General features: G+C 50.6%; 16 protein-coding genes and 2 long non-coding RNA genes across 47 annotated transcripts; 9 read left to right on the top strand and 9 right to left on the bottom strand.

Annotated features, from left to right (window-relative positions):
- Positions 1-8,112: 8,112 nt before the first annotated feature.
- LOC142085592 (cytochrome P450 2J4-like) lies at positions 8,113-23,497 on the top strand. The gene is made up of 9 exons (XM_075157649.1): positions 8,113-8,283; positions 9,542-9,704; positions 10,818-10,967; positions 12,811-12,971; positions 15,463-15,639; positions 18,113-18,254; positions 20,625-20,812; positions 22,029-22,170; positions 22,860-23,497. The coding sequence occupies exons 1-9, from the start codon at positions 8,113-8,115 to the stop codon at positions 23,036-23,038; spliced, it is 1,473 nt and encodes a 490-aa protein (XP_075013750.1). The 3' UTR covers positions 23,039-23,497.
- A 17,656-nt stretch (positions 23,498-41,153) lies between these two features.
- LOC142085591 (cytochrome P450 2J6-like) lies at positions 41,154-52,992 on the top strand. Its single transcript, XM_075157647.1, has 9 exons — positions 41,154-41,422; positions 42,763-42,925; positions 44,006-44,155; positions 45,247-45,407; positions 47,377-47,553; positions 48,562-48,703; positions 50,394-50,581; positions 51,780-51,921; positions 52,559-52,992. Exons 1-9 carry the CDS (start codon positions 41,252-41,254, stop codon positions 52,735-52,737), a joined length of 1,473 nt encoding a protein of 490 aa, XP_075013748.1. The 5' UTR covers positions 41,154-41,251; the 3' UTR covers positions 52,738-52,992.
- Positions 52,993-94,521: 41,529 nt separating this feature from the next.
- Positions 94,522-114,525, top strand: EIF4E2 (eukaryotic translation initiation factor 4E family member 2). Of its 3 annotated transcripts, XM_075157203.1 has the most exons (8): positions 94,522-94,711; positions 95,542-95,656; positions 96,916-97,050; positions 99,550-99,654; positions 102,593-102,745; positions 102,834-102,970; positions 111,316-111,394; positions 114,041-114,525. In XM_075157203.1, exons 1-7 carry the CDS (start codon positions 94,692-94,694, stop codon positions 111,359-111,361), a joined length of 711 nt encoding a protein of 236 aa, XP_075013304.1. In that variant the 5' UTR covers positions 94,522-94,691; the 3' UTR covers positions 111,362-111,394; positions 114,041-114,525. The 3 variants fall into 3 exon arrangements, with proteins under 3 accessions (XP_075013304.1, XP_075013305.1, XP_075013303.1); XM_075157204.1 differs by lacking the exon at positions 111,316-111,394; XM_075157202.1 differs by lacking the exons at positions 111,316-111,394; positions 114,041-114,525 and adding an exon at positions 103,478-103,634.
- LOC142085377 (uncharacterized) lies at positions 112,907-113,290 on the top strand. Its single transcript, XR_012674651.1, has 2 exons — positions 112,907-113,132; positions 113,197-113,290. It is a non-coding gene; the product is annotated as an uncharacterized LOC142085377 (long non-coding RNA).
- Positions 114,526-118,244: 3,719 nt separating the features above from the next.
- Positions 118,245-123,158, bottom strand: CHRNG (cholinergic receptor nicotinic gamma subunit). The gene is made up of 12 exons (XM_075157699.1): positions 123,116-123,158; positions 122,562-122,701; positions 122,412-122,456; positions 122,093-122,202; positions 121,841-121,996; positions 121,460-121,557; positions 120,477-120,680; positions 120,080-120,194; positions 119,703-119,817; positions 119,148-119,352; positions 118,912-119,045; positions 118,245-118,830 (listed from the first exon to the last, which is right to left on the bottom strand). The coding sequence occupies exons 1-12, from the start codon at positions 123,156-123,158 to the stop codon at positions 118,663-118,665; spliced, it is 1,533 nt and encodes a 510-aa protein (XP_075013800.1). The 3' UTR covers positions 118,245-118,662.
- A 1,016-nt stretch (positions 123,159-124,174) lies between these two features.
- Positions 124,175-128,339, bottom strand: CHRND (cholinergic receptor nicotinic delta subunit). Its single transcript, XM_075157646.1, has 12 exons — positions 128,270-128,339; positions 127,346-127,491; positions 127,104-127,148; positions 126,895-127,004; positions 126,634-126,789; positions 126,284-126,399; positions 125,849-126,049; positions 125,398-125,509; positions 125,161-125,275; positions 124,737-124,938; positions 124,526-124,638; positions 124,175-124,440 (listed from the first exon to the last, which is right to left on the bottom strand). The coding sequence occupies exons 1-12, from the start codon at positions 128,319-128,321 to the stop codon at positions 124,258-124,260; spliced, it is 1,551 nt and encodes a 516-aa protein (XP_075013747.1). The 5' UTR covers positions 128,322-128,339; the 3' UTR covers positions 124,175-124,257.
- Positions 128,340-129,009: 670 nt separating this feature from the next.
- PRSS56 (serine protease 56) lies at positions 129,010-136,176 on the bottom strand. Its single transcript, XM_075157645.1, has 17 exons — positions 136,026-136,176; positions 135,021-135,182; positions 134,221-134,418; positions 133,625-133,678; positions 133,092-133,281; positions 132,880-132,988; positions 132,640-132,799; positions 132,341-132,483; positions 132,033-132,192; positions 131,732-131,920; positions 131,463-131,624; positions 131,253-131,316; positions 130,833-130,995; positions 130,281-130,435; positions 130,068-130,159; positions 129,667-129,773; positions 129,010-129,538 (listed from the first exon to the last, which is right to left on the bottom strand). The coding sequence occupies exons 1-17, from the start codon at positions 136,174-136,176 to the stop codon at positions 129,365-129,367; spliced, it is 2,433 nt and encodes an 810-aa protein (XP_075013746.1). The 3' UTR covers positions 129,010-129,364.
- Positions 136,177-138,880: 2,704 nt separating this feature from the next.
- SLC12A9 (solute carrier family 12 member 9) lies at positions 138,881-149,593 on the top strand. Its single transcript, XM_075157201.1, has 13 exons — positions 138,881-139,124; positions 141,514-141,648; positions 141,821-141,958; positions 142,186-142,485; positions 142,708-142,815; positions 142,928-143,039; positions 143,128-143,285; positions 143,536-143,618; positions 143,954-144,078; positions 145,409-145,601; positions 145,773-145,947; positions 146,818-146,964; positions 147,336-149,593. Exons 1-13 carry the CDS (start codon positions 138,935-138,937, stop codon positions 148,187-148,189), a joined length of 2,718 nt encoding a protein of 905 aa, XP_075013302.1. The 5' UTR covers positions 138,881-138,934; the 3' UTR covers positions 148,190-149,593.
- A 6,454-nt stretch (positions 149,594-156,047) lies between these two features.
- ECEL1 (endothelin converting enzyme like 1) lies at positions 156,048-164,265 on the top strand. Of its 2 annotated transcripts, none has more exons than XM_075157200.1 (17): positions 156,048-156,791; positions 158,604-158,672; positions 158,825-158,935; positions 159,482-159,574; positions 159,923-160,047; positions 160,470-160,692; positions 160,838-160,936; positions 161,033-161,107; positions 161,592-161,689; positions 161,902-161,960; positions 162,124-162,175; positions 162,442-162,509; positions 162,612-162,736; positions 162,996-163,061; positions 163,237-163,332; positions 163,855-163,931; positions 164,166-164,265. In XM_075157200.1, the coding sequence occupies exons 1-17, from the start codon at positions 156,048-156,050 to the stop codon at positions 164,263-164,265; spliced, it is 2,280 nt and encodes a 759-aa protein (XP_075013301.1). The 2 variants fall into 2 exon arrangements, with proteins under 2 accessions (XP_075013301.1, XP_075013300.1); XM_075157199.1 differs by having other exon boundaries at positions 161,592-161,695.
- An 892-nt stretch (positions 164,266-165,157) lies between these two features.
- On the bottom strand, positions 165,158-169,269 carry LOC142085372 (intestinal-type alkaline phosphatase-like). The gene is made up of 11 exons (XM_075157198.1): positions 168,360-169,269; positions 167,695-167,811; positions 167,464-167,579; positions 167,052-167,226; positions 166,723-166,895; positions 166,503-166,637; positions 166,343-166,415; positions 166,125-166,257; positions 165,816-166,009; positions 165,566-165,676; positions 165,158-165,479 (listed from the first exon to the last, which is right to left on the bottom strand). The coding sequence occupies exons 1-11, from the start codon at positions 168,778-168,780 to the stop codon at positions 165,217-165,219; spliced, it is 1,911 nt and encodes a 636-aa protein (XP_075013299.1). The 5' UTR covers positions 168,781-169,269; the 3' UTR covers positions 165,158-165,216.
- Positions 169,270-170,324: 1,055 nt separating this feature from the next.
- On the bottom strand, positions 170,325-172,348 carry LOC142085634 (intestinal-type alkaline phosphatase 1-like). The gene is given in 7 exon segments (XM_075157697.1): positions 170,325-170,467; positions 170,584-170,653; positions 170,733-170,867; positions 170,977-171,149; positions 171,254-171,477; positions 171,479-171,617; positions 171,808-172,348. Coding segments are annotated over 7 exon segments (1,029 nt in total). The 5' UTR covers positions 171,953-172,348.
- A 1,609-nt stretch (positions 172,349-173,957) lies between these two features.
- DIS3L2 (DIS3 like 3'-5' exoribonuclease 2) lies at positions 173,958-368,910 on the bottom strand. Of its 5 annotated transcripts, XM_075157194.1 has the most exons (23): positions 368,550-368,594; positions 365,166-365,885; positions 350,273-350,493; positions 349,553-349,711; positions 349,109-349,251; positions 343,267-343,320; positions 339,001-339,102; positions 307,858-308,092; positions 294,914-295,020; positions 293,470-293,717; positions 286,525-286,698; positions 270,968-271,047; positions 252,311-252,423; positions 245,008-245,115; positions 239,153-239,386; positions 213,176-213,255; positions 184,752-184,935; positions 183,470-183,556; positions 178,807-178,954; positions 178,396-178,526; positions 178,039-178,143; positions 177,230-177,331; positions 173,958-174,499 (listed from the first exon to the last, which is right to left on the bottom strand). In XM_075157194.1, the coding sequence occupies exons 4-23, from the start codon at positions 349,602-349,604 to the stop codon at positions 174,401-174,403; spliced, it is 2,586 nt and encodes an 861-aa protein (XP_075013295.1). In that variant the 5' UTR covers positions 349,605-349,711; positions 350,273-350,493; positions 365,166-365,885; positions 368,550-368,594; the 3' UTR covers positions 173,958-174,400. The 5 variants fall into 5 exon arrangements, with proteins under 5 accessions (XP_075013295.1, XP_075013294.1, XP_075013293.1 ...); XM_075157193.1 differs by lacking the exon at positions 350,273-350,493 and having other exon boundaries at positions 368,550-368,910; XM_075157192.1 differs by lacking the exons at positions 350,273-350,493; positions 368,550-368,594 and adding an exon at positions 367,774-368,172.
- An 11,163-nt stretch (positions 368,911-380,073) lies between these two features.
- On the top strand, positions 380,074-382,131 carry NPPC (natriuretic peptide C). Its single transcript, XM_075157644.1, has 2 exons — positions 380,074-380,377; positions 381,835-382,131. The coding sequence occupies exons 1-2, from the start codon at positions 380,285-380,287 to the stop codon at positions 382,129-382,131; spliced, it is 390 nt and encodes a 129-aa protein (XP_075013745.1). The 5' UTR covers positions 380,074-380,284.
- Positions 382,132-382,628: 497 nt separating this feature from the next.
- COPS7B (COP9 signalosome subunit 7B) lies at positions 382,629-403,074 on the bottom strand. Of its 20 annotated transcripts, none has more exons than XR_012674645.1 (9): positions 402,951-403,038; positions 400,666-400,841; positions 399,378-399,453; positions 397,762-397,850; positions 396,973-397,175; positions 395,572-395,677; positions 388,836-389,283; positions 388,267-388,372; positions 382,629-386,055 (listed from the first exon to the last, which is right to left on the bottom strand). XR_012674645.1 is itself a non-coding variant. In XM_075157189.1 (7 exons), the coding sequence occupies exons 2-7, from the start codon at positions 400,825-400,827 to the stop codon at positions 389,275-389,277; spliced, it is 645 nt and encodes a 214-aa protein (XP_075013290.1). In that variant the 5' UTR covers positions 400,828-400,841; positions 402,951-403,038; the 3' UTR covers positions 382,629-389,274. The 20 variants fall into 20 exon arrangements, 6 of the variants coding, with proteins under 6 accessions (XP_075013290.1, XP_075013289.1, XP_075013292.1 ...); XR_012674644.1 differs by having other exon boundaries at positions 382,629-388,372; positions 388,836-388,942; positions 389,164-389,283; XR_012674648.1 differs by having other exon boundaries at positions 384,004-384,274; positions 385,288-385,352; positions 385,632-389,283.
- A 5,005-nt stretch (positions 403,075-408,079) lies between these two features.
- Positions 408,080-447,962, top strand: PDE6D (phosphodiesterase 6D). Its single transcript, XM_075157184.1, has 5 exons — positions 408,080-408,288; positions 438,967-439,055; positions 443,818-443,943; positions 444,790-444,895; positions 447,333-447,962. The coding sequence occupies exons 1-5, from the start codon at positions 408,239-408,241 to the stop codon at positions 447,412-447,414; spliced, it is 453 nt and encodes a 150-aa protein (XP_075013285.1). The 5' UTR covers positions 408,080-408,238; the 3' UTR covers positions 447,415-447,962.
- LOC142085368 (uncharacterized) lies at positions 441,781-442,539 on the bottom strand. The gene is made up of 3 exons (XR_012674636.1): positions 442,509-442,539; positions 442,187-442,245; positions 441,781-441,811 (listed from the first exon to the last, which is right to left on the bottom strand). It is a non-coding gene; the product is annotated as an uncharacterized LOC142085368 (long non-coding RNA).
- A 10,790-nt stretch (positions 447,963-458,752) lies between the features above and the next one.
- Positions 458,753-468,189, bottom strand: PTMA (prothymosin alpha). 4 transcript variants are annotated; one of them, XM_075157183.1, is made up of 5 exons: positions 467,855-468,189; positions 463,432-463,503; positions 462,647-462,734; positions 460,008-460,081; positions 458,753-459,627 (listed from the first exon to the last, which is right to left on the bottom strand). In XM_075157183.1, the coding sequence occupies exons 1-5, from the start codon at positions 467,897-467,899 to the stop codon at positions 459,580-459,582; spliced, it is 327 nt and encodes a 108-aa protein (XP_075013284.1). In that variant the 5' UTR covers positions 467,900-468,189; the 3' UTR covers positions 458,753-459,579. The 4 variants fall into 4 exon arrangements, with proteins under 4 accessions (XP_075013284.1, XP_075013281.1, XP_075013283.1 ...); XM_075157180.1 differs by having other exon boundaries at positions 462,641-462,737; positions 467,855-468,010; XM_075157182.1 differs by having other exon boundaries at positions 462,647-462,737; positions 467,855-468,010.
- Positions 468,190-538,712: 70,523 nt separating this feature from the next.
- On the top strand, positions 538,713-541,290 carry NMUR1 (neuromedin U receptor 1). The gene is made up of 2 exons (XM_075157171.1): positions 538,713-539,607; positions 540,887-541,290. The coding sequence occupies exons 1-2, from the start codon at positions 538,713-538,715 to the stop codon at positions 541,288-541,290; spliced, it is 1,299 nt and encodes a 432-aa protein (XP_075013272.1).
- Positions 541,291-545,297: the final 4,007 nt, after the last annotated feature.

Here is a 545,297-nt window from a genome sequence, read left to right as displayed (position 1 = left end):
ACTAACAGCTCAAGGTGACTACACACTCAGCTTTTCCTGTAAGTGAGTTTTCTAGCTACCCTGCCTTACCTGGACTGGGAGGGGATGGAGTCCCCACCAAGCAAAAAACAAGGGTGCAGGACTGGTGTGGAGCAGACATATAGGAAGGTACTGGCCATCCTATTCCCCACTCTACTCTCCTTTCCTTGCTTCCATCTCATCTTCAAAATCCACTTCAGGTGTTCTCTTGCTTGGTCTGCCTTCCTGCTTTCAATTTTTGCTCCCAGTTTGGCTGCATTTGGCTTCACTCTTTGCCACGAAGGCTGGTGTGAAATAAGCTTTCAGAGGACCACGCACATTTTGTGTATGCTGTAGTGAATCCAGGTAGGGCTGTAGTACCTTGTGATAATTCCCAAACACATATGAGATTGGCTCATATAATAAAAATATATAAGATCTCTTTACTATTTGCCTTTGGAGGGAGCTCTAGCCAATTTCTTTGAACTTGGTAGAGAGCTCAACTCTGAACTGATGCACAAAGAGACTCTTTAAGAGAGGAAGAACACGTCTTCACCCTCTCCTGTCTCCTAATGTAGCTGCTTGCTGGTTCAGCCCCTTTCTATTTAATGTGCTTTTTTACACTTGCATTTTCAACTCCCCTGCACATTCCTCCATTCATTTTCTTCCTTATGCAATGTCCTGCATCTCCAAGTATTTCTTTGGATATCTTCTAGCCTGTGCTGTCTGCTGTTCATTCTTATGCTTTCCTCGCTGAAATCTCTCCACCTATTCTTCTCATCTCATCTCACTCCCATCTGTTGTAACATATATTTGGCAGGTGTTCCTCATTCTAGTGTCTTCCATCTTCTTTCTGATTCTCTCTTGTATGCTCTTTCTGTTTTTATTCCCTTTCCTACACTATGCAGTTGTTTGTCTTTCCCTAGTCTATACAGTTTCTTAAATTACATGAAGAGTAGCCATACTTATGTTCCCTAACAGCATTGCTTTGTACGCATTAAGATAAAAAGCTGATAATGACAGTATGGATTGCAGCCACTTCACCTGCACAAGCAGAAGATACAGGGGAAAAATGTCATCGTTGAAGAAAGCAGTCTGAGGTTTTATTGTCACTAACAGCGGTAAGAAAATACCATTTTGACAAACGAGTGCTTGTCGGAAAGCTTCAGAAGGAAAGACCAAGTAATGGATTGATAACGCAGATATCAGCGCGGGTAAGTGCCAGCTTCTCCCTTCCGCTCTCTGGCAAGTCAACAACATTCTTTTTGTTGTGAAAACGTGTTTAGTTTTGGAGAATGTAATCGGCATCAGAGTATCACCATTTCTGCACATGAAACAAAAATTACTCTATCCTTGCTTCTTGGTTTTCTGACTCTTAACCCATGCTCCCAGAATCTTCTGTGTCCCTGGTGTTAGACGAGTCCCTGCAGCTGTTGTTGCTTCATCATTTAGGAAACCTGTTGTGTTGGGAGGGTTTTGGCCGCGTGCTGCAACGTCTGGATTCTGCTAAGAAGCTTGAAAAAGTTTACTACTTAACAGTCATCAGTGGGGATGAGTTATGGTGTGGTCCAAGGAGCCGTGCCATCCTAGAGAAGTATCTGGGAAAAATTAAGTGGTCCCCAACGTTTCCGAGTTTCACACTTGAAAACCTGGGGAAAAAAAATAGTCCTGGGGAAACTGGAGATCTAAGATGGATATTGGAATTTAAACTGAATCTTTGTTGCCTGCCATAGAAATGTAATGTAAAAACATATATATTCTATTTAAGTCCTGGACTGTAACCTGGTGGAGAGAAAGACGGGAATTTAATGTGGTTCCTCAGGAAGAGGGAGGTGGTGCTGGGTAAAGAGAAGATACAGGGAAAGTCCAGCTGAGTCTATAGAGAAATCTGGTCTTGGGCGACTGTGAAGGAAGAAGGCAGAGGGGCCGGGTCATGTGAGGCCACTGGCTGCCTCATGCTGCGGTAGGGAAGCCATTTTAGGAGCCAGCCAGCCCAGAGGGAAGGCTGTGGCCACCATCTTGAGTGGGCAGCGGGGAAGGCAGCTGAGCCATCACAGGCAAACGTTGCGGAAGGATCTGGGAAAAAATCGCCTGGACTGGTGCCCAGAGACAACCTGAGGGGAAGGCAGGCTGCTGGCTCGCAGGGGAATGGTTTATGCAACTGTGTGATGCAGCCCTTCCGAGGGAACCGCGCACCTCCTTGCAGAGCAGCTTCCCACAATGGTTGCCTCACGTGGGACAGAGGAGGGCTGGGGCTTGGGGGTGCCTCCTCACGCCCGCTCCCTTCTCCAGCACGGCGGTGACTGCAAGTGCCGATCTGCATTCTGTTCGGCTCCATTTCCTGCCCTTTTATTTTTTCCCATTTTAGATGGGGAAAGAGGACATGACTGCTGCCTGGGCAGGGCCTTGGGATCGTGGAGGGAAGCAGAGAGCCAAAGCCTGGAAACGACAGGAACTCTTCTTCCTCCTTGTCGTGGGTGGAGTGAGAGTGCACCTCACTTGTAAGAGAGAAGCAAAAGTATACTTTATTGATATAAAACAGATAGAAAAGATAGAAAATCCAGGTACATGAATCCTCCAATATCCTGAAGTTCCCATTAACTGTTTTAACTCCTTCCTTGATTGGGGCATTTGCAGCTCTCTTCGATTTTTCTTAAGGTATCTGGAGGAATCACTGCATTGCCTGCTATTCACCAAGTACCTGAAAATTTTACTTCTTTACTTGGTCCCTGACGTTTTCCAGGCGGAATCTCAATTTCTGCTTTATTTAGTGCTTGCCATACTGCTGCTGCCGCTTCCCCCACCTTCTCAGGGGAAGTTTCCCCAATCCGAATATCATCTATATATTGGTACAGTTTCACCTGGGGGAGTGAGACTGTCTGTAAAAGTTCAGCAAGTGCGGCATGAGCAATTGCAGGTGAATGTTTATACCCCTGTGGGAGCCTGTTAAAGGTGTATTGTATTCCCTCCCAAGTGAAAGCAAACTTCTCTTTATCCTCCTCCTTCAAGGCAACCACAAAGAACTATCTTTTATGTGTAGTGCTGCCATCCGTGGGTTGCAGCTGCTTGCAAAGTAGCTGTCAAGTTTGCAATGTTTGGTACAGCAGCTGTTAGTGGGGCTGTGTTGGCATCCAGGTGCCGATAATCAATTGTTAAAGGCCACCTCCTGCCTGGTTTCCAAACTGGCCAGACAGGTGAGTTACACGGGGAGTGGGTTCTGGAGATAATTTGTTGTTTCTCCAAATCAGCTATGACTTCAGAAATTCCATCTTGTGCCGCAGCAGAAATCAGATATTGCGGTACCTTGGTGATTTTTGACTGCGGGGGGCAGGGGCTGCATGAAGTGCACCCGCTGTAGCCCCCCGATTTCACCGGGGTCGGGATCGATGTTTGAGCCAAAGGACCACAGGCTGCCATTCGGCAGGCACCAGGTTTGTCCATTTAAAACACTGAAACCTAACATATTTTCGTGATGATCTTTAATTGCAAAGCGAGTAGTTGACAAGCGCTTCTTGCCCGGGAGCCATAAATTGACCTTGGCAGTCTGGCACTCAGCACTCGCTCCCTTCACACCAGTAATTTTAACTCTTTGCTGTCCGGATCGCGTGCCCAGCTTCTCGGCATCTTGTTGTGTTAGTACTGAAATTTGTGCTCCCGTATCTATTAAAAACTTCACCAATTGTCCTTGAGGACCAACTGGAACAAAACGTACCAGCCATTATCACTTACCCACTGATAAGCCTCCACTTTCCAGACAGGCAGGCCCAGTTGCCTTCCGGACACCATTTTGGCTTCATGCCCTGCAATTCCTCCCTAAGGGGGAGGAAAGTGTTGTCTCCCTTGGGACTGGCACCCGAGGAGTTGAAATACGCTCCTTTCTTTCACTGTTATCTCATTTCTGGAATGCTTCGATCAGACTCAAGATAATGCCAGTAGGCTGGCCTTGAACTGGGCTCTGGGAATGCCTAGGGCTAACGCATTCCTCCACAATTCATTTCTCTGTTCTCGAGAGTCTGTTTGCGGGTTTTTAAATTTGTTTCCCTTTAATCTAGTTTCTGTTCCCTGTTTCACGGGTCTTACTTTGTGGTCTCCTCCCCGGGGCTTCCAGTTTTCTTTTTCAGCTGGTGCATGTCCCAGCCCATTTCATGGCTGTAGTTAACATGCCCTGTATTAATTCTGCCCATGTAGGGAGTTGCTTGCGGGCATTTTGAGCGTTATCACCTAATCCCTCATTGTGTGCTCTGTCTTTCTTGATCTCATCTCGTTTTGCAACCAGATGGGGTTTAAGAATTGCCAGGGCTCCTGTAATCAGTGGTTTTAGCATTGCGAAATCGACTGTTGCAGATAGTGGAACATCATGGGGTCCATGCATGGCTTGTACGCAAGTGGCTTTTGTGACGGCTGTAGAGAGCTCACTTAGAGACTTAATGGGGATTATGGAGGGTTCCCCTCGCTCCATGGTGTCTGTTCCTCCAGCCCACTAAGCTACTTGGCTGGTGACAGAATGGGGTCTATTTGTTGGGTTGGGTCCTAAATTTAAGAAAACTCCCAGACCCCAATAGCCATTTGCTTCACCCTCACTCAACATTATTCGGTTGCCGCCACTTAGGCATACTTGCCACAAGTATTCAGCTTCAGTTTCACCTTGTTTTCTGCTGTATCTCTCCTGCAAATTTATTAATTGTAATGGATCCCAGGGGATGGTTCGTGTAGTATGTCGTGGATGACCACCCTGAGGTCCCACAGTTCTTTCTGTTTTAACAACGGGTCGGGCTTTGTATTCAGGAGGATTTGTTGGGAACAAAGGATCGTTGTCTTCTGGCTTGCTATCAGCGGGGTCACCCCAGATATCTCCATCCCAATCTTCAGGAGATACTATTAGTTTCCTAATCTGTACAATGTCAGGGGGTGGGGAGCCTGCATAGGCATCATCTCGACCTTTTCTCCCAACTTTTGTCTGTTCTCCTTTTCTTCCTGTAACTGTTTCTGCTGCTGTTCAATTTTTTAAGACAGTAACAACTCAGCTGCCTTCCTGCCTTCTATTTCTTTCTCTAGGTCCTGCTCCTTCCTATTTCTATTCTCCTTTTCTTGATATGCACCTTCTAAACAGGTGCCTAGCATCTTGCAGATAACTCCTTTCCCCTTTCCATCCTTTGTGCAGCCCCTAGTTACTTTTAGGTGCTCTTCAATGGCTTCCCAATTATGCTAATTGTCACAAGCCCATTCTTCTGAGTATCTGGGACTCGGATTCACTCCATGCCTCTGTAAATAATCGGTGATACTACTTGCCATCCTGCCGACTATGCCAATTTGTCATGGATGGAGTGAGAGTGCACTTCACTCATAAGAGAGAAGCAAAAATATACTTTATTGATATAAAACAGTGAGTTAACAAAGTTCAATGGTAAATGCGACAGTGGTTTAACAAGATTCGATGGCAAGGTACACTTGATTATTTACTGCATGGAGGACAGGGTCAGACAAAACTGTCAGGGAGACCCTCCCGTTGAGTCACGAGGTTCAGAAAGGACCCCCTTGCTTTCTAAATTCCTTCTCAGAGAGGAGTCCAGGTGCGGTTGGATCCAATCCTAATCCCAGACTTGGTCAACGGTGTATGTCTAAAGGATTATATATGTGCAATCAATCCTTTATATTACTCAGCTAAGATTTCAAAGTTTAGCATGCTATTAGTCACTTACCAAGGATCTGCTGTGGCAGGGAATCTCTCAACCTTGAGGGGTAACCCTGAGAGGCGTCCCTACTCAAGGGGAGATCCTGGTGTGCAGCCCGCTGCTGTGCAGGAGAGCTCAACGGGCCCTGGGCTGTCCACTATTTATAAAGGAAGATGATTGACTTAAGAGTTGTATTTGCATAGCAGCAGGATGTTTGGGTCACTGCTCCAGACAGTCTTTGGCTACTCTGTTGCCATCCGTCCCCAAAGTCCAGCATGAGCTGGATGCACCATCACCAGTGGCTGCTGCTTCTGTGGTGGGGGGGAGCACACCACCACACTCCCTCGGGAAAACGCCACCAGGAAAAAGGTTTTAAAGCCTCCTGAAGTGGCCAGAGCATGAGAGGAGACACGGATCCCCATATCGGAGGAACTTGTTAGCAGACATGATGGCAGAGAAATAAGGAAGGAAGAGCTTCAGGCTGGTGTTAAGACTATGACAAAGGATGTGGGTGAATCTGACAAGAGATTGAAGGGACCAATAGTATTTGAATACCTGGATTTGTGAGAAATAACTGATAACTTGAAAATTCAAGGCTACAAAGCTAAATTAAAAAATAAAGAGGTCCTGTTGTGAGGCTGCAGCCCTGGAGGCGGTGAAGGCTCCGGGGCCATAACTTCCGCATGGAGAAGATCACTGGACAAAAATGACTTTTCCTGTTGAGAAAAATGATTTAAATGGAAAATCTTTGAATATCTAAAAGGCCAGGGAGGGTACTACATTGATTCCAAATGAAAAATTCTGATAAATCGGTGAATTTTAAGTAGATTTTGTAAAATTACAGAGCAGGTAAAACTTACCAGAATTTCTTTTTAAAGAGAATTTTTTTTCCCTATTGAAGGAGAGGGTTAAATTAGAAATGAGTGCCTTGAAAAATAAGCTTTTTATTGTAAACAAACAAAGCTTTTGTAGAAACATAGGTACATCCCTTTCTTGGTTAATACACATTACTCAGTTATGCTTTAGTAGTAACGAAGTGCAGTGGTTGGAGGCTAATTGACTTGGAGGTCTGGAGTCTGTGGGCTGGCAAACTCCGGGCTGTTCTTTCTGGATAAGGGTGTTTCATGTCCCAGAGCCACAAATCCTGTGAAACAGTTTCTGTCCCAAAGATGGGGCACTTGAAAGAAGCAAGCTGATGCACAAGTCATCTTGGCAGGTTTTCAGAAGATTAGTGAAAATGTTTTGTTTGTTTTTTTTTTTTTGGAGTGTTTTGCTTTCAGGAGATGGGCGTTTTCCACAGGGAAGCATTTATCCGTTAGCATTTCAATCTAGATCTGTAACACAGGGCTATAACTGTCATTGTTATGTGGTACCCGGAATCCCTCTCATGTGGTTTTCATGGTCTGACTGCAGGCATGTAAACTCCCCTGGTGCTAGGTTTATACTTTCTGCATGTGTTGAGGCTTGGCAAAGAACCTTGGCTACAGACTGTGTTTAGTCTCAAGTTACCAAGTACGGCACACGCGTGTCATGACTAGTGCTCGCTGGGGCCCTTAGTTCTGGTTGTAGATCAAGTTTCCTAGTAGTTTTTTCCCATGTGTTTTTTTATCTGTTTCATACTAGATGTACTTTCTATATGCATATGCTTTATTTCTCTGGCAAGCTTTTGTGATGATTGCTCAAAATATCCTTTAGGGTATCCACCTTTACGTCAAGATTGAAAGGGGAAATTCAGAAGCAGGCTTCACTCCGTGAAGTTAGTTATTGCAAATAGGTTAGGGAAAAAAAAAAGTGAGGTTATATATTAAACCAGTTATGTTTTCAATTAAATTTGAAAGCCTAACAAATTTTGCTTTTTGTATTAAGCTTTAGATACTCGTACATCTATCTTAAGATAAATGTAGGCTTTTAACTTTTATCAGCCTTGCCATTACTGGATATATGTGTACATGGAATATATACAAAACATTTTAAAAACTCCAAGATTTAATATCCACTTACATTTGCATGCTTAATTTGTATGTATGGCTATTGCTTTTCTAAAAGCATTCATGAAGTATTTGTAGGAGCACATACCATCCACGATTGTTTCAGAAAATTGGGTGGAGAATTTATGTGTGGATATGTGTATCTACATTGCCTGGAAAATCTTGGCCCTAGTCTTTTAAGACACCGTTCCTACAAATCCTGCGATCCATATTTAATAAATATAATCAGAATGAGAAGAGGGAGGGGGGTATTAATCTATTAAATATGCTCGAGCATGAGAATGTAATAAGTGGGACAAAAAAGGAGTGGTCGATAATAAAGAGGGAGGATTAGGGGCGGGGAATAGTTATTCTGTGAATTTAAACTCTTATGAGAAAACTGCTTGAGCAGCCAGCCTTAATAACTTCAATAGACTATTTTCCATAAAGACAAGCGGGTAAAAGCAGCCATTAAGATGTTGACAATAAGTCAAGTTCTTATAGCCTTGGCTGTATTTCTTCTAATTATGCAGTTTTTTAAGTTGCAACAAGTACGGAGACGACTTCCTCCTGGACCAATCCCTCTCCCAGTTTTTGGGACCTTGATACAGCTGAATTTTCAGTTTAACCGTGATCTCCTCATGAAGGTATTTATTTTCAGATACTCCTAATTATTTAAAAGTCTTTGTAATTTCCCATTTCTCATGTTGTTTGCTATGTGAAAACAGCCTGTCCCAAAACTACATTGGTAACATACTGTAATTGTTAACTAGCTGCTGTGATATTGCACTCGGTTTGGTTCGGAACTGCTGGTTTGGTTGGCAAAATAAGAACAAGTTATTGCAGCATAAAGTAGTTTGCCAAGCTAAGGAAACTGGTATTGGAAGTTCTGAATGCGTGAAAATCATTCTGATGCTTAAACCCATCACCTTTTAACACGGAATTTGACAAATTAGTGTGAAACTTGATATCCTTCCATCACCCCTTAACACTAAAGTTGACAAATTAATGTGAAAATTTATATAATTTGGGATTAAATACTTTTAGGGATAATATATCAGATTTGCAGTTAGGGAAAAGAAATACTATTTTAAAAAATTACTTTAATGGCATAGATTTCTAGCTTTCTGAGCACTGGCACTCTCTTGCTTGAGCAGTAAATAGATATTTAAGATGCACTATGTGTGTATATGCTTGTTTGTATTGACAGGACCTAAAAAAACCCCCATGAACCTTATGTCAGTTGTTTTTTGAGGAGTACTTCTGCACACAAAGCCACCTCTATTTCATTCTGTTGCTTCTCGCAGTGCTGTCAGGATTCTTAATCGTCAACTCCAGTGGCTTCTGTCACCGCGATTTGGATGAGGCACGCCAGTTATTCCAACCAAACGGCAGGTTCAGGCAGGACGTAAGGACACTGTGAGGCAGAATGGTCTTACTCAAGTTCCAGTACCAAAGAGGTGGGGGGCGAGAAGAAAGTAACTGGTCCAGTATCTACAAGCTAGTTATTCCTCTGACATTTCTGTGTTCCCTTTGCGCCACTTCACTGCGCCACAGTACAAATGATAGAAATCCTCTTGAAATAAATTCATGCATAGAAAATACCCTTTATCACAGGAATCATTGTGAACTGAGCCTTGGCTTATATACAGTAATAAAAGCTATCTAATGTTTCTTGGCATAGATCTGTGGCTCTGAAAATCTGGAATATTCAGTTGTTTCCAACAGTGAAGGCTGGAAAAGACATTCATGCTTTCTCACAGATAGGTGTAATCTTGTGGGAAGGATGGAAAACACCATTCCACCTTAGGGCTAGTCCTGTAATAAGTGTAAAAACAGGTTCATCCTCTGTTTGCAGTGTGTGGGATTTCATCTGTGCTTTTCTGGCTTCTCTCCCATCTATAGCTGGCAAAAATTCATGGCAACATATTCACCTTATGGTTTGGACGGGCCCCAGTGATCATACTGAATGGATTTCAAGCGGTTAAGGATGGTATGACCATGCACCCTGAAGACGTTTCTGGGAGGCTAGTGTCTCCTTTCTTCCGAGCAATGGCCAAAGGAAAAGGTGAGATTTTCTTGCCATAAATATTGTCTTGACAAATTGCAGTTCTTTTGTACCTTATAACCACTTCCAAAGGTACCACAGTAGCAGGGTTTGTCTATGAGGAATGACTGCCAGGTGAACTGCAAAGTAGGGAGGGGTGAAATAGCCTTTGGATAGTAGGAGGAGAAAAGGACCAGCAAAAGAAAAAAGATTCATAATGCCTTGTGTGAAATATTCACTGGAGCAGATTCAGAGGTGATGAGGTGAGGCAGAGGTAGGTTGTGCCACAGAGAAGTGGAGAAAGAGCAGGAAACAGCACACTTCCTTGTCCTGGACTTGCTGCCTCCCACCATTACGTTTTCAATTGAAGAGTGAGCTTAATGGTGGGATCTTCTTCCCATTCCCTTCCTTTCGTGAATATTTTCTTACTCTCACAGTTGCATCTAGAGGTTCAGTGCGCTTCTGTTTCAACCTTGCTGTAGGTTTCATACTCCCCAACCATATTGGAAATTCCCAAACTGCTGATTTTCATGAACACATGCATTATGAAACAACCTTTATTTTATTGGGACCTCAGCTTTTTTTAAGGAAGCCTAATTCCTTAAGTATTTCTAATTTGAATTTGTTTCAGGCATTGGTGATTCTTATACCACATTAAAGATCCTGTTAGTATATGTTGTTTATTTCTTCTGGGGATACTTGTCACAAAGCCCAAGTACTGAACTTTTCTGCCCTGTGGACAGGAACTTTTCTCCCCATTGTGGACAGTCAGAACTCTTTCCCCTTTTCCTTTCTTAAGAATCATTACCCCGGTCAGGTGAGCTCCAAGCATAGAAGAAAGCGGGAGGCAGGCACTTCAGAGAACGTGTAGAGAAGCAGCTGTCAAACTTTCTGAGATAACTGGTTGTCTTGGATCAAGCTTAATCCCGCAAGCCGTCTTACTACTTAGTTGAGTTTGTCCATTTTAGCCCTGCCCACATGTTTCATGCCACAGCTTTTCCTTTGTGTCTTTGTGTTCATAAGCAATGCAATCATTTCGTTATATTCTTAGTAAATCTTAGTAAATCTTTTAATGTAGTCTTTGTCTATAATAAGTGTTAGCATGATAAAGAGCTCTTCCTTGAATGGATGCAGGGATTATGCTGGCAACTGGTCACACCTGGAAGCAACAGAGAAGGTTTGCACTGAGGACTCTACGCAACCTTGGTCTGGGGAAAAGAGGTCTGGAGCATCGAGTTCAAGAAGAGGCCCACTACCTGGTAGACTTCTTTGCAAGTATGAAAGGTATCTCTGCAATAAATACTGATTCATTTTTGTCATTAGTCCAATGTCTTTAGTGTATGAACTTCTCTGTCTGCTCTGAAATCAAGGGCAGCTTTTGTTCCACAAGAAGGTGTGCAGGGTCTTACAGTGTCTATGTGGAATGGACTGAAAATGCAAAGACCCCAGTTCTGTGTTTTCAAACCCAGAGGGAGACTATTGTTGTTCAAATTTTTTACAAAACTACTAAAATTGGGAAGCAAAACTGGAGCTTATTTATTATTTATATCATAGAATGCTTAAAGTGGAAAGGGATCTCTGAAGACGGTCTAGTCTAACCCCTTCTCAAAGAAGGGTCAATCAGAGCAGGTTGTTTAAGGTGAGACCAGTTGGGTTTTAAATATCTGCAAGAATGGAGATTTCACCACCTCTCTGGGTAACGTGTTCCAGTGTTCAATCAGCACTACAGTAAAAAAGTTTCTTATGTTTAGACAGAATTTCATGTATTTCAGTTTTTGCCCATTGCCTCACTTGATACCACTGAGGAAAGTCTAGCTATATGTTCTTTATTCCCCTCCATCGGGTATTTATACACATTTAAGATAATTCCCTGAGCCTTCTTTTCTCCAGACTAAACAGTCCCAGCTCTCTCAGCCTCTCTTACGTCAGATGCTCCAATCCCTTAATTGTCCTTGTGGCCCTTTGCTCAACTTGTTCCAGCGTGTTGATGTCTCTCTTGTACTGGGGAGCCCAGAACTGGACACAGCACTCCCGATGGGTCTCACCAGTGCTGATCGGAGGGGAAGGATCACCTCCCTTGACCTGCTGGCAATGCCTTTGCTAATGCAGCCCAGGATGATGTTGGCCGCCTTTGCCTCAAGGGTACATTGCTGGCTCGTATATGGTGGTGGTGCATAAAGATATGGACACATTATCAATACTGATGAATTAAGCCTTGTAACGCCATTTGCATGAACGCTGTAAAGCAGTGACTAGAATCTTGTCTTCATTACAACATTTTATCCTGATTAACCCAGTTAGGAGCATGTGATTTGGATTTCCCAATACTGATCATTATGCAAAGGCACAATAAATCAGGACGTGCTGTGGCTAGCATTGTATCAATTAAAAGTAATTACATCTAGCCCAATCCCATGGTTTAAGAACTAGGAGAGACTGAGATGTGACCACGTGTGCAGAAAAGAAAAGTCCAGAACAGTAAGTTGCTAATCAGAATTGTTCATTGGGTATTGGACAGTTGCATCAGTACATACATAAATAAAGTTGTTTATAGTTATTTATTCTGGAGTCACAAAATAGTTTTTTTGAGATTAGTTTTTCAAGTAATTGCTTTAAAATTAGTTATTATATTGTTGACACAATTGGCTGAAAGGAATTTACGACATTTTATCTTACTGGAGGTTGTACATCTCTAGCAAGACAAAATATAGTAGCCTTGCATGTATTTATGTTCTTGCTGAATAAGGCTGCCTCTCTTCTTACGGTTCTCCCCTCAGATTTCCTTTGACCACAGTATTTTCAGTCATTCCCATGCTTGAGACCTACTTTGAATTTGCCAGACAGCAAACTTGCATATCGTTTTTTTTCTTACCTCTAAATTTGCTCTATCATATTATGAAATATTTTACACATTTGGCATTTCTTTAGGGTGCCACACATTCCTGGGATTATGGGATTGCACCATAGTTGTGAAGAATCAGTTTGATATTACAATTTTGTAAGATTGCTGCTTCTCTGTGAAATGCAATGCTCTCTTGAAAGTTCTTTGGGTAACCTACAATATTCTCTCATTTCACTAAAGTAGAATAGGAGACATTAACAGTGACATTCATTATTATGGTTGCAGGGAAACCCCTGGATCCTTCTTTCCCTCTCGTTCATTCCGTCTCAAATGTAATTTGTGCTGTTGTTTTTGGACATCGCTTCTCCAGAGAGGATGAAACCTTCCACGAACTGATTAGAGCCACAGAGCGTCTATTCAAATTTGGAGGCAGCTTTATTCATCATGTAAGTAAATGATCTGTGGACTTTTTCTGAATAAGACAAAGTGAGAAATGCAGATTCAAGAGGTAGCTGTTAGGCAAAAGTTTTCGAATGGGTGAGTGTTGTCCCATGCAGCTTTACTGGGCAGTGCACTATTTCAAAGTGTGATGGTAATGCTCTACATACCAGCCTTGGTCATTTATGTTCATTGTCCTATGTTTTCAGTACTGTGATAAGGTAGTTTGCTCCTAAATCTTTGCAGCAAGGCACAAGCTGATGGACTGCTCCTGGCTCGTGTTTGTTACTTGGTTTCTCAACCTCCATGCACAACTGCAGAACAGATTCCTGCCTTGGGTATCATGATTGTTAAATACTAAATGTGAGGCCTAAAAGCGTGATTCACATGCCAAGTTTAGACACCGTTTTATATACAGTCAACAAAGAGAAGAATGATTCAAATACCTAAATGTTTTGCCTGTGGCTCCTTATCTCCATTTCCTCTATAAGAAGTGGAGACTTGAAGACTTCCCAGAGAAATTCCACTCCTTCACCCTAAGTGAGGAGCAGCTCTAGACGCAGGCAGCAGAACATAGGAAATGCTAAGCCAGCAAATATACCTGTGAGCTTGGCAATCAGAACAATCAGCGCTCTCCTGAGAGTCAAGGGCTTATCTGACACTGGAAGAGGCCTGCTTTGCACAGAAGTGTATTCAAAGTTGCCCGAGAGTTCTGGTTCTGGTTCCACTTTTAAAGTTGTCCCATACATCTTATGCAGTAGCTTCTTAATGTAAAACATATAAGCAATCCCTGTAATACAGATTCCCCCCACATCCCCTGGAGCTTTCTTCTCACTGAGTTGTGATCAGGTTCACTTTTGCTTAGCCTAGCTTTGGTCCTATAAGTTGTGTGTAGTGGTGGCAGGCGAAACCTGCTTTTGGGATAGAGACTATACCTCCTTTTCTTCTCTCCTTCCTATCCTAGCTTTGCCTTAGTCCAATGAATGTTCTGGGAAAGAAGAACAGGGGTTCAAACCATTCCAGAGGGAGGGCTGCAATCTTCCCACCTCCTGGATGCAACGGGTACTCAGTATTATGTAAAAAGTGGACATTGCTGCATCCACATCCCCATTTCTTAACTGGATTCCATGCTGTCAGGCACTGAATGGGAGAATGCTGTGGACTGGGCCCCTCCAGAAATGGAGGAGGTGTTTTGGCAGGACTGGTAGCCAGGAAGGTGGGTGGGCTCAGTTCCTGTCTTGAACGTTGACAGCTAAATTCCACCTACAGTTAGGGTGCCATAGTAGCCAGAAAGTGCATGCATTTGAGAGTAGGAATGCATGTAATCTGGGCAACCATATATGATTAGTCAGACCACAGTTGTATGTAAGGTTTCTGAACAGATTTTGAAAGGAAAAAAATACCAGAGATGGAACTAAACAAAAAGGATATGAAGTTCTATGTGAATTTACCAAGGGCTGGACTACTACCTTTCTGTGATAAGGCAATGATTAATTGATAATTGGCTGTCTGACAATAAGAACAGATTTCCCAAAAAGACAGAAGTACAGTCTATCTAATTCAGCCAGACTCCAGTGGACACCTAATAACATGCTTTCTGTGGTGTAATTAGGAGAGTAGGAGAAGAGCTCAGCAAAATGAAGACTGAGAAAGAATAGAACTTCTGCTGATAAATAAATCATGGCATTATGTTTCGAGCAGGAAAAGAACTATCAAGAGAAAATACACTGCAGATACAAGAACGATGTGTACACATTACCCAGGCATAAATATAGGCTGAAAATCAGAATGAACTTTCTAGCTAGCAGAGTAGGTAGAAAGCAGCTATTCTTAGGCCAGATTTTCCCAAACAGTAAGAGAGAAGGATAAAATTAATTTGGTTGTGCCAGCTAATCCCTTCTTTTCTAGAGGAGAGCAGTCAAAAATGTCAGGTAGCTGTTTCTCAGCTTTTCTGGGTTTCAGATGTTTCAAGTTTTGTGGAGGACTCTTGAGAACTCAATTAGCAGAGAGCGTTTGGGGGATTACCGAGTTTGTACACCAGCCGCTGGTAACCGGCCCTTGCTTTGGGATGTATCAACTGCTTTTGCACATCCTGGTGAGGACAGTTTGCAACCGCTTTGCTTCTTCCTTCCTGGTATTCTCCACTGGAGGGCAGGATCTCACTTTTTAAATGTCTGAATACAGTTCATTGTAATTGAATACATGAATTGAATAATTGAATAAATGAATACAGTTGATTCTAATTATAATCATTCTAATTTGGCTTGTGGTTGAGCTGAAAGCCTCTGGAATTCTGGAATCTTACCATCAGCACAGCTAGAAATTACATAGTGTACTGTTTCACAACTTGAAACATAAGCACAGTCTTTGTCAGAATATTTTACTAATGACGCCAAAACCACATGCTAACATGAATATTACCCTCTCTTTTTAGTAGGCCTAAAATGCATTTTCTAGTGATAGAGACTTTGTGGTACCTCTTGTGTGTCACTCCCACAGCTCTATGAAATCTTCCCCGGGTTGATGTGCCGTCTCCCTGGTCCTCATAAGAAGGCGTTGTCTTGCTATGATGTCCTGAGCTCTTTTACAAGGAGAGAGATCAGAATGCACACAGAGCGTGGGATACCAGACGAACTGCAGGATTTTATTGATTTTTACCTGGCTCACATTGAAAAAGTAAGTATTTGTTCTGCCTGATCGTAAATTCATGGGGAATAAGGTGAAATGGACCATTAAATCATCCACTCTGAGCCCTTCTATCACAATCTCTTACCTTTCATAGACATCCTAATGCGAATCCAGTAACCAGGGACTTGCTAAATCCTTTCTAATTATTGATATGCCACGGCACCCTGCAATCCTTTCATTAAAGGACAGGTTAATACACTGCATTTTTTCTCATTGGCAGAAGTTACAAAATGATTTAAGGCCTCCAGGAAAGAATACTGAATTTCTGAGTGGACCACAAGAGAACTGGGAAGGTTTTGGGGAAACAGAGTGGGATGTTCTGGATAGGATATTTGGCTGGTAAGGGTTTGTCAAAAGAGGTTGCTGCAAGAGGACAGGTGGATTTTGAGAGCATTTTGTGGGGAAATAATCTAGGAGTCAGCAGAATTTCAGACAAGGCTGGAGAAGAGGAGAGTGCCAGGGTCAGTGAAGTTTCAAGCAGACAAAGGGAACGGGGACAAATAAGGGCATTTTGGGCAGGCAGACATAGTAGAGGTAGGTGGGAATCCGTAGGGTTTTGAAAGGCTGTAGAAGGCTTGCATAAACTGTGAGTGGGGACACATATCTCTCCCTTTTCTATACCTTACCAGGATCACTTTTTCTTTGTCTGAATCCCTTGGGAACTGGATCCCCTCCCTAATCCCTGGATTAGCAGCTGCCCTTCCCCTCTGTGACTCCTTCTACCTCCACTTAATCACTCTTCCTTTCTTCTCTTCTCCACTGCAGTGGGCCATATTCCTCCTCCTGTTCTGCTTGGTGATAGGAAGCAAAAGGAGAAAGGGGAGGAAGTGACAAGAGGAGACTGGTGTAACTGGGGGGTGACAAGGCAAGAGTAGCTCAGAGAGCCAAACAAGCTATCCGGGGTGGGGGGTATCTACTCTTGCAGCCCCTGGAGAAGTGGGTAGTGATTGCTGCTCCTGGGTGGCAGTGCTTCCCCGCAGGGACAGCCGGCGCCCCTTCTGCCGTGGTCGTGTGCTGGTTGCAGCAACAAAGGGCACCGCAACCTTGTCAGGCTGTAGGCACCCATCCTGCATCTCCGGGCACAGCCAAAACGGGTCTGTCCTCCTGGACCGCTGCCTGCCTTGTGTATTCCCTGAGTTGGCTCTGCTGCTGTGCTCAATCACACTACAGAAACATGCATCCAGGGGAGAATGTCTGTTAGCCATTTCCGTCAGCCAGCTCTTTAGTCTTTTAGCATACGTCTTATGAATACTTTGTAGTGCTTGATTTTTTTGTTATTGTGGGAAACAAAAGCAACTATCTTGTGGAACTCCAAGTATATGGCAACTGTGAAATTGTCATTATTGTTCAAGCCGCTAAGTCTATCAAAGAATCAGATCAGATCTCCTTGCCAGGATCAGTTTTCTATATCATAATGAATAGCACTAATTTGTATTTCTAGCTGGTAATTCTTTATTAATTGATTCCCATATCAGCTGCTACATTTTTATGTCCAGGGTGGATGTCAGCCTAACTGGCTTCTAGTGCCTTGGATTCTCTTGTTTTAAATTTTTTGATACTGGCACAATATTTACACATCTGGTCTTCCAAAGCGTTTAACTGCTTCTAAAGCCTTTCACTGCTGTTCTAAGATTTATGAGACTTGAACATCCGTGGACCAGAAATTGTTTCAGCGAGCTCTTCTGGGACTCTGCTGGGTGGAAATCATCCAAGTTTGTTTATTAAAAAAATTGAACTGTCTGTAATAGATATGCAGGGGCAATATAAAAAGATTAGATGATATTACAACAGGGAAAAATGTCCTTCCCACTTTCCAGTTGCTCCACTGGCAAAGGAAAGGTTCAAGACCCCTCAGCATAACTTCCCTAAATTTAGACAATGAATTCCCCCAAACCATAACAATATTCTTTCATAGTTTCAGCATATACATACATGTCCTCACACTTCTAACTGAAAACTGTAAAACCCCAGAGCAGCTGTACGTGAGTCATTGTAACCTTGTAGTGGAGAAGAAGCCTGAACACCACAGGTTAAGAACTTTTGGTAGCCCAGTTTTCATTACCTGGTCACTGTATTGCTTCGTAGAAAAACTAAGGGATTGAACATGACTTGAGGTGTGAAGAATGACATGCTGGTACACATCTTCAGAGGGACAATTACTTATGAAACATTCTAAATGTACCATTATTTGCACAATTAAGCCAACAATCCTTTTCTGTGGAGAACATGCGATTTAGCTTCATGATTAAGCGTGGAGAAAATGTGGCTTGTCCATTTGTGAAATGGTAGCTTTTCGTATTGATAATCATCTTTGGTGTCTAATATTCTTTATTAGTCTCTCTGTATTGTACTCTAGGCAGAACACACTGCAGCTTGGAACTGGTGATAAAAGCACATTTAACCCTATTCTGGTTTTTCTGACTTTCATGTGTAAACCTCTACTTTTTCATATCGTTTGCAGTCCAAAGATGAACCTACATCTACATACAATGAAGACAATATGGTTTATTCTATAAATGACCTTTTCTTGGGTGGATCAGAGACAACAAGCACTACTTTGAACTGGGGCCTACTCTATATGATGGCAAATCCAGACATCCAAGGTGAGTATGTCTGATGCAATAGAACAGCCAAGTGATAACATTTTCATGGATCAGAGATTATTCCTAGATACTGGTATATGGCTAGTGGCACATGGACCTTTTTGTACTGGTAGATCTGCAGTAGGCAGCATTGGTAGATCCAGAGTATCTGTATACAAGCTCTTACAGCAGTCACAGGCATAAGGCAGTTCCCAGAAAGAGTTAACAGTTTGGGAAGCATGCATATGTATAGGAAGTCATGGCTGATTGAGATGTAGGGCTTGAGGTCTTCAGGGAAATGAAGATTGTGGTAGGGTGGTCAATGGAGTAAGAGGATAGGACTTGCTGTTTGGGAAGCCAGAGGGTTTCCACACATAATCCTTGAAGGAACAGTGGCCACGGCTGCAGCCATTGGTGAGGTGCTGATGGTACTTCAAGAAACTGAGCTGGGTTCTGTCTTAGTCATAAACACGACTGATGGCTGAAAAGTAACTAACCAAAAACTGATGTGTGATAGTAGGGATGTCACTCTTTGGAAACTTACTTCAATTCTGTTTTGTATTGGCTGAGTATCAGTGATGGGGGCTACAGGCAGTCCTGCCCTTCTTTATGCTCTGTAGGTCACAGAAGTAGTAAAGATAATCACCTAAAGGTCAACTGGCAACTTTGACTTTATTTTAGTCCATCAGTCCATTTATGATCTCAAGGTATCAGGGTGTCTATTTAATCTGTGATTAAATTAACTCTGTGATGTATTTGCGTTTCTTGCAACAGAAATTATTCCAGTCGGGAGGGGAATTTGATGGCTCATCTGTTATGTCTATGTATATTTAAGAAGTTTATTTTTAAGTCTAGCTTTTAAATAACCATCAATCACTTTCATAGAGCACTAAATGAAAACCAAAGAAAGAATGATCTTTTATGCTGGATAACAGAAATCTCATTGTTAGATAGCAGAATATGTGCAAATACCCAGAGGAGAACAGGATTTTAAATGGAGGAGAGATGAAGATAAGACAAAATTGCTCAACTTGTAGCTGTCAGACAAGAAGGTCTACTTAATCTCATGTTACTGCATGTTTATTATCACCTAATGTAATTAAGGTTATTAAAGCACTGACTCTCCTATATAATTTTATTTCTCTAAATATACCTTGCACATACTTGGGAAAGCAGGGTGTGTGCAGAATGATCCTTCCTGGGCTTCTTGAGGCATACATTGCATCTAGACTCCATAATGAACTGACACCAGTATATCTGTCCTCATTTAATTCGTGGCTTCTTTTTGAATCCGTTCATACTTTTGCCTGTGTTGACACCCAATGACAATGTTATGGAGTTCCATTATGTACCATATGGAAAAGTTTAGCCTTTTGCCTAATGACTGAATTGGGCTCTCCTTGTTCTCTGAGCTACTGGAACAGAGATGCATATTTATACTTATGCAGTGACTCATCACTTCAAACTATCCTGGATCCTGAAGTAGTCGTGCTCGATTTTGCAAGCTAGTTCTTCATAGAAGGAAATTTACTTTACTTAAAAATCTTTCTGGAAATACATTTTAAGTTCTGTAAGGTACTTAGATCTCTGTTGTCAGGGTCTACCTAACATAGTTTTGTGAAGGACTGCTGGCAGTCACTGAGCAGGCTTGATGTGAATGAGCACAAACTGATCAATGCAGAGTGGGCTTCCCTGCATCTTAGTGTTGCTTCAAAGGGCCTGAAAAAAGACAGGATCATTAGTTAAAAATCTAAGGCATTTTTATTATGTGTGTACTGCCTCTCTTGAAGTTTACAAAACAAATTTTATACTTTTGTTAATGCTCCCAACACTCCTGTGCAATAAGTAATTTAAATCATGCTATTCTTGATCAAAAGGCAGGCGCCAAGAAGCAGACCCAGTTTTTTTAAAGGTATTTGGGCATTCTTCTAGTTGGCATTGCTTCACTTAGCAGATGTCCTACATGAGTACCGTTTCCTTTTAATAGGAGTTAGGCTTTTAAGGCCCAGATTCACCTGGCTTAAATTCCAGAGAGCTGTGAGCTTAGTGTTTCTAACTGGCTGTAGGTGCCTGAGGCACCTAGCCAAAAGAAAACACAAAGATAAACACCTCTTGCATTTAAGTGTTAGTAAGGCAACTCTTAAAGGGTTTTAAATTTTTGAGCAACGAATGTCTTTTCTTAATCTACAATCAAATAACTTCAGACCCAGAAGTAGAGGTCCCATATGTTTAAGTTGTTGGAACACACTGCTAGTTTTATTTTCTTTATAAATTTTTACATTAATTTTGTTGCTGTCCTCGTAGTTGTAGATGGGAAATGTCTTTGAAAATGGAATTAGTGAAAATACTTTATATATTTTTCCACCTAAAATGGTGAATATTTCTCTGCAGAGAAAGTGCAGAAGGAGCTGGATGCCGTTCTGGGTCCTTCCCAGATAATCTGCTATGAGGATCGGAGAGAACTGCCCTACACGAATGCTGTGGTTCATGAGGTTCAGCGCTTCAGCAATATTATCTCAGTTGGCGTGCCCAGAGTGTGTGTGAGGAACACTACGTTGCTTGGCTTTCCCCTCAAAAAGGTACAGACACAGTTTCTCAGTTGCTACAGACCTTTCCTGCATTAGTAGAGCAAGGTGTGGATAAAAATCTATTTGTGCCAGGGTCTTCTCCTCAACAGCAGTGGTTTGGATACCTCTGGGTCATAGCCTGAATGGGAACAAGGACAAGAAACCATCCGTCAGGCTGAGTTGAGTGACGCAGCTCTTGGGAAAGGGTTATCAGTAGTGAAAGATACCCTTGGACGGTAGAGGGGATTTTAGCAGGTTTTTCTACAAACCAATGAAGACAAAACCTTGGAGATTGATACTGAAGGATACTGTGATTGATTTGTGATGATAAGGCATTGGAAAGATTTCTGACTGAATTTTTGCCTGCAGAAAGCCTGTAAAAGATCCAGGGAAAAGCATGAATGTTTGTAACTAGCTTTCGTCAAAGAGACTAAATCACTGAACTTTCCAATGTTAGAAGTGAAAATGGGGTTAGTACAAATAAAGTTGTTAGTTTATATTTGTCGTGGTTTAACCGGGCAGGCAGCCAAATACCACGCAGCCGCTCACTCACTCCCCCCACCCCCAGCGGGACGGGGAGAGAATCGGAAGGGTAAGAGTGAGAAAAACTCGTGGGTTGAGATAAAGACAGTTTAATAGAACAGAAAAAGGGAAAATAATAATGATAATGATAAAATATACAAAATGAGTGATGTACAATGCAATTGCTCACCACCCGCGCTGACCGATAACCAAGTAGCGATTGGTACTTCCTGGATCACGCCTACCGTTCATATACTGAGCATGACGTCACATGGTATGGAATACCCCATTGGCCAGCTGGGCTGGCTGTCCTGATTATGTTCCCTCCCATCTCGTGTACCTAGCTCAGTCAGTAGGCACGGGAGCTGTCCTTGGACTAGGAGGGCACTTAGCAACAACTGAAAACATCAGTGTGTTATCAACATTCTCCTCATACTAAATCCAAAACACAGCACTAGGAAGAAATTTAACCCTATCCCAGCCGAAACCAGGACAGTATTGACATGGCCACTTCCACTGTCAGGCTTGGACTGACATTCTGAAACAAAAAGACTTCATGTTCCTCACAGTTCCTATGGGGGAGATGAACCTACCAGCATACAACGCTGAACTCTGAAAGTAAGCTAACGCTGGTCTCACCTAGCCGGTTCTGACTGCTGGGGGAGGGTTGACAACCAGAACTGAGTTAGTGTTTTTCTCCTTTCAGGGCACCATAGTTCTTCCAAATATTGCTTCGTCTTTGTATGACCCAGAGCAGTGGGAAACACCTCGACAGTTCAACCCTGGTCATTTCTTGGATAAGGATGGAAACTTTGTGAGCCAAGAAGCCTTTTTACCATTCTCAATAGGTAAATGGACTGACAGCACAAACATCAATGGTTTGGACTGGGACTGTAGAATTAAGATGTCTATTAAAAACGTATTGGTTGTTTATTTTAAACCTCTTTGTGGAAAACAGTGATAAAATCAACATGCTTATTTTCAGTAACATTCCCCAATCCAACTATAAACATTTGTTCCACTGAACAAATAATAACATGGAAAATCAGAGATGTCCTGACAAATGTATACATCTAACTTGCCCTATTTTTGGACAGAAATTCTCTGCTAATGACTATGGTTATTGATTTGGGGCATACATTTCAACACCAGACATACATTTGGAAAGTACTTGCAAGCAGCTGTGCTGATTCTTTATGCACACAAAACTGGAGCATGACATTTCCCAGGAAGAGCAAGTCTTTATTCTTCATTCACATGATTGAATGAATTCCTTTAAAGTTGTCAGTCAAATGAAGATGAGGTTTTTGAGGTAATTGAAGCGAAACTCAGAGCAGAAGGGCTGCACAGTTATCTATAGCTGCAGACAGGATTCTTTAAAGGAAGAATTACATGAAGTTTTGTGTCATTGATTGTATTAAGTCCTAAAGAAATTTTGGACTCGGCAAAAATACCTTTGCTTTGTGTGAGGATGAATACGATTGCTTTTAGCAGTCACGGTAATTTACTCACTGTCCTTCCCCTCTTCCTTCTGCAGGGCACCGTGTGTGTTTGGGGGAGCATCTAGCGAGGTCCGAGCTCTTTATTTTCTTTGCCAACCTGCTGCGGGCATTCACCTTCCGGCTCCCTGAGGGGGTGACGAAGATCAACACGGAGCCCATTTTGGGGGGTACGCTGCAGCCCCACCCATACAGGGTTTGTGCCATTCCGCGCTAGGGTGGACGTGTGCAGTATGTCACAGACCATCTATCAGGCAATCTTATTTACTTTTGTGAATGTATGTCTTGAGACCATGTGACGTTTTTTGTCTTGGATATGAATTTCTGCTCCAAAAGCCACCTTTTGTCTACAGCAGGTAATTTTGTTCAGACCCTGTTACCTGCTCTTGAAGGTGATCTTTTTTTTTTTTTTTTGATAAAATTCTGTTGATCTGGAACACACCATCATTCTCAGCCATAAAGGCATCATGCAGTTGCAGTCTGGCCTGGCAGATTTAAATCTGGTATGCTGGTGAGCAAATGACAAAATTGATTGGCAGACTTCAAAAATTATTCATTATCTCCGAGTTATCCTGTGTTCAAAAGCAATGAAGTTTGGAAAAACGTACCTGGAAAATTCTGCCTCCTTATATTACTGTCATCACTCACAACATTTAAGTCAACTTTTTGTTGATGGTCACTAATAAAAGATATGAAGGAAAAATTAGCAACTGGTTTTATTTATGGATGACTTACAGTTCACTGAGAATTTCTAGATTTGATGCAGCAGAATATGTATAAGGCATCTTTAAATCTGCCGCAGGATAATTGGTTTGAGTCCAGCAGAGAAAAAGTGCAGGCTGAAACTCAGTGAAGAGTGAAGATATGGAGAGAGGATTTCTTCTAGGGCAGATACTTTCAATATTTTAAAATTCTGCCAAGTTAATTTTTGGGAAGTCCTTTCTAACAGGGTAACTGTGGGTTGACTCCTGACAGGATCAGCACTGGGTGGTTGCTACAGCAGGTGCAAGGAGCTCCTCCAAGGGGCAGTTTGGGTTGAGGAGCCTGCTGTAATTACAGCTGATGGTAAATTGAAAAATATACATGGAAAACACCAGAGAGAGATACTTTTTAATCACCTCAGAAGTTCAGCAGTATACCTGAAGCAACAAAGGCTTGTCATCTAATGGGTGGACTGATGAACTTAAAGGTCTTTTCCAACCTAAACGATCCTATGGCTCTATATACACAAAACACTGTTCAAATTCAATGAAAGTGTCTATAATAGCAGAAAAGGAAAAAAACTAGTTCCTGTGGTGAATACAAATTTATTTATATTGTCTGGAAAAGACTTGTAAAGTGTAAGTGAAGTTGTCCTTCATTAATATTTCTATTTCTGTGAGAGAGGATAGGACAGCTAAACAGACGATCATCTGTTAAATCAGTTATCACTAGATGTCAGCCGCTGTGTGATTGAGATTAGTTTAGGCAGTTTACCATGAATCACAAACTTAGACCTGTCTCATTATTTATAATTCAACAGCTGATGGAACACAGCATCAAAATAGTAAGCGCTTGATATTTAGCTGTTATTAAATTAAATGGCAGAATAGCACTAGTGAAATATGGTAGATCACATGCTGACATTTTATTTGATGGAGAACTGTGTGCCCTGTTAAAAACTGATGTCAAAGTCTCTGTGGATTTGCATGCGTGCACGCATAGATAAGGCAAAGCAGAAAACGCTGTAATTTGGGGACGTTGGAGCTGTCATCGCTTCTTAAAAATGAAGTGGAGACAGCAGTAGCACTACAAGCATTAACGTCATTGCTACATGATGCTGTCACTCCTGATGGCCACATGCTTCCCCAGATATCCTTCCAAAAGGGAAGCTCATAAATAGGCCTGAGGTGGAAGCTTGCCCAGGAAGGCCCGTATGCAGCTGGAGCAAGATGAGTTGCCTGAACCCAAAACAACGGACATCACCACCACTTGTCTGGATGCTCAAGAGGAGACACGCAGGTGCTTCAGAGGAAAACTATACATCGTATGTGGGTAGGTTATTTGCACGTGGTTGTGCTAATGTCTATCTATAACAGGAACTGCTCGTTGGTGATTTTTAATCCATTGTGCACAGATGGCCAGGAGAGGAGAGCCCAGCACACCAGGCGTGGCGGCAGGACATCAGCAGGAGGCTCTCGGCAGGGAGATGGGAGAGGTATGCTTTTCAGAGCCTTTGCTTTTCTGTTCTTGCCTGACCTATTTTAAAAACGATTCACTTTAGCTCATGTTCTAATAAAGCCTCATCTTCTTGAGCTTTTAAAAGCCTTTTAAAGCCTGGCTGATGTTGCCACAGAAGGCCAACAAAGCTGAGAGCAGCTTTGAGAAGAGCCCGGCTTGCCACTCCCGTGATCCATGCCAACTATCTCAGCCTTGGCTGCATGGTGCCTCCTCCATCAGGCTGCTGAGCCGTGTCACTCCAGAGCTGCTGGTCTTAAAGGGTGTCTTGGGGACCTCCACCATATCCTTCATTCCTCTCTCTTCTCTTGTTTATTGCTTCTACATTATTTCTCGTGGCTTGCTTGGGCTCCATTTTTGGGGCAGACTAGAAGGATTGACACCCTTTCTGTCCTCTGTATCATGGATGCTAACCAGCCTGCTAGTGTCAGCGCACAGCTCCGTTTGTTGCTCCCACATCGTCGCCTTTCTCTGTGATGGCTGAGGTTAGTTGCTTTTAGCCTGTAAAGCTGATCGTACTTCGGTGCCTAATTTCTTGGCGTGGGGCCCCATTTAAAGGACTGCTGTTCTCCTGGGTTATCACATCAGTGTGTAGGTCAGTCTCTGTCTTGCACCTATTAGATCACACTTCAAAATTTAAATCCTTGTAGATAGAACATTGAAGAATGATTAGGAGCTGGCCTGGGCGACCAGTCAAGGAGGATAGACTTGCAGGGAGGGGAACTGATTGACTTGGTTAGGTCACACTGTATTTTCCTGGAAACAAACTGGAAGTTCAGTTTTGTTTACAAACATGGGAAGATGATCAGGCTTTTTAGCATAGTGGTTTTATCAGGTACGGAACTCTTTGCTTTGTCCTTCATCACCCTGTCCTCTCCTCGTTGCTGAGCTCTTCCCCTGTGACTCCCCAGAGCAGCACCATGCAACTGTTCAACCATAGGAAGATCTGGCTAGAAAGGAAAATATAGAAAATGTAGAGAGGCAAAATTGAAGATTTTGGGTTCATGTAGCTCTTGGAGAGGCTCAGAGCCTTACAATACTGCAATGCTCATCTGTCTCCTTTTCCACTGAATTCTGCAAGGACACTCTGAACCCAGAGGAGTCATCTGGTGAAGGTGGCTTCACAACTCTTTGTCTCTGGAGTAGCTCATGTCAGCAGGTGTGAGAGGTAATCTCCTTATGTATAAAATTGAGGCCAAAATATAAAAAGAAAAGATAAAAAAATTAATTATGTCTTTGCTCTAAGGGCATTTGGAGAGAGAAAGCTATAATAATTATATACATAACTATAAATGACAATTAAAACCACACATGTAGGTCAACTTGTTTTTTTCCAAAATCAGGTGGAAATAAAAGGTTTTCTGTGAGAGTTTTAACTTTGTTAAAACATGATTTTCCTGAAATTAACATGTAAAATGTTTTCATGTTCACAAATCTTGACTCAACAGAGGAGAAAGGTAAGAGGTTAAGAAAAGTAGGTCACTACTTAGTGCAGAGATCTTTTAAAATATACCTTGGCCTAGCAGTCCTTTTTTTACCTGGTGATAATAAAAAAGAATTCTAAGGAAAGGAGAAAGGTAAAAAAAAAACAAAGCAGTTCCAGGAAGAGAGCCTTAGAGTTAGTGAGAATTTAAATTTTTCCACTATCAGCTAGAAGACAGATAAAGCATCAGGGAGATGTGAAGACTGAGCAAATCTTTAGTAGCTCAAATTATTTCTGTTCTAGCTGTTTGCTTTCTGAACTTACAATGGACCAGTGTCAGCTTCCTTCTGTATCAACTACAAAATGTGATCATAATGTCATAATTTGGAGTGTGGGAAGGTGTGACTGCAATGGAAAAGGAGGAGCACGTAAAATGTATCACTTTAGTGGGAGGAAAGAGCACACTAAAAAAAAAAAAAAAAATCAAACATTTATATCAAATGTCCTGTTGAGGAGAAGGCAGAGTGGTTGCACAGCTGTATTTGGACATTAGGATGTACATTCAGCACCAAGACTTTTGGACTGGCTGTAAATGACCTTGCTCTGGGGCAGAAGCAGGCCAGCTCAGCCGTGCAGGGAGCTTGCCCTGGTTTTCAGTGGAGCAATTAGCAATTAGTCCAGGCAGGATTTTGCCTTTCTGCAGTGAGCTTCTTCCTGACGTCGAAGTTAACTCTTGCAAAGCCAGCGTAGATGTTTCTACTTTGCACTGTGCTGCATCCGCAGGAAAAAAGTGGGCCTTTCCCACCTGTGAGAAGTATTCCCCTTTAACAGGGAGAGAAACGTGACTCCTATAAAAGAATAAGAGAAGGGCAAGGGCAAGGAATAGAGTAGGGTGGAGTTATTTAATACAAATTCCCACATTAGTAAGGACATGATTCTTGCCCTTGTTTCTTGAGCCATAACAAACATATTCCGGTGTCTGCACAGTGTCAGAAGCACAACCTAAAGTGAATGCTTCTGCACCGTCTCATTCCTTGAAGAGTTTGCCAGTGACTATTGAGATGAGATGAAAATTTCAACATCTAGAACTTCTAGATGTGTTACCTGGCAGATTTTCTCCGTGTATCTTTAAAGTTTATACACAAAGCAAATATAAGTAGTAAAGAATAAAAAATCTGTATTTCAGTAGTATAATGAGGACCAAGGAAAGTGCTGGTTTCTTAAAACTGCAGTACATCAGGAAGGCTCTCCAGCAGATGGACAATTTAATGCCTTTTTTGGCTTTGGTTGTCAATGAAAATGGCAATGGTGATCCAGAGGCCAATACATTTAACACCACTGATGTTCATGGAAGATTTCTGTCTAGATTAGGAAGAAGAGGTTAGAAAATAACTAGATAAATGTGATGTTTTCAAATTGGCTGGGCTGATTCATCCCAGGGCATTTAGGGAACAGTATCAACCTCAGAGCTATTAGCAATTATCTTTGAGAGCCTGTGGAGGATGGGAAAAGGTCAAACATTTGCTTGTCTTCAGAAGGTAAGAGAAGCTGCAGTGTTATAAATCAGTCAGCCTGATTGGACTTCTCAGAATATCCTGGAAAAATAATCAAATTGTAAGCACTGGGAGGAAAACAGGAAGAGTCAGTACTTACCAAATAATGTTGAAGTTACTTAGTTTTTTGATGACATAGCTAGAAGTCTGTTTTCAGGAGAGAAGCCGTTAATGTAATTTACTGCTCTTTAATGTGGCTTTGACACAATCTCAGAAACTCTACAGAAATATGGGGGTATCTGAAGCTTTGCAAAACTTCATGGAAAACTCAGGAAATATGTATGAATAGTACCATGTCAACCTGGAAAGATACACTGCATGGGATTCTGTCCTGCCTCTAGTTCAATATTTAATGTTCAATATTTAATCAAGGACCTTGATAGTTAGTATAAACACCAAGCCTGGTAAGGTCTAGTTTCTTGATGCTATCAGATCCCAAACTTATGCCTGCAGCAAGGTGAGAAACTGGTATTCCCAAACTTGTCATGGTTCACAGAAACTTAAAGGCAGGACCATTTTATTTGGATTTATTACCTTTGTGAAAGCATGAAGGCTGTCATAACATGGATATTTATCCATGTTACGGATACTCCTTATCAGTTTTAATGTCAGATAGCTGGAGAGGTGAGGATGACCCTATTCCATCATCTCTCATTCTTCCCTCCTTCCTTTCTTCCTGGAGTGACGGTTTTCTCTGGGGAGTTTCTCTGGGATTTTTTTCTTGATCATTATGGTTCCCACAGAGCAGTAAGTTGCAGCAGAAAAATACATTTTAGTTTTGCAGTGATACAAAATGCCTTTAAAAGCCAGAGTATTCAAATTCAAGTTTGATGTCCTGAGCTAAAACATTTTCTTTCGATTTTCTTGAATAAAAGATTTAGTGGGAAGAATAGAAAGTTTTCATTAATAAATTTTTGAGAGGGGTTATTTGAAACTGTATTTATCCGTTGAGATCATCGGCCTAAAAAAATCCCAATGAACTGGATTAATTTGAAATAATATTTCAGCTGAGTTTGGCATATCTTTTTTCTTAGTGAAAAGCTTATGAACTTGTCCTAATATCTGTGAAGAAATCTCAGCCTGTGGTATTTTTAGCCAACACTCCAGGAACTATTTATTTGCTGTCCCGCAGTGTGAGATTCTAATGTTAAAGGAATAACAATAATAAAATTGCAGCCCTTTCCCTGAATAGTTTATGAGATACAGCAGATGAGATGGGAAGAGCTAATAATACAAGTATATTCTGGGGTCAGCTAGTGATATGATGATATTCTACAAGGAATGCATTTTAAGGAGCATTACAGAGAAAATGAAACATTTTGGACTGTTTTGTATGATATTCTTTTTGAAATAACTTTTTTGAATACTATGTTTATTCCAATGATGCAGTCAAGTGAGCATAGGCTCTGCCTTGTAAATTCATCTTGGATTGACAACTGTAAGCTATAGATGACTCTAGTTTGTCATATAAGGCAGGCAGCTTCCCTTAGCCTACTTTTGAGTAGTTTTAGGCAGGGACAAATGTCACAGCCACCACCGCCCACTAATATTGAGGGTATCATTAGCATCAGCACTCGTGGACAGTAGTCAACATCATACAGAAATGCAGACAATTACTGCAGCTTTAAATGATGTTACAAGTTTTAAGAGTGCTACCGCACTACGGGACCTGCAGGCAGAGATGCGCAGGATTTCAGGCTCGCCGCTTTCTGACGCTATTGTGGCATTGGCCTGAGTCACGGCAGGAAAGGACACATCGTTGCGCGAGCTCGCTGTTTAAATATCCAGTCCTATTGCATGTATTTGGTCTGGCGCTGTAGTTAAGGGAAGCTGGCTCTGCGCAGCCTTCAGCCTACTCGAGAGCATCAACAGCTGCTAGAGAGAGTGCTGGTTCATTCAGCACAGATCAAGTGTGAATTCTGCAGCTCGAAATTATCCAATTTTAGTATTTCAGCAGTGCATCCTCCGAAGAACCAGGCAGAGGGCAGCAAAGGTCTCTTTGAAAGGGCTGCGCCTGCATTGCTGTCACTAGCTTAGCAAGAGCTAGCTTTAAACGAACCAGTTTCACCAAGTTATGCTCATTTGCCATCAGTATGAGACTGGTTGAGGATGAGATTCAAATCCTACAATACAATGTCCTTAATAGATTTCTTGGACGCTTTGGTAAAACACAGTATCTGCAGGGTTTCTTGTTTACTAGGTACATGGATATTATTCACCGTGACCATGCTCTTCTGCCCTCTGATGAAGATAAGGGGTCCATAATTTTCTCTGTACTTATAGTCTCTCCCACATAAGAGAATGCAGTGCACTGGGGAAACTCCCCAATAAATTACTGTGTGTCTTGCATTAGCCCTTGTTTTCTCTAGGTGAGACAGTGGCATTAGACCAGGCCCAGATGTTGGAAAAACAAAGTAATTATACAATTTTAAATGCGGGAATCGCATCCACGAGGCTTTGAAGCAGAACATATGTTCCATTTACCTTGCCTCTCTCCTTTCCTTGCTGGTAAGTACTGCCAAGAGAAAAAAGAAAACTCTGCTATAATTAAAAAAAACAACACCAAACACCCCAAAACCCCCAAAACCAAAACAAAACAGAAAATATTGACTAGAATAATTTTGGCTTTTGTTCGTCAGTTTTAGCTTGGTGATGATTTTTATCCAGCTGTGCAGGTGAGCTTCTGCAGGAGGGGAGTCAGTTAGGACTGAAAATTACTTGCCTCTTATCTTTAAGATGTGTTTGGCAGGATGGTTAACACAGAGCTGACCAAAATGATTCTCCTTGAACAATGCTGTCACTTGATCAAAGAAAGCCCTGTACTCCATGAACAGTAGAAACTGTCTCAACGGATCAACCCAAAGTGCTTAATGAACAAAGATAGAGGACTTATCTTTCCATCCTTCCCTTTCTGAAAGGTGTGTTGAGCACTGACTCCTTTAGTGGGTTACACTAAGTGCAGATGTTGGAAAGATGGTTTCCGTGTAAAGGACCAGTCACAAGGAGTGTGATCTATTGTTATTGTTCAAACTTTTCTCATGGCTGGCTGGCTGTAGCAACCTGTGTCACTCCCCATTGACACCTGTTTGATTGCACATTATCTTACGAATTTCTTACTTTTATTTTATCTTACTTCTATTTTATCTTACTTTTATTTTATCTTACTTTTATTTTTTATTATCTTACGAATATCTTACTGCTTTGTTATGTGTGTGTAGTGGCATTTTCAGGCTTTAGGAAATTCTGCATTTAAGACTGTTCATGGTCTTAAGTTCGTCTCTTTGTAGACTTCTATTATGAGGCATGCTAAAATTTCATTGCTGTTTGATCACACGCTGTTATTCACAGGATCCCCATGGGCAGGATGGACATTGCTAACGGCAAAGGTTGCCCTCAATTTCGCTACGCCTTTATCACCCAGTGGGTATATTCAGACTTACCGCATCACCAAAATTTGCACAGAACCAAGTACTGCACGACTAATGCATCCATAGCATGTCCTGTGGCATCTTCATTGGATTATCTGAATGCTGCGTGAAAGATAACAATTAAACCTTCCAGGTACCATTACCATGCTTTTGCTAATGGGGAAACAGTCCTCATAGCCTCTGTGCCAACACTGACAAATAGCCTTGTGTACTTCATTGGGTAAGCTTAGGGCCTGAGTCTTTCAGCAGCTTTAGCACATGTTCGCATTTGTGTATTGAAATATTAAAATAAGATAAAATTAAATATTTATATTCAAAGTACTTGCAGTGGCTGCAAGTTGTGAGTACATTATGCTTCTCCATACCTGAGCTTTGTTTGAAGACAGACATCCGTTCGGTGAATGTATAATTGGCAATCGGCTACGTCTGAAGGGCAGGGACTGCGACTTGCCCAGCAGTACGTGGGCATTCAGGGTGAGAAGGCAGCTCTCAAAAGTGGTTTTCTGTTGGTTTGGCAAGAAGATTTTCTTGCTATTCTCTGTCTTTTCATGACATCATCAGAATTCTGCATCAGAGAGATGAAGCCTGAGACAACAGACAAAACTTTCTGTAATGTGAATTTGTTCCCAGAGCAGGGGCTGCCAGGCACAGTGCTGTGGATAACACGTGTCACATAATTAAAGGCTTTATGCACATTAAGGTCTGAACTGAGCCTTTCCATGGGAAAAACAATCTTTGTTCTTGCTGTCTGCTTTTCACTGAACTTGAAATTCAAACAGACATGTGGAATCATTCAGTTAGCTTGAAATTAAAATATGTTGGGATGCTACATCCCTGCATGTGCAACCAGTACTGCTTGCTTTAATACAATTATACTGGGAGCTAGAGTAAGGGGGACATAAAACTTAGTTACAGTGCTCAGCTGACAAGTATTTGTTTCTTGCTATTTCAGCCTTGTGATCTACCATTTCTATGCTCTTGTTCAACTGCTGGTTGAAGCATAGAGTTTTTGAAAGCTTGAGTTAAAAAACAAAAACCAAACCCTGTTTTTGAAAACAGGATAAAAAGCTTTTCAGTTCTTTTAAAACTTTTTAGATCATTGTTTTGAACAGTTAGATGTTCATTCTGTTGATAAAAGCAGTTTCATTATTGTTTCCAATTGTAGATGAGATTTTCCTGAATATAAGTCCATTTTTTCAAAATGCAGTGTTTGCACTGTCCGATTGTGATTCCAGTTCTGGTTTGGTCATGCAGTTCTGTCTTTTGCATCCATAAACTGAACACAGTAAGGATCTCTGGGAGTAAAACATGATTTCATTAAAAGCAGTTGCAAATGTGTCATACAATTGTGACCACATTGCTTAGAAGATTTTGTCTTAAAACAGATCAGACATTTGAGGAGTAACGTCTGCTGTGCTGGAGAAATTGGCTTGTGACAATTAATGACATTCTCTTCAGCCTGGAACATGTTATTAAAATGGGTGAGGAAAAGGTGAGTGGTAAAAGAAAGTATGTGTGATGTACATATTTAATAGAGTTAAATCTCTGTAGGAAGGACTAATAGAAAAAAAATTTTTGGCCTTCACATTGCTGCAGGATTTTTTTTTTTTATACAGACAAGTGGAGAAAACCTCCACTTGTGGACAAACACCATTCTCTGGCCTTGCTTTGTGTCTGCTAATTGTACAGTTTCTGGAGTTATAATATGCAAATATGCAAATACAAACTCTCATGCTGTTTTGTCTCCTGGTTTCTGAAAGAACAAAGCAGTCAGTGTGATCCCCCCATGAAGGTGGACAGGAAATACCAAGTGCAATAGCATAAGAAATTATCCTATTGTTTTTATAAATATTTAATAGGAGAGAGAAGGACATATTCCTTAGTAACAAAGCCCGTGAGGCTCATTGGTCAGTGAAGAGATCTCGTTCTTCCTATTTATTCGTGGATTTTTTTTTTTCTAACTTGTGTTTTCCGGGAGCTGATCCAGCTCAGACAGGTAAGTCTGCAGGATATCTTCACTTTGGAGAGGTCCCAGAGACTGAAGTTTGAGCCGAGGGGAGACACCTGGCTACCAACCCAACCAAGCTGCCATGTGAGCTGTGCCTATTTCTGGAAAGTCACAGCAAATGGAAAGGGTGAGATCACCTTGCCGTGGAAACTGCCCAGAAATACTCAACTATCCTTTTATGTGGTTGTTCCTGTTGTTTCCAGCACTGCTGTGTAAATGTTAACAGTCTCCTAGAGCAGCGGCCGCTTCATGCGTGTGGCTGTTCTGGCAGGAAGGAGTGGTGTGAGAAGCAAGAAAAATCAAAGTGAGGGCAAATACCTGAGGCAAAGGACAAGATCCGAGAAATGCATTTGAAGGCTTCACAGAGGTTTTGAGGAGGGGCAGCTGATCTTCCAAGTTAGTATCCTGAGAATCTCTGCAAGCTAAGTGGATTTTCCAGTTGGCGAAATGATTTATAAGATGTTCTGAAGAAAAATCTTTCCTGAAGCAAATAAGCCTGGAAGAAGTTGCTTTTCCTGCTCCCTACTTTTCTCCAATTGTACAACAGTTCTTCAGCCTCTGAGGGCACTTCTTTTCTCCTTTGTCCCCAGGCCCAGAACTGCAACCTTGTGCTGTCCCGTGCATGTTCGACAACCCCGCTCTGCCATAAATCCTCACTCCAACTCTCGCACAAAACTGGAGGCTGCAGAGGAGCTGACAGGGACGATATGTAATAGTGATGGATGTTTAGGATGATACATATTGTTTCCTGTGCTAGAAGATGGCTTTCCTGGTTTATATGAGAAACTTTGAGGCCTCTCTCAGCACTATTAGTGCAAGCAATAACATTTCTTGCAGCATAATATCTATAGGAGAAACAACAGTTTTGACCTCAAGCAGTATTCCTCAATCCCTTTTAACTCAACACCCATGGAACATTTTTTGAGGAAAAAGGACCTTCCTGGACATTGCTACTATAATGCACAAGCAATAACATAATAATTGGAACAATAAATAAAAATTAGGTCAATTTTTTTCATCTGTTTTTTTTTTTTTCTTGCTGAAGTTTGGGGATGTGTCCATGTACTGCAGTTACTTCATGTGCAATCGATTCAGAAACTTGTGTCTAAAGGACTGCATTTTCTTTGCCAGTATCAACTGCTAATCTCTTGCATATTAATTTGTTATATAGTATCAATGGCTGTCACCCAACTTACCCTTTGATCCATAAGTAATTGTCAAATGCTGAAAGCTGCTGGGTGTGCTTGCCATCTTTCTTGAAAGTCACCCTGGCAGAGTTGCTGTGGGTGCTGGAAGTTACTTCCTGAAGGCAGGCGCTGAATGGCAAAGCCATAAGCGGCATTGTCCGAGGGCTTCCTTCCATAGGAGCTTCGGACGGACGTGGAGGGGCAGTGACTAGCTGTGTCCCTCCCTCCCTCAGGGAACTGGCAGAAAAGCAACAAAGAACCAGCACAGAGGCAGATGCTGAGGGAGAGGGCAGATTAAGAGGGCTTGTTGGGGCACAGTCCTGGCTGTAAGATCAGCTGTGAAGGGAATTTCTTGCCACACACAGTGTGTAACCCTCAGGCCCCCTGTCCTCTTCAGATTAGCACCTGGCAGTGCAAGTCCCCGACATTCAACTCTCCTTGGAAGCAAGAAGAAAAAGCTTCCCTGAATAGGGAAGAAAGGCATGAGTCAGGCTTCTGGCCACTGCACTTTATACACGGCTAATTGTCACGTTGCTACTTTAGCAAAACAGATGTCCTCGGTTAGCAGCTTAATGCAGTTAGAGCAATACTTCAAAAGGTTGCTGTCCCTGCCACCATGCTGGAGATTTAGGAGTGTGTGTGTGATGGAGGGTTATTAAGCTTCTGTGCTACTGCTTGATTTTTTTTTCCCCCTTAAGACATATAAAATCAAATACAGAAATGTCACCTAAATCTTTCTCCAAAGTATTTTTGGAGACTTTAGGTTGCTAAGTCAACCTGTCAAACCTGAAATGTTATAGAAAATAGCCCTGCTTGAGAAAAAGCCGGTGAGGAATGACGGTGTAATTGAAGACTCTGAACTGCCAGTCACAATTTCAGGTTTGGTCAGAGGATGTGTTATCTTCTCATGGTTACGAGCCATCCTGACCCTCTGTAACGCCCATGTGGCTGCTTCTACCTCAGTCTTCCCTTGGTTTCTACCTCCTGTTGCTTTACTTCTGTTTGCCACACCCTAATTAAAGACTTTGGGGAGTTGTAAATACCTGACTGCAAAGGATTTACAATGGGAAGTGTAAGGTGGAGGTAGGTAATTGGGGTTGGTACGCTCCACTTGTACTAATCTGGGATAATGTATTGCTACAAGTTGAGTGTAGTAATTATAACACATTATTGAGAGGTGCTGATTCTGCCTTTCATGTTGTGCATTTAAACTCCTACCATGTAAATTTAGGAGTATTAATACTTGCCTGATTAGCAAGTCTGCTCCGTTACACATTTTAAATATAAATAATCTTTAATGCTGTGTAATTTCTTGCCTTCATATGTAGGAATAGATATCTTTGCTTTGACAGATCTAAAATGTAGGTAATAGTGATAAAGCACCCTGAGATACTTGTTGGAGTGTGAACGAAAGAAGGGAAATCATTGCTTGTTTTTAGTATTGTATAAAGTAAATTGGAGTTATAGGTCAGTGCTTATATCTTGAGGTTTTTGGGTTTGGGGTTTTTTTTTTTGTTTGTTTGCTTGGTGGTTTTTTTTTTTTTTTTTTTTTTTTAAATGCTGGATGAGAAGAATATGCATTGTAAACTCCTGGATGTCCTCATTTTGAACATATGAACTGTTTAAAGACAAAGACAGGGCGGGGGTCGTATTGGTCTTGCAATCTTTTAGTCTTGCAATCTTCATTAGCTTGTTGGTTCACTGTTGTACATTATTGCAACCTTCTCAGACTTTCTTTGTCTCTGCTTCTCATTTTGCAACCACTGGTACATACACCTGCATCCCTTTAAAACTGTGTTTCTTTTCGATGTGCTTATTCCCTTTGAGCTTTTTCCTGTATATGACTTTTCTGGAAGCTGTGGGGTTTGTATTGCTTTATGGTTTGGGTTAGAGGGCCACATTCCTGCCTATGTTGTTCTGGGCGCATATCTGCCAAGCTTACTATCTGCAGTCAACCTGGTGAAGAACATGCCAAGAGTGAAACACTCATCTGCAATGTTCCCTGCTGGGTAGGTTGGATCTAACCATCCTAAGTAAGTCAAGATCTATCTCAAATATTATTGTCATTTTTTGTGCTGAAAAGATGTAGCTGTGTCAAGTCGGTCCCTGGAGCTGGTGCTTTCAGTTGAGAATGACTCTGTCCGCAATATGTCTATTCTGAACACAAAGACAGATTGATTGGGTCATTTCAGACTGCCGGGACCTCAGTGGGAGGGCAATACCATCCTCAGAGCCATCCTCTCATATTTGGGGCTATTTTGAGGTCAATCTCTTTGTCCTGGAGGGTGCCAGTTGTTCTGCTTTGGAGTTTGTCTGTCCCTGGTATGTCTGGACATGCTTATGATCTCTCGGTCAGGCATGCCGAGGTATGTGTCCTCCAAATCTTCTTTTGCCCCTTGACTCAATGAGATTGGCCATGGCACTCATTAGTGCTTGGCCTGCATGTGGCTGAGGCAGGTTTGGTGCCAAGACTTCTGCACTTCTCCGTGCAGAGCTCCAGGAGCTTGCATCTCACTCTCAGTCTTCCCACCTTCCTTGGGACAAACTACTTCGTGTTCTGTGGCTTTACATCTGACTGCATTGCAACTGACCCAATGGTTGCCATGCCCGTCAGTGATCTGGCTTCCTGAGTTCACTGTTCTCTCAATCTTGAGATCTGCAAGTTTTATAAACAACACTTGTAGATTTTCTTTAATTAATGGTTTAAGGTAATTGAAAAACATATTAAGTAATGTAACTTCAATACTATTGCTTTATCAACCAGATTTGTAATATTTTCAAATAAAGAAAACAAGTAACTTTAGCTAATCTATTTTATGATAGAGATTGTTTTCTTAAATCGGGGAAATGTTAAGAATGAATGTAGAATGAATACCTTTTGGTACATAATGCTTTCTTTGGTTATTTTTTATTTTTAGGGTGAAAAACATGGGCAGTCAGCTACTGTTCTTGCTTTAACTTTGCCTCATCCAGTTCCTTTATCCCATGTACAGTGATACCCTCGAGGTTTTTAACCTGTCGGTTTTACTAATTGTTGTGAACTTTTAAGTATCTTTATTTTGGTATCTAAATATGACTTTTTCCTTGTCCTGTTGGTTTTTCCCTACTCCTATGTCAATAAAAATTATTTTTACCTGTGGTCAGTACAAGCTTTCCCCAGCCATTCACTCTCTAATTGCAATTCTCCTGGATTTCACCTTTGGTGTATTTTTTGTGACAAGCTATTATGACACACACTTGTGGGTGCTTAATTTCTGTCAGACTTTGTGGGAGTCTCTTGTGGAGCTCGTTTGTTTAGCTCGACTTAAAAGTGCTCTGCCATCAGTGTCTTGTCATCATGCTTTTTCTTATTCTTGGCAGTCGTTAGTAGAGCTGTGAAGAAACCACTGATAGAGGTTGAGATGATAAGCTGCTCCAGCTGATAACATCAGCATTGCATTTTACAGTTTTTGCCATATTTTTGCTGGTGTTTCTCTTAGACATTTCTGAAAAGATGGTATTTGTGGACTCTGAACTTCTGTTTTTTCCCCACAGGTCTGTACATCCTCACTTACTCACTAGCAGCAACAGCACAGTGCCCATTGTCCTACAAAAAGGATCCTAATGTAAGAATGTTGATTTCAGCCTCTTTTGTAAAAAGAGAAATCTGTTTTTCTGTCAGGCTTTAGAACTTATCCTCTAACATCTTTTTCACTTGTCTTTTTCTGTTGATTTTTTTAACCCTTTTGGGGGATTTTGTTTGCATCCTCAGGCTTGTTATGCAGAAATTATAGACATGATCTCAGGTACTCTGCATTTTCCTGCATCTTGAAAAATTCATCCATCTATTCCTTACATAGATGAATCATCCAGTTCCCGGTAATTTCACCCAGAGAACGTCAAGTGACTCTTCTCTTTGGCAAACTCTCTGCAAGAAGAGTTCTTGCGGCAATTTGGATCAGGGATGCCAGGCCCATTTCTGTTGTCTTTCCCCATTTTTATTTTGGATATTAGGGTCACGTACATTGTTTCCTTCTCACTCTTTGTGCCACCTCAAGTCCAGCCTTAATGCTCCCAGTTACTAGCCACATTCCAGCTTGTGAGTTTTGCAAGTTTCTGACGGTAATTGTGGGTGAGGAGTGAAAAAGAACAGCAATGTACTGTGCAATTTCCACTTCTAAATATTATATATTTGAAGCCTCACTCAAAGCAATTGGCTGCTATTTTGTTCCCAATCTATGAACAGTTCTTGTGCTTTGGAGATCCTAATTCCTGACATTCCCTCTTACCAAATGCATTACAGTTTATTCTTAGTATTTAAGTATCGATGTCCCAGAGCTGAAATTAAACATTTGCTTGCTCAAGGATATCAGGACCATGCTTGTTTGATTGTCACATTACCTGCACAGCTTTACTTTTGCAAGTGTTGTACTAATCTTTCCAAAAGTTACTTCACAGTGTGCTTTTATGTTCGCTAAAAATCTTTGAATCTTAGCGATATGAATCGCTAAAAAGTTTGAAACTTTGGCTTCCTGACAGCTTTCATTAAAACTTGCCCTTCTTGCCCTCTGAGTCCACTTCTTTGGACTGCTCTTTACTTGGGTTACTATCTTTTAGGAAAGCTGAGTTTTCTGCCAAAAATATAAACCCAGAAAATGTTGCTGATAGTGTCTCCAGAAGAGGAGGCTTCAGACAGGAACAGGTCCATGCCAACACAAGATCCCTCAGCCTGGTTTTGTTTCCAGTACAGCTTATCCGGTGACATCGGGCACTGGTGTAAGTAACTATTCACGCATCTGGGTTTCAGACAATTGGAAAATTCTGAAAATGCCGAAAAAGGAAAGGTGATGGTAACATCTGGTAGGATAAACTGCTGGCTGGCTCATTTGGCTTCATCCTGCTTCTGACAGTGGTGATTTGATTGCACTTAAATCTGACCCATGTTCTGAAAGAGGTGAATTCATTTACTGATGCCAAAATACTACACCAAGTATGAAATGTCTAAAACTAAGCAATGGAATGTTGACCAAACAGATAAAAGATGAATATGATTGTATTTAGTCTGTTAATGAAATTCATGTAATTCAGCATTTCTTCTGGCTTCAGCTGTCTGCACAAAACTAATTTTCTCTCATTTTTTTCAAAATTTTAAACTTGATATTTTGGTTTGAAGAAACGGATTTTTCTGATTTTATATTTTGCTGATTTCAGCCTCATAGCGGGCAGTTGTACCTGACTTGCACTGGTTTTAGCAAAGCCATGGAGCCCACCTCAGCCCGCTTCCCACACATGCTGCCCATAATGTCTTGTTAGTTTTGTACAGGTAAGGTAATAAAAAACTACTTTTCCGTGCTGTCTTCACTGTATAATGCAGGCACCGAGGTACCTACCATAGCTGCAAAGTTTGGCCAGATGAAGGAGATGGATTGATACCACTGAGTCACATTACTTTCTTGATGTTGCCAGGTTTGCAAAATACTGCATTTATGTATGCGTTGGAGGGCAGGGCAATTTCTTGTTCAGACTTGTACTTCATTTTTAGTGAAGACACTTTCTCTTTGCAATGCGAGATAGGTAATTGGCACACAGTGCTTTCCCTCCCGTCCGTGCTTCAAACTAGGTATGAATCCCTTCATTATCAGAGGACAGATTTTCAATGTGTCCTGTAAACTTATTGATAACTGGTAATAATAGCCAGGATTCTGAAATTGATAAAAAATGTAGAAAATAAACCAAGGCAAATGAAGCCTTCAATTAGGTTACATAATAAAAAAAAAAAAATAATTACAATTGGAATTTTACATTTAATTCATTTTAAAATATAACAAATTTTAATATTCTGGGTTTTTTAATTATTTAATTGTCATGTGAATTTTTAAGCATTATCTCCATGTCATGAATCCTCCCTTGATGAAACTGTTATTTTTTCCATTTACCGGGAAAAAAAATTGACTGAACACTCAAGGCCAATTTTTCAGAAATTACATGTAACAATTTTGTCTTCTCACTGCATGCTTAGTCTGCACCTACTGTTGTTTTTGCCTCTGTGAACTGTGTGTACTGGCAGGTAAATCTGAATTTACAACCGCATTTAAAGGTAAGTTAAATAATGTTGGTAACTAAAGCACCTGGAAAATCTAACCTATTGTAACTGACATGTAACACTCATAATCTGAATTCTGTGATGCTGAGAAAAACAACTATGTATGTTTTTAAAGTTCCTGAGGTGGATGAAACTGAGTTTCACTCATCTCATATCCAGTGGTCAGGAAGGGCTCTCACCTGGTGTCATTCCAATCCAGATCTCCCAGTGCACACCAGCAGTTTCCTAGCACGAGCTTCAGGACAAATACTTTGAGTACAAGCGGTTCCACGTTTTCATACTGTGGCTTGCTGTAACCACCTAGGTGTGCTTTTGGTCAGGGACCAGCTTCGTGTATCTCAGTATGGGAAATGTATGGGGTGCAGGAAAAGGGCAGGCAGTGATAAAGAGGGAGGGACAGAGGGAGGGAAAGGAACTGAGACTTTACAAACTCAGTCTGCAGAGAGAACTGGCGGAACAAGAAGGAAGATCACCTTCTCCACGCTCCAGTACCTTCTTTTCTATAGAGACAAGCTGATAAATCAGCTCTGAAATGCTGACAATAAGTCAAGCTTTTGTAGTCCTGATAATTTTTTTGTTAATTGTTGAGTTTTTCAAATTGCGAAAGGCATGCAAGCAATTCCCTCCTGGACCAACTCCTCTCCCATTGCTTGGAAACTTGGTGCACCTGAACTTTCAGTTTCATCGGGATCTTCTGATGGAGGTATTTCTTTTAAGATGCTTTTAATTGGTTAATTTTAGTCACAGCTTAAACAAAACTGATATGTTATAGCAAAGTGAAGTTTTTAAGTCTTAGAAAGTTACATACAAGGTATGGACATATAAAGATCAACTTGATTGCTACATTCAGGTCACTTCTCATGTGGAATATGTCATCTTCATGAGAAACTTAATGTCCTTAAGAATCAAATAAACTTGGGGACAGGGTTTCTGACTTGTTATTAAAGTTGGAGAATACCCATAATTGAAAATATGCTTCTCCATTGCTGGTAAGTCCATATGTGTTACTTTTTAAAATTCTGATGCAACGGCATTGTCCAATTTGATTACGAAGTGGGTAATACGGTGCATGTGTATGTATGCTTGTAACACAGAAAGCGCATACACTCCCCATCTTCCGTCACCTCCTTAAAACTATTTGTTTGCCACTTGTTTTTAGAGACAGCTGCTCCTCCGCAGGCCAGCTCAGTCCCTCCCTGTGCCCTGGCAGTAATTCTTCTAATGGTTTGCAGATGACCTCTAATTCAGATCTAGGCTTGAGACAGGACGCACAGGTCACTGAGTGCCGCGCAGGCTCAGGCGGGCAGTGACGCTGCAACAGGGAGAGGAAAGCCAATATCTAAAGAAGTATAAGGAGAAGCGAGTGACTAGTGTGATCAGTTGGATGTAATCCTGGTGCCACCTTAGACACTGTCTGCCACCTCTTTTGTATCATCATGGGTGTGTTGGAGCAGAGTCCCGTTCTTGGACAAAGCTTTTTCCACAAATGATTGAATTTCCTCCGTCATACACCTGCCCCTGCTTGGACGCCTCTGCTGTCTCCAACGCTCAGTGCTCTCCCCAGTACTGTGAGGAAACCCTGGACTCAGCCGCAGCCCACTGGCACTTCATGGCTGTTGACTGGTTTCTGGCTCCACCTCCTCTCCCGGAGCACACGGATGGAGCAGGTTTAATCCGTGGGTTTCCTCTTGCAAAGGAAGGGCTAGCTGCAGGCATAGAGCCTGCGCAGGAGAGGCGCAGTGTGTGGCCGTTCAATTAACGAGGTATAATGCAACGTAAAATACAAAGTTTTCTTTCTTTTGCTGCAATGTTGCTGCGGCCTGTGCTTTGAAAAGAAAACCGCTTCCCCCTGGGTAAATAAAATTGGCTGCTGAAAGCCTCAGAAAAACAACAGTCTCTTTCTACTCCTAGCTATAATTATATTCATAGGGATGATGTTCTCAGCACAAAACTGGCCGTTGGGCTGGTGAATAGCAGGTGCAGTGTCTGTTTGAGATGTATGGGGTTTCATCTGTCCTTTTTTGGCACCTTTTCCACTTACAGCTGGCAAAAACTCACGGTAACATATATACTTTGTGGTTCGGGTGGGCCCCAGTGATCATATTGAATGGATATCATGCAGTGAAGGATGGCATGACTACGCACCCTGAAGATGTTTCTGGGAGGATGGTATCTCCTTTCTTCAAAGCAATGGCCAAAGGAAAAGGTGAGATTTTCCTGCCATAAATAGTGCACAGGAATGTTGACTTGGCAAATTACTCCGCCTTGTTAGACCCTCTACCCTCCCATTCGGAATGCTCTTCCATCAGATACTGACTAAATCCCTCATTAGCTCTTGAGAATAATTTACTATTTGCCGTAATGCCTTTTGTCCTGAGCGTTCCCACGCCTGGGAAACACTCCAAATCAGGTTGTTTCTAGGTGACCTTTTTGCTGTGTTCAAGATGTATGTGATCCCAGCTCAGCAATTTTGCCCTCCTCGCGGAATAATCCAATTTGCTGCACATGACTTTGCTGTACATTACCTGAATGCAGAGCTTGTTTATATGTTTGGCAACCGTATCTATTATGGTTGCCAAACACCTTCCATCATGAGCAAGAGACCTGTAATACCCTCCTTCAGAAGTCTCACTGCTGTGTTTGCAGCCACTCTTAAATGTTCGGTGAATACCCTTGGATTGTGAGAGCGCCGCCGACACACCAAAACCCACTTCTCCTCAGTGTATTTTAGCAGTTTGCAGTCTTTTCTTTTTCCTCCCCTGCATTTGCTATACCAAAGCAAACACAGATTGTTTAAAGCTAGGTAAAGCATCGCCATCACAGCAGCAGTTCAGGTAACCACTAGTGCAATTTAACGATCAGTGGCGTGGTCTCCCTTCCAGAGGAGGAACAGGGCCCGAATGTCACTTATCCTTCACCTTCATCACCTCAACCTACAAGCATCACATTAATTGATCTATATCTCCATAAACATACCCTGGGTCTGTACACCACTCTGTAGAAATTAATCCAGTTATTCCTGTCTTGAGCATGAACACTTGAGTATGGCTAAAGCAGATCTTCTAAAAGGCATCTTAAGGGGTTTTTTTAAGACATCAAGAAATGGAGCAGTCAGCAAATCCTTAGATTGCTCTTACCAAAGATTAACTACAATCAATATTAAGAACATCTAAAGATACTTGTATCACAGTGTATTCCCTGATTTACTCCATGTATTTTATAATATATTTTTAAACTAATCGTTCATGTCTATGGCAAATATTAATACGCCAAGGAATACTCACAGGTATTATACTGGCAAGTGGTCGCTCCTGGAAGCAGCAGAGACGCTTTGGTATAATGACTCTACGCAGTCTGGGAATGGGGAAAAAAGGCCTGGAGTATCGAGTGCAAGAGGAGGCCTCTCACCTGGTGGAGTTCTTTCTGAACCTGAAAGGTATTTATCTGCTAAGAAATCAGACACTTTTCAGTCCTGGATCCGTATCTTCAGCATGCAAACTTACTCACCCCCTTCTAGGGTCGGGGTAGGTCCAGAGTGGTGTATCCAAACTTACCAAAGCCTGAAAAGCAGATAGAGCATAGTATCACAAGTGGGAATTTCTTTCTTAAACAGCTGTTCATAAACCTAATGAAATTGGGAATTTCTGAAATTCCACTTCCATGGGTTTATCATTTATCTATGATATGATTGTACAACGATATGATGTCACTGAACTGCACAGCCGAGCCATTCTCAGACTGCCTACAACAGGTAACTAAAGAGTATTGCAGAGCTTAGTCATTTCTCTAAATCTCTGAATTTCAATGACATTAGGTGCCATGATGCATACTGGGTATGTTAGTGTCTGTCTGGCTAAGTAACTATTGCCAAGAGAATCAAAGAAAGTAGGAGGTGGGAGGGGACTTCAGTGGATTATCAGGTTCATCCTAGAGTCCAAGCCAGGATCATTTCTATCCAAATCATTTTTGATGGATGTCTGTCTCATAACTTTAAAAAAATCATCAGACAGAGATATGATGATCTGCTGTTCACAGCTGAGACTGTAATAATTTTATTATGCATACTTTGCAGTTCCTGTCCATCTGTTCTGCTTTTTAAACCTTCCCAAGTTCCTTCAGCCTTTCCTCCTAAGTAGTTTTTTATATTTTTGAACATGTCTGTCACTCTCTTCTCTGAGTTCATCTCCACTGACATTTCTTCCTTCTCACATTCCGACTTGTCTTCTTCCACACAACTGAGGACAGCAGATATGAAATCCTCTAATGGATCTTAGCTGTACATTATTTCACAGGAAGGGCTATGAGATTGTTTTAGAACTATGAGGAAACAGTTTAACAGTGTCCTTTGCTCTAAGACTATGTTTTATTTTCACGAATACAGACATTAATGCCACATCTCTGTCCCCATTCATGACCCGAATGGAAAACCAGAACATTTTGTGTAATCTCAAATAACATTTTGTCCTATCTCTATAAGGAACACCTGAAGGAAACATTGAGAGTGAATACCACTTACTGTGTTTGCAGGAAGACCTGTGGATCCTTCTTTCCCTCTTTTCCATTCTATTTCAAATGTAATTTGTGCTCTGGTTTTTGGATATCACTTCTCTGATGAGGACAAAACTTTCCACGAACTGATCAGTGCCACAGAGTATTTATTCAGATTTGCAGGCAGCTTTGTTCATCGGGTGAGTAAATAATATGCTATTTTTTTTCTGAAATAGGTAGAAAATGAAAGTGCGGATACAAAAATGTGTCTTCACTAAATACAGAGCAACTGGCAAATGCAAACTGGGAGTTAAGAGGAGTCCTTAGAGACCTTACTACTGCCTCCTTGGTTTTGAGGCGATTTTTAAGAACTCTCTTGTTTCTTTGCAAGTTTAGGGGACATCTCTCTGTTGACTCTGCTGAAAGGCTCTTTAAGCCTTTCAGCATTTCCGAGACTGTTAACAGAAACCTTTAAACTTAATTTGAGACTAGAGTTTGTAATAAATTTGAACTCTGCAGTGCTGCTCCTCCCACCTCTATTTACTGTTCTTCTCCAAAAATGGGTATCACTGAATTCACTGTTCTGCTTTTTACTACTCTGCAAATTGTATGCTGACTATTTTCTTTTTTCCCCTCCCTCACAAATAATAAAATATTCAGTATGAATCTTTCCATTACTTCATTATAGCTTGCATTTCACACATTACAAAAACAATACATGCATTCTCTGACAGTCTCACAATTCAAGTTCTGTCAGAGATTTTTTGGTAGGTACCTCCCACAACATACCATAAAGGCCAGCTTTGCACTTGCAGTGTCTTGAAGTGCACTTGAAGTTTTCCCCATGAATTAGACTTCGTGGTTTAGAGCCTTAAAGAGGGACAAGCTGGGTGTAATGGGACTGTGGATGGTACAGCAAATTCCATTGACATTTGAGTGTTATAGGAAAAGGCAAACTAAAATGCTGATGTGGTAGTAAACCTTTTCAACAAATCTATCACATGAGCATAGCACTATACAACATTCCCATAGTAAAAAATAGAAAAATAGTTGAAATTTGCAGATGATCAAAGCCAGGAGACCTTAAAAATACAGAGGAGGTTCAGGATATCCTGCTGCAAGAGCCCGTAAGCACTGTGCATTCGAGTTATAGGAATGTAACAAATTGTAATAGTACAAAATTAAATTATGAAACATATTAGGAATTAAGGAGATTAATATCTGCTATGAGCTTAGAACATTTCAGTGCAAAGGTTAACAGGAAAGGGACTGGTATAAACTAGCAGATAACATGATGAAAAAGGCAAATGGGATCCTAAACTGTTTCCAGCACTATTTTCCCTTTAGATCCAGAGAAATATTAAAGTAGGTTCTGGTGTGTAATATTCTGTGGGACCTATTCCAGGGTCTTGGACATCTTATGTTGTGAGTCTGGAGTGAAACAAATGTAGAGGAGTGTTAATGGGATGACCTACAAACTATGACTTAAAATTGGAGAGACTTTGCTTGTTAGGTCTGAAAGAACAAAGAGAGGAGATAGATAGAAATGCTGTTTGCTTGGCAGGGTGGAATGGCAGATGCTGCAAAGAACGAACTATCCAAGCTAGAGGACAGTACTTTGAGCTGACAAATGTGTGTATAAATACACTCAGCAGACTGAAGATGTAATATTTCTAACCATCAGAACAACTATTGGTCCTGTACCAGTCACGAGGACTCTGATGGGGAAAATTAAATTAGCCCTTAGAGTGATACCCAGTCTACACTTTCCTTCTGTGAGCTCCACAAATTCCACCAGTTACTTGAGGCTGCAGACTTGTTAATCTTAGTAGCCACATAGTATCCAGAAAGGATGTCCTTACATTTTGAGTGTGGTGGAGCTAGGGTCTTCAACTGTGCAGGAGTAAGGTCTTCTAGTGATCTGCATTAGTCAAGTAAACTTACTGGCATAAGCAGAGCGTTGTCAGTGCTGCCTTGACCCCCAGAAGTGTGTCAAAATTGCTAGTAAAGTTTTCCCACATGATGGCAAAAATCTACTCAAAGCAATGCTGATTTGTTTATTCCACTATGAACATTTCCAGACAGGACAATTCAGCCTCTTGGTGTTTCTAAAAGCAGCTTTGTTACTGACGGATAATTCACACTACCTCTTGCGTGTCACTCCCGCAGCTGTACGAAATCTTCCCCTGGCTGATGTGCCGTCTCCCTGGTCCTCATAAGAAAGCGTTATCTTGCTACGATGTCCTGAGTTCTTTTGCAAGGAAGGAGATCAGAAGACACGTGGAGAGAGGGATACCAGATGAACCACAGGATTTCATTGACTTTTACCTGGTCGAGATGGAGAAAGTAAGTGTTCGTTCTGCCTGATCACACATTTATGGAGTATAAGGCCAAATAGACCATTAAATCATCCAGTCTGTCCCCTTCTATCATAGTTTCTTACATTTCATAGGGTTCTTAATGGGAATACAGTAGCTTGGGACTTACTAACTCATGTCTCCCAGAAAGGCATCCAGTTTTATGCACCAGAATTTCTGCTTCAAACTTAGTCATTTTGGGATACTTTCGGGAGCTAAAATAAGCATCTCTTTCCTAGGGTAGATGAAGTTTATGTAGCTTCTACCTCTGGTCACAAGCTTTCAGCTAGCCAGGCTGCCATGTTCTCAGAGTGCTGGCTCATGGGCTCTGGAAGGAGCCGATACATCCTCTTGTACATTACATCTGAATAAGTACGACAAGATTTACTAAAATAAGCATTTTAGAGGCAAAGATGCAGCTTTCTCTGGTGCCAGGGGTGCAAGTTATTGCAATGTGTTTATTTTAAAATGGTTTTGCCTAATGTATTTTCTCTAATTTTTTTTATATTTTAAAAATATTGTAAGAAGAAAATACTTGGGTACCTCTCTCCCATCAGTTCACATCCATCCTAAACCGAGAGAAGAAATTACTCTCAAGATGTTCTGTTGAGATCCTTTTAGTCAGATAGGTTTTCCTTTGGTATTTGCTAGGACCATTTGGTAGCATACCGGGGAGATCAATGAGTGATGATGAGCGATACATTGTGGGGCATTTGTTTAGAAGTACATTCTAGGCTAACTGCAAAACTTGTAGTGTGCTTTAAAGTTTTCGTGATTAAGTCAACAGGTGTAAAATTGCCTGTTTTTTAATGAAAGCGTATTCCACCTCATGAAAAAGAGCAATGCAGACTTATTAACCTTAGTGCTCATCAAAAACTGTAATTTTGAATATTCTTTCTGCACGTGCCAGCTGTGGAAATAACAACTCTCACACAGGAGGCACACAGGATGACCTAACTTCTATGCTTTAACTTCAACTTGTTATCGTCATCTACAGTCTAAAGATGGGGTCAAGCCCAAGTACGATGAAGACAATTTGGTATACGTTATAAATGATCTTTTCCTCGGTGGATCAGAGACCTCAAGCACAACATTGTACTGGGGACTGCTCTACATGGTAGTGAATCCAGACATCCAAGGTGAGAGGGATTCTTGCTGTGAAATGCTGTGGGTACTACAAATGTTAATGATGGCTGAATACAATGAGTTGCAGGCACAAAAGCCACCAGTTGAGCCTGGCTCTCACTCTCTGAAAACACAAAGAATGGCAACAGAGAAACAAAATCAGAGGCCCATCCCATCACCTGACCAAACCAGGTGGCTGAAGGCGCTTGCAGTGAGACAGAAGTTAGCTCTTGGCAGTGCAATCAGTGAGGGGCTCTGCGTGGAGTGTCTGCAGGCTGACTGATGGCAGCAGGACAAAGATCAGAGCTCTAACACGAGCCCTGTCTGCACCAGACGTCATTCGGGCATGAGGAGTGCCAACACAGCCTATGCTCTCCTCCCCTTCTGGTACAACACTCCTTGCTGATCACACCAGTGCTCCTCACAACCCACTGGATCCCTTACTGGACAAACCAGCTGGACAGATCTTGGCAGGTTATACAGGGCTGCAGGCTGCCCTAAGGAAGGCCCATGGTCCTGGTAGAGACGGCTGCCTCGTTCTGTATCTTTCTTGTCAGGAAGCAGGTAGAGAGATGCAAGATAATCTGCACAGTGCAAATCCATATACTTCCTTGAGGGATGCAGTGACTCCTCCCTGCCTTTGCTGAGTGCTTCATGCACAAGGGTAGGCAATGGGCACCCACGGAATATGGGTTACTCAGGGGTGGCCTCAAGGTTTCAGTAGAGCATATTCTGCGCGTAGCCAGCTGGTGGTGTTAGCATCTAGTTTTTAAATAATCAGCAACGTTGCAGTTTGTTCACAAAGCAGCACACAAACCTTAGGAGAAAACAAAGCATGAATGTGGAACAACTGCAGGGAGACTGTAGAAATAGAAAAAGAAGTTTAAGGGAGGATTCTGGCTGCCTGATACGTAGAGGTGGTGTTTTCAGGCCAGAACTGCTGGTAGTACACACAAACTGTTCCTGTCTGAGCTAGTATTGCAAAAGAGGTTGCTTATCTAATTAACACCAATTCCATGAATGCCTCTGTAGATCCAGGCTGAGTTTCCTCATCCACATCTATGTCAGGAAGAGAAAGGATATGGCCAGGGTTGAAGGAGGACTTGGGTACTCCTGGGGCTGGTGGCTCTTCCATCTGCTGTGCTTGGGCACTGAAAGCAAGGGAGATACCTGTATTCCCACAGCCTCAGCAGGAGGCCGAAAAGGCTGTGTCATTGAGTGCATATTTACATCCAAGGTTTTAGGCTGATTCAGGTGTTGTTTGTTCATAGAGTATGTTGCCATACTTGGACCAATTCTGCTCAACTCATCCCTGGCACTGGGAGTTAATATCTGAGGCATTTATGTCAGATTTGCAAATGAGATTTAGATTTTGAGATAAAGTAAACTAAGCAATCCCTAAATACCTTCAAAATCTGGAGCTGAGTGACTCGCCCTACACCCACCAAGCATTCTGTAAGATAAATGTCAGAGCTGGAATAAGTACAGTATAGTCCTGCTTATGATTCTGGACCACACTGGGGTTTTTCCTGATTATTTTTATTTTCATATATTAAACTCCAGCATTAAATAATATTAAATCGTAAGTTATAGACTTTATGTACTATGTTGAAATAATACATTTTCCTGTTGCTCTAAGAAAAGAGAGCAGTTAAAGTATTTGATGCATTCTGCCCATTTGAAATGGTGAATATTGCTCCACAGAGAAAGTGCAGAAGGAGCTGGATGCTGTTTTGGGTCCTTCCCAGTTAATCTGCTACGAGGATCGGAGAAAACTGCCCTATACAAACGCCGTGGTTCACGAGATCCAGCGCTTCAGCAACATTGTCTTTGTCGGCATGCCCAGAATGTGTGTGAGGGACACAACATTGCTAGGATTCCCCGTAAAAAAGGTACAGGCACATTTTCAGCCTCTGTTCTTTCTTCAGCAGAGAGACATTTAGCTTTTATTCCAGTTTTGTAGCCCATGTTCCATCTATAAACTATTCTCAATATAACCCAGGAACATGGTGCCTGGGGAAGGGTTACCATTTGTGGCTCCAGGAATGGAATAAGTCTCTCACCCAGCGTGTTGAAGCTCAGACAGATGATAAGACCCCTGCCCCTGCCACGGAAGCCTCGATCTCCTGCCCTGCTGATCAACAGCACAACTGCAGAGACCAGCTCTGCTTGGCTGGGGACGGACTAAGAGGAGAAACTGGTTTGCCAAAGCACTGGTTAAGACATCCCTGCCCAACCTGGCACTGCCAGCATTTCTGGAATGGAGGAAGACTTGTGAGAAGATGGCTCACAGCTCCACTGACTCCATGAGCTAAGGGACCTGCCTGGATCTGTAACAGATGAAAGACTGTCAGCTACAGCTGACAGTGAAGGAGTTCCTCCCAAATGTGCCTAAGACAAGTGTTCACAGCCAGTAAGGCATTTTGTAGAGTGACATAAGCTATCCTGAGTGCCAGTTCTCACTGTAAAACACTAGCAAGAAACGGGAATTGGTTGCTTTTATTACAAGAGAGATGGGAGAGGCCAGCACCATTACTGGCATCTGGGACTGGCCCCACCTAACTCATTTTGTGGTGAAGCTTTCGCTCTGTTCTGTCTGCTTCTGACAGCCAGGTAGTGAAGGTACGTGAACTGGTCTGCTGGGAACAACCAGTAAAGAAAAAGCCTGAAGTACTTACCACTATAAAAGGGCTCAGAGGTTGTTGTCAATGAAGTATTGCAGTTATTTCTAGGTGCATTTCTCTCTCTCTTAAGCCTGAAAGGAGGTTTCCAGCGCTGGGACCTGAGTATCAACAGAAGAGTCCTACTAGAAGTGTTATGAAGATTAGTAGTAAAAGTGGTCACAATGCAGTTGTACCAACATCACTAATGCTGTTAACACCCACTGACATAGCTGCAGGGCTGAGAACTGATAATTTCCAACTAAGAAAATGATCATAAACTCCAATCTTCTAGGAAAATGCTCTTCTAACCACATCATATCTGCTCATTACAAAGAAATGACAACAAGCAGCAGTTTTATCTGCCAGGCAGAAACTGATGGAGGAGAGGCTGGTAGATAGAACTGAATCAACAGTTTCTTCCTTGCAGGGCACCGTCATTATGCCAAATATAGCATCTGTTCTGTATGACCCTGAGCAATGGGAGACACCTCGACAGTTCAACCCTGGCCATTTTCTGGATAAAGAAGGAAACTTTATAACTCGAGAAGCCTTCTTACCATTCTCAGCAGGTAAATGCACTGACAGTTTGAACCGACCCAACAGATTAGATGAAGAATAGAGAAGTGTAAGACTATGGTATTTCTTCAGATAACATCTTCTATTTCTGCTGTTTGCTGCTTTTAAAGAACAGTACTGGCTTGTATCTGCCGAGGGAGACGCTTCTATGCTGTCAGACCCCAAACTGTTCTTAGGACACTGTAGTGGGAATCCCACTCAAACTCCTCAACCTCCTAGGCTTGTTGCATGCTGCAGTCATCCACAGGTTTTGTCTGTAGTATTCTTTATATGTACTTTTTTCCTGAGAAGCCATGTGTCCCGTGTGTACTGGATTTACTTGCAATCCCTTTTAAAAGAACAAGCTGAAAGAAAAGCAGAATGCATCCTGGTAAGCAAAGGATTAAGTTCTTGCTTACAGAACTGAAAATCCAGTTGCAAAAGAAGGAAATAAGATAACAATGCACAGTAAGAGATCAAACTTAGCAGTAAAGTTCCTTTGGCTTTTTCTTTCCTTTTATTTGTCTGCTAATCTGGAAACGTGAATGTATTATTCACCTGTTCTACTCCTGTCACCGGTTCCAATGAGGAACCCATGGAAATCAACAGTAGGCCTAGATACTCACTGTCCTTCCCCTCTTCCTTCTGCAGGGCACCGTGTGTGTTTGGGGGAGCATCTAGCGAGGACCGAGCTCTTTATTTTCTTTGCCAACCTGCTGCGGGCATTCACCTTCCGGCTCCCTGAGGGGGTGACGAAGATCAACACGGAGCCCATTTTGGGGGGTACGCTGCAGCCCCACCCGTACAGGGTTTGTGCCATTCCGCGCTAGGCTGCAGCACGTCACAGACCAGCATGAGACAGTAACGTTTACCTCAGTGAATTTCCTCTCAAATGTATATACGTTCTTCTACTAGCCAGGATATTGCTATTAGTCTATCCCAGGGCTATTCAGAAAGCAGATGCAAGCCAAGACCCAGACTACCAGTACTTTTGGTCTTGTCCTTGTGAAAGTCCCAGATATTCTTGCAAGGATCTTAACCATTTTCTCCTCTTGGAGAGCACTTGAAGCAAGATGCTATGGTTCCCAGCTGATGCTATGGTTCCCAGCTGATGCTATGGTTCCCAGCTATGGTTCCCAGCTGCTGTGTCTCCTTGTCCTAGCCCAGCAGAATCGTCATGATGCTTACTCCTGAGCAAACCTCAGTAAAATTCAACAGAGGATCTCAGCAAGAGCCGAGTACGTGTCATTTCTGTGAGCGGTTTGATGACCTCAAGTAATTTGACTCTGGAAAACGCACTTTTAAAGCCCTATTTTGGTTTTACTGTCCTGAACTTAGACACTTTAACCTTTGTTGCCAGGTTGCAAATAAAAACCCCAACACCCAAAACCCAGGAAACACATTAGAATGTGGGTGCATTAACGTCTGAATTTGATGTAAATATCTCCCACGTAGAAGATGAAGAGAGTCAATCTAAAATTGAAGAAACTAACTTAAATTTGGTGTTTACTAGCAATGTGAATGTGTGACTTGGCAGCCTGTTATAATGTATTGCCAGGTGGTTTATTTGTTGGTTGGTTTTTGTGTTTGTTTTTTTTTTTTAATGAGGTTTCTATGATATAGAATCACGCCCATTATCAATCCTGCTTGGATGAGGCATAAATGTGGGATGAGATATTCACTTTGCCAGTGGGTTTCACTGCTAACTTTGGAGCAGAGGAATATAGAGAGTTTGGAAAGCAGTGTCTAGGGGCTATCTGAACACTCAATGTTCCCCATTTTCTCTGGGCCCTTTTCTTCTTTCATTACAACCCATACCATACTTCCTGCTCTCCATTCAACCTCCTTCCAATCCTCCTTCCCCAGTTTCAGTTCCTACTCCCACCTGCCCTTTATCCATATAAATTTTATTTCAAGATTCACCTTCCCTTTTGATTTCCCACTGCTTACATCCTTTCATCGTATCAAGCTTCTGTCTCCTCTTAGTCTTTTCTGCACAAGTATTAGTGGAGGAATCAGTGCTGGGCTGAAAACGATGACCAGTGAGTTTTCAGGAGGGACCTTGGAAGATCTGATTTATTTGTCCTTTGAGGCTTCATGAAAAGAAGAACACAGTAACTATAGAGAGTGCACTGGAGATAACTCAGTGTAAGAAAAGACATAAATGACGACATGACGCAAGAATTCTAAAATATCTATTACTTAATGTAGCTGCTCAGTGGCACTGATGCAACTCAAGACCGAGACAATTTAAGCATACAGCTGGAGGTTACAGCCAAGTTCAGCTGTAGCTTTGTTAAAGCAAAGTGCTGTAGTATTCTTCAATGAAAATCACTTTTGGAAAGGATTCAAATGTTGGAGTTGAGTAGAGCTGTCTGTAAACACTGCCGTAAACTTAGGGTTGAATTTGTACGAGGACCAAAAGTGCTTTTATCTTGGAATATAAACTATTTGCAATTAAATCATTGTGGTACATCTGAACTTCCTAATTTAAAAGGGAGGAGAATGTTTCTAAAAAGAAGCGAGAACTACCGAAAGGCAGGCTGAGTTGGACCAGATCCTGGCATGCTGGCAGTGCCTGCTCCAGCACAACCCCGTATCTGCAGGCTTGCAGAGCTGAAAGGTAACTCAGGTAAGTAAGAGGTTTCACAAAAGCAATAGGTGTCAAATAATCCAGCCTGTTACGCCACACAGCATATCTGTTCCAGGGCCTACACGCTTCTGCTCAGTCTCCTTTCCAGCTGTATTTGTGCTTCTCCTCCACCCTACCCTCCCACACCGGCTCCTCTCCACTAACCCTGCCTGAGATGGTGTCTCTCACTGGCTTTGCCCACTCCTCTTGTCATCTTGCCACTCACTGAAGAAGCTTAATTAAAAGATGTGTGTAAAGCTGGTTGTGCTCAAGGGCTGGAAGATGATGTCCATTGAGACTGCAGCTCTACCAGCGCTGTTGATAGATAGCTTCCCCGTGACTAGACAGGACTCGGGAGTGGCACAAGACAGAAAGAGCTGGTAACTTACTGCCCATTTCAGCCCCTCAGGGACCCTGTCCACCAGACCCCTACCAGGCAGTACAAAGAAGCACATCTGATTTTGAAGAGTCTGCTGAAAACTTGGCTGAAGGGCAGGAGCCCCCAGCCCTCCCCTCAGGAGGCTGAGTTTCCAGCCAGTCTTGCACAACAGTCTCGCTATTCTTGAGCAGTGGAGCCAACGTGGTGTGCGTAGCCTCCCGTATGGATTAGTCCACACGGGCCAAGCAGGCAGACCCTGTTTTCTGGGCTAGTGCCATAGGTCTGGAAACCTACAGCACCGATTTACACTCGTGTATTCCCATAAAGACTTGAAGAGAGCTGATGGTGGAAGGCAAACAGAAGCTCAGGAAATCTGATAAAATGAACTTCGCTCTTCCTCCGCTCCCTTGGGAAGCTTGGGAGTGCTTCTGGGATGGAGAACAACTCTTTCCCCTCCCAGACATCATTCCCCCCATACTTCTCCATGGGTACAGACCTCCCGGACTGGCTGACCTCTGGCAGTGGAGAAGTTTGCAGGTTACGGGGAAAGAGCTGACGTGATCCCAGGCCAAGTGCTGGTGAGGGATGGCAGCAGAGAGTCACCTCCAATTGGCCCAACTGACTTCCCTAGTCCATGCCCACAGCCCTTCCTGCTCCCCTCCTGCCCCTCCAAGTGCTCCTTTCTCTCCTGACCATCACCTTGTCATCGCTTACCTGCCCACTGGTTACAGCCCCTAGGCACATGTCTGCATTACGCCATCAAAGAGCTGCCAGATTAAAAGGTGTACGCCCCGGCGCTGATGACTGAAGTGATGTAACATTTCTTTTAAGTGCAGTGACTAACCCTCACCCCATCTTTTTTTTTATTTTTTTTTTTTTTATAACCAGTGTCAACCACAGCCTCAGGTCTCTGAGTTGTGGTAGAACTGTCATCCTTAATAATATGGTTTGAAACCAGGTTGCAGGTGTTTATTCCAGGGAAAGATGCACAACTGGGTGTATTACTTTTTAAAGCATTGCGATACCTTCGGGTAAAAGTGAGTTCATGTCACAGAACTGCAGAGGTGGCTGCTTTGTTTTGTATTTGCAGGAGAGCAGGAGCATATAAATCCAGAAAGCCTGAAGTATTTAATGTTGGTGGATGTGAGAGGAGAGAGCTGCCTAACATTATATGGTGCTCAGCTCTGCTAAGGTTACAGTTAAGGAAAATATTGCCAAGTTGGCTGATACCAACTGATACTAATTTTTTTCTTGTGCTTTTATTTCTGTTTCATGGTAGGGCTCTCCTGGGCAGCAATATTAGTGCCACAACCATATGGCAGGCTGTGCGCCGAACTCCCGGGAAACTATTTATCCTGGCAAAAGGAAAAAGCGGAAACGAGAGACAAAGAGAGCCTTGTGCAAAAGTTTGGTAGATTTTGCCTCCATCCAAAGATTAAAAGCAAAAGTTGATGTTTTTTCCCTTCTGTTCAAACAAGTTGTTTGGGAAACTGGTTTGTGTCAAAGGCTTAGGCTAAATTGTCCCTGTTGATGCTCCAGTGTATGAAACAGTGAATCAATGGCGTGTAGTAGGGGAACCTGACATTTATGGGATTAAATTTTGAAAAATATTGTCCATTGCACGAGCATAACACATTTGGGGAAACTATTTCTGTACTTTTCAGGAGGTCTAAAAAACCCTGAACAGGCAGGAGGTGACAGAAAAGGGAATGTTCACTGTCTCTCCGATGGAAGGGCTGGCAGGTGTCAAATGCCACAAAAAGGGAGATCACTCAAAAGAACCAGAGGGGATTGCACTGCACATGCCTTGTCGGTAAGCTATGCCTCATCACAGGACGTTGTACTAAACATTTATTTCTGTTTAAAAAGCAATCGAATAAATTTGCAACAGGAAAACTCCTTTTGGGTTGTTTAATACCAATACAATGCTTCTGGTTTGTCCTGTTCTTACAAACTTTCCGAAGGCATCTGCTATCATGTGCTGTCAGAAACGGAACATGAGACTAGCTGAGCTTTCATCTGACACAGCGTGGCTGTGTTTAAGTTTTATGCCATTTACTCAGAATTAAAATAGTTCAATATTTATCGTTCTTCAGTTTGAACACTTATTGTCACAATCTTATATTTTCCATTTGAACAACTTGCTCTTACTTTCAGACAGTGCCCTGACCAAGTGCCTGCTGAGACATTACTTGGGAGACTAGAAAAAGAACTGAGCAACTTGTAATCTTGGAGTATGAGCCAAAATGCACTTAATGTTATTCATTTGCCTTTGATTAAAAGTCTTGCTGCTGGCTCTTTTCAAAGCTTAATTTATTCATTTGCCAGATGTCTTCAGGTGAGAAAAATGCATTGTGAACAGTAAATCAGATTTTCTTCAGTACTAAAATGAAATTTCTGGTTAAAAAAAAGAAGAGATAATATGCTAATTGAATTGGGGTTGCACACACTTCCTTTCACACGTTGTTAAGGAGCCATGTGTCATCAGATGTGAGCTCTGCATTCAAGCTCATGCTATCAGGGCAGCCTTGAACTGGGAATTGCGGGTAACCCAAGATGAGGAAATCCTTCCCCATAAAATCCTTATGCTGTAAATGTCATTATCTGCCCACTACTTCTTTGTTATCTTCAATATCTCCATTATTTTTACCATTGTGAAATGCCACATTAATAATGTTTGCAGCTGAATTAAATTAAAGGAACAACAAACTTCAGTGTCATGAACGACCAGATCTATGGAGATAGCTGAGTTTCAACGTGTGAACGATACAGTTAATGTACCTGCAAAAATCAACCTGAACTCAAATATTCAGTGGAAGAGAGAAAGAGAGGTCTAGGGCTGCATATGCAGAAACACACTGCAGAATAAAGCAAGGGCATCCTTTTGAGAACAGGCCTGTTTAAGGAATATTGGGTTTACTTCTGGGTGTTTGTTACAGCTAATGATGTAGGCCAGGCAGATCAGATAAGCTGCACCACAGTGATTGGAGGGCAAGAGATGGCAAACGTGGGGTCTGAAGAGCAGCTTTGCCATTTCAAAAGATTACAGCTAAGCCAATTTTGTGTGTAAATCAAATGGTTGGAGATACGGGTACTATGATTTGAATCAGCAAGTCATTTTGTTCGATTAGATTTGTAGATAAAAATTGTACCTAAGAAAAGAAATGTCAGCTCTTTAACCTTTTCCCAACGTGCACAGGTAAGTTTCATTTCATCCTTGTGCCCTTTGAGATGTTTCTCTAGATTGAAATCACACTGTTAGAAATTGTTCTCATTTGTTGAGGTGAATTACACTACGGTGCCTTTTTGCCTTTTAACAGTAATTCAGCACAGGTCTGGTCTAATCAGCTCTGAGACCAAATCCTACAGAATCAACAGTTTTTGCTCGCTTTTTTTTAGCTCAAGTGAGTTCAAACCAGTTCAGAGTCATGATTTATAAAGGAACAGTAAGGGATGAGCTTATGATTCTGTAGGAGCTCAGAGGGTACAGCACAGAGCCAATGCACAGGCAACAAGCCACCTGCAGGAAGCTTGTTCAGGGCAACAAACACCAGTCAGGAGCTGGAGTACAGCTTTATTTAGGAGTGCCAGTACCCAAAAGCATCACTGACATTCTTGACTGCATGGTATAGAAAGTTCCTGAGTGACTGCAGACTAATTACGAGACAGCACGCAGGATTCCGTTGCCCCACCAGTGGAGGGAGATGAGTGATCTTTGTAAGAGGTAAGGTTCACGTAACTCAGTTATCGGCGTAATCATTAACAAACTGCCAATTTTTAATCTTCATTTATCCTTCCAATAGGGGAGCCTCAACCTTCTGATCCCATCTATTAACCCACTTCTGTTGTCCCTCAAGCGGGGTTCGTTACCTGGTGTGCGAAAAGCCAATCTCTCAGACAGAGCCGAGACAGTGGTTTATTCCCTGTCTGTGCAGAGATGGGTGCTAGGTGGTAACTCCACAAAGCTAGCACAGCTCAATTAACACACGGTAAGCATTTTATACATTCCGAGCAACAGTTATCAGTACTTTTTACATTTACACTTAGTCACTCTTACTTCTATTGGTTCTTGCAATGCCTCGTCTTCACTTGAAGTCACAGTGTCCTTTCTTTTTACTGCACATATTCTGTGGGGAAGGGGCTTTCCTGCCCCGTAGTTCACCCGTAGTTCAAGTAGTTGTTTTTTTTTCTGTTCTCTTAGTGCTTATCTTGGTACTCCCTTATTTGGCCAACTTAGCATGTTTCTTCCCCCAAGGCCATGCCCAGTTAACTCCCTACAGAGGTTGAATAATGTCTTTTCTTTCCTTTCTCACCAGAGCCTTCCTGGGGTTCACCATCCTTGGTGCATCTAATCCCTCAGATAAACAATGTCAATATGACTTTTAGGTTAACTATTTGATTAGACTACACTTCCCCTGCCCAGCAGGGGTATAACAGAGCTCAAGTTTAAGCAGCCAGTATTAATGTTGCTTAATTGTTAGAGCTGCTATGTTTGGCCAGAGAAGGGAGATGCGATAGCTGGTTCTCAAAGAGGCGTTTCACCACAACCTGAGCAGGAGTTTGCGTTACATAGCACTGATCAGTCTGAACGTGAACAGTGGATGAAACAGGTACCTGCCAGGCTCCACGGCTTTGAGAGGTCTTTGCAACGCATTCATTCCGTACAGCGTGCAGGGGGGCAGTGCCTAAGCAGAATTTGGACCGTGCTGAGGCAAGGTTGTGGCTTTGCTGCCAGGCCAGAAACAGCTGAAAAGCAAAACACTTGCTGCTAGTGAAACCTGGTGTTGAGCTTGGGCTAGACTGGCAGCGGCTGAACTTTATAAAAGGCTGCGAGTGGAGGACGGAAGAAAAGGTGTCTGACCTGGCACTGAAAGTACTGAAAAAAAAAAAACAAAACAAACAAAAAAACCAAAACGGGTTCCTGAACCTGGGGACAGATATTGGGGTTCAGGGGCTGAGCCTGAGAGCACTGTACCAGAGAAAGATGTGGTGGAGGGAGAGAGCAGTATGGCTTGTCAAGAAGGTGGATAGGAGTTTGGGGGAGATGGCAGGTCAGCAAAAAGCAGTGGTTGGAGTAAGGGAGGAAAGGAAGAAAACAAAGACAGACCAGGGGAAAAGACAGAGAAGTGGCCATGACTGGTAGAAAGCTAGTACCTCCTCACTGAGGTCTGGCACCTGTTAGAAGAGCCCATAAGAAGCCTAATTTGGGCTGGCTAACTGTGGTGGTATGAGATGTGGACTGCTTCTAACCACACATCCTCCTGTGGCTAAACACCAGAGCTGACCTCTCTTCCTAGTCCTGAGACATCCCTGGGAAAGAACAGTTACAAGTGCTCGTCTAGAAGGACGTTATATTCATGGGAATCTGGTTGTTGTATCCCTATACCGCATGCTGGCGAAAACTCCCTTTGCTTTCTGTCTGTTTGGCCACCCGAGGCAATGGCAATTGCCAGCCTCCACCGCAGCAGCTTCTACCTCAGCTCCCTCCAGAGTCAGGCCTGGCGTCCAGTGCCCTGCCCCACTGTCGCGGGCTGCAGTGATGTTATTTCTTCAGGCCCAAGAAGCAGCCTTGGCAGATCTGCTGTCCAACTTCTCTCCAGTCTGCCAAGCCGCTGCTCTTAGAAGGCCAATTTCTGGCCTTCTGTAAGGTCTGAGGGTGCTTTAGGCTTGAGGCAGCTTGACGCAGTGGCTGCAAGTTTCAGGATGATTTTAAGTTTGATTTATATTTTTGATGAGTCTTTTACTTGTTCTAGTCTCTGTTAAACTGAGTTTGAACCTGCACTCCCGAGCACTGTTAATCTTGTCCACCTTTGAGGTGCCCCTGTGGTATCCTCCACACAGCAGCCTCCACCCCGAGATTCCTATGGACTATACAACGCCAGGGCTTCAAACACATAATGCATGTGCCTGAAACCTGCATTGGTGCTGGTATTCTTGGCGGCAGGTGCTTTCGGAGCACTTTCTGCTACAAATATCCTTCTGGCATCTAGATACACCTGCTTTACTGTGTTCAGTGCTGTGGCTGGCTTTGTGTTGGCGATTTCGCAATGTTCTGTATGTGTATGAAAAGATTAATTTCAATTAGTCTCAGTAAAACATCACAGGCATGGCTGGATACTTGCGGAACGAAGTAAGGTATATTTGCAGGGATGGTACGAAGTGATCTCGCATAAGGTTTTACTTGATTTAATGTCCTCATTGATGATTTAGAAGAGCAGAAACAAGCTTTGCAGTGTGGCATTTTTAAATGAATCTAAACTCCTTGCAGATCTCTTAGAGAAAAGGGGGTTTATGGGTCTGGCTGAACATAAAAATAAAGACACAAGGTAGAAAATAATACATAGAATAAACCCAGACAAATGTGGGTACAATAAAACACAGGAAAAATACTTCTAAATTATCTAGGTCATTCTCCAGCATGCTCTGAGGAGCCACTATAAATCTGTATGAATGATCTGTTAAGGTGGTTCCACAGTGCTCTGCTGCTCAGGAGCAGCTCATGTTAGCTGGAGCAAATCAATGGCTTTATAGGCACAAATACATGGAAATATACATTGTAAAATTAATAAAAAACTGTGGTTTTAACTGTAGATTTCTCCTTGCTCCAGAGACATCCACAGGAAATAAAGCAATCAAATTTAAAAAACACAGCAGCTGTGAACCCTATTTTTTAGCCCACATCAAAAGGATTTAAAATTTTTTCTCCCTCCATGTACATGGAATAAAATTTCCATTCAAAATAGCTTTTACAATTCCCCCCTCTGGGGGAGAGGCAAGTCTCAGCAGGAGCTGAGAGACTACAGTGCTCTAGGTGAGAAATAGCTGGTGGAAGTGTCATATACTAAACAAATTTCAGCCCGGCAGCCCCTGCCCTGCTGGAGGGTCCAGAAAAGAAAAAATACAAAGAGTATAGAGAAGTGGTGGGACGAAGAAAAGCCTCTCTCCTACTGTTGGAGTAAAAGAAGTTCAGCTCTCATCCTGGTCAGCATTGAGGACAAACAGGGAGCAGCAAGGAGATAAGGGAGTATTTAGCAGCTCCAGTTTTTCTTTCCTGGTCTAGCAGTGTCCGAGCTGTGATGAGCAAAGGAGACCAGCCCTCCTGACCCAGCTCCTCTCCCCACCGCTGGAAACAGGCTTCAGGCTGTGTTGGTTTCAGATAGCAACAGAGAACACAACATCTGGAGGAAGTTACACAACTTATATATTTAAAGTAGCTAGCAGATAAATGATAAAATAATCAAAAGATGCCATGTAAATAAGGTGTCTTATATGTGGAGTAATGCTGTATCTGTAGCTTACTCTTGCGAAAACATATGTCACTGCCAGAGTCCACGGAAAAAAGCGTGGATTTAGGGGAGCCTTCTGAGCCTGAGAGGGAATGAAAATGGAGTGTTTGTGACTCAGCCAAAAGCCAGTTAAGAAAGCAGTATTTTCACCCTCAGGGAGCAATTAAGTCAGTTTGAAAACCTTTAGTTTATTGTTGCAAGCACGGGCAGCCTAAAGGAGAGATTTCCAAGTTCAAATGAAGTTACAGAGGTAAAGTGGTACGGTGTTTAGCAGTACTGAACCTCCAAAGAAATCTGTGGTGCTCCACAAAATAAACATGGATTTATTTAAGCCTCTTTCCTTAAAAAATAGCAGCCTAAATTACGCCTACCTACCTACCTTTCTTTTGCCATATGTAGTGGTAACCAATTTCAGTTAAGGACTCACACTTCCCCAGCCCATTATTCCCTAAGACTTATCGCTTTCCAGTGTGAGCTGACGAATAAGAAATTCTCAGAAAGAAATTCTCTACGGAATGAGGCAAAAGGAGAGAGATGACTTAAGGATGTCATGGAGTCACCTGGATACTCAAACTTCTAGAAGAGGGGAAAATGACTGGCAACTTCGGTGTTCAACAAGGTATGTGTTTCGTCTTCAAGGACACAATCCAACACCTTGTGTCAGAATTAATCAGAAGTGTTACATAAGTCATATTTTCTCTAATGCAAATGTTGCTAGTTTGCAAAAAGCCATGAAGACTGTTACAAGGAAAGCCATATCATCTGGGAGAGGGAGCCATATCATCCTGGGAGAGGAGAAATCAGATAAACCAGTACTGAATGATTTTCTAATCAGGAAGATGGTTCCCAGGGAAAGAAATCAACATGCCACGGGGGATGTGTGTGTCCAAGAACAACACATGCAAACAAGCTGGGAGGATGATTTCTTTCATGATGATGACCTGCTATGCCACCTGGATGCTCACAAGTCTATGGGGCCGGATGGGATCCACCCGAGGGTACTGAGGGAGCTGGCGGAGGAGCTTGCCAAGCCGCTCTCCATCATTTACCAGCAGTCCTGGTTAACTGGGGAGGACCCGGACGACTGGAGGCTCGCCAATGTGACGCCCATCTACAAGAAGGGCCGGAAGGAGGATCCGGGGAACTACAGGCTGGTCAGCCTGACCTCGGTGCCGGGGAAGATCATAGAGCGGTTGGTTTTGAGGGTGCTCACGAGCCATGTCCAGGACAACCAGGGGATCAGGCCCAGCCAGCACGGGTTCATGGAAGGCAGGTCCTGCTTGACCAACCTGATCTCCTTCTATGACCAGGTGACCTGCCTAGTGGATGAGGGAAAGGCTGTGGATGTGGTCTACCTGGACTTCAGTAAAGCCTTTGACACTGTCTCCCACAGCATTCTCCTAGAGAAGCTGGCGGTTCACGGCTTAGACAAGTGCACTCTTCGCTGGGTAAAAAACTGGCTGGACGGCCGAGCCCAGAGAGTTGTGGTGAACGGAGTTAAATCCAGTTGGCGGCCGGTCACGAGCGGTGTTCCCCAGGGCTCAGTATTGGGGCTGGTCCTGTTCAATATCTTTATCAACGATCTGGACGAGGGGATCGAGTGCTCCCTCAGTCAGTTTGCAGATGACACCAAGTTGGGTGGGAGTGTTGATCTGCTTGAGGGTAGGAAGGCTCTGCAGAGGGACCTGGACAGGCTGGATCGATGGGCCGAGGCCAACTGTATGAGGTTCAACAAGGCCAAGTGCCGGGTCCTGCACTTCGGCCACAACAACCCCAGGCTTGGGGAAGAGTGGCCGGAAAGCTGCCCAGAGGAAAAGGACCTGGGGGTGCTGGTTGATAGCCGGCTGAACATGAGCCGCCAGTGTGCCCAGGTGGCCAAGAAGGCCAATGGCATCCTGGCCTGTATTAGGAATAGTGTGGCCAGCAGGAGCAGGGAGGTGATCGTGCCCCTGTGCTCGGCACTGGTGAGGCCGCACCTCGAATACTGTGTTCAGTTTTGGGCCCCTCACTACAAGAAGGACATGGAGGTGCTGGAGCGTGTCCAGAGGAGGGCAACGAAGCTGGTGAAGGGCCTGGAGCACAAGTCTAATGAGGAGCGGCTGAGGGAACTGGGGTTGTTTAGCCTGGAGAAGAGGAGGCTGAGGGGAGACCTCATCGCGCTCTACAACTACCTGAAAGGAGGTTGTAGCGAGGTGGGTGTTGGTCTCTTCTCCCAAGTAACCAGCGATAGGACAAGAGGAAGTGGCCTCAAGTTGCGCCAAGGGAGGTTTAGATTGGACATTAGGAGAAATTTCTTTACTGAAAGAGTGGTCAGGCCTTGGAACAGGCTGCCCAGGGAAGTGGTGGAGTCACCATCCCTGGAGGTATTTAAAAGACGTGTAGATGAGGCCCTTAGGGACATGGTTTAGTGGACATGGTGTGTTGGGTTGACGGTTGGACACGATGATCTTAGAGGTCTTTTCCAACCTGTATGATTCTATGATTCTATGATTCTATGATTTGTGCTCTAGCCTGTGCCTGCCGCTAATCCAAGCTGCAACGGGGACAAATGCCCTTAAACATATGCAGAAGGAAGGAGAATGAAGAGATCTGCTGCCATAGTGAGGTCCAGGCTGTTGTCAGATATTGTCATCAGAGCCATGGAGACTCAGAATGGGGTCTGGCCTAAGGCAGGACCTGCCACTGCTGCCTTATAGCTAAGGCAATGATGGGATGACCCAGCTGAGACCTGGTGTCCTCCTGCAGAAGGGATCTATTTCACGTGTATTTTCCTACTTCATGTTTTTTATGATTGTTTCTAACATTGCGATCATCAGAATGCACCACTCTTCTTTTAATTCTGAGCTTCCTTGGCAACTGATGTGTACTTGGGTGACTCAGGAAAGGTGCCCCTGAAGAGACAAATCCATACCAGGCAATGTTAAGCCATCTCTGGGATGCCAGCAGACCAAATTTGGAAGTCCCAGAGGTCCCACTAAATTCCAAGGAGTTTTCAGGGGTTTTATCATCAAGTGCCATTTATCATTGAGAAGTTTCCCCAGTTCCAGTGTTGTTCACTGTCAACAATCAGGGCTGGGAACCCGGGAACAATCTGTGCTGTCATACATCAGCACTCAAAATTCCTTCAGAGGGGTTTGTTGTATGTAGTTTGTTGCTGTGTAGCAGAACATGCAGAGTTGACCTTATCACTATACAAGATATAAGAATGAGGGAATAAGCTTTCTTGAAAACATTGATTGCAATAATAGTGCAAGGTTATAAAAAAGGCAGTTAACAGGACATAATTTCTTCTCTGCTTTAGAAAGCTTCATTTCTGTTTCCTTGTGATTAGAGTCTCAGACAGGACGTGATATGACAGAGAATTACCTATCTTCTTACTACCAAAGCTCCCAGGATTACCACTTCAGTTGTATACCCTTCACTGGCTGTGGGCTGTTTTTTCTGTTATCACCCTCAAAAGAGACATTGGTACAACCTGATGCAGCACAGCCTGGAAAATATTGATTAGTCTTCTTGTTGGGCTCACAGCAATTATTTCTCTATGAGTACCATGTAACCATGTAGAGAACACGATTCAGAGGAATAGTGAATGACAGGTTTAATCTGGGTACCATCTCCCAACCTCCTGTGAGTACCTTTGGTTCTATGCAGCTGTTTCCAGGAGAACCAGTTAAAAAACTGCTTGAAGATCATATCCTGCAGATGTAGAAAGATTGAGACAGAGGAGTCCTACAAGAGAAAGAAAATAAAAAATATAAACAGCACAAATGGTATAATGATCAATACAAAGAAATTAAAAAATACAAAGAATCCAGGTATGATCCGCAGGACAAAACATGAAAAGCAGAAAAGGCTGCAAGACAGCTACAGCAGCAGTTAGGCTGACAGTATGGCACTGTGGAAAAAGTATCTAAAAAGCTTGTTTGTCAGATGAGAATAAACTATTTCTTGAGATTTTGCCTTCTCTGAATCTTAATTTTCTTGACAATTAAAGGGTTCTTTTTTTGTCATTTTGTCATTCAGGTTAGGTGTTTCAGATGTTTCCTAATGATGCTCTAGCCATGTATTTTTAGATGCTGCTAATCAGAGTCCTGAAACCGAACCAGCCTCGTGGTGCCAGAATACATCTCTTGGTAAAATTAAATAGCAGATCTTACTGCTGAAATTTATCTTGAATACTTCAATATGTTGAGAGAGCTGCTAGGAATTTAAGTAGAAAGAATAAAGGCAAGGCTGCTGTGTTTGCTAGTGGTTGATGATATTTTGCCCTGGCTCCTGAACCATCTCCCAGATCTTCACAAGAAGGTTTTTGCTTGTCAAGAGCTTGCATGTTTTGCACATTCTTTGGTAAAGAAGGAACGTACAACAGCTGCAGTTCCCAGGGATACCACAGGGCTCTGTCCCTGCAGGATGGCACAGGAGGACAGTGGTGGATGAGTGGGACTCTATAAACTTGTCCTAAAGCTTTCACTGAAATAAGAAAATCCCATGGAGTGTTCTGAATTCAGCAGATCAGCAGATCTCTGAAAGAAACATCTGCCATTGAAAAACTTCCAGCTTGATTTTTTGCTGTCACTCAAAGCACTTCTTAACTCTGCCTATGAGAGAGGATACTGTGTTCAGACATGAAGAAACAGAGACTTATGAGATATTATTACTACTTCCCACTGCTCTTCACATTTATTTGTTTTGGAAAATCAGAGATTCTGCAAACCATTGTTTGCTGAAGTCATCTGGAGTTAACGTCTGCACATGTTGTAATGTCTGCTATACCCTAACCTCACCCCTCTCTCGTCTGAGGACTAAAGGCAATCCCAGCTTTGCAATTTGATGAAGACAACCTGGTCTGGGTTCTCCGCGACCTCTTTTTGGCAGAAACAGAAACCGCCACGACCACTTTGCACTGGGCACTGCTCCATATTTTGACTTATCCCAGAGAAGAGGGGAGACTAATGAGGTCACATGCAAAACCACGTGGATTGTGCTTTCTCAGAGAACACACCGAGGTCAGCACAAAGATATCATTAGGATGGAAGCGTAAAGGTAAAAACTGGTAAAATTGCATCCAGCTGGAAATTCATACTCTTTGTGAGCTGACAAACACATCTTTGATTTATTGAGAATCATGGACTCACCCAGGCCCTTTAGCTTCATCTTGCTGCCTTGCACCTTGGCAAGAAGTATTCACTCTTTTTTCCTTTCCGTAAGAGTCGGAATGAAAGCAGAGGGAGCCGAGCACGTAACAAGCCTGTAAGATGACAGTAGGGAGCGCAGTGTCCCTGCAACTGTGCTGCTGAGACAGGCAGCGCCCAGGCCTCTCCCAGCGCCGTCCTGATGAGAGAGCAGTGCTGTCAGATGCTCGTCCAACGAGAGAGGGGAAACTCCCAGCCTTAACATCCAGCTGCAACGCGGGATCAAAATCATTTTTGCCTTACAGGCCACCAGTGTCCTCCCCCAGTACGGCCTCTTCTGAGCAGTGGCAGACACCCTGAAAGTCCTTCACATTCCTGACGCTGAAGAGGGACAAAACTAAACAAATCTCTCAGAGAAAGGTTTGATTTGGGGGAGAGAACAGTGCTGGCAATTCCTGGGCTCTTTTGCATGGTCTCTTGAAGTGTTTTGCAATGCTTCATTGTCTTTAACAATGTTTCTGAAGAATATAAAATTTATTAGATTTGTTTTCAGTCTTCCATAAAGTCCTCCCATTATGATGTCTCCCCATCCCTGAGCCATCCATACACTTACTACTTATAAATCTTATCAGGGCATTAGCTGAGAATGTTTTAGTGCATTAAAAGGAAACAATCACTTAAGAGTGCAATATAATTTCTGTACAGGGTAGTTCTCTGTCTCCTGTCATGGGACTGGTTAACTGGAAAGTATTTGTGACAGCAACAGCCTTAGGAGCTCAAGTAGGAGGGACTCTGAGGCAGAGGGGATTCAGATAAAGATTTGTGCTGCAGCTAAAATGATCAGGGAGTCTGCCAAAAGGGTTGGTCCTGCCCCTTTTGTCCTTGGCCGTGTTCTCACTCTGCTTGTGCTGCATTAGTAAGACAGCAGCCAGCAGGTGAGTGTGTTCAGACCGCTGAGCTAGCAAAAACTATTACTGCCACTAAAAATGAAAGGTTTTCCACCAGATCAGAGAAATGAATCCACTGACTTTATGGCTCTGTGGTCGCTACATACAATTGTGGTGAAAGGGAAAACGAAGGGATAGGACTATTTGTTTTCAAAGCATCTTGCTTATAGGTAGATTACAGACTGGTTATAACATGAAAATACGTGAAGCAACTTGCCCAGAATCACAGAGGAGATCTGTAGCACAGCAGGGAATCGAACCAAGTCTCTAAAGTTTAAGCTAGTGTCCAGACCAAGGTACCAGCCTTGTCCTCACTGTGATAGCTGAAAAGCGGCGCACCTCAGTTCGCCTGATCCATTCTTCCTGCTCACCCTGTGCACAGGTCAAGGGACGCACTCCATTGCGGCCCAGCTGTGTTCGCCTGGGACCAGACATGGCCAGTTCGCCTCTGCTGTCCGAGTGCTCCAACAGGGCTAATGCCTGTGGGGCTGATGGCTCTGGGGCTAGCAGGTCACAGCTGAGTGAGGAGGGACATGAGGACAGCAATGTTTTCTAGAAGTCGATTTTTTGTGGGTGTTCTTGTCTTTCTCTTTGTCTGGATTTCTCCGATATTCCTGAACATCCAGAGGGCCCAGAGGAAGCTGCCTCCAGGACTGATACCTCTCCCTTTCATTGGCAATCTGTGGACACTGGACTTCCAAATTCACCATGAAACACTCTTGAAGGTACTAATGCTTTTTATAGTTTTATGAATAGTTCAGGTGCAGACTCCCAATGTATCCTTGGCTAGAAGGTAAAAGCATCTTTCTGCTCCTTCCCGGCTTCAGTCTGACCTGTGAACTTTCTAGGCAGAACTTCAAGCCCTGTGTCTCCCTGTTGGATTTTAGAGAGGATTAGCAGTGAGTGGAAAGGGCCTGTAGCAACAGTTGCAAATGGTGCAAATCCCTGAACAGTCACCCCATCAGAAATAAATAATGCCTGGGGAATCCTGTTACTACAGTACAGACTACAAGCAGGGAGGAAAGGAAACAGGAAGAATAAGCAAAACCCAGCAAAAAACAAAGCTTATTTGCTTGAGGACTGAACCCTGTAGCCCTTTTTTTGGCAATATTGCCATTGTCTGGTTACGTCTTGGCACAAAAAGGCCCTGGAAGGCTTCCTTAGGCAGAAGCCTGGCCTGGCCAACGCAGAAGCAGCGAAGTGTGTGAGACTGCAGCACACTGGAGGTGTTACTGCTGCAGTCAGTCCTTGCTGTTGGGGATAGGAATGAAATGATATTGCTTTTAGCGGAAAGGACAAAGAAAAGCTTTGTTACCTGTGGTGTTAAGATTTTGAAGGTTGCGCTAAGACAGTATTCCTCTTCCCCAGAGTTCTGCTTGTTTTGAGAGGGTGTTGCAAGTGTCAGTAATTATCAGAGCTGATGTGCACTGCAAAACAACCAAGTAGGTAGACTAAAGTCTTAATCCATTTGACTACATAAGTAAGCAGCTGCACAGAACTGCAGCTAGGTAACATTTTATGTACTATTTGGTACGGTAGAGTATCAACACACCGGCTTTCTGGCTTTTTTTTTTTTTCTTGGACAGTGCAGAGGCACAGAAGGAATACATTAGTAATGTTACTGACAATCCTCGTCTACACGCTGCATCTGCCAAACAAGAACCACAGGACCCTTCCCTTTCTCCATGTGCAGCTGGAGGATGAGCCAGGAAGGATTCTTGCTCAGGATTCATGCCATGACCCCATCTCTGGCTCTCCTGGGAAATGCAGCAATGTTGGTAAAAAGGAGAATCACTAGGCCTGGGAGGTGTGTGAGATAAGATGCATCATCGAGGCTCTTTCTTTTCCTGTGTGTACAGAAGGAACCACAGGCTCTGCAGTTCCTTTGGGTACTAGATGGAATCCAATTCAGGGATTCAAGCACTTGTTTTTTCTTCCCTCTCCACCTTACTTGGGCTATTAAGGCGAGAAACTGGACTTCCAACTGCTGTGAAAACCATTCTTCAAATTACTCTCCCCTACAGAAAACAGCCATTGCTCACGGCAAGTGGGAGCAACTAGGTGCCTGATCACATTTGCATGCGTTTTCTGTATGGCCAGCATATTTCAGAATCCCTGGCTACATCTTTGTTTCCAACAAGTGCAAAGGAGGAGGCCTGCACACACCTCCAGAGAGATGCAGTCCTGGTTATAGATATTACTGAGGAACATATGTGAGTTCAGCAACACAGCATTCCCAGTGGATTCCTAAGAGCAATCTGCAGAAGCCAGGACAAGTGGAAACTCTGCTTAGTCAAACTCTTAACAGCTTTACAAATGGCGTGTTTTCACCAGCTGCCCAAAAATCCCTAGAGCGGAGATATGCCTTTTCATCTTTCAAGTGTCCATCACATAGTACCGAAGTGCTGCAACTGCTCAGAAAAAGGTCACACATTATATATATAGTTACATATGGTTTGGTGTTACATATACATATATATGTAACACCAAAAACATGTGCAGGCATGATCTTTATTCATCCCTCTGCTTCATACTTTAAAATCCCTGAAATAGATGTTCAGAAATCCTTACCTCCTATCCTATACAGTCGCAGGCTAGCTGATGTTGTTCCTATCCGAAATCCTAAATCTTTGAGCAAGGTAACGCTACCTCGTCTTCCCTCCCTCTGTGCAATTAGGTCTTTCTCAACTACCTGGGGTCCAAGAGTTCAAAACTGGTCTCTAATTTATGGGTGCCAGAGACTTGATTTGCAGAACTACTGAGAACCCAGAGTCCGGCAGCAATCAGTAGGATCTGCAGGAGCTAAGCACTTCCCAGGCAGCTCATGATACTCAAGACATCTCAGATGAGATACCCCAGATCAATGGCTATGTTTGAAAAGTTTGGCTTAACTGCCTGGCTGTGCCAGACTTCGCAAGCACAATGCTTAGTGCAACGGTGAGCAAACATTACCATCTAATGGCTGCACGTGTTAATTACAACTATAATTTCTAACGATGAAGGCTGTTCCTTGTGTTAAGTACTGACACACTGAAAAAGCTGTATGATTGGAAAACAAATAAACACTGGGTCGTGGTTTAACCCCAGCCAGCAACTAAGCACCACACAGCCGCTCGCTCCCCCTCGGTGGGATGGGGGAGAGAATCAGAAGGGTAAAAGTGAGTGTCGTGGTTTAGCCCCAGCCGGCCACTGAGCACCAGGCAGCCGCTTGCTCACTGCCCCCACAATGGGATGGGGGAGAGAATCAGAAGGGTAAAAGTGAGAAAACTCGTGGGTTGAGATAAAGACAGTTTAATAGGTAAAGCAAAAGCCGCACGCGCAAGCAAAGTGAAACAAGGAATTCATTCACTGCTTCCCATCGGCAGGCAGGTGTTCAGCCATCTCAGGAAAGCAGGGCTCCATCACGCGTAACGGTGACTTGGGAAGACAAACGCCATCACTCCGAACGCCCCCCCCTCCTTCTTCTTCCCCCAGCTTTATATGCTGAGCATGACATCATATGGTATGGGATATGATCCCTTTGGTCAGTTGGGGTCAGCTGTCCCAGCTGTGTCCCCTCCCAACTTCTTGTGCACCCCCAGCCTACTCACTGGTGGGGAGGTGTGAGGAGCAGAAAAGGCCTTGACTCTGTGTAAGCACTGCTCAGCAATAACAAAAACATCCCTGTGTTATCAACACTGTTTTCAGCACAAATCCAAAACATGGCCCTGTACTAGCTGCTATGAAGAAAATTAACTCTATCCCAGCCAAAACTTGCACATTCTAACAACTAAAACATCAGTGTGTTATCAACATTAATCTCATCCTAAATCCAAAACACAGCACTATACCAGCTACTAGGAAGAAAATTAACTCTGTCCCAGCCAAAAACAGCTCAGGCAGACGCAGGAAGTGGAAATGCCGCTGGCAGGCAGGCGCAGCAAATGGAAACGCCAATGGCTGGCAGATGTAGCAAGTGGAAATGCCGGCGGCAGGCAGACACCGGCAGGGGCAATGCCGGCGGCAGGCAGGCGCTGGGAGGGGCAATGCCGGCAGCATTGAGCAGTGAGCTGAGGTAGCAGTTATTTTTCAGGTGGTGTATTGCTGGTGAAGTTACAAGCATCCCTTGTTGTTTGTGTTTTACAGGTGGTGCACAAACCTCAATGTGGCAGCCCAAAATGATGGATGCTGGCGGCAACTGCCGACCTCTCTGATCCCTGTGATGACGCCTCTTGTTCTGTCAGAACCTTTGCTGAAGCCATCTTTGTGCTCCACAGCAATCTGGGTTTTTTCTGTCTTAGAGTAGTTTCTATTCAGTATGTGGTACCCCGAGGATGTCTATCGTCAGCTCAGATCTCCTCTTGAGTTTTTCAGAGAAGGTGACAGCCTTCATCTATTTTTATCGACACATCTCCCAAGGTTTTTTTTGTTGTGTTTTGCAATTTATTTTTGTTCTAGCTACTTAGGTGTTAATCAGGCTGCTTCATACAATTTCTGATACATTTCTTGTATTTACATGTTTTTTTGGTGTTTTCTACCCTTTGGGACTCATCGAGCTCTGTTAAGGGATTCAGTCGGAGAAACCATCGAGGTGACTCTGCATTGTCAGCAATTTACAGTAAATCATTTACTTTGCAACCAGAGCTATTTTTAAGAATGGATTCTTACGGGATCTACTTCTGCTTTGTCATTCAGTCCTATCCGGAACGTAGTTCCAGTAGAAGTTAGATAGCATGCGTGGTCTTGCTAGAAATGAAGCGTCACCCCATCCATAGCATTTTGGTTTGTTTATAGGAAACTAAAGCACGTAATCTTTTGATAATAATATTGTTATTGCATTTAATGAACTACTTTCCTACATAGCTTAGTATGACATCTATCTTTTTCTATCTACGCCCCAGAAAAACTAACTTCAATTCCCTACCCGGTCACATTGCTGATGCAATAGGCGTAGCTGTAGTAGAGGAGGTACGGCCGCTTCCAGCTTTCTCTGCACGCTGCAAACTCGGCCCGCCCGCCGCGCCTCCCGCCCGCCCGCCGCGGCCCTGGGGCTTCGCCCCGCCCCTTCCCGGGCGGGTGTGGGAAGGGCGGTGGGCGGGGCTCGGGGTGGGTGAGCCACAGCCCCTCCTCAGGGCGCTCGTGCTGCTGCTGGGTCCTGCGGAGCCGGTGCTCTGCTGCTCCTTCAGCCGACTGCAGCTTTTGGGCTGTCTGCGCTATTTGTGCAGGTGTGTTTTGACATTTAGGTGTCTGTCTGAGGCCAGGGCTTCAGGACCAGTCAAGGTTCAGCACCATATGTAGTAGAAAATACACTTGTACCCAGCTTTTTTTTTTTTTTTCAGGTCAGTAATTTTGTATTGAGGGTTCAGGGGTGGCAAGATGGTTTAATAATATGCATTTTTTAACTTTATTCTAGGTGCATTGCATTTTCCTGGAATTCCTGACTTTATTGAAGATGGAACCTTGGGGTTTTTTTCACCAGATTTGCTGTACACTGTGTGAATTGCTGGTACCATCTCTCTGAGTAGGACTGATGGTGATATTACCTAGCAGGGGTTAGGGTGAGCATCTTGCATGCATCTGTGTATGGAGTTTTAGCGTTTCTGAAGAAAGCAGCAGGGCCGTAAGGCATAGAGTCTTTTAGGGTATGGGACAGCTCATCGCCTTTCCCGATGGCCCACAGAGGACCGAGTTGTCCCCAGGACCTTTGCATCTGCGACAGGCCCCTCGTAGATTGTAAGCGTCAGGACTTCACTTATCTTGTGTAGCGGAGTCCAGAGTCTGTGGGAAGATGGAAAATAGGAGATGCCTGCAGAATGCCGGGCACAGCTCAGAGGAGCAGCTCCCGAGGAGCGGCTGACACAGGGGGTTCAGGGGTGCAAATGCAGGGAAGGAGCTGTCAGGAAGGAGTGTGGGTCCTTCCCTGACAGTCCAAGAGAAGAGAAGGGGTTTCTAAAGTTTTGGGACTGGGGGATGGTTGGGAAGGGGAGGTGGGTTCATCAGCCTTGCTCAGATTGGTTTTGCAGTTGGATTTGGGTGTCGGTGAGGTCTGTTCTGGTTTAGTCTCTCTGCAGCTGATGGGAGGTACAACAAAGTCACGAGAGACGCAGCATAAACCATCTGGGCCTCCGCATCACAATATACAGGGCTGAATGTGAGCTGAGTCTCATCTTGTAAATCATTAGGTACATTAAAAGATACCTTCCAAAACTCTGAGGTCTCCGCTTCTCTGTGCCTTTTGCTTAAATCATTCCCTGACTTAATTTTTGCATTCATCCCTTCACCGTCCATCTGGATGTCACAGTCATTGTTACTTAGAGGCATTGACTAGGCACTTATTTCCAGCACAGGTTTGTGTCACTGTCTTCCCTGGAATTTCTTGGAGAAGAGGATGTGTATTATTTGTGCTCATAACAATCTCCAGCCAGGGGTCTTTCTTTTATGGCAGTCCCGCGCACGCAAGCTTTTTCTATTATTCCAGTTTTGCCTTTTTCCCTAAATGTCCTATGAGATTTGCTCTAGTATCAGTCATGGCAGTTATGTTCTCTTGTTCTTTTTTATCTATTGTGTTTTTAGCGCCAGTTTCTATAGTCGTAAGATGTCCATTTTAGATCTTTGAGTCACCGTGTCACACCATCGTGGTTTTTCCATCGGCTGACCGCCGCTGTAGTTCCCTAAAGGGCTTTGTAGGTAAGGAGGTAGTTCGTGTTGTTTGTTTTCTGTGTACTATACCATATGTTACTCAGGACTTGATGTTCTCATCATCGTTGTGCTAGGTGGGCACATCGGTAGCCATACCAAGGGTCTTGCGTGCCTCAACTCATCAGCATAATGCTAACTGAGCGCTTCCTTTCTTGCGTTAGAAGCTCAACGCACAGATCTGTCTTGTGTGTCTCGCGTCTGGGAAGTTTACAAACGGTCTTCTCTCGCAGCAGTGATCCAGGATGCATCAGCATATCTGCTGTCGAGCGGTCTGTTTTCACGGAGTCCTTTTCTGGGACTACTTCTTCTCTGCATCCTTTTGGTCTTAGGTTTTAGAGCCTGGCTTCTCAAGCATCCATCATTGCAGTTGCGGCTGTATCTTTTTGTCATGGGCCGTGGTGTTTGACTTTTGGGGCACCTGTAGATCCTTCCTCATGGCCCCCTAGATCTTCTCACCTAAAAGCGTCTTCCCCCTGGGAGTAATTCTTGCCAAGAGTCTTTTTATGTCTCTGGATCAAGTAATTTGTCGTGTTTATGTGCAGTGTCAGTCTGCACATGTGTCTGGGTTGGAGCTGCTCTGCCCGGAGGCATAGCAATGTTAGTCAGGGGAAGAATAACAATAAGAGTCTATAGTTAATATTGATATGCCTAAACTGTTTAGTTACAGACCGTAGAGTCCACCCAGAGCAAGTAGCCCTCAGCAGCAGGCAAGGATGTCAAGGGGATGACTGGAACTATCTAGGAGAGGCTGCTCGAGTGGTAGTTGAACAGATTGAATCTCAAAGGTGCTAAGGCTTGTATGCATAGGGCTTAATGTTATTTTGGTTTTGTTTTTTTTAATGGCCGGCTGTTGTTGGAATCTAGATGGTATTCCTAGATGGAAACAAGACCTCTGGATTTGTTAAGCTATTGATCAGCATCCAGGTGTCTTGTTCAATATTGGTTTTGCAGATGCAGAGGGACAAGCCATGCACCAAAGAGCGACAGAGGCGAGCCAAGCGCTGTGAGAAGGTGGGTTGGTGTGTGGTGTTGGAGTGAAGATGCGACTGGTGGCTATATGACTAGCTTATAGAGTTTGGTGTGGGATTTTTGGGGTTTTTTTTTTTTTGAAAATGTGAAGCAGGACATTGGCACCGCAGGTGACTCGGGCAAGGTGAGCAATGACTAGTGGGCTGAAGTAGCAGTTATTTTTCAGGTGTCATATATTCGGTGAAGTTATAAGCATCCCTTGTTGGTTCTGTTTTACAGGTGGTACCTGAGCCTTAAAGTGACAACCTGTAGACAGCAGAGGCAGGGCAGGCGAGCAGACAAGGTAAAGGAGCGGGAGACAGGAATCTGTGTGCGCAGGCTGTGGTTCTGGGCAGTATCTCAGCACGTGTGATTTGCTTTGATTTTTGCAGGTGATGCACATAGCCTCGGAGTGGTGAAGCAGCATGCCGACAAGCAGTCCGAGAAAGTGAGGCAGTTGTCAGCCAGGTTGGTGTCTAAGAGCAGAGAATCATATGGCAGCTTGGTTAAGCGTTTCTCTTTGGTTTTGCAGGTGCCGTGCGGGCCGCCTTTAGAATTGGATGAGCATCTGAGGTGAGCTGGGGTAGTAGTGAGGAGGAGCATGGGGCTGGTGATTTCTCACAAGCGCAACAGTAATTTTGTGTCTCTTGGTATCTTAGGTACCACAAGTGATGATGGCATCCAACTCTGGAATGAGCAGGTGAGCGGAACACCACGGCGCTTCTGAGGAGAGGGGTGTTGTGGAAGAGGTTGGCGTTGGCTGATGTGATGCTGACTGCTGGCACTGTTTGTGTGTGGTGTGGTTTTTTTTTTTTTGCAGATGACAAAAAGGAACCTGGTGGCTGCAGGAACATCCCAGTTAGCTGATGTTGTTTTGTTGTCAAGGATGGCTTCAGGCCCCTGGCTGTCTGAAAGCTAAGTTGAGGGACGATGGCTGGGGAGGGGCTGGGAGGAGGGGACAAGGTTGGGAATTGCAGGGAGGGATTTTAAAGTTCGTGTAGGGTAGAGGGCTGTCCAAGAACAGTCCCCTTTGGGCAGGTAAAGGGAGCGGGTTGCTTTTCAGCACAACACTAGTGTGTCCTGGGCAGGGCAGTTCCAACCTGTGTCTGTGTTGTTGTGTAGTTTGTGTGGTCTGTCTTCTGCATCTTAGACCTTCCTTGGGTCTCGATGTCCTCATTGCTCTTTGCAATGAGCACGGCATGCGCCTCGGGCGCCATCCCTAGGGTCTCGAACGCCTGTACTCATCGGCATAGCACCAATCTGGCGCTTCTTTTCTTGTGTTACAAGCTTAAAGCATGGACTGGTCTTGTGTCTCGGGAGTTTCTGAATGGTCCTCTTTTGCTTTTAGGAAAATGCCAGTGGGGGTAGAGGGGTGCTGCTGCGTGCAGCAAGTGCACGCGGACATGCACATAGGGATGTCTGAGTTCAACCATCCTGAGCTTTTTTAGCTCACGCTTAAACCAGGGAGTCCTCACCACATTCTGACGGCAACACATCTTGTCCTTTCTCGGCAGCTTTCAGTGCAGCCCTACAGGTAGACCCAAAGTGTCCTTGTGCCCATCACCCCCAATCCCGTGGGGCTGTAGAGAGGGAGAACTCCCAATTTTTAAATGAGGGTAGTAAAAATTTGTGTGAAAAGTTGCCTGAGATGTCTGGATGTGTTCCCTCTCCCAGTGATGGAGATGAGAAGCAGTGTGACTAGAAAACATGGGCTGTCACCTCCTGAGACTTTCCTGGGCAGCCCCAGGTGACCATCCGGCACAGCACCCAAGCTCCCGTGCAGTCAAACCAAACACCAACAGAGGACACTTTCCTGAAATATTGCCAGGTATTGGTGTTCTGTAGAAGGCGTTCCCACACACAGCTGGAAGCAGCTTTACCAGAGCTCCCCACTGAAGCTTGTCCCTCCTTGAAACCAGGAGCCTGGGTCTCCCTCAAGGTTTGCCATGCAAACGCCCTTTGGCTGCGCTGGAAGGGTCCTGAGCAGGCACTGGGAATTCCTGATGCTGCAGCCATGGGCAAGGGCTGATCACATGGACCCGCGCTGCCCAGCGTCAAAGGGTCCCACCACCCTCAGAGCCAACGCAGAGGGCATGGCCTGTCACAGCAGAGCTGGATGGTCTGGAGGAGCTGCCTTGGATCCAATGTCACCAGCAGGACAAGCTCAGGCCCTGCAAATGGACTGTCACGACCCTGTTGGTATCACCCAAACCTGTCGAGTGGTTTCAGGAATTGCAGCTGGGTTTGCTCTGGGGTTTTGCCTTTGGGGTTATGTTATGACTGGTCACCTACCAACCCGTAAGAACTGTTGCATGATGAGACCTTAAGGAAAGGAGGATGATGAGGGGTACGTGGCTCTAAGGCCCAGAAGATGCTGCCTGGTGACTGGGCTGGCACTTGCACATGACGATGGGTTGGGTTTTTCCTCGGCATTTCCATACGTGCAGACCTCTTCTGGAAGGACGGGCGCAACTTGCCCCAGCGTCCCAAAGAAAGTCTGCAATGCTCTGGGCAAAACCCACGTGTTAAATACGTGACAAACTGGCTTCCAGCAGTTTCCATGAGCATTCCTCCCCTGGCTGGGGCATCAGGATTAGCAAGGGCTGTCGTAACTAGATCTGCTGCCATGGCAGAGATGGGCAATGCTATTCCACCCTTACAGCTGGAGGGAAAACAAGCACCCCGGGTAGCCCTGCAAAACAGAATGGCCTTAAATGGTGTGCTCGTGACTGGGGAAAGGTCCCTGGGCACTGGTCAGCACCACTCACTGTCCAGATGCAGACCGAGATCAGAGACTGGAAAGGGTTGTCCATAAAATGTGAGGTAAACTTCAGCTACTGCCTGAAACAGCTGGAGAAAACCCTTTCTGAGGGGTGTGATGGCTGCCAGGCCTGACGGGATGGTTAGGAAGAACCGCTTAAGAGAGCATTGAAATGTAATTGGTTGGGATTATTAACTTTGGGGGGTATGTATGTATTAAGCTGTCCTCTGCAACATTTGGGGGGTGGTCCCCATCCCCTGCTGTGCAGCCGGCATCGCAGCTCCCATGTCACGGAGGCGCGATGTCCCGGCCCGTGTTCCAGCTGCAACTGCCAGTGCCTGGCAACGAGCACAACGCAGCCCTTCTCCCCTGCTCCCGACCCAGCCCTTCTGCCCTGCTGCCAGCGCCCTGGTCCCCGTCTTGTCTTGGTGCTGCCATCTCGGTGGCATCATGAAGGCCCAGAGGAAGAGGACGCTCGTCCTGCTGGAGGTACAGCCCCGCTCCACGGAGGGGGCACCCCCCCACTGCCCGGGCAGGCTGAAGCAGGCACCGCAGGGATGGCGCAGGGTGGGGACCCCGCTCTGGGGAGCTCGGGGGGCCGGGAGCTTGGCTCGCCCTCCCCACCCACCCCTGCAAGGCCACGGTCTGGGAGAAGCCCTTCTGGGCTGCTCATCCCCTGCTGAAATCGAGCGTCCCTGCCTGGGGGAACACGTCCCCAGGGGAGCCCCGAGCTCGTGCCGGAGGGATGCTCGCCGGGAGCAGCTGCCCAGGGGCTGAGCCGATGCCTCCTCTGCTCCTTTCCAGGCTGGAGCCGTGAGAGCTCAGTCCTGCCCGCAGAGCGGCACGGAGCCAAAAAGCCGCCTGCGCGCAGTAAGGACCTTCTGGGCACTGGGGCAGGCGTGGGTCCAGGGTCTGCCTGTGGCGGGGCCGGGGTCTGTGCCAGGGCCCTGCAGGGCAGGGAGCAGGGCTGCTCCCCACTGCCCTCTGTGCTCTGGCAGATCCGGAGGACATTGCGGGTCTCCAAGCTGCTGAAGAGAACGAAGCGCACGATCCTCCAGCTGCAGGCGCTGGCCCGTGGGTGCTGGTGGGTGCTGCTGGCAAAGGAGCCGCCCAGCCTCCAGCCAGCTGCTGCTGGCGACGTGCCCAGGGGCCCCATCGCCCCACAGCTCTCCCGGGGCAGCGAGAGGGGGCAGGGGTGCTGAGATGCCCGTCCCACAGGTCTGCTCGGCTGGCCAGGGCAGGACCAATTTTCTGCTTGGCTTTCGGCTTAGGATGTGCCACCTTGTGCTGGAGGCTGCGGAGCCGGCTGCCAGCAGCGTGGATGTGGGGATGGAGGTGGAGATGGAGGAGGAGATGGAGGTGGATCTGGATCTGGATATGGAGGTGGAGATGGAAATGGAGACGGACCCACTGGCAGCAGGACAGGCACGTGCGCCCCATCCACTGCCCACAGTGAGGGTGCGTTGCCTGCCGCTGGGCTGGGGCTGGGGCTGGGGTGGGTGGGCCCCGCTGCAGGGACATGGCGCCCGGTCCCCTCGTCCTGGCGGCACAATCGCCACCACCACACTGCCCTGAGCACCCGTCCGCTCTGGGAAGGGAGCGATTTCTTAGGGCCAGGCAACCCAAGTCTAGCCCTAAGCCCAGCCGGGGCTTAGCGCTGGCGGCAGAGTCCCGCTCTCCCCAGCGTGTCCCAGCGCTGTGGCAAATCTAATGACCATCAGTAGCCTAACTGAAATGACCATGCCGCTTGCTTTTCTTCCATGGCTGATGGAGATGCGGGGCTTAGCAGAGCTGGAGGGGGGCTTCCAAGAAGAAAAATTGTAGTTTGTTGTGTTGAGCTGTTCTCTGTAAATAAAGATATTTATTTATGTTTTTCAGACCCAAGCTCTCTTTGCATTTGATTTGGGCACACGTGGCGTTTGCAGAGTTGTGGTTTCTACCTACTCTGGGTTCCCAGGGCTGGAGGTGGCTGGGGGTGCTGGCAGGGCCGCCCTGTGGGCCGGGGGTACCTGTGACAGGCTAGAGAGGTGGGCCCGTGTGAACCTCATGAAGTTCAACAAGGCCAAGTGCAAGGTTCTGCACCTGGGTTGGGGCAATCCCAAACATGGATACTGGCTGGGCCATGAATGGATTGAGAGCAGCCCTGCAGAGAAGGATTTGGGGGCATCGGTGGATGAAAAACTGAATATGAGCCGGCAATGTGTGCTCGCAGCCCAGAAAGCCAGCTGTATCCCGGGCTGCATCAAAAGAAGCACGGCCAGCAGGTCGGGGGAGGTGATTCTGCCCCTCTACTCCGCTCTGGTGAGACCCCACCTAGTGTGCTCTGTTCAGCTCTGGGGCCCCCAACATAAGAAAGTCATGGACCTGCTTGAGCGGGTCGAGAAGAGGGCCACGAAGATGGTCAGGGGGCTGGAGCACCTCCGGTATGAGGACAAGCTGAGAGAGTTGGGGTTGTTTAGCCTGGAGAAGAGAAGGCTTCGGGGAGACCTTATAGCACCCTTCCAGTAGCTAAAGGGGGCCTACAGGAAAGATGGGGAGGGACTCCTCATCAGGAAGTGTAGTGATAGGACGAGGGGTAACAGTTTTAAACTGAAAGAGGATAGACTTAGATTAGATATTAGGAAGAAATTCTTTCCTGTGAGGGTAGTGAGGCACTGGAACAGGTTGCCCAGAGAAGTTGGGGATGCCCCCTCCCTGGAAGGGTTCGAGGCCAGGCTGGATGGGGCTTTGAGCAGCCTGATCGAGTGGAAGGTGTCCCTGCCCGTGGTGGGGCGGGGTGGAAGGAGATGATCTTTAAGGTCCCTTCCAACTCAAACCATTCTATGATTCTACATCAAATTAGTTAAACGGGACTTTCCCTTTGTGAACCCATGTTGACTGTGCCTAATGGTTGAATTGCTCCTTAAATGCCTTTCAACAGCACCCAGTGTGATCTTCTCCATCATTTCTCCAGGTGCTGAGGTCAGACTAAGAGGTCTGTGGATTCCTGGGTCTTCCCTCAGGCCCTTCTTGTAGTTTGGGATAACGCTGGCCAGCTTCCAGTCAGCGGGACCTCCCCAGACTGCCGAGACCTTTGGTGGGTGGTGAGGGGGGTCCTGCCCGAACATCTGCCGGCTCCTTCAGCAACAACAAGTTCAGCTCAGGGAGACAACGAGTCGTCTCGTGTGTGGGCCCAGGTCCTGGGGGGATAAAGTCGAAGCTCTGCCCCAACCTCCCCTCCTGTCCCTTGGTCGTGCCTAGGCCTTGGCCTCATCCTCCCCCACCGAGAAAAGTCAAAAACTGATGGGAAATGGGTCGAGGTTCCTCCTGTCGGGACCGCAAAAGCCCGTTGGGCTCCCTGTGCCCCAGTTACGGCACACGACTGGGGAAAATGGGGGCAGGCGGTCGGTTCACCTCGCCCAGCAGTGGCAGGCCTGTCCTTGTGCCACCAGAACGGCCATTTCCAGACAAGGGAGCCTTTGACCTGGACAAATGAACTTCTCTTTGCCATTCCCCTGAAGACAATAAACCGAGACACAGGGGACCTGTGCTGGTAAATCCTTGGGTTAATGTGGACAATTGGATCTAAAGATGTTTCTAGAGCATTAGGAGATCACCAGGAGGTGTGAACGGCTCAGACTGCAGGGCCGGGGCCTGGGGTTTGCCGTTTGGGAGATGAGGAGAGAGGTTCACCGAAGGATGTACGAGAGCTCCTGTAACAAATCGCTTCCACCTACCAAATCAATAATGGTATTGGCTGTAAAGCGGGAGGGAACCTGAGATGATCCAAATTTCTGCAGAATTTGTGAAAGAGATCCTTGTCTCCAAGGGTGCTCAGATAAGTCCCTGGTCCAGGGAGATGTAGGATTGTTTTGGGGTTGTCCTCCCCTAGGGAGCTGGGACCCTTGTGGGGTCCTTAAAAGATCCTGCCCTTAAGAACCACAACAACCCGGGCACAGGGACGGGCAGGGGACAGTTTTGGTGCCACCACAGCAGCCCTCGCTGGCGAAGGGGCCGAGATAAGGTTCAGAGCCCCAACTCTGCCGCAGAGCCGGGGATACCAGGCTCACCCACCAAAGCAGCAGGAGCTTTGCTTTACAAGTTTCAGCTCCTACTGAACCTGCTCTAAACTGGCTGCTCAGCCCCCACTGACTGAGACGAGGTTTTTTAAGGCTGAAGAAGGTGGGGTTGCTCAAGCTCCTGCAAAACTGCAGAGAGCTGCTCATTCCTGGGTTTACTGTTCCCCTGACACTAGATAGCAAGAAGGGGACCCGTTTTACTGCACAAGGAATGCAGAAAATGTGGGCAGCCCTACAAACAGGGGGCTGCTCAAGCTCCTGTACTGTGCCCGGGAATTCTCAGTAGTTGATATTCCTGAGAAGATTGTAAAGGGGAGGTAGGGACACCCTTATACTGCTTAAAAACTCCCCACCTCAGTTTTAAGCTATAGCTCATGTGTTGACTCCACACTAATTATACAATAACCACCACCCAAGGAGGCAGGAAAAAATCTTAAAAGATGAAGAACTGTAAATATGATTTCTTTTTTTTTTTAATAGGTTTTTTAAATGTTGAAAGACTTTCACACAGCTGAAAGGAGCTTTACCAGAGCCCCCCACTGAAGCTTGTCCCTCCTTGAAACCAGGAGCCTGGGTCTCCCTCAAGGTTTGCCATGCAAACGCCCTTTGGCTGCGCTGGAAGGGTCCTGAGCAGGCACTGGGAATTCCTGATGCTGCAGCCATGGGCAAGGGCTGATCACATGGACCCGCGCTGCCCAGCGTCAAAGGGTCCCACCACCCTCAGAGCCAACGCAGAGGGCATGGCCTGTCACAGCAGAGCTGGATGGTCTGGAGGAGCTGCCTTGGATCCAATGTCACCAGCAGGACAAGCTCAGGCCCTGCAAATGGACTGTCACGACCCTGTTGGTATCACCCAAACCTGTCGAGTGGTTTCAGGAATTGCAGCTGGGTTTGCTCTGGGGTTTTGCCCTTGGGGTTATGTTATGACTGGTCACCTACCAACCCGTAAGAACTGTTGCATGATAAGACCTTAAGGAAAGGAGGATGATGAGGGGTACGTGGCTCTAAGGCCCAGAAGATGCCGCCTGGTGACTGGGCTGGCACTTGCACATGACGATGGGTTGGGTTTTTCCTCAGCATTTCCGTACGTGCAGACCTCTTCTGGAAGGAACTTGCCCCAGCATCCCAAAAGAAAGTCTGCAATGCTCTGGGCAAAACCCACGTGTTAAATACGTGACAAACTGGCTTCCAGCAGTTTCCATGAGCATTCCTCCCCTGGCTGGGGCATCAGGATTAGCAAGGGCTGTCGTAACTAGATCTGCTGCCATGGCAGAGATGGGCAATGCTATTCCACCCTTACAGCTGGAGGGAAAACAAGCACCCCGGGTAGCCCTGCAAAACAGAATGGCCTTAAATGGTGTGCTCGTGACTGGGGAAAGGTCGCTGGGCACTGGTCAGCACCACTCGCTGTCCAGATGCAGACCGAGATCAGAGACTGGAAAGGGTTGTCCATAAAATGTGAGGTAAACTTCAGCTACTGCCTGAAACAGCTGGAGAAAACCCTTTCTGAGGGGTGCGATGGCTGCCAGGCCTGACGGGATGGTTAGGAAGAACCGCTTAAGAGAGCATTGAAATGTAATTGGTTGGGATTATTAACTTTGGGGGGTATGTATGTACTAAGCTGTCCTCTGCAACATTTGGGGGGTGGTCCCCATCCCCTGCTGTGCAGCCGGCATCGCAGCTCCCATGTCACGGAGGCGCGATGTGCCGGCCCGTGTTCCAGCTGCAACTGCCAGTGCCTGGCAACGAGCACAACGCAGCCCTTCTCCCCTGCTCCCGACCCAGCCCTTCTGCCCTGCTGCCAGCGCCCTGGTCCCCGGCTCGTCTTGGTGCTGCCATCTCGGTGGCATCATGAAGGCCCAGAGGAAGAGGACGCTTGTCCTGCTGGAGGTACAGCCCCGCTCCACGGAGGGGGCACCCCCCCACTGCCCGGGCAGGCTGAAGCAGGCACCGCAGGGATGGCGCAGGGTGGGGACCCCGCTCTGGGGAGCTCGGGGGGCCGGGAGCTTGGCTCGCCCTCCCCACCCACCCCTGCAAGGCCACGGTCTGGAGAAGCCCTTCTGGGCTGCTCATCCCCTGCTGAAATCGAGCGTCCCTGCCTGGGGGAACACGTCCCCAGGGGAGCCCCGAGCTCGTGCCGGAGGGATGCTCGCCGGGAGCAGCTGCCCAGGGGCTGAGCCGATGCCTCCTCTGCTCCTTTCCAGGCTGGAGCCGTGAGAGCTCAGTCCTGCCCACAGAGCGGCACGGAGCCAAAAAGCCGCCTGCGCGCAGTAAGGACCTTCTGGGCACTGGGGCAGGCGTGGGTCCAGGGTCTGCCTGTGGCGGGGCCGGGGTCTGTGCCAGGGCCCCGCAGGGCAGGGAGCAGGGCTGCTCCCCACTGCCCTCTGTGCTCTGGCAGATCCGGAGGACGTTGCGGGTCTCCAAGCTGCTGAAGAGAACGAAGCGCACGATCCTCCAGTTGCAGGCGCTGGCCCGTGGGTGCTGGTGGGTGCTGCTGGCAAAGGAGCTGCCCAGCCTCCAGCCAGCTGCTGCTGGCGACGTGCCCAGGGGCCCCATCGCCCCACAGCTCTCCCGGGGCAGCGAGAGGGGGCAGGGGTGCTGAGACGCCCGTCCCACAGGTCTGCTCGGCTGGCCAGGGCAGGACCAATTTTCTGCTTGGCTTTCGGCTTAGGATGTGCCACCTTGTGCTGGAGGCTGCGGAGCCGGCTGCCAGCAGCGTGGATGTGGGGATGGAGGTGGAGATGGAGGAGGAGATGGAGGTGGATCTGGATCTGGATCTGGAGGTGGAGATGGAAATGGAGACGGACCCACTGGCAGCAGGACAGGCACGTGCGCCCCATCCACTGCCCACAGTGAGGGTGGGTTGCCTGCCGCTGGGCTGGGGCTGGGGCTGGGGTGGGTGGGCCCCGCTGCAGGGACATGGCGCCCGGTCCCCTCGTCCTGGCGGCACAACCGCCACCACCACACTGCCCTGAGCACCCGTCCGCTTTGGGAAGGGAGCGATTTCTTAGGGCCAGGCAACCCAAGTCTAGCCCTAAGCCCAGCCGGGGCTTAGCGCTGGCGGCAGAGTCCCGCTCTCCCCAGCGTGTCCCAGCGCTGTGGCAAATCTAATGTCCGTCAGGACGAACCCCAACCCGAAGCAGCTGCTGCCACTGAGCCAGCTCGGAAACCCCCAGCTCTGCTCAGCGAGGCGCTGCTCGTTAGCCAAAGGGCCGTGCTGCTTGCTTTTCTTGCGGGGCTGACGGAGATGTGAGGCTTGGCAGAGCTGGAGAGGAGCTTCCAAGAAGAAGATTTGTATGTTATTAAGTTGTTTTTCTGTAAACAAAGATATTTATTTATGTTTTTTCAGACCCAAGCTCTCTGTCTCAGAGTTACTTTTGCTTTGGGCACACATGGCATTTGCAGAGGTGTGATTTCCTCCTGCTCTGGGTTCCCGGGGCTGGAGGTGGCTGGGGGTGCTGGCACGGCCGCCCCGGGGGCAGGGGGTACCTGTGCACAGAGGGGGTCCCGCTTACGGAGGTCACGGCACTGGGCACCAGCGGGGTTCATGGGCTGCTGGAAAGCAGTGTCGCCAACAGCAAAGCTGTCACCAGCAAAGAGTGAACTCTGATGTGACCGACCCCTGCAGTGATGCCATCAAAGCAGCCAGGAAACCTGCTCCCCTTCCTGCTGGAGGAAAAGGAAAGGGACTCATGGGGCAAGAGCCAGCATCAGGCCGCAGAGAGGCAAAATCCCAACTAATCCCCTGAAGGCCATGACAGCCTTGGGAATGGCTGTTGCCAGGATCAGTGGAGGAAGTTTTGTAGCTGTAGGCACTGATGTTTAAGGCTTTGAACCTACACATGCTCAAGGCTTCACATCCTGCATTGCTTTATGTTTTGCATTACTGGCAGACACCAGCAGGTGAAATGCCGCCGGCAGGCAGACGCAGGAAGTGGAAGTGTTGCCAGCAGGCAAACGCAAGAAGGGAAAATGCAGCCTGCAGGCAGACACTAGCAGGGGAAATGCTGCTGGGAAGCAGATGCCGAAAGGGGAAATGCTGCCGGCAAGCAATGCAGGAAGTGGAAATGCCGCCAGCAGGCAGGCACACCGGCAGGGGAAGTGCTGCCAGCACGCAGAGACGCCGGCAGGGGAAGTGCTGCTAGCAAGCAGAGGTGGGCAGGGGACATGCTGCCGGCAAGCAGGTGCCAGGACGGGAAGTGCCACCGGCAAGTAGGCACACCTGGAGGGGAAGTGCTGCCAGCAGACAGGCATGCCAGGAGGGGAAGTGCCGCGGGCATGCAGAGGGGCTGGCAGGAGAAGTGCTGCCAGTAGCAGAGGGGCCGGGAGGGGAAATGCTGCAAGCAGGGAAGTGCTGCCAGCAGGGGAAGTGCCGCTGGCAGGCAGAGGCGCCAGCAGGGGAAGTGCCACCAGCAGGCAGACGCTGGCAGGGGAAGTGCCACCGGCAGGCAGATGCCAGCAGGGGAAATGCCGCCGGCAGGCAGATGGAGGAAGTGGAAATGCCGCCGGCAGGTAGATGCAGGAAGGGGAAATGCCACTGGCAGGCAGACGCAGGAAGGGAAATGCCACTGGCAGGCAGACGCAGGAAGGGAAAAGCCGCTGGCAGGAAGATGCAGGCAGGGGAAATGATGCCGGCAGGCAGATGCCAGCAGGGGAAATGCCAGCGGCAGCAGGCTCAAGAAGAGGTTTGCTGGTTTTGGCTGGGATAGAGTTAATTTTCTTCATAGCAGCTAGTACAGGGCCATGTTTTGGATTTGTGCTGAAAACAGTGTTGATAACACAGGGATGTTTTTGTTATTGCTGAGCAGTGCTTACACAGAGTCAAGGCCTTTTCTGCTCCTCACATCTCCCCACCAGTGAGTAGGCTGGGGGTGCACAAGAAGTTGGGAGGGGACACAGCTGGGACAGCTGACCCCAACTGACCAAAGGGATCATATCCCATACCATATGACGTCATGCTCAGCATATAAAGCTGGGGGAAGAAGAAGGAAGGGGGGGGCGTTCGGAGTGATGGCGTTTGTCTTCCCAAGTAACCATTACGCGTGATGGAGCCCTGCTTTCCTGAGATGGCTGAACACCTGCCTGCCGATGGGAAGCAGTGAATGAAATCCTTGTTTTGCTTTGCTTGCATGCACGGCTTTTTCTTTACCTATTAAACTGTCTTTATCTCAACCCATGAGTTTTCCCACTTTTACTCTTGATTCTCTCCCCCATCCCACCGAGGGGGAGTGAGCGAGCGGCTGTGTGGTGCTTAGTTGCTGACTGGGGCTAAACCACGACAAGGGGAAATGCTGCTGGCAAGCAGACACAGGAAGATAATAAAAGCAATATTTATGATTTTGCAGTATCCATCAATCACCTCTGGCGGGGCAATGTAAATGGAAGAAATCCCGTTGAAATATTTCTGGGTAACATGACACGATTGTTGCACTGATGGCTATAAAAACTGCAGATACATGAATAATAACAGCCATTAATAATAATGCAATGCATTAATAACAGTGAAAGCCTTTTAAGATTTTGATAGTGAAACATGATTCCAACCTGTTTTATTTCCTGACAGCAGGATGAAATTTCTCCCGTCCCTTTCTTGGGCAATGCCAAGGGATGCAAAACATCCCTTACATAATAGAAACTGTCTTTGAGCTCTGGCCTAAGAGTGCCAGTAAGATGTGGGATGGCCTCTCTGTAAATGTCTCATATCTTTATGTCATCGAGTCTTATTGTCTGTCTAGGTGGCCAGGATGTATGAAAATACATACACACTCTGGCTAGGAAAAACACCAGTGATTTTGCTAAATGGATTTCAAGCAATGAAGGATGCCTTGACTGGGCATGCAGAATTTTGTGAGAGGCCCATGGCATCCTTTCTTAGGGACGTCGTGGGAGGCCCCTATGGTACTTTCTGTTGTTGTGTGTACTGAAATGTTTTTAGCAGAACAAGCTGCTCAGAGAATGGGGTTTGGTACAATGACTGCATCTACTCTTAATGCCTCTTTTCAAGATGAGGTGCTCTTGGCAGCAAGGTGAATGCTGTAGAACCACTGCTGCATGTCCTTCTCAAGTGCTGGGCCCCAAATATACATTCAGCACACAAAACTAAGGTGTTTCCCATTTATATACTTGTATAACCCAGGCAATTCTTTGTTATTGGGCACGTTACCAAACTATCTCAAAAAGTCTTTGCGGTAAAAGGTGTAAAATTGTAAAAATGTCAGCCAGCAGGACCCAGCGTGTGTTGAGTGCATGGTTCTAGGTAAAGGAGCAGAAAAGGAAAGACAGGCGTGGAACTTATTTCCCACAAAAAGGATCAAGTAGATGTGAAAAAACAGTGTAAACACCTCTGATTCCCCATATAAATACTGCCAGGGATCCTTCCAAACGGACGGTGGTAAATCTTGGAACCACTACGATTTCACCAGTCCTGCTTATGGAGATGCCAGTCCCATGCTTCTCCCCAGTCCTCCATTTTGTTGCACGCATCATCTGCCAATGGGCACACCTGGAAGCAGCAGAGCCGGTTCAGCCTGAGGGCTCTGAGGAACCTAGGACTAGGGAAGAAAAGCCTGGAAGCCTGGATCCAGGAGGAAGCTTGCTGCCTGATTGAGGTCTTTGTCAGAGAAAGAGGTGGAATATAGATCTGTATGTGGTCATGACATGGGCTCATTCTCCTTATTTCCAACCCTGCTTTTTCTACTGGAAGTTGCAATTTCTGCAGTAGGTTCGACTGGAGGCTCACACAGCCGATGCTTTCACAATTCATTTTTCACTTGGCCGGAACGTCACACCCGACTCATTGCTTTCATGCTAACCCTTCATGGGAAAAAGTGACGGATGAGAGACTCCTAAATTGTGCTGATTATGCACTTTTCTACAGGATGGAATCTTTCCCTCATTATAAAGGTGCCTGAAGAACTATCCCCCAGTTAGACTCCTGCATCTTGATTCCTGCAGGCTCAGCTATTTGTGTAATCCCATGCAAATCAAGAGCAGGCTGGATGGAAGCTCAGCGTAACAAAGGGTCATAGCCTATAAAAGAAGTTAATGATGCAGCTTTCTCTGTTCGTAGGCATGGATCTCTCTTTCCCACTCCCTTCTTCCATCAACAACGTGACTGCTGATGTGCTTTTTGGATACTGATTCTCTACAGAGGCTGCCATGTGCCAGAGGCTGCTCAGAGGCTCCCAGGCCATGGCAGATTCCACGGCACCTCCTGGCCTCAGGTGAGCGAGGACTGACCCTTTCCCTGTAACTGTATCAAAACGCAATGGCGTTCGTCCGTGAGCCGTGGCATGAAATGGTCACTCTTTGCCAACGCACAGAGAGGAAGAAGAGCTCTTGAGTAAACACTGAACTCTGCTAAAACCAGCACTCACTTCTGTCCCCTTCTTTCTCAATAATGATCCCTCTGCAACCATTCCCAGCTTGCTTTATCTACAGGCCCTTTGAATCTCCTGTAATAGCTCTCTTCAGAGAGACTGATCTCACTCTACATTGATATTATTCAGCATCAAGTTTGCCCTGGGGCCAGAATCAGGTTTTTCCTCTTAGCTTGTGCCTTGAAGGGTTCTGTAATAGCCCTGATTTCCTGTGGTAGATTGGGCTGCAATGACCATCCAGAAAAAACAGGACAAGCTAACATGGTTGTGGCTTTGAGAACTACAGCCAAGTGTTGACTTGAGGTTTTGGAGGGAGCAGGTCATTTGGGAAAGGCTTCACTTAGAAAACATAAGAAAAACTGTACTCAAGAGCATTTGAGTACAAAATCTGAAAGTTACTAGTGGAGAGCAGGCAATCTGGAAAGTAATTGTATGGTAATGGTCAGCCTTCACACACTTCTTCTCTCCAAGATAAAGTTTTAAAAATTAAGTGGTCATTCATTTCCTTTAGTCAGACAAGTAATATCTGGATCATAGCCATGGTTAGGCATGGTTCAGCAGTGAACATTCAGGCTTTAAATGCACTATGAAGCCAAGATGCCATGATGTTCCTTGTGCTTTATTTCCATGTGCAACTCTACGACACTTTCCCATCACTGTTGAGGCACTTAAGCAACTGTGTTAATGAGATTGCTGATGGCACTAAAACGCTTGCAGGATCTATGAACACTTATTAAGGATGAGATCAGGAACCACCAGAAGAGCTGGGTGCCTGCAGAGCCACAGAACTTCATTATGCATACCTAGCTCAGATGTTAAAGGTAACAAGTAATTGTCTCTTGCGCAGCTGCAACATATTTAAGATGCTTGTAGTTATTTCTAGCAGCACTTCTACTTCCTTCTCCTCCTGAGAGACTGTTGAGCTATTTCTTTCTTTGAATTCAACCTCAAAAGCAAAGTACTTTGTGAAGGTACTGAGGATGTTCCTTGGCAGTCACCACAGAGAGAGTAATGTTGTTCCACCCTAGACAGAAGGAAAACTTACTGTATGATGACTTCCTCAGTCAGCAAGATTATTTTTTTAACAGTTACGTGGCTGCTGTCTTACCAGCTTCATCAACTTAGTATGGACTCTGTGATGAAAAAAGCTCTGGAAATTTGCTATGCTATTAAAACAGTCTTAAATCTCATCTGTGTCTCATCTGCAGGCAAAGGATGACCCGCTCTCTACATTCAGTAAGACCAACATGGTGCAAGTGATCACAGATCTCTTCATAGCAGGCTCAGACACCACCACTGTCACTTTATGCTGGGCTCTCCATGATGGTATATCTGGAAGTACAGGGTGAGAAATGCATGTATCTGCACTTATACGTGTCACTGTCCTTGCTCGTGGCAGGGTAATAGGCAAAATGCAGTTGACTCAGCTGCCTTAGCCCTGCAGTGTAACGCGTCTTGGGAATTTTGAGTTTCTGCATAGAGGCGACACATTGACTGCCTTTTTGAATACTCATTATTAGTCCTTTTATTCTGCAGAACAAGTCCAAGAAGAGTTGGATGCTGTCATTGGTCCATCCTGTGGAACTGAATATAGGGACCAAACGATCCTGCCATACACAAATGCAGTTCTGCATAACATTATGCGCTACAGCAGCATAAGTGCAAATGCACCCAGGATACCACACTGCAAGGCTTCCTTTTACTAAGGTACATTAATGCCACTAAGCTTTGGGAACAACCCTTAGACAAAGCAAAGCCAGGGAATAGATCTTTCTCACCAATTTAAAAACCACGTATTTTGTCCCCAAAACTACCCAAAGGTGAGTTTGAACAACTTGTGAGGAACTCTTCACTGCAAATAGGATGCTGGACATTATCTACATCTTATAATATGAATAAACTTGTACTCTGTTTCCCTCTCTTTTTGCACAGATGTTACTTTTACCATTTTTCTACACAGGATTTCAAGAGTTAGATCAGTATAAAGGTAACGGTATAATGACCCTAGGCTTCTTTTAGACGTGTACAAGCTACATATAAAAACCACAGAAATTCTGGAAAAAGTGTCTGTATACACAATTTATTTTATCAGCAGAATGCCTTAAATCATATCCAACCTCATGTATGTGGTCTTCCCAGTGGATAAGACCTACGTGGCTTTGGGGGAAGATGTCTTTGAGAAAATCAAGATTAAAGTCAGGGGTCTTGTATCAGTGTGAAGCCTTCAGTTCAGTGGTGCGTGTTTTTTTTTTTTTCCCCAAAGTTTTTGATTACTGTAATTGCTGTATCCTCTGGTGCTCCAAAATCAATCTTTAAGAGTGCCTAATAATTTCTAAATAAGCTATTCTGTAGAAGATAGCACAGCGTGACCCTGTTTCTCACCCCATAATAATTAGTTGGCACTTGCATTGGGCAATTTCAAGAGAGCAATTGATATCTTGGCAATTTAAGTCATTAGTTTTTGACTCCGTGAAAATGATCCTTATATGTTCCTTTTGTCTTTCAGTAGGATACCTTAATTTTACCCAACATATTTTCTGTCCTGTATGATGAAGAGCAGTGGGAGAGTCTTTGACAGTTTAACCCTGATCATTTCCCGGACAAGGATGGAAACTTGTGAACAAAGAAGTCTTTATGATGTTTTCTGCAGGTAAGAACAATACTCAGTGTTGCACACAGCTGTCCTGTTTCACAGGCCAAGACTTTCTTAACATCTCATCTCCTGCCACAAGTATCTTTATTTGTTCCCATTATAACGTCTAGGTAGCAAAAAATTGAGGTAGTAATTTTGGAGACCTGCTGCAACTTCACTTTCCTGAGGAAAAGAAGCTAAGACTAGCTGGTGTCCGAAATTCTCAATGAAATGAACTGCAATTGTGGTAGTAAGGTAGATTGTCCTGTGGGAAAACAAGGGCTGATTAAAGCTCCTTCAAAAGGCAGGGGATGCAAACCTGTTTGCTAATTAAGAACTGGCTCCTGGAAGATATTAGAAATCTTTTACTAATATTGACATCAGCAGAGACTAAGAGGCCAGCAAAGGAAGCAGCACATTAGGTTTGCCTATGAACAGTCTCCATAGCAATTTGTATAACACATTCTTCCTGAAATATTTTAATAAACTGCTGGTCTTCAGATCACAAAGATCCCATTTAGGCGTAACTGCAACCAACTAGGAAATTCTTTATGAGTTTTTAAACTATTTCTGCTAGTATTTATTTCTAAACAACTTTCTATGTCTTCTGAGATTTTGAACACAGGTTTGAGCCCATAAAATTACAGGATGGGAGTTTCAGTGGTAAGGATATTTAGCCTAGGACTATGATTTCAGGGATGTTGCTGAGACACCCTTGCCTTTGCTTCCAAAGAGTAAAACAGGAATACCAGCACCGCATTACTGTGCTTTGCAAGGATAAATACACTCGGATGCTATAGTAACAGAGAACACATAGTGCCTTTCATATGCTGAATGCCCTTTTTTCATATTCCTTATTCCTGACCTACAGGCTATGGATTTTCTCTGCCTCTCTCCACATCACAAGTTGGTGGAGAAACAGAAACTACATCAGTCAAAAATCCATTTACTAATTCTGCCAGATAGCAGAAATTATTGATCAGAGGTTTGCAAAATACTACGAGAAGATTCTGTGCTCACAGGGTAACCTGGGAATGGATTCATAAAGTGTGAGGAGATGCTGCAGGGGGGACTATCTCCCCTGCCCTCTATAAACTGTCCATGATCATCTACAGACATCGAGGCGTTGCAGGCTCTTCACTGGTATTTTTCCCTCTCCTCTTCCCTTCCCTGCACCCTATGCAAGTCTCAGGTAGGGCGTGCTGGAGAAATAGTGTCAGCAGCCATAGCAAGGAGTTGTAGATCAGCTCAGATCTCTTCACAGGATGAAGGACGCTGACGACTGGCCTGTGTGGGGATCATGCCCCGGCCCCACCTGTACGAGGCCTGCGCCCTCCCTCCCTATGCACTGAAGGGAGAAGGAAGGGATGGCGGCCGGCAGCCGGGCTGGGCCTTGCCTGTCACCACAGCAGAGAAGTTGGGCAGACCCCTTAGGGAGTGACTGACCCCTAAAACTGCATCTACCAGAGACAAATGAACACTGTGAACAAAACGCCAAGGTACTTGAACCCGCTGCGTCTGTGTCACGCCCATGTCGTGTCAGGTGACAGCTCGACGCCAGGCCTCACGCCACGGCAGTTTCCCGCCCCTAGCTGCGGACCCACCTTACGCCACACCCAACATGGTGGCTCTGCCCGCCCGCCCCACTCAAGATGGCGGCTGCGCCGCAGTGTGTGGGGGGGGTCCTGCCAGAGTCCGCACTCAAGATGGCGACCGGGAGCGTTCTTTTTCCCCTTCCCCTCAGTCCCTTCCGTCTGCGCCGCGCTAATGGCACCGGGGGGAAGCGCGGGGCGGCTCGCCCCTCGCCGCCGGAAGCGGCGGAAGGCTTTGGAGAGTGGACTCGGCGGAGCGGAAGTCGCTGAGGTGGACGGAGGTGGCGGCAGCGAGCGACGATGAACAACAAATTCGACGCGTGAGTCGGTGGCGCGGCCCTCCCCGCCCCCCCCCTCCCCACCGCTGCGGGGGGCTGCGCGGCCCCGCTCCCTGCCGGGGGCTCCCCTCCGCCGCCCCCGCCGCCTCGGCACCGGTCGGGCGAGACGCGATGAGTCACGGGGCCGCGCACAGCCCCGTTCCTCCACCCTGAGCCTGGCCCGGCCCTGCTCCCGTGCTGCTGCCTGGCCCTGAGGGGATGCGGGCCCGAGGGGTGGGGGCAGCGGTCCGGCGGCACAAACCTCTGCTCGTGGCGGGGCATCGCTCACCGTGCCCCGCCGTGGGGCGGGCCGACCGGGGAGTCGCGGGCCGCCTTTTGGCCCCGCTTCTCGCTCATCTTTTCCGACCCTTCGCAGGGAATGGGGCGGGCGGAGAGACCTGTGGGGTGCAGGGCGCTGGCGTGGTGCCTGCTCGCCTGAGAGGCTGCCTGTGCCGTGCTTAGGGGCTCGGGGAGCTGGGTGGGAGAGAGTCAGCAAAGTACGGTGAGGGGTCTCCATGTTTGCCTCCTGAGTAGTTAGGGACCCTAACAAGTATTTGGGGTTTTCTGTGGCAGATCAGTATCTAGTATGAACTGCTTGAGTTTGTTCTAAAAAGGCATTTTGTTGTTCGCTTCTGCTTAAAAGTGTGTGTCTAAGATGCCTGTTATGGGGTCTGGACATGTAAAGTAGTAGTAGTTTTTACTGTGTGGGTTGTCAAACACTGATGGCCCTTGTACCACAGGGAAGCTTAGAAGCAGAGACTACTGGGGCTTGGTATGAAACTTTTCAGCTGCGAGATGCGAGACTCACTTTCTTTGTTCTTTTTCTTTGTCAGATTGAAAGATGATGATAGTGGAGACCATGACCAGAATGAGGAGAATAACACACAGAAAGACAGTGAGAAGGAAAAGAATGATCGAGAGAAACCACAGAGTACTACCAAGAGGAAGGTACGGTGCTGGCACCTGTATTCCATCGCTAGGGCATGATGTGGGTGTGCTAGAGAGTCAGTCCTCCATTCAGGGATAAGGAAAATATGTCTTGGTGGGCTGTGGTTGCTTAATGCGCTGTTACTGTTGTAATGAAGAAGGAGGGGCATTTGAATAATTTGACGTAGTTTTTGGAAGTGTATAATCTGAGGGGTGAATGCTCTCTTCACAAATGCAGCTAGTGCTCTGCTAGGGTTTTGAATGGAAATGAGAAATAAAGCTTTCTTTAAAAAAAAAATTTTTTTTGGAAGAGCCTGTAGGTTTGCAGTTGGTTTACCAGGCTGTGTTTGTGCCACTGATGAAATAACTCTTAAGACGGGTCTCTGTGAGTGTAGTGTAGCCTAGTTAAAAAGGTATATATCCATCTTGTACTGAGGAAACCTATTGTGTCTAGAGTAATGCAATTGTTATAAACTTACCATATACAAGAGGAGAGTAGAGATTTAAATCCTCGTTACTCCTGTAACAATATCAAGTGATACAAGATGAGGGCTTTTTGGGGATTTTTTTTCTGTCAGTTTTGACTCTTGGGTGACGAGTTCTCGTTAGCCTCTTTTATGCTCATTAGAAGTCTTTTTAATCAGAAATGGATGTTGTGGAAATTGAAAAATGATCACTGCCTACTGCTAGCGATGGGTTCTGCCAAAGCTGACATAACGAGTTCTAAGACAGACTAATCCTCCCAGAGTGTTAGGGTGTTGGTTGCTTAAGGGAGTTGGTGTCACCAAAGAGTTATAATTGCTTTTGAATCATGGTTTAGTATAAATGGGTTTTGTTTTTCCCAGAGGAGGAGACTGTCTTTTTTTTTTTCCTTAATTTGAAAAAGTTAAAACTCTTGTATTGCCCTTTTTAGTTTGTCTGTCTTTTTTCCTTTGAGATAGGAACAGTTAAGGACTAAAGGAAAATTTAGTAATACTGCCTCTAGTAATTATGAGGGTTGCTTTTTTTGTGATGCTCTCCTGAGCTTAAGTTATTATTTCCTTAGCTATCCCTGCACTGCAAATTTCTAATATTCTTTGAAGTAGTCAGCTGCTGTTAGCCTAATGGTTCATTTCAGACAATTAACAGAGATAGTATTTTTCTGTAAAAATGAGGATCCGTCGTTTGTTTCATAGTCTGTGAGGGCAGGAACATGTGGGCTTCTGATGCTGTGAATGTAACTTTTCCCACTCCCCCTTTAGAGGAGTGTATAAGGGTAAGCAAGCTTTTCTGTTCTGCAGGCTGTTGTCCCAGGGCCAGCTGAGCACCCCTTGCAGTATAATTACACCTTCTGGTACTCCAGACGAACACCCGGGAGGCCTACCAGCTCGCAGAGTTATGAACAGAACATCAAACAGATTGGCACCTTTGCCTCCGTGAGTATATCCCTGTTGTCCTGGTGTCACTTGGGCATGGCGCGGTCATCGTGGCTGGCTTACTCCCTGTGTGCTAGGTGTATGCACATGCAGGCTGTGCTCTTGTTGTCAGGAACAGAGGAGAGCGAGTGATTTGCCATGACTTACTTGTGAGTTCTTGAATTACCTACAGCAGGTGACGTGTCTTAAGCAGTTCTCCTCTGCCCTGTGCTAGACATCTGTGCCTGCAGTAATGGTGGTAGCTGGAATAACAATAGAAAATGAAAAGAACTCCCATGCAGCTTAAATCTGCTAGCTGGAGCAGGACTTGACAGGTAAGCAAGAGAAGAAAGGAACAGCTTTTCTGGATGCAACGTAGGTGTGAAGCAAAGACTGTACAGTCGTGTCCCCCCCCCAATCCCCCCCTGCCCATTATTTCCACCACAAAGACTGTGTTTGGAACAAGCATCTGGCATGCTGTATAAACAAGCAGCTGGTGGCCTGTTGTCTGTTGCCTGTCTGGAAATGATGACTGAGGTGCAGTTTGGTGTTGCAGTGAAGTTCATTAAAAGGCAAATTGCTCTCCCTTTCCCCTTCCACTCTTTGTGGTTGTTTATTCCTGGAATAAATTGAGCGTATCCCGGAAAGGCAGTGTTGTGTTGTTGCGTGGTACTGGCAGTGTAAAACTGTCATTAAGATCCCGAGATACATAAGCAAAACATATCTTCATTGTAGAGGCTTCACATACAATACCATTCTCAAGGCTGGGAAGTCTGTTGGCTGCTTTCTTTTTTTTTTTTTTTTTTTTTTTTTTTAATCTAGTATTTTGTCCAAATTTTCCAGGGTCCCCTTAATTTTGCCCACCAGTAAATCTCTATCTTCTGTAATGTGAGAATTCGTAACAACATCCCTTTATCCATTCTGGAGGCTGCAAAAATATGCCTGTCCAAGCAGCTGGGTTGTGTTGTTGCATCCACACAGGATAAGAGTGGGAAGAATAGCTCTAAGCCTATCATCATGGGTAGTTACTGCTCCTGTTCCCCTGCGTGAATGTTCCCTCAGCTCAGTGAATGAAAAATGTGGCTGCTGCATGATGATCTGGCAATAACTTTTCAGTCTGTTAAATCAGTGTAGCCTTAACATTGATTTTTAGCTCCTTAGAGGAAAAAACTTCACAGATTCTACTGTCTGCTTTTTGCTGCAAAAACTTTGTGGTTGCTATTGCAGGTTGGAAGTGCTAGAGTTCAGTTAGGATGGAGAGAGACTGGCCAGCAGATCTGATAATGTGTTTGGTTCCAGATTCTGTTTAAGGAGGAGAAAGAACAAGCTTCAGAAAGAATTGTCTGAGCCTAAATCTGGGTTCAAATTTATTCTTTGCTTTTCAGTAGAAAGCTCTAAAAGCTTTTAAATGCTAACCACTAGAGGGCATATTCACTCGGTGTAAGAATTTAATTTCCACACTGCATTTGGATGTGTCTGACAAAAATAGATTGCTTCTGACCCCACCTCAGTCTTGATTCATAATTTTATTGGCTATAAAAGCAAATTCCTGCTTGGATGGCAGAGGTCAGAGATTGGAGCAGAATTCCAGGTGCTGACCAAGTCATTAAAGTCTCTGATAAAGTACTTGGGATGGTGTCTAACCCCTCTGACTTCGCTGCTGGTCTGCTTAATAGCTATTGTCTTACTAAGTGGTAAGTAAGACTAAGTAAAATATAGTAATTAGTATAATCTCTTCCAGTGCCTTGTTTTGTTTTAAAGATCCAGCCTCTCTAAAATCCTTTCTCATCCAGAGAATCTCAAAGGATAAATATGTTATTTTTAAGAATTAGAAAAGATTATTCCCTTGCCTTCCGGCCAGACTGTCTGAAGTAGACACAGAGGTGCCAGAATGGAAACTGGTCAAAGTGAAGTGGTCAAAGTATACCATAGCAGATTGTAAAAGGAAGTAAGAGGTATTTAAATAAAAGCTCTGAATGGTGCCTTAAGATCTTAAACCAGCACCAGAATGTGTGTTTTGTCTTAAAACCTGGAAAATTAAGTACAAAAAATGTTTCATTTGGAGGCTCCTGCAGGCTCCACGATTGCAAAGAGCAGTGGTTAATTCAGGGCTCATGTGTGTAGCGTAGAGAGGCTTGGCTGTAGCTGATGCACTTGACACATACCCACCAATTGAAAGTTTGGGCAGTAGGATTTACAAGATATGTTTGGAACTGTTCTCCAGAGCACCAGTTATCTTACCACAGATTTCTTCAGACAAACACCAAGTGACTTTGGAGGCACCTGTTGAATATTTCAAGTGGTCATCTGGTAATGGAGCCAGTCAGAAACAGGCACCCAAGCTCTGATCCTACTGCTGCCTTCTGGGTGTCCTAATCTTCTTGTCTTGTGACAAGACAGTAGAACAGAAGAGAGGAAGGTGGCTCTGGCCAGCTGGTGTAGAAAGGGAAGCCTGTTTCTGTAGGAATCCTGGCTGTGAACAGTTTGAGCAGCCTCATTGTGTGGTTCATGTCATTGCAGGTGGAGCAGTTCTGGCGGTTTTACAGTCACATGGTACGTCCTGGGGACCTGACAGGCCATAGTGACTTCCATCTTTTCAAAGAGGGGATCAAACCCATGTGGGAGGTGAGTTGGAGCTCTCATTTCTGCCTTGGTATTTTCCCAGAGTATTCTGGAGGGAACCTTCTACAGTGAAGGAACTTGTCATTAAATGGCACTCCAGGCTTCTCTTGGGTGCAGTCCTTTCTTTGGGGTTTCCTGTAAACTTGTCCTCTGAACTCTGTCCCATGTAACCTAGCAGTCTTGTGACCTGCTGGCAGGGGAGAAGTGAGATGCAGGGAGGTGCTAGCTGCACTCCCCCAAAGGTTGCCGAACTGCCTTTGCCTGTGCGTCCAGAGGATCTCTGGGCAACGTTGCTTGGAGCCTAACGAAGGGGGAACCCCAGCTAGGCTCTGTGCCTCCTAATATAGACACTTGCGCCTTATTATAGCTTTGTCCAGTGACAGCGATGTGGGGCTTTCCTCTAGAAGGGCTGGACCTCTGTGAGTGGAATTCAGCAAAGCTTATAAGAAACCAACCCTCCTTTTTCAGACAAGGAAGGAAGAGGTGCATATGGTTAAAAGCGTACAGCTGTACGTAGAGTTGGAGACGGAAAGAAGACTTAGCCCTTCATTTACTTTTTTTGTTCCAGGGCACTTAGTTTGCTTCTGTTCATTCCGATCTAAATCTGTTAAAAAAGAAAAAAAAATTTTGCCCAGCAATCATTCTTCCAGTTCCTGGCCTGCTTCCAGCAATGACCAATACCATTCGCAATATGAGGATTTTATGTGTTGCTCTGAAGTACCTAATTATGCTGCTTGGTCCTGAGAAATTTATATGTGACCCTAGTTGGCAATTATTTTAAGCAAGGTGTTTTATAGCCAGTTACTGCAAATACAATTTATATAAAATGTTTAATCCTCTTCGGACTCCTAGTGAGCTAGCTGCTCTGATAATGTGTGAACCAGAGACTCCACAAGTTAATGATACCAGAATTTCTATAAAGCATTTCCCTGTAGCCATTTTAAGATGCGGGTGGAGAGATTCTTTGTTTTTTTACTTCTGGCCCCACTTGCTTGTATTCATAGAAGAGGACCTGGGATCCTGCTGCTGGCCTTCCCTTTGCTGATTGCTTTGTAGGGCTTTGTTTCTGCTCCTTTCTCTTCCAAACTAATCCTTACTTACTGTCATTCTTGTAGGCACATATATGCATGTATGTAGCTCTGATCTTTTTCTGGATCCATCTGTGCCTTTTCTGCGTAAAGTCAGAAGCACTAAGCATAATCTTCCCTGGTGATTTACTGGGCTGCAGATCACTATTATTCTGGTAAAGGGAAATCAAATGCTTGACTGAACCAAAGCTTGTTTAACCTGAAAGAAAACTAACAATAACCATAAAACACACAATACAGCATCTGCCTCCCAATCACTGTTCTCTTTCTAGCCTTGAACCTGCTTAAACCACGTTTGAAATATTTTGAGCAGTACCATTTTCTCTTCTGACCCCCATTAGTCATTGTGGAAAGTTTGAGGAGTTAAACCCAACTCCCTGCTTAAAGGCTGAAATCTAGATGGCTTAATTCTTAGAGTGTGATGTTCACAACTTGGAAAACAAGGACACTTAATTAGAAAGTAGTTTGCATCTCATGGGAGTATGCCACATTCCTAGAAGTTGTGTTGATTTGGATTCTTCCCGTGCATGTGGCTGCTCTCATGTTTTGAGGTTTGTCTGGAGCTGACGCCTCCCCCTTTCAGTACAGGCTTTAGCTCATACCTGAAAACGAGGAGTCTGGTGAATGCTGCTGTTATGCTGGCACTTCCACGTTTGCTCAGGATTGCTTCGTTAGCACTTGTTGTCTCTGAGAGCACACAGATGTTTAGTTTTATCTGAGCCCTAAAGAAGCTCTAAGGCTAAAATAAAGTTAACTTTGTTTCATTAAGAAGGGTTGGGCTGCCTTGCCTAGCATCTTTAAGGTGTATCCCAGCTTGGCAGAGGGGATTACTGGTGAGTTGGCCAGGGATGTCCTGTGTTGTGCAGTCCCATCCGAGTTATCCTTTGTTCTTCTCTGTTTCTATCCTAGACCTGTCTTCCCTTTCCCTTCTTAACTGCCCCTCTTTGACTTGTTCCTACCTCTCTTTCTGGCTTTGGATGGAATTTGTTCCCCCTCTCACCTTGTAAGCTACCCCAGCTACAGTGTTGTACAAGAGAATGCCACAGTGTTCTGTACAGAGGAGGAGCTGCTGTTTGACATAGGTGTGTGTTCCGTGAAGCAGGGGAGTCTGTAGCAGTTTTCAGCTCCTTTTCAGGTGCAACATATGGAATCACAATATTGGGGTGACGGACTGGCTGCTTAGCATAAATTTTTTCTTTACTCTCTCCCCTCGTTTTTGGTTATTTCCCTGGGTTGCCGCAGTTTGGAACAAACATCCAGTTGTATGATGTGTGATAACGTCACTGGTTCCCAGCGAAAGGACTGGTCCTTTCCGTGTTAACACAACTTGTGAGCCAATTCCTGGAAGTGTGGAAGAAAAGTGTTTTTCAACTTTTCACTTGCATTTAAATATCACTTTGCAAACTCCTTCCCTGCTTTCCATGTTCTGTGGTGAGGGATTTTTCCTGTTTTACAAGCAGAAGTACATATACAGGGGATTAGACAAAGGGAGAATCAGTCTCAGGGTTAGGAGTAGTTTTAGTGTCCTTGCCTCTTGTTCTGTGGGCAGACTGGTAGGCTGGTGTTAGTCTTTGGTAGTGGGATCAAAACACTAGAGCTCAAGTCTTCAGTGCATAGAGCTTCGTCTGGAACACTGAGAGTCATTGTTTCAAATACTTTGTATTCAAAGTAAGTGGTATACCTCCGTCTCTGCTTGTATGGGGGAGAAGCAAAATGCTTTTGCTTGAAAATACCTCCATTCTGTCCCTTGCCCCACCCAATCAATATCTGCTCCTGTCTGTGGCTCTGCTGTCTTGTGGGAAGCAGAAAAACAGCTAGAAGAAAACAAATCAATTTCTTGCCCCTCTTCCTAGGATGATGCCAACAAAAATGGTGGTAAATGGATTATCCGTCTGCGAAAGGGCTTAGCGTCACGATGCTGGGAGAATCTCATTCTGGCAATGTTGGGAGAACAGTTTATGGTGGGGGAAGAAATCTGTGGGGCAGTCGTCTCTGTCCGATTCCAGGTAAGCACTTCTGAGAATTGGCATGTACTTCCATTTGGCGGGGCTACAAAAAGTACCATCTGCTTACCCCTCACATGCTATTCTGTAGGAGGATATTATCTCGATATGGAACAAGACAGCCAGCGACCAGGCCACAACAGCCCGGATACGCGATACGTTACGAAGAGTGCTCAACCTACCTCCCAACACCATCATGGAATATAAAACACACACCGATAGCATCAAGTACGTGTGGTGGCAGGGGGAGGGCCTGCTGCTGGTTGCATGCGTGCTTGAGCAATTTAATGCAGATCGCAAAAATTGAGAGAAGTGCTCATGTGCGTTGGGGCTGTTCACTGTGAACAGTAATACAAACAGCAGCAATTGTTGCCAATGCACTTTGAAAGCCAAATATCTACGTCGTTATCGTGCTGTTGTTAGGGACATTTGGTTCTAATAGTAAAACCTTATTTTTTTGAAGCGTATAGTCCAGGGCTTTGTTAGCGATGCACCCAGCCTGTCACTTGGGAGATGTGCAGCCCAGTGTGGGACTGTGGCTTGATGTATTCAAAGACAAGATTGCAGTGGGGGGGACAAGATCATTTGAATAAATAGAGATGCTGGGGAATAAAGTGCGGAAGCTAACAGGGATTTATAGTGCCATTAGACTTATAAATGGTCTTGGGAAAGCGTTGTGTGAATTTACAGTGCTGTACAAATGATTTCTAATCATAATAAACGTCGTATATTAAGTCTTCCAGGCCCTGGTGACAGAGGCTCTTTAACAAGACTAGAAGATCACGGTACACAGAGAGGACAGCTGTATTTTTAAATAAACCTATTATAGCTTACCATACCCGGCCATTCAGGGTGACTTTTATTTCTCGCGAAGTGACGAAAAATTGCATATATAGATATTAGTTAGAGGAGGATAATGTAATATTTTTTTCTTTTTTTCTTAAGCGTATTGTAAACCAATACGCTGATTAGGTCATATTGGTTAAATTAACACTTGAAAAGGTGTACCCGGAAAAAGAAGTGAAACAAATTAAGAAGACATTGATAGAGCAGTGAGCTTTCTAATCTAGCCTGTAATCAGGGGTGCAAGTACCTTTCATGACTTCCTTTCATTATGCTAGCTTGTCCTTTCCACATAATCACCCTGTCATCAGTGTGCTGTCAAACAGTGGTGAGATCAATCCTGTTTTTAGCAAACAGCTAGCTTCCAGTTGTGGCCAATTTTGAGTGTGGGTCGCTAGCAGTAATACAGAGGTTTCGTTTAAACTGCCTGTAGGCATCTAGTGGCCCTCCCTCCTGTGTACGTGGGAAAGAGAAGGGAAGGAGAAATTATTATTATTAAACTGAATCTTTTCCAGGCAGCTTTGGTTTCTGAAAGTTCCCACTTCTGTTGTTGAAATCTCGTATTCATGATTTTGCCATAACATTTCTCATGCACTTTTTGCCAGGAGAGGGCACTATCGACTCTCTGTCCATGTTATGAGATAGCAAAGTGCTCATGTGGACACATAACAGGGTATTTTACTCCTGTTCAGCAGTAGCAGACTGCGGACTGTGGTGATGCGGCTTTGTGGTGAGAGGAGGAAGGTGTTTGACTTCTCTGTCTCTGTAGGGAAAGCTGTGTCCTGAGCCAGCTGTCCGAAGCTGTGGTGATGGTGGTTCACGTAGCAAGTTTAGAATGGAAATGATGTGGCCTTTCCCTTATAAGCTATCGCCACCAGCGCTTCCTAGGACAGAGAATGCTGCTATAACGATGTTTGTAACTGTTGTTGCTCTGGCAGGTGGCAGTCCTTGAGTGATGGTGCATCCAATAGTGTGGTCTGACTTTCCTCCAGCAGTGTAACATGCCGTGCTTGCCGCCCTCTCTTCCTGCATAACATCAAAGTTTCATTTTGTGCTGCTGACGTATGGTGCAAAATGAGCTTGTCCAAGAATAACAGGTGTTTGAGGAATCAAGTTTAGTAGCTCAGATTACAGCTGGGAGCAATTCTTAAATAGGAGTGGACTGGCTTGTCTCCCACTTATTTTTCTGTGGGTAGGAGGGATAGTCAGGAGTTGGTTGATGGTGTCCTAGTGAGGTAGATCTAAGCAATTAACCTTCCGCCATGTAGGGGATCATGAGAGCTCTTTTCTTCCATTGCCTCGCTTGAGCTGCAGCAGTCTGATTGGAGTGCTGTCCAACATCGCCTTCTAATGGCACTGGTGTAAATTCAGAGCAGAACTGCTTGTCAGTGGAGTTTCTGTGTAGTGATGCATGGAACGACTTCTTGTGCCTTTCTCGCCTGGTACCAGCAGGCAGCAAGCGGCAGCAGCTGCAGAGAGGTAACGGTGCCTGCTTCGTTGACAGAGAAGAGCAGGACAGCCCCAGCTTTCAGTCTGACTCTGTTTGGCTATGCTTCATATCATTAAGGTTCTCTCACTAATGAAGAATCTCTTGTGTAACTAGTTCTATCCTCCATAAAGTCTGGCTCCTTTTCCTCACCCATCTATCAAGCCCTGTTGAAATGCTGTCCGTCATGAATAAACTCCACTTATGCTGCGCATGTACCATGTGATTTATGACTCGGGAGGGCTTTCTAGCCAGCACTCTATATTCACACTCTGGCTGTGTTTTATGAAAGGCTCTAATGGAAGAGCCGTGCTGTAGGCTTTGTCAGGGCTGCCTTTCTAGGGGGGCTTGTGGCATTTTTCATTTGTATGGGCTGCATCTCTCCACTAGAGCTCTGCTCATGTGCAGGGTTTGATTGGCATTGATTGTGCTTCGGGGAAGGGAGCACGCTTAGCAAGAAAAGAACAGGCGTTTCTCAAAACCTTGACTTTTAGGTAGTGAATTGACCTGGATTAGCTTTTGACACACTGTAAATGAACGCTTCTGTAGAAATTGCTAGCATGCCCCTCACTGTGGAACCTGAGCTCTGTGTTTCAGGTTTTATATATTCCTTTTGTGATGATGCATTTCGTATTAACTCATTTTTAGACACCATTTTTCATGAGTTGTCAGTGAGGCTGCAGCCCCCTTTGTTTCAGAAAGTGGTGGTGCTGCCAAACTGCGTTTGAAAAGTATCTGTTGCTTCACAGCTATTCCAAGGAGCTGTTCTGCATTCTGTCCTTTCTGCTCTCAGTGGTGGGGCTTGTGCATTTAGCTAGATAAGCAGATCTTTCATTGCAATTTTCCTGTGTTTGTCCTTTCTCTTGCTTGTGATATTGACAAGCTGCCTAAATCCCAGTGAGTGGAAGGGTCAGCCTAGTCTGTATTAATTTCCAATCTTGCTAGAAGAGCTAGAGCAATCTCTTGGACGCTGCTTAATTCCAGGGGATTTATAGTACCTTAGACGTTACAGTGCTGAGCACCTGAAAAGAACATATGTGACATTTTGTGGGCTACCTTGTTTCAGTAGCTGGAGAGAAATCGCTTCTCTTTGTTCCCTCAGACGTGGACTGAGAGATGTGCACTCGGATGTAGTGAACCACTTAATAGGTTCTGCTCATCAGCGTTGCTAACCTTGGAGGTGACGTGGTCCAGCAGTGACAGTGGGTTATGGGACAGTGGCACTCCCTGTGGTTTGGAATTAAAAACAATGACCTCTTACTTTTTGCTGCCTTAGGAGGTGCACTGTGCTTTTTTTGAAAGCAGAATATTGCTAGGCACAGCCTGGTCATGTCTCAATGAAGCCACTGAAAATATTCAGGTATCTGCAGCAGGTGAACTGCAGTTGGGAGAAGGGTGGAGAGAAAGTGACCACTGTAAAGTTTGATTTTTGAGCATTGCAGTGTGAAGTGCTTGGCTGCCTTGCATACGCCTTTGCCCTGCCTGGGGTTATCAGTCTTTCTTTTCTGCGCTGGTAACTGTGTGGTCAGTGACCATCTCCTGTGTGAGAGCTCTCGCCTACAGTACCATCCAGGAATCCCAGGCAAATTCAACAGCGTTGCCTCATATGCCAGGAGAGACCGGACCTGTGGCCATACAGCAGGCTGCCACTGAGTGGGCTGGTCTGGAAATATTTTGGTTGCTGTGTGACTTTATGGATTGTCCTCTAAGCTCTAAAGCAAGGCTGCTTTTTCTGAAAACAAAGCTTCAGTTATTTGTAAGTGCCTGCTGCAGTGAGAGCTGAGCAGGGTATAAAACTATCCTTTCCTTTCAAAGTCACCACTGATAACTAATGGGACGGCTCGAGTAAATGAGAAGAATAGTTGATCTTAATAGGGCTGGCACTGGGTTCATTTCACTGCAGGCAGTTGGAGGAAATGGCCTCAGACTATATTTTAGCTAGGAAACAAGCAGATATCCTGTGGAGGGAATAAGGGTATGCACCGTAAGAAAACTGCAGGGGCAAGGTTCTCGGGACAAAAAAGTGAGGAATGAGGAAAAGAAATCCCCATGGAAGTGGCAGGTGTTGGGCAAGATGATCAGTGTTTGTGAGACAGTAAGCTGGTGGAGGGGTGCTTGTGAGAAGTCTCCCTTGTTGTTACATCAGAGTTCAGCTAATTCTGTAACTCTGTTACGTTTTTATAGCACTGGTTTCCATTTGCTTGCTAATTTCCAAGGCCTTAGGAGAACTCCTCAATGCTGCTGTCCTAGTTGTGTCATCTTTGTCTTTGACTGTATCTTAAATGGTGTGGGCAGGGTTAACCTTGTCTAAAGTTAGATGGTTTGCAGATGGGACCCATACACACTGTCCAATGCCTGTTAGTGGAAGGCAGGTTGCCTTGGGTCTTGCCAGCTCTAGAGAGCTGCGTTGTTTCACCTTCATTCCTTCAAGTCTGAGAGCAGGAATAAAAGCTAGAGGAGAGTGGTGAGGTTCCAGATCTGATAGCTGTCCTCTTCTCCTGAGTCTGTGCAATACTGGCTTAATTCATTTATCACTCCATTCTCCAATTCCAGTAATATTTCCAAGTGCTGCAAGTCTAAGAGCACTTCCGTAGACCTGGGCTTTGAAATGATGGATTCGTTGATTCATTCCCTGTCACTGTAGTATACTTTATTCAGAAGTGTCTGTGGCTTTGTAAAAGGCTTCTTTGTCTTGGTGGCCTGTCTCTTACCAAAGAAGTGACTATAACCTATTTATTTCATGTTTCTTTTCAAGGAGGTCAGTTCAGATGTGTTCATTTCAAAGTCATGATGGCTTCCCGATTTGCCTTTGCTACAGATGCTGCCAGATATGTGAAAGAATTATTTCAAGCTAGAAGAATATCCTAGATTTTTTAAAGCTATTAGTTTTCAGGCCTGTCACAAAGTTCTTGACTGGCTTTGAATAAATCCTAAACACTCTGATAGAACATGGGGAGCACCCAGGAAGAGGCTGTGCTGCTCTGGACCATACCTGCAGAGTGAGTGGTCAGTGTGCTGGGAGGTTGCACGCAGCTGGCGGAAGGGACAGACCTTGGTGACTGTTGTGAGGGTAGCAAGCACTATGAGCTCTCTGTCTCCTTTTTTAGCTGGGGAAGGAGGTGGTAAGGAGGCAGGGCTGCACTGAAGGGGAACTGCTAGGACTTGAAGATTGAGGATGGTTGGAGAAAACAGCTAGTGCTGCTTGCACAATGGTGATTTGGAAAGTCCCTTGAAGCGGCTGTAGCTGTTCTTCCTCTTTTTGCTGGAGTCCCCGATAGTGGCTCCTTTTTGCATTTTTTTTCCTCAACTTACTTGATGGGGATAAAGGGAGCCCTGCCTGGGCCCTGAACCCTGGGCGGTGGGGGAGAAGGTGGGAAGTTTCAACAGTTGTGGGTCAGGAATGAGAGTGGAAGAACAGCTCTGGCTGGCTTTATTTAGCCTACTAATGTTTCCATTTCCCATCTGTTCAATGGGAATAACCTAAGTGTTGGGGATCAATTCACTGAGTATCTGATCGCTGCGCAGACAGTATAGCAATAAGGTACTAAAAATGTCTATACATAAAAATAACCTCTTAGACTATCTGGCACTGTGCCTTTGGCACGTCACAGGTCGTAAAGATTCTGCCAGACGAAATTAACTGGCAGCCTTGTTCGGTACGAAATGGAGAGCAGTTTGCTCCGCTAGCATAGTTTAGGTACATTAGGGCAGACACATCCTGGTGGATTTTTTCAGTCAAGTCAGCAGATAGTTGGAGTAATTAGTACTATAATATGTATGAGGGTCTTGGCTTAAAAATTCTTGGCTGGAAGAGCTTTTCTCTATGTCTGTGAGAAGGACTTGGCAGCTGAAGGACTATGTGCATGATGTTATTGGGATGTTGGAACAGGGAACTCCTTGGTTTGAAAGGGGTAATAAATTATCGATTATGTTGACAAATAATCTGCCCTTGTGTCCCTTCTGCAGAGAACAGAAGTTACGAGTTTGGGGAGAACTGTGGGAGAGGAAAGAGAGAAGATGTGATTATGGGTGATGGAAATGTGGTAGAAATACAAGGCATTGGAGGATGGAGGGAAGACATGAAGGTAGAGACTTTTTGACAAGGCAGGAGAATGTTCATAGCTTTCCAACCTGTATTCAGCAGCTAAGAGGGCTTCAGAGTTTCTCTTCCCCCTAACTTTATTCTGGAGGGAGGCAGTTGTACCCAGTGTCTAGTATCACGTGCTGACTGGGTGAATGGGCAGTTGTCCTTTCTCTGGAAGACTTCTTGGCCTTGTGGCCTTGAAGGGTGCTGTGTCTGGGGAGACTTGGGGGGAAAGTTCCCATTTAGGGGCGTCTGTGCTGCTGCCTTGCTTAGAATGAGCCACTTGTGGTTTTGTCTCCTGCCAGCAGCATACTGCTGTACTATAAGCTGAATTGCAGATCTGACCAGGCATGCTGATGCACCACAGCTGTGTCCAGTGTGCTGTCCTGTGGCATCTACAGCGCCCTTTGCTGTCTTTCTCCCTCACGTTTCCTTTGGCTTCAAGGGCTCATGTCTGACGGTCATGAGATACCATGTAGCTTTCGGACTCCCATGGATGACTGTTACTCACTTGTCCATCCTAGTCAAGATCAGGAGGATTTTGAGCTACCATGGATGGAGGGAGACTGAGGAGGAAACCTAGCCAGCCATAGATAAGGGCTCTGTTAGACCAGCTGATCACCTTGGTAGTTCACAGGAGCCTGTGCCTTGGGGGGCTATGGAGATTTAGTTGCTTCTTGGAAGTTTTCTCAAAGCGGTTTTGAACTGGGAAGAACTGGAGTGTTTTGCCACTCATCAGGCTTGTACTGGTGGTGCTGAAGTCAGTGATCTTTAGGATTTCACCTTCAGCACTTTCGAAAGAGGGATTTGCTGTCCTGTGGCCTGGAAGGCAGTGTCACAAATTCCAAACTGTACACCACAGTGACGAGCTTCTTGCTTGTGCCCTCTTTGTTGCGTTCGCAGCAAGACTGCCTGTATGTGGTGTACAGTTTTGCAGAGTGCATGTGACAGGCACTCTGCCAGTATACTCTGTGTTTGTTTGGGCTATGACTTTGCTGGGCAAGAGCATATGACACCTGAGCTGCTGCTTTTGCAACTGCTGATTGGGAGCTTGACTCTGTGAGGCTCAGGTAAGAGCCAGGCTGGTGGTCTGTTTTTGGCACAGATGCTGACTAATACAGGATTCCCATTTCTGGGCTCTCCTGTTGTGTTGCAACGGCCCGATGAGGCAATGCAGAAAACAAGATGTGAGGTAGCTGCTAAGTACCAGCAACAAAATCTGCAGGGTAGTCTGGGTTTATGACTGACCTGGGTTCCCTTTGAGGTCCCTCCAGCTCCATGGGCTTCTCCAGGTTCAGTAAAAGTCTTGGCGTGTGCTGTACGCACCAGCACTGTTTTGCTGGGAATGGGAACTATGAGGTTCTTTGATGTCTCTGATCCCAAAGATAATAGTCATGCTCACATTAACCTCGGCATCTTTTCCCTGAGAGCGCTTTCAGTATGCTGCCTTTGTAAAACAGACAGCAATTTTTCAGTCTGCTAGCTTCGTCCGTCAGTAACGTTCTCCACCAGGGAATGCAGCGTTAGGCCTGTCCCTCTAACTTATCTGAAAACATTTTCATTTCAAATAGCTGTAATGTTTTTACTGGGTTGTCATTAACAATGCAGGTTTACAATAGGAAATGAGACTTTCTAATAACAATTGGATTCTGCTGCCTGATCGAAGAATTTTGTAATAACTAAGCCATGTGGCATTAAAAGAAGCCCTTTTTGGCGGGATTACTACATACGCAGGTATGTGGTGAAGCATGAGGCCAGTAACTGGCTGAGTTTAACCAGCCAAGGAACATGATAATCCTCCAGGAAGACGTAACATCGGCTATTTTATTAGCAACAGGAAATGGATATTCCATTTGTGACTGGGAAGGTCATACCTGTCTCTGGGTATTAATGTGGCTATATCACCAGCAGCCAGCGAGAAAGCTTCATGTCTGTGCAGAACGTTAAAGCTGCCTCGCGCTGTCAGATGTTTGGCTGGGTTTTAAGGATGCTTCTATCCACTAGGGCTATCAGAGAATATTGCCTTGCTCTCTGAAGACAAGTGCCTTTCAAACGCCATTGAATGTTTCTGCTCTCGTTAAAAGTTAAGAAGCCTTTGATCTGAAGTGCTGGTTTTTTTTATTTTTTGTTTCATTTTTTTTTTTCCCTCTGGCTTGCCAGGGCCTGGGAGGAGTTTCATGGCCTGGTGAACAGCAGTGGCCGCTGATCGAACGCTCCCCCTCCCTCTGTCACACCCAGGGTAGGGCCTCATCTTTCTTCCTATGTGACTTCATGGCATACCTCTCAGCTTCCAACCCTCCTCCTGTGGGCTGGCATGTTCTCTTGCCTTATGGGCCTGGTGGTGGGTCCATTCTGCTACTGCCTCTTTCCCAAAGGTCAAAATGATTTTTAAAATTTTTTTTGACCAAAGACACCAACATTCACCATGGTCTCCATTCACGCAGCATTTTCTGTTGTGATGCTGTGTGCTGTTTTGCTAATGTGTCCTTCCTCTGTGCAAGGCACTTGTATCCCAGACCTGGTCCCAGGAGGCTGAGAGGTATGTCTTCAGCTTGGGTCTGTTGCCTAGGGTTGACTGTCAGCAGATACGGAGTGGTAAATGAATGCTAAGCACATCCATGTGATGGACACTGAGAGAGGCGCCTGGAGCTTGGCATACGTGCCTTTGCTCTTGACAGTGGGCTGGAGCAGAATAAATTAGTCTGTCAATAAAAGCTTGTTCAGGAAGGACAGACAGTAGCTACTGTATTTAGAAATAATAATGCTGTGGCTAATGAAATGAAACCACCTGCTACTTCTGGTGGTGGCAACCGACCATGTGCAGAGAAAATAGCCAAGGTGAGCTCAGGGCTGTTGTGAACTTCGCAGCTCAGATTGTTTTTCCCCTCCAGTGCCCATTTCCCCGATGGCAGCTCCTTTTCTTAAAAAGGGCTAGCAGGAGGCCTGGCAATGAGAGTTGTGTTTGGTTGTAGCCAAGTGGGATTGCTGCATTGCCAAGTGCCAGAGCAGGGGAACCCGCTGGAAGGAAGCGTTACGTTGCCCGGTTTCCGCTCCATGGTGGTATGTAGCTGCTCCAACACAGCCAAGCTCCGAGGGGCCTCTTGGGAGCCCAAAACCTCCCTCCACAGCTTTGGGCAAGCAGTGTTCTCATAGCTTGCTCTGAAGTCATGGGTGAAAATAGTACCTGTCTTTCCTCACAGATTTGGCTTTTTGTGAGGATCAATGGTTACAGAACGTTACACAGGCACCTAGCAGTGTTGTTATTGTTCGATGACATTCAAGTGACCTTCCAGAGGAGGAAACCAGCTCACTTCATGAAATACCAGTCTCAGAAGGCAGTAAATGTGCCAAGTGTGTAGGAAAACAGTGACAGAGTTGATGTAGCTCTCAACTGTGTTGGGTTACCTATGCTGAGCAGGGAGACTAGTGATGAGCAGAGGGCCTGGGGCACCCCGATAAAGGTGAAAGGAGGCGAAATGTGGAAACCTGTCTGAGAAAGAGCTAACGAAAGCGTGCTGTCCTCCTGAGGTAGATGGCACGGGTGAAAGTACAGTATGGGATAGAAAGCCAAACCATTGTTGCAAATTAACCGGAATCCAGTTAATGAATCCTGAATCATGTTCCCAAATGGCAGCACAGCCTGCTTTGCTGGCAAGTGCAAAGGTGAATCCCAGTCTTCTGCAGATGGCCTCCAGCATGGTTTTTGCTGTCATGTCATAGCAGAGTAACTTGTTTAACTCTCTAAAGAGTGTTTTTTACTTCCTTCTGCTCCTCCAGCCCACCTCCTGGAGGTGTTCCAGCATGCACTGTGCTGTGATGTAACGGCTACCGTGCAGCTCTTAGCAGCACACTATGCTAGCTCAAGGGTTTAAGCAGGATTTTACAGTCCTGCAGATCACCTTGCTTCTGAAGCTGTTACCTTTGCTCTTCAACACAGGTCTGCCGATTTGGTGTGATATGTGCTGGGGCATCCCTAGGTGTTGTGGTGGTGCATTCATACCCCCCCTTTTAAGCGGCCTCTAAATCACTCATTCACGACAGATGTTTGGTTTGTTCCCTGTTACAGGAAGAGCTGCCAAACCTATCCTCTCAAAATAATTGTAATCTCATTTATTTCCATTTGAGTTTAACAAAACCACACCACCTTTCTATTAATGTGTAAATATGCTTTGCCTATTGCTGCTGCTCACAGGCTAGCAGTAGCATTAACACAGGTTTCTGTAACCTGCCCCATCTTCAGTTGCTGCCATGTGTCACAAGACTATACAAATGAAGGTTGTGGACTAGCAGTCCTTTCTTTGTCAGTAGCCCCTGCGACTCACGTGGCTGTACTCATGTGAGTAAAAGCTGCTGAAGAAACTCTTCTATTTAAACTTGAGGGAAATGTTCTTTTCAAATTAGATATTCTTTTAATGTTGGAGAGACCAGAGAGCTAAACTTGTTGACAGCATGACAAAAGGAGCCTAAATATAAGGGACAGAGACAGGAGGAGGTTGGACTGACGGTATATTTGTGCTCCAAGCAGAATCCCTGAGGGTAAATGTTTGGGAAGGAAGAGATCTTGCAAGTTGTTTAAACACCACAATCTATCAGAGAGGTTTCCAGAGTCTATCATATGCTTTGCTCACAGGAGAAGACACTTTTTTCTTCCTGATGAATGGGGATGAACCAGGATCTCCCTGTGTTCCAAGTGTTCTGGGGCAGCAGGTTGACTTATGTGAAAAGTCTCTAGTTAGAAAGCAGATCTGCTTAGGAGGTTTAACGAGCATTGGTTTGAGTAACATACTGGGATGGCAACACTTGTAGCCATGGTGGGTGGAATGGGGGGGTGCTGTGATCTGAAGCAATGCACACCTTTAACGTCTGTCTTCCCTCTGTTTTCCAGGGATAATTCAAGCTTTCGAAACACAAAAATCACATTGTGAGAACAAGAGTTGGCACTAAGCTCCTCTCTCCATGTGGAAAGCACTGAGAGGTCTCCACCAGTGCCCTCCGACCTCTGAAGGGACTCATGGGCCACTCTCTCGCACTCCTCCTTGGAGGAAGGATCCATCTGAAGCCCTCCAGCAGCGGTGACAATAGAGGCTGATTTTGTCATACACAAACTTTTTTTTAGCAGTGGGGCGGGAGGCCAACCTTTCAATTAGCAGCGTGCCCTTGGGGCCGCATCTTGCAGCACTTTCCTCTCTTTCTCTACACGGCATGCAGGATCTCTGGGATTCTGCCTCAAGGTCAGAGCCTTTTGCTGAGGGATACCAGTATTATGAATCTCTCTGCAGCTGGGAGGAGCTTCCCAGTTGAGAGTCAGCCCTATGGTTTTCAAATGCCCCCTTTCAGCTCTGCCAATAAATTATTGGGTCTCTTTGTTTCTTTCAGTCTCTCTTTTTTTTGGCTCTGTCTAAAAATCGGTGGGATGGTATTTCTCTAGGCTGAGGCAGGACCCCAGGCCTGCTTCTGCCAGCTCCATAAAGCATCTTCCCCTGAGCTGCCGACCTACGTGAAGCAGCAAAGCACCCCAAGTGCCAGTGGTGGCCAAACTTTGCTGTATTTGTGGAGTTATATGGGCAGAGGAGTTAGAGGTATAACATCTTGCTTGAAAAATGAGATGCTTGCTTTGTCTTTGCCCCTTCTTCATACTCCCTGGTTAGCAGTGCCTTGCACGCAGCCCTGTTTGTTGGGGAGAGGGATGCAAGCTTCCCTTAAACTAGGACAAAGAGATGTTTGGTGTCACTTAGTTGCCTTGGCTCTGGCTGTCTCGGTGGAGAGCCAGCAGTGCTGCCCCGTGTTGGATCCAAGGAAAGGCTGAACGCAGGGCCATGCGTGCTTCTGGGGTGCACTGAGGTTTGCAAGTCTCCGGCCATCTGGAAAACTGGACCTGCAGTGGGTGTAGCAGAAGATGGCGATGGCCCAGGCTGCTGCTTACAGCTGCATGAAAGCTGTGACCAGAAGAGGGGCTGCAAGTGACCCCCTGTCTCCTGTCCTCTGGGGTGAGGCTAGACTGATGGGTTGTTGCCTGGAAAGCCAGCATGGCTGCAATTCGGATGCCACAGAAACAATAGGAGCTAATTATTTCCTCTGATTCTGCTTGACTACAATGCTAATTGTACTCATTAACAGCTCCAGCCTTTTCCCTCCAGCCTTTCCCCCTTTTCCTTGGGGAATCGCACAATTGCCTTTCGTTTTTAATAGAGCCTTTGCATGGGGCCCGGGAGGGGAGGCTGTGGCCAGAGATGGGGCCCACCTCCTGCCCTACGTGCTCTGTGCAGTCCCCCAGGAGAAGGGGCTGCTTGGGCCAATTTGGTCACGACCGCAGAACTAGTGGCCCATGTCTGGGACAATTACCGGCTGTGGGGACTGGGAGACCTTCAGCCTCGTGGCTCCAATTGCAAATTCCTCATGTTATTATTGGAGCCTAGACTGAAAGCAGCCAGGACTGGCAGAGAAAACAGTTTAAGGTACTCAGTCTTCTGAAGGGTTTGTTTTCCGCATTGAGGGTGTCAGTCCTAGGCTGTCTCTAGAAACATTCAGCGCACATTAGCGATGACTAACTGCTCCCCGCGGTCAGGCAGTTTGTGCCTGCTGGCACCTGGCTGGGCAGGGCGCAGGGCAGTTCCCCAGGCTGTGGTGGCATCCCTCTCTGTGTTTTTTGAGACCCCATGGTCCTATTCCTGCTCTTGCCACTTGTTTGTCACCAGCTCTCAACCAAATGTTGTTTTCCAGGCGCATTTTTCCCCACTGTGATCAGGTACTACTACGGCTGCTACTTAAAATTCCTTTTAAATACAACTCTCCCCTGCTGCTCTCCAGTATTTGTTAGGGGGGATTTAGTTGTAATTACAATTTGGCAATCTAAGCAAAAATAGCCTTGCAAGGCAAGGCTGAAATACTAGCTGCAGACTCCTTTTATCCACAGCACATTTAGCTTCTTGCAGATGACATCACTTAGGGCTTTAGTCCTGTTGTTGTGCCCAGCTGCACGTCGCGTCCACCTCTGCTATTTCATGTGATGCCCTGCATCTAAGCTGCTGGTGTGAAGAGTGCAGGCTTGCTATTAAATCTGAAAATCCTGCGGTCCTGCTGTGTTCGCCCTTAAATACGCTTTGCAAGTGCGCTGTGGAAGAGCCCTTCCCTGGGAGGCTGTATCTCTCCTCCCGCTGCCACCATGGTTGAGATTTGGAGGAACTCAGCACTGGTTCCTCTTGCTCAGCCTTGAAGGGAGCGAGCTGGCTGGGGTGTGGAGTTTGTCCTCTTTAAGGCTACAACTTTTCCCGAGGTCAGAAGAAAAGCAGTGTTCGATCAGTGCCAAGCACCAGGTTTGGTGCCTCCTATGGCTTGGAGAGGGATGGAACCAGACTTCTTTGAGCAGGGCTTTTGGGCTGTGGTCTACTGTGCCCCGCTAATAAGAGTGGTGAAAAGATAGCCATGGGGTTGTCTGGGCGGGGAAGGAGCCTCTGTCACGCTCTAGAAAAAGGTTTCAGATCCTCTTTGTTCAGGAAGTAAACCTGGAGCTGTGGGAGCCCCAAATCTGCGGTGAGTCATGACCTTCCCTACTCTCCTCATCCTGAAGGCTTTGTCCACCTTTAAAGTTCCTCAGATCCCTACATAGTGGCCTTTAGGGAAACCGGCAGGGCTTTGAAGCCCTTCAAGCCCTGGAGTCCAGCCCTGGGGCTCTTCTTTCCCAAGGGGATGCTGGGCCGTGGTGGGTTCATGGGCCCTGGGTGTCTCTGGCCACGGCTGGTCAAGTGGGGGCTGATGGCTGGGCTGGGCTTGGCTGGGGGGCTCAGGGAGTGGTGGTGGGGGTGCGCTGGGTGTCTCTGAGCTGGACCTAAGCAGGAAATCTGCTTCCCAGCCCACAGAGAGAAGGGAGTCCCTAGTTTTGGAGGGGAGCAGCTGGGGAATGCTTGGAGGATGATGTTGCCCCATCTTAGTGCTTCTTGATGGTGCGTGGGCACATGGGGCTGATGCTGGGCTGGGGGTGCTATTCCTCTCTCACTGCACTCCCCCCAGCACCCTGCTAGCTCTGGGTAGGTGACCTGCAAGGTGTTCCCCCACTGGATCCTGCAAGACACATCTGCTGCCCGAGACGTGTGGCATCCCTGCTACTGCTTTTGTTTTTGTCCTTGTCTCTGGTGTGGTGCTAAACCCCAGGGACCTCCGGAGGACGGGTAAAACCGCTGCTTGGGGATGGTGGAGAATGTGGTCTCAGTTGCGTGGTCCTGGCAGGCTGGAAGAGCTCGTCCCTTCCGGGCTGTGCTGTATGGACATGCTGGGGATGGGGCAGGAAAAGCCACCTTGCAGAGGGCATGGGCAGGCTGGCACAGCCAGAGGGTGGCTCCGGGCCATGACCAGGCTGAGGCATCCAAGAGGTGATGTCTCATCTGCTGGGCATTTGCCTCCCTCCTCCATCCGTGCCCTCTGGCAGGCAGCACCAGGAGCCAGCCGCGGCCAGTAACCAGCTGGTTTTCTACCAGCAGCAGCAGAGGCAGCCGGTGCTGGGACAGCGAGGCTGGGGGAGACAGAGCACGTCCCGGAGCCGGGCGCAGGTGGCGTGAGATGGACCACAGAGGAGCAGACGCTGCCTGCCGCCGTTCCCAGGCTGACCTCCCGCATCTCCCCCGCCAGCAGGGACAAAGCCGCGGGGGCCCCGAGGTCAGTGAGGGGCACGGGGGGGACGCGGCATCGCTGGGATGGGGGGAAGGGGCCGTGCTTGACGGAGATGATTCCATGGGGCAAGGAGGGCCGGCAGGGGAGGGAGTCATGTAACGATGCTCATAGCAGGGTGGTTGCCAAGGGGGGTTTGGTTGCCCTGATGGCCCTGGGTCTTCCCACCCCAAAGCTGCTTGCTGGGGAGCAGGGACAGCAATTCAGCTGCCCCCAAGAGCCATGGCCGGGGCAAAAATGGAGGGAGGAATTACCTGCCCCTAATCCCATCCGTGGCTCCGTTGCTGCCCCGGGATGGGAGGCTGTATACGTGATTCCTGCCCTGTTGCCACCATTGCCATGGCGAGGGATGCCAGGGGCCCCATTTGCCCTGGGCTTGAAGCTGTGGATTTGCAGTGGGGTAACGTGGCTGTTGCTGCCAGCACTGGTGCATGGCCCATCAGATGCCTGACTCTGCTCCGGTTCCCCCTTGTCTTGACTCTCAGCACCCTTGTGAGGTGCTGGGACAGGACTGTGTGGCTTAGAGCCTGCACGGGTGGCACATCCAGCCTGCCTGAGAGGGGTAACCCCATCAGTGGGCATGCAGCAATGATGTCACGGAGGCTCGCGAGGCTGTCGCAGGCTTTACTTCCATGTTCAGCACAGCATGGCCACCCCGTGTTCGCCCCTTCCCCATCACCACCACTGCTGGGGGGTGGCAGAGCCCCACCACCCCCAGTCCTCTGTGCTTGGCACCAGGAGCGGCTGTGCCCGCAGGGATCTCAGCCAGGCAGGCTGGTTTGGGGGCGTCCAGCCCCTGGCTCCGGCGGTCCCGGCAGCAGGAGGGCTGGTGGGCGCCTGTGGGCATCACTGCGGCAGGTACTGCTTGGGGTCCCCGGGGAAGGGCAGGGCGGGCACCTGGTTGAAGTGAGCCATGAGGAAGATGCTGACGGTGCCGCACACGAAGAGGGAGGCCATGATGAAGAAGCAGACACGGTCGATCACCCGTCCCACCAGGATCCACTCTTCACTCTCCTGCTAGTGGCACAAGGAGGGGGGTAAGGGCTGCCCCTGCGGCCCCCCATGCGGGTCCCTCTCCCCCCAGCCCCAACTCACGCTGCTGAAGTCGTTCTGCTCCCTCGTGGCGTTGGCGATGTGGTTGCAGGCGTCCACGCAGGCGCGGATGTCAGGGCCTGCCTCCTCCAGGCTCTGGCAGAAGTCCTGGGCATCGCTGCTCTCCAGGCCACGTCCTACGGGCAGCGGAACCGGCACAGTGGGCACCAGTGAGCTCCCGGCCACCTGGCACATCGCCCAGCCTCGCGGGGAGGTGCCAACCCCCCAGGGGCACTCACCAATCTTCTCCAGCACGGTTTTCATCAGCCCATCCCTCTCCTTCTGCTTCTCGAAGAGCAGCTCGGTCCGGGCTTTCCAGAGCATGTACTCGTCGGCTTTCACCATGAGCCCCAGGGAGCTGCGTCTCCGGGCGGCTCGCGGCGGCCCCGGCGTCTCCTCTGGCATGTGCATGCCCAGGTAGCGGGGCAGGAGGTGCAGGCACACCTGGGCACAGCATCACCTGCAGGGACCTGACCCCCGCCACACCGCCTAGGGCACCCAATGGGTGCGATTGGGTCCCCTTGCATCGCCCGGAGCATCCCCTTGGGATACCCTTGTGCCACCAGGATCTGGGTGTGTTGGCACCTGCTGCTCCCCAGCGTTCCGAGTGGCTTGGAGGGGTTTGGTGGCACAGCGTGGTACCTTGGGGACATCTGGGGGGTCCCTCTTTGTGCCAGGACTTGCACTCAGATGAAGGCATGCCCGCCACCCCGCTCTGCGAGGGACACGGCCTCGGTCCCCAAATACCCACCCCATTCTCCATGTGTAAGGGGTAGGGGAGCAACAGCGGGTACCTGGCGCACTCTCTGGGACATGGAGTGAGTGTTGGGCGTTCTCAGTGAGACGTTGAGGACGATGACAGCATTCACCACGATCACCACCGTCACCACCATGAGGAAGGTCAGGTACCTGGGGAGGGGGCACAGGGCCTCACGTGGGCTTGCTGGGTCACAAGCTATGGGCATGTAAGGTCCTTCTCAGTGCCCTCCTGGGCTGGAAACTGGGGACTGGGACACGGGCACGTGGTAGCCCTGTGCCAGCCCCGCCTGGGCTGGGGGTTATTTCTGTGCCAGGGTCCTGTCCCTGGGCACTGGCTGCTGCACAGCACCTGGAGACCCCGCTGGCACAGTGTGACAGCAGGGCTGGCACCCCTGCCCCGTGCATCACTTACTTCCCAATGAGAGGCACAGCCTGGGAGGTCTCAGGCACCTTCTTGGCAATGAGGAAGAGGAAGACGGTCTGGGCCAGGAGGACGTTGATGGAGACGGTGCATTTCTGCCCACCCGCTGCCAAGGAGAGGGGAAGGCAGAGGTTGGCATGGGGCAGTGGTGTGGGCATTGCCTTCCTTTGGCAAAAAGCCCCCACCCCAAAACTGAACTGGCCAAGTCCTGCCATGAGGTTTTAACTGAGGGGTACCTGGAAATTCAGCCCCCCCCAAATATCATGGGAGTGGGTGAGAGATGGCGCTGATGGTCCCCAAGCACAGAGGGGACAATAAGCCCTTCCTCGCCTGTCGCTGCCCCGCTTGCACATCCCCGTGCCCCCGTGGGCACAGCACCAGTGAGCACCTTTGGCGGGCAGAAAGTAGACCAGCACGGCCATGGCAGAGATGAGGACGCAGGGCACGATGATGTTGATGATGTAGAAGAGCGGCTTGCGCTGGATGATGAGGTAGAAGACGACCTGCTGGTACTGGGTGTCCTCTGGGGTGAAGCGCTCCGAATTGATGATCTTCCGAGCGGGGCGGTGCTTGATGGCCCATTCGCCATTCTCTGCCACACAGCGGTGCCACGTGAGTCCCACCGCCCTGCCGGGGGCACTGGGGCTGCCAGCCCCCCAGTCCAGGGTGGGGAGGAAGGGGAGGGATGGTGATCGGCGTGGGCCCCATGGGGCACCCAGCCTGGGCACAGGGTGGGGAAAGGTGCTAGAGCCGCTGGGGAGGAAGATGAGCACTGCGGCACGTGCCAGGGTGCCCGGGCAAAATACCCCAAAAAGCTGTTGGAGGCGGCAGCCGGGCACATATGGGGCACCTTGAGCCCCTTACGTGTGGGGCTGGGGTCCCCTGTCTCCCTGCCCCCATGGCGCCGCGGGGGGAAGCTGAGCGTGACGCTGGGTGACGGCGTGCTGTTTTCCCCCGCCGTCTGCGGGAGCGATAGATTTTTCCCAATCAAAATCGCAGCTCGGGCCGGTAATGAAAAAATAAATCTCGCTGCCCGAAAAGCATTTTGTTCCTTCAATATGCAATTAAAATGTGATGGAAAACGTCATCGTTTGGCCGTGACAGCTACGTTCCCAGCATCAATCAAGCTCCCAGGAGCGGTGCTCTCCGGGAGCGGCTGCCAGGCGGTGAGAGCCCCGAGCCGGGGGGGCTAGAAAAACAAATCTCTCCCACACTCCTGCTTCCACTAATAACTTAAGTGCCCACGTAATGGCGGGAGCTGCTAATAGCCCCCACAGCCCTGCTTTTGGCAGCCACCGGCGTAGCGCCAGGCCTGTTGGGTGTCCCCCGTGGGGGGATGCTCTTGTGCCACGGGGACAGCCGCAGAGTTACCTGTGAAAGCCTCGGGGTCAATGGAGATCCACTCCACGGTCTGGCCTTCCTCCACCGTCAGCAGCAGGTTGATTTCGTGGGCGCTGTACGTCTGGGACCTGGGGAGGGACGAGGGGGTGGCACAGGATGGCATGCAGCGGGCTGGATGGGCAAAGGGTGCCGGTGTGGTACCGGATCACGCTGGCCACCTCCAGCTCTGCTTTGGGGTGCTTGGCTTGGCCAAGGTGCCTCCTGCCACCGATGGGGTGCCAGGGGACAGGTAGGTGGCACTTGTCTGCCCAGGGGCTCATTGCCCCAGGGCAAAGGTGGACATCCCATGCTAATCCCTTGTGTCCCAGGAGGACGTGCCATGGTGCCTGCGCGTGCCCAGCTGGTGCTTACTGGAAGACCATGGTGCAGTTCTGCCAGTCGAAGGGGAAATAGGTGACGTGGATGGCGCAGGCGCTGCGGTAGATGGCGGGGGGCAGCCAGTAGATACTGCCACTGGGGGACACCAGCACGTTGGTGTAGAGGGTGATTTCAAACGTCCCGTCAATGCTGGGGGGGAAAGGGTGGGCTCAGCCCCAAACCATGTCCGAGGGGGCAGCTGCCACCCCCTGTGCAGGGATATGTCCCCATTGCCCAGTCACCCACTTGTTCTCCAGGACGATGTCGGGCAGCCAGACCATGGTGGAGGGCACCCGCAGCAGCTGGATGTTGTCGTATTTTTGGGGGTCCCACTGCAGGCGATAATCCGACCATTGCTGGGGGAAGGGGAGCAAAGAGGGAGGGTCATGGTGCTCCCTGAGGTGGGGGAGCTTGTGAGCTGCCTGTCCCATGCTGCCCCCAAAATGGGCTAAGTTGGGGGCACCCACAGAAGGGGGTGCAGGTTACAGTGCCAGCCCTCCACGGGGTGACACCCTGAGATGCAAATGTGGCCCGGGGACATCCTGCTGGAGGTGAGGGATCTCACCATCTCGATCCAGACGTTGGTGGTGAGGGTCTCCTCCCGCTCATTCTGGCAAGGAAGGAAGAGGGGAGACGGCTTTAGCGCCCTGCCCGTCTCTGCCCCATGTGTGGGGGCAAATCCCATCCCACTATGGGGACCGGGGGGGTCTCTCACCAGGGATATGAGGTTGGTGAGGGTGAGCTTGAGGGTGACATCGATGATCTGGTCCCCATGCAGGGCCGGGCGCAGGTGCCGGTTGTAGTTGGTCATGAGGTCCTGGAGCAGCTTCTCCTCCTGGTTCCTACAGGCCACGCCTGGGGAGGGCAAATGCCATGGGGGCACCCTGGGGTGGGGACGGTGGGAGCACCGATGCCCCCAGAACCTGCCAGCATGGCGGGGGGGGAGGCACGGGGTGTGCATGGGGAGGGAATGCCCACGCGGGTGTTTCTGTGGGTGTGCACGCGCGGCTGTGCGTGCCTGATGGTGAGTATCAGTGTCCCCGCGTGCAAGCGGGGGCGTCTGCGTCCCCCCCACCACCCCCACTCCTCTCACCCCAGGGACCTCTCCAGGGCAGGATGTGGGGACAGTGGGCTGCCAGCATGAGGACACGCCAGTGGGACGGTGCTCGGCGCTGTACACCCATGGGTGACAAACCCCCAAGGGCAAAGGCAGGGGGTGACTGGATGCCCCCCCCCCCCAGACCTCCCCCCGGGGCGGGCACCCCTTACCTGCCAGGGTGCAGAGGGCGAGGAGGAGGCCGTGGCAGCGCATGGCGGTGCTGGGGGGCGCAGGGGCTGGGGCTCCGCTCGGCCGCCCGCACGGCGGTGTTCTGGGCCTGGCGCCCGGTGGGACAGGACAGCTGTCCCCTGCCACCGTCAGCTGTTCCCAACAGCCACGAGGGCCAGGGAGGGACGGGTGACCACCCACGCCCCCCCGCCGGCAGGGTGATGCCAGTTTGCTGGGAAGCTCCTCTGGCATTTTGTGCTGGGGGGGTTGGAATTGGGTCCGGGGGCAAAATGACCCCCGTGCCTCAGTTTCCCCATGTCCCCCCCGGGGGATGCATCTCCCTGCAGCAGAAACCTGCAGTGCCCATGGGTTATGGAAAAGGGGTGCCCCCCTGCAAGCACCCCCAGCAGTGCCCTGTCCCCCCCCCATGGTGGTGGCTGCCCCTGGGGTGTAGGGTGGGGAAGGGGCAGGCAAGTCCCACCACATCAGCCTGGGGAGTGATGCCCGCCTTGGGGGTCCAAATCCTGTCAGGCCCTATGTAGGGGGGTCAAGGGCGGGGGGTGATATTCCTGGCTCAGCGGGGAGGACGTGACAGCTGTCCTGGGCCACTGCCGGTGGGGGGACGTCAGCTGTGCCCCCTGAAACCGGAGCCCTGGCGTCTCGCTGCTGAGCCGGGGAAGGAGACACCTCTCTTGGTCCCCAGCCGGGTGCTGTGGGATGGGGTGTGCCGGGGGGGACACTCGTGGGTCTGGCTGGGGGTGATGTGGGCACTGATGGCATCTCTGCCCACTGCAGTGGGTCCGCAGGGGATGGTGCCATGCTGGGGGGCTCCATCCCCTTCCCCAGCCCATCCTGTCCCGAGTGCCCAGCCCAATGGGGGTAGCAGGGCTGGTACCACCGCATCCCCTCTGGGAAACACCCCTTCCAGCCACTGCTCAGGACACCCAACAGCACCCATTCCCTGCGTGGGCATCACCCTCCCTGGCACACACACAGCACTCAGGGTGGGCACCGTGCCCAGGGGGGGACACCGAGAGCAGCCACCAGCTCAGCACCTTGTGGTGAGAAGCACCCAGCTTTATTTTCCCAAGCCAAGATGGGTGAGCGGGAAGGAGCGGGGGGCTGGCACATGGGACCCCCCCTGCTAGATGAAGCGCTTGTTCTCCTCCCGGTAGTCATAGGGGTCTCCGGCAAAGGGCATCGGCGGAGGGTGGTTGTAGATGCCCATGAGGAAGATCCAGAGGCTGCCCACCACCAGCATGGGGGTGATGAGGAAGAAGCAGAGGCGGTCCAGGGTCCGGGCCACGCGGTTCCAGTTGTCCTTCTCCTGGGGAAGGAGCCAGAAGCAGGGCAGCGGGGGGCACAGCGGGCACAAGGAGCCCCCTCTGACCCCCCGTGCCCACGGCCCCCACCTCATTGTAGCTGTTTTTCTCCCGCATGTGCTTGACGATGAAGTTGGCACCATCAACAACAGGTTTTACATGCTCATAGAGCTGCTCCTCGCACGTGTCTGCGGGCGCCAAACCTGGGGGCAAGGGGAGCAGTGAGACGGGCTCGAAGGGGCTGCCACCCCCTCTGCTCTGCCACTCTTCCCCATGTCCCCGTGGAGGGGCTGAGGCTCACGGGCAGGGGTGACACGGCTGGCCAGCCCGTGCCGCTCCGACTGCTTCTCGAACATGAGCTCGCTGCGGGACTTGACGCTGAAGTACTCCTCCGCCTTGGCGATGTAGCCGGCCGAGCTGTAGCGCCGGATGCACGGGGCACCCGCCGGGCTCTCGGCCGGCTGCGACATGCCCAGCAGGCGGGGCAGGCTCTCCAAGAAGACCTGGGGCACGGGAGGTGGTGTCAGGTCCCTCGGCCACCCCCTCGGTGCAACGACACCTTATCCCCACCTTCTGCCCCCAACCTGGACATGCAACCCCTTGGGGTGGCGCAGGTGGGACATCCCAATGCAATGCCAGGGCTGTGCTGTCCCATGCCCTCTGTGGGGCACGGTGCCACCCCTGCACCCACCAGGTCACCCACCCCAGCCCAGCACCCCGCTCACCTCTTTGACCCAGTCGGACATGATATGGGTGCTGGGGGTGCGGAAATGGAAGTTGAGGACCACAACGCAGATCATCACCACAGCTGTCACCAGCAACATGATGAAAAGCAGGTACCTGTGGTGGGCATGGACCTGGGGCTGGCATTGCCACAGGGGCTGGGCACAGGCAGAGCTGCCCTTTGGCACTGCAGGGACCCCGCGATGTCCCCGCTGCACCCAGTGGTGCCCAGGACTCACTTGCCGATGAGGGGGATGGCATGGGAGGTGGCGGGCAGGCGCTGGGAGATGAGCAGAAGGAAGACGGACTGGGCCAGGAGCACCGAGATCACCAAGGTCATCTTCTCACCACCTGGAGAGCAGGTGAGCTCAGGGCTAAACCCAGGTCCCCCTCCCAGTGTGCCCAGTGCTGGGATTGCTCTCCCACTGTCCCAACATACAGTGCCCCATACAGGGTTTTCTATTATGGGGGTACCCCAGGGTCCCACATGGGGTACCTTGTGCCCAAGTACGCCCCTGCCAGGGTGCCTGGCTGGGATTATGGTGTCCTGCGTGGGGGTGTCCCAGTACCGTGATGTCCCCGTGCTGGGCATTAGGGTGTCCCCATGTCCCAGGACCTGGTGCAGGTGTGGGACATAGAGGTGCCCCATGGGGTGACCCCCCCCGTGCAGGTGCCGTGGGGCTCACTCACTGTCGGCGGGTAGGTAGAAGACGAGGATGGCCATGAAGGCAATGAGGATGCAGGGCGTGACGATGTTGATGACATAGAAGAGCGGCTTGCGCTTGATGATGAGGTAGAAGGTGATGTCCTGGTGCTCGCTGCTCTCGGGGGGCTTGTCAGGGTGGATGTTCTTGCGGGCCGGGCGGTGGATGATTTCCCATTCCCCGTTCTCTGCCGGGGCACATGGGACAGTGCGTGGCATGGGGGCCCCCCACCATGCCCATCCTCACCAGCCCCACCGGCACCTGGTCTCCCCGTTCCAAGCCTGGTGGGATGGGTACCAGGGTCCCAAAGCCCTGGGTACTCTGGTGTCTCTATGGCAGGGTGCCCCAATGCCAGGGTGCCCCCAAGCCCTGGACAGGGGGTCCCGCTGCCACAGGACATGGCAGAGAGCACAAGCATTACCTGTGAAGCCTTCGGGGTCGATGATGATCCACTCCACCGGGTAATACTTGCCCACGTTCGGGTCGCTATCATGCTTCAAGTGCATGCTGATCTCCAGGGCACTGTATGCCAGCGAGCTGGCCCACGGCCGGGGGGGACAGCGGTGAGGGGCTGCGCCTGCTGCTTGTTACCCACCACCCACCCACTCTGACCTCCAGCATGATGGGGCCACCGAGTCACCTGCAAACCCCCACCTTGCTGCACCCCAACAGCAAGGGAAGGTGCTGGCAGCAGCAGGCAGCGCAGGGGACTGGGTCACCCACCCTGCTGCCCACCCCTGCCCTGTCCTGCCCCAGCCACCCCCCCGGCACCTGAATTTGAGGGTGCAGTTCTGCCAGTCGAAGGGGAAGAAGTCGACATTGATGGGACAGGCACTGCGGAAGATGGCAGGTGGCAGCCAGTAGACATAGCCCGTGTCATAGATGAGGACGTTGCAGTAGTAGGCAATCTCGAAGAGCCCGTCGTTGCTGCGCCGGGAGAGCACCAAGTGATGGCGGGGCCAGCGAAGGGGCAGGGGGAGCCCTGGGCATGCCTGGGGGGGCTTCAGGAGGGGAAACTGAGGCACGGCTTACTTGTTCTCCAGGACTATCTCAGGCAGCCACAGCATGTCTGGCGGCAGGCGGAGCACCTTGATGTCCCCAAACTCGGACTTGTTCCACTGCAGGCGGTAATCGGTCCAGCCCTGGAGGGGGCAATCCCCGGGTCACCCCCTCACCATGCTGGGCCACCCTGTTGCCCGTGCCTCAGGGCACAACTGACGCTGACGCCTGTCCCTACTCACGTGCTCGAGCCATACGTTGGTGGTGAGCGTCTCGTCCGCCTCTTTCTGCAATGACAGCATGGGGCAGCGTGGGGCAGTGAGATGGCAGGGCCATGCCCAGCAGCCATCCGCCCTAACCCAGTACCCCCAACATCAGCCAGGGTTCAGGGCAGCGGCCCCAGGGCTCCCCCCACCCAGCCAGTCCCCTGGGTGAAGCATGGCTGGAGGGCACCCCACGGCGGGCACTGCCCTCTGGGGCTCACCAGCGAGATGAGGTTGGAGAGGGTGAGGGCCAGGTAGACATCCACGACCTGGTCAGTGGAGGTGACGGGGCGCACCTCCTTGTTGTAGCCCTTCTCTTCGAAGAGGTGGTGGATGAGCCGCTCCTCCTGGTTCATGCAGAGCCCGCCTGGGAGTGTGGGGTCAGGCAGACTGGGGTGGGGCTGGGGGGGTTACTGCGCCCAATGCCACCCCCCAGGGATGCTTGGTGAGGGCAGGGTGGTGTAAGGATGGAGGAGACAGGAGGAGACCAGGACACTGCATGTCTGTGCTGCCCAGGGGCATGGACACAGGACATGCGGGAATGACACACGTGCGGGGGCACATAGGCACACATGGGCATGGGACGAGGATGCGGGCACGGGCACGGAGGGACACACAGATACAGACCCAGCACACACAGGGACACACAGCCACGAGACACTTGGGTACAGACGCAGTGGCACTGTGCACGTAGGTGGATGCGCACAGAGGCACCCGTGGACACGGACGCATGGACATGGACCCGGTACGGGCAGGGACATGTCGTCACGGACGCGGTGTCAGTGTGCACACAGACAGGCAGGCACGCACAGGGACACACAGACACAGCGCACTGTGCACGGACAGATGGACTCATACGCCGGCACACAGGGACACGGGCAGGGATGCAGCCCCGCTGTGCACAGACAGACAGACAGACACATGGCCCAGGCAGGGACACGGCTGCGGGTGGCACAGCCGGGACGGAGGCGCAGGGGATGCTCAGTGATGGGACTCCGCCAGGCAATGCCCAAAATGCAGCCCTGGGGGCACTTCTGCCCAGCTTGGACCCTGCCACCATCGCCCCCCACCAACCCCATCAAGGGGGCCCAGAACCCCCCAGCAATGGGGCAACCCCGTGCCCAAGACCCTGGGGCCCTGCTCACCCGACAGCACCAGCGCCCCGAGCAGGGCCAGCCGCGCCGGCAGGTCCCCCATGCGGTGCCCGCGGTGCCCTCGCACAGCGCCAGGGCCTGGCCACCTCCCCGCCTGGCCTGGCCAAGCGGATGTCCGGCTGCCGGCCGGACCGGGAGATGGATGGTGCCAGGTGCCGAGGGGGAAGGGTGCCGGACCGGATACCCGCTCCCACCTCTCTCTTCCGGCACCCCCGTGGCCAGGGAAGGGGAGACGGGCAGGCGCAGCTGGCCTCGCCAGCCCGGCGGGTGTCAGCCCATCACCCTGCGCCTGGGCACCCCAGCACAGGAGTGATCCCTTCCCCGCTGCTCAGCAGCCCCAGCGATGCTGCTCGGGGGCAGCAGGCTCCCCAGGAGCAGGAGGGGTTGGCACCCACCGATGCCCAAGCACAGGGGTGGCACCACCCCAGCACTCGCCGCTGGCCCAGGGCACGTTCGGCGTCTGCCCCGGCAGGAGGTTTCCTGTGGGTCCCCGGCGGGGTGGCACCAGGGGTGGGCACCGGCGCTGCGGTGGGCAGGAGGGGTGCCCGACCCTTCAGGCTAAGCATAGCACCAATGCCAGGGGCAGGAACCGAGGCTGGGGGCATCGCTTTAGGGAACAGGGGAATGGAAGGGGGATACAATGGGATGTCTTATTCCCCATGGAAAGTCCCCCCGCCAGCACCCGCCTCACTGGCACCGTGTGGCACAGCACTCGCTTCACGCTCACCAGCTACTGGAAAATAGAGCCCTTCTTTATTGAAAAATAAACCTTTCTCTGTACAAATAAATAACAGCCCGAGTGCCTCTAGGGAAAATGGGGTGGGGGTGAGCTTGCCAAGGTGGGGGTCCCAGGGAAGAGGAGGGCTGTGATCCCCGGCTGAGATGCTCCAGGTGCTGCCTGGCACCCCATTGCCCTGGGGAGGTTGGGCAATGCTGGTGGGAAGAGGGAAACTGAGGCACAATGGGGGACAAAAGGGTGGAAAAGCCTGAGCTGGGGAGGGAGCTGTGTTTGAAGGACATGAGAGACCCCTGCCCCAGCACCTCATCCCCATGCTGGCATGGTGCCCCAGGGCACCGCAGGCACCGTTAGGTTTTCAGTGCCTCAAGCGCCAGAGCGACGAGGCCAGGCATGCTGCGGGCCAGCGAGTCGGTCTCCAGCCCCACGAGGCCAGTGAAGGCCGTGGGGCGGCCCCCCACCGTGGCCCGCACCTGCGCCCGGTACAGCCCCTTGGCATTTTTGGAGCCCAAGTCCACCAGGATCTGTGGGGAGATGACAACACTGTGAGTCCCAGGTGAGCTGGGGGGAACGGCGGGACGGTGATGGTCTGGGGGTGGCACCGCCTGGCTGCCGGGGCAGGGGGCTCGGAGCAGCTGGATGGGGCACTCACCTGCTGGAAGGTCATGGCCAGGTCCGGTTCGGGCACCCGTAGCACCCAGGCGTACAGCTCCCGCACCGCACCCACCCGCACCACTGACTCGTTGAGGCCGGGGCAGGCTGCAACCCCAGGGATGGGCAGGAGAGAGAGGGAGAGGGGACATCAGGGGTGTGCGGACGGGTGGGATGTCACGGGGGCACCATGCTGCTGCCCACCCCGGGGAGGAGCACCCATGTTCTGGGGATGCTGGGGGAGCAGGGGCAGAAGGTCCCTGTGGAGGGGGGTATGGCCGAGGGCTGTCCCACCGACATGGGACAACTAGCCCTGGGACCAGGGTGCGAAGCCAAGGCTTGCCACCGTCCCCATGGTGGCATGTGGCATCCTGCAGTGGCTGGGGGCTGCGGGGCACTTACCTCTGCCTGTGCCTGCCTCCCCCTCCTCCTCCTCCTCCTCTACCCGCGGCAGCTCTGTGGGCACCAGCTCACGTTTCTCCCTCGGCACGGACTCTGCCACTGAGAGAGGTGTGAAAACCCTGGTGGGGACGTGGCCGGTGGGCACTGCCTAGGCACGGAGCCGCCAGCGGATGGATACCCCACTGCCCCGTCGGCCCCAGCCCCCCCAGCTCCCGGGGCTCACAGCTTGGCACGGGCGTCCCCGCCAGCTCTCTGGGTGCCCATCGCAGCTCCGTGGCTTCAAGAGGGGTGCTGAGGTCCAGCTCTGCCCGCAGCTGGGCGAGGAAGGCTCGTCCCTGTCCCACCAGCTCCTCCACCACCTCTTCGCCCTGCTGAAGGGAAGGGGGGACAGGGTGGATGGTGGGGCACCCGTGGGCATGGCCAGGTGCAGAGTGGCAGAGCACAGGGCATGGCTGGACTGGTGTTGAACAGGGCATTGAGGACACACAATGTCTTTATGGTTGCGTTGGGTCAGATCCTAAGCTACAGGGTCAGACCCATGGCTGGCTCTGCACTAGTTGGACTGGGAGCACTGGTTTCAGCCGGGGAGGGTGAGATGCCCCTCTGTGATGGCAGAGTGGGAGATGCCACCTCCGTGGCTGCACAGGGGACGATGGGCCCAAGAGATGTCAGGAGAGGAGATGGGGGAACTGCTGGGCTTTGGTCCCTGGTGGCACTGTCACCAGAGGGGCAGGGGCCTCCCCCAGCCCATCCCTCCCCAAATACCTGCAAGAAGATCCACGTCTCCCCGGGGAGCTGCCCCCCGTCCGGGGTGGGCGCCGGCGGGCTGCCCCCTGCCATGGCCCTCAGCGCCTCCACCCAGTCCTGCAGCTGGGGTCCCACGGCCCCAAAGAGCCCTGCGAAGGGGGGCGGCCACCCAGCCCCCCGCCTGCAAGCACAGCAGGGCGAGCTCAGGCAGGCGCCCGGTGGCACCTGTCCCCTGGGCAGTGCCACCCCCCGCCCTGCACACCCCTAGTGGGACCCGGCTGGCCCTGGGCACCCCGGGGGCCTGTGCCCACCTCTGTGTGGGTGTGCCCTGATTGCAGGAAGAGCAGAACCCCAAAAAGCCATGTCAGCACCCATGGGCATCTTGCCCACCTCCCCAAACCCTTTAGCCCCCTTGTCTCACGGCCCACCATGCCTCACCTGGTGGGGGGTCTCCGGGGTCCCTCCGCCGTGGGGCTGGGCTGGCCCCCTGCCACAGCCGGGCCTGCGGCGACAAGAAGGGGACAGGAGGGACAAGGGGTAGGGGAGCCCCATGGGGGTGCCAGGGCAGGCTGCTGGTGCCCCACCACTGGCATGGGGGGGCTGGTGGGACCCCAAGCGGGCACGGCGTGGCCCAGCCCGGGAGGGTACCTGGGGCATCCCTGCGGACGCGGCGGGGGAAGAAGTGCCCGTAGATCTTGCCCAGGAGCTGGGGCAGGGCGCGGGTGAGGAAGGAGAAGTCGAACTGGTTTCGGATGAAGTCCCCAGCCTGGCGCAGGAGATCCACCAAGGTCTGGGCGTAGGAGTGCAGCTCTGCGGGTGCAGTGGGAGAGCCATGGCCCCAGCATCACGCCAGCCCCACGCTGCCAGGAACGGGGTCCCACCCCTCACCCTCACCCCAGCATGACCCCCCGACTCACCGCATCGTCTCGTCCTGGCGCGACAGGTCTCCTCAGACAGGCGGGTGCAGGCGGCTCGGCCCTGGGGGGCCTGGCAGGACCCAGCATAGAAGGCGCAGAGGCGGGCGCGCTCGGGCGGCTGCTGCTCGGGGGGCAGCTGGGCCAGTGCCAGCAGGTCGAAGCAGCTCGGTTCCCGGCTGCCGGGGGCGGCTGCGAGGGCACCAGGGCTGCCATGAGGTGCTGACCCCACCCCCGCGGGGCAATGTATCCCCACAGCACCCTGGGCATCTCCGTCCCCCCCGACAGGTCCGGCGGCACTCACGGTCCATCTGGAGGCTGAGCCAGTCTGCGAAGGCAGCGACGCGGGTGTAGACGCCCGGTTTACCCCGCTCGCCGCAGCCGTCGCCCCACGAGGTAATACCGTAGAGGACGAAGCGGTGCGAGGAGGGGTCCTGGCATGCCAGCGGGCCCCCTGAGTCACCCTGTGGGGGGGGATGCCCGTGCATCGGTCTGGGCCGGGACCCCAACTGTGCTGCTGGGCTGTGCCAGGCTGTGGCGCATGCCCAGCACCGTGTGCCATGAAGGGTTTTTGAGCTGGGGGGCTGGCAGCCCCCCAGTTCTGGGCATTACCTGGCAGGAGTCGATGCCCCCGGACAAGTACCCAGCACAGAACATGGCGCTGGTGAGCATGTCCCTGCCCAGGGCACCCCGGCACGTCTCCTGGCTGAGCAGGGGCACTCGCGCCTCCATCACCACATCAGCCGCTGGCCCCTCTGCCAGGCAAGGCACCCGTTATGGGGTCCCCGAGCCTGGACACCCCCCTCTCTTTTGCACCTCCCTGCCCTGACTCGGTGCATTGGCACTGGGCACCAGAGAGGGCACTGAGGGGGATGCCCCAGAGACCCCACGGGTGTCGGGGTGGCACCTACCTTCGTAGAGGGAGCCCCAGCCTGCGATATAGCAGGCGGTGCCGGGGCTGGGCTCCGCGGCGCCGCTGGGCAGGCACACGGGGCTGACGGTGGGCGATGGGGCCAGCGGCACTGCCAGCTCCAGCAGCGCCAGGTCCCCGTGAAATGTCTTGGGGTTAAACTGGAAGGAGATGGGGGGGTGTCACTGGGGGGCCCTAGGGCAGGCACAGGGAGGTCAAAGGGGTGCCCACCTCCACTGACCTTGGGGTGAGGCAGGATGCGCCGGACGGGCACTGCCCGCTCGCCTGCGTCCGGCTTGCCCAGCTCATGGTCGCCCACCACCACCGTCCACGCCAGCTCGTTCCGGTTCCTGGCGGGGTGAGGGGCAGTGAGTTACAGGGGTGACAGGGGTGTCACCCCATGCCCCCCTCTGCAGGGACATCATCCCTATGTTGCCGTGCCCCCCGCCATACCCGGCAAAGCAGTGGGCTGCGGTGAGGACCCAGGAGTGCCCCACCAGCACCCCTCCGCACATCATTTCCCCGTGGAGCCGCACCGACACCAGCCAGGGCCAGGCCCCCCGCGGGGCCGCGCTGCCACCCATGATCCGTCCTCGCAGGGCCGTGGCGTTAGCTTGGGGGCCCCCGCGGTGCCCACAGCTCCCTGGGAGACAAAGCAGGGGGAGAGGGGGGTCCTGCAGCCCCGCTGCCAGGACGCCCCATTTCCCAGGTGGGCACGGGGTGGCTGGGCACAGCAGTGCTGGGATGGCCGTGGCCAGCGGAGGGGGTGGCGGGCAGCCCCCGAGGGGGTCAGGCCGCGCCGGGCATGCTGTCAAGCCTCATTGTGCTCACGGAGGCGAGCGGGCGGTGGGCCGGGGGCACCCCGCGGCCCGGCAGCTGCCGACGCTAACCTCTGCCCCCCGGCCCAGCAGGCAACCGGGGGGCCAGGGGCGCCCGCCGGCGTGGTGGGGGGGTGGCGTGGGCACAGCGGGACCGCCCCCGCTCACCTGGCACAGCCGCCTCTGCTGGTGCGTCAGGGCCCGGGGCTGCGGCTGCCATCCCTGTGGGAAAGGCTGTCATGGCATGTGGGGGGACACCCCCTGATGTCACCACTACATCTCTGTTGTCCCCAATTCCCCCTGGTTCCTTTCAGTGCCCCCCAGACTCCCATCATCCCAAACAAGCACCCCTGTACCACTCCAGGAGTGCTTGTCATGCCCAGTGACTTGGTGTCCCCAATCTCTCCGTCACCCCCCCTTGCCCCGTTGCCCCACACTCCCCTCTCCCACCCCAGATTCTCCATCACCCTTCAACACCCCGTGTCCCCCAATCCACTCATTGCTCCCAGTGCCTCCATCGCCCAAATCTCCACCTCTCACCTCAGATCCCTCCAACCCCCGCAATCTCCCGTCCCACCAGGGATCCCCCATCACCCTACCGTACCCCCACCTCCCCGGTCTGCCCGCACCCCAGCACCGCCTGTCACCCCCAATGCCCCATATCCCCTCCAGGCAATCCCAGGTGATCCCTAGGGTGCCCCATTTGTTATTGTAGGGTCTCCCTTCTCTGGGAGGAGCCAGGGACGATGCGGGTGCCCACTCACGGCACTCCTGGAGGCGGTGGCGGCAGAGCCGGGCGCTGAGCGGGGTGCAGGTGTGCTGGGCCCCCTCGGGTGGGCACAGGCGCTGGTAGGGGGCACAAGCCTGGCTCAGTGCCCAGTTGCGCTGGGGCAGCTCGGGCAGCGCCTGGGCATCCAGCAGGGCCTGGCAGCTGGGGGGCATGGCGGGGGGTACGGCTGGCGCTGCAAGGACAGCAGGGCTATGGGCATCCCCATGTCCTCCCTGCCTCCTGCCCAACTCCGCCTGGGCCACCCTGGGCTCCGCTTTGGGGTGGGTGGGAAGGGGGCATGATGGGGCTGCAGTGTTGGCATGTTTTGGTAGGGTCTCCTGAGTGCTGGGATATGTTTTGGGGGGGATCTCTGGGAAGGAGACGAGGGATCGGGCAATGTTTTGGGCAGGGCTCCAGGTGATGTTTGGGTAGGATCTAGAGAGGATGGGGAACTGCTTGGGTAGGGTGTGTGGGTGGTGTTCTGGTAGGATCTCTAGCAGTTAGGGATATGTTTTGGGAGTTTGGGTGCTGTTTTGGTAAAGCCTACAGGGGAAGGGGTACTGTTTGGGTAGGGTCTTGGGGTGTCATTTTGATAGGGTTTCTAGGGGATGGGGTGGTGCTTTGGGTAGGGACCCTAGGGTCTCCAGGTATGGGTCCGTGTTGGGGTAGGGTCTCCTGGGCATGGGGTGGTATTTGGATAGGGACCCTGGGCAGTGTTTGGGTGGGGACGCTGGGCTCTGTTTGGGTAGCGTCTCCTGGGGATGGGGCCATGGGGGCCAGGGGGCTGTGACTCACGTGGGCAGTGGCGGGTGAGGTTGGCGCAGGGGGGGAAGAGGCAGGAGGCACAGAGCCCGCAGGCACCCCGCTGCCGCTGCTGCTCGGCCAGCGCCCGCTCCAGCGCCAGCAGTGCGCTCCTCAGCGCCGCCTCCAGCACCAGCGTCCCCCGGCTCGACAGCGCTGCCAGGCACATGCAGGGCACTCAGATCCCCGGTGCCCCCACCACTGCCCCCCACCGTGGCCGTGGGGTGTCCCCAGCCCGCCTGGTGCCCATGCCCCGAGATCTCCATGGTGGGAGCCAGGCTGGGCATGACCTGTCACCCATTGGCATTGCCTAGTGTGACAGGCACGACTGTCACCTCCCTGGTGGGGTTGGCACATGGGCACATGGTGTGGGAAGGGTGTTTGCCCGGGCCTATGTGTGCCTGCTGCATGTGGAGACCCTGTGAACACACATGTGCAAAGGTGGGCACAGAGCAGGGTGTGAGCCTGGGCAGGTGTGCCCCCGTGTGCCCATGCGTGTCCGTGTGCATGCACCTCTGTGCACACCTGTGCCCACGCCCTGGGTGCTTACTTGTGTGTGCCAGGGTCTGTGTGCCCATGTCTGCATGTCCCTGCGTGTGCCCATGTGTGTGCAGTCCTGTGCGTGCCCTGTATGTGCATCCCCACCTGTGCCCGTACCTGTGCCCACCTGTACCCACCCACAGCCGCCCTCCTGCTGGCCATGCCCTGGCAGAGGGTCCCCCAGGGCTGGCACAGGTACCTGGGGCAGGAGGGAGAGCTGGTGGCCATGGGGCATGAACCACACCGCTCCCTGCAACCCCGATGTCCCCAGGTGCCACGGGCAGCATTTGCCACCCAGTCCAGGCAGCATGGGCATGGGGGGCTTTGCCAGGGACCTGGGCATCCTGCTTGTGCTTCCCCACCTTCCTGAGAGTGAACCCTGGAGTCTCGGCTCCTACAGCCGCCCCGTCCGCAGCCAAACCCTCCCGCAAAGATGCCCCGTCCCCGTGCCCCACTGACCTTGCAGGACGCCGGCTGGCATGGGGTACAGCCCCTGGCCTAGGGGGGCCCCTCCTGCCAGCTGCAGCAGCGGCAGCAGCGGCAGCAGCACGGAGTGGACCAGGCGGACCCCGAGGAGAGTGCCCGGTGTCCTCTTCCCTCCTCGCTCCATCCCTGGGCGGGCAAAGGGGGGCAGGAGGGGGGAGCCCCCGAAATGCCCGAGGCGGGCGAGGAGGGATGGATATATACGGTGCCCCCCGGGCGGTGGGAGGAGAGAGGGGCCGGGGGAGCACAAACAGGCGAGTTCATTAATGTCGCGCCAAGATGCCAGCTCGGGGCGGGGGGCGCGGGGGGGGCGCAGCCGGGGCCTCAATGCCGCCTTTGTTCGACGGGGCCTCCGGGCGGGCAGCATCAGACGGGCGCTGCGCTCCGGCGCTGCCCGCGGCCCTTGATCATTTTCACGCCAAGCCCCGGCCGCGCCACCCGCCCTCCTGCGGGCCCCGGGCGGGGGGCGCGGGGGGGGGCGGCAGCCGGGCGGGTGGGAACGCACCAGCGGCTGCGGGGCGCGGGGGGCCCGGGCCAGGCGTGGGAGACCCGCCGAGGGCTTCAAAGGCGGGCAGCGGGCCGGGAGCGGCCGGGCGGACATCGCGGGTGGGGGGAGAGGCGGGGGACGACCCATGGGGCGGGGGGGTCCCTCTGTGCTCAGCCCAACCCTGGCTGAAGGGGCCGCCCCGGGCAGGGGCACTGCACCCCCGTGCTGAGGACCGGCTGCCCCCGGGGACCCCCCCACGGTGCCCCCCCAGCACCTCGTGTTCACGCAAAGGCCGTTCCTCGCCTGGGGTGCGGGGGGGGAGGACGCGCCCCGGGGGGACGCCGGGGCGGGCAGGTGGGCCCGAGGCACCGGCTGCCTCTCGCTTGTCGGCAGCGGCAGGCAGCAGACGGGTAGCGTGCCCGGGTCGGGGGGGCAGCTTTGGCCCCAGGGATAGGGGGGGGCCACACTCATCTGCCCAGCTGGAGGGGGACCCCCAGTGTCTACAGTTCGGCTTGCCATTGGCCCTACACTTTTGGGGTGCCCACACCGCCTTCCTGCCCCCATTGCCACCCTCCTGTGCCCACGGGCCCGGCCTCAGCTCCTTTGGTGGGTCAGGGTGCGGCCGCGTCCCCATCACCTCTTTGGGGTGCGGGGGGTGCCCATGCCCCCATCTCTGTCCCTGTTAGGGGTGCCCGGGTCCACACCTCTGTCCCTGCTAGGGGCAGGAGGCGCCCGTGTCCCCATGCCCATTAGAGGTCAGGGGGTGCCCGTGTCCCCATATCCATTGGGGGACAGAGGGTGCCCATGCCCTCGTCTCTCTCCTCCTTAGCGGGTGCCTACGCCCCCCTCTCTGTCCCCATTAGGTACAGGAGGTGCCCGTGTCCCCATCCCCATTTAGGGGCCGGAGGGGTGCCCCTGCCACCACCCCCTCCCCATTAGGGGCAGGGGCGCCTCCGTGCCCGCAGCCCCGGCCGTGCCGGGCTCCCCCCCGGCCCCCCCCGGCCCTGATGGTGCCAGCGGGGCGCGGACAATGCCGCTTCAGTGGCACATCAAAGGCGCGGCGCTGCCCGCGGCTGGCACGGCGACAGGCCCGCCGCAGATGAAAGCCCCGGCCCCGCCGGGCTCCCACCTCGGCTGCGGGGACACCGCAGGGGCACGCTGCGCCTCCGCCCCACGGGGGACGGCGGGGACGCGGGGGGGGCAGCGCCATTCCACCGCGGGGAGCGGTCCCGCGCTCCGCCCCGGTGTCCCCGCATGGATCCCCCCACTCGTGTCACGGGCTTGCGTCGTGGGGGTCAACCGCTCGGTGCACCGCGGGTGCCCAAGGCCGGCGTGGGGTTCGCCCCCGGCCCCACCGTGCCCCCCCCTCCCGGCCCCGGTGCCGGTGCCAACCCCATTAACCTAATTGGCGAGGCGCTCGGCCGCCCCGGGCGGCGGCGGCAGTGGGACCCCGGGGCCCGGGCAGATCCCAGCCCCGGCGGCGGGGAGGGAGGGAGGGACGGCGCCCCCGAGGGCCCCGATTGTCCGGTAATTGGCGCGGGCAGCCGAGCCCGGCCGGCACCGGCGAGGGGGGGGGGCGCGGGGAGCGGGCACCGGGGTGGGGGGCAGTACCGGGGTCCCTGGGGACAGCCTGTATCGGGGTCGGTATCGGGGTGCTGGCCACGGGGTGACTCCGGCCGTTGGGGGGTCGGGAGCAGGGGGCGTGTGGCGATGCAGGGGCGCGGGGGCCGGTTTTGGGGTGCCGGGAGGAGTGGGGTAAATCTGGGGATGGGGGGTCAGTGCCGGGTACCGGGAGGGGGGAGACCCCGGGAAGGCCGGGGGTTGGGGGGATTCGGGGTGTGGGGTGGCACTGGGGCTGGGGGGTCGCTATGGGGGTGTTGGGGTGGGACACGCCTGGGGATGGGGGGGGCGGTGCGGGGGCCCACTATGGGGGTACATTTGGAACCGGGGGCCGTGATAAGGGTGGGGTACGGGCGGGGGGCTGTGGGCGGGGTCAACAAAGGGGCGGGACTAGCCGGCAAGTTGGGGCGGGGCCTATATAGTTGGGCGGGACCGGGGGCGGGGCGTACCCCAGGGGTTGGGCGTGGTCTATCCGGCAGGTTGAGGCGTGGCCTACCGGCGGGGAGGGTCCGGAGGCGTGGCCTATCCGGCGGGGCGTGGGCGTGTCAGATGTGAGGGGCGGGGCTGTGGGCGGGGCGCGGCGGGTCGGGCCCGGGTCGGCGGGCGGGGCCGGCGGGGGCCGGGGCGGGGGCCGGGGCGGGGGCCGGGGCGGGGGCCGGGGCGGGGGCCGGGGCGGGGGCCGGGGCGGGGGCCGGGGCGGGGGCCGGGGCCGGGGCGGGGGCCGGGGCCGGGACCGGGCGCGTTTCGGGGCCGGCGGGGGCCGGGGCCGTGCCGGGCCATGGCGAGCTCGGAGCGGAGCGCGCTGCTCACGTACCGCCTGTGCGGCGGCTCGGGCGAGGAGGAGCGGGGCCGGGAACGCGCCCGCGGCCGGGCCGCCGCCGCCGCCCCCCGCAAGCTGCCCACCTTCCTGGGCGTCGTGGTGCCCACGCTGCTCTCCATGTTCAGCGTCGTCCTCTTCCTGCGCCTCGGTGAGTGCCGCTGTCCCCCCGGGCGCTCCCGCCCCCTGCTCCCGGCCGCCTGCCGGGGCCCTCCGAAAATCACCATCCCTGCCCGGCACCCCCAGGCCGGGCCCCGTGTCATCCCGGGGCCCTGTGTCCTCCCGAGGCTCCCTGCGTCCGGAGTGCCCGGAGTCCGGAGCCCCCGTGCTCACTCCGAGCCCCCCAGTCTGCAGCCCCAGTGTCCTCCCTTTGCCCTCCCAGTGCTCCCCCCCAGCCTCCCACTCCGACGTCCCAGTGCTCCCCCCGTCTGGGTCCCCAGTGTCCTCCCAGTGCCCTCTCCCAAGCCTCCCTCTCTGGAGTACCAGTGCTCCCCTCCAGTGCTCACCCCAGTGCCCCAGTCTGGGGCCCCAGTGCCTTCTTCCGAGCCTCCCAGTCTGGAGTTCCAGTGCCCTCTCAGTGCCCCCTCAGATCACTCCCCGGGCTGGGGTCCCAGTGCTGTGTGTCCCCTCCTGACCCCTCTAGCCTGGGCCCCCAGGGCTCCTGCTGTACCCGCAGGACAGGAACCCAGTTAGGGACCTCAGTGCCCCCAGTAAGGGACCCCCGTCTGAAGCCCTAGTGTCCCTGGGGCAGGACCCCAGTGCCTTCCCTAAGCGGGATCCCAGTGCCCTTGTGTCCTCCCATCCCCCAGTGCTGGGACCCCACTGCTCCCCAGGCATCCCCCAGCGCTGGGCTCCAGCACCCCCAGTACAGCACCCCAGTTCTCTCCCGGTTCCCACATGGTGTCCCCAGGGCAGGACCCTGATGTCCCCCATCAGGCACCCAGCTGCCCCCCCGGCTCTGTGCTGTTCAGAGGGCACAGATTGGGTCCCGGTCTGCTCCCAGTTTGGGTTATAAGTCTGTTACTGTGCGAACTAGAGGGGCAGGCTGGGCATGGACTGGGAGAGGTGGCAGCTCTTTGGGGGACCCCGGGGGAGGGAGATGCCCCAGCCTGGCCTGGGGCAGGCAGAGGCCCAGGGCAGGCAATGTCTGCCCTGGTCCGGGAACAGGGAAGGCTTTTCCTCTTTCACTTTCCGCCCACGGAAAGCCCAGGGCGGGAGTTGGCTGTGTGCCCGGGGGGCCCGGTAGGCCCTGGGAGGGCCTTGAGCCCCTTCCCCTGCCTGGGGGATCCCCTGAGCTGTGGGCACAGCTCTCCCCTGCCATCACTCACCCCCTTCCCACCCCCCTGTTTGGGGTCCTCGCACAGGCTCTGACCCCCCAACCCCTACCCCACAGTGGGCACTGGGGTCCCCCCGCCTGCCCCTGCCCCCCGCCCAGGGGTGCGTTATCCCGGGGGGCAGCGGGGCTGGAAGGGAAGTGCGGGGCCGAGGGGGAGGGGAACTGCCGGGAAGAGGAACTGTCCCATCGTGGGGGGGCCGTGCCTCCCCCCGGCAACCCTCCTGCTTCCCCCACGCCTCAAACACTCCCCAGATCTCCAGGGTGAGCAGCCCCTCCTGCTTACCCCCACACTGCTTTCGGGACGCCCCTTTATTTTCCCCACCTCTCCCGCCCCTGCTTTTGGCACTTGGGCACTCTCCGGCCTTCCAGGGATCGCAGGGGGTGCCCCCAAACCCAGCCTGTCTCCCCAAGGGCTTCTTGCGATGCCCGTGCCCCGGCTGTGCCCCGGCACCCCCCTCGCTGCCCGCAGGCATGGCTGCGGCCTGGCTTGCGGCTGAGATAGGGCATCTCCCTGCAGCCAAGGGCAGCCCCTTCCTGCCCGCGGCGCTGCCGGCTGGGCTCGCCTCCCGTCACCCCGGGCAGGGCCGCGGGGGGCTCTGGGTGCCCTGTCCCCGGGGCGGGGGGGGTCGGGGAGCCGTGCCCCGGCTGGCGGGGACGCCCTGGGGCTGCTTTTGCTTCCTGCTTTGCAGCGGGGAAGCGGGGCTGCAACGCGAACTGCAACTGCTCCGCGGGGAGCCCATCAGCTCCTGGTGCCCGAGCTGGCATGCAGGGCACCCCCTGCCCGCTGAGGGTGGCAGCAGGGCACGGGGTCCTGGCACCCCCCCCACACAGTGCCCCGTGGCCAGGCACGCAGCAGAGTTTGCTTTTTGGGTGTGCCTCTCTGAGCTGCCCATGCCCAGGGTGCGCCCGGGCCTGATCGTGGCACGGCAGGAGGATGGAGATGCCCTGAGGTGGGGGGCACCGGCTGGGCTGGCCCCGGATGCTGCTTCGGGTGGGAGATGGCAGCACCCCGGGGTGGGGACATCCCTAGCCTCGCAGGGAAGGGGGTGGCATGTCTGGGGGGAGCTGTGGGCGGGAGGACGGGAGCAGCCCCTGTGCCTTGGTGAGGATGAGGTCTGGGGGTTGGCTGCGCCCAGGGACCCTTTCTGGGGGGTGGTCTGTGCCCACCTAACAGGCACACCGGCCTCTCCCCTGTCCTTGGCAGGGTTCGTGGTGGGCCATGCCGGGTTGTACCAAGCGCTGGCCATGTTCGCGGTGGCATACTTCATCATCAGCATGACGGTGCTGTCCGTGTGTGCCATTGCCACCAACGGGGCGCTGGATGCCGGAGGAGCCTACTGTATCCTTTGCTGTGGGTGCTGCCGGGGCAGGGCATGTGGACCAAAATTGGGTGACCACCCAGCGGCCTTGGGGTGACACGTTGGGGCTGTGACCCCCCTGGCCTGGGAGGGAGGGGTGGGGGCACCCAATGGTGGTTTGGGCTGCTGGCATCTTCCTTTGACTTGAGCAAGATATGATCAGCCGTGCCCTGGGCCCGGAGTTCGGGGGCAGCATCGGGATCATGTTTTTCCTGGCCAACGTGTGTGGCAGTGCCCTCTATGTGCTGGGGCTGGTGGAGGCGGTGGTGGACAGCTTTGGGATCCCACCTGGTGAGTACCCCCCTGTGTAGTGGCAGGGGACAGCGGGTATCCCTTACCCGTGTAGCCCTAGCACCCTGCCAGGCGTGCCAAGCACCATGCCCAGCATAGCTGGCACAGCTCACCCAGCCCTCTGGCCAGTGAGTTGGTGCCCGTCATGCCTGGCACAACACCGGTGGCTCTCAGCTCCCAGTGATGCCCCCTCTGAGCCCCGCTGATCCTGACTTGTTTCTGCCCAGGGCAAAAAGCGGGCACAGGTGTCCACGTCCTGCCCCAGAGCTACTGGTACGAGCTGCTCTATGGCACGGTGCTGCTGGCCCTCTGCCTCCTCGTGTGCCTCGTGGGCGCCTCCATCTATGCCAAGGCCACCTTCCTCATCTTCCTCATTGTCGTGGGTGTCCTGGGCACCATCCTCGTCAGCTTCTTCGCCACACGGCCCATTGGGGTGCCCATCCGCCTGCCCCACTTCAACGGCTCCGAGACTGAGAACGGCTCCTTCACCGGCTTCTCACTCGCCACCCTGCGAGACAACCTGGGCGGTGAGGAGTGGCTCTGCCCACTGTGGCACCTGTGCCCCGGGGAGGGGTGACACTGGCACCTCCAGATGGGCAGGGGCTCACCGGAGGGTGAGGGGAGCTTGTGGACGCAAAACAAGTGCCGTGGGGTGGTTTCTCCCATGGTTTGTGTATGGGGACAGGCTATATGGTGGGGCTATGCCACCCCGGAGAGCCTGTCACAGCCTGTGCCCGTGTGTCCTGCAGGTGGGTATGGGGTGGACTACACCACCGGGCAGATGATGAGCTTCAGCTCCGTCTTTGCGGTGATGTTCAACGGCTGCACTGGCATCATGGCAGGTTCCAACATGTCAGGTACGGGCAGGGCGTGCTGGGCTGGGTGGCACCGGGAACAGGAGCTGAGGCTGGAGGAGAGGAGGGGGGTGCTGTGCCTGTGGGCACTAATGCTGCCTGCTCCTGCCCACAGGGGACCTGAAACGCCCGAGCTACTCCATCCCTCGGGGCACCATCTCTGCCGTGCTCTTCACCTACCTCGTCTACAACCTGCTGGCTTTCCTCATGTGTGCCACCTGCAACAGGTACAGCCACCCGTCCCCTCGCTGGGGCCATCATGCCAGGGTGTGCCCAAGCCAAGGCGGGTGCCAGCATGTGCGTGTCCCTCTCCAGGACCCTCCTGCAGAAAGACTACGGCTTCCTGCGTGACATCAGTATCTTCCCGCCCCTGGTCACGGTGGGCATCTACGCTGCCACCCTCTCTGCGGCCATGAGCAACCTCATCGGGGCATCCCGCATCCTCTACGCCTTGGCCCGGGATGATCTCTTCGGTGAGTGCCCGGAGCGCCCCGGTACTTGCCAGACCCTACCCTACCAGGGACCAGCCCTGGCACCAGGGAACCCTCTTGCTGGTGTGGGGGGATGTTCTATGGGTTGGCGTGTGCCCACTTGAATCACCTGTATGCCCTGGCGTTTGCCCGCGCTTCAGCCCTCAGGGTGGGGACAGGACTCCTGCCTGGTGGCCTAGCCTGTTGGTGCCCACCCGGGTGCCCCAGCCCAACCTCCCTGCTCTGCCCGCAGGCCGGGCGCTGACGCTGGCCAAGAAGACATCTGCGAGTGGGAACCCCGTGATGGCGGTGATCCTCTCCTGGCTGGTGGTACAGGTCAGTTTGCCGGCGATGCTCCTTTCCCAGCCCCACCGGGTGAAGGTGGTTGGCGCCTGGGCTGGGTGTCATGGAGCCTGGCACATCCCACTGCCCCTGGGTATCCCCCGCCCCAGGTGTCCTGCTGCGGCTGTGCCCTTCTCTCCCTGAGCCCATAAATGAAGGATAAAACACAGCAAGGGGCAGGGATTCGTGCCCGCGTGGCACTGCCCATACCCTTTCCCGGCACGCTGCTGTGGCATGCCCCAGGCTCGGCAGGGCTGGCTCGGGCACATGCCAAGAGTGCCATCCCCGGGGGTGCGTTCACCCTGTGCCGCGTCCCGTGCTCTCTGCAGCTGGTGCTCTTCTCCGGGAAGCTCAACACCATCGCGGGGGTCGTGACCACCTTCTTCCTCCTGGTTTACGCCACCGTCAACCTGGCCTGCCTGGCACTGGAGTGGGCATCGGCCCCCAACTTCAGGTACCCGCTGGCACAGGGGAGGGAGACTGCTTAGATGCTGGGCAGGCACCCGTCCGTCCATCCGTCTGTCTGCGGTTCCCCTGCCATCCCTGTGCCCGCTGCCCCTCTTGGGGCAGAGACACTGAGTACCCCTCTCCTGGGCATTAAGGGGGGCAAAGATACCCCCATCCCTTGGGAGGGAGAAGGGGCCAGGTCCCGGTGTGGCACTGGCTTGGCACAGTCCCCACGCCCTGGCACCGCTTTGCCGAGTGGGTACAGATAAATCTGGTGCAACCGGGTACCACCCGCCCCCTCCCCTTAGGCTTTCCGGAGGTAATTTATAGCCTGTGCCCGCCCGGCATCCCCCAGGCAGCTTGCCAAGCAGTGATGGAGCCCACTTTCCATTAGCGCTAATTAAACTAACGGGGAAGGGGGAGGGAGGGGGATCCTGGGTGGGGGGAGGAGAAGATCTTCCAGGAAGGAGGAGTGTGCGTGGCAGGCAGCCCCAGCCTGGGGTGGGGGGCGAGGGGTACCCTGGCATGGGGCTGGCCTGGCAGGGCTGCCCAAATCTAGGGGGGCACGGCAGAGTGGCTGAGGGGGAGCTTCATCTCCCTCCTGGGCGATGCCTGCCGCCCTCGGTGCGGGGTGCTGTGCCTCTGAAGCGGGGAGGGAGAGTCCCCCAGGTGGGACAGAGACGGTGCTGGAGCAGGGCTGGGTGGCACTGCCCGGGGGTCTCCCAGAGCACCCCATTCCTAAGGGCGAGCTGGTGTATGTGTCAGGCTGGGGCTTGGCCCCCGCCAGCTGCTCCCTTGGCTGGGCACGGATGGGGCAGGATCGGTCCCTGGGGGAGGGGGAGGCTGCTGGGGTGGATGGCAATGGTCCCCTCGCCCACCCCGCATCTGGTGCTCCCCCCCTCCCCACACTGAGGTCTCCATCAAGCACAGCGGAAAAGGATTTTAATTACCTTTCAGGAAAAACAACAATTAGAGAAAATAATAGCTTCTTGCCTCCCCGCCTCCGCCTCCCTGCGCCAGGCTGAGCGGGCGCTGCCACGCGCTGCCTGACTCTACCTGGCCCCCCGGCCATGCCAGGGCAGTGCCAGCCCCATAACCATCATTACCCCTGTTTGCCAGGGGCTGGCAGCAAGGGGCTGCCCGCTGCTCTGGGAGGTACCATCTCCCCTCTGTGCCCTCTCCTGCAGGCATCTGGGATGCCCAGCATGCCCTGGGCTGGCGCAGTGGGGTTCGCTGGGTGGCTGGTTGGCACCTTGGCACAGCCCCCCTTGCTGTGCCCGCCTTGCAGCTGGCACAGGGACCACACGGTAGCGGGTGTCTCCTTCTCCCTGCTCCAGGCCCACCTTCCGGTACTTCACCTGGCACACGTGCCTGCTGGGCATCGCAGGCTGCTGCATCATGATGTTCCTCATCAGCCCTGTGTCGGCCTCGGCGAGCCTGGGCTTCCTCCTCCTCCTCCTCCTTGCTCTCCACTACCTCTCACCCAGCAGCACCTGGGGCTACATCAGCCAGGCCCTCATCTTCCACCAGGTGAGCCCTGTCCTCCTCTGCTGTCCCCTCATGGGGTGGAGAGCCGGTGTCCCCAAGGTGGTGTACCCATGGCAGCTCCATCCCGGGCAGCGTGTCCTCGGGGCTGGCATCCCCATGGGTGGTTCATTGAAGAAAGGAGGGTTCCTCACCTGCTGCCCTCCCTCCTTGCAGGTGCGGAAGTACCTGCTGATGCTGGACGTGCGGAAGGATCACGTCAAGTTCTGGCGGCCGCAGATGCTGCTGATGGTGCAGAACCCACGGGGCAGCGCCCGCCTCATCGACTTCGTCAACGACCTCAAGAAGAGTGGCCTCTATGTCCTGGGCCATGTCGAGCTGCAGGACTTGGGTGAGGGTCTGCCCTGTCCCCGGCACTGGTGGCCTCTGCCCCTTGCTGCGGTGCTGGGGGGCTCCCAGAGTCCATGGGGTGCCAGCACTGCCCAGCTCCTGGCTGGGTAGGGTGGGCATAGCAGGGCAATGTCAGTGTTTTGGGTACGTGTGGCGCCTTGGGCTTGGCACGGTATGGGGGACGTAGGTGGCTTGTGTGTGTCCCACACCTCCTGTGCACATGTGTGCTTGCACATGCGTCCTGCATGCTTGCACATGTGTGTGCTCAAGTATTCATCCCTACATGTGCCCATGGGGCTCCTGCACGTGTCGGCGCTGGTGTGCACGCGTGGCATGTGCCACCCAGGCTCCTCTGGGCCCCCGTGCAGCACAGTCCTGTTGCACGGGTCAATGCCCACGCACACCCAGCGCCCGTGTGGGCGCACACTCGGCACAGCCTTGCGCACGTGTCTGCCTGTGTCCATCCTCACCTCGTGCCTGCCGCTGGGCGTCCACGTGCTTCAGGCGCGTTTGCACCCCGGCGTGCGTTGGTTTGCACGCGCCTGCTCCCTGGTGCACGCCGTGGCTGTCCCCATCCCCGCCGTGGCTGTCCCCCTCCCCGCCCCAGCGGATGCATGGGCTCTGCTCCCCCCCCGCCGTTGCCACGGTGACTAATGGCCTGAAATTGGGGAGGGGGGATGGGGCTGCCTGGGTATTTTTTATATATTTATGTATAATTTCATATCTCTGACTGGAAGCACCTGCTCCCACCCTCCCTGTCTCGTGGGTGCTGGGGTGGGCACAGGGCTTGGCAGGGGGGTGCTGCGGGGACACCAGGGTGAGCCCCCCAGATGGGATCCCTAACCCCCCGATGTTCTCGCTCCCCACGCAGACACGCTGCCCTCGGACCCGCTGCAGCCCCAGCAGGACTCGTGGCTGAGCTTGGTGGACAAGCTGAACGTCAAGGCCTTTGTCAGCCTCACCCTCGCGCCCTCGGTGCGGCACGGCGTCCGGCAGCTGCTCTTCACCTCCGGCCTCGGTGAGTGGCGCCCAGGCTGGGCACGGGTGAGGGTCCACCCCACTGCCCCTGTGGGGCAAGAAGTGCCAAGGGGTTTGGAGGCACCTGGGTGGGCAATGCCAAAGCCAAGTTGGGGCTTGGAGGCATCTGTGTCGGCAATGTTGAGGGGCTTGAAGACACCTGGATGGGCAATGCCACGGGGGTTGGAAGCACCCGGTGGGGGCAGCGCCAAAGTCAAGTTGGGTGTTGGAGGCATCTGGGTGCATGCTGCTGAGGGGTCTGGAATCACCAGGGTGAGCAATGCCAAAGCCAAGCTGGGGCTTGGGGGCACCTGCAGTGCTGGTGGGGCCCTCCACCTCTGCTCAGCCAGGCCGGTGCGGTCTCTCTGGCAGGTGGGATGCGCCCCAACACCCTGGTGCTGGGCTTCTACGACGACACGGCGCCGCAGGACGGTCTGGCCCAGCACCCCGCCTTCACCAGCGCCCGCGAGGAGGTCCCCCTGGGCTTCCCCCCGCTGCGGGCGCCCACCGACCCCAAGCTGCTGTCGGCCCGCGAGTACGTGGGCATCGTGGCTGACGCTCTGAAGATGCTTCGCAATGTCCTGCTGGCCCGGCAGTTGGAGAGCCTGGACAAGGCCTGGGAGCTGCGGCGGGCCGCCAGCCCCCCGCCCACCATCCACGTCTGGCCCGTCAACCTGCTGCGGCCCGACAGCGCCCGCTACGCCGACACCTGCAGCCTCTTCCTGCTGCAGATGGCCTGCGTCCTCAACATGGCGCGGGCCTGGCGCCGGGCCCGCCTGCGCCTCTTCCTCTGCGTGGAGGCGGGCGCCATGCCCCACGCCCAGGAGGAGAAGCTGCGCCAGCTCCTCAAGGACTTGCGCATCCAGGCCCAGATCCAGCTGGTGCCCTGGGACGCCGTCACCCGCCTGCACTGGCAAACCCCCCGGGGACCCCCAGGGGGGCCAGCGCCTGCCGGGGCAGTGGAGGAGGAGGAGGAGGAGGAGGAAGGGGCCGTGAACTTCCCGGCCAACGCCGCCCAAGTGTCGGATGAGTACGTCTGTGCCGCCAACAAACTCGTCCTGGAGCAGAGCCCCGCGCCAGCCGTGCGCTTCCTCTACCTGCCGCGGCCGCCGGCCGACACCAGCCTCTACCCGCTCTACCTGCACCAGCTGGAGCTGCTCACCCGCGGGCTGGGCCCCACCGTGCTGGTGCACGGGGTGAGTGCCGTCACCAGCACCCAGCTCTAGGTCACTCCCCCGGCTCCCCCTGCTCCCTCCGCCCTCCTTCGCCCAGTGCCTTTAGCAGCCCGAGCCCGGGGATGTCCCCAGCCCCGGTGTCCCCCCCGCCGGCAGGCAGGGAGGGGTTGGGGGCCGGGTGCAGGGTGTTGGGTTGTTTTTTTGGGGGGTGTCTCCTGCAGAGGCTTAAAGCTGCCCTGGCAGGATCCGGGCACAGCCCTGGCTCCGGCTGGGCAGCGCGGTGCATTCACGGTGCCTTTTCTTTGGGGTGGCAGTGGTGGATAGTGGGGTCTCGGGGGGGGTTGAGCACTGGGTGCCCCAGTTGGCTGCTGGGAGCCCCTTGGTTGCACCCTGCACCCCCCTTCCCTGTGCTTCCCCCTCTCCCGCAGCCCCCAGCCTCTCCTCCACCAGCTCCTCTGGGCACCCAGCCAGCAGCGGGGATTGATTAAAGGCAGCCTCGACCTTGGTGCCCCGGCTCCCCGCCATCCTCCCTGCCTTTCATTAGGAAAAATTAAATGGGAAGGGGTGGGGGAGGGGAGCCCGGACGCCTGGGTTCCCTGCGTGAGGCTGGGTGTGTGGGGGGAGCAGCCGGGTGCTGGCTTTAATGGCTGTGGGGTATGGCACCCCAGATCTTGCTCAGCACACCCGGTGCTGCTGGGTGGGGGGCACCCAGATGCTTTAATCTGCAGGGGTCCCCCCCATGGGGTCTGAGCCCCTGGTCCTGCCAGGGAGGGGGAAAATGATACGGGGGCGGGGGTGGCCTCGCCCGGACACCTGGGTCCCCTGGCTTTGCTCTGGGACCTGTCTCATGGGGCATCGCCACCTCCCCATAATGACCTGCAGGGGGGAGCTGGCATTGCCCCCGGCCCCCGCTTATTGATTAGAGGAGGGCAGGAAATTGCCTGGGTGCTGGGTGATAAATCCATCAGGTGCCTGGCAGGCGGGCAGTGTGCCCGGGCACTGCCTGATAGATCGCTTCCTATTAGCCCCAGCACGGGGGGGGCTGCTCCAGGCCAGGCCGGGCTCTAGTAGGGGGCACAAGTGTGGCACTGCTGCCTGCGCCCGCTCTCACCAAGCCTGGCACTGCCAGCTGGCAGCTCTGCTCGGCTGGTGGGCTGGAAAAACCCAGGCGCCTGGGTGCTGCTGCGGGGAAAACCTGGGGGGAGGCCTTGCTCCCCACGTTTTGCAGTGGGTTGTGCCCAAATTTGTGCCCAAATCACCACCCCAGCAGGTGCAGGGGGCTGGGGCTGGCTTTGCTCCCTGTCACGGGAGGTGGGCGCCCCGGGGTGGGCACCACGTGGCCCGCGGGGTTTATTTACAAACAGGCGGGAGCTGGCACAGGGCAGCTGGGCACCAGCGGGACCCGGCGGCCTATAATGTTAATTATCACCACGTAATTAAAAGCCCATAAAAAGACTCACACTTCATTAAATTAAAGCTTCCCCACACCGTGCTGACGGGCTCCAGCAGAGTTAACCTTGGCCGTGCCAGGCACCAGCTCCACTGCAGCTGGGGACGCGTGGCTGGGGGTGTACGGGACCCGAGGCTGGGGGCGTACAGCCCTCCACAGCGTTGTAGGGGAGGTGCAGCATTGCACACGCATGGGCACCCCCCAACACCATTCATCACCCCTGGGCCACGTGTGCCTGGGCACCCACGGGGAGCACACCCGGCTGCACGCACAGTGTTGCACACACAGGGGTGCTGTCCCAGTCGGAGATGCCCACACGGCATCGCCCAGACGTGTGTGCCCGTGCCACCCCTGCAGACATGCCGTCACACGCACCGGGACACGGGCAGGGGGCTGACACGGGCGCACACGTGCACACCCAGATGTGCACACGCAGTGTGCACAGCCGCTGCAAAGGCAGCATCGCACACCGGCACAGCAGCTCCGGCGCAACAGCAGCTCCGGCGCAACAGCAGCTCCGGCGCACAACGCCCACGCGGCGCACACCTACACAAACAGCATTTCTTTCTCCCTCCTAACATACAGACAGGCAGACAAACTGACACACACCCTGCGTCTTCTCCAGGCTCCCACCCATCGCTGCTGGTGCCTCGAGGGGTGATGGGCTGTGGGGAGAGCACCCATCTGTGCCTGCCCCCTCTGTGCCTCAGTTTCCCCAAGGGCTGGGCTGTGCTGGGGGGGGAGGGGGGTGCATGGGGGACCCCCAAACCCTCCTGGCGGCTGGGTGCCATGGGTTATGGGTGCTGTGCCGAAGTCTGGGGGAATACAAAGTGGGGGGCCCCCCCCGCACACAAGGAGGGGCACATATGCAGGGGGAGGAGGGGGTGTATGCGTTAAGGGGGGATATGCACTAGGAGTGTGTGTGCACACACAGAAGGGGGGGTGCAGTGCTGGAGGGTGTATAGGTGCACAAGGGGGTGTGTGCACGTGCACAAGGGGTGTCTATATGCGCACATGTATTGGGGTGTGTGTATATATATATATACCCACCCCTAGGCATGATGCGCTGATGTGCACGCAGGGCTCAAGGGGTGGGGGAGCCAGGGGAGTGCACACACCTGTGAGCTCAGGGCGTGCAAACTGGCACAAGCATGTGCCCAGCATCCTGGGCACTGCCAGCGAGTGGGGCCGCGGGCAGGGGCCAGCCGGGGGGCTGCGGGGGGCAGGCACCGGTGGGTGCCTGTGCCCCAGCCCCGCGGGGGTGGGCAGCCAACGGGGCCTCGGCTATTTCTTGGAAATTTCGCAGCATTCATTTCAGTGCAAATAAAAGCTGTCATTGCCGGAGAAATGATACTGATCGGGGTCTGAAAAGACAGCAAATTACCCGCCTGAAAATGCACCGCTGGAAAAAAATGCATATTAAACACACAAAAAGGCACTTTGCCATCAGCCGCGCTTCCCCCGCCGCTCCAGAATAACCACACTTTACATAATTCTCCCTCTCCACCTCCGAATTAATTTCGCAGACAGAGGCAGAGGCAACCCTCTGACAATAGCGGAGGGGAGACGCGATGGCGGCGGGGGGGAGCGGGGCCGGGGGCTGCTGGGGAGGCGGCTGGCTCCGGGCTAGGGGCGCGGCGGGTAACAAGGTGCTTAGGGTTGTGGGGGGACCGAGGGGTTTGGGGGGACTGAGGGGTTTGGGAGGGTTGGGTCCAGGGGTGAGGGTTGTGGATGCTGGGTGGATGCGCCCAGCTGTGGGGTGGAGTGCTCCTGTCCTTCCCTTGGGTGCTGGGGATGGGGTCCCTTGGGGTGGGTTTTGTGGGGTGATGCCCACCCCAGCAGGCACGTCTTGGGCCAAATGTTTCCTGTGGGGGACAAACCCTTGCCCCCTATGACCGGAGCCTGGCATGTGCCCACCCTGGAGGCAGGCAGGCCCTGGTGGGGTGCACATACCCAGCATGGTGGGGACCCCAGTGCACCCCCCTGCTCCACTCTCCCCCTGCAGTGCCAGGCATGTGGGTGCACCCAAAGGGCACTGCGAGGCCGTGCTGCCCACCTAGGTTGACATCCCCAAACTAGAATCCCTTTAAGAAACCCCCTGGGAACCTGCCCCCCTGGGCATGAGGGCACCGTGCCCAGCACCCCAGCACTGCCGAGGGGGAGCAGCGGGTGCAGTGGGGTTCCAGCGGTGATGACGGGGGAGTTTGGCTGGCTGGGTGCTCGGCACTGAGGGGCTGGCGGAGGGGAGGGTGGGCGGCAGTGGTTGGCACTGTGCTGCTTTGCATTTTCAATGACAGACCCATGCCGAGTGCTCGGGAGAGTGGAAAAATCTTATTTGTCACCTGCTGGTGGTACGCGGAGGCTCCCGCGCCGCGGCTAATCTTGGGGAAAATGAGGATGCCGGCGGGGTGGCCCACGGGACAGGCAGGGTGGAGCAGGGCTGGCGAGGCGGGTGCTGTCCCAGTCCCTGCTCAGGGTCGGAGCTGTGGGCTGCAGGACGGGCAGGACCCTGGGGTCACACTGGCCTGGTCATATCTGGGTGTATTGGCATCAGGGCACAGATCCTAGCTGCTGGGGTTGTGTGAGCTGGGCAGTGCTTGTGGGCATCCAGGAGCAAGTGCGCTGTGCCCCCAGCCCGGTCTGCAAAGGCACAACCTCTTTTCCTTCCATCCCAGCTTCAGGAGCAGCCACTTGCCTTGCAGCGCCAGCTCCGCAGGTTGGCACTGCCCGCGCATCCCCTCGGGGCACTCGGCGGAGATTTTGCGGGGAAGACAGTGCTTGGAAGCAGGTGCAGGCATTGCCTGAACCCCGTATCTACACCCAGGTGCCCATCCCGTCCTGCCATACCCCGGCTTCTTGAGTTGCCAACTCCCACGGGACGCCGCAGCGCTCTGCAGCCGGCTCAGATTTATCCATTATTTTATATCCACACGCCTTTAATTTTTACAGCCCTGTTGGAGCAATACCCAGGGCTGTTAATAACGCCAGCCCCCTGCCTCCTGTGTGCATCCATCATGCTCCCACCAAGGTGCCAAGCAGGTCTTGGGGCTGGGAAAGTGCAGGCATGAGGAGGCTGGTGTGGTGGCACCTGGCCCTGTGCCCCCAGCTGCCAGTGAGCCCCGCCAGTGAGTGGCAGGGCCAAGCACCCTGTGCCTACCCATGAAGCAGCCTGGGTCTGGGTGCCCTTGCAGCCCACTGGGGTTGGTGGTGCCCAGCTGGTCAGGGTGCCCAAGCCGGGGGCGTCTCTCTGGCGGGATTCACGGAGCCCCTCTGCTCTGGCGTGTGCCCCAGGAAAGCCTTGCTGCGACGCCCGAGTGTGCGTGTGAGTGTGCCTAAACGTGCCAGGGTACGTGTGCCTGTAACGGGAGCTGGACGGCCGTGCGTGTTTGAGTGTGTGTGGCAGGGGGCACAACATGTGTGTCTGTACTGGTGCGTGTCAGTGTGCATGGGTGTACGTGTGACGTACATGTGTGCCACTACCTGTGCGTGTGCTGTTGCATGTCTCAGTGCTGCAGTAGGCACCTTGCATGGGCCGTGCCCAGCACCCCGGCACCCCAGCACAGGAGAGCGTAGCCTCAGCTACCCCAGGCAGTGAGGGCTGTGCCCAGGGCCGGCCCACGGTGCCCACTGAACAAGACAGCATGTCCCATGCCAGCTGAGTCACCCGTCCCATGCCAAGCAGGGTCCCTATGCTGCGTGTGGCACAGCACCCAGTATGGGCTGCCTGGGGTTCCCACCCCAGCACCCAGGAAGACCCAGGGCCCCCTCCGAGCACCCAGGGCTGTGCAGGCGAGGGTGGCAGGATGCCCCTGAGCATGGCAGGCAGGACGGCCACGCAGGGCCGGGGTACGTGGCCACTGTGGGGGGCCGCTGCAGGCGGTAGGAATTGCTGGGCTATAAATCTCCTTGCTGGGCCCCCCCGTGGCAGAGCGGCTCACGATATTTATGTTGGGGATTTATCTGCAATGCAGTTTAATATTCCCGGACCTTCCCGTGTGTGCGTGTGTGTGTGAGTGCATGGCCCCCTCCCCATGCCACCCCGTGCCACCCCCGTGCCCACTCTCTCACTCAGAGCCTCCCAGGCTCCGTCTCCTGCCCACCCACCGCCCTTCCCCCTTGAACACACCCAGGGTGCCCGGGCACGGCGGGGGCTGCCGAGCCGCCGGGGTGCTCCTGGCACAGGCCGCCGGCCGTGCGCACCCGTGCCCCTCTTGAGTCCTGGGCTGCCGGGGGGGGGGGGCGGGGAGGGGGGGTGGCAGCAGGGTCCCCGAACGGGGGGTGCCAGGCAGAGTGGCACTGTCAGCCCTGTGCCAGCCCCCCGCAGTGGGGGGCGCGGGGACCTCCCTGCCCTGCCTCCCCGCCGGTGGGGATGAGGTAAGGCTGGCGGGTGGCACAGGGCTGCTTCATTTGCATAATAATCTCGTTAATGGAGCCTGGCCTGCGGGAGAGCCGGGCTGGAGACGCCACCCCCTCCCCGCCCCGCTGCCTCCCTCCGGCCCCGCCGCTCCGCCAGCCGCGGCGCGGGGCGCGGAGCGGAGCGCGGGGCGCGCAGCTGGACGGGCAGCGCCGGGCCGGCCCGCCAGCAGCCCCGGGCAGCCTGCTGACATCCCCCGAGCAAGCCGGTGATCACCCCCGAGCACGCCCCCCGAGCATCCCGCGCAGCATCCTCGAGCATCCCGGGCAGCGTTCCCCGAGCATCCCAGGAGCATCCCCCAAGTGTCTCGGTGAGCAAGCGGTAAGCGAGCCCCGAGCACCCGCGGACACCCCGGCAGCATCCCTGGGAACATCCCCTGAGCATCCCCCGAGTACCTCGGTGAGCAGCCCGGTGAGCACCCCCCCGAGCAGCCCGGGGAGCACTCCCCGAGCCTGCCGGCGAGCACCCCGCGAGCATCCCCCGAATATCCCGGGCATCATCTCGGGCAGCACTTCCCGAGCATTCCTCGAGCAACCCTCGAGCATTCCCCCGAGCACCACAGGCATCATCCCGGCGAGCACCTCCCGAGCGTCTCGGCAGACACCTCCCGAGCACCTCCCGAGCATGCCGGCAGGCACCTCCCGAGCATCCTGGGCAGCATCCTCCGAGCATCCCGGGCGGCATCCCCCGTGAATCCTGGGCAGCGTCCACCGGGCACCCCCGAGCATCCCCTGAGCATCCTGGGCAGCATCCCGGGTAGCATCCTTCGAGCATCCCGGGCACCCCCCCCCGACCCCCCGCGCCCCATCGTGTCCGCTGTCGGCCCCGCAAACTTTCCGGCGGCGGCGGCGGCTCCCCGGCACGGGCACCGCCGGGCTGCGGCGCCAGGGCACAACTTTGCCCAAGTTGCAGAGGGAGCGGGGGCTGCGGGGCTTAGCGGGGCCCCGCCGCGGGGATACCAGCCACCTCCCGAGCAGCTCTTTGTCCCCAGCCTGTCCTCCCCCACCTGCAAATCCGGATGCCATTCTGCACCGAGCAAGGATTGGGGTCCCCTTTTGAAGCCCGCCACAATCTATCTATGCCCCCGCCCTCCTTTCCCCATGGGCAGACCCCCTCCTCCCCGGCACGGCACCCCTGCCAGACACCCCTGCCCATGGGGCACCAGTCAGCAGAGAGATGTTGGGTGGATGGGGAGGGGGGTTGCTGTGAGGTGTCTATAGGGTCCAGGGCTCCCCCCGAGACTGGGATTAACTTTGCGCACGCATCACGCACCGCACCACAATTTGACACAACGCAATGCAACACAGCGCACCACGACCCAACCCAACACAATGCAACGCCACGCCACACACCACGGCGCAACGCGATGCAACCTGACGCAGGGCCACACAACCCGACCCAACCTGCACACCCCAACCCCACGCCTTCCCCTGCAAATCCCCCCCAAAGCCTCTCAAATCTTCCCAAAGCCCCTCTTCCCCAAGCTGCTCACCCCCTCCGTACCCCACCCAGAGGGACTGGCAGTGTTGTGCCCCCCCCAGGCTGGGAAAGGCTCTGTCAGCGCGGTGTGAGGATGGGCTCGCTGGACCATCCTGGACATTCACCCGGCGTGGGTGCTCTCGCTGGTGCGCTGGGTGGGCGTGGGGTGTGTGTGGGGTAGAGCTGAAACCTGCCTGGGGTCGTGCAGGCAGGACCCTGTCCTGTCACCATCGGGGCTGGCAGAGGGGACAGCCATGGGGTAGAGCTGCCACTGAGCTCCTGGCACCAGGGCCAGTCCCAGTGCCACCAGCGGGGCACACAGGCAGGGACGGCGACACAGGCAGTGATGACGGCAAGAAGCAACCCCCCCTCCTTGCTCCTCCCAAAACCCCCCTCAACCACCTCCTCTGCCTTTTCCAGGAGCTTCCTGACTCACCCAGGCACCCTCCACCACCTCCCCACGGCGGGCACAGCTCCAGCATGAACCGCGGGATGCCTGAGCCTGTCCCCCACCTGCCCTGAGCCCCCCGCACCTGCGCTGCCCGTGGGGAGCCCCATCCCCGGCCATGGAGAAGACCTACTCGTTGACGGCCCACTACGATGAGTTTCAGGAGGTGAAGTACGCGAGCAAGTACCAGAGCGGCACCCTGCCCAACGGCTTCGCCCTCCAGCTGGGCACCGGGGCCAAGAAACGCCGTGGGGGGCTGCCGCGCTGGAGCCGCCGGGAAGTCTGCCTGCTCTCGGGGCTGGTGTTCGCCGCAGGGCTCTGCGTCATCTTGACGTGCATGTTGGTCCTCAAGTACCTGGCGACCGAAGGGGACAGCTATTGCCTGGAGGGATGCCAGGAGAAGAAGGCCTTCCTGCGGGCGTCCCGCTTCCTCAGCGCCAACATGGATGCCACCATCGACCCCTGCCAGGACTTCTACTCCTTTGCCTGCGGCGGCTGGCTCCGGCGACACGGCATTCCCGAGGACAAGCTGGTGTACGGCACCATCGGGGCCATCGCCGAGCAGAACGAGGCCAAGCTGCGGGCGCTGCTGAGCCGCCCCGTGCGGCGCCGAGCCCCCGCCTCGGCCGAGAGGAAGGTCAAGGAGTTTTTCCGTTCGTGCCTGGACCGGGCTGAGATTGATCGGCTGGGCCCGCGGCCCATGCTGGAGGTCATCGGGGAGTGCGGCGGCTGGGACGCCCCCCCGGGCCGTGGGGACCTCAACGAGCTGCTCTACAAGACGCAGGGGGTCTACAGTGCCGCCGTGCTCTTCTCCCTCACCGTCAGCCTGGACGAGAGGAACACCTCCCGCTACGTCATCCGGGTGAGGGCACCCTGCCCCTGGGGCTGTCCCCCCACAGCCACCCGCCTGTGCCGGTGACACTCCTGCCAGTGACACCATCCTGCCCAGTGTGTGCGTTTGTCTGCAGCAGGCGGCCAGGCTAGGGACAGCCCCTGTCCCTGGGGACCCCCCCATCTCTCCATCGTGGGACCCTGCTGTTAGGCTGCCCCGGGGTGAGGGTGGCAACTCCAGGATGGGGGGGAGGATGTGGGTGGGGGGACATGGGCAGGGGGACGTACAGAGTGAGGTGGTGCAGCTCATCTGGATGCTGGGGACAGCCCACTGGGGCACCAGGGTCTCCAGTGTGCCAGCGGCCAAGCCCCTCACCGTGGCATCCTGGCTGCCATCTACACACAGGGGCCAAGCCCTAGGAGGTGACAGGGGGATGCCTGCTGGCCCCACAGCACCGGGCCAGGGTGCCAGGGCAGTTGCCCACGGCTTTGTCAGCCTTCCCCACTCCTGCCAGCCTGTGTCCCTCACCCTGTGGGTGGGCTTTGTCTGGGTGGCGAAGCCTCAAGCACCCTTGTGGGTGTGGGAGCGTGGTGGTGGGCACAGCAACGGCATGGTGGGGATGCCATGGTGGATGGCACAGCAGTGGGGGCACAGCAATGGCACGGTGGGAACATGGGGGTGGGTACAGCAGGGACATGGTGGGCATGGGGGGAGCGAGCCTGGTGATGGCATGGTGGGGACGAGGTGTTGGGGGTGACACAGTGGTGGGGCTGCAGCCTCCCCGCCCCCTGTGAGATGGTGGGGCTGGGTGGGGGGGTGAGTGTGAGGGCCCGGGGAGGAGCAGGGCCGTGCTGACGGCTCCCGTGTACGCTAGAGGGAGCGAGTGTCACGGGGAAAGGGGCTGGGCGGGGGTGCAGGTGTGCGCGGGGCGTGGCAGGCTGGGCGTGGGGAGAGGGGTGTGACAGCAGGGCTGGGTGTCAGGGCTGGGGGGGGATGTCAGGGTGTGGGGGGGGGGGGTGAGAGCGGGTGTGCGATGGGTGCGAGTGTGACAGGGGGGTGCGTGAGGAGGCTGGGGGGGGAGGGCTGTACGTGTGGCAGTGCCTTTGTGGGAAACCAAAGGAGGGGGGGGCGGGGGGGAGGCTGGGGGTGCCTGTGGGTGTGCGGGGCAGCGCTGCGGTGCATATGGGGGGACGCGGGGGGGTGAGCGAGAGAAAGGGGGGGGCGTGTGTGTGTGTGTGTGTGCATGGAGACGGTGCATGCGTAGGGGTGTGAGGAGGATGAGCATGCACAGGTGCGTGTCGTGAGGGGTGGGATACGGGAGGGTGTATGTATATACACGTATGTGCAAGTGTGTTCAGGTGTGTGTGTGGGTTAGAGGCTGTGCCTGTGGCTACAGGGTAGCAGGGTTGGGGGGGGGGGGGGGTGTGAAGGTTGGGGGTGTCCATGCAGCGTGGCTCACCCCTGCAGCTCCCCTGGGGCAGGCTGCAGCACAAGAGCAGAGCCAGCCGTGGGGCAGGCGTGGGGCCACCATGGGGCAGGCGTGGGGCGATCTGTGGGGCTGCACAACTCAGGCCATGGAGCAGGGGTCTGCCCTGTGCCCAGCACTCCCAGCTCATTGCTTGCTGCCCGCTGCAGCTCTGGCACCCTCTAGCAGGAGGGAAACCAAGGCACAGGACCTGCCCATGCCCAGGGCTGACCCACCACCCCGCCACCCCCCAGGTCCTGAGGTGCCAGGAGCAATATGGGGAAGGTGGGGGGCGCCTTGCCAGGGCAGACTGGGGGGTGCGCCTTGCCCAGCACAGCCCCCCCTGCCGCTCACCCACTGCCCCCATCTCCCCTCAGATCGACCAGGACGGGCTGACGCTGCCCGAAAGGACCCTCTACCTGGGGCAGGACGAGGAAAGCGAGAAGGTGAGGGGGGGCCACCGATGCTGCAGGCATGGGGACACCAGGAGAGGGACCAGCACCCAGCATGGGTGGCAGACGGAGGGCACCCCGCCGTCGGCACTTCTGGGGCCGGGGTGCCTGTGGGGTGGCACTTGGTGTCCCTTCCCTTGGCACAGATCCTGGCCGCGTACCGGGTGTTCATGGAGCGGCTGCTCACCCTCCTGGGGGCCGAGCATGTGGAGCAGAAGGCCCAGGAGATCCTGCAGCTGGAGCAGCACCTCGCCAACGTGAGGGGGATGCCCACCCTGGGCTTTGGGATGCCCCTGCCCAGCCCTTGGGCACTCCAGTCCCAGATCTTTTGGGACCTCCATGCCTGGTCCTTAGGCACCCCATCTCCATCCCCTTGGGAACCTCCACTCCCAGCCGTTGGGAACCTTCACGCCTGGCCCTCAAGGATCCCATCCTCTTGAGGACCCCATGGCAGATCCTCAGGGATCCCAGACCCAACATCTTGGGAACTCCCAGTCCCAGCCCTCAGGACAACCACTCCAGCCCTTGGGGAGCCCTACATCCAGTCCTTGGGAACCCACTCCAGACCCTTGAGGACCCCATGCCCAGCCCTGGGGATCCCTGTGCCCAGCCCTTGGGTACCCCAACTCCTTGAGGACCCCAGGCCCAGCCCTCAGGGCCCCACTGGCAGCAGAGGGTTCCCGGGGCAGCAAGCCGTGAGGTTTGTGGGGCAGCAGCCCCTCTTGCCCCAGACCTATGCCCTGTCCCTGTGCCATCCCCAAGGCACGCAGCAGGATGGTGACAGCCGTGCCAACCCCGTGCAGATCACGGTGTCCGAGTACGATGACGTGCGGAGGGACGTCAGCAGCATGTACCACAAAGTGACCCTGGGTGAGCTGCAGCGCATCACCCCCACGGTAAGTACCCCCCGTGCCCAGCCTGCCACCCCATATCGCCCATCTGCCCTGTGCCCCACACTTGTCCCTGTTCCCCAGCTCCACGTCCCCTCTTGCTGCCAATCCCATGTCCCCAGGGCCAGCCTGCACCCTAGGTAAGACAGCACAAGCCCCAGTGCAATACCCCGGTGTCCCCAGAAATGTTCTCGCTGCCCCCCCATATAAGTCCACTTGAGGGTGATGAAACTACCCTGCATATTCCTGGGTGGGAAAGGGTGGTGGGAGGCTGGAAAGCCTGGAGGGGGTTTCCTGCGTGGTGGCATGGAGGGAGGGGTCCCTTGCCCCCCCCAACAGTGCCCACCCTGGCAGCTCAAGTGGAAGCGCCTGCTGGACCGCATCTTCCACGACAACTTCTCGGAGGAGGAGGAGGTGGTGCTGCTGGCCAGCGACTACATGCACAAGGTGTCCAACCTCATCCGCGTGACGCCCAGCAGGTGAGGGGCCCCGGCACCTTCCCCAGCCTGGCAGGGGGTGGGCAATGGGGTGGGCAATGGGGTGGGCACAGGGTGGCTGTGGCTGTTCCCCCCGCCATCACCCCTATCCCAGGGAGGCCAGGCTGGGCAGGGGGACTCCTGGGAAAGCTGTGGGAGAGGGCACTGTCGTGGGCCCCACAGCACCCTGGTTGTGCCCAGCCACCCACTGAGACACCCCCCATGCTAGAGGTCACCAGACTCATCATACAGCAGGGAGGGACACGGTGCCAGCCCGTCCCCAGGCCCCCACAGGACATAGTCACCCCTATGGCCTATCTGGTCCCCAAACAGAAGTGTCCCCACCCTGGGGCACGCTCCCCACCCTCCCCATGTACTTGGGGACATGTCCAGTGGGGGGAGCCTGATCCTGCCCCCATCACCAGGATTCTTCACAACTACATGCTGTGGCGCATCGTGGTGGTGCTGAGTGAGCACCTCTCCACCCCCTTCCGTGACGCCATCCACGAGCTCTCCAAGGAGATGGAGGGCAATGAGAAGCAGCTCGAGCCAGGCAAGATCTGCCTGAGCCAGGCCAACAAGCACTTTGGCATGGCCCTGGGTGCCCTCTTCGTTGAGGAGCATTTCTCCTCCGTCAGCAAAGCCAAGGTAGGTGATGCTGCCTGTGGGCATGAAGCCACTGTGTCAGTCCTGTCCCCTTGCCAAGGTGCCCACCTGGCACCCCCCAAGAACTGGCTGGCAGGCTGAGGGGTGGTGAAGATGCTGTGCCAGCGCCCGCGGTGACCTGCCACAGGTGCAGCAGCTCGTGGAGGACATCAAATACATCTTGGACCGGCGCCTGGATGAGCTGGACTGGATGGATGAGGAGACGCGGAGAGCGGCCAGGGCCAAGGTAGCAGCCCCCAACGTGGACCCCTGCCCTTGCCTCCACCATGGCCTGGGGGCATGGGGGATGGGGGCCTGACCCCGCCGCTCGCTTTGCCCGCAGCTCCGGTACATGATGGTGATGATCGGGTACCCTGATTTCCTGCTGAAGCCGGAGGCCATTGACAAGGAGTATGAGGCAAGGGGTGGCCCAGGGCCATGTGGGGGCGTGGGCACATGGAGGCGGGGAGATATAGTCCCCACATCTGCCTCAGGGTCTGCGGAGACCAGGATGGGGAAATGCCCCCAAAACAAGCCATCTCCTGGTAGCTCATTGTGTCCACCACTCGCATGGCCATAGCCAGTGGCCAGTGCCATGCTGTCCCTGGGGTCTCAGATGACGTCCCCTTCCCCACATCACAGCCCCCAGAGCTCAACCCCATCCTCAGCAAGAGTTGGGGGTGCCCCTAACTCTGCGTGGCCCAGGGACCCCACAGAGGTGACGGATATGCGGCCACCCACATATGTGGGCACACAGAACAGGACATGAGGACACACTCGTGCCACATCTAGCCCACGGCCACAACCCCACACCCTCAGTCCCCAAGGCTCACAGGGGTCTCCACACTCTTGGGGCTGGCACTTGGGGCTGGCATCCCCCTGACGTGACCATGCCCTCCCAGTTCGAGGTGGACGAGAAGACCTACTTCAAGAACATCCTCAACAGCATCGCCTTCGGCATCAGGCTCTCGGTGAAGAAGATCCGGCAGGAGGTGGACAAGTCTGCGTGGGTATCCCCTTGCCCTGGGGGGCACGGGGGGCACAGCATGGCCCCACCGATGGCCCCTGTCCCCATGCCCGGTTGCACCCGTATAGGCAGGAGGGCACAGGGCAAGCCAGGGATGCCCCCCCAACCCTCCAGCTATGCAAGGGGGTGGCATTTCCGTGCCCCCCCGTGCCCCCGCAGCCTGGCACCGCTGTCTCTCCTTGCAGGTGGCTGCTGCCTCCCCAGGCACTGAACGCCTACTACCTGCCCAACAAGAACCAGATGGGTGAGGCATTGCCCGGCCCCCCGGCTCAGCCCCCCTGGGGAGGGGGGTGTGGGGAGGGCCCGAGGCGGGGGGCACAATGCAGGGTCCCCTGGTGCCAGGTGATGCCTCAGGTGGGCACAGGACAGGGTGGCCCACCAACTGCAATGCTCTCCTGTGTCCCCAGTGTTCCCCGCTGGCATCCTGCAGCCCACCCTCTACGACCCCGAGTTCCCGCAGTGAGTGTGGGGCTGGGGCATGGGTGGGGGGTGCCAGGGCAGGGTATGGGGGTGGGGACAGTGCCATGGGTGAGGGGTGCCAGGGCAGGGTATGGGGGTGGGGATAGTGCCATGGGTGGGGGGTGCCAGGGCAGGGTATGGGGGTGGGGACAGTGCCATGGGTGGGGGGTGCCAGGGCAGGATATGGAGGTGCCAAGTCCTGGAGTCACCGCCATCCCTGCCAGCACCATGCCCTCCACTCTCTCACCTCTGCTCCCTGGCAACAGGTCTCTGAACTACGGTGGGATCGGCACCATCATCGGGCATGAGCTGACCCACGGCTATGATGACTGGGGTGAGTGACCCCCCCACTCCGTGCCGGGGGGCAGCCAGGCAGGGTGGGGGGCAGGACGCCTGTGTCCCTCGGGACTACCGGTGGTGGCGGTTGCCTTGGCAGGGGGACAGTACGACCGGCACGGGAACCTGGTGCACTGGTGGACGGAGCGGTCGTACAGCAAGTTCCTGAAGAAGGCGCAGTGTATCGTCAACCTCTATGACAACTTCACCGTCTACAACCAGCGGGTGAGACCCCCTCACCCGCTGGGCAATGCCTGGGCACACACAGCCCCATGGGGGGGTCCCCGCTGCTCCGTGCCCACAGGAGAGCGTGGCTCTGCCCTGCCCAGCCCTGAGACCTGACAACTCATCACACCTCAGCTGGGAAATTCTTCCCAGGGCACTGGGTGGGGGAAACTGAGGCACAGCCTCAGTGCCAGGGTGGGGACGGAGGGATGACTGGCTGATGGGGGCATCTCCGCTCACCCCATGTCTCTCTCGGCAGGTGAATGGCAAACACACGCTGGGGGAGAACATCGCTGACATGGGGGGGCTCAAACTCGCCTACTACGTAAGTGTCCCCCCACACCTGGGGTGTCACGGCCCCGGCAGGGCCATGGGGCAGCTGCTGATGCCACCCCCACGGGCCTGATCCAGCTTGCTGGTGGCTGGTGGGCTCTAGGGGCAGGCTCAGGGCAGGTTTGGGGAGCACCCAGGCCGTGCTGAGGGCACCCTTTGTTCTCCAGGCCTACCAGAAGTGGGTGCGGGAGCACGGCCCTGAGCACCCCCTGCACCACCTGAAATACACCCACGACCAGCTCTTCTTCATCGCCTTCGCCCAGGTGAGCCCCTCCCCTCCCCACACGTGGCCCGTACCGGGACGGGGGGGGGGTCACTCAGTGTGGGGCCGGTGGCCCCGCGGGACGGGGCAAGAGCCACGCCAGACCCGGTGCCCAGGAGCTGGGCTGGGCTCCATCAGCAGGTCCTGGGCTCGGGGCACAGGGCTCAGCCCTGCAAGGAGCAGCCGGCACAGCCCCTGCTGCTCCTGGGAACCCTACAATAACAAACACGTGCCTCCCATCCCCTCCAGATACCCCACAGTAACAAATGCACATGACCCTGGCCTCCTAGGAGACCCTACAATAACAAACATGCCCCTACGCTCTCCCAACCCATCTATACCACATACACAGGCTCCCAAGAGACCCTACAATAACAAGCACAACCAGGCCATCACTGCCCTTGTCCCGCAGCAGTAAGAAGGGCCGCTGTGCCCCGGTGGGTGCCAGGACCCCACGGGCCCCAGTGGGTGCCGGGACCTGGGGTGCCCCATCCGCTCACCCAGGAACCTTTCTCCCCTGCAGAACTGGTGCATCAAGCGGCGATCCCAGTCCATCTACCTGCAGGTGCTGACGGACAAGCACGCCCCGGAGCACTACAGGTACCAGCCGGCCCCAAAATGGGGGGGCACAGCGGGTGCCAGACTTCCCCACGTCTGGCAGTGCCGTGCAAAGTGGGGTGGGCACCAGCACAGCACCAGAAGGCTCTGGGTGGGCATCCCTGGGGCAGGGGATGGGGTGCTGCTGGGGTGAGTGGGTGACCCCAGCAGGGTGCATGGCAGCGCTGTGGGGGGCAGGGGGTGTCCGGCTCTGAGTTGCTCCCCCTCTCCTGGCAGGGTCCTGGGCAGCGTCTCGCAGTTCGAGGAGTTCGGTCGGGTTTTCCACTGCCCCAAGAACTCGCCCATGAACCCGGCGCACAAGTGCTCAGTGTGGTGAGGCCGATCCCCCCCTGGCAGGCTGGCACCCCCCTCCCCATCCCTGCCCGAGTGCCACCCTGTGCCTGCTCCCCACCTCCTCCCATCTCCCCCTCCTACTGTCCAGGCAAAGGGGGCACCCCCAGGTGATGCAGGGGGTCGCTCCCCCAAAGATGGGCACCTGCCGGAGGGGTGGAGGCAGTGGGGAGACACTTGGGGTGGGCATGAGCTCCCAGAGGCAGCTGCCTCCTGCTCATCCCCTTCCTACCCCCTGCCCTGCAAACTGGGTGGGTCCTGAGTCCCCATGGAGGAACGAGGCAATGCAGGACACCCCCCAGGCACCCCTGTACCCCCGCTTCTGTCCCCCCACCCCAAACCCTTCACCTAGCCCTACCACATCCAGCCCAGCGCCAGTCAGGGCAGGGAGAGCGACCAGAGACGCCGTGGGACTGCCCCATGCCAAAAGCCCCCCTGCCCGGTGCCCTCCCTGGCACCTCCCGTGCCAGCCCCACCCTGTCCTCGCATCAGCCCTGCCAGCGGGTGGGCACAGCCGGCAGGGCTCAGGGCAGGGCGATGCCAGCCTGCCCCGGGAGTGCGGGGACACGGCTGCCTGCTGTATTTTTTGCTGCTGTTTCTGGTCAATAAAGCGCTGGATATGCCAGGCGGGTGCAAGGGGCCATGGCCGGGGGACGGGCAGCAGCGGGCAGCACCCCCAGCCCTGCCTGCACGGCATGGGAGGTCACACACCGCTAACGTGCCTGTCCCACCAGCGTCACACCCCACGTTTATTAACCACCGAGCACCCCGCGTGGGTGGCGTAGAGCCCCCCTGTGCCCCGGATTCGGTGACCCACGGCTGCTGCATCTGGACCAGGGATGCTCCAAAGAGGTGCCAGCCACCTATGAGTGCCACAGCCATGGGAGGGGGGGATGCGGGTCCGGCAGCGCCCGTGGGGTGCCCCAGGGCCATGGGGTCAGTGGAAGAGAGGCAGGAGGAGGGTGGGCAGGAGCAGGACCAGGGGGCTGGCACGGGTGCCAGGGGCAGAGCCCCGCTGGCGGCAGGCGGTGTAGGGCTCGAGGCAGGCGGCGTAGGCCATGGCGTGGGCCACGTAGGTCTGCTCCTGCACCCCGTGGAAGAGGTGGGCCATGGGGCCCTTGGCCAGGATGGCCACGTCCTCGCCGCCGTGGGTCTCCGATATGAGGGGCACGGCCGCCTGCTGCAAATAGTTGAACTGCTCTGGGGAGGGGGGAGAAGGGGGTGAGAGGGCCAGTGGTGGCCCCCAGCCCCATCCCACCACCCAGCCATGGTCCCTGTGCCCTCACTGGCTGTGTCATCGTCCACGTCGGTCCGGTTGGTGCCTGGGTAACCCGGCCCATTCCCATAGAGGATGGACGTGTAGTTCTTCTGGTCAGCGGCTTTGCTGGGGGCCAGACCTGGGGAGGGGGTGATGGAAGGGGGGGATCAGCCAAGAAAACCCCGTATCATCCCTCCGGCCGCAGTCAGGGTGCCCCAGAGCCAGCAGCGCCCAGCACGGGGCCATGCCCCACTCTCGGTGACCTGGCAGAGCCCTACCGAAGATGGAGGAGCCGCGCAGGGTGTAGCCACCGAAGGAGAAGACGTGCGAGTGGTCGGCAGTAATGACAGTGAGGGTCTCCGCCTCGTCTGTCAGGGCGCCCGCCCGCTCGATGGCCCGGTCGAACTCCACCGCCTCCGTCAGCGCCTTATGGGCTGCACCGTCGTGGTGGCCGTGGTCGATTCTGCCGCCTGCAGAATCGGGTGCCCATGGTAGGCTGGGGACCGAAGGCAGCGCCCCCAACTCTTACCCCTGGGACGTGGGACCCCCCCCTCACCCGCCCCAGGGGCACTGGCCCCAACTTATCTTCCACGAAGAGGTAGAAGCCATTGGGATTCCTGCTCAGGATGGTGATGGCTGCCTCCGTCATCTCGGTGAGCGACGGGTCCATGGTGGTGTTACGCACCAGGTTGTACTTCATGTCCGCAGGTTCGAAGAGACCTGGGAGGGGACGCGTTGGGGACAGCCTCAGCACCTGCACGTGTCCCGGTGGCTGCTAGGTCCCGGCGCATGGGACATTTGTTACCCATCAAATAATTCACGCTGGGGTCGGCGGCGGCAGCCAGCATCTCCGTCCTGTTCCAGACGTAGCGGGCACCCTGCGGGCAAATCCCACGGGGGGGTTAGCGGGTGCCCAGCTTCGTGCCCGAGGCCAGAGGGCAGACTGTCCCCGCCATGTCACCCACCGGCCGCGCCTTCAGCCAAATGTCGATGAGGTTATTCCCATCTTCGCGCATCCCATTCTCGTTGTGGTAGGTGGGATACTCGGGGTCCCGCGTCCCCACGGGGGTCATATATTTCCGACCACCCCCCAAGATCACCTGGAGGGGACAAGACAGGCGCAGCGTTAACAGGGGTGCCCGGGGGGGTCTGCCCTTGCTCCCCCCCCCATGCACGGGTGCTCACGTTGATGTCGACGTTGTGGACCAGCTGCCAGGCGATGTCCTTGCAGCCCTGGTGGCGGGCCTCTGCGGTCATGACGGCATCCGCGTACCAGTTGCGGTTCACCACGTGGGCGTAGGTCCCCGAGGGCGATGCGTGCTGCACCCGTGTCGTTGTCACGATGCCCACCGCCTTCCCTGCCACCCCCCTAACTGTCAGGCCTCACAAAAGGCGACCGGCGGGGGCACAGGGTCCCCCATCATCGAGCCCCAGGATGCTCATGGGGGGGGCAGCCCTCAGCTTGATGCCCCTTGCCCCCCGCCCCAGCCCCGCTGCCCCATGCCCCCCGTTACCGGCTTTGCGGGCTCGCTCCAGCACCGAGACCACCTCGTTGCCCGCCGTGGTGTTGCATTGCGAGTAGCGGGCGGCCGCGCTCAGCCCCACTGTCTGGTAGTTGCCCTTCACGCCGCAGAGGTAGGCTGTGGCCGTCCCCGCGCTGTCGGGGACCTGCCGGTCCACGTTGTACGTCTGCCAAGGACGCGCACCAGGCTCAGGGCAGGAGGCGGTTGGCAGAGGCACCCGGTGGGTTGCCACCCCTTGCCACGCTCACTCGCATGCCTGAGGGCAAGTGTGGGACAGGCAGGGACCCCGTGCAACCCGTATGCACGTCCCCAGGGTGCTCCTGTGCCAGCAGCCCCGTGGGCATCACCCTGGCCCCATGCCCGCCATCACCCTGGCCCCGTGCCCGGCATGGCAGGGATTTACCTTGGAGAGAGCCACGTAGGGGAAAGCATCCAGGGCGAGGGGGGTCTCGGGGCCCAGCTTTCCCTGCTCCTGCCCCTTTAGGATGCGGGTGGCTGTGATGGTGGGGATCCCAAACCCTGGGCAAGGAGAGAGGGTCCCAGTCACCCTCTGGACTGGGTGCCCTCCCTGCACCCAGCTCTGCGGGGCAGCAGTGATGCCAGCCTGCCCGCCCGGTGTGCCAGCAGGACTCACCGTCCCCGAGGAAGAGGATGAGGTTTTTGGCTTGGCTTATTCTGGGCTGGATCTTGAAGGAAGCCTCGATGGCTGCGGCTGCCTGCTTGTTCCAGAAGGATGGCTTCTCCTCCTCCGCTGCGACAGGGCAGCACCCATCAGTGCCAGCTCGCCAGCACCCACATCACTTGGGGCACCCACATCCCTGGGGCACCTGCATCCGTGGGGTACCCGCTCCCTGGGCATCCCCATGCTGGGGCCTTCTCTGACATGGACCGAGCGGGTCAGGGTGCTCTTTGGGGTGGGGAAAGGCCATGCAGGCTTGCATCCACCGCCCAGCCCCGGGGTCCTGGGGCAGAGAAGGAGGGGGCAGCAAAAAGGGACACGATGGGGAAACTATCTGGCAGGTGGGATGGGGCCACATCCATGGAGGGGGGAGGTTACGGGCACCTCCCCCAGCCCCCCAGCCCAGAAGCAAGCAGGAACCTGACCCCACAGGGGAAAACTGGCTTGAGGTCCCCAGAAAAGCAGGGGTAACCCCTATTAACCCTTGCAGAGCCAGGCAGCCCCTGCTCCCCTCCCCAAACCCTCCCTGTGGGCAGCCAGGCTGGTGCCCTGCCGGGTGCCCCACCTCCCTGGGCATCCACTACAGCCAGCCGGGTACCCGTCCCCATCCTTGTCCCCACCTGGGATGGCAGCAGTGCTGAGCCCTGCCCAGAGGCCCAGGCAGAGGGTGAGGGATGCCAGGAGCTGCATGGTGAGATCCAGTAGCCCAACGCCGCTGGCAGCGTCTGCAACTCTGGCAGATCTGGGGAGGGACTTTGGACCAGGATCAGCCCTCGCAGGGTGTGTGGAGGGGTTTGCCACGCCTCTGATAGCCTGGTGTCCTGCGGGGCAGCTGGCACAAAGGCCATGGGGCTGGGCTGCAGGCACCTCCTTGGCACACCACCTTATTGCTGCTGGGGGGTGGATGGACTTGGGGCGCAGACGCAGGGAGCGAGGCGATGGGCAGTGCCTGGCAGGCGTCGTTGCCTGCCCCGGTTGCGGTGCTGCGGTGCCAGGCAGGGGGATGCCCTGGCCCAAGGTGCCACAGGCAGCACTGAGCATCAGACCTGGGGCAACGGGGATATCGGGAGCACCTGGGGGTCACTCATGCACTGAGCAGCCCTGCTCCCTGCCCAGCACTTTTTTGAGCAATAAATCCACTGATTTGGACCAAAACTCTGCTCCTTGTTCAGCGCTTGCCAGGAAGGTACCAACCCTTGTGTGGTTGCCTGGCAAAGCTGGGGGGGACATGGCCTCTCCTCACCCTCATTTCATCACCTCCTTCACCCCAATGCCTCCAGTGCTGGTCCTGAGGGGGGAACTAGGAGCCATGACCACCTGGGGAAACTGAGGCACGGGGTAGCACCGTAGGAGGCAACCGCTGCTGCAAACCCTCGCACAGCAGACGGAGATGAACAACCCGTGTTTTATTGCATCCCTTGATCCTGGCCACAGTGGGGCCCGGCTGCCGAGACCCTCGAAGGGGCAGCCAGGGGTGGCTCGGGGGGGGGCCAGGCAGCCCGGGCTGAAGCGGGGCTCGCTGGGGGCTCTCAGTCCCCTACCAAGCGGGCAGCCACCCAGAGGGTCAGGAGGGCGAGCAGGGGCTGGGGGGAGCGTCGGGTGCCGCGGGAGGCCCTGCGGGCTGCCCCGCACCAGGGCTCGGTGGCGTAGGGCTCGAGGCAGGCGGCGTAGGCCATGGCGTGGGCGATGTAGTGCTGCTCCTGCACCCCGTGGAAGAGGTGGGCCATGGGGCCCTGGGCCAGCACCACCACGTCCTCCCCACTGTGGGTCTCTGTCTCCAGGGGCACGGCTGCCTGCTGCCTGTAGTCCTTGTCCTCTGCAGGGTGGGCAGGAGAGATGGGGCTGGGGGCAGCAGGCTCCCCTACCCATTGCAGGGATGGGGGAGCAGCTCCCATCACCCCGGCGTCAGGGCGATTCCTGCCCAAGTGACACCTGAGCCACGCAGTGACACTGGGACCCAGTGGCCATGCCCGTGGGATGCTGCCCCAGCCACCCTGCGCCCCTCACCCCATCCCCAGCAGGCTCCTACCCGCAGCGGGGAGGCTGGCGGCCGGGCGGCCCCCATCACGGATGCTGTAGCCAGGCCCATTGCCATAGAGAATGCTGGTGTAGGCTCGCTTGTCCTTGGCTTTCTTGGGGGCCAGCCCTGGCACAGGGAAAGACACTGTCACCCCGTCCCAGCCGGCTGCCTCTCCCCAGCTACCCGCCTTGGCTGGCTCAGCGTCCAGTGGGAGCAAAAGGCGGAGGTGGGAACAGGGATGCTCGCCACCCCTCCCTGGGACCCACCAAAGATGGAGGTGCCGCGCAGCGTGTTGCCCCCGAAGGTGAAGACGTGGGAGTGATCGGCCGTCACCACGGTCAGGGTGTCAGAGGGCGAGGTGAGCTCACCCGCCCGCGCCACTGCCCGGTCCAGCATGACGGCCTCCATCAGCGCCTGCTTGGCCCGGCCGCTGTGGTGGCCATGGTCGATCCTGCCGCCTGCACGGGGAACGCGGCCGTCACCCCCATCCCTGGTCTCCTGGGACACCCACCTTCTCCCAGGACCCACATCCCACCCCAGTCCCAGCCACGCTGCCCGCCTGGGGCTACTCATCTTCCACAAAGAGAAAGAAGCCATTGGGGTTCCTGCGCAGGATGCGAATGGCCTTTTCCGTCATCTCCACGATAGAGGGGTCCGTGGAGGCGTTGCGGTTCAGCTCGTACTTCATGTCCTTGGGCTCGAAGAGGCCTGGGGGAGTGGGGCAGGGGGGGTCCACACTGGGGCCGCTTCATGCCCCCACCACCACCCCTGGAGCGGGGAGGAGGAGGAGGTGTTGCCAGTGGAGCAGTCAGTGATGCTCTTACCCATCAGATGGCTCACGGAGTCATCCTTGACCGCGTCCAGGCCCTTCTTGTCCCAGACATAGCGGGCGCCCTGCCAGCGAGAACAGAGCTGGTGCCAATGGCACATTCCCCGTGCCTGGCATCACATCTCCTCCACCTCGGCGCGGTACCTGCTTGGCACTCAGCCACTCGGCGATCAAGTCCAGGCCATCCTTCCTGGTGCCATTCTGAGCTGGGTCCTCCGGGTACTCAGGGTCCGGGGTCCACTTGGGGGTCATGTACATCCGCCCGCCGCCCAGGATCACCTGCCAGGGAGCGGGGAGCTGCCACCGGCACCGCCACAGCCCTGCAGCTCAGCAGACCCTCCCAACGTCCCTGGTGTCCCCTCCCTCCCACGCCTGCTCCCCGGCTCACGTTGATGTCCGTATTGTGCACCAGCTGATAGGCGATGTCCTTGCAGCCATCCCGCAACGCCTCCTTGGGCATGTTGGCATCGGCGTACCAGCTCCGGCTGGCCGAGTGGGCATAGGCTGCCCCGGGGGATGCGTGCTGCACCCGCGTGGTCGTCACGATGCCCACCGACTTGCCTGCAGCGTGGGCAAGTGTTTACGGGGAGCCCGTCCAGCCCTGCACAGCATGGGATGGCCGTGCCCTGCCAGGCTCTTCGACAGGGTTGCCCACTGCCCCGTACCTGCCAGCCTGGCCCGGTGCAGGATGGAGTCCACCTCGTTGCCAAAGGCGGTGCGGCACTTGCCGTAGATGGCTGCCCCGCTCAGCCCCAGCGTCTTGGCATTGGCCTTCACCCCACAGAGGTAGGCTGTGCCCGTGCCAGCACTGTCGGGCACCTGCCGGTCGATGGTGTAGGTCTGGAAGCAAGCGGGGGCCAGTGGGGTTTTGAGCAGGGGTAGGGTGGCCACCCCCTGGCGCTGCCCCACGCACCTTGGCCAGGGCCACGTGGGGAAAGGTCTCCATGGCCAAGACGCTCTCCTCACCCGAGCCGCCGGCCAGCTGTCCCTTGTAGATCCGAGCTGCTGACACCGTGGGCAGCCCCATGCCTGCGGGCATGGCAGAGCCGCAGGGTGGCAAGGGGCCAGGACCGGGGACGGTCCTGCCCTCCCCAGGCACTGCCTGGGGCCGGCCAGAGAGGAAGGGACCTGCACCAGCCCCATCTTCTCACCAGCCACATCCCCTGGCTGCTGTGGAGCCGCGGAGCCACAGGGCCGGGCTGGGACCCAGGGGACTCACCGTCACCCAAGAAGAGGACGATGTTTTTGGCCCGCCGTGTCGCTGGCTGCAAGGCGAGGGCTGACTCCAGCCTCCTCCTGGCCCCTTCGTTCCAGTAGTCTGGAGTCTTCTCGGCATCTGGAGGCAAGAGCAGAGCCTGGGACATGCAGGGGCATGGGGCACCCTGAGGGTCCCTGGGGACACCCCCCGCCAGAGACCAGGGCGGGCGTCTCCACCCAAGGTGAATTTAGCTGCTCTGAGCCGCCTCCGTGGGAGCCTCAGAAGGGCCAGGAGCCCTTTGGAGACCAGCCTGGCCTTTGGCAACCCCAGCATTGCCCAGAGCCCATCTGCAGAGGGGGAAACTGAGGCACAGTTTGGCAGGGAAGCGCCTTGTGCCTCTCAGCAGCGGGGACAGGGCCTACTTTGGTGGGGGCTGAGACAAACCCATTCAAAGTTTGGGGTCTCAAACCATTCCAAGCTCCCGCGACAGCTGGGAGGGTTTGCCCTCGCTGGTATCCCATGAAGAGGTGATAGGGTCCCCAGAGACCCCCAGAGAAATGGCGCCGCTCCCGGACCCCCCACCGAGGGCTCACACCCCCCTGTCCCACACGTCCCCGCTCGAGCTGTCACCTGAGGCCGCAGCGGCGAGCTGGGCGAGGAGGCAGAGGAGAAGGCAGGTCCCAGGGGAGAGCAGCCGTCCCATGCTGCACACCCCGGCTCCGTCCCCAAATGCCGCCTGCGTCCAGGCTGGGGGGACAGCCCTTTATGGCCCTTCCCTGTCCAGCCGGAGGGCTGAGCCCCGCCGCGGGTGAGACACGATGGGCTGATAACATTCAGGGACTATCTCCCAGCCCTGCCCAGGGCCCTCCCAGTGCCCCCAGCCCTCCCTGGGGCCTCCCCCACACCGGCGAGGGAGGACCTCCAGCCCATCCCTGGGGACCAGGGCACCTCGGGGCCCCCAGCTCCCACGGTGGCGGCTGCCTGCGGGACCCCGGGGAGCGGCAGGGAGGGCGCAGGGCAAAGTGCTGTTTTTGCAGACAGGCTGAGCTGGGCCGGGCTGGATTTGCCTTGTTTCCCCTGAGACAAACGCGAGGAGGAGGACACCGGGCTGAGGGGTAGGGGGAGGACATCTTGCCTTTGGTGTCAGTGTCCTCAGGTCCCCTCTCCAAGGGGACACGGTCACACGCTGCCTGTCAGGCCCTGGGGCAGCCCGTGCCAGCGCACCCGCACAGCAAGGCACCTGCTGCGGGCAGGGAGCACTCAGCGACGAGCAGGAGACCCAAGGAGGAACAGGCTGCTCCCACCCGCTCCCACGTCCGAAGGTGATGTCCATGCGTGGTCGCACCAGGCCACCTGGAAGGACGCGACCAGCAGCGCAACCCCTGGGGACCGACCGCAGGTGACCCTGATGGCTTTCACAGCTCGCCAGCTCCTGGGGAGCGTGTTGTACCCAGCCCTGACCCACCCCTGGGCCCGATCCCCCACCCTGAGCCGGGCAGCCCAGGTTTGGCCAGCTCCTGGCTCCTGCAAAGGGCAGACTGTCCATGCCAGGGCCACATTTGCCACCACCCACGAGGCAGAGTGAAGCAGGGTCCCCTCCCTGCCTGGCACAATGGATCCACTCCTTCTCGCCAGACGTCAATCCCTCCACCAGCCGCCACTCGTGGCTGCCCGTCCCTGTGGGGGTGATGAAGCAGAGGCTGCCAGAGCAAGCCCGTGTCCCCGGGGACATCCTGCACGGTGTGGGTGGGGGACACGGGGACGGAAAGCAGGCAGAGGTGCCGGGCGCAGAAGGGCTGGTCGGTGCATGAGAGGCTGGATGCTCTCTCGAGCAGCAGGGAGAAGCGAGGACGTGGTGCTGCAGGGTGCCCGAGTGGGGTGAGGCTGAAGGCCAGGGTGTGAGGGGCTGGAGCAGACACCCGGTGACACCCGGTGAAGGCTCAGACTGAGGGATTTGCTGCTGGAGCGGCTGCCGGGAGCACACATCCACCCGATCCCCCACGCCCTCCGGCCGAGCACATGCCGGGGCTGGGGGAGGTGGCAAGGCCACTTGGATTTCACAATGCCCGGGAAGCGGCAGGCAGGGGAAGGCACGGGGAGATGAGTTACTGCTGGGATTCCTGGCTGGGGGGACGCAGAGGAGACAAAACAAAACCTGCGCGAGCCCCCCATGCCACTGCTGACCCGGCTTTTATTTCATGACACACAACCCGCAAGAAACCCTCCAGCATGGCCCCACGGCCGCATCCCACTGCATCCCACCGCATCCCACCCGGGACGGTGGAGCCAGCCTCTCTCTGCTCCCGGGGACACGTGTCCCCAGTCGGCCCTCACCATGGGCACCCGAGGTGGCTGGGGCCAGACACCGCTGCCTTAAAAAAGAAAAAAAGCGTCAAGCTAAAAATATCCAAGAGCAGAAATGCTCTGCCTGGGGCAGGCTCAAGCCCTGAGCCCTGCTCCCAGCCCGAGTTAAAATCCAAACCAGAAATAAAACGGCATCGGTTTTAAAACTCAAAACCCCAAACTCCTCGTGGGTCCCCTCCGTCCCCGGCGGGTGCTGGGCCTGGGAGGTGAGCAAGTGTCGGCAGCGGGGAGCGCGCGCAGCCCAGGGCGCTCACTTCTCCGAGCTCGGTCTCTTGAGCAGGGCGCTGTACTTGAGCGGGACACCGTCTGACGTCAGCACGACCTCCACCAGCGTGAAAATGGTGATCACCTTCAGCGAGGGAGAGAAAGACAGAGAGAAGAGGGTTTTTCAGGCAGCTTGGCATCAGACCAGGATTTGCTTAGAGCCGTGCTGGCTTTTGCTTCCTCGCTGCGGCACCCATCGGGAGCCAGGGAATGGAGCAGGATGGCTTCAGATAGCTCTGCTGGGGTCCAGGGTGCTCCTGGGGCTGGGGCTGGACGCTGCATCTTCAAGGGCAACACCACTGGGTTGCAAAGCCAGCCAGGGAACCCAAACCGACCTGAATGAGCCTCCCAAAACATCCTCACTTGTTCCAGCCTGATCAGGCCCCAGTCTTGCTCTCCGCACAGTCTGGGAAGGAGCGTGGGTGATTGTGCCCTCGGCTTTGGGTCCCAACCTCCCCTAAAGCCCGCAACTTGGCCAAGCGTCACCGGTGAGTTGCAGCGAGAAGGGTTTTCCACATGGTGCTCAGCATCCCGCAAGGGGGGAACGACCCCCCTGTGCCCCCACAAGCGAGAGGAGACCTGGGAAGGGAGCACGATGGATGAGAGAGACGCAAGGGAATAAAGACGCCAGAAGATCAATCCCTCCTGTTCAGGAAGGCACCACTGCCTGCTGCCACCTCCCCTGACTCCATCTCGTCGGGCAACTGTGTGGATTAGAAGCATAAAGCATTGATCGGGTCTATCCACGGGCTGGCTGGGACTGGGAGGGGCTGCCCTGGGGCCATGGCCAGGCATTTGGGGACTTTGCTTGCCGGAGCCCGTCCCCAAGCCCTGCACTGTGGCAGGGCTCGTGGGGCCATCTGCTCGGGGCTGGCCTGCAGGAGGAGCGGGCACAGAGCCACTGGTGTAACCTTGTCAAACCCTTCCCAGCTCATCCAGCGCCGGCCGCTCCAGATTAATCATTCAGAGCAGGAAAATCTCATTGAGACTTAAACGTATCAAAGTGGCCAGCGAGGAGCAAACGGCGGGGAAATCCTCTGGCAGATGGCTGCCCAGATAGCTGCACCAGCACCCCACCCGCCCCAGCTGGCAGGAGTGCGGGGGGGTGGTGGCCATGGGGCAGCCCCCCACATCTGGGGGAGTCAAATGGGGATTATCAGGGCTCTCCCTTGCAATCCTGCCTCATCCCTTTGCTGAACCACTGAGGAACGATTTCACATCAAATCCCCCAAGTCTTAGATCCACTTCATACTCAAGCCTTGAGTAATGCCACCGAGGTCCTGGCCATCTCCTGGAGCTCGGGGAGAGATGGGGGCAACACCTCCCCTCCATGGCAGGGCCAGCCTGCCCAGACCCCTGCACACCTTCCCGCAAACAGCCTTCCCCGATGTTCCCACTGCCTGGCCAGGCTGAGCCAAACTGGGAAGCAGAGGCCAAGCACCAGGGCCAGGCAGGGAGCTGGGGGTGTCTGGTGCCGCGGGGTGTCCGGGTGACAATCCCCACAGTTCAGCATGGCTCCCGGGGATCCGGCTCATCCCGGGGCTGGAGATTTATCAACTCGGGGATCTGCTGGCTCGGAGGACAGCTCAGAGCCTGCTCCCAGGGGAGGGCTCTGGTGTTTTCTTAGGAGGTGTGGAGGGTTCGTGGAGGAGTTTCCTCTACTGCCAAGTGTTTGCTTAACCAAAATGGGCCCTGCTCATGCTGGGGCGTCATTTTTCATGCAGGTCCCTGCTAGGGTGTAAGTGATACCCGCTCTTGTAGTAAAGGAGGAACCGAGACCACTTCGGGCCATGTCCAGGGGCTTCTCTGAGCCAAGCTGAGAAGGGAAAGCTCAGCTTCAAAGGAAGGGAGGCCTGCAGAAACGCCTGCAGCAGCCGGGGAGCTCGGCCAGCTCTGACCGCAACATCTCCCCTGGGAAGGAAAGGACTCCCCAGGACAGGCACCATTATCAGCTGGGATGGTCAGCCCGGCCCTGCTTCAGGAGTCCTCTTCATCCAGCTCTAGGTGGACAAGGATGGGTTGCACTGGGCTTGGTTGGAAATGGGGTTCAAGCGCAGGGCCCCCAGAGTGGTGCAGGGATAGTTTGGGATTCAGCCCTCCCGTCCCTGCCCAGGCAGCAGGCAGGGATCACAGCAGTCAACACAGCTGTGATTTTATAGCGACGCCAGACAAAAGTTGGCAAAGAAGCACCACTTAATCAAGCCAGACAAATACGATTGCTCCCTTTGATTGAGTTACCGAGTTAATAGATGACAGGGACACAAGAGAGAGATTTCTAGATGCTGTTAAACCATTTGACACCACATCTCAGGAAGTCTGACTTTAAATATTCCTCCTAATTGGGTCTCAACCCTGTCACAGGGATGGAAACCCAAAGGAAGGGCCATGCCAGCGAGGGGCAAGGAATGCCAGGATGGGGGGAAGGGTCTAGACCGGAGCTGCCTTAGGCCTGATCTTACTTAACATCTTAATTGATGATCTGGAAGAAGGAAGTAAACAGCATGTTGATTCAATTCCTGGAGGAAACTGAATTGGGAGGCAGGGCACACAGCAGGCAGGGCAGAGTCTGAAGGCTGTGGAGGGGACAGATGCAGGGGCAGCGACGGGATGGAGCGGGGCTGGATGGGCGAGGAGGTTGAGGCTGAGATCGGGCTTGGTCGGGAGGCGACACAGAGGGACAGCAGGACTGACAGCCTGCGAGGCAGTCTTGCCTCCCGGACCCGTCCCTGCAGAATTTGTGGGATCAACCTGTCACACACAGTCTCCACGCCAGCCCCATGGTGTGGTGAGCCCATCCCATGCTGGGGGATCTTACCTGGGGCACAGATTCCTGCTCCGGCTTCTCCGGCTCCCACATGAGCGTCAGCTCCGGCTTCCTCCCCACCTTCTGGAAGTGGAATCCCAGCAAGGGCAGCGCCTGTGGGCAGGGAGTGCGTTGGGAACAGCCCTGACAACATCCCCCACTCGGCTCTCCCCCTCCACTTCGCCTGCAGACGGGGACGACGCTGCTTTTGCCCAGCACACTGCCTCTGCAGCTCTTTAACAACCGGGATGCAGCAGCCCATGAGCCTGAGCCCAGCATGTAAATCAGGGGCTGCTGCGATACACAAACAGCCCATATATCACGCTATATGTCCTGTTTAAAGATGTCATTGCCAGCCATATAACCAGGTTATTAAGAGAAGATGCTGTGACTAACCACAGGTGCTGGCCGTGAGTGGTGCTATCGCAGCCCCAGACACACCGTCTGATTAACTGAAATGAAAACCAGCCTCTCTCCCTTTCCTCGCTTCAGCTCCGTGTTGGTCTCTGTCCCCCCAAATCTGCCTTTATTCCCTTTGAACTAGACTAGGTCATCCACCGCACGTAGCAGGGAGAAGCTGGTCCTCAGAGACTGGGCGGCTCCAGACCCCCCCAGCCCCTCGCGCCTGCCCAGGGCTGAGGGATGGAGGGGAAACCCCAGGAACGCTCCCTCTCCTCCGGCCAGCCCGGCTCGGGAGCAGCTCTGCTGGCTGTAGGGCTGGCACAGAAGGGCACCAGGACAGCCACTCCCTCCGATGACGCCAGGCTGCTGCAGCCCTCTCTGGTGAGGCAGCTTTGGCACTATCAGTGTGAGACACTTACATTGCAGTAGATGCGCTTCTGGACTCCAAACTTCAGCACCAGGACATCAAAGGCCTCGTTCAGGACACCCATCACCATGGCTTCTGACTCCAGAGGACCACACTCCTGCCAAGAGACAGGGCTGTCACTACCCCAGTGTCCCCCATCCAGCCAGGTCCCCAGGGGGAGCCAGCCAGGTCCTGGAGCTCTGGTGGTGACAGTCACTCAGTGTGTCCCCTCTCTGTTTGCTTTCCCCCAGGGTCAGCTGGGGAGCCACATAGCCACATGGCCACGCAGCCCTCTGCCCGGTGGCATCTAGGCTGAGCCTCCATGGGGAGATCCAAAGGTGCCTGGGGGGAAGATAGTCTTGGCTCTTACCCTGACAAAGATGGCAAAGAAGAGGTCAGCGCTGAGCTCCTGCACCCTCTTGGAAGCCATCTTCCGGTCATTGCAGTGATCTGCCTGTCTCTGGATGGCCTCTTTCTCCATCTTGATGGGGGAGCTGGCACCTGGGAAGTGGACAAGTGGACAATGACGTGCTCATGCTCCCTCCTGCTCTGGAGCCAACCCATGGCAGCCTGGACCCAGATGCCCAGCTTGCCCCCGTGTCCCTCCTAGTTGAGGGCACCCACGGGCCAGGGAGCTGCCCTGTGGGACGCAGGCTCCAAGCACTCAGCACCCGTGGCAGGCAAGGCAGGAACCCGGGACAGCCGGGCACAGCCCGGGCACAGCCACCCCCTCCCCTTGCAGCACCCAGAGCTGCTCCGCAAGCGGCCGGGCAGCACCCACCGAGCGAGGCGGAGAGGAGACGGTGCACGATGATGTCCGCGTAGCGACGGATGGGCGAGGTGAAGTGCGTGTAGAAGGGCACGTTCAGGGCGTAGTGGCGAAAGAGGGTCTCGTCCTCCAGGACGCCGGTGCAGAAGTAGAGAGCCATCTGAAAGGGGTGAGAAGCAAGGGAAGGGGGTGAGGAAGGATAGTGGCAGGACCCTGCACAAGGCTGGAGGGATCTGGGTCTGCGGGACAGAGCTCCAGCAGCCGACTGTCCTTCACCTGCTGCTCAGTTTGGGCTGCGCAGGGACAAGACAGGCACTGCAGGAACTGAGCAACGGGGGCAAAGCCACTGCAGGGAGCTGCTGGCTGCCAGCTAACCCTGGCTGGCCCCAAGGATTGCACCAACTTTCACATCACACATGGGTTTAAGCAGCCTCCTGCTTCTGCTCAGGCCTTGGGGCTCATTCGCCATCCCCCCATCTTCCAGGGGACAGCCCAGCCTGTCCTGTGCCCGCCACGGATGCTCTGGGTCCGGCTGCAGGCTCTGCACACCCATTGCGCCTGCTTGGAGAGCACTGGGGGCTGGGATGAGTGGCTCTCCCGTTCACCGAGGAGGAGGAGACAGCCCTGCTGTGATCCCCGCTGCTTCATCCTACGACGACAGCTGGGAAGCCGAGCGTCTGGACCGCTAAACCAACACCGGGGCTGGGGTGGCACCGTGCTGCCCAGCAGCCTCTTCAGCAGGAACCTCTCCCGGCTGCGCCGCCCCTGTTATCCCACATGTTACAGCTTTTATTTTTACATCTGTGAAACACCAGCCCTCAGGGCTGGGAAAACAACGGGGCCGAGCCCAGGCGGGGAGGGGAGGCTGTGCGGGTCAGGGGGGTTGCGGCGGGGTCACAGCACAGTGGCGATTGAATGAACCCGTTTGAAAATAAGAGCAAGTGATTTTAAAAAAAACAGGAGTAGCCAGATCTGATTACAGAGCCATCCTGGGATCCACGGTTTGGGCAGCTGTATCCTCTGCTCTCCAGCCCAGCGGCACAGCCAGCTCCTGCTGAGCAGCAACACACTGATCCGGGCAAGTAAACAGAGCAGGTTAAAAAAAGCAGCATCTGTCCCGGCCTTATTATGAGACCCAAGAGCTGGGATAGGAGCTGTGGCGGCTGCCAATTTCCACAACCCAGAATTAAATTGTTTCTGATGGACTCCACGAAGTACGGTCTCTACTCAATTAGCTCGGCTCCCACCGAACAAGGCTCTGGGCGGTCGGGCAGGAAGACATGCTGGAGGCTGCTGCGGGAGAAGACGAGTGCCCTTGTGCAGACAGATAGCATGAAATTACAGGGGCTCTATTGCACCTATGCCAGGCTCCTGGGCAGAAGGGGGGAAGGCCCCTGCAGTGCCAGGTAGGCAGAGCAGAGCATACCCATTTGATGGCACAGGTCAAAATCCCTGCTACAAGAAAGCCACTGGGAAGGGCTTATCCCTTCCCTATGTCCAGTGCAGGGAACCCTGCCTTGTTTTAAGTTAGAAAAGATGCTGAAGGTCCCGCGCTGCTTGCTGTTGCCTGGGGCACTTCTTCCTGATGGATGTGCTGGCCAAATCCAGCTGCCGCTGGGTCCAGCACCACTTTTGACACCCTTTTGGCAGCTCATGACCCTCACTGAGGTTGGCATCAGCTTGGGTATCATAGCAAAAATACTCCTCTGGGCTGCGGTAAGGTTACGTGCTGCAGGACACGTATCTGATACCCATCCTCGCCACCGTGACAGCGCTACCCAGTGACATCAGCCTGGCATAAAGCAGATGTTTTCTCATTAACAGATTTGACTCACAAGTGGTCTCAAATCCCCAGGGTTTGCCGCAATCCCCGGAGAACTGCGAGGAGCCTGGAAATAAATCAGCCCCAGTCAATCAGAGGTGGCTTTGCTCTCATGGACAGATTGAATCCCCGAGTGACTGAGCCCCTGAAAAATGGTATGTCGCTGCTCGTTCATCTGTTACAAGGCTCCTGGCATGGCAATCCAGGCACTCCCCCAGACACATGCATTACCAGTTGCTTCCCATCTCCCTCCTCCTCCAAGAGGCTGATGTCTTGACCACCAGCATGCAGCGGAGATGGAAGATGCAGACTTGGCGTGACCAGGGGTTAAACCTGTGGGCAGCTTGTTTTGGTTGATTTAACGGCAGCCTTGTCCCTGAAACACCAGCTTTACCTCTGGGAGCTGAGATGTGTGCAGGGATAGGGGTGACTCCTCAGTGCCCTGACCAGACAGTCTTGCCGTGCCATCTGTCAGAGCGGTGGCCCAGCCCTCGACACCGGTACGGGCTGCGCTCCGCAGCTGCCAACACTCAGATCTGCCCCCTCCCCTGTGAGGGACCGCGACATCTGGGGACACAGGCAGGATGGAGTCGATTCTTCCACCTGCTCTAATACTGGTGGCAGACAGCAAAAAATCCTCCTCCCAGGGAAAGCTCCTTCCGCTCAGTAGCTGTCTGCCCTTTCCGAGGGGCACTGACACGGCTTTAAACTACCAGTCCTCTGCATTTAGCAGCAGGAACAACGGTGGGAATCTGAACTGCTCAGGATTTTGGGAAGCTGTGAGTCCACCCCGCAGCGAGTGTGGTCAGGGACCAGAGACCACAGAGAGCAACACTGATGTCTCTCGCCCCCGCAGCGCCGTGGTCCTTCCTTACACACTGGAGGTCACACGGATCCATCGCTGCGAGCACATCCTGGGTCAGATTGGAAAGCTGCCCCGAAGACGGGAAACTCCATTTACAAACTAAACAACAGTTCAGCAAATGGCCAAACTGCGTAAGCTCATCCCAAGATCAAGACAGATTTCTGCTTCTCCTGGCTCATGCACCACTTCCAATAACGAGAGCACCCCACCACAAGCAGCAACACCATCCTGCCGGGGAACACCGGCAGACGGGAATGCCGGCAGATGGGAACGCTGCTCGCCATAGCAGACACAGGCTGCCCTGCAGGGCCGACGGGCTCGGCTGTAAACCAGGTTTTGCCTATTATGGGAGGTGCCAGACAGCAGGTTTGCCAGGCCCGAGTGGACTGCACAGCACACCTGAACACACGGGCACCTTGGTCTTCTGACGATGAAATGAGTCTAGTTCCTGCCAAAATCATGTCTTGTGGAATATCTCCTTTAAAAGTTTCTCTTTCTTCTTACCCAAATTCTCTGTCTGGTATCTACTCCGTAGAAGACTTCATCCCCAAAACCTTGATACCTCTTTCGCGTACAGATCTAACACGTATTCACAGGGCTAAACTGTTAACCGGGAGGTATCTCAAAAGACACCCACCACCTCTCAGACCACAGCCTCAGGAGACGAGAGAGGCAAAATCTCAGCAAGACAGTGGGTCCCAAAAAGCTCATCTCCTCCATGGTTCTGTCCTCCACGACAGAACCAAGTTGCCTTCTCCTTGCTCATCCCTCCTGGCTCACAGCCAGGCTTGCTCCAAGTGCTGCTGCTGGCAAAGCCCAGGTTTGCACCACAGTCAGCAGGACCCGCGAGGGACCCCAGGGAATGCATGTCACCAGTGCCTTCACCTGTTAGCACCTTCCACCAGAAAAGGAAGATGTGACAGAAGGGACCAGGACAAGTCAAAGCAGGACACGGGATCTGGGACAACACAGCCAGCTCTAGAGGACACTCCCTGGACTTTACAAAGCAGCACTCCTGAGCTGGACACAGACATGAGTGGGTGATTTACTGAACGGCTTCAGTCCCCAGTCCCACTTGCAAGCAAGCATTAAGTCACTGAAGTACAGCAGGACTTCAGGCAACTGCTAATGAGTAAATGGAGCAAATAAGCTAATTAGAAGAGTGACAGTCAAATGAGTGATGTTGGGAAGATGATTCATTCCTGCAGCGATAAGCAGGCCACAGCAGAGAGACCATTTCAAGAACATGCCCCTTCTCCCTGTGGGGTAGGACTTCCCTCAGAAGAGGCTGTGCTATGCCCAGCTGCAAATGTAGAAAGGCAGATGCTTCACAAAAACTTTTTTTGATGGTGATAAGCACCGTAATAAGTGTCCTGAGCTGCAGACACACCAAACACGACAATCAGTGTGAGCAGCACAAGCCTCCATCACAGAGACCTTCATAGAAGGTCTCTTGGTCTGGAGGGAGACCAAAGGGTTTCCAGAGCTTCCCTGCTTCTAAGAGCGTATCCAGATACCAGACTGTGCTTATGGCCAGTCCCACACCCCTACATCATCCTCACTCTTGATTCCTTCTTTGGACCAGTTTGGATATCATGACATGAGGAAATGGCACAAACATGAGCCATGAGCCTGCCACCAGCTCTTCTTGGAGCAGGCTGGGCCTTTGCGAGCCTGCTAACATCCCGTATACAACTTCAAGGGTGACATATCTCAACCAGTAATAACAGGGGGACGAGGAAAGGCTCAGCCTGACCCTGCCATCCATTGAAGCTCTGTTGCCCAGGGGATACCCCCATTGCCAGCTGCATGGGGCTGAAGGCACTGGGGGAAGCTGCTGGCAGCCCCGCAGCACCATGTTCGGTGTCCATTCACTCTCCTTCTACGTAACAACCAGCTACGGTAACACAGAAGAGGCGAGGGTTGAAGATGGAGCCACAGCAGACAGCTACAGCCAGGCGTGTCCGACAGCACAGTGGTGTTCTCACCTGCATGGGCCTGGAGAACATGTTGGTCAGCACTTCTTTCCTGGCTTCGGAGTATTTGTCAGCACCAAATGTTTCATTTAAGCTTTTCTGGAGGAGAAAAGAGAGAGAGCATTCAGTGTTAGCAAGTCGTGGTGGTAGGGGGACCCAGACAGACCTTACTGGGGCAAACAGCAGCTCATCAGAGCCAAATCCCTCCTTTCCCTGCAAATCTCCTCGTAAACCAAAAGTGCACGTGAAATTGGGTTTTGCTCTGGTCCCAGCAGCCCCGACAGGACTGCATGCACAGTCCTTCTGAGCACCGGCCCACCTCCTGGGGTCAACGGCAGGGAGCACCTGGGGCACAGGGACCGCTGGCTCCGTTCCCAGACGTGCAGCGTGCGAAAGCGCCCGTAACTGCTCTCCTGACCTGTGCCTGGCTCCCATCCAGCTAGGGAGAGCTTCAGCGCATGGACTAATGGGACTCTGCGGAGACGTGGATACAGGAGGTCACCGCCCGGGGCTAGTGGTGAGGAAGGGCTGGAGGGTTCAAAGTGTGGAAGAGGAGCTGAGTGCGCAGCCCCAGGTCTGCTGACGTAGCCTCGGCACAGCCAGCAAGCGGGGAAAGCAGCCCCAGCCGACGTAGGGGTGCGCGAGAGGCCAGCGGGGATGGGATTAACAGAGGATTATCCACAGTCCAGTTGTGGCGAGTAGAGAAAATCCTGGAACTTGCGCTGTGCTGTTCAGCTGGAGTTCAGCCTCAGGACACGCTCAGCGGAGGATCGGTCGGATACCTCCCGCGCTGGCTGTGTCTGACCTTTCCCAGCACTGCTCTCGAGTCCTTTCCAGTCCCTACTCCCCACCCTGCCCTCCCTGAGACCTTCAGCAGCCCAGACAGAAACACCCCCTTGCAGAGCTACTTTTCATGTGGTACAGAGCAAATGCCCTTCTCTTGCTGAGAAGGCAGAAAAAGGAAATATGGGTGTCCCAGCGAGTACCCCTGCCCTTAAACATCCTTCCCATTGCAGAGGGGGCAGCGCTGGGGTCACCTGCAAGATCCTCCCTGCCCTGCTCTAAGATCTGTGCACAACATGGCTGACGGGGACAGGCTGGACCATCCTTGCCCAGCGCTGGTGGGGTCAAGAGCGAGTGAGGGAGGTGTTTTGTTTTGGCATGGGTTAGTTGTCAGCTCTGCTTGGGCAGAGGGGGACAGGGAATAAACCACACGCTGCCGCAAACATGCCATCATGTAGCTGCCCACCCTTCGCCCCCATGGCCCTGCTCCCCACCGGGCCAGCGCACTCACGTGAAGGGAACCCGCGCTGCTGAAGTCAATGTCAAGGCCAACTTGGTTGCAAAACTCCATGAGGTCTTTCAACAGCTTGGTCTGGGGTGGGGGGTGGCGGCGAAGCAGGGCCTGCTCGGGGAAGGAGCGGTAGATCTGATGGGCCACGGCCATATTCGCGAGCAGCATGAATTCTTCCACCAGCCTGCAGCACGAGAAAAACAACCCCAGGCCCCAGTTAGAGAGGGGAGTCCCCTGGGAAGCCAAGCCAGTCCATAGTGAAGGGAACTAATATGACACAGGGGGACAGGGGAGCAGCTTGTAGTTGCTTTTATAAGCCTAGATTAGATGTGAGACTGCAGCAAATCCCCCCCCAAATTCTCACTTTCTAGCTGAGGTTTCCCCGGGGACTCAGAGCAGGCTGTCCTGCTGGCGCAGACAAGCAGAAGTCAGTGATAAATTGACAGCTTAAATTAGGATAAAATAATCTCCCTTTAGGTCATTTTATCTCCTGAAACGCTCGACAAGCAAAACAAACGCTGTGCGAGAGATAGCACAGAAAACAAACACACATCGCTGTCTTCCCGGGCCAGAGAAAACAGCGTCTTGCTCGCTCCCCCATCGACATGTGTGGTCAAGCCCAGCCACCGAGCCCGGCCTTCGCGCTGGGCTTCCACCCAGAGCAAGATGCAGCACGGCCCCCGGGCAGGGCAAGCCACCGGCGCAGCTCACTGCGGGGCTGCCTCCGGCATCCAGGCGATGCAGGGGCTCTGGGGCTCCTCCATGCAACCTGCAGACTGCTGGGGGTACCCCAGGCGGGGGTGAGCCCCCCCACTTCTGCCTCTGAATGTATGCGCGTTGAATGGAAATCTCCGGGGCTACACGCTGCAAAGAAAAGCAATCCCAGCGCTAGAGATCACCTTTGGAGCATTTATGAGTGGTGCTACCAGCTGTAGGGCTGTGCCACAGGAGACTTGTTTAACTGGTCTTAGATAAGCAGAGAGATGTACTTAACTGGGCTTCCTGCTGTTTGCTGCATGTATTCCCAGGGCTCCTAACTGGTGCTAATTGCCAAAAAAGATAATAGATTTACAGAAGTAACCTCATCCTCCCAGCAATGCCCAAGCGAGCTGTCACTGATTACGCCAGCTCAGCCCCATCACTCCTGAAGGCAAAGCGGCGGTTTCGTAGGGCTAGCTGGGGACCCGCGCTGGAACTGGTGGTCCTGCAGCTCCCGGCCCTGGCCATCGCTGTGGGGACTGGCCAGGTGAGACGTGCAGGGTGCTGTGCACCTGGGGTACTTGCTGCAGCAGCGATACGTTCCCAGCCTGGGAGTACTTGCCAAGAACTCGAAAGAGAAAGGAACTAGAGACAAGACCAGAGGAGGAACAAGCACCTGACGTGATAATCAGTGGTGGAAATGTTCGTCTTTAATGGGAAGGAGTTCCCTTAATAAGAGCCTCGTGGGTTCTCCCAGAGAGTGTTGTGCCAGAGGCCAATACTTCAGACCCCGCAGGGAGGGCAGGAAGGACACCTCCTCGCTTGGGCAGTGCGGGAAGGGGTGGGGACCAGCACAGCCTAAGTGGGAATGGGCCACCCATCCTGTCCCCCGAAACACCTGCCGATGGGCAGATGCTACCAGAAGGCCAAGGGCTGGGTCAGGGGGTGGGCAATGCGCCCGCAGCCCGGCGTGGGAGCAGGGTCCGCACACGTTCGTGACGGGTGACTTCCAAGTGGGTTGAGCTCTTGCTGCTCCTGTGCAGCTAAGCCAGCAGATGGCAACATCGGTCCCTCTATGGCCACAGGCACTGGGGGGCTGCGGGACAGCATGGCCCAAGGGTGCTGGGCACCCTGGCTGCGCAGCACCCAAGGGTGGGAGGCAGGGCAGGGAGCGTCACCCAGCAGGTTATGGCATGGCCATCCCCATCTCCTGGGCATGGGTGGACCCACCAGCTCTCACCCAGCTGCCGCGTTTGCAGACAGCACGTGGGGAACGGTGGCCTGAGGACATGTGTGAGGCTGTGCCGGCTCAGGCTCATCCCTGGAAGCCCTTTCTGCCCAAGCCAGCTCGCAGCAAGGCACAGCAAAGAGCGCGGGCTGCGCCTCTCCTTCCTGCAGGCTTTGGTGCAAATTAAAAGGGAGACATTTCCAGCGCTAGCGCCAGCTACACAGATGCACACGTGGGCAAAGGCTGGCCATGGAGTTCTTGTGCCTCCCTCGAAATGTGGCCTCTACGGAGTGAGGTGCAAACCCATTTTTAAAGACAAATCAATAAACACCCGTGAACAGCATCTCTTCTTTGTCACAGGCTCAACGTGCTTATCTCACGTCCTAGAGACAAACACTGTGAGGGCTCAAGCAGCCCCTGCCATTCTTGCTCCCATTGCGCACTGGAGCGTGAAGCCTTTACCTCTTACCTCCAGCGACACTTTGGGCTGGATGCTATTTCCACCTGATTATTAAGTTCTGTATTTTGTTTTACCATTTTGGGGCCTGGTGCTTTTAAATTTTCCTGGAGATATCCTTGTTCTGATGTTGCAGGTAGCACTGATTTGAAGCTAATACTTGAGTGCCCTCCTGCCAGGGATGCTTTTACACCCGAAGGAAAACTAACAGCACACACTTCCCACTTTGCTCTGCAAAACCCCATCCTCTCTCCTTTCAGCATGTCCACACCTGGAGTGCCAGCCCCCAGACAGCCCCCAAGACAGCCCCCATCAAGAGGAGGTACCTGGCACATGGTTGGATTGACCGCATGGGCAGGCAAATCTTATCTGGAAGCATCCAGGAGCTTTGCACCCTTGACAGGGTGCGCAGGATGTGACCACAGATATTCAGAGTTGAAAAGCTACTTGTCTTGCTCGATCATCCAAAGGCAGGGGTTGACTCTGCGAGACAGCTGCGGTTTGTGCTTCCAAGGAGCAGATAACACGGACGAGGTCGGACACTGCCCTGTATCCGGGGGGACGAGAAGCCCCAGGACCCAATGGGTCAGTTCGTGTCAGCTCAGGTTAACGAACCACGGCCGTCCAGGAAGGCTCACTGCCCTGTGGGCCGACGTCAAAACACCCTGCAGGGACAGAGGGTCCTTCCCAGCTCCGGATCACCCAGGGGTCACAGAGCTGCTCCCCACATGCACCCTGTTGCAGCAGCCCTGCAAGCATGAAAGGGATGAACAGCGTGGGGCTGCTCTGTGCTAACTCCTAGACAGGTTTGTTTCAAACGTCGAGATTTAGTCCCCAGGGAGAGGAAAGCAGCTTCCAGAAAGGACGGGTCACAGCTGGGCTAATCCGGAGCGTGTGAGAGACTGCCAGGGTCAGAGGGAAAGGGCTGAGGACAGCGAAGGAGCTGGCACCTGCGCCCAGAGTTAAGCCAGGTCACCTCTTCTGCAGAGGAACAGGGTCTGTGGCTCAGGACACGAGGAGGGAGCCAAGATCTGCAACGAACAGCTTAACGTGGTGGTCTCACTGCACCTAAAAGGAAAACCTTATTCCCACGTGGGGCTCATGCTGAGAGTCTGCACGGGACATTGGAGACCCAGGAGGATGAGCCAGGGCTTGGACAGCCCATGAAGCCGGCACAGCTTCGGGTGCTGAGGAGCAGCAGGGCACAGCAAAGCTGCTGCCTTCCTGCCCTCCCCACCTGGCCTTTTAGCTGCACTTTTAGCTAGCGTCCTCACCAGGGCTTCGACTCGGCAAGTATTACGCCACGGCTCAGAAAAAAGCAACGGATGCTGAGGCAGGCGGGAGCAGAGGCTGGCTGGCAGCGGCCGGGGGCCAGACCAGCGCCTGGCACTGGCGTTCCTGGGAGCTGCGCTGAAGCCCTGCTAACTCGTCGGCAGGTCAAACGACAAGAGGTTTTTCTTTTTTCTTTCTTCTTAAAACAGCCTAGCTTGGAGTTTGGCTCAGTGCAGCTGGCAGATGGGAGTGCAAAGAAAAATATTTCATGGCTAAAAAAATGGAGACAGAAAGACTGGTCCATCTGAACGCGCGCTGAATGAATCCCATGTGAAATGCATTCTAACGCCATCGCTACAGTTTCCTCTGGATTAGCTGAGCTATCCTTGGCTCCCGGCTCCATAAAATCCCATAAACAATCTGATCTGAACTTTTGCCCTTTCTGTGCTGATGTGAGGTTTCCTCCGCTGTCCCGCGGAGAGGGCTGGGGGTTAGCAGGTGGCTGTCCCTCCCGTAGGTGCCTCCAGATCCCGGCTGTCCTGCTCGCCGGGGCTGCAGGAGGGAGCGTTTCCAAACCTGTTCAATGCATCATTTAACGTGTGCACATGCGAGAGGGAGGAGAGGGAGGGGCGGCTTGCGAGCTCTGTAACATGCGTAAGCATCTTCTGCCGGCTCTTTCAATACCCAGATTTTGCTTATGAGTTATGGGTTTGGTGCAGGAGTTCGTGGGTGGAACTCTATAGCCTGCCTTATGCAAGAGGTCAGCCGGAGTGTACGGTTTTCAGAAGCACTCGCCTCTGAGTTTCAAACGTGATTGAGGAATGACAGCTCCTAAATCCCACCGACTACCAGGCAGCTTTCAGGCTCCTGAGATGCTCTAAAACACAGGACTTGGTGCTTTTCAAAGAATCTTGAATGACGGTCACGGATCCTGTAGGCAGATAGCCACCTATGAAACCATCCAGCTGAAGAGGACTGATGACACCTCGATGGCAGCCCCGAACACAAGCTACTGGGCTGTAACTCCTCTCACCCAGCTCCTACCAGAGCCAAACATCCATGGGACACAGGAAGAGCAGCTGCACATTCAGATCCTGGAATTGCTTTAGTATCAGCATTACTATTTGTTCCGTAAAAGGCTAGCTAGACCCTTCCCAATCTCTTGATAGCAACCTTGAAAAACTACTCACATCCACAGAAAGCTGGTTGGTTGATGGCAAATAAAATGTTGGCTTCTCATGCCAAATCTCTGCAGATCGAAGCGGGGCAAGTAAAAAGCCTGTTTGGCTGCTTGTCTCCATGGCAATGCGGCCAGGCTACACAGCAGCCATCGAAATGCCCGCTCTCCCTGATTAACTTGACAAATGACATTAGCTAAGCAAGGTTTGCTGCAAGGGAGAAACAAGGAGTACTTTGTTTGCAATCCAGTAAGTGCAGGAACAAGGCAGCTTGGTTAAAGCGAAGCAACATTAAAGCATCTGCTGTTCCACCAGTCTAACAGACCCGTAGGCTTCAGAGCAAACGGCAGCGAGGGAGGGCTGAACAGACGAGCACAGCCCTTCCCCGATGCCGCCTTCTTCACCTCCATTCCCTCCTGCAAGATGTAACCACTGGGTGTATCCAGGCACTGGAAGCGTTCTCATGGTTGAGGCGTAGACTCAGAGATAAACCCAAAACACCACGTAGCTCTCCCATGACCGAGGTTTTTTTGCTTTTGATAGACTGGAGAAGTTGGTCCTTTCTTCATGGGTAGCTCATTGTGGAAACCTGCTCCCAAAGGGACAGAGCTGAACCATCCTGAGCTGGAGTCTGAGCCCCCTTCCAATGGTGGTCTATCTGGCTGGGTGGGCTGTTACCAGGTAAATCCCAGCATCTTTCCAGCATCTCAGACTTGAGCCAAATGTGACCAAATCATTTCTCCCCTATCCCATTACAAAATCCCATCTGCTCCTCTCCATCTCGTCTCCCCATCACAGCACTTGCTCCCTCCTGCACAGGGAACAAGGCTTTTGCTGTTCAAACTCCTTTCCATCTCCAGATGGGTTTACTATCCCGGTTCGGCATGGGTTTGTGCTTCAACACGACAGCAGTCAAGGCCTCTGGTTTCTTAATCTATAGTTCCGTGTCTGCCTCAGGTGTCCAGTTCCATGCTGGATCCCAACCGGGACAGGACAGAAGAGCTTTGAAGGCATCACACTTGGTTTGTGTTTGAACCAAACAGTGCCACGGGAGGCTAGTGCTGAGAAAAGGAAGCCCTGATCTGTTTGTGTGTGTCTGAGAGGGCTCTAAAGACACTGATGGATATACGTCCCTTTGCTAAGGGCAGTACCTCACTGACAGCTCTCGCTCTCTGCTGGCTTGAAGGGGATTATCACTGCAGTGCAATCTCATAACAAACAAGAGATCTACGGCCACCTCCTGGGAACGGGACTCTAAATCCTGCTGCATTCATCAAGAGAAAGTCACCTTCCGCAAAAGGCTGCAAACAGTCCTGTGCACATCCAACAGCAGCAGCAGTATCAGCTGAAGGAAAACGGTAAAGAAACAGCACCACAGTTTAACCAACAAACTCTCTCCAAAGCATTAAGTCCAAAGATGCTGGATGCGGTATGACTTTTTCTTCTTTTCTTTAAATCATGTACGTTTATTTTTGATTACAGCTCTTCCATGAAGCAAAGGAACTTGAGAGGTTTCTATAAAAGCTCTTCTAAAAGCAACATGAGCTAATCCTGCATCTCTGAGAGTGCAGCCAATGACAGAATCACGCTCTTTGGCGAGTAGCTGGACCGGCACTTGCAATGGCTCTTTTCCATGCAAAATCCTGCAAGAACGGTGTACTGTCTTCCTGGTGACACTCTGCCTATCAACGAACAGGAGCATCTTCAGCCATGCACTCCAGAACAGCACTGCTGCTTGAAGAGTTATGAAAATCAAATCCCCTGTTATCCAAAAAATTGGATCGCAGTGTTATATATGAGCCTTGCGATGTTGGCGTGGAGCTCCCTTTGCCAATGACAGTTGCCAAAAGCCCAAAAGCCCTACTTTTTTTTTGAAAGAAAAAGTAGTAAAAGGCAAGAACGCTGGCGGTTCCTGGCTTGATGAAAGTCATTTGTGCTCCTTTCGCAGCTAGCGGTAGCCTTGAACAAAGCAGAGCTGAATAATGGAATTACTCCACTTTCTGAGATTGCTCAATTAGCTCTTGGTTAAAACTGTTAACATTGAAACTTGATGAGAATAGCAGCTCTGAGGCAGTTTTAGATTCATTTCTTACTAAGCTAGAATGGCTTTTCCCTCTAATGAACTCCCTTTCCAGGGTATAATGAATGCCCTTTTTATTAGCTATGGTGCCTTCCCAGTAATAGATGCCTACAACACAAATGCATGGGAGGGTTTTCTGAATACAAATGTCACTTACTGGCCACTCTCACACCTTGAGGCTGGAAATGACATGAGAACACTCTCTTTAACTGCGGTACGGTGGAAAACTGTTTTAAGCTCTCAATCCTAAAGCCCGGCTACTGAAGGCATTCAGCATGATTAGGAATTAATTGCTTAAAGCCTGATGTACTGGGTTTTTTTTTTACACAGGTATTTAGACCGCTAGGAAAACCTCAACCATTTGCTTAAGTTCTCTGAAAATATCGACAACACTTTGCAGCCCCGTTACCTAACAGAGCTGACTTAATCTGGCAGCACGATGTCAGGCCAGACGTTGGGGTGCCGAAGATGGCACCAGTCAGTCGTGGGGCCTCCGGCACCTCTTGGCGCTCGGCTGCATGGATGACAAATGCTCCCCACCTGGCCTGGAGCTCCTCAACCTCATCTGTGGTTTGTATGGAAGGGATAAAGGCAGCGCCTGCCTCTCCCACCGCCCTCCATCCCATCTTGATCCAAGCGGCGAAGAAAATGTCATCGAACGAAGAGCAAGTGTTGCAGAGGACACAGTCTCTGCGGGCTGCGCCTCTTCATTAAATGTTAATATGACTGCAGTCTGCTCCTTTTCATGCAAATTGGCGACAACCTTCAATCTCCTGGCATGAAGCTGAAGTGCCCCTCTGTGCCAAAACAGCACCTTCAGCTGCCGCGGGGCAGGGATGAAAGCTTAGACCTGCACCCACGTGCTGGTCCACACAGGACATGCAGGCACAACTTCAGCAGGCTCCCTTGGTCCCAGCTCCAGCGTTCTCCACAATTTTCTCAGAACTATCACATTTTCAAGCCCGGGGCAGAGGACTTCACCCTCAGCATCGCAGACAGAGGAGGATCTCCCTCCAGGAATGGCCTTCCTGGGTCAAGAAACCCCTTCTTCCATGGGCCCCAAAGAAGCTCACAGAGTGCCGTTTGCCCAGCACGGGCACACAGCCCCACATCTACCCGCTCCTAGAAATGCCTCCAGTGCTGCCACTGCTGTACAGACCTCCCTGCTCGTGCTGGATGTCAGCATCAAAGTGACGGCACTGTTCGGAAGTCCTCCTTTAAAACACAACCCCTTCGCCCTGCCTACGCATTTCTCCATGGGGAAGACGACGGCAGTACTGGAAAGGGTTTGCAATCCCTGCGTTTAGCTCCAGGAGCTGTGCGGCTGGGAATCCCAGCCCACCTCCCTATGGATCCGTATCAGATCCGGTTTGTCTTTCCAGGGAAGCCACCAGCTCACCAAGATCTCATCTCTCAGAGGGAGCTACGACGGCCAGGGCCCTGCTCCCTCTCCGCAGAGCCGTAGGGGAGGGATAAGCAGTGACCACTCATGCACACAACTCAATGCTGTGTGCAGCTAACGGGTCTCATGGGGGCAATCACCGCCTGCACTGGCAAGCCTTACTTTCGGGAATGCATTAGGATGCTCCCGAGCAGGGACCTAAGACATTTTTCTCCACCCCGTGGGAATTGCCAGTGGGCAGAAGAGCCCAGAGCCCAGCTGGGTCTGGGATGGTGCGGAGGAGAGGGGAGATACCCCCCAACCAGCGCCCAAAGCAGGACTGGTAGTTCACATTCTTGAGACGTACAGCCTGATCCGCCACTGGCTCCGAAAGCAGAGCTTATGACAAGAATACTCACATGGACACATAATATTAATGTCATCCAGAGTCTGGCTAAGAGGGGAATGGAAAGAATTCCTTAAGAAATGCAGACAGCCCCTCTCCTGACGGGAAAGTCTCCGGCCCCACACATCAGGCCAGCCTGTTATCAGGCTGCATTTCCCACTGAAAGAAGGAAGCAGGAATGAAAGGCACTTTTCCTCGCCATTAAAAGTTTACGCAAGTGATTTATGGGTCAGAAAAATTAGCAAGTCCGTCGCTGAGTGCTCCACACAGCAGCATGTGTTACATGGCTGCTGACCAGAAATGCCAAGACCCATTAGGTGGAAGCAAAGGGCAACACGATGGAAAGTTAAAGATGCTTTTTGCCCATTTAATTAATTAGTCGGGTCTTTTTTCCATCCCCTGCAGCCTTCATTAATGTAACATTGAAATGAAAGAATATTAACAATGCAGACAACACATTAATATTAACACAACACCTGCAAAATGCAAATGTAAGTCCATTAGGTAAACAGATGATCTTAAGCCATTGAGGCAGAAATAACATTCTGACATTTCCTAGCACGAGTATCCTGCAGAGATACTGTCCATCACTTCTGCTCCATTATAAAGCCATGGCCCCTTGTACTTAGGGGGCTCCTCATCTGTTACTAGTCCCTGAGACGATGAGAAAAACTTACATTTCCATTAAGTCATTTGCCAGTTTCATATGGAAAGTGTCTTACTAAAGCCATGTCATGAACCAGAAAGATCAAAAGGGATTTTTGAAAGGATTTTATCTCTGTGCTAGCAAGGGATGGAGGTAAAACCTGAAGCTGATAGCTTGTAAATATCAACCTACACTTGGGATCGCTCCAGAACCTGAGCTTTCTATTACAGTGGTTTAATCTGAGACAAGTTTTCAGTAAGGGAGAAACAAACAGTTAATCACCTGGAGAACTGATAGTGCCATAGGGAGTCACAGACTGCTATGTGTGGCCCTCCCATACCACCTTCCCCACCAGCTAATGCTCTCCCAGACGTTCCTGCTGAGGAGACATTCACACCCTGTGTGCATTTCTCCCTTCAATCTTTGGCTTTGCTTTTTCCCTGCTTACCTGGCATTGCAGAGTTGATTACTCCCAAAGCAGGAGACAAACTGATGGACAAGGGGGAAATAAAGAAAGGATGAACATCTCAGACTGGAAGCTTACTCTGAGATGGCCAATGACTGGGGAGAGCATCCATCTACCAACCAGGATGTGACCCAGGGACAAACAAGCAGGAGCCTGCAGAAGCTCACGAAGAGATGAACAACAAAAGCTAGCCAAAAAAGTTTAAAAGACCAAAACCATGGAAAGCAATCTAAATAATCTGGCAGTCAAAGGCAGTGGTGGCATGACAACCCAACGTGTACCCCCTCATGCTCATGAAGTGAAAGCCAGGCAGTGACTTGCTAAGTAATGCCCTCTTTTGTTGCAGGACTCTGGGCCAGCCTCCTGCTCAATGCAGGATAACTTTGAAGTTGGATCTGGTTGGCCTTTTCCAGTTGAGTTCTAGCAATCTCCAACATCAACTATCTCAGAGCCCCTCTGGGTCCCTGTTCCAGTCCTTAACCGCGCTCATAAGTGTTGTTTGGGCTCAAAGGAAGAGATCTCCAGGAGGAGCAATCACCCAGACTGGCCAGTCTTTAGCAAGGGCCTTGCCGGAGGAGGATTGCTCAGGAGAAACTGGCTGCAGATCAAGGGAATTAGAGCAACCACCAGGACCACTGGTTCTGAGAAGATCTGTTTCAGGAAAACACATTCAACCTAGCAAGGTCCCCAGTGGACAACACCCAGACACTGCTGCTCCCTGGGACACTGTGCTGGGGGTGCTTTCCAGGCAGGGCCATGGCCATGGAGCAGGGCTCACCGCGCTGTCCATCACTGCTCTGGTTCAACCTCAGATTTGCAGTTGTAGCACAGAGTGTGGGCAGGTTAAGGGGAATAGTTGTATCAATACGGAGTGAGGGATCCAGCTGGCTCTGGCTGTATTATTCTTGGTCTGAAATGATTGCGAAGCACAACACATGAACCTTCTGGTTACCAGGACTTTCAAAGACATGGAAACCCTAGGGGGAGGGGAGCAAGGTACTGGGGACATGGACAGCAGATCGGGGTTAAAACAACCAATAGAAGTTGGCAAGGGGATGAAAGGGAAATGAGCAACACAGGATTTGGGGGTGATGTTTTCTAAATAGGGACTACTGAAATACTCTGGATAACGTCTGTTTTCAGGCGGCCTCTTGGCAGATTAAAATGTCCCAGAAGGTTTTATACCCAGCTCCTACAATCTTAAACTAAATATTAGGTGAGAAAAACATGCTTCTAAAGAGAAGTCAGGCATAGCCCTGAATGAAAAACAATGAGCAGGAGAATGAACGTATCGGGTTTGTTGAATATACAATCAACAACAGCTTTCTTTCCCAAAAATAAAGCCAAGGGAATTAAATGCAAAGAGATGAGCAGGATGGAAAAGCTGCAGGAAATTTAGGCAGTCTCCCCCCATCCCACATCTCCCCCAGGCACAACTCTCACCCTGCCTGGCCCCAGCGGGCAGGTTTGGAGCTGCGCCGTAAATTCCTGAGAGTGCCTTACCCCCTCTGCAGCGGGACAGACTCAAGGTACAATAGGTCTTTTCCATCTGTAACTTCTCTCTCTTGACTTTTATGTGCATCGATTCAAAAGCTGTTTGATTTACTGGCGTAGGGGTTGTGAAAAGTCTGGCTTGGTCTAAGGACAGCCTGAGGTTAAAGGCAGCCATGCAATTTCACCACCCTGTCCATTACAAGAAAACGTTCAGGTCTGGATTTACAGTCACGTTCCAGCAAGCCCACACATCACGGCAGGCTGAAATTAGCCTCATTTACGCAATGGGATCGAGAAGAAATGGCTAAACATCCTACCAGAGTTCGGCACACAACGGAGAAAGCCAAGCGGCATGGGAGCGGGTGTTGAACGGCACGCTTGCTGTCAGAGAGGAGGGCGCATGGTTGTGGTGAGAGGGGGCTGTTTGTCCCCAGCTGGAGCTACTTACAGACAGATGGACAGATGAGGGTAGATGAGGTAGTTTCAATGAGACCACAACAGGTAAGGATGGGTAGCGCGGGACCTATTGCTGTAAGCAAGGAAGAATCATATCCTTAAAGCCCAGAGATGAGTATGACGACCGTCCAGAGCTGGATTAGTAAGAAAGACTTTGTTTCACGTTACAGTCCCTCTGCTGAGATCGTATAAAAGAGAGAACAAGCTCTGTTCACACTGAGCTCTGCAAAACCTAACACGCTGCTGGGTGAAGTAGCAAATGTCTCAGTCCCTGGCCGTCACAGCCAGCGAGCTAACCTGGTTACTCCTGCTAGTTCCTCCACTGACTTTTGTGGGTCCCTCAGCTGCATCTAGGAGCAGAGGAACCAAAGCTAAATCCACCATGACCCCCTGAAACTGCTCCTGTGGGCCAGGGTTCTACTAGATCAAGGAAAGTTTGGTTAAAATGAAGACCCAGGTGTGATAAAAAAGAACTCTTGCAATGTTACCTTCCAGGCTCTGAACTGGGAGCTACAACCAGAGTTCAGCAGCACAGACCAACCTCTTGAAAAAATCTACCATCACCAAAAAGCAGACACACAGATCTGTCAGCACATCTGTGCTGCTGAAACCAACAGATCTCAGCACTGGATCGTGATAAGATTTGCAACACTGTCATCTTGCAGAGCCTTGGCAGTGCCTTTTAATCTTTGGAAAAGGAACATTTCAGGCATCAGTTCTTGCCTTTGCATATGAGTGTGCAAAGCCAAAATAACAACCTCTCCTGGAGCACGGGGCATATCCTAAGATGCCCCGGAGCTTTCTTGTCCTACAGACATTGAGTAGTAATCTCCAAATGACAAAACAGAAATAAAACCATATATCCTCATGTTTTGGTGAGCCTCCAGTCCAGGCCTGACAGATACCTGGCTCTGGGTGCTGCATCTCTCAGACTGCTTAACCCTTGAATGAACAGGGTACGTCTGTACATTTAGAAGAAGGAAGCACAACATTAAATCTGCCTTTTGTTTCTAAATCACCATCCTGGATTGGACAGCAATGCCCATCCCCTTTCCCAGTGCCCGAATCTGTCAGTCCACATCGGGAATCATCAGGGCAAGTCACCACCTGCAAGGACCCCGCTGTTGGAAGTGCAACTGTGGCTCCAGCCCTGGCACAGAAGAACCTCAGTGCTTGGATCTCTTATGGTGGTTGGACCCCAACCAGCCATATTCTTTCCGGGCAAGCCAGTTTGTCATGCCTTCATACTCAACAGTCAAATGTGAATGACTTGGGACATAGACCTCTGTCTGACCACCAGATCTACATGCTGGGTCAACCATTTGCAAATCTGAGAGTGCCAGTCTGAAACAGCCCATGTGGCTGGGGTGCACTGCAACTTCCAAGCTCAGACTAAGCAGAAAGCTCCCTTGTCCTTCCCAAGCTCAGAAAATACTGTGGGATGGGAGAAGAGCAAGCGGCCATGATGACTGCTGCCTCCCAGTTGATCCCTGATGCTTTGGTCACAGAGGTGGGAACATATTGAGGTCACTTGGGGAAGACAAATGCAGTGCCATGTCTTTCCTGGAGTCTGACACCAAAATAGCTGCCCAGCTCTCTAATACTGAATAATTAAGAGTTATTCAATAACATCAGACTAAAAGCTTTGGGAGCTTCCTCCAACTATCAGCCTGTTAAATCTGGACAGCCGGGGAGAAGGCCAGTGAAGCTCCATCAAATGCCCTTCACTGACCAGTTTCAGCAGGGGACAAAACCCCTCGGAACCACTGCCTGCAGCAGCGATGTGACTGTGCCAAGAGGTGTTAAGAGAAAGGGGACACACACGCTAGTTAAAACAGACAATCCAAGTCCCCAGGAAAGGGCAGAGATTACGTGAACCTGGTAACCCACCACAGGGGGTACAACAGCTTCCGTTATTGCCCACATTTCACGTGCTCACTGCTCACACCAGCACTTCTGTGAACGCTTGTGGGAGCGTGCACCTCTGCAGCAGGAGTGGTACCAACCCCATTTCAGCCTGAGCTTGCTCCATAACACACCGAGATAGATCCCATATGGAAAGGAAGCAGTTCAGGAGCGATGCATGGATGGGCTGAATGTCAAGGCATGGGAAATACAGCTTATGGTACGTGCAATCCAGGCACATTATACCCTCCTTGAAAGCCACTCTCCCATTGTTATTTAACATCCTGCAAGTTTCAGCCAGAGACGCAGTCTCCCATCCGCGCCCCGAACTGGCCTGGGAATGGCTGGGAAGAAGAAAGGGAGCTTGAAATGAACTGTGGAAAGATTTAAGTGCTCTAACTGCTGCTTTCCAATACAATTTTCCACTTGGGGCAGGGGAAGGGAAGGAGGAGAGCCTGACAGCAGTTTAGAGCCAGTCACAATTGTGACAGGTTCTTCTTTTCCATTTCCAAGCAGCTCACAGGCAGAAGGAGCACTTTAACCTCCATTAATTATCACAACCTTATTCCAGCCCAGGGTTTCAGAGCAGCAGTGGCAGACTCTTAGGACGAGTTAGGAGCAGGTCCTGCCTCAAATTATGCTATTCAGCTCTGTGCAGTAAAACTCTGTCATTCATGCAGGCAAGAGCTACTGCAACTCTTCCGATAGTACCTTAGTTTGCAGCTAAGGGCATCTCCCATAGACAGCACCGCTACTGCCAGAGAAGAGGATCACACAAATGACTTACTGCACTCCAGACTGTGAGAACAGGTTAACAGCCATTTAACAGACAGAGCTGTTGTACAACCAAGCTGTACACACACAAAAAAAGGAGCTTAACAGAGAAATACATCACTTCTGCCTCCTCTCTGGCTATCAGAGACTCCTGCTGTAACTCTACCACCACGTGAAGATTATTGCATTTCTCGGTACTGATCATTGGATACGCAGCTTGAAAGTGTGCATGTGGTGTTTAGGGAGACACGGACAGCTTGAATACACACAGCCGTCATATAATTGGGGCAAAATTATGAAATATTGCTATGTCGTTTCTCCCACTGCTTGGCTTCATTACAGACTATCAAAGATCATTACAAAAAAATAGCCGTAACTGAGATGTGCCTGTGCAGGGACTAAGCGTGCCCTAGCTCAGCGTTTCAGCCCACGCCGCCCTGTGTCCCTTCCTGCTCCGCTGCCGACAGGGCTGATCCACCCTCAGCTGGTCTCCCCTGCCAAGACCTGGCCCCTGCTCCGACCCGCTCCCAGCACCTGGCTGCAGGTAGCATCTTTTCATGCTCAGTGATGATGAAATACGCCATTCTCCCTTCCTGGTGACACAAGACCTTTGCAGAGCTGCCCCTCTGACACTCGTGGCTTGCAAGCCGCTCACAGGTATTTTTAGGATTACCCTTTGGCACTCAATAACGAAAGGAGAGAGATGCTGCTGCTGGACGCAGGCAGAGCTCTTCCCAGCCGCCCCGCAGTCACACCAGGAGATGCTGGTGAGCAGCTGTCTCAGGGTTCAGGTGCTCCGTGGCTGTGAGTCGGAAACAAGCCCCGTCACAAGCAAGGCAGTCGTTTCCCCACCTTCACTGCCTGAACAGCTGATGGCTCCAACCGTGGCAGATTTACCAGTATAGAGCAGGTAAGGAGCAAGGTGGTGTGCCTGCGTGTGCGCAGACACATCGTAAAGGAGAGAGCGGGGCTGGCTGCAAATCCAAATTTGGAGTGATTGGGACATATTTTGCCGGGATCCTGAGGTTCACGAGCAGCAGCCGTCGGCAGCTCCGCATTCAGCTCTGAGTCACACAGGAACCAGCCTGGGGAGCAATTACTGGTGTACAAATGCTCTTGAGCTGCAACAAAAGGATGGCGAGTAGTTTCCCATCAAAAACCCTTGAAGTCTTTGTCTCCCCCACTTAGGCTTGGGAGGGTACTTCCTCCTGCTTCGACAAGCGAAGCCTCAGCAGAGCATCTGTGGGGGGGGCCTGAGGTGCTGGAGGGTAAGCTTCCAGTGACGTGAATCAGGGGTGAGCAGCAGCCACCGCGGCACAGCAGGTTCACCCTGCCAGCATCGCCCTGCTCCCCTGCCAGCACTTGTGACTGCAGGAACTATGCTCCATTACGAACAAGCTGTTCCTCTAATTCAGCCCTCCTGACTCTGTTAAAGAAGATTTTCCTGAAATTGTCTTGGGCTTTGACCAGCCAAACGCACTTTTACATCTGACTTCAGTCCTCTAGCTGCCACTGCACCACTCGCTGCAAGCCCAGACTGTGCTACCGAGAGCCACGGGGCAGGATGAAACCCCTGAACCACAGCCTGCTCCGAAAACCAGGTCTGCAACACTAACAAGCTCCCCACACCTCAATCCTTCCCCCCACATCCTCACACACACATGAACTTTTTATTCTAGCAACCCCGTAGACTACCCTAGGACTGAAAGGGAAAAACATAACAGCAAGTGCACACCTAGATGTTCATTTTGTATGTGCTGACAGTCTCACTTTAATCCTACTTTCCACGTTTAAGGTGTTAATGGGAACCTTGATGCATTTCAGAGGGAACGTGCACAGATAGAAGATAGATGCGTGAGTCTAAAACCTTGCTCCCAAATTTCATATCAAGTGCCGGATTTGTTTATATCCATATGATACAATCTCCATAAAAGCATTCAACCACCACCGAAAGGAGATGTTTCAATATCTGCACAGTCTTCACATAGACTAGGCATTAGGTTTGCTTTTATGATGCAGAATAATATAATGGATTCCTTCCACAAGTTCCCAAATGTTGTTATTAAGTATTGCTTCTCTAATAAAATATGCTGCAACATACAGTAGTACATGATGTGGCATTTACACAAGTCTTTTCTCTATATAGGACTTGGTGGCTTTTAAACAAACCTGTCTCTTCTATACACTACAGAAGCATAAGATGAGTAATTATGTTCTCTGCTTAATAATGTTTTTGCACTGGCCAATTTAACAGCTAATCTCCACAAACCTCTGAGATAGTCCCCCAGCAGCTACATTTGCATGTTGTAATCAAGTCTTGCTATTAAATCATACTTTGCAACAATAGCTGAGCTGTCAAGTACAAGCAGCGGCTTTCGCGCTGGCACCGTGCAGGCGAAAGCCCTGGATAAACATGCACAAAGCCACACCGCTCTGCCAGCTAAGAGAGCATCCCTTCACACTTTTGGGAGCTTAGGGATGGCTGCACCCACCACGGATCTCAGGACAAGCATCCTTTGTCCCTCTCTGCTTTCTGGAGCAGCCACTCAGCTTGCAGGTTGTTTTCTCCAGGCCTGCAGGCTGCTCTCTGCAGTGTGCAAAGCCAAACTGGTTTGGCTGTTGTGCTCTGTCTCACTCCTCAGGCTGCTTTCCATGGTGTCCTTGAAAAATTAAGCACTCCAGGTGCAACAGACAGATCCCTTTGTTGCAAAGGTCCCCTCCTTGGTTGTGTGGGCAGAACGGCTTGTGGAGCCGTGCCGTGAAACAGAGCACTGCACCCTCCTTGAAAATACCCTGCCCAATTTTCCAGTTTCTTTGCTGTCCTTGTTGACCACAGTACAGCATGAAGACGCGACTGAGAGGGCAGGTCAGCACTCGTTCAGTTAAGTGTCCCCGTTAGTGTCATCATATTTTGGCTGTGGAGCCTGGGAACGGCTGCCGTGCCACACAGCGTGAAGCAGAGGTTTGATCTTCCCCTACTGGCTTCTACCAGGGACTGATCCCCTGCTCCTCACTGTCCCATTCACCCTCCCAAAAACTCATCCTCAGAGAGACCCATAAACCCCAGCTTAGCTCAGCTCCATACTCCTGCTCCTGTACATTCACTGAAGCAACATGTCCCTTCTCCTCTGCTCTCCCCTGACCTCAGTTTTCTCTCGACGGGGATAGGGACTGCGAAGACCTGAATGACCCGAGTGCATCTGTCGAATAACTGCACCAGGAGGCAATTCCTATGAATTCCCTGCAGCAAACATCACTGCACTGGTCCAGGCTGTTGTCAGTGCCGAAAACTCTTGCTCTGAACCAGATTCTGCCTCTATGCGCTCCCCTGCAACATGCTGCAAATGTGCAATAAATAGCAAAGCTCTTGTTGAATTCTGCCTTTTGCAGTAGCCGTACCACGAGGCAGAGTTTCAACACAGCATCGCAAATCAGCTGCAGCCCGGCCGCATCGATGATGCCTTTCTGTCCTAATGATTCTTCCTACGCATTAGCACAACATTTATTTCTACCTTGCCCTGTACTTCCCATTTATCCAGAAATCTGACAAAGTCTCCTTCCTTTTAACACGGAGACAGAGGGAACGGAGAATTTCTTGCTGGAATCGGCTCGCTCTGCACAAGTTGACAGATAATCTAGATTCAATCTGTCTCACTAATTGTTGGGGGCTGGAACTGACCCCAGGCTGGCCCCGCTGGGAGCGAGCGTGCAAGCACGGGCAGCCTGCTCCCAGCCTCTCCTGCGTTACACTGCAAACAAGTCACACCAAATCTGTTTGAGTATGATGGACCCTGCCTGCTACCCTGTAATCTGGGCACTTGTGCCCAGCCTCACATCACCAGGCAAGTGGCACCGCACCAGACGGTGCCTGTCTGGCAGCGAGACTGCAAATGACCACTGAGCATAAATAAAGCATGAAAACCTCATTAATAAGATGACTTCTCCAACAGGTGCCCTGTTTTACTGCAGTAGAGCTGCCTCTCCACCTCTCTAGGTCCTATTTGACCACAAAGTCCTTCCCAAGGTACTTCCAGTGGGGACAAGCCACTGTGGCCTTTCTTATCTGCCAGGACAACTGCACGTGTAGCTGCTCGCTAATCTGATTATGTTGCGATGAGTAGGGTTTGCATCAACTCTTTTACTGAATCAGGCTGTTCAACCTGGACTGTCTGAGCAAAATGAGGTTACGCCAGAGACGCAACACCTCCAAGAGCTCTGCCAGGGCTGGCTTTCACCAGGGAGATGCGATGAGCAGTTGGGATGTCGGTCTCTGCTCAGCACAGTTGGAGATGGAAAGAAATATCTACCAGCAGCCCAGAAGGAGGCAAGAGCTCTGCTGAACGTTGCAGGAGCAAGCAGCGATCCGATCAGTAAGAGATGCTCAGTTACAGTTCATCACTGCTGTGTTCAAGCGTCAAAGTTAATGGAGGAGCAGGAGGGCAGAGAGAAAGGAGAGAGGGAGGGGAAGCGGAGGATACCGAGCTGCTCAGCTCACGAGACCAGTGCCAAGAGTAGCACAGAGGCAGTAAAGCCACACAAGACCTTACCCAGGTTAAAACCCAGGCTGGGCTCTGCACCGCCTGCGGGCAGGCAGGACTGCCCGTACCAGCCAAACGAATTGTGGCAGGTAATCGCGCCCGAGGCAGCAGAGCTGAGCCACCCCTCTTTGCAATAACTGAGACTTGAGTGGCAATAATAAAAGTTCACTTTCCTCTATTCCATCCTGTTTGATGATCGCAAAGTGCTTTATAAATGCTAATAAAAAAGTCCCAGAGGACTCCTGCTCTTTTCGGCTTTACAGATGGCGGTGGAGCAGGGACAGATGACGTGACTTGTCAGAGACCATGCAAGGGACAGCCTCTGAGTTGGAAGGTGACCCTGGACCTCCTGCCTTGCCTATGGTGACCTGGTGAGGGGTCCAGTGGGGTCACCGGAGAACAGGACATTTCCAGAGAGATCAATAGAGGCAGAAAAACCTGCAGGACATCTTGGCCAATAATGATACTGCTCATTTCAGGGTGCTTCTGCTCATCAGCCCCATTTTAGATGAGGCAGGTGAAGGACACAAAATTTAAGATGTTCAAAGCTGATCTGAGGAATTTAGAACCATCTCCCATTAAAATTAATGGAAACATTAATGCAAAGTACACTCAGATCCTCAAGCAGGTTCTTTCCAAGCAAGTTCTTTCCATTAACTTGAAAGGAAGTTGTGCCCAAATCCTCTTATATTGCTGGGAACGTCTCAGATGATACAGGCAAAGCCAGGTTACAAATCCATTAGGCTCCAGATTGACTAATGCATGGCAAATTGAAAGAGGTGAAAGTGCTAAGCTGTAACAGGAATCCCACTCAGGGTGACCTTGACACTGTGAGGAGCTGAACACACAAAACATGCTTGTGATTTGAAGCTCCTTTTATCGGTGGAGAAGCAGGGAGGTGTGGAGGGAATAGTCTGTTGCCAGACTGATTTATCTGCTCTGAACTGTGGAAAAGCAGTTGAAAAAGCAGCGAGACCCAGAGCAAAGCATGGCAGTAGCTGGAAAAGTAGAACTGCTCACTCTTGCCGCTTGGCAGGGGGTAAGGAGAGATGCTTCCTCTCTCACCTTCTGATTTGCGAGGACATCATTTCAAGCAATAAGGTATGTCCAGCTGAATGCCCAGCTCTGCAGAGTACATGGAGAGGGGGCAGGACTCAAAGCAAATGCCCTGTTCTTCCAGGCCCAGAGCTGGCAAAACCCAGCTTTGCAAAGGAGGGAGCGGTGTCAGTGCAAAGCTCATCCTTTACATTAAACAGAGCAGTGTGCCAGGAATTTAAGACGGGGAGGATTATTCCAGCAGCTGACCTCCTGTGCCTGGAGGGCTTCAGGTAGCTACGGCTCTGTTAAATCCACTGACTTGCAGAGTCTAAAACACCTTCCAGAAATGCGCTTGTCCTTGAGAGATGGAGAATTCCCTGGTCTTCTCTTGGGACATTTTGCCAGCGGTTAATCTCGCTTGCCTTTCAAATTGCTTTATTTCTAGTCTGAATGCTTCAGCTTTCAGCCAGTAGCTCTTTACGACAGAGCAATCCCAGCTGGCTGACAATCCACCCGGTTACTCCAGCTTACATTGCCGATCCCCTGGGGAACGAAGGTACTTAGTGCTGAACAGACTGTAGAGGTCCTGCCCATGGCAAACTGAAAGCCCTCGCTCCTTCCAGGCAGAAAGCACAGATCAAACAGCAGGCTGGCCATCAGGACTGGAAGGTCTATCTCCAAGCAGAGCATCCTTCATCACCGCCAGCACGACACAGGCTCTGAGTACTGAGCATCCCCTTCATCATCTTTGGTCTTACTCCACTGCCTGCCGCTGCATGCAACTTTCCACCGTTAGTTTGTACCTAAAGCACCTCCTAACAACGCAGAAGAAGGCGGCACATGCACTTGCCTGCTGGTGCCAGTGCTCCCTACTTGTAACATCACAGAGTGGACAGCAAAACCTACACCCGTCAGAGAAGTTGCTCTGTACCATGACTATAGATTCAAGGACACAGAGACTAAGCCAAAACAAGGACTCCTTTTCCATATTTGTTGCGAAAAAGTATGCCTAGAAATCCTGCTGGGAGAGGGATGGCTAGGGGGTCTGGAGATTTTCTAGCCAGATCTCAGCACAGAAGAGGGCCTTCCTGGACACAAAATCAATCCAGTGACCTGGGTTCAAGGTGAAATTGTGAGGTGCTTCTTGTGGAAGGAGGATTATTCACTCTTTCCCACGTCAGACCTGTCCTCTCCCATGTACCTAAGGGCTTATCAGAGTCTGATTCAGGACTACTAAGAAAACTCAGATCCATAGGTTAGCAATTCTAGTCCAGATATAGCTCACTGCCTTTGGCATTCATCAGACATATATAGGCCATGGAAATGGTGCTGAAATGCTGCTGAGGGCTTCCAAACATATTGTTACGCAAATGGATATGTAAACAGATCTCCAGGGATGATTCATGGAGACAGCACCTCTGACTTAATTACAATTGCAGCTGATTTTCTCACCTACTTGACTGCCACCAAATACCCAGACATCTAACACTAGACACAAGGAGGTTTTACAGCTCCTCTCCAGGCGAACACTCTGAAACAGATAAGACGACAAACTCCCCTGATTCAACACAGGGAGCGCAGGGAGGTCACGCGCTCACATGGGTTTAAGAGCCCAGTCCTTCCTCCCCCTTGAGGGTGGGAGCACACACTGACTGTTCTGGTACCCCATGAGGATTTAGAGAGAGATCTACTGGTTGGTGTGGGATATTGTGTAGGACACCAAAGAAAGCCTCAAACATTCATTTGGAAGGGGTCAGGTCACCTTCAAATCCCACCTGCTTGCTCAGGGGAAAGGCAGGTTTCCTTGATCACCTTTTCCACTTGCAGCCCCCACATGGCACTGACACTCCAAGGAGTTGGCAGTTACTGTTTCTATAGCACTGACGGATTGGAAACCTGTTATTAAGCAGCAGGGTGGCAGGAGGAGTCAGGTCTGTGTCAAGAAAAGCAGCTAAGTAGTACCTGGGCAGAGCCTTTTGCAAGAGCCCTTCTTCCTCACCTAGAAATGGCCATAGGGTCCCTTCTGCAAGGAAAGAACAACTCGCCGCTCCTCAGAGTCCCAAGTGACAAAGGCTATTTTGCAGCGTATGTCCCAGGAGCCTTTGGTTGTGGCATACAGAAAACCGAACTCATGCCTTAGGCAGGAAGGATTACGTATCTTTTGAAGTTTTAAAGGTCAATCTCCAGACTTACTCTTCTGGACAATTTACCCTACACTGAACCAATGCCAAAACCAGGAGGACTGGTTTATCTCCACGTATGGTGACAGAATAATTCACCAGCCTTGCCCGGCCAACTCCAATGCTTACCCTTTGGCAGGTGAAGGATATACATCACCTGCTGACTTGGGTAAAGGTCAGTGCCAGTAAGTCAAACAAAAAACATGGTATCATAAGAAAAACTGCTTAGTCTTTTTTTTTGTAGAGTATATCTTCTGGGCAGTGCTAACTCATGCCCTGGCTTGCATTTTGCTTCCAACCTCATTCTCATCCACACAGGTACCCCTTCCACCAAAGCTCGGTAGTGTTTTAAGGCAAGGGGAGGCTGGCTTAGTCTCAGACCCAGGGGCTCGTTACAATGAAAGTGATGGTATTCCTAATGAAAATACAGGCTTACTTACCCCAACTGCCTCTGATGCTTTTCTGTGGCCTCCAAAGGCAGATAAACCCTCCCACAGCTCTCCAGGAGAGTCACAGGGCAGCTCAGCTACCTGCAATCCAACAAGACTTGGGCAATGCTTGCAGAAACAGAACTGCAGTGCAGCGGGACATGCCTTGACCCAGCGAAGCCACCTTGTCCATCAGGGCACCCTAAAGTGAAAATCTTACCCTGGAGAATTTGACATTGGCTGGCAGATCCATTTCTGGCATTTCATAAGCTTCGGGTGAATAACTGCTACTAGACAGCATCCTGTGAAGTCAAGGGATAACATGTATATGGATTTCCCCCATGAAATCCCAGCCTGCCAGGCAAGACAAACAAGAGGAGATGCCACCTTCAGAGACTTCTGGCCATGCAGTAGGGCAAAGCACGTATTGGCTGATCACTAACCAGAAAATCAGATACCACTAGGGGAGACGGCCACCTCCTTTACACCAATACAAGCAGTGCTGCTTGGCTGGGATGCATGCCATGAAACAACCATGTAATAAGGCAGGCCAGGCACCCAGCGGCTGTGTGAGCTGTGCAGTAGCTCCTTGTACAAACAACCCACTCTGCAAGCCTCGATTTCTCCTAAGGAACAAAACATACTATGGTAAACCTGCCAGCTCATTGCAAAGCAACCAGGTCCATGCTAAAGTCCAACACATGAGCTGTACCTGGGAAGTACATCTGAAAACAAATCAGTTATCCTGTGTCAGCTGCTTTATATATTTTGTTCCTAGCACTCCCAGTCAACAGTCAACTCTCCTAGCAAAAAAGAATAAACCCCAAACAATTCTGCTTTGCTCTATTCAGAAACATAAACCCCCCCAAACCTCCACCCAAGCTCTGTTTACACCAAGCCTGCTGCAGACCTGAATGGTAGCAATAAATGGAGTGAGCTAATGTGTTAGTGACAAATAACCCGTTCAAACAATTCAGGCATAATTATAGGCTGGCTCTCCTGATGTAACATAGGGTACATCACTGCAGATATTACATTCACCTTATGAAAAGATTGCACAGAGGAGCTCAGTTGGTAACCCAAACAGCATTATATATCACTAGCCTGTCAGCATCAGGAGTGCATGCACCCTGGCATTTGAAGTCCTGGTGTTTTAAGTGATAATCCAATGTACCAGGCATCATTGATCTCTATATAAAAGGGGGCACCACTTTTCCTTTCAACTGGAGCTATTTTTCACTTCTCATCCTGAAGAGTTGTGTGGTGCTGCCCGCAAGTGGCTACACTGCACAGCAGCTCTATCTGTAGTACTCCGGGTCCCCGGAGAGAAAAAATGATCAATACTTGAACGCTGCTTTTGTAAGAGGTCTCTAAGTGCTTCCATGCAAGATGCTGCTCCCCTGGGTTTAGAAATTACTCTGAAGAGAACATGAAAGCCCCCACTGCAAATTCATAATCCTGACACAAACCCCAGCTGCAGCAAGGAATTAAAATGAAATTCATTGGCGAACTGCAAGCGGGTCTATCGGCAAAGGCAGCGCCTGTGACCTACAAAAGAGACCAATACCTGGCAGCTAAGGGAGCAGGAAAACCATGTTAGAGGAGAACCAGCTGGGGACAAGGAAGCATCACAATGCCCTGAAAATATGGCCCACGTAACAGGATGAATCTTGCAGGGGTTTATAGCTCCTCGGTGGGTCTGGGATGGCAGGGACCCCGAGCACTGCATCATCTGAGAAAGGTGACAGTAATCAGAGAGTCTTGGGAGGAAGACAAAGGCATTTGAAGAGTCAGACTTGCTGCGGGTAGGTGAGCAGAGCCTAGGAGGTCTCCAGAGAAGTGTCTGGATAATGACAGTGAATGCAGAAAACAGATTGAATCTTCTATTTCTTGGATACAGCCAAAAGACACTAAGCTTCTCGCAATTCATTTCTTCCAGGGGGATCTCAAGTTGGCTTTGGCTCTTCCTGCAGTTGGGCTGGAAGGAGTCTTTCATGATCATTTGTAACCTTTCTTGACCTAATCCTTCTCGCTGCCTGGCAGCTCACAAGAGTAGGACCAGCCACGCCAGGCAGGCAGGCTTCGGAGCGGGCAGCCGGCACTTCCTCAGCCCAGCCGGTATCATATTCCTAGATCAGGGACCAGTGAGTGCGTGCTGTAAGATGGGATTCATGAGCCATGGTGGATGCAAATGGCCTTGATGGTCTCTTACTGCCTGGCTGGGTTTTGCAATCGGATCCTGTGCAGGGCCAGAGAAACCCAGCCTGCGCAGGAGGCAGCAGCAGAAAGCCAGTCCCACCCTCAACACCCGACTCACGGCGCAGTCACACCAGGGGACAGCTGGCAGGGCTGTCCTCTCCTAGATGTGACTGACTGGGGCCACGTGAAGGCTGATAACATGCTCCTGTTCCAAATGTCACCCACCGTGTCCTGTCGCAGGACAGCCTTCCCGCAGCAGCCCAGTGCAGCAGCCCGGTGCTCTGTCGATTATACTGACTGGTCCCCATTAGGGAGAGAATTTAAGTAACATGGCTTAAAAATGAGAAAGCAAACGGCTTGCTTCTGCGTGAGGTCAAGTCATTTCCTCTGGGGCCAGGAAGGACTGGCAGCCAAGGGGAGGAAAGTGTTTGGGTCTGAACAGGGGAAAAGGGGAGAAGTGATGTCCTCTGCTCTTACCCCTGACTGCAGGGGCAGCGCCAGCCTCTCCCTCCATACAGCTCCAAGCACAGCACTTGGATCGCTACTGGGACTATCAAGTGCCATCGGATACCAATATATTAGAGCAGGGGGTGGAGGGGCAGGCAGCTGGCTGCTCAGCACCTCTTCTGCTCTCAGTCCAAGGCTCCCAAGGCTTCGCTGAGTCTGGTCTCCCCAAAGTGCTCAGCACCCAGGGTGTGATAGCAGAGCGGGCACCTGGCGAGCGTTGTGCCCATGGATGCTGCTGCAAGCAGGCAGGCAAAGGGAAGCTGCCGGGAGCGGGCAAAAATTTCTTGGCAGGGTTTTATCATTTTAAAAGGAACAAATTCCAATTGATTGCCTGCATGTTACTTGCACTTCTAGCTTAAGCAATAGAAATTTTAATTGCTCTGATAATTACACTTTCAGCAATGCTGCAGTCCTTTGTTCTGAGAACGGGAGGCCAATATCCGCTGTTCTCCGGTGGCCCCGTCTGGCTGCAGCTTGGAACAGCATTTGCCACTTGGAGGGGAAGGGACACTCCTCCGGTGACCAGGGTGGCACTGAACCTCGCCACGCACAGCCCCGCTCACACAGATCTCCGGGGCACTGGGCACACTCCCCAGGTCAGAATGGGTTCCCATCAACCGAGATGACCTCCGCTTCCTCCTGTTAAAGCTGCTGCTCGAGAGCTTCACACACTTGCGCTCCCGCCGCAAGCCTGTCCCCTGCGTGGGTCCCAGCCCCGACGCTCTGCTGAGGACGCTGGGCTCCGGGGTGCACATTTGTAGTCTTTCCCATGCATGAGCTTGCAGGGATCCACAGTGTATCGCCAGCATTTCTTCTCTGGGCTCCAAACAGGGTAAACAGCCCCAAAACATGGTGCAGGCACAAACGCTACGTTGCTTTAACTTCTAGATACGTCCTTAGAAGAATGCAAAAGAGCTGTTATCCCCTTGGGTCCTGATGAGTACCATCAAAGCCTGACTAGGCTTTGGAGAACACAAAGCCTACAATTTACCCTGGGAAATTGCTAAGGAAAAATTATCACGACAACTGCCATGCTATTGTATGGATAACAAATTAACCCTATAAAAAGCCCAGTGCTTGAGAAGTACGGTCTCTGCTTGGCTGAGCAGGAGCTGCGTCCGGTGCTTCACTAAACTATTCAAATGCAATGCTCTGTTGCCAATAAAGCTGCAGTGCACATGGGCTCCTCCAAAATCACTGAGGGTACAACCAGAACCGAGCACACGTTTGGCTCAAGGGCACTTTACCTGCAAGAATACATCAGCCGCAGCACAGACCTTCATGCTTCAGTCCACCAGCCAAGGATTGTCGGCGCTGGGTTGCACGCACAGGGCTTAGGAGGGTAAGTGTGTGCGCAAACTTAGCGAGGCTCTCCCTGGGAAATGGGATCCTGCTCTCCCCAGGTTGGTTAAACAAGCTATAAAATACAAAGCTCGGGGCCCCGCAGGGAGGTACAACTGCAGTGTGGATTCATCAGACGCACACAAAGTCTAGGTTTACTTGCAATCGCACTCATCCTGCCCGCACCGTATTTTTCCAACCCATGATCCAGGCTGGCATGGCTCGGGGTGGCTCGGCTCCCACGCTTGCCAGAAATGCAGGTCACAGCCATACATCTCTAAATCAACAGCTGCCAACATGCTGCAGCTACTTTGTCACATGCTGGACCACTCACAGCTAAAAGCAAGGTTTCCAAGTGGAACTGCTATTGGCCTTAGTGCTTAAACAAAATAGCTCCACTCCCGTCCCCGGAGTTTCCTCAAACAATGGCACAAAACACCCACCGGAGCCCTGGGAGAGGAGGGTCTGTGGCAGAAAAAAAGGCGGCTGCTGATTTTTGAGATATATGCCACACAATCAGAAACACGGGATCTATAAACATCCTTAACAAACCCCAATAGGTCTGGGGGTTTTCTTTTCCTCGCTGTCCATTGTGTGCTGCTGCCTTTAAAAACCTCAAAAACAAACGCTCTTCCCTTGTTGATTTTATGCTTTGGCGCTGAACTGCACGTTTCCCTGTAAGCTTGGTGGTGCTGGAGGTACCAAATCTGCTCATCCATGCCTCTGGGGCCGGAATAGTTGGGATGGGACCATGTATCATGTGCTAATCGCCCATCCACAGGTGGGAAGGATTCTCCCAGAAATTATCTCCCTTCTTGTTTAAACACTGAGATTTCTCAGCTTAGAAAGGGGTAGGTGCTGTTTGCGGATGTCCCTCTTCCTTGTCGGGACTGTTCTTGTCAGCGTTTCAGAGCAGAACTAATTACATTGACAATTTCATATATCCTCCTTTTTTAGCTTAACCTTCAGTAACTGGCAAGAAGCAGAACTATATGGGTGGAGGTAACAGGCTATGGATTTATGACATGCTGGTATTCAGGCAAAGTAACCCAGCGCGAACACAGAAATATCCTGAACTGTGCTGCTGCTGTCAATTTGATAATGAGAATGTGATTTGAAATAAAAACAACTTGGGTGCCAATTCACTACAGCAGCTAGTAAAAATAGGCAGAATACCTAGAAACTGAAGACTCTGTGCTCCAAACACATCCAAAGCTTGAATATCATACGGTACCTTATAAAAACAGAGCGCTGGGGCTACAGTACCACAAATGAAAGGCCACTCAGTGAACCCACACATGAGCTTTAGCAGAGAGAATGGGGTGCTGTGTGTCTCTAGCTGAGCAGAGGTGAGGGCTGCCCTCTTTGGTGCTCTGCAGCCTTTGGATGCTTACCCCCAGCCCACGCTCCCAGTCACCCCGGCACAAAACAGTGCAGGGTCTGAGTTGCAAACACCCCTGGGGCAAAGCCTGGGTGAGTTCTGCCAGAGCCCGTGGTACCCAAGAGCCAGTCTTCTAGCCAAATAAAAGCAGCTTTTAAATGCTGCAGAAAAAAGGGGGCTGCAGGCGTTCGTGCATTTTAAAGGATCTGGCCTTTACAGGAGCTGTTCCCAGTTTCAGGTCAAGCCTGAAGCCTGCTTTAATCTACTTTTAAGTAGTACAAGCAGTTGTGATCCCTCTGCCAGAAGCAGGGCAGTTTCCTTTCAATACACCTTCCCCTACCTGCTGTGTGCAACCTTCCGCGGGACTTACTTGTTGCTGTCCCGGTACTGATAGATGTAACAGCCTTGAGGCATCCCACTCTCCTGATCCAAGGTAAACGAGAGCTTCAGCTGCAGAGAGGAGAGGGGGTGGGGGAGAATTGAAAGAGAGAGAGAGAAAAAAAAAAAAAGCAACATTTTAGGCTCTCAGTCATCACAGCAACTTCAAGTGAGGCTTGTGGGAGAAAGCTTAACTCACCGACTGACACGCAAACACCATGGCCTGGAACATACTGTGGGGTTCCAAACCTCAGGGAAAAGTCACATGCGTTGCAGAAACCTCTCGCTTTTTCCACCCTTTGTTACTATAAAGTGTTTGTGGTTCTTCTGAAATGCATGGGTCATAACGGTTCACCCCTCCAAACCCACCCACACACACCACCCTTCACCAAAGCGATTGCGGTTCCCCTCAGACACTAAAGAAATGAGTCTTCTCCATCGGCAGCTGTAGTTCCCACGAGTCTTTCCCTGAAAACTTTCCCGGCTCCATCTCGTTCCTCCAGTGCATTAGAACAGAGGAGAAACCACAGAGGGAAAGGTGACAGATTTTTCCTTCTGTGCAGAGTTATTAAAGAGCTGTTAGAAGGGTTTGCAGTTTGGATCCGCGTCCGGCAGGAGGCTATGATGTGACCTGGAAGCTGCTTTCTTTGCAGCTCCAAGAAGGCATTCGGCAAGGGCTTTCAGATTTCAAACACGGCTCATTTTATTTAAGGGGGAAAAATTAATCCTCTTTCAACAAGCAACAGAACGGGTCTGTGGGGAGACTTTTTGCTGAAAACATCTCCAGTGATTTTATACGCTGAACTGCCTAGAAAACAGCACAGGACTGAGCCCTGCAACAGCCCTGCACATCTAAGCAGCTCCTCATTCCCCAGGGGAAGGCTGCTGGCCCCCAGACCAGTGTCCCACCAGCTCCCGCAGCCACGAGGTGCAGCCTCTGGGCTCTGCAAAAGGGCTGCAGACCCCGACCAGGAGCCAGCAGGCTGGGTAAGAGAGGCAGCATCCTTCAGAGGACGTAGCTGCGGTCTTTATGCACTGAGCGCTTTGACTTCTTTGGGGTCACAGAGATTAATAACAGCAGGGCTGTTACCACTGCTGGATCGTGCAGGACTCTTGAAATGGTCTGGGAAGACCATCGCAAGGGCTAATAGTCAAAGGAGGTTTGTTACGATGAACCCAACCTTTTTAAACAGGGAAAGGAGGAGAGAGCAGTGTTGAGCCACTCCATTTGATCACAGACTCCTCTCCTCTGAGCTCCAAGGAAATTGCTAACTCGAATTAACGGCTTATTCAGGAATGAACACAGAATTAAAACATCTTTCTCCCATAGGCTGTTAAGAAATCCCGTGTGCTGAATCATTAGACGGCGTGCTGATTTTCCCTTCCCTAAAGGGTAGCAAAGTCATATGCTGTGCTCTCACCGACCCAAATAAAACTGCATACCATGAAATTATCGAAAAATTCACCATCTCGGATACTGAGTTAAGAACCGAGTACCAGGCTGAGGCCAATCCAGCTGATCTCCCTTGACTTCTATGCCCCTAACTCTGTAAGCCCTTCTGAAACACAGACTCCTGCGACAACATGTATCACTCGTGTCCGTGCTTTGCACGTGTCCGTGGTACAAGCATCACGATTCGTACCGCTGTCCACATGGCAACCTCTTACGCTCTCAACCACTACCCCTTCCTCTGATCTCACTACAGCTTAGAAGATTCCTCAGATTCATTGTGGAGACCGGTGCCTAAGGCAGGATTAGCAGGGCCAGGTGGGGATGTTTCTTCTTGCCAAGATCCATGAAGCCAGGCTGCAGCTCCAGCCTTTCCAGATGCTATGACGGCACATGGCAGCTACCCCACAGGAGCAGGAGGTCAGCAAGAAACAAGCCACCTCCCCAAGGGAGACAAAGGATTGCCTTGCTGTGGCATAGGCAAAGGTCACTTGTCCATAACCAGAGTCCTCCAGGTGAGCTGCCCTGATTTGGGGAACTGAAGGAGGAACTGGGAACTGCCCAAAGCCATTTTTCTGGGCCAGATTTTCCAAAGCTTTCCTCCTTGAGTATCAGAAAGCACCTCTGAGGCTAAAGGGACAGTGATTATCTCAGGCACAGCTCCACCTGGTCCTGCGCTTTGAGGAAAGGGCACCGCACTGCAGAGTCGCTGAGAAGAAACACAAAAGAAAGTGCAAAATCGGGCAAAAGTGGGGCTTTGGCCACTTTCAACAATATTTCTGATCAGGGCCAACTCAGGAATGCCTGAGCCTCTCGTTTGCAGCTCTCAGCTAAGTGGGCTTCTGGCTTGCAGTAACTGAGTATCTCTGGTTACAGCTCACCTGGGCTCTGGGCCCCCGGCACCACCCGGGGCCGGAGCCAGCTCTGTGCAAGGAGACAAGTCCAGGGGAAGGGAAGGAAGGAAAAGGGCTTGGAAGGAAAACAGCCTTGTTTGGACAGGCTGCTGGGGAAAGCTGTGGGGCAATCAGGTATGGGAGGGTGACCTTTCCACTATCTGGGGGGACAGGGTCCCATGGAATCCGCCTACCCAAAAAGAAAAGATCACGGTTCCCGGAGATAACAGGTTTTCAACTTTCTGTTATTTTAACCCTTCTTTGTCTGCTCATGGTATTCCAGACAAATAAAACACACCCTGTTTGGCAGGCTTAGCCGTCTCTGCTTACCCGCCAGTGCCAGCAAGGCCTGTGTTACAGGGGCTATACACGGCTTGACCACCTGGGGCAATACTGTCAGGCAAGAGGATGCTGCTGTCACCCACAGTGACAAGAAGACCCCACTCAAAGAAATGTAAGGGTCAAGCTGTCACTCGGAGAGACATGTAACTAAAGGTCTGTCCCAGCAACCATAGCTCGAGGCAGCCGTGCTGTCGCTGATGCGCAAAACCCTGCTCTTCTGCAGATCTGCCCTGCTGATGCGCTGTCATGGCTAGCCAGGAGGGGGAAGAGGGGACCTGTGATTGCCACCCAGGCCAGGAGTCCTTACAGACCCCGAATGAACAGCCAAGCTCTGGCTGTGTGGCCACCAGCAATGCTTCGGCTGCCTTTGCTCATTTGGTGGCATTTGGTCTCTGCAGGGAGCACGGAGCCCCCAGGCAAAACTTATCACAGGGCGGAAAGGGAGTGGGTAAGGCAGGTAGAGAAGGACTAGCTGAGCGCTGCCAGGAGGCAAACTGGGGTGCAGAGACTGTAAGCTTCCTACTAAGTTACACAAAAGGTTGTCCACACCCACTCGAGATCATGTAGTTGGGTCCTCTCTGCTGTTGGAGCCACAGGAGTGCTCCCCTGACCACCCTCAGACACGTGCTCGCTTCTGCTCGGCCGTGCTCAGCTGCAAAGGCACATACGCTCCCCAGCACCTCGGTGCTTTGGAAGGTCTGTTCCACAGATCTTTCCTCTCATGCTAAAGCTAATCCATGAGGCACCTGCTGCCACAGACCTCCGAGAATAAAACTCAAGTGTCCTTTCCCAGCTCTCTGCACACCCTAAACTGCTGCTTCTCTCTGGTCCCATCTTCTCCAGCAGCCGCCCTTTCCTTTTGCCTTCGTTCACTAAGCACAAAACTTCTGCTTACTTCTGAATTAAAGAAGGTTGCAGGCAAGGCTGGGGGCAGGAGAGATGTCAGGAGCTGATCGACCACTTTATCATTCCTCCTATATGACTCCTGCTACAGCAATGCCACGAGACATCCAGAGCCTCCCAGATACACAAAGCCCTACAAAACAAGCAAGCTTTTGCAATCCTCCCTCTGGCACAGCTCTAACTCTTAACCAATTTGACAACATTGCTCCAACACCGCATGCTGCTTTGAAGCTCCTTTTTTGTGTGTCAACGCTCCTTGTCAGAAGGCAAAGGCTTGCCCGTAAAGCCAGCAAACAATCTAATACCAAGACAAAGGAAAGGGCACTGCTCTTCAAAATACCAGATTTTATGCCTGCAGGGGCAATGGGGGACTGAAGTTTCTTACAGAAATGCAAGTGCAGGGTGACCCCATCACAAGGAAGGCTCATCAGACCAAGGGATCTTCAGCATTAAACATATGAGATCACTTAATTTTACAAGACACTGCTGGGCTTCACTGGGAGAGGAGGGGAGAGGAAATTTCCCAGCGCCGTACTGCGGTGCGATTTGGCTTGCACTGCCCCCTTCGGTAGCGTAGTCCTGGAGCTCACATGCTAATAAAGATCCCTTTCCACTTCAATAGCTTTGCACATAAAGAAACGCTCGGCATGGTGCGTGCGTGAACTCAATGGGAAAGGGAGCTGGAACGTAGCCGTGCTGAGAACAGAGTGCTGCCTACCAGGCGAGCCCCATCAATAATTGAGATGTCAGAGGCACAGGGAGGTATGTGAATAGGAGCTGTCAAAAGGAGTAATTGGGATCTGTGTGGATACAGTGATGGATAGGCTCACTCGCCACCAGACACAATTGGAATACACCCCAACAGAAGGGGAGCAGGGCGCTGAAATTCAAAGGGGCTGGCGCAGGCTGTTTGATGGGCAGGACATCGTTGCCTCCGTGGTACCCAAAGTAACAGCAGGCGTGGGCACGTTATCTGGTGACTGGTTGATGGAGCAGGAGAATGTACTCACAATACGCGGCTGATCCTTGGTAAAGTTTGGTGGCGTGTACTGCAGGCTCGAGGTGAAGCTAATGCCACCTCCTTGAAAGTCGTCTCAAGGAAAGTCATCTCCTGTCCACAGTGGTCACTGGGCACAGAGGGCTGTGTGCACCTAACACTTGTTCATGCAATGGCTCCACTCCATAGATTGGCAACATCCTCCCGCTCTCTGTTCCTACATCCTTAAATCCAGCAGTTGGCTGATAGTGGGATGCCTCCTTGCTCCTCCATCCATCAGGCACTGACATGCTTCATCTGCACCCAAGGGTTCCCACACACACACCCCTGGCAGCGGTGAGTAGACACCAAACCAGTGCACAGACATGGACAGACACAAGACACCAGCGACAGCAGAAGGGCTCCGGGCAGCTGCCCTTCAGTGCACCGACGGTTCTGTGCTCCTGACCCCTGCAGAGACCCAGTGCCCTGCTCAGGCAGACAGGCCTTGGTGGGGGGTGTTGGGCAGGCTGCCTACATCTTGGGGCTTCCTCCACCAAGGCCAGAAAGAGGCTTTTCAGAAAGGAGGAGCAGTGCTTAACGCTGTCATGGACCTCCAGGCTTGCCCGGGCTTCGGTGCAGCCAGCAGCCATCCTCATTTTAAAGAAAGTTTTAGACCTGCAGCAATTAGGGGCCCAGTCATGCGATAAAGCCTGGTAGCTCCAACAAGAAGAGAGCATGAGGAACAGCCTTCTGGCTGCTGAAACGCTGCCAGTACCTATATTGACTTGACTGGGCAAATTCTGCATGCCCCTTGAGTAAATGGTTTGGCTTCGATCCCCCCGTTCCCAGCCTTGGCTCTGAGCAGCAAACCTCTGTCATTAGATGAAAAGTTTTCTCTACACATGCCCTGTATCAGAGAGGTATTATCGGTTCAGCCGAGTAACCAGGTCAAAGATTTCAGATGTCCCAATTCTGGGGCAATGTAAGGGCATGCTTCGGCCAGGCTTGGTTATAACCGTTCAAGGTAATTCCATCAATGTGGTGGGGTATTCAAGCAGAAAGAGTTCACCCAGGGCAAGGAGGAGAGGCAGAACACGAGCCTCCAAGACAAAAACCAGGGGACTGGATCTAGAGATTACACTGAGAACAGTCTCCTGAAAGGCAGGGGTTCTTTTCTACTCTTGGCACTCACTCAAATTTAACCCCATCTGTGTGGAAGTTGAAAAAGACTGGTATCAGCTCCCTCTCAGAATAAAGGCTCCCCTCTCCAGCAAGCTCTAGAAAGCTTTTTAAGAATAAACTTAGTCATCAAGCAGGTTTTTATGCCCCGCCCAAACTTCGGTTTTGACCCGAAAAAAAAATAGCCCTGAAGTCCTGACACTCACTTTTAAAACCACAAAAAACGAGCCATGCTCCAGTAACGTAATCACAGAGTTTTCTGGCACCTCGTCCCTTAAAAATACATCCATCTGCCTCCACACAGGCCATCAAACTCAATCTTGTTCACAATGGATTTCCCAATTCCTGCGTGCTGGAAGGACTGCAGCGGTGCTGGCTGTGCCGATGAGCCCTTACAGAAGCGCAGGCTGCAAACCTCACAGCTGTGTTTTCACTTAAAGAAGCTGCTCTTAAGACCGAAGCACTTCTCCTTCCACGAGTTTTCTATTTGCGCTGCAGTTCAAAATTGCCGAGAAAGACCCTGAGTAGAGGCTGAAGAACATGTGGTAAGGACAGGATGGGGGTAATAAAGGAGAGACCAAAAGTCCTATAGTGGAAAAAGAGGAAAGACAAGGAAACTTGCTACGAGCTCAACTAGTTACCTCTCACATTGGGTTGGGGGGTCCTTCCCTTTTGGCTTTGCAGACAGAGGATGGTTGACCAATCTCAGCACCTGGTTATGGGACTGCTGTTGCTACTGGTTGGAAGTCCTGAACTGGTCCTGAACTGGTCCTGTCTCACCCATTGCCTCCTCGGTGAGACTCCTCCCCCCCATCCTTAAATGCACTTTTTCGAAGTGAAGGTTTAAATTCTCTAGGAAGCTCCTGAAGCTGCCCCTCTGCCCTCTGTCCTCAGCACTGCCCATCCCCAGGAGACAGACAAGCAGAAAAGTAAAATCAGCTGTCCCATAAGCCTGCTCCTCGGGGAAAGGGTGCTCTGAAGGGGAGGTCACCAGCACCTGCCCCACTGTCACCACTCCTGAGACATCTCGACCCCCAAACTGAAATGCAGAGCAGGCACTGAAAGGAATGCTGGGCACCCAGCACGCTCCACAGCCAGCCAACCCGCATGTTCTGGAGCTCCTGGGTGTGAGATGATGGTGCTGTGTTTGGCAGAAACTCCTTGCCAGCCTTGCCCCCTTTCGCCGGCCAGAAGAACAACCGGGTGCAAATAGGCAGCAGAGCAAAGGGTGACTTATTTCTGGGGGTGAGACCTCCTCTCCATTCCTGTTTTGCTTTCCCATCTCGAGGTCTCCCATGCAGAAGGGTTCTCTCTTACTTGCTGTAATACAACACATCATCTTGGGTTTCACTCATTCTGCACCACCCAGGCAACACATCTCTCTAATGTCTCTTCCCTCTCACGACATTAGCCCGCAAACTACCTCTGTTAACAGGCTACAAGATCCATGTGTGTGGCTGAAGGGCAATGTCAACCTGAAACCAAATCCAGCCTAAGAAACGGACCTGAAACTCATTTGGGGTATTACTCTGGCCTGAATCCCTCTGCCCATTTCTATTTTACAATCCCATAGTTTACTCAAATGTTATTCCTCTCCTCTGCTGCTGCCTGCATTATACAACTGCATATATATAAAATATATGCAAAGCCAGTGAATCCCTGACATACAGGAAGATAGCAGAAAGCTTTGCCCCCTTCTTAAACTAACCTCCCAGACCAGAGGTTCCCAGCTATTACTAAATTATCCCACAGGCTCCAAATATCTCCCCTGGGATACAGCGGGGACCCTGGGGTCTTCCCATCATGGGAGCAAAGTCACCAACACGTGTTCCCTAGCACATATGAAGGCTGCTCTGTTGCTGTCTAGTGGCCCCCAAAACCTCCACTACAGGTGGTCGGGCACTGCAGAAAAACCAGAAGGAAGCGTGGCTGGATCCTTTGCAAAGACACGCGGATGCTGTCATCAAAATGGCAAGCTGGCGTCATACAAGCTGGCTTTTATTTCACAGCTGCAAGTCAAAGCTGAAGAGCCTTTCTGGAAAGACGGGGCAGGAGACAACTTTCACCACTTGGCAGAAATATAAAGTGCAAATGAGTTTATTTTTAAACATTCACACTTGCCTGCATTGGAGGTTTCAAACACAGTAAGCAATCTGCAAAGAAAGGGATCCAGATTTATTTAGAAAGAAGAGCTGAATACTTCCGTTCACTTTATAATTTATAAACTGGATGAGCTCATTCTCTAGATGCATGATTAGGAAACCACAGAACTCAAATACAGATTATACAATTGCAAAGGGTTTACGTTGGTGGATTAAAAACACCTTCAGAAGCTAACGAATTCTGACACCACACCGCATACTCTAGACCACTAGGGAACTGTCAATGAAGTTAAAAGTGTTTTCTACACATACATCAATTTTAAAATAAAAGCAAAACATCCCTAGGAAATGCCACATAAAAACCTGCGACACTAACAAGATACATGCCAAATTTCACTGCTTGGCCGTTTTATGTTACTCAGAGCCTGTCTCTCAGCCTCTCTTTAAAGCGCTCCCAGCTCTTGAGCTTCTCCCAGCCCCGCTGGTGCACCCACAAAAGACAATTTCACTGATTTAATCTTGTGCAGTAACAGAGCCTTCACAAGCTGCGCTTTACCAACCTCAATAGAGATGAGAGGTTTTGGGCTGCAGAAAATTCTTCGATTTTGGACTGATGACGACTTACAGGCTTTACGGGGCCATGGGGAAAGAGTTAGGTCCTGTCCAGTCCCAATGGCCTCTTCTTCACCTGGGAGATATGGAAATTCACTTGGGAAAGCAGGAATTTGGGAGAGGAGGATGATCAAGACTCTAGTAAAAGGCTAGATTGCAATCAGGAATTTGAAATAACCCCAGAGGCTCGTGGAGAGCCAGGACTGACCCTTCTCAAAGCCATTAAAGTTGCCAGCAAGTCAAATCTCCCTGTCCATGAAGAAGCTGATGGCTGGAGCGCAACACTTGGACACCACATACCTTATCAGAGAGTGAAAATTCCCCAGGAGAGACCAGAGGCCAACAGCCAGAGGCCAGGGGAGCAGCACAGGGACCTGTAACTGGTGTGAATGGGAACAGGCAAGACCGGGGTCTGCTGCACGAGAAGAGAGATGGGAAATGCAGCCACTGACACCGCACTGTCAAAGCCCACGGGCACCAGCAGCCGGTGCAGAGCCTGGAGAAGGGGAGCATGACACCAGCAGCACCCGCCACCAACACCCAGAGCTGAGAGAGAGCCCGGGCCTCATAAACCCTGGCTCGTCGGAAAGGTCAGGGGCTGGCAGAGCAGCAAATATGTCCACCGCTCCGAAAATTCTGGAGCAAATACACCAACAAAGCAAGTTAAAGTAACCATGAAAAAAAGGAAATATTTCTCACTATTAGCAAGGAGAGAAACTTCGAGCGTACGGCTGACGTAAAATTTCTCCTAAGCTGACAAGTGTCAGCAGCCGAACAGACAGGCGTTTCTGTGCAGCCACAGCACCTGCAGCCTGCCGGTCGGTCGTACCCGGGACCCGAGGGGACCTGTGGTACTGACACCAGCTTTTTCACAGGGTGGGCAGTATGGAAGTCCATGTATATGCCATTTTGGTCTGATGAAGAAAAGCAAAACCTGATCAGAAAGGGATCCCGAAGGTGTTTCTGTCCCAAAACGGTATGTGAGAGCCTAAAAGACTTAAGAAAAGCAATCGGTGTGTTCCATGCTTGCTTTAGATGAAAAGTGACACAACCAAGTGGAAAACCCTCTCTAAACTCGCTGCTTGGTATGTCGTTATTAGAGGGTACTGCAAGTAACAGGTCATTATCCCCAACTGCTGTTATTTCAGACACCTGACAGTCATGTCTGAAAACAGGTCTCAACTTACTGACCCTAGATTTAAGCAGCCTGAAGTTTAGCTTCACGCTTGGCCCTGCTATTTTGCGAGAGCCCGCGGTCAGTAGAGAACAGCGTTGCAGAAGTCAGCGGCTCCCAAAGAGACGGCAGATCCAGCCACTGATGGGTGCACAGCTCTGCTAAGGAACGTAACACCACGAGGGAAACATGACACGTGGCTTGCAGGCAGTTTCTTTAATGGAAAACAGAACAAGAACACCGGCAACGGTAAACGTTCATCTGATGAAAAGCAAGGGGACAAACAGCCCTTCACAAAGCACCGGGTGGTTTCTGAGAGCTGCCCCAGTCTCACGCCAGCAACAGATCCCAAAGCAGTGGTTACCTGAAGGAGGATGGGACACCGCGCTGTCTTCACATGGCTCGAGCCACAGGGAAAGGCAAGGTAAGAGCTGTGGGTGCAGATGGGCCTGTGCATGTGGCAGGAGGAAAAATGGTTCCGTCTCTTATTGCACCCGACTATAGTACAACTTTTTTTTCCCCAAGAGCCTTGGAGGATGCTGATACACATTTTACAAATCAGTCTATTTTGTGTCTTCCCTACGACTATTCTGTGTCTTCCCGTAATGTGCCCAGTCTTTGTCATTGCTGTTGGGAGGGTACAAGGAGCCGAGGGCAGATCAAACATAACAAATCCTATTTTCTTAAGTTTGTTAATGCTAACTGCTTCCCCTGCTAAGCCACTAATGGAGCTGTGAGAACCCAGGAGCACAGATTAATTCAGCACCCAGGTACTGCCTCATGCCTGGAGGGATTTCTGTAGAGTTGCACTGGAAGACAGACGAAAGCTTGTAATACACTCCATACAAGAGATAAACCCATTAAAATATGAACAGCCCCTGTGCTGACATGATAAGAGCTCTGCCAGGTAACAAGAGAGATCACAACAGGATTTCTAGGTTTAGTTATATCTGCAAGCCATTGAACTGGAGCTGGGACTATGAGGATGCAGAATGCCCTCATCACACCACGCTGATCTCAGTTTGACATTCACGCCATTCTCCCCCATCCTTTGGGGTGCTGCTGTGAAATAGTTGGCAGTCCCGAAGTCCAGCCCTAGCACTGCTGACTCAAGCTTTGCTCGTTCTCTGGGGACGATCTGGACTCTCTTGCAGGTTGTTACAACCTGCCAGGACTGCAGGCAGCAGGCAGCTGCCTTCTCCCCCCACACTGTTAGCAGCACGGGATGGTAAGGCATCTCCTGCCATACACACTCAGCCCACTGCCTTCCACACAGCATCTTCTCCGCACGCCGCACGCCATAAAACGCCACCCAGCATCCCACCACGGCAGCGCCAGCTCCCTCCTCCCCCGGGCAGAGGCAGGCTGCGTGCCACGACTTCCTCTCCCTTACTTAACTAAATCTTGCAGCGTGCCTAAGCATGGTTGCTCGGTGCACGAGATCCAAAGCTTTCCAAGGACATCCCTGCTGATTCCCATGGATGGCAAGAGCTGCCGCCATTAGCACAACCGCCACAGGCTCCTGGGCTCCCCCAGGGATGGGCTGGCTGTGACTCGATTGAATTCCTCTGGCAGTGACCTGGTCCTGCTCGCTCTTTCCTAGGGACCTCGCAGCTCCTCTGATGGAAAGAAGGAAGCAGGAGTGGACAGGGGCCAGGTGACTTGTCCCACCGAGCCCAGAGCCCGCTGGCAGCAGGATGGGCACCCTGCCCTCCAGCTACCCCATGGCCAGCTCCGACACGGCTGTGCTTCAGTGGGGAAGCGATTTCTGCATGTAGATGCTTCAGAAAGGGCTCTGGCAAGGTTCACTCTGAAAAGGCGCGGTGTAAAATGTAAAGTATTTTCGTAGGGCCAAGTTGATATCAGAGCCTGCAATGCTGCTGTCGATCCCCGGGTTGGAGCATGGGGGTAGGATCAGTGATCTTCTTCCAGCATTAAAGCACAGCAGGCTGTTTATAACCCTCTATTCCACACTGTTATTTAACATATGTAAGGGGCTCGACATGGTTTATGTTCAGTAGTTGTGGTTTCCAAGCAGTATTGCATTTCTTCAAAATGAAGATACATAATATTTTAAAACTATTTTTAAAACCAGTCACAAATCTGCAATCTTTTACATCATTCCTCCTTCCCCCTATCAAACCCAAACTATAACACACAGTCACAGAAGACCAGCAAGCTCACGTGCGAGAACCCGGCTGCAAGAACCGCGTGTGTGCATGCGCACACACACATACACACACACACAGAGGGAAACTCAAAGCTGTAATTCAGTTAAATTGGTACAAGCTATGTTTAAGGTTTCAAAGACATCCGGGATGTAGTTCACTGGTTAGAGTTGTGGGTACCAGCACGCTGTATGCGGAGAAGGAGAATCTAAGAGCTGAACCAAAGCATGAGGTATTTATTTAACAATCTGCCTCAGCAAGTGTAAGGAAATTAAAAGGTTTCCTGCCCCTGGGAGTTCAGCACACTAACAACCTGATCGTTTATCATCCTAAAATCTCATCGCTACCTTCCCTTGCCAGGACTGACCCCATCCACTCCAAAAGCAAGTCACAGCACAACTGACTCTCTAATTCCCATTTTTAACATATCCCTCCACACAGCAGAGTCAGCTGGGGCAGGGAAGTCTTAGAAAAATCTTTAGAAATCATCCTCAAAAGATTCTGTAAAGCACCGCTCCCTAGAAATGCCTGGCTTCTGCGCAGCATGGCAGCTCTTGCACAGCTCTCTGTTTTTTGCAGTAGTTTTGCATAAATCAGACTTTCCAGTTTCCCAGCTTGATGGATTTGGGGCTTTGTTGGGTTAATTTTGTCCGGTCAGTACTGGAATTGGAGTTGTCCATACCAAAGCAGTAAGTTTTAAAGGCAGAAACCAACACCATATTTTACAGAGACAGTCAAGTTCTTAAAATTAGTTATTTATTCCAACAATATTAAAAGGAGACACACCGTTTTCTCAGTCATTTTTCCATTCGTAGTATTTTGTTTTGTTTTTTTAAACCCATGAGCCTAATCCTTAATTTCTCTATGGAAAAGCTGGAAGAAAAAGATCACAGGGACGAAGGATCAGCCTCCTAGAGCATCCACTGCGCTCACTCACCCTTTGGAGAGGTTGCTGGGTTTGTTGTTGAGATTTTTTTTTGTAAATACACTCTGAAAGTAAATAAATAAATAAAAATATTTCCAGGCGTCGGTATTAGCAGACAATGCACGGCAGGCTAGAAAGGAGCCAGTAAATTCTAAGGGTGTAGAACAGGAGAGGGGATTAAGCCTGGTGATTAAATTAGGTGATGCATGAATACATTCCAATGCGCAACATCACTCAAGCACTGCACAAAACATATGGCAACAATGGAAAGCGCTGCCCACGAGGTCACCTTTAATATGATTAGCCATGGACGCCTGAAAGGAGATCTCCCAAGTACCACGTGCTAACCCTCCTTTGTGCAGGGTGGAGAAGCACCCTCTGAAAGCCTTTGAGGCTCCGTGAACCCCGCACAAACGGCTGCTGTGTGTTAAGGGATGTGCCCAAGTCCATTGAAAGCAGAACAAAAAAAAAAAAAGAGTCTGGAGGCTGGGCGAGCGCGCTGAGAGCGGCTTTTGTTCCCCGCTCGCAGGGCACCGGCGGGAGCCATCCCCAGGGTGTCCTGCCTGACAGCTGGGTCACCCCATGGGCTCTCCTGTTCCGCTTGGACTTTTCAACTCCGCTGGCCCGCGTTCACCGGCACGGCTTGCCTCTTTGAAGGGGGAGAAAGCGCCTCATCCATCACTGACACGAAGGGAGTTAATTCACTTCTTTACAACTGGAAAGGCTTTTGCTGTGAGCAGGAGGGAGTGCAGGAAGAGTAATGAAATCCAAAAGGGAGCCAAATGATGCTTTCCTCTGCTAGATGCCAGCACTGGCAGCGCTAGCTGCTGGCACGGTCCGTGGTGGGTGAAAGGAGACTCTTTTGTGGTATGCCATTAGCTACTTCCAAGGCCTCAGTTCATGTTTACCACAGCCACTGTGTTACTTCACTTGGTATTTTTTTCCAGTCCTGTTGATGGTACTGCAGAACTGACCGAGTCCGCTTGGAAGCCTTGCTCACAGAAAGCAGAAACAAATTGCTTTTCGAAAGGACTATTTTTTTTTCTTCCCTAAACCAAACCTCACGGTGCTTTCCATAAACCCAACCTAAGGCTGAAATCCCCACTTAAAGCTGAAGAGCAAAGGTCCCTGCCAGGCTTTGCCCACTCTGGTTATGGCCCAGCCATGCCACCAGCCGTGGGAGCGCCGAGCTATGCTGCCCAGACTGCACTAGAGGGCATCTCGCACCCCAGCATTTCTCTGCACCATGCAACACTGCAGCCACGTCAAGTAAAACCCCATCAAAACAGCAGCCAGCAGGTTGCCTTGTAATGAGAAGAAACACTCGATGACATTCAAGATAATCTTGTGTGAGTCACTTTGCATGACTACCTTGCTGCAATCAGGTGAGCCCTTCAGATTGCTGAACTCCACCTCAAAGGACCTTGGCACGCTCGGCCGAGCGCCTTGCAAGGTTTCTGCAGGCCTTTAGAATTTCAGATTCCAGGCAATGACTAATGAGGGACACGTGACGGACAGGCCCAACAGCAAACTTCTTCCACGCACTTTGTATCTGCACAGTTGGGTGGGTGAAAGTCATGGAGACAACCCCAGGAGGCACTTGCTCTGGCTACACAGGTCCCAGCAGCTACAAAGGCTCACTGACAAAGCAACAAACACGGCGCAGGACCGCTACCAGCTGAGCTGCTGCTATTGCCAGGCAAAGGAAAGGATCATCTCCTAAAGCCCCTTCCAGCTTTACATTTCCAGGATGCCATAACTGCAGCTCAAGCCTTGGCACAGCACATCCCAGGCACCGCACTGTCACCGCTGACATTCAGCAAGCTGTGAAATGCCTACCCTCTCACACCAAAGAGCCACCTTGGACCCTCCTAATAGATCTCATAGACTCTCATCGGCTGTGCCAAGACTGAAGATCAAGCCAGTTTCTAACGAGACACGGTAGACCAGGCAGCCACACGCTAGTTCTAAAAACATTTGGGGCAGCAGCTCCACGAAGGAGGGTAAGATGTTTTTATTTTAGACAAACCAAAAAAACCCTCCCCAAACATAACTTTTTCAAAATGAAAATTAATGAGGTTTGGGAGAAATGCCTGTGGTTGCACCCATTTCTTGGCTGTTTAAGCTCTTTTTAGCAAGTCTCCCTCCTTTGAATTGTATTTTGTACCCATCGCTATGCTACCACTATTACAAAGGCTACTTGTAGCAAAATCACTGATCCTCAGTGCTGGGTCCGAAGCAAGCTACAGACCTACCAAACAGCAAGAGCAAGGATGAACCAGGCAGCATACCAAGCCAAAACTGTGCAAGAAACCCACCAGCCCAAAGAATTGGGTTGTAGAAGCTGCTTGCCTTTCAACAATTTTCCTGAAGGGATGAAGCCCAGATGATGTTACTTTGCCCAACTGTTTGGGGGTTAGGACCTGTCTTTCCTGCAGTGCCCAGCTGCAGGTGGTAGCTGTGAACTCAAAAGAAAGAAGGTCATCAAGTTCACCCTGAAGAGTAGCCGTTTCTCCTTACAAAGTGGGCACACAAGGGCGGATTTCTGCTGGATTTCTTCATCCCAAGAAGCACGTACAACATCTTGTTGGTCCTGGCATGTGGAGACCAACTGGCTTCTGTGCTTGGCCTGACCTATGGAAACTCCATTTAGACACCATATTTCTATCTGGCCTCTCTCAGTATTCACTGTCTGCTCTAGACTTCATCTTAAAACTCCTGGGACACTGAGCAATAGCATTCCTCCAGCATGGAGAACCTCAGAGGCTTTAATACTATTTTGCACTCTTTTAAGAAAAGACACACCTGTCTGCTATCTCAGCTGATTGCAACAGCACCATGTTCATGGTCTTTAAACTGATTTCAAGGAACCTGTACAAGTGCTTGAGAATTTGAAAAGAGATGACCACACTGCACAAGGATTTCAAGGCTGGTCCCCTGCATAAAGGCTATTTGACAGCAGCACCCCTTGGCACCACGTTATGGATCCATCAATACACCTACCTCCTACTCCTACCTAAACATGAGAAACCAGTAACTCTCTGGCTCACTTTACCACCTGTATGTTGCCCACTGGCTTATTTAAAAAAAAAACTAAAGAGCAAGGCAAGGCGAGCACAGTATTAAAGACTATCAACCATCACCTTCAGTACTGTTTGAAAATAATAAAAAACAGAGAGTTGAAGTGAAAATTCAAAACCTCAAAGTAATTTCAACCATACATACATGAGAAGGGAAAAGTTTATACATGATGCAACAGAAAAAATGACTCACTTTCCGAAATGCCAAAGCCTGTTTTAGTTCATTCTGTCTTCTATACCTGCTAAACACATCACTGACAGAGAAATCATTTCATAAATTGCATTTGTTTTAAATCCCATTTTAGCTATTTAAGCATTTTATTTCCTAGTATTGTGGGTCAGGTTCTACTCTAACATGCTAATCAGAAATAAAGTGCTAGCTGGATCCATGGGGTTTCTTCTCAGAAAAACAAGGACAGTCTTGATATTAGAACAGAGACCTTGAAATTGAGGTGAAACTGCAGCCTTAAAGCTAATGCAAAACCTCCTGTTGATTCATGGGACTGAGAATGTCTCCGTCGGAGGGCTGATCTCAACATTGCCATGAGACACCCAAGAAGGTACAGCTCTGCAGTCCCCCAAGGCAGTGATTTTGCATGGCTGCTTTCTTCCAGATGTCTGAAGTCTCCCAAACCACTCTAATCCAACAAATTCTTGAGGCTGCTTTCTCACTGCCTCTTGCTTAGTTTTCAAGTGACCATCAATTTAATGATGGCCCATCACAGATGGACAATGGACTGTAGCCAACTCGGTTGGTAACTAAGTAGCACACATGCAATGTATCTCCTACCAGCCTAGATCCAAACTGGAGAACGCATCCCCTTCAGAGGGCAAAGTTTAATACTCCTGTCAGGTTTTAAGGCATTGACAATGCAACAACTTGTGAATATGTATCTTTGGGGAGAGATGGGTATTTGTGTCTCAAGATGGGAGCGGGAGGCAACAGGGAATCACAGTGTCTCCCACAACCGAACACAGCTGTACAAAGAAGGAGCACATTCAGGGAGGAGATCTTTCTCATATCTCAAGTATGGACAAATCTCAGAAACAAAGTGCAACGTGGACCAACAACCTTATCTGGGATGTCATGCCTCACGCTACCATTTTACGCAATTACATATTCAGGGGAAATCTACACTGTGAATTATGCTTATATGCTTGAACAACTTCCTTATTACCATACGAAGATGTAGAGAAGGGCAAGATAAATGATCTAGACTAATAAGGACAGATTCAAAGCCAGTTGTTTTCAAAACAAAACCAAGAGTTGCTCAACAAAACGTACTCCCAATGAATCACTGCAAACTTTAGCAGGGCATATAATTTCAGGAGACGTGGTCTTGGACTTGGAATGTTTAAAGATAAACCCAAAAGTTGACTTCAGCAGGCATTGGCTTCCTCAGATGGGGCAAGATCAGCTGTGTCCTCAGCTCAGCTGCTGGGATCTCGACTGAGACTCTTGTAGCCATTTTTCAGAGCGCTGTGGAAACCACAGGTGCTCTCTGAGCTTCTTTGTTCTTCAGCATCCGTATGCTATTGATGAGAAAAGATAAAACATCCCAGGACTCAGAAGAGATAAAACATCCCAGGATTCAGAAGGAATGATCGTGCCCAGAGACACGTGATAAAATGAGTTGTGGCCACGGAAAGCAAGAATTTTTCCCATGCTCTCACTTTGGAATTGAAATGAGAAATCACAGAACTGCAATGTCTGAATCTTTCATCCCCTTCCAAACGTTGTCTTTTGTCATTATACAATTAGCCTTTCTTCCATTTACTGTTAGGTGAAACAGAACTGGCTCTGACAAAGAGCTTCTACATCTTCACCTATGGCAGACTGATCACATTTGAAGTTACATCACTCAACACCCAGTGACTCCATCTGAAGAGAATGATGGATTAGCCATGCAGTCAGCTATAATTACTACCTGAAAAAAAACCTTGTCAAGTCTCTGTTCAAATATGTGATAAACGGAATCTGAAACAACAGGAGACTTTCTGATGACGTCTGTTCATCGCCGGGGAAGAAAAACACCATCAACGAGGGCAAGACTCTCAGAGCGAGGATTGTTTCCTCAGTAGAAAATGTAAAATAAGAATTTCCTCCCAGCACTCACCCCACACGTACCTCTACACAAACACATGTTTTCCTGGATTTTATCTGTCTTGCCATCGGAGACACTGAAGAACCAGTTTGTTTCTGCTTCACTGAGAACCAGTTTTTCCATCCTGAACCTCTTTCAATATAACCAGCAGAACCCACTACTTCTCTCCCTACCAACCTTAAAAATACCAGTGAGCGGCTTGCTCAGCTGGATCAAGCATTGAATTCTGTTCACCTTAGCTATCAGCTTCACGTTTGGGACACATTCCATCACACTAAGCCACCACCTGGCACAGATGCCCTCTCTTTCCCCTAGAGATGCTATTCGGCACTGTCTGAGTTCCCTGTGAGCAAGTGACCCCAGGCTGCCTATCACACAAGCGTGGGTAAGCCCCATCTGTATCCAGCTGGTCCAGAAAGCCAAGAGATATCTACTTCATGTGTGAATTTGGAGCACCTACAAACACCTTCAAACCCTACTTGCAGGTCAGCATGTGATGACTGCCAGCTCATCCCCCTTCTACATCGGCTGATCACCAACTGGATTCAATCAATAGAAAAAGGCAAGCAATTTGGAAGGTATGACAAAGTACTGCCCACTGCAACTCTATCCTGTTCAAGCAAGAGAAACTTCTAGGGGATAGCAGCACACTGCCTTGGTCCTGGTGCATGCAGGCAAAGCCTGAGAACTAAAAGGACTGGGGAGAGAGACCACTTGTGAAATATGCTGATTGCTTCTGCATTGCAGAGATGTGCTGGCCACAGTTCAGCCCTTCATGCTGCTGTTGCTTGTTTCTCTGCTCTGCACCGTGAGAAGTACCTGCTGGGGAACCGGAATAAAAAAAACTGACCTTAACTGGGCTAGCAATAAACAGCAGAAACAAAAAAGCACCAATTCTTATTCAATAGCTGTCAGTAATAAACGTGAGAGGAATAGAACGGTCAGCGTTGGCCTAAGGCACTGGATTTGGCCTGGCAATCAGGAAAAGGCTGTCCTGCCAGCTCTGCCACTGACTCACCGCGTGAGCGCAGGCAACTGCTTCACCTCTTCCACCCGTTCCCATCGTCTGGAAAGATGGAGCCGGCCTCCCCTCTGATACTTGCTCTGAGGCTGGCAGATGAAAGAAGCTATCGCTGTGACAGACAGCATCTCAAAATTAAAGCATAAGACCCCTTCTTTTTGGAGGAGTTCCTGAGCTTGCAGGTCTATGGTAGATTTAATAAAACTCAAGGGTTAAGCTGTGTTTGTTTAGAAGAAAAACACTTGTACATGACCGGAAAACTTGAATATCTGAGCTAGTGGCTGGAATACTTACTCCAGGAAGAATAAAGTCATAACCCACTCTTGCATTACTGATGGTAAATTAATGCCAGAGCACCACTGTGTGGGGAGCTCCTTCCCGGCCGTGTTTGCCCAGACATCTGGCTGCGGTGGCTCCCAGCACGACGCTCTACAGCCGAGCCCTGCACTCCAGCGCCCAACTCCCCCCTCCTGCCGGAGCCAGCTCGACCACTTCACCACCTGCTCCTGCTGCGACACAGCTGCTCAGTTCTAAAAGAATGATCAGGGAACGGCGGGACATGTGCGAGGACATCAATCCTACTCACACCCCTGGGAGGACTTCATTAAAATCCCAGGGCAAAAGATTAGATTCTGAGGGCTTTCCACTCAAAATCCTAATTTAATCAAAATATTTTAAAACCTACTGGCAATGCAAAAATCTCCATGCAAGCAGAGAGATGCTCAACCAACACCGACCCCCTCCGTAACACGACCCCGCAACGCCTCCTTCCTGCGTGCAGCCTCGGTGTGTGCACAAACTGCCCGACCTGAGCCGTTAGCTGTTCCTGACGACAATGACGACATTTCATATTTGCCTGCAAAGTACCATGTTCCCCTGTGGTGGTATTTAGGAAAGGCATTTTGAAAATCATTCTTACTTCGCTAACGCACCTTTGCAAACGCATTTCGATTACTCCTGCGGGGAAGAGCAGTATTCCCCAGTAGAAAGCTGTGGCCTTGGATGCTCATTTTGACGTAATAACTGGGGCTATGCAAAAGACATAAAATCCCCAAAGGAAATTAATTTCCAAATACATCCAACATCCCCTCAGCTGCCTTATGTATCACACAGTATAAGCAACTGTCCATAATGATTGTATAGCACCTGCTGTCCCCATTCTGGGTATCAGTGATGTCTCTTTAACCAGACATCAAAGAGGAGGAGCAGACAATGGTGGAATTGTGATAGGGAGCGAATAGTGAAAGCTCCTTGTCAGTCTGCATTTCCATTTATCTTACAGCACCATACGTACAGCCCACCCTGCCTCTGCTGTCATGTTCATGCACTGTTGCTGTAATGGCCTCTTTCGGGAGGTATCACGGCAGTTTTCAGGATTTTATAAAGGGGCCTTTTGCATTTTCTCTTGGGCCAAGGCAAGTGCCAAAGCAGGTACGCACCTCAATCTACCCTGGGGGAACGGAGATGGATTTGGTACCAATGTCACATCCTAGGCGATGAGCACCACGACTTTCTCTTTGAGACTGGCCAAAAACCCAACAAAGCAACGCTCCCCAGAGAGATGCAGTCAAGAGTCAGGGGTTGGAGCAAAGCCCTTTACTCCTCCCCAGAAAGGTGCGTGCACTGAGAGTGTGCAGGGGTAGCACATACAGCAGCCATGGCTAGAAAACGTAAGCATCGCCCCAGGAAGTACTCAAGCCAGGATGGCATTCCTGCCCCTATGGCATTTTAAGACATAAATTCAGATCACGCTATTAGGGAAAACACAGGCACATTCAGTTAACTGAGGTCTATGCAGTATTACAGCCCTTTGCTGTCCCATCTAAACAGTTCTTCCAACCCAAAGTGCCTTCCATTCATATACGAATATATTGTATTTTGCACATGATGACTGTTTAACTGGGGTGGAAACATTTACTACTTCCACATAGCAAAAAGAGGAGAAGACCTGAATGCTTACTATACAGATATGAGGCAGGAAATATGACAAAACAATTTCCCATAATTTCCAGCAGTCATTCATAGCGGAAAATTTTAACAGTGATAGTAACTAACCTCTGGCTCTTGAGATTTCCAATTAAACAGCATTAGCAGGAGCTACTGTCTAAAAATATGTGTTTCTGTCCTATCCCATTAGCCACAACTAAATACAAAATTTCCCAACATACAATGGCACATCCTGCACATACAATGTCCTCCTTCCTCCTCGTTTTCCGTGTGGGGATGGCTTGAGTCAACTTCTCAGAGCTGTTTGCATCAAGTAGGCAGAGTCAATTCTGAGAGCTTCAAAAACTGTACAGAGCTGGTTAATATATCCAGTATGCCATATACCTGGGTGTTTTGAAGCTGGTACTCCGCACACGTTCTAGTGTTTGGAGTCTTAGTGCTTGTTTTCCTATGTCTCCTGCAGCAGCAATACTCTATTACTTCAGGAGTCCCACCAACCTTAATTAAACAAAGCTATTCTCAAAGATCCCTTATTTCCTTATCGCCAGCACCCGCTGGACAGGACCGTAGGTAAGGTCTCTAGCATGGTGCAAGTACAACAATACAATTTTAACTATCTTCAAGTTATTCAAAACAATAGAGACCCACAGGGAAAAGCAACCCTTGCTCAGACAACGAGACAGTGGCATGGCACACAGGCTGGGAGCAAGCAGAAGCAAGACCATTTCACTAGCAATTCACCCCTTAAATTTGCGTAACATTCTCATCTTTGCCATTTTAATCCTTTTTTTCTCCCCTTTTTGCACACACCTGCAAAGCTGAATGTCTGTTGCGCAGAAAACAAGGAGAGAAGCTATTCTAGCAAACAATTCAATGCCATTAGCTGGTCTAACACGAATGCACTTTGGGTTGTTCTCACAATGAACTTTGGTCAATGCCAATGTTTTGAGCACCCAGGTGTAAGTGCGCTGGCAAAGGCAGAATCACCGGCACAACAAAAGCCACTGCTCAGCTCACAGACAGTTGTCATAGAGACAGATCAGCATCCCGGGGTATTCTCATTTTAAATATGCACAGAAATCCTTTTTAACCTGTCATCTTGTAGGCATCTGTCCTCGTGATTCATTTATAAACTGTCGAGGCCAAAAAGAAAACCATTTATCAGCAGGTCTCCTCTAGGCAGGCTTGAGCTAAGGAGCTTTTCTGCAAACTTGATGGTTTTTGTTGAAAGCAAGTTTCTATCTGATTCTCTGGCTAGTGTTTCTAAAAGCTGTGGTTTGGGGAAGTGATCCAGCTTCAAAGTAACCTGGCCAGGAAAAAAAAGGAAAGTTGTGGGTTGTGCTCACTTTGGTTTTTAAACCAGGTCAAATCCCTGCTCCAATTTATAGTGCGGGTGCACCAAGAGCTGTGAGAGGACAGCACAGGGGTGGCATTTCATGGTCCTGGGCAGAAAGGAGGCTGGGGGGGAAAACAATATTGTAAATATCTGAACAGTTTTTCTCAAAGCCACAGTACAAGGCACTTCTTGCCTTTACATCTAAAAGCTGCATCTCCAAATGAGAAGGAAAAGAAATACATTAATCTCTGTCTGTGTGGACAAAGTTTTGTAAGCTCCTTAGCCGCTGAAGGTGTAAAGACTTTAAAACTCTAAAACTCAATGTTCAGCTGCCTTCTGGAGGTCAGAAGCTGGCAGGCAGCACAGGAAACCATATTCTAGGGAAAAAGCCCCAGAAGGGGCCTATGGGGACAGCAAGAGCCTATGGAGTGACAGATGTGTGGCTCTGGTTGCAAAGATGGTCCTCAGACCCGAGGTCCAATGCAGCAGGATTCCCCTATAGACCTCTGCAGAGGTATGAAAAGAACTGGGGGGAAAGCGTGGCAGGTATGTAGGTTGCCATGGCCAGGACCGAACTGAGGCAGGAATTCAGAATTACACAGCCCCAAAGAGACACGTATATACTGACACTGAATCCACAAATCCTTAGCTTTCAAGACCGTGTGCTACCTCTGTAATTTGTCTCAAGGTCTTCTGTGTGACCCAGATACCTAATTCCCAAGTTATTAAAAAAATATATATATATTCTTCATCCATTGAGCTACAGAGATTCCTGCTTCTCAAATTACTGCTAAAAGAGAAAATCATGGGCAAGCAGACGCCACTTTCACACTAGGTCATAAAAATTCAGCAGAGCCATTCAAGCAGGAAACATTCCCCTCACCACGGCACGGCCAGCCCGACACTGCTGCATCTTACTGGAGCCATCCTATGTCGGGTGTAAGGGGTGCCCTGGTCAACCAGTATTTCTGCTCTTATAAAGATACACCCATGAACGGCTTCATTTGAGAGATGTTCTTAGTTTGGGGGAATAAATCCCAAATTATATGGATGCTATGGGGAGATTGATATCATTCCAAAGCGGAAACTGAGGCCAGCAGGGAGACCACCAGCCCAAGGCCACCACGGCCAGTAGCAAAGCAGGACGGGAGATTCTTCCCCCAGTGATTTTCTTAATACCAGCAGGAAGCACCAGAGCACGTCACACTGAAAAATGGCACGGTGGAAGTAAGCAAAAAAAGTCATCACTGTTCCACCAGGAGTGACCCCAAGGTAGAAACTCTCAAACATAATGCAATGTATAGGACGAGGGCTCACATCCCTTGGGAAAAAAGGCACAGGAATCATCCATGCCCAGCCACCCCCTCCCTTAAGATTGTGGGATGATCATTTCCTTCGTTCACATATTTATTTGGAATCTGATAATTCATTGCCCCTAGTTTCCTGCTGGAGTTTGTCTTCCATTGTTCAGGATTTACATTACTCAACAGGAAATCAGTGAGAGGTCCAGCGATTAGAAAGGTGTGTTTCCCATTCGGACCCACCCTTGCTTGCTCGCTCGGGGCTGGAAGTCGAACCCAGCGCACAACTGCATCCATGGGAACTCAGGGAAGCGGGGGAGCAAAGGCAGAGGGACTCATCTCCTTCTATTAAAAGCTACAGATTGCTTTTTCCAGCCATACGCCACTGGCCATGTCCACACACCCGTCCCTCACATACTGTTCGTACTCAGGCCTTACAGTAAGTGCTTTCTCCATGCGCTGGGGAGGGTGTAGTTTATCAAAACGCAACTATCAAGGCAGTACTTGAAAAGAGTAAGTATGGTGAAAGCGTCCCTTGAACTAAAATAAACTTCCTTCTCCAAGACCATTACTTTTGCTCTGACACTCTTGCCAGGGGAGACAGATTCTGCGCAGCATAAAGTGCCACTTGTGAGATATAACTCAGTTTATCACGTTGGTTAGGAAGTAGGTTGAGTAGGAATCAGCCCTCTCTGGTGCCCTTAGCAGTGGCTTTTAACCCTGATCTCACAAATGCTGCTCCAATATGTTCTCTTTAACGGCTCCTCTGTAACAGCACAGGGCAAAGCAAACCACCACTAATCTTTTACAGGGTATCACGGGAACAGGATGCTTTCCTGGCCAAATCCTCCCATTGCAAGTGTCACAGCGGTTTTAAAACATACTTCCCCTGAGGTTAGTTTGGTAACAGGTACTCAGGCACATACGGTGACCGCTCAGCACTACACTGCAATTGTGACTTGTGTAATGCAGCTGGTGACCTTTCTGGGCCACAGCTCCCAGTCACTGTGGACTGTTGTTCCAACCCAGACATCTCCAAGGCTTCCCAGTTAGCTCATTAAGTGCAAAGGTTGGGGTTTTTTATGTTTCTCTAGCATTCAGAGAATGCTTGGGAACAAAAGCCCAGTTTATTAGCCATTGTACAATAAACCTCAGAGGGAAGCCTCTGTTCCAAAAGAGGTTTAAGCAAACTCTGCAGGACTTCAAAGTGGGAGTCTGATTGCCAAAAATTATTTGAATACAGTTGTAAGAATTATTATTTCCCTTGAGCAAGGAGGGACCTCGAGGAAATGCCCTTGCTCCAGGCTCACTTATGTGTGCCTAACCAGTCTTCTAAGTCCCCCTACTACAGATGTAGGCAAGATAGCCTTAGACACCACAGTTCCTACACCAGAAAGTTTATCCTAAAGTATAGCCCCAATCTCCTCTACTGAAATTCAAGATACAGATGTCTCACCCTGTCCATCTTAGACATGGGGAACAGAACACTGCCTCCTCTTCACAGCTTTGCCAGACTAAGCCACGTGCTCCGTCGGGGAAGGTCACAAATTACAGACACTCACTGCTCTTTTGCTCTGTAATGTTTCTCTAAAATTAGAGAAACTGGAGACAACACCACAACGCCGAGTAATCTCAGTACGCTAGCTTCTTTCTCAGCAATATCCTTATGTTGACTCATGCTCATTTTGCAAAATGAAACAATGGAGTTTCCTCATATTAAGAGATTATTTTGTCTCCTGTTCAGGAAGACCACTGGGTTCTATCAATTACTGGAACCTCCTATCCACAAAAACTGTCAGAAGCCACCTCAGAGCAGCTGAACCTCAAAAGCAAAAGTATTTTTGCTGTGATAGTCTAAAATATCTGGATCTACTTGTAAAATAGAAATGACACATACCACAACTGATACAAGATTATTTAAATCACCCCAGACAGAAAACCTCCTCACTAGCAGTTCTGTCTCTGAAACACACCCAACACTTTTAAGTATTAGCTTAGATAACATTTAGTCATTCTCCCTGCCCAGAGAACTGCTATGAAAGCTGTGGAAAACGTGAGTATTGCAAGCACAGAAATAATGTGGAGGATGAGCCTTTCACAGTGAAATGTGCACTAAGGATATCTGAACTGTTTGATAATGAATGCCACCGTCATGATTTGTTTCACTGTCTAAGTTACTTACCCACTCCACAGGGGTTTTAGGATTTTGAAAAATGTTGGAAGATGGATCACTCCTTAAAAAACAGGAACATTTTTCTTTTGATCCTACTTAGTGCTTTTGGTACATAATTTGATGCTGCTTTTAAGAAGACATTGGCACACAATCCTGCCTTTCTATTCCAGCCTGACGTTCCCCTTCGAGTTTTTAGACTGATGGGGAAATCCTTAAGGAGTACAACGGGAAACTGCTTCACTGGAGCGGGAGTCCCTTAAAGGGGCTGGATTTACTCACCTGGTCTAAGCGCAGAGCACCATCGATGAAGCGCTGTTTGCGGAGGTGCTGGGCGATTCGATGCAGGTTCAGCACAGCTTGCTGGATCTCGGCTATTGAGTGTTGAGGGGAGACAGGGGGAAGTTCTTCAGGTGAGAACATCTTCCCGGGGCTTTCAATCATACCTTGTGCATGGTCGTAGCTTAGCTTCACACAGGAGCAGATGACCGTCCGCCCAAACCATTCATCAAGGATCTGCAAAATTGGAAAGTGTAACTAGATCTGAGGACTTGTTCTTCTAGTGCACAAAAGCAGACCTCATCACTGACTGTGAACTTCAAGTGAAGATCTTGTCATACTGAGGCCACCAAAAGGCCTTTTGCCCATATAGATTCTCTAGTGTCTAGTAATGCGTATATGCATAATAAAGTCTTTCCCTCACATAGGAACTGCTTGAAGCTCTCTCCTCTACATGATTTCCCTCTTTCATAGAGCTCGTAAGAGCTACAGCCCAGCTGGGAGTTGAAATCAGTCAGCTGATTCCAAGATTGCTAGGTGCAGGGGTGGCAACAAGCAGATACACACATGCAAAGAAGGATCTCCTATCTAAAACACAGCAAACTGCATTCCACTTCTTCGATTAATATGTGACCAGCAGGGCACCAGCAGTTGGCCCTAAAACACACCGTTTTCAGGAGTACTGCAGGGACCTCAATGTCTGACTACCACTTGTGAAAGTGCCTGTAGGACTTTGGTGGGTCTGGAGGAGAGATGGCCAGTCGCTGACCCCTTGTTTCTCTGATCATGCCTATGGTCCTAGGCCCAAACTCAAGCCAGGAACCTTTCTGAGCTTCCAAACTATGTTGGAATCTAAGAGGAAAATAATCTCTAAATTGCCTATAAAATTCTTTATTTTAAACCAGAAGCCACTCCCATTTTAAACTCCATAACAGAATACCAATGTAGAAGTAGCAATTCAGAATTATTTCTTAAAGCAGAAAGGAAAATCTATTTTCAGCTGAGATATATAAGAGAGTCCAAAAGCTCATCAAACCAGTGAGAAAGTGCAGAGGGACAAAGGGTAGAAAGCTCTTCAGAAAAGTCAAGAGCATTGGCACGAGGGCTGTGGAGACGGATGCAGTCTGTGATAAACCATTCAAAGCACAAGTGCTCAGAGAATGAATGGAGAATTGTAATTCTGCCTTAGCTACAAGTGCCACCTTACCCCTTCATCAGCACAACAGGACAAGGTAAATTCTGCAAGTGACGGTGTCCGGGGAGAACAGGCAGCTCTCTCTATGACTGACTCATCAAGGACATTGTTCCGAAAGGCAAACCCTCTTCTTAACAGGAAAGGATTGATCCCCAAGATACCTTTGCTGCCTCCCTCCCTTATGCCCCACAGAACATATGTGCAGTATAATTCAGCAGCTCAGAGCTCTGAAAGTCACAGGTCATTTAAGCTCATTTCTAATTAGAAAGTGTCCTAATAGCGGAGATGTCTTGCAACATAAAGTGCTCTGACCCTTGGCTCATGGTTGTTCTGTGTGTGCCCCTTTTTCTATGCCAAGGAGAAAGAAAGGAAGAGAAAGTCACAAAGCTGGAGACAGAGATGCTGCGACAGTGCTGGCAGCACCTGCTCTGTGCTCTGCTGCATCCCGTTAAATGTGGTTCAGTTTCTTGTGGGGATGGGGGATCCACATTCGTTAGGTCAGCGACATCTGATGAAATCTGCTGGACGCAAAAAACCTCCTGATACTAAGCAAGCACGATCTCTGGTGTGGAAGAGGCTGCACTGCTCTTTAAATGATCCATTTCCAGCAAGCTGAAGATTATTAGCTGGTTGGCAATAGAGATACTTCAGACTTACATGCACGGTACTCAGGCACCAAAAAGGTGGTGTTCCCTGTTGAGATGATCTGGGAGCAAGGCTAAACAGCCTTCATTTCAGTTGAGCACTTCTACAGACCCTCCAGTTGTCAGAGGCAGCTCCTTCAACTTGCTGTTCAAACATTTTCAGACACTACTTCTATTTCCCTGCTAGTTCTTTCATCTCCAGCTATTAATTTCTGCATCAAAGGTCATTATCAGTTCTGGCCCTCACTGTTATATTATCCCACACTAAATATTTTGTTTTTGGAAAGCACTCTCATTTTGCTTTATAAAGTAGGCGAGTCAATTCCATCATGTATATGCATGTTGAAAAGGGTTAAGGACAGGGCACAAACCAGAAGGGTAATTCTGAAGAGAAGCACTTTCCCCAGTCCCCACTGAAAGCCAGCTCTGAGGCTACACGGTGCTTTCTGCCACTGGCTTCCAAGAGCTCTCTCTGTCCCTTGCAGGAGGCAACACACCGGATTTCCACTTTGCTGTCTGAACTTGAAGCTTTCAACAAAATCTCATTTTTCTGCTTGCTTAGAAGAGGCCAAATATTTCAGAACTCCGCTCATTTCCTTGTAAGACGAGAGATGCAGCATATTGGGCCCCTAGAATATAACTAGAACATCAAATCTCAGGCAGGCTACATTCAGGGCAAAGCGTCAGGATAAGCAGCCCATTACTAGCAGATATTAAACTTCTTTTATTTCTCTGTTTCCTCAATTCCTTTTTCTGTTCTTGGTCGCTCAAAGGCAACCAAGCAGCATCATGCAGGGCGCCCAGTTTCCATTCCTGCAATGGCTCTAACAGGTGTAAACTGGACAGTGACAACCCTGAGAGATCTCTTATTAACGTACCCAATAAACACCTTCTCACCAAGATTGCCTGGATGCATTAAACACGTCACGTAGGCAAGGAATGGAGTTCGGATGCATCTTGCCCCCTGGAGTCCAGTAATCCCTGTGTGTAGTGAGCAGAGATGCCAGACCCAGCCTTGCTGCGGCAGGCTAACTTAACTCTACCCACCGTCCAAGTATTTCCTGGAAATGCCCTCCGTCTCTGCCTTCAGCAGCCATCCAAGCAGACTTTGGGTAACCACAGCCTTGCGTCCCTGGTTTGGAAACCCCACCAGAGGAATGGGCAAGCTGCACCTCTGCGGGGAAAGCCGCACAAGGCTGGCTGGCCACATACCAGTGGCTGATGGATGGGCAAAGCAGTGCAGAGGAGCAACATTTGGGGGTTGTGAGCTGGGACTTGGAGATTACAATGAGTAGCCCACAAGACTGGTCTGCAAGGTCTCCCCCATCACAGCAAACCTGGTGCACCCAGGCTCCAGACAGAGTACCATTATCTGAGACATTTCTAGGGTTATGTAAAGGCTTCCCCCAGCTCTGGCTGCTTTTGAGAAGAAGCTGTAGTCCCCAGCACATCATGTGACAGCAGTCAGCGTGGCTCAGCTGAAACCCTCCCATTAGCACAGTCCCTGGTGGTACGGGTCTCTTTGAGGGTGTGACACAGCTGTGCAGGAGGCTGAGAACTTTCTCCACGCAAGGCAGTGTCCATATCACGTCCTGGCTGATGACAACAGTTTTGAGCCTGGAAGACACGTTGTTTGTATAGGTTGTTTCAGACTGAAGCAATTTCTCATCCTCACTGGTAGAAGGAACCAGCAGGGCTGTGCTTCAAACATCAGCAGGCAGTAACTTAAAAAGGAGAGTTGCATCGTTTGTTTTCAAATATCTTTCTGTTGACTGCATCCGAACAAGAACGTGCTACGTTGTTCCTATAAACGCCCAGCTCTGCTTCTGAAGAACAGCACAGATGCAGCAATACGGTTAACGCCTCTGCCCTTGGAAAGTCATCTCAGATACATCATGTCACACCATCCCACTGGAGTCCATGCAGCTATGTGGAGTGCTGCTCAGGCAACATTTTGTTACACTCATGGAAAACTAGAAGATAAAAAATCCAGAATCCAAAAGCAATGGAAACAAGAAAGTGCCTGTCTCCCTCTGGGCTGAGCCTGGTATTATTTTTCTAGAAGAAACAACAATTAAAAACCCCAACAACTTCTCAATAGTCAGATTCAAGCAAGGAATCAGCGTGGCTTTTCCTTGGGAGATGCATTAGCTCTAGACTTACTTGCTTTGGAGCAGAAACAGTGGGAGCTCAAAGCAGCTCTCACCTCTAGTAGTGCTGTTGGGCTCTGTTTTGCAAACTCAAGGTTACAATCCTGCTGTACACACATAGTGCAACGAAGTGCTCTTCGGCCTCATGCGTCCCTCACTGAGGAATGTCCTGTCCTCAATGTCAGTGTTCTCATGGCTCTCCACCACCGGCTGAGTTTCAAAGGCCGTGTCGGGGCCTTTGACTCACCTCCCTTTCACCCAGCAGAGCCTGGGAGAGCACGTGATCCTGTTTGGACTGAGATGAGGCTATAGTAACACCTAGAAATACAGGAGACACAGTCTGTCCCAACTCACAGATAAGCGCTTACAAGAATGCCCTGCTGGGCAAAAACCTACAACCACTTTTCCTCTTGGAAGGAGTAAATTCTTCTCCAGCTTTCACCTGATATTCAAATCAAGTGACCTTGATTAAGACTGCAGTCCTGAAAGGCCTCCTAGGAGAAACCAGTTTGCTGAGATGGCCGGAGGCAGTCTGCCTTCCAAGGGGCAGCGTGGTCATGGCCCAGACCACCGCTCCTGCAGAGATCAGCTCCCTGAGCAGGCGTAAGGCAGATGCTGCAGCTCCTCTATTTTCTCACTGACCAGACAGTGTTGGTCTGAACACTGTTTGAAAAGCAAATAACTTATATATTGCAGGGGACAAGAGACAAGATTTAATTAAAAGCTTATTTTAATTAAGACTTGACTATTAGCTGTTCAAAGACCACTCAGAGTCAATAAAAGGCCCACCAAGTAGCTACTATTAGAAGGTCCCATGAGTAATCATGCTGTCGCTATAGGAAGTGGAACGCTTTTCACAGCGAACAAATAAAACCCACCTCAGTGCCAGAGCAGAGACTCACTGGAGAAATACAGATATAACACTGCAACCACATTTTGCTAAAGCACAAAACAAGATTCAGTATCTTTTAGAGCAACATGGACAACAATAAGGAAGTAAAGTTAACCTTTGTGAAAAATTACCAAATTGGCAGAAGAAATACTCTCCACAGAGAGAGTTGTGCATGAGTACAACACTGATTAAAAAAAAATAATTCTGAGTACAAAAAGTGTACTCTGCATAGATCGGAGAGCCCTCTGGTAGTGGCAGTCTTTAGCCGTCCTTGATTAGAGAGGGGACCCTGTGATCACCGAAGAGGAGATTGTTAGGGTTGCAAAGAGTGTGGGAGAGGAAAAGGGATAGAAATAAAGACCTGGGGAGAGCTGGCAGGCCGCTGAAGGCAGCTCGCTGCACTGACAGACAGCCTCCACAACTGCTCCCTGGAAATAACACATGCAGAGGATGGAGCTGTGCCTTTGCTGAAGAGCTATCGCGCTTCATTTGGATCGATGTAATTCGCAGCTCTGAAGAAGAATGAAATAGTCTGTTTACCAGAGAGGCCACAGAGGGATACTGCCCTCATGCACTGCATTGCACAACTGCCTACGAGCACAAGGCAGGCTTGGAGTAGAGGGGGAACATCTTGTCCCACCCAAAGCATTAGCTGCGAGCTGCTGCTGGAGGTAAGACATTAAATGGAGGGGTGACCCAGCAAGGAGCAGGAAATGCTCCATTCCTGAGATTCATACAAATATTCTTCCTTTCCCCACTGTGTTGTGAGATTATTCCAGTTGGAAGATCCACAGTATCTCATCAGTAAAGCAACATGCAGAGACAGTCCTACATCCTCCAGTATTGCTCACCAACAAGTCCTTTGCTATCCACCTGGGTGTTAAGGGATGGCATTTTTACCACTCTGTTTGCAAGAGTAGGGTCTGGCCACCGAGGAAGGACTGATTAGCAGGATGACGGCCCGCTACTCGAGGTACCTTGCCTTCTGGAGTCAACTTCCACATCACAGAGAACGTCAGCCTATCTCGCATGGGATTGAGGCTGCATAACTCCTCACAGAGCAGCTTGGGAAGCATCGGGATCACCTGGAAGAGAAGAGAAGAGGAGAGCGCCTTGGTGAGATATGGGCTTTTAGTAGACACCTGTCTGGGGCCAAGCTTCCCTGACCAGTTGGTAGAAGACAGGCTCAACAATGCACAAAAGGAGAAAATGCGTTAAACCCTCAGGATCACATTCTTTGTGGCAGGAGTGGCTACGTCATAGCTCTGGGACGCATCACCCATGCCAGAGCTACATTACACGGTGAACAGCCATGTAACCCAAAATAAGTAACCCAAATCTTCTGACAGGAGAGGACGGCAGACACTGCTGAGGCCACCAACACTCACATCAGCCCCGACCCTCAGTGAGACCAGAGGGAGCTGTCAGTCTCCCTCCTGCGAATTACTCCCAGCACTCCCCTCTGAGGTATTAAGCACCCTGGAGCACCCTGCATCCTCAGTTATGCAAACACTTCACTCCGCAGCTTTTAAGGTCACAACGTTTGCTCTGTTTTCCACTTCTTTCCCACTGCCATTTTGACACTGGAAAGAATGAGGAAGGCTCAGCACATCAGGAAACTTGATGTTGAAGAAACATGGTTCCGGCAATCAGGAGCTGAAGAGCTTGGATTTGGGAACTGTGTTTCTTGCTTTGCCACTGAAGACTCTCTAGCCAGGCAAGTAATGCAAGTCTGCTCCCTGCGAAGCATAAGCGAAACTTCCCCCAAGCAAACAGGAGTAGTGCATGGCTTTAATAAAGATTGAGCCATGCTTTGTAGCACAGACAGGAACGTGTAGATGTTGGTGAGATAAACAAAAGCACCTGTTTTATGACTATTGAACATGGTGTTTGCAAACAGAGGGAGAACAATTATTATTTTACTATACTCAACACTGTTTGAACAAAATGTCAGCCAACAGAAATTTCTGGCAGGGATTTTTTAACCTGTGTCCTAATTCCTTACAACTAATCAATATTTCTGCTGCTGAACACTGAATTACCAAACCATGAATTACTCACCTGACTACAGCAACAAAGCAAAAGCTTTGGAGCATATTCACACTAGAGCAAACCTGAGCAGCTCCAAGTGTTTCTACCATCCCCAAGTTATTTCCCAGGTGAAGTCTGCAGTAAAGATAATATTTAGCAGCTGTTTAATGAAGCAAACCTAATTATTAGAGTTTCACATTCTTATTTCCGTTCTCATTATTTACCTTTGTGAAGAAGCAGTAACTGCCCTCAAAGAACAACCATATTATTCCTCGTTTGGTGGGAAATGCTCCACTTGGTTGCCATAAAATATTTTAGCTATTTAATTTAGTTTCTGTTTTGATTGCTCTGTGTGCCACCCTGTAAATATAGCACCAGCAGCAAGCCGACTGGCATGCAAACCCCAGCTCTTCCAAACTCCGTGACATCGATTTGGTGATTTCAGAGATCGATAACTTTTTCTACCCGGATGCCAGGGGAACAACTGTTCTTCAAAACAGCAAGAAAAAAACCAGTCTCTGATGTCCATTTTCTCCTCAAGTGCACAAACTTTGTATTTACCTTTTGCTTTGAAGGAAAGACTCTTAAAATATTTAATCACATTTGTGGTTTGGCACCAGACAATGGCTATAAATCCATTCTAATTGCAGTGCGTATTAATGCCAAAAGGTTAACTGTACGGTCTGTGACTGTCAAGGAGTCACTTGCAACATGAATCAGCAGGACTGGTTCAGCTGGAAGGTCACAAGGGCACAGATTATGATAAGCTGTTTCCCGCAACACAAAGGCCGTCAACTCTGTTATTCCAGTTGTGAACAGGACATTAACAATACTGGTACATTCATAACTCACAGATCCAGTACGTGAGCTCTGCCATGCTGCCTGGAAGGACCCACACCACAAGGTTATAAATTTAGCATGAGCGGTGCCAACCCATACCAGAAAGGAGAGAAAATAGCTTTATAGACTATGGGAAATCCCTGCCCATCTAAGATCGCCCACGACCACCATGAGACCCTGAAGTTCAGGTCACAGTGAACAAAGTGCTAGTAATTTAATAAAAGCTCCCATGGCCTTTTTCACCCAAATTAAAAGCTGCAGTTACTAGCTCTCCTCTCTCTCCCCCACCCCGTGATTGATTATCTGACAATGGTCTGTACTTATTGAATATTTTTGTGCCTTAGCACATCCTCTTTCCCTTCACATCTCCCGAAGCAATAACAGTCTGCTAGAAAAATGCCTACATGAAACATGAAAGCCCATCCACGAAGAATAGCCCGAACAAAACAACAGGATGCTTGTTTTAAGTGTACTTGAGCAGGATTAATATCCGATTCAAGAGGCTATAATTCTATGGAAGGGCTTTCAATGATGTGAAACACAAGCAAAGCTTTAACTCAGATCATAATTACAGCACTAAACACTCACCAAGCAATTAGCTGTAACAAACCTACTGTTAAATAGGGAAGCATCAACCCACGTTATCCTTGTTTTACAGGAGAGAAACTTTAGGCAAAGTAACTTAACCCAAGCCATGGAGGAAGCCTCACAGGAGAGCAAGAATTCAATCAACCTCTTCCTGGGCTCAGCAAATACATACATAACATAAGACAATGTGACCTTGTACCGAAGGTATTTCAATTTTATCCACCTCACTGAATTAAAAGAAGAAACCTGTTTTCAACATCAAGACGATAGTCTTGGCTAACTGCCTCCCTCTGCTTTAACATCACGATTCCTCTTCACACTCTACACAGAGAATAAACCAACTGTCACAAGCAGAGAAGTTTAAGTTATAAATACACATTTCCTTTTTCCTTAACATGATACGGTCACAGGCTGAAAGGATTCTTAATAGTTGCAAGCCCAGCATTTAATATACAAAGATGTCACAATTGTGTCACACTTGGAGAGCGAGATGTTTCAGGAGTTATCCCAGGGGTTGCCCAGAAGGAACTTTTGCAATAGGATTATTTCCATCTCTTTCTGAAGGAGAGGCAGGATGAGAGGAGATTTCCCTAAGTACGTCTTTAATGCCCAGATTTGCAAAATATCAGGGTTGCATAGCATCGCCTCAAATAATCCAGAGGTTGCCCGGCATCTTTTAAATGCTTTGCCCTTCCTGTGACTGTCTGCCAAGAGACAGCGGCGTCTGCCAGCTGCCCTGCGGAGTGCCACGGCACGCAGAAATCCAGCGAGCTGAAACACTGCCGAGGGATATCACCTCCAGCGTGAAGTGGTTTCCTTAGCAAATTGCTAAGGATGTGCCTGTGTTGGGGATCACACCGTTCAGCTTGATTTTACTGCAGGTGGAAATAAATTCACCTGGTCTTACACAGGGATCATAAAGCTGGAACAGGGGGGTGTATAAATGTAGTTGAATCTAGAAATGCAGTTGGAGAGACCCAGCAGAGCTAGGGGGAAAAACTTTTGCAATGAAAAAAAGGACTTCCAGCGCCCAGGAAACCCTTTCTAACGAATGTATCAGAAACCAGGGCTGAAGAAAGACTTGGGTGGTGAGAGCTTGTCTGGTTTTCATCCCCCTCTATCAGTCAGAATAATAAAAGACATCATCTCTCCCCACAAGCCTAGCAGGGCCCAAGAGATACTGGAAAGGGCACTTCTCTGAGTGAAATGCTCGCAGCTGTGGGTCTGCATTTCAAATCAAATTACAGACAGAGGATTTCTCTCTCCCTATTTCCAAGTCCTACATGGGAAATCTCCAGCTCTACCGTACGCGGCCTGAGACTTAGTGCTCCAGCACGGCCTGACAGCCCCCCCTCCACGCTATCGGCTCTCCCCGCAGACAGCCACGCGTCCTGGCACCCCGAAGCTGAGGGCAACAAGGGAAAACCAGTGTAAGAGAAGGCACTGCCAGGGCTGGGGGGTTTCCTACACATCGTCGTCCCAGGGTCATAAAACACATATACCTGTTACCATGGCTGGCCACACTGCTTAGCAGCTGGCTCCTCTGCATGGTTTGGACACGGGAAGATCTAACCTCCTGCTTGTGAGAGCCCGTTGTTTTGTTTTGTTTTGCCTCTTTGACTAATGAAGTGCTTCCAGAAACCAAATGCGAGTTTCCAGCCTCGGACTCATTCCTAGGTAACCGGGCAGTGGGAGGGAGCACACGCATACTGGGATGATAAAATTCCCCATTCCCTTTAAAATCAGAAACATCTGCTGCAGCCAGGACTGACTCACCGGCCAGGTTCAGAGCGGGTTAGCCAGGGCAGCTCTCATCAATGGACTCACTGTAGCAGCTTTTCAAGGAACAGAAGGGGAAAATCGATCAGTCAACCAAAGGGAAAAGGGAACAAACTCTGGTTAAGAATAACCCCTTATTTTCACAAAGTTGGTGGGCAGTTTTGCTCCCTTCAAACAACGCCATTCTGCTGGCGCTCTGCTTTGGCTGCCCGCTCAGGCTTGGTTCGGGTTGGTTATGACCACCGCTGACTCCCGGGGTGACCCCTTCTCCCACCGCCGGTCCGATGGGGAGGGATTGTATTAACTGAGAGTTTCCATCAGCTGCTCTCCCCAGAGCCGGGAGGAGGACGCCGAGGTCCAACAATGGGGTGGGCTCAGCAAGCCTCTTGCTTACACACTAAAAGACACTCAGAGGAAATAGGCAATTTGTTTATGAGCCAAGATTTCTGCTCAAGAGTTGTATCAACACTTCCATGAATTCAGATTTCGAGCAACTCTTTGTTACTCAGCCTGAGATTATCAAAATATCAACACCCTGACAACCTGCTGGTGTCAAAAGTGAATGTCTCGAAATCCTTGGACTCCACGTGAAGATAGGCTTACAGTTCCGATCTTTGATCTCCAGTATAAAATAGGACCAGTAAAATATTATAGGGATTTATGGTTGACCTCTCATTTGAGCTGCTTCACACCTAAAATAACACTATAAGATGTGCCAAAAAAGAGGAAACTGTTTAGGTTTTCTTGCTTCTTAAAACCTGATACACTCTTATTTCAAGAACTTTTGACTTCTATTAGACCGCTAGCAATTACACAATAACTCCCCTTTTGGGTACATGGTTCAGGAAAATTAAATATGTGGCTTTATTTAACTTCTTTGGGAGGATTAGCATGGTGCTAACCTCTACCAGAATCACAGCTGTCTTCGGAATCAGTTCCATCAAAGAAAAGCATATTTTCTACAAGAGTCATGCTACCATCTTGTTTCAGACAGTCTGGCTGCTTTCCTTTGCCCATCCCCTCTCTCCTTTTCATCTCTTGCAATTAAAATATTGACCATTTCATCATCTAACCTAGTTTGCACTCTTAAAATATATTTTCTGCAGGGCAGAAGTGTGGGTAAAACACTAATCCTGACAGCTGGGCAAAGGTAGTTGAAGAGCAATTGAAGATTACGGGCAACAGATAACTTATGTTGGCATCACACATGACTGACTGGTAGTGCTGGGGGAAAAAAGTGCTTTGAAAGAAAATTCAATTAGCTTTTGAATTCAACTAGATCTTTATGAAAAATGTCTCCTTTCTATATAAAAATCTTCCTTCTCCCTTTAAAAAAAATCACATGCCTTCAAAACACAGTATTTTGACTTGGAAATACTGCCACAACATCTTCCTGGACTACAGCTTTGCTGCCCTGCAGTGACATCCCCCCTGGGTCAGCCCACATCTCCCATAGTGAGCTACGGCCGTTGAGTCATCCATCAGCGGTGGAAACAGAGCACCGCAGAGCCAAGGGCTTATCACTGGAGAGACTGGAGGATTGGGAAGACTCTGGTGCCAGAACTGCTGTTTCCATGAGATACACATTGCTTCCCACTCCTGGAGAACAGCAAGTCACTGGTAACTTGGTCCTGCACTGCAGCACCTGTGTGCTGTTGGCCACCCTACCACCGACCTAGCTTGGGCACTTCTGCACTGCTTACCGAGACTACTCCACGCAACCCATACCCACAGAGACGTAAAATCCACCAGACTCACTGAGACCCCCTGAAGCTGTGCCTTGCTATTTCTACCCAAGGAAAGTTACAGAACAGCTACTAAAGGTTAACAGCTTGATATCCAACCACTAATTTGTTTTCAATACTGTAAAATAAATCATTTTATCATCTGGAAAGTGTGGAGAGGACACAGTAAGCTACTGGAACAAGCATCATTACAAGACCCTCCCCGGATAGCAACCCTGGGAACATCCAGGAAGGGAGGGGAAGAATCACTCCTAATCCTAAGTAGCAAGTAGGATATGTTTATTTATTATACAAAAGATACCCTGTCATCCCGGAAAAGGCTGCGGAGACAAGGACTTCAGCCTGACTGAATGGGAGTGCGGGGAGAGGCAGATTAATCTGCTCCTATGAGACTGCCGCAACACTCCTCTTCATGCAGCTGATGCTTCAGGCCGACACAGAACAGCCAAGCTTCCCAGCTTCCCTGCACGCACACTGCCGGCGGTATCTGATGAGCTAGGAAATGTTTCTGCACATTCAACTGAAAATGAGACAGGCACAGACAAAACCTGGATGTTTCCTTTCCAATAATGTTAAACTTGAACCTGTTCATTTTTAAAGTTTAGAAGTCAACTTTAAACTTGACTTTAACATTCAATTCTGTTACACTAAAATCTGTACAATTTCAAATATCTTTTCACTGCATGATGAGAGAACATATTTTTCCAGTATTTAGGACACCCAGATAAAAGAAAAGTCGTTAAATACTGTTGTACCTCAAAATGTGAGATTGCACAGGGTGTTTTACACCCTACTCTGCTATGCATCCACTTCTGGGAGGGATTACCTACTACTACTGCACTAAAGACAAAAATAAAACTCTCCACCACCACCACATCTGCAAATTTCAAGCCTGCAACAGCAAAGCAAATGAGCCAGCTTGGGCCTGTCAGGGTTATCTCAGGCTCAGCACAGTGCAAATGTAGCTGTGCGGCTCTGGGCCCTGAACTAGCTCCAGATCAGCAGAGTCCCGTTCACACGGAGCTGCTCCTGAGCTGGCAAGCCCTGGCATACCCGGGTCTCTGCCCACAGACACGGGGTCACGAACTGCTGCTTCACCCCGTGCTCTCTCCGTAAGCTCCGAAGTACTCAGCAGCTATGTTAGCTCTTGCACTTGCATCAATTTACTCATTCTTGTAGGTTTGCTGCAATAATAGCCAGATTTTGATTGCGGGCATCTGAAAATGAAGCTTTAAAATGAATTTATGGTAAATGGAAGACACAGTTGTCAAACGAAAAAAGGAAAAATTGTCCTTACCTTTTGTACTAGATAGACACTAGTTGCTCTTTCGCTTGCTACTTTATCCAGTGCTGTTTCTTCCAGTACGAAGTAGCTTACATCCGCGATGTGAACACCCACTTCGAAGTTCCCTGAAATTGCACAAGGGAGTCAGCAGGCTGCAGGTAGAAATGAACTGCTGACATATTTAACTCTGACCCCTCTTCCCCCTCCCCCAGTGCTACCATATGCCTTATGCTTAGACCTCACAAAAATAATACTTCTGTCCACCTCTTCCATCTGAGATGAAAACCGTGGTCTCTCAAGACACTAGCAAATTCACAGCCACTGTGGCTACAACATACGAGTGAATGCAAATACGAGTGAATCCTCAAGCACAGCGGTGGATATGTGAAAACCCTTAAAAATCATGTGGGTAAGTCTCTCCAACTAGGAGCTTGTAATAGCGAGCCCAGTCCTCATCCCTATGCTGTCAGACAACAGTAAGCAAGAAATACAGGACCCCACCTTACAAGCACACAGGCAATGCAGGACACTGTTTCCCAGGTATGGAGCAGCAGGTCACACATGCTTTTGGGTTCTCAGAGCTGCACTTGTTTCCACTTCACCCTGGTTAAGCCCAAATTGCTGCTGGGGACCTGGAAAGTCTTCAGGCTACGCAGAAGCGCAGCTTTCCACAAGCGGAATATTCCCACTGTTATCCTGCCTTCCCTTCAGATTAGGCTTTTTATCCTTAGAGTCCAGTCTAGAAGTACCTTAATTCAAAAGTTAGGCTAGAGAGGAGTACTACTGAGGTTTTGGCAATAATTTGGATTTGGAAGTAGCCATCATCCTCAGCTTTGGAAGTAATTAGTACCTTGGCCCAAGAAATTCTGGTTTGCTAATCCTCAAAGAAGCCTATTGACCTTTGTTTTCTCTGGAAGGACTAGGCTAGATTTGAGGTGCTTATTTGTAGAATAGTTCTAAGTGCAGCGGGTTCCTAATTATAACATTTGGTTCTTTAGAGGAATTCACTAACTTCTTGGTATCTATAAATATTTTTTCTTTCCCTAATTTTTTTAAAAAGACAACATAATAAGACACCATGCTGGTGACAATCCTGTTTGTTTATACGCCTTGCAAAGAATATTATCAAAGCCTTTCTCTAGAGTGTCACGTTTTTGAAGGACAAATTGTTAATAGCTGCTGTCATCATGCAGTACATCTGTCCGTGTGCCCTTCTAAGGGATACTGGTGCTAGATTTCAGCAGAGTGAAAATGGAAATGTATACGGGCGAAGAGGAAGCGTGAGAAGGCTCAAGCTCATATTAGGAGAGCCACCCAGCCCACTGTGCCCCCAGCTGGGAGTTCAGATAAGTGAGCACCAACCCGCCCTGTGCGATTGTTTGAATTCGTAACAATTTTAACTTAACTTTATTAAGCCATGTTTGCGCAGCACTTTGAGTATGTAAAGTATTATCTTGCTTTTTGTGCAGCTTTTGTACCCTCAACAGAGCACAGATGTAAAGGCAGCAGAAACGCACATGGAAGACGGGAGCACTGGGGTTGAGATTTGTCCACATAACCTACAGTCACTGGAAGGTCCTGCAGAGAGTAAATATGATGGCAGCAGGGGGAGAGGGCAATAATCTCATTGCACACCAAGGGACAAATTCCACCACTCGTTAGGAAGCTGGGAGAAAAGACTGCAAATTAAGGTTCACCTCAGAAAGCTGCCTACAGCTGTGTTGTGATATTATCACATGCCTTGAAAGCTGCTCTACATGGATTAGGCATCCAAGCCTGAAACTACTTAGACAGTAAGTCTTAGACCAACAGTTCAACCAACAGGTTTAATATTACACGCACTCGAAGCCAACACACTCAGAAGGTAAAAAAATATTGAATACTTTGAAGTCAATATTGTAATGTATTGACCCTGCAGGCAAATATTGACGAAAGGAAAAGGAGAGGGGGTCATTACATCATGCCTTTAATCGTACTTTAATTCAATATGTGCACTGTTACATACATGAACTTTTTGTCCTTGGTAGAAAATCGACAAACCAAGAAAGATCTCATTGCATGAGATAATAAAACATGGAGTTAGCCAACGAAAACACATTGAGCAGAGTTAAATTTCATTCAGGTTTCCCACCAGAGCTTCTAAAAGCCGGGGTCAGCGTGAGCCCCCTGCTTTTGAACTTTTAATGGAAATTCTATCTAAATATTTTCTTACATACATTGACATAATGCAAACTGGCAGCTCTTGGGTTTGTCTTGCTCAAGTATGAATCACCCTATCTCCCTCACCCCCAAAAAATTCAGACCAAGAGAACTTGAAGATACAGCACAGTGATCAACCAATCAGATTTCTGTCAAATCACTGCTTTTGAATGTGTAAGACAAAATACCAGCCTAAGCCTGCACAGAAATACCTGCCTACTGCTCTCTCCTGGTTTATTTGCTAATTAAAATGAAAGAGCTTTGTGAATAGAGAAATACTATTCACTAGGATTCTCTTCCAGGTCCACAAACAGTTTTTCTAGTCTCATTAATTTTTATGACAAAGTCACAAAAGGAACATTTCACATTGTAAGTCTTGTGTTATTTCCCAAGGAAAAAAGAAAATGTGGCCTGAATGAAAGGAAAAGAGAGTTAAACCAGCACTCGTTTATTGAAACAGTCTTGTCAGAGAACAGAGGAAAGGGGGAAAGGGTGGACACCACATGGACCACACACCACAGGCTGCTACACATGGTCTACTCCACCTTCATTTTGATGAAGAAATCTACTTTTCCAGCAAACAGAGGCTTCAAGTCTTGGCATGTAGCTCTCCATCATGATAGACTTTATGTCCTAAATTTCCTACAGAAACAACTACTTTACAAACCATAGACTTGCTTCACCCCAAATTTAAAATTCTCCTACGGTGAAGCTAAAGCTGCTCAACAACCCCTAAAGCTAGGTATACACTTCCAGTTTAAGGATTTTTTTTTAAAAAAGGAATTTACATAAGAATGTACAGGAGATTAAGCCAGACACTTCATATGCTGATATTAAAGCAAGAGCTGAAGGAAACGTCTATTGCAATGAAAAATGCTGAAGGCACTTGGATGGCTTCTTTCACTCAGAACCTCTGGGATTTTTCATTTAATATCATTTCATCTGAAAGTGGGTGCAAAATTGTCATCCCATTTGAACTCCACCACTACAAAGCTGCTACGTGGGAGACGTTTAGCAACAGGGAATGCAGTTTAGAATCAAGCAACACATGTTTTATTAACCAGCTGTACCCTATTAGCCCCCCTCTGCAAATACAGAGACACGGCAACAGAGATGGATGGGAGACAGGAGTATTATTTGAAATTACACTATGGCATTGCAAAACCCAATAATGAGGCCCTTTGCAAAAAGAAGCCCTTCTCCCAAGGTCTGCAAGTAGAAATAGGGAAAGGGCTGGGCACTCAGCCACCAAAGCTCCTCTTGGGCCAACGCTCTGTGCAAGAGGGACAGGGTTTGTTGCCACCTTACTGCAAACAACACAGTTCTGATGCCCTTGTGGCACTGCACACAGAGAAGACAATTTCCCATCACATAGGCTGCTAGAATGGCAAAATATAATGGACTTGTATTGCTCCAAGTTTCTAGAAGCCTGGATCCCCTCTTGAAGCTTACCAAGTGATAGAGCTACAAATGGCAGGTCGGGAGGTCTCCCCCAGCACGATGCTGCATTAGGTACACAGCAGCTCTGGAAAAGGTTTGGCTCCTTGATCTGGGAATCTGGTGTGTTTGAACCCACTCCAAAACCTTGTGTGTGTAACATTGATAGGATGCTAAAATCAAAGGAGAATTGGTGACACCTCACAGAAGAACAAAGAACAAGCTGTTCCTTTTTTTTTATTTTTTCACTGATGATCTCATTCTCTACGACAAAACAGTTCAAAGAACTTTTTTTCCTTCTTTATCGAGGAAAATTATAAACAAAAAAGGATTAACAAGAAAGAGCTGGAAGAGAAGGAAAAGGCCCTTTCAGTCTGTAAATGCTCTATAAAAGCTGCCAACCCAGCAAGTCATATCAAGTATTTGCCCCAGGAATTAAAAAGTTGAGTTGAATGTATTTGAACATGTGCAAGGGAACACACTGACAGCAAATCCCTCTTCTCTGTCTTCAGCAACTCTAATCACTCCTAGCACAAATGAAGAAAGATCAAGCAACTCCACTTCATACCTTAGCCTATGCTAATTTTAGGGCCATGCAACTTAAAAATGCAACTCTTCAAGGGTAAAACAGCAGAAGATAATTCCCTAGCATGCAGACATATTCCCCTTTATTTTCATCTCACCTTCAAGCATCATCATTCTCAGGAGAGAAGACAAACACTAGTAGAGCGTTAAGACAACTTAAAATTTAATACCAAGGTTTTTGTAACTACTATTTCTTACGCTGTCTTTACCTCTCAGTTAGGGAGACACAGAAGAGTTCAAAGCAGATTGCAAAGTGTTTGTTCTAGCCAGAAGACAGCCAACTACCTACCTGCTGCCGGCAATTAAAGGTTCCCTGGCTAGACTAAACTCTTGCAGCAAATAATTACAGCTCTTTCCCATTCCTCTGCCCTGGGGGTGCCATGCTGCTGCTCTTATCTGCAAAACAATATTTAACGCCTTGCAAAAGTATGAAAAACTTGCATAAAGAGAGACAAATGAGGCCTTTAACCTACATGCACATTTTGTTGGTATTAGCAGTGCTACAGTAGAGCATGGGTCTTCATCAAGGCTCAAGTTCTCACATGTGATCATGGGCAAATGGGGAGCAGGGAGCCTCTACAGGGGTCTCGTTACAGAAGGGACAGCCAGAGGGGCAGCAGACAGTAATAGGGGTGGACACAAAACAAATACAAGTTGCACGGAGGCAGAAAATGGCACTGAGACTTGGGGAAGCTGCTAGAAGTAGCAAGGGACCATCACAGATCTTTAACACGTGCCTTTAAATGAAGGAGCTGATCCAAGCCCAAACATTTGTTTCTCTTCGGCATGTGTATGTACATCCACAGCTCAAGCGTTACAGAAGTGTCCCTCTTGGGACAGAGAGAGAAGAAAAAGAGAGAGCAAAAAGAGAATGACAGTGTCAGTGGGAGAAAAGAGCAAGTGGGAAAGCAAAAAAAAAAAAAGAGAGAAAGAGAAGAGTTTAATACAACAATAAAAGTAGAACCATAGAAAGAGCGAGTTATTTGTCTGCTCTGGAGCCTGAAGACAAAGGTGGGTGGCTTTAAATCTCAGCTGAGGTTACTTTTCCGCCGCAGGAAGCCAAGCTATTGTTCAGAAAATCAGACAGTGTGTTTTATTTTACTTATTTTAAAATAACAAGGAAAGTGCTTAAATTTTACTTGTGTGCCCTAGGGCCATTTTGCTGTTTGAAAGCGCAGTGCAACTGAGCATAAATCCATTAACTTGTTTACCAGGAAACCAAATTTTTTTAAATTATCACATGATGGTCCTTTAGCCAACCGAAATGCAACTAATTACACCTTTTTTTAAGCAAGTAATAGCTTTTTCCTTCTCTAAAGGTCTCTTCCTTGACATAACCTCACAAAAAGACTCTGACAAAAACAGTCAGAATCCTCTATCTCAAGAGAGCAGGACAAGTCCCTGGGGCGCAGAGTAGCAACTTTTCCAACCAAGCATAAATATGACTTCAGTAAATGTTGCAACAACTTCAAAAGAAGAAAAACTGTCTGCCCAAACAAACAGTAAGCACCTCTAAAGGGTAATGATCCACAAAATACTATGTACTACCAGGCATTGCCTCTAGGAGATGTCCCCATCCAAGCCCCTCTGCCACTGGTTCGCATGAGAAACATCCCACAGAAACAGCCCCCTTCACCCACCAGCCACAGAGAGACTTTGAAACCATCGAGAACAGCCTGGTCAAGGTTTCAAGATATTTGAACTCTTCTTTGAACTATGCTTAGTCACTTTTTTCTGGGTTTGTAGCACCTGGAAAGGTAGCCAAGGTCAGGCCCCCGACTCTTCTCATGGGGCGAAGGGAGAGGGAGCAGTGGCACACGCAGCATGTCAGCGCGGCCACTCCATGCGCCTGCATCAGACTGCAAACAGCAAAAGGGCTGGGCTTTTCCTTTGCTTCTTAAATCTGAATTAAAACCATTACTTCCTTTCAACCTGTCCTGGTTTCGGCTGGGATAGAGTTAATTTTCTTCCTAGTAGCTGGTATAGTGCTGTGTTTTGGATTTAGGATGAGAATAATGTGATAACACACTGATGTTTTAGTTGTTGCTGAGCAGTGCTTACACTAAGTCAAGGATTTCTCAGCTTCTCACACTGCCCTGTCAGCGAGGGGCTTGGAGGTGCACAAGAAGCTGGGAGGGGACACAGCCAGGACAGCTGACCCAAACTGGCCAAAGGGATATTCCACACCATATGATGTCATGCTGAACAAAAAACTGGGGGGAGTTGGCTGGGGGGAGTGCGGCCGCTGCTCGGGAACTGGCTGGGCATCGGTCAGCAGGTGGTGAGTAATTGCATTGTGCATCGTTTGTTTTGTATATTCTTTTATCATTATTATCATTTTCCCTTCCTTTCCTGTCCCATTAAATTGTCTTCATCTCAGCCCATGAGTTTTACCTTTTTTCCCCCGATTCTCTCCCCCATCCCACTGAGGGAGAGTGAGCGAACGGCTGTGTGGTGTTCAGCTGCCTGCCGGGTTAAACCACAACCCAACTTTTTAACTCTTTAGCCTTTACAGATCACTTTTACATCCTTTTCTTCAGGAGCTGGGGTGATGTAAAGACAAGAAAAACTATGATTTTTCTCATCTAACTGCACAAACTCAGGAGCTGTGAGATGGACTGAATCCTCAACGTTAGCAGAACCGAGATTGGCCCCAGTTATTCCAAAGTGAGAAACTTCCAAAGTGAGAGATGACAAGGGAAGGGAAAAAAATAAAAATAAAAACATCTTCAAATGTTAACTCTTCCCATACTGAAAGTCTTGGCACTTCCTGGATTTCTGGAAGTATCTGAGAAACCACTGATAGGAATGGTGATGTTACAAAGCGATATTTTCAGCAATCCCGAGAGAACCGGAAAACAGTCAGAGCATTTCATAAAAATAAAGCATAACAGGTTTTTTGTTATTTTCTTTTTTTCTTCTTTAAGTTAAAAGGTCAGTGTGGGACATCAAGAAGTCTAAAATCCAGAATAACTCCTACCTTCTTTGTAGTGACTTTTAAAGCACTGTTTTACACAGGTCTGAACTACCCTGACCTTTGGCCATTTTGTCTCTGGCATCAACTGAATGTTATGGAGACAACTACGATTTTACAAACCAGTTTGGGATTGGCTCCAGGTAAGGTACAAAACAAAACTCATGTGTTCATTAAGTGCAATGAAGGACAAGCAAAGATGAAAAGCAGAAAAACATACTAGGAGAGGAACCCTTCCTGAGCAGAATACTTTCCAGAGTTTTCCATGAGCCATCAGCAATTCTTTAGATAGTTTCAGAATTATGAAGGGACTTTATCTATTACTAAATTAAATGCTGGGAGCAGGTCTTCCATGTGAATTGCATACAGTTTTTGTCTGTAGCAGCTAATAAATTCAGCAATGTCCTAAAATCCTTGATAGAATTTAAAAGATACCTTTTATATCTCAAAACAAAGCCAGGACACCTCAATAACATGGCACTTCACACGTCGTGCATTATGGAGCCCCGAGTTTTACACCCAAACCAGCACAAGCCGAATCAGTTAAGCACTGTTTCAAATACTTTAGCTAAAGTTAGCATTTAAAGCCCCTGCGAGGAAGATGCTCCTCCACCACTGCCCAGCTCTGAAGAGTACACTCAGAGATGGCTCTTGGTCACCATGAGACCTTCCCAAGCTCTCAGGAAAGTGGGAGGGTTGATCGTCCCACGGGAACACAGGGGGTAGATCTTTGTGCTGGTGGTGTTCTCTGAACTTCCAGCTCCCATGAGCTGGAAACACCTAAGCTGGTGATCGATCAGAATTCAGGTTTCCAGACCTCACGAACATATCAGGATACCAAGCCAGGGAAACATAACACACGAGTGTCCTGTCCTGTGGGTCACCAGCAAACCCACATCAGTTCTTCATCACCTTGTGACAGGAGATGCTGCCATCCAGAATGCACCTACTGCCTACACCGTACCTTCAATATCTCCTGAGGAGAATAAAAGAGCTCTTCTATGCAAGTAGTACCACTGCACCATTAAGTTGGATACTTACACAAGGAAGGAATTCTCCTGAGGGAAAAACACTAAATACTCAGAAGGACAGAATTTACACAGCATGTACTAGATAAAACATTTAATTGCAGACTGAAGGACACAGGGAATGATATCCGACAGAATAAGCACACAGCATAAAGATTTGTTCACACTGCTGAGCAAGGTACAGGCAGGAAAATACAGACGAAAGCGGGGCATAAGTATTTTAATAGTGAAAGTCAGGTCAGAGCACAGGACAGTTGGGGACAGTCAGTATAATGATGGAAAATGAAGACAATGTGCCATTTCTTTGATATATCAAATGCATCCAGCATTGGCAGACTGAGACCAGACACAATAGTTCCTTATGCAGTGATGCCTATGTCCCACCTTCTGCCCGTGCAGGTTTTCTCCCCATTCCTATGCTGGTGCCTGTTTACACTGCAGAGGGTCATAGGTAAGCTCATTTCCTCTGCGCCTGCACAAGTGCCTAGCAGACTTTGTGAGGTGCCAAAATAGCAAGTTCCACTTAGAGGGTTTATGAATTGTATTGATTTCTTTGCAAGATTCAAGTGTAATGAGCAAAATGAAGAGGAGTTACAAACCTCAGATACATCAGATTTATCCACTGAATGCCAGTACTTGCTATATGGCCATCTCTGGAAGAACCTCTAGATGACTACTTATGACTTAGACCCAACATGAATCTTTGCTACTCGGAGTCTATCGCAAGCACTTGGCAGATGGATCTTCAACCTTTCACCAAGACAAGATGTCAAGCAGGACACTGAGGCAATGACTGTGCTGCTGTGAACTCAGATCCCCACCTCGGAAAGCACTCCTTGCTGGCAGGGAGAAGTTACCAAGGGGGACTCCTAGCAGTCTCTTAACAACGAGGTTTCCAGCCAGCACGAGGAAGGTAAAAGGACAATTTCTGGCATTCATGTCATGAATTGTTTTTATCACTATTCCAAAACCCATTCAAGAGGCTAACTCTATCAGGAAATCAGTATCTTTGAATTTAAAGAGATAGGAAGTGGCACCCAGCAGCTTTCGAGATGAACTGCAATCATTTTGGGTGTAGGATGTCATCCTGTTCCTGAAGTGAAGGTTTAGAGTGGGGAGGGACCAGCCTCTCTCTACTGCTAGGTCAGTCTCTTTTGTGGCATCTCTACTGAACAGAGTAATCCAAGGCGGGGTGAGCATTCCCAGGCATTCAAAAAGACCTTGGGATTTAGTGCTAGGCCAAACACGTACAAGGTACTTCCACTGAACAGCCTTGACATTTCAACTTCTTTGAGAACAGAAGGCAGCCACTGAGATTTCACTTTTAGCCATCCAACTTTTTTGTTTATTTTTTGAAAGACTTCCAAAATATTTCCATCTGCACCTGGTTTTACTCTGTGTAAGTAGCATAATAGTCAACAATCAAGAAATACCGTAGTGAATTGCACCGTAAGAAGATGTTTTTCCTGTTCAGCTGGGTTCTGAAACCCTTGCATTGCAATAAATTAGAAGTTAAAACAATAGCCCAGTGATTCTGAGGGATCCTGCCATTTAAGAAAGTTGATAATAAAGAATATATACAGCAGTAACTTCTTTGCTGCCTGCATGCAACAGAACATATGACTGAAGTTAACCATGTGGGAATTTATTCCTAGCTATTTGTACCCTTTTAAAGTTTATCTTCCTCGCATATCTTTTGACTCTTATCTGCTAAATTTACTGAAAAATCCTGTTTTCTCTAGCTCTATCCGGTCATCACCTATCATTTGTGGTTCTTCTCTAAAGACCCTCCTGGTCCCGGAGATCCTTTTTCATGAACAGAAGTCCTAGACAAAGTGCTTTTAGGTCTCTTTGTACAGGAATTTCTGGATCCTTCCCCATTACCCAGGTCCTTAAAGGCATTTGGGTTTTTTCTTCAATATACAACCAGACACTATTGTTTTTAAGTCTGTATCCACAAATATTAGTGAGATCCGCTGGGACACAAAACCCTGCGCCTCTAAATCTTTGGGGAATTGTCCCAGGTCCTGAATTTATGAACTGAAACAATCCGGAAGGCAACTTTGCCCAGAGCATCTCTCCTCCCTGCAGGAAAGTAAACTCATTTTTATGAGTAATTCTACTGGTATTTGCACATCTGTTTGCATGTTCTACATGGTCTTCATTAGATTAGTCCTTCATAGACAACCTACCTTTTATTTTGTTTTAATCCTGTGTCTTTTTCCCCCTACAGCTTTCTTTGTGTACTGTCAAAAAAAAAGCTTTTGAGATAAGGATGGAATCTTTATAAAATATCTATACTTGATACAAAAATCCAGTGCAATATATATGCATTACCAATAACAAATCCTGCCCATTTTTGCTTAACCAAGCTTTTAACCAATCTTCTCACAAGTAGCTTTCAAATATATGCAAAAAATGTTTTAACAAATTATGTTCCAGCAATCAATGCTCCAACCAAATCCAAACTTTCTTAATCTCCACCTCAATACCTTATCACCCAGTTTAATGCACTTGCCTGGGGATTAGGCTCAGTCTATTTCCCTTTCAACCACCATCAGTTTGGGGCAAGATGCCCTATTTCCACTCAAGCTGAGGGCAGCCCTACACTGTCAAGTTGTCTCACTGATTTCAAGAGAGATGTTCGGTGGAGGAAAGGTGATGCAATTCGGCCCTCTGATTCCATTCAACCCCGCACTTGGAAATTGGAAGTGATGTGTGTTTCCACACACAATCCCATATTACTTTAAAAGAAGAGGCAAAGTATACTGTACGTGCTGCAGTTCCCCAGCGTTACAGGGGATTACATTATGGGACACAGCAGGGATCTGGATTTGGCACAGACCCGAGTGTAGTTTGCGTATTTCAAAGAATCTGCAACCACAAGCCCTCGATAGGAAGAAAGGATATGTACCTGTTTCTAATCACTGCAATATGTCTTTTTCACTTTCCTAGTGACACAACAAAAACCCACCAGACTAATCAGCAGGTAACAGGAGAGCTGAGCTAATTATGTTCGATACCAAAGGAAAAACTGACCAAATGTTATGCACAATCCCACTCCTTGTAGGTCTTCTTTATTTTTCCCATAGTTGACTCCTGCAATAAATTTAAGTAAATTGCAGTTTATGGTCATTTTACATTTGACTCAATATCAATGTGGGGTTTCTGTCATGTTCTCTCTAAGCTGAGTCTGGTGTCTGTTCATCTTAAACATCTTACAAAGAAGGAAGCATAGTAATTTCATAATGTAACTTTTGACTAGTCCATTCTTCAGTGTTTATCTTAAGCAAGTCAGCCCAGCATGACTTCAGTTACAAACTCTTCCTATACTCTGTGCTGCAGGAACCAAATGGATTAGCTGAAAGGTCCTGTACCTTGTGTTGCTAGAGCAAATTTCATCCTACAGTCCTTAAGGACTTCGCCAGAAGGACAAAGCTGAATAGAAGAGAGAATATTTATGTCTTAAAAAGCAAAATATAAGTGCACACAACTTTGCAAAATTAAAACAACCCAAATGTTTGCAACCTACATCAGGAAAGAATGAGGATGGAAGGAGAAGAATAGCAGGCAGTCACCTGGGATGGCAGATAACACCTCAGGGCTACCAGGGCTCTACAGATGTTTTTCAGGCACAAGACACTGGAGCTCACGCACTAGGGATGTCTACTAAGGTGTCCATGAAGTCTAAGAAAAGCAGCCCCAGTATCCATTAGCCTGCAGTAGACAAGGGATAATTTTACCAACGTTTGGCAAAACACTGGTTGGTTTTACCAAAATGTGTGAAATAGGCTCCTTGAACATAGGTGTAAGTCCTCACTCTCTGCAGATCTGTTTCTGAAAACTGCAGCCCACAGTGGATTCACTGGTGTCTGCTAAGGAGAAAGGTCACGCTGCACTCTTCCCAGATTTGGGTCAGTAAGAGAAGCTCTCCTCCTTGCTTATACATTTTCATGACATTTATAGAAACACAATATATTTGAGCTTTTTATCCCATTCCCCTTAGGTATATTTGATTTCAATTGACCAACAGGTTGAACAGATTTAAAGGGAAGGGAAAAACCAGGGAACAGCACACTGCAGAAATCTCATTTGCTTAGGTCATCAGGTAAATACTGGGAAGATTCAATAAATGTATCTATATATGACCTCGCTCCAAAATGCAGACAACCAATGTCACTAAGGACATAAAAACCAGGGCAAACAGCCTGTAGAATGTATTTCTGTTCTGCAGCACAACAATTCCTTCTAGAATAAGATTTAAATTACTTAAACTTGAATTACTTTGTGAAAGATTGTAGGGATACAGGAATGAAAGAACAACAGACAACTAACCATGTCAGTCATCAATAAACACACAAAAAGAGGTACAGAAGCTCTGTCAGTATGGCCAAAGTACTGCTTTGAAATCAGCATGAGAAGACCTGCACACGGGTAAGACAACCTCTCAGAAATGCACCCCAATCATTTTGCTGCCTCCTTCGCGTCACAGCCTGACATTTTACTAGATGGAATTGTCTGCCTCTAAATTTGTCAAATTTCATTTCTGTTCCTACCAGTAAGCAGCCTTCAAACACAACTGCATCAGTTGTGTACATTACCAGAAATACAAACACCACTTGCTGATGATTCCCAGAAAAGGTTTGGCAAGTGTGGGAAACTTGCCTGGTGCCACTGAGACATGAAGGTCACCTGGCGTGCTCTTAACATGATGAGATCAGAATAAATCTTTAAATGCCTGCACCCTGGGTGAAAACATTCAGTCTTGAAAGCGGTACGGTTGTGTCCTGTGAATGCTCTGCAACATTCGTACAAACCGAGAACGGCTCTGTTGTATGCTCCTGGCTGCAGTAATTTGCTAGAAGACGTGCAGAAAGGATCACAAAAGAGTATTGACTGAAATGAACTTGCTTAAAACCTCAAACTACCCTGAAACAGTTCTACAAAGGCTGTAGAAACTAGGTGCAGTCCAGATCCATCTTTTACTCCAAGATTATGCTGAGTCATCTAAATGGAGTACAGTTCGTTCATACTTCTAAAGCTGTTACATAAATAACCTTATTTTCCATCTTTATTGGAGCTGATCTCTTTTAAAATATACACTCACAAATGCAAATAGCAAGCTTACCTCCCTACTGCTATCATTAAACAATAACAAGCAGCACGACTGTTAATCAAAAGCAGACTCCAATATAAAATCCTCTCAAAACCAGACTGGCCCACTTAAGACATATATCCCTGAAAAGTTTCCAACGGCTGCAATATCCTCCTGCGAGCTCCATTAAAAATACAGCTATTCCCACAACCATTCCGTGTTCCTTTACTAGTGACACTCTGCTACTGGGTAGTTCTTCATGATAGATTTGTGGATTACTTCTGCAAAAAATTCCTTTCCATCTTTTACTGAGAATGTAGCATGGGCGAGTCCTCCATCCAATGACTGGGACTGATAAGGGTTACACTGAGAAGTTTTAAAACTAAGCAAAGGTGCAAAAACAGTCCCTTACCTCTCTGCTTGTTGCCTAAGATACTTCAAGGCAAAGAAAATGCCTCAGTCTTGAATAAATTAGCAACAAATGCTTGAGGACAAAGACAATTTCATTCTTCAAAATCCTCTGAAATGCACTGATTTAGCTGTCTGATAGAAGAAGTGCGGGCAATGAGTGGTTTCTTTTTTCTTGTTATTACGGGTGCTAGCTATACACCAACAGAGAGAGATTTTCTGAATTGGGTTCTGCATTCTCTGTTGATTTTTGGAGATCTCCTGACATCATGAGGATGCCAGATATGTGGTTTGCTCATGCTGGGGTTTTTTGGTGGTGTTTTTTTTTTTTTTTAAGTGTTTTACATATGGGCAAAAAAGATGGAAAAAATAATAATTTCTTGTAACCACGTTTACATTTGGAATAAAAGCCATGTTAACTCTTAACACAACTTTGCCCTCATGAGAGATGCAGCCTTGCCAGCCCTGGATAAGCTCTTAACCTCTGAAACGACTCTTTGTCATAATAATTGCAGCTAGCATAGCAACTTTTAAAGCCAAAAATCCTCAGGGTACCTCCGAAACATACCAAGAGGCTCTGTTACGCACAAGATTGAGGTTCCCATAGGGGCTCTCCTTAACACTGAAGAGTTGGGAACGGCCATAGCTTTGCAAGCAAGTGAACGCAAAGAAGTGAACCCAAAGGACTTCTGCCACTGGTTTTGAACCTTTCTAAATTTGCAAATTCCTGAAAAATTTTAAGTCAAAGTACAGATATCTTAAGAAATTTCACACATGCTGATGGATTTATACCCCTGCTTTTGCCGGCCACATTTCATGGGCCTATAATAGTAAACTACATAGTGCTACAGCAGTCAGTGGACCACAGGCTGAAAATCACTGATTAAGGCTATCAGCTCACAGTGGACCAAAAAAGTAATGAATCCAGAGAGGTTCAATTTGCATGCAAGAAAATGTCCCAGGAACTTGTGATACAAGATGGATCTGGATGTCTCCTGCCAACTGCAAAGGACAGGTCTGAGGGCTGAAGTCCCCAGTGCTGGAAGCTGAAGAGAATAGTCTTCCCAGCTGGGTAGAGCCCAGTCCCGTCCAGGAACAGGTTGATGGTAATGAACTAGCTCTAAATGCTACTTCTCCATCAGCATGCAATATAAGGACTGCAGTGAAGAGTGCGTATGTCAGGTAATATAAATACACACATTTCTGTTACTTTCTCCTGCTAGGAACAGACACTATGTGATGCTCATACCCTGGTTGAGGATCTAGCACCTTGTCTGTTGGGCAACAAGCTCTGCAGCTGTATCTCTGAGGTGACACCTCAGAAAGAGGCACAGGATACAGCTTATACTGCCAGCCGCATGTGAAACAGATATCCCTTATAGAAGGCTCGCAAAATAATGTTTTGATTGGGTTCTTCAGATCAGGAAGTATTTGAAAAATTTAACCTTTGGAATTTAGCATTTCAATACCGAACCATGGTTGGCAGAGGAAAAGGTTCATGAAATGCTGGATCAAGTTTGTGCCTCAAACTGCAGCGCATTGGGAGGATAACGGACAAGAGTCCACCAGTACAGTTCTTGGTTGCTTTTATTACTCATCTTCACTAAAATGATTCTGCAAGCATCTCCTTGCACAACATCAGGAGCCTTAAAAATGGAGATCGACGTGATTCCAGCTACCAAACTGAACATCTCTGCTTCAGAGATATCTCATGTTTTAAACAAACATTGCAGCACAGATACAACGCTGATATTTCCTTCCCCTGCCTGCTTGGGGACCCATGCTGAACCAGTCGGCCAGCCGCCATGCCTGCTCGAAGGATGCAAAGGGTTTCCTGCAGTCTTTTTATGCCGCTCGCTCCCACTCGGCTCCTCAGCTCCCTCCCTGACTGATCGTAACTGCATCAAAGACCACGGCCTGTTTTCCTGTCTGTACTTCCTTCTGAGCCACAAGGTCTCCTCAGAATAAACACCACAGATTTCAAAATAAAAGAAAGGGTATTTCCACAGCAGTTGTTTCCACACCGATTTAAAACCTGTCCTTGGGACATTCACCAGCATTAAAACTGGCTTTTCCAGGGGGTGACTCTCCTTGGCCTAAGGCTGAGGCTGAGGCAGGGCTGTGATGGAGTGTGGGCACCACTCGCATGGCAGACCTGAGGTCGAAAGGAGAGGCGGAGGGCACAACGCCCAGGATGGGCACAGATAAGATCACTCTTAAAAAAGGCTCCAGCTCAGAGCACCTTCTCATTGAGAGGTGCCTGGGGTGGAACAAGCCTGTTGGGGGATGCACGGCTCCAGTCAAAGGGCAGAGAACTGGCACACAAAAGGGCTGCTGCGAGCAGGCTCCCAGTTAATGGTTCATGGAAAATGAGACGTGTGGGTGAACAAAGACCTTCGGGCTGGGACAGTCACCAACGGGTGCATTCACTTGTCTGCCTCTTGGATCTTCTCTGAGGCTCATCTGGAGGAAAGTGGGGTGTGTAATGATCCTGAGATGGATGTGAAACTTTCAAAAACACTAAATCCACACTGGATTTCCCATCCTATAAATTTTGGATACAAGCCAAGCAAATCTTTACTTTTACTCTCTGGAAGATAGTCGTGCCCTGTCCCCTACTCTTCCCTGGTTTCTTCAAGTCTCTTCTAAAACACACTGGCGAAGTGTATTTTGGGGAACTGAAAGAGGAGACAGATTCCTGCACCTTCCACTTTTGTTTTATTTGAAAAACTGAGCTTTCCAAACTTTCTCTATGCAGAGTGACCCTGTAGTCTGGTCCATTTTACCTTTCTTTCCCAACTGCCTGGTTTTCCTGGGAAAAGGAAGTGTTATCTTTGGCTGCAGAAGCATTCCCTGCCCACTCAGGTAAGTGCATCCGAGATCACCTTTGAAATAACAGGGTACCCTGGGAGAGAGAACGGTGCCTGCTCCTGTGGTATGTACACGTAGAGACAGCCCCTGAAAGCATGGCTTTGACATGATCCTTTCACATATTCCTTAGCTTTCACAGAAGATCAGGGAAGGGCAGGGAAAACCTTCATCTGGAGCCTCCAGGAGGCCAGCACAGGCCTGACACAGCCCCTGGGAGAAGGACAAGTCAGAAATAAACAGGCCAGACGACTTGGGGGTTTTCTTTCTCCCCGACACGCAGGCAGCTCCCTCTGCCTCATGCTTGTACAGAGAAGAGCAAAAAGCAACAAAGCAGGGAAGACTGGCAAAGCACAGCAGCGTGAATGAAGTCCACTCAGAAGGCAACTTTTAACAAAAAGAATTCCGCTTGGTTTTTTTTCCTCAGGTGGATTGCATGAGGGTTTGTTCCAAAGAGGCTTGATCAGTGCACGGGGCAGCGCTGCAGCCACCCACCTCTGCATCACAAGGGGATTTGTGGCCGCCAGGCTACAGAGCTCCCACAATAAAGTAATACCTAGAACCCTCTCGGGTGGACCTTACAAGCAGAGGATCCCTTCTGTAACGGTACGACTCCTTCGTCGTAGACTGCAGCAAGAGGCCTCTTACAGCATTTTCTGCAGTTGGAGTCAGAGAGACAAGGCAGACTTCAGAGTGCGGCCACATCCGCGATCAGCTCAACAAGTGCCAAGTATGAGCGACAGCCCTGCAATGGCTCTGCACGCTTTCTGGGAAAGAAGCATTCTTGTTCAAACAGATGTTTCCATTGACATTTTCTCCAAATGGCAGGTAAGAGAAAAATGCAGATGCATGCACCACAAACCAGCTCAGTGAATGGTTTCCTGCAGCATCTAAAACCCACGCGTATGTGATCAGTAGAGGCTCAGAAGCCAGAGTTTCAACACCTCAGATCTGAGGGACCATGGGATCACAACATTATCATAAATCTACAGATAATTCAGATGACAAAGTGGAAAGAGGGAGAACAGAGTTCAGCTTAGGATCTCTCAAGAAGACTGTTTACATTTTCTGTGAAATAGAACAGCAATTTTTCCTTAATCTTGCCTCAAAACTGCTATTGTGCAGTATAATTAGAAATAATTTTATTGGCCTCAAATTTTCTTTCATCTCTGATTTTTTTATCAGTTTTATAGCCCCGTAATACTATTCTGTACTTGGGTCTAAATGACATGACAATTCATTGGCCACATTGCACAGAATGAAATCAACCCAAAAAACAGGGAATGATGTCTTTGATATCATCATGTTGTGATGATTAACAAGAGCAAGAAAAACTAAACACACACACAAAAAAATCACTTTATCTTCTTTATTAGTGGTGGATGGGCTAATGAAATCATGCAATATTTCTAACCAGGCCTGTTACTGGATCTCATCAAACTAAATAAGCAGAACTTGGATGGCAAAGTCAGCTTACAAGAGGGAAGTTCCTTAAGTCAGAATCATCAAGATTTGGCTTCTGGAGCTTTACTTTCTATTCTGTTGGCTTACAGCATAGTAAAAGTACAAATAAGGCAGAACAGAAAGCTTAAAAGGCAATGAGAAGAATAACACAACTTATAAGGCACACTCTGCTCATCTGACAATTCCCAGCATCCTATAAACACCAAAAAGCAATTCAGCCAGTGACCTTCAAAAAACTGGATTCCTTTATCCAGGGACTGCGTATTCAAGGTCAAAGTTTCACTAGACTTCAGTCTGCAAGAGTGGCATATTAGCTATTCAGCTGTAACTCCTGTAATGACAGGAGACAGCTGAGATCTGCTCAAATCAAATTACAGCTCTGATTATGCAAAACACTATGGTTCTGCATTTCCTGACACCAAGACTACTTCAGAGTGCAGCTTGAAGATATCTGCTCTAAGATTTCTGAAAACAGGCAATTAACAAGAGAAAAACTAGTTTATTACTCCACTCGTATTTGGTAAAGAATACTTCATGACAAATTATATATACGAATGTGTCAACGGCTGAATATAAACACTGAGAAGTATTTTGTAAAATATATCTCATACCGTCAGGGAGTTGTTTACAGGACAAAGCATCATCAAGATCTTTGGCAGTTGATGGGTCGATGGTGAAAATGCATTCTTTCCTATCCAAGGAAAAAAGAAGAAAAGAAAAATTTATCTTCCAGTCATGAAGAAGGTATCAAAACACAGAGACCATCAGAGACATCCAGACAACAACAACCATGTTTTCAGAAGGCTCTGTCTGTTGAAACGTCTTCCAATCTAATCTGAAAGTCTAAATCTAATCTAAAAAAAAGTTTTTAGACAAGTGAATCTCCTTGGGTTTTCTTCCATTTTTCTTTTTGGTTTAACTGCTTGCTCTTAACAGCTTTCATCTCATTACTGATTTTCCTCCACAAAAACTAAACAATTTAGCCCATCAAGTTCACTCCAAAGAAACAAGCAGGAAAAAGACTTGATGCCTTGCAGCTAGAGTAAAAATAGATTGTTCCCAATTGCAAAGCTAAATGGAACACAAATAACCCCCATGCCCATGCATAAGAGCAGATATCGCAGCATCTGAAACTCCACGAGCACAGCTAGCACGGAGCAGAGGCAGTGAAACATCTACAAACTAAGCTGAACGATAACAAAAATGAGTGAGAGTTTTGGTCGCAGTAAAGACACCCAAGGGGTGCAGTACTTTATAACATCTATGTTGCCTATTGTGCACCAAAGGGAAAAGCAGGTTCAATAGGAAACACTATGAAAGTTATAGAAAGCAAGCTCCAAATCTAGCAAATCAGCTTGGTGCTTAGGAAAAGCTGAACGCCCTTTCGCATAAGCTGTACTAGGTGGTACCTGGAATGTGCAGCCCTGCCCTGGAAGGCTTACATACCTATGTCCCGGGTGGCAGGGACACCAGGAACATACCACAATGGACCACAGATAGGGTCTAGGGCCACATAGATGAGACAAAACAGAGCATCTGACTCAGGAATCATCATGGTTAATAGAGCAGAGCCTGGCACCAGCGAGATCCTGAAGCACTCAACAAATAAAACTTCCTAAACTCCTGCTTTAGGGCCTCCCTTCATCCTGGGCTGCCCTACAGCAACTTCTTGCCCGGGCCTCTGGACTATGTGTGGAATGTGGGAAAGGAGTTGAAAAGAAGTGAAGACAATAAAGGAATGGGTTTGCTGGTTTATTTTGCTTTTATCTTAACCTTTAGAATAAGTTCGGCCCCTCCCTAGTTAAAAGATCCCCAAGCACAATGATATAGGCTGAGGCTGCCAAGGAAGAGATCAGACTGCTGCTTTTCTTCTTGCCGCAGAAAAACTCATATCATGATGGCAACTCCCTTCTAGAGATATATAATGAAAACATACATTATTTTTCTTACAGCATAACCATTGTATATTCCTGGGGTAGGAGAAGTAGCAGGGGAAAAATTACAGCAAACTTTTAAAGGAGCAAGTGTCACGTGGAATTAGCAAATCTTAGTCTTTTTGCATGGGTGCTTGCACAGTGAGAGCAATGTCTCTATCTTCGCAGGCCTATCACTTTGGTACTTAAATGCTCTGGGTGGTATCTGTTGTGTCAGACAGCTGGCAGCATGTATTTATATAATTCCACCAGGCACACTAAACAGAGATTTTCAAAGACATAAAAATCAGTAAAGCACTTCACTGCCTTCCGAGACTTTGAAAATCTTTTAGAATATGCTAGCTTTCAGATTGGATAGCAAAACTGCCTTAATCCCCAGATGCACGTTCGTTTTTGATCCTTCACATGCATCTAAACAAATTAGAGATTGTGACACTGAAAGATATAAAATCTTTTCAACTACACCAGGACTTTGATCTGTTGCTGTCTAGCTATGCAGCACCAGGAATCAACCAATTTTTAAAGGCTTGCAAACAACCTTACTTCCATAAATATATATTCCTTAAAATTCCACCTAAGGATGGAATTTCAGGATGCCTCCACTCCAAGGCACTGTGCAACTTTCTTTAGAGAGCCGTGCGTATGCAGATACACAGACACCTATACTACAAGCAGTATGGGGGCATGCATGTGTGCCAACCTGCATGTGTTGATACACCAGGTCCCACTAACTCACAGGGTATAAAGGCAACAGCATCCTGGCACTGTGACTCCACCCCAGCCACACCTAGTAATTCTTCCTTTAAGTTATTTCACTTAAAAGAGCAAACGGCACTGAACGGACACTAATGGCTTGCTTTATCTGACAAGTGAGCACAAAAAAGGTTTAAGGGCTTCTTCAAAGAGAAAGTGGGTTCCTGTGTCAGGGGAATAGACAGCTTATCCCAGATGTTTAGGGCCTGCAACCACAAGCATCTGCCACCCATTGCGAACCGTAGCTCCAGGCAGTTCAAAAATTAGCAGATTGGTTTCAATGAAGTGCATATTTGCAGTCTGCCCTGGAAAGGAGTGAGCATAAATACGCGGGTGCCAAATTCTGAACACATTTATATAATGGCAGCAACTAACAGGCTGCTTTGCTGAGATGTATTTGGCTAGTCAAATCTACTGCAGAGGACAGCGGTGGCCCCAGTACAGAGAGCCCAAACCTGCGGGGCCAGCGGGGCAGCCCCCAGTCCCCCCGGGCAGCACTTCGTGCACAGCCTGCTGCCCTTGGGGACGCGCTGGCCAGGCTCCGAGCAGCCTCTTAGCATGCAAACTGCAGGCACAGACACAGCTCGCCGTCTGAGATACTTAAACTCACAGATGCAAAGCTGAAGAGGGGTCCAGACAAATACTGATTTAGCATTTCTCACCAGCACTTCTATGTGCAGCACAGCTGGGATATGTTTTACCACCAGGCTCAGATCCGCTTCTCCTTTAAAACTACTCAAGGGACTTGGACTTGTAGCTTGTCACAGGCAGTTTATTCTGGGCACAGACTGCAAGGTGAGGTAAGAAAGTCACTGAGCAAGTAACACAAGGAATGATACTCGCTGGCATACGGACTCTGCGGAAGTGTTGCAGAGCCAATGGCCAGGTAGTCAATGGGACAAAAGAAGCCGATCTGCAAGCAGAGCTCAAAGTTCATAGCAGTGAGATAATCCTGGCACACAGGAGTACACCTCACTGAAGTTTTCTAAGCGAATTCCGCTCACCAGTAATTGCATTATTAAGTGTGATGAATTACATTTCTGGTTTTCAGTTTTTATTACTGGAGAAGTTTCAGATGGCTATAGGAACCAGGGCTGGCATGTGGGAAAGAAAACAATCCACTGAGTGATGGGACCGCAGTGCTGAGCCCGAGGGCAGCACCCCACACACGTGCTCCGCCAGGGCAAGGTCTACAAGGAAGGCATGTTCTCAGCTATCTCCTTCTGCTTTTCCTCCAGCCCTACCGGTATCACCTTTTATCTCCAGCATGCTGCAGAGAGCCGCCTCTCGTACCGGAGAGAATCGGCGCAAGGCAATGAAAAGCAAGGGGAGGAAGGGCTGGGTGTGGGCAGCGCAGCCTGCCCCTCGCTCTGCAAGCTGTCCCCTCCCTGGGCACCTACGCCAGCCACTCCTGTACAAAGCCCCAGGGGGGACCCTGGAGGCAGCTGACAAAAACCATCTGGGTGAAGAAATAACATTGCTCCCAGCTATTTGGCAAGTCCGCTCCGCGAAGAGGAAGGAGCCGTTCGAATTCCTCCCCTGACCGTACTGTCTGGCTGTACAATACCCCAAAGGTTGTGGCACAAGGGATGTCTGAGAGATCAGACCACATTTCTGACCGTAACAAAACCAACCTGCAGTGGGTTGTATGACTAAACCTCAAGGCAACAGTACTTTTTATGCACCTGCTAACAAAGACGTTGCTTAAGCACAAGCAACTAGCCCGGCTACATGCATGCACATCTGCACTGATCACAAGTAAATACAAATTGGCAGCTGTCTCCAGCTTCTGGAGGGGCACCAAGGTGACCTTGTGGGTTAAGGAGTTTGATCATCCCCCTCTCCCGCTTATTTAAAAGCCCCGAAGGAGCCATCTCTCATTGTCATTACACCTAATAAAAATCTGTTTTATTCATTTAAAATTGTCAAAACATACTTTGTAAAAGTAATGAGATGTTCCAAGTCCACTCATTCCAACATACACACAACTTGGTTAGCTAAAGGAAACCAGTTTAGGAGATACAGACTCACACAGAGTTAAGAGATTTTCTGGTCTTCATGCTGGAAAGGACTAGAAGTAAACGTGTGCCTTTAAGAACCCCCCAGCCTCCTTACATTGATCGAGAACAAACATTTTGGTGTGGAAACTTCCACTTTTTACAGGAGCCTCTTTGTCCAAAACATATGCTTAATGCAGGTTTGCAGAGGTGGACCTGCTCTGGCATGGAGTTTCTGTCGATGGAAGAATAAAATCTTTTCTCCTCCTCCTCGTGGCCAGAGGTTTCATGCACCGGAGCGAGGCAATGCCTACGAGAGTTTTGGAGGATGAGGGGAACAGCTCGCACTGACCATTGTGGACCTGCAAGCAAGGGTCCGGAAAGCACATGCCACACACAGACTGCCCGCCAGCCCCAGGCAGTGCCCGGGAGCGCTGACCCAGCCACCTCCAGCCCTGAGGCACTGACAAGAGCACTGCTAAAGCCAAAGCTCACACACTGGCTCCATCTGCCATCTTGCAAATCAACCACCCGGGAAAAAAAATAACAGAATAGAGCACTTAGTTTATTAGACTGTAACGACAGCGTCAACATATACAGGCTGGTATATCAATCCTAATTTAAGGAAAGCTAATTAAGTGCAGTTTCTCTTTGCACAGCTTATGAAGACTAATTAAAGCGGACAAGCATATCTGCAGAGTACTTCGTCTTTTTACCTTTAACAGGATCTAAAATAAATGGCTAGTGCAGCGGTAGAGGTAAGATAAGTAGTCTGTTGGTGAGCTGGAATTACTGTCATGGTAATTAAAACAATCACAGATCACAGGACTGCAACACCAGTTTGTTTTTCTTTGTGCAAATACGTACATCTACGCAAAGGTATTTGCAAGAATCAGCAGAAAAAATACTGTACAGTTGGTGCTGCAAGGTTTGGTACAGTATTTCAATTTTTGCCAGCTAAACTGTTCAGAATTCAACATATCAGAGTTAGCCATAAAATATAAACACCTATGACACAAGGAGATTACAAGTCCCAGTGGTCAGGGCTCCATCTTCACTCAAGTGGAAGGCTACTTGGATCAAGATGAAGCATTGCCTTTGTAAGCCATGAGTTCAGGCTGTATTAGAGGCAAGGTTTCTGGCATGGCCAGTTATTGGGCAAAGTTTGGGTGTTACCAGCGTGATTTTCTGTAAAGGCAGCTTCGTGCTGCTAATAGAGAAAAGTGCCAGTTTGTACACAGTAGACAACGCAGCACCCTGCAGCCATCCTAACACAACTGGACAGCCTTCCCAGCAGCACACAGATGAGTCAACCCACCAGTGGAGACACAGAGCCCAGGTTTTCACCACTGTAACAAATGCCAACAACCGTGAAATAACCGTTCAGAGAACTGCATGTATCCACTAGAGCATCAGAAAACCCTCAGTGAAGCAAAATGATGTCCTTACCAGCTGAAGTGACCATTCGTGGGAGGCAAAGTCCCAAAGAAGCAAGCACAAGACAGCTATTCAGGAACTAGGGAAAGCAGAGATGGAGGAAGGACGTCCCGGGCACCACGAGCACAAGTCAGCTGGGCAGCCTAACCGCATCCATGTTCCTGCATGCTGCAGACCACCACCCCTTCTGGCCCTGGCTGCAGCCATCACCAACTGAAGTCACCCGGATTGAAGCCCCAACTTTACCATTTGCCTGAAGTTGGACTGCTCAGGGCTGAGGTCATGCACAGAATTTAGACTGCCAAGTCTCACAAGAGAGAGAGAGAGCTGGGAGCCTCTGCAAGCAAACCAGAGCACCTAAGGAAGAGGTGGAGCAGGGAACCACCAAAGGTCTCCCAACAGGAGACCCAGGCAAAGGAACTTGGGTAGAATTAAGGTGCCTGAACTTAATTACCTTATTTACCTCCCCATCCTGCCTCTCTCCCAAGGGCAACTGAGACAGTCTTCTGCAATGTTTACTGGTCATTCGTGAAAACCAACACATCCACGACAACTACAAAAGAGAACAAAGAAGCCACAGCACCCACTAGCATGGAAAAGGTGGCTGAATCCCACTGCCTGTGAATTCCCAGCACACAAACACTGCACGACTGAAAATTCAAGCAGCTCAGTGGCTACCCACGCACCGACTATCCTGCGCTGCCCCAGGCTCAGTGCTCACAGCCCACAGTCCCTCTAGTCATCGAACGGCTCCTGAAGCACCAAACTAAATCTTCTACAGAAGTGTTAGCCTATTTCCAAAGACCAAACTGCTGCAGCTGGAGGTGAGACAGTAATGACCATCATTTTGTTTATTAAAGTTTAGGCAGTGCAAGCCTTCTTTAAACTTGAGTATGTCCGTGCTAAGACATTTACAGTACGAGTGACTGCATGTCTAGACACTTGCAATGCATTTACATTCTTCTAGGGACTCCTTAGATTGTCCTGTTCTCTCCACTTTGTGAGTACATACAATAGCCTGGTGGGAGTGAAAGCTCAGCCTCCTGGTTTACCCTTATTAACTCCAGCTCAACGCTGGCATTTTAAAATTAAGCACAGCAAACTTTTAGAATCTTTAAGCTCTTCAGGTCATTTCTAAGACCCTGGTGAGCTCCATCTTGCAAAAGTTAAACAGACATCATTTCTCAGAGCTGGAAACAGTTGTTTTAATTTGGGAACAGGCATCCTAGAGCTGTCAACTCACTCCAGTGAACACTACTAACATTTTTTCACACAACAGTCCAATTGTTATGGCAACCACAAAAGTCAATCTCGTTCTTCAATCACAATTAAACCCAGCTCGACGATGGTGTCTGCGCAGGTTTGTTATAAAGTGCCAATAAGTATGGGACCAATTCCACTGATGTTCATGACTCAAATGGGGATGAAGTACTCTTTCTCAGAGAGAAATTTCAGAGAACAATCAGTGCTTGAACATTTTAGAGACTTCAACATCCCACTTCTAAAGACATCTATTACGTGTAGTGTCTACCAGATTTGTCACACTTGATGCTGGCAGATTTTAGTTAAAACCCCAGAGTGGCTCCTTCCAAGACAGATTCTTAAAAGGAAAATATTCAAAAAATATGCGTGCAATAGAAGTACCCTGACAAATCTCTGAAGGCACTTTGAGTGCCCTGTAACACACCGACAAAGATACTTGACACATCACAAAACTCTTTTTGCATGGTGCATAAATTTCAAAATGAAATTAAATTATAAAATAATTGGAAGCAAAAACTGCCCTCTCCAAATACTAATTGTTATAAGCCCCACAAAAATCCAGCACAGCATAAAATGCAACTTTCTACATCAAGCCAGTACTGTTCTTTTTAATTTCTCTGTGTTTATGTTTTAGTTAATGTCCTGTTCTGGTTCAGAAAACAGACGTTGGTCCAAGAGAGCCGCTGACAATGAATCCTGATGTATTACACATCTACAACAATAAACATTTTACATTTTCACCAAGGACTGCTCACTGGATTGCCGAACCAGAATCAATTATTCCTTCTAGATATTTATGGCCTCCAAGTAAGGAGGAAGATGAAAAGAAAAGCATTGCAGTCTTGTAACATACCTAACTGGCTTGAAAAGCCAACATATATATAAACGAGATCAGAGTCTCTGAGAGACCAAGTACCAGCAGTATTTCCTACAAGTCATGCTGTAATTGTGCCACAAATATAATGAGGTCTCTGCACCACCACTATCCCACGCAAGAAGGTGGAGTGTAATTGAAAATGCACTTGCATTATATAAACTACTTTAATCATAGATGCACAGAGCTAGAAATGGAAGAGACATTAGGTCATCCAACCCCCATAGGTCAGAGCCGGACTACTCATGACAATACATTTGCGAGGACTTTCTCTAGTATAGTATTAAGCATCTTTAGTGATGGAGTTTCCAATACTTTCTTTAGCAGTCTAAGCTACAGTCTATTTTAGGGTGGACAGGAGAGGCTTCTTCTTTGTTTTACCTTACTTGTCCTCATAACACCCCTTTCTATCCTCCCACCACCTTAAATGATTCTCATTTTTTCATTTTGGTCCATATATTTTAACTATCAACTACTATAACTTTCACAAACTTCTAGTTTCGGTGTTGGCAAATACACGTTGACCAGTTAATCCTTCCTTGTAGATCAATCCCTCATCTCCCAGAATATTTTTGTTAGTCTTTTCCGGACTGACCCACTTCTAATCCATGCTGTGATACTTCCAGTACAACCCTGCCTCATACACCTGCATGCGTGCCCTCTATATTATGATTTTTTTTTTTCTTTTTAGAGAATGAGGATCTGAGAATAACCTGGGAACAAGGATCCAGTCACCCAAAAACTTCAGGGCAGATGGACAGGTCAAAGCATGCTTCAGATCACTCCATCAGAATGGAGTCACCAGGAAAATGCTGTTCCTTGTAATGACCAGCCTGTCCTAGTGATCAGTGATCAGCCCTGAAATATGACAGTGGGAATATACTGCCTCACCCGCTGAAGTAGTTCTGGGTTTCTCCATCTACAGCATCAGAGACTGATACCCAGGTTGACACCGGGACTTGGATCCTTCATCTCCTATCCACCCCCATGCTATCTGACCTGTAGCGAGATCAGGGCACCAGCAAAGCACCGTGATATCAAGGAAATTGGCAGTATTTGGCACAACTGAACTGGGCCACTTAACATATATAAACATGAGAGGATAGGGCACTTTCTTCTGCTCATCAAAAGCCCACTTTGTGATCCAGCGGAATCCAGTGAGAAATGAACACGTTCTCAAATTGATTTAAGATTTTATCCTCATCTCCTTCTGTTATTCTCTCCATTTCTCTCTATAAAATAGGCAGCCAGGCAGGAACAAGACTGTATGTGTAACAATCTAGTCACAAAAGTTATGACGGTTTTCCACAAATAAACAGATTCTTAACTGAGCAAGCTTAGTTTTGATGGCCTACAAGATCAGAACACAATAATCCTGTCCAACTACACACCACCGATTCTGTGTGAAGCTGCACTTCCAATGACCACACGTGCCTTCCTGTAAGGAAAAACACCAGTGAAGTTGCCAGTGTGTCTATGTACACCAGCCACTGGTAACAACAGCATCTGAAAGCAAAGACCATGCATCATTTTGTACAAAACAGTGTCACCACAATTGCCGTAGCTATAGTGTAGTAGAAAATGTTATGAAAACAGAGAGGAGGATCCAAAGAAGCCAACCAGAAGCAAGGAGCTGAATCACATCACTCTGACAGCAGCACCGTATTTATTGAGTTTTACTTACTCAGCTAATGGGTGAGGATGGAGCTAACACGAGCTCTCCTCACCGATCCAAGAAGGGTACCGTTCCCCAGACTGCCTGGACAGCAGAAGTACCCAGAGCAGGTACAGCCATCATCACCATCTTCTGGAATCAGTCCTGTTATAAAGAGACTAGATCTGATATCCTTAGACACCACTGAGTAATCCTTTGTATGCCTTGTATCTCCCTATGGAGAACATTAAATTAGTCACAGAACAGCTCAGTGAGAGGGCAGAGATCATAATCTGGCCCTGTTTGTGTCTCCACTCCACGCCAAGATAACAGTCAGGTCTGTGGCAATGTTGCTTATACATTTGCTAAACAAGTCATTTCTCAGTTTCCATCAGAAACCAGAGCATTTTTACATATCCTATTATAGCTGAGTAAGTCTTGCTCTACTTAACGCTAGCTTTTTGTAGTGGAAAATCTCCAGGAAACAAGCTGTTTAATGATGTTTTATCTGACTTGCACTCATTTCTAACTAAAGTCGTCCACCTGCCTTGAAAAGACATCTGTTTCAGAGGCTGACTGCTTTCCTCCAACACCCCTTGTACAGCTCAAGGCTGCCATTTTTATCATCACCTCTAATTTTATCAGCCAATAATCTCCTCAGGCGTCTACAGAAAAGAGCATGCTGTCAAACCTTTACTGTAAGCACTGCTAATCCCTGTTACCAGCTGTAATCACTCCTCAAGAAAGAAATAAATAGTGGGCAGAACTGCAGTGCAGGTACTGTCCTGCTGCAGGTGCTTTCCAGTTAGGAACAGTGCTACAGAGCTTCCCTCCACAGTGGGCACAGAGACACAGCAAAGCACCTCCACTCTTCCTCCCTTATCAACCTAAGGAAGGATGCTGAACGGGCAGCCAAAATTACAATCTAGCCTTCAATAACTTGGATAGCTTTAGGTCAGTTGCAATTGAGGTCATATGCTGAAATACCAAGATGTAAATTTTAACTGAAAGCTTTAGAGCTCTTTGCCTGCAAGAGCAAAGTTCATTAACTCTGCCCTGCAAGGGAAGCAAGTGAGCATTAATTGTCTCCTGCCAATGCAGTGGATCCTTGCTGTCCCACGGTCTGATGCCTCCAGGCCTTTTAGCCTCGTGGGAGGAATGGATAGTTATGCTGCCATTCAGAGGGACCTCAGCAGAGAAATGGGCTGATGGGAATCTCATGAAGCTCAAAGGGAAACGCAAAGTCCTGCACATGAGGAGGAATAACCCCGTGCACCAGTCCAGGCTGGGGACCAATCAGCTGGGAGGCAGCTTGGCAGAAAAGGACCTGGGGTCCTGATGGACAAGGTGAACATGAACCAACAACATGCCATCATAGGAAAGGTGGCCAACAGCCTCCTGGGCTGCATTAGGAAGAGTGTTGCCAGCAGTTCAAGAGATGCAGACTTTCAGTCCTTCCCCTCTACTTGGCACTGGTGAGACCACAGCTGGAGTGCTGTGTCCAGTTCTGGGCTCCCCAGTAGAGGAAGACATCTACATACTGGTGCAAGTTTGCTGAAGGGCCTTGTTGGTGATTAAGGAATTGGAGCATCCGACCTACAAGGAGAGGCTGAGAGAGCTGGGACTGTTCAGCTTCAAGAAGAGAAGGCCCAGGCAGGAAGATCTTATCAATGTGAAAATATACCTGATAGTAGGGAGTAAAGAAGGCAGCGACAGACTCCTCTCAGTGGTACCCAGCAACAGGACAAGAGGCAATGGGCACAAAATACAGGAGATTCCATTTAAAGGTAAAAAACACCCACATTTTTACTGTAAGGGCGATTGAACCCCAGAACACGTTCCTCAGAGGGTTTGTGGAATCTCCATCTTTGGAGATATCCAAACCCCAAATGAACACAACCCTGAGCAGCCTGCTGTAGTTGACCCTGTTTTGAACAAGGGGGTTGGAGTAGATGCTCTCCAGAGGTGACTTCCAACCTCAACCATTTAGTGACCCTCAGGAGTTCAGAGCTGCTCAGTTGAAGTCAGTCAGTTTCTGCTCCTCAGACCACATCCATCTTGTAGATATTTCAGAGTTTCTTGCCACAGCACCCTTTCTCTGCTCAGTATTTTTAGCTCATTGTTTTGTATTTTGCCAGCTGAGAAACTGCAGTTTGTAATTTTACCTTCAGCTTCATATTTCTTCTTAAAAGTGAATACAATGTCCTGTTTATAATAATAAAATCACTAGTTGGCAGGATGACATCAAATGGAAAAAGAGAAAGCAACTGGAAAATTTAGAGCAAGCAATTTTGAGTGCCAAGTTTCACATTTGTAATAGTCCAGCGGAGGTCAACAGGCTCACTTATTATTAGGCAAATGGTAAAGAAATAGATATCCTCAAGTTCTTCCATGTTAGACTATATAAACCATCTCTACTTGAACAGGCTCTAGCGCTTTCCAAAAAAGTGATGTTATACATTTTCCACAGTAACACCAACAATGGGAGACAGGCAAAAGGCAGAACTGCTTTGCAAAGAACGGCCTTTTTTCTCTCTCCAATATTTAGGTTTGTGTTTCCCACTATGATCGGACTTTCCTGGCTTTAGTTTCTTGTCCCAGTTAAGCAGTAAAGGAAACAAAAAGATATGAATGAAATTAGAAACATTTGGAATGAGTCTTAGAAATAGCTTTTGGGTTTCTTAGATTCCTGGCTACACCTCTTCAAATGGCCTCCTCCTCCAGCCCCCGTCTCCTGCACCCACCTCTGAAATTTGCATTTCCTCCTTTGCCCTGACCCCTCTTCGGCTCAGGGGCTGTATTTTGTCCCACATTATTGAAACACTAAGTGCAAAGCAAAGCAAACAAGGAAATGAAAATTACATGTTGAAACACTGGAAAAGACCGGAAAATGGTTGAAACTTTGCACCCATCAAAATTTGTCTCTATGACACTAATCCTCCAATGTTTCTCTAAAAGCAGAAACCAAACACTTCTCAAACTTCTAATGAAAAAATACCAATTCCAGTCAACCTGAATAATAAAAGGAGAGCTCTGGTCCTATCTGTATTATCACATTTAAAGTCCCTGGAAGGGAAGTTTCCTCAATCACGCTATTCTGATACTTTATGAAACTTCATGCTCTCTATAAAATACAACTGCAGTATGCAATGCCAACACCTAATACTTGCCTAGTGCTTTTCATTAGAAGTTTTTGGTGCTCTTTACAAACAAGCAAGCTGGGAGTGCCCATGAAATACTTGCCTAATTTTACAAATAGATAAGCCCACGCAGGTAAAAAGCTGATGTCCATGGCAAAACTGTGCACTAGTGGCAGAGCAGAGAGTTAAATCAGCTAAAAGATTTCAAAGCCATCCACGAGGTTTGGATCTTTTCTGCCTTAAGTAATATTAAAATATTATGTAAACCTTTCTTTGTGAGCCATTACTGCAGAAATGAGAGAAAAAAAGATCTCTTGGAAACAATTCTGCACAGGCTATGTAGGTGAGATCACAGTTTCTATCCAAACAGACTATGCATGGCAAGAGCAGGCTTCCTGTAAAACTGAAAGACTTGCAGGAAGACCAAGGAACATATTTACAAGATGGCATGGACAAAATATTCTTCCCTCTTGCCCAGCCTCAGCAGCTTGGTGAAACACATTGTCTCACTTTCATCTCAAACCACACTCACAAATGCCTCCGGTGCAGAACCTCTACCTCCGTGCTCTATACACTGACTCACAAACAGACCCGACCACACTCAGGACACTGGTTAGCAGAACACAGAAGTTACCTTTTGAGGAGGAAAGAGTCATTTCCCGTGATGAAAGGAAACAAGGAAAAGTTATCTCAGGAAGAGGAAACACCCGAAAACCCAAGACTTTGGTCAGGCCTCAGTTCCAAATCCCAAAAGCTTAATGCATGACACTAGACAATTTACAGCACTGTGTTACAGAACTGGAGAGGATTTACTAGAGATGGAAGTATTTTAAGCCAAACTCTAATATGTGTTTACTCTAGTCAGGTGAGAAATGTGTAAACTGAATTAGGATGAGCTATTTAGAAGTGTTAACATTGCTGTTTCAGGAGAAAAGATGAATCTTTATTTCACTGTAATTTATCTTATATTGTACTCTCAGAGTACCGTACAGTAATCTGGGGAGCCTGACAGATCAACATGCACGAAGTTCAGCAAAGACGGGCACTCACAGATGCAGGTGCCATTGAACACGGTGTGAGCTCCCCTGGAAAACAAGGCACAGCTCCCGTGTGCACCCAGACCAGACACCCAGATTCAGGTGTCTTCCTCTGGATACCAGCCTGGGCCAGTGAGTACCGGCTATTCGTACGACACTGCAGACTACAACGCAATTACTGCCGACATTATGAAAGCTAATATTTAATACCAAGTTAAAGCCAAGCTACCTTGGGATTTGTCAAGAACAGTCTCTCAAGGTCTGATGGGTGAGACCAGAAGAGATGGCGGCCAGGTCTCCAACTGCAGGACTCCACTCAGATACGATTCACACTACATTTACTAATAAAACTCATCTTTTTCTGGGTAGACAAACCTCTCACTGTGAGGAAACAAAAAAGAAGACTCATCTGTATTTTACTTTCCATAACTATAAGTCTCATGTTATCTCCATATGTGTTTAGACCACAGACTAGTTAGTCAGTGGTGTGGCAGTTGACATTGAAAGGATTAGTAAATTAAGCTCAAATAATTGTCTTAAAAACCTTGACTGTTAAATGTTTATATTTGAGAGGATCAAAAGGAAATCTACTTTGTAGTGTGCACTGTGGTCAGGAAGGGGCAGAGAGGGATTTAAATGGCTTAACTGCAAAACTGTTATCACCTTGATAAGTCACAGTGTAATAATTCAGCAATAAAAGCAAGAAATGCACTTGGAATTTGTTTCCAAAACTGATTGTTTGACTGGAAATAAGTCAAGCTCTTTACTTGCTTGAAGAAACAGAGAATGCTACTGAAATGTAGTCAAGAATATAAAAATAAGCACTTTCCAGTGACTCCTGAACTGCAGCATTCAATATGTTTTTTTTTTAAAGCTACTTGAAGCCTACAGTCTGGATCTGGTACCTGAGTGTTACCACTAGTCAACCAGGAGTGTGATTCTCCTCTGAATTATTCCATTGTATGGCAATGGAAATCCAGTAAAGCTGAAGCAGTAAGGAAACTGCAGGCTACAGTGCAGGATTAGGTCCAAAGTAACATCTGGAGTCCGGGTACAGATACAAATGGCTGCAGTTCATCAGCTTATCCTCTCAAATTGCTAATGTCCATGCCAATAACACAGATAAACTAAGACTGAGAGGAGCTTGCTACATATATGCAGGTGCTTGTACCAGTGCAGTGTCTTAAGGAATCAGGCTGTCTCCCCTCAGCAATATGCAAAAAAGCAATGAATCTGCCAGCTGAGACAGGATGCTCTAGCACTAGGTGGGAGTGGAACACACCATATCATCTTAATAATGTATTTATTGTTTTGCTTTCTTGCACCTTCCTTTATTGCAAAGCGAGGTTCTAAACAAATTACTTTTCTTTTGTCTTTAAATCTTTTCTAGTAAAGACGTCTCTGAAATCTGACACTTTGAAGCGTAGCAAATTCACTAGTTTTGGGTAGTCCAGCAATGTCAGCATGTCTACCACGCAATAGACTGTGGAGTTCCCGAAAGCTGGTGGGAGCATCACTAAGTTGCAGGGATGGCTAATGTGAGGTAGGTGGACAGCACAGAGTTGTCAGACTGCATTGCCAGCTGCTAACCTGATCAAGAGCCGTCATAAACTCCACATGACACCGGTTCTTCAAAACAGAGAAAAATGTTGAGACTAGACAGGAAAACGCAGGACAGTCTCTACCTGTGCTTAAGTTTCAAAGTAACAGTGTCCAAGATCATTTGATCTGCCAGGCATTCAGAAAATCTCTGCTATAAAACTACCACTAAAATACATAATACATTCCAGACAAAAACATAAAGCTTTCAGATTAGGTGCCAAACACCAAATTTTCAGTTTTCAATAGTTCTTTTGAGAAAAAGACTCTTTGCCTCACAAAATAGTTCTCCAAATAACTGATCTTCTGAGTTTGTAGGTACTTTCAAAAGCAGTTTCTTTCCATGCTAGCACAGATAACGTGTAATACAATACACGTAATAAAGTCAGTGCCTTTTCAAAGTGTGATGAAAGCAAAATAAAACAAAACAACCCTGCAGCAACCCATGAAGGAATGTCAGACCACGCTTTTTGTTGTTACCTTAAATCTCTTCTTCTGGCCATCTCTCCCGGTGAGATAACCCAGGGCAGGCTCTGGGGAAGACATTCCAGGGCTTCGGGGGAAAAGTCAGAGAAATCCACACCGTACTCTGTCAGGATCCCTTCTGTCTCTGGCTCAATCTCTCCAGCCTGTCCAAGACTTTTGGCCAACTGCCTGCAAAAAGAAAGAAAGGGATGGTTTTTTTAAGTGTCTTAAGTGTCTTTAAGTATACTACTGTCATGTTGTTACTGTCCCCGCAGAGAGGCTGCTGAGCCCTCAAACATACTCTTTCACCCATTCAACTTCTCCCTGAGTGTTGGCAGAGGACTTAGCAGGAATTTAGACCATACCATGACTTATGTCTGCTGGAGATGCAAAACACTAGCCAGACAGTACCCTGGGCTGTCTCGTGCATCTCATTTTAAGGAGACGTTTTATATTATTAGGTTTTTGCAGAGGTACGAAAATGTCAAATTTTAGAAAAAAATACATTCAACAGGGATAAGAAAAGCACAGCCCCCCACACAGGCAGCTCTAGCTTTACACATGGCTGGTTCCCTTGAGATCCTCCTTCCTCTCCTCACCACTAAAAAACGTGACTCACCCCCCCGCTACCTGCAATGGAGAACAGGTTCCCACCAGATCCCAGACAGCTCTGCAGAAGACTGCTCCCAGGGAGCTCAGCACACTGCTCTCCATCCCAAAGGATACGCGTCCCTGCCTGGGCAAACTGATGCCCTGTGAAGACATCATAGGGTGTGAGGAACCCTTACTGCCTTCCTTACAGGAGTCGCATGCACAGACATGCCCACAGATTGTCTTTCCAACCATTTTCCAGACTCTTTCCAGGACCTAAACATTCCCAGTAGTTTGTCCCTCCTCTCCTAGCTAAGCAGAAGCCTCTGAACCAGGAGCTAACTGGAGGGGAGCCAACGATCTAGAAGCAAGTCATAGACAGGGGAAACTGTCCTCCACATGCTAATAGTCTTTGATGAAATATTTTGCACATGTGTGGATGAGGCTGCTGCTCTATTACGCTTAGAGAAAGTTTCCATCTGCTTCAGTGCAAACTCCAGCACGCGTTTGTCCAAGAGCCCTGGTGTCAAACAAGCATTTGGCTCTGGACATAGCACGCAAACTGGGACTCTAAAGGAGTGGGACATTTGTTCCCTCCCTCCCTGCTTACAAATACTACATGAGAACCTATGTCCCATGGTGGCTTCCCTTGTCCCCTTTCTCACCCCCAGATTGCACTACAGTACATAGAGTAATTTTTTTTTTTAATACACTGCCATTAGGGCGAATGGCACATTACAGTCAACAGAGATAAGGCTCCTGACCCAAGAAAATTACAACTGAAATTAAGGCAAATCCATCAAAATATGACACAAAAGAGAGAGGTAATAACACAGTGCAAAAACAGCCACTCTAATAAGTGTTTTTCCACTGCATAAAATACACAATCATTATATTGATCCTTCTGCTTTAATTCCAATGAGTGAGAACAGGCACTAATTACTTTCCTAAATTGGGGCCAAAACAGTGCACTTGTCATTTGGACCAGCAAGATGCTCTCAGGGCTTCAAATGTGCCATAAACCCACAGAACAAACCCCATCCGCACAGCGCAAGCAAGCCCATCTTCTTTATAGGAGCACAGCTATCTCTCTTCACAACGGGAAGGGCTGCGTAATAAACCTGTCACATCGTGTAATATGCTGGAAAGGATTGCGTGCTTCGTGGCGTGGTAAATTGTAGAGTTCACATTGCCTAGCTTTAAAATAAAAATGAAAACAAGGATAAAAGATATTTCCCTCCATTGTTTCGATTTTATGTACAAACTGTATGGCAGAAATACGTGCGCATTTGGCATCGAGGCTGAGTTCTCTGTTCCTGCAGCTTGGTCCCAGTCTGATCCTTATTTTAATGTAAATAAATGAGGCATCAGTTTTATCTCCCTCTCTCTCAGCAGTAACAATAAACCAGAGAAATCATCACTTCATTTCCAACATCTAGTGCGGAGCTGGGAGACTGAGGAAGGACGAGCCTGTTGGTCCGCAGGCCCACCAGCACCACCACGGACAGATTGAAAAAAAAATTTTGCCCTATCAAAAAGAAATGGCAAAGGCTTGAGTCTCAGGTGCCCTTCTCTTGCAAGGGTAGAGCTGGGAAGTGCACCAGGAGGGCGGCTGGACGTCTGCATGACAAGTCATGGAAAGCAACTCTGAATGCCAGAGTGCTTTCCAGCTCAGTCTTGAAACCCATGTTCTTTTGATCCGTTTACTGAAATTAGATTACGAACCATAAGGGGTTTACCCAGAGGTTTGATATAGGACTAATATTTTTTTAATAGTAATTAACATTTGATTTACAGTGTTCCAGGGAACATTTCACAAGTACCTTGAAATAAAAAGTGTACAACTGACTTTAATTGGGGCCATGTTACAGTCACGCAGACATGATGACTTGCATCAGAGCAAAATCTGACAGGACAGCATGTGATCAAAGGTAACGCATATAGGATCACCGGTGGCCCTGGAGTAACAGCCAGGCTGTAAAATCACTCATGGGGCTCCACGGCCACCAAGGGTAGCAAGAATAGTTCAAGAGGCTTATAAACAACAACAGGCACAGGGCCCAGCGGCAGTCAGACGTTCACTCCCAGGGAGCCACGGTGTCTGTGACACCCCAGGCTTGCGTCTATCTCTTTTTTTTTTTTTAAATGTTAAAAGGTAAAAAAAATTATAATGGTTACAGACGTAAAGACTTCTTTTCTGTGACGTTGATGGGGGAGCATTAGAGCACCTTGGAGGGTTCCTTGAATACCCTCGGACTGATGTCAGACACGGCGGCAGCGTGCACCGATGGGAACGTGCTGCAGCCGGGGCGCTGGGCAGCACACAGCACAGGGGATTCCTCCAAAACAGCCACAGCTGCACCCTCACTGAATGCTCTGAGCTGCGATTCACCGGAGCTTGACCTCCCACGCTCTGCGCCTGGGGCAGAGCCACACTCATGCTGCCATCTCCCCCTTCATGGTGACACTGATGGCATCTATTCGGCCACCCATTTCTACAAACATTCGAGCTCTCTCCACTCCCCAGACTCAGCTGAAACTGGCCAACGTGTTCAAAGGCTACAGGATAAGAACTCTCCAGAAAGACAAAGCATAATTACATAAGGCTTGTTTCCTTTGGAAAGCCGGGCAGGCTCCCAAATGGGAGTGAATAACTTCCATGGGGACTTCAAAACCTTACTCAGTCTCTCCTGGAGCAGACTGGTCCACAATCCTACACGGAGGGTTTCTTTCAGCGGCAGGAGAACATCCTACACATCAACAAGCCACCGCTCCTAGGGGAAGCTTGTATGGAGCAGGAGAGGGGACAGCGAGGAAGACCACCCGGCTGCTCCCACCGCCCAGGGCCCGGAGCTCACAGGCAGAGCTGCACAGGCTTGACAAAGCCCGAAGGCCCCAGTGGAGGCGGCTGCAGGGCTGAGTATCACGGGGACAGAGAGCTGTGCCATGGGAACCCCCAACGCCCAGGAGCACAGTCCAGCCCCACTCCGCACCATGGAGCTGCCTCCCTTCAGCTGCCAGGCCACCCGCCACCGGAGCACAGGAGCAGCATGGTGCTCCCCGGGAAGGTGGGGCCATCCACGCTTCAGAGGGGTATGGCGATAGCCGTGCCGAGGGAACACAGCTTTCCTGAGAGACAGCCCCATCTGCAAGAGGGTGTTTTTCCAACAGAGCTACACTGCTTGGGAATCAGACCTTCCCCCAAGCCTTACAGTGAGCTACCCAAGGTATCTAGTCCTTTCCTCTCACGCCAAATACACTTGGGAATTAAAAAAAGACAAAATAAAATGCCAGAGATGAAAGGAATTCAAGCCACTTGGATGGTTTTGGAAAGAGCGTCAAGTGAAAGAACATCCTGCAACGTTTCATTTTATTGCAAATGCCGTGACAAATCTTGTCACCTTGACAGACCAATATCTAAGGCTCTGAGCTAGAATAGCCACAAGCCCTGTGTGACACAGAGGGAATCAGTGATTCAACATTTTACTACTACTATTTTTTTTTTTTAACAGTCTCATCCATCATCCTATGTGGGGGCAGAAAAAAAAGATTCTGCTTTAATTATCTCCAAAAGCGTGGAAACGTCTGGACTAATTCTCCAAACAGTCTTGGACTCCAACACTGAAAAAAGGTCCCCAGAAAACAACTACACGTAGCAGTACTTGTAATATTTATCTGGAAAAGGAGAATATTTTGGAGCTATTTTGCTTTATCTCCTACCTGAAGCAGGTACAGATAAATGGCATTTCACTGCCACCGTAAAATCACTTCACATGCAGGAGGGAGCACAGCATCACACACTCAGGGCATCACCAGCAGGACATGGAGACATTAGTTCTTCCCTGCTCCTTCCCAGCACAGTCGGGGTGACACGGTGGCCTTCAGAGGGGACAGTGTCTCACTGGTGACCACCAGGTGGCAATCACGACACAGAAACGCACCCCCCTCCCCAAGGGGACCTCCAGGGACTGTCAGGTTGCCCCTGTGCAGGTGACCGCTCTGGATGGCCAGTGCCACCACCAAACTCTTGGCCAGGGCATCCCACTGCTCCAGCCACACGTGGTCACTGTGAAGACCAGAATACGCTGTGAACTGTGCTTGGAAACCCGGCACTGAACTTCCCAAGGAAAAAGGAAAGCTGAGGAAGGTGCGTGACCAGCCTGGGGGAGTTCAGCTGCAGGATGGAGAGTACCTGGAAACACCCAAGGCATCCCGGGGAAATGATTGCCAACGATGGAGGGAGTTTCCCTTGTCGTACTTCCAGCAGATTTAGACGGTGCAGAGTGATGACCTACAGGCTCTTTAGTCCACACACCTTCAAAACCATGGTGGTGGTGCCAAAGGAGTATCATGAAGTCTGTGGGCAGAACTAAGGGGTGCACAAGAAAGTTCAAAAAACCAAGCATGCAATGAGCTGCAGATCACCTGCTCTCCTCTCCTTCAAGTGGGCCACAACTAGCAACACGGCTTATAAACAAGCTTATAAACCAGCCCAAAAGCAAACAGGAACTTTTGGGACCTTCAAGAGATTTCCTTGTCTTTCAGTGTTTAAACAAGCATGTACTTATAGTTAAAAACAAAATGGGTCACCAAGGTTTTATGCTCCCGTCTCCATAAGGCACTTACTGAAGTGCAACCGAGTCCCAGAGGAAACGGCTATGTATGAAGACAATCATGGACGTTTTCTTTCCTGACAACACCCTTTACACCTTGGAAACTATCAAAACAGCCAGATGAGAATATACAATGTTGTCAGAAGCACAGATTGAAGACACACACATTAGCCAATGAAAAAAAGACATTAGCCCATCCTCCTAATCTCCCCCGTTTTTGCTGAAAAGGGGGGGGTTATTCATGACAAGAAGCCAAGCAGTACAATCACCCTCCAGTCTTTTCTCTGTTGGAGTCAAAGAAGAGAAAGAAAAACTCTGCCAATAAGAAACTTAGTCATAGTGAAGTTCACAGCACAGCCAGCCCCTAGTTAAGTGGGGCTCAAAGGGAGGGCACTTCAGTTCATGCACTGCAGTTTAGCTAGGAAATACTGAGTGACTTAATGGCTCATGTGGCTCTCAAGGAGTACACGTGAAACTCGCTATTACTGGGCACACAAAGCAGCCACAATTGATAACAAACTCAAACTCAGGGAAACAGGGACTTCAGTATAGTTTACTTTTAGTTTTAGGGTTGGTAGATCTGTGCCAACATGCTTAGTCTTAAAAAAAAAAAATTAGGTAAGTTTTAAGCTTTACCAGGAGTTTGAGCGGACGACTCCAAAAACCACGGTGCTGACACCGTACGTCAGTTCTGCTACCCCATCAGAACAGCTTTGCAAGAGGAAGAGAAAACTTGGGCTTTATGCCCAACTCCCACTACTGCACATGCTCCAGATTACATCCAGATCCCCATCACCTGTAAAATTTGACCACAGCATTGCCATAGGTCAGATTTACCTACTCTGGATCACCAACTAAATCAGGACTGCTCAGTTTTTCCCAAGATAACTGAATATATTTATCAATGTCCATTTCTTATTGAGACCCACTCAACAGGAAGCAGCATGGCCACTCCAGGTGGGTGCTTGGTACACTGCAGCAATTCCCAAGAAAGAGTGAAAATGCTGAAAATTACAGGGTCTTCCTCGAGGAGAGGCAAAATGAACTTGCAATCTGGATCCAGCCCAGCATAGGTCATTTGTATAGCCCTGGCTTAAAATCTCCTCCTCCATGGCAGTGCCTGCAATTTGAACTCTGGACAGCAATGGCTTTACAGTGCCTCCTGAAACGCAGAGTGCAACACCCTTCTCATCTGCTTCAGGAGTGAATGAATCTTCTCTTGATTTCTAGTATCCTTTCTTGAAGCAATGTCAATTTAAAGCCACAAAAATCTGTGACTTCTTTCTGCTTCTTATCAGTAAAGGCTTAAAAACCAAAGATGAGCCTCACAGCTACTGACCTTCTTCCTCCGGCAGAAGTGAAACGCCTACACACTGTGTACTACTCTTACACAAAGGGAGGAAGGATTGAAAGGCTGTCAGCACCCCAAGGTGCTTGTGCTGGTCAGGCTAAGTACCTGTGTGTGCTCCCTCTAGACTGCAAGCTCTTCTGTGCAAAGACCTTACGCTCATTAATGCTGTGATGTGCCAGCACACTCAAGCAAGCACCAAAAGAAACTAACATTATGTAGCCATGAGATTAACTAGCAATGAGCTATCCTTAGCCTCACCACAATTTAACCACCAAATACCAGAGGGATACAAGACAAGTATCTTGTTAACAGATTCCTGTCTCTATCGCATGTATCAAACTAAGTGAAACCCAGAACTCCAATTAGAAATCTCAGTCATCTCTACTTCCAATGGCAGCCACATACCCTGTTGCAAAGTTGCTGTCTTCTTTCCAGTCCACTATGCGACAGATGAAGAGCATATTTGAATAGTCCTCAGGCCTGGTCACAAAGTCTGGAGGGCAATCAGCCAAGGACACATAGACCCTAGGTACTCGGTGGTCCACAGGTGAGAACATGGCACACCTCTTGAAGAGTTCACTGTTCTTGTCTGCCAGAAGCTTGATGAAACCTGTAGCTGCTCGGGAATGTTTCTTTTCCAAAATATAGACCACCTGGAAGAGACAAAGGTTTCTACAGTTAATACCTTTAGAGAAACTTATTTTCTTTAACAGAATAGGGATACACAGAGGCTTAGCAGAATATCTGAAAAAATCACAAGGCCTATATCATGTTTTCCCTCTATGTGTATATGTGTGTGTGCAGTTTTTAACTGAGTACCTATTTACAATGTATTTTCCTTGCCATCTTGCTCATGGCTATAGAAGAGCTAAGTGCCTTCCAAGTGCTAGCTCTCTACAGCAATTTTCTTGATTACAGAACAAAACCAGACAAGAAGCAGATGCTTCCAAATGCAAGGAATTAGCCACAACATACAAGCAACTCCTGTAAAATCTTTCATTTGTATCCTCGGCCTGTGATTTCGACCTTCAGCGCAGAACAGGCCAGTCCAAAAACGGTGCCGCTGGCGGATCCAACGCTAACCACAGGAAAGGATGTGCTGTGGGGAATTTGGCAGTTCTCTCCTCCTCTCTGTGCTTTCTGAAGTTAGGGTTATTTTACCTTTATACAAGAAGGCTTTGAAAAGAATAATAAATTACAATATCACTAAATAATTGTTCCAGAGAGGTGTTCATTCAGGCTATATTTTTGTAGACCATAATAAATCACTGGATAACAGAAATATTATAGCCGATTTCCTAAGCTTATACAGAAGAGTCCTTCCAGAAGGTTTCAGGAGCTGCACCTCTGTGCGATTCTGAGTGCTGGAGTTGCCACACTGGATGGGACCAGAGGGCAGCCCAGTCCAGAAGAGGGACCAGAATCAGAGGCTGCAAGGGACAGCACAAGATGTGGAAGAGACCTGACTCAGCCTGACCCAGTAGTCCTCTTCTGGTCTCTTAACATTCAGAGATTGACTCAAATCTTGAACAAACAGCACTAACAGCCTTTCCAAAGTCTGAAAGAATTAATTCTGACAACTTTGGATATCCTGACACTCATATTAGTATCCAATCTTTTTTCTGAATCTTGCTAAGTAATTTTGCATAACAAACAAAGGGAATTTAAACTAGGCTAATCGATAAAAATAACAAGACACTTGATTTTTATCAGATCAGACAATTACTCTCTTTGAAACGGGGAATGAGATGCAAAGATCAACAGATGGAGACTACAAGGAGGCCAGGGCTGGTCTCCTTCAGCCTTTGGGAGCGCACACGCGGTTGCTTGTCACTCTCCATGGAGTTACCTTGGCTGTCCTTTGAAGAAACTTATCTGGGAGGAGCCTGGGATCATTCACCTTGGGTCCATCATCTTGCTTTGTTCTGTGCACCCTGCTGATCCCAACAGCCTTCACTGCATCAAACAAGACAAACACAACAGTTACCGTAGCACATTTCTATCACAAAGTCGTGTTGGGCCTTTGTTCTAAACTACAATACAAGGTGCGTGTAGTAGACGTATTTGAAAGGAAAAAGATCTCTTAAATGTTAGAATAGCCAAGCATGAAACAATTATTATTTCTCCAGACTACCACAGAGAGCAGATATATGTTAACTTACCATGCAGATCTGCTGAAAAACAACAAAAATCAAAATAAACCCAAACTTTACAAGTACAACTATACCAGCCATAATAAACAAAATGGTGGAAAATACATTCTGTTTATTAAATACTAAGAACTACATTGATTTCCTGGCTTTTCTTAGTTGGAGTCATTAACATCATATAAATAGTCCGTTAAGTACATACATTCACTTAATATTTAGTTTCCTTTAAAAATGTTATGCAAGGTTATAAAATGCGTATCTATCTCTGAAACTGAAACAGATCTACTAAGTTGACCCTCTTCGGCTGTGGATCAGGATTATGAAAAAGTCTTATGAAAGTAATCACTACAGCTCCCTCCCCCTGAAATTTCTTCACCAGATACTGAGAATATTTAAATCAACTGTCAGCTAATCTCTAGTTTGTAATTTTCAAATATTCAGGTATCTGAGTTTGCAAGTATCTGCTACAGCTGGCTGGCACACCGAATGCACTTAGTGTTAACAAACATCCAAAGTGATCTTTGCCACGGAGAAGGCTGGGACCAGTCTCTTCTTGAGTTGCATCCCTGCTGAGAGCCTGTGGCTACTGTTCTGACAGCGTTTTTCGGATGGAAACATCAATGCACTCTTCTCCGGAGGGCTCATGGAGGATGGGTGCCTTTTTCCACTTGTATGGCAATCGCATCCATCCCAAGCACATGTGCTAAAATCAAGCCCCGAGTGTTCAAAAGAAATTTTGCTTTCTTAAAGAAAGACCATGGCACCAACTGCAAGTTTCAAGGGTCATAGCTGTCACTGTTCCCCTTAGAAGACATGAGATAAAGCAACGTTTCGCTGAAGACTCTGCTCCAGCAGGCCAACGGCACTCATGCACGCCAGAAAGCCTCAAGGAGAACAGCAGTGACACGCAGACCCTGGCCCCCAGATGACGCCCATCTGTCCTGCAGGGACCCTCGACGGAGGCTGCTGGTGACATGACGGATGAAGGGGGCCACGCTGCGGGAGGGGAGGCTGCAGCTGCCGGCAGTGCCGAGCAGTGCCGGGGCGCCGGTGGCTGGCGCTCGGGGGGAGACGGGGTGGCAGCGGGGGCCAGCAGCTTGCCCCGAGGGGAACGGCTGCGCACCACCGTCACAAGGGCAAGTTCACAGATGGTCCTGCCGCCACGGATGGCCTGGGTTGCCTTTGGGCAACGTTACCCCAGCAGTCGTTTGACAATGACAGCTATTGCTCTAATGACAAACTCTGGTTCTCATATGCTGCTAATTATTCCCAGCTTTGCCTTCTGATACAAAGCTCTTCAGACTTCGCCTCTCCCCAGAGATCATCTTTTTCAGAAGATTCTAAGTGACTTTAATTTTATTTTGTCTTTACTGACTTGCTAGCAAGGCTGAGAGGAGAACAGACAGATATTCAGCAGTTTAAATAAAAATCTATTTTCCTTGAAAAAGTAGCAGTAGTAGCAGCAGCAAACCCCTTTCTCTTTTACTTCTACTGAAATGAATTCAGATGTGCCACAACTGGGGTTACTAAGGGATAAAACCACCCAGAGTTTCATGGTGACAAACAAGATGAGGGAAAAAATTGCTTGGATAATTATAAACAGTTTAAAAAGTGGGGATACCCAAGTTACACACCTCATTTGCTCGCTGCCTCTAAGATCTCTGCCAGCTAAAGGTCATACCAAGCAATCAGTTAGTAAACAATAAAAGCAAAGAGCCGTTTTGTTTTCTTAAAAATTTTCAAGCCATCGGTTAATAGTCATGGGCTTATGGTGTGCCAACCATAAAGACAGCTAGGACAAAGAACGGGACGATCTGGAACAAAGAAAAGTTGGCAGGTGCAGAGAGCAAGGGGAGGTTGGTAGCCTTCCAAAGGCCATGCCTTCGGGCACACTTGCCACAAGCCCAGGGCTTTACTGGAGTGAACTCTCCCCCACTGCACAGCACATACTGGTTGGAAGAGAAACCAGACCTAAATGTGTTTGGAAAAAAGCAAGAGCTGCACTCGCTGCTTTCCCAGCGCAGCAGAATAACAGCACCGACTCAAGGCACAATGGGCAAGAATGAGAAAAGCACCAGGAGCCACGCGAGGAACACGCCCTTGTTAGCACTGCCTTCTTTCCACTTCTCCTTCCAACTCCCATTTCTCCAAAAGTTGCTTGCATTTTTTCACGGAAGCAGCTTTCCCTGTCAAAAAAGCAGCCAGCAGTGGTGTCCTTGGGAGGTACCACATACACGCATACAGAAGCACCAGGAGAGAGCTGTCATGGGGAGCACAGCAAATGGGTCACCACAGCTTCCTTTGCCTGGGATGAAGAACGTGCAGGGCTGGGGCATTGCCCCCCACCCTGCTGACGCTGAGCCCCACGTGAACCCAGTACAGGTACCAGAAAGCATCTAAATTCTCGCTGCAGCACATAGTAGAACCTGCCTTTTTCCTTCACAGCCAAAATCAACCAGGGACCTTTGACTGGCTGGATAGCAACTTCTTCCTCAGGGGTCTCTCCAATTTCAGCATCCCTCCAAAAAGATCCTAGGATTATTAGAGACTCCAGCAGACAGAGGCTGGGATCTACAACTATACCACCAACAGAAAGAAAGAAGGAAGCAAATCTCAGCCATTTACTTATTCCTACCCATCTTTCTTAATCAACTTCAGTATCTAAAAGGTCATCATGTACATTTACTGATGGGCAACGCTCCTGAAACAAGGGACAGGGAAGAAGACACATGAGGAACTCTGCGCTCTTGGGGCCAAGAGATATGGACTTCTCTATAGTTTGTACCTGCTCCTTTTGAAGTCAAAATTCTGTCGGTACCAGGGCTGCATTTAGTGCTTGGAGGTCTACATTAGCAGAGCACCAGCCATGAGGGCTCAGCTACCCAGATCCAACGTCCACCTAGCTCACTTGTGAAATTACTGCACAGAGACCTCAGTCTCAACAGCGATAATCTGCCACGAGAGTCTGGTACTTGAGTTCCCTAAATAGACTCCTGACAGTCCCTGCCTTTCGTTGCATGTCCCCCTTCCCTCCAATGAAACTGGAACTTGGTGGGTGGGCAGAGAGGGGAGGCATCAGGGCCCCCCAGAGAGGTGGTGGTCTAGAAGGTCTGAGCTGGGAGACACAAACATCTCCCACACCAGGGCAGAGCCACGGAGGCAATCCTAAAGGAGAGTTAACTTATGAGAGGAGCAGGATTTTGAGCAGGGGAGGTGGGAAGAAACTCTGCATTATGCCAAACTAAAAATGAATTATTCTGACCCCTTTACTGCCGTGGTTATCCAATGACCGTTCAATATTTCCACCCTGGGCAAAGACATGTTTTCTGAGAAAGATTTACTATGTTAGCTTGGGCAATACTTCATAAGCTTATCTTACAGTGAAAACACACTTCAGCAACTAGGATCCAGTGAAACTGCATTATAATCTCAGTGTTTTCCTTTCAGCGATTATCTGACAAACCAAAACTGTAATAGTCTTACTTAAAAAAAAATTAGGCACTAGATACAAAAAGCAACTCAAATTAGTTATGTTATTACCAACAAAGTAGATCCAGGACACTTGGAATTTGCCTCCCTCTGTACGAGATCAGTTTAGGCAGCTTCAACACACACTTAGATTTGCCTGACAGGCATTCCTAGGTCAAACTTTTTTTTTTAAAGCCCCCCAAATTTCCTTTTACAATTAAATTACCATGACATGAAAAGGTGGCCAAAGTGGACTAAAAGCCATCAGACTAGAATTCTGATTGCTTGTGACAGATCCAAAATTATTTTCACTAGGCTTGCATTGGTCACTGTGGAAATTTGCAATTCTGTCCAAAAAGAATACAATTAAAGATGCAATATCCACTTGCAAATGAAAATATATCGCAGTTTCAGATCTCAAAAACAACTCACTGGAAAAAAAAAACCCTCTCTCCCTGGATGGAAAGAAACAAGTTTTTTAAAAAAATAGTTCAATGTTTGCTACTTCAGCTAGGGAAAAAAAAAATCTACTTGAGAAGTTATTTGGCTTATTCTACATGGGCATATCTAAGAATCCCATCAGAAGGCATTATTGATATGAAGCTTTTAAAAAAGAAAATACTGCTCTTGTGCTCAGATACCAGCACATCCATAGCAAAGCCTACTACTTATTAACGAAATAACAACACTTAGGTTCTCTGATGTCTGCTGCAATAAGCAGTTTTCAGCATATTCTGTTCTAGTACCAAATACATAAGGAAAGTAGTGTAAAACAAAGCAATTTATTACAAGTATCTCAAGGATTGCGTGTCACACTCAAAAAGGATGTGTTTTTGGAAGTTCTGTCTATATCAACACAAGAGACATATGGAAATGAAAACTCCCTTCAACCAAAAAGCGATACGTTCAAATGCATGCAGAGATTTGCCCTGGATTAGACGATTCTGCTACAATTGTCGTTTTTAGGGACGACGAGAAGGAAATGTGTTGCTCTTTAGAAAACAGTACGAGGACTCTTCACATTCTGTCATCGACGTTTATTGGCACAGAACAGGTTTTTCCTCCAGAACACAAAACTAACGGTAGGAACCAGTGGTTCACATCATACTTGGTCCTCTCTTCACTAAGTAAATCAAAATGTAATTTTTTGAGGATCAAAGCAAAGGGATCTGGTTTCTTAGAAACACCTGTCCCTAGCTGGATGAGTTCAGTTCCTACAAAGTTATTTCGGTACCTACAGAGGTAGGAGCTCTGAGCTTCTCCTGACCTTGGCAGATTTCTCCCCCATGGAGTCCGCAGTACAGAGGGTCCAAGTGAGCTCTCTCTGCAGTCTCACCCAGCAGGCTGAAGAGCCTCTCCTTCCTACCCAAAGGTAGGGAGGAAGGAAAGTGCCGTTTCACTTGGCAGCAGGTACTATCCAAAACTGGAATTTACTATAAACAGGCTATAAGAAGGCTCGCTTGGGAAAATATCGTGCAAGCAGCAGTATTTTGCGAGTATTTATATCTCCACACACACAGCTTTCCACCTGTGATGGAGGGAAGACAGATAGTTCACCATGATGAGACTGTTAAGCCAACAGCTTTGGAATCTAACATGTGCAGCCTGTCCAAAATCAGCCTAACAGCTCCCGCGTGCAATGCAAGAGGGCTCTGCGGGTAAGAAGCAAAGCGGCTCCAAACCATGCAGCACTCCCGAGCTGTCTCATCACAGAGATGTGTGTCTAATGAACAGGACTCACTTCCTTAGAGATGTTTATTTTGAATACTCATTTAAGCAGACTCAGCCTGCCACAGCTGTTCGTGTCTAAACACCTGAACTCACACACCTGCGTGCCCAATGGCACACTGAAGACAAGGACCAAAAGACTCAGAAAGAAGATTTTTGAAGATGCACAGGCGGGAGGAGACCCTCAGAGAGGGAGAGGAAAGGCATAATAGCGGATGCGTACGGCAGAGAGACAAGCATCTGCAGTAACACAGAGCAAAGGCAATGTGAAGAGGTGAGTATAGCTGGCTTCCTTACACATGCAACGCAGCCAAGCATGTATGTACTTATATTTAGCCACATCCACGAGGAAGGATGGAGGAGATGGCAGAATGATGAGACAGGAGTGTCACTTTCCTTAGAACCCTCCAAGTCTGATCCACAACAAAGATTCAACATCATTTTGGGAAGCTGCCATCTAGCCCAACAGATCAAGTCACAGCTGTCTCAGTAGTCACATAACGTTACCACAACCACAGCAGGGGTACTCAGGCCTCCTGGCCCTCTCACGTCCTTGAGAAGGAGCCAGTCAACAGGGGGTTTGGAAGCTTTATTGCAGCAGAATTAAACCTCCAAAAAATCAGGTAGTGTTGCAGTCTACATAAATACAGTTTTATTACATTAATGGCAAGTAAAATTAAAATGTTACAAAAACATTTCCATTGAGTATTTTGCCTATCTACTTAACGTTCTTCCTTCCTGCATGTGCATTTGTTCCTAAAGTGTGTGTGTCCAATTTTACTATTGAATGGAAAATATGTTCGCTGAATGAATCCTAATCTGATTCATCCTGGAAACCTTGCTGCTAACAATGACCATACTCTAATATGTTTATCTTCACACCCACCATTCATTCTCAGTATCATGCCCTCTCACTTACTTGACCTAAGCTTGTAACTCAAAGGAGAAACACAGGTGAGTTCAGGAACATATGGTAATACGCTGAACTTAATCTAATTCCTGTTACCTAATTGCATAAGTAATTTTTTTTTTTTTTTGCCTTACTTAAGAAGTCATTTGGGGGTCAAGATAACTTACTAGAGAAGAACAGCATAAGAAGCTTTCCCAGCATTAACTTCCATTGCAGACTTCAGCTGTGCAACAAAAGAATAACTGGAGCTTATTCAGCCCGTAGCATTTAATCAATGCAACCGTAAAGCCCAATTTGTTCAATACCACTAAAACACTTTTCTTAAGTTGCTATACTGTTTATTCTTCAAGAAATGTATGCTCCCATTTAAGAAAAGTTATAGCAACAACCAAAAGAGCTAGATCCAGAGACCCGCAAACATGAACTTAGGATAAACTAATACAGAGCTGTCTTGAGCAGCTGAAACGGCTCCAGCTTCTCTGCTGGTTTTCCAGGCTTCAGCAGAGTGAAACCGATCTGATTTTTGACAGTTCCACCTCAAGGATTTCTATTAAAAGCCGTGTAACTGAGAAGATTTCCTGGTGAGCTTTCACTCTGCTGTGGCCTAGAAATGTTAAGAGCTATGCAGTGGAGACGATCCATCTCCAGAAGGCTGCAGGCTAGGAAAGAAGCGTGAAGACTCCTTAAAAGCACTCAGAGCGAACAGGAGCCTCTGAAGAGGAGGGAGAACATTTATTCCTTCCAGCAGCCAGTGCTGTTGGTGGGCTCCAAATTTGTCAGATTTCATGGCAGCTAAACTGAAAGAAGGTGGGGGCTGAGCAGAGCAGAGCAAAGGGACAGCATGTGGTCCAGATTCTTGTCACCATCATCCTTTCCCTACCAGCCTTGGCCGAGGAGAGGAATAGTAATAGCTCCCTAAACTCTGCCTATGCCAATATGAGACACTGCTAACTGCAGAAGGGCTCCAGGTGCCAGAGGAAGACACAAAAGGCAGGTAGGGACCTAGTCAAGCTTAAAAGAAGAGAGAGAGCACGCAAAAGCACAAGACGGGGCATGGAAGTGCATGAGAAGGTGCAGAAGTGCAAAACAGAGATTAAACTCTAGATTATAAATACATTTTCTCCCTTTGCTAGAAGGATCCAAAAACCTTTCTAAGCACTAGCTTCAGAGCATCATCTTGAGAAAAGAATGGAGAATGGAGAAATTAATGCATTATCACACAACCATACTGCGAAGGTACCAAATGCCACCACTTCTGTTGAGCCAAGTAATCCCAAAATACTCAGTAACAGCCTCCAATCAGTAGTAGTGTGGACACCAAGCAATTTTAGATTATAATTTCTGACCTTACCAGGGCTATTAGGGACTGACAGTCACATTTGACTTGAAAACTGACTGACCAGCGTCCTCCTGGCCAATGCTGAACAGACAGGCAGACGAGAGCAAGTTCTGCAGCAGCTCCAACCCAAATTCTGTTGACTCTACCTATTATCCATCAGCTATTCAATTCAATTTTCCATCACACAATTGGCTGAGTTAGCTGTCAGTTTATTCTGCCTGTAAATGAGCTATTTCTATTTAAACTTCATTACGTCAAGGCAGTGAGCAAGCCTAGGACATTCACATATTCGAACTCTGATTTGCAGAAGTGTAGGTGTACGTGGAAATCCTGAACAAACAGAACTATCTGACTGCTGCCAGGGCAGCCAGGCCACCAACTTGAAGACTTCTGTGAGCCACTCCGTGGGAAGCAGGATATTCTGCATATCTGGTAAAGAAAGATCTCTCGTGAGAAGGGTTGAAAACAGCTGAGCAAACTAGTTTGACAAGGATAGCTTTTGGCATAGTGACACAGTTTTACAAACTTTTATTTGAATATCCTTTCGCTAAGAAAGGCTGAGGCACTTTTATGAGCACAGCTGCCATTCTCAAGAGCACAAGTAGCTGCTACTGTTCGATTGCTGCTGTTTCTTTATCAGAGTAATCTGATTCCAATATTTAACAAGAGACAGCTCACATTTGTATGAAACTCGTGACATGCAAGTCTGTGTAGGGTTACAGCATAGTAAAGTATTCTGTACAGAACATTTTGCACTTTTCCTGGGTTGGGAGGATACAGAGAAGTTTCTATTTTTTATTACATATTGAAATGGAGTATAAGGAAAATCCTTCTACTGCTGTGACAAGTCACAGAAATAATGTATTCCAGCTCAGTACTAAGAGATAAGATAAAAGTTACATTACCTCTTTTGCAGTAGTCAATGTAAATGAGGATTAAGGAAAAGAATTACAAACCTGGCAAAGGTCACGTAGACTGGCGGATGAATTCTCTGGACAGCAGTGACACAGAGTAAGTTGAGGTCTCAGGGTAAAACACAGAGGACTTGCATGTCAGTACCAAGCACTATAGAGAATTAATCTTTTCTGTGTACACAATATTGTTCAGACTAGTGCCAGGACGCTATTGCCTTGCTCTCTGCCTGCATTTCAACAGGGCATAGAAACCCCAGAGAGGGTCTGAAGGACACTAGTAAGGGAGCTGAGAAACCTTTTTCAGGGTGCTCATTCTTACTGACTTTGTAAAGAAAAAAAAGCAGAGAGAAGATTTGTTCAGCTTGCAGAGATATTTACACCTTGGAAATATAGCTGAAAATGCAAAAGGAAAGAGGTTTCCAACTTTGCTAAAAAAGATGTACCTCCAATGACCAAAACTTAACATTAAGAAAATCTAACTTTGGAACAGGATAAAATTGCTCTTTGTGTAGAACAGCATGCTGGAGAGTAAAATGGCTCATCACTTCCTAGATTAGAGACTTTTCTGAAGATAATCTTTGACCCAACTTCTTTGCAAGAAGAGTTCAGAATAGCAGAGCAAACTCGTTTGACCAGGACAGCTTCTGGCATAGTGACACCAGTTATGAACTTTTATTTAAATATCCTTGAGCAAAGCAAGACTGATGCACTTTTATGAGCACAAGAACTTTCAGAAAGCACATGGGCTGAGAATTAGGCTGAATGTGATGGTCTCTTCATTCTGTAGACTTCCGTCTTGCTTATCCCATCTCTTCTGGGGTCTTAGGAAGAGAAGGGCAGGGAGCACAGCTCTCATAACTGAGCACTTAGTGAAGACAGATCCAACATCTGAGTCTCAGCCTGCAGCCCCTTGCATAACAATTTGTACCAGTTTGCTTTAGGCCCCACAGAGGCATAGGAAGCCCAACATACACTGACTTCAGGGAAATTCAGTCCACTCAAATCTGGGCCATAATCAGCGTACACAATGTTTCATGCTTCAGAGCTTCTGACAGCAAGGGCCAACCCGAAATTCTTTGCCCCAGCGTGTAACTAGAGATGGAGGGGGTGACTGGTGCTCTGACGAGGAACAGAGCCACAACGAGGACACAGGCCAGGGTAGAAGAGATATCAAAACAGCCTGCACTCCCAGCATGACCCAGAGTGCTCTTATTTGAATGACACATCTACTTTTATTCTTCATGGTTCATTCTGACCATCAGCAGCAGAACAAATGAGCCAGCAGCAAAGATATTGCGTAATTCTACTCCTCCGTCAGAACAGACAAAAGCCATCTTGCAACTGAGAGGCAGCAATCTGCAGAGCTTATGTACATGCACAAAGATTTGAGCACCGTCTGGTAACGTCTAGAGCAACATGGTTCTGGTTTTTCACCCCAGAATGACTAAAATTTACTTTTGATTCTATTAGGGTAGCTAAGGATATTTTTCACCCCCAGAAATCTGGTGGGTTTTTTGTTTAGTTTGGATTTTGTTTAGGTCTTTTATATATATGGATCTTTTTATATATATACACATATACACACACACATATATGTATGCATATACATACATATATAAAAAGCACGCGAGAACATGATAGACTGTTTCTTGATTTTATTTTGTGAAACATGATACCCCTGATGGCGTCTTTGTCCAGCTTGAGATCTTCAGACTGCCCTGTGTTAGGGAAAAAAAGAAGAAAGTCCACTACAAGTGTTCATTTAGGAGTTGCACTGGCCACAAATTATTTCTCCTGGTCTCTCCTGTGCATAAGGAGCTGTGTAACAAACCCTACAAAGCAACGCTCTCAGGGAAAGTAAATCACCAGTTTTGGTGGGTCAGCAAGAAATGGCCCCAGGGGATCTCATCTCCCACCCACCTCTCTGTGTTTTGCTGCAGTAGTTGTTTCCAGCAGAAGGGATGTAACATAAAAGACGAGACTCATATGCAGTTAGCTTGAAAGGAAAGTTCAACGGGCAGCATCAGCCCAGCAGCCCTCCCGGGGAGCCCACGTTACACTGGGAAGGGCACTTCCACTCACTACGGTCCAACCCTGCAAAGCCCTCTGCCTCCCAATGCCCGTCCCACGTTCCAGTAGATGCCCTTAGCTAAGTTCTGCCTTGAAAAAGTATATGTTTGGTCCTTTTAAAAAAGCATTTTGAGCCACACCTGTGAAGGCTGAATTTGGCAGGATCTTTTCTTTTTTCATGACAGTTATCACTGATGCTAGAGTAACTGTAGCTGTTTTCCAGGCAAGACTTAAAATCTGGATAAGTGATGATATGAGAAATTGCATGAAAGACAGGAAACAAGCCAAAGCAATCATCAACTGCTCAAAAACACCTTCAGAAAAAGCAGCATTGTAAACTTTATATGTATAAAAAAAGGAGGGCATTAAAAAGCAGAGCAAGAAAAAACTAGAGAAAAATCCAAATGGGTTATACAGCCAAAGAAGCTGAAGCAACTATTAAAAGAGGTGATAGCAAAACACAAACTCAGCAGAAATCTAACTGGCACATCCACACCAGCCACAAGGCTTGTTAAGGATGAACACGGAAAGGCCTTGAAAACAAAAGAAAACAGCTGGCTTAGGCAACTGCAATGGAAAAGCAGGTTGGATTTCAACTATGTAGACAAAAAGCTGATCTAACACGTGCCCTACAAGTATTCTCCAAAGATAGAATTAAATGGCAAAAACCACTCAGATGGCACAGATTTTAAGAGATGACTTGATAACCTCCAAAACAAGTCACTCCAAAGGATCTCGAGGAACTATGATGCATCAGGAAAAGTAACTCTCATCAAGCCTTTACACTAAGGCACATTTATACAAGTAAAGTAAAATATTGGCTCAAGTCTGTATTTATTTTAGATGCTGGTGTCAAACTAGAATGTATTTCTCTGAATTTTAATTTGGCATTGCTATCAGAAGCAACAGAGATGCAACAGACACGACATGTGACTCAGGAGCATTTTAGGAGTTTTAGAATTGTCGAGTCAAAGTCAAAGTGGCAGCTCAATGGCGTACAGCTACAAAACAGTGTCCAAGACTGCAAAAAAGATGGGGTTAATAACTAGCTGTGTAAAACACCTGCAGATAAGACGAGTAACTCCCAAGTCAAGCCCTATTCTGGAAAGTAATGGAACAAGATGGAAGTTGGTTCACATACTTTGGCAGTAACTCAAAGACAGTGGAGGTACCCAGAAGGAAACAGCATCACGAACTGGTGAAGTGGCAGCTCCATTCATGAGCTGAAACCAATGTTTTGTCATAAAAACTACAACACTTCCACTCAAACGTTATTTCCAGTTTTATTAACAGATGGGTGTGAAAAATGGAAGTCTACCAACAGTATAGGCAGAGGTCTGTGCATCTTCAAAAGCAATCTCTCAGGAAAACACGAGGTATTAAACAGAGCAGCTTTAAAACCACCGCTAAGATTTGTCAGAGACCAACAACTACTTATGTCCTAAGTTACTGCCATCTTTTCCAGACAACTGGGGCATGCATCAGAAACGCACCAGAATATCTGTCCTGGCAAATTTTTCACCAGCAGCTGAAGGCGCATGTTAAATGTGCTAATTGTCAGAATCCTTTCAACACACAGCTCTTCAGGAGGCAATTTAGTACTAGAAAGGACATGCAAAGAGCAGCATAAGCATAGTTTGGGACAGGGGAGCCTATTTTATTTTGCCCTAAGCAACACTTGATGGTTTGGATGGAATTCAGATTCGGAATAAAATAGGTTTGCCTTCAAAACAGATCGCATAAATTGGCTTTAGGTTTTAGTGCAATTTTCTTTTTAAATGGACCAAATCTTTAAGTTGCTCATAACTCAACTGCTTGAAAACAGCAGCAAACCTAACTGCCCCCAAGGAAATATATTCTTATCCCCAAACTGAGACACATAGATTGGCCAGCCAAGCTGCAATGAAGGAAACTGCTACAGCAGCATCTTGAATTAAACAGCAACCAGCAGTCCCCAGACAGCCCTGAGAATTGCAAATCTAAAGGTGTGACTTCTGTTTCACAGATTTACTTTGCGTCAATCAAAACTATGTAAAACCCAGTCCTTAATATCCATTCAAAACTATGAAGGCAGTTTAGCAGAAAGGGATAGAAGTGATAAGGCATTAAGCTTTTATGTCTGTATTTTATATCTTGCAGCAAAGCAAGGCAACAAAGTAATACTTCAACAGTTTGCTCAAATAAAGGTTTAAATCAGCAATCTGATCTACTCACCCTTTTCACCAGTATCCAGGGAAAGTTTCTTAATGTCATCGGCCAACATATCCTGCAAGTGGTCTTGTCCATGCTCTGCATCGTTATCATCAAACTGAGCTTCTATAATGACATCCGGACTTTTAGCATCGCCTTTCGCTGTCTCTCGAGGAATGCAAGTCCCCAACATATCCTCGGGGATGTCTGATTCATGTGTGGCTTCTGTTTCTTTGTCACTACCATCTGGCTTTATTACCTGAAGGAACAGGGGATTAAAAAAAAAAAGACGCAAGCTAAATCACTGGACTGAAGGAAAAAACCATTATCTTTCCTTTTTCATCTGCATCCCCAAGGAGCTGACAATGAATTGTGGGTGGCTGGTGGCACACTGCAATTGCCATGTAATTAGCCACAGATATTGCACAATCAAAAGAGGTACCTCACTAGGATAAAGACGGGAACGGCATGGCTTTTGCAATACCTCAACTGTGACAATAAAGTATCCAAAGCGTATCTAGAGCATAACCATAAAGTTCCTGCCAAGCCTCTAATCGGCTCTCCAGAAGTTGGGAGTAAGTACAGAGAGGGAGAAGGATACACTACAATTTAATGAGTTGCTTAGACCATTGTTCACCAAGATACACTAATCATCCTGGGAAGTCCCAAAACTCAAGCAGTTCCAGTGAATGCTGGGATCATGTCAAAGCACATCTCCGGGAGAGCTCCCCAACACACAATTAGGAACAGACTGAGAAAGTACAGACCAGAGAACACGGTGCCCTGCGACCCGCGGAGGAACTGGACTGTGGCAGCTTGGTAAGGCACAAAGCTTTACATTTATTTTAGGCTCTGGTCTTTTTGTTAAAGGCACTCAATTATTGCTGTTACTTACACAAATCTCCTAATTAAATTACTGAGAGGAACGAACTCCATTAGAGTACAAATTGCTTAACCATTAACTAACTGATAATTCAGATAAGTAACTGACCATAGCTACAGATTTGTCCCCGCTTTAATGCAGCAATTGCACAGGGGGAGGAGAAACCATATGTGTAATCACGTCAAACAAAATCATTAAGAACCCATGTCCCAGTAAAGCAGACACCAGACCTGGATGGCAACCCTCACTGCATGTGACAGAGGCAGAAAATGCTCCATCTCAGGTTATAATGATCAAAATGGTTCATACCTTGGACACATATGTCTTTACTAGCATCCTTCATGCAACCAACAGCGAGTTGCAAGCACCTACCCGGCCCTAGAACCTAGATCCAGGTTTTAGTTTCAAAAGTGTTTAAGTTTCACTCAAGCTGTGGTACTTCAGTGCGAGACTCAAATTGGCGTGGAATGAGAAATAACCTGCTAAACATTAAAATGACAAAGAAACTGGGTGACCCCATTCCAGTGCCTTCCCGGCAACTGAGCTCCTCTCCAGCTGGTGAGGACAGGTAACTCCCTGGAGATGCTCCTCCAAGGTCCCCAGTACTCAGCATCGCTAACCCAGTACATGACACCAGCAACTCATGCTATCAGCAAGGTAAGTGAAGGGCTCTTTAAAAAATGCAATTAAAAAAAAAAAAACTTTCTGGTAACATACTTGACAGATATAGTCACTAGAAATAAGCATAAATAGCCTCAACAGGTCCTAGCTGAAGATAACCATTCCAAGTAAGAAAAACAGAATCCAAAAAGCTCCACAAATTATTGTTTAGTCACTAAAAAGCAAATCAGACCTGTACAGGGAAAACTCACAATTTTACATATACAGAGCTACAGTCATGCTTTCAAACAGTACCCATTTCTTTCTAATCTTTTCACAATACATAACAGAAATAAAATCAATTTTAAAACAGGGTTGAATTCAAGTCTTTAAAAAAAACCAACTCAGATGACATTACTTTGAACTCTTGTTACCTTTTGTGATGCTGCTTTCCATCTTTATTTTCATTTTTTAATATGTATATAACTTGTTACCATAACAGATTTTGACTCAAACATTAAATTGTGACAAAAAGGGAAACAGTTTGGCAAAAGTGGGAGAATGGCCGATTATTAATCCTGGCTACATTTGGTACATAAAATACTGACACACAATGGTCTGGGCAAGAACAGTCTATTAGATTAGAGAGCTGACAAGGCTCCACACGCTAGTGACTCTGCCAGTGTGCCTATCCAAAAAGAAAACCAGTGTCAACAGTAATGTTTGGATCCTACCATGGTCAGATGTGGATGTACTCAGCTCTTAAATTTCAATTGCACCAGATGTGTGCAAGCGTGCAACTGCAGCAGGAGTTCATTTTCTTCAACCCCGTCAGGCTTTGCCTGAATTTCTTTCTCTCCAAGTCGTTCTTTGGAGAGCGTGAGATGCGTTTCGGGTGCTAAATTACAAAGCTTTCTATATGTAATGCAGCAAACAACATCAAATATATCTGAATGATAGGAAGTGCTTCTCTAAAGATGCAGCACTGAAAAGCTTATGCTTGAAGAGTTTATGTTGCATTAAAGAAGGCAGCAGATACAGATTTCTTTTTAAATGCTATATGCTGAAATTACCGTGCTTCCCCCAAGCTAGAGGATACACACTGCTGTCGCTAGCTAGCATGATACTCCAGCTGTGACTACCTAAGCCCCCTGTCACACATTTCCTTATGGATTTGCAAATGGATTTTTAAGTAAAGTTTTCCACAGTCCACAAAATCACGACCTCCACGCAGCATAGAGCAGCAAAATGTCCAGATGCAGGCAAGCATGGGTGATAGGATTTGTTTTCTTTTTAAGGCCAAGACAGATCATTTAGGCTGACCTCATACATAATAGAGCAAGGAATTTCACCCAAGATTTCTTACATCACACCAAAAATTTAGGGAAGCTGCACATCACAAGACTGGAAAGCTGCATAAGACTTTACAAAATCGGGAGCTAAATGGGTACAATTACTCCATTTAAGATGATCAGAGTTGCTGGCCAACATGAGCTCATCGCACAGATTCCAAAAAGCAGGATCCTTCTGTATATGAGCAGCAGCCAATCTGACCATGACAGAATAAGCATTTCTTACGTGCAGCACCTCAGAAACCAGAAACTGATGATACTGCGCTCTCCTATTTCTCTTATGCTATTGAAGCTCATACATGACATAACACATACAGTTAGAACATATCGGTACTCATCAGAGGTGAAGAATAAATCAAATATACAATTGGCTAAGTCTATCACGTAGTCATACGTGCAGTACAGAGCATCGTTCTTTGCCAATGCAGCTGACTCTGCATGGACCCAGGAGGAGGGGATTCCCCCGTGCTGCATATGCATGAAATGCACGACCCTACCACCATGCAAACATCCCAGGATGCATGGTTAAAGCCCCTTAAAGGACCTTAACTTCCTGACCTGGTAAGTCAAAAGCCAACTTTATGGTTATATTATTTTCATATGCTTTTTAATAAAAAAATATTTTAATAAGCATTTTGATGAAAGTCCGTTGCTTATTTGAATGTCTGATCCTTAAGATAGTGACTGAATAAGTTTTTTTCCAACTTTAAACAAACATCTATCACTGAACAAGCATCAAGTTTCTGCCCCACAGTGATTAGTTTGTAAAGTCATAGCTGACTGAACACAAGATCTTTGAATGAAAATCCCATTTCAACCATAAATGTAATAAAAAACAGCTAGTGGGCAAGTACATCCTGGCATGGATACGTACAATCTGGACAGCAGAGTGATTACCTCGCTGCATCCAGCCCCGTCTTGAAGTAGCCATCAAATGAACAATTGTCCTTACTCGGGAGGAATTTGTTCCAACAGAAAACCGAACCGGGAGTCTGCGCATCTGAAAGCACAAGGGTTACCTCCTGAGCTGCAGGAGAAACTGCTTTCTCTGCCAGAAGCGATCTTACACCTGCCCTGTTAGTTCCAAGCTTTTCATGGACTTTCCACCTAAGCCTCACACCCACACATGGACAAAGCCCAGGCCTGTTTATTCTCAGATCAGGTATAAGTTTTTTGTTGCTGCCTCCTCAACGGCAACAGTTAACAACTCATACCTTAGTCTATAATCTCAACTACTGAACCAGACCAGTGATTCTCAATCATCTTTGAGCTATTAACCCCCAGCCTTTTTCCAATAAATGCACCAAGCGCCCAAAGAGTTTAAGCCTGATACTAATAGGTTTGCTTTTCCTCCTTATTCATCTCTGATCCTTACAAGCAATCCATGAATCCTCATAGATCTGAAGATGAAACATAGATGACTACTGGACTAGACACAGTTGGACAGATGCACCTCGCATGGCTAAGGTCACTCTTTTCAACAACAGAAGCTTGTGCAAAGAGACCTCCTTCACCAAAAGCATCTTGCAGGTAAGGAAGCAGGATCATCTCCCTTACAGCTGTTTTGGACACAGATTCAATAACAGTGAAATTCTTCATCTCACTCAAATGCTGGTATTAAAAAGAAGGACTAAAATACTGTATTTTAGACATTTCCACTAGAGCATACTATTCTTGGGATTCTTCAGGTCAAACTTGCCCACCACACTCCAGGACATCACTATTATTTCAAGCAGAGAGCATCTTAAATTCTTCTTTAAACATCCAACTACTTGTGCTCAGTTTTCCCTGTCCTTTTTTCCACAGCAGAACTGCTTCAGAAATTCAAAGACAGCATTTGCTTCCACTTAAAAAAGAAACAACAAATAGATGACTCATTCTAAAAAAAAAAAAAAAAACCCAAAGAAGTGTTTAGATTTGATAATGAAGGAGCACGCTTATGACATTTATCACATTAGCCAAATTTGGTAAGCTAGTCCCCTTGCGAGGTACCCTTCTTGTCGCTCCAGAATTCACCAAAGCCCCCAAAGGAGGTCTTGCAATGAACGCGCAGTAGGAAACCCACAAATACACAGAACAATCCACTGGGAATTAGGTTTTTGGTGGGATTCCACGGAAGTCTGCAGTAGGCCAAGCATTCCCAATAATCTGAAACTAAATATTAAGTCACTGGTAATAAAACTCGCGGATGACAAAGACTTGCAAAGCAGTCAAGTCCAATTGGTGAACAAGGCTGATCTGAATCCAAAATGTTTGAGAATAGCCAAAAGTAAACTCAAATATCTAAGAATATGCAACACATGCCTGTGAATGGGTCTGCCTTGGAAATCACTGACTCTGAAAAGAATGTGAAAGATTTCTAATGAACAAAAATCTCGGCAATAGGATCCTTAGTATTATAAACAGTAAAAGCAAGCTTAGCTCTGTAATGCTGCACTGGTGAGAGATGCCAGACTTGTGCAACGTGTATTTTCATAAGGATACTGGGGAAGAATGGAGATGATATAGCACAATACCTCTTCTCCCTAAGTCAGTCAAAACCCAGCAAAATGCCTCATAATGATTAATCAAACCCAAAATGTGTAACTTATCCAAAAGATTTTAGAAGTGACAAGCCATTAATGGTAACTCTCGCCACTGGGGCAAACAGAAGATGCAAAAAGAGGCTCCTCACCCTGCTACAGAAAGGTGTCATGGATTCACCAGCAAGTGGAAGCTGAAGACAGATTCATACCAGGCAGGGAGCTCACATTAAACAAGAAAGACTAAACATGGGAACAGTTAGGAAAAATTTCTTCACCGAAAGGGTTGTCAAGCATTGGAACAGGCTGCCCTGGGAAGTGGTTGAGTCACTGTCCCTGGAGGTATTTAAAAGATGTGTAGATGTGGTGCTTAGGGACACGGTTTAGTGGTGGATTTGGCAGTGCTGGGTTTACGGTTGGACTCGATGATCTTAAAAGTCTTTTCCAATAAACGATTCTATGATTCTGTAAGGGAAATAAGGTCTTCAGCCTAAGCCTACCTCCTGAGGTCTGCAAACCAAGGTAAGATGCCTTTCCTCCAAAAAATACTTTGGTCAAACACAAGTTCTGCTTTAGCTATAAACAAGTTATTATGCTTAATACTGGGTAGAGAGGCAAAGTTTAGATCAGTTGTTGGTCCTTTCTGCAGTTGAGCTTTAGTTAAGCAACAAGTCTGAGAAACAGAAACAGGTTGAAAGTGTTTATTTCAAGAGGAAGACAGCTAAAAACAGCGGCTTTGGACCAAGTTACCATCTCACCCTTAAAAAGACCGTTGCTACCACAACACTAATACAAACACCACATTTCATACCAATACTGCGAACACCTGCATCTATTAGTCTCCTAGCTTTTGCCATATTAAATAGGCTTCACTTAAAAGCCTTCCCTAATGTTCGCTCACGAGGGAGTAGGAACGGAGCCTGGCTAACATGAGGATGCTGTCACAGCTCATACATACATGCTAGAGCCAAGCTACCATAAATATTGCAAGGAAGAGCTTTGCTTTTCTGAAAAGAGCAACCAAACAAAGGCTGGCTCACTCTAGCTCCTTCTTGGCTAAAGAAAGGATGACACTTCCAATAAGAGAAAAACCACCTGTCCCGATCACCCTTCCTTCTCTTTATAATCCCACGTACACCAAACGGCTCTGGCAAAGACGACAAATCAGTAAAGGTGACTAGTCTCAGTAGGAGCAGTTATGGCATTACTTTTAAAATAGCAGTAAGGTTACAGTGGGGTTTTTTATTGTGGTTTGGGGTTGTTGGGTTTTTTAACAATCTTTTAATTCTAAATCACTGGAAACACTTGCTAACAGCCCGCAGGATAGCTATTTTATATTAATCAGCACATTATAGTTCACATTCCAGGCATCACATTGGATGCAAAAATCATACAAACATCCAAACCAAAATCTCTCCTCTTGACTAGGAAATGCTACTTGCTCCTCCCCAGTGGGCTCTGCTGTTCCCAGATGTCACACACAGTTTTGTCATGCAGATGTCACACGCAGTTTTGTCATGGCAGTTGCTAGAAAGCCATCCTGCCTGTGGATTCAAAGGGGTAAACGATCTGAGTACGCAAAGGCTTCTTGGAAACAGCAACTTTTCAGAGCTCTTCTCTGAGTCACTCCCACTGCAGGAGGTAAGAGGTGGGAGAGAAAGAAATGAAATCTAATGCATATATTTTCAAAATAAAATATAGAGACAGATCTGCAATATGCCCATCAAACCTATTGAATCCGCAAAGCCCTCACCAGCATCCTGCATCCTCTCTGCTCAGACTAACCTGCAGCAAAGTGAGTTTTTACTGTAGACTTAATTCAAGTAATAAGACTGAGCATCCGGGTTTAGTCCAGCCCGAGCAGAGACAGCAGACAGCCCTACATCCAGGCTTGTCAGGCAGCTGCACAGTAACAGAATTAACTGCAGAAAAAAAAAGGTAACTCCAAACAGCCACCTTTTCTCACTACTTCATCCTGCTTCCACCGATAAACCTGATTCCTGAACAGTTCACTCATTTTCTCTCTGTGCTGTCCTTAAACATCACAGGTTACAGTGTGTCCCCTCCAAGTGCAGCTCAAGTCCTTCTCCTACCACCTTGCACAAATAACCAGAATAACAAGTGGAAAAGCATCCACAGGGAAAATTCTCAAGACTGACCTTTCTGAAACCTAAAGCCAAAACAAGAGCTGTCTCCTCACCATGTATCTCCACTCCCTATCTGGCCTCTGACCTACCATTTGCCTCTGAAAGCTCCCCGCTCACGTTGCCCTGGCCCTCGTCCCACACCTACTGTCTGCTTCCAAACATGTTTATCAACACTTTGTTATCACCAAGCAGGAGACAGTTGCCTCTGCCCCGTCTCTCCTCAAGTCTACTGCTGCCTTCACACCCTTCCTGCACCCTCTGTGGTCTTCCCGAGCCCACCTCTCCCAAGCCTGGCTCTTGCACTGCTGCCTGTAGGACACACAGTCCTAGGATCAGCACCACGTTCCCTTGGGTTCATTTCATCTGGTTCTCCTAACGGGATAAATTAAACAGCTCCATCTGTACGCTCCTGTCTTTTGTACCCTCTAACAACTGCTGAGAAGCAGGAAAAGAAAAAGTTGTCAGAAGCAGCTGCTCCCTGCGCAGCACAGGTACCCCACGTGCCGTGGGTCACACCACTCCAAAACTTCAAAAAGGAGCCTCTCTGCAGCCTGCAGAGGAAATATCTGAGCTCAAAGAGGGCCCCTTGCCCCAAGCTGCTTTGAAAGCAGAGCTGGTAAAAGCTCATAATAGGCCCATGGTAGGTCTGTACAACCTCTCCCAAGGATACCTCTCTGGGCTTGAGGGGATTCACACTTCAGAGCTGCTCTGTGATATTTAGACATGCTGAGGGTAACTGTCTCAAGGAGACGTGGGGAAGCACAGTGCCCCCGTGCCCACTTGCAGGGAACAGAGTATGACCTCCTTTGAAGACAAGCCAACCTGGTAAGGACTCCCAACAGCATTACAAAGAGCTGTATGTTATTATAGTCAGATCAACAAACTTGTTCCAAACTTTCCACTCCTGCTGCCACCCCCAGGATTTGATTTGGTGCTAAAAAAACAGCCTCTATTTTCAGAATACCTACTGCTATTGCACTGACCTTCCCACACACATTCCCCAAAACACAGGAGTCCATGGAGCAGAAGCGATACAGCAAACACCTCGTGTCCCAGCCACGGCTTCCTAACCCACACACTGTTCTTTTATGCAGCTATATGTTGTCACAATTAAAGCAGTGATGAATATTTAGCCATAGCCAATCATCTGTACAGCAAATCTTTCTAGTGAGAAAAGCTTGACCCTGGGGAGGTGCAAAAGATCTAGTTCAGCATCCAGCCTTTAACAACACCCAGGAATCAACCTTATCCTATGCACTCACAAAATCCGACGAGGCACACACAGTTCCTCCATCTCCTACAAGAAAACTCTTTTCATAAAAGAGGCCCTTAAAACTGGCAGCCTCCCTGCTGGACCCCAGTGAAATGTTCCTTATACCTTGGGTCTTTGTATTGCCTGCTCCTCACAAGACCTCCCACTTTGGTGCATCTCATGAGCTGTGTGTTGCACTCCAGGCCACAGCGAACTGGAAACAAGAGTGTAATGCACAGGGCCCAGCTATGAGGCTGCCAGAACATACTGGTTTGAAACATCACAGAAAATATTCGGCTCCATATTTTCAACAGTAGCCAGGAAGAAAATGCATGGAACAATTTTGAGAACTGTTTTTCAAAAGTCATTTAAATCAAATTATGCCCCATCCACACTGGCAGCAAAACCCTCTCTACTAACTGGAACTGGTTTTCTTTTCTTTGCGTGTGTGTTCTTTTCTTTTTGGTTTAACATTTTTTTTCAAAACTGTCTCCCAGCCATCTTTTTCTGGTAATGTGAACAGGCAGTGCAACACTACAGGAATGGGTGCCAGGACAAAACCTATGATGCACAGTCCCCAGAATAAATCACTCAAGAGGGGTGGATTAGAGGAATAGAGCAACGTAAGGCTACATCTTCAAAGGTATGATTCTCTGAAATCACTGCATTTTCAGCAAACTACTGCAGAAAGATATCCAGTTTGTATCTGATCTAAAGAAGCAGACAGTCTTTTGGATTATTTGCAACTTCAAGACAATACCATGAATCAATATATATTTTAAAAGATGTAATTATTACACAGTGCTTGCATGTAATCAGAAAAGAATCTACTTGTGCTGAGTGTGTATCATTTGAAAGCTGCAATGCCAAGCAAATCCACACCGTTGGCTCGCACAAACCCAAAGTATTATCCATTACTGCCTTTTTTTTTTCTTAAACAATACAAGTATGTATGAAAAACATATTTCCTGGAAACAATGATACTCTTTGAAGACTTATTCAACATTTCATAAACCGAACAAGCCTGCACCCGCACGTGCCCGTAAGAGGAAAGTGGGTTGACAATGCAAACTAATCGAAATGTTCTGGAAGGGCTATCCAAGATATTTGCATACCTGTACCTCCCAAGGCTATATAGGTTTGAAGCTTTGTTCAGAACTGCATAAAAATGATTTCCCATGTGTCTAAGAAAATCTCTTACTGGTGATCAGCTCTTTAACTCATCAAGGCAGGAAACAAACAAATCAACCAAGAGTTAACACGTTGGGGCTCGTGCTTTAAGCCCCTCACCTTCTTTTTTTGTTCCTTTTGATCGGGCTCCGAGTGCCAGTTCCCAGGGGTCTCAGCCCTGCGCATGTTTTGACACATGTTCAAAGCCCAGAATGGTACACCTGGGACAAAGCACACACTGTTCAGGAAGTGCATGGGGGCCAAGAAAAGCAATAGAAATTTCCACAGTTAACTTGCATTACTGGTTGCCAATAAGCCTCTTATTATGAAAACCCATAATTGGAAACTGTCATATTACAGAACAATTTATGGAAGTTTTCAGAGTATATATGCCCCAGTGGGAACTTCCTTTGACTGGTGTGTTCCATCAGCCCAGGTCTGCTTATTTATTCACACAGTGGGAGAAGAGCATCAGGAACCTAAACAAGTCATTGCTGAAGCGTCACCAAGACTCCCACTCTAGGCATGCTTCAAATAGTTCTTAGCTCCTTAGTCTTTCCAGTCATCCATCTTTATGGCTGCATTCAGTCAACAGCTGGGCTGCCCTATCTTTATTTCATTTTATTTTCTGCAGAAACATTCTTGCACTTACATTGTGATCAACTGCTCCCTTGAGGACGCAGAAGGCAAAATGCAGCTGCTCTGGGCTGAGTGCATCCCACTATGCCTGCCTCAATCCCACCAAATGAGCTCAGCAAAATTAGTTCCTACTCCTACAGTCTCCATCCTGTCACACCAGGGAAACTGGCACCTACATTAATTCCTAAATCAGATTTCAATTGTATTAAAATATGGCTCCAACCAAGACAAACAGCCTCCCCCAATGCCAGCATGATACTATTAAAGTAAACCACTCAAAACCAGCCAGTGCTTCCTTTGCAGATAGTCACGCTTTGGTGTGAAGGTAAAGGGATTTCATAACAGGTGCTGGAGACGCATCCCAGGAAACTTAGAGACTTTTAGCAACAGAAGACTGGAAGTCCACTTTAACACTACATTTTCCATACAGGAGCCAGTAGGTGTCATTTGCCAGAGTGGTTTCTCACTACGAGCAGCTCCATCCTCTAGGAAAGGGGTTGAGACATCAACTGACCATCAGGTTAACTGTATTTTGGCATGCTGCGCTGCTGCCAGTTTCAGTCATGCACACCAAGACCACTGTGAATTCAGTACCTTCCCCATCACCCTGGGAGGGGCACTGAAAAGGCTCTGTGCCAGGGAAAGCTGTGGCAGAATAGGGACAGCCACGGCCAAAGAGGACCACCCGCAGAGGAAAGGAATTGGAGGAGATAATCCCTGCAAGCATGGTAAGTCGGGGAAGAGAAAATCAGGTGATTCACTGGGATAAAAGATAACAGCTTCCTCTACCACTGAGAGCTTTCTGTGTCCCTTAAAGTGATTTCTGAAGAGAAGACAAGCTGTGAGCCAAACATACTCCTTCACACTCGATATCGGCAAATTCTGACTCTGGACAGCATCTCACTGCACGTAAAGCACCAAGAGCCTGTGAGGAGAGGAGGGAGAGGACAGCAGCGCATTTTGCTCAAATACAGAACCTGTGTTTTCAAACGGCGAACATTCCCCACCTGTGACCTAAACCTGCTACAAATCCATTTATCTGGGCTTCCTGACTTAGAGATCGTTTCACTCAAATGCACAGAGGAGTCCTTGAATGCCTAGTTAGAAAGCGCATGTGGGACTGCCTTCATATTAAATCACTATTCCAGCCAGGAAACCCCAGAATTCCATATCTATCTTAGACTCTCAACAGGTTCCTTACGAAGTGCATAAGGAAAAGAATCCTGCTCTCAATCACCCATGACTTTTAGTAAGTCATTTGAACCATCTTGTCTAGTTTGCACTACTTGACACTGTGCTAGGCAGATCTGCATATTCTGTCCTGAAGACCTTACAGATGAATTTCACACGGCTAGCAAGGCAGAATCCCCAAGTGTGAAAAGAAGTCTGAAAATAGCAAAAAAGCTGTGGTAAAGCCACACACACAAATACCTGACAGTTTTCATAAATTACGTACCTTGGGTTGCTCTGCTTCATGGGTATCAAAGCAAGAGCACGTCAAAGAAAAACACATCAAGGCAGCCGGGGAGGCAGATGTCCCAGGAGAAAGTGAGGGGGGTATTTCTCCACTCAGAAAATGGGGATGATATTTGGTTTACATGCAAATGTGAGGATTAATGTTTCCAAATACTTCACCTAGGTTCAAAGTGTTACTTAACTTTTAGGGGCTTATCAGAAACACTAACACACCAGTTAGCTTTCTATGAACAGAGGGAGGTTTTCGCTCTTCTTCCCACCCAGGGACTAAGGCTTAACCACACAGACCATGTTCAGGGTTTCATAACCATAGATCAGGCTTTCACAGCAGGTACTCACGTAACCGAAGGGCAGCATTAGTTTATTTACAGCTGCTAGTTGAAACTAAGACAGGATGGAAGCACATGTCCCACAGTTCCAAAAACAAAGCACCACTTCTTTTTTGTTGGGAGAAATCAAATTCTTACTTCTACATACAAAGCTAACAGGCTTATCACTAATCACAGCAATTATTGAATTCCTATTTAAAGATGACCTGAGACATCATTCTGTTGTATCGCACTTGGGAATATCTTAAAACAGCAAACCAGAAGCAAAATCATGAATGACTCCTTAGTTGTAACAATAGCATAGCTACCTCTTCTTAAGTTTCAGGCACTTACTAATAAGAATTTTTGGCAATTTGGTTATCCATGCCTATCCAAAATTAGTTCATACCTTGATCAAAACATTTAAAACTGAAATTTCAACTAGTTTAGAACCAAATTATCTGATTCTGAAATGTTTAGGTAATAGTCTATTATAATTACAGAAAACTAAATTTTTAATATAAACTTCTTCACTGAATTCACCTCCAGCAGCAAAACTAGTTCACCAAATTGCTCTGCATAAATACAGTTCTGCTGTGACTTTTTCTTCTTCTGTAGCTTCACCTATACACAAGCAACAGCAACCGCACCAAAGAACTAATCTCTTTCTAAAAGCGAGTCATGAACCTGCCACAACAGAAGACATACTAGAAGGAAAGGCATCAGAACATGGTAACGGGTCTGTCTCCAGGGAATTGGTATGTCTTTCTTTTCCTGCTGGAAGGCAAGGAAATGCCCACTAATGCCACATGCCACTATCTCTGACAAAATGCATCCTTCCCAGGATTATTTGTTTTCTAGTTGTGCTCAGTTGCCCCAGTCAGAACCAAGGATACACAGTACTGAGGGCTGTACCAAGACGTATACAACTTCTTAATGGTCCATAGAACTTTTAGGAAGTTTTTATTAAAGACAAAACGCCTTAACAGGAGGGGACAGATGAGAACAAGAAGGTTACACACAGATTGCCTTTGAAAAGAGCCCATCTTAATGGCAATTCAAGTAAACTCACTTGAGTTTGCACTTACAACTAGGGGCCCAAGGTGTATTAAAGACGCTTCTTGAAACAGATGGGTGATGCTCAGCACTTTGCTGAGGACATATATGGCTGCAGTGTTTTCTCTCCGTCTAGTGAAAACAAGCAGTATCACCAGGTTTCCTCTTGAAATGGCGGCAGGGAAACGACTGCTGGCATTTGCGTCATATGGAACTGCTCACATTATTTAGTGACGAATCTTATTAAAAAGCAACCACCTCAAGCGAAATGTCTATAGCTCAGTTTGCTTGCATTTACCTTTAGCAACATGGTACGTTTCATTAAATTTTGAAGCAGTGTTTATTAGAAGAGTAAAACGCATCAGCATCCTTCACCAGGCTTCTCAGCTTATTTTCATGACGTCAATATTCAGGTTGATTTAATGCAGTGAAAATATACATTGATTAAACATGGTCTCAGAGCATCTCCTGCAGCACTGAAAAACGCAGTAAGCAGGAATGACATATTTTTACTTCTTTCCTTCAAAATAAGATTTACCATTACCATAAACAAGGCATACCTCACCTTTGCCACCAGCAATTTAAAAGCCTCTCCCTGCCATGAGCACTGGGAAGGACTGGCCACGACAGAGTTCCCTACTTCTTGATGCCAGGTACCCTCTGATCTGTTTTTCCTGCCTGGCAATGGATGCTTTGATTCATTCTGTGGAAAAGCTTTTGATAAAAAAGTTAAGCTCAATTGTTTGTAACTCAATTTAAAATTTAAAGCAGGGCAAGGGACTAACACTGGGGGGTATCTGTTGTACTACTTCTCTACAAGCTGACTACCACTAACAAGAGATTTCAGTGTACACTTCTCCTCTGTAACCTCAACTTACAGAGCAGTCCAGGCTTTCCTTCCCTCTCTCAAAATTCATTAAAAAGCCTTGTTCGAGCTGAGATTTTGTATACAAGTTTTCTGCCAAGAACAAATTTTTACAACTGAGTTTTAAGCTCCTTTAAAAAAAAAATCCAGAAATTTATAATGGAAATACTGACAGTGCCCATATCACAAGTACAGAAACATTATTGCAAGAGGTAGTTCATATCCCATCCAAAAAGAAAAGAAAAGTTGGTCTCTCAACTAAATTCCACGTTCGTTCTGTAACAATGGCCAGTTATGAGATCAGTAAAAACAGGTGCAAACAAAAAATACTGGGGACTTAAACACTGATGATGGCAGCATAAAGCCATCACCTTGGTCATTAAACTCTGATTGTGCAAGATTTTTTTTAGAAAGTCTTGAATTACTTTATAACTCATTTCTCCTGGGCAAACTCTTCTCTTAGCGGTCATCACAGGCTAACTTGGCAAATCTTTGAATCGTGCTTCCAAATCCTAATACCTTGGCCATTCCCAGAAATTATTAATATACTGGTTTATATTCAGTTTTGTCAATTTTATTTCTTGGCTCAGCCTGATGAAGCCCACCACTGTATGTGTGCAGCTCAGACAGTCACACAAAAGCCAGCTATTGCCTGCTGACAGACTAAAGCTCTGCCCTACAACCTGCCATGAGTTCTCCCCTCTGCCTCAGGATAAACTTTGTGTTCCAACAACAAATGGATGGCTGCACACTGTAACAAACTGAATCTTGCAGGCTATGCAAAAGCAGTGATGAGCTACCTGCAACATTGCCTGGAAGAGTTATACCTCAAACAGAAAGAATCAGTGTCCACCTATAGCAATATATTCCTCTTAATATTCTGAACACACTTCCAATTCTCTTAACAAATAAGCAGTAAACACCGTAATGCAAAGTAGAAATACAAGAAAAATTATGCTTGGTTGTGTTAAAGAGGTACAAAGCTGAGGTGCTAACGGGACACGTGGCTTGCACGTTAAGACAGCGTCAAGTCTTAACCACATTCAACACTCTTGCGAAATTAATCTGAGAATGGCAAAATTCAGAAGCACGGCTCAAAAACATGTGACTGTGAACTAGCCTTGACACCTGCTTATGTCATTAATAAAATATTTAATATATGAAGAACAACGGGTCTCCAAAAGTGCCTTAACCGGCGCTGAAATGTGTTAGTCATCCAACAAGAACTCTCACTTCAACACTGGAAATTACAGAACAAGGAAATCAAATCAGACCTTTACAAGGTAGCCAGCTCAAACACTAAGTCTGGACTGTCCTACCTGCAAACGTTCATTACTAAGAATTACAGATTGCCAGTCCTTTTTTACCAGAAAGGGAGTATCTCTCCCTTGCAGTACATTGTGTACAATTATTGGATTCTGACACAGGCAGCTACACTGGGCTTTCAATATGCTCATTAAACAAGCCCAGTAAATGCAAAGCTGCTTCATACAGATTTGCTGAACTCAAAGCAATCTTCACTTGCCCAATCTTCCCCCTGAGTAAAAGTAAGTATGGGATGAAATTTAACAATTTTCCTTACCTGGAAGAAGTTATTTCAAGAATATCTACAAAGGTAAACTGTAATACAGTGAATGTGTTAATGATAAACTGTTTAAGCAACTTGACAAAAGAAAAAAGGGAAATTCACACTCAGCAAAAAGGCAGGCTATTCCAGAAAACCGAGAAGAAAGTAAATTTGTGTTCATTACAATTAGTTATGTATCATTTAATTAAGCTGTTTTCATAACAACTTCTGTCACGTAACTTAAGAGGTCTTGAGAAGTATATTCTCAAAACTCCACAAGTGACAGGACTAAATCTCAGCTCCACTTCATCACAGGGAATTTTGGAAAGCAGCCTCTGGAAACAGTACTGCCGATCTGCAACTCACCAACTGAGTTTACGTTTATCTTGTAAAAAAAGAAAAAGTTAGCCCTTTCATATACATGCACTTTTAAGATAACAGGATTTTCTTCACAGCTTCAAATTAGGCACTGAAGTACTTTGTTATGATTAGCTTTATCACATTGAATCCAAATGCTCTGGATTATTAATCAACTCTTCTGACAGGTCTCCAATAATGAAACACACCATGCAGCTAACAACAACTCGCCATTTATCTTAAGCTGATAAAACAGAAAAGGAAGACGGGCAAGTTCTCAGATCCTACCCAGGCATCCCACAGCTTTAGGAAACCCCTTCCATTTGCTTCTCATCAGCAAAACCAGTTATTTGTTGGCTTTGACGGGGCAAACTTATCACTTGCCTGCTCCCATTCTACCTGAAGATGATAGCTACCACATCGAAGATTATTAGTACCCAAAGCATCTACGTTGCCTTGAGAGCTGAGGACATGTGAAAAGCTAGTTAATGCCCTCTCAGGTAAAACATTAAGTCCTCCACTTCCTTTTTGCTTAATACCTCCTTAAATTCTCTGCCTTGTTTTGAAATGTCTGTTCACCCTTCAAGCTGATTTGCTGTTTTACCATGTACCATGCTACACCTATGCCATAACACCATTATCTGAAGAAGAAACCACTTCACATAGCAGTTTGTTCTTGGGCTGCTGGGGGTCCAAATTCAAATCCCACTTCTCCATTTGGGACCCAAAGTCACCACTTCCACCTCCACAGTTTGGCTATGCTGGGCCCTGGCAGTGGGATGGAGGATACGTAGAGAGAAAGTCAATGAAGGAGATAACATAGGGGTGGAGATCGGCCACGTGAAGTGTTGAAGCGTGCACACACTCTCCCACCTCAGTCTACCTGTTTTCACCCACAGACTACCGAATAAAGTACCTTATAACGCCTAGCCCCCCAATTACACAGCACTGGGAGAAGTCAAATGACACCAGGAGGTTGCACATTAGGCACTGGGAGTAACTGCAGTTCTCACTTAAGCAATTACAACGCGCTGCTTGGTGGCATCAGCAGCTCCACGAGCACTCTGCTGGGGCAGCACCCCCCAGAAACCCTGGCCCCCTTCACTGCCCTTTTCTGAAGTTAAAGCTTTTGCTGCATGTTGCAGATGATTAAATGGCTTTTACAGTCCCTGATCCAAAACAAATTAAAAGGGATACAAGTCCAAAAACATCCGGTGATAAGCGTTTGTTCACAGTGAAACAATTGAACGGAAGGATTTGTCTTGTTAAACATACAAAAGGTTATCGATAACCTACCAGTTCACACCATGTCTTCCAGCTCCAGGGAGGGACTGGTTCCCACTCCATAACAATGCACCTGTACTGCCAGCCACGAGCAGACACGGCCAGTCACCTCCACCAAAGGCATCCTTCCTCTAAGGAGCACATTCAAACCAACTGAGAAAGGCTTCTGAGAAACAAAGGTTATCTGCAACGCAAACTTGACTTCAAACCAAGTACATGATCAAACCTGCTTCCGTGTAAAATTTTAATAGGACTCCACCATAATAAAACTAAGCAAGTTATTCAATTCTTAACTAATCGTTTTCTTTCTAATTTGACCACATTGTAAAGTTGTCTTAAAACCTCCGAGAAGTTATTTTACTGCATTATGCACAGTCCTACAAGTACAATTAAAATGTTCTATCCAAGCTCTACAATATGAATGGTTTTCATAATTTCTTAACAGAGTATTGCTTTCTTTGCCCATCACAGTCCATACACCCCCAATTTATCAAACCCTTAGTCTAGGTTAGTTAAAAATAAAGCCAATACTTCAAAAACAGGATGAAAACCAGTTTCGCTTCTCACACCATTCAACTCTATGCCTCTTATTTTATCCTCTCATCATGATTTTAAGAGCTGCTCCCACCAAATTCCACTTCAAATGACACTGAAGCTCTCAATTTGTAATTGAGAAATGCAACTTAAACATTTAATAGCTTCAAAACTGCCAACGATATAAAACAATGAGCCAGGATCAGCAAGCTCTAAAAGCACCGAGGACTGATCTAAAAGAAAAACAGAAAGTTGCTACGGTGCTTTGAAATTAGGGGTCAAGTAAATTAATACACAAATCAGTCTCACTATAGACACTGTTCTCACCTGTATAAATATTTCGCAGCAAGTCATATAAAACATATGGATATTGCAACAGACGTACAGTGAAACAAGCATGCTACGGCCCCCCAATATAAAAAGTAGTCTGTCTTATTTTTCTTTAATGATAAAACACAGAACTTTTAGAAGTGTAAGTTACTCCAGGATATTAGCTCGAAACCTTGCAAGCTACCGTTCATGTAACTATGCATTACTTGGGAATTTAAACTGCTCTTGTTCCTTTCAAACAGTCAAAAATTGCCACACAAATACCAACGTACTCTTGACCTCCACAGGGAGCGGCTCATTCCTGTCTAACATGCCAACAACTGCTTAAGATGAAGTTTCCCCATCGCTAGCCTAACACGCTCATCTATCATATCAAAGCCGTCATGTGCACTTGCATGATTTACTAGATTCTGAAAGTATTCACTTCTAATGAATATTAGCTTTCCAAAGCCCCCCCCCCAAAAGCTTAAATACGTCTTGAAGACCCTAGGTCTTTCCTTTTTTTTTTCCCCTCGTAGCAAAGTGGAAGCACACGTGTCAAGTTTTCATCCTGGAGTCATGAGCTGCAAAGCTTCATCCTAAGAGAAAATTCTTCAGGTAAGTCCTTCCATAGGTACAACAACATGAAATGAAACCATTTCAACACACAGCATTTTACTTCGACTTGAGAAGAATCACTGAATAGACTTACCAAATTTTGTCCATAAAACACCAACTTCAAAACAAACCTCTAAAGTCAGTTTTCTGCCCAGAACAAGTTTTAGTGTAGACTTGCACTCAATTCTCTAAGCTTGTAACACAGAAAGGTTGACTAACCTCAACTTTAACTATAGTGTTTACACAAGTATAAATATCCTGTAATGTGTAACATATTAAGGCATGATTTAAATCTTCTTCAGTGAAAATTTTAAAAAATGTCTGTCTGTATTCCCTGTCATCTATCAAAGACACCTGAACTGGGCTTTTCTGTTCTAAACTCACTCATTTATTCTGTATTTACTTCCGCACAGTGAGAAGATCAGGAAGACTGTGCTGGAAAAATCTCACAGGTTTTGGGTAAAATTTTTTCACAGCCATGTATCAAAGAGAGTTTATGCGGGGGCGGGAGGGTGGGGAGAGGCTTTTTAATTTTTATTGTGAAGAAAAGGTTATGTATACCTGGTAGAGAAATAAAGCAAGCTTCTCCTGGTATATCTTAGGAAAGAGCAGTGGTTTTGCTAAGCCCGCATTATTTTTCATTTCAGAGCTGAGGGGATGCGATGCAGGCAGGAAGGTATTTATTCTGATGCCATTCTGACTAACCTTGGAAAATAGACTTGAAAAATTTTAAAAAGTGGCAGCAACTAATAAAGCAGGACCTGTGGCAAATTTAAAACTCAATGTTCATGTTTTTCATCACTTTTTTATATCATATTCCTATAATGTACAGTACACACAGCCATGGACTCAGACGGAAAAACACCTTACACTAAAAATGGTCAATGCAGTTTAAACAAAGAGAATTTCCTTGGGTTTCTTGCTAGCCAGGACACAGGAACCGTGCTATACACCTCCTCACATCTGCAAAGGGGAAGAGATTTTCTTTAATAGACACAAGGGCATAGACCTGCTCATTAGAGGCAACTATTTGCTCTCATCCTGGTCCCTCACTGAAGTGACATGGATCAACCTATGCAACCAGCTACTTTTATATACGAAGTTAAGGCTGAGGCAAGGTGCAGGGCATGGCGTTCCAGCCACGAGGAGGGGGAGGAAGGAGCACACCAAGCCTGCTGAGCAGCAGAGGTGTTGAGGCAAGTCGATGAAGACAAAAGGATCCGGATGTGAAATATCCGAAGGAGAAGTATTTGATAAATACTTAGTGCTTTCTAAAGTAATCGATCCTTAGCTGGTAAAACCACAGTGTTTAATCAGAGAGGGTGATAGGCAAGTGTTGGGAGCTCTATTTCCCAATACCACAAAAGCCCTGCACAAAGAGTTAGGTATATTTTGTTGTCTGTCATTTTGTACAACGCCCTTCTCTCAAGCACTGGTCCTCAGAATGCATTATACATTGTTGGAGGAGATTAGTTTAACTGCAGATTTTTTTTTTTTTTTTTCATTCACAAAGCACTTAACAGAAATCAGTGCTTGGGAACTGGAGCTCTGAAGCACAGTCTAACAGTTTATTTATGATCATAGCAACTAACTGCTCAAAGACAAGCCGCAGGCCCCAGGACCATTCCCATGTCACTGAAGTTGGCTGCTGCACTGATGTGCCACTCATCCCCAAGAAACCAGTGTCGTTAACTTGCTTAAGTGGCTTTGATGGCGCAGGAGGGCGGACAGCTGAATAACTGACCACTGGATAATGCTGACTCCTTCAGTGACAAAAAGACAATGGAGAAAAAAAAATATCAATTTTGACATGTGGTAGTGGTTTTGTTAGCAAAAAGTCTGCCCAAGGTCTCCGTCAGCTCATAGGAAATTACTGTATAGACGGAGACACTGCCCTGACAAGGCCACCTTCCCCTCCCAGCCTTTCCTTTACTTGACAGTGACGGCTGCCACCACACCTAGTCTTTGGGCTCCGTTATATCTTAGCCGCTGATAGGAGTCACCCCATGGGAAAGTAGGATGGTGGGAGTAAAATGATGTCAGGTACCATGAAGAACATTTTCCTTTTTTGCTTTACAAACTTTTGAACCTTACAAGAGGGGAACCATCCGCTTCTATGCTTTTTTTTTTTTCCTACAAACGAATTTTAACAATGCATATCCTGCCAGGAAACGTTACCATGCATTAGTGATAAAGCGTTACATAAAAAGGTAAATTAAGTTTCCAAGACGCGAATCTGAGCTGATAAACATATTACATCCACAGTTCAACAACTGTGCAGAGAAGAAAAAAGAATAAACAGTTCTAGAGAAAGCTCCAGGAATATGGGCGAAAAAACAGGAAGGGTAGATAAAGTAATGCCATGCTGTCAAAACACTGCTCTGACTATGCATGAAGCATAGCTACCGAAATAAATCAGATTAAACTAATGGCTATCCATTAACCTTGGGTATGTCTACATGGTACATCACAGACCCGAAGAGGTGAGCTCAAGCACCAGATGGCTTGCCAATACAGCATTCACCCATGGCATTAGACCCCTGCTCAGCTAGATAAATAAACTAGACGAGCCATTTATTCTCACCCAGGGGCGGCAGCAGTGGTGATGCTGCCCAGACCTTCCGTACAAGAGGCAGCGACTGCTCCCGGCTGGGTGACGCGGCTGGGTGCAGTCACCAGAAAGGATCACTGTACGTTCCCTCCGGGTACTGCCCTAACATGGAGATACTGAAAGAAGTTAGCAGGGAGGCCATACACCGCCTCTCTAACACCAGCAAGCCAATTATACATTTAAGGGACAACTGTGAGACAACGGCTGAACGGAAAGGCATTCGCAAAGCTCCAGAGTTGCCGGGCTGCTTTGCCAAGAGCACGAGCCTAAAGGTCAGGGGACGGTTACTTGTTTAGAAAGAGACTGTGCTGAAATGGGTAGTGAGCCGTTCCCGAGGCAATCGGGCTGTGCAGGGCGCGGGTCCCGCAGCATCGACAGACACAGCTGGGCTCTGCTCAGATTTGTTGTGGATGGGACCTTTTAGAGAGGATGCTTGTCACCGGACAAGCTCTCATCCTCACGCCAAAGGGAGAAGAGCTACGAGTCCAAACCTAAGCCAGACCACCGCAGCAGTTGTAGTTCCTACAAGGGGCTACAGCTGCAGACCTGGTCTGCACATAAAATAAAAAAGGTCAGCCAATCTGACATCAAAAGAGATGATAAAACCCTGGAGGAAATTAACTTTACAGGAAAAAAAAAAAGGAGGACATAGACGTGACTTACCCGGCTACTGTACTAAAGGCTTTTACCAGAACTCCCCACCCCACTCCCCTGAACAGTCACATTAGGCCAGGAAGAAGGAGAAGCTGCTGAGATAACCCTCCCACTTCACACAGCTCCTTGGGACTTTCCCCAGACAGCAGCAACCTGGCAAACGTGGTGCCACACAGGATTTAAAGAGACCACAGGAAAAGAGATGCCAACTTCCACAGAGCTTACAAACAAAAGTGGCCAACGCTCATTCCAACAAACAAGCAAAAACCAAGGAGAACAAGAACAGAAGGATGTCCTGGCAGCTAGCTAATTAGCAAAAGCACTGCAGTCAGGACTTCCAAGCACCAACAAGAACTGAGCAGGATATACACATTCATGCAGGATTTTTTTCAGACAGAACAGAGAACGATGTCTGGGGAATTCTTTGCCAGTCACTTTTTGCAACCAAAATATACAAGTGCTAATTAGATCACGCCAAGTCTTCATTTTCACACTTCCAAAGCTGCTCAATTAAAAATATGTGTTTTGGCACTGCTCTCTATTTTAAAATAACTTAGACAAAGCTAAAAACAAAGAAATGCTTCAGCCCCGGGAGATGATACAGCTGAAGATGGATGAATCATTAGCACACTGGAAACCCAAAAACCTCATAAGAGACATAGACAGACCTACTTTCATGAAACACTTATTGCCTAATGTGACAGAACACAGAAAACAAAAATAGACCAATAGAAACAGTGAGAAATCAAGGAAACATATAAAAGTGACTGCCTTTTTCAGCAGAGTTAGTAGACCAGCAGTCTGTCCTGCAGTATTTTCCTATAGTCATTACCACACTTTTTTTTAAAGCCTCCAGGTAGTTAAGGTTGGGACAAAAAATGGAAAGTGCAGATAGAATCTGGGACCTTCAAAAACCCCCACCAGTTGTCTTATCAGCGAGCACATGTTGAGAAATAATGTCAAGTACACAACTACAGAAGCAGTGAGGAATTTGTTGGAAAAGATTATCAGGAGGAATTTTAATTTATCTTTCAGTGTTTTGAGTGGCACATCTTAAATAAGAACCTTGATTGAAAGCATCACTTGCAATTCTTCAAGATGTTGCAGAAAGAGACGCTGCCACAGTTACAGGTTCCAGCGCATTGATTTGTATGTTAATTGGGGGAAAGATAATACCAAGTAGCAGCAAGTAGGACTTCCTATGTTAGCGGTGTTAAGAAAACTGCTATTGATGTATATAAATCACTGGCCACCTTCCACTCCGTAATAGTGCACCAAAAATAGACTTGTTCCCAGTTCTTGTGGTGTGCCTAGCAGTTAGGACATTAGCTTCAGAAATATGAGGAGAAGGGAATCCCCTCATAGCAATAATGTCACAAAGCTAGGACAGGAAGGAGTGGGAGGCCAGGAGATCTCCTCAACCTGGCTACACTTTGCCTCATCTGGAGGAAGACACAGGAACAGTGTTTGCGAGAAGGCACAACCATCCTGGCCCTTCGAAGCTTGTGGCACGCTGATTCAAAACCTTCCTATTAGACTTCAGACACCTTTATCTTAGATAGTTACAAATTACCTTGTGCCAACAACAAATTTAAGGCATCCCATCCTTGATGACAAATATCTTCCTTATCTCCAAGGACCACATGGTTATAAATGAGGTCCCACATCTTGCCCCAAAGAACTTGTAGAAAAATCTCTGTCACTCCTCCAGCTGCTGCAATTCTTCATTTACATAAATTGCCTCTATTTTAGATTCCTTGTCCCTCTGATTTATGGCTTTAAGAAAAATAAACATGAGTTAAGGAAATAAGGGAAAAAAGTTAATGAGCCAACCTTAGTAGCTTTGACCACATGTAAATACTGCAGCCAATTGTTGTTTCTCTGCCAGCTGATAACAAGAACAAACAGGCAAATAGATATGTAGCACTTTTCCTTTTCTTCACAACTTAGGATAAGATTCAAAACCACCTCACCTAGGGACTTTAAAGATTAACAGCTTTTTAGTGTCACAGCAGCTCTTCGTTTCTCCAGCTATCAAGCTAAATTAGGGGTACAATCTCCTTAAAAAAACAGAGTATTCATTGTACAAATTTTAGGCCAGATGGGACTTTTATCATCAGTACACTTTATTTAAACTTATTCCTAATGATGTGGATCTGAAAGAAACCCAGACTATTGAAAATCTGGACAGTCTTTCACGAAAGCGTTTATAAAAAGTTAAGTGAGTTTAATGTGCGTGACATTCCAAAAACCAATCCCATCACAACAACAGGTATCCTGACTCTCTCTTATAAGGTGCGGGCTCCAAATACTCATGTGATATCATCAAATAAGTCTCCAAACTGGCAAAAACCAAACAGTTCTAAGAAATACTAATTCCACAGGAACCAAGAACTAAGAAAAGTCCAAAATGATAGTGGTTATATAAGAGATTGGATTAAGAATAATCTACTGTGATGTGTGCATATTTACAGAAGACTTGGAAGAATAGAGTTTAAAACAATCACTTGAAGAAAAGTTAGTTGTTAGAGGAAACAATTTGCTGTACTTGATTATATTCATGTGACCAAGTAAAAAAAGTGAGCAGGAACAGAGATCAGGTATTAAATGTTGGCTTCAGTCCTGTTCTAAAGTAAGATCAGATGCCCCCACGAGCATTTCCTTCCATTCAAGATGAAGCTCTTCTAGCAACACGCACTGAAATTTAGTGGCATCCCAGACAGCCTGAACTCACCCCCATCACAAGGGGCCTATCTGCCGTTATTCCACTGGGGATATAACAACTGATCTTGTGTGAGATGAATGATTATTTAATGCTTGACTCTTCAGCTAAGGGTAACGTTTTTATCTTATTCTGCATCTGTGCAGCCAAACCACATCTGCAACGTAATTCTGTGCTCGTAGGACAGGATGCAGGCAGTCAATAAAAAGAAGTTTGCCTTCCTACCTAAACAATTTGCCTTTTAGTATCGCTCTTACCCAGATTGATACCCTTACGCAGAAGGAGGAAGAATAAAAAGGTCATTAGATTGTTCAAAAATTCTGTACCTTTCTTGTGATTTTATTATTTGGGATCCTGGTTTTGGCTTTCCCATCAGAGAGAGAGAGGCGGGTGTTGACAGGAAAGGTCCTTCTCAGGAAGATAAGGTTGCTTGCAACATCCAAAAAGTTGGTATTTCTGCCTCCTTGTTTTACACATCCAGGGGCTGAACGCAGCACTGGGTCACGACAATCTCACTCAACCCAGATCATCACAGTAATTTTATCATTATATACCATAAAAAGCATGCCAGGTCTTGCTATTAAAACTCACTGTGTTAAGACGTCGGTTGATTCACTTCAAGTGATATTTGATTAACAAAATGTGAAAACAACATCTGCAAGAAGAGCAAACTTAATGCCACATATGTCTCAGTGAGAAACACTTCCTATTTTCTCAGCTCTTTTGCTATTAATCTACTGTAGAGCTATTCCATACCCAGCCAGTTTGGAGCTAAGCAAAGCCTGGAAAGAGCCATGCCAGCTCACAGCATGTCCATCAGGCCCAGCAGTGCGGAACAACGTGTGGCCATCCAGAGAATGGCACAATCAGGAAGTAAGCATGTAATGAAGCTTCTCCAGATTCCACCAATTTGTGGTTTGGGGATTTGCCAAGAAGGGGAGGGGTATGCATGTGCATGTGTGCAACCATCAACTTACAGCCCTCACCGTAAAGCCTACAGCAAACAAATAAAAAAACCAACTACCCTTCCTCCCTATAGCATCCATCAACCTTTCAGATTTGCGAGAGCTCTGCTTTTCTGGACAACTTCCTAGCTGGCTTCTTAGGCTTCCCACTTTACTCCTGGATATCATGAATTACACTTGAACGTTTTTAGCGTGCCAGAACACTTAGTATTTCAATAATGACTTCTCCAGAACTTTTTTTTTATTATTATGAATGTAATGTTTCCAAACAACATTCTTGATTGTTAGACTCAAACAGTATTGCTGTGATAACCCTCTAAGAACCCCATCTCCTCCTGAGTTACTGTTATCCTTACATTAGCTGGGTGATTTTGAGAAGAAACTGACTCTCAGAAGAATTTGGTTGAAATGAATCATTATTCACCAGGGCAAATCCAAAGCCAGCATCCCCTCTGGACAACTAGCGGTTCATAGGTTTTCACCAACAGTTGGAGGCAGTGACTTGCCAGGATACGTAGCTCTGTTCAAACTATACATGGTGATATTTGTGATGTCTGCTTGAATCAAATTGCTCCTTCCCTGCGTTTGTTCATAATTATGCCAATAACAGTCACAGCCGGGAAAAGTGAATTGCAGTTTATGTCTTCTGTACAGAAAGTGTTTAAATATTTATCTCTGATGTATGGCTCTAGAAGAGGCAGCTCTAAGATCTCCTGCTGCACTGTGCTGTATATGACACCTCAGTATTGAACAGAACATGTGCTTTTATGAGCTATAAAGAATTACTATTTCTATCACTTTTGGACACTTCCTGACTAAAATGCTGGACCCATTATCCTATTATCCAGCAACACACACTGTATGTAAATGAACAGTTCTACATCCTTGGCCTTGGAGACCTCTTCTGACAAGATCAAAAGAACCAGCTGAAAATAGTGCAAAGTGCTCTTCAGCTTTAAGCTGAAGAGGAAATGATTCATGAAACAATAACAACAACAAAAGATACCACTTGCAGGCACCGATTTCTGAGAAACTGGCAGGTTAATCTGTCATTATTTTCTGTACATATATAGTATATGTTGTGATTGTTTTAATATACCACTGCTGCAAGTAGATGCAGAACTGGAGATCTCTCCTGCATATTGTAGCAAGCAATAGGGGGTTGGACCCCAAAATTCCTTTCAGGCAGTTTTGAGCAGCAAAAAGTCCTTGTCTGGGTACTATTTTCAGACTAAGACTCTAAAATTTCAGCCATAGCATGCAATGCGTGAGACGGTTGTCATGAAAAACATTCCACGTTATAAACTACTACTCTAAAAGCAGCAGAGATTGGGCCAGGAATCCAAGCCCCAAGTGATATCAAATGACTTATTATGTTATTTCCTTCCACCAAAGAAATTACATCTTGCAAGAAAAACCAAAACAGATACCTGAAATTAAACAAATTCTGTCTGGCAATTAAGCAGACGGTAAAAGAGCAAAAAGAGGCTTTGAGGAAAGATGGGTTAGGTTTACCCTTTATACTGACATACTGCTTCCCTCCTTGATGAGCCTGAGAAATATTGCTGTAATCATCATATCAACATTTTTTTGCCTTCCAGTAATTATGCCACTGTATAATTGAAGCTTCTGAAATTGATGTAAGCGCAACTCCATAAAATATAATAAGAACCCACAGGTGGAAATTAAAGTAGTGAAAATCAGTCAAGAAATAAAGCACCATTTTTCTTCTTTATCAGAATAATTGACAAGGACTGAGGTAAATCCTCTGTCACTGGCTCTCTTTTACCGTGACGTTCTTCCAGAAGATAAGGCACAGATTCAGGGAAGCCCTACAGCTTGAAGAAAGAAGGGGACAGTTTAGCTAACTGCAACGATACTCTGACTTCATTCGCTAAGAGTAGGTTAAGTACCTGGAAAAACAGTCCAAGTCAAATACCTTACTTTGCAAAAGCTAAATATTTGAAAGTTACCATAGCACCTCAATATTCCCAAGATGTAACACAAGAGGACAGGAGAGGAACTTCTGAAATACAGCCTTCAAATGCGGTCACCGCAACGCACGCCGCTCGACCCTGGCAGGAAGCCGATGGCCACCTTCTTCAGGAGCGCAAGATAACGAATTTCGGGGACAAAATGTCTCTCCCTCAAGCTGGTGGTTCCACACTGAAATTGTTGGCTCTTGATCAGAACCAATACTATGAACTGACCAACTGATCGTCGCTGAACAGCAAGCAGCTCTCCCAGAGGATGTATGAATGAAGAGAGCTTTAAGACCAGTCAGAATAAGCACAGGGAGGACCTTGGTAGCTCATCCACGCACTCGATGCACATGCTGGGAAGGACATGATGTTGAGAAATTCAAGCCTGATAAATTTCCCACCACTGAGCGAGGAAGTGGAGGGCTGGAGGGAGAAAATACTGCTGTCCCTCTCAAGAAGGGGGCATATAAAATACTGCTGTCCCTCTCAGGAAGGGTTATATAAAGTATAACAACGCATCTAGAGTATTTCACCATCCCCTTACATTTCACTGTGGCATTTATACCTGTGTTTAAGGTATCACCATTACAAGCTCAGCAGAACACAGTATATCCCTGGAGAAACTGCCCTCCAGTCAGTGTTTTTCCCCTCACAGGCACTTGACCCGCAAAGACTGACTCATTGAGTACAGGGCAGCTCCTAACTTTCTCGGCTCTTCAAGCAAACACACAGATTTCCCTATCCAAAAGCCATAGTTTTACCAGTCACAGGTTTTCCCCCTTCCTCCCATTTACACACATAAATTGAACCGAAGTTCCAGCTAAGTCAGTCCTGCCATTACTGGGATGCAGCATCCGTGACTTTGCACGAAGAGGTCCATGGCAGGAATCACCTGCACTAGCAACAGGAAGATTTTCCCCCAGGGCATCCAGAGGCCATCCAGGGTGCTTGAAACTCAGAAGGCACAGACCCGCCACTCTGCTGTAACCGCAGCCTTATCTTGTGCAAGACACTGGTTTACCAGCAAAAAACCCAGCTCTGTTCTCGGTGGAGCACAGACTAATGGGTTGGGAATAGTGAACCATAAAAATGATCAGCACGCACATTTCAATCCTAACAAACCAGTATGTATAGAGCCTGTAAAATATCCTCTGAGAGCATCAGTTATACCATACATCTGATTTACATTTTTCAAGGAAATAATTGAAGCTGTTCAGCCTGTTCCAAAGGCCCAACAGGAAGGAGAAAACCCTCAAGACACCTATGTGGCAGCTTTGCAGCAGCATGAGACTAAACAAATGGAAAAACCTAAAATAGGTTGCGACAGTTTATCATTAATCAGTATGAATTACTTGGCAGAATGCAGTATCTTTTAGTGCAACTTAGTGGCACCTTTCCCAAAGAACTAATACAAACACGAGCACACAGCAAGAGATTCAGGGAGCAGGGGAAAAGGGATGTCATCGCTGATTAAGTTGCTGATGGCAAGAAACAAAAAATGAGACTACATAGGGCAGCACCTGTGTGGCTGAAAAACATGACTGGCATGTTCCAGCTACTTCATTTGGCAAGGATAAATTCACCACGGAAGAATCGTAATCATACTACAAAACACTGAAGCCTTCTGAATTGACTCCTTGCAGGCAAACACCACTTCTCCACCAGTTCTATTTATTCCAGCATTTGCCCAGGACAGGGAGAATATTCTGAACCCTTCCTCTTGTATTCATACAAGAACATTACTGTTGAACACATGAAGGTATGAGGATATAAGAGAGAAAGGCGTTATCTTTGTTTAGAGCCAGATATAAATGGAAAACTGCAGACAAAGCTTCCAGCTCAGGCAACCTTCATCAAGCCTACAAAGAAGCCCTTGTGCTGGCAGGTCCTGGCAAAGGATCTAAGCACCCAAACTACTCCATTTTTCCAACTATATGAAATGGTCTAATACAAAAGATAATTTACGTATATGGATTTGGTGATACAAACACATAGTAATCATCACAGCTTTAGTGAACTCTGATTTGGATTCTTGAATAGCTATCAAAGCAATTTTGCTTTGACCCTCAAAATTGGTTTTCAGAGGTTACATAGGTAGCAGCAGACCTCTTTCCTATATTTTTATACGGATATACCTGTAATATCTTAGATCCCACTTATGATTGCCTTTTGCATAAGGTAGTTTTGCATTTACATGTGTCAATAAATACCTAGGTCATTTACTCATTTTATGCATACTTGAAGAGACAAGTTCTAATATGTTTCAAACCATCATTTACATTGCTATTAAATTTAAACAGAGAAGGTAGAAGGTTCAGCAAATGACCAGACTTTGCATTTGCAAGCCTAAAAACATGAATCTTCAAAGAAAGACATGCAGAGAAGGTAGTTAGAATAAGTAAAAAGCACCAGGTCAAAGTGGTTCAGACCAGTCTCCACCCTGCTGGAATCACTCTCACTACTACTTTTGTCCAAAAGAGATACAATAGTCTTTAAATTCTCAAGAAGAGTTCAAAAACCATGTTTGGAAAACAATTTGTGGCAGTTCTGTCATGCTTACGTGTGAAAACCCATGTTAAAATTGCTAACTGTAGCTTACATCTCCCAGCTGCTAGTGAAAAGGAGTAAGAACTTTCCTTGCATAGCAGTGTTAAAAGATAAACCTGCAAACAAGATAAAATTATCGAGATGTTTGATCAGTGAAAGAAAAAAAACCCAGAGAGAGTGATCTTAGTGAAATTCTCAGACATGAAAATGAAAAACGGATTGTTCCACATTTGCATTGCTCCAATCATTTCACATTCTTCATTCATGTAAAGAAGGGTATTACCACAAAATCTGGAGCTATGACAAGATAAGCTTTCCGTGGACTGAGGACCCACAAATTAGAGAGTTAATCATTACTAAAGCTTTGTGAGCAGTACTTGTCAAATACACGAGCAATTGCAAACACCTACACAGAGCTATCCAATGCCACAGCATGAAGACAGCTAAATAACAGATATCAAAAGTCACCTCTGACAACCACGCTTTCAACCAGCCTTGTCGTCAGACTTCTCCATGCAGTGATAAAGGAGGCCCTTCCACACAAAGAGTGAGGTTTCAACACTTTAGGTATCACTTCTTCCAAACGTTGTAATGGATAAAGTGTTTTAATCTACAGCAGCATAAACCACAATTTAGCTAACCTGATTTGTAGGAAATTCTCTATTCTGTGTCTCAGGCCCTAAGTCTAGTGAAGAAAACAGTGATAAGCTCTTTCTGTCAAGTCACAGGAAAATATACTGAACTGACCTTCCATTGCTCCTTCGGAAGCAGCTTCACTACCACGATGTCACCATTCAGGGCTCTGTTGCGAGCAACCACTCCATCAATAAAGATGTCGCGAGTCCCATCCTAGTCAAAGAGGAAGAAAAATAAATGCCAGACCAAAACACACTAAATCACAGTTGTTATGAGGTTTAACACACTGTCGTCAAAAAAGACACACACCCTGGTGAGACAAACATCCTGCAGTTGTGCACAGAAATAAAACGGATTCACCATATGCCATTCAACATGCAATATCTTTCAGCAAATAAGCTCCTTTGTATGTATGTGCCAGCACAGTAGTTCCACACTATTTATTCATGACAGAGCCAAGCCCTCAAGACGTATTGTCTGCAAGCTCTGCTCAGTTCCTCTACAGTTACTCTTGGGAATGGGTAGAGAGTTTTCTGCAGTCACAGCTCTTCACACAATAAGTTCCCAACTCAAGCACTCAAACCTACTGTTCAGAACATGTTTACAAGACAGTCTCTGCAAAGTGCCCCGCGCAAAGCTGCCTGCTGCTCTCCTGGTGAGATGGGAAAGCAGGGACACGCGGCTCCCGGATCAGCAGGTCAGTCTGTGAAGGTGGTCTGGGGAGTGGCTGGGGATGCAGTCTCTTGTTTTTTAAATGGTATTTGGCACAACCAATGTTAGAAGAGATTCAAAAAAATGATGACTACAGATGCCAACTGCAAGCCAGAAGATCTTTTACTGTAACAGACATGTTAGGACATCTTCTCTCAATACTCTGGGTTAACATCCTTGCACAAGAGCCTCTACTAATTGTACACACTATGATTATCCACCCCAGACATGTTTGGCGTTCAGCTGATCTAGATTTAGTTTGGAAGATTTTCTTCATGGGTTGAATAAAGATGAAGTTTCCTAAAGATGCCAACACAAAGGTTTTAGTTTTTAAAGGATTGCCAGTTTTGTCCTTTTTTTTGGCTAATTATTGACAGTGCTCTTGCTGCTTTCATTTCTGTTTCCCCATAATTCAGTATATGAAAAATTCCATGTGTCTGTTTACAGTGCCGTGAATGTGTCAAACAACGTGAGCATTTACTATCAACATGAGCATCCAACATAGTTTTTCTAGAGAGCTATCTTTGCATAGTTTTGAGGTTGAGTTTCTTTAGATTAGTACTTCATTGTCTTTCAATGAAAAAAACAGCCTCACAAGAACTAAAAATCTTAATCACAACTTTAGTCGCTTCTCAGATACACACTCCTGAGTCTCATATGCTTGAGTAAATCCAATCAGAACTACCAGTGCGCTCAGTCTCCAAGAAAAACTTCTTTTATAACCTGACAACATGAAGCCCTAATATCACATAAATAACTTACTCTGCTTAGATACCAAAACAATAAAACGGCAGAACCCTGCCATGATGTGAAACTAAGGCCGTCCTCCAAGAGACCAAATTACTCTTCGAAAGAAAAGCAGCAGCAGCTCAACAGCTGTGTGAAAGCTGCCTCCCATGACAAGATGCAGAAAAATTGCAAAGCCTCTTGGACCAACATAATTCAAATTGGAAACTGTTCTTTTCAAAAAGCCAGATTTTTTACACATGGTCCTATTCCTCATTTCTCCCCACCCTCTCCCTTCTGCCCCAACTCTTTACCTAAATCCACCACATACATAGAAAGAAAAGTTCAAAGTCACTTTTTAAGGAAAATGCCTGCTTTTTTTTTGTCTGTACCTGTAGCTCCTCTGCGCTGCAGGACATAGGCTGGCATTCACGATAATTTGTTTATTCTACACTTTTTTTCCTTTTCTCCTGTGTCCAATAAAACACAAGGCAGACCCTTTCCCCCACCCCTTGTAAAGGTGCCTGATGGTGCTTTAACACCACCTAGTTAAAGCTACATCTCCATACTCTGCAAGAGTCTTGTCTTGACTTGTGCAGCCAGTCACTCTCATCCCAAACAATATACTCCTACATATATATATATACACAGACACATATGTGTATGCAAACCTATTTTACAGCAGTTAATTTCAATGCCTGCAACAAAGCTGTAATTAGGAAATTGCCATCAGTTTTGGGTTTGCCTCCAAAAAGAAACATTTCTGTATCTTGAGCCTCAGGCGCATGATTGTTGGGCGAACTTACGCACTTCCAAGAACACTTGTGCGTCCCCTACTCTGCACAGCTGGCACTTCAGATTACTAATGCAAATAAAATGGCACTGAATCACAACAGAACACAATCACTTGCAAAGTCTCAGTTGCCCCCGGGGTGCATATACTGTATTGGCCACAATGGCTTCAAGACTTCTGCAGCCCCCTCCAGGGAGCACGGGGCTTTTACTGCTCTGTGGCCACCTTGAATATCACCGGCAGTGCTCTCTATCCCCCTCTGACAAGAGGGAGATCTGCAGTGCTTTCATCTGCTCTGGAAGTGTCTTCCACAAGCACAGCACAGCCACAGTCACTCCATCACTCGTGCTCAGCAGTATCATTCTTCACATTGACAATGCCGTCATTTCAAACCACACTACTGTGTGCAGGGAAGACACAAGATGCGAGGCAGAGATTTAAATGCTCGAGTCCATTCTTTGGGTAGCTTTCAAGAGAAAGGCCCTGGGCTTCCCTTCAAATCTTCATGCAACAATGAGACAAGCAGACAGAGCACATTTGCAGCAAGAAACACCCTGGGACTTTTGGTGTTAGAAGGTGAACAGCTGTTGCATTTGAACTCCATGAAGCTTTAGCCAAGTCAGAGCTGAAGAGAAAGGGGTACAGTGCCCTCGTCAACAGCAGGAGAGAAAGGGTGATTTTTCACAGCTGCAGCTCTTGCAGCATCTGGCAATGATGGGAAGTCGTGCAGAACACGAAGGCTGCAAACCCTCCATTATGGCAAATAACGTTATACAAAGGATAAGCTTCCTAAAGCACATGTCTTAAAATGAGGACTGTGTCCACACTAGCCAGAGTCATCTTCATCGAGGTGTTGATTCTGCTTGTTATCAGGGACAAGGCTGGTTCTGGTATTAAGCTCCACAAAGGGCAGAAAAGTAGAAAGATAGCTGAGATAACAACCTCGGCCAACCCTCCTTAATGTATGTGTTCCTGCATGCAGAACAGCGAGCAATCGACTGCACAAGGCAACAGCTGGACCCTAGGGGTGATTAGGGGTAAAGCTTCACATCCAATTAAACTCATGTGAGTAGCTGGCTTTCTCATTTAACCTTGCGTTTTGTAATTTCAGAGAATATGTTTAACAGCTCACACTTACCACACCTACAAGTACACCTGTAAAGGAAGGATCACGGTTCCTTTCACTTACACATACAGTGCTGCTCTACTGATGGGCTGGAGAGCTGCTCTGTACTTCTTCCTCTAGCTAATCTTAATCTACTTTGCGCACTCCCAACCTTCCTCCACCCCTGTAATGCCAGCCTTCTCTAACAAAGCGGGCTCCAAAACATTACCCCAAATCAACAACGTGAACTGACAATGCCATGAATTTCAAGGCTTTCAATCCAAGCCCCAAAACAATAGTGCTGTCAGTAGCAGGGAGAACAACAGAGTCAGTGTTTCAGTCTCTGGGCAGGCTCTGCCTTCTCTCCCCCACACCAACAAAATGTTTCAATATGAAGCTCTCTCTCATTGACGGTACCATTTTGACCAAGTCAATTCCAGATAAAAAGCCTTGGCTGCGCCAGCTGTGAGGTCACCTTCCCTATTGGAAGGCCCTGAAATTGCAAGAGCCTTTCTTTTCTGAAAAAATAAGGAAAGAAGAGAGGAGAGGCGCAAGCCAGTCCCATGTGACAGAAGCACATCCCAAGCCAACCAAGATACAGTTCACGCAAAAGCGGGCACATGAAAAGGAATCACGCATATTATTTCTGGAATGACTTTTCAAATTAGCTCATGCATCAGATCGAAAATGGAGAGCATATTTGTTTAGGGAAGATTAACTTAAATCAGTGGAAAATCTATAAAACCTCTGCAGCCATAAACCAAGGGTTTCCGATTACGCTATCTGGTGGTCCTCAAACCTGACTTCAGCTGGCTTCCATGGGACCCAGCAGTATCCCCAATTTCAGCACAAGCTAAGTAGGTAGTTCTCTGAGGTATGAAAAAGCAGGATTTGTTTGGGAATATTTGATTTAAAAGAAAATCCAGATCATGTTCATTTATTCCAACTCATTCACCTCTGAGTGACCTCTTGTGCACAGCATAACTCCTATCTTAATGCACCTTTACTTATGAACTTTAAAGCATTATAAAATTACACTTACTGGAGATGGAATGAAGGCTTCATGGTACTTCTTAGGATTTATTCTCAAGGGTCCCTTAAAAAAAAAAGAGAAGAAGGAGAAAGATTATGCCTGAATCTTATTAATTTTATATAACATCAATTAAATTAGAGAGCTGTGGGTAATATATCTACTGTGAAACATGAGAGATACATCTAAATTTCCATTATACATTTCAAGTCTTGACAACTTAGCATCTGAGCAATTTCAAGCCAAAAGGCAGTTTCATGATAGGCTTAAGCTGATCTACTGCAGTCTGTCATCAAAGAGACGTTGAATCATTATTTGTTGCTGCTACTGGGTGAACTGAGGATCCAAGCTCTCCTGTTCCCTTCACACATTTTCTGCTGAGCATCCACCAACTTCGTTAACAAACAGGCAGCAGAAACAACTTGTTTTGCTCTGTTTTGGAAAAGCAGAATGTTGGGTTTGCTTATTTTGGAGGACGGGAGGAAAGAGGAAAAGCTGACCTGCTGAGCTTGCATGGCAGCAGGTATCAGCCTTATGGGGCTCTGGCTGCTTAGGCTGCTCCTGCAAACAGACAGTAGCAGTAACTCTGTGATAAAGAACATTTCCAAAGAAGAATCAAAAGGATTTTCCAAAAACAAACATTTAAAGTCTACAGGATTAAGTTCTGTTTAAACACGTTTAAAGTCAAACTATCTTAAATACATTTGAAAGTCCGTGGTCTATCTATTTCTGCTTTGTAATCTGCCAACTCAAAGCTCAAGTCACCTGCAACAAATTCATATCACCCCTCCAAAGTAAACCAACCAGTTCTGCTGCTTGCGCTCAGGTCCATCCAAGAGAAAGGGAGAGCCAACCAAGGACTTACACGCTACGCAACAGTGCCGTTCCCATCCCAAGAAGGTCCTGGGAATTGTGATTCAGGTGACTGCAGTTAAAACTGACAGCATTTGATTCTTACAGAAATACATCTAGATATCTGCCTTCAGACAGGCTTCTGCTTTGGGCTGAAACGTTAAAATTTTCTCCGCTTGTGTATTTGAAATAACGTTGGCCAATTTGTTATAGGAACAGATTCCATCTGTTTGCACTTCTGTGTTAAGCAATCATAGGAACCTCTCACAGGAATTGCTTCCTTAAAAATTTACTGCGGCATATAATTTTTTTATGTATTCTGGGAAACACTCAGACGATAGGAAAATAAAGCTGATTAGATGTGAAAGTTTTGCTGCCTTGAAGAAGAATTTGCAGATTTATGAAAGTTTACCATTGTTTTTATTTGCTTAAGTTTGGAAATACCAGCACCATATATTCTATATTCTTTAGGCGTTATTTGAATACTTTGCTGCGATGTCTTATTTCGTGCCTTATGTAACTAGTATTAGCGAGCACACTAGCCACACGGCAGGCACAACCCGGGACAACGGCATGAGAATAAAGCCAACCCACTGGGAGCAACCCTTTATGCTTTATGCTTAGGCAAAGTGAGAGCTAACTCACTGTCATCAGCCTCTATTCGCACTGGTACCCACTGATGGAAAACTCCCAGTGGTCTTTCTTCTCCCCTTGTTTCCCAGAATTAGCCATCAAAACCAATACGCCGTTAGTAAAGGAAGCTGCTACGGAGAGAAAGGAAGAAATGAAAAGGGATGGTTGCTCTGCTTGACAACAAGTCAAACAATTCCCATACCAGCATCTACCCACCAGCACAAAGCAGATGAGGGGATATCCTGTGTTACTCTGCAGAATACCCTTGAATAGTTTGGGACAGCTGTCAATCAGCCAGGTGCAAATGCCCGTTATGCGCATGAAAAATCAGGTTTTGTGTCCATGGCCCAGAAGGCGCTAGAGCGGCTACATGCACACGGATGCCCAGCTCCAGCAAACACAGAGTGGAGCAAACTGTTACCTTGTTTACCGTGCAGCGGGTTTCTCTATATTTTATATGTGCTACCTAATTATGATCAGCATTAGAATTCTTACGTCGAATAGCATTAAAATACTTCAGCTCCTTCCTTTAAGCAAGGAACTCCCAAAATCTGTCTTAGAAAGCAGATGGGCCCTATTATCTGTGCCTATGAAAATCCTATTTACAATGTTGTACATTTCACGCTGTGATATCATATCTGGAACCAGTCACTCTCCCCATCTGCAATGAACAACTGTTCTCATATGTGTATTAGGGGGTGAGGATCTGGCTGCAGAGTCTCATGATGTCACACTAATGGTGTATTATTTTACAATAGCTTGCAAATAATAGCTGCTATATTTATCAGTGTTTTTATGTCAGTAGGGCCTTTGTTTTGAAAGGGAAGAGAAAGGTTTGCAGGAACGTTTCTAAAACACTTTCTGATGATTCAAGTCAGCTTCACACATACTTGCCAAAAAAGTTTCTAACCTTATTGAGCTTCCCCAGTAAGACACAAAAAGGTCATGATTTCTCAAGTTGCTCTGCTAGAACCAGGGCAGGCAATATTCAGACTAAACTTCAAGCATCTCAAATCAAGCAGTTCATAACAGCTATCATAACACATATGCCTAGATTCGTTTGTATGTACGAAACACCAAAAAAGTTCAGGGTTCAAGTATCTGCTTGCTATGAAGGCCACCTTTGAAAAAACAATCCATGAAAATCAGGGAAACCCCAGCCTTCATACCCACAAAAGAAGAGCTTTCCAAGGAAAAACACCCTCTTAACGGCAAAGCAGGCTCTGCACCTCTGTATGCTGTGCACTCTTGCTCCACCTGACCCCAGCAGCCCTGCAGGGAGGGTCTGGGAGACGCTGGAGGCGTGGAGCAGACATGAGTTTCTGGCTGGTGCTTCATAGGATGATTATGGTCCTTTGGGTCAATGTTCCTTAACACATAACCTGACTTCATCTCTTGTGTATAGCCAACACCATCCGCTTACGTAACTACGCAAAAGTTATTCAATCTTGTTTGCCTTCAGACCGGCCAACGTGATTCCAACCAGCCTGATATGCTTGGTGTTTGCTCACTGCAGACAGTTTTACGAGCAGGGAAGTGGGAAGTCTATGCACTCTTAAGCGCCTGAGCTCAGATCCCCTTTCTTGTGGAAGGACACTTCCGCACATGTCGCATGATTAAATGAATCCAGGAATCCCGCAGGGCATGTTCTCCATGCTACTTATCAAAAACTGAGTTATGTCAGATACAGTACCAGAAGCCATTAAGACTAATATTATTGACAGACATCAGCACCCATAAAGATAACACTTCTGTTCTTCCTGATCTAGGACTGCTTAATCTTCATGGCACTCGTGTTTTATCTGAGCCATCTCCACGTCTGCCAGTAGTTTCCGCGGGTTGGGCTTTCAGGAGCATTTAGTTGCGTAGCTGCATTGCCAGGGTCCAGCAACATCCTCAGAGTTCATGGTAGGGTCGTTTCTCTCTAACAGATCTCTCAAGTTCTCACACAAACATATGCAGATCGTGTTTCCAGGATGCTCCAGAGGATGGTCCCTGCTCAAAGAGTCACGCTTCTGTCTGGCTAGCACTCAAGTTTGCTCAGGACCATCAGATTCAGACCAATAGTTTTGTTCTTCTCTTCCACAGGCTCTTGTGGAGCATTTTTGCAGGTTACCATGCCAGACCAATGCCCTGTTTTTGGGGATTACCACAACAGAAATTTGTTCACTATGTCTCTTGCCATTACACAGAACAGTGCTGAATATTTGTCCATTCACTAAAGTTGCTTTCAGGATCTCACCTATCCTGGTTGACACTGCAATGATGAATGGTCTTGATGAGATCATAAGGATGAATGAGCTGAAGATGAGAGATACTGAGCGGGGATGCCCATGAACTGACATTCAGCCCTAAATGATTAAATCCAGCTTCTACAGCCTCAACTGCTTCCCTGAGATGTGGAACTGGATGAAAGGAAAACAGATACAGCCTAAAAAAACACATATGACTCTTCCAGTTACGCAGCACATGACCTGGAGTAGACACTACGCATTTACAATAATTAGGGATTCCTTTGCCAGAGAGCATGCAATCACAGGTCCTCCGGGACTCAGCATTTCAATGGGATTCTCAGGTAGTAGTCATAGCCTGATGTGCCTCATCTGCAGCTGTGCTTGACCTCACAGGCAGTCTACACATGCTGCACTTAATGCTATCAGGCTGCGTTACCAAAAACAGGTGCCAAAAACACTCCTGAAGGTAAGGCAGAAGCTTTAGTTGCTGCCATATGCCACTGCAGCCATGGGGGGAAGTCAAAGTTTGAGGCTCTCATTTCTTCCCTCACCATTTGCTTCCCATTGTGGATGGGAAGTCTTTAAAAAGGCACTGGCCTAAGGTCTGGGTAGCCCAGTGGACCACTCTGATCATCAGCAGGGATATGCCTCACATTCATTTTTCTGAAAGCTAAGAGCTCACCAAATTGGTCTTCAGGATGGAATTAGGCAATCTTATATGTAGAATCCTCATCACACCTCCAGAAATTACGCCATTATATTATTATACAATAATTACTATACAATTATAACAAGAAACCAGACAAAAGGTGAGGTGATGCCATTTGCCACTTCAATGTATTGATGAAAGTAAGTATTACAATCTCACCAGCATTACAACACTAATTAAATGGCAATGCACCAGTATGTGTTTGGGTAAACGATGCCTGAGCGTGAATGTCTGTCATGCCCTCACTGGCTTCCACTTGCCTTTTTTCCCCAGCCAGTCTGATCTCACTGGGACGCCAGGTGTGTCCTGAAGAACATTACACCATGATGAGGACTGTACTACAGCGGCGGTTCTAGGATGCTATCCTCTTCTCCCACTCCTCAGTGAACCTCAGCCCTGCCTGCCTTTATGCAAAACTCCTTCTGAGATCCAGCTACCCACACAAATGGCAGGTCCAACCCCACATTTTGCTAGATATTCAGAGAAGAATTGCAGCCTAATTATGGCTGCAGTTTTGCTGCTCCAAATGGAAGCACAGAGTCCGATCTTTGATCTTTAGAATCTGTAAAATGAGAACATGCTTACTGCTAGCTGTTCAAGGCAAAAAAACATACACACGCACGCAAATGATTTTCTGTATCTTGATGGGCTCTTCAGCTCCATCTACTATCTGTGCCTTACTTCAGTAAACCATACACTGTCATCAGTGGCTGGGTCAGCCCTATGACCTTAGGGGAGCACAAAGAAAATTATGCAAGCAAATCAAGGGTCCAGTATCACTGCCTGGCCATTTGATAGTAATTTAACCAGTTTATAACAAGTTATTGAAATGCCCTGGTAGGCACAGCCCTACGAGACCCCAGGGACCACAGCATTACCAGCACCATCACTCTCTCTTTTTTTTTGTGGGAGGGAGACTCCTGGGAAGATTTGATAGATTGAAAAAAGAAGAGTAGATCTGGAAGCAGAAGCATCTGCCCCTCGTTGCTGAGGACTAATGAACATCTTTGTGAGGAATTTCAGCAAGAAGTATCTTGCTAAGGGCATTCATTTTTACTTACACTGACAAAGACAGAGGCTGCCAGCACCTGCTGTGCTTTTGAGCATCATTTGTAAAAGCAAGTGTCTCCACAATAATGACTATCATGGCTAGCAGACGATCCAACCAGAACACTGCAATTCATCACCAGTGTGGATCAGGAATTTTAGAGAACATGCAATCAAACAAAAAACTATACTTCAGCTGAACATAAAAGATTTCATTCCACTTCTAGAACCTCCTGAGAAAGGGAAAAAATCTTCCTCTAGCATCTACAAGTGGTACATCAATTCCCCGTCATGCAACCAACTGACATTGATTTCCAACAATTGCCTGTGATTTCCACAGACTTATCACAACAGCACAGACGTTGTATATTCCAGGCACCTGAATTAGCTCTCCCCTTTTCAGTCCTGCTGAAACATCTTCTTTTGACATGTAGGCTTCAAATATACTCTTCTTCCTCCCTCGAGTGGGTTTACTTCGATTCTTTCTATCGCCTGATGTTGGGACAGCAGCATAGGATCCTCCTGCAAACAAAAATTCGTAAGTGTTACCTTGCCCATCAACCTTGTCTATGTATCTTAACAGCAGCTGTACAGAGGCTTTGTATTCAAAGTTGAACTTCTGCGAATAGTTTGCCTAGAAATACTGGCACCCGACTTCAGAGCACCGAAAAGCCTGGAACAATCATATTTTACAAATAATCAACAGTCATTTACAGCTCATTTTAGACTTAAGAGTATTCATCCCAGCCCATCTTTTAATAGTGCTGAGCACATGCTTCCAGGCAGCTTATTCCTGAAGCGTGTACGCACTCTGCTTTAATACCTCTGGGAGTTCCCAGTTGTCTAGGATTTATTCTGCTGTCTGAATTGTTCATTGTTTCTGTCTGCGATTCAGAGAGTTGCCTCTTCCTATCGAAGTTCTGGGGAGTTCTTGCAGATTCAGAGTTGTTTCTGGTCCTTGCAAACCCTCTCTTTTCTGCACCTGAAATCAAACACAGGTTTGAAATAACAGAGGAGGGAAGAGGAACCCTATTGCCAGCTTGTAGTCCTGGTGAAACTCAGGGTCTGCAGTACTTCAGTACAAGTCACAACTGTGAGTCATGCTCTTTATCCAAAAGAAATGATGTCTTCATTAGTTCATTTGTAATCTGTTGGCTCTTTGTGCCTCTTAATCCAACACTAACTTATTTTAGCATAAATAAAAATCTGGAAATTACGATACTAAAGTTGGATACAACCCTTCCAAAATCCTGGGAAATTCATTAGAGCATATAAAATGTGAAATCGTTAAACTGTTTCCAAAGCCTCCACCCCATTAAGCCCCCAAGTAGTGAGAAAATATAACTTCCCTACAACTTAATTAAGTAGTTCAGGAATCAAGGAGAAAGAAAAATTCTCAACAACCCACTCTGGAGTAATTAACTTTAGGGCTACCAGAGGCAGCACGGTACACAACGACACTACAAAGAAATGCCAAGACTCCAAATGTCCAGCCTGCTCAGAATAGGCCACGATCATACGAAAATATTCTGCAAAGACTCACCCCTTCCTTCCCTGCCATCACCTCAGCCCCTTCCCTACAGCCAGGAGAGCAAGAAGTAGCTTCCAAAGCGTATGCCAACGCTGTTCCACGGATCAGCACATTGGAATGCAACCCAGCGCCGCGCAGCTGCCCTCTTGGCCCTCCACCTGGATACTGAACATGTCATCACAGCTTTGCCTTCCAGCCCCTCCTGGCTACGCTCCCTGGGTCCAAGCTTGTACCTGCAAGTCAGAAAATGTGCAATGCCAACTTATTTGCTACGGGGCTATCCAAGTTACAAGGCAAATTTTTTATGTATGGTATCCTTCACAAACAAGATCATAGATTGCTTCATAGAATTAAACTGAAGCAGCAAGAAAAGAAAATGTTTAAAAAGCTGTACGTAAGCAGAGATTTTTAAAAATATGGTACAATAAGAGAAAACTGCTACTTTACACAGTCACAGACAAAAAGCAACTTCCATATATAATAACAGGCAAAGCAGGAGGAGGAGGGAGGGATCCTCCTAATTCAGGAGAGGGGACACCAAGACAGACAGAGGGACAACTCAAGGTGCCAGCTCAGACCAGCCCCTGCAGAGATTAAATGCCACAGCAGTGTCTTCAAACAGGACGCTGAAATGAAGCGGGGGCCTCTGTGTTCAGTGACGATAAGGATAAGGGCAACGTCGTTTGGCCTCTTTCTACATGATCAAGCTTTTCATGCTCTGCGCATGCTTTCAGGGAGGAGACTGTCCGAGGGAGGTTGCAGCTGTAACACAGCAAAAGCGCAGCTGCAAATTTAGGTTTCAACTGATGCGAACGAGGCAACACTACCTGTATGGACCACATGATGAGATGGAACTAAAATTAACTGATTTGCAAATGCCTAATGAACTGATTTACAAATGCCCTAAGGGTCAAGAGATTAAGTTCAAAAACAGAGACCGAAAATAAAAGTACTAGAGAGATCTGAGCAGAATAGCTTTTGAATTGGCAACATGGTTTGCTCCGGATAGGGTTTTCAGAGACACTCTGGTGAAGGAATCTGACTTAAACTGCAACAGGCGCGATCTTAGGAACGCTATCAAAAAACCAAGGCACTAGGCTGATCACCCAGGGAGGTCACACAATCTGCTTCGTTGGAGGTTCTTAAAAATAGGTGAGACAGACGTCTGCCAGAGTTGGTCTAAAAAGAGTAGTTTTTTCCTTGAGGTAGTGAAATGGATTACATGAGCTTGTAACGTCCTCTAAAGCCCTCGTTTCTATGACAGCAAGTCACAGAAAATACTACTATGAATTACAGAACTTGGGATAAAAAGGAGGCTAAATCTTAACATGTAATTAAGGAGGAGCCGAAAAAAAGAGAGCAAAAAATTAAAATGCAGGGGGAAAAAAGAGAAGAAAATGTCTCGTGAGTTGGGAAGTGAGCTGAGAGCCAGAAATAGCCACTGCAGAGCAGAGCTGCCCCAGCACTTGCCGTGGCCATCGGTTCGGAAAGTTTGGGGCCACTACTGCCAAAAATAATGCAGAGCAACAGCAAAGGGTGGAGAATCGCCTTTCCCTGCCGAAAGGTAGACACACAGAAGCACTTGCACATTTTCAGTACTTAAGCCTTTGGCTTGCTCTCCGGTGGGATTTTTCATCTGCTCAGACTCGGACACGAACTCAAAAAATTTATTCAAATGAAGAAACTCTGCTTTGACATAGCTGGCTTGCAAGCCAGTTTACATGCAGACACTTTGGATAAGTATTTGACCCCATTGGCTGTGATGTTTATGGCTGAACAAAACCACCCCTGTTACAAAGCCACAGACAACTGTCACAATTAGCATTCAACTGGAACACATCGAATTCTGCATGACTCTAATTTCTTGTATTTCTCCTTTTAAAAGAGAGAAAGCTAACTACAGGTTGCCATCTGTTTCGACTAGATTCAGTATTTGCTTCTGTAATGCACCTAACCCCTAAAACTGGAAGTTAGAAATACTTCTCATGATGGGCTTTCCTGCTGTCCCTGCTGCCCAGCATTAATATTCTGATGGATAAACAGACATCATTCCACAAAGCAAACTGTAACTTGACAGCTTATAGATAGCAGGGGATATATTGAGACTATTCTTTCTGAACTAACTGCTATCACTAACTTAGTTAAACTTTATTCCAGCACCAGATGAGTCAGAAGTCTGACTTTTTCTGCGGTGTTACAATTGTGTGATTTGTAAGATATAACAAAAACTTCTTTGTTACAACAAACAAAAGCTAAGATGTCACACAAAGTAGTAACACATTCTAGGCATTAAAATAATCAATGACTAAATAAATTACTAAGTAAATAAATATAACAAAAAATTAAAAATAACTTCAGTAGAAGGGAGACTAAGGTGCAGTGACTGAGAGCTGAGGTTGGCTGATACATCCTAACAGGAGGCTTGAAGCAACACAAACATGTCTGCATGTGCAGAACCACTCCAGCTTGAATGCAGAGCAATTCCAATGCAAGACACAGATGTATTCACAACACACAGCAAATGCAACATGTTCGGGTATGTTTATCTGGCTGCATAGATGATGTAGAGCTGCTCTCTGTGGATGCAGCCACCACTTGCCTGGGACTCCTAGACGTTCTGCCATTTCCAATGGGAAATAATACAGGAGTAACAATTTGAGGAAAGGTGGTTGACTGTACCTGAAGTCCTCTGGAGGGAGATGGGTTGAAATAACCCCAACACCTCTATCAGGCAAGGAGGCTGCCTACAAAGGTGAACACCTAAACAGGACCAGGTATTCTACACGTGGAGCAGTGAACCACCTCAAACTAGCCAAGGGGAAGCACCTGTGGGAAGCAGAAACACACAAGCAGGAAAACGAGCGGAAAGGATGGAGCTGGGAGCTGGCTCCAACCCAGGACACCAGTCCAGCATCCCACGTGCAGGCAGCAGTGGTTGGTTGAGCTCCGCTGGAAGGACAGCGCTGGAGCTCAATCTAGAATCCAAACCATCACACTTCATCTCCATCACAACAACAATGACATCACGCAATGGCACATTTTGGTCTTTAAACCTAAGTACCTATTAATCTTTTCTTATTTTGGAAAAAAAATGCATGCAGGCAACTTCCCAGAATAATTGATCTGACTTACAGTAAGAGAGGAGGCTAGATGTTTTAAATCAGCTTATTTTGACATCATTTATACAAAATCACTGTATAGCTTAGATTTTGAAAAGTACTGCATTTAATTAAATTTACATCTATAAGTCAGTTGATCAACTAGATGGTCAACTAAATCAACTATAATGTTCAACTAAACATGAAGTTAGCAAGGCCTGAAAGTCTTTAATTTTATATTAAAATTTGCATATTGTTTTACCCTACAAAGAACCAAGACCCTCAATTTTCTTTACCAAAAATAAAACATTTCCAACTGCCCTCTAACACCTGACAAGCTATTTTGACAAGCTACCAGCACAGAAGGAAAGTATTCCTCACTGAATTTTCATCAGCCCATCCATGACTCCTTGGATACCTCCCATCCAGGATCCAGTAAGAAATAGTTTTACTTGAGAGATCTGAGTGAATTCCAAGATACAGACATCTTGGTATAGCTTTCCCCTTTCCTGTCAAAGGGCATCTACCTTGTCACTAGGCATTTTTACCTCTAATTAAACTTCCAGCTTTGTTACCATCTACATCATTTATATTTAACCCAGCTCCCTGGGGTGGGCAGGACTGTGACATCCAGCATCACAACAACTGTGCTGGTAACACCTCTACAGGTTTAGGACTCTCACCCCACTGACAGCTATCTCGACACGTAACAGTTCCTTTTACGTTTAAAAAAAAAGGAATTATGTTGAAAGCGTTGGACGGAACAATATTGTTACAAACTTTTCCAACACAAAATACTTCCGTCTACTACTTACCTTCAGCAGTCCATGACTGGGCACCAACACCTCTGCTAACTCTGCTATCTCTAAGAGGATTTTTCATTCCTTCCCAGCATTAGATCATGATCTAGATATGCAAAGGAATCTTTCAAATACCCCCACTTTACAGTTAGCGTAAGCGTGAGAAGAAACAGAAGCATATCCCCAGAACTGATAACATGCAATAGAACAATTTGTTATCATTAATGAGACATTCTCAACACATGGTTACTAAATATTTGTCCATATTTCTACAATGTTTCATTTCATTGCTGACACATTTCAATGACTTAAACCAATTTCCTTCAAACTTTCCAAGAGGGTCCCTGACATTTAATTCTTCAAAACAACCCAGCTATGCACTTAGGAAAACACTGTAAGGAACACCCATGAGCTAGAAGGCACGGCATCTATCAAATGAAGGGTCACTCAACATTGTCCTACCTCCAAAAGCAGGAATTAACCAACTAAAGGCAATGAGAACTGCTCTGATGCTAACCCCTGCTTAGTCCTACGCTCCCGTTTAAGTCAGACTAGGTTAAGCATGGTAAGAAAGCTAAATAAAGCATGTTCCTGCTCATCCTTACTAGAGACTCAAGGAATTAAGAGTCCAACCATGTGGCAGCCCAAGGCATCACCTCACAGATCTACAAGTTCAAGTTGGCCCTTGGCTCCCAGCAGAGCTGGCAAAGCAAATTTTAGAAACCATCGGATTTGGTCTTTTAGCAAACAAATACTCTCCACGACCTGCCAAGAAGTCCTACCTACAACTTTATGAGCCACTATGGCTGCTGATGTGTAACAGAGCATATTAATAGTCTCAATACAAGAGTTTAGCTGACGGAAACTCTGCCTTGTTTTGCAAAGACGTCCAGGACCCAAAAAATCCTAAATCCTGCATAGCCCCTGAACAATCCATCCCAGGTACTTCTGTGAATCTAACTCTGCCAGCTTTGATAAGCTGGGGGGGACACAGTTTCTGGCTGGTAACTCCAGATAGGCACAGACACTGTTTCCCAGGCAACTATTTGTTTCATTCTCCAAAGCCAAATAAACCCTACAAGCAAAAGCATGCTTTGCAAGTACAAACTGCATTAACATCAGGGCGGTTTTGCTAGGATCCCCATGTCTTTCCCTTTCATATGCTTAAACAGGCAATTTTAAAGCTATTTGATATTTTCTTCTGCTCAAAGAAGCCTCTAAAATAATTTCCTCCCAAATTTTAAAAGCCAAAATACATTTGTAAGATTGTTTTTAATTTCTAATGCACCAGTAACATCCAGTATATGCCATATTATATAAGTGACTAACTCAACAACTCCAAGCACTTAAAAGACTACTACAATATCCGGGATCAAATTACCACACGCAGGGAAAAACAACAGGCAAAACCAACGAACACCATTGAAGTGATCTCAAATGCAAGTTATGTCAACAAAAAACACCGGTCATAGACAGGCCAGAAGAAACTAGCTATTTATGTTTTGCAAAATATTTTGCGGATTTAAGAGATTAAATGTCCCACTAATGGTAACAGCCAAGTACTTTTTTGTTCTATTTTCTTTTAAAAGGAAATACACAAAGACAGCTGCTGTTAGAGCTGCTCAGGGAAAGAGTTCTGTACCAGGAAGAAAAAAGACACTCCTTGGAAGATATCTCAAGCAAAACCCTGTGCTAGAGCCCCAATAACACAAATAGGACCAAAACTCACTCCCCGTGAGTTCAGCTCCGCTCCAGCCTGTGCTAGGAACAGCCGTGCTTCAGCACCGCTCTCAACATGAATTAAATGAGTTCAGAGTTGTCCGATAGCCTTGGAACAGAACCACCTCCATGCATTTTACAGTATCTTGAAGCAAACTGGTTAAATAAAGTGGATGACTCAAGATTAAAGACAAAGCAATAGAGAGAAATGAGGATGTCATGGGAAAGAATTCATTAGAGATGTAGGAGTGGAAAGGCAAGACTTTGAGATACGTTATCAGTTCAGTGAGGTTTCATTGCAGCAGAGACTTTCGGGAGATAAATCTGGTAGGCAGTATTTCAGATGCTCAATCTGGGGTCTAAGAGAAAGCCCGAGAGCGCATTCTCCTTATCACGAGCAAATAAAAAAGAGATCCTTCTTCTCTGATGAAATGTCAACTCAAAGAATCCTAAACTGGAGGTTCTGCAGCACACTCCTGTGCTCAGTCCAAGCCTGACCACAGAGCTAAAGGAAGATCCTCCAACATTGCTGTGAGTCCTCCTCAAAAATAACTAAGGATGGGAATGATTTGAAATTATCTTAACGATGGAAAAGTAGGGCAAACTTCCAGGAAAGGGAATATCTTGGCGGAAGTGGAAAAGGACGGTGCTATGACAGTACTGTAGGGATTTAGGCAGATGGCAGATTGCATAATTAAGTTTAAAGTTAATTAAACAGTCATTCAAAGAAGAGAAACAATGCAGACCTACATTTACATGCACGCGCTCAGCCAAAATGTAAATTCTATGCAAATATCCTGAACGGAGTGGATGATGTATTGAAATCCAGCTGCCAGAACTAGCTCCCATGCCTACCAGTCTCCACTAATTGACCCATTACCATGGGCCACCAGGACCCAGCCACGGGGTAAATCTGAGCTGTAACTTTCCACCGTCTAGACAAATCAAAATAAAGTGAGAAGACCGCGTTTAAAGTGAAGGCCTGTCCGCACAGCTCTTAAATGTGATTTCAATAGTGATTCAAAGCAACCGGTTCCTCTAGCAGCAGCCCAACTGGTTACGAGCAACCCTGCACAACATAACACAGCTCCTCCGCCTGTGCCAGCCAGCAGCTTGTCTACCAGCGCGACTGTGTTCGTACACCAGGACACGGTCCGGCTGTGAGCCATCTGTGCACCCGGGAACAAATCCATTGCTCTCTCTTGCCCTGCCTCTTTGGAGAAGGTGATTCTCTAAACATTTTTGGCAGAAAGTCTGCCAAAATTTGCACGGAAGAGTTGAAAGTCCAAGAAAAAAAGCACGAAGGGAATCCTTGCCACACGGGGGATAAGCTGGCTGCAGAAAGGCAGCCTGGCCCCCAGCCAGTGACTCCTGGATGAAGAAATACAGGCTGTCATGGTTTGTGAATGAGTTCATAGGGCCACGAGCTGCTTTTGGAGGTGACTGTGCCACTACAGCTGGTTGTAAAAGATTCAGACATTCAGCATTCTTACAACACTGAGGAAGAAACATCCCCACTTAGAGATGGACATAGCAAAAAAATGAAGTGGCAGGATACAGTCCGTGGATACCCAGGAAAGTCAGGAGCAGAGACAGATGCTCATCTCCAGACCCATGGAAATAAGGTGGGAAGTACGTACGTGGTGGGATGCACATGTTGCCACCACTCTTTTGCTTTAAGCTGCACATATTTATTTAAAACTCTTGTGCTGCATGCCCCTAGATTTCAATACGGAACTAGGGAAAATGAAAATGTTCTTGCTGACTTTGGCTTTCTGAAAGGGCCTTTGAAAAACTGAAATGAAGAAAAATGCACAATGGATTCTTTCTGCTGCAGAAAACAATGCTGTGGAAACTGCTTCTGACCACCAAGATCATGTGCCCATGACACCATGATTCCTCTTCCAGAACACTTCCAACCATCCTGACGCTTGCAAATTTTGACTTCAGTAACTCAGACAGTCATTGCAGTTTTACTCAATTCCTCAGCAGGGTTTGTGTTGTAGGAATACTACATGAGTGCAAGAGCCAAAGATACCATTCCAGGCTCTGAACTAAGGGTTGGTGATGAAACTCATTTAGTAGCAATAGACTAAAAGTTTATCAAAATAGTTACTGTGCTCCAGCTGCGTGCAGCAGCACAGCGGCGTTGTCAGGGAGGGGATACAGCTCTTCTGGTTTTCAGGACTCTCTGTGAACCTGCTCCACCCTGCTCGTGACCTCCTAACTACCTACTCCGCCTGATGACTGCACTCCTCCAGGCTTCCACTCCTGCCTTGGGATGTGGGTCAGGACTGCTTCCACTGCCCCCTCGTCCTTCCATCCTCTCAAACCATCTTCCACAATACCTTTTGTTCTTTGTTTTATCCAGCAACCACACTGTGAAAAGGCTTCTTCAACACTTCAAGAAAAACACTTTAAAAGCATAATATTGCAGAAGTTCTCTCTTTGATTTCTCTGGGCTTCAGTAGTTTGAGGGAAGCAAGTTGCTCGAAGATCAGAGGAAGTCAAGAGGCTTTGAAAGGCAAAACACCTGACGGGAGGTGCTAACGTACTAGAAGACATTAAGAGCTGAAGAAAGAAAGAACGGCTTTCAGATTCATATCCCGAGGTTACCAAATGGGCTGCAGAATAAGACAATTCACCAGTGAACCATTCCCCATACTGCCTATTCATTGTAGTAGGTACATAATTCACAATCCTTAGTACTGTAGGGGGAAAAATGCCTAAAAACATACAAACTGAACAAAAACACATTATCGCTGCAGCCTTGTATCTGTAGAGAGGCTGAAATATTCTCCAAGGCCTGACCTGCCCCATACATCTGTGGGCTGCAGCTGCTAGCGTTGACATTTTCCTTCAGCACCCTGGAAATTTTTTTTTTGTCTCAGAAGACATCATTTTATGCAAGAGATCCCAACATTTTGTTTTCCATCCTGCCCCAGCCAAGTTTCAACTCTCCGTAGCTCAGATTTCCCCACAAGAGGGAGTTAGGGACATGCAACCCACAGCACTTCATGGAGCTAGTTTGAAGGGGGCTTGAGGTGGAAGGGCAAGAGATGGACACCAGCACATCAGACAGGAGAGGCAGAAGCAGAGGCTGGAGAGCGGGGCAGCAGTGAAAGCCCTGCAGCAGCCATGGTCTAGAGAGGAATCGCAATTAGGCACTGAAGCCAGCTATAAAGCATCTGTCCTACCTACCTGGGTACCCACGGCGAAGGAGACACTTCAGAGATTATCTGAACAACAGGCCAGAGCCGACTGGGGTGTGTGGGCTGGCTGACCTCATGGGTAGCAGAGAACACAGGGCTTCTTCAAATTAATTCCTTTTTGAACTACAGCGTATTTTGGGAGCAGAATTTGTTATCAGGGCTTTTAAACGTGCCAGTGACAGCGCACATACCACAAGCCTTGGTAAAACTGTCCCAATGGACATTCACCCTCATTGCTAAATTGTGCTGTATTTCAAGCCTGGATTTGTTTAGCCTCAAATGCGTTATATCATAATCTGCTCAACTGAGTAGCCTATTATTGAACATCTGTTCCCCATGTAGGCAATTTACTGAAAGCTCCCTTCCCCCAAGCATCTCTCTGATAAGTAAAGCAGGGTTCCTCAAATCATTCACTCATGATCCCAGCGTTTTAATCTTCCTTGTGGCCGTCCTCTGAGTATTCATCAATTCATCACCATCCGCCCCAAACAGAGGGCATCACCACAGGATACAATACTCCAGAAGCTGCTGCTGCTGCCGTGCCAGACACACGCAGTCCATACTCCATCTTCCAATTCCCATGCTCATACATTGCCCTTTTGGCCACATTTCACAGGAGGGGGATGTTCAGCTGATTAATCCATCAAAAACTCAAAACTTTTTTCCAAGCTGTTGCTTCCCACACTGGGTTCCTCGCACTGCTAGCATGACTCTACGCTGGCCCGATAAATGGATTTCTGCTCCCAGTCCACCAAGTGATCCAGACAGCTGCCGGTAACTGCCCCCATTATTCAGTACTCCCTGCAGTCTCCAAGTCATCCAAAAAAACTTTCAATCCTACTTGTATGTTTTCTTCCTGATGATTGACAGAAGTATTAAACAGCACAGGATGAGAACACAACACTGCAGGAACCAGACACACCTGTTGGTAACAATTCTCAATTTATTGCTGGATTTAATTAGTTCAGCTAAACAGCTTTTAAACCATTACACAGACACTGTGATTTTATTATGCTGTCACACTAGCATCCATACTCACACCTTTATCATCAAACCCTTCATCTCATAAGAAACTGACACTGAGGGAGCTCAACAGGACCTTTGTTGCATAATTTGATGACAAGTCACATTAAAGAAAAGATTTAAAACTCACTAAAAAATTAATTCAATTCTTCTATTAGCCTATTATTTTCCTGGGACCGGCATCACACTGACAAGCATAGTTACCTAAGCTACATAATGGGGGCCTAACTTCAGAGATTGGAGCTAAAGAAAAGAAATAACAGGCTTTTTTTAAAAAATAGCAGGTTAACAGCAACAAGTGTTTCCACTGATGAACGTTTTCACATGAGCTCTGGCAGTTGAAGGAAGCTACTTCATGGAGATTGAAGCTTTGCTGCCAAATGCAAGGGCTCCTGCTGCAGAACCCCATCCCACTGCCCCACGGTGTGCTCAGGACTCTGGTAAAGGGCATGGAAGACAGTTATTAGATCACGTACAAAAACCACAGTCCCTGCAAGGGCAGGATCTCATCTCCCCAAGAGAGGATACATCAGATATTAACTCACATACTATAGCTGATGTTAGCCAAAAACATTAGTTGCACAAGATTCAGGAATGCAACACTTTTTTCTATCAAAAGCAAGAGAGAAATTTATGTTTGTGATGACGTTGCTAAACCATTAGTGAAAGGAGTATTCTATTTTTCATGTTTCTCAGATGGGGCCACACAGTAAATCCAGTTTTCCTTCCTCTCCCATATCTTATTACTATGATTAACGTCATTTAAGGAACATTACATTGGACCTAGCAAGATTAGCTACATTTTAAAGATTTCCACAGCAACCAACATTCTCCATTTATTGAGCTGATTCTGTGGCCTTTACTAGATCGCTGGCTCATACTTAATGGTGCCAGATAGGGAGATAATAGCATTCTTAAGTACTGAATTTCACCATACAAGAACTGGAAGGCTCACCACTAAAAAGTAGCATTATCTTAAATTTGCCTTACAAGAAGGGAAGAGCAGAAGCTGTGGTTCTTCCTCTAAAGTTCCCCCACAGAAACAAAGGCAAACATAAAATTGACTGCAGCGTACGATGGAAAGACAAAACCCCTAAGATTTTGCCATCTTGTTACGGCTGGTATTTCTTGACCAGCTGTGCCCATTAAACATGCAGGAAAGCCATCCCAGGACATTTCCTTTACCTATCCTGAACCTTTTAAATGTCAGGGTTGCAGCCACAAACACACCACCACCATCCAAGAGCAACAATCGTTTTTAAAGCTATGATGCTAAACACCAGCCTGCTTGCCAGCGACACTCCTCCGTGGAAGCTGCCCAAGTTGGTTAAGTACCACAGGCTGGGCAAATAAATGCCAAGTGTCAGACAGACGATAAATCAGAAAGGGCTGTGGAAATCTCACGCCGTTTCAGATGAAGCATGTTGTTACCCAGGAATTGTCTGTTTCTACTCAGGGGGCACGCTGACCCTGACAGAAGGGCAAGATACCTCCATCACATCATAAACCCGTGAAGCTTTTAGTGAGAGGAGCCTCAGGAGGCCACCGAGCAAAGCTGGTGGTGGTGTTCTTCTTCCCAAGGAGGATGTCTGCAGATACAGACTGAGACTGTATATCCAGCCCTGCAAAATCTGAACCTATTTCATGGCAATCAGCCTTCATGAGCATCCTGCTCCACGCAAGCTTTCAGCATCAATAAAGCCACCTCAATCCCAGGTACTCTAGATCTGAGATCGTCTGAAACAGACTGTGGCCAGGAGATGGTGTTCCCAAGGACCATGCTGCACTCCATGTTTGGAGGACAGTTCTCTTCTGCAGATGTCTGTTTTTTAGGCTTTCCAGCAGACTCAGGAATGTGCTATCAAACAGCAATGTTCCCTCAAAAACAGGCTGAGAACTGCACCGAAACTGTGCTGTCCCAAATAAAACAAGCAGCTTGGTCTAAACTACTTACTGATAAAGCAATGCATCACAGGTGTTTAAGATGAAGTTCCACTTAGCAGCCATGCAAATCTCAACTATTAGCACGAGACAGATGGATGCTGCGAAAGAGTCAGTACTTCTGTCCTCAAGGAAAAGGGGGTTTTAAGCCCTTTTATGACAGAAATATCAGTCAGTCTGAAAAGATTTTGATGACTAACTCTGGATTGAAGTGGGAAAACCCTTAGAGCCTTTGATCAAAACCAGGAAACTACCCAAGGGACTTCATAAAAGACTTTCTGTTAAGGAAGGGTAACCAAATTTTAGCACCAGAAGAACCTAGAGGATAGGAGATTTAGGGAAAAATACCAGCAGGAAAATTGTATTAGATGAAAAACTATAAGCATCACAACTTAAAATGGCATTTTAGGATTATTTTCTGCCTTATTGGGGTTTGTTTACGAGGAAACTTCAGAACAGGAGGCTTTATGGCAATTCTCCTCGCAGAGGTTATAGCTGCACAGAAAGTAGCAACAATCTGTGGAATGCATCTGTATGCAGCTTCGTCTTCCAAAATCCCAGAGAGCTGATACTGTAGGGTGAATCCAACATGCAGCTTCATGACTGTATCACGTGTTTCAGACGAGGGACAATGGAGTTTTGTTCACACTCAGCTCTCTCAACTGCAAAGTTTCCAATACTTAGGAAAAGCAGTTACTATACGGAGCACCAGAAGAGACTGCCATGGTCAGTCTCCTAATTATCTGCTATGAAATTATTTCTATCCCCCAAGCCTCGTCTTGGGGCCTTACAGCACAGAACGACAAAGGCAATCCTCACTGCTTCTCATGGACAGCAACACATCATCAGCAGTGAGCTCCATGGCTCAGAGACACTTGCTTGGGGCTCCGCAAACCACTCTGCTTTCCCCCAAGGCCACAGGAACTGGTGCACCACTGGAAGGACATTAACAAGGACCAGCCCCTCGCTGCCCACAGCCTGCCCCAGGGCACTCAAAGGGTTTTCTCAGCCCTCCATATTTGCCTTCAATTTTAGTATTTTTAGGATCATTGCAAACCTGACCATGGCTAAGCCTGAGCTGAAGAGCTGTTAAGAAGAGGACAATGAAAAGAAGTGATACAAAGAGAGATGCTTGGTTTTGAGATTAGCTCAAAGAGTCTTTTGGAAAGCCTACAACAGCCTGAACAGAGATAATTTGTGAGGAAATGTCACTACTGAAAAGATGATATGCCTCACCGCTATGACAGAAGCAATTCTTGCCATCACAGTTTCACAAGCCTTGATTTAAACTGATCAAACCAGACACCTGCCTATGCAGAGTAATATGACTTATATCAGCATCAAGAGAGAAAGACAAGCTTTGAAGTGAGAAAATATTAATCTGGGACCGTGATGTGTAAGTTCTTATACCTGAGCACTTGCATACTGTAAAACCTTCATTTCACTTAAACAAGAGTGCTAAAATGTACCCAAACTGAAGAGCAGAAAAGACATTCTCTGAATCAAATTACATTTTTTTTTTTCCCCTATTTCTTTCCTCCCTAAGAAACTGTTTTCATGTCCCTGCAAGTGTTCTGGAGGGTAACCAGTCTCAGCTATAGAGGAGGGTGGCTGGGGAGACGTGCAGGGGGAAGAAGAGGAAGGGTGTCACTGTTAAGCAAATAATTTTCCAATAATCTTCCCCACAGGGTGAGTTTTCCACCTGGGAGGTCAAACATGAGGGTCAACATTTTCTGCTCTGGGTCTCTACACTAAACAAACAACTAGTTTTCAAAGGGTTTGTGCAACCCCACTCCCAACTCTGCAGGAGGGAACTGCAGGTGCTTGCTTTTGAAAGCCAGGGTATTTTTATTTTAGACTAAAATCCATGTAGGCACCTATCGTTTTCATGGCTACAAACTGTAAGCCTTCTAGACTCTCCATCTCTGTTAGCTGCTCTTCCCTACTCTCCAAAAGCTGAAGGGTGAAAGGCAGCAAAGTCTATTATAACAGGCTAGCATAATAAATAGTGATACAATGAAGCATGCAAAAAAAAAACCACACCCTCCCGAAAATCAAGCTCATCCACAAATTTTAGCACAATCTGCTTGTGTTAAATCTCTAACTATGATCTGTCTTGCAAGAACTCATGAAAGTTTACCAACTTTAGCACATAATCTACTGTCAAAGCCTCAAAAACACCACAAGCCCTGTAAAAAGCTTATTACTTGCCACTCTTGAGTGATAGGGCACAGTTTTGTAAGATTTATTTAGTTAAACATTTACTTGCTTTCCAATCCAAGAGTTGTGATAGGCCCCAGGCCCATCTTACCCATCTGAGAAATCGATCTCTTTTCTACTTGTTACAGAGAATTTAATACGGTGACATTTATGAGTTCCTCCAGCAGTAGCTCATAAGATCAGGCTATCCAAGTATTTCACCATAAATAACATTCAGAGGAAGTTTTAACCCATTACACTGAGAGATCAAATTTAAACTGCCTGGTTTTGGTTGCTTGTTGATGCTGTGTTTTGGGTTTTTTTTAAATAAAGAATTTTATTTATCTCCATAAGTGGGCTTTTTGCCTTGAACATCACATTTAAGAGACAACTTCACTTTACTACTGTTACTAACAGCAAAATTTACTGGAGTCAACACTCTGTATCAGGAATTAGATATTATACAGGCATCTTAGCCCCCGAGTATTAGATGGACTTGGACCCTCCGCAAAGGCAAACCAGCACTCCAGATCCAAAGAGGCAATGGAGAAAAAAGCATGACTCTGCCCTGAGTCAGCTCAGATCCTGCAGTCTTATTAATTTGGACTCTACACCACAGAAATTGGGCTCTCTTAGTCTTGAGCTGATCCTGGAAGCTGCACAGCCACATTCGCAGAGCCTAGGCCAGGGGATTAGGTCTTGCCAGCACCAAGCTGGCTCCACATGAAGCCATTTGCACATGCCGGATGGCTTACTTGTAAACCAGGACAAAGCCACCCACAGGTAACTAAGGGCTGACTAATTTGGACAGAGTAGAACTGGCTCTTCTTAACTCACTCATGACTAAAACATCACATTCAATTCCACAGTAATTGTAGCAAAAGGACCAAACAGTTCATTAGTGTGAACTCACCTTGGACTTGACCCGGAGAGAAGTGACTGTTTTTCCTGGCATTTATTGCCAGCACATCCTCACTAAACTGCTCAGTCAACAAGTGTCCAGCTGCTGTATCTGTGTTGGCAGGACACCTGCCTCGTTTCTTATGTTTCTTCCTCCACATGTCCTCCTCGTCCTTTTCATCAGAACCAGAAGACTTCTGCAGAGCTGCTCGGTGTCTCAGGCTGTTCGATACTCTCCCACCCAGGGCATCACTCAAATTTAACAAGTCAGCTGCAGCTCCACGCTGATGTACATAATAGTCTTCCTCCACCTCCAAGTCTCCTTCCAGGCTAACAAAGGCATTTTTTTTATGAGGACATCTATTCAGAGTGGTTTGGGGTTTATCGTTCTCAAATCCTCCAGGCTTGGGCTGTTCCAGGTGAGATGTTCTGACCGGTGAATAGCTGTGCACGTTCAACCCGTTCCTGGCTGGATTATCCTTCACCAGGCCTCTCCTCAGGGGCGGGTCCAGATCCGAGCTGGCATCATTGGAAGTGCTCTCTTCGAGCTGCATCTTCTGCGCAATGTGATTCAAATAGGAACGGAATCGGCCGCTGTGGTGCTTTTGCACAAGCCTCGCGTAAGCGTTCTTCTGGGGAGCAGCGGGCTTGCTCGATCCCTCTTTGGCACCTTGGGCAGAAGCAGTATTTCTCACATACCCCAGATGATCCATAGTGCAGTAAAAGGCCCAAACTTCAAAGAGTTATAAATAGACACAGGGGAAAAAAGGGTTATTTTCTTGAAACAAAGTGTCAAATAATTGATTACGCTAAAAGACACAAAAATGTACTAAATGAGAATGTATTGACCTTTACAGAAATTCTGGGTTGGCAAGTCACTCCACTGGGGGGAAGGGGTTTCACGATGTACTCAACATCTGCCCTGCACCAAATCCCCATCAGTGACCTAGGAGGGACCACGGCCCATAAGCCGTACCTGCCCGTACGCCATACAAAACGAGGATTTTTGTCCCGAGGCTGACACCCCAAATATAAGGGATTCCTTTAATCCGCTCTTCCTTGCCTTTGAAAAAGCCAGGTAAATTAACAGTAACTGACAGACTGTATCAGATGCATCAGTTTAGCGGTTATCAGAAGTAAAATCTTGTCATGTCCAACCTGGAGTCTTCAAAAATAACGCCTTATTGAAGTGCTTCAACGTCGCAGTAAAAAGCGTGCATTGCCTGTTACCTCCCCCCTACAGCGACTGACACTTCTGCATTATATAGGACATTTGCTTCAAATACGAAGACTAACCATTTCAGCTTGTCTTTCTAGCCATAAACTCACTCCCAGTACGACTGACATACAATAAATTCCCTAGCATAACTAAGTATCTTGCAAGAGCTCATAATTCTTAGTGATTGAGACACACTGGCTGCCACTCCATCCAGCACCAGTTTCTGAGGATGGTATTGTGCCTCCACCTTTGTGGCACAAGTGTGGAACTTAAGTAGATCAAGCATCTTTCAATCCTGTTTCAGCTGCTCTAGCTTTTAAGTTTTTGGAGCAAAACAATCTAGTAAATTGTCCTCAGCCACTATTAAAGTAAATTATAGGTATGGACAGGACATAGCAATGATTTTTGCTGTATCTAACATCAAAGAGGAAAATAAAAATATATTGAAAATAGAGCCCAGTGCAACTGCTGTCTTCTGCAGGTTTTCATAAAAATGACTCTTTTTTCCTTCAAGACACATTTGAAGCTGAACAGCTGAACTTCACCCCAGCTGGTATGATGAGAACTTCAGGGCTCACGCTCATCTCTTCTATGCCAGAACTGAGGGGCACTGGACTTTAAGCTAAAATAAAGATACTGCCCATTAAACCTCTCTTTCACTTCTCTAAGCATGGGGGTGTTGGCAGGACAGAATACAGAGCTCAGCAGAAGAGAAATTTATATTCCCTTCCCTACTCCCACCATGCTTGGAATTTTTCTCCACCCTTACCCAGCCCTCTTCTCCCTTTTGCTGCAGTGGCACAGAGGATAAGCACCCAGGCAGTCTCCTCCGTGCACACGCTGCCTGGGAACGGGGCATCATCCAGCAGGGGCCAAGGACTGCAGTGCCGATTCCTCCTCAGAATGCCTACTCCGGCCCTTCCAGAGAAACAATGCGTGTTGCAGCGAGATTTACTTAAGTAATTGAGCACGGATGTGAATAGGCTTCACAATACAAAGCAAAAATTAAAAATCCCTGAATAAATAGGAAAAATTCTTTGTGTGGTTTGTGATTCTCATTCCTAAGATTTTCCATTGGTGCTGGCCAATAGCTAAACTTTTCTAATAGACTGACCTGCTACAGCGCTATTACAAAACCCTCACACGGGTAGGTCTACAGCGAGCTTTCTTTTAACGTCGCCTTCTCCCGTTGCCAATTCAATAGAAGTAGATAACATTTATAAAAGCCAGCGAGACTACTCTCCAAACACTGGTTCCAGGATACAGGAGCTTGCCATCTTTATTTACAAGTAAAGAATAAACATTCACACCTCGCCTCCACTGTAATTTCTGCAACTTTAATCACGTTAACAGTTAGCAACTGGAGCACAGACCAAAAAAAAAAAAAAAAAAAGGGACTTACAAGCTCCCATGCGTTACAGTTTCATTATTAATTTTCCGTGGGCAACCAGGAACTGACAGCTCCCCGACCGCCGGGGAGCGGAGGGAAGGCGGAGGTGGGTACGAGGCATAACCCCCTGCCTCCCCGCAGGCGGGACAGCGGCGCGGGTGAGTGAAATGCCGGGAAGGGAGGGCCGAGGGAAAACGCTGGCTTAGCTGGGCCCAGGACGAAAACCGCCCCTGTTATTTTCACCCGGCTGTTGTTGAAGAGCGGCACCGGCCTTCCCCGCCCGCCTGTCACCACGCCGGACACGGCGCTCTGGGGCTGTCCCAGCGCCCCAGCCAGCGCACAGCAGCGAGGGTGGGCGCACCGGCTCCAGCGCCGGGAGCAACGACGGGGAGCGGGGCTGCAGGGCCTCCCCCCGCGCCCTCGGGACAGGGGCAGCCCCGGGGCAGCCCCTCGCCCGCCGCCTCCCCTGCCAGGCGCCAACGCCGCCGCTCTCGCCCGGAGCGCCCGCGACTCCCTCGGGAACGCAGCCCGCGCTACCACCGCCCTTCTACGGGGCCCGAAGCAGGAGCTGACCGCGCCGCGCCCGCGGGACGAGCCCTCACCCCGGGACGAGCCAGCAAACCGCCGGGCCCGGCCCCCCGTCACGGTGGCGGCACTGCCACGGGGCTGACAGGGCCTGAGCGCCGCCGGCACCGGCCGGGGAGCCGCTCCCTCCCCCCACCCGGCACCCCGGGGACGGGCCCGCTGAGGGGGCACCGCGCCCGGCCTGGCCCGGCCCCGCCACTCACCGGCCCAGCCGCTCCCCCCGCCGCGCCGCTCCGCGCCGTTTAAATGTCCCAACGCCCCCACCGTCCACTTCCGGGTCAGAGGCGGCCTACGGGCCGCGGCAGGGCCCAGAAGCCCTCACGCGCGAAGCGCTCGCTCCCCTGCCTGACAGGGCAGCCCCGGCCCACGGCCCCTCGCACCCCCAGGGCCGGGGCGGGACCCCCGGGCGGCCTCTAGTGACACGGGGCGGGTGGCATCCTGTGGGTCCCTTTGCGCAGCCCGGGCCTGGGTATGGACCTCGGGAAGGCACGGTGGGGAGGGCGAGCAGGGTGTCCCGGGAGGGGACAGGGTGCCGCAGCCCCGCTCTCTGCGGAGGAGGGTGCTCCCCGCAGGCAGGCCCCGTGGGTCTCCGCAGCCTGCCAGGAGAAGGGGAGCCTCCGGACAGGGTTGAGGCTGGGCCTGTGCACCTCCTTGGTGCGGGTGAGGGTGGGAGGCCCCCCGGGCCGGGGCTTCTCCTGCGGGAGGCTGAGCCGGGCGTCTAACGGGGTCCCTGCAGGGCCAGGGTGCTGTGGGGAGGTGGGAGACAGGAGGTGCTTTCACCACAGCGGGGAGCCAACGCAGACGGCCTGCAAGGTTTGCAGACACCTTGGTCCCTGGGGTTTGCAGACCGCCCCTTCCAGCCAGGGCCAGCTCAGGCCTCCGTGATGGTTTGGTCCAGTTCACTGCCAGCACTCCTGCTTCAACCAAAGTTTCTAGCCAGATAGGTAAAAAAAGCATAGTTTAGCTGATTTAATATTGTAAAGAGCTGAGACTGGTATTGTCCCGTTGGAAACCCTCGGAGTTATTTGCAGGCACCTGCAGCGTGGGGAAGCCTCCTTCAAGACCTCCACGGCCTCACCTTCACTGCAGAGGAGAGCAGGCTCCTGGGCTCCTGTTCCCTGAGCTCTTCACGCGCCCCTAGCACCGGAGGTTGGGCACCAGGCAACCTGCCGATCCTCCAGCCCACTCACGCCACAGCACCCAAGTAATGACCAACTCACGGTGTTGAGCGGGAGTGGCTTGATCTTTGCCAGGATAAGTCAGAGCCTTCACGTCAGAGGGTGACGTTAAAGCATGAGACCAGAGTCATGCTGGGACTTTGGATCCCTGCTCTCTCTGTGGCTGCAGACCTCCCACGGGGCTTTACAGCAGAGTCAGATCCAGGGCCTGGCTGGCTGGGAGTAGGTGGTTTGGTCACCCGGGTGTTACCTGCAAACTCAGACCGGGTTTTGCCAAAGAACTTCAGCCAGAAGAAAAACTGGAGAGCAATAAACTGGACTCATGGCACCCCCAATCACCCCCATTTGAGCTGTCTGCCTGGAGCAGCCCTCGGGGGATGGAGGAAGGGTCCAAAGGGACCTGAGCCAGTGTCTCCAAGCGGGGCTCTGGTGAGGAAAGGCTCTGTTCAGTCTTCAGTTTGGCAGGACATGGGTCTGAGCAGGCCGTCCGTGCTGCCCCTCGCTTAGGATGGGGAAGACTCCTGCCCCATGGTGCTTGTTCTTCATCCTGCATCCTGCAGGTCAGTGTCCACAGCGCCTGGCATTGGTCGCCTGTAGAGGCCACGAGGCCGCGTCTCCTCAGTGTGTAGCTGTGGCTTCCAGCCCCTCCTAGGCACAAACCAGCCCTGCAGCCATGCTCCCAGCTAGCACTGATGAGCCTCCACGAAGCTGTGGCGAGCCCTCTGAGATGGAGCTGCCGAAGGTGAAGCACCCCATGGCAGCCATGGCAGGCACAGACCGCTCGAGCTCTGGCCCTCGGGTCAGTCGAGGGAGCCACGCTGAGAAAGCACCGGGCTTTTGCTGCGGGACCAAGGGCAGCAAGCACAGACCTGCCTGCGCAAGGACAGTCACATCTCCCCAAGCGCCAGGATGCCACTGGCAAAGGCAGTGTCTCGTTCACACGAACCACGCAGAGCCAAGCGGCTCTGCCTGCGATCTGCCAGCACTGCTGCCCGCTCATCAGCTGTCCCCGCCCTGGCAGCTCTGGCCACCTCAAGGAAGGGAGCGAGGACTCGGCTCTGCCCCGGCACGGCTGGGAGGCAGCGAGCTGCCCCACACTGGCCATGCAGCCACCGCACAGCCCGGACAGCGAGGAAGCGAACAGCCCTCCTCCCTGTGAGCAGAGCCACCGGTCGCACAGCAGCTGGTACCCCCCCGTCCCCAAAGACGGAGGGTTGACGCTGTTTCCACTGGAGCTGGCCCCCGGGGGAGCATGGCCGCGTGGGATCACCCTTTTGGTGGAAGGGTGCGTGCTCCTCCGCTTCCTCCCACTCCCCCGACTGCTGCCCAAGCGAGGCAGCTGGCATCTGCTCTGCTAAGGCACGGCAGTGGCACGTCCCCAGCTGTGTAGGGCTGGCCCGCACCGTGGCAAGGAGCTCACCTGCCTGGAAGAGCAGGAGATGGGGCAGGGGAGACCCAGGAACCCCCAGCCCCACTGTCCCCCTCCCTGTGCCAGCCAGGTGGGAACAGCAGCTCTTCTCCATGCCGCTGAGTCACTCCGTGTCTCTGCTCTTCTTCACCCCTGTGGGGATGAAGCTGAGCCCAGAGCTTGGCCGGGCTCCCTGCTGCACCAGGTGGTGCCACCAGCTGCAGCGGCTTCAGCGTGCCCGTTCCTTCCACAGGAGACGATAGATGGGGGGAGAAAGTGTGGGGGGGTCGGTGTTTGTTAGCGCCGCTGCCGGCGTTGGGGCCTGCGGTTTCGCGGTGATATCATGCGTGGCGAGAGGGATATGGCTTCACGGCTGGACACCTCTGTCATCCTCGCCTCCTGCCTCCAGCTGGGCCCCTGCTGCACAAGGGGCCGCGAGCCCCAGCAGATCGGCAGAGCGTTTCTCAGCCCTCTTCTCCTGGTAGCAGCCGGGGATCTGGAAATCTGTTCTGGTCCATGGGGCAGAGCCTGCGTCTGTGCCCCCTTTTGCTATGCCCTATCACTGGCCCAGACAAACAAGAGATACTGCAAGTATTTGTTGCCCTCCCAGTGCCCCGCAGGCACGTGGCAGATCCCTGTGTGGCTGGGACCAGCTGCGTGCCCGTCCTTCGCGCCCTTTGAAAGAGGCCACCTGCAAACATGGCAGCAAGCTGGTGCCTCATGCCTCACCAAACGCAATCCCTCCCAGGGAAGGGCTGGACTGCTTCAGTCTTGCCTTTGGCTCCATCTTCCATCCACACCATCCTCGTGGCTGCTGAGCAGAAAGGAGCAGTCGCCTCGCTGCTGCTTCCACGACCCTCCATGGCGACTCATGGGCTTTCTAAAAGGGAGCAGGTCTATGGGCAGATTTTTCCCCTGCGCTCTCGTTTCCTGGGGTCCTGTAGCAGCAAGCCCAGCCCGGTGTCCCAGCTTGCTTTCCCACAGTGCAGGATTATCTCACCATCTTCCCCCAGGCAGTAACTGGTAGCTGCTCCCCGACGTTGGAGGCTGGAACGTGTTGTGGCACCTCGGCCGAGGCGAGGGCACCGCATGGCTCCTTGGCTGGGAGCGCCCCGCTTACGAAGGCTTTGGCTCCTCTGCTTGTGGTTTCAGTGAGGAGTAAGGGCCCGCCCGGTGCTCGTTTACATCAGCGTTAATCAGGAGTGACTGGCCAAAGGGCTGGAGCCGCCCCAAGATGACTTAACGAGGGGAACCCTGGATGGGAGCGGAGCGGTTCCTCTGAGGCCTCTGTCCGCTTCCCGCAGCCCACCCGGCGCGAACCGACGCTGCACATGGAAACGTCCCCCCTGCCAACCCGAATGTCACCTCTTCTTGATACCGAACATTTCAGGTTGCAGGCCACGGCAGGGGGATGGAGGGCAGCGGGGTGCTCTGCCTCTGCCTCCGGCTCCTTGCAGTTGTCGAGAGGATAGACCCACATGGCACGAGGATATGCTCCAAGGCGGAGCGGGGCCATGGGTTTGCTCTGGAGACTCTGAGCACCCTTGGAAATTCTCGATTGCAGCAGCAGCACCCAGAGTTAGACCAGGGTCTCACTCGCTTTGACGTCGCTCAGGCACTGGGAGCCGTCTGGGCACTTGACCTGAGGACACAAGCCATGCTCGGGGGGGATAGAGGGGAGAGAGACAGATTTATTACCATAAATAAGCTAAAAAACATCTCTCTCCACAGTAGATACCCATCTGCTAACTGTGTCACAACACATGTGGTCTTGCCCCACCCGTCCTTCAGCTTCTCCAGTCTTCTCCTGAGCCCTCCGTACCTCTGGTTGGGAAACACGCCACCCGAGATCAGGACTGATGGGTTCCCATCTCCTTCAGACACAGCAGCGCCTGGAGAAACGCCTGCAGCTCGCCCCGGGGCAGGGGGGAAGGTCTGGTTTGACTGTGTTTGTCCAGCAAAGGAAAGGGAGAACCAGACCCCAGCAAAGAGGGACAGGCAGCCAAGAAAGAGGTGAAGGAGGCAGCGGAGGAAAGAGCTTGGGTGCCAGGGTAGGAGCAGCAGGGTTAATGCCTTGCTCCTGATTTAGCTGGGTTCTCCTGGATTTGTCTCCTGGATTTTGTCTCCTGATTTAGCTGGGGTCTCCTGGATTTGGCTCCTGGATACCTTCAAGTCTCTTCCTCCCTAGTTACAGATGGACAAATCTCTTTTAAAACCCAAGCCCTCGGTTTCCCTGCAGCCTCCTGCCCTGCCAGTGGCAGGACTGAGCCTCCCAAAGGTGCTCGAAGTGGTTTTGGATGATAAAGCTCTGAGGTCCCATAGCGCTGGGGCACATAATGGGACACAGCTCCATGGGTCCCATCAGGAAACCCAGGCAGGCAGCTGCCCTGCACCTGCCGAGCTTGCGGGCAGCAGGACCAGGGGCCGGGGGGGACAGGGCACAGGGGACAGGGGACCTGCACAGTGAGTTCAAGCCCTGTCTGATGCCCCCAGGGAGGCAGAAAAGGCGCCTTCGAGGCAGGCAGGGTCTAACGCACCACGCTGCCCTGCGGTCCCGGGGTTAGGGACTCACCCCACAACCCCCCATCGCTGCCACCCCGTCCCCCACCCCCCCCCCCACGGGACGGGGTCTGAGCGGGGCCGCTTTGGGGCTGCAGGCCGGGTAGGGACAGCACGCCGAGGGCCAGCCGGGGGCGATGCCCCAGCAGAGACCGGGGGACCAAGGGGCTGGCGGGCACGTCCCGGCAGCTCAGCGAAGGCGAGCGGGGGCTGCCGCCAGCCCCATTGCCGGCTGGCAGGCGGAGCGGTGAATGAGAGCGTAACTTATCAGTTATTACCTCATGTGAAAGCCCTGTGCCTTTGTATCTCAAGCAAACACCGGCCATTATACCCCAGCGGGCCGGCATTGTTATTCTGTCTGGTTGCAAAAGGTTAGGGCTGTGGAGCCCCGCACGTCCACACCGGCTGCCCGTGGGGTGGCAGCGGGGCCGCCGCGGCGCCCCAGAGCCGGCAGCGCTCCCCGGCCGCAGGAGCGGCAACCGCGGCTGTTCCCAGGCACGGCCAAGGCCCGGCCGGGCTGTTGTCTGCTCCGCAAGGCTGCCCCGCCATCCACGGCGCCGAAATCTGCCCCTTCCCTCGCCAGCCCCTTGCCCTGGCCGGGGCCACCCCGGGCTGCTCAGCCTGGCTCCCACACAAACCCTCCCGTGGGAGACAGCCAGACCCCCTCCCAAAAAGGAAAAAAAGGGGGAGAAAGGCCAAATTTGGCTTCAGCGGGATCACAACAGCCCTGGCAGGAGGTCAAGGGCTCGGCCACCAGCCTCCCCAAGACCAGCACGCATTCGGCTCCCTTCATCCCAGCGCTCCCCTGGGGTTTCCCACATCCAGGGTGCTCCGGGAAAAGGCCCGGGAAGCCCAAAGGTTTTGCCTCGAAGGACCAATGCCAAAAGGGACTTCCCACCGCCTGGCGCTGGGTTCCCGGGAAGCCAGCTCAGAGGGGCTGGGGGGCGTTTGGGGCTGGCGGGGGGGGCCGCAAGGGAGCTGCTCACGGCGTCTTCGAGGGTGACAGGGTTTCGCCCAGCCAAGCCAGGTGGAAGAGGCTCCTGCCAAGCCGGGGCGTGCACTGCCGCCAGAGCCGCGGGGCTAGCGAGGACCTGCTTGCCCGGCCCGGATGCACACGTAGCACATTAGGGCACAGACGTCCCCCGGGGCTGCGGCGGGGTGACGTGGTGCGGCCGTGGCATCCGGCTCCAACACCGCGATGGGGTCCCCCCTGGGTACAGGCTGGGGGTCCGTCCCCGCTGGCCTGCTGGATCCCTGCCCAGGATCTGCACGAGGCACAGCTTCCCGAGGGGACAAATGTGGTGACGATACCTCATCCTTTGGCCTTTCCGGGCCATCGCCTCTTTGGGCACTACCTCTTCCCAAAGGGATGCTCAGCGCCAAAACCGACAAGCCTGGGCTGATCTTGGGACCTCCCGGCTGCGGGTGAAACGCTGCCAGACTCCCATTTCTGGGGGGAAGGCATCTGAGAAAGGGAGGACAAAGACGACCGTGGTGTTTAGCTTGGAAAATCCCAACAACCTGCCCCTGCGTTACCTGCGGAGCCAAGGTGCTGGCACCTGGAGGCAACGCAACTCACATCCTCCGAGGACTGACACAGAGGGAGGCTCACGGCATGGACTCACCGTGCGTTAGATTTGCTTCATTTTCTCAACATTCAACAAAAGTCTGAGACGTTGTGTTCCCGCTCCCGCCAACTCGGCGAGGCAGCCCGGCCCCGGAGCACGGTCATCCCAGTGCAGCCCCAGGGAAAAGAAACACCCAGAAAGTCAGGAGGAGACTGGAGCATCCTCGGGAGCCCAGGGAAAATGGCAAACCCCAAAAGGCAAACCCCAAAGCAAAGTTTCCCTGGAGGGAAAACACGCTGTGCCTGCCAGGCTACCGGCACTTCGCTAGCGAAGACCCAGGAGTCTCTACCTGGGAGGTCGGGAAGGGACAGAGGTGCCCTCTCAGTCTCCGTGCCCTTGCTGCGTCTGCAGCCCCATCCTCGCCTGCCCCATCAGGGCAGCTCTGTGGGGCCTCTCCCCATCACGGTCCCAGTTTGGGAAGAGGGATGTTGGCCATGCGTGTGTGCTGGGCCAGAGCCCTCTTCCAGACCCAAAGGAGACAGGGGAAAAAGTAAAATCGTGTAGTGTTTCCTGTAATGCCTCATTCAGCAGCAACATCCAAAATAAACACCAGGGATGTTCAAACAGGCCGAAATCTCCAACAGCGTTTCAGACACGGAGACCCGGAGGTGAAGCAGGCACTGGTGCTGCCACAGGGCCCCAGGAGCATCGCAACCCAGTGTGCAGAGCCACCCCATCCCCATGATGGTCTGGTGGCTGCCCGGGCCCCAGGGCTATTGGTGGCCACGTCTGAGCCCCCGGCTGGTGCTCCTGCCCTCGGAGGCTATAGGATTATTCCCCAGAAACTCTTGCTTCAAAGCAGCCTCAGGAGGCAATTGCCTGCTGCGTCCTGCCACAGCAGTGGGACCAGATGGTCCCCTGCCACCGCATGCACCGGGGGCTGCTGATCGTCCCTGCAGCCAAAATTGAACCCCCCCCCAAACTGCTTCTTATTGAACCTGCTATCACCAGACCCCTAGGGAGGTACTCTAAAATCTGTAAAAAAACCCGTAAACTGTAAAAAGCTCCTGTTGTGGCACGTCAAACCCTCGCTGGCGTTCTCTTGGCGAACACCAGCACATGTCTTGTTCCTGGGGACTGGTAGTTGCTGGCTGTGCTGGAGGGGAAGTACCTCCTCCATCCTTGTACCACCTCCATCCTTGTACCTGCTCGGCTCCCCTGGCCCTGCCCCAGGTGGGTACCGAGCAACACGGGCAGGACAAGCAGAGAGCAGCAATGTTTTGGGGCTTGGTCCAAAGCCACTGATGGACTTTGGGATGATGCTTAACCAACAGCTCCTTGGGTTGGCCACTGGTTGCGGGAAAACGTCGGCCACTCCGGCATCTCCATCGCATGCACGCAGCCTTCTGATGTCTCTTTTTGCAAAGGGACAACTGGACCTCGCACAGCATCAGCTGGAAATCCTCACACTACAGTTATCCATCACTCCATTGGGAAATGCTCCCTGGCCCATGGCAGCAGAAGAGACATAAATCTGGGCAGCGATTTCCCCAAAACAATACAGAAACACGCTCCCTAATGAAAAGCGAATGGAAGAAAAAGGGGATAGGTAGCTGGCTGTTCGCTGCTGCGGTGGCACAGCTTGCTTCAGGCTAGAGCCCACGTTTCTGTCCTGTAAACCTTCTCGGGATCATCCTCTGGAAGGTGCCCAGAACCCGGCTCCTGACTTCAGCCGAAAGGGCCATGGCCCCAGCGCTGCCCCGCAAGATCCAGCCTCACCCGCAGGCATCGCTCACTCCTTCCTTGTGATGGGGCTGAAACACCCCGTGCTGCTGTCACACGTACCCCCATGACCCGTCCCCTCCCACCCTCCAAATCATGCTGGCACCGGTCACACTTTGATGAATCCCTCTCCATCCTCAGGCGCAGGGACCCGTGTGCCCTGTCACACACGCACCCGCTCCGCTCCCTTCCCCGCTCCCTACACACTGACAGTCCGCCCGAGTCCCCCTTCTCAGGGGTCACCCCCACTTTGGTAAGACTTGGCAGTATCTCCCCATTTTTAGCCCTACAGCAGCGATGTTCTCTGCTTTCGGGCAGTTTCCAGCACGTGCAGCTTCCCACCCCACCCCGGGAGCGGGGCTTTCTGGAGGGCAGGATACGTCCTGGCTTTGGGTGATGCCCAGCAGGACCCAAAGGGGTGAGAGGCTCGAATCCGGGCTGGAAGGAGCCAGCACCGCTGCCACCATACGGACACCTCTGAACAGCCCTTAGTCTGCTGTCACACGGGAAGGGGTGCTGGGAACACGATGTGACAAGAAGAGCAGCCAAATACGGATTTTCGCGCCTTTCTTAGGTCACCCCAAGCCACCCCCTCACCAAACGCACCGCAGCCCGTCTCCCCATAACCCCTGGTTCAACACTGGTATTCCTCAGGGGCAGACCAGCCCTGGAGCCCCTCTCTCCCCCCAGCTCTTTTTGGGTGCAATGAGGAGGGGTGTCACCCCCTCTAGCCCACCCGGTGGGTCTCCATCCCTCCTTGTCCCGCTGTGCAGGTTCCCCTTGGCTCTCCAGCCCCCTGCGAGCGCAGCCCTCTCTGCCCCACGCTCTCAGCTTCCACACATGCCCCAAGTCTACCGGTTCTCAGCCTGGGCGAGCATCCTGCAGGGCCGTGGGCTAACGCAGGCACATCCCTGCAAGGGTTAAAAGCTTTCAGGCCCCCATCCCACGAAGCAAAAGGGTTTCATGCTCTTAACCCCTTCCTGCCCACCTCTTCTCCCCCCTCTGAGCTTTTGCCACCCCGGTGGATCAGATCTGGTTTGAGTTAAGGGAAAGGCTTTGTGTGCGCCCGGCTCTGACTCCAGCGACTTTCAGCAGAAAAGGCAGAGTAATTTGAATAACAAGACTAATTGGATTTATAAAGCACAACCCCCCCAAACCCGAGGCTCTGCACAGTGTGACAAAGAAAACACGCTAATGAAAACCACGCTGGTGAAAGCCGAGGGCACGGGACGAGCCTCCTGCGGGCGGGCGCTGGCTGAGACCTGACTGCGTTGTGGCATTTGTAGCAACACTCTAATACTCTGGGGCGAGGGGCTGGTGGAGAAGCTCCGATGTGGCTCCCAACCCCATGTCCTGCAGCGTCGGGGGGGCTGGTGGCAAGCAAGGCAGCCCTTCCTCCCACACCGTGACACTTCCCCCCGGCCGTCCCCCCGTCTCCTTCCCCACCCAGGGTCCCCCCCAGGAGAAGCAGCGGAGCAGGGCTGCCCGCAGCATCAGCCAGCACAACTGGGACAGTGACGGCAGGACCCCGTGTCGGTTGCTGTGCCACTGGTGACCTCGGGCACCCCAAAAGCCCCAGGTTGTGGAGACCCAGGGCTCAGCTGCCTGCTGCTCCCCTTTCCCCTGCACAAGCCCTGCTGAAGGGGGTAGCGCTGCAGAGCCCCAGAGAGGCTGCATGTCACATCTCAGCACGCCTCGGGGGGGTCAAGGGCTGAACCCCGAGAGAAGGGGCCTCTCTCTGCTCCTCGCCTGCACCCACGGCTCCCTGGCACCCGGGGTCGGCTCTAATCCCAACACCATCGCCTCGCTCTGCCTGCACGCAGACAAATGCCCAAGCACAACTTTACACTCCAAAAAGTCCAAGTTGTCTCCACCTGGCAGGCACGATGGAAAAACCACCGAGACCTTCTCCTTCCAGCTCCCATTCACATGGAGCTGAAAAGCCAATCTCCTTTGAAGTGTCCCGTGCCCAGTAGCCTGGGCTGTGGAGGAGGAAACATCTCCCTGCTCCCAAGCAGGGAAACCACGGACCCCCGAAGAGCCACGGACCCCGGCAGAGGCAGTTCCCCAGGGATTTGGGGAGCAGCAGAGCCCAGAAGGACCAAGAAAAGGAGCAGGAGGAAAGGACCAGCCTGGAGCTGACCCTGGGGAGAGGGGGAAGAGCAGAGAGTGTTTCCCTCATCCCAGGGAAGGGATTTGGGGTACAAATCCAGCCTGGTGCAATCCAGCTCTGCATGCTTCTGCAAAAGAGGGGTATCTTTCCTCTGGCCTGATCCCAGTAAGAGCATCCCCCCCGGCCAGGGTGCCAGGGATGGTGCCCAGCTCCATCACAAAAAGCAGCCGGAGCCCCAGAGCTGCCCGGTGCCAGGCACACCAGCAGCAGCAGCACAAATCCTGCCCTCCTGGCTGCTGAATGGGAAAGGTGAGGGCAGGGGGGAGCCCCCACTGTGTCCCCAGAGCCCCTGCAAGCCGCTGGGGTTAATCCCGGGATCACATCCTTCTCCCGCACCCTCCAGCTCCGGGAGCAGGTCGGAGGAGGCCAGGCTGCACAGCCCTGCGGTGGGTCAGCCCTTGGGGTCCTGTCCCCAGTCAGGGGACCGTGTCCTGCAGAGGACATCCCCAGGGTGTGTGAAAAGCCCCTTCTCCAGGGCCAGGGACACCATCCAGCCCCCCTGGGAGAGCAGAGGGAGCAGGTCACCCCCTCCATGCCGAGGGACCCACCCAGGTGCCCTCAAGCAGCGCCACTGCCCTCTGCATCCCCCGTGTCCTCAGTGTCCCTACCAGGGAGGGCAGTGTCCCCCTCCTGCCACGCAGGGACCTGGGAGAGAAGTTGGGGATGAACAGGTTCTCATTTAATCCTGGATGTGAAAAAAAAGTGCTTTTTGCACCAATTCCTGTCTTTCGGGCTTAACCCCCTGCCGGGACCCCCCCCCCAGCCTGCAACAGCCACCCCAGGCTGTCCCGTGCCCTGCCATGGGGGGGTCACTGGGGAAGCAGGGGGGAGCGGAGGGACTGTGGGGCAGCCGGGCAAGGGGAGGGCAGACATCTTGCAGGGGGGTCCGGGGGTGGTTGGGGGGGGCACGTGAAGCCGAATGCCCCCCGCTTTCCCTTTCTGCTCCCCAACTCCCCGAGCCGGTTGCCTTGGGCTGATGTGTCATTTGTTCCTGCCAGGGGAGAGGGGACCCCCCCCCCCTTTAAATTCCTGCTATTGTGGAGTGGGAGGCCGGGTTGGACCTGGTTGTTTAGATGACATCACCGAGCAGGTTGGGTTATAAAATGAATGAAGCAGAAAGCCCAAGTTCACTAGCTCGGCACTTCGCAGGCGGCAGGAGGGACCTCGGGGCTCCGCTCTGAACTTTGACTCCCGTCGTCCCAGCCTCTCCCCGGGGCTCCCCTTGGCTCCCCGCTGCCCCCCCGGCCCCCCTCTCGCTCGGCCTCGCAGGATGCAGATCTCACCCTTGCTGGCTGGTGGACTTTTACTCGCTCTGCTCTCCGTCAGGCTGGAGGCGAAGCCGGCGTCTCAGCTCCCACAGAAGGTACGGCTGGAGCTGCCCCCCGGCTCTCCCTCCCCTCCCCCGTCCTGCTGAGGGTCCTAACGGCACAGGGGGGAGATGTGGGGTGACTTTGGGGTGGCAGTCAGTGCAAAGCGGGGTCCTCCTTCCCCATGGGCTTTTTGAGTGCTAGGGGACCCCCTGCTTCTCCAGCCTGTCCCAAGCGTGCGTGTCCCGGGGATGTCAGCCCCAAACCAGGGGCTGGAGGGGGACACTCTGTGCCCCGTACCCTGCGGGATCGGGGCCAGAGAGGGCAGCAGTCTGCTCCCCGGCGTCACCCTGGGGTGCCCCTCTGTGCCGGGCACTGGGGAAGGGGAGCAGACCCGGAGCGGGGTAGGCAGCAGGTGCACGGCAGGCAGGGTGCGAGCCAGAGCCCTCCCGGGAGCCCTGCCCAAACAGGCCAGGCAGGGGCACCCGGGGCATCCCCCGGGGAAGGGGCGCACCAAATGGGGGTGCCCCAGGGAGCTGGGTGTCCCGGGATGCTGAGGAGGAGGGATGCACCGGAGGCCACCGACACTGGGTGGCACTGCCCTAGGGACTGGGCACAGAGATGGGGACACGGACTGAGGGGTGCCCCAGGACAGTGGTGGGACAGGACTAGGGGTGTCCCTGTAAGGAACTGGGGTGCAGGCTGCAGAGAAAGGGGTAATACTGGGAGGGGGTCAGGGAGATGAATGGGGGTGAGCAACCCCAGGGCTTGGTGGGCAGCAGCCCTGAGCAGGGAGAGAGATGGGGGGGCCTGGGAGATGGGGGAGCAGTAAGGAAGGGGTGTCACCCCCATAATTGTGGGTCAGAACTGGAGGAGTGGGGGGACCCAGAGAGCGTTAACTAGGTGGGGGGGCAGCAGAAAAGGGGAGCCCTGATCTCCGCGCTGCTGCTGGGGACATCCTGCAAGGCAGGGGTGCAGGGAGGGCTGCTCAGAGTTTTGTGACGCCCCCCGGAGCTGGGCTGGGGGGCAGGAACCCCCCCCATAATCTGAAGGGGCCTGAAAGCTGGCAGGGGACACAGTGGCAGGCTCCAGCTTTCAGGCTCCTTCATATTATTGGAGAGGGGGTGCAGCACCAGCAGCCCTTTTTTGGGAGGAATGCAGTGACCCCAGCCAAGGGGAGGCACTCAGTGAGCGGGGCAGTGAGGGGGTGGGCGGGAAGGCACCGCCATGGTGTGGGGTAGGGCGATGGTCCGACCCCAGGGCAGGGAGCACAGATTTGGGGAGGGGGGAGGATGCCCTGGGCACAGTCCCAGGGTGATGGGCCGCGTTGCTGGGGGGGGTGGGGGGCGCACAGCTCCCGATCCCGGCTGTGCATCGCGGGGGGGGGATACAACGGGGATGCGGGTCCCTAACGGGGGGGTGCCCAACCCTGATGCGAGGAGGGGGCTGTCCTGAGGGGGGTGCCGGGGGACGCCGGGGCGGCGGCGGCGCTCTGACCCTCTCCCCCCCACAGGCCTCCCGCGGCTCGGCAGCGGCGGCGGCGGCGGGTCTGCCCGCGGCGGCGGAGCGGGAGAAGGAGCGGGACAAGGAGCGCAGCAGCAGCGGCGGCGGCGGCGGCGGCGGCGGCGGGTCGGGCCCGCGGGAGGCGCGGGAGGCGCGGGCCGAAGCGCGGCCGCGGGCGGGCTGGGCGCGGCTGCTGCAGGACCCGCCGGGCCGCCGGCACAAGGGCCTCCATAAGAAGGGCCTGGGCAAGGGCTGCTTCGGCCTCAAGCTGGACCGCATCGGCGCCATGAGCGGCCTCGGCTGCTGAGGGACCCCTGGCGGTGAGTGCGCGGCCGGGCCGGGCCGGGCGGGGGGCTCCGGGGATGCTGCGCTGCCCCTCCGTGCGCTGCCGGGTGGGAGATGCCGCCGGGCAGGATTGCAGGTGGTTGGCCCGCTGAGCCATCTGCGAACCCCGGTGTTGCTGGTGGGTAAAGAGGAGGACCCCAGGGTTGGCTTTAATTGCACTCCTACCCTTCCAACGACCCTCCTGCTGCCCGGCTGCCTTGCCTGCCTCTGCAGAGGATCAGAGACCCCAGCCGTAGTTCATCGCTCCCGCAGCAGCTCAGGCTAGATTCCCCTTTCCGTGTGAACTGGACCCACAGGCTCTGGGGAGGATGCAGAAGGAGGTCCGGTGCAGCTATACATTCCCAGTTGCGCCGAGCCCCCTATGCTTGACTGACACGTGACCTATGGACATGTCTCAGGAGGGCAGGGTACCGCCACGTACCTGTGGTGGGAGGATTAGTGAGGCACCTGTCTCAGCCGTGCTCCAATTAATTTAATTCAAGGGAAAACAATACACAAGTTCCCCAGGTGTCTCCTAGTTGTGGTGACAGCCAAGGGTAGCGCTTTCCTATGCCAGGTTTTGCATTCGAGCAAGTTTCAGGAAGCTGGGAGTTCTTCCCACAGCACTCCACTGTGCTTAGGGACCGCTGGGCAGGAGAAGCATCACTTCCCTGCAGTGACCGGTTTGGGAGAAGCACGGCAGCTCCTCCCCTGCCAGCTCTCCCCGAAGGTGTTGGGGGGGAGTGAGGCACCACCCTGGCCTGTTCCCTGCCAGCAGGTTGCACACAGCTGAACTCACACCTGGGGAAGCGCTTGCCCGCTGCAGCCCAGGCCTCTCGCTCTTCTTCCCACGGCACAGCACTGCCCCGCTCAAAGGGAAGCACCTTGGCCCCGCTGTAACATAGTCAGGCACAGAGGGGGACTGGATCCAGACACCCCATTGCTCCGCAGAGCAAAGGAAAGAGCAGGGCACAACGGTGTTGCAGGACGCCAGTGCTGGTCCATGGCCCTGCCCAGAGGGATGGGTGCTGCTCCTCTGCTCCCTCGTGTAGCGGCTCCTCCGTACTCCCAAGGAATCGCCCAGCTCAGGGTTCTTAGAAGCACACGGACGCTGCGCAGCCAGCTCGCAGCCATCCTCTCTTGTTAAATTCTCATCAGGGGAAAAAAAAAAAAAAAAAGATCTCTGTTAGACCCAGGATGAGCAGCACGCTTCCCCCAGCCTCTCCCCTAAATACCAAATAGCCAGAAAGCAAAGGGTGAGCTTCTTCCTTGCTTTAGCATCAGCAAAAAAGCTCAGAGAGGTTTTCTGTTGACTTCAGCATCTCCCGGCCCCACGCCAGGATTACTCTCATGGGGGTTTCAGCCTGGGACGGGCAAGGGGTGTTGTATGGCAAGTACTAACAGGCACTTTGTTCTTGTTCCTCGCAGGGCTTTGAATCCGTAGTCCATTTTCTCCTATCGTGGCCAGGCAGGGCCATCCCCCAGGCAACGCCTAGAAGAGCAGAGACCCCCCCGGAACGGACAAAAGATGTGGCTGTGTTTTTCTTTTTGGTACGAGGAGTCATGGCACCAGCTGTTTTGGTTTTGTTATTTTTTTAAAAAGTGCTCTCTATCTTATATATATTATATATACAAACACTCACCAAGACAAGGGACAGTGCTTTTCCAAGAGACTGATGAAGCCAGCTGTATAACGTTGCTGTTTGTAAATTCATGTCATGCATAAATGTATTTATGTTGTAAAGCTATTTATATATTGTTTATAAAGAGATATTTATAAAAAAAATTATTTATGTAATTAAATGAAAAGTCAAGCATTGTAACATTTTTGTCCTAAGTAGTTGAAAAACTTCAAAAAAAAAATCATTCCGTGTGGCATTTTGTAACCTGTCTTTATTTATCAAATTCACATAAAATCAATCTGACATTTAAATTGTAACAGTGAAAGAAGAAATTGTTCAGATGTTTTAGAAAAGCCAGGAGCGAGAGAAGGGTCAGCTGATATTTTAAGCTTCGATCCCATATGCAAAAGTAAACTTGCGCCCAATCCTGCGATGCTCTGATGGACCGAATCCTGCCCGGCGCTGCGTGCAGCTGCAAGCCTTTGCAGAACCCAGCTGAACTCCCTGCGAGAGCACACGGCCTCAGGCAACTCATCTATCGCCCAGATCCTGAATGGCACCCGTGGAAATAAGCCCATCACATTCCACAGCCTAGATCCGGATTGATAGATAGCAGTGCGACAACAGAGCAGCATTTGGCCTAGATGCGTTTTAACCGCTTCCAATCTGCAGGTTTGGGTCCAAATTTCATCCCGTAAATAAAGCTACATTGCTGGGCGCCATACGGAGATGCAGCCCCTACCGACAGCAACAAAGAGACCGCGCTGGATCTGGCCCCCAGCTGCGCCATGGGAACAGAGCTTTATGCCGAAGGCGCTGTTGTTCTAGGATCCAGCAGCTCACTAAGTATCTTGTTGATATTCCCATTCGCCAAACCTCCACTGCTAAGCTGTAAAGTCCCTTCCTCCAGCAGAGATTTATTTAACTGTGCCTGGGACAATACATAGACAGACCAAAATATACTGAGGGCTGCCTGGTAAGGATTCACGGACACAGCTGTTGCTACAGCTTCTTGCTATGTAAAGTGCATGAAATAAATCATTAAAATGACTCGGAGCTCTGAAGGAAACAGCAAGCAAGGGGGCGGGGAGCGCAGCAAACACGCAAACTCCTGCATGAAGGCTCTTTGGTCTCATTCTTCAAAGAGGCCTTAGGAAAAAAAAAAAAAAAAGAGTGGCAGGCGCCCAGCCCAGCCGTGACGGGAGTCACAAATTACGCCCTGACCATTGTAGTGGGCTGGGGAACAACGAGCATTATGTTCTGCTGGGCTCTGGTGCCTAGGACAGGGCAAAAAGAGAGTCACCAAGACCTAGAGGCAAAGAGATCCTTTTCCTTAGCAACCACCAGGAAACCATAGAAACCTCCAGCCAGATTCTCCCCAACTATTAGAGAACATTATGCTCACAGAACAAGAGGATTCATCCAGACACCCAACAGCTCAATCATCAGGTTAGGAGCGCACATGTGACGTTTCTAGCCTCGTACGAGCAAAGCCTCCGTCAGAGACAGGTACCCACCTCGCGGTGCCCACAGAGTCCACCTGGATGCGGAGCAGCAGCTGACGGACCACGTAAGGCGTTGCCTATGGGGAAGAAAATCAAGACCCTGGGAGGTCGGCAGGAGGGGCAGCTGGCAGCCCTGTGCCCTGCCCCAGGGTCCGCTAGAGCCCTCCAGAGATGTAATGACAAGCCACCATCAGGGCTCTGTAAGGCAAATAAAACACCCATGAAGGTCACCCTACCAGCTCTGCACACCTTTAAAGGGAAGGAGGAGCTGTGCAGGAGCTCCTAAAGAGAGGTCCATCAGAGTGGACTGTCCACTCTCAGCCAGCAAACCTAAGGGACAATAGGGAATCACTTACTGCGCAGACCTGGCACACCAGGTCTGAACAGGGCGTAAGAAGATGGTACTGCAGGTCCCCCTCACGTCCTGCTCCTTGAGCGTGAAGCCAGGGTAGTGACCATAACTGAGTGCCAGGCTGGGACCAAGGTGGGGTCAATTCCCCTTCCGGCTTTGGCTTTTTGCTGCAGAGCCACAGCTGGAATAAAATCATCTGCCTGGTGACAGAGGGCCTCTCCTCAAAGAGCAGAGGGAACTTGGTCTCAGGAATTCAGTCCCCAAAATGTGACAACTTATGTGAGGCACGACCCAGGCTCAGATTGGGGAAATCCCAGAGATCACAGTCTGGGGTCGCGTACAGCCTGGATTCCCGTTTCTCCTCTGCAGCGTAGTCCGACGGGAAAAGCGCAGCCCCAGAGCACGGTTCCTTCCATCCACTGGGCTTCCTGGAAAAGAGCAAGCCCAAGGAAAAGGACAAAGCTGCATTGCAAAAGGACACTAGTTTGGCAGAAGGAGAGCGATCAGAGCAAGAGCTCCCTGTGCAGAGGGAGGGGATAACAGCTTGGCTCCTCGCTTTGCTGCTTCTGCTCTGACCAGGGATGTCACCCTGTCCCTCCGCACACCGGTTTCCCACCTGCAGGACAGGAACATCGTGCCCAGGTGGGGGTGTGAGCTGGTGTGCAAAGGAGAAGGCAGCACTCGGGGGTGAAAGAGCACTTGGGAAAACTTTCAGATCCCCTCAACCTTAGACCCACACGGCACAGCCAGCCCAGTGGGTCTGACGGGCAGAGAGTGGCGTTGCGAGTAGAGGTCAGTTTTCAGAGCGCTGACAAGCATCTTCCTCGGTTCCTCCGACAGGCCAGAATGGGAAACGGAAACGGCTCATTAGAGCACAGCGAGCACCTGATAAGGCCACAATTGCGTCTCCCTGACAGGGGCTCAGTAGGAAACAAGGCCAGCAGGAAAGAGAGGGGCCACAGGAATCTAATTAAGAGGAGAGGAGGCATCACGTGCAGCAGAAACAAATTGATCTCACGTCACTGTCTCCCTTGTGGGCCAGCTAGGTCAAATCCTCATGACATCCAGTAAAAGGATTCAGGGCCAGCACTGGAAAACTCCCTCACCACATCCCAACCGGGAGACAGCATAACTGAACAGCAAGAGCTGTCCTGGGTGCAAGCTGCAGCCTCAGGGGGGTGGCATCTAACACCTCAACAGCGGACTCGGAGAATGGCATTTAGCAGAGGTGTGTACACACACTCCCAAGCTCCTCTGTCCACACTCAGGTCAAACTAGCACCCACGGGACCCACACGTTTCCTGCTCTACCAGCAGTAGCCACATTCAGCTTCCAGGTGGGAGCGCTTGTGACATGACATAGGAACAGCCTTCATTTCCCCTCTCCAGGAGCTATTCCTAGCAGGAGATGAGCCATAGGCCCCCAGCCTGAAAAAGCACACTGCTCTAGTGAAAAAGGACAAGAGCTTTCTCCAGCACTGTTGTACAAGTGCCTTGCAAAGCCCAAACAGGCCGGAGCAGACCTTGGAGCTCCCACAACAGGGACACAGTTGCCCTCTAACGTGCGGGAAATCAGTTCTGTTCCCCCAGCCCACATCGCATGTTTTTCCCTGGTACCATTAATGCAGCTTTTACAAGGTATTTATTGCTGAAGGGTTACAAAGCCCAGCTCAGGTGACAGAAAATCCCAAACCAATGAAGAAAAAGAAAAGCCCAGAGCCCCAGAGCAGTGGAATTTTCCAGCTGGAAAGGGACTTGAGGCACTGAGCGGGGACTGCCGGGGGCAGCAGCACACAGGTCCCTGCCACTTGCTCTAGGACTTCTCCAAGCATGGGCTGCTTCCCTCAGAATGCAGAAAAACAAAGGGAAGGGATCACAGGGCAGCTTCCAGAGGGAGCCTGCGCTTGACACAAGCGCAAGTCGAAAACAAGAAGGGAATTGAATTCAGGCCCCTTCCTGTCAGTCAGCAACTAACTTTGTCAGAAGGGATGGCAGCACTAACCGAATCAGGCAATTCATTAGGTTGGGGCACAGCAAAAGCCCATGCTCTCTGGAGCAGAACTACAGTGAAAATCCAGGGTAATGAGTTGCAAACTGCCTTTGTAAATGACACTTCTGCAGTGACTCTGGCAGGCTGGGAAAAGAGCTAATAGGAAAATCATTAGGTAGCATCCCTTTGATATTGTAGAAAATGGCAAAGGCTATTTTTCCTGCTCCCTCCATAATTAACCTGGCATATTACCCATAATACTCCAGGCCGATATTCCCATGGTGGACCACCTTACTTGCATCAGGGGAGAAGGAGGATATGGTACATGGGAGGAAGATGACTTCTAGATTCCCCCCTCCCATACACATGCATCTTCAATTCCATCAGCAATGAACCTCTGCCCAGCCAGCCCAAAGCACCTTACAAACCTCTGGCACAAAGTCAGCGCCCAAGAGAGCCGCTGTCCGGGGAAACGCAGCTGCGGAGGAGCTGATCTGCCCAAGGTTGCTTTCTGCAGCTTTAGCAGAGCCTCTGTGCTTTGCCCCTTATTTATAACACTGTCCTTGTCCTTGATTTCCATTACGCTAAACCAGGCCACAGTCTGTGCCTCCCTAGATGCAGAGCAGCTCTGAGGAGCAATGCCTACCCACCTGGCTTGTCTGCCAGCAAGGAGAGGTGTCATCTCACAGTCATGATGTAAAAGGTAGAGCATCACAGCTGACAGGTGATCCTGTAGGAACTGGTGCTCTCTAACAGCTGCGAAGGTGACAATGAAACACCGAGACATTACTTATTGCATCAGCCTTAGGACTGTGCTGATCATGAGACAGCGACTGAAACATCAGGGCTGGTGAGACAAACAGCATCTTCAGGAAGAGTCTGGAGGGCTAGACAGCGCTACTTCCAAACTTCATACCCATTCAGAGAAGCTCAAAATACTCACAAAAAGGCCAATCTCTGATGGAGCGACGCTTCGCTTACCCACCACAATCAGCTCTTCTGGAAACACAGAGGCATCGTGTGTGCAATAGCATTTAAAAAATGCCCTAATGATACAGAGATTGACAAGCCTCTACAGGAGACCTGGAGCTGTGGAAGGGTGTCCTACCTTCTACTAAAATTACACCAAGGGACGACTACCGGCACAAATTCTTTTGTGCTCTGTAGGGAAATACACATTTCAGGACTATTAAATGACATTACGGCATCCCATTACCACCTAGAATTTCCAGTGTGTATGTTCATTCGCTAGAGCAGGGACATCTTCTCTTCTTCCTGACACGGAGAAGCCATGGCCACAGTTACCACAGTCACGCAATTTGCAACCTGTAGCAAATACATCAGGACATCTTGTGAGGTCTACACGCTGTGGGAAAAAGAAGTGTGCGTGCCTGTGTATTTGGAGACAGGGAGCAAAGTGCTGCTCTGCGCTGATCAGAGACGGGGGTACCACCGCAGTGCCACTAAGAAGCAGGGTGCAGCCAATCAGGCTAGGGGGTAAATACGCACCCTCCTTACAGTACACCTCTCTAGCTTCAATCACTTACCTCTGGTAGCTCTGTGGTAGGGCCAAACTTGATGAAATATCAGCAAAATGTCAACAGTCCCTGAGAGACATCGACCTTCGCCACGGAGCAGAGTGAAACAATGACATATTTCTAAAAACTCTGCCGAGAAATTCAATCAGACTGTCAGGTTAAAATTCCATAATAAAAATACAAGGTTGAGGTTACAAGTAAGAACTGAGATCACTCTAAACTTTAATTTACCTTTCTTGATGCCCCTGGGTTACTCTCTCTCAGATTACACGAAAATAATCTAGACAGTTTCACTTTTTGGTTCCCTTGCATAAGGTCAGATGCTATAGAGGACTTAGCAGGGGAAAAAAACAGTATGGGAGTAGGTGGCAGAGATCTGGCTAGCTGGTCTGGTCTACATACTTGTGGGGCAGTTTCTTTAATTTCTCCATTTCCCCATTATTCGGAACAATAAAGAGCAACATTGTTTCTCTCCGTTGCAAAGTTTGCAACTGGCTCAGATATTGAAGGAAGAAACAGGCCTAGGAATGCATAAACTTTGACTGTTTTACCCCAGCAGGAGGTGGGCTTATTTGGTTTTCAAGATCAGAGGCCTCCCTAAACAGCTTAGGTGCACTCATATAAACCTGTACGGAACTGAAAGTTTAGGAAAAGTCTGATTTACCCATGTGATTTGTTACGTTCCAATACAGCTATCGAAGTTCACGGCACTCTCGCTTCTGCCTCCCCCACAATTAATAAGCCCAACTTCCTTTTTGCGCACATGGACCAATGCATTTTCCCCTCAAAAAATAAGCAGAACACTAAAAGCAAAAAACAAAAACACCCACTGGATTCTGTATCATTCTCCATTCTTCCAGGAACAGAAAACTGTTCAGCAAAATTCACTTTGCAGGGGTGGTGGGAGAATGGCCATCTCTTACCACCACTCTCCTCTATGAAAAAAAAAGCTTCACTTTCCCCAGCTTCACGCTGGAGATCAGCTCTGCAGGTCCTACTCCTGTACCCGATCCATGGAGAGAGACCTGCAAGCAGCTCCACAAGCACCCATGGGATTTCAGAAGTCTGCACAAGACTGATTGCAGGATGGGGTCTCAAATCTGAACACAGAAGGGTCTGTCAGCATCACTGATTTTCCCTCCTGCTCTCAACAGAAGACTAAGCTAGCATTCAGTGTATCTAAGGAGGTGAGGAAGGAAGTAAAAGAACAATAGATTTCGAGCCAAAACTTTTTTTCTGTAAAAGGATTGACATCAGCATTGCTTTACCGTGTTCCAGAATTGCCTGATGTTAGCTGGTATCAACTGAGTCACAGCAGGAACGCCAGGGACATTTGTTAGCATGAGGCACAGCTTTAGGGCTAGGGCAGTCTACCAGCACTGCAATCAGCTGAGATCCTCTCTTCCATTTTCCAGCTCAGTGCTCAATTCCATATTAAACAAGCACTACTACAAGTGGAGCTGCAGAACATGAAGCTAGACAATAAAGCCCTGCAGAGCAGAGGGAAGGCAGCTCCATCTACTTTGTCTCCCTCCGGGTGGAGGAGGCAAACAGAAGTTCAATAGCTCAAACTCTGTCCCGCTGCAATCTTGAAGTGAGCTGCAGCTGGAACAGCCCATTGCTGCCATAAAACAAAGTAGGGTGGGATGCTCTCCCCACATCAGGGAGCAGTGTCCAGCAGCGCTCAGACAAGCTGCATTAACTGCCCCCAGCAGGCACATGCAATACATGGGGGTTTGCATCAAATCCACCTTTGCTTCCATCTCCCTCTTGTCCCCACAGCACAGTTAAGCTCCCCAGGGCACTCGCCACTCAAAACTGTCTGCAATTCAGCCCCCACCAGCCCCTAATTCGCACAACTCCACTCCGAGTTGCTGCCCTCCCTACAGTCACAGGGAGCCAATGCAGTCTTATCTGTTGTCCTTCTCAAACAGCATAGCACCTCCTGCATCCTTCCCTGCTAACAACTATGCCTTCTGCTTCATTCCTGGAATAGCTTCTAACTCTTTCCTTCAAGCCAGATTCATTAACCAGCTGCTGCAGAGCTGTTTGCCTCCCCCAGGTACTCTGTGCATGTCATTTGTTAATGACTCATCTCAGACTGGCCTCATTGCAAAGACTCCCCCCTCCTTTTGCGGCACCAAGCGCATCGCTGGCACACCAGGAAAGCCAAACACGCAAACAGCTCAGTTCCCTCCAATACGCCGTTCCCTTCTCCATCCTCTTTCACCGTCAAGCATGGGACAGCTTTTTAGTCAAAGCGCTATTTCCTCCCTTGCTTCTTTGCTGATCAAAGGCAATGTGTACTGAAGCATAAATAAGATCTTCACCCCCAGCCAGGCTTTGAGAACAGCAAAAACGTAAGAACAAACTCAAAAACTTCCAACACGCTAAAGAAGCTTCAGAAAACTAATGCAACTCCTGTAACTGGCAGGGAATAAACACCAAGGATGCCAAATTCACATCTATCTCCCCAGCAGACTGTGGCTTGCCGAGGAGCTAAAACAATTTCCAAAGGCATTTGTATTCCTCCTGCCTCTTTGCAGGACTGATATTAAAAGTGAGAAGGAAAGAAAACAGCTAGTGAGGACCACAGAACCTCTCCTCACTAGTCAATTCTAGTGAGGAGCTGGATGACCAGTACACTGCAGCTGCCCACGCAGGAAGCCAGAAAGACTCAGTCCATCTCCATCACACAAATCTATTATAGTTGGGTACACAAAGTCCACCTACACTTCCTGAGAAGCTGTCAGCTAAACACTGGGAGAAACTAGTATAGAAACTAGTACTGCCACTGTTTGGGAAACAGTTCCCTTGAGATATAGGGAAGGCTTCGTGCTCTGGGTTTATTCACTTAACATCCTTCACCGGGAATTTTTTGGCTAGCATTTCTAGGGGGAGAGAGAGCTGACAAAGAATCAGAAACCATGGGACTTGACCCAGAGGCAGCTGGACGGAAGGTATTTAGATCCACCTCTCAAGAATAAAAGCTGGTACGCCTGCACTGCAGGAGAAGAAAAGGAGAGGAATTTACTTTCACAAGCGTACAGCAAGTCCTGTGCTGAAAACACACAGATGGCAAAGAATTCTGGTAGCAGTAAGAGGAAGGCACGTGCATTGCACAAGTAAGTGCAGGTGGCAGCTGGCTGCAGGACTGGAGCATTGTCACAGTCCTCTGTTTGAACAGCTCCCCTGCCCGCTCACGGAAAGCCCTTCTCTTTACAGCATGGAGTGAAGTAAAATGCAGGGACCAAACTATAAAGCAGTACTCTGCTAGACCCAGAGGAAGGAATCGACTGGTCTAAGACAGACCACAACTACAAACCTTCCACAATCAGGCATCAAAGTTGTTTAGGCTCAGGACACTGGGCTCAGCTACTGGCTTTGCCACAGATCCTTCTGCACAAATTTGGACAAAGAAGAACTACTGACAAAACGGGAAGAGCACTTCCCTGCCTCCCAGATGCATCAGGGAGATTAGTCAGACCGTCTGATAACATAACATCAAGAATCAAGTAAATGCTCAAGTGAACAAGTGCTGTTGGACTACAAGCGTAAAGCAGCCTCAAAGCCAAGACTCCAGACTCTGACATTAAATCAGCATTTTTAATTTTTTTTCTAAAATGTGCTTTTTTTGCAAATTGCTGTTTCAATGCCAACCCCATCCTCCCCCTTAAAAAAAAAACCCACACCTTGCCAAACTAGGTGCAAATCACCTGAAGTTAGTCTGTAACAAATAAAAAACACAAAACAAAGGCTGAAATGCTTTAGAATCACAACAATGTACAAAAAAAGGGAGGAAAATACAACCTGAAAGTGTTCAAAATTCAGAAAGACTAGTCAAGTCCATTGCTTCAGCAAGGGGATGCTGCTGCGACCCCTGCCAGTGGGTCCTGGGCCACCAGCCTGCCACGATGCTAAAGGGGCTCTTCTCCCATGCAGACCTCTGTCACTAGCATCCAAGGAAGAGCGAATGCATTACCCTTTGAAGGTATCAATGGGGGAAAACAACTCACAAGCAGCTCTGGGAGGTCGCATCACATTCAGAAGGAACAGTTTCTAGTATGCCCCTAACCACCTGCAAAAAGGAAGGCTTGAAAGAGCAGCCTGCTTCCTCCTTATTGTATTGATGCCTCAGAGATGCAGAACAGTGCTTTAAATCTGTGAGAGATTAAAGGGCTTAGTAAGGGCAGTAAACAGGCAGTTAAGTAAACAGCCCAGCACTGGATCTCATCTTCACAGAGCGAGGTAGTGTGAATTTCACCCCAGTTTAAAGTAGACAGGGGTAGCAGAAAGGCTGAAGACTTCCATGTAAAGCAGTTCCTGGCCTAGAAACCTTTCTGTGCTCCCTTTGGGAATGAAAAGATCTGTGTTAATGGCTTCCTCGCTCCCAGCCTGGCTTTGGAAGCCACACTTCAACCCTGGGATTCAGACACTGGCTACAGAAGTTCTCCCATGATCTGATTTAGTACAGCAGCTTCCTCAAGGTTAAGCAGCAATGAGACTGGCTGGGAGGGAGCAAAACTGCCCACAGATAGTTTTTTTCCCCCTGCCCCTTTTGGTTAGTCCCTCTCTTTAAAAGTCCCCCTTTACAGGACGAGAACAGGGACACCCCGGAAATTAATAGGGGCTGCACAGTGTAACTTAGCCAGGTGCTGCTAACTGGGAGCTGTATTCAAACAGGGCTTTTATTTGCCAGCCTGAAAGGGACTGGCCCAGAACCCACTGAAAAAGGAGACGCAGGCCCTTTTTCGCTCCTCCTGTTGTCATTCCTAGCTGAATGACATTTAGATGGTGTGTTCTAGTGACGGCTGGAGACCAGCCCTTTGACTTTGGACATCTTCTTTGTGGGCTGCCTTTGTTCTGTGTGTGGAGGGCACTCTCGTTCTACCAGCTGCTGTTCCATCTCCTGTGCCGACGACGAGGCTGTAGCTTTTAATGTTTTCTTTATGTTTGTGACCTGGCCAAGAAGAGACAGTGAATCAGCACCTGCTTCTTCCTCCCCTTGCAGTAGAAACTCTGTTCATAAACATATTGAAAAACCCCTGGAGTATATAGTGGAGATTATAAAATAAACTCTCCCAACAGAAACATGCTCTGCACTTGCTTTTATTAAAGGTAATGTTTCATCCTCACTTACAGCCAGAGTTGTTAATATTTCCAGTCTGGGTCCAATATGGAATAACTAGAGATTACTTTTCTTTTTTCTGAGACACAATAGCACAATATTGTACCACCTTTCTGGCTAGCTGGAGGGACCTACTACTGCCTTGGCGCAGAAGGCAGCCATCCTACCATTCTGTTGGCCAGAAGCAGGAAGGACAAAGGAGACTGTGAAAGAAACAAACTTACACTTAGGACAGAGCTTGAAAAGGGAAAAAGCCATTTGGCCTAGCTGGCTGCCTGAGCCACAGATATTTGCTAGAAGCAGGAACAGAAATTGGTTTCGTGGGAGGCAGCAGTAGTGCTTCTGCTACTCTGGCTGAAAAGGAGAGATACAGCACCAGGCAGCATACTCTGTCCCCTGGAACCCTGTAGGGCTCACCAGAAATACAGTGAGCAAACCTTAAAAAAAACCCACAGGCAAAAACAAGTTTGGAGTCAGGTGTGCCAACTCCGGGCCAAAGGCATCTGTCAAACCAAATGCACTATTGATGCCAATCAAGCCGCCAAGCATATGCTCTTCAGAAGGCAAACGTAAACCTGCAGGGATGCAGCACTCTGCAAGAAATAAACCCTGAGCAAGTGTCTCAGGAGGACCATTTTCACCTTTACAGCTGTATTAGCCAAGATTTGTTCTCATAAGTAAATACACATCAGCAGGGGCTAAAATCGCGTGCCCGTGCTGCCATCTACCGCCGAGCTGCGCATGCAGAGGCAGGAGCGCTCCCAGGCCACGCTGCTGAAGAAAGTGTGTCAGAGGCCTGTCTGGGTGCTCAACTTGACCCCAAGAGAAAGACCCCGAAGGACGCTGCTGAGGGCACTTTTTGCAAAAGCAATGAGACTCGAGAGACTTTTGTTAATTACACTTTCAGGTTTAAAACAAAGTGAACTGTTTTTTCCTTCCCTCCTGCCTTGCACAAAAGGAACAGAATTGCATCCAACCTCTGTGTTAAAAGCATGCTTTTCCTAACAAATCAATTCAGGAAACTATAGCTAGCGCATCCACCTAGTGTATTTTTATAAAGAAAAATTCCAACCTGCTCAGAGTGGGCAAATTTGATGTTTGTGGTGTTACTAAGCACATGGAAGCAGATGTGTTTTCCTCCTACCCCAAATCAGCATATCTGATTTGCATGATTGCTAGCCTACTTCAGAGAAGCCATGATCATTAACCAGGTGTTACCAGATTATTTTCTTCAGTAAATTAACATTTATCAAAAAGAATAGAGCGGTCTGAAGTGACTCTGTACCCACCTCCATCTCTACCTGCTGCTGAGTTCGGTGATGGTTCTCTTTGTATTGGTTGGCTCTAAGTACTTGCTGCTCAATTCCTAAAAGAACCGCTTCACAACCATCACACCTGCAAGATACAAACATGTCAAACAGTGTTTATGAGTTCTCTCCGGAGCAGCTCAATCAGGCAATTTAAAAAGTCATGCTCGCCTAAGAGTTTAGGAGATTATTAAATTTATACTTCCTGTTTAAGAAGATTAGAGTTCCAAAGAGCTGGCAAGAAAAAGTTTTGCTGTTTACTCAATGTATTTCACAGCATTCTTTAGAGAGTCCATGTTATTCTTACCTGCCTATCAAAAAGTAAGTGCAGGTTCAATGCACTTTCAACTTCCTTTTCAATCAGAATTACTGCTTAAACGGGGATGCAACACACTTTTCAAAAGCATGTAATATTTTAAAATTAAACAAAAGTCAGATTGAGAGAATCCCCCTGCCTGTTAAGTGTTCAAAAGACAAGCGCACTCCTCCAACACAGAACTCGTAACTGGAGAGGACAGAAAGGGAATTGGCAGTGGGTTCACTGTTACCTTCCAAACAAGGCTGTAAGGTCCCGGAGGCTGCCAGAGCCCTCCCGCTGAGATGGGATTGAGGGAGTTGGCGTAGAGAAGCAAAAAACCTGCCCCCACCTCAGGACAGCATATTTGCATAGCAGTTTAATTACTTATCATGCACCCATTACCATAGCAACTAGGACGCAATTCCCAGTCAGCTCAGAACCTGCCACAGGCTCCACACTCTACAGGGGAATTTCTTCGGGTGGGAAGGGAATCCCACAAAAAGATGAGAAGCAGCTTCCTGGCAAACGTACAAAAAGATAGTACCACAGTCCCAATATGGTTGCATGCAGCCTGCATTTGCAGGAACAAAGAGAAGGCAAAGGCATCTGAAACTTCAAACTTGCAGAGATATCCCCTCCAAAGAACTGTGATTCTCTAGAATTTGCCAGTGCAGTTCTCATCACAGTGAAAAAGGCTGAAAAGTAATGGACAGTTCTGTTTTTGTTATTGAGTGTAACAGCAGAAAGGGAAGTAGCTCCCACCATAAGACCATAAGTCCAGTTTGGCATGTCTGTTTGAAAAGACCCTTGACTCCTCGCTAGGGTTCTGCCATGTAAAAGCTACGGTGAGAGCAGAATCTCAAGACCTAGTATAGGCTGGCTTGATATATAACACAAATGGAATCCTAGATGGGATCTTGGAAAACTTGCCCAATAGACTCCTCCTTCAAGTGCCTCCTTACGGCATAAGACTCCTGATTAATGCAACATGGTGAAATTGAGCCAGCACTCGAAACTTTGAGGAATAAGAAAAAGACAGGACAAGCTACGTACAAGAAACAAGGAAGGTGGAGAGACTGCCTCACCATTCCTGGAGTGTTTTGACAATGTTACTGATGTCCTTCTTCTGAATGTCTCTGCCGATACAAAAATCCACCTCTAGCACCTGATTTCGTTGATCCAATTTCCCCTGGATAATATCTGTATAAACTGCTTCAATAATCAGATCTTCCAGCTCCCTCAGATTCCTCATATCCAGGTCCTTCAGCAACACAGAATAGGGAATGCACTAAAAACAGCAAGTCCAAGAATAAGTTAACAGTCCTAGAGCCAAAATGAACAGCTAAGTCTCAGAAGGTCAAGACCCAAATGTTTATTGTATCCTACACTTTAACCTGCAAGTACAGCAGTGACTGATTGTGACAGTACAAACGCCTGCTACTAGGCTACATAATGTTCTGACACAACTTTGGTAATTCCTGAAGCTTTGGCGTAGCATGCTCTGGAAGAAAAAAGGTAATGGGATTGTAGAAGAAATGAAGTGTGTTGCTTAGTTTTCTCTAGAACAAAAAGTCAGTGTTTTTAAGAATGATTCTCCATCTCCAGCAGTGAAAGAAGCCATACAAAGTTTCACAGCTCTTACTGACCAATTTGCATGGCAGTTCAGACACCCCCACATCTCATCCATGGAAGTCCACTAAGTTAATGTCCCAAATGCATCATGAGAGAACGCTGTACATTACAGGTACTTTCCTAGTTGCAGGATTTTTTGTGAGTACTCATGCAGTCCGACACAACTTCAATGCTATGGAACTGATGCCATTTTCAAAAACAAAAAAAAAAAAAAGACTGCTATCATACACAGTGTACTTTACCTTCATTCTGGAAGCCAGGCTTACAATCGTCAAGTGTTTCAGCTTGTTTTTCTGAGTCGCTGTTAATTCAGGCAGGTTATCTTTGTTTGCTGTTAATGTTAAAAAGACAAGATTCAGGACTTTCCTTCAAGAATTATAAAATTCAGGCTGCAGAACATCAGTGTAGTTACACTACACTAAACCCTGAAAGGCTGAACTCCTCCAGCTACTGTGGGTGCTGGTGAGCAGAGAGAGCTGCTGCTGATGACAGATTAGCGCACCCAGGGAGAGACAGGAAAAGTTAAAAAACACGTTGGCAATTCCATTCTTCTCTGCTTATTTAGTAATTCTGGTTTTGGACTTAGAACATAATTCACATCTACACAAGTGGTGTCCTGCCAAAACGGTTGGTCAATGCTTTGTTTCTACCACCAAGTCATTTTTATTTCATTAACGAGCTGACAGAATAAAATCTTCCCCCTTTGCTGATCTGGTTGTAAATACAGCTGGTTTTATTTCTCTGGAGAGCTGCAGAATTTAGGGTTGAAAGTGTAAAGTACCAGGCTGAGGAATAAAGGAGAAATTATTAATCTAGATGCTTACATGGCCTCACTGTCATTGTATTATATTCATGTGCCTCATGAATATTTAAAAACAGAAAGGAAACTGGCGGCTTTCCAAAGTAAAGAAACTCTTTAAAATATCTGCTTTAATGGAAATTAGTGTTTCAGGGCCACTCGAGTTCTCCCACCTCATTCAGTGCTCTACATTTTGACTACTTTTCCCCCTTGTCTTTCTTCACTAGAAATAGAAGAACGAACTCGTTGTCACATGCTGGGACACAAGACCCATGCACAGCAAATATCCGCTAATCAGTCACAGAATTCATGAGGCTCGTGTTGCTCCACAGCCACTGGAATTTCCAGTCCTTGCACTTACGGATGCCACTTCTCCCTACAGGAACTAGATAGCTCATGCACCACAGTGATAGCCAGCACTATGACAGAATTATTTGTCACACTCTAATGGTTTGGATTAGGCTGCTACCCACAAATTAAGTATTTAATTGTAGTAGAATGGAAGCATAAGCACCAGAGATAAAAGCACATCTCGACAGATACTATGCTGATTCACACATAGTCCTCCTGAAGCTGTATGAAAGTCATTATTTAATTTGTATTCTAGCTAAGAAATGCTTAATTTTGTTTCAGCAATGCCGTCACAGAATAAAAGGTCATCCCATAAACCATATAGGTTTTTATAAATAATGCAGAACAATTTTGTCCAAGTTTTCTGCAGCTTCCATAACCGATGTCATCTAAATTTCAAAACAGATGTCTGGAATTGCACTCCGCAGAGGTAAGCGGCCTGTGAACATCAATGAATTCTGCTACAGACCAATTCAATCCAGTGCTGCAGTCCAAACCAAACCAGTAAAACACCATCGTCTCTAGCCCTTCATCCACATTTTAGCAATTAAAAAGCAAGTATGACGCAGAGACCCACTATGAACAACTCTCCTCCCAAGCAAATTCTGTTCTTGCACACTTTCACCCAGCCACACTACACCAGGTACCACAGAAAGCAAAGAACTGCCTCTGACAATTCTAAAGGCCAACCAGGCGGCAGTCTCTTACCTACATAGTCTGGGTACGTTCCGTACGCAAACAGATTCAGCAACTGGAAATAAGCAGCATTAGATCCTTCAGCAAGCTGGATGGGAAGAAAACAAAAGAAATTCCATGTAACGTCGTTAACAGCCAACATGATACCGGTAGGCAACTTCTCCAGAGAATGTTTTAAGACTATACAGGACAAACAGTACCCAGAAAAGCAATTATGTCCCGATCTTAAAGAGCTGGACCCTTTCTAAGGCCTCAGGAGCAGCAGCAAATTTCAGCTGTTTCAGAGTAAAGATGATTCAGCCATTTCTACGCACCAGAACTTAACTACAGTTTGGACTGTCAACTGCTTTGTGCGGCACCTTAGGAGGTAAAAGAAAAAGACGACTCTTAATTTCAGCTGACATCCTACAGGGCCAGCTCTTTTCATCATGTGACAAGCAAGCAGGCAATGGTGTTGGTTGGTTAAGCATCCTTGCTATTACTGGGAAAGCTAGGACAGCTTACCTGCAGAGCCACAAAACTTAAAAGCAAAGCAAGCTGGAACATTTTAAGTTGAGTGCATTTGAAAGTAATAGCATTCCCCTCTCACACAAACACTTCACTGGAATAACTGCAGCACCAAGCAGTGATTTTTATTGAGTGTTTTTTTTAATACCATTTGCTGCACACAGATCCAGGAGAAAAACGTAGTTGCAATTTGATGTTGAATAACCATAGAGGCGTTTTTCGGCATATCTAATAGCCCATTTGGAAAGCCAAACTTGCTGTACGCCACGTTACCCCAGCTGCAGAGATACTCAGCCCAGATTCCCTCATTGTAGTAGAGGGGATGCTGGCGAGCCATTCTCAGTAAAAGCTCTGGAACTCACTTTCCACCTTGGTTTGAAATGGTTTGGATTTTGTTACCATCCAGGCCTGATACACTAGACATCTCTTCATGAAGACTTTTGGAAAGTGTTGAAGTTATGCTTTCCAGGACAATGAAGGAGTAGAAAGGGATTTTTTCGTGGTTGACTGGCTAAGTACCTTCTTAAAATTGTTACTGTGCTGCTGCCGGGTTTTTGCTGTATTAGCAATCGCATTAAGGTAGCAAAGCTTTATACAGGTATTTTTTAACGTCTAATATATACAGGCAAAAGAAACATCAATCTCTCATACACAAACATCTCAGAACCACGATAGGTCGTACCAGGCCCTTCCTGGCACAGAAATTTCACGCACAGGCTGTCTGTGAAAACTTCTGGGAAACTCTTATATTGGGAGTGCAGAAGGGATATTAGGATAGAAACTCATCTCTTACCTCTTGCACATTTGTTAACTCCAATAGCTCTCCGAAGACATAAACCCCTGGAGCCTCCAGCACTTGATTTATAAGAGCAGTCAGAGCTGAGCCACTTGTACCTTTGGCTAGTAAAATAAACTGCTCTAGAAGATTGCAGGACGGTTTCTGTTCTCCTGCCATTCTAGGTTTTCAATCTGTCAATAAAAGAACACGATATTAATACATCCTTTCTCCTCTGCTGAATCCTGTCTGCCAGTGGATCAGAAGGTACGCTCAGCATAGTAACTTTCTGGTGTCAGCAGAGCCAGGCTTTTCTTCAGCATTCAGAGGGCAGGCCAGGAACTCAGCAGGTTCGAATGCTGATTTATCTGGGGAGCAAAAATGATTCACACAATATCTGAGCAAAATTTCTGTAGACTGTCTGGTCTGTTCCCTAAAAGGATCTACTCCTGCTAGTGGGAAAGAAGTTCAGATTCCATGCTGTTTTCAGACTTTTCCTTCTACTGATGCTACCAAATAATGCCAACTGCAAAAATGTTTATTATTAGGTCTATTAGAGGCCAGCTCAGACTTCCTCCTTCCTCATTATACAGCTCCAAAACAGCATCTAACTTAATTCTCTGTGAAGAATTGATCCACCTTGTAGGCCTGCACATCGAACCTTTTCCTTTGACATCGGCTATCGATAAAGCGTGCGTACATAATTTCTGTTGCTTTCTTAGCCTAAAAGGCAAAAAGAACTGCGGCCTGTAAGTAGCTTACCAGCCTACATTGTACAATTAAAGTGGTTTGGGTTAACTGGAAAGCTGAAGTGATAAAAATACCCTTTCTACAAAGGCTCTATTTAAGTCCCTGTAAAGAGAGGTCTTTGTCTTGAGCTGTTGCCTGACATTTCTGGTGTGCATGTGGTCTCCCAGCACCAACAGGTTGCTTTTGAAATGTAAAACACTATTTATTAACAAGTTCAACAAAATAAGTTATTTGTTTACAAACAACTTAGAAAAAACTTCCGATGCATATTATTCAGACACCAAACAAAGAACTTAGCAGATAAGGGTTTTTTAGTGTTATGTTGATATCAGATAACTCTCAAGTATAGCATGTAACCTCTACTCTGGTGAAGAAAACCAGACACCAGAGAACCTGTCTCATTTTGTGACCACTGGGACCACATCTGCCCTCGTGGGGGTGGTACAGTCACACAGGTGTTTGCACTGTTTTGCCATGCCTAACCAAATTAAGACTTGTGAAGGCAACACAGCCAGCTTCTTTTATTAGTCAACTTCTAAAAATACGCTTTACTCCATTTCATTACACCTGCAGGTACAAATGGTCTCAACCTGAACGGGCAATCTTTTGCACTCTCCACACAAAGATTTCTTGGTTCTCAGTGTAAAGTCTCTTTGGGATTCCTTTCATCAACGGCACACGTGCAGCCTGACTGAATAGTACCTCAGTTTCGACTGAGAAATCCCTGCAATGCAATAACTCTCAATGTGGCTTCCTAATACACCTGAGGGTACATCAGTACTACTCTCCTCGCTCACAGATAACGAAACAGACACAGAGGACAGACAATTTTCTCAGGAGAGCGCATGAAGTGATTGGGCTGGGAACGAAATCTGGATTTCACAGTTCCCAAGCCACTGTCCTCCCTCACAGGTAATCAAAACATGCGCTAGTGTATGAGATTACAAAAGCCGTATCCATGCCCTGCTAGGAAAGAAATGCCAATTCTTTGCCCCTTTCCAAAGTAACATTCAGACACCTGCGTTGCTATTGCAACCTCTCTGCACAACCGTGTCACCGGGACTACCTCCCTGCTCTTTCCACAACCGACTTACCCTGGTGAGAAGTGACTGAAATGCAAACGGAAGACCCTTTAACGGAGCTTGCGGGGATACACGGGGATAAACCCGGCTTCTCCCCCCAGTCACGCCTTGCTGCAGCCTTTCTGAGGTACCTGAAGGGGTTTCACGGCAGGAAGCGGCACGCAGACCCCACAGGAGGCAGCCAGGCCCCCCGGCCCTCCCGTCCCCACAGACCCCCGGGAGGGCCCTCGGACCCCGGCGGGCCGGGAGTCGTGTCCCACCGAGCGGGCCGAGCCCTGCCGCAGGGGGTGATTTACCCGGGGTCCCGCCGCGGGGCCCTCTCGCCCCTCACCGCCGCCCCGGTCCCCGCTCTCTTCTCAGGGCTCGGGGAGCCGCACGCCCGGCAGCGCCGAGACGCGGCCGCGGAGCAGGAAAGGAAAGGGTCGGTGCGCGGAGGGGCGGGTGGGCGGCTCCTCCCTCCCCCGGCGTTACCTCTCCGCCTGGCCTCCCGCCCTGCGGCTCCCGGCGCCGTCCCCGCCGCGCCTCAGGCCGCCATGATGGCGGCGCCGGTGTCCTGCGCGCGGCTCCTTCCCCCGGAACGCGCGGCCGCGCGCGTAACGTTCCGTCCCAGGGCGGCCGCAGGGCCCCAGCACCGCGCCCCGGCATCCCTCGTTCGCGGCGGGGGTGAGGCTGGCTGGGCCCCCCGGGTAGGTGACGGCAGGCTGGCTGTGCTGCCGGCGGCTCCCGCTGAGCTGTGGCACAGCAGCCCCCACAGCAAATGCCACCTCGCCGCGTCTCACCTCACCTCACTTGCAGCCGTTTAATTACAAGCAAGTGGAGTTTCTGCTTCTCTTTTTCGGGGATACGAGGTGCCATGGCAGCGTCGCGGGGTTTTTGCACTCCAAAATGACCTGTGCAAAGGGCCACCACTGTAAGGCCACGTTTTAGTGTGTTCTTTGTTCTGACAGCATGGCAGCACGGGTCTGTTTCACACGAACAGGTCCCATTCCTCCTTTGAATCCCCGCATACGCTACAGCCTTCAGAGGGGATTAAATCTTCCATTTTATGGCAAAAACCGGGCAGTGCCTGAGAAGCTGAAGTGGGGCTATTAACAGCAATAAAGGATTGAACGGTTGCGCAGGGCAGGACGATGGAGGCTACCAGCCTCTGGCCAATCCTCCTGGGGTGCAAACAGAAAAATGCCAAGACATGGGGTGAAAGATCACTCTATATCTAAATCAAATCTATAGATTTTAAACTCTATAAAAAAGTGACCCAAACCAAAGGGCAGAGCTCAGTCTGTGATGTGGGGGAGCAGGGAGGGGGCTGGAGGGGTCGAGATCCTCCCCAGGACACAGATCAGGAGCCAAAAGACTCTCGAGGGCGTAAAAGAGCAGGGGTGGGAAAAAGAAGGCTTTTGGGGTTGTTACCGAGGTCTGTACGCTCATCTGTGCCACACTGTGCCACACAGAATAAAGCTTCTGTTAAAAATCCTTTAGCCAAGAGCAAAATGCTTCTGGCTTTCAGTCAGCTAGTCCCTGAAGATCAAGCCGTGGACCGGCATTGTCAGGAGAGGGGAGCTTTCAGGGAATGAACATCAGAAACTATTAGGAAAACTGATGGGGCTTAGCCTGCGCCTCAGAGCCGTCCGTAGCGGGTCCCTGGGGCCCCATCTTCCAGAGAAGGAGTGTCAGACAAGCGCAGAGATGCAGGTGTTGGGATGCTGTTCTGACACTCTGGGCTTCACAGCAAATTGGATGTAAAAAACTAGGCCCCACGCAGCAAGGGAACCCAGCCAGAGCTATAACAAGCCATTCAGTAATTTACTTAAGCCACACTTAGATCTCATCTGCATGGGGAGGGAGAATTACCTCTTTAATCACATCCTAAACAGGCCCTCCACCATGGTTCGTGTCACCCCGCAGACACGCTGGAACAGTTGCCTTGGGCAAGCAGTGCGCGGCCTCATTTGTCTCGAGAGTCGTTAAAGCTGAAATCCCAGGCTGAAACAGAAATGGAAATGTATGATTGTGAGCTATTTCCCATGGATCATTTTTGCAACCCCTTGGTGGAGCCTGCAGCTGAAAATCAGCTGCGTTATAGCCCTGTGTAGGTCAGCCAGGAGGGTCTGTTAGTCAGGCTGTCCTGACACCTCCCGATTGCAGACAGCCAGCCTGGCTGACTGACATGGACTTTGGAGGATAGCATCAGCTAAGCTCAGCTTTTGGGATGGATTTCTTTTTTTTAAGAGAAAAATAGGAGGATGCCCAGCTGTCTCATCCCCTTTTAAACTGCTATTGCAACCTCTTGCTCCACCCACGCAGCTTTCTGCGTGGAGATGTTGATCCATTTTATCTTTTAATGTTGGCATTATCTCTTGACTCACCCCATATCTTCCCCTGGTCCGTTCCAGGTCCCTTTTAGGCAGCAGATAATTCACCTTATTTCCCTGCACTGCCTGAGAAAAGAAACTATAAATCCAGAGTAATCTCCCCAAGCTCGTGGAGAGAGACTTTGAAAACATGGTTTCTCTGTCAGAAGCCAAGGCACGAGGCTGCAAAGTCACCTCTAAGAGACAGAGACCGGGAAGGGTGTGGTTAACAGCACAATGACACCCCTCTGTCATGCAGCTTCCATCACGCTGAGTTCAGTGTCTGGTTCTTCAGGCTCTTGAGCACCCTGTGCCTCCAGGTGCTCGTCCTGCTGGCGTCTGCACCCTGCCTGCGTCTGCCTCCTGCCTGCCAGGCCAGAGGCACCAGCTTCACCCCTTGGAGCTGTACACCTCCCGGTGCCCTGGGACACAATTCTGGAGCTGGTTCTTCTCCTCCTAAAGTCCCAGTTCTGATGTGTCATTGGCAAGAAAATTACCACCCGGCCTCGCCAAAGAGAGGGCTGACAGTGAAAGCGGGTACTTCTGTGTTTCTTATCTTTTTCCTCACCTTTCATAAATAAGGTGTTTAAATAAAAAACTCTTGTGAGAAGAGGTATGTTAAGACAACATAGGACCTTACCAATAACTCACTTAACACACATTATATTCAGAAATCATACATTAGGCTAGGTTTAGCCGCCAGGATTAGGATCTGGTTCCTAAAGTGTCTGTAATAATTTTACTTCCCAACAACTTAAAACAAAATAAGATCAACTGTTGGCACCATGGCCATGTTAGAGCAAGAGCAGGTGCATCTGCACATGACTGAACGGCCAGTAGCTCTAGGGGTAAGCTAGGCTGTGTAAATGCTAACACGGCCCTGGATGCAGTTTCGTTCCTCATCTGCGTATGCTTTCACTGTGCTTCATCCATTTATTCCCTCTCCTTCCAGGCTTCCGACTCCCCAGCTTCCAGCACACATCTCCAGAGCACAGGGTGATGGGAGCTCCCACCTCCTGCTGAAGAAGCTGTCAAGGTCTGAGCATTTGCCAGGATCCAGAGGCTAAGCTGCTCGTTGGACTCTGACCTCACACCTTGGCCAGGCCAGGAGTGATGTGTGTGTCTGGGCAGTTGCAGATGTGCAGCTGTACAATCCCTTCCATCAAGTGTGGGGTGGGATGAAGCCCCAGCTTATGAAACCATCTCCCAGTTACGCTGATCTGGAGAAACATCAGCTCGTTTATCTGAGAGAAAAGCTCCTGGGGAAGCAGAAAGCAAGCTGGAGACATCTTCTCACCTGCAATGGCAGCTCAGAAACTGTAACACCTGCCAGAGATGTGAAACCCAAGGTGAGGTTTTCAGTACAAAGTGGGATGAAGGGATAGCGAGACTTGCAGCAACTTTCTTGCAAGTGCATTGGAAAAGCCGACGTGCTCAAGGGCGTCGTTTGTGTTAATGCGGCCAAAGGATTTTGAGAGAAGAGATATCCCAGGGCTTCTGTCACTCTCTGAGTTATGGTGTCACATGTTCCACTGCTGCTCATGCCCAGAGCAGTCACAAGAACTTCACACTTCAGCCATGAGCTCTTTTGTCATTTTCAGAAGTTCAGAAATGAGAGGCCTGTGCTTCCCTGCACAGCAAAATGAATTTGGGAACTCTGCGATTTGGCCAGAAAACACAAAGGCCCCAACTCTAAATTCTGGAAACACTCCTACCCCTGTGCTAGAGAAGCCCTTCAATGCTGCTAGAGTTCCTCGCTGCGAGATCCATTTGGTCTTTGGCTCTTTCATCTCTGAAGAGCCTGAACAGAGGCAGGACTGAGTTCCTTATGTCTTGTGTAAACCAGCATGTCATACTTCCACCTGGCACCTCTTCCCCACACGCGACCATTTGTTTCTGCCTTCTTCAGGTCTGCTTTTCTTTTTGCTCACCTTTTCTCCCCATCAGTCTTTCCTCCTCTGTGATCTTTAGTCCCTCTTCCTTAAGTAGCATGCAATTACACACCCTATTCTAAAACCCAGGAAGGACTCTTAATAAAAGACAGATATATATTAGCATAGCGTACTCCTGGCGCTCTGCCCAGATTCAAAATAATCTGTTCATACACTTTTAAACTGATGGTGTGGAACTGAGCATGGATCACATACATCAGGGAAATAAATGCTACCTATTTTTATTATTAAGATCTCGTATTGGCTATACTGGCAGTGGCCTTGTCCTTATGCATTAAGCACGACCTTTATTAATGTTCATGTTCTCCCCATTTGTACAGTGGCTGATTTGGAGGCAAGCAGAGCCATGAATGTATTGATGGCATCCTGATTGTTCACTGGTCCTGTTCTGAGCCTGGATTACAACTGCTGCCTTTATTTTTCTCATGACTTATTAATGCTTTGTATTAGCTGCGCTCAGATTGTTAATGGAGTTAATTTATCGTCCTCATATTAAAGAATAGCCTCGCTTCTGGGATGTGCTAATGAACCAGAGACCTTCCCCCACAATCTGCTTGGTTACACAAAGGCCAAATTTGTGCAGTACAAAGAAGGCCACTTTTCTTCCAGGGAAAGCACACTATTTAGTTTAAACTTTCTCCATAATGCCGGTCGCGTTAGCTCCGGCCTTGGCAGGCAGAAGTTGCTCTGGGCTCGGACACAGCAAGCACCCCGTACTACCCCAAGTCACGGCTGGAGCTCGCCTGAGCTGCCGTCGAGCAGCTCGAGGGATGAATTCGCTGCCAGACCTGCCCACCGCGTGAGGAGAAGCGCCAGCCGAGCTCCAGCAGCGCGGGCACAGCCCAGGCGCCGTTCGTCCAGTGGGCACCGAGCCGCGAGGGCTGCCGTCGGGCGGGTGCTGACCGGCCTGCGGCGGCTTCTCGCCCCTTGATTACACCCTCCCTGAGGGCTCCCCTCGCCCGGGCCGCCGCCACCTGCGGGGGCGCCCGCTCCCTCCGCCGGTCCCGGCCCGCGCCCCCCCGCGGCCCAGCCTCACAACGGCGGAGCGGAGCGGCGGGAAAGGTTTGTCCTGCGGCGACTCCCGTCCCTCAGCAACGTCAGGCTCGGCCGGGGCGTACGCCTTAACGACCGCTGCGCAGCCGCCCTTGAATGGAGGGGGGAAGGCGGGCGGGAGGATGCGCCGTCTGATTGGCTAGCCGCGCCGTCCTTCCTGGGCCAGAAGGCGGGGCAGCGGGGCGATAACGGCGGATGATTGGCTGGAGCGCCAGGCCGGGGGGCGGGGCGGCGGGAGGCCGCTGGGGTTGGTTGCGCCGGCTAGTGGCGGGTGCGAGGGAGCGAGGGGGGAGGGGTGGGGGGTCCTGAGGCGCCGCTGTCACCGCCGCCTTCCCGCCCAGGCCCGCGCAGCCAGGCCAGCCCGGCCCAGCCCCGTCCGCCCGCGGCGCGGCGCGGCAGGACCATGTCGGCCACGGACGAGCGGGCCAAGGAGATCCTCCGGGGCTTCAAGCTGTATCCTCCCGACGGGGGCCGTGAGGCGGACGGGCGGGACCCGGCCAGGAAGGGCGGGGGGGGTACGGGGATCGTCGCCCCCCTGTGGCGAGGGCGCGTGCAAGGCCCCCGGGGCGGGAAGGGGGGTTGTCATGGAAACGCCTCCCCGGCTGGGCTGTTCCCAATGGCGTCCTCCCCCTCCGGTGGCGGCGGCAGGGGGGGGGGGGTGCCCCTCCCCCTGGACGTGGCTGAACCCCCGCAGGGCAGGGACTGGCCCTGAGCCGGCTGGGGACTGGAAAGGAGCCCCCGTAGCGCTGGGGCCTGGTTCCCACCCCTGCTGCGCGGGGGGCTGCTGTGAGGCGCGGGGTGGGGGGGTCCCATCGGGGCAGTGGCAGATGGCCGAAGCCCCCCACCAGGGTGGCGGCGGCCGCGGCCTCCGCGGCGCCGGAGCTGTCCGCCGGGCGGCTGCTGATGGGCGGCAGGAAGAGAGGGGCTGCACACGAAGGCAGCGGCCCCGGAGCAGCGGGAGCCCCCCGCCTCAGCAGCGAGGACAGCTTACAGAGGGCAGGTGAAGTAGCTCGGCGCCCTCGGTCCCAGAAGGATCTGATCCCTTCCCCTCTGGCCTGCGCTTAGGCACTTCTGTTTGGAAAGGACATACCTGGTCTTCAGGTCCAGAAGCAACTAACTATCTTGTTCCTTTTCATACCATGAGGTACTGGCCCACGTTGTGTTGGTCATGGTTGGTCGTACGGTGTCTTTTATTGCTAACGCTGACATACTCTAGGTGTTAATGCCTTTCTGTGCAGTTCATGTTAAAACTTTTCATGTTGTGGCTTTCAAAAAGCATTCTCATTTCATGTCTGTGTTAGCTGAATATGAATGTAATGCTGATGAAATGAGCAAGTTCTGAGCTTGGAAGAGAAGTGACATCCTGTGTGTACCCTTGCAATGCAGGATTTCAGTGAAGTAGAGAAAGGCTCTACCTAAAGGCCCACATCCAAACTAAGGGTGGGAGAAATATGCCACTTGTAAAATAAAGCTACTATTTTTCACCATAGTAGATTCTTCTAAGCTTGGAAGACAAATGCTAGTTTGACCTTTAGACACCTGAAATTGTTGTGGGTTGGTTGGTTTGGTTTTTTCTTTTTTACAATGAAAAGGACAGAATTGAACAGAATACCCTCTTGATCTAATACTATTATTTCTAAACAGGTTTTTTTTGTCCAGTGAGATATGCGTAATCTCTATGCCAGCTGTAGCAGGATCTAGTTTTCTAGGTTGGATTTAGACAGACAGCTGCTATCAAACTATAAGCAGATGCTTTTCTTAACTTTTGAATCATTGTCACCTACCCCAGCCTTTAGTACTGCATCTGGTTCCTTTGCTTCTGCACTAGCACTATTGACAGTTCTTTTTCTTTATGAAGATATAGTATTTCAGCTGTCAAAACATGATTTAAGAGCCTTTTGTGCCAGCAATTAGAAAAAGAATAAGCTGCTGACAAGACCAGACTAAGCTGTTGGTAGAAGTGAGGAGTGCTTGGAAAGTTAAGCCTAGGGAACAAACTTTTAAATGCTTTTTGCATGTGTTTGTATATAGTCTTTCCTGGATAGCAGAGTTTACATGAAGGCCTTTGTCCAACTTCAGATTAAACAACCCACTTTGTTGTTTGTTGGCATGAGTAGAAAATGCTTTTTGCCCTTTGAGAGGAAGGATGTTCGACAAACCTAAGGTAAACTTCTATTATCTCAAGCAGCCATAGCATGGACAAGAAGCTTTACTAGAAATACTCTGCAGTTCCATGTTTAAGTACCTCAAGTTTAGTCTTCCTTTGCTTGCCCTTGCAAAAAAACTGATATCAATTTTGCTTCTGACAGGACAGTTTTAGGCAAAACCTTGACTGTACTTCTCCAAAAACACGCTAGAGTATTTTGATAGTTGCCGTAGGGGCCAGGTAGTATAAAGTCTGAGAAACAGGAAAGTTTCTCCAAACATTTTATAATTGGAACTTTTAGCAAGTTAAAATAGTTGGAAAAACATCTATATATGCCTTTAGTAAACCAGAAGAGTGGCTGAACAGACACATTCCTCATTTATGAGAGGAAGCCTTGAGACACTGCGCCATCCACACAGGAAACTACTCATGCCCAGATGTGACCATGCTCTCTCTCTCTGTAAGCCAGCCATCAGCTCAGCCTTCCACTTCCTCTTCTAAGACGAGCATGTATTCTAGAGAGCATTACATTTTAAAGAGATGCTTTATCTTCTGTCCACTCTACTGCTGTATCTGCTAATTTAATTTACTTAATAGAAAGGGAGAGAGAAACATGTTCTGAAAAGCTGTTAAATTTATACTTTGAGTACTTGAGAACTTTTTCCTCCTCTCCCAGGAGGGAGAGAGTTCAACTCCACCAACTTAAGCACACCCTGCAAACTTGGCACTTCAAACTGAACTTGCTTTTAGCACAAGAAACTAGCACGGTATTACACCTAGGGTCCGGCTGTATTAGATTCCTTGTGTGGTAAGATCAGTTGATAGGGTAGAAAGCATGATTGAGGGAGCAGGCTTCCAAAATACTTAGTTGCTTTAACACAGGAACAGGCACTCTAGCTGGAAATCCAGTTCACGTTGAGTAATCAAAGTCTCCTCAAACAAATTCTGTTTACTTGTGGTTCCTGAGAAGAGGTTAATTACAAGCTTTCCAACTGATTGGGACGTGCTGTTGTGGAAATTAAATTATAGCCTGAATCCACCCTCTAACTTTAATGCAGAGATATGCTTTCCTTCCTCTATGACACTAATGCAGAAACATGTTGTGGCTAGTGTCCTGAAATTCAAGCCAGAAACATTTGCTCTCTTTTCTCATGGATTTTGCTATTTTAAAAAGATTAAAACCAAAGGAGAAATATTTGATGCTTGCAGGCAAATGAAGATATTCATTATACTTTATTACACTTGTCCTAAGAATTTTTATGGCACTAGTTAAAAATTGAACACTGACAGTCCAGTAAGTATGTTGGAGTAAGAGGCTGAAAGCAGCCAGCAAAAACTTCTATAGCTTGTCACTCCTTCAGAAACAATATTTGTTAGTAGAGCTTGTAAGTATGTTCATCAGCTCCCTGTTTTGAAGGCACTTGCCTGAACAGCAGCTGTTGCACTTAACATAATAGTATCTACAGGTAGTCTAGTACTATGAAAATGCAGACTCGTTTGACTATAAGCAATATCTGTTCAGTTGGTAACTGAAGATTCATTCCTCTGGAATATTAGCCAAGTCTCATTTCTGCAAGTATTTATGCGCAGCTGGTCCTATAATCTCAAATGCATGAAATTTGATTATGCCTTTTTTTCTCCAGAAGATGGGACAGTTACTCTGTCAAGCTACAGAATAGCTTTTTACTTGACCCTCACTTACCTTTTCAACACAGTCCTCAGGTTTCATTCTGTCATTTTATCTTTAGAGTTAGCATGTACTATTAAATTTATGTATTTAGCATCCTTTTTCATAAAAAAGTAACACCAATAATGTATTTGCCTAACAGTCAAAACCCAGGGGGTTTTGTTGATGGCTTCCCCCCAACCAGCTCCCTTGATAATTTGTGAGTTGCCTATTTGTCTTTGTTCTGATACAAACTAGCACAGATTTTTTTTTTTTTATGCACTATGTTCATTAGACTGTTGACAGTTATCCTATTTAATTTGATTTGCCAACATTTGGAAAGCATACATGCTTTGCTTTTTTACGTAAATTAGAAATACCCAGTCATGGTCTGCAACAGCAGATTCACATCCAACTCTTGAGGGACCATAGTTCAGCTTCTTTATGCATTTCTTCCTGTAATATTTCAGCCAGAACAGCAAGGAAGAGAAAACCCGAACAAGTCAGTTGGGTCTCATAGCATAGTTAAGGTGCTAAGTCTAGCCTCTCAATATATGAGTAAGCACTTCTGTTTTCTATTTTAAATCTTACAAGTCAAACAAGATATCACCTATTTTATTTGCTTCTGTACAGAGGAGTCTCATCAGAATTGGATCTCCATAGTGTTAATTGCCATATAGATATTTATCAGTTTAGGACAAGTTTCTCCATGAACTTCCATTTAAGACTATGCAGTATATCTTACTGTACTTCAGAAGTCTCCTGAAACAAATTAATATGGTGAACATAAGCATGAAGAGACAATATTAACTGTAGGTCAGAATAATTATGGAGTTATGAAACTAGTATCTGTGGTCACTATAAACATATACCTATAGCTCAGGCACCTGAACATTTGTAGGCAAAACTTTATGTGTCAAAGGCTGTCCTACTTTCTGGAATCCTCAAAGTTCCCTGTGCAACATCCTACTAGCTCCTGGAGCTTCCTCCAATCCTCCTCTCACCATGGTTTTTCTGTCTAGGAAATCATTCTAGCAGAGCATTAACCTCTTAGAAAGATGGTTAGAGCTGTAATGAGAATATAGTTATACCAGAAACCATTAAGAGCTTCTATGAATTTTGTATTATTCTTCAGACAGAGATACTTTCATTTCCAACTTCCACCTTGTTTCTGCTGTACACACAGAAACTGTAGTCAATGACAATCTTGCCTATCAATTCCTAGACTAGTCACTGAAGTTTTGAACTAGTTTAATGCAGCATTCAAAAGTTGAGAAATCCAACTCAAGCTTCCAAATGGAAGCTCCATCAAACTGAGTTTCCAATTTATTAGGCCAATAGATCTTTAGCTGCTTATTCACTTAAAATGCTTATCTGTTGCAGTATTTACAAAACTAACAAGGTAGCAGCTTTAATTGGCTTAAAAATTCCCCTTTGTTTTGAGGTTTCCTCTGTGCGCTTCTTCAGATCTCAGTTTGCTTAGATTTCTTGCAATCTAATAGAAAGATGAATCGCCAAATTCATGGGTTAAAAGGAAACACCAGCTAGCTAAAAAAGGGCTGCCCAAAAGCTGGGAAATGCGCTCTATAGAGAGCCAAAGCAGAACTTGCATGTAGCTTCCGCCAATGCAGTTTTAAAATATTCTAGAAGACATGAGTTTGTGCTCCCCCATCCACGTTTCTGATTTCTGAAAAGTAGAATGTTCTTCCATCTAATGCATAGAGTTCATCATTTATATGATCTGAAAAATTGGTCTTCTGTTGTTCTTGAACTTTCATTACCACTTTCCTGTCTACAAACCTTAGAGTACTTTACAAGCAAGAGTTGTCCACATTCCCAGTTAGTCTGACTGCAGAACAAGTTCCCACCCTGGCAGCATCAAGAGATCTTTGTTTCAAAGAGGCCAGATTTTCACATAGAAGCTTTTGTCAGGTTGTACTTGGTAGTTAAGGTCAAGGTACCTTTACCATATCAGAATTGTTTCCAGCATTGACACAAGTTCTGCAGTATGCGATGATCTGTAGTTTTGGCATGCTAAACACAGACTGATCGTGGTTTTTATGCATAAGTCATGAGCATACCTGCAAATAAAGCAGGAGCAATTTTACTAGGTTTGGTTTTACTTGCCTGGTTCCTCAGTGTCCTCCCCTTGTTAACTTTCATTGAAAAAAGTGTAAATATTTAATTATGCTTAAACAGTGATTTGCATTAACTTTATATCTGAATGTGCTACAGTCAGTTTTTTGCATTTCAGACTTAATGCAAACCACTCATACTGTTAGAAGTGGTGCTTTGTGCCCTTGACAGTGGAAGGGGCATCAGAGCTTCACCATCACAGGAAACAAATGAGTTGCCAGGTGCTACAGAGAATACATCTAACTAACACCGATTTAAAAGTGTAAGTTGACACTGAAGTTTGGGTTTTTGTTTTTAGTCAGCAATATTACTTTAGCACCTTGTGGTTAGAATTTTATTTCTAAGATTTATCCTTTCAGCTCTCCAAAGCTTACCCATCCAGCATTTCACTGGAATTATGGTTTCAGTATTTTTAATTGCTTGCTTAGTGCCAACATAATAAGGTACCTAAAATAACACAGTTGTTATTAGCAAAAATATTTCCCCTTATTTCCTTTATATCATATTAAGATAATATCAGCCACTCTGCATCCTTAGCAGGGATCAAAATCCTTGGAAGTCAGTGGTGCCTTATGCTTCAGCCGTTGTTACAGTATTTGGATTTCCACACAGCAGAAGATAGTAATTTAATCCATCAAGTGAGAATTGATAGAGCTTCTTCCCCCCCATGCATCTTCACAGCCAACACGTAGGAAAAAAGCCAAGCTTACACAGATGTAGTCAAGCAGGGAAGACATCTAAAAATCCTCAAATTAAACAGATTCTGTTCAGAGTAGGTTTTTTATTTTTATACAGGCAGCTGATGTGTCTCCTATGTCTCTGAATAACAGTTTTCTGTTAGCTAAAGCAGTCTTAGCATGGAAGTTGATTCAACTTGCTCTTACACATATTTAACTCTGAATTTAAGTTGATCTGGAAAGAACGTTAAAAGTGAAACTTTTACCTTGTTAGTAAGATAACAGGCCACTGTACTCTGACTTCTGCCTTTGACTTCCACAATATATGTAATACATAAGCCTCTTCTGTTTCTCTGTCTCTAGGCTGGGAAATGAAGACAGCTTCAAGTTTGAGCTCAGACCCTCCATTAGACTGAACAAAGCATTGGCTTAATCTAGATAGTCAAAGTTTGTATAGAAGTTTTGTATAGAAGTATGAGGTATGCTAGGTTCCCAGATACAGATAACAAAGAGAAAATATCATGATCTATTAATGTCCACCAGGCAATATTGAATATTATCTTTTTATGCATATTAGTATAGCAAAATTTACCAAAAGTTAGTTCTGTAAGCACATGAATGGTGACTTTTGCACATCGGTTGTTCACACACTTTAAAGATCAGATCATGTATTTACAGTTGATGTGCAAGAAATTACAGTAGTAAGCACTGAATACTAAAAAAAAAATTAAAAAACCACCACACCATTCTCAGGGGCTGTGTTTTTATCCTGAGACTGAATCAGGAGCACCCTCAGAAACAATAGGTTTGGCATCTGTGTAGCATTGCTCCCGGAGCAGTCTTAAAGAATAGGTGACAGTTTGATGGAACACCCCCACGCACATATACTCATTGGGCATTACTATGAAGTTTCCAGAACCATTTGTCATCATGTCAAAGTAGACACAGTAGGACCGTTGACAGGCTCTGTCCAGAAAACACCTGACAGTAGCTGAGGTTCTCATGAATGACAGTAGGAACCACATCTCAGCTGCATATTGCTAAATCCTAATCAACAGCCAGGATTTTCAGTTGTGATTATAAACTTGAGATTCCATTGTCATATTTCCCCTGAACCAAGTTCTCACTGTGACACAAATGTTAGGTACAGAAGAGACGTAAGGGAAACAATATCAGATCAATTCAGCCATGAGTGAACCTTTGAGTTGATTACATTCATGACTAGAGTATCGGGCAACATTCTTCTGGAAGAATGGCAGGCTTAGGTAAAAAGCAACAAAAGTAATTTTTTACTTTCAGTCAGCCTTTGGGATAACAGTGCACAAAAGCATCATGTTATTGAATTTATCCACTCCTGTATCAAAAGGATTGCTTAACTAGGAGCAATATTGTCTTCCATTAGAGAAAATGAGAGTGCAGGGGATTTTACATCTTAGTAATTCTATAGAGGAGTATTTATATGGGTCAGTCTGTATGCTACACCATGTACATAAGCTTCATCTACTCTGTAGCGAGTCAGAAGCTCATTTGATCCCTGGGACAGCTGATTATGTCCACCTTTTCCTATTTATTGGATCAAGAAAATGGGGGGGGGGATCTTACACTGTAATCACCGATGAATGTATATTCCACCTAAGCAGATCGCCTGCCTGCATGCCTCTTTCCTCCTCACTTCAGAGGATTTGATTTAAGCCTTTCCAAAAGGGAAGTTACACACGCTTGGAACCAAGAAATCTATCTGATGTTTTATCAAGAGTGTCAGAAACTTCTGATCAGGGACAGCCTGCTGGGTAAGCAGAGAGTTAACATCAAGTCACCTTGGTTTGGAAAGTCAAAGGAAATTCTATTTTAGGAGACAGTAAAAAAATGGCTATTTGCATTGCTTTAAATAAAAATTCTTTCTTTGTATGGGAAAATGCTTATAGAGACCCTCACTAAGGAGGAACCCATTTTCTCTTCCTCTGTTGGCATGGACTGTTACTAGCTCTGTGCTTAAAGGGAATTCTACAACACCCCCAACTCCTCTTGAAGGAAGAGGTTTGCAGAGAGAGAGGGTAGAAGAACCATTGTCCTCATTAGTGTACCACCATACGGTGGAATAGACCAACCCATCTGGAGATTGGACACCAAGAAATAGCTACTGACCTTTAATACAGGGGGATCTTCTGGAGGTACTTCAGACATTTGACTTCCAGTTTAAGTCTTTAGGCTAGACTCTTTAGTGCATTAGAATACTTGCCTATCAGTCACAGTCCAACTAAAGACTTCATTGTTTCTCCAGTAAAGTTACTTTCTTTCCCAGAAGCTGAGATAAGGAGGACAAGAGTCCTTCTGATCGTTATTTCACTTGAACCTTATTAGCCTTTAAGTGACATTTAAAAAAGCTCAGTCCAGGAAGTGGTATGGGTTTGTTGCTTCTGAGGAAAGAGGACATCTGAAAAATATCTACCCTTCCATTCTTCTTGATGTGTGCTTCTGTCACAGCAGCTGTGCAGAGCACAAATTACCATCCCCAGCTGCTTGTTACCTCATTTTCAGATTTACTAGCCAAGCTGCTCAGATAAGCACTGCAACCTCTTGTTTCAGTCAGAATGATGCATGCTAGCTTTAACAGCTTAAGCAATAGGTTAAGGAGCAGAGACCTGTGCTGGTCAAGTGGATCAGTTAGCAGTTTTACAAATAGCTCAGCTGTTAGATTTGAGGGAGAAAGTTAAGAAGCAGCTGGGGAGGACTGTAAACAGCAGTCCTCTCCAACCACTGCTACTGTCAGATGTCATGCCCACAGCCTCAGTCTTACATCAGATGAACTTGTTTTTAGTGCAGCCTCATGCTGTCTTCTCCAGCAGTCAGCACCAACTCACCTGAGGAGGTTTCTCACATCACCATGCTTAGTGACCCCTGCAGCACCAATTCTAAAGTCCTAGCTTAGCATTTTAACTTCACATTGCTAAATTTGTGGTCACGTAAAGAGAAATGCATTTTAGATTACATTGGTAAGGCAGTCATCTTCTCTTTCCCCTTGTTCTGTGCAAGAAGCCTTTAGCATTACTGTGCTGTGCAATGTTATGCCCAGCGACTGGACCAAGTCACAAACAGGGTCTGATACCATGTAGCAAGTGCCTTTAGAGGCTCAATTCTCCTGCAACTCTCATAATGAACCAGACATAGGAAATCATTGGCTGAAAGTCACACGCAGCCTTGGAGAGCAAATGCATGGTATATTTAAAATACCCTTTCCAGAAAGAGGAAGGGAAGCCAAGAAGTTTCTCAGTCCAGTTTGGGCTGTTCATTTACAGCACCCTCATTAATCCACAAGGAATCATTACAGTTACACTGTTGCCATAAAAATGCAGTATTTAAACAGCCCTAGGAAAGTATTGTTTTATGTGCTTTCTCTTGTAATTCCTTCAAAGGGAACTGCATTATATTAGTATAACACTAACCTTAAGCTCAGCTTCTGCAGAGAAACATTTAGCTTCATAGAAAGAAAAAAAAAACTGGTTCCCTGGTCCTCCTAGCATCTTCCATTCTACCATTAGAATAAGTTCCTTAGAGTTTTAAACAAAAAAAACCACAAACCTGTAGGTATATTTTAAAGTAGCCTGAACTGAAGTACTACTTGCAAAATAAAAACAAAGATTCCCCAAGGAAAGTTATAAGCTTGCCTCTTTAAGGCTCTGGTCTGTTCCTCCGAGAAGATCAAAGCTCCCTTCTTGCCACTGGCAGCACCACCATGACCTCCTTCTCCCTGTCTGTACAAAGAGAGGTGTGGCATTAACCAGGCAGGTACAGAGCAAGCCTCTACCCCTCCAAGACCTCTAGCCATAGTGCACTCATCAAGGCCCTCTTCCGCATTTAAATACAGCCCTGCCAGAGGCCAGGTGAAAATGTTTCACGGTTCGTGATGGTTCACTTGTTTCACTGATAGAACAGTAGTTCCTTATTTTCTTGCCTAATAATGTTGTTTGCACAAGCCCCAGTTTTGCCAGTTCTGAAATAGTAAATGCAGTGAATGAGGCAGAGGCATGTTTGAAAAGATTGTGCAAATTGAAATAAATAAAGGCTATATTTTAATGTAGGCACACCTGTAAAGGATGCAGGTAATGCTAATTATGGCATTTTTTGAGCTTTTTGTGTATAACTTCACAACATTAGCATTCACCTTAACATAAATGCTTATGAAGTTCATGAAACACCAAAATAATACTTTAAAAAGTTAATATTTGTATCAACTGTGTGTAAGTCTAGCTTTTCAATAACTAAATGGTTATTGTTTTGTTATTATTAATAACTAAATTGAAAGAATCACTTGTGAACTACAGCTGATTGTATTATTTATACATGCTGTTCTTTTTCACAGCAGATATAAGATATTCCATTGCTTCAGCTGAAAAATATATTAATAGATTTTGATTAAGATTGTAAAAATCAGATTTCAAATACTCTGAAAATTTAACATACAGCTACAAGCTTGTTAAAATAATAAAACTAAAATCTTAGCATGAACATAACTGTAGATTTTATTGACAACGAAAGCTATAGGAGCTACTTGGAAGTAATAGAGGTCATCACTTTTTTGTCATTTCAGTGGAGATTTCATTATTGTATCCTCACACTAATGTTTTTCATCTGAATTCCAGTGCATGTTAAAGCAGAGAGATGCTGGTTTGGGCACAGACCCTCCATCTTTGAGAGACCCCTAGTGACATGCTCAGGGGTTCACATCAGTATAGTTCACGTGAGTGAACTACAGAATCTATAGAGGCTGATTAAAGTACAACATTCAGAACCAAATATTAGTATTTTACCTATTCTAAACTCGTTTGGCACTGAATTTTTTACTTGTATTTTCAGTGTGCTGCTGTAGTGCTTTTCCAAACAACTTACTGTCTTTTCAGACTGCCATACTGTCTAACACTGTGTAAAATGTCGGGATGGTTAAATTGTCAAATCACTAATCCACACTGCAAATTTAAGCACTTCTCTAGTAGGTTCCTAAAAAAGCACAGTAATTCTGATATGGAGTCCTTGTTTTTTGAGAGTTCTGCCTCAATCTGCATAAATCCCCCTTTATTCCTCTTCTCTGCCTCTGCTTTCAGCAACCTCTGGTCCATTTACAAGATTAGTTTCCTCATGCAACTGCCAATCATTCCCTCCTGACTGTATTTTCAATTTTGTTTTGATACTCCACTTGGTCTGTATGCTCTAAGTTTTCCTCCCTTCCTCAGAAGAGACAAGATAATGAACTTGTTTTCCTTGAATAATCTTAGTCCTGTCAGTTGTAAGTTGAAAACCAAAAATTGTTTGATCTATATTGCAGCATGTGGTCCTGCCATTAAGCTAATTTACTGCTTTCACTTTGTTAAATAACTTACTTGTGTCCCATGTAGCAGCTATTATTTTTGTATCCTATGTTTTTAATACCACATATCCTAAAATGAGTTGTCAACTTCTTGTTTGTATAGCAGCCTCCTATCATGTCAGTGGAAATTGTTCCTGGCTCTGAAAAATAACAAAGCCATGACAGCAGAGGAAAGACAGCTTTTTAAAAGATTCTATAAAATGGTTCCTTCAGTGACTTGCGTAGTGCTCCAGAGATGTAACTACTTTAGTGGCTCAGATCCATGACCTATTTTTCTCCTGTCCCTTGAAGAACCACCTCTGATTCTCACTGTGGTCTTGTCCTGTGAGTTTAGAGAGCCACTCACATTCACCTAATTAATCACATCCTTACTTACTCCCTTGGCTTGGTGTTGAGAGTGTACGTAATAATTTTTTGCCAGTTCATCCCTGGAAAAATAGGGTAGCTGGCAGTGAAGATGCTCTTCGTGTTTAGTCACGGAGGCCCTGGCTGTAAGGGTTGTACTGTTTGTAAGGCTAAAGTATGTCCATTTCTCATGCACCCGTAGCCCAACTTCAAATAAGAAACAAACCCGAAGTATTTGTAGCTGCAGTGAAATTCAGGCCAGTACTGTCCACATGGACTGTATATCCGAGGAACCATTTAAGCTAATGCCAGGAAAAGGGTGGCTTGTTCCCCTGCTGTACCGCGTCAGCAAATAGGAGATTGGCATTTGTCATTGTGGACTTCATGAAAGTGCTTGTCATAGCTGTTTCTCTGGCTGATTTGAATTTTTATTTTGTTTATTAAGTGAAGAGTGTTAGTGCCAGGACTAAATACTGGTTTACTATAGAATCTCAATAAGATTAAATCCCTTATGATTCTCTAATTACATTTCAAGGATACTGAGTTGCTTTCCCAGAGAACCTGTGGTGATCTCTGGATGTATCCCAGGTTACAGAGCAACACTGGATTGAAACAGCGAGGGATACACTGTGTGTGAGATATTTCAGGGCCGTGTTAAAGGTGCAGAGGTTCAAAAAAGCCTGAAGTCCTTTGAGTAAACTGCCTTTGGTAGAACTGAGTGACTTCTGCCCTACCAACTCCAGTGTCACATTCATGCCAGTGCGGATATGCTGAGTATTGCTATGAGATTGAACAAAACAGTAGAACTGTGTTCAGGTGGTATTACCTCTGTTACAATAGTTAGTTTTCACTCTTGTCATAAACACAAATCCTTGTGGACTAATTAACAGATGTACTGCAGCAGCAGCACTTGCTTCACCTTTTCCCTGAAGGCTGCAATTGGCATTTGCTTTGAAAACTATGTAAAGAGTATCTTTTCAGGATTTCATTCATTTTCGTTTTTTTTTAGCATTACTTGTGAGAGAGGGCATATGAACGCACCTGGAAAGGGAAGTTCAATTGTCTGGCCTATTTTCCTGAATAGCATACAGAGCTATAATCCCACCCTGAGGGAATACACACCATCTTCATGCCAAATGGCTTGGGCAATATGGAGCTTGTCAGTGCCAGGAGTTTTTGAACGCATGTAGCTACGCTATGTAAATGTACTGCATTGAGATAAAACAGTGTCCACACTTTTCTTCCCCAGTGTCAAAGAAGAGGTGGCTACGCTGTTGCAAAAAGTTCTAATCTAGATAAAACCATAGGGTTTATACGCTTAAAATTTACTCCAGCTTAACTATTTCTGCTTGATTTCCCCATTGTGCATACCTTTATCCCAGGATGATCGTGTCCAGTACCGAACCACAGAAGCCACTTCAAAGCTTTGGAATTGGACTCTTTTGTTGCAGAATAAGAACATCCAGGAGAGGGTTAAATAAGAGATAGTTAGCTCAACTCTAAATTAATTCCATGCCTTAATCTGGATTGGCTCCTATGCATTGACAAACTCCTAATTAATTCAATTGCTAGTGAAAGGTACTGTTTAAAAATTAATATTGTGTTGATAAGGTGTTGAAAAACAAATTCTCTTTTGGTAGAGCAAGGGGAGTTCAGACAGAATCAGTGTATGAATGCAAGAGAAATTCAGTGCTTGACCTTTTATTCGTACCTTCTCTGAGACTGCCAACAAGAATCTCTAAATGCTCCTGTTACCGTCGATTCTGGTGGTGCGAACACCTGCCTATTAATAATTATAATAAAACTCACAAGCTCATTTCCTGGAAGGTAGGAGCTATCAGATGTAATGACTGCAGGCTTTATTGATCTGATGGGGATTTGGAGTGCTAACAGACAGCTAACAGACAGACGCCAAATAAAAATCCCTGAGTCCCTGAAGTCCTTTGCACAAATGAATTCTTCCTCTTTTACAGGCCTCTCTGAAATCAAGACATGTTTCTGTGAAGACCAAGCTACAGATTTTCCCTAAAAGGAGTTTTTACAAACAGTCTTCTTCAATAGTGATTCTTTGCTTTGTTCTGTATAGGTGGATACCTCACTTGACAGTAACTCTGAAATCTCCCCTGGCCTAGTTTCTGTTCTCAGCAGCACAAGTTAAAGTATCTCTTGAAGACAGTTTTATTTCTGCTCTTTCCTGATTCCGTGGAAGAGCAAGAGGCTAAGCAACATCAATTTTATCAGAAATATAAAAAGTCAAGGGCAGGACTTTCCCTCTAGGGACAACTATCTGTACCTCATGTGAAAGAGATGGGTGAACAGCTCTTTATATGAAAGATGCCTACTATCATGTACCAAACATTCACCAAATATATAAGATTGCTGGAGAACAACAAACAAGTTTAAAGAACTTACGGCTCTTGAAGACTTTTGTAGTAGCTGCTGTTGCTTGGGTATCCAGAGTTAAGGATATCTGCCCTCCTGTGCATGGAGGGGAGTTTTAAGGGCCAGCTCAGAACAGGATCTCTCCCCAGCAGCATGCTTGTAGCCTCTTCCAGTCTTTGGGCAGTTAACCAGAAGTAAGAAATCTTTCAAATTTACAAAACCTGTACTCCTAGGCTCTGCCCTGGCCAGTCTTTCTGCTGTAGAAGATCTGAAAAATGACAGTCCCTTCCAGTTGCTAGATTTGATGTTCAAGGACCTGTGTCACAGTCCTTGCTAATATGGCTCTAGATGTTGACTTGTCATGTCATATACACAAATTCTAATTTGCTCCTTTTTTCTCCTAACATCTTATTGTCCACTGATAGCACCGTTTCAGCGTGGGGTTCTCCTTGCCAAGGTGGCTATTTTGGAATATCTGAGAGTCCAAGTCCAAGGAGTCTGAGTCTTTTGGAAGTCAGAGCAAAGTTGTGGACCTTTTGTTCTATGTAGGAAGTACCCACAGACTGCACCTTTCCCACACTTAATGCAGAGAAGAGAGGAGTGTGTTTCAAGAAGACACAAAACTGTATGTATGCCACATTCATTAACAGATCCTTTAAAAGAGAAGGTGAAGGCAAACCTGCTTATCAGAGGTCTTAGGGTATACAGAAGCAGTTCTTCAAACTAACATCATCAGTGTCATCTTTTACAGATAAGCCATCGGGTTAACAGACCTTGTTGTGTCCAAATAAAATCACAGGTTTTGAGTGAATTACTGTACAGAAGCAGGTGGACATCACTTTCTCATCTCTTTCTATTGGGACCTAATCAGTGTCTGAATCAAGGAAGATTGACCCAGTAGAGCAAATGTTCTTATAAGTCCCAGGGAGGCCTTACCAGACCTGATCCCATACAGTTGATCTCTGAGCCTCTGTATTCACTGCCCTGGGTTCAAATTTCGTCATGCTGCTTGCTACTGAGAGAAGAAATTAGTGTCCAGAAACATTGATTAGGATTGCTTTGCCAATAAGTTAGTATTATTTATTTTGTGTATAGTAGTTTTTATCAGCCATGCAAATATTTGTGGGCATAGTGCTGAACTTCAGAAGAAAAAGTATTCTTTGTAGATGCGCAAATGGGATCTATTTTTTCTTGTAGATCTGAAGAAATGCTTTAATTTTAGTCCAGAGAGGATGACTGAAGAAAGTTTTACTTATAACAGGTGACATAGAATAATCTTACTATTGAAGCTGTGAGATTTTGGAATTTACATTTAAGGAATTCTGGAATCTCAGGAGTTCTGCAGGAAGCTTCTGAGATTGCTTTCAAGATCTGTTATTTTTCTTCACAGGTGGAAGCATTGCTTCTTGTTATGGCCTTATTGTTTTAGTTATAGCTCCAGCAAATAGAATCCTTTTCTTATCATTTTAATGCAGTGAATCAGTTTACTGTATTACACCAAAAATTTAACAGGAAGCGATGTTCCCACTGATACCCTGAATAAAGATTAAGTATAAAATATAATCTCAAATGTATAGGTAACACTAGGTAAAAATTATCCTGGAAACTAAGAGGTTTTCAAACTTAAAGCGTAGCTAACTCAACTAAGGTTAAAAAAAAAAGTGTTCTGTTTTCAAGACCCGTCTCCTTTAGGACATGTTCAATATGTAAGCATGTCGGCAAATTATGTGAGTCTGTCACTTGACATACTTGCTGCACCTTTTTCATCATTGAACTAAGGTAGCATTGTAATGAGATTTGGTCGTGAAATTAGCTCTTTTTAATGATTTAGAGTTTGAATGGCCAAGTTGTTTAGTTCAGCTGAAAAGGGACCTAAACTATTGCAGACAACTGCTTATTCTCCTATCCAGATTTCCACTATCTCACATGTTAATGTGTTCCTCTATTCTCTGCTCTATGTCAGTAGGGGTACTTTGGGAGAGAGGAGGAAGACGGCTGCTTCTGTGGTAAATAACCTGTTTCTTCTCTCTCCTCTTAGTACGTGCATCTGTGTGAGAACATTTTCATGGAAGGCACCTTACTTCTCTCACCAATCATTCTCCGCAGAACAGTGTTTCTCCAAGAGATATTTAAGGGGCATACAGTTCAATCTAGGAGGACTCACATGTATCTCCCCCTGATTTTGCAGAATTTGTGGGTCTGAAGCTGCTACAAATTTTTGGGTTTGGGTTTTGTTTTTTTTTTCTTTTAATTAAGACTGAGAAAAACGATTCCACTAAAAGACAGAATATATATTTGTGCTGTGTGGAATATTTTCTGCCAACAGGGATTACAGTAAAATTCTTGAGTAAACAGTATCCATCTGAGAGAGGTAACCAAGTTAGCAGGACTGTTTCCTTTGTGAATGCTCTAATGACCTACTTAATGTTAATTTATGGCAGTACAGGAATGATTAATAGGAGACTTTACAAACATAGATGTCTAGGTAGTGCGTGCATCCTGTATGTGTGAACTACGTGCTGCTGATCTTTGACATGAGCAGCAGTCCAAAGGAATGGCAGTATGAAGAACCAGATGTTGTTGAACTGCTAGACATTCAGTGATGCTACCGTACCGTGCCTTTTTTATCCCTGGAAATGGAATAAATAAAGGTTCTCTAAGAGAGGAAACCCAGTTGAGCAGCTTGGAGTACAGGCACAAAGAATCCAGAAGAATTTTTGCACTGTGGAGGATGGCAGCATAGTAAAATAGTGTTTTTTTGAAATTAGAGCTCTTTTGGATTAATAAATATAAGGGAAGCCTTTATGCAAAACATTACCGTAATTGCAGGCTCACGTTCTGATCGCCTTATCAGGGGAGATGCATCCTCAATGGCATCTTTGTTTGTCTTACAATGGAAAAAGATAGAAAATAAGCAATTAAAGCAGACTTATTTAAATGAAAGGCTGTTCGGATGCCACACATCTGAGCATCCAGCTATGCAGTTCTAGCTAAGATTGTTGGTTAGTTTTTCTATTAAAATAACCCTAATTTATTGCTGCTGTGTGTACTTGCTTTGTAGTATGACCAGACTACTGACAAGAGATAAATTCTCTCTTTTTGTTTCAGCTGTGATCTTCTTTTCTCTCTTCCCGCTTCTCACCCTAAAGCAGTCTCTTATGAATGTGAACATAGAATTGAGAGGTTAATTACTTCCATTATGTTCCTGGGATCCTTGTTATACCAATGAATCTTTTAAAGAAATACTACAAAATCTGGTCAGTGCAAAAATAGATGGACTTTGCTCTGATTGTATATCAGTTGACATTCTAGTAGGGAATAGTGTGTTTATTGAGCTTTATGAGGATGAAAAACAAATCCCTTGTTCTCTAGCCTGTGGTCTAAGTGCCAGCTAGGCATGGGCAAATCAACCATTAAATTTAAATCTCCCAGCAGCATAAGATACCCTACGGAAAATCAGCAGACATCTTTCATATAGTGATAAAGGAATATATTTTCAAAAGGAAACGGTTTGTTTTTTATTCTGTAATACCTACTCCTAACAACAGTCTAATATTAGTGGAAGATTAACATTGTTCAGTCATTTAAATGTCAAACCTTTATGGCAAACCAGCATAGATTTTAAGTTATATCTCAGAGACACTTGCTTTCTCGTTGTATCTGTGCGTGTTGCTTAATCTCCCTGGCCAGTATAGAGGATGTTGTGATCTCCTCGTTAAAGACGTCACACTGAGAAGATTGTAGTAGAGGAATAAATAGAACAAGTGTTAGGAAGCCAAGCAGCTCATCTTGGTTGAACTAAAATGCACTCCACACAAACTGGCTTCCCCATAGGTTTGTTTCTTCTAACTTTAAGTAAGATTCAGTTACCATTTTGCAGGATATCTAACTAGATCATTTGAGGCTTTTCTAAGTAAATCTGCCTCCTTTTCTGAAATGTTGTTTTACCTATTTGTGCAACTAAGTAGCCAATATTTTTTACAAGAAGTTACTCCTGTGGTAGAGAGAGCAGATAAGGACAGTGACTCCCACTGTCAAAGGGGAGAAGAAGGGCGAAGAAGCTCAAAATTTCACAGGTGCAACTCAGTAGGGAGCTTGAACACTTGAAGGTCTGCTAGATCTGGGCCCTGTTATCATTAGCTTGTGTTCCTGGCCTATGGTGCTGAGGTGTGCAGTGCTAAAACACGGGAGTTGTTCTGGGTGGTGACTGCCAGACCTGTCCAGGCTGATTATCTCCATCTCGGTGCCAGCTGTATAGTCACGAGCTGTATAGTCACAGTGTGCATCTTTGCTAAGAGGTCTGCTGTTTCTTCTTATAATTGGCCTATGTGGAGCAATCTGATCAGATAGGTTCAGACATCCTTCACAAATAGAGGAGAAACATCAAGACAAATATAAATGTTTCTGCATGGGATTTTGTGAAAGGAAAAAGGGCAGCCCGATGTTTAGGAATTCAACTACATAGGTAGATATCTGAAATTTGAAAGATTTCCTACTAAAATGTTAAACTATATGTGTTAATAGATTGCATAAAAACAGTACAAGTATGAGTGAAAAAATGAGTCCTTGCCCATTCCCAGCTGGATCTGATGAGGCTGGAACTATGGAAACTTTTTCAGGCGAAGTTAAGTTAGGAAAAGCTTGCTGCTGGAACTTACTGCTTCTTTCCAGAAGTTTTTTATTCCAGGACTGTTCAGACCTTGTTCTGCTCTGATCCCAAGAGATTCTGAAAGAATGTAATGAAAAAAGGAAACCAGGCAAGATGCAACAGGGTGGACACTTCCCCGTAGTGGCTGCCTGCTTGCAATCCAACTCTGGGAAGCTTCATTGGATATGGAAACAGCTGTCCCAAAATACAGTTCCATTACAAAATGGTGTAAGGGAATATCTCAATGTTATGGCTCCATTCATGGATCCTTGTAATGATCCTAGCTGGTCGGGTGGCATTCATTTTGGAAGCACAACTCTGCCTAGCATGAAGAGTTTTATTTTTAGCATTTTAACCAAACAGCTTCAAGACTTGGCATTTTCTCTGAAATTTAGACTAATTGCTCGACCACTGACTGCCTGTGTTCAAGGAGGCTGATGCTGAGTGCGCTGATGTAGTGAAGGTGCTATCAGGCTATTTGGACTTAAGCAAAATATGTTTATATTAGTTCAGCTTTTAAGAGTCCGTTAGTCGGTAATCTCTGAATGTCATTCTGTACAAAATGGATGGTCACTTTGTACAAAATGGTGCCTGCCTATCCCTGCCAGCAATAAATGGCCATAGCATTTGTCCTAAGACTTTGTCCTTTCAGATTAACTGCTGACTATGCTACAGTTCCTGGAGCTGGCAATTTTGAGGACAATTTGAATACATGAAAAAGTGCTGTGTTTCCACTCATTCAGTGGGCTCCCTTTTATACCTAATGAAATTTTGTGGAAGGAAGCCTTGTGTATAAAAGCATGTTAGAAACCACGTATCGGGGGCATCTCTGATTTTTAGAGTGGGGGAGATTTTTTAACTTAGCTGACTACTTGTCTTAAACGAACAAAGAAACAACCTGTGATATTAAGCATGACCCATGTACACTTTGTTGAAGCACTTTGTCTGAGCTCAAGACAGAGTTAAAAAGGAAAAAGAAAAGGAAATTAAGCTTTTTCATGGGAACCCTGTTTGAATTAAAATGAACCAAGAAAGGAACAAATGCGGTACTTTCCCCTGTGACTCTCCTATTTTATATTTCTGGTGTTTTTAAGTTGTCTTAATGAACAAGAATATTATTGATAAGTTTCAGAGGTTTACTCATTTTTCTAGCTAGAAGCATTTTGCTTCTATTGTCAGAGCTAATACGTCTATTTTTTGTCCTGCTTTAATATGCCATTTTAGACACTAAAAAGTACTTCTAATTTTGCAACCAGTCATCTTTATTTCCTTCCTGCCCCCCACTTCCATTAGTAATGCTTGGCAGTGATTCAGAACCACCCTGCTTTCTAGTTAGAGTGAATGAGAAACCACCAAAAGCAAGAAAAACACAGAGCAAAGGGAACCACTGGCACCCGCTCCATCGCATGATTGCACCATTCTGTGCTACTGCAAAGTCACTCCAAGTTAGAGTAAGAGTTTCCATTAGCTAGAGAGCACAGTTCCTGGCTGTCTAAAGAGAGAGGCAGTATTGTATATTGAAGCACGAGATTTGAAGCCAAACACCTCCCGAGATCTCTTTCCTCTTATCTTACTGATTCATTGTGTGGCTATGGGCAAGTCTTCATGCTTGTTTCCCAGTCTCTACAATATGCAGTTATTAAAAAGCTACTTGGAGAACATTATTTGAAGTTTTTGAAGCACAGTGTAGTACTAGGAATTGTTTAAGTTATTAGTCACTGAGCTGTAGTGTATCGCCTATTCAGTGCGACATGCTATCTTTCTAGTTAAATGATAGGATTCATCTCCTGTCTGGGGTAGCCCAAGGGAGATGACAGTGACAATATGAAGCTGTGCAAACTGGTAGCGCAGTGAATGAGTTCGTGCCAAAGCCCCGTCTCCCATCAATTTCCAATCTGCAGATCGGTTCTTAGAAGTACATGATATATTAATACGTCCAGTAATTACATGTTCTTCTAAAATACATGAATCTGATAAATCTATGGATTATCGGAAGTAGACTTTGGAGCTCAATGGGCTGGTGTGCTAGACAGCTCTGTAAGAAGAGACATGAGGCAAAGGAGAAAAAAAAGAAATTGAACCTTAATGAGGAAAAAGCACGTAGTCACAACATAAGCACTGGCAGTTGGAAGTCATCTAGGCTTTTTGTGTTGTCAGTTGCTTATGTTACCAGGGGGACACTTTCAGACCCAGATGTTGCTTGGAGTTCAGAGGATAGATAAACCGAACAGCAGGGGAACCTGCTGATGCTCAGCTATGCCATTTTCAATAAACATCACTTCGCTCAATAGAGAATTATTGCAGAGGCCTTCAAGGAACAAAGGCATCAACTGGCCACAAACAGTGCTATATAAAACTGCCTTTTTAAAGCCTTTTAGGGGTTTTTTTCCACACTTCACACAAGGCTACAGATCATTCAAGTGAAACTATATGAAAACGCCAGCTAAGCAGCCATGTTTATCCCATTTAAAAATTTGGTCAAAGAAGTCTTTGTTTGTCTGCTCGGGTCTGTGCCCTGTCAGTATGGGGAGGTGTGAAGATCCTTTTAGACATGTAAAAAAAATCCACTCCTACAGTGTTGCAAAAACGACATGAAATCAAGCCAAGCTTTCCTTTATAAGCAAGCCAATATAATGCATATTTTAAAACAATTGAATAATGGTATAAAATAGAGAGGCATATCAAGGTTCAAAATACCTCATTCCATTAAAGCTAATTTCGTTGCATGACTGTTGTGACATCCTGCGTTTCAACTCTGTAAAGAACAATAGGCCACAATGATTTACACGGAAGTAAATTCCTCTAAGGGCTTCTGGTTACAATCTCATCTTTGAAAATGAAGTTATTCACTAGAACCCCGTGATAGATTATTTCCATGAAACTCCCTCTAGTTCACTTATTGCTGAGAACCTTGAAATATTATCATAATAGTTCAGCTGTGTTGAAATGATTGAATGTTCTGAAGTAGTTAAGGCGAAATGAAGTTGTTTCAATCGCTGAATCACTTTCAGCGTTCACTTGCAGAAAGGAAAATTGTTTGATGTGCTAAAATTAAAAAGCGGGCAAACTGAATCCCGCACTCTTTTTATTCCAAATTGTTTTGGGTTTTAAAGCATTTAACTTAATTTTAAGCATTCTGGATAAAAATATCTCTATCCAGACAAATTTAAATTGCAGGAACGTTCATCTTTTAATTGCCTCTCCCTCATCATAGCGTTCCTTGGAGTGGCTTCTCAAGCTGTCCTGTGAGCTGCCTCACCTTTTGATATAGGTGGAGCATCTTCTGTAAGGACGTCCCAGTGTTTTATGTTTCAATTGTATTTTTAGTTTCCCTTGTGTATGTGGTGTCTCTATTAGTTACACTCAGTTTTGTTCTTTCCACTGAGCTACAAGCAACCCACTTTAAAATTGCATTCTGATAAAGCCCTATGGATTTTAAAGGTCACATTCTTTTCTCAGATGAATACATCATTCCCATTGATTCACCTGCTGTTTCTGCAATCTTGGAGTATTACTGATGACATTAATTATGTTAATATTCAAAGGGTTCTTAGCATGAGCTCAAGCTTTTCTAACATGCTAATTTTTGAGATCCATTTAAAATGCAGGGAAGATGGGGAGGAGTTGAGCTTTATTGCACTGGAAAAGAGAAAATAATTTTCTTTGTGCAATTCATGCTTCTGAGATGGTCCTGCAAGCAATGATGAGTTTTTCTAAGTTATTGATAGTTTTACTACCTAGGATGTAAAGCAATCTCCAAATGTGATCACATGTTGTTTTTCCTGCTGAGGCATTGGTATAAAGGAATTCTGTCAAGCCTACACAGAGAAGCCAAAGAAAAGCCTAAAAAACATAGGCAGCAGAAAGCAGCATAAAACCACTACATTGCTTCAGCTTGCTTTTATTTTGGCACTGTTATCTGGTTCCAGGAACCATTTTAACATCTGTTTCTAGAGGAAACAAAACACATTTCTAATAGTAGCAAACAAAGCACTTCCACAGATCTGGCACAGAAAGCAGCTTGCTCCCACTGACGGGAGAACCTGCCCCATAAGCTGGCGATTTGTGTGTGTAGATTTGATTTGGAGCTTATTCCCACTTTAAACAACATTGTATTCTATGTACCACAAGCACATTTTGTTCTTTGCTTTAACTTTCGTTGTTAGGGATCTCAAATCTTAGGTATTTTCTTTCGGAGCTTAGAAGTGGTAAGTCTTTTTAGGCTGAGCTTAGTTCCTAAAGAAGTGCCTAGCATCTGCTCCAGAAGCATTGTCTACGTGGCCTTTGCTGGTACGTCGGGGTAACAAGGCGGACTTCTCATCTGCTGCATGCAGGAGCTGCTGGGGAATGTCACATATTGTTGCGTTTGTCTGAAGAAATTGAAGGTTGTTTGCAAACGCCTAAATTGGTTCCTATTGCTCAGCAGTGACAAAACTTGCTGGAATTTGTAAGAGAGTTAAGCTTCTATAAGATTAGACTCGTCTGGACAGAGAGGTAAATCCTGAAAAAATAGTGTCTACATCTGTCCCTATTTCAGCTGTTTGCAAACCACTGTAATTTATTCTTTTTTACCTTTTTCCCTCCTGATAACCCTTAGCTTCATCTCAGTGGGTCTGTAGCTCTTTCCTTCAAAATGTACATCCATTCGTTTCTTGCTCCTTTGGTTTGAGGAAGAGAGGAAGAGTCAGTGAAATGGAAGCCTGGCTTAGTTTGCAATATTGCAGTCTATTACTAAAGAAGCAAAACACATTCTCCCCCCCTGCCTGCCCATGCTGGACACTTCTCTTTCCAGAGTCTAGGAGCTCTCCATCTTCGTTGTTTTTGTACAATTACCTGCTTTTGTTAAGCCTGCTACAGGTGTCACCAATTCTGATTTAAATATTTAAGATTTAGAGAGATTTCACCCTGAATATTTTCAGACAGTAAATTGACAGGAGTGAAAATTAAATGTGAACTAACTGAAAGCAAATTCTGTGCCTTATTCTGCTATGTGACGTCACTAGGATGCTATGGAGTAGAGATATATGTTAATTGTCCATTTTGATGAAAATAGTGTCTAATAATTGTATTATTCAACCTAAACTGTTTGAAAGGCACAGATGTTAAACTGGATAGTCTGCATAAAATTTTTATTAGCAAATGTTGGATGTGGTTTTACTGCATTTCCAAAGTATGCCAAGTTAAATGGTTTCTGTATTTCTCTAGTTTGATTAGCATCTCTTTGCAGCTGATCTGACTACGAATTGACTTATGCTGCATTTTTGTTGTAGACTTTTGCAGTGTGTCTCAACATGAGCCCTGCTAAGATAATATATATTAAGAGGTTCAAGCTGGAAATACTTTCATGGTGGGAACATAGCTCATCTTCAAAATGGTTACCCAAGGTGCAGAGAGTGCCTTTGTTAAGTTCTTACAGGGAGAATATGACATGTAGCAATGAATACTGTAGCTTTACAACAGGACCAACCTTGCTGCATAGCAGAAATGAACTGAGGTCTACTTAATATAATATAATGTAGCAATATTAACTTCTGCCTTATTAGCATAATTTTCTCTTACAATCCAGGTAAGGTTGACATGGTATTCAGTAGTATGTGTGACTCTGTTTCCAACTACAGGCCAAGAACAGCTTAATCCAAGACTGTCTGGTGTTAGATGAAAATACGTGGTGATATAAGTTCCGTATAGACAGTATCTGCAAGCAAAGATGTAAGGGGGAAAGTAAAAAGGGAAGTACAAAGTATACAAGTATATGATATTGTGTTGGGTTTTTTGCTATGATGCTATAGCTGTTAAATATATCCCTCTGATTACATAATTTGCTGTGAAATTACTTTGTTGGTTGCTGAGGATTTTTGCTGCATTTTGTCATGCGGTTCACATTAATCTGTGGATCTCCCTGGCTTCTGTTGCACAGCAATTTGTTCTGTGCAGGAGACTTTAAAAGCAGGCTCTTTTACACTGAGTACAGCAGTGTCAGGAGTGCTTTGAAGGGATAATTGGCTTCCTTCCATTTGAGGATTTAATAGAGCACCTTTCCAGTACCCAGCACCTCCCGTCATTTGGAGAAGCACAGTAACCCATATCTTGTGTGTCACTCCAGGAAAGTTGGTTTATAATAGCAGAGTTTTAAAAAATACCTGCTCCTGTAAGAGCTGTCATAGCACGCTTTCTGACTAACCTGGAACCCAAGAGAGTGTGCTGCTGTCTGAAAGCAAGAGAAGTTGACAGTGCTATACCCAAAGGCTCCAGTAATGTTTGAGAAATAGCTTCCACTTTGTGTGTTTGTTTTGGTACTTCTGTTACCAGACAGAATGGATGGACAGTCATTCAGTTTCTTCAGATACGATTTTGCACGGAATTTCAGCCTTAGGCTAGGAGGAAAGACTCCTTTTCCCTCAACACACTGCCAACATGTATACTTGTTAGTTTATTAAACACCAAAGACAGCAGCATTTCTCTTGAGTGCGAGCAGAGTGAACTCAAGGACCTGATTCAGCAGAATGTCTGAGCATATGCTTAAATTTAAGCACACGATTAAGAGTTCTGTGGAAGAGGGATTTGGGAGTTGTAATAAAAAGTGAGATTAGAGGCTGGGAAGATTAGAGGACGAATGGCATGACTGGAGTAGAAGCATAAGGCTGTTTGGGTAGTCTACTTCGTAATCTTGTAGTTTGGTAGTTATTTTGCGCAACTTATTTTGGTCTTTACTCCTCAGACTGGATTGAAACAACTGAGATGCAAATATTCTTCTGGGAAAATATGTCTGATAAAAATATAATCCCTAAAGGCTGATCTTTACTTACCTGTAGCATTCTTCAAAGTAACATGCTCGCCCATGTCATGAGTGGCTGATTGTGTCTGCTTTTCATGACAGACAATGTAAAATCGGGAGTGAAAGTTGAGCAGTTCAGATCAGAAGCTTTTCTGGGTCTGCAACAGAGATGTAAGTCTGAATTGTTCAGGGCTTTCAGCTCCACCTTCTCCACCTTCTCTTTGTCATCCCACAGGACAATTCTTATTAACATGTAATTGTTGAGATCCTGTTTGCACCTGGCATGTAGTGAACTGTTCTTAACGTTGCATTTCATGTACAAAAAAAAAAAGCTGGCAAAGATGATGAAAGACCTTCCCTTCCAGGAGTGGTTATGAACATTAGGCTTGCTTTTATTATGAAAGATAAGAGTGCAGCAGTTCCTAAGGTTTTAGAATGGTGTAGACAGCAAGGAATAAAATGAAAAATGGACCATTTTCATGGGAGAAATGACACCTACTGTTTGCTGCAGCCTTTGAGATATTAAAAAAGTGCTAAACATTACAACATACAAATAATAGGGAGATTGGGGCAGAACTTCTTTGACTTTATACTACTATAATGATTCATTTTGTTTGTACTCATTCTCTTCCTTCAAGGTTATTCTTAATTACCAGTGTGGTGATACATGGGAATCTTTTGCAATGCTAAAGCACTTAAAGATAAGTATGTATATTTTGATTTGTTTGAAAGAAGTGATGTCTATGACAGATACTAAAAAGAATTTCTGTTCTGAGATCAGAGGTATTCAAGACAACAAAACTTGGATTTAGAAATGCACAAACCATTTCCCTTCATCAGGCTAAGCAAAGTAGGTCTGTGAGGAAGCTAATTCATGTCATGTATATAAAGCAAGTCAAATTCCAGCTACTACAAAGCTTTTATGTAAGACTTTGCTGACCCAATAAGTGGTGGAATATAAATAGATCAACAGTACACCCTTCCTTCTGCTGTTCTACCTAATCCTTCCTTGCCTTCAGGATTGAAGAGTATTTGATCTATTGAGTCTTAAATCAGACATTGTTTCCTACAAAAAAAAAAACCAAAATCCAGGAGAATGAAAATTTAATGGTGTAAGAGTGTTCTTGTGATTTTAGAATGAGAAGCTGAATTAGGAATATACTATTGTTCTTCCATTTTTTTCATATATATTAACTTCACAAAGCTGTGACTGCCTGGCTCTCTACTTGCTCTCCTTAGCTATCCCTGCCAGGTGGCGTGACATGAGCCTCTTCAAAAAGAGTAATTGTGTTAAACCTATATTAATTTACTTTCTCCTTTTCAATAATACTTAAAATGCCCTCTGCATCCTGCCTGCAGGTCTCCACTGCTGCTCGGAAGATGGAGCACTTTTTATTTTTAGTAACAATATCTCTCATGCCGGGATGGAAGAATCTTAAACCAATTAAACACATTAGAAGATAACAGTGTGTGTGGGTTTGGTTCAAGATCTCCATTTTCTTTGCTCTGGGGTATGTCCTAATACCAGCCTTTCTATCCAAGATGACAGAAATAGTGTGATAAGCCGCTAACTAGGTAAGCAGTACAGCTGCTGCTTTGTCAGGTATTCCCTTGCCAAAAAATCACTTGTGATGGGTTTTGCCTTTTTGTTTTTTTTTAATTCCATTACAGTTAAGTTTTATAAATTATCTCGATTTTGACTTAGGAAATTTTTTTCAGATGCCTGTTTCTTTTTAAACATTTACTTTTTTAAAAGAATGAATCTCTTGAACGTGAAGTGTTTTTTCCAATAGAGAAGGACGGTGTGTGTGCACTTTTAAAAGTTCATGATTTGTTCTTCCCTTTTAATAATGCTTAGTTAGTGGGAAAAAACTTATGAACTGGCTAGAGTATTCTGATCCCTTATAATATGCCTGGATCCACAGATTTTAACTCTGTGTATACACTCTGAATAGCAGCTTGATTTCTTTTTTTAATTTGCAGAAGTTGGAAAAGCATGTCCTGAACCCGTATATGCATCTGTCTATGGCAGAAAGCCTTTGGCTACACTGACACTAAACCTTTATTCATTTGATATGGAATTTTCATGGGTTAGCAATGTCCAGATTGTTTAAATACGAGATATTTTCTAGGAACAGTGGCATGCATTGCTGACCTGCATGCTCTCATCAACAGGGATATAGTCTTGAGCTTTTTATTTATTCTTAATCTTTAATTTGACAGTGAGAACACAAAGCATGGGGCAGGCTGTCCTGCATGGATTTACTCTTACAGTGGAACATCAATACAGAATAAAGCACTTTATTATCTGATAGTACTTTATAGAAGTCTAACATCCCAAACATATCTAGCATTGTTCAGCATGGCAACTTAACTTGTATCATCTCTCTTGGACTGGACTGAGAGATAAATCCTTATAGGGAGAAGCGACAGAGGTCAGTAGTCTACAGAAGTGTTTTCTCTCACCAGAAATAGTAGGTTACTATCACTCTATAACTATTTTGGGTAAGGATAATAATTAAGCTGTGAGGCTACGCATACTCTTTGAAGGGCACTTCTAATGTAATGCTTTTGAAAATGGCAGATGTGGTTTCAGAGTACTCCAAAAATTGATAAGGGAAGAGGGATAGGAAGGTAAGGTAAGGCAAGGCAAGGCAAGGCATGGCAAGGAAAAAGGAAGATGGTCTATTAGTTAGAGTACTGGTATAGCACTTGGGAGGCTGGATCAGTTCCTGTGCAATGCTGGGTTTGCTGTTCTGGTTAGTGTTTCATCTCCAGTTCAGAGGTCCTTGTCTACTGCTCAGTTTGGCACTACACAGCCTATGGCTGGACCTGTGAGCTCATAATTCCCACTGATACTGATAGTGGACAAATAGCAAGTAAATACTTCTGAAGGGGATCATTTTTTAAAGGTAATACAGGTTTTTGATAATCAAGTGGCCAATTTACTGAATTACTGTACTGCTAATAGTCAGGAGTGTTTGCATTGCAAGGTGTTGTGAAGATAAATGAATTTGTCAGTGAGATGCTCAGATTGTCTCATTTGTTATTTTTCCCTCATACATGGCATTTGATAGATTGCACACTGCTTTCTATGCAAATAGCTTCACCCTGGCTAGTTTGTATGTTTGTCTGTGGGAAGATGTATCTAAAAATGGTGGATTTTTTTGGACATGTTGAATTACCGTTGGGGCGGTTCCATCCTGCGGGTTGCGTTGGCTGGGGACTTTGAGTTTTCCAACCAGCACCACATGAAGTGCCCAGCCCTGCTGCAGGTTCTTCTTGCCATGCTGCTGCTCATTTTCTCTCTCTGACTTGCCTGCCTACAGCCCCCGTCTCCCTTGGTTTGGTAGCTGGGGAGACATCTCCGCTTTCCAGCTTTCTGCCAGAATATGGAGGTGGCATATGGGGCCCTCCCAGGATGATGCTTTCCTTCTCCCACCTTCCCTCCTACCTTAATCCCAGAACAAGTGGTAGATATTATGTGTTACAGAACAAGTCTAGAAGGACATGAGCTGCCCTATACTCCCTCTTCCCATGCTCCAAGTTGTTGCTAAGTTTTGGAAGCTGTAAGGCCATGCTTGTGTGAACGGACCCTGTGCATGCATTCCCACCTTTCTTCTCCCCCTTGTCCTTTTAGTGGGACATGGAAAGTCTGGCCAACCTTCAGGAAGGGAAAGGCTCCTCACATCTGCGCTGAAGCAGCCATCTTCCCTTCCCTCCTCCACACACATAATTTTAAAACAAATGTTACCCTGTAATGCAAAATTTGCTAAAGCATCTGTTTCTTCCCTGGAGCTCTGGAGAAATTTGATCAATGTGACGAGTTTGTGTGAGTCTGCCTGGAAACTGTGTATGTTAGAGGAGGAGTTCAATATGCATATCTCTGACAGCCCCTATTTATACCTACGTCAAGGTCCATATTGTCCCTCTTATGTTACTCTACCTCCCCAGTCAGTCCCTTGAGCGGTTGGTCTCTCCCCTTCTCCCAGATAGTTTCCGGTATCTTGTCTAGGAAGTACTGAGTACAAAGGGTGCACTGCCATAAACCAAACAAAGGAGATACCTGGAAAGGTGTTGGTTTGCGTGGCTGTATCTCACAGATCCTGCTCTATTTAGGCTGCTTACATTTATGCCAGTGACGACTCAGAGCCACTCTGGTGAGCTGTGGAGCAGGAGGCTGCTGCGGGGCCTCGGGCTCACTGACAGCTATATCCCTGTTCCAAATGGCATCGGGCAGGTGTGCAGGCTCCTTGTTCTGATGTGTCAATGTCTGAGCTACGTTATGGGAGAGTTTTTTCAAAGGTGTGCTCAAGATTGTTATTAATTGTCCCTTTGAAAATGTGAGTATTTCATACTTGCCTATAACTTTAATGACTTATTCATTGATCTGGGCTTTTTGAAAGCTAGCACAGCCTCACTTGCTGAGAGTGAAAAGAGAGGATCTCTCTTTGCTTAGTGCTCAGCAGCTGAAGAATTCCCATGAGTGGCAGTTACCAGGTCAACAGCAACACAACAACCCTTGGTACTAATATTTTGTAAACTAGGAAAACAAGCTTGATCAGGTGTTTTTCTTTTTCTGATGTTATATAGGAAGCACTTACTTTTCTAGCGTTTTTCAAATGCTGGGGAACAGCAATTGTTTGTGTAGAATTATCTGTTATTGTTAGTAACGTACTTGCTTCTCTGCAGCACAGTGACATTGCCTTTATCCTTTAGAAGCAATGGAAAATGATAAATGAGGTTAACAAGCTTCAGTCTGAAGTGAAAACTAATTCTGTGACTGTACAACTCTTGTTGCATTCATTCTGGTCAAGGGTTGGTTTGTTCATTTATTTTCTGGGAAAAAGCGTCTCTTTTCCTTGGCCTCCTGAGAATCAGAAAACATGACTGAAACTCAGCTGGAGTAGCCTATTTCAGGGCTTAGCAAAGAATAGTAGGCACAGCGTTTAGGGATATAGATAGCTTGTTTTCCTTAATTGCTTCCCAATCAGAAATTGGATGAACCTTCGGGATGCAGAAACAGGGAAAATCCTCTGGCAAGGAACAGAAGATCTGTCTGTACCTGGAGTGGAGCATGAAGGTACTGTGTGGCCTTACTGTGCATTTTGGGGATGGGTGGTGCTGTTTGTCTGGGTCACCAGAGTTGCGAGCATACCCCTGCTTTGAAGGACAGATGTCCTGGCTGTGACTTCACACCTTCAGAGGCTTCCACCACAATAACCTGGGGACACGTGGAGAAGAGTGGGAGTGGATCAGTAACTGGCAAAGGGGACAAGTTAAACAATGCTAAGCAGGGAGTGCAGCTGGGTAAGGAATGAGTGGCCGACCTTTGCTAGGTCGAGCATTGGTTCCAAAATGAAAAGTATAAAAATATATTGACTTTTCTCAGTGTAACAACAGGGTTTAGTCAAGGTGGAGGTCAAATGGAGAATGAGTGGGGAAGAAGCATACGCAGTTATTACCTTGCCTGGTCCTAATATTCTCTTGCACTAAATTTGACCTCTGCTTTAAAATGGCATACATGGCACATTTGCTCTGCTCTTCTGACCCTCTACCATTGCTAGGAAGGCCTGTTGCCCTTCCACTTCTGACCTCGCTCAGTAGCAGAGGACTTCACTGTCCCTTACTTTTCCCCATTCGTGACAAAGCACTGTGATTGGTAACATCCCTTGCCAAGAGCTTTGCTTTGGCTCTGTGAAGAGTCTGACCTCACTGAATTAATTTTGAAGGCTTTTCTACTATGTGAGTAGCATAGCTGATCTCCAGTAAGTGGAGTGAACTTGATCATTTAATTATGCTGGTGACATTGATGTATTTTTGGTTAAACATCAAGGACTGAGTTCTGCCTGGCACTACTAGAACTTACCTCTCCCATAAATTGGAAAATCTGTTGTGTCTGAAGGAGGCAACCAGCGTATAAAGACCCTTCTCTGCCCAGAGAGCGTAAAGAAGATCTGTGGCAAAACACTGTGAGTCCAGTAGTCTTCCAGCAATATACCTGGTTTCAAAGCCAGCTTAAGGTGCAAGAGAAACGAGTTGCCTTCTCCTCATTTTGTCATTCATCTGCTTTATGACAAGAGATTATTATGACCAGTAGTAGGTTGTCTCAGCTTAAGAGGGACCTGATGCCAGGAATAGAGGTTCCAGGTCAGAGCTAGAAGAAAGCAAAGCTGTGACTCAGTGATTACTAAGAGCATTTTCCAAGCTTTGTCTCCTTCAGCCTTGCTAACCTGTACTCCCATTCTCATACCAGTGGTAACAGCAAACAGTTCTGCGGGTAGGCCTTGACAGCTATTTACTCATGCTTACCACACAAGATACCTACACGAAGGAAAAGCATTCCAGCACTTTCAAATACACCCGTAGGAAAGCAATTGAAATACAACTTTCAAAAGAAATGTGGTAATTCATCAGTTCAATACTAAATTTCTTAAATTGCAGGTTAGTGATGCTTTGCCTTCTTGATATAACTGTAACATTTGGCATGCCTACAGCAGCTAACAGGAGACCTAGAAGAAATGAGGAATTGGGCTTTAGAAAGCAGAAGAAAATCAGCCAAAAGTATTCCCAGTCTTCCCAGATTTTGTGCTGCAAAAGCTTCTCCTTGGACGCATGGCTAGTCTTTGAATCCTCTTCTCTCTGTCTCAGCAGACTGTTGCACTGCCTTGGTTCAATGCAAACTACAGAAAGGTGTGCTTTGGGGCAGAGAGGACAGCTGGAGGCTATGTCTCGTGAGGCTTTGTTGTGTTGCCCCATTTCCCTCCTGCCATCTTTCTCACTTTGGCAAATCATATCACCTCACTGTGTCTCAGATTTTCCTCACATATAAAACAGGAACCCTCACATATAAAACAGGAACCCTCACCTTCATCAGAGGAGCTTGGGGAATTAATTAAAGCATACTCTGGCATGAGATTAATGCCCATTGTACAAGGAATCGTTAAGACCTTATCTGGTGTGCAGTTCAGCTATCCATCTAGAAGATGGATGACTGCAAACTGGAACAGGTTCTGAGAAGAACTATTAGGAGAAGCCACTGAAAAGATTACAGATGGAAGGATGGTCTTTCTTAGGAGAAGAGAGGAAAAAAGCCGTTCTTGTATGGCTTAGCAAGAAAAGAAGGCTGAGATGGATAGATTATTCTCAATAAATAGGCTAAGAAAGGGGAGAGGTGTCCAACAAAGGAGGATAATCTGACTATGAATTAAAAGAAGGTGTGGGGAAATGTGGTTCTGGTACAGTCCTGCAACAGAAACAGTGAGGGCAAACAGTCAGAATAATTGTTTTAAAATGAAGGCCATGTGTATCTCAGAGTATTGTGTGTGTGTGTTCTGTGGCCATTCAGGGCAAATCACAGTCTAGACATAGCAAACAAAGAATCAAATATATAGCAGAGTGAATAAAATTTATTTCCTTTAAACAGGACTTCTATTTGATTTAAGTACAGGTTTCTTTAAAAAATTAACTCTTAAGTTTCAAATGATACTCTATTACTACCTAAACTTACTATTACCACTTAGATTAAATAAAAAGAATATTAATATGGTATTGGATTGCTGCTGAAGTCTTAACATTAAACCGCTGAAAGTAGTGAAAATGACTGCCTGAGCACCTGAAACTGGAATTAACCATCTAAACCAGCTTTTGACAGCAGGAGCTTTTCCATGTACCCAGTCAACTCAATTCGGTGACAGTGTATTCAAAACTGGGAGGTAATCTGGGAGACGCAAATCCGTAAAGTTTGGTTTCTTCCAATATACAAGCAAATCTTAGAGTAGGCTGCTGAGGTCTAGCACTTGTAGAATCCCCAGTGTTGTTGCCAGTCACCACAGCGAGCTTTCATTCAGGAAATACAAATAATCCTTTCATTATCTAAGAAAAGATGTAGTTTGAAATATAAAAGAAGTTTGGCTAAGATACCTTTCTTTCTTACACATCCCAAATATTTAAGGTAGTTTTATTAAACTGTATGAAAACATAATGATACAGGTATTTTAATTGAATTTCAGTTTCTAACTAAACACAGTTGGATCCAAAATTACTTGCTTAGCAAATAAGAAATGTGTCATTCATTATTTTCTAATCTAATCAGAATTAAGTATCTGACTAAATGTATGTTAGCTATATAAGTGCTTAAATAAATGTGCAGGTATAGTATATCCTCAGGTTAACCAAAAGCAGTACTAAATTTAAGATAGAGTCTATGCTTACCTGTATTTCAGCATGTTTTAAAATGTTCCTAATTGATGAGAATCAAACTTCTTTCTCTTCTATCTTTTTAATGGAAAAAAAAGAGGTATAAAAACAAAATGAGTTTAAAATAAATAATTTCAATTAAAATTTTCTGCTTGATGATATACATATCAATTAAAATCTCTTAGATCAGGGGTTTAAAGACTACACAGTCCTACTTTTATTAAAAGTAACCTTTTATTTTGTAGTTTTATGATATTAAAGCAAACATTCTCAGCAGTCTGTCTTGGGGATGAAAGAAACTTAATTACTAAATTGCAGAAGTCATTTTACACTTAACTGCAAAGGGATGTTTATTCACAACAAGCTGTAGTCTGTACTTGTGAGGGCAGTAAAGGATGGTGCCATGCAGATTTCTATGCTGAAAAAAAAAAGACTAAAAATAATTAGAGAGCTTTTACATTTAAAACTCCTCCCTTACACTTTTAACTTTCTTTTTTACCTTTTTTTTTTTTAAACAAACCATGGGCTGTGTACTTCTCCATGGGATAGGATGGTAGCTTACATTCCCTAACCCTCCAGCTCTCTAGATTGGTTTCATATCAAGGTCCTACTCCATTAAACTGTTCTACATTAGATGGATTTGCCTGGGGTCTGGTAGACTCTTCCTTTTATTAAACAGCAGCCTTCTGTCTGCTCATGGATGTTTTGATACGTTTTCCATTTAGGAACAGTTTGGCTCATAAAGCACATGCCAGCTGTATTCCCTCTTTATTTCTAATAAATTTACATGAAACATTTTCTAATAGGCAGGAAGGGTTATGTACAATCATACCACTGAAGTATGACGGGCTTGGGAGATTTTTAGTATATTGACTCCCCCCCGTATTCTCCTGATTAGGACCTTTCAGCATATTTAATCAATGCACCCAAATTGTCCCTTCTCTTACTCCTCCACCTCTAAAAAAAACCTTATGAAATATCTAAGTACAGTTTGCCGCTGTTGGTGTCTCACCCATTGCAAGAGCCCAGATACCCTGGATTGCCAAATAACTCTCTCTTAAACTCTCTAGTTTGGTACTGACTTTACTGCCTCTGTGGGTCTCATTGTTTGGGGAACAGACATTTTGTATACTTTTACAGGACGACTTCAGAGCTACGTGAGATGGCTGAAACAGTGCTGCTGGGCTGAGAAATAGCCGTTTGTGGTTTGCTGGGGATGCACAGTCTGAAAGGGAAGGAGAAGTGAGAAGGGCTAACACGTTTGGTGTACTAAACAGCCCTTTGGCTGCTTGTGATCTTCAGCACACTTCCTAAAGTAAAGATTTAAGTTGCATCTCATATTTTTACCTGAAGAATTGTGTCTTTTAGTAATAAAGAGCTAAGAACCAGGAGTCTGAGAGATCAGGGTTGTATCCCTGGTTCTGTCACAAGTTTCATTCCTGGCTCTGGGCAAGGTACTTAACCCATTTGCATTTTGGATTTCACTCCTGCAAATGTGAAAACAAAGTCTGTTGTGTTTTCATTTCTCCTGCTACTATGATCTTGTACTAGCACTAATCATTATTTCAAAGTATATTATTATAGCACCTGAAGCAGCTGGGTTTGTTTTATTGTGTCCAAATAATGCTTCTTTATCTGTTTCACAGCTCGAGTTCCTAAAAAAATCCTGAAATGCAAAGCAGTGTCTCGGGAGTTAAACTTTTCCTCAGCAGAACAAATGGAAAAATTCCGACTGGAACAGAAAGTTTATTTCAAAGGGCAGTGTCTAGAAGGTATGCATCTGCTCTGTGTGCAGTCCTGCTGCAGCACAAGGAGTGAGTGACCCCCAGCATGACGGGGATTAGGGAAACTAAAATGGGTTGAACGTGGTGATTTTAATTTTTCAGAGTAGTACTGAAGCACTCATCTTGTCAGGACTAATGGGCCACAATATTAGGGATAGCATTTCATAAGTGTATTAACACTTCGTTATGTAAGCAAAAAATCTAGGTAATCATGCTTCAGGGCATAAATCCACCGCAGGCTGCCTGAGGCAAGAAAATAGGTTATTTTAGAGTCACCCATTATGGGGATTCATGCATCTTCCTCAGACGCACCTAGTGCTGGCCACCAACCAGACTGGAGGCCGGACTAAAGGAGCCTCTGGTTTACTTTGGTTACAGCAGTGCCACAAAGTAGTGTCCGTGTGACGCCATAGCTGCACATCTGATCTCCCTCACTGCAGTATTACTCTTAATCTGGGGCAGAGGAGGGGGAGATAAAACATTGAGCTCCTTGTCTTTTGGGCAATCAGTTGTACACTTAGACTCAACTGGATCCAGGGGATGTCTGCAAGAGGGGGAGTGTGGTTTCCCTGTTCCCAATTAGGTGTGATGAATGCTAAGGAAGTGGCGTGGCTCTATGATTACCATCAGCTATTTTAGAAAGGGAGTATCTGCTTTAAGAGGAGGGCAGGGTTCAGTGCAGTTTAAACTGTACAAAGTAATTTAAATGTAAAATGTTGGCAGCACAGCAGGACAGTTTAGGGAGTTCCCCAGCCTGTCAGGTGAAAAGCAAAAGGACCATTTGTGGATTTTATCTTCTTTCAAATGCCTCTGGATCTTCTTTTTACTTTGCAGAATGGTTCTTTGAATTCGGTTTTGTGATTCCTAACTCCACAAACACTTGGCAGTCCTTGATAGAGGCAGCACCTGAATCACAGATGATGCCAGCTAACGTTTTAACGTGAGTGCCTTGGGCTTACAGAATCTGAGAGCAGGCAAAGAAAAAGCAGTGTGTGGCATTTCCTTGGGGGCCACAGTGGGAATGAAGAGAAGGAGCTGCTACCAGCTCTGAATCACCCTCACTACTGTTAGCTGTTGAGACATAAAAGGGGCTAAGCCAACCTCATTACCTTCTTTCCCATAGGTCCAATTTGCATTAATATAGCAATAGAAGTTTGGAGAAAGTGGAACAGATCCTTTATTAGAGTTGCTTAATTTTTTTGAAAGGTGAACCGTGAAAGGATTTTAAAATGCTTTGCAGCTTAATACCCCTTACATCCAGGGAAAAAAAAAAAGAGATGTTTGGGCCATTTTCAAATCCAGCTATTGATCACTGACTCTTGTCCAAGGTGGTTGTTCTTCATGCAATGTATCACCCATAGGAGCTGCTCTAGCATTTGTTTCATCACTGTACCATTTTGCCAAGCTTTGTGTCCTTTACATTGGATTATAAACTATGCATTTAGTCATATGGAGTTGTATCTGGGGACAAAATACCCTTAACAGGTAGGAAACAGTCATTTTACAGTCACCTGTAATGGGATTCACACACCTTCCTCAGAAACGTCTAGTCCTGGCCGCTGTTTGCACATTGACTTCTGAGTAGGTCAGCGATCGCCAGGACCTGTGTCAGAATAATGCGTGCTGGGCGTTGCTCTGAGTGTGGGCAGCAAGGCACAGGCTTTAGTGGGATGACAGAAAAGGCTCCTTGAGGGAGGCCCCTGGGAAGCTACGATCACTCACAAAAAGCCACCCTCCCTGCAGTGCTGGATGGGTGCTGGCAAGGACATGAGGAGCACGTTGCCAGCAGAGACAGAAGGGTATGGGAATCCTCTTGCCAACAAGAGGCAGACAGGGAGCAGCCAGTCTCACCGCAAGGTCACTGTGTCCTCTGGAAGACCTTCCTCTCCAACGTTTTCCCTCTCGTTCCCTGTCTGGAGGAAAGCCAGTCGTGTAGAGAAGGCACCGGGATGGGAACTACCATCACTGATTTCTATTCACAGCACGTTTCAAAGAGAGAGCGGACTCAGAAGAGAGCATCGGTGTTCAAATAGTGCTCCCTGGCACAATCTGCTCAGAACCTCATAGGTGCTACACACATCCTCGGCTCCCAGAGCTTCCATACTGACTTTTAGTTAGTACAGGAAGAGCCAGATTTGGGAATCAGAGTAAAGAAACAAAGATATCTGACAAGTTGGTTTTGACCGTCTTGGGAAATCAAGGCATTTTCAGGCTGGGAGTGGTGAGAGTCCAGTTCTCAAGTGACCTTGAGGATTTTCCAGTATCCCAGTCTTTCCCTGGAGTCTGTCCGCTGGTAGTGGGCAGCCCAGATCTCTCTCCTATTCATGGAGGTGTCCTAAAGTCATTCTTGAGGCTTTTCAGTAGAATCACCAGCTCAAAGAAATCCAAAAGTTTTTTGTGGCCCAGAGAAATCAGCTTTTTTCAGCTGCCAAGACTTGGAGAACCCCTCACATTGTGATATTCCCAAAGACCTCATGTTTGTCTCGGTGTTTCCATAGCAGGGGAGAATGGAGATGTGGTATTTGGTGCTAACAAGGCACTTTGCGCAAAGGATTCCCAGGATGACTGAATATCAGACTGAGAACATTCCCTGACATTTGAGTTCAAGCATTGGTCACGCCACAGCAAAAACCTTACACTCTTGCCAGGTTCAGCTTTGCCAGTGTTACAGATACCAAGAGCCACAGTGGAGATGGAACTGCTCCTTCAATTTTCAAGAGCCAGGTTATTTAGACATGGTCAGATCACACTGCTCAGGTGTCCAAGTGTTGTAATGGCCCCAAAGTTCTTTCTTTTGTCTACCAAAATCTCAAAGTCAGCAATTTAAATCATCAGAGCTTTTGTCACACCCAAATCTACATTTCCATTGCAGTTTGTATAAAATATGCTTGTGCGTTTGCATTTAAGCACTTCTTGAGGAGAATGACATGTTAAGTTGGTTGAAGTAGCTTGCTCAGCACTAGAGGACAGAGATGGGGAATAAAAAAAGAATTCCCATCGGTTTTCACAATTCACTGCAAGAGAGAAGGGCCTGAAGGTGCTGGGACTGCTAGTTTATTTTTAGCAATAGAAGTGAGCAGAAGTTTGCCATTTGTGAGCACTTTTTGCAGCCTGCGTGGTACTGTGCCCCGAAAAGGGGTGACAAGGGAGGGACGGGGGGGAACTGCTCCATGTAGGAATGCAATGGAGAGATCCTTCAGCCCTGATGGCCCCTGGATCAGGACACAGTGCTCATCGCATGCAGCTCCAAACCAAAGCTCGTGTTGCGGGGGGTAAGATGTCAGCCCAGGCTTGTGAGAGCATTGAGAGCAGCAGTCGTTTTCTACTCTTCATGCACTCTTCTAATATCTCTTCTTTCTCCTCTTTTCCATCCACAGTGGTAATGTTATTATAGAAACCAAATTCTATGATGACGACCTTCTCGTAAGCACTTCCAGAGTGAGACTTTTCTACGTTTGAGATGGGGCTTTTTGGAGCTGTTTTAGTTTTCCTCCATACAGTTCTTGCTGCAGAACCCCCTGACTATCCAGTGGAAGACACTCCTGTAGGCGGTGGCCCTGGGGACCAGCTCAACGTGGGTTGTGACCTTTGCCCATCAGTTATTTTGCTTTCTCCTCTGACAAGACCAGACCGAACCCTCAGAGACAGGACCATCTGCTCAGCAATGCACTGGGGAATAGAGGCTGTCTCTGAACACGGGCAAACGATGGTCATGCAGAACCAATGCTGTAAATTATGTTAGTCTCATCCTTTGTACTTCTCTGGATCCTGGTATAATCTCCCATTTCCACTCACACCAAACTCTCAATGCGTTTCATTTTTGGGGGATTAAGTTAACCTTTTCATTTTTCTCATGTTGTAGGTTTTTATCCTTTCACTGGATTTCTGTGTAACTGGTCCACACATCCTCTTACCCTGAACTTGTAAAATAGACTGTGATATCACCTAATGTAATTAAAACAAATTTCTCAATTAAAACATTCCTACCGTCCAAAGAAGGGAAGAAACGTTAGTTCTGTGCGTTTTCCTTTCTGTTTTAAAAATGCCTCACAGCAGGCACAAACTCCTATCACTCAAGCCAGCAGCAGAACAGGGCTTTCCACAGCCCTGCTTCTTCCACAGCCCCCCTACCCTTGCTAAATTTCTCTTCCTCCAGCTGACCATGTAGGAAAGGTTTCCTGACTGCTCTGACCAGGGTTTCTCCTTGGCCTCATTTCTGTCCATTAATCCCTCGGGGCAGGTTGTCCTGTTTGCCCAGTCACTGATTTCTTGAGCAGCACTGCATGCCCTTCTGCTTTTCTGCTCAAACTCCTCTGGAAAACCTGTGTTCCCCTGAGCCCACCAGCATCAGTCCTGTGCTGGGCTGAGCTCCCTGAAGCACAGCTGGGGCTGCAGTTGCTGATACCAACAATACCCATGTGTGCACAGCTTTAATGACACATGGCGGCAATTTTGCTACGACAGGCTTCTTGAGCCCTACCGCTACTCTTTCCCCGTGCTCTAGCACGTGTAAATCTTGGGAAGGGGGCATCTCCAGCTTCTGCTCTTAAACATCACAGACAGCTTTATGATTGCTGGACACCTTGGTCAGCCTGTCCCATGGCTGGGCTTGAGATTCTCAGGAGAGTCACAGGGAAATGAAACGCATCTTTTCAGATCCCGAATTCAGCCACTGGGTGTATGTGGGAGGGATACGGCATAATTTTTAAGTGAATTGCAGTTGGACCATTAATCCCCGTAAGAAGAGCGTTCTCCATTGTAGCAGCTTTCTCATGAGACCTCAACTAATGGATTTCAGTCTGCTGGACTCGCAGGGCAGAGTCTTCTCAGCAGCGTGACCTGTCCTAGCCCAGATATCAACTGAAACTGCCTTCTGCACCCAGCATGAACGACACCCAGTGATGGTGATCTCTGTCAACGAGGAGAGACAAAAGGTGTCCAAAAAGGAAAAATACAGAAGGTCGAGGGTGTTGAGAGCAGGTACCTCTATGTTCCAGGACAGATGCTCTGTCAGACACACACAGCGTGGGCCTGGCAGAGCCAGGGAGGAGGCGTCTCCTCTTGCCACGCTGAGCTACAACCGAGTGCGGGGAGCCCCTGCCCCCGTAGCAGCGGGGTGTTCCAGCGGGACTGAATCTGACCTGGATGCCTTTTTCCCTTTTTCTTTAATGGCATACAAGCTTTGAATTCTCGCACCCGCTTACCCTGATCGGCGAGGAAGGCGCCTGCGGGGATGCCCTCCCTGCAGAGCCGCGCACGCTGGAGGTCTCCGCGGGGGTTAGGCGGTCACCGACACGTGTGGCTGCGGCTCCCGCGGGGTGAGCTGCCCTGGGAGAGGGCCCTGGAGGGACGCGAGTCCTGAGACAGCTCGAGGGGACCCTCCGGAGCCCCTTCCCTCCCCGCCCACGCCCGGCTGCTCCAGTTCGCCCAGTTCACCCAGTTGAAGTTGTCCGGCCTCGCGGCGGCTGCTCTGCGGCGGGTCACTGCCGCCCTCAAGTGGCTCCGTGGGAAACAGCTGGCAGCTCACCCGCTCCTGTCCCTGGACCAGCCTCTCCCAGTACCCCCCCAGCACCTCCCAGTGCGGGGCTCAGCCTCCCTTAAAGAACCGATGGAGCAAACGCCGGGGCCGGGGGAGAGCAGGGGGCCGGACTCAGCCGGCAGAAAGGCCCCGGTAGGGCAGGGGGGAACAGTGCGGTCTGACCAGACGCCACCCAAAATCCGGGTGAAGGGCCCCCAGGTGGTCGGAGCAGGAGCCCGTGCTTGGCCCAGGCAAGAGGAGCTGCGGGTCCCCTCCCCGTGGGGCTGATGGGGATTTGGGAGCCTTGGGAGAAGGGACAGGAGACACTGCCAACGCACTGCCCTCAGCGCATCCCGTCCCCAGGGCCTGAGCCTGGCGCGGGCGGGGAGGGAAGGGGTTCCCCGTTGGCACTGGGACAGCAAAGGCCCCAGCAAAGGGAAAAGTGGGGCTGGAAAGGGCAAGAGTGGAGCAGGAGGTCCGGGGGGTGTTGTCACCTCTGCCACCACCTGTCCACGTGCCCAGGGGTGATTCTGGCCGTGGTCCGAGGGCAGCCCCACAAAACCCTCTGCGCAAAGTTGGGTGGGGGGAGCACTGTGAGCAGGGAGCAACACAATCATTCCTCCTTTTATTTACCAAAAATGTTCCCACCTGGAAACTCACAGTCCTGGCAGGCATCTCCAGGGCAGGGAAACCTCCCCCAGCCCTGTCCACGCGCCGGGCTCTGCATGAGGGGAGGGCTCCATGGTGGTGAGATGGGCACTTTTGGGGGGGTGGGACCCAGCTGGGTCAGGCGAGGAGCCTCTCGCCACACAGGGCACTTCCCAGAGCCCAGCCGCTAGCAAAAACCCCGGCTCATCTGGAGCTGCTGCCAAGCGGTGCCCGGGAGAGGGAACCAGCCGGATTCAGCAGCAACAGCCGCCGCAGGTGAATCCCAGCCGACAGCCGCAGCTTTCCCCAGCTCATTGTTCACAGCCGGGGTGTTTTGGCCTCGGCAGCTCCTGTGGCGGGTGCGAGTGCTTTCCAGCCGCTGGCACGCAGAGGGCATTTGTTTCTGCAAGAGCATCGGGGCAGGGAACGTGCTCGGGAGGCTGCTCCCTGCCAGCCAGACAACTGCCGTGCGAGGCTCACCCGCCTCGTTGGGAGGGCTGCGAGCCACCCCGGCAGCCTGCGGAAACCTGGCGGCAAGGGCAGGGCAGCCCTGCAGAGCCTGGACACACGGCCAGAGGCCACAGAAGCACATCGGGAAGCGGAGGAAGGAGGGAGGGAGAAGCAGGCGAAAGCTGGGGCCACGCACAGCCTGGAGGGCTGGCATGGAGACATTTGAGGTGAAGTTTGTGAAAAGAAAACTTCATCCTCACTGCCCTTCAGCCACGTCTTTGGGAGCCCTCCAAGCCAGGGTGTTGCAGACCTGCTGGGTAAAAGCAGCAAGGCAGCACAGGAGGAGGGTGATGCACAACACGCTTTTGGCTTTAGGGGAGCTCCCTGCTTGGTTTTGGGGTCCATTCTGCCCACCCCCTCTCCAGCCATCCGTAGAGGCTCCCCAAGGCGCAGGCACGGCTTATGGCAATGAAAAACACCCACTGATGGGACTCGGGGCTGGCTGTGAAGTGGGAACGTAACCCCGGGCACATCAGGCTCTCGCCTCCATGCTGTGATGGGGGAGATGGGGGACAGGGGACTTCCCCCCACGCACAGCAATCACAGGGCTCTCTCACCTTCACTGTCCACCGCCAGCACCCCACCGGGGTGTCACCTACCCCAGCTGCCGCCCAGGCGCCTTCCCCAGCCGCCGCAGGGGCTCTCAGCTGCCTGACCGCTCAGCAGAGCCGACTGGGGCTCCCACTGGCGCGCTGCCCCAGATCTGCCCTGCCCAATAACGCTCAGGCGGGGAAGCAGAGCCATCCTAATACGGTTAATTAGCTGATTCACGAAGGTTACCGGCGAACAAAAGGCGCACAAACAGCCCAGGGCCACGTTACGTTCGGTGCATGCTTTGCTACTCTTACCTTCCTGCGGGTGCAGGCAGCGCGTGGCAGCGGTGGGCAGCCGCGGGGTCAGCGCCGTCTCGTCCCACGTTATGCAGCTCCATCCTCCCCCGGCGGCACTGGGAGGGGATTAGGGGGGCTGGGAAGGTTTGGGTCCCTCTGTCCCCTTTTGGGGGCAGAGATCCCACTCCTGGGTCGCTGGGACAGTGTGGGCAGAGCCCAAGCCGGGCGTCGAGCCGCTCAGACACAGGGACCTCGGGGCTGCCAGGTGACTTCGGTGCAGTCCCATCCGTCCTCAAAGACAGGAGGGCAGCTGGGGCAGAGGTAGGACCCAAAGGGCCCCTTTCCAGTCCAAGGTGCCCAACTCCTCCTGCCCTAGGGAGCCCCCGGCCACCAGCCCTCAGTGCCATGGGACCTGGGTGCGATCCCTGTTGGGGCGTGGCACCCGCCTCACCCCACTGCACACGTGACATCCGCATCCATGGTGGCTTTCCTCGCCGGCATCCCCCACCACAGGAGAGGAGTGGGGCCAGCCATCGCCACAGCCCCTCTTGCAGAGCATCCCGTTCGTATGGGATCCAGTTCTGTGCCAAAATCCTGCCTGCACCACATTCTCTGTGCCAAAATCCTGCCTGCTCTCCCAGTGCCCGGGGCTGGGCAGGGTGGGGAGCGTGGCAGGCACCCAGGAGGGACGATGAACTGAGAGTGGACAAGCTGGGGACACAGAGCAAGGGGAGGAGTGGCTGGCGGGATGGTGCTGCGGTGGATGGTGCTGCATCCAAAAAGCTGGGCTGGAAAGGGCTCGCATTGCCCCAAGTATGCAAAAGGGGAACAGCAACAAGTTGTGGGAAGGGACCACACTCATGCTGGCTATGGAAGACAGACACCAAGAAACTGCCCGGGATGCAGGAGGAAGCCACGGGAGTGATGTGAAGACCCTGACGGCGAGGGACTTAAGGAGCCAGGGTCATCTGGCTGATAGAGAAGCAAAAGTGGTCAGAGGAGACTGCAGAGGCCCGATTTCCATAGAGGAGGTGGCAAAACTGGCAGCTGAGGCCAGATACACGTGGCTCAGGAACTGGGAACGTCTGTGCCCTTTGATGCTTCCCGGGATTGTTGCAGGAAACTCCCTGGCATGGAGCAGGGGCATGGGGGGGATAGTTCCGGATAGTTCCAGTCCAGTGGACACACTGTGCTGCCCATTCATCCCCATCACCAACAGCCTGTCTGGGTTTCCTGGCAGGGTGGCCTTGGCAGCACGACCCACGGACACGGGATGGCCATGGCCTGTCCCCGCGGTGCTGCCGTAGCTCTCGGGTGGAGCGTTGGGGTGCCGGGCTTCCCCACCCCGCAGCACTAGATGGTGCTGCAATACAGCGATATTGCTCTGGACCGCACAGTGCCCGCACACCGCCGGCGGCCGAACGGGGAGGACGCTGGCTTGAGTCACCGCGTTGGCCAGGGACCTCGGGAGAGCCACCGAAGGCCAGCTCGGTAGGCTGGTGGGCCACCCAGAACGGGACGTGCCACCCGCTCTGACCCAAGAGAAGAGCAGCCCTTGTGCTGGGCTGGATACACCAAGCCCCATGCCAGCCCGGAGCCCCCGGGGATACTGGTGGGCACACGGTTAGGACCGGGGCTGCTCCCACGGCCGGGTGAGGTGACCCAGCACCTCCCACAGACACCTCTACCTCACTCCTGCCTTCATCCCTCTTTCAGCCCTACCCCTGCCAAGCTGGAGCATGCAGGAGAAGCCTTGACAGCCCAAGGCCATGGCTAACAGCCTGGTGGGGCTCCCCACAGCCAAACAGAGCCCCCAGCCCTCATTGGGGGAACCAGCCTGTTCTGGGGGGTGCTCCACAGCCACCCCATGGTGCAGCACAGGGGCAGGGAGCAGCAGCTCCAGTGCCTGCTTGGGGGCAGGTGCCCCCGCGCTTGCCCCTTCCTACAGCAGAGCCCACAGCCCCGCTCCTGGCCACTGCTCGCCCCCACCCTGGGACATCACCCTGGAGCTGCAGCCTTGCTCCCGCAGTCTGTCCTGGGGACGGGCCTTTGCGCTGGGGGGTGTCCCCAGGGAAGCAGCACATCCTCGCCTTGGGGGGGGATAAGCAGGGCTAAGGGGGATTTGCCCCAGGACAGGGAGCTTGCTCTGCCTGCAGCAAAGGAGAGGGGGCCAGAGAGGTGTCCACAGAGCCTGGGCACCCCCATGCCCAAAGCGAGCCGGAGGACCCACACCCGTGCCCGCCACCTGGCTGGCATGCAGGGACAGGCAGAGTCCCTCGCCTTCAGGCCTCCCTCCTGGGCAGGAAAGGACAAGTGCAAAATCCCTGTGGATTTACAGTCTGAGGTCTCCATCCCTGTGGATTCTCCAGGGGCTAATAGGGTTGAACTTCCACGTTCCCCAGCTGCCCCACTTACACTGCATTCTTAGGAAAGGGACACAAGAGCCTCTCCAGGTCCCCATCTGCTCCAAAGCACGGTGCTCGCTGCTTCCTCCTAGGTCTCTTCCTAGATCACACCGGTGTGGCACTACGGGGGGCCCTCCGAGCCCCACAACCCCCGGCCGTCCCCCACGGCTCCCTCTGGGGCTCCCCACTAGCACAGGGGCTCCCAGTGAGCCATGAACAGGAGCCATGGCCCTCCTTGGGGCATGCAAAGCTGGGGGTCCGCCAGAGCCTTTCCTCCTGCTCTCCCACCCTCAGAGAGGATCAGGTCAGCTGGACAAGAGGGAGCAGGGAACATGGAGGATTCCCAGTGTCTGTGCAGGAAGAGCCACAAACACCCCAGCCCTGCTTCCTCTCCAAGGCTGCCACCCTGGAGCAGGGAAGGAGAAGGGTGGTGGCCCCAAGGAGAGCTGACAGCAGGGATTAGCATCCAGCTGGGTTTCAGATCTCAAGGACCTCCACTGGGCTGGGGACTGCCAGGCCCCCACAACTGCCAAGTCAGGGGCCAGGACCAGAGCTGCCCTGGCTCACCAAGGGGGACAGGCCATGGGGCACATGGCAGCCAGGGACGAGACAGGAACCACATCTCCCACATCTGCTCTTCAGCATGGGCTGGGCTCTCCTGCCTGCGCCAGACAGCTCTCGGCGCAAGCACACAAACATCCCTGCGCCACTTAGGAGGCCCATCTTTGCTATGTGGGATGGGCCAAGACCAGCCAAGGGCCCCAAGCTTCCCCAAATCGCTCCCAAGGGGTCTGCTCCCCCGGGACACCTCACACCCTGAGCAGGATGGCAATTGCTCTGCCAGAGGAACAACTCTTCGTGTCTTATTTTCAACAGCAACGCCCCTTCTATGTTTGTGATCTTGAGGAGTCGTGCCTGGAAGGCAGTTTCACTCATCAGACTCTTAAGTAGATGCCAATTATTTGCCCAGACACAAACTGCACCAGTAGCCCCAGCTCGTGTCTAGTTTGGAGTCCAAGTCCTGCATTGCCCACGGGCAGGTTCTCCACCAAGCCCTCAAGGTGCTCCAAATTTCATGAAGATTGTCAAGATACAACAAGAAGAGTTTTGGATGAGGCTGACTGAAAGCTACAGCTGGTGCAGGACAGGCTTGAGCTGATGAAACAGTTCCTAACCTGCTACAGGCAGGAGGTCAGGACTGGAGATAGGTCCGCTGGTCCATACCCAGTCCAGTTGCCTGCAGGACATGGGCTCAGCCCCCCTGGTTACACTGGCTGTGACCTTTGGTAGCATGGCTCCACCAGTGCATTGCATTTCAGGCTGACCACATGGAAGCTGCTCTCAATTCACCTGGTTGTTCAGCCACACGCAGGACACCGTCGTGCCAGCTGAGGCCCAGCCACAGCAGAGTTCTTGGGAAGGGCTGCCCTTGGTCCAAGTGGCCACCTGTGCACATTGGCGCAGCCTAAGTCCTTCCAGGCTTGTATGAGGCACCCTGCAGCCCTCCCGACAGCTACGTTTGGGAGCTACCTGGGCTATCTTCGGTGGTCAGCAGCCAGCTAGCGCACCGCAAAACAGCTTCAGACGTTCACCTCCATGGTCTCCAGGACCAGCACGATCAGCAGTCCAGCCAGGAACCAAGTTGCCCATGACGCATGGGTCATGTCTGCAGACAAGCGGCAGCACAAGCAGTACTCCTGCTCTGCAGGTTGCAGCTGAACGTGTGACCTGTGAAGCGCTGGGTGAGGGACCCAGCACCACGGCACCCAATGGCCACATGCTCTTCACCTCCAGTCCGGTGGCATCAGCCACCCATGGTGCCTGGCTCTGGTCACCAGGCAGTGGTGGAGATCATCTTCTGTGCACCAGAGGCAGGTGGGACTCCCCAGGTCCCAGCAGGCAGCCCCTGGCACAAGGCCGGTTCACCGGAGAGACCATTTCTAAGTCATCCTCAGAAGTGCCTTCAGCTGGCGCCACTCCTGCAAGCCCTCTCCTGCTGAGGGGGACCTGCTGCTCCCAATCCCCATCCCAAGATATGATCCAGGTGAGCGATCCCTGTAGCATTTTGGATCCACCCAGAAGGCCCTGTGTGGCATCGGGCACCAAATGAGATGAAGAGCCACCTTCAAGCCTACATCCCCTCTGGGACCTCACAGGCAGGAGGCTCTTTCAAAGGACCATCAATCCTCCACCCTAGGACAGCCCCAAACACAGGCAGAGCCCCAGCACTGAGGGGCCTTTATACCGCTCGGTGGGGTGTGGCTGCCTCTGATTGGTTGGGACAGCTGACAGGTGGCAGCTCTGGATTGGCTTGGAGAGGTCTCCCTCACCCTCCGATTGGTGAGCTGCTGCTGCGAAGGGGGAGACAGCAGCAGAGACAGGTGGCAGCATGTGGTTGGCTGGGGGGAAGTGCCAGGTGGCGGACCGGGATTGGTCAGGCCTGGGTGTTGCTTGATTGTGGTTGGTGGAGGCAGCACAAGGGAGGGAGGGAGGTGGGGGGGAGAAGGGAGGGACAGGTGGCAGTGTGGGATTGGCTGGTAGGCTGTGCTGGAGCATGGGGATTGGCTGGGGCCGGGTGGCTGGGCAGTGGGGCTGGGGAGGGGCTCCCTGTGGTGGCCCATGCACCGAGCTGTGACCGGTCTCAGCCCCCAGTGCCAGGACCAGCCTGTCCCTGCCCCACTCCACGCCCGGGCCACCGTCTGTCCTCTCTGCAGCAACGACAGGGGAGCATGTCCAGGGGCATGGGGTGGCGGGGGGCTGCCAGACCCCCCGGGACCCAGCCGTGACTGCAGTTTGATACCCAGAGGGGGTAGAAACAGGGTGCAGAAACACCGGGGCTGCCGTGCGCAGCTGGAGGCGAGGGAATGGGGCTTGGCCTCTCCATTGCAGCGGCCGCAGGGCTCACGGCAGCCAGGTGAGGACCAGGGGCTGTGGGGCTGGGGGCTCCCCCCGGCCTGCCCTATCCTCACCCCGGCTGCTCCGTGCCCTACCCATCGCCAGCCCGTCTGGCTGGGAGGCCGGGGGCAGCCTCCAGTTTTACCCCACACCCCACATCCCAGACCAAAGAGGACCCTACTACCCAAGACCCCCAGGTTTTGGGGGGCTGCAGGCCGTAGGACAGGTCCTGCTCTGCAGTGAGGGACCGTAAGGTCACTCTCCCCCAAAATCTCCCCCCAGGGGCCTTGCGCCAGCTGTGTGGGCAGGGTCCTCATGTTTCGGTGACACACAGAGCCTGCTCTCATCAGCTCCTCAGCTGCAGAAACTTATTTGAATAATTTGCCTCGCAAATCTGCAAGCACCAGCTCGAATCACACGTCGTCGGAGCCCATCGCGGTGCACGAGCCGTGCGCGGGGCAGCCGCGGCGGGGCCACAGGCACGGCTCCCGGCGCTGCACAACAACGCACCACCCAGCCGAACGGTGACACTCGGCAGCGCTGTTTGCCGCTCCCATGTTGTCGTGTCCCATTGGGGACATCAGAGCACCCGCTAATCAAATCTAGTGCCGGCCTCCAGCCCTGCCGCAAGCACCCCATCACCCAGGCAGGCGAGAGGCAGGGCTGGATATGGCCCGTTGAATCGAGGCAGTAAATCTGATAAGCTATCAGCTAGCACCACGATTAGTTGGATAATTAAGGACAAGGAGCCAGATTTTGAGCTTATTTGCCACTGGTGTAAATACAGAGTAAGTGACCTGACTGTTCCCAGGGATCACAGGAGGAGCCGAGACCCTCGCAGCCAACACGCTAAATGCACGACGGTTCCTCTTCTTTAAAAAAAAATAGAACAAAAATCACCCCTCAGCATCTCAACGCTAACTGCTGGGCTTGCAGGGCGAGAGGAGGAAACGAGACCATCTGGCAGGGCTTTGGCACGGGGCTGGGTCAGCGGGGGAAAGGGGACTCGCTGGAGCCGGGGCGAGGGTTTGGGAGGCACAGATGCAAGGCGGGTTCCAGCAAACGGGTCTCCACACACCTAGCAAAGCAGGCTGAGCTATTCTGAGCTCCAATGCCCTAGAGGAGGGAGGAAAAATGAGTTGGAGCAAGGTTAGGAGCAAAGCAGCAGAGGCCTAGGCTAAGTTACAGCATTTTTGGTTCGGTTAAAGCGGACAGACAAACCCCAGCCTGCCTCCCAGCGTCCCACCACCAAACCTCTGCCAATTCTGCACCCCAGAAATTGCTGGGCAGCCGGTGCAGGCTGGAGCATCCCTCAGGGACCAGTCTGGCTGAATTCAATCCCTGCTGAACGCTGCCTCCTCCAGCACACACCTCCCACCCCGCTGCCAGGGATGCTGCAAACAAGCCCCGCACCCCCCGAAGAAAGGGGAGACATTTGCACGGCCTCAGCACCCAGAGGGTCACCCACCCGCAGCAGACATTGCAAGGAAGGGTTTTTGGGATGGGTTTCTCATCCCCACTGCACCAGCCAAATACAATCCCCAAAAAGTCTGACTGTAGAGGGACAGCAGGATTGCTGAGCACCCCATAACCACCCCAGCTCACTTTCACTTAGCCTGCACCTCTGATGGTTTCCCAGTCTAACCTGTCCCTACCGATCCCCAAGAGCAGCCAGAGCGTGCGGATCACGCAGAGGCGCTGCTGGGGCACAGCTGCAGCTCTCCACGGAGCGCAGCCAGGAGCAGGCTGCCTCGCCTGCCCCGACAGCGGCAGCAGGGGATGGCACGGCCCCACGCTGCAGACAGCGGCTGGGACCACAGCGCCCAGACCCTCCCCATCAACACCCTGCGCCCCTCTGCCCTCTCTCCAACTCTCTTCCCAACCCAAGTCCAAAGCAAAGAAAGAAAGGAAAGAGAGAAAGAAGGGGAGAAAGAAATAAAACACTAAAACAAATGAAAACTAAAACAAAAAGCAGCAGTTGGGAGGCAGCCTTGTTAGGACAACTCAGCAAAATAAAATTCCGGTTTATTGTTGGACAACATTGTTTCACACATACATCAAACAGGCCAAAAAAAAAGAAAAAATAAAAATAAACAGCAACTTCATAGACAGAAAAAAAAAAAAAGAAAACCTTTTTATCTTTGGCCTTGCCACCTCATACAAACCACGATCTATGGTACAGCTAAAGTACATACACAAAAAAAGTTACTGGAATGCTCAGAATAAGATTGTAAATTTTTTTTTTTTGCATTTTTGTCTTTTTTTTTTTTTTAATTTTTTTTACAAGGTTTTGTTTTATTCTCCTTTGAGATAATGGTTTGGGCCTGGTCACACCACAAGTAAAGTCAGAGATAGGTAACAAGAGAGATATACACTTCAAAGCCCCCCTTTTGGTCAATCCGAGATCACTTAAAAATGGCGGACCTCCTAACAATATGTACAAAAATATAAAATGTAAATAAAAAATACAAACAAATTCTCCTTTAAAGTACTTTTAAGAAAGAAAGCAGGGCCTTGAAGTTTTGGTGCTTGGGGGGGAGGGGATCTGTGGGAGAAGGGGGGGTTTCTCTCCCCGCTAACGGGCGAATCGTTTTGTACGTTCGTTGAGTGGCAGCGCCGCGCCGGGGGGCCGGGAACGGGGTTCACTCTACTTGGTGAGGATGACCACGGCGGAGGGGGGAGGAAGGGGAGGTGTGTGTGTGGGGAGGAGGTTGCAACGGGAGGGAAGGGGGGTCCCAAGGGTGAAGAGGACGCGCTGGCCTTTTTTGTTGGTTTGTTTTCCTCCTTATTTAAAAAAAAAATAATAATAATTTGCTGCCTAGTCATCTTCATCGGTTTTCTGCTTCTTGGGATCGACGTCGTCGTCCTGGGGGAAAAGCAAAGCCGTCAGGAGAGGGGACGGGGAGGCTGGCGAGAGCCACGCCAAGGCAGGCAGCGAGGCAGGAGAGAGTTTCAGGTCCCTCTCCCGCCTCAGGGACAAGGACAGAGCAACACAAGAGTTTCCCCGCGCACCCCGGCCCTGGCCTGCCACGAGCACCCCAGGGCTCCCCAACCCAGGGCCAGCGGCTCTGCGCAGCCAGAGCGGACACCCCGCTAACCAGGCCAGCGTATAAACGGAACGGGGACGCGTCCCCGGAGAGGCACGGGGAGCGCGCAGGCAGGGCGTTCCAGCCCCACAGCCCAGCCCGGCCTCTCCGGCCCCGCTGGGGACACGGGTGACTCCGAGGGGCTGGTTGCTCTTCCTACCTCGTCGTCCTCAGCTGCCCGTTTGCCTGTGGCTCCCTCAGCTTCGTCGTCTTCATCACCGTCCTCTTCCTCACCTGCATGGAGAGGAAGGGGAGGAACGTGAGACCCTCTTGGAGGGTTACAGCACCATGCACCTCCTCTCTGGGTTTAATTCTGGTTCAGCCCCACACTGTGATGTCCAGTGTCCCGTCTCCCCAGCTGGCACGGCCCCTGCTCAGGACAGCAGATGCCGGAGGACACGGGGGCTTCCAGGGCATCCCCCAACGGACTTGAGCCACCAAAGGGGAAATAAGGATTGGCAGCACCAAGCATTGATCGGTCACACTGCGTTTGTAGTGCAGGCAATGGGACAGCAAAACCAGCATCTACCACGAGCGCCAAAATCACGGCAAAAAGGGGAAAAAACTCTTTCTAGGGGCTGCTCTGCCTAACCGCTCCAGATTACTTCTGCTTCCCTTCGCAGCTATTAGTCCATCTTTAATGAGTTAAGAGAGCCAGAACGCATTAGTTCTGAGTCAGAACACTTTCTAATTATCAGAACAGCAAACAAATGCTACCAACTTATCTTACAGCCGGAGAGGAGGATGAGCAGAGAGCTCTGGGCTTTGACCCACTTTGAGCTCAAATAGGCCAGTGGATCAGAACGACCGAGTCCATCGCCTTTGGCCAGTTTTGGGGGGTTGGGGGCAAGACCAGAGGCTCCAGAGGAGGAACAACCTCTTGTGTAACAGGAGACCCCTACTAAAACTTTGAGCGTTAAGGCCAGTAAGCTGGCTTTAAACCACTGCCATGAGCCACACGTATAGACAGCCGGGGGGATTAAGGTCAGCCCATCCTCCCTTCCCCTCTCCTCTCCCTGGCGTGTGCCCAGCCATGGCGTGGCCCATGTGGCGGAAAGGGCCAAGATTAGCTCCCAGCGATGGATCAACACCCCAGCAGCCATCACATGCACCGGGCCGGCCGGCGGGTCAGGTGACAGCACCAAGCTGATTGGGAGCATTTTTAGTTCTTTGAGCTGCTTTAAGCAAAGCAAATAATGAGATGGGATGGGCCAGAAGGGTGAGAAAAATACACCCTCAAGCTCCCCTCTGCTGTCAAACTCTGGCATGGAGTTTGGCCACAAGTGTTGGAAAAAGAAGCCGATGCAAACTGCACTTGCTGCCTTTAAATCTCTCTCCTGCAGCATTCACCTGCTCAGGTGCAGCTCTCAGGCAGGGATCACCCGAGGGCAGCGGGCACGGACGGACAGAGCCCGTGCGGGATCCTCGCGAGGTGTCTGTGCCTCCAAGCACTGCGTGCCAAATCATGCCTGCGCTTGGCGAGCTGGGAAGAGCGGGGCTGGCACTGCGGGACCGAAGCTCCCCGGGCTTGTCACAGCAGTATCCAAGCAACACTTCCACCCCGCACACACGTGCCTGCGGCACACACATCCCCCTCCTGCCCGAGGGGAGCAGGGAGAGACAAGTATTCCCCCTCTTCCACCCCGAAGCAGGGTTGGAGAGCAGATGGGCTCAGGACAACACATGGCAGCACCGTGCTCTGTCCCCAAAGGGTTAAAAACCCGAGTATGAACAGGGCCACAATTCCCGGTTTTCCCAAGTGAGCCAGTTCCTACTAAAGGGCACGGCAGACAGCGGACTGCTGAGAGCAGAGCGCTACCCGCCAAAGGAGGCAGCTTTCCCTGCTTACACCATCTGAACAGGCGTTGGCCTAACGGTCATTACATTTCCAGCCCTGCCCCCGTCTCCCAAAACTAACCAACAGGTTAGTAGGTCAGCACGTAAACCAAAAATTCACAGGAGATTAACCTAGTAACAGCTAATCAAGGGCCCCGAGTTCATTTCAGCATAAGAAGAATGGTTTTCTCCCAGCCTTAACAAGTGATAAACAATGTTATTCATCCAAGTAGATCTTGGGGAAAAAAATAATAGCAGGGAGAGTGAGAAGTGATTCGGCAAGTCACTGCTGGATTTCTGGTCGCTGCTGCCAAAACCCACTTCCAGGCTGGGTCGGGTCAGGAAACAGGGGAGGGCAGGGAGACGCGGGAGACTGCGGCAGGGAAGGTTCAAAGCAAGCCTGTCCGCTCCTGCTGGAGGAGCAGGGAAGAGCTGCAGGTTCCTCTGCCCACTTCCACATAGCATCTAGCCCAGGAAAGGGTTGGGAGAGGGAACCGCATCAGCCTCTGAGCATGCTGCTCCACAGCAGCTGCTTCGTGAACAGGGATGGTGACCTATCCCTTGTACCAAGGCACAGCCATCCGGGGCTGTCCCCGTCCCACCAGCCGGCACCTGTGTCTGCAGCGGCCGTTGCGATCACAAGAGTCAAGGGCAGGTTTTACTACTTGCACGGAAGGGCTAATGCGCTTATTCAGCGCCGCGGTACAGTGCCGTCTGGCCAAAGGAGGGAGGAAGGAAGGAATCTGCCCTCAACCTGCTGGAAGGGATTCAAGGCTGACTTCACTCCTAGCACTGGTGGCCCGGGAAAGCGAGGAAGGACTGAGCCTGGCTGGCGAGAGCCGCCCGGCCGCAGCCGCGAGGGGGAGATGCTGCTCTCGGCTCTCTGCTTCCCAGGAGCCTGCTGCCCAGGGCAGGACGCAGCCGTGGGATGGGGGTGGGGGGAACAAAGAAAGTTACCATCACCCTCTTCCTCCTCGTCCTCTTCCTCACCACCTTCCTCTTCCTCTTCGTCTACTTCGTTGTCAGCCTCCTGTTCTCCGTTTTCCTCGTTCTCCTTGGCAAGACAAAATATCACTTAAAAAAAAAAATGTACTGGGGAAGGGAGAAGGGGGAAAAGATGTTCAGCTGAAGTGCGCGTCCCCATCTTTCCTGCCTAAAGCAAAGCACCAGGCCACCGGAGCCCCAGGCATGTGTCCCGCTTCCCGCCTGCCTCCACACGACAGAGGCAGCCCAGGCACGAAGGATCAAATCTAGAGTAACTGGGGGCTGCAGCTCTGAGGCCAAGACAGAGACTGCAAAGGCTCTTGTGACACATTGAAATACAGCAGAGTGAATTTCCCCCAGCATGTTAAAAATAGGAAACCAACCGGTTTACTTGTACACAATGTGTTTCCCTGCTCAACTGATTGTAACACTGTAAATCTAGGGTTTGTTTTTTTTTCCTCTCCTTTCCCAGTGCCTAAGAAGGAGGTGGCACTGGACACAACCTCACACGGTTTTCGGGCAGGGGATACCCACCCAGCCCTTCCTTTCTGCACACACATGAACTGCCCATAGGCTGGGGAGCATCTGTTGAACCTGAAGCCCGAAAGGCTCAAGGGCTCTGCACAGCGCAGTGCTGCTATTTGGAGGGGTCCCATCTCAGGCAGGGCTGGGGACAAGCTTGCAGCAAAAGCAAGAAGGGGGAAGAAAATAAAAAGGCGTTGGCGTAAGGGCTGCCTCTCCCTGCAGATCTTAGCCATACTCACAGCGTTGCCGTTGGCCGGTGCATCTCTGCCATTTTCTGTTTCTTCAACAACTTCCTTCTTCTCTTTTAGATCCTGGAAGGAGCAGAAAAGCAGAGAAGTCACCCCGATTCCAGGTGCCTGGGTCAGAGAAGCTGCAGATCAGGTGTGAAAAACACAGTCCGAGAGAGAGCAGGAGCTGGTTTCTCTTCACACCAATTTGCTCTGCGATTTGGTCGCCACATTCTGGCTCCTCCTTGGGAACGGGAGAGCATGGGGGCGAATCTCAATCCAAGTCAGCCTTGCCAGAGAGCAGCTATCTAAAAAAGAGACTGCTCTGTTTCACCTCTGAGCTCCCAAACACACAGAGCTGGCCGCCTGCATATGCTCAACAGCAGCAGAGCTGGCTGATTGCCCATCTTAGCACAGTCCACGCAAGCTCCTGCAATGCCATGGAGAGCCGGCAGCCCCGTCCAACGTACAGGCTCCACCGCTCCAGGGCTGCGGACATCCACGCCTGCTCGGTACCTTCACAGCAGGAACAAATCCCAGGGACTCATTAGCAGAGACTGCGGTCTCTGCCCTGCCTGGGGAAAATCATACGGCAAATATTACACACCTGGTCTTTCTCGCAGCAGCAGAGAGGAGACTCCAGGATCCAGCTCACAGCTTTAAGTGTAACAGGATGGGGTGGGGGAAGAAGTCTATTTTTACACTGCTCCAAGAGCCGCGCCTGGCTAGTTCGGTTCAAATCTCCACTGCGAGCAGAGCAAGAGGAGAGCGGGAGCTTGTGTGTTTTCGCTATTGATCACTGTCAAAATGTCATGCCAAGTCGCTCGGCAAACAGGCTGAGAGGATCCAACTTTATGTTCCCGCATAAAGAACACTTGGATTTAACACTGGCATCCCTGCTTGCATCCTCCTCCCCTTCTGTTCCTCCATCAGCTGGAGCGAGATCCTTCAGCACAAGGAGCGTTACCCCAGCCAAGGAAAGCAGAGAGGCCCTTCCCCGGGGCCAGCAGCACAGCCACACAGCCGGCTTCAGCAGCGACCACGAGGTGTTTAGAAGTTGCTGGCAGCTCTCTACTTCGCTGCAGCAGCAACAGCAAGCGGCTTTGCCCCCCTCCCGACTGCTCTTTGCGGCTGTCTCGCAGCCTGCAGTGAGCGGGCACTTTTACTCCCACTGTCACTTCCTCATGGGAACGCCGGCGGGTAAGAGCATGGCCCTGGCCCTGCTAGCGTGACCGTTGCTCTGTTTTGGGAGAATTCTACTACTCCGCAGGCTGCTTAGATGAGACAGCACAGGGGTTTTAGACCACCAGGTTATTTAAACCACACAGACCCAGATGGGCATGCACAGATGCTGCTACCGCAGGCACCCAGGCTGCCAGCGCGCTGAGGAAAGAGCAAGCTTTGGGGTGACTCCACCTGTTGATCGAACCTCTCCTAATCAAACCAGCATCCCAGGGGCCTGGGGTAAAACAAAAACACAAGCTCCCTCCTCCTCTCATTCCTCACATCCGAATCCCAAGCCATCTCCTCCACACTGCCCAATTCCACCGCAGTTTCACACTGTCAGCGGCTCCCACTCCCCTGCTCCCTGGAGGCTGATCAGAACCATTTAACCTCTCGCACACCACCGCGCTGCTGCGTTCTGCAACCGTTGCCTCACATCAGGCAGGCGGGCACGAGGGCGACAAAGCATTTCCCAAGTTAAACACTGAGCAAATCAAGCAGTCAGAGTTTCCACATCTCACTATGCCCGATGGTTCTTTTCAAAAAGAGCCCTTCACAAAACATAAGCAATTCTCCTGGTGAAGGAACAACTCATTCTCGGGGATTTTAGCTGGACAGATCTCCAGCCCTGACCTTTCCCGCACCACTGAAGACGCTCTCAGTTTAATGACCATCAGGATGCCAGGTCATGAAGTTTGTGCTAGCAACCACAGCTTCTCCCTTTCCCCAGGCCGGGTCCAACGCAAACAGACAGATGTGTACAGCAGCCTCCAGACCAGGAGTCCGTGCAGCAGGGCTGCTTTAGCTCCAGAGCTTTGACAGAGCCTCTAATTATAGGTGTGGCGAGGCTGTTTGTCCATAAAATAGCAATGGTGTTTAGTCATACACCGACTGCCCGGGAAGCTCTACCTTCGCTCCTGCTCTGCTCCCGGGGCAAGCGCCAGCAACTGCCCGGGCCGCCACCGCTCCCGGCGGAGAGGGGCCGCGGCGAAGGGCAGGATCCCGGCGGAAAGGACCGGGATTGCCCCTGCCCGCCGCTCCAGCCAGGACCCGCGTCCAGCCCCGGGACAGCGGAGAAGCCGCCGCCGCCCGCGCCTCTCGCCGGCAGGGGGCCCCCCCGCGCCGCCACGCGCCCGGCCGCCGTTCAAACCGCGCGCCACTCTCCGCGCCCCTCTCATTGGCCGCCCGCCAGCGCGCCGGCCCGGCGCCCCGCGGGTTGCCGGGAAATGTAGTCCCGGCGAGGGCGGCTCGGCGGACTTCGGCTCCCAGGGGGCGGCGCGGGCAGGGCCGCACGTGGTGGGCGCCCCGCGGCACGGCGGCGGCCGGGGGCGGCGCTCGGCGCGGAGCCGCCGCCCGGGCGGGGCGGGACGACCCCCCCCCCCCATCCCCGCCTCCCGGGAGCGCTCCGGACGGCAAGGCGGGACGAGGGCGAACGGCCCCGGTGCCTCCGCGCTCCCCCCGGCCCCGCTCCGCCACCGGGTGTCTGGGGGGGTCACCTTGCCGCCGTGCGCGCCTCCACCCGCCCCGCGGCACGAACCCCCGTCCCTCCCGGGCGACCGAGCCGGGGACAAGGCCCCCTTCCCCCACGCTGTAAAGGGCAGGGGAAGGTTAACGGCAAACTTGGCCCCGTTCCCCCGGGAAGGGATGGGGATCGACCCGCCTCGCCGCTTCCCGGCTCCGGGAGAGCCGGCGGCAGCGGCGACCGAGCCGCGGCCCCGGAGCAGAAGCAGAGCGAGAGCGGGAGGGGTACGGCTGCGGGAGCGGGAAACAGAAGTGAAATCGAAATCTGCCAGAAACGGCGTTTTGTTGGTTGTTTTTCGTAAACCCTCCTCCTGCCGGGTTTTTTTTCCTTCCAGCCCCGCTTCCCCCGGGAGCGGCACGACCCGGTGCCGGCGGGGGCGCAGGGTGAGGAGGCCCCCGGGCACGGTTGCCCCCGCACCCGCCAGGGTCGAGTCGGGTCCCCCCGCAACTTTACCGGCAGCGGCGGGAGGACCCGGTCGCGGCCCCGGGCTCGACGGGGCGCACCACCGCCCACGGCCCGGCGGGGAGCGCAGCATGCCCGGGTGCCCGGCGCCCCCGGGGACGCTCCACCGCGGCTCGCAGACAAAGACGGGCGCCGGGAGCCGCAGCGGGGACTCCCAGGAGAGCCTCTCCCTGCCGGTACCGGCGCTCCGCAACCACCCCCCATCACCCGCGGCACCGACTCGCAAAGTTATCCCGCTGCAGGGAGCTCGGCCCGGAGTCCCCAGCCCCGCTGCCCCAGCGCAGCCGGGGCAGCTCCGCCATGGGGGCTATCCCCGCCGGGGCAACTCCGAAAATAGCAACTGCCCCCCCCCCCCCGCTCCGGGGGCAGCTCCGGCGCAGCCCTCTGCCCCCCCCCCCCGCCTCCGGGGGCGACTCCGAAATAGCAACCCCCCCATCCGGGGCCGCTCCGACACAGCAACTGCCCCCCCAATCTTTCCGGGGGGGCAACTCCGAAATAGCAACTACCCCCCCCTTCCTCCGGGGGTAACACCGACACAGCAATTACCCCCCCGCATCAACGGGGTGCAACTCCGAAAAAGCAACCGCCACCCCCCCTTTTCGGGAGCAACTCCACAACAGTCACTGCCCCCCCCCGCCCCCAACCCTCCGGTGCATGTTCCGGAGCGCTCCCCCCCGCAGCCCCCCCGCAGGGACAGGGCTGAGCAGGACCCAAGTTTGACGGGGCTGTCAAGCTCCCGCAGCGGATTGAATGAGGCAAGCGCTGCCCGCCGCCGCCATCCCCCCGCCAGAGACGGGTGCTGAGGCGCAACCGTGCTCCCCCCCCCCGCACACACTCCCCGAGCCCCTCCGCGGCGGGACGGCCCCGCAGCCGCCACCGTCGTCCCCGGGAAGGCGGGAGGGACCGGGCCGCGGAGCCCGGCGCGCCACGGCAGGGCTCGCAGCACCGGCGAGGGCGGCGAGCACGTTTCCCGCACGCTGTAGACAAAGAAACGGCGCAGGCAGCTCCTTACGGCGAGCGCGGCGTCGGCGGCCCCGCACCGAGCCCCACCGCGAACTTCAACGGGAGGGAGGGCGGGGGGGAACGGGCGGGAAGGCGGGGGGGGGTGTAAAAAAAAATTTTCAAAAAGGGAAAAAGATTTAAAAAAATGCAAAAAATGGCTTGGAAAAAAAATTGCAGCAGAAAAGAAGCGGCGAGCGGGGGCCGAGGCGCGGGGCGGCGGCTCACCTTGGCGGAGATCTCGGCGCTGGTGTCCACGGCCGTGTCGGACATGGCGGGGGCGTGCGGGGCTGTGGCGGGGCTGTGGCGGCGCGGGCGGCGGCGCGGGCAGAACAATGCCAAGATGGCTTTGCGCGAGCCAGTGGGGACTCACGCGGCGCCACGGGCCCTCTTATAGAGCCGGGGGCGGCGCGCGCGCTGCCCCGCGCCGCGCCCATTGGCCGCGCGCGCCGCGGCCGCCGGCGCCCATTGGCCGCGGCGCAAACAATGGGCACGGCCGCTTAAAGCGGCAGGAGCCGGCGCCGCCGACACTGCGGCGATGAGTTCGGGCCCGGTCTCAGCGTGGGCGAGGCGCGGGGCGGTGGGCGGTAGAGCCCCGCCCCTTTTCCTCCCCTCCCTTCGCGCTGCCTCCGCCCCCGCCGCCTCCGCCCCGCCCCGCCGCGCCGTGTGAGGCGGCGGGCGGGGGGGGAGGGAGCCCTCCCCCCCCGTCCGCCGCAGCAGCCAGCCCGCATGCCTGCGGAGGGGCGGGAGGCGTGCGCGCCCGCCCGCGGAGGGGAGGAAAAATAATAAGAGTTAAAAATAATAATAATAATAGTAATGCGGGAGAACCGGCGCTGCACTCTCCCCCGCCTCGCACCCCGGTCCCCCGAAGCCCCCCGGCGCCCGAGGAACAGTGCCCGCCCGGAGCGGCCGGTGGTGCCGGAGCAGGCGGGTGGTACCGGGGAGCCCCGTCCCCTCGGTCGCCGCCGGGGTAACCCGTCCCCCTCCTCCTCCGCGCGACCTGCGCCGTGTTTTCAGCGCCGCGGAAACTTTTGCCACAACAACAACCGCCGCCCCCGGGGGGAGCGGGGGAGGGGCGGCCAGCCGAACGCGCCGGGGGTGCCGGCCGCCGCCGTCGCGCAGAAATGCGGGATTCCCACCCATTTGCTTATTTTACAATAAAAAAAAAACCACCCAGGCCGCCTCACTGCCCCTCTCCCCCCCCACCCCCCCTTTCGTGAGCTCAAGGCTTGGCACGCACCGGGAGCTTCCCCGCACTCCCCCCTCCGCAGCCCGCCGTTACACCGGGCTGCAGCCCCCCCCCCTCCGCGCGCGGGCACGGGGGCCACCTCTGCCAGCCTCCCCCCTCCCCCCCCCTTCCGCGGGGTAACGGGGCACCGGCGCGGCGAGTGAAGGGACTCTGCCACACTCAAGATGGCGCCGACAGCCCTTCGTGGGGCAACCACACGGTTTTGCCACCTCCCGGGAGCCGCTCCGCAGCCCGCAATGGCCCAGCGGGTGAGGCAGCGCCGCGCCTGAGCGCTCCCCGGTGCGGAAGGCGCGAAGAAAGGGGCGAAGGGGTGAAAAAAAGCACCCCCAGACGGAGCAGCGCCTCTGCCACACTCAATATGGCCGCCAGGCTGAGGCAATAGTCGGCAGAGCCGGTCCTCGGAGGGCGGGATATAGGGATCGAGCGATGCGGATTGGCCGACAGCGCTGAGCGAACGCTGTGCTGACGCTTTGCGGCTTCTTATTGGTTGAAGCACTTGTCTGTCTAAAGCGGAGTGGTTTTGAAAACCTGGAGCGGGCGTTGGCTGGAGCGCTGGAGCGGAGCTGGGGCCACCTGGCTGGGGGTACGGGGCACCCTGCAGGGGCGCGACCCCCCGGGGTGGCTGCCGCGGGCAGAGGGTGCCCTTCTCCCGGCTGCTGGGAGCCGGGCTGCTCCTCGCCTCTCCCCCACAGCTCAGGAGAGCTGTGGAGAAGCCATGGCAGCCCACACACCGCCTGGCATCAGGCGTTGTGGCACGAGGCGTCATGGCGCCAGTCTCCCTTGCCCCATCCCCACACGCGCCCGGCGGCTGGAGACCGAGGCCACAGGGCCCTGTTTCCAGGACAAAACGTCCCTCCCACAAAACACAATAGCACCACAAACAGGCTGGTCAGTGCCCGGTTGCACCATGGAGGACTTTTCTCCTCAGCCTCGGCATTCTGCCCCTCACGGGAGCAGCCCTGAGGTGATGACAGGGGTGTCGGGGCCTCAGGGCTGTGACAGGAGTGGGAAGCACCGTGGTGGCTGTGGCCTCGTGTCAGCCGCTGATCTTCCGGCCGACCTTGTACCAGGGCTGGTTGTCTCCTGCCCCGGCCATCCCCCGGCCCGGGAGCCACCTCGCCGGCTGCGAGCCCACAAGCCGAGCGCTGCCGCGGCAAACTCTCGCTTTGCGTCAGAGCCGCTCTCGGCACAACGGTGCCCCGCTCGCGGCTTTCGGGCGCCGCTGGTGTTTAGTCAGGAGGAGCCTTTTGGGGACAACGAATTTCTCACGTTGGATGTCCCGCTCTGACCCAGCGGCGGGGCCAGGCGGGAGCGGGGCGAGAGCCTCCCCATGTGCTCGGGGGAAGGACAGGGCTGTGGAAACCGGGATTTCTGGTCGGTGCTGGCTACGCCTCTTGCTCGGTGTGTTCAAGACAAGGGCAGCTGCTGTCTGTTCCCGGAGACTCAACAGCGGCTGTGGGTTTGGGGCAGGTTGCTAACAGGGCTGGAGGCAGGAGCGCCCTCTGCCACAGCCGAGCCCGGGGCTGGCAGACGGTGAGTCTCTAAATGCATCCGAAAGAGGAAAGAAAAAAGACCAACCACACAAGCCCAGCCCTAAAATAAAGCACTTCTGCTATAACTTGGCTTTAATGTGTGCCTTCTCCTCAAACCAGGGATATTCCTTTGGGCTTGGGGTTCCCACGTTTCACAAACAGTTAAAAAAAAAAAAGAAAAAGAGACATAAGATATTTGGGGAAGAAAATTAGGAATCCTCAAGGGATGATCACACCAGGATCCCACAGAAGACAGAGGGTGGGGGAGAAAAAAAAAACAACCGAGCCTGGAGTGGAAGCAAAACTGCCTTAAACCACTCTGTGTCGGAAATCCATGTATAGCCCTTGCTGCCGTCCCTCCGTGCAGCGGGATAACCCGGCTGCCGAGTGCCCCTGCGTGTAAGGCAGAGAGAAACAGCCTCAGCTCGGCGTTTTATGCCTCAGCAGTCCAAAAAGAAACAAAAACAAAAAAACTGTTGCCTGTAAAAGGCAGCTGCTGCTCTACCTCTTCTCCACCCCTCCCGCCGGCCGGGGCTGGGGAGCGGCTCCGCAGGGAGCAGCGAGAGGAGGAGGAGGAGGGTGGAAGGGGACTTTGCAAAAGTGCCCGAGCATCGAGGACAGAAGTTTCCAGGGCTGAGCTCTGCCTGGGACCTCGCTCCGTCTGCGGCAGGCGATTGCTTTGGCAAAGGAGTCGAGGTGCTGGAGGAGGCGGTAGGAGTTTTCCCTCCTCATCGGCCGTTTCCCTAGCTCAGCAAGTAGCAGCCTCTCTAATCCCCGGCGAAGATCCTGCTGCTCGGGTGATTATTTCATCGCGGCAAGCTGCTCCTCAGAGGAAATTCTCATTACGCTCTTCGGAGAGGCAGGGGAGGGGCAACTGTCACTCAGCCGCTCTGGAAAAAACAGAGGGATGAGCCTGCAGCATCCCTGGGCTCCGGCGCACGAGACATGGTAGTGTTTCTAGGTCAGGCTGGTGATGCGGGATGTGAAGCCGGCAGAGATGACACGCTGGCTGTGTCACCTTCTGTCCTTCGATGGGCAAGGGTTGCGTGCGGGGGCCATGGCTTTGTGGACGTTTGCTTTGCGGGGCTTGGAGGAGCCGGTGGGGAAGGAGCACCGCTGGGGAGGCTGGAGGGCAATGGGGAGGTGGGAAGGAGCTTCATGTGTGCTCACAGGGGGGAGTGGAGGTGTTTACACTGGGGCCAGCTCATGGGTCCAAAAAGCCTCTTCGTGAGACCGTGGGACCAAGGCTGAGACCTCGCTGCAGGAGGCAGAGACTGCGCTTGGAGAGCACCAGCCGCCTCAGCCCGGGGATGGGCTGACGAGGCCGCCCTCCTCCCCCCGTCCCGGGCTGCTGCTCCTCCATCCATCCCCACGAACCACGTAAACAGGAGGGAGCAGGTCCCTGTGGCGCGCTTTAATTAAGGGATGGAGACACCAACTTCGCCTTTCCCCAGAGGATTGCAAAAGGCCCAGGCGGGCCCCACACTTCAGCTCACGGCCATCCCTGCTCTGACACGCGCTCTGCCCTCTGCATTGCAAAACAGGGCTCTGACTCACTGGCCTTTCCCATCCCGCTGCTCCCCAAGCCTGGAGACATTTGCAGGGATCCCTGAGAGGGATTTAGGGAGTCTGGCTGCTCTGCACCCTGCTGCCGGCACCCAGAGCGGGACGTGGTGGGCAGGACATGGCATTGTCCCACCGATGTCCTCCTCAGGCCTCCGCGTGGAGCCCCGGGGTGAGGACAGCTTTCTAGGGAGGTTATCCCCTGTGACTGGAGGATATGGGAAAGGACCTCTCCAGGTCCCCTGACCCCAGGAGGCAATGACATGACAGGGTCTTGATGTCCAAGATGCTTGCTGGCTTCTCCACGGCTCCGGGAAGCCACCGCCCCGGCCGGCTGAGAGGCAGTGGCAAGGGAGCACCCTTTTCTGCCTCCCTTGGGTGGGTGCTGGCAGGAGCCAGGGCCAGGCTGAGGGCAGCAATACACCCCTGCTGCTAATCCTGCTTCTGCCTATGGGCAGGGTGCGGACATGACAGGGGGGAGGAGGGAAACCTCCGTTTTGGGATGCTGGCTTTTCCAAGGGGGCCCGCAACAGCGGGAGGGGACCCAGCATCACCTCCCTGGCTGCTGAGGGCCAGCGCTGGTGATGCTGTGGCCCGGGCGCCGGCACTCAAATCCCTGTCCTTCCCTGCTTGCGTGCCAGGACGACCCCAGCTCGTCCCTGGCAGGCTGCTGAGGCCCCATAGCTGGGTTTAAAGGCAGCAAAGCTGATTATTGCCTTTCTCTCAAGCAAAAGGTGAGGAGGGCATCGGGGCAACCTGCCTCAGAGGCAGGGGGAAGAGACCTGTGCCCCAGGGTGTGGGCTCGGTGAAGTTGGAAAACAGTTGTTTCTCTCTTTTAACGAGTTTTCTGGGTTTTCCCCCAGTTTGAAGGTTGGTTGTGACTACGAGCCCGAGTGAACAACGCCGTGGATCAGACTCAGGGCAAGGGCCTATCACACAGAGATTACACACCCACACCCTGCCCTGGGCCTGGGCCTTGGGCCAGAGACGTGGTTTCACTCCTCGGGGCTCCCGTCCCACTGCTCAAAGTGATGCGCGGAAGAGATTTAAAAGGACAGCAAGAGAGGAGGGTGGGAGGGAGGAGGCGAGGCCAGATTCTCTTCCCTCCCCGCCTCTCCCAACGCTTTGCAAACACGAGGTCTTTGCAGGAGGAGGGAAAACACCCCCCTGCACGTGCCCAAGGCTGGATGCTTGTTGGGGCAGAGATTTCTGCACAGTGTGGCCAGCCTCGGGCACATGACCCCGATCGTGTCCTGCTCTCCGTCCCCTTCCTCCCTCTGTCCCCAGCAGGACACCCCCCAGAGCCACCCCATGGGGCTCCCCACCCAACTGGGGCCACCCTCCTGCCCCAAAGCCGGCCACAGAGTGCCAATGGCCATCATTCTGCAGGGACAACTGAGTGGAGAGCTACTGCTCCTTCGTCTCGTTCCTCCTTGCCGCGTTGGCACACCTGGGAGAAGACGGATACACAATGCGCACGCACACACTCACAAAACCAACCCCAAATCTGGATCGGTATCAGAGAGAATTAATTACTGGCTCATGCATATTCAGATGAGAAACTCAGCTGAACCTGGCGGCAGTTCGGCGCCTGGGGCGGCCCTGGAAAGGAGAATTCCTCTGGAGAGATATAAATCACCGCTCCCCTCTATTGCTTCCCCCGTGGAGCACTACCTCCTGGGGAAGACTGAACCTTGATTTCCCTTTTTTCCTCTTTCTTCGTCTTCAATCTGCGCAGGGCCCCCGTAATTACAATGGGCTGCTTTAGGGCTTGAGTTATTTATTGGGTAACAGCGACACACCTACCCGGCTCCAGCCGCCTGCCTGCCCGCGTGTCGCAGCTTGTCCTGCCTACCCAGCAGCGCCCGCCATGCCGTGCCGTGCCGTGCCGTACCATGCCTTGCTGCTTTAGCTCAAGACGGCGCCAGCAGCGGCAGCAAACAGGGACCACCAGCCTCAAGCAATCCACTAAAGACACATGTGAGCAGGAGTGAGAGCCACACTCTTGTTTTATTGCAAAACACCATCTTGCACACACGTTTGTGTGCTGCCGCGGCAGGTGGTGGATGCCACCAAAGCTCACACTGGTTGTGAAATGTTTGGCCCCATTTTACGGGTGGGGAAAGCGAGGCATGGAGCGGGGAGGTGATTTGCCTGGGGTCATCCCAGGAGATCAGAAGAAGAACTCACCTCTCCAGCCGATGTGCGGCTGGGCGAGAAGATGCCAGCCATAGCGCTTGTCTCAATGCTTTGGCTGGTGGGACCTGTCCCCCATGCCTCCGCGCTGCTTCCCGGCGGGGCTCCTCTGCCCAGCCGCGGCTCCACATCCCCCTGCCCAACCCTCTCCCCCCATGGGCTTGTGTGTTCAGAGGAGATGAGCACTCGGGGCTGAAGACCACATGGCTGGGGGGAATTAAATAATTGATGGACCAGAAGTCTCGAGCAGCTACCAAATCTCCAGGGGCAGCATTTGAGAAGCAAAGCAGAGCCCCAAACAAGCCCCTTCTCTCTGATATGATGCCAGCATGTCTCACTCCTTCCTGGGGCTTCTGGTGGGCTGAAGACGTGGGGTGCCGGGGATGGGAGCGCTCCTCCGCTCGCCTCGCCTCCCAGCTCGCCCCCCGCGCTACTGGAGCACTGGAGAGACTGGCCGCCTTCCAGCCAGGCAGGGAGGAGATGGGGGGAAGGAGACCGCCGCTTCCAGGCTGAAACGCTCCTGCATGGGATGGTTCCTACCGAGCAGCACCCTCGGAAAGAACGGACTGAGTGGGGAGGAGGAAAAAAGCCTGCAAAATCAAGGCGGGTGCCCAGCTCTTCCCTGTACGAGAGTGTGGGGCCACCAGAAAGCAGCAAGTTCCACACCAGAAAAAGGGACAGCTCTTCTGCCAAGCTGTGGCCTCCTTGCTGTGGGAGCATCGAGAACGGCTTAAAAATTTACAGGCAAAAAGCAACTGGATAAATTCAGCATAGAAACTGAAAGGAGTTAAATCCAACGGTCCCTGTCCCTGCTCTGGAGGTCCCTCGGCTCCAAAGCTTCGGCAGCTGGGAGAGGGTCACTGCCTGACAGCCCCCTTCCTGCTCCCTGCCCTGAGGATCACGGCAGAGAAGCCGATCAGTCACTGCTGGCACAGCCAGGCTGGGCATTGAGGGGTCACAAGGCAAAAGGGGTAGCCCCCGTACGATGGCCGTGGCCGCGTGGATCCCGGGCATCAGCCTTGCGGGGTCTCAGCAGCAGGAGGAAGAGGTTTTCCCACCCGAAGCGCTGATGCAGAGCTGCCACGGGATTTGTCAGGCTGCAGCATGAAGCATCTCCCTGTGCTAGACATATTTGTCGATATTTAATTCACCAATAAAAGCGGTGCATGACCAAATTGAATATTTAATTTAATGTATGCTAACCAGGAGCTGGTTGGCATTTCACCCAATGGAAAATGTTTGCAGCCCTCTCTCTCTTTTTAACTGATTTTTCATGAAAAGTTGTTGATTTTTTTTTCTTGGAATTTACTCACATCTTTTTTTCTTTTAGGTGCTGCTGTTATGATCTGAAAATGACAATTTTCATTTACCAGCTCAGGATTTTAACGAACAAGCTATTTGAATAACGATTTGGACAAGTATTTAAAAAAAAAAAAAAGAGAAGAAGAATCCATTTAAAATCCTCAGAAATAGCCCCCCTTTGACCAACTTCAGTAATTTGCAGAAGAGCAGTTTCTTCTTTTTTTTTCCCCAGCACTCTAGATGAAACAGTTGAATGTGTTTGAAGCTGGCAAGAAATGCATTTCTAGCTACTGATTTCATGAAAATATAAATTGGCAGATTTTTCACGCTGGGTCAACATGTAGCGATAAGCACAATGCCATACCTGTAGGAGCAGTATTTGTTGGTAAACAGATGGGAAGCAGCCTATAATGTCCGTAGTCCATAATATACAGCAAATGTGCATTGGCGGGCTTGCTGTCGGAGCAATAAATCACACATCTTCCTGGTGGAGCCTGGACCATCCTGTGTGCAGGTACTGTTGAGCCTGTTGTGGGCAAAACACACAACGTGGAGAATCGCAATGAATAATTTGGAGAGCATCCTTGTTCTTCTCTCTTAAACTGCCCATTGAGTCATTTCTGCTGCTCCCATTTCAAGCGGCCGGAGGAATCCTTCCTATTTTCCATGCCAAATATAGCAGTTTTTCCAGAAATGCTCGAACACACAAGCCAGGAAGTTTCCCTTCTCTGGGTGAGTCACTGGAAGTTCAGGCTGCAGTTTCATGATTGCTTCAAGCCGATCGAAATCTGTGCCGCTGCCAAAAGCAGCCATCCAGCCCTGCCCGGTGCGTGGCATCGCTCCCTCCTTGTGCAATGAGAGTCAGATTAGGGAATGGATCGGGCTGAAAACAAATCCTGCTGGTTTTTTAGGAGGAGGTTGATTTTCAACCAAATCATTTGGCCGACTCGTCTCATAGCTGTGCAGACTCGATAGGAGAGGAGGCTTTTCTGATCTGAGAGGTATGTTATAAGGATGTTCCTTACACCAGAGTGACCAAAGGCAGGGACAAAGGGGATATGGGGGGAAATGCCATGCCTGTGGGGTCACAGATGGGTGTGTGTCCCCTGTGTCACACAGCTCAGCTGCAGAGGGAAGGGATGCTTGGAAGGGATTTTCTTGGGTGCCATTTCTCAGATCCAGGACAAGGACGTGATTTCGGACGTTGGGACCAATCTGTATCTCAGGACTGTCCCCAGCTAGGCCAGGATGCTGAGGCATCCTACTTCAGTGGAGACACCCATGATACGCAGGATCTCAGAGAGGAGGGATATTTCAACCTCTTCTTTTGGGAGCAGAACCACTCTCTGCCTACTTCTCTCCTTTCCAGCCTCCCATGTCCCCCAGCATTTTTTCTAGCTACTTTCCACATTGGTTTCCAAAGCAAGGGAGCCTTCCTCCCGTTTTTGCTGCCCGTTCCCTTCCAATCGTTGTAAAGCCATGGAACCAATTTTAAACAAATTTGATGGGGAGGTGAGGGAGAGATCCTAGATCTTCTTGCAAGTGTCCTGGAAACAAGTGGCTAAGCAGAGGGGGGACGCTCACTTAGCACCCCCCCAGAGAGACTGGCCACTGCAAGCACAGGCTTTTTATTAGTCACACGAGAATCCACACCAAGAACCACGGCTGAAGCATGGTTTTGAAGCTGCAATTTGCCCAGCACTGCTCATCCCTAGGGTAGCACCTCAGCTTCTCCCAGCTTCACCAGGCACCCTCCTGCCCCTTCCTTAGTGGGCGTGGGGCAAATACCGCTCTTGCAAAGACCGTGCCCTGGGGTTTTGGGGCTGCATCTGCTCCACGGGGCTCCTGCACAGGTTTGTTACGTGTTTCCAGTGCTCTCAAGAGCTGCATCTTTCGTGGTTGGGGATCCCCATGGCTCCGTGGACTGCTTTTAAGGAAGGGTGACTGAGGCCAGCAAGCATCTTGCCAGGTGGTGTCGGTTTGCTACAAAGGAACTCGCATCTCTGGTGGGTTATTTTTGGAGATCAGCAAAGCAGAACAGGTTGAAAATCCCTGCTCTAGAAACCTGCATTACTTTTTTTCTCCTCCCAACGTTTGTTCCATTATTTCTCAGCGACAGTGCTTGCCTCTTTGCGGAGAAGCCTTGCTGTCGGGCAATTTCTCTGCCTGCTTTGGAAAGGCATCCCCGCTCGCCTCCCTCCTTTGAGGGAGCCTCATGGCCAGAGTTTGCTCCTGCTGGCCCCAATCCAGGCAGGCACTTACACAGGTCACTGCTCCAACTTGGAAGCCGGTGGATCACTCCCAGGCTGCTCCAGGGACTAACAGGTTTTCCTGCTCCATCTCCTGTAGAAGCTGGGGAAGGGAGGGGGGGTCCGAGCTGGCTCTGGTGCCCGTCGCTGGGTGAGCTATCGGAGGCGCTGGGGTAGTTCTTCCCTACCCTATGTGACATTGCTGTCCCCAGGTGCTGGCACTGCAGGGTGGCAAAGCCACCTCCTGGGCAGTCCGGGCTGGAAGGGTGCCTGCGAGCAGCGGCAGGCAGCTGGGCAGCCCCAGCGCCGGGTGGGACAGCCCCGTCATGGACTGCTGGCTGCCACCAAGGAAAGTTCCTCCTTCCAAGGGCTTTCCTTCCTATCTCCAGCATTTTCCATCTGCCAGAGACTGGGGCCAGGACTCACCCCTGCTATGAAAACTGCCAGGCAGGATGTGCCACCATCCCTGCCCGCCCTCCTTCTCCCCGGGGTCCCTAGGAGGTACGGCAAGGAGCAGCCACGCTCAAACTGCGACTCCCTTGGGTCCCTACAGCTCCTGCCCCACCATGGGGATGGCTCCCCATGCAGGGAGCCAGGCGGGCATTGGGACACTGATGGTCCCTCCCCAGATCTGCGTGACTCAGGGTATGGGGACATGGTTTGGTCACCCCGCAGTTCTCCCCTCTCCTGCAGTGGGATCCAGCAGCTTAGCTCAAGCAAGCACCTTGGCTGCACTGGTGCCATGGGGACCACCGCCTGCTTGTCCCCCTGTAATGGGGGCCTGGGTGGGACACATAAGTCGCTCAGGCTGGACACCTTGAGACAGCCAAAATCCACAGCTGAGAGCTGCGATGGGCGTCTGTTTCAAAAGGACATGGGGGGAGCCAGGAGCAAGCAGGACCAAAAGGCACTGCTGGGGGACGAGATCACTCGACGTGTGCTGAACCCGGTGCAGCCCTCACCCTGCCACCTCTCACCTCTGACGTGTGCTGTCCCCCCAGGGGCAAACCTTCCCAAGGCCAGAGCAGCAAGGACTCAGCACCCCGCGCACACAAGCCAGGGAGGCTTCGGCACACACACTGCTCTGAAAACCCACCAGGAGGAGGGGACAGGGGAAGGCAGGGGAGCAGGATGGTTCTGAGCGCTTGAAGGTCAGCCCATACAGATAAATTCAAGGGATGCCAAGACCTTCCACTGCATCCTTGTGCCAGAAGCCCCTCGGTCGAACAGGCTCTGCCCGTGCTGGGGGTAGCGGGGTCCCCGTGTGGCCCCCCCGGCTGCACCACTGAGCTGCCTCCTCCCCTGCGCGGCCGCCCCTGGCAGATCCGTCGCAGGCTGGGCAGTGGGCGCCGCGGGACAGAGCGGAAATGAGGCAGGCGAGGCCCTGCGGATCTGCTGTTTATCTCCACGCCACTCGCACGCCCTCGGTCGGGCTCCGGAAGAGTAAATCACCTCGGCCTTCCCCGGCCACGCCGTTTCCACCCCAGCTGGGACAGTGGGGTCCCCTCCAGCACTTCCCGCATCCCGCAGCCGGCCAGCCCAGGCTGAGATCTGCTCCCTTACAACGGCCGGGACTCCGCTCCCGTTCCTCGGCTGAGCTGCACGAGCTTTGCCCCAGGATGTGAGTTTGGGTGCTGGAATTTATCCGCGGCTGTTTTGGCTGTGGCTGAACTCCACCTCCGGGCAATGACATGTTGTTTCCATAGTAGCTAATGGACTGGAGATGGAAGGGGGGAAACACATACCCGCACTAAAAAGGGACTCGTGAGTAATGTGGTTGCTCCCAGCGCAGAGTAGGAACAACTTTCTAGCACTCGCCGGAGCCCCTCCTTCGCCCGGCGCCTGTAAAGTGTCAAGAGGAGAGTGTGTGCGTGCAGAGCTTTGCAGGAGCGGGCACAGGGTGGGAGGACAAGGGGGTCCATGTGGGTGCTGGGGGGCTTGGGGGTGCATGGTGCCGAGGAGGGGGCACGTGGCAGCTGTGCAGGGGCAACCTGTGCAAGGAGAGGGGGGACATGGCGAGCATGAGAGCCTGTGGGGAGGGTGCAGCACAGGCGGTGGGCACACACATGGGTGGCACGTGTCTGCAGGGGTGTCTGCACCCTTTTGCATGCAGAGGGCAGTTCCTGGAGGGAGGAAGGAGCAGCCCTGGGCAGACTCGCACCATGGTGGTCCCCCCGGAGCAGAGGCTGTCAGAGGGAGTAGTGTGGCTGGGACAAGGCAGCCTATGGGTGTCCGAGGGCTGTGCTCACCCATGGGACGATAAAGGATGACAAGGACAAAGCCTGGAAGTTGAAAGAGGCAAGGAGCTAAAAGGGAATTGAGGGGGGGGTCAGGACTCTTCGTCCGTGCCAGACCCCCTGTGCAGGCATTGGGTGGGTCTTGGTGTGAGAGCAGGGGGTCAGCCCCAGCTCCACTGCCGACCCACTCGCAGCCTCCTGACCATCCCAGAGTCCCATGGCTCTCCAGGAGCAGGGAGGACTGGATTTTTCTCCCATGCCGTAGCCCTGGCTCCCCCAGGCCAGCCGGGCACAGCACCACGGGACCACCACCCTTTGACATTTCCATTGCACTCAGCTACACCATGGACCAAATCTGCCCTCAGGGGAGAACAGCACCGTTACTCCACGTGCAAACAGAGAGCAGCTCTTGGGGACATCCTCGTGCCCATCTCTGGCTGGCAGCCCCGGCCGGATCCCTGTGCCCCGGCTGCTGTTACAGCGTTTTTCTTCCACTTGCATGTTCCCCAGTTTGTTTGGTTGCGTAGCTCCCGCCGTGTCCGGCTCTTTGTGTTGTTTGCTGTTAAGTAAATCACTGGCAGCTCCCCAGAGCACTGGGTAATGGCAGGATAATTCCCAGCAAGACCCTGGTAATTCACTTGAAGGAAAGCAGAGCAGAGGAAAACAGCACTATTAGCCATTATCCCGGCCTTTCAAAGGCCTCCTTGCCTGCAGAAATGCCACGCAGTGCAGCAGGCATGCCTGCCACGGCTCCTAGATGCTGCGGGCCATGGGAGGGCTGCAAGCAGCAGAGGAGGCCAGGTTTCAGCCTTCTCTTGCCAACCTGGACCAGCAGACGAAATGCAGGGGAGTGCCTCTGCCTGCTGCAGGCATGAGCGGGTTGGTGTCAGTCCTGGGAAAGCACCCCGAGGACGGGAGTCGGCGATGCAGAAGTGCCCATCAGGCAGCACAGATCTGTGGGACGCTCCGGCTTTGGGTCTCCCACCAAACACGTGGGATGCACAGCAGGACTGAGGTCTTGAGCTGCAGGAGTGACCCTTCGTCCAAGAGCCGCCGGGCACCTGCCCTGCCACCGGCGGAGCGCTGTCAGCCGGAGCGGGGAGGAGGATGGTCATGATGCTCTGGCTGCTGCAGGCTGCTGGTGGCTCCTCTGGACCCGGGGGAGCTTTGCTGCCTGCATCAGCAAAGATAACATCCCTTCCAGGCAGCCTCAGCACCCTTCACACCTCCCTCTTGTTGGGACACCCCGATCCTGACTGGGGCACACTGGAGACCGAGAGCAGGGTTTCAGCTGGGGGTTTGCCGGCGGCGGCTCAAGCACTGACCCTGCCCCACTGAGCCACTCTGCGCCCACCGGATCCGCATCCGTATGCGGTTATCGATGCCAAACAGCTTCACCCGGACTCTCTGAAGAGCTCCCAGCTGTGTTTCTGAGTTGCACGGGTGTGTGGCGTGGTGGGGGGACACCGGGAAGGCAGACCCTCCAAAGAGCTTGGAGGGGGGCTCGAGGCGACGGGCTCCCTGCAGAAGCTGCCTGTTTCCTTCCAGCTCTGCAACGGGGCGCCGAGCTCCTTTGCAAACCTGCCCCTGAAGTGGCTGCCGGCATTTCTGAGAGAGGCCTCTGTTTGCAGAAGTGCCGAACTTCCCCCCTGAGCCTCCCAGCAGCGGGAGGGAGCCTGCAGCCGCTGGCGGCAGCCCCGCGCCTGGCTCCCCGCGCCGGCACCCAGGGAGGGCGAGGTGCGCGCCGCTCCACCCAAACCCACGCTCACACCCCTCGGCATGCTTACACACACACGGGCACCCACACACAGAGGAATGCATACACAAAGGTGCACGCATGCTTATATATATAGGTGCAGGTTTTCAGACGCTTCTCGTTGGTTGGCTTTAGAGCAAAGCCCCGGCTTCGTTGGGAGCAATAAAGGCTTCCAGGCCAGGCTAGTAGTAAAAGCAGTAAACTTTAAGGGGAAAAGAGTTCTCCGACTGTTTCCGCAGCAGCGGTCGCCGTTGCCTGACAAAAGCTTTCCCTCTGTTCACTTTATGCACATGCACATTTGGTGCTGATTAAGTGTGTGGGACTGCAGCTCCAAGTGCGCGGGGCAGCTCTGCTCCCAAGCACCCGCAGATGCACCCACCCCCACCCCACACGCCTGCTCCCATCCAGGTTCTCCTTCCCAGCAGCCAGCCGGGGGCTGGGAGACCCTCCCCAAAGTGCCACGGCTTTGGTTGCTTTCCCAAATGCTCCCGAGGAATGGTTCGTCCATGGAAAAGAGTCATGTTTTGATAATGGCCCTGACCTTGGCTTTCAGGCTCTACCACAGCCTCACACCACGGAGCACCCAGAGACAAGGAGAGCTTGAACTCACCTCAGTAAAGATGTCGAAAGTCCATCCTTTTGGAAACCAAGGGCTTGCTTCCATTTCAAAGATGCAATGATCATTTCCGTAACAGCATCGAGGGCAAAGCATTCACCCTCATCAGCCCATGTGGCCTCCAACCCTGAGATGCTGGCATGGAAAGCATAGGACAGGTTTGATGTACTTCGCATGAGTTGCTGCGAGTTGCTGCTGGAGATAAATGTGGCAACACTGCATGCTCACTGCTGTCTCCTCAGGGCAAAAGTCCTCATGTCCAGGGTACTGTGCTGCTGTGGAGCAGCCAGAAATAGTGGTGAGAAAGGGAGGAGGTGACAGAGATGTGTCCACGTCCAGAGGGACACGATGAAGTCTGCCAGATGGAGCAAAGCTTTACTGAGGGATGCTTCAAGGTGATAGCTGAAAGTGAGGTTTTACTACCCCTGATATAGCCATCTAAGACTGGGATGCCTGCTGTCATCAAGCAGGACAGAGAAGCACCTTCAGTGCACAGTTCATCCTCCTCTTCCTCCTCTTCCTCCCACCTTTCACCCATCCCATTGTGTTAGTGGCCTTCCACCAAGAAGGCAAGGAAAATGCTTCTCCACTTCTGAGGGATGTGTCTTCACGTCATGGCCTGACTGCTCCCTCTGGGAAGCAGCCTTTCACTACCACCTGCAAACATGATGCAAGGCCAACCAGTCTGACTCTCATCTCCCTTATATCTCTTTTCCTTTGATTGCTCTGACTTCAGCAGAGTCCTTTGTTCTGCCATCACAACATGTTGGGTCGCTTTTGAAAAGACAATCTGGGCATAGCTGCCATAAGGCACATGGGACTTCCCTTGAGCACCATGATCTAGGGGCTCAGCTTCAGGCTGGGGGCTAGGATTTTGAGAAGGAGCAAGTTCCCCAAGTTGAGATCTCCAAGGAAGGCCCTGTTCGGTCTTTCGGGTTGGTGGCAGTCCCAGACACGTGCCAAAGATTTACGTATCAGAGAGGCTCCCAGGCCTTTGCTGACTCTGGGCTGGGGTTAGCCACGCTTTGGCTCTCCGCCCTTGACTGTTTTACACTGCATATTAAGGGATCCCTTGAAGGTAGAGAGGAGGGCAGGCTGGATGAGCTGTCCCCCCAGCCCTGATTTCAGGGAGCCCATTTGCTCACCTCTGGGTCTTGGTGAAGCAGGTGGAGGTGCAGTGCATTTGGGAGGATCAGACCAGAAAAAATGGCCACCGCTCCCATGTGGCTTCTTTTACACCACAGGCCATTGTATTTTGACCACTTACTCCTACAATGGATGCCAAATCAAACACTTCTTCCAGAAGGGAACCAAGTCTTGATCTGGAGATAAACCCATAGAGTCTCGGTCTCTCATTAGCTGGTTGGTTCTGATGATTAATCATGCTTCTTGTTGAGGAAGCCTGATCATTTCTAATGTGGGTTTACCCCTGGCTTTGGAATTTAGCCATTCGTTTGTTGCCTATATTAAAGCATTTAGCATTGAAATGGAGGCAATTAGGCTCCTGAGAAAGTTTTGACTTAAAAAACTTCAACTCCTAGTTAAGGTTTTTGTCACTTAGTATAAAGAAAAGAGTCAAAGGACCTCAGATGAAGACTAAGGTGGATGGTTTTGTTAATGGAGCAATAAAACAATAAATCTCTCAATGTGTAAAGGTGCTAGATTAAAATGAGTGTAGACGGAGCAATAAGGATATTTTAGCATCGGCTATCCTCATAAGACATTAACAAAGTCTGGCTGTATGAAAACCACCTTCTTTAAGACACTTGTGAGATCAAGCACCGATAATGGTACATTAAGTGGCCCTAATGCTGCGACTAATGCGGAACTGATACGAATGTGATGTTAGCCAGCAGAGGTAGGTATCCCAAGTATGTGCTGTGGGATATCTGCTTGGGGTATGTGGAGATGAATATGTACGTTTGGATTGCTGTAGGGGATCAAAGGGTGTGTCTGAGGGTTTTCTTTCCCAGGGTGAGGTCTCCGACACCTGTGGTGCATCTTCCTTCTGCCAAGCCAGAGAGATTGGGAACATGATGAGAAACGGCTGGAGGTTTTACTTTGTTAGAACGCGTCCTTCATGTCAGCAGCAGGCTATAGAGTTTGCGTCTTGTTGGTTTCTCCTCTGTAAATGTTCGGTGTTACCTACAACAACTGAAATTAGCTTTCCTGTGGCCTTAGGAAAGCACTCATACACCTCTTAATCTCTGTTTCATTTAGATAACCAGACTAGGCATGTGTGCTCTCATTCTCTCCCATACTTGGGCTTCCCTGCAGTGGTTCTTTTCTACATCTTCTCCCATGTTTCCTCCTCATTAAACAAAACAAAACAAAACAAAACAAAACAACTCAGAAGCATAGGCAGGACTTCTGCATCAGCCATGTCATTGCTCTCTATTTAAACATCCAAAAATTACACTACTCCTTTTAGTCCCATATCGCAGTAGGAATTCTAGTTGAGTTGGTTGCATGCTCTGAACATTTCCATCTTCCTGCTCAGTATGTGAAGTCCACAATCTGTTCCTTGCTCCTTGCATTTGACTTGCTAAGTTGTTTGAATGGGTTGAGTTCACCAAAGGAGCAAACCACTGAGCAGGACTGTGATGCCCTTATCTCCTTACCCGTCTTTCTGACAGCTTTATCAGCAGTGAGAAAGATTCAGAAGCATCCACCTTCTAGGTAAAGCCTGGGGAAGACTCCTGTATATCAACAGAGGTCAACTATTTCTGAGGCCCACCTGTACCTGGCTTCTGTAGGAAATACTTTATCATGTTGTATCGCAGTCCTCAGTCAAAATGTTCATAAGAACGATGTTGGGATCATGCAGTGACCTTCACTTACCAAACCCTGGATCATTCTTGTGTATCAAGCCTCGTTGCCACAAAACGAGGGCGATTCATTATTTGTATTCTTGCCTGTTAGCTCTGTGTTGGTTGAAGCTCAGATTCTCTTCCACTCTTTTGCATGATGCCAGGTTAACAGGTCTGAGTTATCCAATGATCTCATTTGCCTTTTTTAGAAATTCTGGCGAAACATTAGCATTTCTCTGATCTTCTTGCAAATAAAGATTAGTAAAGCAGGACACCTCTGCCAGCTCTCTAAGAACTCTTCTGGGCTTGTGAGTTTACTCTTGTATGTGCTCTAATATCTTTCCAAGATTCCAGTGGTCTATACGATATCTCGTCTGATACGAGTATATCCCCCTCCTGCTCTCCAAATGGAATTACTTACCGAGAACAACAACTTTTACATATCACTGTTAGTTTTATCATCTCCGTGGTGTTAGGTGGAGACTGTATCAATGCTGTCACTTCTTTTGTCCTCCATCTACCTACAAGTCTCTCCTGTTGTCCTCACCCCTGCCCAACATGAATTTTTTCCTTGTTCTTTTTTAGCTTTCCTAATCAATACCTTAAGTTTCCATTTTATTGACTGATTTTTAGTGTCCTCCCTCTCCTCCAGTTGTGATGTGTAGCTCTTTGCTTTCCAGTTCGCCACTGAACCAGAATGGGCTTGTAGCCAAACCCGTTTCCTCCCCATTTGCACTGTGACCTGCCAGCTATCAAAAACCCTTTTTGAACAGCTCATAATATTTTCTCACATTTTTTCTAAATTATTCCTCCCAACCAGTTTCTCTCCTGCTTTCTCTCAGCTTTGGTAAAATTAACCCTATGGGGCACCACACGTAAGTGAGCCAGCACTGCCCTTTTTCGCCCAGAACAAGCAGAACCGGGTCACGCTGGCTAGTCCCCAGGCAACCACTGCCTTCCAGCCCAGTGATTAATTCATCTGTGTCTGTCATAACGAGGTCCGGAGTCACGTTATTCTGTGTCCTGCATGGTTCCTTTCATGTCAGATAATCACTTACAGTTTCAGCAACCTTCATTCTTTGCTTTTTTACTAGTGGACGTGTCAGACCTTCAGGATGGTCTTCATCCAGGTGTTATTTCTCCGAACAACCCAGTGTGTTTTATCCTGGTTCCCCCGATGGCAGGCCAAGGAGTAATGAACGGCTCCTGCTCTCTGGTTCAGCTGCCCGGTGCAGAGCCAGGCAGGCAGGACTGCTCTCGAGTGTTGGCATTAGCACGTCGTTCCATGTGCGGTCCAGATCTCGCACTTTGCAGTTATCAATAATTCTAAACTGAGGAAACAACCCGTTCATAAAGCGCTCCCTCCCACGCAGCTCTCACGCAGACTGTCCTTCTTAAACAGGCTACAGCCGCGGAGTGCATCGTTCCCCTCGCGTGAACCATAGCAGCGGCTTTCCTGCCTACCAATGGCATCGAGTTTTTCCTCGTTTTTCCTTTGCCTTGGTAAGCAGACATCTAACCCTGATGCGACCAAGATCTCCTCCAGCCCTGTCCTCTGCCCATGGGCTCATTTTGTTCATAACATATTGTGTTTCAACTGCTTTTATCTCCTCAGCGTCTTTGCCTTGCACTGTCAGCCCAGTCCTTCCCCAGACTGTCACCAGCTCATCTCAAAGCCACGGCAGTCGCCAGCAGAGCCCCAGTCTACGTGTAGCTCTGCCTCCTGCTCAGCACAGGGCTTCATCTGACAAAAGCAACACAGCCGGTCACTTCTGACACCTTCTTCCTTTTCTTTTGGGGCTGGAAGAGTCTCTACAAATACCCCTTGTCCTTTCTATGGACACCATACTGGTGTGTGTTAACACCAGCAAAGACTTGTCAGATGACTTCAAAATCCCACCCAGCCTCACTGCTACATCTCCCATCCTTTCTTCCAGGAGAAAGCACAGCATGTCCTATAGCTCCTGGGCTATTTAAACATCTCCATTTACTTTTCACCTCTCCACCCAAGACTTTGATTCTGCTTCTCCAGTTTATAATCCTTCTCCTCCAAATACCTGTGGCACCACTTGTCTGGGTGCCCAGAGGGTCTCCGTGGTGGTTGCAGCCTCCCCCCAGAGCTGTGTCTGCCAGGCAGGGGCACCACTGAGGCACGGGCACCTCCTGGTCCGGAGCATCTCCCCCTTTCCCTGGGTGTTTAGGGGATCCTCAAATTCATGAGCTCCCCAGGGTGTCTCAGCACTGGACCAGACACCATGGGCACCTTGTGGCATCACAAGCGCAGAGTGTGTGTGGTATTTAACAGCCACCTGGCTGGACTGTGGGGGGAGAAATGGAGCAAGAAAAAGGGCAGGGGGTCATTTCCAGAACAAATCCCTCAGCCCCAGGCTGGCAGAGGGCATGTGGGAACCTCCCAGCCCTGCAGCCAAGAGGCCAAGGTGATGGGCTCTCTCCTGGTGCTGCAGGCAGTCAGCTGAGGGGGAAGAGGCAAGGGAGAGGAAAAGCCCGGAGCATCTCCTGGCAGCTCGGGAAGACCAGGGGAGCACAGAGGAGAGCAGAGCAGCATCCTCCGCTCTCCCGGCACGTGCAGGCAACTGGGAGGCCATTGTGATTCAGATCAAAGCCCGGCAGGGCTCGGTGTGCCTTGGCTTGCCGGGAGAGGCCGGTGGCCCCAGGGCTGCGGGCTGTCTTCTGCAAACAGGAGATGGCAGCCTGGGGCACCAGAGCCCGCACGCGGAGCAGTCTGCTTGGCCTTCTGCGGGCTCCTTCCTCTTCAGGGCCAAACAGCCCCTGGGGGAGACATCCCTCACCCCTCCCTGCCCCCTCTGGTGTGTCCCTATGGGCTGTTGCGAAGTTTCCTGCCCGGCAAAATTTTCTGCCAACAGTCCTGCAAGGGAAACAGCAACAAACCTCTTCTGTGTCCCAGCCCCGGGAGGGGGACAGGAGGATGGAGGGGATCTCAGAGCAGAGAGGGCTCTTGCTTGGAGGGGATGCACAGCCCATGTTCAAGTCTGCCCGCTCCCTCGCCGTGCCGCCAGCCGTTGTCCTCCCAAGCGCTGCCTTCTGCAAAGTGGCTTTTTCCGTGGTGTCCTCTGTCACCCCAGTCCTGTCCCCAGGGGACCTTTCTCACTCCTGAGCCTTGCTGGTAACTCCTGGCCTCCAGGCTGACTGCCAAAGCCTTGCCGGGGCGCCTGAGCAGCACGGGCTGGCAAGAGAGTGTGGCTTAGCACAAAGCTTTCTCTCTCTCTTCCCTGTGCACTTCATTGCTGGGGAAGGTGAGAAACACAACACACAGCCAGCAAAGCCAAGCTGGAAACAACTGCATCCATGCAAACAGGCAGCGGGGTACAGCCGGCTCCCCCGGGCAGCCCTGTGCGGGCACCAGGCTGCGGCATTAAAGGAAAGATCAAGCCGCTAGTAATCAGCTCAGGGCTCGAGCCGTCAGGATCAGGCCAGACTCCGAGGGCATGGTGCCGGTTCCTCGGCCACTTGTTTCAGTTGCTTCCCCAGCTTTTCCTTCCCTTAAGCAGCAGGGACCAACCACATCACGTAGCACCAGCAGCAGCTACGATGGGCTGCCGGAGGGTACCATGCCAGGATGCCGATCCATCTTGCTACAATCTGGAGCTAATTCTTAATCTGGCGATGAGCTTCGGGGATTTCCCAGCGCTGACACACTCTGCAATTGCAAGAGCATCTGAATTACAGCACCAATCCTCCCTCTGCACGAACGCGGGCCTCTGTCCCTGCAGCAGAAGGAGGTGGTTTATAGTCTAGATCCTATGACACCGGCTTCCCCTAAAGCCACCTCCTTTGTGTATCCCAGCTTCCCAGAGAGGTTCAGCTGCAGGCAGTTATTTTTATGGTCTATTTCTTGGTCCTTTGCTCATGCAATGAAAACGAGCGACCCAGAAGCCAGATGGGACAGGTATTCCCGGGTAGGAGCAACTGGCCTCTTGTAGGGGCAAAAAAAAAGCCCAGAAAATCACATTAGTTTTTAATGTGGAGAGAGGCTTGTTGGAACATAGTGCAGCATGAAATCCAGACTGCACAAAAAGGGAAGAGAGGTAGAATGGGGCAGCTCAGATGTCCGTCTCCACCAGTGCCCCATGGTAGCCAGCCTGGGCATCTCTCAGCTGCGCAGGGAGCAGTGCAGGAACAGGAACTGCACGGTGGGATTGACCAGGTGGTCCTCTAGCCTCTGGCCACCGGCAGCACAGGGATGTCGGAGCTTTTGTATCTAACAGACTTCCATGGACTTTTCTTCCGTGACTTTGTCTGCTTGTTTATCAGCCATGTGCAAACCTCCAAGCACCCAGGGCCTCCTGCAGCGGGGAGTCCTGAGAGGAGTTCTTGTGTGACCTACGCCGCCCGTTTCGCATCTCCACCTTCAGTCTCCATTTGCTGTCCCAATTGCTGTTCTGTTGGAGGTGGCAGTCGCCCCTCCTCACCTTTTCCATGCCACTTGGGATATTTTAACCTTCTATCATCTCCCCTTGGTGTCTCTTCATCCATGTGGGCATTGCAGCCGTTCCCTGCACAGAACATCCCTGAAGCGCCACTCCAAGCCTCATCCAGCTCTAGGGAATCCTTAGGAAATGCCCTGGAGCAGCAGGGGCAGGACCTGCCATGGGCAGGGATGCAGGCTGCAAACCACCTCACCCCCCATGGGGCAGGGATGCAAGGATGCAGGGATGCAGGCTGCAGACCACCTCACCCTTCACAGGGCACGGATGCAGGGATGCACGGATGCAGGCTGCAAACCACCTCAGCTTCTGTGGGACAGGGATGCAGAGATGCAGGGATGCAGAAATGCAGAGATGCAGGCTGCAAACCACCTTGCCCTCTGCTGAGCAGGGATGCAAGGATGGAGGGATGCAGGGATGGAGGGATTCAGGGATGCAGGGATGCAGGGATGCAGGCTGCAAACCACCTCGCCCTCCGCGGGGCAGGGCCGGCCGGGGTCCCTGTTTCGGGAGGCAGTGGGGTTTGCTCGGGGCTTTGGGAACCGGCCAGCCCCCCCCCACGCCACGCCGCGACTCGCAAGCGTGGAGGAGGCGCCCTCTGCCGTGGGAGAGCGGAGCTGCCAGGAGCGAGGCGAGTGGTTTTGGGGCGCCGCGGGGGGGGAGCCCCACTCCGACTCCCGAGCGCCGTTACGACGGAGGGGTGGGCAGGGAGGCAGAGCCCCCCCCCGCCTCCGCCGCAGCAACCACTTGGAGAGGCCAGATTCCACTTAGCCCCCTCCTCATTCTCACCCCCGGTCCCACATTCCTAACCAAGGATGCTGTGACAAGTCCCCCACGAGTGTCCTCCTCCACGTGGGGTGCAGCACCCTGCCGGGGAGTGGGACCTTTTCCCCCAGGGGAAGGAGGAGAAACATGTTTGTGCTCCCCGGCTTTTCCTCAAAGGCTCTTTTCAAGCCGCGGCTCCCAGTGAGATGTGCTTTGCGGCGTGTCTGGGCTAGTGAGTTTGGCTGCCGAGGACTTTTCTGAGTGCTTTTTGTCTCGTGTGGCTCCTTCCCTCGCACCCCGGCGCCTCCCGACCCTCCCCGCATGCCCCATCTCGCTCTGGTCCCTCCTCAGAGGGAGCCATGCTCCTTCCGAGCATCCCCAAGCCGCTTTGTGCATCCTGGTTTGGCAAACCGGCTCCAGCAAAGCTGGCAGCAGTGAGCTGAGACATCACAACGTCCAGCTGGCTCTTCTCCGCTGCCGGAGGGCCCTGCATGTCCCTTGCGTCTCCCCAGTCCCTTTTTTGAACCTGAACGTGGCCGTGGATTTGTACTCAGGCCCCAAGCTGCAAACTCGGGCTTGGAGAAACATCCCCTGCGGCTGCCTCCGCTTCCCCAGGGGAATGTCTGGCGGAGCCCGACACCAGCCACGGGCTGATTTATGCCGCCGCCTGAAATAAAGCGTTGCCCGTCCTGCTCTTCATGCTGGGTGAGCCAAGCCCGTTTAAAAACCAGTTTCAGGAGGAAACTTCTGTGATCCCTTGGTGTGAACCAGGCCTACGCAGACAGGTACGGGGGCACGCTGCTCCCCCTGGGCAGGGCCTGGGAGGGGTGTTCACAGCAGGGGTGCAGCAGGGATGCAGGCAACTGTGGGGGCAGATGCCCCGATTCTGCAAGGGACCACGGGCAGGGGGTCCCCATGGCTGGCTTAGAAGAAAGGGAGAGAAGGGGCTTTTACTAAGTCCCCAAGTCCCCTCCATCTAGGTGGATCTGGGTGTCACCGCTCTGCGGGCACAGCATCCCATGGCACTCAGTGGGAAGCAGTGCAGGGTACGGGGCAGCACCTACCCCGCTCATGCCACACACTGAGTGCTTGGGGCAGGGACCCGGCTGGCCCCAAATTGCAGCTGGGACTTGTGTGACTGTCCCCTTCACGCTCACATCCTCAACGTGATGTCTGCTCCCCCCTCAGCAATGTCCTGCCCTCTTCCCCCCCTCCCCACCCCGGCTCCAAAACTGCCATTTGGGGAAGGAGGCGGTGGTCTTTGTGCGCCTTTAAGACGTGGTGATGCTTTGCTAACGCCAGCTGCTCCCCAGCCACACACGCTCCCCTACAATGCCCTTTTCATGCGCAGCAGCCGTCTGAGCAGTGAAATGCCCCTTCAGAGCAGCGCCGTGCCCGTGCCAGCTGTGACTCTCGCAATGCGGGTGCTCTCTCAGCATGGCACAGCATCCTTGCCAGCAACGCTCCGGCGTGAGCGATGCCAGTGAATACCCCCGGACCATGGGAGCCCGCTCTCGTTCGGTGCGAACACGGCATCGGCAAAGGTTGCTGGGCATCCCAGCTGCCCGGTCCTCCCGGCATCCCCAGGGATGCGGGTGCTGGTCTCTTTTCCCCTGCACTAAATGCCTGTCTCGACTCCAGGTCACCCAGCAGCGCTGCAGTCATAAATCCCGACCACCTGCCCTCAAGGGCCGGCACAAACGCTGCCTCGTTAGGTTTAGCTAATAAAGCAACAACAACAAAAAAAAGAGCTAATCCCCCAGCGCTGGCACCGAGGTACCATATTGCACCGGGGAGGAGCAGCGAGGCGGCCGGGCCGGGCAGGGGCAGAGGGGAGCCCATGGCCATATGGAGCCGAGCTCGGCTCTGCTGGGAATTACAGCAGTGATGTTTCCAGGGAGGAAGCCGGTGTCCCAGGCCTGGCGGGTTTATTTGCAGCCTCCAGAGAGGCAGCGCATCCCCCGGTGCGGGGAAGGGGAGGAAATGGGTTCAGGAAGAGAAGCAGCAACACAGAGGATGCTCGCGGGGTCAGAGGCGTTGGTGTGAGCTCCCCCCAGCCCTGTGGGGCTGCTGCCGTGGGCAGAGGGGTATAAAACCCAGAGCCAGGCATCTCTAAGGGCCCCCCTCGAAATGTAGAGTGTGGCTGTCCTTGATGTCTCTCTCAGACCAGTTTTGCCCCCGTTAGGACCGCTCTCAGCCCCAATGCCAGAGCACTTCCAGCCCAACACGTCCCAGCCCTGGTCCCTCCGCAGTGTGGTGTCATCATGCCAAGTCCCATGGATCACCCAGCTGCCTCCTGTCCCAAGGGATGCCTGCTGCGGTGGAGAAGGTCCCACGGGTGATGCTGTTGTCCCACCACTGCCCCTCGCTGCCCTGACCACAGCTCCCTTGGACAACTGGGCTGAAGTTGGTGTGAATGTTGCACCCCACTGGAAGGGGACCTGGCTCTCGGAGAAACCCCGGCTGCCCAGGGATGGACTCTCCAGATGCTTTGGTTGCTTGGAAATTTTGGGAGAAAGGTCCCTTTCTTAGTATTCTCCCCAAAGTCTTCCAGATGCGATCAGCCCTGGGGACTGCACCCATCTCAGGCTGTGACTCCTATGCTGAATCACACTTGATGTGAAGCCATGCATCCTCACTGTGTGCCCCTGCCTTCCTCTCTGTCACCCTTCCCTTCTATCAGGAAAGTCCGACGTGGCCCACATCCCTTGCTGCCGAGCGTTGTGCTCGTGTCCAGGCTGGGAAGCAGAGCATCCTTAACTTACTGGTCAAGGTGGAGCATCACTTTCAAATGAGCCACATGTGCTTGCGACAAGGACTGGGGTGGCCCAGCAAGGAGAAGCTGCTCTGCCCTTAGAGAGAGGGCAGACAGAAACACTCCCTAGTGCAACGCACCGTTGGGTGCTGGGACTCACCAACCTGTTTTAGGTGCCACGAGCATCAGTGGATTTGGGCATGAAAAGCCAAAAGGAAGCTGGTACGTCATGACCAGGGTGTTTGATGAGCTGGAGCCCATTTGGCTGCAATGCTTTGCAGCGCTGAGGCTGTCTCCTCATCCTTGGCATGGACAGACCTGGCCACCACGCTCCATCCCTGGCTCGCAATGGGCAGCCAGCCTGAGGAGGTGTTGCAGAAGAGTGAGACATTCAGCATCTTGGCTTCTCCCTCAAAAGGCTGCCAGCCTCAGACAGGGGCTCTTCAGCTCTCGCAGGCGTATTTCCCAAGGAGAAGTGCATGCTCACCACTTTCTCCTGAGCTGCAGCCCAGGTTGGTCATGAATAATGTATCGGATGCCTCCGATCGATGCACCTCACCCGGACGGACTCGCCTCCTCTCCACCAGCCTTCCCCAGTGCCTTTCTCATTCTGCACGGCTGAACCCGCTGCCGCTTGTCACTTGTTTGCTGGTGGCATCATGCAAGGATTGTTGGGACTCACACCCGGTGGATGAGTGGAGTCAGAGGTGCCAGCAGCCATGGCCAAGCAGGGGACCAGCTCCGTGGATCATTTCATATCCTGTTTCCAGTGGGAAATTTGGCAGATCCAGGATCTTCCGCCCCACCAGGGGTTTCCCTGCGAGGCAGAGCTCAGCAGCAGCAATAGGTAACTCTCCCCTCCACAGTAGCAGAGATGGGAGATTCATATCCAGTGGCCTCAGCCCGAGGAGAACATGGACCTGGGGATGCAGGACTAGCTCCATCAGGAGACAGAGAAGGCAGGATCATCCCCTGAGGAGCTGCATGTGCTTCGAGGATGGGAAAGCAGCCTCCTGCCACCGCTGGGCCATTTGCTATGGGGACAAATGGGTGACTTTTATCTCACGCCCCCCTTGGATGCTGTGTCACCGGCAGAGCTCCCCGGGTGAGGGGGAACGGGGCACAACCCTTCTGAAAAGCCCTCTGAGAGGATGCTGCTGAAGCCTAATGGGATTTGAAGCTAAGGGAGATGAGCCAGGAGCAGGGCCAAGGGCTGAAACAACCTTGAGCGAAGGGGGATCAGCAGAGGCGGATGCGGATAAGGAATGGCCTTTCCTAGGGGTGCGTGTCTGAGCACACGCACAGCCACTTGCCCGGGGTTTGCAGATCCAGACGGATTTATCCTGCCTCCAGGACTTTGGCCAAATAACGTCTTGACAGGAATTTCTTGGCCAGACGCAGAGACAACTCTGGCCTTGGCAAGGCTGATGCTGAACCTTTCAGAGAGACCAGGACCAAGAAAGTCTCTGATTGCCTTAGACTTCCAGTGGGATGCAGGTACCAGGGCTCCAATCATCCCTGTCAACTGCCCAAGCATCCTCCTCCTCTGCAGCAGCCTGTTTGTGGGGCTCCCGCAGCACCTCTCGGGCAGCTCCCAGCCAGCGAGGAGAGCAGAGGGATGCTCCCAAGCCTTGGACTGCTGCACTTCAGCTGATTCCTGTTGCATTTCCAGGTCGCTTTGTGTCAGGGTCACCTTTGTCTGACACCCACCCAGTCACCACCTTCATCAGCTGAATCGCAGCCTCCAGCCTCACCTGGATGCAGTCAGACCCCCGTCCCCCGCTCTCTTCCCCAGGAGCTCAGCATCTGGCTCAGCATCTCAAGCTCTCTGTTCCCAAAATGTTTTGGGATCACACCATTACCAGCAGGGCCAAGACCTGATCTCTTGGCGATGCTGGAGATTAGCTCCAAGGCCTTGAGTTGGCAACAGAAAGAGAGGCAGAGGCTGCTTGGGGCAGTTTCCAACTGGGCCAGGCAGGCAGTCAGCAGTGGAGGTAATCCCTCCCCAGGGATGCCACTGACCCTGCGGCCACGGGGAAGGCAATCGCTGACAATGACAAAACAGTTATGAACGGACAAGCCTCGTAACCTCCGAGGACGAGAGCCCAGCGGTCTCCAGACATCACACCCATGTAAGCTGGCTGTGCCGGCGGGCAGGGACCGCAGAGCCAAGCTCAGGCAGCTGTGCTGGCATGTCGCTCCTGAGCGCTTCCTGGGGTATCGATGTTCCGTGAGGACGTTCCTCCATCCAGATGATGCTGTCCGATGACTGTCCCGTAGCCCCACCGATTCAGAGCCAGGAGCAAATCCTGCAGGCTCACCCCTTCCCGGGGAGTTAACCTGCCTCGTCCCACCGCGCCTGCACAATTTAACCCACCGCCTGCTTTTCCCAGCTGATGCTGCTTCACTCCATCTTTCCGAGAGCCTTGGCTCCCTCCCTCTCCTCCTCCTGTCTCAGGGGAAAGTGGTTCCCAAGGTGCTCAGAGCAGCGAGGCCAGAAAACCAGGGCACTTCTCCAGCTCACCTAATTGTTGGTTACTGTCCCTCTCCCTCAGTGCCTAATTAAATAGAGCAGGAGGAAAGCCCAGGAGAAGCTGCTGAAGGCACAGGAACACGTGTGCATGTTACGGAGAGGCTGGTGAGGGGCCTCATCCAGATGGGCTGCTTCAAAAACAACAGGAGGCGAGCGATGCCGGGGAAGAAGCAAGAGCAAAGACCAGACCTAGTGTCCAGACCTGGATGCACACATACGACGCGACGTGTGCTTCACACACGCTTGCTCCTAAGTGCTCTGCGAGACAGCTATTAGGTTACCAAGAGCAGAGAAGAGAGCTCATCCCGGAGGCGATGCGGTAGTCAGGCTGGCAGTCAGGCTCCCTTCTCAGGCTCCCAGCTCCCGTCCGGAGCATCACCTTGCTTGTCTCCCATCCCAAACTTCAAGCCAACCCTTTTCTATTGAATTTTCAACATGGCTGGCTTGAACCCAGTCCCAGGAGTGCATGGGACGTGAAGGACCATCTCCAAACTGATTTCCTGGCAGCCTCAGCCTTGTAATCCCTCAGAACCATGGATGGGGTCGGGCACTGGCCCAGGGTCTGGCTGAAAAGCCCAGAGCAGACCTGACTCCTTCCCCCATCGCTTTGAGAGGATTTCAAAAGACCCATTTCAGCTTTGAATGCTTGACTCCAATTTGCTGCAAGCCAGGGCTGCCCGGCCCAGGTGCCCAGCTGCAGCGTGTTGAAGGGGAGGAATCCCTCTCCATCGGTGCAATAACTGCAAAGCTGCAGTCCTTGGGAAGATGTCGCTGCAGGCAGAAGAATTGCCGAGCTGGTATTACAGAGGAGTCTGTCCCAAACACGATGCCAGCCCCAGCTCCTCGCTGGGTCACTGCGTTCCCATGGCCAAACCAGCTCTGGTTTAGTTCCTATTCTTGGCTGGATGAGGACAAGCGGCCGGACTGCCGAATTCACCCACGGTGTCCCGACAGAGGTGGTGCACATGCGTGCACGTTGCTGCATGCAGGCAGAGCCTCACCTGCCGCACGCCCAAGCCACACAGGAGCGGCGAAGGCAGGAGCCTGAGCGCAGGCAGCACACGGTGCTGGGACGCTGGAGTCCTGCCTGCGCTCACGCCTGCCTGCTCGCTGGCGAGCACGGGACTGGCTGCCTCACGCTTTTCTGCAGCCTTTGGCTCTCCTCCTGCCTCCTGCCAGTGACATCATGTGCATTTTTCCCCATGACAAATAGTCCCTCGATGTCACCAAGGGTCGCGATGCTGTTACACTTCTTGCTGAAAGAAGCAATAAGGTCCTGGGTGGGGTTGGGCCTTTCTGGCTCTGCATCTCCCTCCCGCAGCCAGCCTGGCCCCGCAGGGATGCTCCGATGGGCGGCGAAGCAAACTCGCCAGGACCCCATTTAATAAAAAGGGGGCTTCGCACAAAAGCTGGAACAAACGCTAGCGGGAGCATTTTCTTTGCCAGGATGCTCTAGCCAGCTCCAGCCAAACTTTCCCTGCTCAGTATTTGTGTTTGTTTTCTCCCCGTTGCCTGGGCTATTGTAGGAGATTTATCTTCAGGAGAGAAAAGACAGCTGGGTTTGGTGGCATCTCTCTCCTTCAGGCTCCAGCCCATTTTGGGCCATGCACAGATGAGGGTGGACTTAATGTGCGTGGCGTGGGCTGGGCAGTGACTTTCATCGGCCTCGGGAGGATTTAAGCAGCAAGGTGAGCCCCAGGGATGGACAGGGCATCCCAAAGCACCATGCCGCCCTTCCCCGCCTGCATCCCTACCCAAGCAGAGCCAGGACCCTTCAAACCCCCAGTACCCACCTTGCCTTGTCCCACTTCTGCCAGTGCTGGCAGCCTGCAGACCTGCAACCGAGGAGGTTTTCGGATGCACTTCTGAGCAGGTCTGGTTTCACACATAGACACTGCAACAGGGCTGTGTGGTTTTATATACACAGCAATCTCGTTAAAGTGTGGATTTTAACGAGTCTTGAGGCCGATGCTGTGTCATCATTAGCACTGTCTGTCGGGGAGCCCCGAGCACTGCTAACCCAGACAGTTCAGCTCCAGGGTTAATTCCTGATCAAAATCCCTCTGTGGCTTTACCTACCTGCAAAGTAGCAGCATAAATCCAGAGCCTGGTCAGGTTCCCTACAGGAAAAGAAAAAAAGAAATCAAAGAAACGGAGCCTGGATAGGATATGGCCTGTGTATGATGCAGCCTTATTTTTTTTCTTTATACCCGCTGATCTTCCAGGTGGACTTGCCACGGATGGGTCTGACTCTCCGTCAGCAGCCGCAGGAGCGGTTTGCCCTTAGCGTGTGGGGGCCAGTACAGGGGGTGGAGGGGGAGAGCAGTGGGGAGGACTCCTGGGTCACTGCTTTGAACTAAAATCTGCTTTTTTTTGGTAGGTGAGCAGGCTTGACACAGGTTGGCTGGTGCCAGCCTGGCTTCTGTGCCTCAGTTTCCCCCCTGGAGGATACCAGCTACTCAGGCAGAGCTACCCACGAGTTCGACAGAAGATGCATGGACAGGGCAAGATGCCACAGCATCAGACTCCGTCTCCATTGGCATTGCCAGGGGGAATTCTTCATGAGGACATGAGACGATGGCCACACAGCATGGTATTGAGAGAGGAGTCACTGAATTAATTTGACTGCCAAATTAACAACAAGGGGAGTCATTACTGAATGGCTCGTGGTTCTCTGTCCCGGCTGGCGCGTTGCTGCCCAGGGCCCAGGAGGTGAGCAGAGCTCAGCAGCCGGGCAAACAGGACAGGTCAGTGGCCCTGGTGAGGCGTTCGCCCCGTGCCCCACAAACAAAGCCTGGTGTAAGCGTTGCCGTTGCAGAAATTCAAAGCAAAAGAGGGGCTTGGGACTGGTATTCCCAGTGGCACCTGCCCTCCCGCCTGTGCCGGCACCCCTTGCTTCCCCGGCAAGCCCTCCCCTTCCTGCGGCCATCCCCAGAGCATCCATCCTGCCCCAGCAAGGCCTGGGCGCTGCTCTGTCCCACACACACCTGCATGCACACACACACACACACATGTGTGCACACACTTCCCGGCCGTGCGTGGACACTGCTCAGTGCTTCCCCTGTAGCTTTGCTCCTGCCGGGAGGCACCCAGCACCGAGGGGTGCTGCTTTACATGCAAACCCCAGAAATTATTAAAAGAAAACAGGTCGTGAACACTTCAGATTCAAGCCTGGGACACTTCTTAAAGCACCCAGGCTGAAGCACAATGGGGCTGGAAACTTTTCACATCAGGGTGGGATTTTGCAAGGTTTTGGACACTGGAAAAAAAAACATTTGTTTTTCCATCCCTGCTCTTCCTCTCTGCATGGTCACAGCTCGAGGCCCAGAGGACAGGAGGGGCATTGCGGTGAAAACTGCCCCAGCCCTGCCACTGGGATGAACACCCCAAAACTCTTTGGTGCATCCCTGGAGAGCTGAGGCTGGCGGACAGCATTGCTGGGGACTGGATGTGCACTGGCCAAGGCTTGGCAGTAAGAGGCTGGTTAAAGCAGGGAACACAGCGTGGGAGGTCTGTGAGGAGCACAGCTCTGCTCTAGGGGGGCTCCAGGCTGGGGACAGGGATGGCAACAGGGGCCTGGGGCTGTCCTGGGCTCTCTCTGTGTAAAATTTTCCCTGTGCCTCAGTTTCCCTGTCTGTAGCTGGGTCAAACATGTGCTCAGGGCCTGTGAAGCCAAAATAACCCTTGGCCAAACATGCGGCTACTGAAAAGGCGTGACACACCAGTACGAGCATCCCTGACTGTACCCGGTGCAGCCCAGGACCATGCTCTGCCTCTCTGCAGCAGGCAGGGCTGTCCCACCACCCTAAGCACTACATGTGCTCCATCTGGGCCACCGAGCCCCAAAACATCCCCCTCCCGCCTGGTGCCCTTCCCAGCAGCTCTGGTGGGGTCAGGGGCACCTTCCCACGGGTGGGATGGGGTGAAGAGGATTTCTCTGCTCGCCCATCACTCCTTGGGCGAGGATCACCTGCCGGCGGCAGGTCAGCTCCACCGTGCCGGTGCTGGTGTCGGCAAGGGCAGGTTCCCCGCCGGCCCCGGGGTCTGGCAGCTCGCAGGGCCCCTGCCTGCCCGCAGCCCCGAGGAGCCGGCATGAGCGGGACAAGGATGGGGACCGGGATGGGGGCCAGCATCCTGGACAAAAGGGCTGGATTGTTCGGTACAAGCATACCCCCTGCCGACGAGCTGGAAAAACACAGCTCCCCGGACAGCACCCCCCCCCCCCCCAAAAAAAAAACCTAAAACCGGGGGATAAAACCGGGGGGGCTTCGGGGGCCTCGGGGAGAAAGCCAGCGGCTGGAGAGGGGCCGGCCGCCGGCAAGGGGCTGGAGCCGGGCGTCGCCGGCAACACGCGTGAACACCCGCCCACCCCCGTGTCGCCAGGCCCGGCGTTAGCAAGTTTTTTCCACCGCAGGTTTGCGGCTTCCAGCCTTTCCCGGCCGGCCCCTCCGCGCAACACGCGGGGCCCCCTGCGACCCCCCCCCCCCCGCCCCGCAGGCAGGGGGGTGCCCGGCGGAGCCCTGCCTGGGGCATCCCCGGCGTTGGTTTTTCCGGTGCTTGGGGTTGGTTTGCACTTTCCCCTCCGGTGTTTGCTTTTTTTTTTTTCTCTTTTTTAAATATTTTTTTTTTATATTCTTCTTCCTCCCCCCCCGACCCCGCCGCCGGCAGCGCTGCCCCGGCCCGACCAATCAGGGCCCTGTGGGGTTGGGGGAATCGGGCCGTGGGCTTTAAAAGCGGAGCCCTTTGTGCGCCGAAGCCCGGCGGGGCCCCCGCACCGGCAGCCGGCGGGGCCGGGATGCGCCGCCGCCCGCAGCCGCCGCCGGGAGGAGCCCTGGACCGCGCTGCACCGGCGGCCTCGGGACTCCAGCTCCCCCCTCGGCAGGTATTTCTTCCCCCTCCCCTGCACCCAAATAAAACGTGTGGCAGCCCGGCTTGCCCCTCTCGCCGTTTTGCCGGGTCTGGGGTGTTCTGGGTTTTTTTGGGTTTGGTGTTTTGTTTTGGTTTTTTTTTCCCTCTAACCGTCTTGTTTCCTTCCCCCTTTGCACCTGCTGGTTTGTTATGGTAGGGTCTGCCGAGTGGGGCTGGGTGTGTTGTGCTGGTGGTGCAGAGGGCTGAGCAGGCTAGGGTGATGGGGGCTGCCGGTGGAGCCGGGGGTGCTGACCGCTGGTGGAGTGTCGGGGCCTGTTGGGGACAGCTTGGTGTCACCAGCTGCTTGTGGGGACAGGGTGAACGTAGAGCTGCTTCCTGGGGCTTGTCTGTTATTGTAGGGTCGCTTGAGGGGGTGGGATCAGCACTGTCTATCACTGCTGCCCCAGGCTGGGTGCTGTAGGTGCATCTCCAGGCTTTTCTCGAGTGCCCATGGCCAGACCCCCCCCCAACCCCTTTGAAATTTGGCCCTGAACAGACCTGCAGCTCACTTCAGCCTCTTCCCAGGTACCAGCTCTGGGGGGGCTCAAACCTGAGCCGGGGTCTCCCTACAGCTGCCTTGTCACCAGGTGGTGCCATGAACGGTGGCCCCAGGCAGCGGCTGCAGCCTTGCTCTATCTGCAGCCAGCCCTGCTGCAGTGGGACCTGCCTGCATCCCCCCTGCCCCCCAGCTCAGCCCTGCCCCCCCCCTGCATTTTGGCCAAAGTTCCATCGCAGAGCTGTGCTGCGTCCTTCAAAGTGGAAAAGCTCCCTCCTGAACGGTGACAGTTGGAGCCGGCCTGTGTCACTCTTTCTTCCATGTCCCTGACCCCTGGACTGGGAGGGGACACGTTGGGGGCCCAGGCTGGAGCTGGGAGACAGGAAGGGGTCGGGTATGTGGTGGTTAGCCATCCCACCTGGGTTTGCTCTTTGCTCCTGAGGAAGCCCCAATCCTGGTGGGGACCCAGGAGTGGTGGGGAAGCGGAAGGCTCGGCTGGGAAGTACGAGAGGCCCCAACCTTTGCACCGTGGGAAGTCACCCAGCAGACTGCGGTAAACTTGAATGCCAGAGGGGTACTTCTGTGCTAAAGCCACCAGCCTTGCGTGAGCAGAGGATGGAGGAAACATCGGTCACAGCCACCCCACAGAGCCACCTCTCCTCACCCCTGTTGTTACAGGGATGCGACCGCCTCGGTTGCTGGCTGGAGTATGGCTGAGCACCCACGCAGCTCAGTGCACCCCAGCGGGGCTCGGAGCCTCCCCTGCGGCACTTGGGATGGGGATGAGCCCTGGCTGGGGACCAAGGGCAGGCACTCGCAAGCCCCCATGTGCAGGCAGCCGTTGGTGCGGCCGTTTGCATGAGCAAGAGCCAGGGCTGACCACAGGAGCCTGTGGGGGCTGGTTGCTGCAGGGGGCCCGGTGGCCCCAGGGAGGAGCTCGGGGGCTGTTACGCAAATCAAGAGGAGCCAGGAAACCGGTCGAAGGGCTGCGGAGGGCAGAGGAGTGAGTCTGAATTTCCCTTCTCGCCTCTGAGTCACTGGGGCTGACTTCCCTGGCTCCAAGATGCTGTGGCGGTGCCTTCTGGGAGCCTTGGCTGGGCTCCTTCCAGCACGGCATCGCTCTTGCACCTGGGCACCAGCTGGTCCTTGTCCCTGTGGCAGGGCTGGGCACTGAGGGTCCCCCGGCTCCCAGGCTCAGTCCCCATGTACGGCACAGCCCCATGGTTTCCATACTGGCCCTGCGGCTGCTGCAACCACGGCCAGAACCTACAGCTGTTTTGGGAAGGGGCTGGGAGCAACGTGCAGTGGTGACTGGCTGGGAGGCTGGTGGTAGGATAGCGTGGGGGCAATTTTGGGAAAGGACCAATTCTGGCTGTTCTCAGCTCAATCTTTGTTCCTGGGGTCCTTCCACGCATGGCTTCGTAACAGCCTCTGGGGACAGTGGGACTGCTGCAGGGCCCTGATGGAGGGGACACGCCCCCCCGTGGCACCTCTGTCATGGGATGCAGATGGGCAGACAAGCTCTTTGGGAACAGAGAGGCTGGAAAAGGGGCACTGGTGGCTGCAAGCATGAGATGTCCAAGGATTTGGCCCTGGTACAATCTCCTGAAAGTCATCCTGGTTCCTTCCTTGTGGCACATCCCTGGGGGTACTGGGGGTTAGCAGTGGGTTTGGGGAAGCTGCCATCCCCCAGGAGGGCAGGGGCTGGTTCTCCTCTGCTTTGTCCCAAGACAATCCTATTGCACTGTGCCATGCTCTGCCCTGCTGTTTGCTCCCTGATGGCCCAGGCGATGGGCACAGGCGGTGGCTGTCCCCTGGGAATCAGATGCTGGGGACCCTGTGATTTCACATGCAGGTGGTGGCTGGGCTGGAGGCAGCTGCCTTCTGTCAGATACAAAAGGCATTGCTTTGCCTTCCGCAAAGGAGGAAGAGTGTGTGTGTGTGTGTGTGTGCGTGTAAACAAGAGTGGCCAGCACCCACAGCAGAGCACACCCCGGTTTCTGCCACTTCCTTGCCCCACAGGAGGGACACGGTGGCCCGGCTCTTAGTGACGGCCACCACAAGCATGCCACCCTGGTGTGGCCAGCTCTGCAGCATCCCTCCTCCCTGCAGACTAAGCCACAGGTGAGCACATGAGATGTCACCTGCCTTGCATGGAGGAGCAGAGCCCAGACCTCGGAGCAGCCCCTGGTATGTTGGAAGGGGACAAGCTTGCCTGGAGCTTGGCCTGGCACGGGGAAGAAAATTAGTTCACGGCAGCTGAAGGTCCCCATCGCCACACACTCTGCCCCAGGGCCTGCTGAAAGCGCCCTGGCAGGCAGATTTCCTCTGGCACAAGCAAAACACCAGTGGGTAAATGCCCTTGTGCCAGGGGAGATGGGCATCCCCGCAGGATGAGGTGTGCAGGGCCCTCAAGCTGTTCTCTGCAGGAGAAATGCCCCATAATGATCCTGAAAGCACCTTTGGGTGATGGAGGCCAGGCACCGCGTGGCCCCGTGACACTCCCCACAGACTGGTACTGTTGCTCCAGTGGGATGTTGTGACCGTTTTTGCTGCCCCGAGACGGGGTGTGCAGGATGAGCCCCAGTGCCGCTCTCTGGGCTCTGGCTTCTGCTGCAGCCATTTGCCCCTGTGCCCTCCTTCCCGTGCTGCAGGGAGGCAGAGCACAGCTGAAAATACACCCACCGGGTCCCCCCGCTTCCTGCCTGTTTGCTTCCTCCCCTCCTGGCCTTGCTTTTCAGCGTGGCTTCCTAAGAAAACAAAGGTCATGCCGTCACGCTTTGCCTATATATACACACAAACGCACACACATGTGTACGTGTGGCTGGCGCCCTTCTAATAAACTTTGACCACATTTCCATCCCAGTGGACAGAGGGGCGGCAATCTGCAAACATGCTTAGGTCAATGGGACCAGCAAAAATGAGCAACTGGGGGAGGGAGAAAGGCTTTCCTTTCCTTTAGCACAGAGGCAGGTGGCTCTGCAGCTCAACCCCTTATTAGACAGTGGAGAAGCCACACATGGGGCACCCAGCACACTCCACCTGCAGGAGGGGCTTTGATCTGGGTTCACACCTGAGCCATGTTGCTGTAGGAGCTCCTTGGGGACCGATGGCATGACTGCCAGCCCACTCACCCGGGCTGAGCCCCATCAGACTCGTTCCACAGCTGGGGAAGAACTGAGGTGCTGGATATAGGTATAAAAAAGATGCTTTTTTTCTCTGAGGGACGTCTGCTGGTATCTAAAAATGCTGGTTTTCTTTCGTGCAGAAGGGGAATGCGTCCCTCCTCACTCCCCAGCCACCGCCTGTGCCCTCCCGGCCTGCACCAAGAGCCTGTCCTCTCCCCACGTCTCCTCAGATGTGTTTGGAGCACGGGGGGGCTGTGCCCGTGCCCAGCCTGATTCAGAAAATCCCCACATCGAACTCTGGCTGGGTATGGGGTGATGAGGCACAGGCTCCGGCTCCCAGCCCAGTGCCAATGCTGCAGCCTGGCTCCCGAACCCCCTGGCAGCAACAACCTGCACCCCACACACCCCAGAGATGCTGCTAGGGGGAAGCCGAGCTCTACCAACCCGGAGGCATCCCGCTGCCGCTGAACACGCTCATTCTGCAGCTCCCCGCTCCATCTTCCCTCCGAAAAAGCCCCAATTGCCCAAAACCCACTGCAAAATCCACCCATCGGTATTTAGGTTGAGGGTGCAGGGGTTGCAGTGACTTATCTGCTGTAGTTTTCTAGAAACTTCCACTCTGGACTTGGTGTTACCACAGTGTTTCTGTGCTGTCTCAGCAGCGGGATGCCAGCGGGGACGGTGGCTTCAGCCTGCACCACGCTCAGCAGAGCTCGGGGCAGCGCTGGAGCTGCCTGTGGGCTGGGGACAACGAGCAGGTAACCTGCGATGCCCCATGGGCCACGCTTCCTTCGCCCCATTCAATCTAGAAAATAGTTTAATTATTAAAATACACTTTAGAGCTTTAGGTTGAGCAGGTAATGACAAAACCTTCCTAGGCTGCATGGCAATGGTGAATCTGGAGGATCAAAGCACCCTCGCTGCTTGGTGGAGGTGTGACTCCTGGGCATGGCTTGGGACAAGTGTCCCTTTCTGTCCCCAGGCTGCAGCCGGTGCTCGGGGGGAGGCACTCCACGGGGACCAGGCTCCTCTTCCTGGGACGTGCCTCCTCTGGGGCTGTGCCCCCAGCTCCTGGGCGAGCGAGGGCTGCCGGGCACGGGGAGATGGGGCAGCCGTGTGCTGAGCCCTGGCCCCCAGCCCCCCAAACCTGCCACTCCATGTTGCAGGCAGCTGCTGTGTTGCCCCACACCTCCCTCCGCAGCACGGCTGCCACGCGTGCTGCCCGCAGCTCAGCACGCAGGCACCCGCCGCCCCGCAGCAGCCACCTGGCACGAGCCAGACGTCCCTCCGCCCTTCCCCGCCGTCACATGGGCTCCAAATGGGGTTTTATTGCATCCTGTTTTGCAACGGCGGCGGGGATGTGCCCATTGCGGGGCTGCGGCAGCTCCTGTCCCCCCAACCCTGGCATGACGGGGCTGAGCCGGGGCAGGAGAGGAGGCTGCAGCTCTGCCGGCTCCCAGCTTTGGCCGCTGACCGTTAACACTGCTTTTTTTTTACACTCAATATCACCAGGACGTGGTTTATTCCTAGGAAGGAAGCCAGGCGAAAGCACGCTCTTAAAATGCTCTGGTGGCCTTTGCAGCGGGAAGCCTGAGGGCTTCGCCAAGCAGCCACCCGAAATTAGGGTAGTGGGCTGCAGGGAAATGACCTTTGAGCAGCGCGAGGCTGCCCCAGTGCCCCCCATCACCTCCCTCCCTGCTCGCCCCAGCCAGGCAGGTCCCCTGGGCTGAGCAGGGGGGGGCTCGGCGGCTCCCCTGTTGTGTGGAGGCAGGAGGGGGCACATCAAGTTATCTCCTGTGCCAGGGGGGGGCTGAAGGCGGGCGCTGCTCTGGCACCCTGCCCGGCGGCAATTACTCCAGCGGCATCGTGCGCAGCGATGATGCCACGCTGCAGGAATGGCAGGGGTGGCTCGCCTCTGCTCCCAGAGCTCGCAGGAGCCGCCAGGCTGGGACGGGGCTCATCCGGCTGTGCCCCACGTTGGGTCCTCCCAGCCCTCATGGGGAGTCCTGAATCTTCCCAGCTGTGAGCCCCCAGCCTGATGCTGCCCTGGATGTTTCCCCTCCTGGCTGCAAATGGGGAACTTCTGCCTTGCAGTAAGCGGGTACGTGGGGTGCACCCCGTGGGGACGTTCCCATGACCTGGTGTCCCGGTCTCATGCATGCTTTGAGCCCGTGAGCAGGATTTGGGCTCTCATTTTGACCACGCATGGCACGTTCCTGGTCAGTCAAGCAGAGGGAAGCTTGAAAATGGACCTGAAGGCAAAAAGAAAAGGAGCCCCTTGTGCTGGTGCTTTCTCCCAGGGGTTTGAAGACAGCCGCGGTGGTGGAACCTGGCGTGGCACCTTCCAGCCTCTCCTCAACCAGAATTCACTTTTCTTTCCCCAGCTATAACATTTATTTCTCTCTGAAAAACACCCCTGCTGCCATTGTCACCCTTGGCCCCGCTGTGCACCCAGGCGGCAGGACGCGGTCCCTGCCCCTCTGCAACAGCTGCTTCTTCCCACCGCCCTCCCTCTGTCCCTGCTCAGCACTGGTGCCCTGGGCTCCCAGTTGCACTGGTGGATACTGGGATTGTGGCTCTTGGCTAGCTTCCCTCCCTTGCAGTCTGGGGTGCTAGCTCGGGATCCTGAGGCTGGGGGTGCTCACACCCCATCTCCCTCCATCCACGGGCACCCACTCCCCATTTCTCTCTCCTGCCTTGGCTCTGGGACAGGGTTTGCTGCTGCTCTGCCCCCGAGAAGGACCCCAAGCCCAAGCGCTTGTCTAGCACTGAGGGCTGACCCCCGAATAATATTTCTCTCCTTGCAGACCCCTAATAGCTCTGCTCCCTTGCACCTGCCAGCCATCCCACGGGAACTCAGCAGGGGGATAGCCACCCACCACCCAGCCCACTCCCCCTGCGGCAGGCAGGGAGCCCCCACTCCCCCGTGTGACCTTGTTTAGGGCCCGATGGTTATTAATCCGAGTGCAACAGGCGACTCGTCTCAGTGAACAGGCCAGCTGGTACTTGAGGGGTCGAAGGGAATGAGGGTAGGGAAGAGGGCGCAGCTCTTGGCCAGATCCAAACCTGGGGAAGAGATGCGGGGAGAGCTGGACCTTGTGTTGCAGCAGGCCGATGTACAGGAGAGCAGCCCTCAAGGGGGAAGGTGACCCGGGTCCCCAGGGCCATCGCTCGCCCGTGTGCTGCAGGATGTGGCTCTCCTCTCCTCTGCTCCCAGCCACTTCTGCGGGAGTCTGGCGCGCAGCATCCTCCCAGACGCATTCCGCCAGTGCAGGGCACGGGCAGGCCAGCGGGTTCATTGCGATGCTGAACTCCTTCGCAGGGAGGGGATGGAGAAGGGAACTGAATATTTAATGCCAGCAAAGTGCCTTGATGCTGGTGGCTGGAAGGTACCGGGGAGGGGACAGGAGCCATGATCAGAGTGCTGCTCGCTGCTGGCAGCTCGTGTGGGGCAGCTGGCAGCCACCTGGGGCAGGATGGCACCGGCGGACCTGCCTTGTCCTCTGCCCTGGCTTTTTGGCTCCTCTGCTGATGAAGGCATGGGTTGCCAGCCCTGCTTGGCACCCGGCAAGAGCACCATGGGGTAGAGGAGGGGGGGCACAACAGGGGCTGGGGGCTCGTGCATGCAAAAGCAGGGGCTGTGGGGCTGAGATGGCACTGGGCTCTGACCCCAGACTGATTGCGGGTGAGCTATGCCCTGCACCGCTGCTTGGCTTGATTTCTCCATGGAGGGCTATGGGGTGCCAGGGGGTGCAATACAAGCCCTGTGCGGGAGGGAGATGTTTTGGTCGCATCCAGCTTAAAGGTTGGGTGGTGCCAAGAGCCAGCGAGAGCTGGGGAAGGCTCGCGTGCAGCGGGAGGCAGAAGAGACGGGGCTGTCATTGCCGGGAATAGAGAAACCTGAAGGGGGGAACGGAATCAAAAGCGGGTGGAAGATGAGCGAAGGAGCCAGGAACAGCGCCTGCAGCAGGGTTTCGGGGGGCAGGATGAGGCCCTTGCAGGCGGGTCCCCGGGCCGTGGCCGGGAGGACTGGGCAGGGGCTGGGAGCAGCATCCCAGCCGCCTCCCCTCATTCCCCGGCCTCGCACGCTCTCCAGCGCCGCCCGCTCCCTCCTCTTCCTCTTCCCGGCAGCGGCTGGGAGCCGGCTCCAGCCCGGCCCCGCTGCCCTTCGGCCCGGGGAGCAGGACGGGCAGCGGAGACCCCAGGCTCCCCTCCCGGCCCCCCCCAATTCCTGATGCTGGTTTCTGTGGGATCAGCCACGGGGGGCACGGCTGGGATCGGGCTGTCCCTGCCACCCGGGAGGGGACGGCAGGGGACCCCGCGGGCCGGGCTGTTCTCCCCCCGTGCACCTTCCCCTCCGCGTGGGGGGCACGGCGCCCCCCTCTGGTTGCCCCCCTAAAACAGCGCCCCCCTCTGGTTGCCCCCCCACAGTGCCCCTGGTGGCTGCCCCCGGGACAGCACCGCGGGGGAACTGGGGGCTCAGGGCTGCTGCCCCGGGGAAGCTGGAGGAGTGGGGGGTGGGAACAGCCTTTGCAGCACCCCAAACCGTGCCGCCTCCCCTTGGGGGTGCACACACTCACACACACGCACACCCACCTCTGCACCCTCACACTGAGCTTTTGCTCGCACACTGGCAGGCACAGCCTGGACACACAGTGCGGGTGCCAAACGTGGGTGCCCCCACATGCACACTCACACACACACACACGCGCGCGCGTGCGCCCCCCCCCCCGAACCACACACAGACCCCCCCCAATGATCATGTGCACACTCACACACGCTCTTGCAGTCACACCCCCACAGCCTGGCACACACATGCGCACACAGCCACGTGAGCACGCACAATGCCATGTGTGCAGACACGTGCACTGCGTGCAGGCTGTCGTGTGTGCATGCACCCATGTGCAGACTGTCCCACACCAGCAGTGTCCCATGTGCAGAATGTGTACACGGTCTCACACGTGCACACACGGTGTCATGTGTGCAGAATGTGTACTCAGTCATATGTGTGCAGTCTCACATGTGCAGACTGCTGCGTGTGCAGACACATGTGCACTGCCACACGAGCACAGGGTTGTATGTGCCAACTGTCACATGTCATCACGCACCCATACACCTAACTCACGTGTGCACGCGCTCTCCCATGTCCACCATCACGTGCACAAACTGTCACGAGTGCCCAAGTCATATGCACACATGGTCACGCATGCACAGATCACCTGTGCACCTCTCTGTGCACACGCAGAGTCTCTCCATGCCTCCCTTGCACACGTGCCATGTTCCCTGGGGACCACCGCGGCCCTAGGGCAGTGCCCCGTGCCAGGCTGCGGTGCCAGGGCAGGATGAGACCCGGGCGGGGGGGTGGGAAGGCTGGGAGAGGAGGGCCGGCGGCAGCAGGGCGGCAGCACGGCCCCAGTGTTGCTTCCACCAGGCTGAGCCCGGAACAAACTCATCACACGTGGACATGAGCCAGGCCTGAAATAACGCGACTCCTCAAATAAAACTCGGACATGGCGGGGGGTGACCGTGGCGCGGGAGGGGCCGGGGGGACACGCGTGTCCCCGGCCGCCGGGCACGGGGCGGGTGGGGGCTCTTTGTTCCTCTCGCCGCCGGTCCTCCATGATGTGGAAAAGACGCGGGCGAGGCCGGTGCTGCGAAATGGCGGCCGGGGGGGCGGAGATCGGGGAGGGGGAGGAGGAGGAGGAGGAGGAGGAGGGGAAGGCCGGGCGCCCTCCCCGCGCACGCCGCCGCGCACACAAAAGGCTGCAGGGAAAACACGGAGGGCAGTGGGGCGCCGTGCGGAGCGGCCTCCCCGGGGCCCCCGGTACGGGGCTGCTCCGCACCCGCGGCACGCACACCCGTGGCGGGGGGGGGTGAGCTCCCGCCCGGGACAGCCCCGAGTGAGGGATAGAGGGGTGAATCGGGGCGGTCGTGAATCGGGGCTGAGGCAAGCAGGCTCGTTCAGGGGGCGAGCCGGGAGCGGAGGGAGGGATGGGATGGGATGGGATGGGATGGGATGGGATGGGATGGGATGGGATGGGATGGGATGGGGGGGTCGGAGGAGCGTTGCTACATTGCCCCAACCGGTGCTGGCAAAGTGCCCCCACAGCCCCCATCTCTGGGCACACCCCTTGGCTCCCCAAGAGGGAAAGAGGGATTACCAGCTGGCCAGCGTCTCACGCCCGGTGCGGCAGCCAGTCGAGCACCAGCGGGAGCAGGATCTGGCCACCTCTGCTGGTCCTGCACCCCATTCTGGCAGGCACCGCGCTTCCCATGTCCAGCACTGCATCCCCATGCCCACGGGTCCGTCCTGCTGGGGAGGGCTGCAGGCCCAGCACCAGCGCATTATGGCAGCACAGCCGTCGAGCGGGCGCCAACGGGCACTGGGACATGCTCGTGCCCGTACATGTCCCGGCCTCTCCCAGGAAAACGCCGTGCTCCAGCAGGCAGGGAAAACTTGGCAAGTCGGGGCACAAAGTGGCTTTGTTCTGGGCTCTTTGTTTTTAGGGGTGCAATGGCTTATTCGTGGGTGGCCAAAAAAAGGCCCCATGGCTGGCACCCCATGGCTGGCACCCCACAAGCACCCCAGCAGCATGCCCCCTCCCAGCCCCAGGTAAGGAGGATGCGTGTTGCTGCAGAGGCTGGACCCTTTGCTTTTTGGGATGGGGCCCTTCCTGAGGAAGAGGTTGGCGGCAGGGAGGGAGGGGACCTGCCGAGCAGGGAAGCCTGGATCCCCCAGCAGGTCTGGCCTCCTCGGCAGGTCGGGCCAGTTCGGAGGAGCTGCAGGGCCAGGGTGGCTCCCAGGTGGCTCTGAGCCTCCCGCCCGGCCCGGTGGCAGCTCCCTGGGGCCCATGGCACCCACTGCAGGCAGCTGGCGGGCGGATTGAGCCTGACCCACACATGTGGGGCAGGCTGGCAGGGGCTGTGGCCACTGAAGCGCATAGAGCTGGGAGGGGGCATGGACTGGAAATCACCCCTCCACCCGCCTTGCTGTTAGTCCTCCCCTTCATCTCTGCTTGCCCACATGTAATGAGTTTGTTCAGGTCTCAGCCTCATGGAAATGAGGACGGGGGCCAGGCTGTAGCCCCCACCCCACGCGCTCAGGTGTGAGTCGAGCATCTCCAGCTCTGGGCAAATTTGGAGTTGCTGCCCACCCACCCAAACCATGTATGGACCCTGCAGCTTCCCCAAGATTTGCTTGTTTTCCTGCAATGAGGGCACCATTGCAGGGAAAGCCCCCTCCTCCAGTGCCACCAAGGGGCTGATCTCAGTAGACAGCATTGGCACTGGCAGGTGTCACTGTAGCTGTCACCCTCCCCTGGCTGTGGTGGGGGGCTCTGCCTGGCTGGAGAGGCCAAACACCCATGGGCCAGCAGCGGGCAATGTCATCACTCCACAGAGGGCAATGTCCCCGCCCATACACCCCACATGTCCCTCCACAGGGTGCAGGTTTGGGTCCCCAAAAGGTGACATGGAGGCAGGGCACCATCTGGTGGTGCCTGGGCTCAGCACACGCCAGCCCCCACGCACGCTGCCCACCCACACGCTCCTGTGCCCACTCACACAGTGGGGCCCCCCACGCATGTGCGCACACACACATATGTGTACCCCACTGCCCACACGCTCATGTACATGTGCACACACAAACACGTGCACTGAGCACACACACACACGCACAACCCCACACATAAACACACCCCCCCACATTTGCACATGCAGTTGCACGCACCCACGGTGCACACGCGTTCACCCACACATGGGTGCACGCAGCTGCAGGCACATGCAGGTGGGTGCACAGGCGAGCCCACGGTTGCACGCACAGGCATGAGGTGAGCGTGAGGCTCAGTGGGACACCTGGACCCACGCGTGGGCTATGCGTGTGAGCACGCACAAACATGCGGGGTGACGGTGCATGCACGCAGCAAATGGTGCTGCACTCTCCGATTTTCAGGTAGGCGGGCAGCGCCGACGGGGCCAGCACACGTGCGCGGCATGCCTGCCGAATTCCCCACTCCTGCAGGGCAGCAGAGCTGGATGGGGCTTTTATTTCTTGTGCCCAGCAGGGATTTCTCTCCTTTCCTCCTCGAGCCTGGGGTCATTTTCAGCTCTGCCGCAGCGTCCCTGGGGGGACCTTGGGCATGTCCCTTAACCCTTCCCATCCCCTCCCGCTTGCCCAGGGTGGGGGCTGGGGCTGGGGCTGGAGTGGTCGCAGGCACTGGGCATCATGGTGCTGGGGGGGCAGCCACGGGGAGCAAGGATAGGGCACGGGTCCTTCCCAAGACCCCAGAAGCCTCGCGGGGTGGGCAGCCGCTCTCCAAGGGGTGCATACGGCTGCAGAGGTTTTGGCCACTGGCCCAGCTCGCACAACCGGAGACGGAAGAAGAGCTAAATTTAAAGGCGTCTGGGGAGGTGCTGGGGGACCGGCTGGCGCAGGGCTTCTCTCCGGCCGCCTGCGCGGGAGGCGTGGGGCGCGGGCATGTTTTTGGCTGCCGCACCCTCTTTCTCGCTGGGAAGTTACAGGCCTGGCAGGGAGAAGCGCCTGTTTCATCAGCGGGAAACGACGCCGGGGACCGAGTTCGAGCGTTGCCGCGTGCCCCGGCGGGGACGTCCCTTCCCCTGCACGGCCCGACCTGTTCACAGCACGCACCCACAGACACCCGCACCCTCCAGCAGCCCTACTGCGCACACCCAGCCACGCTCATATGCAGCCAGAAATGCGTGCACGCACACAGCTGGACGCACGCGCACAGCTGGACGCACGCGCACAGCTGGACACACGCGCACAGCTGGACACACACTCGCACCCCCCAGGCCCTCCCACCTGGGGCAAGCCCCCCTCCCATCCCAGGTGCTGGGGGCACACGCACCCCCCCCCCATGCTCCCCGCAGCCCCGGTCCTTCACTTCTCCACAGCGTTTTGGGGTAATAAAAGTACCATTTGAGGGTGCTTACAACTTTTATTTAGAAATCCCTTTCCAAGATAATTTTCAGGGCTGCAAGCCAGGCACGAAGTGTGTGTACAAGCCTCTCATGGGCACAGAGGGAGGGTAAAAAAAACCCCACAGCCAAAAAGTGGGGGCCACATTGGGCCCCGAAAGCTGCCTTTGGCCACACTGGCCTGCAAAGCCAGGAAGCCCCGGGGTCAGCAGGAGCACCCACGTTTTGGGGAGCAGGGAGGCATCGAGCTGGTGGGGTGCCCACAATGCCACCCCAGCACCCGCAGGCGCTGGGGCAGTTACATGGGTGCTCCCACCCCCCCGCCACCGCCAGATCCAGGACCCGGCAGACGCCAGCGGGCTTGGAGTTGGCTAAAATGAAAATAGAAAAAAAAGCCTGGGACGTCATCCAAAACTGCTTAGCGTTAATTAATTCGTACCCGCGACGTGATCTGCCCTCAGCCCCAGAACATCCTAACATAGTCACGGCCGCGGCCGCCCGCCCCAGCCCGCCTGCTGGCCGCTGCCTTATTTTAGGGAGGAGATGGTGCAGCCGCTCTCCCAACCCTTGAATACAAATTGCTGCTTCCCACATGGCAGGTTTCCGGTGGGTGCCGCGGGCTTTGGGACGTGGGTGGTGGAGGGAGGGCAGCTGTCCCGGTGTGCACGGACTTGGCTATGGGGCTACAGCCCTGGTTATGGGGCTACAGCCCCGCTTGCCCTATGGCAGCCTGCCAGCTCCCTGAAAACCACCCCAAAAAGCCAGCGGGGGCTGGGGCAGCACGGTGGTGGTGCCGTGGTTGGACACCCCATCACCCCTGGGAGGTGGGATGGGGTCCCGCTCATCCCTTGTCCCCCCCAAGGTGGATGAGGGCACCGACGTGCAGGGTCTGGCAGGCACCCGGCACTGACACCTCCCTCGAGGGCAGAGCAGAGCTGCCTCATTTCCCCATGTCCCACCACTGCCGTTACCCCAAAACCCCCTTCCCCTGCTCATACACCCCGTTCCCCTTTGATGGGATGAGGGGGCCGGGCATAGCACCCCAGCCTGGCCCTCACCACGGGGTGCAAAGTGGCTCTTTCTGCCTCTGCCTGCTCCTGCCTGGCTATTTTTAACCCTGGCAGCGGGCAGGGGCTGTGCTGGAGCCGCAGCCACCAGCGGGTCTGGGGGCAAGGGCTGGGGCCGTGCTGGCAAGCCGGGCACGGCTCGGGGTCTGGCTCTCTGCAGTGGGGAAGCAAGGGGACATCCCGGTGTCATGGGGACAGCGATGCCACCCTGCAGAGTTTGCTCCATAAATCCCCAACTACTGGAGTCCCGCGATGGGGGAAAGTGAAGAGAACCCCAAGCCTGGCCCGGGGAGAGGCAATCCCCCATAAGCTAGAGCGGGTCCGGCTCGGGGGACACCAGCTACCACTTTTGGGGCCGGGGGTGGGAGGGAGGGAGGGGGAGGCAGGGACGAGGGGAGCAGGCAGCGCCGTGACTCAGCTGGGGGTGGCAGCGGGTGAGGAGTTTGTGTTTAGTTTCTAACGTTACGGTTTCCACAGCACCGGGAAGCAGCCCCGGGAGGCCGTGGGGGGCCCAGCGGCACCGGGGGTGGGATGGGGCTGCAGCGGGACCAGAGAAGCCATTCTGCCGCTAACGCCACAACAGCTAAAAATACTGCGGGCTATTGTCGCCGGCAACAAAGCGGCTGGCGTATTTTTAGCGTTATCTTCGCCGCCATCGGCTCTGCCGCCCTCCCAGGAAGCGCTGTGCCCGCTCCACCCGGGCACTGCCCTCCAGAGAGCCCGGCAGAGCCTCCCATCTGCCCCCGGGCGCAGCCCCTGCAGCCGCCGTGCCTCAGTTTCCCTCCTGCACACTGTGCTATGCTGCCATCCCCCATCCCGCCACTGTCATCCAACTCCCTCCACCCCACAAATGGCCCAGAGCTGCCACACTCGTCCCCTGCATGTCCACAGTGTCCCTTGCCCCTGAGGACGCGTGGCTTGCAGGCAGCCATCTCTGTCCGGGCAGCTCCAGTCCAGCCCAGGCAGCTGGAAGGGGAGGAGAGACCGGATGCAATGAGTTGGCCGGGTGTCACCAGGAGACCCGGTGATGGTCCCTCCTCCGTGCCGGGGCACCAGCCCTCCTCCTCCCCTGCGCATTCCAGCAGGCAAAGCCAACGAAGCTGCTAAGCCGCCCTGTCCAGCCCCACTCAGCAGGGAGCTGTCATTGCTAGCCCTGGGTGAAACGAGTTGGCGCGGTCTCAGCGCAGCGGCCGGGCGGCCAGGGAGGCAGCAGGGAGGGCTGTGCCAGGCTGTGCGGGCTCTGCCAGCAGCTGGGCACAGCCCCAGCCCCAAAGCGCCAGGATAACACTGGATTTGTGCAGATTTCCCCACCAAAACAGGGAGGGAGTGAGGTTTAATTTGCCTTTTCCCTGCCAGAGCAGCTCAGCTTTCCGTCCTTCCGGCGAGTCCTTCTCCGCCACGGACAGAGCAGATCGGAGGGCTCATCCACAGGGGGCAGGTCATTGCCACCACCCCGTCCCTGCCCCAGAGCTGGGCTCGGGTGGTGGATGGCCAGAGACAGGTTGGATCTGCGGGTGGGCTGTGGCTGCCAGCACGGCTGCCCACGGGCGCTTTGCCGGGCAGGGGGCACAGCCAAGGCAAGCAAGCAATGAACCCGTCTGGTCGCGCTTGGATTTCACAGCACAGCCCTAAGCTGGGGTTGCTGCGGCCCCACTGCCCCACGTTGCCCGTGTAGGAAGTTCGGGACCAGGGGACCGCTCTCACAACGGCACAGGGCAATTAATAACTCACCCAAGGCCAAGCAGGAGGGACTGGTCACCCCTTCCCTCTGCTCCTCAAGTACCTGCTGCTCCCCCCGTCCTCGGGAAAGTCCCAGCATGTTCCTTACTGCACACTGGGAGACCTCTCTGGTTTGCAAAGGGGGGTGGCTCTGCACCTCTCTCCCCTGCCCTGTGCTCCCTTGCCATCCCGCCCCACTCTCAGCTTGGAGTCCTGTTTGGGGTCCTGCTTGCTCCAGCTGCAGAGCCTCGGGCAGAGCAACCTCTCCCCACAGCATAGATGGTCGGGGTGGGGGGGTCCCTACTGCAAGGGGAAAGGGGGGTGAAACCTGCTTCGGAGGGGCTGGGAGTCCCCCTTCCCCGGGTAGGGGGGGACACGGATGGGGCTGTGTCTCTGCAGCGGGGCTGAATGCTGCTGATGGGACATCCGTGGCGGTGTGGGGGGGTCATCTGCACCCCGGAGAAGGGAGAGCTCGGGGGGCACCCTGCCAGCAGCACCCCTGGAAGCAGAGATTGAAGGGCGGGCGGAAGAAAGGGATCTGGTGAGACCAGAGCTGTGCACGTATGTGCAGGGGATGCGGGGAGCAGAGACCGGGGATACATGAGACGGCAGCACCCAGGGGAGAAAAGATGGGGGGGGGGGGTGTGGGTGTTTGCAGGAGCAGAGATTTGGGGCGGGTGGGGGAGGATTGCAGCGAGGGGGGGGATGATACCGCATCCCCCACTGCAGCAGGGATTAGGGGGGCGGGAGGGGATCGGGGTCCTTTCCCAGCCACAGTCCCGGTCCCCGTCCCCCCGGCAGCGGGGCGGGGAGCACGCAGCCCCCCCGGCCGGGCCCCGCGGTGGCGGCCCGGGGGAGCGGGAGGCAGCGGCGCAGGGCGGGGAGGAGCGGAGAGCGGCGGCGCCGAGACCGGCTCCGGCGGTCCCGGTACCCGGCCGGCTCCGGCACCGCGGTGGGTCGGTACCCGGCAGGCTCCGGGCTCCGGCGCTCCGGCACCGCGGCGGCTCCGGTATCTCCGAGCGGCTCCGCACCCGGGCAGCTCGGTACCTCCGGTACCCCTGTGAGGCTTCGGTACCGCGGCGGCTCCGGTACCCTATGGCGGCTCCGCACCCCGGCGGCTCCGGCGGCCCCGGCGCAGGGCAGAGGCGAAGGAGGCAGCAGCCGCAGCCAGGCAAGCGGGCGGGAGCGGCCGGGCCGGGGCTCAGCTCCCCCCCCGGCACCCCCCGCCCGCGCCCCCACCGAGGGCAACGGGGTACCCCGGAGGGATTCGCTGGGGGGGTGAATCCCCGAGGGGGTTAGAGGGGTGCATGCAACCCCCTTGCCGGGAGGGGGCCGGATCCGGGCTTTGCAAAGAACAAAGGACCGGCGCGGGGGGGGGGGAATGGAAAAATACCGGCGGGAGGGGAGGGTGGTTCGGCTGCAAACCGGGCTGGGGGCGACGGTGCATCGTGCGAGGGCTGGGGGGTGTCGGGGCACCCTGCCTGCAGCACCCCACCGGGCTGGGGGGCTGCTCGGAGCTGGGGTTCTGCAGGGGACAGGGGTTGCAGCCATCCCGAGGGGTGGGGGTGAGGGGGCTCTGCCCCCCCCCCCCCATCCTACTGCAAGTTTCGGGGTACAGAGGCGCTGCAGGGTTTGCACATGGATTAGGGGGTGCAAAGTGCCCAGAGTGTGTCGGGGAGGGTGAATATATGTGTGGGCATGGGGGTGCCCTGCAGGGGCTTTGCGGCTCTGTACAAGTTGGTTTTAGGGGTGCTGTGCTTGTAAAGGAAAGTGGGGGTGGCAGTGGGGAAAAAGGGTGGCTGGGGGGGGCAGATGGGGGATTCATGGGCTGGTATTGCCCCCTCCCTGTCCTGGTGGCAGAAATGCCGCCTGCACTTGCCCGCACGATCCGCCCACCGCCCTGCCAGCCACCTCTCCGCTCTGCACCCCAGTGCCCTCGCTGTGAACCTGGAGATGAGGGGACTCCGGGAGAGCGGGCTGTGCTGTGCAGGCACCGAGGCTGCAGCGGACTTGCACGAGGGCAGCGCTTCCCCTTACGTGATCTCGGCTGTGTGACCGAGTCTCGCAAAAGGAGATATTTATAGTGCTGCTCCACTAGCCCGAGGTTTGCACGGCCTGGAACGGGACTGGCAGCTGCTGGATGCAGCGGAGCCGTTTCCCCGGCAGGGCTGGGGTGGGTGGAAGCCTGCAGGGTTAAACGGGTTGCATGCAACACGCTGGGGCTTGCTGCCAGACTACAGGTCCCGGCGTGCTCTGCTGCCTGCTCTGCTGCCTGCGTGCTGGGTGCTGCAGAGGCCTCACACGGAGAGCGCAGGGAGCAGCTTTTCCTTTGGCCTGGGCCAGGGAGGCTCTGGCAAAGGAGGATGGCGCCGTGCAAGGATGGGGACAGGAGGGAGAGACCATGTTTTGGCTTCGCGATGAGGTACAGATTGGCCAGAGCTATTGCAGCCTGCGGGAGGAGGTGAGAAGACAGGCTGGACTACATGTCCGGCAGTGTTTGCCACATGCTTTGTTCCTGTGGCTCCAACCACCACATGTCCACAGGCCCCAGCAAAAGGAAATGGGAGGTCTGGGAACTGTCCTGAGTCGATCCGTGCCATTGCACACTCCCTATCTGGAGCAGTCTTCTCTTGGGTCCTCCCGGAGCCACAAGCACATGGGGATGGCCAGAGCTCCCTCTTTGTGTCAGATGGTCCTACAGACATGGTCCTCTCCTGACCAGGCATCTGCTCTGCTGCTGTCCCTGGGCTCTTCCCTCCCCTGGCACGATGCCCCGTAGTACATGGTGACGCCCCTGTGCATGCCCTGGCTCCTCTCCCAGTCCCCCCATCTGCACCGTTTGCACGTGCCAGCCAGATGCCATCGCTGTGCTGCCATCGCTGCTACATCCCAGACCCCCTCTCCCTCTTTTTTACCCCCTCCACCCTAGAAACACTGGCGCCGGGACGGCAGCTGTTTTCCACCCTCCTGCCACGCTCGCTGGGTGGGTGGCATCTGCTCACCCTTGGGTGGGGAGGAGGAGTGGGGCAGGGCGAGGCGAGAGCGGGAGATCAGGGCGAGGGATAAAGCCAGGCCTATTTTTATACTGCAAAGTAATTACCAGAGCTTTCCAATCCTTAATCTGCCGAGAGCACCCTGGTGCGATTGGATCCCTCCCCGAGCCTGGCAACAATTCTCCCATCACACGTCTCCTGCGTCAAAGCCCCGTAAACTCCCACACTTGGGCTTACGCTGGGATACACGTGCTGCGGAGCTGCCGGCACGTCTGCCCCCTCCCTGCCTCAGCAGCACCTGGCCCAGGAATGGGGATAGGGACTCCATTTGGGACCCTGGCTTGTGGCTGGGAGGGGGAATCTCGCTGCCGACGCCAGCAAGGTGTGATGCAGCCTTGCACCCTTGGCCACCTTGCTCAGTTGCCGTGGGCATCTCTGTCCCTGCCCCTTGGCTGGAGCCAGTGCTGGCTTGGGACCCAGACTTGGGTCCCAACCCTGTGAGCACACTAAATCCATGTTTTCCCCTACAATTGCCTCCCAGGGGTTTTTGGCCAAGGTTAGTGGCCCACATGGCACCCTCCAGCACCCATCCAGCTCGGCTTCCCGCTGGCATGGCCAGGGTCCATGGGGCCCCTCTCCCGGCCACACATGGGGCAGCTCTGGCCGGCGGTGCCAAGTCTCAGCTGGTGCCTTTCCCGGCCTCTCCCCGTCCTGTCACCGTGCCAGGGGGTTGCTGAAGAACCTGTTCCATAGCTCCCACCACAGAGGAGGAAATGACGGGCGCTGTTTGCGGCAGCACCTTTCATCCCGGGGCTGGGGAACTGCTTCACCTCTGCCTGCATGCAGCCGCCTCCAGCGTGGAGCACGGGAGCTCATCAGCCCAGGGAGGGAGGTGAGGGCTTGGAGTGGCCCTTGCCTCCCTCCGCCCACCCTGACCCTCGTGCCCACCAGCTCCCCGGCACCTCACCCCAAAGCTGGACTGGAGTGTTCAGCCCTGCTCCATGGTGGGGGCCTTTTTGTGCCACAATTCCCCCATTTGGGACCCCGTGGAATTCACAACACCCTTATTGAATATTTGGGAGTATCCCTTGCTCCATCCATCTCAATGCGTGGCAGCAAGCACAAAGTAAACTTGGCAGCGTGCCGGACGCGGTGCCCCCAAAATGCTGCTGTTCCATGGCAGGACCCGATTCCCAGGGTTGTGGAGGGTGAGCCGCCTTTGGGGTATCCCCGGGTGACCCCACCAGTGTCCCTTCCCCCTGCCTGGCAGGGACCCAGCAGGCTGGGAAGCCACCCCAGCTGCCGCCCTGCTGGAGCCGATGGCCATAAAAGGCCCTGAAATGGAGGAGCCGGACAGGGGGCCGGCCTGTGCTTGAGACCGAGCGGGATCGTCTGGTCTGCCCACGCAGGCCAGGCTTGCCAGGACGTGGGAATGGGGAGCTGGAGGGAGGAGAGCGGCCCCGGCAGCCCGGAGTGGAGTCAGGGGGCTGGGGCACGCTGTGCTCCCATCTGCCTTCCCCTGCTTTCCTGAGGGACGGGTCTGGGCCATGCCCCGAGACGCCGGGAATCCGCATCACCTCCCACGGGGGACTCGGGCTGGGGGGGATAAAGCTGCCTTTTCATCGGGCACCTGAGCTGTGGGGCGGCAGGGGCCAGGGGGGCCGAGGGGCACGCAGCGGGCTCCCCTGATGGCCCCCCCGACGCCTCTCCCCAGACAATGGCCGCCCTTTGTTGGGGTTTTACATGCCCGGCCCCCTTCCCCGCGGCCCAGCTGGTGACATTTTACCACCTCCACATTCACATGGGGATTCAAAGGGCACAGATGCACCGTGAAACCACAAAGCGCTGCCTCCCCCCACTCCCCCTCCCCAGCGCCTCAGCATCCCCAGGGAGGCAGGGCTGGGATGCACGCACTGGGAACCTCTCTCTGGGACTATTTCAAAGGCGACCCGCCAGCCCTTGGGGCTCCCTCCACCCTCCTGCTCTTCCCCTGCCATCAGCCCTCCCATCCCTTTGGGACCCTCTTGGGGTCCTTCCTCCCCATCCCTGGCCCAAGGGTGTTTGGCATGCCGGACACCCACTGATGAGACATGAAGGGAGGCAGCACGGGGACCATTTCCAGGCTGGTGACACTTGACCTTTTGGAGATGGAGCCACGTGGGTGGTACCCACCTCTACCCGGCAGGCGCCTGGCTGCCAGGGCAATGCCAGGCAGGGTGGTGGTGCCAGCCCTGGCATTGCCCTGGGCTCCTGGGTGTAGCCAGTCTGTGGGTGTAGCCGCTCTGTGGGATGCATGGTGGCCTCCATCCCTTTGGAGAGGTCCCAGCGTGCAGGCGTCCGACTCCTGCCCCTTCCCTCCTGCTCCCAGACCTCCGGGGGGTTTCCCTCGAGGACCTGGGCGAGCAGCCCAGTTCCTCCCGACCGGTCATTGCCTCCACAGGGGCCTTGGGAAAACAGCCTGTAAACAGGCAGCTGGAGAGCATGAGTCACAGCGACCGAGAGGGAAATAAATGCACGAGGGGAATTTGCAGCGTTGGGTCATGGGGATGAGCCCAGCCTCTCCTAGCGATGGCGAGTGCCTCGCATGTAGGTGCTGTTCTGTGGAGCCGGCCGTCCCAGGAAAGGGTCGTTATCCCACCGATGGGACTGTGTCCAGGCAAGCAGCAAAATGGAGATCCAATCTTCCCCCACCAGAAGCATCGCTGATTCTTGTGGATCCCAAGGGATGAGCAGTCACCGCCCCAGAGGCGGCTGCGTTTCAGTGCGCAGCACCCTGCCCGTACAGCCGTGCAGATAGCTTCCCCGCTGAAAGTCACCCTGCCATGGTTATTTTCGGCTGGCGGCAGGGCCGGAGGAGCTGGCTCTCTCCCAGCCACTGCAGCGCACCCCATTTGGGATTACGTCTTGCTTGGTGGGTAGCGCTTGGGTGAACAGGCTGCCTTCAGCATCCCCTCTCCCTGCTGCCAAATACCTGCCAGCTCTCTCGCCCGTGTTTAAAGCAAGAGTGCTATCTAGTGGCTAATCCCTCTGGGGACACCAGTGACGCTGGGGATTAGCTTCTGCAAAGGCCTCTGGTGACACTGGTCGCTTCTATGAGCATAGCCTTACCATCCCAGTTTGGCGATCGGTAGCCCAAGGTGGTGAGAGGTTTATCCAGGGTCTAAAAAACCTGCTCTTTTCCCTGGTCTCACTTGAGACTGGAGGGACATGCAGGGCTCGGAGCCATGGGAGGGGGTGCGCAGGACCTGGGAGCATGTTTTGCCGGGGTGAGGGGTGCCCACATTCGGTGGGGGGGAAGGATGCTCGTTACGGGGGATGAAGGGTGCGCACGCCTTTGCTTGGGGGGCAGGAAGCACCTCACACCAGATGCTTCATCCAGGACATGCTCTCACCCGGCCAAAGCCTTTTCCTGCTTCTCCTTCAGGAGCCGCCGTCGCGGTGTCCCCCACGGTGCATCAAGCCCCGTCCCCTTCCCCAGCAGGGCGGGGGGAGCCGTGTCGGGGTTAGTGCCCCCCGCCCGGGCAGGGTTGGGGGTACGGCTGGGAGTTTGAGGGGGGTAAAAAGGGGCAGCGCACCCCCCACCCTCCCAAACCCCCGTGAGGGCCGGCCGGGGCTCATTTCCTTATCCGACCCCCCTGCGGTTGGCTGCAGCGGGGCCCCGCGGCTGACGTCACTAAGATATGCTGATTTATGCGCGTTAACCCTTTTCCCGCGGGGTTCGGGGGCTCCTGGGGAGGCGGCGACTGCGGGACGGGGGGAGCCCGCCGCTGCCCCGGCCCCTGCCGGCCTGGAGTCCCCCCACGAACGGCCCCCGCCTCCCTCCCTGCCCCGCGGGTTGCCGTGGGAACCGGACCGGGCTTCTGATGTCACCGGGGCGGTTGCTACGCGACCGGTCCGTTCGCCCGTCCCCGCGTGAGGTCACTATCGCCATGGCGACGGGTCGGTGCGGCGGGAGCGGGGGGGATGCGGGGCCTTCCGCGGGGCCGGGGGGCGGCCGGGGGCCGGGCGGGGCGGTGTGCGGCGGGAGGGCGATCCCCGGGGCCGGAGCCGGCGGGGGGAGCCGCTGCTGCCCCCCGGCACGGAGCGCGGTGCTTCCCCCACCCCGGGCGGGGGGCAGGCACCGGCGGGGAAGGTGTCCTCCCGGGGGAACAGCAAAAGCTTCGCATTAAAACAGTGAAAAAGGGAAAATAAAGCTTTTTTTGGCTCGATCTGAGTTGTTATTTTTAGAAATCCGGGCGGAAAAGCTGCCTGCTTTGGGAACGTCCTCTCATTCCACAGGAAACGCAGTTCCCCGTGGAAACAGGCAGCGGCGGGGCTGGGCTCCGTGGGGAGAGGGGCACGGGTGGGCCAGGGCGGCCTGCGGGTGATGGGGCCCGCCAGGGTGGCATGGGCCACGCGCCGGTGCTAAAGCAGCAGCCCAGTTTCTGCTCCGGTCCCAGTCCCCGTGCCTGCTGGGAGGCTGTGGGTTTTACATTTCCCCCAGCTTGTGTTTTTGCTGGAGGCGATTTATTCCTAAATCCTGACATCTGCTTCATGGAAAGCGATGGAGCTGCTCCTTCCGAGGCAAAAATCCCTGCTCTCTCCTGCGGCCGGCTTTGGGACTCTGGCTGGGCCAGGCAGCATCACAGCCGGGTGGCTTTGCTCTGCCGGGCTGGCAGCGAGGGACCCGTGGGCATGCCTGCCCACTGCCCCTTTTCCCTGGGGACCTGCCCTGCCCCTCTGCTGTGCCATCCCCGAAGCTGCCCGCTGTCCCGGCGCTGCCGGCGATCCCACTGGCCACGAAGCAGTGGGGATTAGTAGCTTCCTCCAGCCGGGGATTTAGCCAAAGCTACTTAGTGAGAGCCACGCAGGGCGGGCAGCGGCCGGCTTGGTTGGATAGAGGATACGGGGAAAGCCGGGATATGCGGCCTGAGCCCTCCTAAGGATGCTGAGCAGGAAAGGGGTTGCCTGGGGTTAATAGCTCAGCATCTCTTGGTGAAGGTTCAGCCAAACCGAGTGTCCCCTAGTGTCTTCCTTCACTCCATTGAGCCCCCAGCCTCCGTGTTACTTCCAAAGCCTTGCAGAGACCTTCGAGCCAAATCTCCATCCTGCGCAGGCGGGACGGAGGGACGGGGAAAGGGCAGAGCCCACTCGCAGGGCGCTGCCGGTTGAGATGTAGGACAAGAGCCGGCAGATGGAGGCGGGCAGACGGAGGCATGCGAGGCTGCGCTGAGATGCTGTTTGCTGTGACGGGATCTTGGCTCGCTGCTGGTTAGACAGCTGCTGAGCTTACTGGGGCTGGGGGACTGGGGGGCTCCTGGGGGAGGAAGGGGATGGGGACGGGGATGGGAAGCTCGGGTGACTCCCCAGCATGGGGGGCAGCTGGGGACAAAGCAGGGAAGGGCTTGTCTGCTAAAATTGCAGAGATGAGGGGTCTGGCTGGAGCTGTGGCTGGGGGAAGGAGCAGGGGATGGAAGGGGCTTGCAGCCCTGTCCAGGACACGTGCCTGTCCTGCCAATGGCACGGGGAGCACTGCGTGCATCGCTGCTGTGTTGGACCCCCTGGACCACTGTGGAGACCAACAAGGAAAACTCCCTGCTGAGCCCACACAAACTTCGCAGCGGGCGAAGCTGTGAGCAGTAGAAAGCCCCCACCCTGCCAAAGCACATGGGTGAAGGGGGAGCTCCATCAGAGAGTCCCCAAACCTGCTCTGGGCTCCCCAAAGTCTCCTCTGGAGGCCTTATCCTCTACTAAGGCATGTTGCCTTACGGGAAGAGGCTCAGAGGAAAATCTGGCTGCAGTGGAGGGAGAGGAAGGACCCCATATCCCATGGGAAGAGTTCAGCAGGTGGAGGAGCAGGGTGGATCCTGGCCTGCAGCCACCAGCCCAGGGCACAGGGGCTGCGCTGGGGATGGAGGAGAGCCTGGCTGCCTGCTGAGAGATTTAGGGCCTAATCCTGCTGGTGCTGAGCCTGTGCAGGATCAGCTGGAACTCTTGCATAGCATGTGATTTAACCCAGGTGATTTGTAGGGATGCCATCATCGCAGTCATTACTCCCAAGCCCTCTGTGGTGGCCTCCAGCCTGGCCCCTTCTCCTTGTCCAGGCTACCATGGGACAGGACAGGATGGGCAAAGCCCTCACCTATCAAACCTGGAGCAACGAATCCTGCTCGCCGCTGAGCAGCCCCCACGTGCCCTGCCAGCTGCTGGAGCACAAGGCAGGATCCGTCCCTCTGGCCCCCGCTCCCTTGCATCCACCCGCTGCCTCTCTCCTTCCCAGGGGAAGGGGCTCTGGTTTGTCTAGTAGGGTGGGGAGGTGGGAGGCTCTGCCCCTGCCGCGGGGAGGTGTGGGCCAGGTAGGGTGGCTCTGTGCCCACCTGAGCCAGGTGAGGTTTGTAGAGAGAGGTGACAGCAGATGAGACCAGGGGATGGAGCAGAGAAACAAGGACCAGGTTTTAGACACCTCCCTCCTGTTTTACACCCGGAGCAAAAGCAGGAGCATCCAAAGCTGGAGGAATGCTGAGAGAAGCTGCTGGCGGGAGCTGTTGCACAGCCCTTACCCTAAACCCCCCACAAGCGGGGCACTGCCAAAAAAACCATCTTCTCTCCCAGTTGCAGGGTCACACAGCCCTGAGGCCCGAGGACAGGGTCCTGCCATGCCACCCCGGCTGAGGACACCGCTCCGGGTCTGGTGCCATCGTGTGGACACACGACACTTCCACAAACCCCTCGTCCCCGTCCTTGCGCTCCACAGCCTTCCCCGGCCGGAGGGACGGGGCTTGGCAGCGCTGCTTTCCCAGGCTGAACACCAAAGGGGTTTATGTACCCCTCCCACCACCCCATGTCCCCCACTGCCTGCCTTTCCCCCTCAGCCACGGTACTGTGCCCTCGTTCCCCACCCCATCACCCCCACTGCTGTACCCCAACTGCTCTGGCCACCCCCAAACTGTGACTGCATTAAGGAGTCAAGCTCCTGCTGATCGGGTGAGGAACGCCCCCAAGTCCCCTGGGCAAGGGAAAGGGGGACAGTAAATGACCACAAGTGGCCAGACATGGAAGGATGTGATGGGGCTCGGGGGATCTGCTCTGCCCACCCCTGGCCCCAAAAGAGGCTCTCCCCTGCATGCCAAGCTTCTCCCTGCCATTTCACACCCCTTCTCCCCCTGTTTCACACCCCTTCTCCCCCTGTTTCACACCCCTTCTTCCTCTTTTTCCATGAAACCCCACACACCCCTCCATGGACCTGCTCCAGGCCCCCCTTTTCCCAGGGGGTCACCATGCCAGCACATTCCCAGCTGCACCCGTGCCCAGCCATGGGCATCGCTACCCTGGTCCCTCGGGGCTGCAATGAGCGGGCACAGCGCGACCCCCCCAGCCCACCCCGGCGGTGCAGCGGGGATGCAGGCAAATGCCTGCCCTGCCCGGGAGCCTCACAGCGGGGCCAGCTGGTGGCTGGTGGTGGCCCGTGGTCGTGGGACACGCCGGAGCTCCCACATGTTTCCACCAGAGGGAGCCAAAATGCCACGAATCGTGGCCGCGGCACGGTCACGGCCACCCATCATTGCGGCGTCGGGGCTCCGGGCCACGCCACAGCCCTGGGAGGCAAAACGGGGACTGTCACCCCTCCATGTGGCTTGCAAAGCCAACCTGCCAGGGAACCCTCTTCCAGCTGCCACACACCCCGGAGAGAAAACCTGCGTCTCTGTCCCTCCATGGGCCGACCGGGGGGCTCGCAGCCCCTGTCCCCGGGGGCTGTACCCCGCTGCCAGCGCTCTCCCCCAGCCCAGCTGCCTGTGCGGTGAATTTGAGGTCGGTGGTGTCTGGAAACAACCACTGCAGCAGCAAAGAGGGGGTTCCCTGTGCCATGGTGCAGCCCCAAATCGCTTCTCTGACAATTGGGTTTCTCGCAGTTCAAATCATCCCCCAGCACCGTGTCCAAACCCAGAGTGGGGATTAAGAAACTCTGCTCTGATCACTTTATAGTGGATGTAATTAGTCTAAATTAATGCAGACGTAAAGCACCAGAAAGGGAGGGTTTGAAACAATGCTCCTGGTGCTCTTGGGAAGGCAGCTCGTGGCATCTCACCAGAAGCTCTTTCCCGTTCACACCTCACCGTTGTCCTGGTTTGGGTAGTGTCGGACACATTATTGGTGGGAAAAGGGAGCGGGATGGAAATAACCTGCCAGATGGGGATGGGAAGTGGGCGGAGGGAGAGTCGGTGAAGAAAAATCGCAGGCAATGCTGCATGGTGCCAGAGGAAAATCTCTCCCATTTGCCCAGCATTTGCTCATTTATTTAAAGCCTGTCATTAGCAGCAGCCACGTGGGATGGGATTCACACCAGTCCTGAGTGAATTAGGTGCCGTGTTTTGGCCACATGTCTAATCCACCAAAGTCCTCTCCAAATTCCTGCTTTCCATAGAAAACTGCCACTTTCGGCAGCAGCCGGGAGAGCCCGGAGTCCCCAGGTGGGGGTCCCAGCCACTTGCCTATACACGGGAGATTTTTAACACATCAGAGGCTGGGGCCGAACGCAGGGGGCTGCCACGGTGTTGGCAAGAAGGAGAGAAGCCGTGGGCCAGGGAAAAGCATGGGGTAAACAGAATCTGGGCCAAATCCAGGCAGGCAGCACCAGGCTGCCACTCAGCACTGATGCCAGAGCAGCCTGGCACGGCCGGGGAGAGGAAATCCCAGCCAGCTCCGGCATTTAATCCTCTCTTCCCAGTGGAGTGGCTGGAAATGTCCAGCTCCTGGGGACTTAGGGGCATGGGAAGCAACCAGGGGCCAAGACGCTTCTGGGAAGGCCACCAAGCCTGGCTGGGAAGCCCCATCCGAGAACTGCGGTGCCAGCAGGAGGGAAACCCTTCTAGGGGCTGTTTGTGCCCCAGACATTTCCCACTGCTCCCAGTGATGCTGGAAGCAGGGGTGTGCGTGCCCCAAGTCTCGGGGCGGGCCAGCTGGGATGGGGAAAGATGCCTGCCTGTCTGGGAAACACCTCAGGGAGGGGAAAGAGGAGAAAACAGGAATTTCCTTAGAACCACAGCAGCAGGTGGGGACACAGAGGGAAACTGAGTCACGGGAGAATGGATTGATTGGATGGGGTAGGACAGAGCAGTTGAAGCGTGCGTGTCAAATATACAGATCCACAACTGTCCCCAACCCTCTCCTCTAGAGCTGCTGGTGATGGCAGCATTAAGCTGGTGGCTGGCAAGTAGAGGGTTAACCCAGCCCATCCCTTCACCCAGGTGCTGCCCACCTCAGGCCAGCTGTGGGTGCTTCCCAGGGCTCTAAAGGGGCTGGGGGTGGGTGGGCTGGCTCCCTGGGTGGGTTGGGGAGAGGCTGTAGGAAGGGCTAATAGGGCAGGAGGGGATGCTGCTGCCTGCAGGCTTGGGAAGGGGGTGGCAGCGGGGCCGTGCTGGGGTCTGGGCAGAAGTGGGGGTGCGTGCAGTCACCCCAGAGCCTGTTCCCTGGTTTGGGAGCATGTTGTACTGGACAGCACTGGGAGTTTTCCTGAGGTGAGGCTGTGCCAGCCTGATGGCTTTCACCCACTGACCTGCCGGAGAGAGGAACTGGACCAGCTGGATCTGCTGAGCTTGTGAGATGTGGGTTTGGGGTTATCCTCAGCGCTTGCAGGTGGGATGTTTAATTATTCATTCTGGTTTCTTTCTGAGCGTGGAAATCAGGCTGAGTGTCTCTCATCTCTCTCTCTCCACTTAGAGAGAATTATCATCCCTAATCTTCTTCTGTCCCCGGGGTGTCCCCAAGGTCCCAACTAACGGCAGGGTGACTTTGGTGTCTTCGTGTGGTCCCCCAGGGTGGATGTCATCTGGACCTGCCACCCTGCACATGTCCACTTAACCCGTTAGTGCCCGTGTCTCCACCTCTGCCCTCACTCCATCACCGTACACGCCACACCATAATTAAGCTGATGTGACTTGGCTCTGTGGCTTCTCGTTCAGCCCACCCTGTGCCACACTGAGTGGGTGGGTTTGCCAGCATCCCCGGGTATGGTTACTATGTGTTTTATGGTATGGTAGACACAGGTTGGATCTTCCCCCCATCCTGTATGAATGCAGTGAAAGAGGGACTGGTGAGGGTTGCAGAGGCAGGGAGGAGGAGGTGGGTGGTGGGGTTGTGGCTTTGGGCTGAGGGAGGTGTGCTGCAGTACTGATGGGTTTGGTGGGGTGGGCAAACCATGGAAAGCAGCGTTGGCCAAAGGCAATTTCATCTCAGAGGGATGATCAGCTGGCCTGAGACATGGTGAGCTGTCACCCTTGGGGGCCAACAACAGAGGGAACTCCTGCCTGCCCACCTCGGTGACCTCTGCTCACTGCTGGAGGGGGTGAGGTGATGCCAACAGCCCTGGGAAGCGCAGGTGAGCCCTCTGCAAAGCCCAGGCTGCAGCATTTCTCCCATTTCTGCTCCTTGCCCATCCTGGTGTGATATATCTGATCCATCCCAGAGCAGAAATCGGATTTCCTGGATGCTTCAGTCTCCCTGGCCTCTGCGATGGTCCCTTCCCCCTAAAGCAAGGGGACAGTCAGGCAGGTTATACAAGGAGCTGGGAGCTTGCCCTGGAGCTCTCCTCGTATCCAGCTCCAATTTGCTGGCAACAAAACACTATAAGTTTCTGAAGGGGCTGGATCCACTGTCCTCTCCGCTGGAGCCGAGCATCCCCCGCTCTCTAGCACTGCTGGCAGCCGTCTCGCAAATTGAGGTGCCATTTGCTGCCTGTGCTCAGAGATGAACCCTGCCAGCTCCCCCAATTTGCTAGATTTCTTCTTCTCAGTGGGCAGGAGTATTTCAGGCTCTTTGCTCACATTTGTGGGTTTTTTTCCTCCTGGGGGTCAGGCCACTTTCATTCGTGCTAAAGTTGCCGCGTTGGCATCCCTGAGAGCTCATGGTGTGCCTTGAGTTTTGATTCTCTCTAGCTGAAGCACAAACTTTCTGCTGGAAAAAAATGAAAGTGTGTGCATGTATCCCACTTTTTTCAGTTGAATTTATCTTTTGGATGCAGAACAAGCCTGGAAAAGTTCAGCCCCAAAGTTTATCAGTGCCTGGAAAAGTGAGGCTTAGTGTAAAAACCTGTCCCAGGACCTGGAGCAGAGCCTCGTACTTCTTGCATAGAGAGGACGCAGGGAGAGCATCTTGTCCCATGCCTGGCAATCAGGCTCTGTGGCCCTGTGAAAAGGGCTTTGAATGGGGCATGTGGGACAGGCGGGAGGATTGGCAGCACCCTTGGCTGCCAGCCGGGTAGGGAGGTGCTGAGGCCTCACTGGGCACCCCGAGCCCACTTCTGCTGGGAGATCGCCCCCTTTATCATCAGCACCAGGGTCCATACTTGGTTGAAATGCTGTGTCTGGGACTGCTGTGACGTTCAGGTGACAGGGTGACCACCAAGTCAGTGTGACCCTCTCCAAAGCCTTCTCACCTCTCCCACCTGCCCCATGCAACTTTTCCTGTGCCTTGCAAGAGGGTGCTGCAGATATGGGAAGGGGTCCTTGCTCTTCTCCCCGAAGCAGCCACCCTCTAACCCCCAGCCCCTTTTTTCTCCCAGTGAACCAGTAAAAGTGCCAGCAACCAGTGTAAGATACTCCCACTACAGACCCCATGATGAGTTTCCCTCTTTCTAGCCTACATCTCTATTTGCTGCCATGTTTGTGTTTTGTTGGGATGATGTTGTAGCTCGCTGTTTTTTTATGGCTGGAGGGTTTGATCTTGACTTGGAGAGTGAGTCACTACGTGGGAAATGGGATCCCGTCACAGAAACGTTATTTCCTTGCCTCATTCTTTGCAAACGAGGTTTTGCAGAGCTCGAGCAGCTGCTTTTCCTTCTAGCTGAAAACCTCTCCCCAGTCCCATTTAAAGGCTTATGAATTTGGTTCTGAGAGCAATGTGCAGGCAGGGAATGTATATCTACCATGGGCCGGATGGAAGAGGTAATAAAAGTCATGGCAATCCATCCCGGGAGACCTAGCAGGCACCTTAAATCAACTTGCAAATGCGAAGTGGCTCTGAACCAAAGGATGGGGAGAGAGGCCGTCCCTGTGCTATGCCATGTGGTTATTTATCTTTGATAACTCACAAAGGAGGAGGTTTGGAGGGGAATAAAGAGAGACCATAAAGTGACTCCTTGGTGCTTGGGAAGAAGCCCTGGATCCGTGCTTCATTTAAATGTGCTCCAGAGAAGGTCTTGCTGTAGCTGAGGTGATCCCAAGCTCATTATGGGTTGGCCGGGATATTTTCAACTGGCTCCTTTGGGTGTTCCCTGGCTTGGCTGCATTGCTGGATGAAGGCAGGGCTGGTTTGGCCAGGCACCGAGCCCCTCTTGCCCAACGAGCGTGTCGCAGCCTTTGCCATGGAGCAGCTTTCAGCCAGGACAAGGGATTTCCATCATGGCTTGTTTGCTGCTCCCTGGGCCCACAGAGTGCTCTGCCACAGCCCCGGGACCCGCTGCGGGCTGCCTCTCATCCTCCCCAAGCTGGGATTTTCCAGGTTAAGGAAAATGTGGCAGTAGCCATGACCTAAGCATGGGGCTGGGGGATGTGAGACCTCCCTGCTTGCAGCTGCAACTCTCGTCCTCAGGGATGCTGGAAAGGGGTACAAAATGCCATCTCCATTGCTGCTCCTGGTGCCAGCATCTGCTCCGCCACCTCTGCTGACCCCGCACGGAGCCGCGGGGCAGCGTCAGACAGAGCTGAAGGAGGTGACGAGGGGGAGGCAGGAAAACGGCATGTTATTAGCAACACCCTGGCCGACAGACACATCTGCAGCTCGGGGAGAAATAACCTGATGCTTTTTTGATCTTGGGTGATTCATCCTGGCCTCGGTAGAAAAACATGGTCTCCAGCCTCGTGCTGGATAGGGGATGCAGCGTTGGGGCTGTGTGGCTTCTTGTCGGGATGCCCTGGCTGCAGCCAGCCCTCATCCTGCTCCATCACTGCGTGGGGGGCACGGCCAAGGCAGTACCCCCTGGGTAACTCAGCCTGATGGGGATCTGCAAAAGCCCAGTGCTCCTGCCAGGTGAAAAAGCATTTCAAGTCTGTGCCATCCCCGATTAGCAAAATTATGGTTGCCATGGAGCCCAAATACCTGCTCAGAGAGTGCCTGCCTTCCCCGTCCCCCCAGCAGACTTGGGGGACACATGCCGTGGAGCAGAGGCCAATTTTGCTATTCCTTAGAAAGCTGATTGCTTTTATCCCAGCGAACGCTGAAATGGTCCTTTTTTTTTTTTTTTTCCTTCTTTTTCTTTTCAGCCCAGTTTGGGGTGGAAGAGAAATGCCCCTTCCCAGCAACTTCTCAGATGAGCTGTGGGGCTTTAGGTGCAGCAGTTGCTGCAGGGAGAAACCCCGGGCTGTGAGCAGAGTACCCAGGGTACCAGCCCCGCATCCCATAGGGATGTGGTTAGCTATCCCAGGGGAGCAAGGGCTCCTTGCTGGCTCCTTTGCCAGGTGCCTGCACCCTGGAAAGGGTGCTGGCAAGTTATGACCAGCTCAGAAAAGGGGACTTGGAGATCTAGAAAGTGCTGCCACTACTGGGAGAGGTTAAGATGTCACCTGCTTGGGCTGTGCAAGAGGGGATGGGGAGGTAACAATGCTGAGATGAGATTTTGGGAATGGGTACAGCTTTTACACAGTGGAAAAAGGCCTCTGGAGAGTTAGTGACTGGAAATGCACAGGGTAGCAATGGCCAAAAAATTACTAGAGGTGGGTGTCCCACAGCAGACAAGGATGTGTGGGTAGGTTCTGCTGGGTAAATGACAGCAGCGCTGCATTGGAAAGGCCACCCCACTGCATTCACCCCCAGCTACGTTACTGCGAAATTACCCAGATCCAGGTCTGTTTGGTGCCCTGTGGGTCTGAGTGGCCCTTCCCAGCCTTGAGGACTGAAACAAGCATCCTCCTGCTCTGTGAGATGCATCCTCTGGACATGTCACCTCCAGGTGAGCCAAGAGGAGCACCTTTGAGTAGGCAGCTCCCAGCAGGGAAAGAAGCCCCTTTTACATCCCCGTGACCAAGAGATTTGCTTGTTCTCCAAGGGGAGAGGGTTCATTCTTGTCCCAAAGCTTCCTAACTCTGTTCTGTCCATGCTGGCTATCCCTGCCCAGGAAGATTTGCTGCGGCAATACCCTGCGAAGGGACTGCTCATCCGCTTGTGTCAGTGGCAGTGAGGGATGCACCCCGGGGGCTCTTGCCTGCTGCAGGATGGCACGGTGGGAACAAGCAACTCTGTGCCTCAGTTTCCCTCTCAGATACAGTGTCACTCTGGCTGGGTGGCTTTTTGTGCTCAGGACCAGAGGGTGTTAATTAAAACTGCAAAGCAGGGGAAGAAACAGGGGGACACAGACAGGTCTGTAAAAGGCTGTGCTGGTCTCCCCTGCAATTACCCTTGAAACAGCCAGGAGTGGATGCAGTTGGTTATTAGGGCTGCAGCTCTCAAGCTTCAAAGCTACTGTTTGTCTTCTCTTTTGGCCTCTTAATGCTCCTGGCAATCCTGCAGAGTCAGCTTTGTTCAGCCTCTGTGTGCCAGCCTTAAACTGCACGTGGAGGGACCCAGCTATCGGCAGGGATGACCTCCGCACTGGCCGGCTTGCTGGGAGCAGGAGGAAGACTGGAGAGATCCCTCGGGCTGGGGTTACATAGGGAGCCTCGCGGGTGCTCCTGGCTTGCCTACTTGTGCTGAAATTTCCAGCCCAGCCCAGAGATGCTTTGGCCATGGAGATGGCCGGGCTGTGGTTGACAGGTTGCAGCAAGGAGCGGGTGTTGGTGTGCTGCCAGCCAGCCCCCCTGCTGCCTCCCCGGGCAGGGTTAATGTAATAAAATACCTGATAAAGGGAATAGGCTGAAGGGTCATGCTCCCATGTGCAGTTCACCCTCTTTAAGCAGTGGGGGAGCAATAGTGGAAGAGGGGTTGCCACCTCCTGGTTATTTGGTTTATTAGAAAACTGAAAACCAGAGTGGATCACTCTGAAGCGCTGTCAGGCCTATGGGGACTTGGGGGGGATAGCAAGAAACAGAGATGCCAAGGGAAAGAAGTGATGTGCAGTCCCTGAGAGCTACCAACTCTTCCCAAAGAGATATGAGAGCAGGTAGGGTGGGGGAGCAGCTGTTGAGGCCCCAGTTATGGGGAATGCTCCAGCAGGCTGAGGTGAATGGTGGCGGAAAAGGGGAGGCAAAGGGAGGAGGACCCCTGGTCCAGTGGTTCTGGTATCCCAGCAAAACTGGGGCTGGGAGAGCTGGACCGTGGGTGAGCGGGACAGAGAGATCTGTTGCCACCTGGAAGCCAGGATCTGGCAGCTTGGGGGGAGACGGATGGACACATGGTTCAGCTCTGAGTGAACCCAACTTTGTCTGGTCCTTGCTCCTTACAGACCATCCTTACCATGTGCCTGTTGTCTTCAGCTAGGAAAGGAGACTTCAGGGAAACAGATGTTGAAGTTTGGTAAGAGCTCAGCAGCATCTCCATTGCTTTGCTCCAACCCAAGCAACCTCCAAACACCTCAGTCCCAGCAGACATCCCCTCATCCCCATGGGGGTCCCTGCAGGGACAAGGACACAGGTGCGGAGATTGGGGGCTCCCCAGGGGCTGCCCTGCAGCAAAGCCCAGGCAGGGGTGAGGAACAGGACAGGGGTGGGAGGCATCGTGGCTGCATGCAGTGAACAGCCTTTGCCCCAAGGAAGGGGGAGATGGTCATGCCACAGCGCACAGAGCCCGGGGAGCAGCTGGGACTGTGCTGGGAGCCGGTTGTGTACGTGCGTGCTCGGCAGGGCGGCCAGAAAACAGAGGGAGGCAGATGAGGGATGGAAGGGAGAGAGAAAGGATGGAGAATGAGAGAGAGATTTCCAGGAATGCTTCATCCCCTGATGCAGTCTCTCAGGTGGGCTTTTGCTCAGGCTCCTGGCGCCTCAGTGGTACAGCACAACCTGCCTCTGCACCGGCACGGATCTGTCCCCTGCCTCGGGCATCCCCTGGGGAAAAAGCAGCCTGTGCTCCATCTGGAGGCAGGGACAGAAATCTGTGCCCATCAGCTACAGTTTCTGGCTCTGCCACCCAGGAGCTGTGGCCTGTGATGTGCCAGCTCCCAGACACCATCGCCCACCCCAGCATCTGCCAAGCCAGCCCCGCTGAGCCCCTGCCAGCATCGCCCGGCTGCTGTCCCTGTGTCCTGTCCCTGCCGTCATCAGCCCTGTGACATAAACCCCTGGGTTTTAGCCTGTCTCCATCCCCAGAGGGGATGAGGTTTCTTTGCCTTCGTCACTCCTGTAGGAGCAGAATTTCTTCTCCCTCCCAGTTTCAGACACTATTTCCAGCTCACTTGTTTTTTCCCTTGTGTAATGTTTTGTTTACACCCATTTACCCTCCAGGCTTCAGTAGCTCCTCTCTGCTGCGAGAGATGATGTCCTGAGGAAAGTCACGTCTCAGGGCAGCCCTGGACCCTTCCTGCCCTCTGCGTGTTCGCTCTGGCAGCTCCCCTCTCTTTGCTGCCGAGAGCAGAGGCAGGGCCAGCTTAGGGCCACCAAGCCAGCTCAGAGCTTTGCTGGTCTTGTCCTGTCATCTCTTGCCTGCTCTGCAATTTCTTTGAGCATTGAGCTCTGCTACAGACCCGGACACGCAGCCCTTTGGGGCTGACACCGGCGTGCAGTGCCGCAGCGATGGCTCAGTTGGCATCCCTGTGGCCTTCCTCCCCGCCATCATTGTCACCTGGCGGGGACAGAGCTGGGCACAGATCCATGGCTCCAGTGCAGTGGGCCGCTGGCTGATCTTGCTGTTGCTGCCAGCCCATGTGGAGGGGCAGGGTGTGCAGAGGCCAGGCCTGGCACTCTCAAGGCTTTCAGGATCTTTGTGTCTTATTAAAACGGGGAGGAAAAACGTCTTCAGGGCTTTGGGGGATAAGTTCCCACTGTGTGTGTCACCCCCTTTGACTGGTCTGAGCACACTGTCCCCACCTGCCACCCCCTTTTCCCCGGGTGCTGTCCCCTGCTGCTCTTCTTTAGCTTTATTTCACCAGCCAGTGGGGAAATAGGGTGCTGCGTCCCCCTCGGTATGCAACTGGCACCCCACAGCCCAAGGTTGCTCTGGAGCAGTGTGCCAGGGTGTGCGGTCCACATGGGTGGCTCCCACGCAGGGGCTGTGCTTGGTGCTCTGCCCCAGAGCCAGGCTGTGCCCAGTGACCCTGGGGACGTTTTGCGCCCACCCGCGTGCTGCCAACCATCTCTGGTTGCAAACAGGCTCTATTTGCTTCCCTCTGCAACAGCGGCGTGGCAGAGTGTTCCCACGGGCACCGAGCCTCCCGGGAAGGAGGACATCAGTGGGAACTTGGTGCCTCAGTTTCCCCTTTGGGCCGTGGGAGGGAAGAGGGGTGAGCAGTGCTGCTCCCATCTGCTGTGTGCTCTGGCATCAGGAGGGGGATTTGGGGGTGCAGGATCCCAGGGGCAGTGTCCTGGTGCTGGAGGCCACTGGACCCAGGCAGCCCCTCACAGCCCGGCCGCAGGCGCTGGGCTCAGCAGCGCAGCGAGCTGTGCTGGGGCTCAGCCCGGGTGGGAGTGGGGGGTGCGGGGCTGGAGGCAGGTCTCTCCCAGCAGGTCTCTCCAGGCTCCTTCTCCAAGATTCTTGTGCCACCTGCTCGAATCCAGCCCCGCCAGAGGTTCTTCCAGCTCCTTCCCGCCCGGCTCAGCCAAACACCTCTGCGCACAGCGAGGATGGTGCTGGGACAAGCTACATCGAGGAGAGTCACCGGGATGCCAGAGCCCTTCAAGGTGTCATCCCCGGGGGGGGACCGGGTCCCTCTGGGCCCTGCCACCCTCGGAGGGGATGAAGGGACAGATGCCTGTACCTGTGCCCACGGGTGTCTGCCCGTCCCGCGGGTGGCAGTGCCCTCTGCCGTCGCACGGAGCGGCGGAGCGATGCGCAGCCGCCTCCCCCCTTACTCCTACCCCCTCCCCGCTAGGCACAGCCCCCCCGATGTCACCCCCTTACCCCATCCCCCCCACCCCCCGGCGCCTCCTCCCCACCTCCGGGGGGGCTGGAGAGCCCGGTCGTGGCGGAGCCGGGGAGCCCCCGCCCCGCTCCGCAGCCGCCAGCCCTTCTTACCCGCAGGCAGAAGCGGGAGGCAGCGGCGGAGCCCAGCGCGGGGCCGGGGCGGTGAGGAGGCGCCGCCCGCGGGGTGCGGGCTCGGGGGCGGACGCCCGTGGGCTCCAGGCTGGGCTCGGACCGGTAAAGCACGTGTTGGGGGAGAGAGGAGCCGCGGGTGGAGCGGGGACACGCAGCCCTGCCACGCGTCCGTGGGGGGCAGGAACGCGTGAGTGCGTGTGTGCGCGTGTCTGTGTGTACATGCATGTGTGTGCATGCATCTGTGTGTGTGCATGCATATATGTATGCATGCATGTGTGTGTGAATGTGTATGTGCATGCATGTGTGCACGCCTGTGTGCATGTTTGTGTGCATGCATGTGTATGTGCATGTGTGCATGTTTGTGTGCATGCATGTGTATGTGCTTGTGTGCATGGGTCTGCGCGCAGCTACAGAGCAGGATTGTTGCTCTACGACCGGGGGGTTATCAGCAGGACGGGGTGCCAGCGCAGAGGACAGGCAGGAGTGCAGACAGACAGGCAGACACTGGGTGCAGGGAGGGAGCAGACCCCGGTGTGGAACAGGGGGTGACGCTGCGAGCACAGCAACTTTCTCGCGCCAAAGTGTGAGGGGAGCCGGCTGGAGCCACCTGCTCCATGGGGGAGTGATTCGGGTGACCAGGAGTTGCACATCTGGAAGCAGGGAGTCTCCAGGAAGCCGCTGGCTCTGTTTCCACCCCCTCCAGATGAGCCCGGACAACTGGGTGCCGTGCGGGCCCCCGCGCCTGGCAGTGTCAGGACGGCGGTGGGGCTGATCGATGCCTTACTCACCACGGAAGCCACGCAAATGGCAAATCCCTGCGTCGCGAAGGCTGCTGGCGGGGCTGGAGACGGCCACGCCGCCCTCCCCCAGGACTCTCTTACAGTCAATGGAGTTTATTACTTTAACGTATTTCCTCTCTCTCTCTTTCTGAAGAGCATCTTTTCGGCAGTGCTGCTTTGCGAACGAGGAACCAGCCCCCAGCAGGAGTAAGGTCTCAGCACTGGGCTTTCCTTGCCCAGTGGTGGGAGAGGAAGCCCCCAGCTCCCCCCCAGCTCCCCCACCAGCCTCTCCACTGACGGAGGACAAGAGGGAGAAGGTGGATAAGGGCAGGCGGCTTCTCCGATCTGAGCTCCGAGGGGAGAGCAGTGGCAGGATTTCATTAGCCTGCCTCTTAAGGCAGTGAAGTCTCCATCCCCTCCCACGCTCCCTCCCCAGCCCGACCCCATCCGGCGCAGGGGTGGTGGGACCTCAGCCTTCATCTGGAGCTTCCCAACAAGCCGTAAGTCCTTGGGTTGGAAAATCCATTTTCCCTCTGGCTGTTTTATTGTCGCCCTGTCAGCCCCTCTGCACGGCTGGTAGTTGGATCGATTTTTGGGCTTGGGGCTGTATCCTGCTCTCCTTCAGGAGCAGGGAGAAGGGACAGCCTTGCTGACATCCGCCGGACCACGGGGCAAAGGGGCCAAGGTGGGCTGGGGAGCTGCCAGGGTTGTTTGTGGATGGGAAATGGGGCAAGGAGTGCTTGGGAACCCTGGAGGGAAGTTTGGGGGAGATTCTGGGTGATTTCCCAAAGGAAAGGCTGTGGTTGGGGCAGGATGGGTGTGAGGGTGCAGAGCAGCAGCATCCTGGCACCCTGATACCAATGGGGAGAGGGGCAGAGGGAGCAGGAGCAGCAGAGGGGTTGGGAAAGCATCCCGCAAACCTCTCCGTCTCTCCGCAGCCATGAATCCCTACGTCAACTGCTCCTGCCCCGAGTTTTCCCTGTCCCAGCAAGACTTCCCTGTGGAGCCCATCAGCCCTGATCTCTGCAACAGGACTCACCCAGAGACCTTGTTCGACCCCAAGGATGCCAACCTGACGGAGGAGCAGCTGCGGGATAAGTACCTGGGACCTCGACGGTCCAGCTTCTTTGTCCCTGTCTGTGTCATCTACCTGCTGATCTTCGTGGTGGGGGCTGTGGGCAACACGCTCACCTGCATCATCATCCTCCGGCACCGGTTCATGAGGACGCCCACCAACTACTACCTGTTCAGCCTGGCTGTCTCCGACCTGCTGGTGCTGCTGCTGGGGATGCCGCTGGAGCTGTACGACATGTGGAGCAACTACCCCTTCCTGCTGGGCGCCAGCGGCTGCTATTTCAAGACGCTGCTCTTTGAGGCCGTCTGCTTCGCCTCCATCCTCAATGTCACGGCCCTGAGCGTGGAGCGCTACATCGCCGTGGTACACCCGCTCAAGGCCAAGTACGTGGTGACCAGGAATCATGCCAAGAGGGTCATCGTCACCATCTGGGTCTTGTCGGTCATCTGCTCCATCCCCAACACCAGCCTCCATGGGCTGCAGCCTCTCTATGTGCCTGGCCGAGGGCGGGTGCCCGATTCGGAGATCTGCACCCTGGTGAAGCCGCGCTTGACCTATAACCTCATCATCCAGATCACCACCATCGTTTTCTTCTTCCTTCCCATGGGGACCATCAGCATCCTCTACCTGCTCATTGGCCTGCAGCTCAAGAAAGAAAAGATGCTGGAGGCCTTGGGAGCCAAGTCCGGCGGCAGCCGCGACTGCCACAATGCCCGGGGCCAGAAGAAAGTCAAGAGGAGGCAGGTCACGAAGATGCTGTGTGAGTCCGGTCCTGGGGAGTTCGATGCTGGGGATGGGCAGAGCCAGGGAGTATCTCCCAAGGCTGTATTGGGAGGGTGCTGGGGGGAAACTGAGGCACAGCCAGTTGAGAGCTGCTGGGTCATCCCGGAGGAAGGCTGCAGGGCTGGCTCGTCAGGTGTTGGGACAAAGGCAGATCTGGTGGCTCTGGTCCAGCAGTGGGGATTGCTCGTGCCAGCTCCCTCCTGGCCACGAGACCTCTCCTCCTCCAGGAAAGTGCTGGGTGAGAAAGGGAAAGGAGGTGGGATGGCATGAGGGAACCAGCCCCCGTCCCCCAGCCCAGACCTCATGTGCTGGTGGTGGAGGTGGGATTTCCCAGAGAAGGACCAGTTCCTACCCAGCCCTGCAGCCTCTGCAACCGACATGGGGCAGTGACGCACTGACCCAAGGCTGGACTGGAGCATCCCTCCATCCCACCGCTCTGCGCCCTTGCTCCCCTCCCCAGCTCCATCCCCGCAGCATCTGGCCTCCTTCCCAGCAGCAGGAGCTGGCTGCCCTTTGGGTAGCCGTCTCTCCCTGGCACGCTGACCTCCGCGTGCTCCCAGCCCCGTGACGGCACAGCGATGGCGGGTTGCCCAGCCCAGTCCCTCGGCGGGGCCAGGGCTGCTTCTCTGCCGCGTCCCAGATAAGTGGTAACTGCTTTCCAGCTTCCCCGAGCACGGGGGCTGGGAGGGGGACAAAGGGGGACTTGTCCCCGCATGCCATGGAGATGCAGGATGGCACAGGTATGGCATCATGTGGGTATGCAGCAGCGGAGTGGGGTTAAGAAAAAAAAATCAACAGAGCACAAGGAGAGGGCGCAAATGGCTCTCGCTCCTTGGACTTGGCCAGGCCCCATGCGTTACCTGGTTAGCGGGGAGCACTTTTGCTTTGCTGGCAGAGGTGTTGGGGTGCCCGGAGGCTGGATGCCTGCAGAGGCACCCCCCAGCCATGCCATGGGGCTGCAGTGGGGCCAGCTGCCGGCTGATGGGGAGCAGAGACGCATGGCACAGCAGCGCCTGGAGCAGCCCTGGCAGGAGATGAAGGGAGGGAGATCCTGCTCAGATGTCCAGCCACTCCATGGCAGGTCAACAAGTCATCGGGGGGCCCTTCCCCTCTCCCCCTTCCTCTCTCCCGTGCTTTTTTGGGTGTTCTTTGCTATGGCCGAAGCCAAAACAGGGCAGTGCTTGGCCAGGGATTGGAGGTCCCCAGAGGTGTGAGCCCTGTCCCCCAAGTAACACCAGCTCCTCGCCTCCCCACAGTCGTGCTGGTGGTGGTGTTCGGGATCTGCTGGGCCCCCTTCCACACCGACCGCCTCGTCTGGAGCTTCGTTTCCACCTGGACCAGCCACATGCTCCACATGTTCCAGTACGTCCACATCATCTCGGGTGTCTTCTTCTACCTGAGCTCGGCTGCCAACCCCATCCTCTACAACCTGATGTCCACCCGCTTCCGGGAGATGTTCAAGGAGGTGATGTGCCACCCCAGCCACCACCCGCCACGGTCACGGAAATACTCGCCCAGCGTCACCCGCACCACCACCCGCAGCACCGAGTGCGAGCCCATGCCCAGCGCCAACGGGCTGCCCCTCTCTGACGCCGAGGAGTACGAGCTGGAGGAGGTGGAGGGGGGCCAGGCCACCATGCACACAACGTCCCTCTGCTGATGAGCAGGAGGATGCAAAGGGGACCAGGACTGGCTTTCCACCACCACCGTGGCACCCATCCCATGGTGGGGAGCGGGGCAGGAGTGATTGGGGGGGTCCCTGCCTTTCTGTGCCATCCTGCTGGGATGCAAAGGCTTGTTTTTTTTCCAGGGACACCACAGCAGCGGTGGCCATGCTGTGCCCTGGATGCCTTGCACCCGTTGCGCTCAGCACCGGGGCTGGCCAAGGCCAGGGTATCCCTCATGGTGCGGGGACGGCTGGCTTCTATGTCAGGGACATCCCAGCAATCCCCAACATCCCATCTCTCCCGGCCCAGCGGGGTGAGCCCGTGGGTGCAGGTGTCAGGGCTATAGGCACCCCGGGCTGTTTTGGGACACCGTGCTGAATGGGTGCCCCGAGGGGTGCTCGCACCCAGGCTGAGACCCACGGGGGCGGGAGAGATTTGCATGGGATGGAGTGGGGAAAAAAAGGTCTGTGGGTGCCTTCTCCCTTGAGACCTCCCCAGGGCCCTCTGGCACCGATGTGCCCCTGATTTTCTTGCACATCCCTTCGGTGGTGCCAGCCGGTGTCTGGCTGCAGGGTGCCGGTACGGCTCCTTGCTCCCAGCCTTCCTCCCAACCCAGCCCCCTGCGAGCAAGGGAAGGAGTACGGCCTCTCCCTCCAGAGCCGGAGCCTGCAGGGGGAAATACAGGACACCGGGAGCCCCAGGCTGCCTGCAGCGCCAGGGCACAGCTCTGCGCCTTGCCTGTGCCCCACAAACGCACCCCACTCTCCTGCCTCCAACACGCATCTGGCGGGTGCCACCCTCCTCTTCCTCAGCCCACCGTGGTCCCCTGCACCCTCCAGGAATGCGGGGAGCCCTCCTCCATCCCTGCCCTGCGTGGGCCAAGCCTCATTGAGAATTAAAAAAAGCCGTTGGCCTGATTTGTGCCCTGGTTGCGTCCCCCAGGACCCAGCTCTGCTCCCAGCACGGGACTGAACCCGGGCCATCCTCCTTTGGGGTGATGGGCAGGCCATGTGCCAGGGTGATGGGCACCAGGGGTGTCCCACTGGCTCTGCCTGCGGGCTCTGCTGCTGCGGCGGGTCTGCGGTGCCAGGCGGGCTCAGGGCACGGCAGAGCAGGGAAGGCGTGAGCAGGATGCACGCACCCTTCCCAGTCTCCGGGATGCTCGGGCTGAGCTGGGGCTGGGGCCATTGCAGAGGGGGAGCTCCCTCCGGAGCGGTGGCAATCAATCTGTCCCCAGACACGCGGCTCGGGAAATGTCATGAAAATGCCAGGGAGTGCGGGCTGGCTGGTCGCGCTCCCCCGGGCTGGAAGGACCCATCGATTTACTGTCTGAGATCGATGCCGCTGACTTCCTGGCATACGCCAGGTCCTCCCGCAGGATGAAATATTGAGGCTCTGAAATGCCACCTGAGGGGCTGTCTGAGCAGCTTGAGCTCTTGCCTCGCACAACTTCCCCAGCCCCAGTTCCCCCCTCAGCCAGCCGGGGAGGCTCCCCTGACCCCATCAACCCGGTCCCTGGCTCAGGGGCAGTGTGGCCGGCTCCCCCCCCAATTCCCCATCCCCACAGCAGGGTCTGCCCTTCCTCAGCCCTTGTGGGGTCCTGCTGCGTGCTGCTGGGTGAGGGTGGGCGCGGGGCTGCAGTAACTTTGCACTTCAGGGTCCTGCCGGCTGCTCGCAGCCTCTCTCCAGAGGATGTCAGAGTGGCCAAGGGCATCGAGATCCATCTATCTCTTTCCCTCTCCGGCTCCCATCGCCGATCGTCCTGGCAGGGGACAGCACCCTGGCAGCCGTGCGGGGACCCTCGTCACTGCTGCGCGGGTGGATGTGACTGATGCCTCCTTGATGGCTGTTATTGCCCCATCTCACTTCACCCGGCCACTTCCCCGGCCACAAATCGCCAGGGAATGACTTTTTAATAGCATTTTATATATATTGGTTGATAGCATTTTATTTCACAGTGACAGCTGCCTGTGTGGAACTTCACGTCCCTTGTGCCGTGAGTCGGGAGGACGCGTCCCCCTGCTCGTGAGCAGCCGGCGTGTGCGAGGATACGGCTGCAGCTGGTGCAGCTGGAGCTCCTTGGTCACTTCCAGAGGACAGTGTGTGTCCCCCGGGGCTTTTTTGGGCGGTCCTGCGGCTCAACAGGGCTGGAGTGGAATTCAGAGCAGCCAGAAAGGTGAGGCACTGGCTTTGCCTTCATCCAGCCTTGGGTCCCCAGCTGCCCGGCTGTCCCCTGATTTGGGACTCCCCATCCTCCTCTGCTACCCCAAATTCCCCTCTCTGAGATGCAGGAGGGGAATGTGCTGCTGAAGCCCTGGTGTGTCGGGCGGCGATGCTGGGGGCTGCCCCACGCACAGCTGGGCCGGGGATCACCCTGAAAAGCATCCCCAAGGCTTGCCAAAGCCGCAGCTGCAGCACGGCCAGTGGCACCTCCTGGGTGCAGATGTGCCAGCAAACTTTGCTCCCCTGGCTGGGGTTTTGCGACAGCGTGTGGAGACAACCCCAAGTCCCCGGGTACCGCACACCAGCCGGGCTCACAAGAGATGCTGCAATCGAAGGTTCCCAGGCAAGTCCTTTAATCCCATAATTAATTTTAGTAAAAGCTGCAGTCAGGGCATGAAACCTAACAAAAAAGCAATTGGTCTCCCAGCGGAGAACAGTTTCAGGGAGAGGGTTTTACACTTCTCCATCACCGGGAAGGCAGTGGCTGCCGGCTCCTGCCTCGGGCTCGTTGCAGCCCCCAGGAAGGGAATTACGGAGCCTGTTTGCTCCAAGGATGATGCTCCCTACTGCCCTGTGCCTTTGGGGTCAGCCTGGTCCCCTGCCACCTTCCCGGTCTAAATTAGAGGGATTATTCCTGCCGGGAGGTGGTATAGAAAGAGCGAGCCCTGCGGGGGAGAGGCAGCAGAAGCAGGGATGGGGTGAGTTGCTCCTGCTGCTCCCACCCGTGTAACTGGCTGGGGGGATCAACCGGTGCTTCAGGATGGCCATGGGGGAAGGAGGATCCCAAAACACTGCCTGGGAGTTCTCACCAACTAAACGATCCTTTCAGGACCCACGGGAGCCCAGAGAGGACAGAGCAGAGGGACTTCGGGGGGCCGGGAGCTGGGGGGAGTGTGTGGATGCCGTTGCGCTGGATCTTTGCTCGGAGCTGGGGGAAACATCTTTCTGTCCCTGCAATTCGGAGCATGTGGCCAGGTCGGGCTCCATGCCACCATCTCCTCTTCAAACGCTTTGTTTCCGAAGATCCATTGCCCAAAAGTTGTCCATCTGTCCTCCCAGATACAGGGCTGTGTCTGTCCAACGTCCGGTTCCTGCCTAACCACCCAGTCCTGGGGGAACCTCCTGCCCTCTGTGCCCGCTCAGCACCCCCATGGCGAGCACCCATCCCTCCTCCATCACCTCCGGCCCCGCTCCCAAGAGAATCCCTCTCTCCCAGCAGCTCAAGAAGCTGTTTCCCCGCCGCGCTGCTGCACGCCCCGCATGACACACTATCTCCAGAGCTTCCAATAAAAAGATTTATCACCGTAGCTTTGGGGATTAAAAAGCAATCCATCTATGAGGCTGCCCCAGCCTTGTAAGGCTTTTTTTTGTGCTGTGGTTGTTTGCAACAGGCATGGGGTGGTTTTTTTTTCCTTTACGGAGCCAAATTCAAGTTTTGCAGCGATTGCCTTGTATATTTGGAACCATGATAGATGGCTCCAGAGAGTGCCAGTGGATTTTTTGCTGCCTCTCTTCAATAAGCTAAGGGAAGGGTTGTTTTTTGCTTCCTTCGCGCAGCCATGGTATGGGGAAAACTCATACAGCGTCAATTTGGCAAAGCCCTTGTGTGCCTGGGAGCGAGCGGTCCCTGGCTGGGGCTGGGCGGTGGGGCGGATTCGGGCTGCCCAGCCATGGATGTGGCCGGCAGCTTTTCCCACCTAGATCCCAGCCTTTGTGAGAGGAGCAGGGAAGCAGGAAAATGTAAATGCCAGGAAACTGCAGGGATATGCTGGGTTTG

Source organism: Calonectris borealis, chromosome 9 (genome assembly GCF_964195595.1).
Source record: "Calonectris borealis chromosome 9, bCalBor7.hap1.2, whole genome shotgun sequence".
Lineage (NCBI taxonomy): Eukaryota > Metazoa > Chordata > Aves > Procellariiformes > Procellariidae > Calonectris > Calonectris borealis.
Note: the sequence above shows the minus strand (reverse complement) of the source record. Positions and strands in the feature narration are given on the sequence as shown.

What these genes read in the sequence shown, in the direction of transcription:
- PTMA (XM_075157180.1), bottom strand. Translation starts at nt 467,899, where the DNA reads ATGTCCGACACGGCCGTGGACACCAGCGCCGAGATCTCCGCCAAG. An exon ending in GCGCCGAGATCTCCGCCAAG is followed by an intron (nt 463,504 to 467,854) that starts GTGAGCCGCCGC and finishes TGCTCCTTCCAG; the next exon opens with GATCTAAAAGAGAAGAAGGA. An exon ending in CACCGGCCAACGGCAACGCT is followed by an intron (nt 462,738 to 463,431) that starts GTGAGTATGGCT and finishes TGTCTTGCCAAG; the next exon opens with GAGAACGAGGAAAACGGAGA.
- COPS7B (XM_075157185.1), bottom strand. Translation starts at nt 400,827, where the DNA reads ATGGCAGGAGAACAGAAACCGTCCTGCAATCTTCTAGAGCAGTTTATT. An exon ending in AACGTACCCAGACTATGTAG is followed by an intron (nt 397,851 to 399,377) that starts GTAAGAGACTGC and finishes TAACATTAACAG; the next exon opens with CAAACAAAGATAACCTGCCT. An exon ending in GTCAAAACACTCCAGGAATG is followed by an intron (nt 395,678 to 396,972) that starts GTGAGGCAGTCT and finishes TGTATCTTGCAG; the next exon opens with GTGTGATGGTTGTGAAGCGG.
- EIF4E2 (XM_075157202.1), top strand. Translation starts at nt 94,692, where the DNA reads ATGAACAACAAATTCGACGC. An exon ending in GGATCAAACCCATGTGGGAG is followed by an intron (nt 99,655 to 102,592) that starts GTGAGTTGGAGC and finishes CCCTCTTCCTAG; the next exon opens with GATGATGCCAACAAAAATGG. An exon ending in ACACACACCGATAGCATCAA is followed by an intron (nt 102,971 to 103,477) that starts GTACGTGTGGTG and finishes TCGTATATTAAG; the next exon opens with TCTTCCAGGCCCTGGTGACA.
- NPPC (XM_075157644.1), top strand. Translation starts at nt 380,285, where the DNA reads ATGCAGATCTCACCCTTGCTGGCTGGTGGACTTTTACTCGCTCTGCTC. An exon ending in CGTCTCAGCTCCCACAGAAG is followed by an intron (nt 380,378 to 381,834) that starts GTACGGCTGGAG and finishes TCCCCCCCACAG; the next exon opens with GCCTCCCGCGGCTCGGCAGC.
- CHRNG (XM_075157699.1), bottom strand. Translation starts at nt 123,158, where the DNA reads ATGCGCTGCCACGGCCTCCTCCTCGCCCTCTGCACCCTGGCAG. An exon ending in GACATCGTCCTGGAGAACAA is followed by an intron (nt 121,997 to 122,092) that starts GTGGGTGACTGG and finishes TTTCCCCCCCAG; the next exon opens with CATTGACGGGACGTTTGAAA. An exon ending in AGCAGAACGACTTCAGCAGC is followed by an intron (nt 118,831 to 118,911) that starts GTGAGTTGGGGC and finishes TGCCACTAGCAG; the next exon opens with GAGAGTGAAGAGTGGATCCT.
- SLC12A9 (XM_075157201.1), top strand. Translation starts at nt 138,935, where the DNA reads ATGGCGAGCTCGGAGCGGAGCGCGCTGCTCACGTACCGCCTGTGCGGC. An exon ending in CAGCTTTGGGATCCCACCTG is followed by an intron (nt 141,959 to 142,185) that starts GTGAGTACCCCC and finishes GTTTCTGCCCAG; the next exon opens with GGCAAAAAGCGGGCACAGGT. An exon ending in TGTCGAGCTGCAGGACTTGG is followed by an intron (nt 145,948 to 146,817) that starts GTGAGGGTCTGC and finishes CTCCCCACGCAG; the next exon opens with ACACGCTGCCCTCGGACCCG.
- PRSS56 (XM_075157645.1), bottom strand. Translation starts at nt 136,176, where the DNA reads ATGGAGCGAGGAGGGAAGAGGACACCGGGCACTCTCCTCGGGGTCCGC. An exon ending in GCTCAGCCTCCAGATGGACC is followed by an intron (nt 131,921 to 132,032) that starts GTGAGTGCCGCC and finishes GTGCCCTCGCAG; the next exon opens with CCGCCCCCGGCAGCCGGGAA. An exon ending in CCCCGGAGACCCCCCACCAG is followed by an intron (nt 130,996 to 131,252) that starts GTGAGGCATGGT and finishes CTGTGCTTGCAG; the next exon opens with GCGGGGGGCTGGGTGGCCGC.
- LOC142085592 (XM_075157649.1), top strand. Translation starts at nt 8,113, where the DNA reads ATGTTGACAATAAGTCAAGTTCTTATAGCCTTGGCTGTATTTCTTCTA. An exon ending in AGCAATGGCCAAAGGAAAAG is followed by an intron (nt 9,705 to 10,817) that starts GTGAGATTTTCT and finishes GAATGGATGCAG; the next exon opens with GGATTATGCTGGCAACTGGT. An exon ending in CTTTTTACCATTCTCAATAG is followed by an intron (nt 22,171 to 22,859) that starts GTAAATGGACTG and finishes TTCCTTCTGCAG; the next exon opens with GGCACCGTGTGTGTTTGGGG.
- NMUR1 (XM_075157171.1), top strand. Translation starts at nt 538,713, where the DNA reads ATGAATCCCTACGTCAACTGCTCCTGCCCCGAGTTTTCCCTGTCCCAG. An exon ending in GCAGGTCACGAAGATGCTGT is followed by an intron (nt 539,608 to 540,886) that starts GTGAGTCCGGTC and finishes GCCTCCCCACAG; the next exon opens with TCGTGCTGGTGGTGGTGTTC.
- LOC142085372 (XM_075157198.1), bottom strand. Translation starts at nt 168,780, where the DNA reads ATGCTCAGTGCTGCCTGTGGCACCTTGGGCCAGGGCATCCCCCTGCCT. An exon ending in CCTACGTGGCTCTCTCCAAG is followed by an intron (nt 167,227 to 167,463) that starts GTAAATCCCTGC and finishes CGTCCTTGGCAG; the next exon opens with ACGTACAACGTGGACCGGCA. An exon ending in GGAGCGAGCCCGCAAAGCCG is followed by an intron (nt 166,896 to 167,051) that starts GTAACGGGGGGC and finishes GGGGGGTGGCAG; the next exon opens with GGAAGGCGGTGGGCATCGTG.
- DIS3L2 (XM_075157192.1), bottom strand. An exon ending in TTCCGAAGGAGCAATGGAAG is followed by an intron (nt 308,093 to 339,000) that starts GTCAGTTCAGTA and finishes CTGTTCCTTCAG; the next exon opens with GTAATAAAGCCAGATGGTAG. An exon ending in AGCAGGAATCTGTGCCCCAG is followed by an intron (nt 174,500 to 177,229) that starts GTAAGATCCCCC and finishes CCCTCGCTGAAG; the next exon opens with GTGATCACCATTTTCACGCT.
- ECEL1 (XM_075157199.1), top strand. Translation starts at nt 156,048, where the DNA reads ATGGAGAAGACCTACTCGTTGACGGCCCACTACGATGAGTTTCAGGAG. An exon ending in TGGAGCAGCACCTCGCCAAC is followed by an intron (nt 158,936 to 159,481) that starts GTGAGGGGGATG and finishes AACCCCGTGCAG; the next exon opens with ATCACGGTGTCCGAGTACGA. An exon ending in ATCCGCGTGACGCCCAGCAG is followed by an intron (nt 160,048 to 160,469) that starts GTGAGGGGCCCC and finishes CCCCATCACCAG; the next exon opens with GATTCTTCACAACTACATGC.
- CHRND (XM_075157646.1), bottom strand. Translation starts at nt 128,321, where the DNA reads ATGGGGGACCTGCCGGCGCGGCTGGCCCTGCTCGGGGCGCTGGTGCTG. An exon ending in CGGGGCGCTGGTGCTGTCGG is followed by an intron (nt 127,492 to 128,269) that starts GTGAGCAGGGCC and finishes CCACACTCCCAG; the next exon opens with GCGGGCTCTGCATGAACCAG. An exon ending in TCTCCAACCTCATCTCGCTG is followed by an intron (nt 127,149 to 127,345) that starts GTGAGCCCCAGA and finishes CTGTCATTGCAG; the next exon opens with AAAGAGGCGGACGAGACGCT.
- LOC142085591 (XM_075157647.1), top strand. Translation starts at nt 41,252, where the DNA reads ATGCTGACAATAAGTCAAGCTTTTGTAGTCCTGATAATTTTTTTGTTA. An exon ending in AGCAATGGCCAAAGGAAAAG is followed by an intron (nt 42,926 to 44,005) that starts GTGAGATTTTCC and finishes GAATACTCACAG; the next exon opens with GTATTATACTGGCAAGTGGT. An exon ending in ACCTGGTCGAGATGGAGAAA is followed by an intron (nt 47,554 to 48,561) that starts GTAAGTGTTCGT and finishes CGTCATCTACAG; the next exon opens with TCTAAAGATGGGGTCAAGCC.
- PDE6D (XM_075157184.1), top strand. Translation starts at nt 408,239, where the DNA reads ATGTCGGCCACGGACGAGCGGGCCAAGGAGATCCTCCGGGGCTTCAAG. An exon ending in ACCTGGAGTGGAGCATGAAG is followed by an intron (nt 439,056 to 443,817) that starts GTACTGTGTGGC and finishes TCTGTTTCACAG; the next exon opens with CTCGAGTTCCTAAAAAAATC. An exon ending in CAAAGGGCAGTGTCTAGAAG is followed by an intron (nt 443,944 to 444,789) that starts GTATGCATCTGC and finishes TTTACTTTGCAG; the next exon opens with AATGGTTCTTTGAATTCGGT.